This window comes from Peromyscus maniculatus, chromosome 9 (assembly GCF_049852395.1).
Source record: "Peromyscus maniculatus bairdii isolate BWxNUB_F1_BW_parent chromosome 9, HU_Pman_BW_mat_3.1, whole genome shotgun sequence".
NCBI classification, from domain to species: domain Eukaryota; kingdom Metazoa; phylum Chordata; class Mammalia; order Rodentia; family Cricetidae; genus Peromyscus; species Peromyscus maniculatus.
The window spans coordinates 21420645-21997360 of NC_134860.1; the positions used below are offsets into that span (position 1 = coordinate 21420645).

Sequence of the window (576716 nt, forward strand, 5' to 3'; positions counted from 1 at the left end):
TTGCCTATCTCCATACCCTCAGTGGCCTCTGTGACTGCTGTGCACAGAGCATGAGCACTTGCCTGTCTCCATACCCTCAGTGGCCTTTGTGGCTGTTGTCTGGTTTTACAGTACTCATTTTGACTGGGGTGAAGTTTTACTCTGCATTTCCCTGATGCTGAGCTGATGTCTCACAAACCCTTGGCCTTTGTGCCTCTTCCTTTGAGACATGTCTGCTCACGTTCCACAGTTGGATTACTCTTATGACTGCCCGTCCTCGCTTGTTTCATGCTGCTGTCTCCTGATATTTGTGTCCTGCTCTGCCGTCTCTCCTACATCACAGTTATTGTTATACACAATGCTTGTTTTTATTTCCTCACATATTTTCCAATATCTTTGACTTTTATCTTATTGACTCTTAGATCTTCAGGGAGATTGTCCCGTCAGCCTGAACTGTGTTCTTTAGAATTTCACCAAAGGCCTGGTGTTGGTAAACTCATTCAATTTTTGTTTGTTTAAATTGATTTTAACTTATCCCTGTTCTTGAAAGAAGCTCACATTTTCAAAACTGTCATGTTTCTTTAAACACATAGATCACAACTGTTGTTTACTTTTCATTGTGCATCTCTTGTCCCAGTGTGGGGCATCTCTAAGGATTGACTGTGCATCTCTACACTGGCATCTCTGAGGACTGGCTCTGCATCTTAGCTCCTGTGGGGCATCTCTGAGGACTGGCTGTGCATCTCTAGCTCCAGTGGGGCATCTCTGAGGACTGGCTGTGCATCTCTACACTGGCATCTCTGAGGACTGGCTGTGCATCTCTACACTGGCATCTCTGAGGACTGGCTGTGCATCTCTACACTGGCATCTCTGAGGACTGGCTGTGCATCTCTACACTGGCATCTCTGAGGACTGGCTGTGCATCTCTACACTGGCATCTCTGAAGACTGGCTGTGCATCTCTACACTGGCGTCTCTGAGGACTGGCCATGCATCTCAGCTCCAGTGGGGCATCCCTGAGGACTGGCTGTGCATCTCAGCTCCAGTGGGGCATCCCTGAGGACTGGCTGTGCATCTCAGCTCCAGTGGGGCATCTCTGAGGACTGGCTGTGCATCTCTAGCTCCAGTGGGGCGTCTCTGAGGACTGGCCATTCAGGCTGCTGTCTCCCCTGGTTCTCCTTTGTGTTGCACTGCTGCTCTGTGTTTTCTGCTCATTTTCCTTGGCACCCTATCTATGGTTTCCACCCCCACCCCCACCCCAGAGAGGATTTGTGTTTGCCTTGGCATATTGACAACCCAGGACTAACTTAAATTAAATTCTTACTTGATAAAAATATCCTAACAACCCACTGTTGTACACAATTAATATTCCTTAAAAAATACATTCTACACGAGGTATGTGTGTTTACCATATAGTGTCAAGAATTTAGACTGATTGTGCCTGTGAGAGCTGGACTGTAGTAGTATTGAAAAATAAAAATTATTAAACACTTCCCTTCAATATACCAAGGATGTAACAGGCAAGCTGACACCATCATCTCTCTTTGTTCTTGTCCCTTTCCGTGGAAGGGTGTAATTGAACTCCCCAGTGGGCATTTCTGGGTTTTCTCCCTCACGTCCCTGTAACCTTGAGGACCACGTTCTACCTGTCTTGGCCGCTGCTTCTATTCAAATATTAATAGCTCCAGAATCACCAGGAGGCCCTTTGCTGCTTGGTTTCCAGTCCATCCTTCTCACCCCCATGTTTACACCTTGTTGTGGTTTGGATGCGAATGTGGCCCACAGATTCTAAGGTTTGCTTTTGTTTTGTTTTGTTTGTTTATTGTTGTTTCTGAGACAGGTCTGATGTAGCTTAGACTGCTCTTTAGCTCATTAGGTAGCATGAGAATGCCTGTTAATCCCAAAATATGGGAGGAGAAAGACCACTGACCTAAATCATCATGACCAAATTAATTAAAGCAAGCTTTTTTATTCATGTACATGGGCTGCCTCCCCCTAAGGTGGGGTTCAAGAGCTCAGCATTGGATGTGAGGAAGACAAGTCCAAGGGTAAGGGGTTTCCAAATGGGGAATTTGGCAGGCAAAGTGGGTAGGGTTACTGGAGCAGAATCACGAGCGTAACAAGTTAGTCCTGATGACCTTCTGAAACAAAGACATGGCCGCAAGCTGGGCATAACAAGGTGATCATGTGACCTTTGAAACAAAGGTAGGGTTGCAAGATGGTTATAAACAACTTTTTGAACAAAGACATTACTGCCATTCCTGGAACAGGCAGTACAGAACCATTTGTGGTTAAGGTTACAGGTGGGGCATAGTCCAACTCTTGAAAATCAGAGTTTTAGTCATAAACAGGAATGAACCTAGTTTGTCTTTACTATAAGATGGCTTTTAGGCCTATGGTGGAGGCAGGCTGGTTTTTAATGACTTTGAACTTCTGATCCTTTGCCTCCACATTATGAGGACCCAAGACTACAGGAATGCATCTCCATACCAGGTTTATGATGGCTTTGTGCATGATAGGCAAGCACTCTACCAACCAAGCTACACTCAGAGACCTCTAACAGACTCATGCATTTGCATGTTTGGTCCCTAACTGATAGCACTGTTCTGGGAGTTTGTAGAACTTTGGGGGCATGGTACCCAGATAGCAGAAATCTATCTCTAGGGTAAGCCTTGAAGATCATATATACCTCTGGTTTCAGCTTTAGCTCTGCTCTGCTTTCTGGTCCACCAAGATGTAACAAGCCTTGCCTTGAGCTTCTACTGCTAATGATGGAAGGATCTCTATGCCTTTCCCATCATGATGGGCTATATAGAACTTCTAACTATGAGCCCACATGAGTCCTTTATCCTTGAAGTTGCTTCACTCAAAGTGACAAGAAAACACACTTCCATCAGAATGAGCTTCCCAGACTTCAAACAGATGCATGTTGATGACACAGAGGAGACAGTAGACACGCATGTAAGCAAGTTCACGGACTGCCGAGTGCAGCTGGAGTCTCTTCTCTCCCCAGCAAGGCACTGCTTCTGCTCTATTGCTTCTATACTTCAGCCACACTGGACTGCGCATCAGGTCCTGACTATAGCACGTCCATGGGCATGTTCTTGTGTTTGCACCTGCTGCGACCCCAGCTAGACGCTTGTGGACCTCATGGTCAGGCTGAGTGGGACAATTCAGTGTGTGTGTGTGTGTGTGTGTGTGTGTGTGTGTGTGTGTGTATACACACGCACACTTATGTCATAGCATACATGTTGGGAAGTTTATGAAGTCAGTTTCCTCCTTCCACTGAGTGGGTCCTGAGGATCAAACTCAGCCTCTCAGGCTTGGTGGCAAACACCTTCACTGCTGAGCCGTCTCTCTGGGCTCACATGTATTTTTCTGAGGCAGGTTCTTTAGAGGCATCAAACTGTCAGTCCTCCAGCCTCAGGTGCCACAGTGGTGGGATCCTCGGTGTGTGCCGCCACACCTGGCTTTTAGCACGCATGCCAGTTGCTGTAAAATCCTGACTGTCTTTGTGATACTTTCAAATCTGCAAGTGCTTTTCACGTATACCACAGGCGCAGGTCAGCTGTGTCAGAGTACAGCCTGAGAGTATGGAACAGGAGACGGCCACAGCCACAGTCACTGTGTCTACGAGCTTACTGTGATCCGTACTGATTTCTTGTTTTCTGGAAGATGCAAATGTCACCCCAAGCACATTGTCCCAGAAGGATGGACCAGAGTGTTGACTAGAAAAGAAACAGAAAGGGGGAGAGAAGCCACCCACAAAAAAACAACATTCTCATTGGAGATTGAGTTCCAGAAATAACTTCGATGGCCAGAAAACAAATGATTGCAAGAAAAACATGCATTCAGGCTCCGCCTGGGCTGGTCCCCGTGCTTTGGAGATCTCAGACTTGAGGCCCAAGTTGTAGGCATTTGGACATAATGGATGCCATGGAGACGCTCTGTTCAGAAACATTAAAAATAATCCACTTCCTTAGAACTGAACACCAACCTCTAGCCGACAGGAGTACTTGGTGAGAGACAGAAATAGCTTCTGTGCTCCCAAGGGCTTTCTGTTTCTCCCGTTTCATTATTCGCCATCTTCACAGCTCACCTCGTCTATTTACTTAAAGTGGGACTCCAGACGCCAAGAAGCCCAGCCTCCCCAGCTTGCACAGCCCCCTCCCCGCTGAAAGTGAGGATTATATAACTTGTTTTCAATTGTGCAGACGGTGGAGGATTCACATGTTCAGGCTGGTGAGCTTCCTGGACAGAATTCTGAAGTGTTCATCTGAAGTTTATCCAGACAGGAAGCCCACTTGAAAGCAGAAAGGAGTCAGGCTCCCAGGGGAGGAAGGCTGAGAGAGAGACCCGCTTGGCCAGGGTAGATCTGAGCTGTGATACTCCTGAGGAGTCACACCCGGGAGGCTCCAGGCCTCCCCTTGACTTAGGAGGTCCCTGATGTGAGTGATAACATCAGGAGTGCTCACTGGCTCCTGTGCCTGTGCAGGAGGCAACCCTGGCACCACCAGGCTCAGACGCTCTGGTGCTCAGGGTCCTGATGAATCTGGAAAGAGCTGGGTAAAATGGTCACCACACAAACGCTCCGCTGGGCTTTGATGGGACAGGCTGTTGACATATGTGTTGCTGGGGCCCTGCTGGGATGACTCCTGAACATCCAGTGTAGCTTTCCAGCATGTCGTTCTGGTAGGTCTGCCTGTTGTATGGGACTTGACTCCTTGATAAAGCTCCCTAAGAGAACTGGCAAACTTGAGTGACTTTTCTGTCCTGGTTTCTTGATCATACAACCGAACTGTGCCAATGCAGCTACCAGCCCATTGGCACTCAATGGGAGAAGACACAGAGGTCATCTCTCAGTGGGGGGCCATGAACAATTGGACTCCATAATAGCAGACATATGTATCTCACTTAATCCCACACAACCTTATAAGATATATTATACTATTATAATTCTCCATGTTTTATAGATGAGGAAATTTAGAGTCAGAGCAATGAAATACTTTGCTTTAGGACACAGTGTGTCAACTCAAAGCTGTCTGTCTCCAGGCATCTGCTCCCTGTGTTAAGCTCCATAGTATTTTAAAGGCCTAATCATGTTGGCCAGGGCAGCTGTTTTAAGCATTTTGGAAACTCCACCCATCATAGAATGTTAGAATGTGAAGGGTCAATAGGGTATTCTGCCGCCAGCCCCTTTTAAGTCAGGGCACTGGCCTTGGGGTATAGTCGTCACCTTAGGCCGAGCATGGTTTCAGCTGTTTATCTCAGATGAAGTCCGGGCTGCTACTCAGGTAGCCTGGGCCATGTCAGGATTGCATGATGCTGAGGGGACTGTGGTGATTTCTATGAAGCTGAACAAACAAGAAACAGATGGGCCTTTTAGGAGTTGTGAGCTGGTCATTGGCCAGGCAGTGCCGGCTGAGCTTCTTGTCCGTTTGGACACGTGGAGCCACATGGAGGGATGTGGCACTTCTGTGGCCGGGATAGATGCTGTTCCTCATGATCCCAGCTAGGCAATACAAGTACAGGGCAAAGCTGGATCTTCAACCAGGGCAGGGAGGAGACCAGGAGACTGCAGCTAGGGGAAGCCAAAATGGAGTTACAGACCCTGGGGGAGTAATTCCCATGTTCTTTCTCAATTCTTTCCTCTCTTCAGTGGAATGTTCTAGAAAGGGATCTAGATCAGAAGATAGGTGAAGTAAGGCAAAATCTTTACCTTGTGTGGAAATCGTTGATGTACATAGACAGTTGTCTAGATGGCAGCCACAGTTATAGTTTGTGCTATTTGGGATGTTTATGCACTATTTTTTCATTATTAATCTAGATTCACATTTAACTGAGGCATCCTGCTGATCGACCCTAACCCTTCAGGCTTACAGCCCCCAGGAAATGAGAAACTAAAAAGCTAGTTCCAAGGGCCACCTGACTCAGCTATTATTCAACCTGTGACAATGTAACAATGTAAAAAGATTTCTGTTAAGAGATGTGCTCAACTGTGACTGGGATAGTTGCAAGTGTTCCAGGAAGGACCACTGTGACCTTTGTGTAAACTCCACTCCCACCCTGATACCCCCCTTGAGGTTTCAGGAAGAATGTACCTGTTGACGTGACTGTACCCACTCTGTGATCAGACCATGATCTTGTGAAACAAAATTGTATGGGAATTGTAATCTTATGGCTTTCGTGGGTTTTTCCTTTAAAGACTCCCATGTGGCTGCAATAAGATTCGACTCGTGCTCTCAGGACAAGAGTTTGCCCATCTGTACAGATGCTTCAATAAAAACCTCGTGCTGTTGCATCAACTGGACTGGAGTCAGGGTTCTTGGGGCGCCCCCTCGAGAAGGTAGCACCCTGGGTCTGGGGTCTATCACCTGCATTTTTATTTGCAAAGTCCGCATCTCCAGCCTGGACTGAAGTTCCTGCAGGACCTAAGGAGTTAAACTCCCTTCTAAAACTGTTCTCTCTTCAGCTGCAGTGTCTCACACAGCAGGAGCTCAAGAGAAAAGCAACCTAAGCCTCTGAGGGAACAATGACAAACCGGGCAAGGATCAGCTGACATTTGAAACCAATAAAGTCTCACAGTTTGCATTCTTTTGACAGTTTTAATTTGTCATGATCAAAGATGATTGGCATTTCCATTCTTCCACACCTTGTATAGGTCATCTGCCAATTTGGGTGAGCTTAAAAAATTCCAGTAATGTTTTTCATTTTTTCATGTTTGAAGAACACAGGATTTCACAAACACGAGTTTTACAGATGATGGAATGCAATCCCTTAAATGCTTCCAATTTCAAAGTTATATGTATTTTAAAATAGGGAAATCTTAAAAAATACATCAGGCTCATCAGGCTCACGGGCTGACTCAGACCAAGTTCGCTAGGGATGTCCCTTTGTGGAGCTTCCTGCTGTGGCCTTGGTAACACTGGTGCTGTTTACGGTGGCTCATTGCACTGGACCCTGCCACTGCTGGGAATGGAGTCACCTCCAGGAGCTGAAGATCTTGACCTGTTTTCAGGTCCTCCCTCCTGCGGCCTTCCTCTGAGTTTTTAATTGAGATTCTTGGTCTTGGCCTGTGTCCTTTGCCTTTACTACTGCTGTACCAACCTCTTCACTGCGGTCATGGTGCTCCAGCTTGGCTGCTTCCGTGGAGGGCTTCACTACAGAGGACCACAGCTGGTGTGTACCACAGACACCTCTTTTTTTCAGGAGCCTCCAGCAGCCTCCAAAAGTCCTGGTACTATACCACCACATTAACTTGAGCATCTTTTTCCAGCCTGCCACCCACTCGGAGACAGAGTCTCATTATGTAGCTCAGGCTTGCCTTCAACTCACTATGTAGCCCAAGCTAGCCTCATGTACTGGAATTATAGTAACGTATCACCATATCAGCCTTAAAAAATTTCTATAACCCTTATCTACCATGTTTGGGTATTTTCTGTCACCGAACTCAGCCTTTCTTCCTAAGGAGCAAACATACTTCTACTGTCTTCTAAACAAGCTTTCAAATTAGCTGTTTAGATTTCTACTGATGTGTTACATCGGCGGCACTTGGGTATCAACAAAGTCATTTTCACCATCACTGTTCCTTTTAAGCCCTATGGAATGATGTCAGTCCATTTTGACTAGTGGAAGGGAGAGACCAACGACTCCTCTATTCAGTATTGTGTGATGGAGAACACTTGCAAAACGCACTCAATACAGAGATGGGGCCATCCACTCTATGCTTTTTAAGCGTCAGTTTCACTTCGGCTTGTCTTTCTGTGGCAAGGGCCATTGTGGGTGGCCCTCCCATTGGCCTCCCCAGGTGCCACTTCCAGTCCACTGAAACTGGAGGCTGGAAAGAACAGGCCAGGACCCTGCTTACTTACTAGGCACATGTCTAGTTGAGCTCCTCTTCCTAATATCCTTCTAGGCATTTTTTGTAAGCTCCAACCAGAGCACCTTGGTGACTGACCATGGTGGAAGCCTTGCATTAGCTAGCTGCTGTATGTCCCTTCCCGACTTCTGCCTCCAAGATGCATTCTCCAGCCTGTCATTGCCTTTATCTTTAGTCACAGAAGGCTATTCTCTGGGGAAAGATTCCTTTTATAATAACCCCAGGCTCACTTTCCACTGTGGGTTTCACAAGAGATTCCTAGGACTCACTACCCCAGATCTGATCAAGTGCATTTCACCCAGTCCTGGGGCTGTACTCTGTAGATACAGGATTCCCTGATTTTTCATGTTTACTCTGAAAGCCATGCCTTGTGTCAGCCTGCCAAAATCACAAACCACATGTGAGTGATGCTAGTGAAGGCGCTCACTGGCCAGTGTGATGCAAAGCACCTGTTTTGCCCCTCCCAAATCTGCCTGTGCTACACCTAATAGAGCATTTCCAAATAAATGCCTTCAATCCTAACCTATGGTCTTATACAGGCAAGCAAGTGCTCTACCATTGAGTCATGCCCACAGTCCCTCATTGGTGAATTCTAGGCAAGTGCTCTACTGCCAAGCCAAACCTCTGGCTCTTTACTGGTGGATGTCAGTCCAGGATTCTACTACTAAGCTGTAGCCCCACCTGTTTTCTTTTTTTGGTATTTATTTATTTTAACTTTTCATTGATTCTTTGTGGATTTCACACCATTATGATTCCATCTTTCTCCCTGACCCTTTGTATCTGCCCCTCTGCATTTGCAATTCCTGCCCCCCAAAGAAATAAAATAAAATTTAAAAGAAAAAAATCTAAAATAAAAAAAAAATCTTGCTGTGGAATCTGTAGTGAAACACAGTGAGTCACACAACATACCCTTTAGTCCACACATCTTTACTTGTAAGTGTTCATTGCAATATGTCAGTGGTTTGGTTCAAGGCCCCTGGCTTCTGCCACACTATGGAAACTGGGCCTTCACTGACGTAATGCTCCCAAATTGAAGACAGCAAGAGCACTCAGTGTGGAGAAGATGTAGAGACATGCTTCTACGCTCTGAGTGAGAGAGAAACATCATAACTTTTCCTGGAGCTCAGGTGTGTACCAACACACACCTTCTGTTTGGCTCACAGATCCTAACTCTAGGAACTGATCCTAAACAGGTGTTTCAATGAACAAAGTATAAAGACACATGTAGATCTGTATACACACAGATGCACACCTGAACACATAGTACATAGTACCCTCTGTTTATACTAACTAAATCTGTACCAAAGACAGTACAGCCTAGTGGTGAAAGCTCTAGGTAGGCACCAGCTTGACTTCTCCATGTTCAGTGAGTTGTGTAGGTGCTGTCTGTCTTCAGCAATGCGGGCTTGCTGTCAGTTTGTGGAGAGCTACCTATTTTCTTGAAAATAGCTTAAGATGTTTGAGTATTCCCAAGGGACCTCTTTGGCCAACAACTCAATTAGGTATAACCCAGTCCTGATATTGGAAACTTCATTTGGTGACAAGAGACTCATCTCCCCTTTTCTGGCAATTTCATTTAGATTGCCTTCATACATTCCCCACTTTCTCTTCTATCAGGCTCAGTGTATCTTGTTTTATGTTGAGGTCTTTGGTCCATTTGGAGTTGAGTTTTGTGTAGAATGATAAGTATGGATCTATTTGTATTCCACTACATGCAGTCATCCAATTTGACCAGCATCATTTGTTGAAGATGCTGTCTTTCATCCAGTGTGTATTTCTGGCTTCTTTACTAAAATTCAGGTGTCTGTCCATAGGTATGTGGATTTCTGTCTGGGCCTTTAAGTCTATGTCATTGACTGATATGTCTTTTACCATTCCAACACCATGCTGTTTTTATTATTATAGCTTTGTAGTATAACTTTAAGTAGGGAGAACGTGATATTTCCTGCAGTTCTTCTATCATTCAGGATTGTTTAGCTGTCCTGTTTCTTTTTGTGTTTAAATATGAATCTGATATTTGTATTTTTAAGATCTGAAAAGAATTGCATTGAATTTTGATGAGTATTGCATTGAATCTGTAGGTTGCTTTTTGGTAGTGTCTTAGGGTTTCTATTGCTGTGAAGAGGCACCATTTCCATGGCAACTCTTATAAAGGAAAAACATTTGAGATTGGCTTACAGTTCTATGGTTTAGTCCATTATTGTCATGGCAGGAAGCATGGCAGCATGCAGGCAGACATAGAGAAGGAGCTGAAAGTTCTACATCTGGATTGGCAAGCAACAGGAAGAAAATGCCGCACTAGGTCTGGCTTGAGCATCTGAGACCTCAAAGCCCACCCCCAGTTACACACTTCCTCCAACAAAGCCACATCTACTCCTAATAGTCCCACTTCCTATGAGCCTGTGGGGCCATTTTCTTTCAAACCACCACAAGGAGAATGGCCATTTTTTATTTCTTTTATTTTCTTTTATTTATTTATTTATTTTTCAAGATAGGGTTTCTCTGTGTATCCTTGGCTGTCCTGGAACTCTCTCTGTATATAAGACTGGCCTCAAATTCACAGAGATCGACTGCCTCTGTCTCCCAAGTGCTGGGATTAAAGGCATGTGCTACTACCACCTGTCAGGGTGGCCATTTTTACTATATTATTTCTACTGATCCATGGGCATGGGAGATATTTCCATCTCCTGATATCTTCAATTTCTTTTTCCATTTTCTTAAAGTTTTTATAATATACATCTGTCATTTGCTTGGTTAGACCTACCCCAAGATATTTCATATTATTTGTGGCTATTGTGAAAGGTATTGTTTCCTTGATTTCTTTCTCAGTCCATTTGTCATTTGTATATAGGAGGGCTACTGATTTTTTTTTAGTTAATCCTGTATCCAGCCACTTCACTGAAAGTGTTTATCAGCTGTAGGAGTTCCCTGGTGGAATTTTAGGGTTATTTGTGTATATTACATATCATCTGCAAATAAAGATACTTTGACTTCTTCCTTTCCAATTTGTATCTCCTTGATCCCTTTAAGTTGTCTTATTACTCTAGCCAAGACTTCAAGCACTACTGCATAGATATATATAGAGTGGACAACCATGTCTTGTTCCTGTTTTAGTGGAATTGCTTTGAGTTTCTTTCCATTTGGGTCGATATTGGCTATGGACTTGCTGTAAACTGCCTTTATTGTGTTGAGATATGTCCCTTGTATCCCTGATCTCTCCAGGACTTTTTTCATGAAAGGATATTGGATTTTGTCAAAGGTCTTTCCTGCATCTAGTGAGATGGTCATGTAGTTTTTGTCTTTCAGTTTGTTATATGGTGGATTACATTTATTGATTTACATATGTTGAACAATCCCTGCATCTCTGTGATGACACCTCCTTGATTGTGGTGGGTCATCTTTTTGATGTGTTCTTGGATTGGATTTACAAGTGTTTTATTGGGAAATTTTGCATCTATGTTCATAAGGGAGATTGATCTGCAATTCTCTTTCTTTGTTGGCTCTTAATGTGGTTTGGGTATCAGAGTAACTGTGGCCCAGCTAAGTGAATTGGAAAATGTTCATTCTGTTTCTATTTTCTGAAATAATTTTTTTTGGTGTTTTTTTGAGACAAGATTTCTCTTCATAGCCCTGGTTGTCCTGGAACTCACTCTGTAGACCAGGCTGGCCTTGAACTCATAGAGATCCATTTAACTCTGCCTCCCAGGTGCTGGGATTAAAGGCATGTGTCACTACTGCCTGGCCTAGAATAATTTGTGGGATAATGGCATTAACTCTTCTTTGAAAATCTGGTAGAATATCTAGTTAAAACCATCTGACCCTGGGCTTTTTTCACTTGGGAGATTTTTACGACTGCTTACATTTCACTAGAGGTTATAGGACTATTTAAATTGCTTATCTGATCTTTATTAACTCTGGTAAGTAGTACCTATTTTTTTTATATTTTCCTCTTAGGCGGAATGTAGGTTTTTAAAGTATGCCCTTATGATTCTCTGGATTTCCTTGGTGTCTGTTGTTATGTTCCCCATTTCATTTCTAATTTTGTTTATTTGGATATTCTATCTCTGCCTTTTTGTTAGTTTGGATAAGAAATTGTCAATCTTACTTATTTCTCAAGTAACCAATTCTTTGTTTCATTGATTCTTTGTATTTTGTTAGTTTGTTTTTATTTTGTTGATTTCAGCCCCGAGTTTGGTTATTTCTTGCCATCTACTCCTTTTGGGTGTGGTTACTTCTTTTTGTTCTCGAGTTTTCAGGTATACTATTAAGTTATTAGTAGATCTCTCTATTTTTTTAAGTTTATTTGTTTGTTTGTTTATTTTTTTGAGGCAGGGTTTCTCTGTGTAGTTTTGGTGCCTGTCCTGGATTGTGCTCTGCAGACCAGGCTGGCCTTGAACTCAACAGAGATCTGCCTGGCTCTGCCTCCTGAGTACTGGGATTAAAGGTGTGAGTCACCACCGCCTGGCATTTTGCTTTTTTAAATATAGGCAATTAGTGCTAAGAACTTGCCTCTTAGAACTACCTTCATTGTATCCATAAGTTTGGGTATGCGGTATATTCATTTTCGTTCAATTCTAGAAAGACCTTAATTTCTGTCTTGACCCATGTTTTCACTCAGTAGAGAGCTGTTCAGTTTCCATGAGTTTGTATGCTTCCATTATTTTTGTTGTTGTTTATGTCCAGCTTTAACCTGTAGTGGTCTGACAGGATGCAGGGTGTTATTTCAGTTTTCTTGTATCTATTGAGATTTGCTTTGTGTCTTGGTATGCAGTCAATTTTGGAGACAGTTCCATGAGGTCCAGAGAAGAAGGTATATTCTTTTGTTTTGGGGTGAAATATTCTGTAAATATCTTTTATGTTTATAACATCATTTAGCTCCAAAATTTCTGTCTTTAATTTTTGACTGGATGACCTGTCTATCAGTGAGAGTGGGTTATTGAAGTCTCCTACTATCAGTGTGTGAGGGTCAATATGTGATTTAAACTTATTAGTACCCTTGTGGTTACACATAGATGTTAAGAATTGCAATGTCTCCTTAATGGATTTTTCCTCTGATGAGTATGTAGTGTTCTTCTCTATCCCTTCTAATTAGTTTTGGTTTGAGGTCAGATATTAAAATGGTTATTCCACCTTGCTTCTAAGGTCTATTTGTTTGGAATATCTTTTTCCATCCTTTACCCTGAGGTGATGTCTATCCTTTATATTAAGTTGTGTTTCTCAGATGCAAAAGAAGAATGGATCCTGTGTTTGTATCTATTGTGTTAATCTGTGTCTTTTTTATTGAGGATTTGAGTCCATTGATGTTGAGCAATATTAATGGAACAGTGTTTGTTAATTCCTGTTATTTTGTTGTTGTGGGATGTGTCTGTGCATGAATGTGTATGATTACTGTCTTTTGATTTTTTGATTTGGGATTATTTATTTCTTGTGTTTTCATGGCTGTAGTTAACCTTCTTAGGTTGAAGTTTTCCTTCTAGTACCTTTTGTAGGGCTTGATTTGTGGATAGATACTGTTTAATTTTGGCTTTGTCATGGAATTTCATGTTTTCTCCTTCTATGGCGACTGAAAGTTTTGCTGGGTATAATAGTCTGGTCTGGCATCTGCGGTCTCTTAGAGTCTGCTGCACATGTGTCCAGGCCTTCTGGCTTTCAGAGTCTCCATTGAGAAGTCAGGTGTAATTCTAATAGGTCTGCCTTTATGTTACTTGTTCTTTTTCCCTTGCAGCTTTTTATATTCTTTCTTTGTTCTGTATGTTTAGTGTTTTGATTATTCTGTGCCAAGGGACTTTCTTTTCTGGTCTAATCTGTTTGGTGTACTGTGTATTTCTTGTATCCTTGGTAGGCATTTTCTTCTTTAGCTTAGGAAACTTTATTCTACGATTCTGTTGAAAATATTTTCTGGGCTTTCGAGCTGGGTTTCTTCACCTTTCTCTGTTTCTATTATTCTTAGATTTAGTCTTTTCATAGTGTTCCAGATTTCCTGGATGTTTTGTGTTAGGATAGTTTAGATTTAACATTTTCTTTGACTGAAGTATCCACTTCTTCTATCATATTTTCAATGCCTGAGCTTCTGACTTCCATCTTGTCAATGAAATTCCTGTTTGAATTCTTAAACTTTTCATTTCCAGATTTCCCTTAGCTTGGATTTTCTTCATTGATTCTTTTCCCACTTGAACTGCTTTATTTGTCTGTGTTTTCAAATATTTCTCTAAGGGATTTATTAATTTACTCTTTAAGGACCTCTATCATATCAATAATGGTCATTTTAAGGTCTTTTTTCTTGTTCGTCAGCTGTATTTCAATATTCAGGGCCTGCTGTGGTAGGGTTTCTGGCCTCATACTGTCATAGAAGTCATTGATTATGTTTTTATGCTGGTGCCTAGGCATCTTGGTTTTGGAAGACTGTAATTCTAAGTGTGATGTCTGGTCTTGTCTTTGTCAGGACTGTGTTTTGTTCCTTGGCTTTTGTTGCCCTCTCTGATTTTTAGGACAGTGTGGTGGCTGTGTGTTGCATGGTAGGAAATTCTTCTGGGATCCTCATAGGCGTGGCCACTGGGGGTTTCAGGTAAAATGTGTTTCTAGGTATTGGGAGCTGACACTTAGGAATGGGCAGATAGTTCTGGGGTTTATAGGAGAGAGTAAAGCAGGATATTCCACCAGGATCAGCTTAGTCCCCTGGGAATGGAGGCAGAGAGTGAGGAGAGGCCACAGCAGAAGGTCTGCTGTGGAGCTGGTCACAAGAATGGGGGATTGGACTTGGAGGAATGGAGGGAGACATGAAGATCTTCAGTTAGCCTAACTGCTTTGCTGGCCAAAGTGGCCCATGGGTTCCTAGGGAGTACTTACTGGAGTTGGGGGTGGGATAAACAATGAGTGGGGTCAAGGAAGTTTGGAAGGGGAGATCTGTGTGATCAGCTGGAGAAGGGGGCAGAGAGGAAGGGGCAGGCCACAGCAGGTGATCTGCTGCAGAGCTGGGGGTGAGACTGGGGGATTAGATTTGGGGGGTGGAGGGAGAAGTGAGGAACTGCAGTTAGTCTCCCTGTTTTCCTGGCTGGGATCCAGATTGTATCCCTGAAGGCTTCTCAGGGCAGTTCCTGTCACCGAGACTCAGCTCTGCTGCTGTATCGCAGGAGCAATGGACAGTACATGGAAAGATGAGAATAATGTGTTTCCATAAAACTATTTACAAAAAAAATAGATGTCAGGCTAGATTTGGCCACAGGTTCTACTATATCTTTGCTCTCAATAAGATTACATCAATTCCCAATGAGACACAAAACTGATTTTCTGTAAATTAAGGGCTATAGATACAATGTGTGGGGTTGAAATTACATTTTTGATTCTTCAAAGGAACTGTGTTAAGTTACCTTGTTTTCATTTGCTCTGACAAAATACCTGAGGTAACAACTAAGGAGGGACGGATTTAAAGGCTTACAATTTGAGGAGATATGGTTCTTCGTGGCACGGAAGGCCTGTGGTAGGCACCTGAGGCAGCTGGTCCAGTTGCATCCACGGCTAGGAAGCAGAGAGAGGTGAACACTAGGGTCAGCTTGGTTGGTCCCTTGTGTTCAGTCCGGGACCCCGGCCTGTTATCCGGTGGGAACTCGGTCCGTTATCTGGTGCTGTTCACTGTCAGGGTGCTCTTCCCCTCCCAGTGAAACTGCTCTGGAGTCTCCCTCACAACTATACCTGGAGATGTGTGTCTGGCTGATTCCCATTTGACAGTGAGGACGACTATCACAGCTCTGAGAGGCACCTGCGGTTTGGTTTTGTTCTAATTAGTTGAGGTTCCTGGTTTAGTCATTTTCTTCTACAGAAGAAATGTAATTCTTTAACATGTCTTATATTTTCTGCTTCTGCATTTGTTTGGTAAGAATGTGCCATGAAAACTATATTTTTAAAAATAACATTTATTTTTAGTTCATACCAAGAATAGTGTTAGAGTGCATTTGCAACCTGAATAGGAGAACAAATAATTGCAGCCATTTCTATTCTAGACTGGCTCTAAACTTTCCTATTATTATTTTCTCTAAATGAAAACTCACAGTTCTTTATCTTAAAAGCAAATTCATAGCTGGAATACTGCTTAGGGAAAAACCAGTTGTTTGATTAGATAATTCGATGCTTCAAATCCACTTACTGCAGTGAAAGCTGTGAGGAGGAACGGCCTCGACTTCCTTCCTGGGACTGGACAGTGATGACCGTGAGGCGACTGTGAGAGGCTGAGTGACAGCTACCATTAGCTGTTAATGTGAGTGGTCAGAAAAACATGCTCTGTTATTTCTTCATGTAAAAAAACCTGTCAGTGTTTAAAACCACAAGTGTCTGTCTGCGGGACCACCTTTAAAAGCTATGTAAACAGGACTGGTTTTTCCAGAGTCTGCTTGGAAAGCTATGGCTTTGGGATATTCTGAGGCTCTCTCTGCCTTCTGCAGTTTGGGGAAGTGATTTCCAGGTCGTTTTGGGCCATGCAGTGTATCTCCTATTTGATTGTGTCTTTTTCCGACTCTGTTATAAAATTGAACCCAAGTGGAAGCATCTGTTAGGAGAAGGCCCGTGGCGCATCAGCCTCCCTCCCCCTTTGCTTTGTGTGTATTGGCAGGAGGCTACTAGGCTGTATTTTCAACAGGCTCCTGTGCTTTTGGGCCACAGGAATCCTTTGCACTCTAGAAATTACTGAGAATTACAAAGAGCTTTTGTTTATAGGAGTTGTGTCTGTCAATATGTAGTATAAAATCATTTCTGTATAATATATTAAAAATAGCAATTTTAAGCTGGGTGATAGTGCTACATGCCTTCAATCCCAGCCCTTAGGAGGCAGAGATAGGTGGGTCTCCGAGTTCAAGGGCAGGCTGGTCTACAGAGCAAGTTTCAGGACAGCCAAGGCTACATAGAGAAACCCTGTTTTGAAAAAACTAAAAAAATAGCAATTATACATCTATTTCCATATCATTAATAACAGGTACACCACAAGTAATACGTATTTAGTATAAGTCCCTCAAGGCACTCAAGTTGCCAGGCCCTTCCCCTGAGGACCTCCAACTGCCAAGTTCTATCCACAGAACATTCTAACTAACTTAATCAATGGACCCACCCCTGCCCTACAGAGTAAAACCCCAAGCTCTGGACTTGAGATCCCACGAATCCTCACCCTGGAAAGCTTCACCCTGGAAAGCTCCACCTCCTCCAAGAAAAGTTCATAAACCCCATCTTTTGCTCGGTTCTCTGCTGCTTCTCACCCAAGCAGAGGCTTATGTCTCCTGGTTTTGGGGGGAGTTTTTTTGAGACAGAGTTTCTCTGTGTTGCGCTGGCTGTGCTGGAACTCACTCTGTAGACCAGGCTGGCCTAGAACTCACAGAGATCTGCCTGCCTCTGCCTTCCAAGTGCTGGGATTAAAGGTGTGCACCATCACTGCCTGGCCCCAAAAATCACTTGTGTGAGGTTTGTTGTGTGGTGTGATTTTGTGGTACTTCTTGGCTTTGGAGTGCTAGGACACCTTTCCATCGGCACTGTAACACTTATATTTAGTTATGAACTGTTCCAAACAAAAGCTGTTGGTTGAAGAAAATGACACTGTTTTACATTTTTGCCTTGCCCATGTTACAGTAGTAAGCAGAGAGCTATATTTCTATAGCTCTTTCTGCATCCAGTCTCTTAGAGTACATGTTATGTGGTCTGCAAAACTTCACTGTTCTTGGAGGAAGGAACAAAGGGGAAACGGGGGCGTTTGAAAATTAACGTAAGATAACCGAGACCTTGCGGAACCCCTCAGGGCCCCTGACTATCCTTTAGGAGCCACTGATGCCCTTACACATTTAAAAAAATTCTGAGAGAGAGAGAGAGAGAGAGAGAGAGAGAGAGAGAGAGAGAGAGAGAAGAGAAGAGAGAAGAGAGAGGGAGAGAGACAGACAGACAGAGAGAGAGAGAAGAGAGAGAGGGAGAGAGAGACAGACAGACAGAAAGAGAGAAGAGAGAGAAGAGAGAGAGAGAGAGAGAGAGAGAGAGAGAGAGAGAGAGAGAGAGAGAGAGAGAGAGAGAAGAGATAGAGAGAGAGAGGGAGAGAAAACCAAGGGCTATTCACATGACCCAGCCCTGTGTAGTTTATCATAGGGTCACATTTCAGGCCTCACACAGGGCCACTTATCCCCGTTTGAAAAGCAATCTCGACCTCTTTCATTATTTTGTTCTCCAGCTATAGAAGAGTAACTCTAGCCCTAGACAAGGGGCGTGGCTAGCAGATTAGAAGCAAAATGAGGGCTGCCTTCCAAAGGAGTGAGAGACAAGGGGAGTGAGGAATATGGAAACAGCAGAGAAACAGATGTAAAACCCAAAAGGTACAGTAGCATAAGAGAGAGAGAGAGAGAGAGAAAGAGAGAGAGAGAGAGAGAGAGAGAGAGAGAGAGAGAGAGAGAGAGAGAGAGAGAGAGAGAGAGAGAGAGAGTGTAAGTTCTGTGGAGGACAAGATTTCTCCCTGAATGACCACAGATCTTTGGTAAATTTATTAACATTGCACTGTCTGGACCTGGGCTTTCTGGACTCCCAGGAAGGAGTGTTGGATGCTAAGAGCCATAAAGCTGTTGGACAACTGGTGATCTTTGAGTTTCCAGAGAACGTGGCATCCAAACTCATTTATTTTTATTTTTTCATTATATGATTATATATGTATCTGAGTGTGGGTTTGTGCATGCGTGTGCAGTGCCTGTGGAAGCCAGAAGAGGCATTGTACCTGTTGGAACTGGAGTTACAGGTGGTTGTAAGCAGCTTGACTTGGGTGCTGGGAATAGAACTCAGGTGGTGTTGTGAACCACCGACCCTCTCTCCATACCTGGAATACATGTTTGTTGATTTATGTGAGTGTATGCATGTGTGCTTGTGCCATGGAACATGTGCAGAGATCAGAGGACAAGTTTTGGGAATTGCTTCTCCCCTTCCACCAAGTGGGTCCTGGGGATCAAACCCAGGTGGTAGTAAGCGCCTTTACCTGCTGATCTATCCTGCAGGGCCCCAAGCCCATTTTGTCCCCGTTATGGGACAGGGCCTTATGTCATCTATAAAAGGAAAATATCAAAGATCTAGAGTCTCCTTCTGGAATACAGGTTTACATGGGCTGTAGAATGACCAACACAGGCATATTTCCTGCTCTGTTGCCTAAGTGCCAACCCACACTGAGTGATACTCAAGTGAATGAAGACGTGAAGAGGTGCCACAGCAGCATTTCGTGGGTTTTTAATGGAATCCTCATTTGTTGAGGCTCCTGGATGAAAGAAGTATAATCATGTATTCTGTTGCCCAAAGAGAAAATGTCAGACAAGTTAATTCCCTTAGAGACATGAGAGCATGCTGTAGGAATCTGAAGCACATTGCCCTGATGCTCTTCAAATAAACTGGAGTGAGAAGATGAGTTAAGAAGAACCTGAGACAAGTCACTAAGTACTGAGAGAACCTCTTCTAGGTGCCTGAAGCAATTTCAATGTGAAAACATCTTGGGGTCTAGACAGTGTTTTGGGTGCTGTGGCTACACTTGGGAGTCCACTGTGCACCTGGTCCCCTGTGCCCGTGTGGGGTTTGGTCATAGTCAAGCGATTTAGTCTCCACCTCTGGACTTTCCCAAGTATGCCCTTGCCAGTTTTGGTGAATAGCTCTAAACTCAGTGCTACAGCAACCCTGAAATAGCATCTCATTTTCCAGTTCAGGAGTGAAACTCAGAGTTCCCTTGAAAAGTCTCCTACATGTCTCTTGTAGTCAAGAGAAATGGGAGGGTTTCTACAGGACCAGTTGATGTTCAGCTGGGTTTCTGTGGAAAGCAACAGCTGCTGGCACACAGGGACAGTTTCCCTGGCGATGGCAATTCCTGGGAATTTAAGTGAGCCTCTGTGGCTCTTCAAACAGTAAAAAGCAATACAACATTTGCTTTAAAGACAGAAGAATGAGATGTCTTGTTTCATGTCTCCAAATTCCACAGCAAAGCAACATGAAGAATAAGCAGTGGATATGCAAACTTTGCTTCGCTAAGTAGGAGTTGTATAATTTGTAGGTAAAACACTGACAATTATTCCAGGGGGTCTGGAGACGGCAGCATGAGTGTGATGAAAGCTTGAAAGGGAAGACACTCATCAGTTAAGTAGTTTGAGGTTATTCTTAAGAATAGAAGAGCTTATATCTCTAATACGAATAAGGAAAAACTTTACCAAGATAATTACCATAAAAATTTTGGCTTTAGGGGTAAGGTTCTAGAATCTTTCAGAAATTAAAATGTTGGCCCCATACAGAGAGTAATAATATTTTGGGTATCTCAGCCAACATAGCAAACACTAGAATGTAACAGAGGAGAGCCATTAAATTTTTAGGGAAATAATTTGTAAATGGAATTCTTGGAAAACTCCCTCAATGAAGGGTGGGAGGAGAATTCAATCACTGTCAGACATGGAGTTTCAAGCATTTTATTTCTACAGTGTATTATAAAGAACACCAAGTGAGGGGTCAGATAAGATCCAGGATGCAGGAAATTTGAGGTTAAACAGAGCCCATTCATAAAGTGGTGGGACCAAGCAGGCAGGCTACAAGAGCACTGATGGACAGTAGGTGTGGAACTGGGCTTACAGAATGATCTATCTACTCTGAGCAGAGGAGCATGCATGCACAGCCTTATGAAGGCTATTTCTAGATAAAATGTACTTAGCTAATTCAGCTAACCACTGGTTAACCACACAGGAAATAATATTAATTGAATATTTCTTTCAATATGAAGGAGTTTGATGAGTCATGTATTATATGTGACTATATTGTATGGGAAGAAGGAAAAAAGGAAGGGCATGTGAAGGATTTGTAAGTCTAGAAAGCTGTGGAGAGTTGAAATGTCTGTACCAGGGAATCGGTAGAGAAAAGTATAAAAGGGATAATTCCACAGACATGAGCTCTGGTAGTTTGAATGTAATTGACCCCCATAAACTCATAGGGAATGGCACTATTAGGAGGTGTGGCTTTGTTGGAGTAGATGTGGCCTTGTTGGAGGAAGTGTGTTACTGTGGGGGCGGGCTTTGAGGTTTCCTATGCTCAAGATACCGCCCAGTGTCCAGTTGACTTCCTGTTGCCTTCTGATCAAGACATAGCCAGCACCATGTCTGCCTGCATGTTGTCATGCTCTCTGCTATGATAATGTACTGAACCTCTGAACTCTAAGTCACCACCTCAATTAAATGTTTGCCTTTATAAGAGTTGCCATGGTCATGGTGTTTCTTCACAACAATAGAAATCCTAACTAAAACTCGAGCCTAGCATTGAGAACAATGATGCATCAGGACAGTTTCCATGATTAAAGGATTTCTTTTGGGTACAGGGTTAAAGAATTGTATATTTGAAAACCCATGTTTGGTCACTCTGATATCAGCATCATCTCTTGTCCTATTTCTGTTGTCTGTTTTTATTCTGTTGGCATACAAGGACATTTTGATCATAAGTCAGGGACTGTGCTGAAATATTATTGGTGCTTGGGTGATCGTACTTTGTCCAAAGGTTTAAGTTTCTCTCAGGCAGGAAAGGTTGGAGCACTCTGCTGAATTGATGTGAAGTTTGGCATGTATTTTTGTAAAGTCTGACCTATGTAGGCACAGCCTTACTCTGAGGGTCCATCTCTTTAGATCTCCTAGTTAAATCTTGTAACCTTTGCAGAATCACTCTTATCCTGCAGGCCGTGAGCTCCTGATTTCATCTCTGTGCTTCTGTCGGATTGCTGATACTGTGTCTCCTCCATTCTCTTCCAGTCTTCTCTTGGGAAGAATTCCTTAATAAATAAAATGCATCTGAATTCTTGGCTTAGATTCTGCTTCTGGAGAATCTACTCATTTGTCATTGGAGCAAAACTAAACGGGGAGACAAGAGTGTGATTTAGAGGCAAGTAAACCTCTCTCAATTTCAACAGCCCACGCAAGGTTCTATCCCGAGCACCATGAGAAAGGAAACTTTATTTTATTATTATGATTTATTTCATAGTGACCTATTTATTTCTGGCTAAGCAGCAGTTAGGAAAAAATTAAAGCTTGATATATTGCTAGATACTTGCTTTTCATTTGCTCAGCCTGGCTCATGTGAAAAAACCATGGGTAGGGCTGTCTGTCCAGGTATTTGCTCAGCCTGGTTCTTGTGTAAGAAAGCCATGGGTGAGGTCGTCTGCCCAGGTGTTTTTCTAAAAAGAATAACTTCAAAACACTTGAGCTCCTTGGTTTCTGAACCTGCTGTGCACATCTGGAATTTGCTTTTGCAGCACAGCCACTTCCCCTTGCCTGTTGTGCCCACTGCATCTGCTAGGGTACTTCCTAGGGTGAAGGACTGATTGACCGTGACCCTGGAGGGGCACTAGGAGCCTAGAATTTCTGCATCAGCCTTAGAAACAAACATCTTTAGCTGTAGGTTTTTTTCCCCATTTAGGCCTTAACTAACCCACTACCCAACCCACCCAGATAAAATGATTTCCTTGAAGACCTTAACATCTGGATCCAATAAAAGATGTTTAGAAAAACATGAATTAGTTTGTGGCACAAAAATCTTTTAAAATTAATGTTTTCAGTTAGCAAACAAAGCAATGGCTCCATTTTATATGTACGTGTCATACTGGGTTCCTACTCACCCCACACCCTCCCCCAGGCCTCTCGCTGCCTCCCTCCCTACCTCCTCCTTGTTCCCTCCCTCCTCTCCCACCCCTTGTAGCACCCCTTCTCCTCTCCTGTCGTGTGCATTCCATTACCCTCTCTTTAAAATGAAATTTAAATATGGAAGACGCATTCATCTTCTCAGGCTGCCAGAACAAATACCGCAGTCTGGGGGTTTAAACAGGAGAACTGCGTCTCCAGACTTTACAGACGGGGTGGGGGTGGGGTGGGGGGAGGCAGGAGGGGGGCGGGGTGGGGGTGGGGTGGGGGGGCTAGAGTCACATGCTGGCTGTCAGGGCTTAGCGAGGGCTCTTTTTCGGCTTGCAGACAGCTGCTGTTTTAAAAGATTGAGGTTTTTTTTTTTGAATATGTGTATAGTATGTGTGTGTGTACTATGTATGTATGTGTATAGTGTGTGGATTACGTTATGTGTATGCTTATAGTGTGTGTGTATATACAGAATGTAGTGTATAGTGTGTGTGTGCGCACACGCATGCACGTGCGTGCACTCTGTGCTCACAGAGGTCAGAAGACACGGGGTGTTTTGCTCTATCCCTGCCCAGCAGGGTTCTCATGGAGCCTGGAGCTACGTCAGCAGACAGCAAGCACAGGATGGTTCCTTGACAGAAGTGGGGGTGCGGGCCACTTCCTCCTCGTGTAACTTACTAGTGCCTTGTGGGCCTGACCATGAGCTTACACTGCCAGGGAGTGCGGCACACTGATGCGGATCATGGCGGGTCAGAAACACTCCGTTCCTGGGGGCAGCGCAGGTCATGTGTGATCCGATGGTCCACAGTCAAACACTATGATGGTTTCAGTGAGTGGTTCCATCGTCTTGGGTTCTTGAATGCTTGGTCCCCACTTGGTGGCACTGTTTGGCGAGGTTTAGGAGGTGTGGCCTCGTTGGAGGACGTGTGTCATGGGTGGTGGCTTTGGAGTTTCCAAGCCTCCTGCTCTCCCTGGCATGCTCTCTCTGATTTGTGCTTCAGTTGACGATGTGAGTTCTTGGCTTCTGCTCCAGCTGCCATGTCTGCTGCCTGTTGCCTCCACTCTGCCGTCATGGATTTTACCTCTCCGGAACTGTAAGCCCAAACAAATCATCTTTTATAAGTTGCCTTGGTCATGGTGTTTTAGCACAGCAATAGAAACGTAGCTGATAGAAATGTTCCGTCTCAGCTAAGCTGCAGGGGTAGACCAAGAGCTGTTCCTCAGGAGCAGAGCACAGCGAGACTTGATCCAAAGCTGCAAGTGTCTGTGCTGTGGGTCCCATACAAAGGCCCAGCAAAGGCTCCAGACAGCGCCCTTATCTGCCAGTGATACTTCAGGCTCCACTGGGTCTCTTGAATCTCTCATGACCCAAGTGGCAAAACAGTTTGTGGTGCCTTCTCTTGTTTGAGGTATCATTCAAAACAAGCAGTTTTTCCAGATCACATGTAAACAGGCTCTACCAACACTACCCCACTCCCTAAGGGTAAGCTGCTTCCAGAATCCAAAGAGCCCTACTGGGCATTGCATCTCTTTCAAAGTTGCAAGAGCAACAAGCCATCCTGAACTTTGGAAGGGCTTTCTTGACATACCCAATACCACTGGACTTCCAAAACTTTCTCAGAGGTGAAGGACCTTGAAGTTCCTGGAATTTTCTCTGATTCATATCTTACCTACCCCCTTTCATGCAAATTCTTACTAATCAGTTCATAGTAGTTGATACTTATTTTTTAAGGTTATTTTAAACTTTTTTTGGGAACAATTTCATACTTATATGTGTAGGGGCATGAGGTCTTTGTGCTCACAGATAAACACTAGGGAAACCAGAAATGTTAAACACGTAGTTATTTCTTCAAAGGAAGAGATATTTGACTTGTTTTCCACGCAGAAGACTGGGAATAGATGTGACTAACGGCCTGGTGGCCTATCTGTAGGGTCAGACCACATCTCAATCCCCCAGACTATACTTACATCAGTCATTCTCCTTAGACCTTTCCCTTGAGCATTGTTTCTCAGCCAATAGAACCCACCCTTATGGGAGATGTCACATGTACCTTACAAATTGAGCAGAGATGGTTGATAGCTTGGTGACCTCTGCCTTACCTGCATGACCAAACCCACACCAGATCCTCCTCTAGGACCTTTAGATGGCACGTGCAGTCACTCTAAAGAACCCATCTTTATTGAAGTGAGCATGTGTACCTTTCAGAGCTTCAATGCAGTCATGCCTTAGGCTGTATTGTGCACATGGGATTGAGTTGTCACCAGGAAACTTCTTTCCAAAACTGTGCTGTACTTAAATATGCCTAAAATAAACTACTCAGGGTCAGACTCTGGGAGTTTAAACCAACACTGGCTAAGTCAGGTTGAACCGATCAGCTTTAGTTTGAGCTGTCTATGTGTTGCAATCAAAATGTGTGACATCTTCAGCAACAGTCTTCCCATTTAGTTACGGTGGGCACCTGAGACCCATAGTAATGGTCTGTGTTGTTTTGGGTACCTCTGGAGCACCTAACCTCACAGGGGGTGTTTAACCCCTGACACGGAGTTTTTTGTTTAAGAACTTATGTCTTCTGAGGAAACATCATTTACCAATGCAGGGAACCCCATTTAAGCTCCTTCTCCTTCTTCCTAAGAAATGATATATTTTGATTATATTACAGATTAGTGGGTTTTCATATGGATTCTTAAAATTAAATATTTATACATTATATAATTATATAATATATACTTTTATTTCTTCCCTTTTATTAAAAATAGATTCTTGCCGGTCTACAGAGTGAGATCCAGGAAAGGCGCAAAGCTACACAGAGAAACCCTGTCTCGAAAAACCAAAAAAAAGAAAAAAAAAGATTCTTTTCTTATACAATATATCCTGATTACAGTTTCCCCTCTCTCTACTCCTCCCAGTTCCTCGTTCTCTCCCCTCCCATCCAGACACACTCTCTTTCTGTCTCTCATTTAGTAGAAGAAATCCACGGAGTCCACTTTAAGGGCAAAGGAATTTATTTGGGAAAGAAAACTCACAAGACAGAATAGTGGAATTTGTCATAGGACCCTGGAAAGGTGAGGCACGGTCCCACACTGTTCTGCCTGAGACCTGCCTGGTCTGTCCCAGCATTCCAAAACCATGAGGGAGCAAAGAGAGAGAGTATATGCGCATCTTAGGTCTTAAGGGTCCCAAGCGGCCACACCCCAGGGTCTTGTACTTCAAGGATATAGGCAGGTGTAACAGTTACCTGTTACCCCACTGGGGCGGTGCTTCAAGGTCATAGCTAGAACAGCTACCCACTACACTCATTAGAAAAGAACAGGCTGCTAAGAGATAACAACCAAACATGACAAAATAAAATATAGTGAGATAAAACCAGAACCATCACACTGAAGTTGGACAAAGCAAACTAACAGAAGGAAAAGAGCCCAAGAGCAGGCACAAGAATCAGACCCACTCGTTCTCATACTTGGGAGTCCCATAAAGATACTCAGCTGAAAGCTGAAATAAATACACAGAGGACCTGGTGCAGACCTGTGCAAGCCCTAGGCATGCTGTTTCAGCCACTGTGAGTTCATATGAGCTTTGCTCAGTTGATTTAGAGGAACTTGTTCTGTGTTCTCCATTCCCTCTGGCTCTTATACTCTTTCTGCCTTCGTTCCGATGTGGTTTCTTGAGCTCTGATGGGAGGGATTTGATGGAGATCTCCCATTTAGAGCTGTGTGTTCCAAGGTCTCTCACTCTCTGTGTAATGTCTGGCTGTGGGTCTCTGTATCTGTTCCCATCTGCTGTAGGAGGCAGCTTCTTTGATGCTGGCTGAATAAGACACTGACATATGAGTATAGCAGAATAGGAGTCATTTTATTGACACTTTTTTTAAGACCAGTATTAGGTCTCTGGGCTATCTAGTCTCTGGTTCTTGGTCACCCACACAATGTTGAGTATGGGTTCCATTTTGTGGAATGGGCTTTAAATCAAATTAGACATTGGTTGGTTACTCCCACAGATTTGTGCCACCATCAACCTAGCATATTTTGCAGGAAGGACAGATTGTAGACCAAAGGTTTTGTGGTTGGATTTGTGTTTCCATTTCTCTTTTGGTGGCCTGCAGAGGACCTTCCCATCCCAAAGACACTAGAACAAAGGAGTGAAGGTTCTGTGTAGGCATCAGCTTTTTTTTTAGATTTAATAGAATCTTTTATGAAAATAATATAAATAAATATTAAATATCTACAACATATCATATGTGAAGCGTGAGGAGTGTTCCACATTTTGATATTATCAGTGGTGGGGTTATTAGCTCCTTCCCTGAATCAAGCACAGTGGTGTGGAGCTTTGTGGCTGCCAATACTGCCAGTCACTTCTGCAGAAACTCATGATTCTGTAACAGGCAAACGTGGGAGCTAAAAACAAAGGATTATTTTCTGTTCTGTTTAATTTTGAGCCAGAGCCTCATTCTGGAGCCTGTTTAATGAGTTGTATGGATGTTGTCTTCAGCAATGGGGCCATACTGTCAGTTTGCGGAGAGCAACTTATTGTCTTGGTGACATCCTGGGTTGTTTGGGGATTTTCATGGGACCTCTTTGGCCAACAACTCAATGGCATGCAACCTAGTCCCTGTCCTGAAAGCTTCTATTGATGATGAGAGACCATCAGTAGGGACTCGATCTCTCCCATTATTTGGAGACTTCATTAGGATAGCATTAATAAATTTTAAGAAGCTTTAATTGCACTAGATTTCCATACCACCCCTGAAATAACTCTCAATTCTAGCTGTAGCTGTCTCTCCCCACATTCCCTCCTTCAACCCCTCTCCTCTCCCCTGCTTACCTGGTCCTCCTGTTCCCTCACACCCACCCCCAGTCCACCACAAAATCTATTCTATTTTCCCATCTCAGGGAGACCTATGTGTCCCCCTAGTCCTTTCCTCTATACGTAACCACTTTAGGTCTATGGATTGTAGCTTGGTTATTATCATTTACTTAATAGCTAATATCCACATATTAGTAGATACATACCATATTTATCTTTCTGGGTCTGTGTAAATGTACTACATTTTCTTTATTCATTCTTTTGTTGATAGACATCTAGGTTGTTTGCAATTTCTGGCTTTTCCCCTGGCCTGCTCAACTGCTATATTCCCAGGCAATATCTGCTGGTATTCAAGACGGGGATAATGGGATGAGGTGGGGGGAAGGAGGTTAGAGAAGAACTTTGTGATCCATTCTTCTGCTGACGGACATCTAGGTTATTTCCAGTTTCCACCTGTTGTGAATAGAGCAGCCATAAACATGGCTGAGCAAGTAAGTGTCCTTGTGGTAGGATGAAGTGTCCTTTGAGTATATGTCCATGAGTGATACAGCTGAACCTTGAGGCAGAGCTATTCCCAGATTTCTGAGGAGCCACTGTATTGATTTCCATAGTGGCTGTATAAGTTTGCACTCTTTCCTGCAATGGTTGAGTGTTTTTCTTGTTCTACATCCTCTTCAGCATGAGTTGTCATTTGTTTTGCTGATCTTAGCTGTTCTGACAGGTGTAAGATGAAATCTCAAAGTAGTTTTAATTTGCATTTCCCTGACGGCTAAGGATGTTGAATATTTCTTAATCATAAGAATTTCCTCTATTGAGAATTCTCTGTTTAGATCTAGACCCCATTGATATCTAGTTTTTTGAGTCCTTTGTATATTTTGGATAATAGCCTCCTATCAAATGTGGAATTGGTAAATATCTTTTCCCATTCTGTAGACTGCTGCTTTGTCCAAATGATGGTGTCCTTTGCCTTACAGAAGCTTTTCGGTTTCATGAGGTCTTATTTATTAATTTTGATCTTAGTGCCTGCACTATTGATGTTCTGTTCAGAACATTGTCTCCTGTACCAATGTGTTCAAGGCTATTCTCCACTTTCTTTTCTATCAGGTTCAGTGTATCTTGTTTTATCTTGAGGTCTTTGGTCCATTTGGAGTTAAGTTTTGTGCAAGGTGACAAGTGCTGAGTGCTGTGGGATGTTTTGTATGGCAAATGTGTTGCTCTGATCGGTCAATAAATAAAATACTGATTGGCCAGTGGCTAGGCAGGAAGTATAGACGGGACTAACAGAGAGGAGAAAAGAAAGAACAGGAAGGCAGAAGGAGTCATTGCCAACTGCCGCCAGGACAAGCAGCATGTGAAGATGCTGGTAAGCCACGAGCCATGTGGCAAGGTATAGATTTATGGAAATGGATTAATTTAAGCTATAAGAACAGTTAGCAAGAAGCCTGCCACAGCCATACAGTTTGTAAGCAATATAAGTCTCTGTGTTTACTTGGTTGGGTCTGAGCGGCTGTGGGACTGGCGGGTGACAAAGATTTGTCCTGACTGTGGGCCAGGCAGGAAAACTCTAGCTACAGCAGAGCTATTTGGATTCCTCTCCATGCAGTCATCCAGTTTGACCAGCATCATTTGTTGAAGATGCTGTCTTTTTTACTGTGTGTATTTCTGGCTTCTTTACTAAAAATCAGGTGTCTGTCCATAGATATATGGATTTTTGTCTGGGTCTTCATTTCTATTCCATTTTTCAATGTGTTTGTTTTTGTGCCAATACTATGCTTGTTTGCTTTTATTATTATAGTTTTGTAGTACAACTTTAAGTAGGGGGGATGTGATATCTGCAGTTATTTTATTATTCAAGATTGTTTTAGCTGTCCGTGTGTGTGCATGTGTGTGTGTTTAAATACGAAACTGAGATTTGTATTTTTAAGATCTGAGAAGAATTGTGTTGGAATTTTGATTAGGATTTCATTGAATCTGTAGATTGTTTTTGGTAGGATGGCCATTTTTATCATGTTAATCCTACTGATCCATGAACATGGGAAATCTTTCCATCTTCTGATATCTTCAATTTCTTTCTTCATTCTCTCAAAGTTTTCATCATAGAGGTCTTTGAATTGCTTGGTTAGAGTTACCCCAAGATATTTTATATTATTTTGGCTATTGTGAAAGGTTTTGTCCCCATGATTTCTTCCTCAGTCTGTTTCTTGTTTGTGTATAGGAGGACAACTGATTTTTGTGAGTTAATTCTGTATCCAGGTACTTTGCTGAAAGTGTTTATCATCATAAATTTCTACAAGTTTCCTGGCAGAATTTTTAGGATCGCTTGTGTATAAGACATATCATCTGCAAATAAAGATACTTTGACTTCTTCCTTTCCAATTTGTACCCCGCTGATCTTTTTCAGTTGTCTTTTTGCTCTAGCCAAGACTTGAAAAACTATATATATATATATATATATAATATATAGTTATAAAGTTATATATATATATATATATATATATATATATATATATATATATATATGGGCAACCATGTCTTGCTCCTGGTTTTAGTGGAATTGCTTTGAGTTTCTTTCCATTTAGGTTGATGTTGGCTATGGATTTGCTGTAAATTGCCTTTATTATGTTGAGGTATGTCCCTTGTATTTCTCATTTTGTCAGAGCTTTTATTGTGAATGTGTGTTGGGTTTTGTCAAAGGTCTTTTCTGCATCTAGTGAGATGATCATGTGGCTTTTGTGTTTCAGTTTGTTTATACGGTAATTACATTTGTCAATTTACAGATGTTGAACCATCCCTGCATCTTGGGGATGAAGCCTACATGATCAGGGTGGATGGTCTTTTTTACATGTTCTTGAATTCAACTTGTAAGTATTTTATTGAGTGTTCTTGCGTCTATGCTCATGAGGGAAATTGGTCTGCAATTCTCTTTCATTGTTGGGTCGCTATGTGGTTTGAGTATCAGGATTACTGTGGCCTTATAAAATGAATTGTTAAATGTTCATTCTGTTTCTATTTTCTGGAATAATTTGAGGGATATTGGCATAACTCTTCTTTGAATGTCTTGTCGAGTTCTGAGCTAAAACCATCTGGCCCTGGTCTTTTCTCACTAGGGGTTATAGGTCTATTTAAATTGTTAATCTGATCGTGATTTAACTCTGGTAAGGAGTACCTATAGAGAAAATTGTCCATTTCTTTTAGAATTCCTAATTTGGTGGAGTACAGGTTTTTAAAGTATGTGGATTTCCTTAGTGTCTGTTGTTATGTCCTCCTTTTCATTTCCAATTTTGTTAATTTGGATATTCTCTCTCTGCCTTTTTGTCAGTTTGGATAAGGGTTTGTCAATCTTACTTATTTTCTCAAGCAACCAATTCTTTGTTTCATTGATTCTTTGATTTTGTTTGTTTGTTTCTATTTTATTGATTTCAGCCCTGATTTGATTATTTCTTGCCATCTACTCCTTTTGGGTATGACTACTTCTTTTTGTTCTAGAACTTTCAGGTATGCTGTTAAGTTGCTAGCGTTAGATCTCTCCATTTTGTTTTTAATGTAGGTGGTTAGTGCTATGAACTTGCCTCTTCCTTGCATCCATCCTTTTGGGTATGTGGTGTATTCATTTTCATTCATATCTAGAAATACTTTAATTTCTTTCTTGACCTATTTTTCATTCATCAGAGAGTTGTTCGGTTTCCATGAGTTTTTTAGAGTTTTCTGTTGTTTCTGTTGTTAATATCTGCTTTAATCCATGGTGGTCTGACAGGACTCAGGGAGTTGTTTTACTTTTCTTTGATCTGTTAAGACTTGCTTATTATTAGGAGGTCAATTTTGGAAAAAGGTCCACAAGGTGCAGAGAAGAAGGTATATCCTTTTGTTTGTGGGTGAAATGTCTGTTTGGCTCACAATGTTAGTTAGATCCAACATTTATTTATTTTTGTCGGGACGACCTATCTATTGTTGAGAATTGGGTATGCAGTCTCCCATTATCAGTGTGTAAGATTCAATATGTGATTTAAGCTGTTTTAGTGCCCTTGTGTTTGGCACATAGATAATAATAATTGCAATGTTTTCTTGATGATTTTTCCATTGATGAGTATGTAGTATTTTCCCCTATCTGTTCTGATTAGTTTTGGTTTGAAGTCTATTTTGTCAGCTATTAAAATGATTATTCCAGCTTGCTTCTTAGGTCCATTTGCTTGGAATATTTTTTTCCAACCCTTTACCTTGAGGTAACTTCTATCTTTGATGTTAAGGTGTGTTTCATGGATGCAGCAGAAGGATGAATCCTATTTTTAATCCATTCTCTTAGTCTGATTTTATTCATAAATTGAGACCATTGATATTGAAAGTTATCAATGACCAATGATGGTTAATCCTGTTATTTTGTTGTTATTTTTTTGTGATGATGATAGTGGTGATAGTGGCAGTCTCTCTCTCTCTCTCTCTCTCTCTCTCTCTCTCTCTCTCTCTCTCTCTCTCTCTGTGTTCCTTCTTTTGATTTTGCTGGTCTGAGTTTATTTATTCCCTGTGCTTTTATCATTGTAGTTAACCTCCTGTGTTTGGAGTTTTCCTTCTAGTACCTTCTGTAGGGCTGGATTTGTAGGTAGTGTTTAAATTTGACTTTATCATAGGATATGTTATTTTCCTCATCTATGGTGAATGAAATTTTTGCTGGTTATAGTAGTCTGGGCTGCCATCTGTGGTCTCTCAGAGTCAAATCTCTCCAAGCCCTTCTGGGTTTTAGAGTCTCCATTGAGAAGTCAGGAATAATTTGAATAGGTCTGCCTTTATATGTTACTTGCTCCCTTCCCCTTGCATCTTTTAATATTCTCTCTTTGTTCTGTACATTTGGTGTTTTGACTATTATGTGCTGAGGGGACTCTCCTTTCTGGTTAATCTATATAGTATGTATGTTTCTTATACTTTGTTAGGTTAGGGGTACTTTCTTCTATGATTTTGTTGAAAATATTTTCTGGGCCTTTGAGCTGGGATTCTTTTCCTTCTATTCCTATTATTCTTAGATTTGGTTTTTTCATAGTGTCCCAGATTTGTTGGATGTTTTGTTCCTGGAATTTGTTTAGATTTAACATTTTTTTGACTGAGGTATGCAATTCTTTTATTGTCTCTTCACTGCTTGAGATTCTCTTTTTTATCTCTTTTATTCTGTAGGTGAAGCTTGCCTCTGTAGTTTCTGTTCAAATTTCTAAATTTTTCATATCATTTTCTTTATTGATTCTATTTCATTTTTCAGGTCTTGACCAGTTCTATTCATTTCCTTCCACTGTTTGTTTGTGATTTCCTAGATTTTGTTGAGGGATTTATTCATCTCCTCTCTAAAGACCTCTATCATCTTCATATAGGTGGTTTGAAGGTCTTTTTCTTGTGCTTCAGCTATGTTGGAATATTGAGGGCCTGCTGTGGTAGAGTTGCTGGACTCTAGTAGAGACATATTGCCCTGGCTGCTGTTAATTGTGTTTTTACACCAGTGTCTAGGCATCTGGGATTGGGATGATTATAGGTCTACGTACCGATTCTGGATTTGTCTTTGTTGGTTAGATGTTTTGTTTCTTGTTTTCTGTTTCCTCTGTTTCACTTGCCTGTTTAGGTGGTTCCATGGCTTATTCATAGGGAATGCCTGCTGGCATTGGAGGCTGAGATAATGGGAGGAATTGGAGGAAGAAAGGTCAGAGGAGAAGATTTTTGTGATCTATTGGGGATGGGGTCAAAGAGGAAAGAGATACCACAGCAGGTATATCGCTGGGGATGAGCCTGGGGTTTGGATTTGAGGGAGTGGAGGGAGAGGTGAAGATCTACAGTCAGCTTCTGTGGGAGCCACAGGAGATAGGGGTGGGGTGGTGGTAGCAGGGAAGGGAGCAGTCAGTGTTTTGTTGCAGAGATGGGGTGATACTGGGGTGCTGGGTCTGGAGGAAGAGAGGGAGAGGTGAAGATCTGCCTAATATGGATTTTTGATACATCTGTAGTATTGTTTTTGTTGTTTTTAAGTGAAACATGTACTGGAGATATTTTAATACATAAGTACGTAAGAATAGTGTTCTATCAAATCGATACACAGCCATAGTTTGTTTTCTATTGCTGTGACAAAACACCGTGACTAAAGCAACTTAGGAAAGGTTTATTTGGACTTATGATTCCAGAAGTGTAAGTGTGTGTCACCATCGTGTTCGGGAAGCATGGCACCAGACAGACATGATAGCTGGAGCAGGAAGCTGAGAGCTCACATCTTAAACTGCACGCAGGGGACAGAGAGAGCAACCAGGAATGATAAGTGACACACTTCTTCCCACAAGGCCACACCCACTAGTCCTCCTAGGACAGCACCACCAGCTGTGGACCAAGTACTCATAATCCTAACCTACGGGGACAGTCTCATTCAAATCACTACACATCCCCTAACTGATTGTTACTATGATGATGAATCCTGGAGGTAACTGGGAATTTTGTGACAGCACACAACATTGAGTATTGGTTCAGAATAGTCTTAGGACTGTGGTGGTAATCTAATTATACTGAAATGTGATTTTGATTGTATGTTAATAAATAAAGTTGCCCGGGGGTCAGAGCTATTAGAGCCATTGCAAGAGTGTGGCGGTGGTGGCACACGCCTTTAATCCCAGAAAGCCAGCCTTTAATCCCAGGGAGTGGTGGTAGAAAGCAAAAAGATATATAAGGCGTGAGGACCAGAAACTAGAAGCATTTGGCTGGTTAAGCTTTCAGGCTTTGGAGCAACACAGTTCAGCTGAGAGCTATTGGGATGAGGCCACAGAAGCTTCCAGTCTGAGGAAACAGGACCAGCTGAGGAACTGGTGAGGTGAGATAGCTGTGGCTTGTTCTGTCTCTTTAAATAGACGAACGGACAGGAAAGAGCGCGCTCATTCGGGAAGCTGGGACACCGCAGGCGGAAGGGTGAGATTTTGGCTCTGACCTCTGACCTCTCGGCTTTCTCTTTTGCATTATTTCTGTGTTTCTTATTTAATAAAACGGTTGGTTACATCTATATCTGGCGCCCAACGTGATAAGAATCCATTGAAAACCGCTTGGCTTGGCGGCGGGTCCGCTTTCCCGCAAGGGCGGCAGACCGGGCGGCCGGTTTCCTAGTCCGAGCTGCCGGCTTCCTAGTTCGAGCGGCAGCTTCTGGCCCGGGCCTAGGTCTGTGAGCAACTTGCTTAAAGCCGGTGCTACAAACAACTCAGACCTGCCCTGCCGAACAGGGCCCTGCCCGTAAAGCCAACGCAAGTGGTCAAAGTTTAAGGAAGCCAGACCCAAGCCTTGACTCGGCACAAGAGGGAAAACGTGGCTGCATTTAAACTTTAGCCAGCTACGCTTTCTTGTTCTCTCTCTCTCTCTCTCTCTCTCTCTCTCTCTCTCTCTCTCTCTCTCTCTCTCTCTCTTTCTCTTTGGATTTACACCTGGGACACTAGGTGGCTGTTTTGAATATCCCCTCGGATTTCTACTGTTCTATGCAGATTTAATTCACTGGGATTTCTACTGTTCTACGCAGATTTGGTAAGTCATAAAGGAAACTATTTAAAAGACAATTTTTTTCCACATTTAAAAAAAATGGGCTTTATGTGTACATTGGAAGAAAATTGGTTTTTGTTTGAAATATTAGGCAATCTGACAATGGAACAACTATATAATATTAGTATTGGTGGAATTATGCACCTTATCACTATGCTAATCCACATTTTAATATTTAAAAAGATAGTCAATTTAAGTGCCAGGATAACAGCTTTAGAAGATGTTGTTTCAAGTCGGGATCATAAGGTTGTAGAAAGAAAGCCTGTTTTCACACAGTCACCCTTAATTTATCCAATTAACAGTGAAGTTGTTTCAAATTGGGATCATAAGGTTGTAGAAAGAAAGCCTGTTTTCACACAGTCACCCTTAATTTATCCTGTAACTGTACAGCAGGTGCCTGATCAAATGATGGCTACACAAAATAATTGGGCTCCAATTGAAATGTTGGATTTAAAAAGGTTTAAGGAGGCAATAGTATCTTATGGCATGCATTCCCCATATGTAAAGCAAATGTTAAACACTTGGTCAACATATAATAGGATAATACCACAGGACTGGCGGGACCTTGCACAAGGTGTTCTGGAACCCAGCCAGAGACTTCAATTTCTGACTTGGTTTAAGGAGGAGGCTAAAAATATAGAAAAACAATGGAGGGATAAAGGAATGCAAGTTTGCCAGGATCAACTTATGGGAGAAGGTCAATATGCTTCAGCACAAACACAATGTTTATATGATGTCCAAACCCTAATTTTATGTCGAACGGCAGCCTTGAATGCATGGGACAGAGTTGAGGAACCAGGAAAAAAATCTGAGTCATTTACAAAGGTGAGGCAAGGCCCAAAAGAGTCTTTTACAGATTTTTTACAAAGACTGGCTTCAGCAGTAAAGAGAATGGTCTCGGATTCAGAAGCTGGTAAGGTAATAATTGAATCTTTGGCCTTTGAGAATGCGAATGCAGCATGCAAAAGAATAATCAGGCCATTAAGGGCAAGATCTGCACCTATGGAAGATTGGATTAGAGAAATAATTAATGTTGAGGTTGATGAGCATGATGATACGTGGGTAGGAGAAGTAATTTCAAAAGGTTTGAGGAATGTTAGATGTTTTGGGTGTGGAAAGCAAGGACATTTGAAAAGGGATTGTAAACAGGTCATTCCTAGAAGCAATGTTTATTCAAGGAACAAGGGCAACAGAATGCCCCTTCCTTCTGGAGTATGCAGAAGGTGTGGTAAGGGAAAACACTGGACCAACGAATGTAGATCAACAAAGGACAGACAGGGTAATCCTTTGCCTCAGTCTTCGGGAAACTCCCAGAGGGGCCTCGCGCAGGCCCCCAGTGCAAATCCAGTTCAAACCTTTCCTGCAGCTATAGAGGAAATGCCTGCTCTGGAGAGCGATTAAATAACCAGATGCCTATTGGAATAAATCATGCTGGTCAGGCTGATGAAACAGAGAGAATAGAAAATTCAGGAAAAAACATAAAGAAAATTTTTTTTGGCAAACTTCTATTAATGAACAGAGACCAAAATTAATGATAAAAATAAATGGTGTTTTGTTGTCTGGTCTGGTAGACACAGGTGCGGACGTTACCATAATTGCACCAGAATTTTGGCATCCAACTTGGCCTCTTCAGGAGGTAAATGTTCAACTGTTAGGAATTGGGACATTATCTCAGGTGAAACAGAGTGCAAGATGGCTGGAATGTATAGGTCCAGAAGGACAGAGAGGAAAATTAAAACCATATGTGGCTAACATAACTATGAACCTATGGGGTCGAGACTTGTTGCAACAATGGGATACTCAGATTAACATCCCTCCAATCTCAGAAACAAATCATAACCTAACACATGTTACTGAGAGAAATATTAGAAGATATTATTCTAATGAGTGGTCACCAGCCATCCATATTATACAAGAACAGGGCACAGTAACTGATGATCTTCCAAAGACACCAATAGCTCTACCTTTAAAATGGTTAACAGACAAGCCTGTATGGGTCCAACAATGGCCTTTAACAACAGAGAAACTCCAGGCTTTAGAAGAGCTAGTAGAAGAACAGTTAAATGCTCAGCATATTGAAAAATCAAGTAGCCCCTGGAATTCTCCTGTCTTTGTTGTTAAAAAGAAATCTGGCAAATGGAGAATGGTAACAGACCTTAGAGCGATTAACAAAGTAATTCAGCCAATGGGCTCTCTACAATCAGGGATGCCGTTGCCTACTCTGTTACCAAAAGGATGGCCTCTCATAGTTATTGATTTAAAAGACTGTTTCTTTTCAATACCCTTACAAGAAAAAGACAGAGAAAGATTTGCTTTCACAGTGCCTACTTATAATAATTCTCAACCGGTTAAAAGATTTCAATGGAGGGTCCTCCCACAGGGAATGTTGAATAGCCCAACTCTGTGCCAATACTTTGTACAACAGCCATTGGAAGTGATACGTAAAAAATTTCCTAAATCTATAATTTATCATTATATGGACGATATTTTACTAGCTAACTCAAATATAGATACTTTAGAAATAATATTTGAAGAAGTAAAGAAAATTTTGCCTTGCTGGGGATTACAAATTGCTCCTGAAAAGATACAAAGAGGAGATTCTATTAATTATTTAGGATATAAAATAGAGCTACAAAAAATTAGACCCCAAAAGGTGCAAATTCGGAGAGATAGACTACAGACTCTTAATGACTTTCAAAGATTATTTGGAGATATTTCTCATCTACGAACTATTGTTGGGGTAAAAAATGATGAACTGACTAATTTGTTTAAAACTTTAGAAGGTGACAAGGACTTAAATAGTCCAAGAAAATTATCACCTGAAGCTGAGAAAGAATTAGCCTTGGTAGAAAAGAAAGTGCATGAAGGACACGTGGATCGTATTGATCCAAAGCTGGATTGCATTTTGGTTATTTTACCTTCTAGGCGTTCTCCTACTGGAATATTAATGCAGAGGGAAGATATTATATTGGAATGGATATTTTTACCAAATAAACCAAATAAAAAATTAAAAACTTATGTGGAAAAAATCTCTGACCTGATTTACAAAGGAAAATTGAGACTTCGTCAATTAGCAGGCATAGACCCAGCAGAAATTGTCGTACCATTAACTAAGGAGGACATTGAAAAATTATGGACAGAAAGTGAACCTTGGCAAAGAGCTTGCAGTAATTTTTTGGGAGAAATTAACAGCAAATATCCCAAAAGCAATAGAATTGATCTTATAAAGAGAGCTGATTGGATTTTGCCTCGAATTGTACGGCAAAAACCCATATCTGGAGTTCGTACATTTTATACAGATGCCAACAAAGAAGGAAAGGCAGGATACAAATCAGAAAATTTAAGTAAAGTGGTTCAAAGTCCGTATAATTCAGTGCAAAAATCAGAATTGTATGCTATTCTGTTGGTATTAATGGATTTTTCAGAACCTCTCAACATAGTAACTGACTCTCAGTATGCTGAAAGAGTGGTGTTACATATTGAGACTGCAGAATTTATCCCTGATACTTCAGAATTAACTTCATTATTTATTCAATTACAAGATACAATCAGGAAAAGGAATCATCCTTTATATATAACTCACATTCGATCCCATACTGCTCTGCCAGGCCCTCTAGCACAAGGCAATGATGAGATTGATAAATTATTGATAGGAAATGTGCTGGAGGCCTCAGAATTTCATAAAAAACATCACGTTAATAGTAAAGGTTTAAAAAAGGATTTTTCCATAACCTGGCAACAAGCCAAAGAAATAGTAAAGAAATGTCCTACTTGTTCCTTCTACAATCAGACGCCATTACCAGCAGGATGTAACCCAAAGGGTACTCAGAGAAATGAAATCTGGCAGATGGACGTGTTTCACTTTGCAGAATTTGGAAAATTGAAATATGTACACCACACTATCGATACTTATTCAGGATTTCAATGGGCAACTGCTTTGAGTTCTGAAAAAGCTGATTCTGTAATCACTCATTTGCTAGAAGTTATGGCCATCATGGGTATACCTGCACAAATCAAAACTGACAATGCTCCATCATATGTCTCTGTTAAAATGAAACAGTTTTTTGCTTATTACAATATAAAACATATTACAGGCATACCACATAATCCTACAGGTCAAGCAGTTATAGAAAGATCAAACAGAACTCTAAAGGATATGCTAAATAAACAGAAATGGGTAACAAAAACCCCCAGAAATAGACTGCATAATGCTCTTCTAACTTTGAATTTTCTGAATGCCAATGAGAAAGGAACAACAGCTGCAGAGAGACATTGGATAATAGAAAAAACTACAGAATTAAATCAGCCTATATACTTTAAGGATGTGCTGACCTCAGAATGGAAACCAGGGTATGTATTACATTGGGGACGAGGTTTTGCTTTTGTTTCTACAGGAGAAGATAAGCTGTGGGTACCATCAAAATTGATAAAGGTTCGATTTGAACAAGAGAGACCTCTTAATTAGAGGAGGTGATAGTTCATCAACCAGCATGAACATCCAATTTAAACTAACTGGTATCAATAATACATGCCTTTTCATTTAATCAAATAATAACTTGTCAAAAGGAAACATCCCCAAAATTAGTCTTGGGGAAAGGTTTTTGTTTTTGTCTTTTAGGAGAATGAAGGTTAAGGAATCTGAAGAACACTGGACAAATGAGACAACTGAAGAAAAGGGACAAATCATCTATCCCAAGAAACAGAATGAAACGGTGTATGGGTATATATTATTTAAAAAATTTTTATGTCTTCCTAAATGTTTGTTTCTGCTTTTCTCTAAAGATTTAACACTATTGGTTTTCTAATAGTCCCAGTTCAATTAAAATTTAAAGCTGACTTTGGAGTTGGAGAATGGCTCTCTCCTTCTTTAAAATCAAGCATGTTGTTAAAAGGAAAATGCAAACTCCCTGTATCATGCCAGAATAAGAGCCATCTTCTGCTATGGTACAGGACAAAAGCAAAATTAATTAAGGGACTATTCTATTACTAATCTCAACTCTTTGATTCTATTCTGATTCTTTAAACTTTTCTTAAAGTATGAATTTTATATCAAAATTTACAAGATTAACATATAAAGATATATATATATATATATACATTTTAAACTTTGTTAAGATATGAATGGTCATATAGAGTACTAACTAATTCTAGAAAAAAGGCTAGCTGCATATATATGTTTTTGTGTTCGAGTCTCTTATCAGTTTTCTGCAGGAAATCATGGCCAGGCCTAACATCAACTGAAGTCTCCAGAACGAAGATGGGGCCCCACAACAACAACAATTCCACGTGGACAATAATGATATCATTAAGCTGACAAACATCATCCACAGATCAGCTTTGAACTACAAGGTGCTCAGAGCATTCTTTCATGATAAAGAAAACTTCGCCCATACCCAGCAGGAAGCAATTTTAAGACTACATCGCCCACATTCCCAAAGAGGTGGTGTGGGGTGGGTGGTTTTTTGGTCTTTTTAATGGGTTTTGGGTCTGGGATAATTTTCAGTATTTAGGGGGGCTGGTTACAAGTTATTGTCAAGGGTTAAGAAAAAGGCTAAGCAAAGGAGATTAGATTTAAGGTTCTTGTTAAAAAAAAAAGAGAAAGAAAGAAAGAAAAGAAAAAGACAATTACTAATACTTTATGTTGGATTGAATTGTTTTATATTGTATACAAATTTGAAACTGATATTGTTAGAAAATGCTATATGTATATTTCTAATTGTATTTATACCATTCATTTAACAATGTAATACAAATTTCTGATCCTTGAATGTTATTATTACCAACTACTAGGATATAAAGAAATGAAAGTTAGTAGTTAGACATTTCAATAGAACTTGTAGTCATATTAGATATGTTTTAAAAATTGAGCAGAGATGTTTTAGACAGGTCATCTTCAAATCCTTCAGAGATCTACAGAATATGGCATTTAAAATGTTTTAATAACTTAGAAAATTTTTCTTTTTGAGACATGTCAGCTCCTGGCAGTACTAATCTATTTCAGAGAAAATATGGACATTGAAGAAACTGCATATGGAGTCAACTTTCCTTGTGGCAAAAGTTAGCCACTGGACAACAAAGTATCCTCGAATCAACAGGACAAAATGGACAGACAGAACACGAAACAATGGACTACTGATTCTTACCAAAACAAGTGTGGTTATGGCTTTATCAAAAGGCATCTTCTGAGGCCAGGATAATATGGCCCCATCCCTGAAGTGGCCTTCGCATCCGGAAAAGGTACGGTGCCCTTTTCTTCGAAGGCAGCTTAACAGGCAGAGGGCCGATGGATTCTGTTGTACAATGGAACAGCAGCTGAAAGCTCATGCCTCTCAAAAGTAGACTGGCATTTAATAGAGGGATGTGGAGAAGAAGAGGATGCTGAGATGAAGCCATATATACACAGCCAAGAAGAATGGACAGCTGAATTAAAAAACTGTCAACAATTTCCAGAAATTAAAATCCTGAATCATGACAGGACACTAGTGGAATTCAGGTGTTTCTGGTACATGGACTGCTCTCACCCAATGTGAGATTGAACTGTTGACCTTGTGTACATCCTACTTCACAAATGAGTCTGTCAGATACACTAAGCCTATAGGCTGAAGATGATGCCCCAACACTGCGGAGAAACCTCAGGTGACTGCCCAGGCAGCTGGCTGTTTCTGTCAACTTACAAATTTTTTGGAAGTTGCTTGCATGCACTTCCTGTTTTTTATTTTTGTTAGCTAATATTATTTCCTTCTTGGGTCTCTGAGGGAGTTGAAGATTAGTTAGTTATGGTTGAAGATTAGTTACTTATAGTTGAAAATTAATTAGGATAGAAAGTGCATTAGATACATCTTGGATTTACCAAAATAGGATAGATAATGGAATTATTTTCTCTAATTTGTCCAATACCTGTTTAGGTATTTATTATTTGTATATATTGTATATAGTTATTGTACTTTTGTATATAGTTTTTCTTTTGTTAGTCATAACCTTTTGCTTTTTTTTCTTTTTATTAAAATAGAAAAGGGGAAATGTGGTGGTAATCTAATTATACTGAAATGTGATTTTGATTGTATGTTAATAAATAAAGTTGCCCGGGGGTCAGAGCTATTAGAGCCATTGCAAGAGTGTGGCGGTGGTGGCACACGCCTTTAATCCCAGAAAGCCAGCCTTTAATCCCAGGGAGTGGTGGTAGAAAGCAAAAAGATATATAAGGCGTGAGGACCAGAAACTAGAAGCATTTGGCTGGTTAAGCTTTCAGGCTTTGGAGCAACACAGTTCAGCTGAGAGCTATTGGGATGAGGCCACAGAAGCTTCCAGTCTGAGGAAACAGGACCAGCTGAGGAACTGGTGAGGTGAGATAGCTGTGGCTTGTTCTGTCTCTTTAAATAGACGAACGGACAGGAAAGAGCGCGCTCATTCGGGAAGCTGGGACACCGCAGGCGGAAGGGTGAGATTTTGGCTCTGACCTCTGACCTCTCGGCTTTCTCTTTTGCATTATTTCTGTGTTTCTTATTTAATAAAACGGTTGGTTACATCTATATCGGACATTAGGTAGATGCTTATTTCCTCTGAGTGAATAGATCAAAGGTAGCAGGGATGACTTAAACTAATCACTCTCTCTCTCCTGAGCCCAGATTCCTGGGTGCCTGTCCGAATTCAGAGAACATTATAGACTTCAATAAGGTATTCATGAAAAATCTCTGACAACCAAAAACTGATGTCTAAATGCAAGGACTTCAGAATTGAAAGACAGCAACATATGTTCATGTAGCAACTGACCACAAAGAGAATCTACCAAGAACACTATATGTTCCTGTTCAAGCCAGTCCTTATTGAGAAATGGCTCTTTTCTCTTTTCTCTATTTTAACCATGTGATTCTAGAAAGGCTACCACTCACCACACAATGATGGCCCAACGGTAGTCATGTGACCCTTATAAGGCCAATAAAGGCTTTTCATTGGAATATTTTTCAACTAGGCTTGAGAACAGAAAAGCATTTCTCATTGAACCTGATGTGAGATGTGGATGGTATGAGATAACCTGAAAGTATTTGTGGAGCTGGGATGAGCTTTTCATAGGTCTCTTTTTCATTTAAAACCCTATATATTCCTTGTGAGTCATGTTTAACTTATTCAGTCTGCAACCAGGGTTCTTTGGGCTGTAGTAATATAAAACCATCCATCCATCCATCCATCCATCCATCCATCCATCCATCCATCCATCCATCCATCCACCCACCCACCCATACATCCACCCACTCACCCACCCTCCCACCCTCCCACTCATACAACCACCCACCCTCCCATCCATCTACCCACCTATCTATCTATCTATCTATCTATCTATCTATCTATCTATCTATCTATCTATCTACTCTACCACAGCAGGTCCATCCATCCGTCCGCCCATCCATCAATGCATTCCTTCCTTCCTTCCTTCCTTCCTTCCTTCCTTCCTTCCTTCCTTCTAACTACCTGACACATACAAAGATGCATATGCATAAATTCTATGAATCAGTTTTAGAACTTTACCAGTCTTAGTTTTCAAATATGTAAAACATAGATATTGGTGGCTGAAGGGATGGTTCAGAGAACCTCAGTTCTGTTCCAGCACCAGCATGAGAGGCTCAACACTGCCTGTAACTGCAGCTTCAGGGGATTCAATACCTTCTGGCCACCAAGGGCACTAGTGTTCATATGCTTGTACCTACACACACACACACACACACACACACACACACACACACACACACTTTAAAAATAAAAGTAAATCTTAAATACCCAGATATTGGACTATGTGTACTTTTAGGAGCCTAATTTGGACATTTGGGATTCTGTGATAGGCTCATCAAGGTTAAAAACAGGGTCATGAGGAGCCATGGTTGGTCATGCCACTGAACAACCTTAGAAAGCCAGCATTACTTTGGGTCACTTATAAAATGTTTCTCTAAGTATAAAAGACACATTTATTCTTTTTGCACACACAGTTAAGAAAAATGGCTGAAGAATTGCTTTTTAATAATTTTTCATCTAAGAGCAACAGACAGCAATGGAGGAGGGAAGGAGCAGAGAACCATGTAGCAGAGTTGGAAACTCAGCCACTGGGGCAAAGCACTCTGTTCATAGCGGAACTCAGCTCTTTCCCCAAGAGTCAGTCTCATTTGAAGCAAGCTAGGAACAGCTGGGTGGTAAACAGTGGGGAAGGTTTTGCCTCTAGACAAGTTCAAAGGCTAGTAGGTGAGGCTGAGGCAACAGGGAAAACTCAGGAGCTAAGGCAGAAGTAGTCAGTTTTCAGCAAGACAGTCTTGGTTGTTAGAGAACTACACCTAGCAAATCTTTCACATCCAATCTGGTGGTTACCAGCAAACAAATGAACAAAGATAAATGCTTCTCATCCATGAAATAATACCTTGGGTGGGATAGGGTTGCTAAGTAAGCTTTAGACCCTGTCCTTTGCCTTACAGAAGCTTTTCAGATTCAGGAGGTCCTATTTATTCATTGTTGCTCTCAGTGTGTGTGCTACTGGTGTTACATTTAAGAAGTGGTCTCCTGTGCCAGTGCATTCAAGGCTACTTCCCACTTTCTTTTTTATCGGGTTCAGTGTAACTGGATTTATGTTGAGATCTTTGATTCATTTGGACTTGTGATTTGTGCAAGGTGATAGATATGGATCTATTTGCATTCTTCTATATGTTGGCAAAAATGACAGCCTACACAGAATGGAAAAAGATCTTCACCAACCCCACATCTGACAGAGAGCTGATCTCCAAAATACATAAAGAACTCATTGAAACTAGATATCAAAATACCAAACAATTCAATTAAAAAATGGGCTACAGATTTAAACAGAGAATTCTCAACAGAAGAATCTCAAATGGCTGAAAGACATTTAAGGAATTGTTCAACATCCTTAGTCATCAGGGAGATGCAAACCAAAACTATTCTGAGATACCATCTTATATTTGTCAAATGGCTAAGGTAAAAAGCACTGATGACAGCTTATGTTGGAGAGGATGTGGAGCAAGGGGAACACTCCTCCTCTGTTGGTGGAAATGCAATCTTGTACAGCCACTCTGTAAATCAGTATGACGGTTTCTCAAAAAGTTGTCAATCAACCTACCTCAAGTAATACCACTCTTAGGCATATACTCAAAAGGAGCTCAGCCACACCACAAGGACACTTGCTCAACTATGCTCATAGCAGCACTATTCATCATAGCCAGAACCTGGAAACAACCTAGATGCTCCTCAACTGAAGACTGGATAAAGAAAATGTGGCACATTTATATAATGGGATATTACTCAGCAGTAAAAAGCAATGACATCATGAAATTTGAGGGAAATGGATGAAACTAGAAAAAAATCATTCTGAGTGATGTAACCCAGACCCAGAAAGATAAACACTGTATGTACTCACTCATAAGTGGATATTAGGTGCAAAGCAAAGGATAACCAGGCTATAATCCACAACCCTAGAAAAGCTAGGTAAAAAGAAAGACTCTAAGAGGGATAGGCATGGATTGTCCTAGAAAGGGGAAATAGTAAAGATCTCCTGGATAAACTGGGAGGGTGGGTAGAGGGGAGGGGATGGGTAATGGAAACATGGGAGACCAAAATGACCAAGTTGGGGGAAGGAGGAAGATGGAAAGCAATGAAAGAGATAACTTGATAGATGGAGCCATTATGGGGTTAGGGAGAAACCTGATGCTAGGGAAAATCCCCAGGAACCCATAAGGATGACCCCAGCTAAGACTCCTAGCAATAGTGGAGAGGGTGCCTGAACTGGTCTTCCATTGAATTCAGATTGGTGACTACCTTAATTGTCATCACAGAATCTACACCCAATAACTGATGGAAGCAGATACCAAGATCTACAGCCAAGTACTGGGCTAAGCTCCTGGAATTCAGTTGAAGAGAGGGAGGAGGGATTATAGGAGCAGGGTGGGTGGTTCAAGATAATGATGGAGAAAACCACAGAGACAGCTGACTTGAGCTAGTGAGAGCTCACACACTCTGGACTGACAGCTGGGGAACCTGCATGGGACCAAAATCGGCCCTCTGAGTGTGGGTGACAGTTGTGTGGCTTGTGGAGTTTGTCGGGCCCCTGGCAGTGGGACCAAAACTTATCTGGGGTACATGAACTAGCTTTTCAGAGCCCATTTCCCAGGGTGGGATGCCTTGCTCAGCCTTGATGCAGCGGGGAGGGGCTTGGTCCTGCCTCAACCTGGTATGCCATGTTTAGTTGACTCTCCAAGGGAGGCCTTACTCCCTATGAGGAGTGGATGGGGGTGGGGTTGGGGACGAATGTGGGGGTGGGGAGTGGGAGAAGGGGAGGGAGGAGGGAACTGTGGTTGGTATGTAAATGATAAAATTTAAATAAATAAATAAAAGAATAACAAAAAATGCTTTTGTTGACTGTAAAAAAAAAAAAAAAAAGAAAGCTTTAGAATAACTTGAAAAGAGACATGCTGCTTGAACCAGGTATGATGGATGCCTGTAGTGCTATAATGTCAGTACTTAGTGGTGGAGGCTGGAGTGTAGACGAATTTCTAAGCAGTCTTATCAAATAAGAAACACAGAGCCAAATACAGAGGTAATAGCCAAAGAGATCAGAGAACTAGTGAAGAGCCACAACTACCTTATCTTACCACCTTGCTGCCATCACTTTCCTAGAGAGAGTTTCTTCCTGTGTAACCTGCATTTTTATTGCCTTTCTGTTCTGTCTTCTTATTGGCTCTAAGCCCAGCCACATGACTTCGTCATCACTGCCTGTCTATACAGCCCTCCAGGTCTCTATGGTTGGTACTGGGATAAATGGCTTGTGTCACCACACTTGACTGTGTCCTTGATCACACAGAGACTCTGCCTGCCATGTGATTGGATTAAGGGTGTGGGTTACCATCGCCTGACTTCTGTTCCTGGCTCTCTATGACCTCTGACCTCCAAGCAAACTTTATTTATTAATGTACAAATAAAATCATACTTCAGCACAATTAAGATATCACCCCATTTCCCCCTTTTATTCTAATAAAAAGAAAAAAAGAGAAAAAGTTATAACTAATATAAGAAAAACTATATACAATAAGTACAATAACTATATATAACATATACAAGCAATAAATACCTCAACAATGTCTAATCCATTTGCATTTGACAAATTCAGAGAAAATATTCCATTATCTATCCTATTTTGGTAAGTGCAAAATATACCTGGCTAACTTTATATCCTATCTTATATTACTGACAGAGAACGTTCTTATAATATCTTTCAAATTTATACTTACACCTCTTTAGCGAGTTTCTTTGCTGAAATTCTTAACAAGGAAAACTATAACTATCTAATCTTCAACTCCCTCAGAGACCCAAGAAGGAAATAATATTACCTAGTAAAACAGGAAGTGCACACAGCAGCTTCCAAAAAAAAAAAAAAAAATGTAAGTGGACAGAAACAGCGAGCTGCCTGGACAGTCACCCGAGGTTTCTCCGCAGTGTTGGGGCATCATCTTCAGCCTATAGGCTTAGCGTATCTGACAGACTCATTTGTGAAGTAGGATGCACACAAGGCCTACAGTTCAACCTCACATTTGGTGAGAATAGTCCATGTACCAGAAACACCTGAATTCCACTAGTGTCCTGTAATGATTCAGGATTTTAAATTCTGGAAATTGTTGATGTTTTTGGAATTCAGCTGTCCATTCTTCTTGGCTTATGGGTGACTTCATCTAGGCATCCCATTCTTCTCTGCATTCCATTCTTCTTGGCTTGTGGGTGGCTTCATCTCTTTTATTAAATGCTAGTCTACCATTGAGAGGTTAGACTCCATCAGTTTAGTTACTTTTCAAGAATAACTGTTTCAGTTACTATTCCACTGCACACCAGAAGCCATCAGTCCACTGCCTGTTCAGCTGCCTTTGAAGAAAAGGGCACTGTACCTTTTCCGGATTGCAAAGGTGACTTCAGGGATGGGGCCATATTGTCCTGGCCTCAGAAGGTGCCTTTTGTTAAAGCCACAACCACATTTGTCTTGGCAGGAATTGGTAGTCCTTTGTTTCGTGTCTTGTCTGTCCATTTTGTCCTCTTTGTCAGCAGTTGATTCGAGGATACTTTGTTGTCCAGTGGCTAACTTTTGCCACAATGGAAGTTAACTCTATATGCAGTTTCTTCAATGCCCATATCTTCTCTGAAGTAGATTGGTGCTGTCAGGAGCCAACATGTCTCATAGTCATAAAAAAGAAAAAATTTCTAAGTTATTAAAACATTTTAAATGCTATATTCTGTAGATCTCTGAAAGGTTTGAAGATGACCTGTCTATCTAAAATATATCTGCTCAACCTTGAAAACATACCTAATATGACTACCAGTTTGATTGTAATGTTTAACTACTATTTTTCATTTCTTTATATCCTAATAGTTGGTAATAATAACATTAAAGGATTAGCAAATTGCATTACATTGTTAAATTAACTGTATAAGTACAATATCTTGAACAAGATTAGAAATATACGTATAGCATTTTCTAACAATCTCAATCTCAATATATATATAATTTGTATACAATATACAAAAATCCAATCCAAGGTAAGATATTTAAAACTAGTAATTGTTTTTTAAAAGTAGATTCAATAATCTATCTTTTTATCTATATCATATCTATATCTTCTCTTTACTTTTCAGAGTAGATTCAATAATCTACACTCTATTCTATCATTTCTATATATCTTTTTTTTTTTCCAAACAAAAACCTTAAATCTAATCTCCTTTGCTTAGCCCTTTTCTTAACCATTAACAACAACAACTTGTAACCAACCCTCCTAAATAATGAAAATTATCCCAAACCCAAAACCTATTGAAAGACCAAAAACCACCCACCTCACACAACCTCTTTGGGAATGTGGGTATGGTGTTCTTAAAATAGCTTCCTGCTGGTTGTGGGCGAAGGCATCTTTATTCTGAAAGGAAAAATTTTGGGTTAATTGTCAAATTCTAGGAAAGATAGCTATATCATTTGTTGTCCAGTTTCTCTATAATGCCAAAGTGCAAGTTTTATCCCAAGTCCTTGTTCAAGTAGTCTGTGAAACTGGATCATCTCAGCTAGCCACCTTGAAATTGTTCTGAGCAGTTTGTAGTCCAAAGCTGATCTGTAGATGATGTTTGTCAGCTTAGTGGTATTATTATTGTCCATGTGGAATTGTTGTGGGGCCCCATCTTCTTCCTGGAGACTTGAAATTTGATATTAGGCCTAGCTGTGATTTCCTGCAGAAAACTGATAGAGACTCAAACACAAAGACATGTATAGGCAGCTAAATGAAGCCTTTTTTTCTAGAATTAGTTAGTACTCTATATCTAAGCAGTCTTATTAAATAAGAAACACAGAGCCAAATACAGAGGTAATAGCCAAAGAGATCAGAGAACTAGTGAAGAGCCATGACTACCTTATCTTACCACCTTGCTGCCATCACTTCCCTAGAGAGAGTTTCTTCCTGTGTAACCTGTGTTTTTATTGCCTTTCTGTTCTGTCTTCTTATTGGCTCTAAGCCCAGCCACATGACTTCATCATCACTGCCTGTCTATATAGCCCTCCAGGTCTCTATGGTTGGTACTGGGATAAATGGCTTGTGTCACCATGCTTGACTGTGTCTTTGACCACACAGAGACTCTGCCTGCCATGTGATTGGATTAAGGGTGTGGGTTACTATTGTCTGACTTCTGTTCCTGGCTCTCTATGACCTCTGATCTCCAGGCAAACTTTATTTATTAACATACAAATAAAATCACATTTCAGCACAATTAAAGTATCACCACACTGGATGGCCTTGATTTCGAGGCCAGCTTAGGCTACCTGTAACACCATCTCTAAAACTACAAAACAGGATTGGAGAGGTGGTTCAGCTGTTAAGAACATTTCCAGACTTCCAGAGCGCCTGAATTTGGTTCCCAGCATCCACACTAGTTGGCTCACAACCACCTGTAACTCCAGCTCCAGGGAATCCAGCATCTTTTCTGGACTGCATGGATACCTGCATATATATGGTACACTCAGGCACACACACACACACACGCACAAACACACAAGCATATACACACACATACACACATCAAGACAAAACAAATAAGACATGAGAGAGCATCCTATTTAAAAAAAACTACCAAACAAAATAAAATGGGGAGAGAACCACCTTTACACCTTTTTAACGTGCACAATTCACTATAATAGAATTCGATTTCCTCCCATAAAACACAAGCTCCGTGACGCTGTGTCTGGGTGGTTTCCCGGCCCCAAGCTTGGCACAGTGCTCCGCCTGTGGGGTTGAGTCTGTGACATTCTTGCCACAATGTCTCACTGGCTGTGCCCTCTGCCTCTCGCTGGGCTCCTCCTCTCAACAGAACTGGGTTCCTAAGCTCAAATACTGTATCCTGGATTTTATTTTGAACTTTTGGATTTAAGTTCAAAGTGAGATTTAGTCCCTCCCTCCCTCTCTCCCTCCTCCCCTCCCTCCCTCTCTCCCTCCTCCCCTCCCTCCCTCTCTTCCTTCCTTCCATTTTTCCATCCTTTCATCTTTCTTTCATTGGTTCCTTTAGGTTTATGATCAAAATCACATTTACCTCATAAAACAAAACTGAATTCCATACTGCTCTCTTGTTTGGAATACTTTTAGTAACAATAGAAAAAATTGGTTTTGGAAACTTAAAAACACTTTCTTGATTTCATTAGTATTATTTGTTTTGGGATCATAAAATTTTTTTATAACTTTCCATAATTGTCTCACTGGTCATGGTCCAGGTTATGTTTTTGAGACAACTCAATTTATCATTTCATGTTTCAGTAGCTGTTCATAGAGCAGTACTGATAATTGTTACTCCAGAGCCAGAGACTCATCCTCCTTCAAAGGAGCCGCTCTGCTCACTGCTGGAGTCTGTCCATCCACATTTTACTATTTTAATAAATTTATTAATTCTCTCTCATTTTTTTTGCTCATTGGAACATGTCATAACCTTTATTGTTTTTTTTGTTATTGTTTTTTTGAGACAGGGTTTCTCTGTATAGTTTTGGTGCCTGTCCTGGATCTTGCTCTGTAGACCACGCTGGGCTTGAACTCACAGAGATCCACCTGGCTCTGTCTCCTGAGTGCTGGGATTAAAGGCATGTGCCACCATTGCCCAGCTACCATTATTGACTTTTAAACATTCAGCTTTTGATTTATTATCTCGGTTTTTAAATCTTTCCATTTACATTGTATAGATGTGACACAGCTCTCACTCCAGTGGGAATAAGAGGTTTGAGCCAAATATGAATTACCATGACCCAGTCACACAGAATTTCATTGCTCTGACTGACATACCCCACTGTGGGAGTGTCATATGAATGTTTAATAGTCACAGGATAAAAGAAAGTCATAAACAAAGTCATTTACCAGGAATATTGGTGGGGACATCAAACAAGGAGGGTGGGATTTAAGCTATAGGATTTAGATGTTATTTGATGACATTCTTAGCTTTTGGGCTGGTGGGAGCTGGCAGTCTGCTAAAACACATTCTAAAAGTTTTTCTTGATAGTCAAATGGTGTTAGATTAGATACAGGGGTGGACAATAAACACTCACCAAAGGGACGAAAGATAGCCTGATAGGATCTTGTTTTAGTCAACATTCTACCACTATGAAGAGGCACCATGATCACAGCAACCCTTTTACAGGAAGACATTTAATCAGGGCTGGCTTACAGTTTCAGGGGCTTAGTCCATAACTGTCATGTCAGGAAGCATGGGGGCTCGCAGGCAGATGTGGCACTAGAGAGGTAGCTGAGAATTCTACATCTGGATTCACAGGAAGCAGGAAGATAGAAAGAGGGAGGGAGGGAGGGAGGGAAGGAGAGAGAGAGAGAGAGAGAGAGAGAGAGAGAGAGAGAGAGAGAGAGAGAGAGAGAGAGAGAGAGAGAGAGAGAATTGGTCTGGCTTGAGCATCTGAAACTTCAAAGGTCACCCCTACTTACATACTTCCTCCAACAAGGCCACACCTCCTAATCCCTGTCAACTAGCACCACTCCCTAATGACTAAGCATTCAACTTTATGAATCTATACCCATAGGTTCTTATCCAAACCACCACAGAGCCGAAGAGATAGTAGTTAAGAGTGAGTCCCATTTTTCCAAAGGACCCAAGTTCAGTTCCTAGCACTCACATCAGGAGGCTCATCTGTTTGTAACTCCAGCTCCAAAGAATCCAGTTCCCTTTCCTGGCCTATGCACATGTGGCACACATTCACATTGACACATATACAACGTACAGACACAGACAGACACACATAGACACAGACACAGACAAACACAGACACATGCACACAAATGAAAAGCTATAAGAATAAGAAAGATAATCCCAAATAATTTTGGCTCTGAATCTGCATCAATCAACTTTGGGTAGTCACAAAGTTCTAACCAATCAACAAACCTTCAGACTCTTCTGCAAAGGCGAGGCTTTTTTTTTCTGGGAACTTTAGTTCACAGTTATAAATTTATTGTTTTCACTTAACTCTTTTTTTGGGGGGGGCAGTTTACTTTCATCTCTTCTTAAGATGTAGAAATACAGTTTTAATGTTTGTTTTTTCTCTCCTAAACTAGAAAAGAAACTAGACACTGTTGAGGAATATTAGTTGAAGATGTGTTACATTTGTTTATGCTGTGGAATATTTGTTTAATGACGCAAAGATGTGTTGCATTCTTTTATGTTGCATTAGATTAACTCTGTGAAACTGTGTTACTTTGCTTGTCTAAAACACCTGATGGTCTAATAAAGAGCTGAACAGCCAATAGCAAGGCAAGAGAGGGATAGGCAGGGCTGGCATGCAGAGAGAATAATTAGAAAGAGAAGAAGGGGGGAGTGAGAAAAGGAGGAGAAGAGGATGGCAAGGGCCAGCCACTCAGCCACACTAGCCTTGGAGTAAGAAGGAAAGAAAGGTATATAGAATAAAGAAAGGTAAAAGCCCAGAGGCAAAAGGTAGATAGGATAATTTATGTTAAGAAAAGCAGGCTAGAAATAAGCCAAACTGAGGCCTGGCATTCATAAGTAAGAATAAGTTTATGTATATTTATTTGGGAGCTGGGTGGCGGGCCCCCAAAGAGAGAGAGAGAGTAAAAAAAAAAAAAAAGAAACCAACAGGATACTGCTTTTAGAGAGCTCTACCCATTTTAATATACAGATATATCAAAATATTGTTACTTTAGAATTTTTCTTGATATAAAAAGTATTTAAACACATACATTTCATATGATATAAAGCCTTTACATTAGTTGTGCACTTAAAACTCAGATATATTGAGATATAATTTATGTAAAATAAAAATGTATCCCTCCTAACCACAGAGTTTAATGGGCTTTGATAATGTATGCAAATTATGTGGCAAAAATCCCATATGCTTTTTTACAGGCGGTTTCCTCTCCTCCTCCTGGCTCCTGGCAGCCATTACCTGTCCTGTTTTGCTATTCCGGTGTCCTGGGGCAGTTTCCTCTGAAATGAAATATCCCATCCTGGCTCTGCTTCTGGAGGGAGGCTTGTTAAAGCTCAGAAAGCAAACCAAATTGCCTGGCCCATAAATAACCCATAAGTGTCAAGAAGTTCCTGAAACTTCCAAGATCCACAAGTGCACCCCAAGGTTATATAAGCGTTGGGGACTGCTGGGGAGAAGAGATCTTCTGGCCTGTCGAGCTGCCTGCAAGTCCCGGGAGGGCTCCAGGGATGCTGCTTTTGAGTCCTCACCACAGTTCTGGTGTGTTTCTCAATGATGCATCTGCCTTTGCGTCAGCCACGCTCCTGTAAACAATTCAGATGAATTTACTGGCTTGCCAAGTTGGACTTGGATGAAATTATTTTCTTTTTGTCTTCCGTGCCTTGCCCGGGGTCAGCCCTCATTCTTCTTCTTCTTTTTTTTTTTTTTTGGTTTTTCGAGACAGGGTTTCTCTGTGTAGCTTTGCGCCTTTCCTGGAGCTCACTTGGTAGCCCAGGCTGGCCTTGAGCTCACAGAGATCCTCCTGCCTCTGCCTCCCGAGTGCTGGGATTAAAGGCGTGCGCCACCACTGCCCGGCTTAGCCCTCATTCTTTACTGCAGGCTTTTTCCATCAGCTTTTGAGTTCCTCAGAGAGGTTCTGTGCCATTTCCAGGGCACTTCGTCCACAGTGATTCTACTGCTTTATCAAACGAAGCTGTGAGAACTGATGAATGAAGAGCATGGAGAAACAGCATGGTTATCAGCATTGAAAAGACATAAATCAGAGCTGAAGAGAAACATGTGCAAATCCACACATCTACTGCAGTTTCCAACAAATGAACTAAGACTCTACATTGGAAAAAGGATGTTATCTACAAGAAATGGAGATAAGAGCAAATGGACATGCAAACACTAAGACTAAGTTGGGCTGGTGAGACGGCTCAGTGGGGGAGGTGCCTGACCTGGGCCTAACAGATTGGGCTTATTCTCGCGATCCTACCAGGGTGCAGAGAGAATGGAGTCTGGAGGGTTGTCCTCTGAGCTACACACACACACACACACACACACACACACACACACACACACACACACACACACACACACACTTTCACACTTTCTCACACACACACAGAGTTAAACACTAGACCATTAGAGAGAATTAAACACTAGATCATTACCTCTCACCATACAAAAGACGTAGCACTACTGAAGAAAACAGGGAAAATACTTCAGAACATTAATCTTGGCAAAGATGTTTATAAAATACATGTCCTGAAAAAAAGGCAGTAAAAGTAAAAAATGACAGACAAGGTTGCACCAAACTAAAATATTTCTGTACATCGAAGGAAAAATAGAGTTATTGGTTACCCAACCAACTGCAAGAAGGGGAGAAACTATTTGCAAACTATTAATCTCAACAAGCGATTAATATCCATAATATATGAGATACTCAATTCATAACAATTACAATGATAATCACCATCAGCATCTAATTTTAAAAGTGGTAATGATCCAGATAGATTCTTCTCAAGGGAAGATACACAAATGACTGGAAAGTGTATGGAAACAGTGGTCACATCACTGATTGTCAGGGAAGGATAACTCAACATGACAGTGAGATGTCTCATGCTTGTTCTAAATAGAATTAGTAAATAAGACAATAACCCCTACCAAACTCAGGAAGGATGCAGGCAAGAAATGGTGCCACAGGCATTGCACACTTTTGGACCCTGCTCCCTCCATGTTCCCTCAATTTTGAAAGAAATTGATATAGATGTGACTCTTAGGGTGAGCACTCAACAACCACTTATTCTCAGTACTTTGCTTAGTTATGAGTCCCTGAATTAACTGCTTCCCATTGCAAAGAAGAAGCCTCTTGAAGACTGAGAACAATACTGGCCTATCAGCATAAACAAAAAGTGTTAGAAGACAGTTTGACAAAATTAATTAAGCTGAACAGCAACAGCAGGTCCCTCCTAGGGCTTGTCATCTCCCAGCTATGGGTTTTTGACAAGGTTTATAGCACCAGGCATGAGTTCCCTCCTGTGGAGCAGGCCTCAGATCCAATCAGAAGGTAGGTGGTTACCGCCATGATAGCCACATCACTATTATACCAGTGGGCACATCTTGCCTGGTTGGTTGGTACTGAAGCATGCAGGATTCACTGCTGGGTGTCTTAGTCAGTGTTCTGTGAGGAGACAATGATCACAGCAACTCTTATAAAGGGAAAACATTTAATTGGAACTTACCTACAATTTCAGAGGTCTAGTTGATTGTCATCGTGATGGGGAGCATGCACAGCATGCAGGCAGACACGGTGCTGGAGAAGTAGCTGAGAGTTCTACATCTGGATCTGTGGGTAGAAGGAAGAGAGAAGGCTCTGGGCTTGGCTTGGACTTTTAAAGCCACAAAATCCACCCCTAGTGACACACTTCCTCCAACAAGGCCACACCTCCTAATTCCTCCCAAGCAGTGCCACTCCCCAATTACTAAGCATTCAAATGGCCCCTATATGAGTCTATGGGGGCCATCCCTATTTAAACCACTACACTGGGTAAAATCATTGACATCTTTTCTCCTCAGTGGTCTGTATAACAACCTCTGGCACTAAAGCTAGCCAGCAAGGAGGAAGATTCCTGGTCAGTTTCAATTTGGTTTCTGCCCTGCAACAAAATATGCAGGGTCTTCAGAAATAGTGTTTTAATATCTACTTACAATAGGCAACCAATGGCAATAGCCTGTGATGTTTTGAAGCCCCCTGGGGCCTTTCTGAAAAACAACCCATAGGGAAGTGTCACATGCCTGGCAACATAACCCCCATTTTCTGAGAGCAGCATTGTCACCTGGGCAGGGTACCACAGTTGAGACTTGAATTTTAAAAGACTTTGGATGTTTAAAGAGCTTGGCTGTTTCAAAGGAACTGAAATTTTAATGTGTTTGAATTTGTAAAGACTGTGGGACTCTTAAAGGTATTTAAGATCTTGGGGATGAATAAGAAAGAAAGTGTTGTGGCTTAATAATATGTTTGTGTGTCAAGTTGACAGGGGGTCAGTTGTACTGGGTGGTTTTGTGTGTCAACTTGACACAAGCTAGAGTCATCAGAGGAAGGACTCTTAGCTGAGGAAATGCCTCCATGAGATCCAGCTGTAAGGCATTTTCTTATTTAGTGATCAGTGGGGGAGGGCCCAGCCCATGGTGGGAGGTGCCATCCCTGGGCTATTGGTCCTGAGTTCTATAAGAAGGTGGGCTGAGCAAGCAAGCCATGGGAAGCAAGCCAGTAAGTAGCACCCCTCTATGGCCTCTGCATCAGTTCCTGCTCCCAGGATCCTGTTCTGTCCTGACTTCTGTGATGAACAACAATGCTGAAATGTAAACCTAATAAACTCTTTTCTCCCCAACTTGCTTTTTGGTCATGGTATTTTGTTGCAGCAATAGAAACCATAACTAAGATAAATAGTTTGAGAAATGTTGATATTAGGCCTAGTAAAATTCACCAGCACTCTACCTGGGCCTGGACTTTTCATAGTAGGGTTATCTTGGTTTTTGCTTCAATCTCAATACTTGTTATATATCTGATTAAGTAGTTTTTTTTTAAACCTCATCTTGGTTTAATTTTGATAGGTTATATGCATCTAGAAATTCATCCATGACTTGAATTTCCAAATTTAGTAAAACATATATTTAAAGATAAAACCTAATGATTTCCTGAATTTCATTGGTATCTGTTGTAATGATTCTTTTCATCAAATTTTATTAATTTGTATCTTCTCCTTCCTGTGGTTAATTGAATTGTTAGTCAGTTTTTTAAATCTTTTCAAAGAACCAACTCTTTATTTCACCGAATATTTGCATTTTTTTCATTTCATTAATTTTTGCCTGATCTTAATGATTTATTTTGGTCCACTTATTTCTCTGGTCTAGTTTATGCACACAGAACTGTAAATGTTATTCTTTGAACTGCTTTCAATGTATCTCATAGGTTTTGACACACTGTGTTTTCATTTGCACTTGTTTCTAGAATTTTAAAAAATTTTCCTTCTGATTTCTTCAAGGACACATTTCTATTCAGTGGTAGTGTTTAATCTCCATAAATTTGTGTATGCTCTGGGATTTCTTTTTCTGTTGATCTTACTTTGTTGTGATCAGATAGAACACAAGCAATTATTTCAACTTCATATATTTATTAAGATTTTTTTCTGTGTCCTAATAATATGCCCTGTTTTGGAAAACTTCCATGCATGGTTGAGAAAAACATCTTTGGATGGACTATTCTGTAGATGTTTACTATGTCCATTTAATCTATGATGCCATTTAATTTATAAGTTTCTCAGTTTACTTTTTATTTGGATGATCTGTCAGTTGGTAGGAGTGGGATATTGAAACTACACATTACTATTGTGTTATGGTTAATCTATGACTTCATATATAATAGTATTTGTTTTACAATATTAGGTGCAGCTATGTTTGAGTATATATGTTCAAAATTGTAATGTATTCCTCATGGATTCTTCTTAATCTGTATGCAGTGGCCTTTTTTTTTGCTTCCTCTCACTAGTTTTGTCTTGAAGCCTATTTTGTCAGATATCAGAGTAGCAACACCTGTTCTTTTCCTAGTTCCATTTTCTTGGAATACAATTTTCCATCCTTTAACCTGTGATAGTATCTGTTATTGTGGTGAAGTGTACTTCGTGGAGGCAACAAATAGATAGCTCCTAGTTATTGATCCCATCTATTAGTCTGTGTCTTTAGATAGGGGAATGGAGATTATTAATGTTCAGAGTTATTACTGAATGGTGTGTACTGATTCCTGTCATTTTGTTGTTTATTTTTTGTTTGTTTTTGTTTTCAAGATAGTGTTTCTCTGTGTAGTTCTGGTTGTCCTGGAAGCTTTGTAGACAAGGCTGGCTTGAACTCAGAGATCTGCCTACCTCTTCCTCCCAAGTGCTGAGATTAAGGGTATGTACCACCACCGCCTGGCTATTTTGTTGATTTTTTTTTTTTTTTGGTTTTTCGAGACAGGGTTTCTCTGCGTAGTTTTGCGCCTTTCCTGGAGCTCACTTGGTAGCCCAGGCTGGCCTCGAACTCACAGCGATCCGCCTGGCTATTTTGTTGATTTTTAAATACTTTCTCCCTGTCTTCTCTTGCTTAACTATTATTTTAGCATAATTTATTCTTTCCCATGGTCTTGCTCTAGCTAAAACTTCAAGTACTATATTGAACAGATATGGAGAGAGTGGACAGTTTTGTCATGTCCCTGATTTTAGTGGAATTGCTTTGAGTTTCTCTTCATTTAATTTGATGTTGGCTATCAGCTTGCTGTATATTACCTTTATTATATTTAGGTATGTCCCTTGTACCCTTGATCTCTTCAAGAATTTTTATCATGAAAGGGTGCTGGATTTTGTCAAAGGCCTTTTCAGCATGCTGTGGGATGATTATGTGTTTTATTTTTTTCTTTCAGCTTGCTTATATGGTGAAATTCATTGACAGATTTTTGTATGTTGAACCATCCCTTCATCTCTGGGATGAAGTCTACTTAATCATAGTGGCTGATCTTTTTGATGTGTTCTTGGATTCGATTTGCCAGTGTTTTATTGAGTATTTTTACATCAATGTTCATGAGTGAAATTGGTCTGTAATTCTCTTTCTTTATTGGGTCTTTGTGTGGTTTTAGTATCAGGGTGACTGTGGCCTCATAAAATGAATTTGGCAATGTTCCTTCTGTTTCTATTTTATAGAATAATTTGAGGAGTATTAATATTAGCTCTTCTTTGAAGGCCTGGTAGATTCTGTGCTAAATCATCTTGCACTGGGCTTTTTTTTGGTTGGGAGACTTTTAAGGACTATTTCTATTTCTTTGGTAGTTATGGATCTATTTAAATTATTTGTATGATCTTGATTTAACTTTGGTAAGTGGTATCTATTGAAAAAATTACCCATTTCTTTTAGATTTTTTTCAATTTTGTTTCATATAGGTTTTTGAAGTACAGCCTAATGATTCTTTAGATTTCCTCAGTGTCTGCTGTTATGTCCCCCTTTTCATTTCTGATTTTGTTAATTTGGATAAGGGCTCTTATCTTTTAATTAGTTTGGATAAGGGCTTGTCTATCTTGTTGATTTTTTCAAAGAACTAACTCTTTGTTTCATTGATTCTTTGTATTGTTCTCTTTGTTTCTATTTTATTGATTTCAGCCCTGAATTTGATTATTTCCTGTTGTCTACTCCTCTTGGGTATGTCTGCTTCCTTTTGTTCTAGAGATTTTAGTGTGCTGTTAAATATCTGGTATGAGAATTCTCTAATTTTTCAACATTTTAAAAATTGGTTATTTGGTAATTTCATGTCATGCACCCCAATCCTGCTCATTTCCCAGTTTCTCCCTACCTACCTCTCACCACTATAATGCCCCCCCCCCAAATAAAATTAAAAACAAAACCAAACAAACAAAAATACCTTCTTAGGTCCTCCATCTTTCCTGCCTCTCCAGCACCTCTTCATTTGTCTTAGCGGCAGTGGGCTGCAGTGTGTCATGCATTACACCCTTTTGTCCACTCTGCTTTGTAGGGCCCTGGCCCCCATTTGGGTAGCTGTTGCCTTGCTTGCTGACCTTGACCTTGATGTCCTCCGTATGCTAATTCTCTGACAGTTTTCACCCTCCTGAATGCTTAAAAGGAGTTCCTTGTTTGTGTATCCTGCATATTGGGCATAAACAGCTTAGATGCAAGAATGTAGAACATTGGTAGCAAACTTCTGCCCTCTGGGGTTCTCCCATTGTGCTGTAAGCCTGTATTTAAGGTTTTCTCCCCCTTTCAATAAACGCATTCGGCATTCTGCTGGGGCAAATGACCCGCTGTCTCTTGTCTCTATTTTTTAATCCATAGCCCCTTGCTTGGACATGGTGAACGGGTGGTGGTAGCACGGGCGCTACTGCAATACTGCTTTACTTGCAAAATTTGTTCATTGTAATGAGTTGTTTGTTGGTCTGGTTCAAAACCTCTGGCTTCTGGTACACCATCAACACTGGACCGTCACTGAAACTCCTCTGGGATATCCTGGTGGCATTGCCCAGAGTCATAGAGATCCCACCACCATGGTTCCACAGGACCAGTCCCTTCACACACGCTGGTTGAGGTAGATGCTGGGGTGGGCCAACTCAAAGCACCAGATGTGGGTTTGGGTGGTAGCTGATTTGGTCAGTCTGGGCTCCTGGGGCTGCCCCTTTCAGGAGAGGGGGAAAGCCAGCTCATCTATACCCATGCCATAGGCACTAGCTCCCCCATACCTGTTGAAAGGGATTTACAACATGCCCCCATGGTTGGGCATGGTTACGCATGACCGGTGGACCTAGACACTTCCACCTAGCTATTTCCAGGTCAAAATGTCTCACGTGACCAGGACCCCGTGGCTTTGTGTGGTTGTGTAAAACATGCAGCACAACCATGTGATCTACACGCATGCATGGAATAGCCACATGGACCTGTGTGCGCAGGCATGGCCCAGCCTTTATAAGCCTGCGCCACATTCCTGGCTCCATCCTTTATTCACGTGTCTTTCCTGCAGGCCTGAGCACATCTGTCTCTCTCTTATCTTAATAAAACTCTTGTTAGTGGATTCTGTCGTGTTTCGTGACATTTCCTCGCAGGGTAAGAGCGCTGCTAAATAACTAACACCTATGGTGAGGGCTGGGGCCATCTTTCCTAAGTGTGGGGCCAGTGCTCCTGTGAGGGTTGGGGCCAGGTCTTCAGTGGCAGTAGCCAGCAGAGGGCAGGCCCAGCTCCTCCAGGGCCAGCCTAGCAAGGCCCTCAGATTTCAACACACATAGTTCTTGTGGTGCCTTGTGGCTTCTTGGGCCACAGAGATCAGCACAGACCCCAGTTGTAGCAGGACCATGGACCCAGACATGGCTCTTGGTGGCAGCTTGGGGCTGGATGTCACTGGAGCCCTGCTGGCAACCCAGGTCTTCCAGATCAGTGTGGCCCTGGCAGCAGCATGGCTCTGCCATCAACATAGACTCAGGTAGGTGTCCAGGTCCCTGGCATCCACCTGGTCTTCAGTGGTAACTGAAACCATGGACATCAACACAGATGTTAATTATTGAAATTTTCCCAGGGGCCTGGGGAGGATGCTATGGCTGGCATTGGGTAATCTGAGGGAAAAGAATCTATGTACATCAGGCTCTTTCATTTGTCTATTTTATTTCTATAAGACAAAATTCTATCTACACAGCTTCAGTTCTGTTCTGACACTCAGCTCTGTAGATGTAACCAATCATCTTATTAAAAAAGGAAACACAGAGCCAATGTAAAAGAGAAAACTGAGAGGTCAGAGCTCAGAGATAAAATCTTACCTCCTGCAGTGCTCCTAACTTCCCCGAGAGAGAGCTTCTTCCTGTTTGTCTGTCTTTAAATAGTCTTTCTGTTCTGCCTTCTCATTGGTTGTAAACCCAACCACATGACTGCCTTGTCACTGCCTGTAAGTACCGCCCTCCAGGTCTTAAAGGCATATGTCTCCAATACTGGCTGTATCCCTGAACACACAGAAATCTACCTAGCTCTTCTAACCACCATGCTCTTGCTATGGCTCTAATAGCTCTGACCCCAGGGCAACTTTATTTATTAACATAAAATTAAAATCACATTTCAGTACAAATAAAATATCACCACACAACCCAGTAGGAGGAAAAGGGTCCTGAGAGCAGACAAGAGTCAGAGACACCCCACTCGCACTGTTAGGAGTCCCACAAGAACATCAAGCTAACAACCCTATCCTGTATGCAGAGGAACCTAGTGCAGACGCACGCAGGCTCCTTGGGTGTGTATATATGGCTTCATCTCAGCATCCCCTTCTTCTCCACATCCTTCTATTAAATGCCAGTCTACTATTGAGAGGCGTGAGCTTTCAGTTGCTGTTTCATTGCACAACAGAAGCCATCGGCCCACTGCCTGTTCAGCTGCCTTCAAAGAAAAGGGCACTGTACCTTTTCTGGATTGTGAAGGCCACTTCAGGGATGGTGCCATATTGACCTGGCCTCAAAAGATGCCTTCTGATAAAGCCATAACCACACTTGTTTTGGCAGGAATCGGTAGTCTTTTGTTTGTGTTCTGTCTGTCCATTTTGTCCTGTTGATTCGAGGATACTTTGTTTTCCAGTGGCTAACTTTTGCCACAATGAAAATTAACTCCATATGCAGTTTCTTCAATGCCCATATTTTCTCTGACGTAGATTGGTACTGCCAGGAGCCGACATGTCTCAAAAAAGAAAAATTTCTAAGTTATTAAAACATTTTAAATGCCATATTCGGTAGATCTATGAAGGGTTTGAAGATGACCTGTCTAAAATATATCTGCTCAATTTTTAAAACATATCTAATATGACCACAATTTCTATTGTAATGTCTAACTACTAACTTTCATTTCTTTATATCCTAATAGTTGGTAATAATGTAAAGTATTTAAAACTAGTAATTGTCTTTTTCTTTTCTTTTCTTTCTTTCTTTTTTTTTAAACAAGAACCTTAAATCTAATCTCCTTTGCTTAGCCTTTTTCCTAACCCTTGACAACAACTTGTAACCAACCCCCCTAAATAATGAAAATTATCCCAGACCCAAAACCCATTAAAAAGAACCAAAAAAACCACCTGCCCCACACCACCTCTTTGGGAATGTGGGCGTCGTATTCTTAAAATTGCTTCCTGCTGGGTATGGGCGAAGTTATCTTTATCCTGAAAGAAAAATTTAGGTTAATTGTCAAATTCTAGGAAAGGTAACTATATCCTTCATTATTATCCAGTCTGTGTATAAAGCCAAAGTTCAGGGTTTTTCTCAAGTCCTTATTCAAGTAGTCTTTGAGACTGGATCATCTCAGCTAGTCATCTCAAAATTGCTCTGAGCACCTTGTAGTTCAAAGCTGATCTGTAGATGATGTTTGTCAGCTTAGTGATATTATTATTGTCCACGTGGAATTGTTGTTGTTGTGGGGCCCCATCTTCTTCTGAGTACCCTTTGGGTTACATCCTGCTGGTAATGGCGTTTGATTGTAGAAGGAACAAGTAGGACATTTCTTTACTATTTCTTTGGCTTGTTGCCAGGTTATGGAAAAATCCTTTTTTAAACCTTTACTATTGACGTGATGTTTTTTATGAAATTCTGAGGCCTCCAGCACATTTCCTATCAATAATTTATCAATCTCATCATTGCCTTGTGCTAGAGGGCCTGGCAGACCAGTATGGGATCGAATGTGAGTTATATATAAAGGATGACTCCTTTTCCTGATTGTATCTTGTAATTGAATAAATAGTGAAGTTAATTCTGAAGCATCAGGGATAAATTCTGCAGTCTCAATATGTAATACCACTCTTTCAGCATACTGAGAGTCAGTTACTATGTTGAGAGGTTCTGAAAAATCCATTAATACCAACAGAATAGCATACAATTCTGATTTTTGCACTGAATTATAAGGACTTTGAACCACTTTACTTAAATTTTCTGATTTGTAACCTGCCTTTCCTTGTTTGTTGGCATCTGTATAAAATGTACGAACTCCAGATATGGGTTTTTGCCATACAATTCGAGGCAAGATCCAATCAGCTCTCTTTATAAAATCAATTCTGTTGCTTTTGGGATATTTGCTGTTAATTTCTCCCAAAAAAATTACTGCAAGCTCTTTGCCAAGGTTCACTTTCTGTCCATAATTTTTCAATGTCCTCCTTAGTTAAAGGTACGACAATTTCTGCTGGGTCTATTCCTGCTAATTGACGAAGTCTCAATTTTCCTTTCCAAATCAAGTCAGAGATTTTTTTCCCCATAAGTTTTTAATTTTTTATTTGGTTTATTTGGTAAGAATATCCATTCCAATATAATATCTTTCCTCTGCATTAATATTCCAGTAGGGGAATGCCTAGAAGGTAAAATAACCAAAATGCAATCCAGCTTTGGATCAATACGATCCATGTGCCCTTCATGTACTTTCTTTTCTACCAAGGCCAATTCTTTCTCAGCTTCAGGTGATAATTCTCTTGGACTATTTAAGTCCTTGTCACCTTCTAAGATTTTGAACAAATTAGTCAGTTCATCATTTTTTACCCCAACAATAGTTCGTAGATGAGAAATATCTCCAAATAATCTTTGAAAGTCATTAAGAGTCTGTAGTCTATCTCTCCTAATTTGCACCTTCTGGGGTCTAATTTTTTGTAGCTCTATTTTATATCCTAAATAATTAATAGAATCTCCTCTTTGTATTTTTTCAGGAGCAATTTGTAATCCCCAGCAAGGCAAAATTTTCTTTACTTCTTCAAACATTCTTTCTAAAGTATCTGCATTTGAGTCAGCTAGTAAAATATCATCCATATAATGATAAATTATAGATTTAGGACATTTTTTACGTATCACTTCCAATGGCTGTTGTACAAAATATTGGCACAGAGTTGGGCTATTTAACATTCCCTGTGGGAGGATCCTCCATTGAAATCTTTTAACCGGTTGAGAATTATTATAAGTAGGCACTGTGAAAGCAAATCTTTCTCTGTCTTTTTCTTGTAAGGGTATTGAAAAGAAACAGTCTTTTAAATCAATAACTATGAGAGGCCATCCTTTTGGTAACAGAGTAGGCAAAGGAATTCCAGATTGTAGAGAGCCCATTGGCTGAATTACTTTGTTAATTTCTCTAAGGTCTGTTACCATTCTCCATTTACCAGATTTCTTTTTAATAACAAATACAGGAGAATTCCAAGGGCTGGTTGACTGTTCAATATGCTGAGCATTTAACTGTTCTTCTACCAGCTCTTCTAAAGCCTGGAGTTTCTCTGTTGTTAAAGGCCATTGCTGAACCCATACAGGCTTGTCTGTTAACCATTTTAAAGGTAGAGCTGTTGGTATTTTTGGAAGATTATCAGTTGTTGTGCCCTGTTCTTGTATAATGTGGATGCCTGGTGACCACTCAAAATAATGCCTTCTAATATTTCTCTCAGAAACATGTGCTAGTTTATGATTTGTTTCTGAGATTGGAGGGATGTTAATCTGAGTATTCCATTGTTGCAACAAGTCTCGACCCCACAGGTTCATAGTTATGTTAGCCACATATGGTTTTAATTTTCCTCTCTGTCCTTCTGGACCTATACATTCCAGCCATCTTGCACTCTGTTTCACCTGAGATAATGTCCCAATTCCTAACAGTTGAACGTTTACCTCCTGAAGAGGCCAAGCTGGATGCCAAAATTCTGGTGCAATTATGGTAACGTCCACACCTGTGTCTACCAGACCAGACAACAAAACACCATTTATTTTTATCGTTAATTTTGATCTCTGTTCATTAACAGAAGTTTGCCAAAAAATTTTCTTTACGTTTTCTCCTGAATTTTCTATTCTCTCTGTTTCATCATCCTGACCAGCATGATTTATTCCAATAGTAATTTGGTTATTTAATCGCTCAGAGCAGGGATTTCCTCTACAGCTGCAGGAAAGGTTTGAACTGGTTTTGTTATGGGGGCCTGCGCGAGGCCCCTCCGGGAGTTTCCCGAAAACTGAGGCAAAGGATTACCCTGTCTGTCCTTTGTTGATCTACATTCGTTGGTCCAGTGTTTTCCCTTACCACACCTTCTGCATACTCCAGAAGGAAGGGGCATTCTGTTGCCATTGTTCCTTGAAGAAACATTGCTTCTACGAATGACCTGTTTACAGTCCCTTTTAAAATGTCCTTGCTTTCCACACCCAAAACATCTAACACTCCTCAAACCTTTTGAAATTACTTCTCCTACCCACATATCATCATGCTCATCAGCCTCAACATTAATTGTTTCTCTAATCCAATCTTCCAAAGGTGCAGATCTTGCCTTTAACGGCCTGATTATTCTTTTGCATGCTGCATTCGCATTCTCAAATGCCAAAGCTTCAATTATTGCCTTACTAGCTTCTGATTCTGTGACCATTCTGTGTACTGCTGAAGCCAGTCTTTCTAAAAAATCTGTGAAAGATTCTTTTGGGCCTTGCATAACCTTTGTGAATGACTCAGGTTTTTTCCTGGTTCCTCAACTCTGTCCGATGCATTCAAGGCTGCCATTCGACATAAAATTAGGGTTTGAACATCATATAAACATTGTGTTTGTACTGAAGCATATTGGCCTTCTCCAATAAGCTGATCCTGACAAACTTGTATTCCTTTATCCCTCCATTGTTTTTCTACGTTTCTAGCTTCCTCCTTAAACCACGTTAGAAATTGAAGTCTCTGGCTGGGTTCCAGAACAGCTTGTGCAAGGTCCCGCCAGTCCTGTGGTACAATCCTATTATATGGTGACCAAGAGTTTAACATTTGCTTTACATATGGGGAATGCATGCCATAAGATACTATTGCCTCCTTAAACCTTTTAAAATCCAACAGTTCAATTGGAGCCCAAATATTTTGTGTAGCCATTTGATCAGGCATCTGCTGTATGGTTACAGGATAAGTTAAGGGTGACTGTGTGAAAACAGGCTTTCTTTCTGTAACCTTATGATCCGAACTTGAACCAACTTCACTGTTAATTTCTTCTGTCTGAATTTTTACAGGTTTAACAAGTTTTTCTAAAGCTGTCATCCTGGCACTTAAATCAACTATCTTTTTAAATAGTAAAATGAGAATAAGCATGGTGATAAACTGCATAATTCCCATAATACTAATCTTTTTATATAGTTGTTCCATTGTCAGACTGCCTAAAATTTCAAACAAAACCCAATTTTCTTCCAATGTACACAGAAAACCCATTTTTTTTAAATGTGGAAAAAATTTGTCTTTTAAATAGTTTCCTTTATGACTTACCAAATCTGTGTAGAACAGTAGAAATCTGAGTGAATTTCAAAACAGCCACCGAGTGTCCTAGGTGTGAATCCAGAGAGAGAGAGAGAGAGAGACAGAGAGAGACAGAGAAAGACAGAGAGAAAGCAAAAGCGAAAGCGAAAGTGAAAGTAAAAGTGAAAGCGTAGCCGGCTAAAGCTTAAATCCAGCCACTTGTTCCCTCTTGAGCCGAGTCAAGGCTTGGCTTTACAGGCAGGGGCCCTGTTTGGCAGGGCAGGCCTGAGTTGTTTGTAGCACTGGCTTTAAACAAGCAGCTCACAGTTAGCCCGGCCTGAGGCCAAGCAGACCTGGGCCGGGGCTAGGCAGCCGGCTGCTCAGGCTAAGGAGCTGGCCCCAAGCAGTTTTTAATGGATTCTTGTCACGTTGGGCACCAGATGTAGATGTAACCAATCGTCTTATTAAAATAAGAAACACAGAGCCAATGTAAAAGAGAAAGCCGAGAAGTCAGAGCTCAGAGATAAAATCTTACCTCCTGCAGTGCTCCTAACTTCCCCGAGAGAGAGCTTCTTCCTGTTTGTCTGTCTTTAAATAGTCTTTCTGTTCTGCCTTCTCATTGGTTGTAAACCCAACCACATGACTGCCTTGTCACTGCCTGTAAGTACCGCCCTCCAGGTCTTAAAGGCGTATGTCTCCTATACTGGCTGTATCCCTGAACACACAGAAATCTACCTAGCTCTTTTAACCACCACGCTCTTGCTATGGCTCTAATAGCTCTGACCCCAGGGCAACTTTATTTATTAACATAAAATTAAAATCACATTTCAGTACAAATAAAATATCACCATACAGCTCCTCTCTGTCCCTTCTTTTCCTGTCCTCTCATAGCCCAAGTTCTTCTGCTGTTGATCTCATCTTTGTCCTCTGTTCCTCTGTCTCTAATTTTTCCTTCCTTTCTTACTCTCTTGACCTGACTCAAATCCACCTACAATCTGCAAACCCTTTTTCTTGCTCTTTCTCCTCAGGTTGAGCCACACTAACTCTTACTCGGAGTCAGGAATTCTGCCCCACTCTTCACTCACACCTGGCTATGCAAAAAACCCTTTTGTTCTCAGTCAATAGCTCTGCAATGCCACTAGGCCTATGAGAGAAGGGGATGGTCTGAGGTTCATTTGCACAAGAAACAAAGCTATGCATCTACATACCCACCTATCTTCTAGGCCTAGGAGATAGGTGTTGTCTCTGTAGTGGTGTTACCTAGTTCAGATCAGCAGTAGTTCTGAGAAGCTTATACTGTTTGCTGTATGGCCTAGGAGTATGAGCACACAAGAAATTACTAGCAGGAAACAGCTGATATATTAAAAGCCATATATATTAAAAATAACATCAAATATTCCTTGATATTTGACTTCTCCTCTAGAAGTTCCTTGATCTTTCTAGGTACAGCTTTATCATATACAACTGAATCATAATCTTGTGGCCTACAGCATTTGATGACCTAGACATGGCCCATGGCAGCAGCCCAGGCCCTGACATCATCATGGACTTGGTGGGCAGCACAGGCCACTCAGCTTGACATGGCTCTGGTGGCAGCATAACTCTTGGACATCAACATGGCATCAGATGGTGGCCCAGACCCTGGGCATCCATGTGTCCTTTAGTGGCAACATGGGCCATGGACGACAACACAGACTCTGTCTACAGTAAGACCATGGACCTAGATATGGCCCCAGATGTCACCATGGCCCCAGGTGGCAGTACAGACTGCTTAGGTTAGTATGGCACAGCCGAAGCATGGCTCTTAGACACCAACATGTATTCAGGTGACAGATCAGACTCCAGGCATCTGCTTGGTTTTAGCCACCAACATGTATTCAGGTGACAGATCAGACTCCAGGCATCTGCTTGGTTTTCAGTAGTAATTGAAGTAATGGACATCAATACAGGCTCATGAACCCAGACATGGCCCTCAGCTGCAGCTTGGGCCCAGATGGCACCAGGGCACCAGGGCAGTGCAGGCCATTTAGGTTGGCATGGCCTTTGCAATGACATAGCCCTCAAACATCAACATGGCCACAGGTGGCAGACCAGATCTGGGGGATTTGGTGTGTCCAGGAGGGCGGTTGTCAGCCCTTTCCTGGGGGTTCTCTGTGGAGGCCCACAGAGGCTTCCTAGTGAGAAATTACTCAGAGTCAGAGAAGCTGAGCCTGCTTTACCCAACAGGGCTGCATAAGGAGATGGTTTGGCCACAGGCATATTTACCAGGTGTTTGGAAGAATCTACACATGGCTTTATGGCGTGCTTTGATCTTGCCAGGGGGAGGTCTTTTGCCTTTCCCCTTGGCATTTTTTTTTTCTTTTTGGTTTTTCAAGAGAGGGTTTCTCTGTGTAGCTTTGCGCCTTTCCTGGAACTCACTTGGTAGCCCAGGCTGGCCTCAAATGCACAGAGATCTGCCTGGCTCTGCCTCCCGAGTGCTGGGATTAAAGGCGTGTGCCCCCGCCACCTGGCATGTTATAAAGAGTCCTTTTGAATAAAGGATGAGGCTGTTGGGTATTGACCTGGACCCTCCTGAAGCTGTCCTGTGTCTCTGTCATCCTCCTTGTTGTGTAGGTCAACCTTTCTAACTAACATTTCATCATTCTTCTCTCCTCCACCCAAGAATCCTTCAAAAGGTGGGACCTGGACTCCCACAGACCCCAACAGTTTTCCCAAGCTCCTGCAGCCTACTGTGACCTCTTCTGGTTCTGCAGGTCACCTGAATGTGAGGAGCAGCTCAGCCTTGCAGTTTCTGCTCCTCTTTGTTTGCAGCAGGGTGGTGTGTGGTGGTTGGCTTCCAGTACAGCTCTGAATCTTAGGTTTTCTGCCTACTTCTAAGAAGACATGTTTCCTTGTTGAGTGAGAGTCTCATCCCCAGAACCTACTTGATAGAAGAAAAGACACAAATCCCACAATTAACTTCTGATTTATGCAGGCACATTGTGGCAATATGGCAATACACCACACACACACACATGCACACACACACACACACACACACACACACACACACACCCCAAATGAACAAACAAGAACCCATCAAAAACCATTAAGTATAAAGAATATACTTTTTTCAAAAAAAAAAAAACCCACTACAGATTATAGGTATAGGTATAGAAGAAGGAAAAGAATCTTTTTCTAGAGGCATTGAAAACATTTTCAAATGAATCATAACAGATTTTCCCAGAATTAGGAAAAGAGATGCTAATTTAGATACAGGAGGCATTTAGAACATCAAACAGACAAGACCAGAAAATCAAGTCAGAGATCTTTTCCACATAAGTTTTTAATTTTTTACTTTGTTTATTTGGTAGAAATATTCATTCCAATATAAAATCTTCCCTCTGCATTAAAATTCCTGTAGGAGAATGCTTAGAGTGTAGAATGATCAAAATGCAATCAAGCTTTGGATCCACATGATTCACATGTCATTCCTGTCCTTTCTTGTTCACCAAGGCCAATTCTCTCTCAGCTTCAGCTGATAATTCTCTTGGACTATTTAAGTCCTTGTCACCTTCTAAGGTTTTGAATAAATTACTCAGTTCATCATTTTTTACCCCAACAACAGTTCATAGATGGGAAGTATTCCTGAATAATCTTTGAAAGTCATTAAGAGTCCATAATTGATCTCTCCTAATTTGCACTTTTGGGGTCTAATTTTTTGTAGACCTATTTTATATCCTAAATAATTAATAGAATCTCCTCTTTGTATCTTTTCAGGAGGAATTTGCAATCCTCAATTTTTTTTTTTACTTCTTCAAACATTCTTTCTAAAGTATCTGATTTGAATCACCTAGTAAAATATCCTCCTTATAATGATAAATTATAGATTTAGGAAATTGTTTACATATTACTTCCAATGGCCATTGTACAAAATATTGGCACAGGGATGGGCTATTCAACATTCCCTGTGAGAGAACCCTGCATTGATATCTCTTAACCGGTTGAGAATTATTTTAAGTAGACACCATGAAGACAAATCTTTCTCTGTCTTTTTCTTGTAAGGGTATTGAAAAGAAAATCTTTTAAATTGAAAGCTGTAAGAGGCCATCCTTTAGGTAACAGAGTAGGCAAAGGAATTCCAGATTGTAGAGAGCTCATTGGCTGAATTACTTTGTTAATTGCTCTAAGGTCTGTTACCATTCTTCATTTACCAGATTTCTTTTCAATAACAAATATAGGAGAATTTCAAGGGCTGGCTGATTCTTCAATATGCTGAGTATTTAACTGCTCTTGTACCAGCTCTTCTAAAGCCTGCAGTTTCTCTGTTATTAAAGGCAATTGCTAAACCCATACAGGCTTGTCTGTTAACCATTTTAAAGGTAGAGCTCTTGCTGTCTTTGAAAGATCATCAGTTGTTGTGCCCTGTTCTTGTACAATCTGGGTGGCTGATGACTGCTTTTTAGAATAATACCTAATATTTCTCTCAGAAACATGTGTTAGTTTATGATTTGTTTTTTAGGTTGGAGGAATGTTAATCTGAATATTCCATTGTTGTAATAGATCATGGGCCCATAAAGTCATAGCTATATTAGCCACATACGGCTTTAATTTTCCTCTCTGTCCTTCTGAACCTATACATTTGAGCTGCTGCAGGCCACAGGAATATATCATAAGAACTCAGCTGGTTATGGCAAAGTCACTACCTGGAGGGGTCAGGGAATTCCTCCTGAGGAAGCCAAATTCCAAGGAGTTTTTGGTGTTACTTGGCTTGTTATATATCAGCTGTATTCTGTTATGAAAATCATCTGTGCCTTCATAGTTTTTCTAATTGACTTTCCCCTAAGAAGGACTAACAGTGTAGACTGATCACTCTCTGGACATACACATTCCAGGTATTTGGAGAACAGCCTCAGGAAAGGCTTTCTCTGGAATCAGATTATCTCCCTTAGCCACTTTCAAGGACTACAGGAAACACCACCCAGGTGGGCGCCCAACTTCCGAGGACTAACAATGATAACAGCCCACCTGCTAGTCTCCTGACTTAAATTCCACAAGGAGACACCGCCCAGGGGGGCGCCCAACTTCCGAGGACTAACAATGATAACAGCCAACATGCAAGTCTCCTGACTTATGGTAAATTCCACAAGGGGACACCACCTAGGAGAGGTGGACATTAAGTAATAGTTTTACACAATTTAGCTCGGACCCTCCCTTTATATACCGGGACTTCCAGGGCACAGGGGGGAGAAGAGAAAAGAGAATGGAAGAACTAGATGGGTAAGAACTTGAGAGGAACAAACTGAGATGGGAAGAACTAGATTGAAGGGCTAAAAGAGAGGACTAGAGGAACGAGATGGAAGATGAGGAAGAGCCAGATGGGGAAGAACAAGATGAGGAAGAGCCAGATGAGAGAGAAGGAGACGGGAGAGGAGCTGATAGGGGAAAGAACTAGAAAATGAGAACCTAGAAGGGACAGAACTAGATGAAGGAATTAAGATAGAACCTAGAGGGGACAGTAGATAAATATAGAGAAATCAGGCAAGAAAGGAGCTAGACATGAGAACAGAACTGAAGCTGTGTATAAAGGATGTTATGCCAGAGGAATTAAAACAAGTGGATGATAGAGCTTGGTGTGCTGAGATTCTATTTCCTGAAAATAGTCCTCGCCATTAGTAGTTCTCTCTCCTGAGCCCCTGGGATGTATAATATTGAGGCAGGTTCCTCCAATATTATACAAGATTGAGCTATCTTGAGCCATCTTGAACTCTGTTTCACTTGAGATAATGTGACAATCTCCAACAGTTGAACATTTACTTCCTGAAGAGGCCAAGTTGGATGCCAAAATTCTGGTGAAATTATGGTCACGTCAGCACCTGTGTCTACCAGACCAGACAACAAAACACCATTTATTCTTATTGTTAATTTTGGTCTTTGTTCATTTATAGGAGTTTGCCAAAAATTTTTCTTTATGTTTTCTCCTGAATTATCTGTTCTCTCTGTCTCAGCTGTTTCATCACCCTGAGCAGCCTGGCTTATTCCAATAGGCATTTGGTTATTTAATTGCTCTGTGTAGGGATTTCCTCTATGACTGAAGGAAAGGTCTGAACTAGATGTGCTGTGGGGCCTACCTGAGGACCCTCTGGGAGTTTCCTGAAGACTGAGGCAAAGGATTACCTTGCCTGTCCCTTGTTGATCTACATTCGTTGGTCCAGTGTTTTCCCTTACAACACCTTCTGCATACACCAGAAGGAAGGGGCATTCTGTTTGCCATTATTCCTTGAACAATTGTTTCTAGGAATGCCCTGTTTACCCTCCCTTTTCAAATGACCTTGTTTACCATAGCCAAAACATCTGACATTATTTTTCCTCAAAGCTTTTGATATAACCTCTCCTATCCACATCTTATCATGGTCATGAGACTCAATTTTAGTTGTGTCCCTGATCCAATTCTCCAAAAGTGCTGATCTTGCCTTTAACAGCCTGATTATTCTTTTGCATGCTGCATTCGCATTCCCAAAAGCCAAAGATTCAATTATTATCTGTCTAGCTTCTGAATTTGGTATCATTCTATTTACTGCTGAAGACAACCTTTGTAAGAAATCCATGAAGGATTCTCTGGACACTCTGTATAACTTTTATGAATGATTCACTTTTTTCCTACTTCCTCAATTTTGTCGCAAGCATTCATAGTTGCCATGTGGCATGGAATTAAGATTTGGTTATCATACAAACATTGTCTTTGTATATCAGCATATTCACCTTCTCCAAGAAGCTGATCCTGGGAAATTTCCACACCTCTAGTTCTACATTGTTGTTCTATTGTCTTAGCTTCCTCCTTAAACCGTGTTCTCCACTGTAATTGTGCCCCGGTTTCCAGGACAGCTGCTACCAATTCTTTCCAGTCCTGAGGAATAATCCTATTACAAGTTGACCATGAGTTTAACATTTGCTTTACAAATAGAGAATGCATGCCAAATGATACTATAGCTTTCTTAAATTTCCTTAAATCTAACATTTCTACTGGAGTCCAGTTAGCTTGTACATGCCCTTGAGCAGGTAGTTCCTGTAAGGTTACCGGATAGATTAAGTTTGCTTGTTTGAAAACAGGATGTCTCTCTGTAACCGTATAATTCAATCCTGAAATAATTTCACCTTTAAATCCTTCTGTCTGGGTCTGAATTTCTCTATAAGTCATTTTAACAGGTTTTTCTAAAGCTTTTATCTTGGCACTTAAATTGACCAACTTTTTAAATACTAAAATAGCGATGTTTAAACAAATAATATTCATAATTGATGTTACATACATCCCATCAACATTAATTATCCTCTCATTTAATTGTTCCATTTTTAAGACCGTGTAATATGTTATCAAACAAAGACCAATTTTCTTCCATTGTAAAAATGTTTCCCATTTTTTAATGTTGGAAAAAAAAGTCTCTTTTAACTAGTTTTTTTCCTTTAAGATTTCTTAATTGACTTACCAAGTGTGTGTAGAACAGTAGAAGTCTGAGGAAATTTCAAAGCAGCTACCTAATGTGCTGGCAATCCAAGATGGAAATATATAGAGAAGGAGAGAGGGAGAGAGGGGGGAGCCCACCACCCACCAGGAGAGAGAACACCAAAGAGATTCCGGCCACGTGCTCTGGCCTGAGTCACAAGCAGTCTGGCACATGTAGCTCTGGCCTCTTGCAGCGTTCAGCTCTGGCAGAGTTAAGGCCCGCAAAGCCACAGAGAAGTGGCTTTTATGTGAATTCCTGCCCCACACTGGGTGCCAAATGTAGACAAATTTCTAAATGGTCTTATTAAGTAAAAAAACATAGCTAAATATAGGGGTGAAAGCCTTAGAGATCAGGGAAATAGGAATAGCCACCAGCAAACCTTACCTCACCAGCTCTGCAGCTTCCAAATGCGAGCTACTTCCTGTCTTACCCATGCTTTTATTGCCTTGCTGTTCTGCCCTCTCATTGGCTCTTAGCCCAGCTACCTCACTTCCTTGTCACTGCCTGTCTGTACAGACCTCCAGGTCTCTATGGTTGGTACTGGGGTTAAAGGCGTGTATCACCACACTTGGCTCTGTTCCCTAGTATGACCTTGAACACACAGAGACCCTGCCTGCTAAGTGATAGGATTAAGGGCATATGCTACTACTGCCTGACTTTTGTGTTTATTTAAAATGGTTTGCATTTCCTCTGATCTCCAGGCAAACTTTATTTATTAATATACAAATAAAATATCACCACATTTCAGCACAAATAAAATATCACCATACTTTTTTTGTTTTTGTTTTTGAGACAGGGTTTTCTCTGTGTAGCTTTGCACCTTTCCTGGAATTCACTTGGTACCCCAGGTTGGCCTCAAACTCACAGAGATCTGCCTGGCTCTGCCTCCTGAGTGCTGGGATTAAAGGCATGCTCCACCACTGCCTGGTCAAAATATCACCATGCATTTTTAAAAGAAGCTTCTGTAGCAGGAATCTTAGAAGGTCTTTGTAGCTAGAGTTTTCCTGCCTGGCCCACAGTCAGGACAAATCTCTCTCACCTGCCAGTCCCACAGCTGCTCAGACCCAACCAAGTAAACACAGAGACTTATATTGCTTACAAACTGTATGGCCATGGCAGGCTTTTTGCTAACTGTTTTTATAGCTTAAATGAACCCATTTCTATAAATCTGTACCTTGCCACATGGTTTGTGGCTTACCGGCATCTTTACATGCTGCTTGTCCTGGCGGTGGCTGGCAGTGACTCCTTCTGCCTTCCTGTTCTTCCTTTTCTCCTCTCTGTTAGTCCCGCCAATACTTCCTGCCTAGCCACTGGCCAATCAGTATTTTATTTATTGACCAATCAGAGCAATACATTTGCCATACAGAACATCCCACAGCAGGTCTTATTAATAAAATGAAACCTGAGCCAGGTATTGGGGTGAACACTGGAAGATCAGAGAGACAGAACAGGTCACAGCTACCTCACCTCTCCAGTTCCTCAGGTCATCCTCTTTCCTCAGACTGGAAGCCTCTGAGTCCTCATCCAGAATGAATCTCAGCTGAACGGTGCTGCTCAAAGCCTAGAAGCTTAACTAGCCAAATCCTTCTAGTTTCTGGTCTTCACACCTTATATATCTTTCTGCCTTCTGCCATCACTCCCTGGGATTAAAGGCTCAGTTCTTGGGATTAAAGGTATGTGTCACCATGCCTGGCTGTTTCCAATGTGGCCTTGAACTCACAGATATCCAGAGAGATTTGTACCTCTGGAATGCTAGGATTAAAGGTGTGAGTGCCACCATTTTCTAGCCTTTGTATCTAGTGGCTGTTTTGTCTCTGACCCCAGATAAATTTATTAGGGTGCACAATATTTTGGGGAACACAATACCACCACAAGCTTCCCTGTCCAAGTTTGAGAGCAGCATATATCTATGAGGATAAACACATTTCAAGAAGGTAGTTTTTATCCAGCTCATGCCTGTCTCCCTGCTTCCATTCCTACTTAAACATTTAACCCAGAGTGTATGAACTTCTTTCTTCATGGCACGTGTATCTCCTCTAATTATACTTTTTACTTGGTTTACAGCAGTGTAGGCTTCCATATAGCTTTTTTTTTTAAACAAACCCTGCATTTTGTATGTCTTTCTCCACCTCTAATATTCCCCTTTCCTTCCCTAGTCATGAGCTTTTGACAAAGTTATTGTACCAGGTATGAATGTGGAGCATGTCTCACATCCAAGCAGAAGTGGTTGGTTCCCCTCATATCTGTCATGCCACTATTGCCTCAGTGAACACATCTTGCCTGGCAGGTTGGTATGCAGGGTCCAGAGCCAGGTGAGAACACTGATGACTTCTCTTCTCCAGCAGCTTGTAGAGCATCTTCTAGCTCTGTGTAAACTAGCCAGCATTAAAAGAGTTTCTTAGTTTGAGACTGATTTCTCGATGTCCTTGATGAGCTAGAGGGGGTAGTGTCTTCAGCAACAGGGTCTTTCCACCTAGCTTTGATGGGTAACCAAAACCAATCACCTATATTGTTTTATGTGTCTCTGAGATCTCTCTGACCAATAACTTGTAGGGTGGTAACCCATGCTTGGTAGTTAGATTTTTCATTAAATAACCCATGTCTTCTGGAAGCCGTATTGTCCATTCACACAAGACACCTCTTATCAAACTCCTTCATTTTATATATATATATTTTTTGTAGTTTACAAACTGGTGGATTTCCATAGGGTTTCTCCATTATAGCCTTAGTTTGGTTACCTCAGGCTCACTTCTCCTGTCTTTCTCTGCTTTCATTTCCACTTAATCCTTTAATCTGAAGTATGTGCCCTCTTGTTTTTTCATGTCATTTGTGTTTTTATATCCCCTCTAATTATATTATATTTCTTTTCTTTTTTTAAAAAAAGATTTATTTATTTATTATGTATACAGTGTCCTGCATGCATATATGCCTGCAGGCCAGAAGAGGGCACCAGATCTCATTACAGATGGTTGTGAGCCACCATGTGGTTGCTGGGAATTGAACTCAGGACCTCTGGAAGAGCAGCTGAGCCATTTCTCCAGCCCTCTAACTATATTTTCACTTGATCACAGGTTTCCATATAAGTTTTTCATGTGTTTTCACTTTAGTTCAGTCTATCAGCTTCCTTTACATCCCTCGCTGTCTGCGTTTGAACCCTGCTGCCACCACTACCCCTCTCTTTACTTTTATTGTGCTTATATTTTACTCTCTCCTCTCTCTTAGTGGATCTATCCCCAATGGCTGGCTTCCAATGACCTGGCTTCCATGTGTGCTTCAAGTTAAACATACAAACATGAAAGACTCATGGCTAGGAAACACACATGAGAGAGAGCAAGCATATGACATTGTCTTTCTGATGCTGGGTGACCTCGTTCAGTATGGCACTTTCTAGTTCTGTTCATTTACCTGCAAAGTTTTATTACTTCATTTTTCTTGATAGTTGAGTCAGGTTCACTTGCATGTATATACCACATACTCTGTATTCATTTGTCAGTTAACGGACTTTGGCTGAATCCATTTCCTAGTTCTTGTAAACAGGGCAGCAATGAACACAGATGTGTAAGTATCTCTTTAGTAGATGGAAAGTCCTTTGATATATGCCCCCCAAATGCCCCTTTCTCCACATCACTTGTATTGCATTTACTTTCATTTGTAATGTTGATCATGACCATTCTGAGTGGGGTGAGATAAAATCTTAAATATTTTTTTAGTTATAAAAATTAAAAAATTTTTATGTGTCTGATGCCTATGGAGGCCAGAAGGGGGTGTTTGTTCCCCTAGAGCTGAAGTTATAGGTAGCTGTGAGCTGGGATGTCTGTGCTCAAACCAAGCCTGTGTCTTACACTGCAAGAGTGGTAAGTGCTGGTAAGCTCTGAGACATACCTCCCCCCCTTGACCGAGAATCTTTATTTATTTATTTTTAATTTTTTTTTTTTTGGTTTTTTTATTATTATTATTATTATTATTTTACAACACCATTCAGTTCAACATAATAGCCACAGAATCCCCTGTTCTCCCCCTCTCGCCCACCCCTCCCCCCAGCCCACCCCCCATTCCCACCTCCTCCAGATCAAGGTCTCCCCCGAGGACCGGGGTTGACCTGGTAGACTCAGTCCAGGCAGGTCCATTCCCCCCTCCCAGACCGAGCCAAGTGTCCCTGCATAAGTCCCAGGATTCAAACAGCCAACTCATGCAACGAGTCCAGGACCTGGCACCAATGCACAGCTGCCTCCCAAACAGATCAAGCCAACTGACTGTCTCACCCGTTCAGGTGGCCTGATCCAGTTGGGGGCCCCTCAGCCTTTGGTTCATAGATCCTGTGTTTCCATCCATTTGGTTATTTGTCCCGGTGCTTTATCCAACCTTGGCTTCAACAATTCTCGCTCATATAAATCCTCTTCTTACTCACTAATTAGACTCCCAGTGCTCCACCAGGGGCCCAGCCGTGGATGTCTGCCTTCAGATTCCTCAGTCCTTGGATGGGGTTTATGGCACCACTATTTGGGTGTCTGGCCATCCCATCACCAGAGTAGGTCAGTTCCTGCCGTCTCGCGACCATTGCCAGCAGTCTTTTGAGGGGGTATCTTTGTGGATCTCCGTGGGCCTCCCTAGCTCTCTGCTTCCTCCCCTTCTCACCTTCTCATGTGGTCTTCATTTACCATGGTCTCCTACTCCTTGTTCTCCCTCTCTTTTCTTGATCCAGCTAGGATCTCCCACTCTTTCCCTCGACTGTCGCCCTTCATTGTTCCCACTCATGACCAGGCTATTCATGTAGATCTTGTCCATTTCTCCGTGTCTTTTTTTGGGGTCCCGTTTTCCAGGTAGCCTCACTGGTGATGTGAGTAGCAGTCTAGTCATCCTTGTTCCACATCTAGCATCTTCCTATGAGTGAGTACATACCATATTTGTCTTTCTGAGTCTGGGTTACCTCACTCAGGATGATTTTTTCTAGATCCATCCATTTGCCTGCAAACCGTGTGATGTCGTTGTTTTTCTCTGCTGAGTAGTATTCCATTGTGTATATGTGCCACAATTTATTTATCCATTCTTCAGTTGAAGGGCATCTAGGTTGTTTCCAGGTTTTGGCTATTACAAACAATGCTGATATGAACATAGCTGAGCAAGTGCTCTTGTGGTATGATTGAGCATTTCTTGGGTATATGCCCAGGAGTGGTATAGCTGGATCTTGGGGGAGATTGATTCCCAATTTTCTAAGAAAGCGCCATATTGATTTCCAAAGTGGTTGTACAAGCTTGCATTCCCACCAGCAGTGGAGGAGAGTTCCCCTAGTTCCACATCCTCTCCAGCATAAAGTGTCTTCAGTGTTTTTGATCTTAGCCACTCTGACAGGCGTAAGGTGGTATCTCAGAGTTGTCTTGATTTGCATTTCCCTGATGATTAGGGAAGTTGAGCAATTCCTTAAATGTCTTTCAGCCATTTGGGATTCCTCTGTTGAGAATTCTCTGTTTAGTTCTAAAGCCCATTTCTCAATTGGACTGTTGGTCCTTTTGATGTCTAATTTCTTGAGTTCCTTATATATTCTGGATATCAGTCCTCTGTCAGATGTGGGGTTGGTGAAGATCTTTTCCCATTCTGTAGGCTGTCGCTTTGCCTTGTTGACCGTATCCTTTGCTCTACAAAAGCTTCTCAGTTTCAAGAGGTCCCATTGATTTTTTTGTATTTTGCTCACATGTGTGTCTGTGCACCATATGTGTTCTTTGTGCTCACGGAGGCCAAAAGAAAGGGAGGATCTCCTGGAACTGGAATTATAGATGGCTGTGAGCTGCCGTGTGGGAGCTGGACACCAAATCAGGTCCTCTGGAAGAGTAGCTAGTGTTCTCAACTGCAGATATGGAATCTTAGTCATTTTGATTTGCATTTACCTGATAATCAAGGACATTGAACAGAATTTAAAAGGGTTTAGTAGCCATTTGTGTTTCTTGTTTTGAGAAAGTTTCTATTCAGTTCCATAGTTCATGCTCCAGTGTGGGGGTCTACACCCGTGAATCTGTGGGTGCACAAACTGGGTGGCGGGGGTTATTTTAAAAAAAGGACATGAAGTTGGAAGGGGTGGGAGTGGATCTAGGAGGAGTTAAGGGAAGTGGAGTGAAAATAATCAATACATTGTACCTGCCCCCTGAGTACCAGGATTAAATATAATCAATACATTGTACCTGCCCCCTGAGTACCAGGATTAAATATAATCAACACATTGTACCTGCCCCCTGAGTACCAGGATTAAATATAATCAATACATTGTACCTGCCCCCTGAGTACCAGGATTAAATATAATCAACACATTGTACCTGCCCCCTGAGTACCAGGATTACAGGCCTAAGCTACCAAACCTGCTTCTGCAGTAGTTCTATTTGGGTGCCCTACACACTCTATTTTCAGGGATGATAGTATTTTTTGTTCCTCACTATGCCTGCCTCAGTATTCCTGTCTGTATGAGATGCACCTGCCACACAGTCTATGCTGCTAATTTTGGAAAGAAATAGGCCCACACCTGTATTTGAAATGAAGGGACTCCTGGAGGTTAGAAGGCTGATTGCATTGGGGAAAAGAATATGACAAGCTGGATGTCATCAATTCTTGTAAACATATAGTTCCTAAGTACTATTTTAGAAGAAAAAGTTGCCCCAGCACATTTTTATCTTGCTTGTAATCCACAGTCATTTAGAGTGGTCAGAATCTAACTATGCTTACTTTTGATAGGCTTCCCAAATGAGCCATTGTCCTAGCCCCAGAGCCTCTTGAGGCACCATGTAGACGTTGCTGAGGTCTTACAGAAGGACTTCAAAATGTTTGCTCCATGCTCTGGCTATTTCAAGGTCTCAGTCTACCCTTTTCATTCGGTAGATAAAATCAGGGCATTGAATAAAAGCATCCTGGAATGTAGGAGAGGGATGAATTCATTGCAGAAGATAAAAAACATTCTGTTCTCCTCTAAGCTATAAATTGTTGCAGAAGTCATTTAAACTGCCTGTTGGCTGTAGATTCTGGCTGTCTTATTACTCAGCCAAGCTGATTAAGACTAATTTTGGTTAAAACAAGTTTGTGCCTGGGCAAACAACCAGCACACAGTCTCAACCAGGCAAGCCAATTGAGACTAAGTTTATGCTGCAGACTCTTAATAACTCCTGGGATAGCCAACAGCATTCTCATGAGCTGACAGTACCATCATGTCCCCAGCATGTTAGAGTGCCCTGTAATTTATTTGGCTGTATTTTCCTCACTTGAGAGTTGGTCTTTGATTCTGGCACATCATTCTCACTGGTAACGGCTCAGATCAGCTGAGCTGATTCATAGCTGCACAGAGGTTTCCTAACGAGCTTCTTAGATGATTGTTTCAAAAATAAAAAAGGTCCCAGTGAGACAGATGGCAGACTTTATTTTTTCTGGCTCTGCTGCTTTCACATGGGGTAATTGTACATTCAAAGCAAGCATCACACAAACCAAATCCTCCTGTGGCTCACCTCACATGTTTCCTTCTGGAAAACCTAAGATGGAGCCACAGGGATGGGGAGTGCAGGGGGCAGGCTCCTGCGGACACAGATGTGATGCTACCCAGGCTGAGCAGAACTGAGAGGGTGTTTGTGTTGAGACTATACTTCCCTTACGTTCTCATCATTTTCCTTGAGCACCTTGGGTGACGGGGAATGATTTTCCACACACAGACAGTGACTGTGGCACAGTTCTTTTTTTTGAGTTGATGCTGGCTTTTGAGCAGTTTCTCTCTAATCACGGGTGTGCTCACAGGCAACAACACAGCTCTACCAGACAGAACCCAAGAAGACCACCTCAAGTCTTTTGTAGGTTCACTGTTCCTTATTCCATGGATCATGTCTCACATGGAATGGGGAGGGTTCCAGTTAAGTCTCCTGAATTAGAGGAATGAGAAAGGGCAAACATGGATTTGACAGGTCACCCTCATCACACAACCCAATTCAACATTCAATACCAGGCTCAGAAGGACTGAGGAGGTTGTCAATTGGATTTTAGAGACCAAAGTATCAGAGACAAAGGGTGTCTTCTCAAGCTTGCTCTTCTTGTCTTCCACAGACCAGGTTTAGTCCTGGTCCTGTCTCTGGGTACCATTGACGACACCAAGGAGACTCAGTGGCTTATCACTCTGAGGAAGAGCCTGGCTAATAGATGGAAGAATTTCTAGATTAGAAGTTTCCAGAAATTTGACTGAGATTTAAGGGTCCCTATAAACAAATTCATCTTGGGGGATTTGGAGTGCTAGATGGGCAGACATGTCGAACACTGTAGCTAGAGTTTTCCTGCCTGGCCCACAGTCAGGACAAATCTCTCTCACTCGCCAGTCCCACAGCCACTCAGATCCAACTAAGTAAACACAGAGACTTATATTGCTTACAAACTGTATGGCCATGGCAGGCTTCTTGCTAACTGTTCTTATAGCTTAAATTAATCCATTTCCATAAATCTATACCTTGCCACGTGACTTGTGGCTTACCGATGTCTTCACATGGTGCTTGTCCTGGTGGTGGCTGCAGTGTCTCTCCCTCCTTCTTCCTGTTTCCCCAATTCTCCTCTCTCTTTGTCCTGCCTATACTTCCTGCCTGGTCACTGGCCATCAGTGTTTTATTTATATAGAGTGATATCCACAGCACTTCCCCTTTTCTTCTTTTTTTTTTTTTTAAAAAGGAAGGCTTTAACTTTTACACATCTCCAAAGCCAGCTTGGTATATTTGGGAATTTGGGCGTAGCTTCTCACACTACTTCCTGCTGGAGGGAGGCGCTGTATCTTATGGGGACACAAAGAAAATTTAAGGATCATAGAGTAGTCCATGAGGCTGTATCGTCTGAGCCAGTTGCCTTGAAATGATTCTGGATGTTGGATCATCTGGGCCATGGTGTCATCGGAGACCTTTCAGGGGGTCTTGGCTGGTCAAACCTGATGTATCTTAATCTGGAACAAATCGATAGCCTCTGGCTTTCTGTAGAAACAAAAGCAGAGCCTCTTTTCCAAAGCAACATATCCTTACATCCAAATTTTGAAGTCAAGGTACCTTTAAAATATACATTTTGGCATAACTCAACAGCTTTTGCAATCAAATGTTTTTTTTTTTCAGTTACGAATATCAAAGAGAACACAATCCAGATTTTCTGTGTGATAGCCATCTTTATGTGGCTTATTTTTTATATTACCTTGAGCCTATTGCTTTAAACTGCAGCCTTTTAAGCCTGAAATGGTGCTGTGGCTTCTGGCTTTGCCCACTTTAGTTTCCCAACATGGCGGTGGTACATTTTCCGCCAGCTCTGGGAGCCATCAACTCTCAGAAATAGTGGGTCTGTGCTTCTATCAAAGCAGCGTGTAGCCCAGAAACCTCTTTTTATTTTGTACTAGCAAAGGCTAAATCCACCACACAGCTTAATGTGCCACTTGCAGAGGCCTCATTCCCGCCATACTACAGGTCAAGCGCACACACCAGGAACCCGCCATAGTAGCTAGTAGCTCAAACATGCACGCTGCCTTTAACTTGAAAGAAACAACTAGGAACTGTTTTTAGCTCCGTTTTAGAATCTTTTTACTCAGGTTTTAAGTGGAAACTCTTGCCAACACGTTGGGCGCCATTTGTGGCTAGAGTTTTCCTGCCTTGCCCACAGTCAGGACAAATCTCTCTCACCCGCCAGTCCCACAGCCGCTCAGACCCAACCAAGTAAACACAGAGACTTACATTGCTTACAAACTGTATGGCCGTGGCAGGCTTCTTGCTAACTGTTCTTATAGCTTAAATTAACCCATTTTTATAAATCTATACCTTGCCATGTGGCTGGTGGCTTACTGGCATCTTCACATGCTGCTTGTGCCTGGCGGTGGCTGCAGTGTCTCTCCCTCCTTCTTCCTGTTTCCCCAATTCTCCTCTCTCTTTGTCCCGCCTATACTTCCTGCCTGGTCACTGGCCATCAGTGTTTTATTTATATAGAGTGATATCCACAGCAGAACACTGTTTCCTCCTGGACTATGGGAGTTTCACAGTATGTACTGCAGACAACAAAAAACAGGCTCTGTAGTGGATGGACATTCGTTAAGTAGGAGCTCCCCTTCTCCTTTCCAGTTTGCTTTCCATGGTTTTCATCTAGGTTTTCTCTCTCTTCTGTGAAGTCTGGTTCTGATTGGGCATCTCACTATCTGTTACCCAACCATCTAATGACTGTTATCCTGTAATGTGAGTGATTCAGAAAAGAGACCTTGAAAAACCTGGCAGTTCTCTGGGTGGGTGGGGAGGCCTCTGGTGCAGGGACTTGAGTTAATCTTGCTCCGGAACTCAAAATGCTAACATCATTTACTCTCATGTCTATGTGCAGCATTGGTGAATGTATCTACTGGGTTACATCTCTCTTCTCCTTTCTAAGCAAGGCAAAATTGACTTCAGAAACTTTTCTCTAGAGGTATCCTACATTGGTGTAAATGCTTCTCCCAGAAGACATAGGTCAGTAAGTGAAAATCTCAGTGCCAGATGTGGGAGACCTGCCTAGGAGTTGTCATGGAAGCCAGAGGCTTCCTAAACAACACAGGTTATTGCCAGTGTTCTTGATTTCCAACATCACTAGATGGCAAGATTTTATTGCTGAAGACACCACATCTGTTGGTTATAGGATATAGAATAATCAAACTGGAACAGACCTGGCTCTTCCGCCCTGCTTCATAGCTTTCACAATGTAGAAAGTGCTATAAAGGCTTCTGAAGGAGGAAAAGTCACTAGTATTTTTACTTAGCAGTGGACCCTGTACAGTACAGTACTAGTCTGCCAGAAAGATGTATTCACTGGTGAGATCATGACTATCTTGTGCTTAACCAAACACTTTCTAATGGATTGCATTTGGGGTTTACTCCACAGGAGGAATTCATGCCTCATACTATAAACTTACTCAAAAAGCCCATAGCTGGGTAGATGATAGACCCTGGGGGCAGGACACCTACTATTGTTGTTTTGTTAAATGTTCATGTTGTCAAAACATCTTCTAAACATATATATTCATACCCCAGGGTTAGTGCTACTTTCAACCTTGGTAGGGAAGTTTCTTTTTGCAATGGGTAGTAGTTAACACAGAGACTCATAATTTGTCCAAATGCTGAGAATTAGTGACTATTGAATAGTTAGCCCTAAATGGGACATCTATATCAATACCCTCCAAGATTCAGAGAATGTTGCTGAAGAGTGGACTGAAAGAACGTAAGAGCCAAAGGATGAGAAGTCCTATGCAATGCTTTTTCTGAGCAGGACACAGATGCTGTACACATCAACATAAACAACTAAGGTTATCTGCACAAGACCTGCATGAGTTCAAGATAGTCAACATTCTGGTGTAGATGGAATGGAGTTTGGAGGCTTCACACCTGGCTTTGGAGTTTTTGGAAGTTGATGGCTACTGAGTAAGGGAGAGTCATTTTTTTTTTTTTGAGAGCATGCCCATGTTCTGATGGATGGCTCCACATTCATGAGTATGGGGGCAGTACCAATTGGACTCAGTGGGTGTTGTGAGGTATCCACCAGAGAAGACCACTTGGACATGGGTTTAAGCTAATAGAATGTCTTTATTAGCAGGCAGGTGACTATACTATGTGTTTGGTACCCCAGTGCAGTCCTGAGCCTTTTTCAGGGTGAGCTTTTGAGTACAAAACCACACCCTGAGTTGACACACCTCAGTTAGCAAGAATAGTTAGCTAGAAGCAGAACTACAGAAGCTAAAAAGCAAGGTTAGTCCATTTAGCTGAGTTCCAAAGTTGAACGGTGCTTCCATCATGGTATCAGTTGTGCTTGGGTCTGGAGATCTACTAATGTCTGAGAGCCTATTACTTTCCCCAGTGGTTCTATGGGTGAGAGAACCATAGACTTATCTAGGGGCAGGAGGTTATATTGTCTCCTCATCACTAATAGTTTAACAGAATTTATTCTTTGTTTTACACAGCTAAGAAGGTAGTCGAACAAGCAGGGTCCTACAGTGAGAACTACCAGCAGAAGAATGAGTGGTCCAGTCATGGCCATGAGGAGAGTAGCTAACCAGGAGGACCAGGGAACAAAAGGTGTAGCGGTAACGCCAGCATTACCAATACCCGTTCACCATGTCTGAGCGAAGGGCTGCGGATTAAAAAATAGAGACAAGAGACAGCGGGTCATCCGTACGATTGGATGTCGAATGCCGTTTATTGAAAGAGGGAAGAAACCTTAAATACATACAGGCTTACAGCACAAATGGAGGAACCCCCAGAGGGCAGAAGTTCGCTGTCAATGGTCTACATTCCAGACCCAATGTTCTACAATCTTGCATCTAAGTAGTTAACGCCCAAAATGCAGGATACACAAACAAGGAACTTCCCTTAAGCATTCAGAAGGGTGGATACCGGCAGGGAATCTGAATAGGGAGGACATCTGATCGAGATCAGCAAGCAAGGCCGCAGCCACTCCCAGTCGGGGGCCAGGGCCCATGGCGCCCACAGGTCCCCCCTTTTTATTAAATGAGCTTCTGACTTAGGTTGCGTGGGACCAGCAGACCACCTTACCTGTCATAGAGACACCTGCCCAGGCCACACAAGTGCTCTGTCTTAGGTTGATGGCAGCCCCCCAAGCATTACCGGTCTCTGAATACTCATTATCATACAGACTCAACCATGTGAGCTGTAGAGTGACTGCTGCCAAAGATCTCAAAGTGGCACTGGGCTTGCAATCTGTGCGACACAGAAAAGACCAACAGAAGTCCGAACCCACCCATAGCCAGCAGGCTAAAGGCAATTGAACCATTCCCTTCTTAAATGAGCCTTACTGTAAATTGGAGTCCTTGTAAGGTGGTATCCCATAAGCAAATGGAACTTGAGTTTTAATAATTTTTTACAACTTACAAAGCCAATTATAATGTATAAAAGTGGAATTAAATTTATCATGCCCAATAAGAAGAAAGATTAACTAACTGTGGTAGCTACTTTTGTTGTCAGGGTCTCCATTGTGCTAGCTGTAGTAACCAATTATGAAATAGCAATCCCAGAAACAATAGCAGCAGTGGCCACCACTGCTATAACAGCAACAACGGCAACAGCAATGTCAGAGTCTCTTCTGGAGCGTGTGAGCATCATCTGTGTCTAGCTGCCACGGTCCACTGGCATGGACACGGCTCCAGGAACACGAACCACCAAGACCCATTTTTCTTGATCCCAGCACTACTTAGGCTGGCAGGTCTGCAAGAGAACGACTAAGAAACATAAAGAAAACAGAAAACAAAAACAGCAAACAAGGAGCAGAACTAATGGCCTCAGTAATGGCTACATTCAGGCTCACAAATTTTGAGGTATCTTCAGAAAGGCTAGATGAATTTCAGGAGGCAAATAAATGTTGCACAGAGCCATTCCTGAAAAGTAGGTACTACACCAGCTTGAGGGGGGTTGCAAAATGCGAAAAAGGCTTAGCTGGCATGCTACTGTTAGCAAATGAAGTTCATTGACCTTCAGAGTTATCCTTAATCTCCAAGGTGTGGTACATTCTCAATGTTTTTTGAAAAAAGTTACCATACATTACCTTCTGAAGAATCCAACCACATGGCTACAGTTCCTAGGCTTACAATAATGTTTTCCAAGGCTGGCCGTATTGGGCTCTCAATCCCCATTGGCATCAGAAGGGGAGAGTTTTTTACGAAGGCCCAATAGGTCTCTGCCATGTTGGGATTCAGCAGCAGCCACAGGGCGCACACAGCGTTCAGGAACCCACAGAGGAATTTCATTGTCCTGCGGAAAGACATAAACAGATCCCCGGGCCCACACCAACACCGGATCGGGTCCCCTCCAAGTGCCAGTAGAAAGATCTTTCCATCGCACCAGAGGATGATTTGCAACAGGAGCCCTCCAGTGCTTATCTGCAGCAGATACTTCAGCAGAATCCACCGATAAAAATTTAAAATATATAAAACAAGGGAAAGAATAGAATGTTGAGAGGAAAGATGAGCCCCTAGCTCCCCCCTTTTTACTTTAGCAATATAAGTTTTTAAGGTACGATGGCAGCGTTCTACTATAGCCTGCCCTTGAGGATTATAAGGAATACCAGTCTTATTAACAATAGAAAAATCTTGGCAGAATTTTGAAAATCCCATACTACTGTAGGCGGGACCATTATCAGTTTTTATGTATTTTGGCACTCCCATGTAAGCAAAAGCATGAAGACAATGATTCTTTACATCCTTAACCTTTTCCCCTGAATGGACAGAAGCAAAAATTAGAGAAGAATATGTATCAATAGACACATGGACATATTGTAATTTTCCAAAGGAAGGCACGTGCGTGACGTCCATCTGCCACACATGATTAGGTAAAAGTCCTCGAGGATTAACTCCCAAATGAGGAACAGGTAAAAATTCCACACAAATAGGGCATGATTTAACTATCTGGATGGCTTGTTCCCGGGTTATGTCTGTATGATAACGGAGAGATCCAGCATTAAGATGATAACGCTGATGCAACTGAGTAGCCTTATCAAAGGCAGAACAGACTAATGTGACAGCCATACGAGTAATGGCGTCAGCCCTCTGATTACCATCACTTAGAGGTCCAGGCAATTGAGTATGAGCTCTAATATGGCCCACATAAAGGTTATGTGAGCGAGACCATATAAGTCCTTGCACTTGCAATAAGTATTCATGAATGGAAGAAATGGATGGTATGTAGGCTGTTGTTTCCAAAGGCATAATGGCATGTGCCACATATTGACTATCAGTATAAATATTTACACTCTCATCAGAAAACATCTGTAAACCAAGCAACAGCGCCTGTACCTCTGCCACCTGGGCAGAAGTGCCCTGGACTTTTATTCTCTTTACTATGTTACCAGAAACCACCACAGCAAAACCACGTGAAGTGCCATCAGTAAATACCACATGGGCCTGAGGAATAGGAGTCATTTGTACTATCTTGGGAAATATAACAGGATGCAATTTAAAAAATTGACACACATCATTGGAGGGGTAGTGAGTATCAAACTGACCCTGCATGGAGCATGTCAATATGGCCCAATCATTATCATTAGCTTGCAACCATGCTACTTGAGACTGGGTGTATGGGGTCACCACAATATCTGGCTCCTTACCAAAAGTTTGAACACTGATCTTGATTCCTTTAAATATAATCTGAGCGACAGCCTGTGGATAAGGAGTGATGATTTTTGCTGGAGAAGCTGGGGAATGTACCCATAAAATAGGACCTGTTTGCCAAAACACTCCAGTAGGTGAATGAGTAAAACAAAATATCAAATACAATAAGGGAGAATTAAGATCTATATACTGTACGTGAGCCTGTTCCAGGGCCTCTTGCACACGTTGTAGGGCTACACGTCCTTCAGCTGTTAATTTACGGGGAGATGAAGGGTCAGGGTCGCCCTTTAAGACATCATACAAGGGGCGAAGCTGACCTGTTGGAATTTTTCAAGTGGGCCGAAGCCATTGAATATCTCCCAGAAAGCTTTGGAAATCATTAAGTGTGCGTAGCTGATCCATACGCAGAGTAATCTTTTGTGAGCGTATGCCCGTGCGTAACAATTCATGACCTAAATAATGATAGGGAAAAGATACCTGTACCTTTTCTGGGGCTATCTGTAAATTAGCCAAGCTAAGAACTTCTTGTAAATAAGAAAAGGCATCAAAAACAAGTTTTTTATCTTTAGCAGCCATTAATATATCATCCATATAGTGAATTATATAAACACCTGGAAAAGCTTTTCGAACTGGAGCTAGGGCCAAAGACACATAAATTTGACATATAGTAGGGCTATTGGCCATTCCTTGAGGCAATACCACCCATTGATATCTCTGATAAGGTTCCTTAAGATTTTCTGAAGGAACACTGAAAGCAAAGCGAGGACTGTCCTCGGGATGCAAAGGAATGGTGAAGAAACAATCCCTCAAGTCAACCACAATTAAATGCCAATGCTTAGGAATTGCCACAGGGGCAGGCAAGCCAGGCTGTGTTGCTCCCATGAGAAGCATGGTTTTATTTATAGCTCTAAGATCCTGTAATAGCCTCCATTTTCCTGATTTTTTTTAATAACAAATATAGGTGAGTTCCAAGGTGAAGTGGAAGGAATGATATGTCCAGCATCTAACTGCTCCTTAACCAATGCATACGCAGCCTCCAATTTTTCCTTAGCAAGGGGCCACTGCTCCACCCATACAGGGTCATCACTCTTCCAAGTGATTTTTATCGGTTGTATTATTGAAGGCTGCTGTGCAGTGACCCCTATGGAAAAGACCCTAATCCTCTAGTATCGCCAGGACCCCTAGTGACACAGTTTTTGTCTGCCGCAGGGAGCGGGTCTCCTTGCAACATTTTCCCTAAGCCTTTGCCCGGGCAGTAGCCCTGACTCTTCAGCATCTGTTGTACAGGCTGTGTAGTAAGCACCGCTCCCATGCCATCCAACACATCCCGTCCCCACAAGTTCACTGGAATGTCAGGTAGCACAAATGGTTGAAAAGTTCCTGCATGACCTTCCTCATCCTTTTAAAAGTAGCTTGTTCTGTAATGGCGTCTGAGCTGTGCCGATACCTTGTAGGTGAGAGGTAGAATCTTTAAGGGGCCAAGCTTCGGGCCAATGTTTTAAAGAAATAACTGAAGTGTCAGCGCCAGTATCTAAAAGATCCTGAAAACTGTGATCATTAACTTTTAAATTTAGCATGGGTCTTTGTTCTAAGGTGGAAACCCAGCATGCTAGAGGGCCCGTAGAGCCAAATCCACCCTCACCTCTGTGTGGTTTAAGAAAAGGATTATTAGTATGAAAGCGGGGCATCAAAAGCAGTTGTGCTATGCGAGCACCCTGGGGAATAATTGTCACCCCTTTACCAGCCTCAACCATGATTCTAATTTCCCCTTCAGAGTCTTTATCTATCACTCCTGGAATTACTCTAATACCTTGCATGAGCGCTACTCCTGCCCAGAATCAGTCCTAAAGACCCTGCAGGTAGTGGACCCATAACTCCAGTACCGAGAGCCTGGGGACCCATCTGAGGTGTTAATACTGTTCTGGTGGAGGAGCAGAGGTCCAATCCTGTGCTTCCAGGGGTGCCTCTGATAAGGTCTTGGACAAAAAGGGGTTCCTTCGAGGAACAAATTGGATGGGATGGTGGGAAACTGGGGATGGGACAGGTGTATCCAGGGCTCCGTACACCTGGCTTCGGGGGGTCCGGAGCGGACCCCGCTGCCCGTTTCCCGACGGCGGTAACATATTTCCCTGAGCATAAACCTTAGATCGGCACTCATTACTCCAGTGATGTCCCTTTTTACATCGCGGGCAAAGTCCCAGTGTCTTTGCCGTTGCTTGGGCTCCAGGACAATTATTCTTAATATGACCTTGCTGGCCGCATCCAAAACAGGTTTTTGGGTGGTTTTCTCCAGAATTAATCCCCCTCATGGCTGAGGCCATTACCTGTCCCATGATGTGATGCCCATCTTTATCTCTACATAGTTTAAGATAATCATTTGAGCTCTTATTTTTATGAGGCCTAATGGCCTCCTTGCAATATTTATTGGCATTTTTAAAGGCCAGTTGCTTTACTATGGGCATGGCTTGATCAACATCTCCAAACACTCTCCCTGCTAGTTGAAGCAGGCGATCTACAAATTCTGCAAATGGTTCTGACGGCCCTTGAATGACTTTAGATAGTTGTTCACCAGCAGCTTTATTAGGTAGCCCTTTCCACGCTCTGGTAGAGGCCACACTAATCTGTGCATAAACTGTAGGATCATACAAAATCTGTGCTTGTAAAGTGGCATACTGCCCTGTACCCGTGAGCATCTCAAGATTATGAGCCGGGAAGCCTGCAGCAGCATTTCTATTAGCTGTAGTTTGACAATGTTCTTGAAACTCACTCCTCCAAATTAAATAATCCCCTCCAGATAGAGCAGCGCAATACAGCTGCATCCAATCGCTAGGGGTGCAATTTAAGGCAGAAAAAGATTCAAGTATAGCGGTGGTAAAAGGAGCATGGGGCCCATATGACATCACAGCTTCCTTGAGCTGTTTGATGCTTTTAAAATCTAGAGGATTGTGTTCCCTTTGTCTCTGCCCTTGAGCATTTTGAGTCTCTATAACCGGGTAAGCAACTCCCCCCCGTCAATCCCTCCATGGGTGTGGAAGGAAGGACCTCCATGTTGCAAAAGTCAAGGTTATGGGCTGGAGGTCTATCCTTGCGAGAAATCTGTGATTTCTCTCTTAGGCATCTAGCATCCTTTTTTGATCTGACTTCTACATCATCACCCTCTGAAGATGACTCTGCAGAATCGGAAGACGACTCTGCCGAATCAGAAACATCAGAAGTTTGAAGGGTTCTGAGAGCCTCCTCTATCTGAGACTCCTCCAACACAGCTTTAGCTTCATTTAAGTGTTCTTGGACTTCAATATCATCACTAAGCAATGCATCCTTAACCAAGCGCCACAAAGAAAAAGTAGCTAAGGATACGGAATCAGGTCCTTCTTTATGCAAATATTTCTGTAAGTCAACCTTGACCTGTTCCCAATCTGGTATATTAAATCCTCCGGAGACCAGAAACCAAGGACTAGCATTCTGGAGGACTTGAACAAAATCTTTAGCCGTCTTGCTCTTAATAATAGTGCCTTGCCGCCTCAACAGTCCAATTAATTGTTCCTCGAGGAGTGACTGTGAGCTAGCCGCACCCATTTCAATCCACTCTTACCTTTAAAATGCCGGCCGGCCTTCCAAGAGTGTCCGTCAGCTGGTCCTTCTTTCTCAGACCTCGGTAGGAACCTCCATCTGTAGCGGTAACGCCAGCATTACCAATATCCATTCACCATGTCCGAGCGAAGGGCTGCGGATTAAAAAATAGAGACAAGAGACAGCGGGTCATCCGTACGATTGGATGTCGAATGCCGTTTATTGAAAGAGGGAAGAAACCTTAAATACGTACAGGCTTACAGCACAAATGGAGGAACCCCCGGAGGGCAGAAGTTCGCTGTCAATGGTCTACATTCCAGACCCAATGTTCTACAATCTTGCATCTAAGTAGTTAACGCCCAAAATGCAGGATACACAAACAAGGAACTTCCCTTAAGCATTCAGAAGGGTGGATACTGGCAGGGAATCTGAATAGGGAGGACATCTGATCGAGATCAGCAAGCAAGGCCGCAGCCACTCCCAGTTGGGGGCCAGGGCCCATGGCACCCACAAAAAGGTCAGTACCAGTTGTCAGATTATTAATGATGTCACCTTTCTCTTTTCTGAAGGTTATTTCTGACTGTGCTAAACTTTTTCTAATTACCCCTGACTGTTTGGTATAGAAGCAACAGGTTTCTCCCAGTGCCATACAGAGGCCTCCTTGTCTCATAAAGAGGAGGTCCAATCCTCTTTGATACTTAATAAAAACCTCAGCTAAAAAATCTTAACTGGCCTTCCAGATGGAAAGCAGAATTTTCCCAATGGCCCAGACCTATGTCTACTTGAATATTGGGTTCCTTAGAGTTTGTATCCTGCATACCTAGGGCTGAAGTTTCAACTACAGTGGAACCAGCAATGTCTGCCCCTATCCACAGGGAAATGAGAATGCGGACTGCTTGCAATGCATGGGGAAGCCCAGAATCTAGATTTAGGTAGACCCTGATCTTTTCTTCATTGCAGATGAACACCTGTAGTATAACATACACAAGAATGCAAAGGAGTGGAGTTTCCTCCAGGGCAAACAATTTGGAAGATGCACACTTGGTTAAACACTAGTGCAAGCAGGCCAGGTAGTCTCTGGGAACTGGAAATACCCTCACCTGCCTTTTCTGGAATCAACCTGCTGTGTAGGGCTACAGGAGTCAGCAGAAGGGATCTATCCAGGGGTTGCCTTGGTGACATTAAACAGGCACCCTTCCCTTGGAGGTCTTCCAGGGTGAGTTTATATTAACCCACTCTACAGCTATTAGAGTTGGAGTTGTAGCTTATTGTTTGATTAGTTCCAATTCTAATATAATATACGGCTTTGGGTCAAGGCACAGCCAGCAATCCTAACCTGTGTCAGGTTGAGAATAGTTAAGGAGCTTATGTATTCTTTCTAGCATCCCAAACACTAAGGGCCTGTCTTCCACTGCCCCTTTTATCTTTGAGGTTACCAGAGTAATTTCTGGGGAAATTGGAGTTTGGGGACTTGCCACATTAGGAGGCTTTTATTTCAGGGATACCAAGATGGGTTGGTTTGGGTTGATTGGCCTGATGAGTCTAGGAACATGTTTCTTTTGAATGGCAAATTTGCTACTTGGGTATAGACCATGCAAGTTTAACCTGACTCCCAGGTTGTACCCCAGGTTCTACCAGTTTCTCAATAATGACCTTTGGATCCCTGCCAGGCCCTAACCTTTATGGATATGGGATTGCATTGCCTGTGACCATAGGTAGGTGATGATGGTTTCTTTTATAGGGTTATGAAGGGATTAGCATGCTTCCAGGAGGACTCAGCTTTACAAGCCTACTGAGCACAATGACATTCACCTGACTTCCAGGAGCTTAAGGGGACATCAGCTGGGCAGGGATGGTATATTGGATAGATTGGAGCCCCCTTTCTTTACCAGTGACCAACAGCCCTAGGGGTATGCTGTTCCCCAGGAGCATTAGAGTCATCCCCCAGCAGCCCCTGTATGCAATATTTTGCAGAAATCTACCTGGAAGGTGCTGTGGGACGGTCTGTATGTCAAATTGCTCTCATTGGTCAATAAATAAAACACTGGTTGGCCAGTGGCCAGGCAGGAAGTAGGTGGGACAAGGAGAGAGGAGAATTCTGGGAAGTGGAAGGCTGATGCGGAGAGACACTGTAGCCGCCGCCATGACCAGCAGCATGTGAAGATGCCAGTAAGCCACCAGCCACGAGGCAAGGTATAGATTTATGGAAATGGATTAATTTAAGCTATAAGAACAGTTAGCAAGAAGCCTGCCACGGCCATACAGTTTGTATGCAATATAAGTCTCTGTGTTTACTTGGTTGGGTCCGAGCGGCTGTGGGACTGGCGGGTGACAAAGATTTGTGCTGACTGTGGGCAAGGCAGGAAAACTCTAGCAACAGGAAGGTGGGTTGAGCCTCAGTGGATAGATTGGCTATGAGATCCCCAATTCCAGTCTTTTTAAATTTTTATACCCAAGTGTTGTTTTAACCTTGGCAGTGGCTGTGCCCTAATCTACGGCTATTTCAACCAGCAATTGCAGCTCTGCAGTTACTGGCCTGCTTCTCTAGCAGCAGCCTGGCCACTCGTTTGATTTAAAAATAAGACTGGAGATTCTAAGGCTGGGGTGAAAACCTGAGAGCTCAGGGAGGCTGAGTAGCAAAAAACTAACCCTCTCTCCTTGCTGGTGTCTCCGGAAAGCTGGCGCTTCCACTCTGCCAAACCAGAAAAACTCCTGCCACTTCAAACCCCACCCCCCTACTTCCTGTATCTCTCTGTTTCTCCTGGATGACCTCTGGTGCTCTGTGATGACTTTCTGTCAACTAATTGTTAACTCAGCCTCCTGACCCAAGGTCAATTTTATTTAATCAACACAAATGCAAACTCAGGCTTCACAGTGTGATTGAATATCCCCCGACACCCATGGTCCTGGCTTATGGGGTTTGGGCCTCTTCCATGAGAAGACAAGAACAGCAAATAGGACAAACAGTGCCAGTCTTATCTTTAGGGGCTCCCTCAGCTGTGTGTCATGGCTCAAAGATGACACTGGCAACCTTCACTGCTGTATGGGTGGTGAGGGCCACAGGATGTTGGTTCCAGATGCTTGGTCGGGATCCTCTTTACTACAAAGGTCACCAGGCTGGAACTTGTGGGCAAGCAAGGATACAGCCTCTCAAACTCTTTATGAATTGTCCACTGGGTATGTTGCAGAGCCCGTAAATACTTAAGGAGGGAATGGTTAGTAACTTTTGCCTTATGAACATCTTGATCAACATGGCCCTTAGCAGAGCAAAAGGTAGGAGGCTGGCTCAATTTTCACCCATCAAGGACATATTTAGTTTACTTGTTCTGAGTTTTGTGGCCTCTAGGCACAGTTTAGTCTCCAATCAACTTTTAGGAGCTTTGCCAGATTTAGGAAAACTTTGGCCATGAAGGCCAGGCAACTGTGAGACCCCAGGGAGATGAGCAACCCAAATCTGGGATTTTTTAAAAAAAAATTTGGACTCAGCAGTTTTGGCTGCCTCCAGATGGGTGGCCTGGTAGAGTTTGGCGACCATCCATCTTCTCATAACAGAAAAGAATACAGGTCTCTCATCCGGCAAGAACCATCACGCGTTTGCCTTCTGTTGGCATCTTCCCTTTTGCCCACTTGATTTCTTTGTGCATAGATTGGGCTCTGGAGCAATTCAGGGTAGAGTCTGGAGAGGCCCCAGTGGTTCTCGGGCTTCCTGGTGGCTGCCTAGATTTCTGTTGCCCTGTTTCCTCGGGACCCAGGGGATTTCCTTCTGACACATGTTGCTGTGGACAATAACTACTTCTCTTGGCAGCTTCTGGTAGGGCCAGGATTTTTTCTTTGTTTTTCATTTCCTTTGCAGCTTAGGTGAGGAGCCCCCTCTCTCCACAGAGGGCCCTGTTGACATGGTCTACGGCAAATGCATACTGATTGTGTACACAGAGATGGTTTGCCCTATTCCCACCAAAGGTCTGGGTTGGTGCCAGAAGCTCAGCGCTTTGTGCTGAAGTCCCTTGGCTGAGAGATTGGACCCACATTGTCCTGTTCAAGGTGAGAACTCTGGCTCCCGGAATACCTGGTTTTACCTTGAACAAAACTCTTCCTATTTCATACCTCTTCAGTTATGATGGATTGGACTGCATCAGTCACTTTCAGGAAGTGTGGACTTTGGTGGCATCAGAGCCCAGAGTGGAGGCTGGAGGCTCAGGGCCATCAGCCCCATGGAGGAGTGGAGATGCAGTGCTGTATTTGCAGGGGCAGTAGCAGCTGGGGCTGGAGCTGAAACTTCTTGAGTCCATCTTTCACAGTGGCCATGAGCAGCTTCTGCATGGTCAGTGCCTGCTTGTGAGCTCCTTCTGTCCAGAGCTGGAGGGGCTGGGGCTGGGACAGTACCCTGAAACATCCCTCCTCATGAGGTGGGTGCCAGGGACCCTGTTTGTATCTACTACAACATCGTGGAATCATAGCCTGCTATGCCCCCCCTCTGGTCCTTTGAGTCTGATGGCCCTCACTGGTTTGCTGTCTTGGAGTGGTTCTACTGGGTTATCATCTGGCAGCAGGCTGGCTAGGCTGAAGTTTTACAGAATTGGATGTGGTTTATGTCTTCTTTCAACCAATGATCTGCATCACTGGAAAAGTCAGACACTGGTATCTCTCCAGAGAAAGCCGCTGGTTAACACTGGGAAACTGTTTAGAGTCTCCCAGTCACTTTCTTCTAGATGGCCTAAACTCTCATGAGGCCACCCAACTCCAAGAGAGGGGCAATTGATTTCACAGCAGGTCCGGAGTTTTCGGAAGAATGTGAGGAATAGTCATCACATGTTCTCATTGGCAAAACCTCCCTTGGGTTGCAGCAAACTCCACCGTGGTCCACAGTGGCCTCCTCCAGCGGTTGCAGCTGGCGTGGCCATAGCAATAGCAGCAGTTGCTGGCACTGCAGCCACAGTCACTGGGGGAAAGCAGGGGTGGGAGGAGGGCACAGCCCATGAGCCTGCAGGAAATAATGCAACATCTCAGGGAAGCTCACTCCCCCTTCCATTTTAGATCTGTTTGCCCAACCAACAGAATTGATAGAAACACACAAACAGACACATAGTCAAGACTTCCAGGGGTGGCCACTATATATAGTCATACATCCAAATAGACCAGGAAAGTCCAGTGCCATCTCACATGGATCCTGGATGCTGGATCAGTGGCTATGACCATCCTGACTCTCCTTTGTGTCCTAAACAGAAGATACCATAGCTAGACTTACCCCTGGAAGTGATAGACCAGGTAACTTTTGATTTTGTTCCCTTTTGGGCTGGAAGTGTCAGATTTTTCTGAAGTGTCAGTCAGCAATTGATCAAAGGGAGTCCTGGGGCCCTGTAACATACGAGGTTGTGCACCTCCTAAGACTCCCTTGACCACTGTACTCTTACTTACCTACTCTGAGGGGTTCTGAGACTTTAGGTCTGGTCTCTGGGGATCTCACTGGGGCCTCCAGAAATGTTGTGAGGGAGCCACCAGAGAAGACCACTCAGACACAGGTTTCAGCCAATAGAAAGTCTTTATTAGGCAGCCACTGACTACACTGGTTGTTCAGGACCTCAATGCAGTCCAAAGCCTTTCTCAGGGTGAGCTTTTACAAACAAAAACCACTACCTGGGTCAACACACCTCAATTAGCAAGGATAGTTAACCAGAAGCAGAACTACATAAGCCAAAAAGGCAAGGTTAGTACATTTAGAGACTTTCCCAGAACTATGGACTTCAATGGCTTAGGTCTTTGTTTTATTTTTGACAGGCTTTGCTGCCTATGTGCTGGGTTCCACAGCCTGAATGGTACTCTCATCATGGTATCAGTTGTGCTAAGATCTGGGGGCCTGTTACATGGGTTATTAACAAAAAGAAGAGGACATGAAAGTGTGAGGGGGAATTTGTTATAGGGTATAGAGTAAGTAGAAGAGGAGTTGGGGAATATGATCAAGATTGTATGCATACATGAAATTGTTAAAGAATAAATAAAAACATAAAAAACCCTCTCAGTTCTTTGAAACTAAACAGACCAGCCCCAGAAACCTATAAATCAGGGAATATTTGTGCTTTCATTGGAGTCTTTTCATTTTGGGGCTTTCTAGTTCCATTATCAACATGATTTGATTCACCTTTTCCAAAAAATTTACCTGTATCATTCATTTGCCAATAATTTTATCATCTAAAGTTGAGAGTGATATAATAGCATACTGTCTCCTCTTGGAAGGAAAATGCTTCTGTCATCTTTTCTTATCTATACCTTTCATGACTCCTAACTTCCATTGTGATAAATTCTTCTATCATGCATTGCAGCTTTTCCAGAAGTTGACTTCCAAATGCTCATAGGACAAAATACCTTAGTGTTTGATGGTGCATGCCTTTAATGCCAGCAGTTGGGGTGAAGAGAGGCAGAGGCAGGCAGATCTCTGTGAATTCAAGACCAGACAGGGCGATACAGCAAGACTGTCCCAGAAAACAAAAACAAAAACACCTTTTGGTTAGGCCTCAAGAAGCCATTGGGATACTACACGAGTGTCACAAAGAGTAATCACTATTCATGCTATGACCTCAGTGAGTGCATTTACAATGGAACTAGTCTACTGGGGGGCAGTGAGGTAGCCTTTCTTCAGGTATATGTGGGTTTTTGTTGTTGTTTTGTTTTTTGCAGTGGGTTAGGTGAGCAGTTTTGGAAGGTAAGTGCAAACATCACCACAGTAGACCTATCATCAGGAAACTCACGCTTTCTTATTTGCTTTCGAGGATTAGAGGTAGAATGAAGGGGTGAAGCATGATTCCTAGGATAGAGTAGGTGTTCATACAAGGCTGGCCAGTATGATACAACCCAACATACAGGAAAGACCTGGGGCTGGGGAGCCAAGAGTACCCAGCGTATCCATTGAATGATGTTTTGTCAAAGTGTGGGGGAAACAGTTGAGTTTTCTGAAAACCAACTAGTAGTTCACTTATCAGGAATGTCCCATAGGGATCGCCGGCACTCCAAATTGTGATGTGTTACTATCACAAAGGTCCCGCCTGGCTTTAGTGCAGTCAGCAGAATGAAACCTAAGAGATGTCTTCAGGGCTCAGAACACCCACTAGTAGAGTCACAAAACCCTGAGAACACAGAGGAATGTGTATGTCTGTTGTAAGTAAACAGCATTTCGGTAGAACTTGGAGTAACACGATGAGTGGTTTTCATCTCACCCCGTCTATGTGCACTAGAAGGTCTGATTGTGTTATTTTGAAGATTTTTTTCCTTTTCTACTTTCATCTTCCTTCCTCATGGCAACTCATTGTGTGCAAGAAAATGAAGAGGAAATTGTTAACAGCCTGAAAGAAGACCATGTCCTTCACTCTGCTATATCCTTCATCACCCAAAGGCTTTGAACTAAGTGAAATTCCACATGGGAAAACATTTCCACTGGCTTCTACACAGTGTCAGACAATATTGAGGAAAAAGAATTTCCTCGACTGAACCATTCACTGTTCTGTGGGGAAGTACCATGTCCTTGAGAACAGGAGGGTAAATTGTTAAAGAAAAACGCGTGTCCTTAAACATAGCTGGGCGATAAATCACTCCTGGGCACTTTTTCAACATCAAAAGGATAGATGCTACTTATCCTGGGACAGAGAAGCATGCACAGCGGGAAACAGAAGCCAGGAGTTCAGCTGTGGGAACTCCAGCCTTGGAGAGGTTTAAACAAAGACTCTAGTTGGCCGCCTCAACTCTCCTGTATGCAAACCCCATTTGATGCTGTTATCTTTATGGTGTTAGTTGTTGTTATCCTAAGGCACATTCTCCTCTGCTCTGGATTCTCTTTTTTGAGAATTCTAACTACCTTAATGGAGCTTCCTTAGGTGTCTGCTGGATGATTTGATGATGTCTGTTTGTCAGTCAGTCAGTCTATCTGTGTATCTCCCCCTCCCTGCCCATGCTCCCCAAAGGTCAACTTGATCATCTTATTAGATGCACTGTGTATTTGAGATTCCTTCCCTGCCTCAATGCTGAGGTGGGATGAGTAGGCAGCCCTTCTATCCAGAAACATTTAAAGAAAGAGACAGGCAAATATATCCATTGTAAGCTTTTTCTTTTTTCTTTTTTAGAATTTAAGCTTATGAGTATCTATGCCCACTATATTCATAATTACAATTTAATATCTGCATACAAAAGCTATGTAAAAATCCATTTTCCCAAATATACAAATTTTCTTTTTGGATAGTTTAAAACATTTTGATCACAGATTTCAACAATTTTAGGCTGAAAAAAATATTACCAATCTAGCAGTATCACTTAACACTGTTTGCAAAACACAAATCTTCCACTGACTGTAAACCTCTCTTTTCTGTACCTTTTTTTTTTTTTTTTTCCTGATTCTCAGGGCATGAAACATTATGGAAAAAAGAATCATCTTCTCTGAAGAAAGCATGGAGAACTACTTTGGCTATATGATGTCAAATGACAGATGCCAAGGTCACAAAACACAACCAAAGGGAGGAAGTGGCACTGGGCCACACGAGTGCACTCATGCCCTGACCGACCGTCTCCCTATCAGCGCACTGGCTTGCCTACAGTCTCTTCCTGTGTCTCACGTGTGATCTCGTGAGTACTGTCCACATCCTCAGAGGAAAGACTGACATTTGATTGTCTTGTGCATAAGGTGGGTCAGCTTGAGCTGTGCAACAGAAAGCTACAATCAGTGTTTACCTGCACAATATTGCTCCTGAAGGCGCATTAATTAATGTGGAAACACACTAGAAATGTGTAATTTTTCATTTGCAAACATTTATACAACACAGTAAAAATTCTGTGATAAGGCCAAACCTTTTTTTCCCTAGCCTTTTTTTGTATGTGTGTGTTTTTAATGTCTTTTTTTCTTTTTTTTTAAAGATTAAAGTAAAATGTTTCAATTGTAAAAAATACACACCGGGCAAATCCTTACCTGGATAATAAATATCTACATCACAGTACAATAAAATTTCTTCTCTATAAAATTTAAATATGGATCAGTCTATCACTATCAAAAGAAACACTATGCTAACATTTCCGCATTATTAAAATAACAGGAAATTATGAGCTTATTGTAGGACCTGATGCCATCGCCATTAGAAAGGGCCAGGAGATTCAACTGTTTGTCGTCTCTCATTTTGAGGAGGATCTGTGTTTGGTTATTCAATTAAGTTCATGAAAAAGGTTTAGCCTTACAAAACGCTGGCTACATCTCAAAAACCATAAGACTGATTTCATAATTTATGACTCATGCAGCAAAAGGTCAATATGACATGGATAGGTTTGAATTCCACAGAATGAAGATGTCTCACTGACAATGACATGCTCTGAAGAGGCCCAGCAGGTCATGAGGCTGGGTTGGGGAGGCTGAGTGTGAGGAGATCAAGGCTTGGGCGCCAGCCCTGCAGGTTAATGTGCAGGGTGGAGCCAGCCTCACTCTCCCAGATTGCACTGGGTGGAGGTGGCACTGGGGCCACAGGCGGGGGACGGGCTGCGCTGAGGCGCCAACACACAAGCGCATCACTGAGGACTGAGGCTCATCACACTAGGAAAATCTCAGAGGCGGCACGTGGTGTTGTCAGCAGAATCGTAGAGAGTAAAAGTTGTTCTTTTCCCTTCCAGTTTCTGGAAGTTCTGCACATTGACACTGAAGTGCAAAGCACACTTTAGGGAACAAACACAGGTACACACACACATGTGCACACACACACGTCTATTGTATGTGCACAGCCTTCTCATCCATACATTGATTTGTAAGTGAGCATCCCGGCGGGATGGGCACGTTTTCCTTGACTGGAATGTCTCCCCACAGTGGGGCAGGTATGAGGGTTCTTTCCACCACATCCACTTGATTTGAAAGTCTGGACAAGATTAGAAGAAAACGCTTTTTAAAAAGAAAAGAAAAAAAAAAGTTGGGAGCCAATTCCTCACAATCTAGTTTCATAAAATGGAGTTTCCTGGAGGAGGGCACGATTTTAGTCATTCTGATGTCCTGCTGGCCTCGTTCCTTCTGCCAGAAGAAGACGGAAGCTTGCATATCTTATTCAGTAGGAATGCTCAGCCTCCAGCACGCTTGCTAGAGCAGGGTCTGCCCCTAGAAGGTGAACTTTTACAGAGTGAGGATAACGTGCTGGGACTGACTGGACGGCCGAGGATTGGGCTTGTGCCCAGTGGTGGTTAATCCCTACAGCACCCTCCATGACCCAGGTCCAAAGTCCTGCACTAATGCTGGAATCCAGGTGTCTGATGTCCTTCAGAAGCCACCAGAATCAGGAAACTTCCTCAGAAACTCTTGTGTCCTAGCAGAGTGTGAGCCTGTGCGGGACTCACCAGCCGGCCTCCCTCCCTCCCTCTCCTTTTGGGAGAACTTACCTCACAGCAAGCTTGTTTTTATTGTCTGGACAGAAGTCCTCCAGGAGAGTTGACGGAGAGAACAGATGTTTAATGAAGTTTGTGAGGGAGGAGGCTGGCTACAGGCTGCCTGGGAAAGCAAACCCTCAACGGATGTTAAACATGAATCTATGGAGCTTCTTGCTTCTATTTTAATGTCTACACCAAGTCCACAGAGCGTTCTCATTTTCTTTACCTGGGAAGTCAGTCGGTCTACTGCTTTAGCACACAAGTGTGCCTTCTCCCTAGGCTATTTCCGCAGGCTCTGGAGACTTTGAGCACCGTGCCTCTCCTCTTCCAAGGCCATCCTGCCTTCTTCAAGTCAAACTCTTATTTTGAATAGATACATTTCTTAGTTTTGAATGGGCCTTGCCTTTTGTCTGCTAAAGGCAACATATTTGAATATGAAAGGGATCTTTCAAGGACACTCCCCACCCCTTTACTGGAAGGTCATAAACAGAGAAAAAAAGAGGGATTTTAGATTGACTTATTTACCCAGTTAGAAAACTGAAACTGTGAGGATCTAAGCTGACCAGGCGGCCAAGCACAAACTAGAACTCAGGTGCCCTGACTTCCAGGGAGGCCAAGTGTGCTCCAAGTCTAATGAATGCAAGGGCGGTTCCTCACTCTTCACAGTGACTTCCTTTCTTTCGTTTTTTAGTAAGTCTTGCTGATATGGCTTGTTTTCCCCGGTATTTCCGGGATAAGGCAGTGACAGGCAGGCAAAGGGGTAGGTTCATGCTGCGGTGTCAGTGAGGAATGGGGGACATTCGGTGGCATGGGCACATCCTTTGCCCGTTTGCAGTAAGTTGTCGCTGCTTGTTTCTCAGGAACGTCTACTGTACGCCGGCCACTGGGGGTAGGCCGGGCAGCACAGGTAACTGTTTTTATGCATGGTCTGCCGTTGTTTTGTGAGGACTGTTTGCCAGTGTAATGATGTTTAAGCTCTAGAAGAATTAGTGTCTAAAAGAGAGTCGAGCTCTTTATACCACGGACTGTAGTGGGGAGGGGAGGGGCTGGGCGAGACTTGTGACTAAAGTAAAGCTCTTACGGATCCAAGACCAGTGAAAGCATCCTCCAGCCACCGGACAGCCTTCGCCATGATAGCCCATGGGTAGTGCATTTCCTTTCGATCAGAATATTCCTGCACTGATCTTGCCCAGGGATTTTCCCAAACAAGACTGGAATTTCAACACATGTGTCTCCCCCTGACCAGAAGTTCTAATGCATAGGGAAGTGACATCAGCCCCCAAGACAACCTGGCTAAAGACCTCTGTGAGCTGGGGAAAGGACTGGTTCGGAGCCACCAAAGAGACACGGCACTCTGTAAACAGGCTTGAGCTTTGTGGAAATGGCTTGTGAATCTATGTAAGCCGTGGAGACGCCTTCCCGCTCGAGGTAATACCACTTGCATTTTGGAAACTATGCTTGTAACGTTGATGGAGATTTCCCAGCTCTATGGGCATGCTGAGAAAAAGACTCTCCTTGTGGCCTCAAACCAGCCAAGTCTTCAAGTCATACTCTGTCCAACTTGAAGTAAATCACCAGGTTACAAGAGGCCATGGGAAGGAAAGCTGACTGGTTATGGTGTGGCTATTCCTGCACATTCCAAGTCAGGGTGCTGGAAATGGCGAGCTCCTGGGTAGAATCTGCTTCTAACCCTTACACGCTGAAAGCCACACCCAACCCGAGGGGGCCTGGACTCTGCCAGCTTCACCCTGCGCACATCAGAACTGGCTCAGGATGACCACGGTCGTGGCTTTAAGGCTTCTTTAGTTTTCTGCAGTGCCATTTGGCTTGCTTGAGTCTCCGACCAGGGACAGATGGGAGCTGGTGATGGCTGGTGCTGGTGAGATAATGAGTGTCCCCCCACTCACCCTCCACTGCTGTAAACCCTTCAAAGCACTCACACTGAGGACTGGAGAACAAATGTGACAGCGACAAAGACCCACATTCAAGAGACAGTCTCCTCCCTGCCTCCGCCTTGTGACCCACTGACTCTGGATGACCCCACCCGACAGACACAAAGCAACAAGGAAACAACAACACAAAGAGCCAGAGGTGGAATGAATCGACATCCAGTAGCGCTGCAGGAATGGCAGAACCTGCCCAGTCCACTTAGTCCTCGAACACTTCCAAGAACAGAGGGGGGAAGAGCTCGGTGGGGCACTCCACCTTCATGTGGAGGAAGCGGCTGGCATGGCAGGCTCCAATCATCCGCAGGTCCGTCACCTTCATCAGGAGTTTGGGCCAAAAGTGTGTCACGTGGTGCTTTCGGTAATTGATATAGTGTTCAAAGGCCAACAGGAAACTGTCTTGGTATTTCTCAATTCTCTCAACACAGGCCAGCCCTGGGCGATCTGAGGGGAGGAAGAAGATGGACATGAGTTCAGAGGTGGGAGGAGGGGGCTCGTCGGATTCAGTTCCTGATCTGGGGACTTCACTGCTCCCAGGACTGAGTGAGCATGTGGCATGGGCTGTAGAATACCAGGGACCAAGGTGACAGTCGAAATGAATAGCTTTGGTGTGGGATGCAGTGTTGATGGGGTGCAGTGTTAAAATGGATAGCTCGGGTGGGGGTGGGGTGCAGTGTTGAGATAGACAGATCTGGTGGGGGTGGGGTGCAGTGTTGAGATGGACAGATCTGGTGGGGGTGGGGTGCAGTGTTGAGATGGACAGATCTGGTGGGGGTGGGGTGCAGTGCTGCGATGGACAGATCTGGTGGGGGTGGGGTACAGTGTTGCGATGGACAGATCTGGTGGGGGTGGGGTGCAGTGTTGAGATGGACAGATCTGGTGGGGGTGGGGTGCAGTGTTGAGATGGACAGGTCTGGTGGTGGTGGGGTGCAGTGTTGCGATGGACAGATCTGGTGGGGGTGGGGTGCAGTGTTGAGATGGACAGGTCTGGTGGGGGTGGGGTGCAGTGTTGCGATGGACAGATCTGGTGGGGGTGGGGGGTGTGGGTGGGGTGCAGTGTTGAGATGGATAAGCCTGGTGGGGGTGGGGTGCAGTGTTGAGATGGACAGATGTGGTGGGGGTGGGGTACAGTGCTGCGATGGACAGATCTGGTGGGGGTGGGGTGTGGTGTTGAGATGGATAGATCTGGTGGGGGTGGTGGGCAGTGCTGCGATGGACAGATCTGGTGGGGGTGGGGTGCAGTGTTGAGATGGACAGATCTGGTGGGGGTGGGGGGCAGTGCTGTGATGGACAGATCTGGTGGGGGTGGGGTGCAGTGTTGAGATGGACAGATCTGGTGGGGGTGGGGTGCAGTGTTGAGATGGACAGATGTGGTGGGGGTGGGGTGCAGTGCTGTGATGGACAGATCTGGTGGGGGTGGGGTGTGGTGTTGAGATGGACAGATGTGGTGGGGATAGGGTGCAGTGCTGTGATGGACAGATCTGGTGGGGGTGGGGTACAGTGCTGCGATGGACAGATCTGGTGGGGGTGGGGTGCAGTGTTGAGATGGACAGATCTGGTGGGGGTGGGGTGCAGTGTTGAGATGGATAGATCTGGTGGGGGTGGGGGGCAGTGCTGCGATGGACAGATCTGGTGGGGGTGGGGTGCAGTGTTGAGATGGACAGATCTGGTGGGGGTGGGGGGCAGTGCTGTGATGGACAGATCTGGTGGGGGTGGGGTGTGGCGTTACTTCCTGGCAGCCACAAGGTGAGCAACTTAACTTCATTTACCCCATGCTTCCTGCCATGGTGCACTTCCTCACCACAGCCCTGAAAGCAATGGAGCCAGTCAACTGCGGACACAGCCCTCTGGAACCACGAGCCAAGGTAAAACCTCCATCCCTCAAATTGCTTTTATAGAGGGTTTTATCATAGTGATGTAAAAACAGACACAGCTGCCATCCCTACCAGTTCCCTTCCATTATTGACTTATTCCTGATGAAATATCTTATTCTACAGTAATAAAATCCATTTTTCATAAACAGATGATAACTATGAAAACAAATGCATGGAGAAAAACTTATTAAATAATAAAAGTTTTTTTTTAATTAAAGGCAAGGGTTCTTGCTGAAGATTTTGTGTTCCTGAGCACTTTTTTTTTTGTTAAAAACAGGGTAGAAAGAATTGGAGAGGTGTTACAGTCAGACTAGCATCATTCTCTCTCTCTGACTCATTTAGAGCTTACAGTCAGAAGAAATTACAGAAAAAACAACTTTCTCCCTATGTAAGTCAACATTATTTAAAAGTGTCTTTGTACCAATAAAGACTGAAGTAAGACTTGCTTTCATTCCCTCCATGAATATGGTTCCCACAGGCGTTCCATTTCTATTTTAATGGGTCACATAGAGAGAGGCTGTATTACAAGGCAGCCCATAGAGAAGCTCCCGATTTTGTTTCTCTGAATACTCTATTCCCTGAAGGACGCAGGGTCAAGTGACCAGGGCCCTGGTTGTAGCCTGGACACCAGCTGTGTGAATCTCCCACTGTGAGAACTTTCTCCAGATGGGTGCCAATCTCATGAAGCCACGAATGTTCTTGTAGAGTAACTCTGGATGTGATAATTTTATGTTGCATATGGAATCAAATGAGGTAACATTGAGTTTGCAGGATTCTATTGGTTAAAAGCAAGTCACAGGGAAGGGGTCACACAGGGTGAGAACAGCAGATACTGGGAAAACGGAGTCCCCTGAAGTCTTTCCAAAGTCACCGAGAGAGTTCAGTGTGCCATTCTGTCTATATTAAAAATCTCCACAAAATAAGTTTCAATATTATTGCTTTTAAAATATCTTCCATATCTATACTTTATGTAAGAAATGAATTTCTAGGTCAGCTTAAAAATACTTAGCAAGCTTCAACCCAATAAAGAATTCTCAAGGTGTCTGTGACCTGGGTTTTGTGGCTGTGTTTAGCCACATATCCAATAAATCTTTTTTGGAGTCTACTGGGCACTGGTTAGACACATCTATGACTTCAAGGTATAGCTAGACCAGAGGGAGCTGTGGGCAAGTTCAGCAGATAGACAGAACAGAGTGGCAAAATGTTCTGAAATGCAGAGGCCGACCTGAGTCATTGTCTACATTTCAAGACCGGCTTCCCTTAAACAACGCAGAGTACTTTGCATTTATTTATCATGACATAAATAAAAAGAGGAGAGTGTCAGCTCTGCCATTAAACCTCCACTGTCGGGAGCTGGAGCTCGGACAGGCAGCGGAGCTTGGTTCAAAAGATGGTGGTAGGTTAAAGACAACATCATGTCCTCCCGGCCCCGGCCGGCTGGGTGAGGTGAGGGAGAATGATGAGTGGGGGCTGGAGCTAGGACAAGCTGGCAAATAGAGTGTGGCTGAAGGGACGCCCTGGGACTTAAGTCTGGGGGGCTTCTGCGTTCATGTGCTCGAAGGCCTCTCTCTTGGGACCCAGCAGCTTGTAAGAAGACTGAGTGCTCTTCGAGGAAAGGCTGCTAGGAGAGACTTCTGCAGGCATGTTCCACGACTCAGCTCCAGCTCTGCTTGTCTTGGGTGTCTTAAGCACTCGGCTTGGGATTGGTGTGCTGCACAGTGAGAGGAAACTAAAGCATGAGCCGTGTGTCCACGGGATGGTGCTGTCACTCATAGCCATACTTAGCACAGGCAAAGCCAGAAGCAAGCAGGGTGGATGAATTGTCTGCCCAAAGGGGACCATTTTATAGGATTTCCATTGCCCCTGTCCCCACTTTCTCTATCTGAACTGGGCACCGTGCCAAGATTTACCCCGTGCCTTAGCTAATCTTCACAGTAATACAGTGAGGTAAATATTCTAATTTCAATTTTATTTAGAGATAATGCAAACTCAGGCAGCTGGATAACATGCTGGTTGGGGCTTAATATGAATGTTTTGTGGGTGAGGTGGGCATCCGAAGCTGGCTCTGTCAGAATCCAAGGCCAACAGAACACACACTTCTGAAATAATACTACAGCTACGACTGTTTCCATAAACGGTTTCAGAGAACATCTGAGTGAGAGGCCAGTGTGGGCTCTGTAGTGAGTTTCAGGCCTGCCAGAGCTGTACAGCATCTGACTCTTGACATTCTACATTCAGTTCCCTGTCCACTGAAAGAGAGCGAGGTAAGACTCTGAACTAGGGGGAGACAGACAACCCACTAAGGGATCTGAGTTAGCACCAGACTCCAGAAACCCTTTTCACATCCGCTCACCTGAAGACATCAGCAGGACAGCCTGAAGCAGAGCGACCTCCGTGTCATCCAGATTGAAAGAGGACAGAGACATGCCCAGGTCAAAGATGGCATCCGACACCACCCCAAGACCCCCATTTTTAAGCTGGCCCCGCGTCACTGCCATTTCCCCATTCAAGGTTAGAGTCTCGCTCTCTGGGTCGTAGCGCACAGCAGCTCGAAGGGACATGATCTCCATGCAGCAGCCTTTGAGGAGGATGATCTGGTCTTCACAGGGCAGCTGAAAAGAAGCAGGCACATCAGCACAGAACAAGAAGACAAGGGCCAGCCATGGTGCTGGCAAAGCAAGAGAACAGCCTCTGTGACCAATCTATGTCTGCATTCTCTGAGCCTTCATACTCTACCTGGGGGACGCTTACAACCATCTTTTTATTGGTTCGTTTTGAGACAGTGTCTCCCTGTGGAGCGCTGGCTGACTTGGAACTCACTAACTGGCCTCAAACCTGAGGCCATCCTCCTGCCTCTGCCTCAAACCTGTGGACTGACTACAGGTATGTTACATTATGTCTAGACTTCAATGACTTTTTAAAAAATGCATGAGTGTTTTTCTTGCATGGTTGTCTGTGCACCAGAAGAGGTCATTGGATCCCCTAGAAGTAGAGGTATGGATGGTTGTAAGCTGTCATGTGGGCGCTGGGACTTGCACCTGGGTCCTCTGGGAGTGCAGCCAGTATTCTTAACTGCTGAGTCTCCAGCCCTGCCAACCACCATTTTTAAAACCCCAAACTGATTAATCTCAGCAGTTTACATTTCTTTTACCACAGGTCTCCGACCGGTGTGACAGTCACACAGAAGAAGCCTCTGTTAGGCACCCCTTTATTTGGGAGTTTGTCCTGTAGTTACACTTGAAAGTGCCACTGAGCACGGTTCATGCCTCATCTTTTTTATCGCTGGGTAGCTCCATAATTACCTGCTGACTCTGCACAGCTAACAGCGTGCTTTTCTGTTTTTTGAAGGAAATTTGCTTCCAAGTGTCTCAAGAGGTGCAAAACTGGAAGGCTGCAGCCGATGGAGTGACCAAGGCGACCCAGAGACATACAAGCTTTGCTCATGGTCACCGGCAACTCAAGGGCAGAGGTGAAGCCAGAATTCGGATGTCATGGCTCCCATGTTTCTATTCTTGGGGACAGATACCAGAGTCAATGGACAAGCAAGCTCTTTTTGCTCCGATTTCAGGGCCATTTAGAGTTCATTTGGTCACCATGTTAATCAGAGTTTATGATAATAGGCTAAATCAACTTTATAACAGAACTCTGTGTGGCAGAATAGTGAAAATAAAAATTTGTTTTCTGGTGTAGGAGAGAAAGTTCAAGAAGAATTCAATGTTGAATCATTTGAAAGGGTCTGAGTAACTGTTACAACTTGGGTTTCATGCCAAGATTTACACAGTCATTTTAGTTAAACTTCACAGTAATACAATTAGGGACATTCTTCTAGTTTCATTCATGCATGTGAAAAACAGGCATTCAAAGTGTAACATGCCAGTGTGTGGCTGGCACAGTGATGTTTTGTAGATGAGGCTGGGATTTGAAACTAGCTCTATCACAATTCAAGACCAACACACACTTCTCAATTCCTCAGCTATGGTGAAATTCCCATAAGCATTGACTGTGTAAATTTCACATGTCTAAGTCTTCCATGAAACTGGTGCAGCCTCTTTTTGGAGATGGGAACTTGTTGTGAAATACCAGTTGAAGATATGTTACACCCTTTTGTGCTGTGGAATATTTGTTTATGATACAAAGATGTGCTGCCCTCTTTTGTGTTGCATTTGTTTAACTCTGTGAAGCTGTGTTACTTTGCCTGTCTAAAATACCTGATTGGTCTAATAAAGAGCTGAACAGCCAATAGCAAGGCAGGAGAGAGAAATAGGTGGGGCTGGCAGGCAGAGAGAATAAATAGGAGGAGAACAAGAAGAGGAGGAGAGAAAAAAAGAGGAGAGGAAGATGTCAGGGGCCGCCCAGCAACACAGCAGTCAATGGAGTAAGAAGGAAAGAAAGAGGCACAGAATAAAGCAAGGTAAAAGCCCAAGGCAAAAGGTAGACAGGATAATTTAAGTTAAGAAAAGCTGGCTAGAAACAAGCCAAGCTAAGGATAGACATTCATATTTAAGAATAAGTCTCCATGTCTTTATTTGGGAGCTGGGTGGTGGGCCTCCAAAGAGTGAAGAGTGAAGAAAACAAACAAACAAACAAACAAACAAACAACCTACAGGAACTCTCAAAACTAAAACTAAAAGCAATCCTACAAATCCACTGAGCTGCGTGGACGACACTAAGCAGTCCACACTCCTGTTCACTACTTAAGTTATAGTACCATTTCAACTTTAAACTGCTTATATTTCTCTACCAGAAAAGGGATCCATGCCTATCAATTCTGCTATTGTACTCACTTAGTGACTTGTTTTTGTTTAGGTCCTGACTTGTACTCCTAATTATATCCTTGGATTCCTGACTCAAGAGGGAGTTGGAAGTGGGAAGGCTGAGCTTGGTTACACTCAACAGCAGGGCAGGCTGGAGAGAGCAGAGCAGAACCCATTTCAACTCCTCCAGGATTCTTTGTGGGATCCTGAGGTGCAGCCTGTGGGTCCTACCTCAGTGTTTTCCAAGCTCCCAGGTGATGCTCACACTAAGTACTGAGCCCACTCTTGAGAAGAACCATTCAGCAGTAATATGAAATCTCTCTCTCCACCTTCCCCTCCCTCTTCCCCACCCTCCATCCCTCCCCTCTTTCCTTCTTTTCTTATTTTGGAATAGGGTTTTACAGAATCTAAGTTGACCTTAAACTCCCTATGCAGCTGATGATGAACCCAAACTTTGGATGCCCTTGCCTCTGTTTCCCGGGTATGTACCACTATGCCTAGTTGATATACTGGGGGTATCAACCCAGAACTAGGTAAACACTCTACCAGAAAAGCCACACACATCTCCATTCCCCAGCACTGCAAAATTTCTAATTAGATAAAACCCAGTTATTTTCTTTTACATATTATGAAGTCTGTGAACTTGGGCTGGCCCGCAAGCCTTACAGATAAAGTGCTGAAGACTGGTTCAAATTCAGACAGAAGCCAAGGAAGCATTTGCAAAGCATCATCAGTGGTTTAGAAACTGGTCCAGATTCCTTAGAGTGGTCTGTAGGATTCTGGTGAGATCAGAAAGGATGTGGGCAAACATCTCGGAGGCACTCGCCGCATGCTCTCCCTGTGAGAATGCTCCAGCAGTGGCCTGACAGGCAGTCACAGGGCATCAGTCTTGCTGTCCCCTAGATCACCTGGCTGATGGGCACAGATGACACACTTCAGCAGGGGTTCCTGTGAGGCAGCTCTGCTGACAGAGCTCACAAAGCCTGGCCTGGTGGACGACAAGCCATGTTGGGTGCTTGGCAGGATCTTAGCAGAATAAGGACCGCAGTTCAAATGGCAGATGCATTAAACTGCCTCTGCCAAGGGACTCCCCTCAATAACCATGGGAAGCTCAGGGCCCACAAAGTTCATCTTCCGCTTTTAGGCTTCTGAGAGGATAAAAGTCCAGCAGAAGCCTAGAAGACACTGAACACTTATAACATGTTATAAAATGTTTTCTTTCTTTCTTTCCTTCTTTCCTTCTTTCCTTCTTTCCTTCTTTCCTTCTTTCCTTCTTTCCTTCTTTCTTTCTTTCTTTCTTTCTTTCTTTCTTTCTTTCTTTCTTTCTTTCTTTCTTTCTTTCTTTCTTTCTTTCTTTCTTTCTTTCTTTCTTTCTTCCTTCCTTCCTTCCTTCCTTCCTTCCTTCCTTCCTCTCTTTCTTTCTCTCTCTCTCTCTCTTTCTTTCTTTCTTTCTTTCTTTCTTTCTTTCTTTCTTTCTTTCTTTCTTTCTTTCTTTCTTTCTTTCTTTCTTTCTTTCTTTTTGAAAATTTGAGATGAAATTTCAATACCAGCATTGAAAGAGATGGAATCCTGATGGGGAATTATGTTTTATGTTTCTGACAGGAACTTGGAAGAGTAAGCTAGCTGTAGTCCTGGCTTGGAAAGTTCCAAGCAGCTTTTTACCCACAGCATTGAGTTAAGTGCATGCTGGTTGCTGTGGGTGGAGGTAGATTCTTCCTTTCCTTCTTCATAAATTATCTCGAATATCTCTTCAGTGATTTATACAAATTTTATATTAAAAATTTAACATTAAGGGCTGGAGAGATGGCTCAGTGGTTAAGAGCACTGACTGCTCTTCCAGAGGTCCTGAGTTCAATTCCCAGCAACCACATGGTGGCTCACAACCACTTGTAATGGAATCCGGTGCCCTCTTCTGGCCTGCAGGGACACATGCAGGCAGAATACTATATAATAAATAAATAAATAAATAAAAAACAAATCTTTAAAAAAATAGCACTTTTTTGGGGTTAGGGATTTAGCTCAGTGGTAGAGTGCTTGCCTAGCAAGCACAAGGCCCTGGGTTCGGTCCTCAGCTCTGGAAAAAAGAATTTAACATTAAAATTTCTGGTGGTCATTGGAAGAGCACTTGCTATGTGACTGGCAAGCTAGCTTGAGGCGGCTAACTTAATTTTTTATTTTTATTTTATGTGCATTGGTATGTTGCCTGCATGTGTGTCTGTGTGAGGGTGTTGGATCACATGGACCTGGAGTTACAGAAGTTGTGAGCTGCCATATGGGTGCTAGGAATTGAACCTGGGGCCCCTGGAAGAGCCACCAGTGCTATTAACCGACCATTAAGCCATCCCACTAGCCCCAAAGTGGCAAACTTGACCTCAACAAAATTCCTTTAGCCTCTATGAGCTGTAGCCAACACTCCCCTCCCCCCAACACACGCACACACATTCTCTCCCACACATGGTGGTGGTGGGGGAGAGAGAGAGAGGGAGAGGGAGAGGGAGAGGGAGAGGGAGAGGGAGAGGGAGAGAGGGAGGGAGAGGAGCCAAGAACAGAGAACCAGGCCAGCAAATGAGAAGGCAGTGGCAGAGTCAGTGAGAGCAACGGGAGACGGTTCCTGGAGGACAGGCACACGCTGAAGACCTCAGGAGGTGAAAGAACTCTCTGGTCCTTCAGCTGCATGCCTGGGACTTGCCCTTAGGAATGAGCACCACGGACAGGGTGTGGTCATCAGAATGTTCATCGTGGCCTGTTTTATTAGTGGAAAAATGGAAATGGATGGCAGGTCTAATAAGAATGAGCCCAAATGATGGTGGAGCAGATTTTTGGAATGCCATGTGACCATCAAAGTCACCTTGTAAAAGGATTTGTAAATGATATCCTACCATTGAGAATAACCTGATATCCTGGGCTGCGCAGGTCACAGCGTTTCTAATTCTTAGTGCTTATTATGGAGTTCATTTTGTTCATGAGATGCATCCTTATAGCTGGGTCCATTTCTCTTATAAAATGTTAAAGAGCAGTTTTAATAAGTCAAAAGTAGGTCTTGGTTATTAGCAAATTTTACATTTCATATATATATGCATGTATGCATGCATGTGTAAATGTGTGTAAAGCAGATAAACATTTGTTCCTAACTATGGGCAGTGCTATTTTGTGGCTATGGATTAGCACTGTTAACTTTAACTGTAAGGGTGATACAGCCTAGAGTCACCTGAAAAGAGATTCAACTGAGTATCCACCCTTATCAGGTGGGCATGTCTGTGAGGGACGGTTTTGATTGTTAACTGATAGAGGAGGGCCCAGCCCACTGTGGGCAGCACCATTCTCTAGGCAGGTGATATTGGCCTTATATAAAAACTAGTTAAGTATGAGCCCGTGAGTGAAACAGTAAGCAGTGTCCTTCACAGTTCCTGGCTTCAAGTTCCTGCCCTGGCTTTCCTCAGTGATGAACTGTGACCTAGAAGTGTACGTCAAATAATCCATTTCTTCCCCCAAGTTTCTTTTGACCATGTTCATCAGAGCAATTGAAAGGAAGCTAGAACAGGTACTATTTCTGTCCATCCTCTAGAACGTTCATAAATGTTACTTCAAAAATGTCAAAGGTCATTAGGAGGCAAATGCTTTCTCTGTCTTAGTCCCTATCCTTAGGCCACCTTAGGCTCTGTCCTTCTGGGTCCGGCTTCGATGGACACTCAAAAACAGGCAATAAGAAATTTCCCCACCCGTTATCTGAGGTCACTCTCACTCCAGCTGGGTTGTCCTTACTGCGAACTCACAACCAGGATGAGCGGGACGTTAAGGCAGCGGATGGTCATCCTAGACAGGGGGGCTTGGATCTCTCAGCTGAGGCAGAACCTGCAGTCACCCCCAAAGCTTGCAGAAGAGGTCACTGCTGTCTGTGATGTCTCCACATGCTAACTTTCTGGGCCTCCTTGAAGGTGTGAGAGCAACAGAATTTCACAAAGAGAGAAGTTCTCCAGGAGACACAATCACCCCTACAGGGTTCGGAAAGCCAGAGGCAGGATGGGGATGTCCTGATGAAATTGAGAAGGGGAGACAGTACAGCCTGTACGTGGTGCTTGAACCTGAGCTCCATTCCCAGAACCCACGTGTTTTACTTTTCAAAGCCAGGCATGGTGGCACCCACTTGTAATCCTAGGGCAGGGGAGGAAGAGACAGACAGACAGCCGAAGCTGGCTGTTTGGTTAGCCTAGCCCACTCGGCAAGTTCCAGAGAGACAGAGAGAAGAAATAGCAGCATTGTTAGCTGAAACATGTTCAGTGCTTGTCACTCAGGCAGGGCAGAGGGACAACGCTTTTATATGTGTGGCCTGACCCGAACGTCCCACATGTCCTAAGAGATATTTAGGACAAGTCTGCAAGTCTCATTTTAAGGCTGATATGACCCAGGCCAGAAGATGGCAACGCACATGCTTAGGATTCTGGCCCACACCTGGCTTTGTTCTCACCTGCTGCAAGATGGGGCTGTCAAAATGAGGCAGGAAGTGAGCTGAGGTGAGGCAGAGATGTGCTAAGAGAGGGAGGGAGTGTCCCTGAGGGGAAGCATGGCTCTGGGAAGTGAGTTTTCATGCTCCGGAGAGGGCAAGGGAATGCACTGGTAGGAAAGAGGGAGGCTCTACAGAGACAATGAGAGTCTTGTGCCATGAGGGCCATTTGACTTCAGTTCTTCTGGATTAAGATCAACTGCACAGCCATCTCTCTGGAATATTCTGTAGAAGGGGCATAGATTAAGTTCAAACCTTGGCAACCTACTCGATAAGCTAATTTTGTCTCTCTCTCAGTGATGGCTGAAGGCACAATTGGAGGCCCAGCCTTTCTTTTCTTTTGACAGAACTGGGGATAGATCCTAGGTCACGCATCCAAGGCAAATGCTCTCCACTGAGCTGTAGCCCGGCAGGCATTCTTATTTTACGTGGACTCTGCTTTCCTACCATGAAGTTCTGCTGATTACTGTTGAACGATATCCTGCACTCTTGGTAATCAATGGAACTATTGTGAAAAGCGGCCCAGAAGGAAGAGCCATTTCCTCACCTCACAAAACATGGGCAACTTTTTGGCAAAATCCACCACTCTGGTGATTGCTGGTGTGATGATTTTTGTAAAATGGCTGAAGGCTTCCAGGTCAACCTTGCCACCTTCTGGGGCGTTCACGATGGGTGCTTGTCCAATGTCTTCTGGCTGAGGAGGAGAAGTGAGAACAATTTCAGCAAAGCTGGAGAAACCTTGGCCTAGCACAGCCCTCATGTGGCAGGGACAAGATCTGTCACTTGCAGTTGCCCCTGTGCATTGACAAAGTGAATAACTTTCACTTCATTTACGACTTTGAGGAAATGCTTATGCCTTGGCCATTGTTTCAATAGGCCACTGGGGATAATATTCACAGGCTTGGTGAGGGAGAGAGAGAAGGGGGTGGGGGGAGGAGAAGAGGGAGATAAGGCAGGGAGGAAGAGGTGGAGGAAGAAGGAAGCAGGATAGGGATCTGGGTTGTTCCGCTGGCACAGGGGGTCATCCTCAGGTGGGAATTCTAGGTCACTGGGATGGCACATTCAGAACACCATGTGTTCTGGGGTTGTGTTGGGAAAGTGAGCACAGTAATGGAGGCACACAATTGGTCAGCCCTAGCAAACTCTGGGGGTCCACATTCTCGCTTCTGACACAGTGCCTAGAGCTCAAGTTCCTTCCCCTTGGGTCTCGTGGACTCCAGTTTGAGGTAGTCTCAGCTGATCACTGAGGGGGGACTATCTCTTAGCCCACTGAACTGAGTTGTATAAGCCGGGCAATCCTTAGGGCAGGGTGGGACATCTGCTTATCTCTAATATCCCCGGAGTTCTTGCTGTTTACTTGTTCAGAGACAACCCATGGCTGAGCTTCTCAGAGTAGACAATGGAATGGCTGTCACTTGGGGATGCTTTCAGGTCCTCCCTGGACCTGATTGTTCAGAAGTGTGGTTTCAGCCTGGCCCAAGTGACTTGTGCATGGTAGACATCCCTGTATCTACAAGTCACCCAGGTCCTCAGTGTGCATTCTGTCACCCCCTTTAGGGTATCTTATGCTGTCCCTGTACTTTTTGTGAGGACAAGACTCCCCAGTGCCCTTTCTTGTCTCTGTGACACCAATAACCACCATTTATGTGTGGCCTAACAGCACACTGATGCCAGCCTCCACATTTTATCCCATGTGGCTCACAGAAGTCCAGGCTTTGGGAAGAGTCCAAAAGCAGGCAAGGGAAACAGCTCTATAACATCTGTCTACTTTCTGACACCTGGAAACAGATGGTCTTTCCAGCATTCTCAAGGAGTTGTGAGTGCCACCAAAGAGATCAGAGACTCATGGCTGTGGGATGGCGGCCATCTTTGTCTAATGCTACAGTGAATGGATGCAAAGAAGACATGGTTCCTCCAAGATACCAAGTGGTGGGAGTGGGGAGTGGGCGGCAGCGAGTGGTGCAGAATTACTCTTCACTGTCTGTGGAGTAGTCACACCAAGAGTGCCCACTGCTCTTGGCAGGACTCTGTGGAGTAGTCACACCTTCAGTGCCCACTGTCAGAGGTAAGGCTCTGTGGAGTAGTCACACCTTCAGTGCCCACTGTCAGAGGTAAGGCTCTATGGAGTAGTCACACCATCAGTGCCCACTGTCAGAGGTAAGGCTCTATGGAGTAGTCACACCATCAGTGCCCACTGTCAGAGGTAAGGCTCTGTGGAGTAGTCACACCCTCAGTGCCCACTGTCAGAGGTAAGGCTCTGTGGAGTAGTCACACCTTCAGTGCCCACTGTCAGAGACAAGGCTCTGTGGAGTAGTCACACCATCAGTGCCCACTGTCAGAGGTAAGGCTCTGTGGAGTAGTCACACCATCAGTGCCCACTGTCAGAGGTAAGGCTCTATGGAGTAGTCACACCATCAGTGCCCACTGTCAGAGGCAAGGCTCTATGGAGTAGTCACACCATCATTGCCCTCTGCCCAAGGCAAGGCTCTGTGGAGTAGTCACACCAACAGTGCCCTCTGCCCCAGGTAAGGCTCTATGGAGTAGTCACACCGTCAGTGCCCACTGTCAGAGGTAAGGCTCTCTGGGGTAGTCACACCAACAGTGCCCACAGCCAGAGACAGGACTCTGTGGAGTAGTCACACCATCAGTGCCCACTGTCAGAGGTAAGGCTCTGTGGAGTAGTCACACCATCATTGCCCTTTGCCCGAGGCAAGGCTCTGTGGAGTAGTCACACCAATATTGCCCACAGCCAGAGACAGGACTCTGTGGAGTAGTCACACCAACAGTGCCCCCTGCCCAAGGCAAGGCTCTATGGAGTAGTCACACCCTCAGTGCCCACTGTCAGAGGTAAGGCTCTGTGGAGTAGTCACACCGTCAGTGCCCACTGTCAGAGGTAAGGCTCTATGGAGTAGTCACACCTTCAGTGCCCACTGTCAGAGGTAAGGCTCTATGGAGTAGTCACACCCTCAGTGCCCACTGTCAGAGGTAAGGCTCTGTGGAGTAGTCACACCTTCAGTGCCCACTGTCAGAGGTAAGGCTCTATAGAGTAGTCACACCATCAGTGCCCACTGTCAGAGGTAAGGCTCTATAGAGTAGTCACACCATCAGTGCCCACTGTCAGAGGTAAGGCTCTGTGGAGTAGTCACACCAACAGTGCCCTTTGCCTGAGGCAAGACTCTGTGCTCCAGATTTCTAGGCCTCACCCCTCATGTCTGGATCCAGAGCCAGGTAGGACTAGAGGATCTGTCTTTCTGCAGAGGTTAGACTGGGTCCCCCTGAGGATGCCAGGCTGTCAATGAGCAACTTCAGCTTGGGGCACTGCAGGAGCCACCTTCCCTGCTACACCCTGTTAGTGGTCACACCTCACAGGGCAGCAGATAACTCTTGCCCTCAAGTTGCCAGTATATCAGGAGCCACAGGGGTAACCTGTCCCCACAAGCCTGGGGAAGGATTCTGAGAATGTGTGTGTTCACAGAAAACGTGGGCAGTGCTGACCTCTTTGAAGTTAGGTCCATCTGGGCTTTTTTCATTTTATTGTTTTGGTGGTAGCAAATGGATGGAATCTGGTTTCTGCCATGTTTTCATAGTGAATGGTGATATTCTGGGATAACCAATCCCTGGCTTTTTGGACATAGATGGGATAGATGGAGTGATGATGTGTACAATTCCTTTCCTGCTTTCTATCATTGCCTGAGCTGAGGGAAAATGTGCATCAGGCCTATTTTGGGGGCCACTGTTCCCTGCATCCAGAGGATCTTGCTGGCTTGGATAATCCCTTCTTGCCCTGATCAGGAGGCCACTCTTGCCTCCTGGTTCTCTTCACAAGCCTGTCAGGAAGACAAGCTGCTAAAATGAGCATAGCAACACAGTAGAGAGCTCTGAGGAGAAAGTACTGATATTACACACACACACACACACACACACACACACACACACACACACACACACATGCACACGCACACATATATACATACATGTAGGAACATCTCAGAAATAATATATTTTTGTGTATATATGTGCTTGTGTGTGTGTGTGTGTACACATGTGTTGGTGTATGTCACATGCATGTGTGCACATGTAGAAGCCAGAGGTTGATATCAGGTCTCTTGTTCAGTTGCTTTCTAGAGAGTGATGACAATTATAAGGAGGGATTTTAATTTATTTTTAAAACTTATTTTTATTTCATGTTTGTGGATGTTTTGCCTGTATGTATATGAGTGTTCCTAGTGCCTGTACAAGCCAGAATAAGGTATTAGATCTCCTGGGACTGGAGTTATAGATGGTTTTGAGCCACCATATGGGTGCTGGAAATTGCCTAGACCCTCTAGAAGAGCTGCCAGTGTTCTTAACTCTGAGCCATATCTCCATCCCCAGATTATGTTTTGAATTCTCTCATTGAATGGTGGGGGTGGCTCACTGACTGAGTTAGACTGGCTGGCCAGGGGCTCCAGGGATCTGCCTGCCTGGGTCTCCCCAGTGCTGGGATTACAGGAAGACACCTCTGCACACGGGTTTTTCTGAGTGTGCTGGGGACCCAGCTCAGGTCCGCATGCATCCACAGCAAACATTTTACCCCCGAGCATCTCTCCGGCCCCCAAGCACTCAAACATCCACCGGCTGGGACTAGTCTGACTGTACCGAACCCGTCAGCACCGTGCCTTTGACAATGCTGCTGTCCACTAGTTCTCATTCCATCTGTGGGCAGAAAAGCAGCAGGATCACTTCCTGTGACCAGCGATTTGAAGGAAGGAGGAAAACTATGCAAGGGAATGTGCACCAATGAAATTACAGCCCCGATGGAGCTGCGCAAGCTTTTCTGCTGGGAAGCCAACATTAGAGCAGAAAAAAGCATTCTGTTGGGTCATCAAGGTGTGTTTCCACGGGGAGCTCAGGTGCAAGGGAAAAGAAAAGGAACCTGAGAAGGAGGTGGGTTGCCAACTGGTCTAGAGAACTGAGGCTGAGCTGTGCAGATGCTCATGTGACTTTCCTGTAGATTTTTCACCCATAAGAACTCTACATCACTGGACTCTTCTTGAATCTGTTAGATAGCTTATTGTGACTATTGGCCGTGGGTACCAAACAAATGGGATTGATCCTATGTCCAGTATATACTTGTGCCCCAATACCAAACTCCAGCACCAATGATGCCTCCGGCTTGTGTCTACCTGCTTTGCCTCTGGACCTGCCAGCTGCCTTAGCTTGCTCATAGGGTGTTCCAATAGTAACACTGACTTCTGTCCTCTGTTCCCTAAATGGACCACCTAGGTCAGTGCATCTGACCTTACCACCTCCACTCCACAAATTGCCTTTCTCTTTTCTACTGTAGCCTTCTGTCTGGACCTTTCCTTCCTCTGGAACTCCTACTTCAACCTCTCATCTCTGTCCACTGCAAACCCCAACTCACATCCTGTCTGTTCCTAGACATCGTGCTAGATGACCTCATTTGAAATGATGCTGACCTCCTTTGCACACTCCTGGTGGCCAGTCTTGCTAGATGACCTCATTTGAAATGATGTTGGCCTCCTTTGCACACTCCTGGGGACCAGTGGGTACCACTATTATGGTGCTGAACATCTGTTACTCTTATTTTTCATAGTTATCTAGGCACTCTTCAAAGATACAGACTTCTCAAAAGTCTCAAAGGGACTTCACAAAAGGCTTTGTGTTTTTGCCTGCTGTGTACCAGGCCTTTGGCAGAAGTGGGGCAGACAATATGCTTGTTCATATATTTACTTGTCAGCACATATCAAGTTAATACTACAAGCTAGATCTCCCTCTAGATGCTGAGATTACAGCACTGGACAATGTCTCACAAGGCAAGTTGCATTGTAGTGAGGGAAGATTGAGGAGAGGCAAGACAAATAAATTCACCCAAGAACTCCAGCTTGTGGTAAGCCTGGAGATGACGCTGGTCCACCAAGGTCAGGAGACAGGTGGTACTAAGGTCCATTTGAGAAGCAAGTGGCCAGGGCTTTGACCAGAAGAATGCCAACGAGGCAGCTGTCTGTGGATTTACAGGAGGAACACTGAAGGTAGAGGGAGGAGTTGTGTTTGGAATATGAAATGTTCCTCATGGGCTCACATGCTCAAACACTTGCTGGCACGCTGTTTGAGGAAGTTGTGTAACCTTCAGGAAGCGGAGCCTGGCTGGAGGAAGTAGGTCACGAGCAGGTAACCCACAAGGTTTCATTGCCCAGGCCCCACTCCCTGTCTTTTCTCTCAGATGGAAGGTGATCCGCTGCCTCCCGCTCCGACTGCTGTGCCTTCTTGGCCATTGTGCTGGCTAGTTTGTACGTCAGCTTGACACAAGCTGGGGGGGGGGCAGTGCCTCAGTTGAGGAAATGCCCCATGAGATCTGAAAAGGCATTTTTCTTAATTAGTGACTGATGGGAGATGACCCAGCCCATTGTGGGTGGTGCCATCCCCAGGCAGGTGGTCCTGGGTTCTATAAGAAAGCAGGCTGAGCAAGCCATGGGCAGCAAGCAGCACTCCTCCATGGCCTCTGCATCAGCTCCTGCCTCCAGGTTCCTGCCATGTTTGAGTTCCTGCCCTGACTTCCCTGAGAGGTGGACTGTTACCTGGAAGTGTGAGCTGAAATCAACCCTTTCCTCCCCAAATTGCTTTGGTCATGGTGTTTCATCGCAGCAACAGAAACCCTAACTATGATGGCCATGATGAACCATTCTCCCAAACTGTAAGCCAAAGTAAACCTTCCCTCCTTGAAGCTGCTTATTGTCAGAGAAAGAGCAACTAACACACCAAAGCAAAGTTCTGAGGACAGAAGAGAGACCTGGGTGGGGGCGGGGAGCCCAGCAGAGAAGCATCAAGTGGGCCCCACGGACCACAGGAGGAGAGAAACACGTAAATACAAAACAATGCTCAAGGAAGGGCTACAAACAGGACAAAGGCCTGATGAGGTGTCGGGCTGCTGGGTTGGGGAAGGAGTGAGTCAGAGGGAGAAGTCGCTGGGGACAGCAGCAGTTTGAGCAGGCTGGGATGGGGGCTGTACTATGGGTTCGCAGTAAAATCGAAGTGGAGAACTTAGGAAGATGCACTGGGTGTCGGTGCAGAAACCCAGAGTGGCCTGGATCCTCCGGGCAGTGGGGACAGAGAGGTACAGAAAAGGGGTTCAGGTGTGTGTGCAGGCACTAGTCTCTGCTCGGCACTGGGGAGGCTGGAGTTACACACACCTCTGCCAGCTGGCCCTCTGTGTTGAGGTTTCCTTAGCATTGTCGGAGGTAAGTAGGAGATGTGGCCAGTTGGCCTTGTTTCAAATGGCTGGCTGGAAGCCAAGGACATCTCAGCTTAGGCTGGCAGCTCCCTGGCACTGACAGAGTGGGATTTGGCCAGGTGGATGAGTCCTCTCTGTTCAGCAGGTGTCTGCTCACACCATTACAAAGCCATGGAGAAGGACAGGGATGCATTCAGGGCCTTGGGGTCTGGGACACGACTTCAGGCCTCTGCTTCCTGAGATGAATGGGATAAGACGGTGAGAGTGGGGAGGGGTGGGATGAGGCATGGAGCACGGGATGCCGTGGGGCACGGGATGCCGTGGGGCACGGGATGCCATGGGGCACGGGGTGCCAGGCTGTATCCTTTACAGTGAACAGTTTTTACACCATTTGAGATGGTCACAAGGCAAATGAACTGTAGGTGTGTGTGTGTGTGTATGTGTGACTAGATCTGGGCTCCAGTGTCTGTCCCCACACAGCTAGGCTCTCCTGCCTGCTTCTGAAATGATGATGATTTGGGGTGACAGATCATCTGTAGGATCTGACCATGCAGACCACAGATGCACCTCTCTGACCCTCCGGTCTGTGCCCCTCTGACACTGCACAGGGAGAAATCGGGCAGGTCTGTCCTGACTCTAAAGGTCACGTTTCATTCTTGTGCAGAAAGTCTGCCAGCTGCCCCCTCTAGTGCACCAGGGAGGAGAACAGTGCACAGTGTCGCCAGATGACGACGGCCACGTGCACAGCAGGCTGCAGAGGGTGTGGGATTTGTGCCAGCGTCTTCCTGCCATGGAGAGGGCAGAAACAAGCCTCCCTTCCCAGCCCACTTCTGCTTTTCATAACAGTGTCTTCACTGTTGAAAACACTTCTGTAACCCCGGAGATTGAAGTGGATTGACGAAAAGCACGAAAACAACATAATTTAAATGCTTCTGGATGCGGCTTGACAGCATGGGTTTAGGTTCATTATGAAATGGCATGGATTTCACAAAAGTTCCTCATTTGCCAAACACTCTCATTTTCTCAGATGGAAACACAGATCTGAAAACCAGATCAACCCACCACCTCTTTTCCTGATTTGGTTGGAGTCTGTCCTTGAGGGCAAAGGAAGAAGTTGTTCCTTTTGGAGACCAGACACTCACTCCTGGTCAATGAATAGTACAGCTTCTATGACAGCACAAGATTCTCAGTCCCTCACAGCGACCGCACTACCAAGGCCACCAGCCTCTTCACTCCTTCTCCAGAACAAGGCGGAACATCAGCACATAAAAACCAATGAAACAAGGCCGGGCGGTGGTGGCGCACGCCTTTAATCCCAGCACTCGGGAGGCAGAGCCAGGCGGATCTCTGTGAGTTCGAGGCCAGCCTGGGCTACCAAGTGAGCTCCAGGAAAGGCGCAAAGCTACACAGAGAAACCCTGTCTCAAAAAACCAAAAAACCAAAAAAAACCAAAAACCAAAAACCAAACCAAACCAAAACAAAAAACAAACAAACAAACAAACAAACAAACAAAAAAACCCAAACCAACAATGAAACAGTATGCAGTACTCTAAGCACAAAGAGGAAACATAAGCCCTAGACCATCCCTCTGTCCATGGCGACCTTTCAGTACACGGATACTGCTCATTTGCTTTCCATTGCTGTGATGAAACACCCTCGCCAAAAGCAACTTAACGGGGCTTATTTACCTATACTTCCTGTCCTAGCCGCTCCCTGCCGGGAGCCAGGGCAAGAACTCAAGTGAGAGCTTGGAGGCAGGCCTGCTTGCTAGTCTTGGGGTGGAGAGATAGCTCAGGTTAAGAGTGCATACTGCTCTTGCAAAGGACCCAAGTTGAGTTCGTAGCACTCTCATTAGGGGCCTCACAACCACCTGTATCCCCAGCTCCAAAGGGATCTGACACCTCTGGCCTCTAGGGGCATCTGCACCCACATACACACATGAACATACACACATAGCCCCACACAGATACACATGTACCCACAGACACACATGCACACACATATCCCCACACAGGTACACATGTACCCACAGACACACATGCACACACATATACATATCCCTACACAGACACATATGCACACACATACACTTATGCCCCCATATATATTCCCACACAGACACACATGTACACACACACACACACACACACATATCCCCCCCCCACACACATGCATACCCCCACACAGACACACATGTACACACAGACACTTATCCCCACACAGACACAGACACACACACAAAAACATATCCCCACAGAGATACACATGTACACACACATCCCTACACAGACACATATACACACACATACTCACATTCCCACACAGAGACACATGTACACACACTTATCCCCACACAGACACAGACACACACACAAAAACATATCCCCACAGAGATACACATGTACGCATATACACTTATCCCCACACACACATACACGCATAAACATAACTTAAGAGGATAAATCCTTAGACTCTGAATAGAAACACTTGAGTGATGACAGAAACAGGGTTAGTTAGATTCATCCCCATCTAGAGGTAAAAAAATGAAAGCATAAAATTCCCCAGAAGTCCAGACCGGGCCTGACTCCTCCATCTGACTCAGAACTCAGCTTGAATTCCACTTCCTGTGGATTACTTGAAATCAGAACGGAGCTCCAGGCCTGGCTGTGGCCCACACGTGAGGATGGACTGAGGTGGACCGAGGAGGCCTGTGGGCATGCTGGGCTCGGCACTGATAGGGTCTAGATGGATTGGTTTGGAATTGGCCTGTTGATTCAGAATTAGTGCAGTTTAATTTCTGGACAGGCACACCGGGGTGGGGCCGAAGGTAAAGTACCAGGGCGCTGCCCTCCCATTCAGTAAGGCTACGCGGGTGGTAGGCAGGAGGAGTCTAGACAGATGGGGCACCGGCTGCACATGCTCCCCATGTTCCGGCACAATCTAGCTGAGGGAGCCCCGTCAGCTTCCCATGTCCACACCTGTAGGGTTGGCAGAGGGAGGGGACAGTAGGGCCCCAAGAGTTGAGGCTCGAATCCCTTGGGTGTTTGGTGACTTTTCTAGAGACCATCATCAAAGTACTGGTGACGTGTGAGAGAATTTGTTTCAGAACAGGTGGATTATGCATAGCCTTTTCTCCCCCCAAATTCCCTTCATGATTGTTATTGTTGGTCCTGGGGATTGGCCCAGGACCTCATGGGGCCCAGCAAGTGCTCTCTGGCTGAGCTGTATCCCGGGCTCTTTCTTTGCTTTTACTTTTGAGATAGGATCTTATTAAGTTGCCTAGTCTGGACTTGGAGCTCAAGCAGGCCTTGAACTTGCAATCTTCCTGCCTAGGCATTCTGTGTAGTCCTGATTGCAAGCTTGAAGCCACTGCATCATAATGCTGCTGTTGTAGTGCATAGGTAATTCCACCACTGTAGCTTCTCATTTAAAGAGAGCGCCTCTGATGTACAGACAGATCGTCAGGCTTTGCTGCCAGCAAGGCACTTCCACTGCATACACTGAAGGCACAGCCAGTCTCAGAGGTGGCTGGATACTGGCTAGAGCAGGTCTGATGAGGTGGGGTGGGGGTGACTTGGACCAGAGGCTTGGTTTTGGGGCCTGGCTTAGCCACTTACTGTCATATCATCTGTGTATGGGCTTAGTTTTCACATCTGTAAAATGGGGATAGTAGCTCCAGCAAACTCAGAGTACTAGGAAGTCTGGTTGAGAAATGGATGGCAAGGGCTTTCACTGTAAAATCGACTAAGCATCCATAGATCTGAAAAGATCTGCCTTGTCTCCATACCTCCCCCATCCCTACACTCTTATTCCCTGGCTCCTGGACTGAAGCTTTTATTCCTAGATTAGCATTTTGACTTTTACAGATAAAAACTTAGATCATGGGAAGGGACTGTGAGGAGAGAAAGGTATAGCTGAAGTTTTTCTGTGTCCACATATGCATAGGCTTGGAAGAGAAAAAAAAGTAATATATACAGTTATATAAAAAATGATAACTTTAAAAAATAAAGTCTTTAAAGAAAAAATAAAAGTAATATAAAAAACCTTAGACTCACAAATATAGGATAGATAGGATATCTTCTTTAATTTTGCCAAATACAAACAGACTAGATATTGTAACTATAATACTTGCTTGATAATTGTTTTGTTATATGTAATTTTACTACATTAAAGTTAAAATCTTCCTTTTTGAAAAAAGGTGGGATAAAGAGAGAGGAGAATTCTGGGAAGGGAAGGCTGAGTCAGGAGTCACCAGCCAGACACAGAGGAAGTGAGATGTAAAAGTACCAGCAAGCCACAAGCCACGTGGCAACTTATAGATTAATAGAAATGGGTCAATTTAAGATATAAGAAAGAGATAGCAAGAAGCCTGCCATGGCCACACAGTTTATAAGTAATATAAATCTCTGTGTGTTTACTTGGGTCTGAGCAGCTACAGGAGCCGGGTGGACACAGAAAAACTTCATCCACAGAAGGGAGAGGAAACTGTGGTCTGGATGTAAAATAATAATAATAATAATAATAAATCATGAAAAAATATGATCGCAAAAATAAAGAAACAACAACAAACACTAAGAGCTGAGGTTTGGGACCCTTCCTCCTAGAGATTCTGTTCAAGGGGGCATGCATGTGGATGAGCCTCAAAGGCTGAGTATGTACACTGGGAATCTGAAGGCAGAAGGGTTGGGGAGAAGGGTAAGTCAGCAGGTATCAGAATTTCCTGAGGAGACGTTCCAGCCCTGGCCTCATTAACAGGAAAAGCACCCTGAGGTCAGAGGCCTAACAAGCAGCTCTGGGCTCCAGTGAATGACCATCCGCACTCGCAGCCTCGGCACCCCCCCCCAAAGCCCCCCCCCCCATGCCCCGCTGGCACGATTGCAGTTCAAGTCCCTGGCCTCTCTGAGCTGCACCCCCCCCCCCCCGGGCGGGAAAATGAGGCACTAACGGCAGCAGGGTCCAGAGGACTCTAACCCAGAAAATGGGAACATACATGGATAGTGAGCTTGGCAAGGAACCTTACCAGAAATTTCCGCTTCTGCTTCCAGTGGCTGCCCTGGGCATTGGTGGCCACATGGGCCTCGGTGACCGTCTTGATAAGCTCCCATTCCTCATCCGTGGGCTCCGGTTTGTGCCCAATGGATTTCTGCAGCTCTTCCCGGCGCCTCTTCTCACGGTTCTCCTCTATCAGCTTCCGCTTGGCTAGCCGTTTGCTGTCATCCAGTACCACTGGGAGGGAGAGAGGTGAGAGGGACCCACCAGTGATGGAGAGCTTGGAGCAGACTGTAGGTTCTGAGCCTGGGGGCTCTGGGCTTGATGGCTTAGAGCAGCGATTCTCAACCTCCCTAATGCTGTGACCCTTTTATACAGTTCCTCACATCGTGGTAACCTCCAACCATAAAATTAGTTTGTTGCTACTTCATAACTGTAATTTTGCTATTGTTATGAATCATAATGTGAAAATTTGTGGTGTTTGACGGTTTTTGGTGATTCCTGTGAAAGGGTCATTTGACCGCAAAGGGGTTGTGACCAGGTTGAGAACTACTGGCTTAGAGGTTCACACTAGGCACATTCTCCTTTCCATAGCACATTGCCTCTGATTAATCACTGCCCAGTATAAGCCCAGTGCCAAGCTCCCAGTGCCCAGACCAATTTTACAAAATAGAGCTTTGAAGGAACCTGGGCACCAGGAACTCAGCTCTACAGAAGGCAGTGGCCCTAAAATCAGACGGAAGCAGAGAGAATTAAAACCCATACTACTTGGGAAATCAAGTGGGCTGCCATCTGCATTCATTCCCGGGGCTTCTGTACTTCCGGTTAAGGAGGTCTGCTGGAGTAGTGATAGGACGGAAAAGAACTCTTCCTGGCTTCTATAAGGGCAGACTGTGATGCGGCTGGGACTCTCTTGAGCCTCACAGGTATGTCTTCCCAAGGCTTCTTACCTGGTCTACCCTCGATGGTAGATAAAGCACCTTAGCTGGGAACCTAGAAAGACTTGGGTTTGAATCCTGACACTACCACCTTCTAGCAGTGTGACTTCTAAGCAAGTTTCCTAGGCTCTCTGAGTTTCATGTCTCCCTTTATGAGATGGGATCAATTAAACCCATGCACAGGGTAGTCACTATAGCAATGAACTGTAAGCGCTGAATGAGTGTAATCATAAGCTTTTCCATTTGCGCAAAAAAGGAACAAGAAACCTATCTTTCTGTGGTCAGTTTCCAAACGAGACTTTTACCAGACTTATAGTAAGACTGAGGTTTTGTTTTATTTTATTTAAAGATTATTATTATATTGTGTGTGTGTGGGGGGGGATAGGTGTACATATACTGAGGCACATTGTGAAGGTCAGAGAATAACTGTGGACTTGGTATTCTCCTTTGACCATGTAGGTTCACAGAAGCCTGTTGATAATCAGAACCATAACATCTATTCATCTTATTTTACCTAAAAAGTGTGTGTGTGTGTGTGTGTGTGTGTGTGTGTGTGTGTGTGTGTGTGTGTGAACCTTTGTGTACACATTCAGAGGCCAGAGAAGTATGCCAGGTGTTTTCCTCAATCCCTCTTCACATTATTTGAGCCAGGGTCTCTCACTGAACCTGAAGCTTACAGTTAGGTTCAGATCCTGGCCAATGAGGCTCCTGGCCAATGAGTCCCACAAATATACCTGTCTCCACCACCAACACTGGGGTTACAGGCACATGTGGCCATGGCCAGATTTTATGTGGGTGCTTGTGGTGAGAATTCTGGTCTTCTTGCTTTCACAGAAAGCACTCCTACCCCAAGCCATCTGCCCATTTCCAAGACTCAGGTGTCAGATGACCTCAGACAGTATCTAGTTCATCTTTTATCTATCCAGTATCTTTCCACAGAGGAGGGAACTTATCCAGAGACTGCGATTTGCCTAAAGTCATGCATCAAGTTCATGGTAGAGACAGAGGAAGACCCAGGACTCTTGCTTCAGTTCCTACAACTGACTGTCCTTGTAAATGTCCAATGTAAAGGGCAGACACAGCAAGAAGCTAATTCACAAGCAATCCCAGATGATCTCATCAGAATTGGATCTTAATGTCACACGAGTGTTTGCTAATGTGGGAAACATGGAGTAGTCCTGTGAGGCAACTTTGGCTCACTTGCTAAAGGCTCATAATGCCCAAAGCTCCACCACCGGAAGGCTTCCAGCATGTCACACTGTTGCATTTGACATGTGTCACAGCCTGAATCCTGGACCTGAGTCTGTGAGGTAGGTGGTGATTTCTCAAGCAAGAAACCTAAAGCTTAACTCTGGAATCACGTACCTAGTAGTGGTAGGTTTGCGACGGGCAGAGATTTTCCTCCCTCCCTCCCTCCCTCCCTCCCTCCCTCCCTCCCTCCCTCCCTCCCTCCCTCCCTCCCTCTCTCCCTCCCTCCCTTCCTCTCTTCTTTCCTTCCTTCTTTCATCTTATTATGATTTGTTTAATTTAGTGTGTGTGTGTGTGTGTGTGTGTGTGTGTGTGTGTGTGTGTGTGTGTACATGCCCACAGCACAGTCACAGGATACCTGTGGGAGTCAGTTTTCTCCTTCCATCATATGGGTCACAGGGATTGAGTTTAGGTTGTCAAGCTTGGTGGCAGGTGCCTCTACCTGATGAAATATCTGGCCGTCCAGAGTTTTTATGTTGAGAAACCTAGATCTTTTAAAATGCCTCATAAGCAAGTAAAAAACCTCAAAATGTATATCCACACTGTTTAGCTGGACCTTGAGCATTTTTAATCCCATAACTACTCACACCTTAAACTTAATAAAACAATAAAATGGCTACTTAAATAATGGTGGTTTGGAACAGTGACATATTAGTATTTGGTTTTAAGCTAATCATGTTCACATCCTGGTTAGAAAAGGGTCCAATCCTTTAGAGTTGAAGATGCCCTGGGCCTGAGGTGCAGATGGACAGTACTTCCAGCCCAACACCCTAATAGATCTCTTAACACTCTCCATAGCATTTTCCTCTATGAGGAATTACAGTTTTTTTTTTAATTCTCTAGGGAGAACACTATTTACAGTACCAATATAAAGCAGGATTATTTTTTCTTATATCAGGAAAGTTCTCATTGCCTTTTCTTTCTTTCCAGTGCTTTTCTTTTAAACTCATGATTGAAACCTCTGATGTATAAACATGATGGCTGTGGAAATCATTCTTACTGATTCCTGGCAGAGGGGAGGATGCATATTCTTAATGGCACAGTTCTTTTTTTTATGATAATTAAGGTGACTGGTGCAAATCCCTGGGTGAGGGCTGGGAGGAGAGACCCCAGGGCCTATGATATAGCACTTAGAAAATTGGATAGTACAGCTTTAGCTAAAAAAAAAATTTTGGCTAAAAATACAATAAGCAATCAACAGTGGGATGATTCATGTGGGAACATTCAACTTTGAATTCTTAAAAAATTCTTGTACATGATGTTTTCTGCCAGTACCACATCTCCAAAAAAGGTCAACCAAATTAATTTATTTGTTTTTGAAAACCCAAGGACTGGTCTATAAACCTCTCCACACATGAAGCCTGCTATGAGAAGTGACTATGTTCCCCGGACAAGTTCTCTCATTTGAAGCGTGGAACAGGCTTGCTAATAGGCTACCCTTCAAACACACACAGGGATGACCTAACCACCCTTTCCCCCATCATCTGGATGCTTTGGAAGTGGGGAATTGATGAGCTGGGAAGAAGAAAGCCAATGGTTCCCACCGCCCCTCCATCAAGGCAGGGAGGAAGGGGTGTGTATAAGAGCCAGCCTGTCCACAGAGGTTCCTGCTTTCTTTGTTGATCTTGAACTGAACCCTTCCCCCAGTTGACACTCCTTGGTATCAAGCAAATGAAGAGCATCTACTTACAGTCTGTTGCCATGCCAACATAGATGCATTTCTTAAAGCGACATTCCTGGCACTGGTTGCGAGTGACTTTGTCTATGACGCATTTTCCTTCATATTTACAGGAATAAGATGGATGGAGACTTTTCTGAATGGTTCTTCTAAAGAAACCCTAAGTAAGAAAGACCCAAGAAAACATTCATATTTTCTGAAACTAGATGACTCTGGAGTTAGTGTCTACTGAGAATGAGATCAACTGTGCTGGCCTTAGCCTGGGCTGGGGCCTCCAGCTTTATACCCTCAAATAAAGGATGGTGGATGCAAGTGAATCCAAGGAGCTGAGGGAGTTTTCACAGGTCTACATTGTCCGCATTTATTCAAGGAAACAAAGCTGACAGGCAATCTGGTTTTTGCTTTTATTTTTCTATACTCTGAGTGGTATAACTTTTATTTCATAGGGTATCATAATTATGTTGCTAAGCTAAGTGAATGAAAAGCTTTATTACTTTATCCTGAACAGCAGGATACCTGATTGACAGTTTCTTTATTTAAAGACACTTGCAAGAATATTTCCTTAAGAAACCTACTACTCCGTACAATGAAACATACACCAAGAACATTTTAAATTGTTTGGCAATATATATATATATTGGTTTTTCGAGACAGGGTTTCTCTGTGTAGTTTTGGTGTCTGCCCTGGATCTTGCTCTGTAGTCCAGACTGGCCTTGAACTCACAGAGATCCACCTGGCTCTGCCTCCCGAGTGCTGGGATTAAAGGTGTGCACTACCACCACCTGCCTTAAATATATCTTTATTACATTTAGAGATTTTATTTGATTCATGTTTGAGTCCTAAAATGACCATGACCTATACCCAAAGGTCACTCCATCATACTACAAGGACACTTGCTCAACCATGTTCATTGTGGCTTCATTCATAATAGCCAGAACCTGAAAACGAGCTAGATGTCCCTCAACTGAAGAATGGATAAAGTAAATGTGGTACATTTACACAATGGAGTATTACTCAGCTGTTTAAAACATGGCAACATGAAATTTGCAGGCAATTTAATGGAACTTGAAAAAATCATCCTGAGTGAAGTAACCCAAACCCAGGAAGATAAACATGGTATGTACTCACTTATAAGTGGGCATTAACTATTAAGTAATGATAATCAAGCTACAATGCATAGACCCAGAGAGGTTAGGTAAAGAGGAGAGCTCTGGGGGGGCATGCATGAACCTCCCTGGGAAGGGAAAATAGAATAAATCTTGTGGGTGGACTGGAGGAAGATGAGGACAGGAGCGGGAGGAATCAGGTTGGGGTGGTGATGGTGGAGGATGAGAGTGCAGGGAGAGACAGCTGTAATTGGGAGCATTGGGGGTGTGGTAGTGTGGAAACCTACTGCAATAGAAACTTCCCAGAATCTATAAGGGTAGTCCTAGTAATGGAGGATATGGAGTTTGAACTGGCTATCTTTTGTAGTTAGGCAAGGCTCCCAGTGGTGGGACTGGATTACATTTGGTTGAATTGTTGGGCTAGGAGGTCCTGTGGAGATTCCTAAACACCCCAGGCTGATGGTGGGACAGAGGGTCGCTCTCTGAAAACTGACAGTGGGGCCCATTGTCGAGGACAATATCCACACAGCTCATTGAACATAGAGAGGTCGATCTGGTGCTTGCATGGAGCCTTCACCCCTACATTCTAGTCTCTGTGGTGTGGAAAGGTACTCTGCAGGCTACAGAAAGAGAAACCTGGACACCAAAGTAGCCACAAAACCTTTGACCTACAATCTGTCCTGCCTGCAAGATGTGCTGGGACTCCTAATGACTCCTAATTATTCTTCTATACTTATGGATGGGTGCCTTGTCCAGTCATCGTCAGAGAGGCTTCCTCTGGCAGCAGATAGGAGCAGATACAGAGACCCCCAGCCAGACATTATGAGCCAAGAGAGTCTAAATTGGAGGTTTTCATTGGGTCCTTCCCCTACAAAATCGGGGAACCCCATGGAAGGGGAGGGGAGATTGTAGGAGTCAGAGGGGATGGAGGACACGAGGAGAATGTGGCCCACTGAATCAACCAAGCAGGGCTCGTCTAGGTTCTCAGAGACTGAAGTGGCCAGCACGACCTGCATGGATCTGCACCAGGTCCTCTGAGTGTCTGTTATGGCTGTTAACTTGGTGTTTTTGTGGGACTCCTAACTGTGGGAGCAGGTGTGTCTCTGACTCCTTTGCCTGCTCTTGGGAGTATTTTTCTCCTATTCGGTTGCCTTGTCCAGTCTTGATATGAGGGCTTTTGCCTTGTCTTATTGTATCTTGTTTTGTCCTGTTTGACTGTTGTCTTTTGGATGTCTGCTCTTTTCTAAAGAGGACACAGAGTGGATCTGGGGGAGAGGGGAGGTAGGGGCAAAGCTGGGAAGAGTAGAGGGAGAGGAAACTGTGTTCAGGATGCATTATATGAGAGAAGAATCTATTTTCAAAAAAATGAGAGAAAAGGGGAAAAAATAAAATAAAAAGATGTCTCCCTCAACCTTTCAAACAACAGGATTCTAAGAACAGAAAAGTCTAGCTTGGAGCTTTTACATCTAAAGCCCCTGTACCCTCCAGTGTCTGTGGGCATAGGAGTTCAATATGCTTCCTCCTTTCTGAAGAACACTACTGGAGTCTAGTTTTGGCTGATTTCCATAACTTTCTCCAGACTGTTATTTATTTATTTTGATACAGGGTCTTGCTATGTAGCCAAGGCTGGCCTAATATGCAACTTTCTATATATTCTAGGCTGGTTTTGAACTCATGACTCTCTCATCTCAGCCTCTCAGGTGCTAGGATTTAGGAGTTTACCACTATGCTGGGCCTTAAAGGCATTAGTCCAGAGCCTTTCTGGACTTGAGTCCTAAGTTCTGGCCACTGATGAATGCACAGGAACTAACATGGTAGTGAGCTCTGACTGTGAGGGACACAGACAGAGAGGCAGATGCATTCTGTGCCCCCTTGCTCCACAACCTTACTTGTGAGGTTCTATTAATGATATCATTGTGCAGACTACAAAACCATGCCTTAGGTGTGTTCAATCACTTGCCACAGATCATGTGGTCACTTGGCTTACAACCCAGGAGCTATGTTCCATATTATTTTTTTTTTCCTAAAACAGGGTATTGCTATGGAATCAGGGCTTGCTTGGAACTTTCTCTATAGTCCTAGATGTCCTTGAACTTGTAATCCTTCTTATTTAGTCTCCTGAATGCTGGGATTCCAGATTCCAAATGTGTCCCACAATACATATATGCATTCTAAATCTTATTTCCTTAACTGCTTACCTGATAATACAATGAAATGGTTTTGTTGTATTATTTAAATGAGCAAAACATATAAAAAGTTTCTTCTTGCTCATCTCCCAAACTTTCATTTAAACTAACAAACACATTTTGAAAGAGTTCTTTACTAAAACTCAAAGGGGGGTCTCTCACTTTTTTAGAGAAATACCAGTTGCCCGAGATTCTGCCCACTTTTGTCCCCCCCCCCTTTTATGGCTTTGGTTGTGGACACACGCCCCGCTGCATAGCCCGCACTCAGACAGAGCTTTTCTTTGTAATGAAAGAGTCCATAGTAGGACCTTGTATTGAGAAAAGCAGGAGTAACTGAGACTCATATCTGTGGTTTTAAGGCATATGACTTTTTTTTTCAAAACTGCATTCTAACAGGAAAACTCATTGCCTAAGGGATTTGTGTTCTTGAACGTGTGTACACACCTCTGAATGATGAGGATAATCAGGGTTTTGTGTTCTTGAACATGTGTGCATGTCTCTGAATGATGTGGATAATCAGGGTTTTGTGTTCTTGAACATGTGTGCATGTCTCTGAATGATGTGGATGTGCTTGTTATGGCCCAGGAACCACACACAAACAGCCATTTGAGACATCAGTACCAAGTGGGAAACCCAGGTGCAGATTGGGTGAATCCCGCCCAAAGGGCCACATTTTGTGGCAAGCCTCCAGTATGAAATGCAAGTTTCCATTTGGCTTTTCCATTCTTAACTCTGACTCTCTGTGTAAGGGGGTAGAAGGGACAAAAGAAACCCAGGCATTTCTGGCCAGATGGTTAGTACAGACTGGGAAGCGGCAGGACAATGCCCACTTCTGGAGGAAGCCATGTTTACCTAGAAGCCAGCCAGGGGAGGATGTGGACATCTGCAGAGATGGAGGGAGGCTCATAAGCCCTTTTCTCCCTCACACTGGATGCTCATAAAGAGCACACCAGGGCAGGATGAGCAGAGGAGTCCTAGAATGAGGGTAGACCCTCTATCTCCACAAAGGTATTCCATGTACTCTTTGATGAAATGAGAGAACCGATACTTTGCTTTTGTGGAAAATAGAATTGCATCAGCTTGCTGTGCTGTTCCTTGTACCTTTTGTGAGGACCTCTGATGACTTTCGCCGACCAAGTCCCTTTTATGTTACCACACTACCCTAATCTGTGGCAGAGCATGTTTTGACATGTGATGAGGGATTACTACTTTTAGGTAAATGTAACAATGATAGATCTTCTAATTTTAAAAAAGTGATGAAAATTAACTCCTGGAGGTAAACTTAAAGATAAAACATTTACTTAAAAAATCATTTTAGGACTCCAGGGGTGTAGTTCAGTAGCACAGTATATGCTGAACATGCACGAAGCTCTGAGTTCAGACCCCAGCACCAAAACCCACCCACCCATCAAATTTTGTGAGCTGACAAAAGAGGCTTCTTAGGGAATAAGTAAGGACATGTTTCACTGTAGGTGAGTGGAGGACTTGCCTTTATAACCTACACCAGACATTTCTGTACTCAGAGAAGAGCCAGATTCATTTCCCAGATGATGGATTAGCAAGATATAAGGACCTCTATGTAGCCAGGCATGATGGCACATGCCTTTAAACCCAGAACTCAGGGTGGATCTCTGAGTCTGAGGCCAGCCTGGTCTACAGAGCAGGTTCCAGGATAGCAAGGGCTACACAGAGAAACCCTGTCTCAAAACAACATCAACAACAATAACAAAAGCACACACACACACACACACACACACACACACACACACACACACACACACATACACACAAGGACCTTATGTTACTATGCATCCTAGTAAGCATTCACTGTCATCTTCACATAACTTAAGAGTCAACCAGAGGAGTCTCCATTGTGGGACTGCCCTGATAGTTTTGCCCCATGAGCACGTCTTTATTGTCTTTATTGTTAACTGATGTAGGAGGGCTTAGCTCACTGTGGGTGGCATCACTCTCTGGGTAGGTGGTCCTGGGCTGTGTAAGGAAGCCAGGTAAGCCAGCAAGCAGGCTTCCTCCCTGTTTCTGCTTCAAGCCCCTGCCCTGACCCCTCCAATAATGGCTTTCGACCTGCAAGTGTAAGTCAAATAAATTCCTTCCTCCCATAAGTTGCTTTTCGTTAGTTTTTTCACAGCAACAGCACGAGACTAGAATACCACTCAGTTCAGGATTCAGAGGGAACTGTTGTGTTTAGCTCTTCCTTTGAAAACGGTCTGCGCTGGGGCAACTTCAACCTTCTTTCTATAAATCGCAGGGTGTGTAACAAGTTACACATCACAGCAGTAAAAAACTCCAAAATCTTTCTGTTGCTAGGGCAATACAGATTCTGTCCGTATACACTGTAGGTTTGAATAAACTGAGGAGTGACCTTTTCATCTCTTGATACCATTGAAGATGATGTTACATTAGAAAAACTCCACTTTTCCCAAGTTGCTCCTTCATCATATTAAGAAATCTTTAGATTGTCCCTCCCCCAGGTTCCTTTCCAGGTCTGTGATGGGGGCAACCCATGAACAGGAACTGATCTGATAGGCAGGCAGACACTGTGAAGCCTCAGTCATGCTGTGTGATGCTTCTTGTTATGTTTTTAAAGGTTTATTTTAAATTGTGTGTGTGTGTGTGTGTGTGTGTGTGTGTGTGTGTGTGTGTGCATGTGTGTTAAACCCTGAGATGTGCAGGGGTCCTCAGAAGCCCGGAGAGGACTTTGGATCCCCTGGAGCTGGAGATACAGGCAGTTGTGATCTGTCTGATATGGGTCCTGGGGACTCAGGTCCTCTGGTAGAGCAGGAATTGCTCTCCATCACCTAGCCTCTCTCTAGCCCCTGTATGATAGTTCTGTTAAGGAAATCTTGGCTGAATCAAGTCTCTAAACACCCAGTAGTCTTGGGGGAATGCTAGTTGACATTAGTGAGGTAGGGTCAGGGGTGAAAGCTTGAGTCTTCCCTTGTTCAGGAAGTTGCTGGAACTGTATCCTGTCATACACAGCTAGCCTTTTGAACTGCTTTGGGGACTTAAGAGTCATGGTGACTTTTCATTGTATTTTCTTTCAATTCAAATTTTATCTTATGATATTGTTGTAAAAGCATTATTTGTGGTGTAACCAGGACGGTGAAGTTTTATGCATTGGGGGCCAATTCAGAAAAAGCAAACAAGAAAAGACAAAAGGCTAGTTTCCATTATTAGTTTCCGTGATTGTTTTTGGAAGTAAGAGAATGAACCTAAAGTTACACAATCTTATTACTTCCTCTTTCCCCAGAACCAGGGATTGCTTGGACATAATGGCACTCTGCTACATCCCTAGTACATTGTATCCCTAGTACATTTTGGTTTTTGTTTTTTAAGACAAGGTTTCTCAGTATAGCTCTGGCTGTCCTGAAACTTGCTCTGTAGACCAGGCTGGCATTGAACTCAGCGATCCTCTTGCCTCTGCCTCCTGAGTGCTGGGATTAAAGGCGTGCGCCAACACCACCTGGCTTAGTACTTTTTACTTTTTATTTTTGAGACAGGGTGTAAGTTGTCCAGGCTGGCCTCCAACTTATCCAGTAGCCCAGGATAGCCTGGAACTTGCTGTGTTCCTGAGATAGTGTCTTAAATAGCTGGAATTACAGGCCTGAGGCACCACACCTAGCTAGCCTTATTCCTTCCAATGAAACAATGAAACCAGGCTTTCAAGAGCAGGTTTGCAACTGCAAGTCTCCTAATTAATAAACAGCCAGGACTTGTGATTAGTTTTTTAAACTCCACATAACCTTATTTTCATAGAAACAACACAACCTTTAGCCTAGTCTTGTCATCTGCAAATTCTGTATCAAAAGGATATTGGAGATGAGAATCCCTTGCTTCACACACATTCCAACTGATGGTGTGGCAAATGAGGTCCCAGGCCCTCAGAAAGGAGTGTGAGAAAGGAGCATGCTTGCTGCCTTTGTAGACACGCCTAGGTATCACTGAGGTGCTTCCTAATATTATGTGAAAAAACAGGGGACCTGCATGGAAAATCTCCCACTAGGGAAGTGGAGCCCACCTTGGTGTGAATGGAACTAACCTGTTAATTGTGGGGGTTTAAAGGCAAGGGCAGGAAGGAGGGCATGGAGGAAAGATGGAAAAGGAAGGAAGGCAAGGGAAGGGAAGAGGAAGAGGAAGAGGAAGTTATGGTTTTTTTTAACTTCAATACAAGTTTTATCTTAAACATGTCAAAGTCCTTCCCTGGTTTTTAATACATCCCATTTACACAGCATCAGCTACATGGGTACCACACTGGGTTAAGCCTCCTTGTGTTTATTTTCTAACTTAGGTTAATGGACCAAAAGATCTTTTCCATAGGGCTTATCTTCATTTTGCTGATGAAGATTTTAAGTAGGCAGATGTAAGCTCCCTTTGGAGAAGTGAACATACCAGTATATTTTTGTCAAGAATCTCCTGAAGAAAGGTTTGCAGAGTACAAAATTACCTGATGGCAACCTAACTCCATTTATTACAGGCTCTGTAGAAAGCCACTTTGAATAAATGCCGGAACATAATTGAGTCTAAGTGGCTTCAAAGATTCTGCCTAATGGAACCCTTAGAATGGCATGTTCATGCAAATCCACAGCAGAAAAGGCTGTGGAGGAACAGACTCAGTCTTCTCAGACATTGCACATAAAACTGGAGGAGAAACGGTGAAGCATTGGGTGATTGTATATTAAAAACTATGCTTTAAAACTCAAGTATTATTAATTTATTCTTTTTGTTAGTGTCTGTTTTAAAATAAAACACCACACTAGTGCAAAATTTCATGTAGTTAGTCATGATTTAGGAAAAAGGAAAATTCAGATCTTGAGCATGTCAGAAATGAAGAGGCCCAATGGACCCCTGATGGCCAGAGGCCATGAATGTCATATTTTGTTTTTTAATACTGAGTTCTAGTGGCTCTCTGAGAGAGGACAGTGCTACACAGTGGTCTGTGCTGGGGGCCCTGGCACTTACCTTACAGCCTTCACAGGTGATGCAGCGGTAGTGGTACCCCGTGGCTTTGTCCCCACACACTACACACAGCTCATCCTTGTCTAAATAGCTGGGGATATACCCTGCAAAGGACAAAGAGGAAGATGAAGAAACAGCACTAAGTTAAGGCAAAGACACCTCGGAAGCTAAGGCTGCCCAACCAGAGACAAGATCGTTTGCTCAGAGGTGGTAACTACAGACTCAATGGAGCCAAGCAGCATCCGAGTAACAGCAGCCTGCCTTAAACACAGGGATCCTGTTTGCTGTGGGGCGTCATCTGAGCAGGGTGTGGGAGCCCATGAGTGGAGGGGAGAGGTCAACACTCGAAGCAGCTGCTGCACAGGTGTGGAAGCTCCGGATGGTTCACTCTCTCTCTTTCTTTCACAAAGCTTATTTCAGAACTTGCACTGAAGACCCCATCCTTTCTCAGGACAAGATAGTAGGTAACAAAATAGTCAGCCTTATTCGATACAGCAGCCAAGTACTTCCCAGGCCAAGACATTGGCTTTAAGGGGTTGAGCCTCCTTTAGGGTCACACTAGGAATTACAGAACAGAGAAGGAAATCCAGCACTTCTGACAGCTGGTGCCAGGAATGAGTTGTGCCGCTCTTTTCCTAAAAATAGAGAGCCTGAGTAGAATCAACAAGGGTGTCTCCAACAGTCTGGCAAATAAATACACAGCCTAACATTGCTGCGTGGAAGGAAAGAACAGACATTCTGTTGATTAAGGATACAGTGACACCCTTTGGGGTTGTGTGTAGCTGCTGTGTGGGCGCCATGGGCCCTGGCCCCCGACTGGGAGTGGCTGTAACCTTGTTTGTTTGACCTTGATCAGATGTCTTCCCTATTTGGATTTCCTGTCGGTATCCACCCTTTTGAATGCTTGAGGGAAGTTTCTTGTTGTGTATCCTGTATTTTGAGCGTTAACTACTTAGATGCTAGATTGTAGAACATTGAGTTTGGAATGTAGACCATTGACAGCGAACTTCTGCCCTCCGGGGGTTCCTCCATTTGTGTTGTAAGCCTGTACGTATTTAAGGTTTCTTCCCTCTTTTAATAAACGGCATTCGACATCTAATCGTACGGATGACCCGCTGTCTCTTGTCTCTATTTTTTAATCCGCAGCCCTTCGCTCGGACATGGTGAACGGTTAGCGGTAACGCGGGCGTTACCGCTACAAATGGAGGTTCCACCGAGATCTGAGTAAAAAGGACCAGCTGACGGACACTCTTGGAAGGCCGGCCGGCATTTTACAGGTGAGAGTGGATTGAAATGTGTACAGGTAGCTCACAGTCAGTTAAATGGACTGTTGAAGCAGGAAGGCACCAAAATTAAGAAAGGGCAAGACAGCTAAAGATTTTAAATGAAAAAGGAAATCTTCCCAATAGAGAAAAGGGAAGGAAAGGAAGTTTCCTGTTAGAAAAGGGAGAAAAAATTTTAATCAAGAAAAAAGTATTTTCCTGGTAAAAAGGGGAAAAATTTTTGAAACTAGGCCTAAAGATTTGGGGCCCTGTAGAAAAAAGATGAAGGAAAGAGAGAAGCCTCTTCCCAGTGGTAATGGAAGATGTAAAGACTTTTTCCAGTTGTAGAGTTTTCAGGATAGCTGAAACTCTGAGCTCTCTCTGCCAGTGCAGAGCGGCAACATCTGAATTACAAAGAATCGACAGGTAGGCCTCATTGTTGCTGGCTAAATAGCAAGCGAGCCCAGGGGTTAGAAGTTTTGCTGTCTGTTTGCTTAATTTTGTTTCAAATGTTTTTTATTTTTCCCTCAGAGTGGGAATAATTCAATATTTAGGATCCCTTCGTGGGAAATGTTTTTCTGTTTTTCCCTTATGGTGGGAATAACTCGTTATTAGGTAGTCCCTTCATGGGAGTAGGAAGTTTAAACGTAAATTTGTGTGTGCGGGGCGCGCCCAGCGGCTGTGGCGGACAAAGATGTGCACGAGATAGCCCGAAGCAGCGGGCGGACAGATACACGCTGGTGGGAGACAGAGCCGTGATAGAGTGCGAATGCGGCCCAGACAGGCGCTGGCAATAGCGCTTGAGCACTGGGCAGAGCCAGTGAGCTGGGGCTGGAAAGGGACTAGCACTAAAAGTTTAAACCGGGCCTAACTTCTGGTGAAAAATGGTTTCGGTCAGGACATTGAATGCTAAGTCAATGCTGTTTGAATAAAGGATGTTCTGTTCTTCTGATTGTCTTGATAAATGTTTGGATGAATGTTTGATCCTCATGGTAGATAAACTAAAGGAACAAAATTCATAATTTTAAACTATATATTAGGTATGGTCTTGTCTGTTGATCATTACTAAAAATTTGGTTCTACAATTTAAGTTGCTTTCTAAAAATTCTTGGTTTAATTCTATAAAAATATAACACCTGAAATGAATTGGGTTATTAGCTTATTAAATAATGTTGCTAAGATAAACCCATAAATGATAATCTCTTACTGATAAAGAGGTTACAAAATTAATTTTCCAGTAAATAAAATACAGGTAAATTGTTTGGTCCACATTGTTAATAATTGGCTATTTGTGCTAATGTGTTATTTGGGATTTATAAAAAAGAATCCTCTTTTTAAGATTTTATAAAATACTCAAGAGTATTACCTAAAGTTTACCTCTTCAAATCCTATAGAGATTGTATTTAATGCTTTTATAATTGGCATATGTAAAAAGGACTATGAAAACAAAAGCTGGTGATAGAATTGCTCAATTATTATTGCTTTCATATTTTAAATTCAAAATGGTGCCGATATATAGAACTGGAGGCTTTGGAAGTACAGGGAAAAAGGTGTTTTGACAAACAGTTATCAATGATAAACAACATAAATTAAAAATAAAATTATATGGGATTGAGATTAAAAGATTATTGGATTCTGGTGTTGGATATATCTATAATTTCACAAGAATCCTGAGATCCCAACTGGCCCCTTAAAAATTCTACCTCTAACCAAAAGGTATTGGCACAGCTCAGATGCCATTACAGAACAGGCTACTTTTAAATTGAAAGGATGAGGAAGGTGATACAAAAACTTTTCAACCATTTGTGCTACCTGACATTCCAGTGAACTTGTGGGGACGGGATATGTTAGATGGTATTGGAGCGGTGCTTACTACACAGCCTGTACAACAGATGCTAAAGAGTCAGGGCTACTGCCCGGGCAAAGGCTTAGGGAAAATGTTACAAGGAGACCCGCTCCCTATGGCAGACAAAAACTGTGTCACTAGGGGTCCTGGCGATACTAGAGGATTAGGATCTTTTCCATAGGGGTCACTGCACAGCAGCCTTCAATAATACAACCGATAAAAATCACTTGAAAAAGTGATGACCCTGTATGGATGGAGCAGTGGCCCCTTACTAAGGAAAAATTGGAGGCTGCGTATACATTGGTTAAGGAGCAGTTAGATGTTGGACATATCATTCCTTCCACTTCACCTTGGAACTCACCTATATTTGTTATTAAAAAAAATCATAAAAATGGAGGCTATTACAGGATCTTAGAGCTGTAAATAAAACCATGCTTCTCATGAGAACAACACAGCCTGGCTTGCCTGCCCCTGTGGCAATTCCTAAGCATTGGCATTTAATTGTGGTTGACTTGAGGGATTGTTTCTTCACCATTCCTTTGCATCCCGAGGACAGTCCTCGCTTTGCTTTCAGTGTTCCTTCAGAAAATCTTAAGGAACCTTATCAGAGATATCAATGGGTGGTATTGCCTCAAGGAATGGCCAATAGCCCTACTATATGTCAAATTTATGTGTCTTTGGCCCTAGCTCCAGTTCAAAAAGCTTTTCCAGGTGTTTATATAATTCACTATATGGATGATATATTAATGGCTGCTAAAGATGAAAAACTTGTTTTTGATGCCTTTTCTTATTTACAAGAAGTTCTTAGCTTGGCTAATTTACAGATAGCCCCAAAAAAGGTACAGGTATCTTTTCCCTATCATTATTTAGGTCATGAATTGTTACGCACGGGCATATGCCCACAAAAGATTACTCTGCGTATGGATCAGCTACGCACACTTAATGATTTCCAAACCTTTCTGGGAGATATTCAATGGCTTCGGCCCACTTTAAAAATTCCAACAGGTCAGCTTCGCCCCTTGTATGATGTCTTAAAGGGCGACCCTGACCCTTCATCTCCCCGTAAATTAACAGCTGAAGGACATGTAGCCCTACAACGTGTACAAGAGGCCCTGGAACAGGCTCACGTACAGTATATAGATCTTAATTCTCCCTTATTGTATTTGATATTTTGTTTTACTCATTCACCTACTGGAGTGTTTTGGCAAACAGGGCCTATTTTATGGGTACATTCCCCAGCTTCTCCAACAAAAATCATCACTCCTTATCCACAGGCTGTCGCTCAGATTATATTTAAAGGAATCAAGATCAGTGTTCAAACTTTTGGTAAAGAGCCAGATATTATGGTGACCCCATACACCCAGTCTCAAGTAACATGGTTGCAAGCTAATGATAATGATTGGGCCATATTGACATGTTCCATACAGGGTCAGTTTGATACTCACTACCCCTCCAATGATGTGTGTCAATTTTTTAAATTGCATCCTGTTATATTTCCCAAGATAGTACAAATGACTCCTATTCCTCAGGCCCGTGTGGTATTTACTGATGGCACTTCACGTGGTTTTGCTGTGGTGGTTTCTGGTAACATAGTAAAGAGAATAAAAGTCCAGGGCACTTCTGCCCAGGTGACAGAGGTACAGGCACTGTTGCTTGCTTTACAGATGTTTTCTGATGAGAGTATAAATATTTATACTGATAGTCAATATGTGGCACATGCCATTATGCCTTTGGAAACAACAGCCTACATACCATCCATTTCTTCCATTCATGAATACTTATTACAAGTACAAGGACTTATATGGTCTCGCTCACATAACCTTTATGTGGGCCATATTAGAGCTCATACTCAATTGCCTAGACCTCTAAGTGAAGGTAATCAGAGGGCTGACGCCATTACTCGTATGGCTGTCACATTAGTCTGTTCTGCCTTTGATAAGGCTACTCAGTTACATCAGCGTTATCATCTTAATGCTGGATCTCTCCGTTATCATACAGGCATAACCCGGGAACAAGCCATCCAGATAGTTAAATCATGCCCTATTTGTGTGGAATTTTTACCTGTTCCTCATTTGGGAGTCAATCCTCGAGGACTTTTACCTAATCATGTGTGACAGATGGACGTCACACACGTGCCTTCCTTTGGAAAATTACAATATGTCCATGTGTCTATTGATACATATTCTTCTCTAATTTTTGCTTCCGTCCATTCAGGGGAAAAGGTTAAGGATGTAAAGAATCATTGTCTTCATGCTTTTGCTTACATGGGAGTGCCAAAATGCATAAAAACTGATAATGGTCCTGCCTACAGTAGTACGGGATTTTCAAAATTCTGCTAAGATTTTTCTATTGTTAATAAGACTGGTATTCCTTATAATCCTCAAGGGCAGGCTATAGTAGAACGCTGCCATCGTACCTTAAAAACTTATATTGCTAAAGTAAAAAAGGGGGAGTTAGGGGCTCATCTTTCCTCTCCACATTCTATTCTTTCCCTTGTTTTATATATTTTAAATTTTTTATCGGTGGATTCTGCTGGAGTATCTGCTGCAGATAAGCACTGGAGGGCTCCTGTTGCAAATCATCCTCTGGTGCGATGGAAAGATCTTTCTACTGGCACTTGGAGGGGACCTGATCCGGTGTTGGTCTTGGCCCGGGGATCTGTTTGTGTCTTTCCACAGGACAATGAAGTTCCTCTCTGGGTTCCTGAATGCTGTGTGCGCCCTGTGGCTGCTGCTGAATCCCAACATGACAGAGACCTATTGGGCCTTCGTAAAAAACTCTCCCCTTCTGATGCCGATGGGGATTGAGAGCCCAATACGGCCAGCCTTGGCAAACATTATTCTAAGCCTAGGAACTGTAGCCATGTGGTTGGATTCCTCAGAAGGTAATGTATGGTAACTTTTTTCAAAAAACATTGAAAATGTACCACACCTTGGAGATTAAGGATAACTCTAAAGGTCAATGAACTTCATTTCCTAACAGTAACATGCCAGCTAAGCCTTTTTCGCATTTTGCAACCCCCCTCAAGCTGGTGTAGTACCTACTTTTCAGGAATGGCTCTGTGCAACATTTATTTGCCTCCTGAAATTCATCTAGCCTTTTTAAAGATACCTCAAAATTTGTGAGCCCAAATGTAGCCATTACTGAGGCCATTAGTTCTGCTCCTTGTTTGCTGTTTTTGTTTTCTGTTTTCTTTATGTTTCTCAGTTGTTCTCTTGCAGACCTGCCAGCCTAAGTAGTGCTGGGATCAAAAAAAATGGGCCTTGGTGGTTCGTGTTCCTGGAGCCGTGTCCATGCCAGTGGACCGTGGCAGCTAAACACAGATGATGCTCACACGCTCCAGAAGAGACTCTGACATCGCTGTTGCCGTTGTTGCTGTTATAGCAGTGGTGGCCACTGCTGCTATTGTTTCTGGGATTGCTATTTCATAATTGGTTACTACAGCTAGCACAATGGAGACCCTGGCAGCAAAAGTAGCTACCACAGTTAGTTAATCTTTCTTCTTATTGGGCATGATAAATTTAATTCCACTTTTATACATTATAATTGGCTTTGAAAGTTGTAAAATTATTAAAACTCAAGTTCCATTTGCTTATGGGATACCACCTTACAAGGACTCCAATTTGCAGTAAGGCTCGTTTAAGAAGGGAATGGTTCAATTGCCCTTAGCCTCCTGGCTATGGGTGGGTTCAGACTTCTGTTGGTCTTTTCTGTGTCACACAGATTGCAAGCCCAGTGCCACTTTGAGATCTTTGGCAGCAGTCACTCTACAGCTCACATGGTTGAGTCTGTATGATAATGAGTATTCAGAGACGGGTAATGCTTGGGGGGCTGCCATCAACCTAAGACAGAGCACTTGTGTGGCCTGGGCAAGTGTCTCTATGACGGGTAAGGTGGTCTGCTGGTCCCACGCAACCTAAGTCAGAAGCTCATTTAATAAAAAGGGGGGAACTGTGGGCGCCATGGGCCCTGGCCCCCGACTGGGAGTGGCTGCAGCCTTGCTTGCTTGACCTTGATCAGATGTCCTCCCTATTCGGATTCCCTGCCGGTATCCACCCTTCTGAATGCTTGAAGGAAGTTCCTTGTTGTGTATCCTCCATTTTGAGCGTTAACTACTTAGATGCTAGATTGTAGAACATTGGGTCTGGAATGTAGACCATTGACAGCGAACTTCTGCCCTCCGGGTGTTCCTCCATTTGTGCTGTAAGCCTGTACGTATTTAAGGTTTCTTCCCTCTTTCAATAAACGGCATTCGACATCCAATCGTACGGATGACCCGCTGTCTCTTGTCTCTATTTTTTAATCCGCAGCCCTTCGCTCGGACATGGTGAACGGTTAGCGGTAACGCGGGCGTTACCGCTACACTGCTGCATCAAACTCCCTGGGCCCAGAAAGCTCTGGTTAAAAATAACGTCAGAAGCAGCCTTCTTCCTGTCTGTGTCTGTTTCTCCCTCTTCATGTGGACAGCCACATCCCCAAATACAAGCCAAAGACACACGTGCCTTTAGACAAGCTCAAATCATGTTTTAAAAAGTACATGGATTGTTGGTATATGAAATAGAAAGGTGGAAGAAACAGGATCTTCCCTGGTCTGGGTGCTTAGGAAGGTCTTAGGCTCAGGAATCCCTTAGTTTCAACCATGACCATGGAGGTTGAGCAGACTGATAACTTATGGTGTATTTCCCCATGGAATTGTCATTGACCTTTTGTGACAACAGGTCACTGAAGGCTCATTTTTCAGTGAAAATGAAAAGCAGAAAACCCACGAAGAAAACTATTCCTTTCCATCATTTATTAGAAATGACTTTGCTTAGACTTCAATCTAGGAAAACATTACGGCTTTGGATGCAGATGGAAGGCTTTGGAGGGTGAGCTGGCACTGAGCAGGGTTTCGATTTTCATGACAACAACTTCTCTTAGTTTGCTTTATCAGGCAAATGATGATTCGACTGTTGGACTCTAGGTTTCCAGAACTCTTATCCAGCATTTTATTATTTTTTTATTTTAAAGTTTTCATGTTTTTTTTTTTTTTTTTTTTTTTTTTTTTTTTTTTTTTTTTTTGGTTTTTCGAGACAGGGTTTCTCTGTGTAGCTTTGCGCCTTTCCTGGAGCTCACTTGGTAGCCCAGGCTGGCCTCGAACTCACAGAGATCCGCCTGGCTCTGCCTCCCGAGTGCTGGGATTAAAGGCGTGCGCCACCACCGCCCGGCTAGTTTTCATGTTTTTAAAAGATTAGAAAAAATTAATTTTGTGTGTATATGTCTGGGGGTTAGTATGTGCACATGCGTGTAGGTGCATGTATATGGAGGCCGGAAGAGAGCACCCATCAGCTTGTAACTGGAGTTACAAGCAGTTGTGCTGCCCAGAGTGGGTGTCAGGAACCCAACTCTGGTGTTTTTAATGCCTGAGTCATTTCTCCAGCGTCTCATTAGGCAGTTTAAAAGTAATTCTGGGCCAGGAGGTGGTGGCACAGGCCTTAAATCCCAGCACTCGGGAGGCAGAGAATCTATGAATTCGAGGCCAGCCTGGTGTACAGATTGAGTTCCAGGGCAGCCTGGGCTACACAGAGAAACCCTGTCTCAAAACAACAACAGCAACAACAATAATAACAACAACAATAATAAATTCTGGGAGAGTCCTGGAGCAGTGACAAAAGGAAAGGAATATGTTTTGTTGTTTTTTACTGTCTGTGACAAAATAATTTTTTATTTATCACTCATTTATTGATGACTCCAGTCAGAACATATTTAGCATATACTGTGTACTGAGCACCATAGCAGTCATGCTGAATATAAAAACAAATAAAACAGACCTTTCTTTGGGAAGCCTGTAAGCAACTAGTTCTGTTTCTCTAGCTCTATTAATTCTCAGTGAGAGAAGGAGGCAAAAGTGAGGGAAAGATCATGAAAAAATTCTCAACACCATTGCAGAGAACTGTACGTGGAAATATGCTGAGATACCAGCCATACTTGGTAGGATGGTGAGATGGTTAGCCTTCACTGTTGGCTGGACTAGATTTAGATAACATAGGAGCCACACCTCTGGGCATATCTATAAGGGTATTTCATGAAGGTTTAGCTGCGGTGGGAGGAGCCGTTAGGAACATGGGTTGACTAAGACAAAAGGAGACATGAGCTCATCATCACTCATCTTTCTTAGCTTCCTGGTGCACAGAATGACATCCGTCTCATGTGCCTGCAGTCACACTTCCTCCACACTGCTGAACGAATCCTCCTCAAACAGTGAGCTCGAAGAAGCCCTTGCTCCTGTAAGTTGCTTTCGTCAGACATTTGGTTCCACCAACAGAAAAGTGACCAATAGGGATTGTTTTAACAGACAAGAGGCAGATGGACTGTGCTCACAAGGGTGCCTGAGATGCAAACAACCAGCTATAAAGCACACAGTAACTTTTAAACAACAAATGAACCAAATTATCAACACAAATATCATCCTGGCAAAGGTAGTAGACAAGTCATTGATGTCAGGAGAATTTGACTGTGGCCTCTTCTATACAGTTGATCCAGCAGAGTAGAGGCTTTGAGTTCTTGTTGCTGAGGCAGATGGCAGGTGTCAGGGAGAAGAAGTGCAGGAACCACTTGTAACAGTGTTTGGACTGTGTCTTGTAAAACATGCCTACGAAGAGCCATGATGCCTGGGGACATGAACCACGGTCGGGGAGATGCAAGGAATTCATTTTTCCCTCTTATCCTTCATCTGGCCCTACCATACCTGTTGGCATTATCTTTTGGCATTGGCAGAAGGACCCTGAAGATTTTCTCCTTTTGGTAGAGCAACAATGTATTTGGGTGGTCCTTTGACCTTAAAGGTTCTTATGAATTGGAGTACAGTTGTATTAGTTTCTTTCTGTTGCTGTGATAAAATACCCTGACAAAAAACAACTTGGGGAAAGAAGGGTTAATTTTGGTTTCAGTTCCAGAGGGAGAGAGTGGTCCATTACCACAGGGAAGGCACAAGCAGGGACAGCACGCTGGTTACACTGTATCCAGGAAGGACACTGGTTACACTGTATCCAGGAAGGATGCTGGTCACACTGTATCCAGGAAGGATGCTGGTTATACTGTATCCAGAAAGGATGCTGGTTACACTGTATCCAGGAAGAACACTAGTTACACTGTATCCAGGAAGTACACAAGATAGAACTGGAGAGGGATGAAGCTCTAACACCTCAAAGTCCTCACCATTTAATGTACTTCCTTCAGCAGGCTCCTTTTCCTAAGGGTTCCATGGCCTTCCCAAACAGCATCACTGACTGGGGACCAAGTGGTGGGGGTCATATCTCATTTAAACCACCACACCAATGCTAATTCAGTCAGGTAGCAGGACAGTCTTTTCACATTCTGACATAGGGAAGAAATGCTTTACTTTTCTCTCAGGTTAATCTCCTGGTGGGTGGAGTTGATTCAATCCCTTTCATTAACCAGCCAACTTTCTATAGCAGTAGCTACTTGAATTAGTAGCAGTTGCTTACGTGGTCATACTAGTGCATCCCAACCATCACTTTCTTTTCTCTGTGATATTAACTGAACGATCCTATTTATCGAAGGCAGTTGCCACAAGTAATGGCATACCAACCCTTCTGCCTGAGTCCATTGCTCATCAGAAAATAATGCCAGCAGGGATGGTGTTCTACACATAGAGAACAGGCAGAGAGGGAGTCTCCTCGGGTGACCAGATGTACCTGATGATATGGCAGCTCCCCAGTGCCCCAGAGAACTGAGCCACTTCTCGCTCTTCAAGTTCACAGTCTCTCTCTTTTTTTTTCCACCTTTCACACTCACAAAATGAGTCACATGTGCCAATGTGGCCAAATAAAAAAAGTGCACAGACATTAGTTTGTTACCAAATATGGACACTAGTGGGTGACATAACGTCAGTGTCGGAGGCTAGCCTGATCCATGCTCTGTTTCTACAGATTTGTCTATTATTGCCATTTCAGACAAATGGAATAAAACTCTAATGGTCTTCTGTGGCTGGCTTTTCTCTTAGCAGAATGTTTTCAAGGTTCGTCCAAGTTGCAGGTAACACTGATTAAGCAAAAGGCTTCTCAGAGGAGTTGGGGTTTGGAAAGCAAGAGTTTTGTATTGGTTTTCTGGTTTACATTCAATTCAGTGCATTCGCTTGTGGGGTTAAAACCAGAAGCCTGGCCAGGTTAATTCTTCTGAATGAATTATGCAGTATGCAGGTCCTTGGAGAACACCTGGTACTTCCTGTCACCTTAGCAGACACACAGCGAGTAAGTAACAGGATATAAAATAGGTTAATCTTGATGGCAGATCTAAAGTTGAGGGTGCTGCCTGTGAAGAAAGGGATACCAAGTGTGGCATCTTTCAACCTTGGCAGGTCTTAACCTTGGAGCAGACTACTTGCCCAGTTGGACCAGTCTTGTTGTCTAGAGGAAGCACTAGCTGTCACGGTGGGTGAGCAGGTCAGAGGGGAGATGTGCCCAGAGGCTACATGTTCGGATCAGGCCGGGCTGGATTCTAAGCTACTCCACAGTGTGGGAAACAGTGGCTTTCAGGTTATACCCTGCCCTGGGAGACTCCATTTTAGAAGCAGCATTTTGTTGCACTCTGAGAGCAAGTGCAGAGGGAGGGTGACTCTGCCTTTCATCTGTGTCTAGACATCATTACTTGTACATCAGGACCATGAGGCATACGTTGATACACAGCATATCCCTAAACATAAAAAGTGCCACCTATAAACTCATCAAGGTCGACTGAGGACATGTGGGCATACTAAAGACATATTAAAAACATGTGGCCTAAGGGCTTGTCAAATGTACCAGACTGACAGGCATGCAATACCCTCATGTGGGCCCCATACAGAGGAGGATACCTAACACTCGCATGTCCATGGCCCCAGCAACATGACCTGTCATCCTAATGTGTTCATAACACTTCGTGTGGACATCAAAGGACAGATAGGCAGAGAATTCCCAAACGTCTGAGGCTTTGTCTCAGCTTGGTCCTCACCGCTTGATGTGGTCCACTTGAAATGCAGTCTGTCTGTCTAGATCTGACCTTATGCTTCACCTTCAAGGCCCTGCACCTTGCCTAAGCAGTCCTGTGTCTCTGCAGCTAGAACCAGCAGCTCCCTGAACAGTTTCTTTAATAGCTCATGTAGCTACCTGCAGGGACTCTGTTTGCATTTGTCTGGTGTCTGCCTCTGCCTCCAGAAAGGCCTCCATGAACTCTGTGGCTTCTTTAGTTCCCTGTAGCCATTCTGTACCCTACACATACCCCAAAAATGATTATAGTCACTGTGTGATGTGCAATGTGTGATCTGAGAATTGATGTTAGCAATTAAGATTAGAGTAAAAGAATTTGTGCTTGCCTCAATACATTCTGATTGTGGAAGGACACGGATGCTTTTGGCATACGGGCTCACAACATCACACTGTCATCCAAGGAACCACTCCTTCAAGTTTCCCAGGTAACCGCTAAAGAGGACCAGCTACTAACTCCAGAAAACAATTCAGGTGGACTCTGATTCATAGTGTAGAACCTGCTCAGAGCGGCAAGAGCTCTGGTGGGGGTGGGGGGCTGCGATGCGGGCGACACTGCATTGTAACTCTCCGGAGAAGCTGAATTGTCGCTGTGCTTAGTCATTTTTCCAATTCGATACTGAACTTGTGCAGTTCATCCCACGGCTTAGACTCTTAAATTAAGCCCATTTCATGTGCAACGCTCTGCCTTATGCCATTTCTTTATATACTTAAAAGTCCTGCCTGAATGGCTTAGCCTTTTCCTAACATGCTAATCCTGATCCCTTTTACATTTAATTCTTGGTATTAGGAACCAAGCTTTGTGTAGTGTTAATCTTTAACCCTCAGATAAACAACACATCAATTAATTAAACCACTCATCTATCCATCTGTTCATTTGTTCAACAAACTGTGAAACTACTACATGTAAATTACCGAGCAAAATCTTGAGCCAGCACTCACTTTAGAGGCCTTCCAAGATTGCTGTATGTGACATCCCCTCTGCCCCCAAACTGTCCCAGAGGCTCCCACTTCACAGACTCTCTGCTCAGGGCAGTCCCTACTGACCCCATATCACTCTCCAGGGTCACTGAGTGTCCTGTTATTTTATCTTCTGGCTGGCTGAGCAGAGGTGATGGGAACCACAGATACTTAAGTCTAAGGCTCCGCTTTTATGTCTTGGGGATAGAATATGGGAAGCATGGGCAGGCAGGCCAGGGACTAACCTGGGAAAGGGGACAGGGATACTCCAAAAGGGACTCTGGGCCTCTCTCAAGGTCCCAGGGTAGGAAGATTGGCACAGAGGTTTTGAATTATTTCTTTATTTTAGGGCCAGGGTTGGCCATCATATATATAAATACACACATCTATACATACATCTATACATATATATACATATACATCTATACACACACACACACACACACATATATATATATATATATATATATATTTTTTTTTTTTCCTCGCCTTCAGTACTTAGGCCTTGCACATGCTAGGATAGCATCATGCCACTGAGTTACATTATATATACAGGCTTTCCTTGAATTCATTCTGCAATCCAGGGTTGAACTTATGATTCTCCTGCCTCAGTGCTGGGTTTGAAAGGCCTAGCTATAATAGAGCTTAACAGGCAAGAATTCCTGGGTGAGCCTCATTTTCCATTTCTTGTAGACTCAGAATCTTAGTAGCTACTCTAACCTTTTGGTACACAGTAAGAGCAGAAGCATTTGAGGACAAAATCACTAAGAAAGGAAAGAGGTTGCTATGATGAATTTCATTCAGGAGCTTAATCAAGAGGGCATGTATAGTTTACAGTGTTTGGCTCATAGTATTAAAATAGACTAAGCCAAGATATAAAACTGTCATGTAAAATATATAGACTCCAGACTTCTTGCTTCTTATGAAAGAGATTCGAGGGTCTCACAAAACAGAGCAGACAGCCCAACAACTCCCCAAGGAGTGTCGCACCAGCCCTCCACAGGCCAAGCCACAACCCTGTGCACGCCAGCTATGGGGTACATGATTGGCGGTTGCTTAACTTAGTTCCAGGTCATGCTGCTTTAAAAGTAAAGAACTACTTCACAGAGTTTTAATCTTTATCAAAAGTGGAAGGGTAGAAGTAGTCTAAGAAAAATGGAAACGTGAGTTATATTATATAGCATATAAGATTGTATGTCTTTGTGGAAAATTTTAAACTAAGCAGATGTGAAATTACACTGTCTGCCTCTCATTAGCATCCCAGGAAACACTCGTGTTTTAGACCCTTGAGACCAACAAGATCACAGTGTGCTGTGAGAAGAGATGGACTATCAAGCCCGAAGGTCAAGTGTCTCAGAATGGCAGGGGTGCGGGGGAAGGGGGCAGGGCCACACACGTGGTACAGCTGCCTCTGGTTTAGGTCTGAGAGTCAGTTTATGGCTTTGGACTCCATACTTGCACCCACAATCGTCTCCTGTCCTGCACACTTTAGAAAGTAGGTGCTTTTTAAAGTCGGAAATTCTATTCAGAATAAGATCGAAAGTCATAGCCTTGAAAATGTGGGCCATTGTGGCCTGGAGAGATGACTCAGAGAGTAGGTACTGCATTTACAGAGGACCTAACTAAGCTCATTTCCCAGCATCCATGTCAGGTGCATCACAACTGCCTAGAACTCCAGATCGGTGGGATCCGAGACCCCAGGCCTCCTCAGGCACCTGCCTTCACACGCACCTGCACTTTTGTGCACATGCATGTACACACACATAATTTTTTTTTTTGAGACAGGGTTTCTCTGTGTAGCTTTGCACCTTTCCTGCATCTTGCTCTGTAGACCAGGCTGGCCTCAAACTCACAAAGATCTACCTGCCTCTGCCTCCTGAGTGCTGGGATTAAAGATGTGCGCCACCACCGCCCGGCTCACACACATAATGTTTTTTTAAAATGTCGGTTGTTAATTTTCCAGTCATACATTGCATTCAGGGGAAGAAGCAGTGACATTTGTCCTCAAGAAAACACCCTTGCTGCTTCGGGCAGTACTAGCCTCCTAGGAAGTGCATTCTGTAGCAAGGTAGAGGTGTATTTCACCATGTAAAGCATCTTCATGATGATCAGGAGCAGTGCAGAGTGGGTTATCACAGCTGGGTGTGTGGGCATGTGCTACCCCAGCCCAGGGTCTTTGGCCAGAGATACTCACTACTAACCCTCCTGCAGGTCGGCAGTCACAGCCCAGAACTCGCTGGCCCTGGATGTCGATAGTGCCAATGCTGGGAAACCTTGGTCTCATACATTTGGTATAAAATTTGAAATTTGCTTGAAAAGGTGATTTATCCAAATGATTTAGAGCTATTTTATTTTCAGTTTAAAATTTTAAAGTAGCATTCAAAGTGAGAGGTTTCTTTATGGCATTTTCATATACACCCTGTCCTCCATCCCAGGCCCCCCGCACTGTTCATATCCTTCCACCCTCGGTATTCTCCTTCACACTGTCATTGCACACACATCCCTGTACCTCCTCCAGGTTCCCCTGAAACCTCTTTCCCCCCTTCAGGGCCCTGTCTAGCTTTCCCCCCCTCTACTCACACTCACTTGCTCATGTATAAAAAAGTAGAGTCTAAGCTCCTCATGGGAGAGAGAACTTATAGCATTGGTTTTTCTGACCCTGGGTTATTTTACATAATATAATATTGTCCAATTCCATCCATTTTCCTACAAATTTTATAATTTAATTTTTCTTTAAGTCAAAATAAAGTCCCATTTAGGCCGATTCTGTGTAAAACAGAGGCATTCGCCTGTGAAGGACAGAAACCAGCGTGGCACAGGGAAGATGAGGCCAGTTGGGTGGAAGAGGCCAGTGAGCTGTGAATTGAGTCAGTGCCTAAAGTGATGTGGCGGCCAGGGGTGGAGCTGGAAGACCACGTCGTTGTTCGGGGATGGGACTGAGGTGGAGGAAGAGACTCGTGGAGAGACTGGCTGTGATTACTGGGACAGAGGGTGCAGCAGAAGCCCACAGACAGAGTCTAAGTGGACACCATGTGGCAGGGCAGCCTGTTGGGACCCGCATTATTTAACAGGTTATAAGAAGAACCTGAAGTCCCAGGAGAAGCTGTGTAGAAGGCACCGAGGATAAGAGAGTGGCTGGAAGCAGAATGCTACAGGAAAGCCATCGGACTGGGATGGAGCTACAGGTGAGGAAGGGAAGCAAGGTGGGTGGGTAGATGGCACATTCTAGCCTCTCCGGAGAGCCCAGGGCAGCCCTGAAGCAGGCAGTGTTGTGTGCAGAATGTGGTACCAAGGACAACACTTACAGAGCTGGTGTCTCTGGGCTCTGGAGACCGGATACAGACACTCACAGAGCTGATCGGGTCTCAAAAGCCGGGCCAGCCATGTCGAAGACAGAACTTATCCTCAGGCTGAATGCACTTGAAGGCTGGGGCTGCTGTTGGTATTGGTTGGGAAGCTGAGGGATGTGAACCTGTGTTCAGGAGATTAACAGTAGCACTGTTTCTCTCTAAGCTGGCCAGGCATTTGACTCATTTGGCTCCTGCTTTTGGAGTAAGGAGAACTACCACACACTCCAGGATAGGGCCAAGGCACTCAAAAGTTGCTGAAGGGTGCATTTCTGGCAGATGCTTGTTTCCCAGGAAACAAACAGGAAGGGCCTGCTCATCCCTTTGTCTGACCCGGAAGTTGCACGGAAACTATTTCGATCCCTTACTGAGTCCTGCTTCTGGGTGCTCAGAGGCACTCTGATTGAGCCTTTGGAACAGCAAATGCGTTCTGTATTTTAAAACACAGTGGTATTGTTTCCTGGAGGGCTATTTTCTGTTATGGGCATATGGGAGGCTCTGACAAATTTACAAGGCTAGCATGCATGAACATCTTCACAGTTCCACTCACCATCACACTAACCACTTCAGGACGGCTTCTGGAGAGATGCACCTATAATTTTTAGCAGTTTCTTGGGAAAACCTTTCATGTGAGTTTTTAAACAAGCTTATCTAGAAGGGAAGGGGAATAACGAGAGGGAGAGTGATGGAGATAAAGAAAGGAGAGAGGAAGGAAGAAAATAAAAGAAAATGCGAGGAAGAGAGATGCCAGCTGTGATCTTAACATTGAAGTTCATGGCGGGGAGAACGGTGCCCGGGAATCCACGGGTCTTCCACGGTTTCATTTCCAGTCCAGCCTGCTTTGCGTGACGCTGCCTCAACATGATCCCTGGATTTAACACTATCTGTCAGGAAATGGTGTTTTGGGGGGGTGTGTGGCACAGAATTTACAGCCTCTTTATTCCCGATTTCAGATCTGTAACTTTAAAAGAAGTCTAAGAAATTCTAATTAGAGATTCTGCTCCAGGAGGGACCTGGTGCACCTTCTCCATCCAGTCCTCTTGCTGTGCGTCACTTCAAACTGGCCGTTTAACTTCCATTTCTAATGTGACATGGCATCAATAGAACAAGACACTAGAGTAGGATCCTGGCATGGAGACAGAAGGTAGAAAGTTCAGTTTTACCTGGCACTGGGGCTTCAGTTGAATCCTCTCTCTCTGAAGGATTAAAATCAGGGGACAAACACACACCAGAGCAGAGACCACAGACAAACGCTCCCTCCCTCCTCGACTCAAGCTCACATTAGTATTCCTCCGCAGCGATGCCCGACTCAGCCGTCTTCCCTCCAGCACCTTTGGAACACACAGTTCTTGTACAGATGGTGCAGAGAGTGTCACACAAAGAGCCTGTCCCGAGCTGTTTGGGCAGACTCCCGTGAGGTACCCTGTTTGAAGGGATGGAGAAGCTGCCCTCTGAGTAGCCAAAGGCAAGCTGGGAGGTCACTGGTGTTAATTTCTGATGGGAACGACCAGCCCAAAAATTGAGAAAAAGAGAAAAATGCTAGCCCTTATCTACGCCTAAACCACAGCCGTAACAGAGAAGTCACAAATCCTGGCTGTCCTTTCTCTACTCAATTCCTGTTTTAGTCTCCCTCTTCCTGAACAGGTAAGGGCAGACGCTGACCTGGCCACAATGACAAATTTGAACAGAATACATTGTAACTGTGTCACTTGAGAGACTAAATAAGGCTCATGCCTGTGAATGATTGGTTGGCTTCTTCTTATTTGCCTCTAAATTGAAGTAAAGCTTTTTTTTTCTTCTCCAGGTGTGGTGGTGCAGGACTGTAGGGTGGAGGCAGAAGGACTGTAATTTTGAAGCTAGCTTGAGAGGTATGTATCAAGACCTGGTCTTGAAGAAATGGCTTTTCCTATTCCACAGGGAAGCTGGGTTGACAGTGTGAACACATTCCAGCTTGTTCAGTGCGGCTCACACAGCCTCTCCTTCAGATGGTGCCGTTTGGTTGGAAACAGGATTCAGTGAGCAGAGGCCTGACTCCCTGGCTCGGGTTCTCATTGCTTCAGAATTTGATGACTCTTTTCCTTCTTGGCCAAAATGCAAAATCCCAAATAACACAAAGGAAATGACACGTTGTTCTAAAGTCTCCCTGGCTGCATGTTTGATGAGAAAGAGTTCCTCAGCGCCGGCCATCTACCTCTCTGCCACCTTTCCCTCATCACTGCAGACTTCGAGGGGCTGAAAGCAAGACGATGCGAATGCTCTAAACATCAGAATTTGAATTACAGACTCAAGACTAGCTCACTAAAAAGTAAAGAAAAAGGCGTGTGAGAAGGCTCAGCACGTAGCAGTGCTGGCTGCCAAGGCTGAGACCTGAGTTCAAGTCCAGGATCCCCTGTGGCGGAAGTCCTGAAGGTTATTCTTTGACCTCCATATGCATTGCCCCCAGCAAGTAAATTTAAGAAGAAAAAATAACAAAAGCAAACCCTTCAAGAACCCTGTCTCCACCCCTGCTTCCCTCCTTGCCTAAAGACACCAAACAAAGCTGAAACTTTAAAAAAGAAAGAGCCACAGCATCACTGAAGAGTTAGGGTCCTACAATGGCAGCAGCAGCACACACAGAAGTTACGAACTGCATGAAAACAGATAAAAAAAGTCCAGCTGGAAGTGAGGCCTGCCCCACTGAACACCTGGGCACAGTCTTAACTTTGCCTTAATGAAGCGCTACTTATCTTCCAAGCCAGAAAAATCAATAGTGGATCAATACGGATAAACATGCTGGCTATGACCTTTTGTCCTAAGACACAGTTAGCAGCTGGGTTTAGTGTTACTGGGATTTACCCAGAGACTCGTAACAGTAAATAATGATTCATTTAAGAATATTTGCCTGCTTTGATTTAGTGAGTCTGGCAGGTGGTTGTGGCCTTTGGATGGCATATGGCTTTGAGAAATTACATCAATATATGCACACGATGCATCTTTTCTTCCAGTTCATGCATCAAATTAATTAGTAAAGAATCCCCAGTTTCATATTTTATAAGCAAATATCCCCCAGCACTGGCTGAAGAGAATATAGTGAAAAGATGAAAGGGAAGTGAACCCCCAATGTTCTGCAGGAATTTTTAAAGAATTATAGATTTCGAGACAGACACCAGCATCTTGGGATCCAACCACACAGCAAGTGGTAGGCATATCCTGGCATGATCGGCCAGACACCGACAAGTTCTTCAGTTCCAAGGTCAAGCACTTAAATGGGGTAAAAGAGGGAGCCTGCCTGTCTCCCTGCTAGGGGGCATGCCTGTCTCCCTGTTAGGGGGCATGCCTGTCTCTCTGTTAGGGGACATGTCTGTCTCTCTGTTAGGGGGCATGCCTGTCTCCCTGTTAGGGGGCATGCCTGTCTCCCAGTTAGGGGGCATGCCTGTCTCCCTGTTAGGGAATAGAGTGCTCACTCCAGGTATGTTCCTTGTCTTAAAGGGGAAACAGTTACCCTTCAGGATGGTATGATTCTAACTGAAAACACAGACACTGCATGTGCTTCCTTCTAGACACCCTGGAAGCTGTAGACTAGGGCTCCCACAGTCAGCTTCAGTGGGGCGGTTTAGTGTTGTCTGAAAAATTTCTCTTTCATAGCTGGTTATTGTTAATAACAGAGTCGATTTCTTTAGTGGTGCAACCCCGGGGCAGGGGAGGAGGTGGCTGGCTGGGAAGAGGAGGCTCAGAGGGGAATCATGAGGGGCAGCAGAGGAGGGCGAGTGTGAGGGAAACTAACAAAACCCAAAAAACATTAAAACCACAACAGGGCAAATATCAACTTCTATAAAAACTGTAATTAAATATACTATATTATTTCTTAAGATTACCTTCACAGAGAAGCTTGCCTTTGGAGATTAAAGGTCATTGTAGTCTTGCAAATTATAGAAACCCATGAATTTGGTTCTCTGTACAGATCCTACAGATCCTAGGATAAACAGGTTTCTGACATATCTATTAGAGCATTTAAACTCTCTGGAAGTCACTCCTAAGTTCCCTGTGCAGGACCTGTTTGCCTCTTTGATCTTTTGGTAACAGAAGAAATGTCTTATTGATAGAACATTAAGTGCCATGCTTATTAAAATCAATAGATATTGCACTTCTTAAATATTGGATATTTTGAAAAATATCTCACTTGCGTTTATATAATGACTTCATTCTTCACGGTTGTAGATCCATTAAATTTTAGGGAGCGATGTCTAGGTAAAATGTGTCCATTTCTGTTTGACTTTGACATTCTAACAGTGCAACATGGTTATCAATAGCTTCTCTACATGGATCAGTAAATACCTCAAAATGAACATTTGCAAATCATAACATATTAATATTGCAGTGCCTGTGAAAGCCTTAGACCATTTAACCAGCTAATTAGAATGAACTTTCAGGAGGAAGAGTTAAGCAAAGTGTCATGTGAATTTTCGGTCTGAATTGGGATCTGCCTCCTATGCTGTCCCACTAAGGGAATTCTTGGACATACTTTCTTTTGTAGGGAAGCCAATAACATTCCATTTGAACAGCATGCATCTCTATCATACATGCCACACATGACCATGGAAACCAGCTCTCTCTAGCTGTCATAAAAAGAAAGCAAGTGTTTGGTAATTCCCGAGTTCAACAGGACCCGTCCGTCACTCGACAACCTCTTACTGCTGTCCCCCGCCCCCAGATCTCCAGTGCTCAAATGCAAAGACTCAAAGAGGCAGAAACAATAAAACTTTAGGACGAAATGGAAAGAAACAGAAGCCCAAGAGTCCCTACCTTTTTTCTGTGAATGCGGTGGCGATTGCACGTGAGGAAAAGGCTTTTCTTCAGGGAGATATGCAGGCTGGCTGTACTGACTGAGGGCCATGTCCAAGTCAGAGTCCTTGCTTTTAAACAGGTTTCCAGGGTAACTACAGGTATAAGGCTGATTCACTGCCCAGGCCTGATCCATATAGATGCTGTTACCAGGCACGGCTTGGACATCACGACCACTGTAAGCTGGACTGTCTTCCAGATACGTGAGACAGTCAGTGACCTGCGTGTAGCCGTTGCTGCTGCCAGCTGGGCACACTCCCTGGACCTCTGGCATACAGTAGTTCATTTTGTTATCCAGGCTCAGTTTCTACTTTACATATACACACGCTCTACGCATGCATTCGCCAGCCCCCTACACCCTGGAGCAGGGCATATATGCTGAGAGCATATATTCATACACATGAAACAAGGAAAGAGATGAATAAACCACCAGCCCAGCAACCTAGTCTGCCTCACTTCAAAGTGGTACCCGATGTGCTAAAACCCTGCTTCACTGCTGCATCTTCAAGCTCTCCTGCTCTTCCAATGCTGTGGAGAGCAGAATTAGGACTACAAAGGTCTTAAGCTGTGTACACAAGCTAATTCCTGGGGAAGATGGCAGGCAGGTAGAAATGGCCTCTACTTGATTAGGACAGTGACAGAGAAAAGGTGCCTATTATGCCGAGGCCAGGAAGTTCATTTTAAACACAGATTTTAACCCCTTTCAACATGATTAGAAAATGATTGCTCATTAGTGCCCTTCTGATTGACAACTTAAGCATGAAACATTACCAAGACATCTTAGAAAATATCCTTGGATACACAGACAATCCTAAAATCAATAATCAAGTTTATTAGTGCGAATCAGAGAAAAGCCACTAGTAATGAGCCTGGCAACTGGCTCTGAGACGTTAATCTAGCTGTGCAAACATTAGCATGTGATTCCATCACTGAATATCACCACTTGGCTTTCAATAACCGGATCTGGCCATCCTCAGGTCATATTCAGGTCCCACTGGCCGTGTTATTTATTTATTTATTTATTTATTTATTTATTTATTTATTTATTTATTTATTTATTTATTTATTTATTTATGTTATTTGAATGCTGCTGGTGTCCTGAGTTCTAATCTGTTCCTTGCAGATGATCAGTGTCTGGATTGTCAACACTGACTAATACAAGGTCTAAAGCTTAAATAAGCTTTCTTTATCCATTGTTTATGAGGGCACTGAGTGTGTGTCTGTGCTCAGTGTGCAAGATGCCCCTACTCAATACCAGTTGTCCTGTTCTCCGTGTGTGCAACAGAAGCTTGTGGGAAATATTGTACATGTTTTACTTCCAAATCTGTCTTTGAAACTATTTTCCAGCTTTAATGTCACTTAAGTAGTATTTATGTATTTGACATTTAGAAACAGTGATCCAAGAGGAAAAAGTATTTTCTGTAAAATTGCAGTCTTTAAATAAAGAAGTTAAATACCATATTAGAATGCATGTGCTTGCTAAGAGTCTTATGAACAGTTTTTCTGGGTGTATGTATGGTGTGTCCATGTGTTCCAGATCATTACATCAGTGAGGGTGGGACTCTTGGCTGTCAAGCTATGGGTTCCTTTCCTTTATTCCAGAGACCCTTAGGCGGGAACCACAGGTAGTGATGTTTACATGTGAGTCCTTGATGGTGCCCAATGTGTGACCTTCCTGGCATCTCTCTCCTGAAAACCTCCAGTCCATGGTGATAAGACCGTTACTTTGACATGTTGCTCCAGTCATAAACTGTGACATGGAATCAGATGACAGGGTCACACACCGGAAGGAGGGGGTGTTATATAACCACTCAACAAACTGCCCTTGAATTACAAAAAAAGCATGGAGGTGGCAGATACAGACAGCACTGTGCCCCTAGGTCGTGGTCCCTGGCACAGGGAAGTTGGACACAGGTGTATTAAATGCACAAAGGCAGGTGGCCACAGCCACAAAGCTTGTGAGTGAAGACATAGTCATCAATATGGTAAAGGGCCATTGACTTAGCTGATAAGCAGAAGAGGAGTTAAAATATGGGAAGAAACCCAGGCTGACCCAGACAGACAGGCAGAAATTAGACTCATTGGAAAGCCAAAACAGACCCATAAAACACAAAACAAGCAAAGGAATGATCTCCAATTATATTTGAACCTGGAAAAATGAACTACCATAATTCCAAACTGTCAAGGACTACAGTTTCCACAAGAACCAGGAACACAACTAGCATTTTACCACTGTTCCTACACTCTGATTACTCTAAAACAAATGAAGATTTATTTGCAAGCATTTTTATGAACACATGCACATGCCGTTACAGTTAGCATGTTCTGCCTACTGAAAACGTCAAAACATTTCATCAGAAGTAACGACTATTTTCTGCAAACTCCAGGAAAGAGGAGCCAAGCCTTATGTTTGCTGTCTGATCTCATTTATTTATCTGAAATTTCCCGATCAAATTTTAAAATTCACCTCCCAGTCCAGCCACTTTCTTCCTTGGCAGCTCCAGGTGCTATGGCCTCTTTGACTGGGAGGTGGGCACCAATGCTCTGATTCTGCCACTGTACCCAGCACATGGCTGCCACCCTTCCCGTTCTACTCATGGCGCAGATCCAAGCTGTTTCTTACTTTTCACCACCAACAAGCTCAATGAAAGCCAAAGGTTCAACTTTTCTTCCAAAGGAAGACTTAAAAACAGTGCTCAGGAGTCTGTGGATGAAAGTGATCCTTCTCTGCAGTGAGACGGATGCGCTAGGAGAAAGGGGAACAGCCCAGACAGCCTCCCTCCTCCTAGGCTTTTCTAAACTGTCTGGTTTCATACTGAAAGCCACCTGCATTTTGATTGTACTTTAAAAAGGCTGAATTCTCTTTGTGACCTTTGACCGGGAAGAGACTCATCTCCTTATCCATCTTCTAAACCACTTATTATTCTTATTATTTTTAGTTAGTAAATGAAGTAATGGGTTTCATTGTAGTATCCTCTTCACATGTTACACTGTGTTCTTATTCACACCCAGGGTCCTTCCCCATCTACCCTCCCCCATCTTCCTGGTTCCCTCGCTTCTGCCTCCACGCCACAAGTGTGTCCTCTCTCACCCTCATTTTAGACTCTTCCTGACCTCTTTCTACTACCACACAACTCCACACATTAGTTTTTAATTATGTGTGTGTGTCTGTGTATATGTGAGTGTTGGTGCCTGCCTGCGGAGGTCAGAGCAATCAGATTCCTTGGGGGTCTGGAGTTTCAGGCACCAGAGTGGGTGCTGGGAATCAAACTACGGTCCTCTGCAAAAGCAGTATGTACTCTTAACCACTGAGCCGCCTCTCCTGCCCCCTAGTGTAACTAGTATGTTTTACACAAATCAGAACTAGACTCTTGTGAAAGGTGTTCTTTTCACAGCAGGTGGGGACACTCTTTACGCCGCATAAAGATCGCAGGTGACTCTGACTGGTGGTAGCAGAATTGGTTAAATCACACTAACAGGAAGTAATAGCACCTGCTACTGCGGACAGACTGGGTTTGCCTGTCTATGAAGTGACAGAGTGGTCTGCACAAGTCACGTGTCATGATTCCAGGCGAGGCTTTACTGAAGATTCTTAAACTAGTGACAACCTAGCTATTCAGTCACTGGAGAAACAGAGTTATGTGGCCCACAGTGTATCAAATTGTGTCCAATAAACTGGGGAGGGATTTCACAGTAACCACTGGAAGTATGCCAGCCCATGATGATTTGTTGTGCAAGTGCACCCTTTTCTGTGGACGGAAAGAAACGGGCTAAAAGGACAAGACTAATCTGCTCTGTTGGGAAAACTGCGGGCAGACAGGAAACCTTCAGGGGTCTCCGGGAGGGCAGCTGCTTTTCTCTCTCACCACCTCTTTTCCTTTATTTTAAACTGTCTTGTTTCTCAAATACATTTGCATATGGAGCTTAGCTGAGAAAAGTTTAAACTTGGATACCCATGTGTTTCTGTAGAAAATTGGATTCTGTCAACATTGGTGAAATCTTAGCATCAAGAATTTTTAGACACGGTTTCACTGTGAATCCCAGGCTGGTCTCTAGCTCTTAGTCTTCCTGCCTCAGCCTCCTGAGGGTTGGGATTTCAGTGTGTGAGGCTCAAGGTCACTAAAGTTCTCCAGGCTACTTACATAGGGAGCAATCTGGAGGCCCAACAGTGGTAGTCCTTCTCCATGGACCAGGGGACCTGTCATCTCACTCCTTTCGTTTCATGATGAACTTCTGGTGGGTCTTAAAACTCCGCCCTCTACCACTATCCTGGAACTGCATCCTTTGAGTTCTGAGACATGGATTTGATGTGTGGACATAAGGACCTTCTGGCTCATGGACCTTAGACAGAGGTAGACACCTGTGAGCTGGCCATGAGCAGAAGAGACCACTGTGAGCTGGCCTTGGGCAGAAGAAGCCACTGTGAGCTGGCCTTGGGCAGAAGAGGCCACTGTGAGCTGGCCATGGGCAGAAGAGACCACTGTGAGCTGACCTTAGGCAGAAGAGGCCACTGTGAGCTGGCCTTGGGCAGAAGAGGCCACTGTGAGCTGACCTTAGGCAGAAGAGGCCACCTGTGAGCTGGCCTTGGGCAGAAGAGGCCACTGTGAGCTGGCCTTGGGCAGAAGAGACCACTGTGAGCTGACCTTAGGCAGAAGAGGCCACTGTGAGCTGGTCTTGGGCAGAAGAGGCCACTGTGAGCTGGCCTTGGGCAGAAGAGGCCACTGTGAGCTGACCTTAGGCAGAAGAGGCCACTGTGAGCTGGCCTTGGGCAGAAGAGGCCACCTGTGAGCTGGCCTTAGGCAGAAGAGGCCACTGTGAGCTGACCTTAGGCAGAAGAGGCCACTGTGAGCTGACCTTAGGCAGAAGAGGCCACTGTGAGCTGACCTTAGGCAGAAGAGGCCACTGTGAGCTGGCCTTGGGCAGAAGAGGCCACCTGTGAGCTGGCTTTTTAGCGTGTAGATCTCAAATATGAGCTGACTGCACAGAAGGCCTCACAACTGAGCTTACAATGGCATGTACTGAAAATGGATGAACCAACGTAAGGCAACTCATTTGGCGGGGGCTCTGCCTTCTGCTCTAAAGACAGCTCCTACTTTCTGCTGTAGTGCTACATACTCTAAATCTTCCTCGTGCACATGGTCCCTGGAAAAAATACTTGCCAGTCTCCCTTGTGCCTGGATGGTTTCTAAAATTCTGGCCAATCGGTTGTGACAGAGGAAGTAGTGTAAAGCAGTTTCTAGGAAACTCAAGACACAGCATCGAAGACCACAGGTGCCTGGCGTTTACTCCTCCTTTGTCCTATCTACCTTCTGTCGGCAGTGTATGAGTGATGGCTAGAGTCCTCGTTTCCACTTTGGTCACTGAGGGTGGTGGATAAGTGACAGGAAGAAGTCTAGGTAGTTGAAGTCCACAACCCTGCCACACTGCACTGTCCTGACAACGTCTGGACTCTTTTTCTCATGACAGAAATAAACTTATTGATGTTGTAGTTTCTTTGTTCACAATAGAGCATAAGTACTTTTGCCTTATTTTAGAGATTAGAACAGTGGCAGATGCAGTCTGCAGCAAAGGCCTGCACATGGCAATGATGACAGTCATCATATGGCTGAAGGGCGGTAGCTCCAGAGTGGGGCTGATTTGTGCTGCATAGTCTACATTTTCAATTCTAGTCAGAGGGCAGAAGACTTTGAACTATGTGCTAAATAAAGCATTTTTTAAAATTCAGTCTTTTGTCAATAAAGTTTTATTGGAATTCAGCCACACTTCACCACTGTAATTGCACAGCTCACAGACACCTCCCACTCTCTAGAATCTTGCGTTCTGTCCTCTCCCAGTCTTCTGGTTTCAAGGCCACCGATCATCTCGGGCTCTGTGCTGGCTGGCTAGTCTTATGTCAACTTGGCACACAAACTAGAATTATCTGAAGGGAGGAAGCAAAATTGAGGAAATGTCTGCATAAGATCTGGCAGTAAGGCATTTTCTTAATTAGTGATTGATGGGGGAGGGTCCAGCCCATTGGGTGGAGCCACCCCTGGGCTGGTGGTCCTGGGTTCTATAAGAAAGCAGACTAAACAAGCCATGGGGAGCAAGCCAGTAAGCAGCACCCCTCCATGGCCTTCCATCATCCCCTGCCTCCAAGTTCCTGCCCTGTTTGAGTCCCTGTCTTGATGATGAACAGCAATGCTGAAGTGTAAGCCAAATAAACCCTTTCCTCCCCAACTTGCTTTTGGTCATGGTGTTTTGTCACAACATAGAAACCCCAACTAAGACAGGCTCTAAGTGACCCCGACACACCCCTCCCCTTCACCACCTGTGTCCAGCCCCTTAGCAGGAGCACAGGGTCTGTCTTCTAGCTTGTCTTTTATTGACACAGCACCTGGAGAGATGTTTAAAAATAGCTGACCAGGTAACACCATGTCCTATGGCTTCTTTCTGCATTTAGAAGGAAGCATCTGCCCTTGACATTGGCCTTTCCCAGCCCCTCGCCCACTCCTTTCTCCTGCTCCCTTGGCTCCTGCCCAGTGTCCCTCCCCTGTGGTACTTCAAGCTCTTCTTGGCATCAAGGACACCACATGCTTTCTTCCCCTGCTCCTCATAGAGATTGTAAATGCCACTTGCTCTAGCTCTAGAAGTTCCTTGTTCTGTTATGAATCTGAAGGCCCATGACCCTCACTGAATACACAATACTGGCTCTCAGACAGAACAGTGCACCAAAGTCCGTGTTTATTATTTTTTCAAAGATATTATTTTAGCCAAGTGTGGTGGCACATGTCTTTAACCTCAGCACTTGGGAGGCTGAAGCAGAATGACTGGCTGAGCCCATGAGATCAAGACCAGCCTTGGGCAATATAGTGTGAAACTTTCAGAAAGAGGAGAAGAGGAGGGGGAAGAGGAAGAGCATCAGGAAGGGAAGAGGTGGGAGATGGAGGAAGGTATTACAAAACTAAAGAGCCCTTGAAAATATTCATCTCAAGCTAGGATGAAGCTCATGCAGGAGACTTGTTTGTTCCCTAGTAACACACACACACACACACACACACACACACACACACACACACACACACACACACACACGGGTGGGATGGGACTCCATTTTAGTTCATCTGGAGCAAGGCCAACTAAGCTCCTGGAAGTCTGGGACAACCCATCTTAAAGTATCCCACTGGGCACTTCCCGGCTATACCAGAAACACATGAAGGCTGAGCCCTCTCCTAGGCTTCTCTGGATTGTAGGATCCAGAGTTTTGAGGCTGTGCATCCTAAATGTGCTTCACTTATCTGTGAGGAAATTACATCACAGGTGGTAGCTTCGGGAAAAGACAGTTTAAGGGAGAGGCAGGCAGGACACCCAGGAGAGCAGGCCCCTGGGACCACAGAACAGGGCAGGCAGGACCCCTGGGAGAATAGACAGACCTCTGGGACCACAGAACAGACCAGAGACAGGGCTGCTTTGATTGCATTGGCCCTTCTCCTTCAGGCCGGGATTTTAGTTCCTAGCTGGACTTGGAGAACTACTGTCAAGGAAGGGCCTCAGCTCAGACCTGGGGATGGCTTCTAACTGCTTCTCTTCAGCATCTCCAAGTTGGAGAAGCCCGAGTCACTCAAAGGAGGGGTCTGAGTTCCTGAGTAGTAGATGTGTCAATTAGCATGGCCCCCACTGCTTTGATAGTCACACTGTTGTGTTATCAGCACTAAGTGAACACCAGACCCATGGCCAAAGTGGTCCACTAGTGTCAGTCCTGAGAGACGCCTTGAAGAAAAAGCAACAGAGAGCATTGGTGGGCAGGTGAGCACAGGAAACAAGGCTCTGCCTATTTTCTTCTTGGAGGTTCAGATGTGAAAATCCACTAGGCTGTGGCAGCATCACACACACACACACACACACACACACACACACACACACACACACACCCCTTGTGATATGGTGTCTATCACAGATGCTCCAGACCCGGACTCCTGCTCTGTTGGGCTACATGCTGGGGGTGGAGCCGAATGTGGGGGCACAGGGAACACCTGGAGGTCGGTACATTTCTGAAATCACATGCGAGAGAACACAGATCAGACAAAGGAGGAGAGCTCCTGGCTGGAAAGGGGGGTCCCTAAGGGTCCCCAAGACTAGGCTGTGCCTTTGGGCTCTCAGACTAAGTCTTTGGCACGAACAAGCTCAGAGCTTTTTTCTTTAGAACATTTTGTACTGTGAATTTGTTCCTAATTTTAATTTTTTTTCTCTTGGTGTTCAATAAAAGCTTTTTGATAACTCTGTCTTGTTACAACAAGGTAGCAAGGGGAGGCTGGCTCACAGTCATTCAGAAAACAAAATGTGCTTTCATGACAATGAGCATGAGAGTGTGACAGTGTGGCTAACTGCTGGAGAGGGAATGGGCTGATGAAGGCGCAGAGGAACCCTGCAAGTGGGAACAAGACACTCTGGGGCCACAATGATGGGAGTGGCCTGTGCTGGGGGAACAAGTGAGGAAAGGGGCAGGTTGCTGGAAGGGAAGTTCTGAAGGATGCTGTGGCCTTCTCTAAACCGCCTTAGAGTTCGGATTGTTCTACTTCCTTAAGGTGGGATGGCTACCCTAGTCCATTCATACAGAGGCCCTGCCACCTCATTCTGTGGCTTTTCACTAGAAGAGTCGATAAAAGAAAGCAGCCTTTGGACTTCCACAAGGGATGTAGACCAGATCCCAAAGTTCTTTGATCCGGGACTGTGGCTCCTGGACCAGTTACCCACATCTTAGACACTTCTCAGAAATGCAGGACCCAGCTCTGACCTAGTGGACCCCAAATGCTGAGGGTGATGTGCAAGCCCTATCCGATTCTGATGCTTGCTGCACTCTGAGATCCACCCCTGTACAAAAAGGCAGGTGTCCTCCAACCTGGTTCCCGTCCCCTCTCCAGCCTCACCGCTGTTATGTCAAGCCCAGGATTCTCGGAGCTTCTTTTGTGTGGTCCATTTCTCTGGGCTCCTGCTCCTCTCTGATGCTTTGCCTTTACTTTTTGTCTGAAAGTCGTTAGGCCTAATTAGTCTAGGGAAAAAAGTCACACTCCACCTGGCCAGATCAGCTCAATTTTCCTGGTCTATAACCTGGCTTTATGTGATCTGATATTTCCAGTAAGACAATACTTAGCAAACTGTCATTGCCGCTCAGGCTCTGGTAACAAGAAACGACTTCTGGCATCTTTGCACCTCTGAACACAACAGTATCACCACTGCATTGACATTTGGCCTGCTCCAGCCTCCCACAGCCACCACTCGGGTGGTTGAGACATGTCCCTACCATGCTGTCTTTTCTCACGGGCCTTCTGTTTCTGATTAGTTCTTTTTAGTTTTCTCCAAGGGATGGTCTGTCCCTTCTTCTAGCCTTCCAACTGGGGGAGGCAGTGCAGGGTTTACTCTTAGCCCATGATGGCCTAGAACATACTATGTAGCCCAGGTTTGTCTCAAGCCCATGGTGATTTTACCTTAGCCTCTCAAGTGACTTTAGGTGTGAGCCACAGCACCTGGCTCTTTGCTTGCCGTTTGAAACTGGTTTTCCTTTGGGGTCAGTCTTCAACCACTTCTGATCACTCATAGCCTTAGCAGGTGTGGTGGTTTGAGGAGGAAAGGTTCCCACAGACTTGTGTGTTTGAGTGCTTGGCCCATAGGGGAGTGGCACCATTAGGAGGTGTGGCCTTGTTGGAGTAGGTGTGGCTTTGTTGGAGCAGGTGTGGCCTTGTTGGAGGAAGTGTGTCATTGTGTGGATAGGCTTTGAGGTCTTGTATGCTCAACCTACACCCAGTGTGGGACTTAGTTCACTTCCTATTGGCTGTGGATCAGGACACACACCTCTCAGCTACCTCTCCAGCACTAGGGGTGTCTGCATGCTGCCTTCCTTCCTGCCATGATGATAATGGACTAAACTTCTGAAACTGTAAGCCAGAGCCAATGAAATATTCTCCTTTATAAGAGTTGCTGTGGTCATGGTGTGTCTTCACAGCAATAGGAACCTTAACTAAGAGAGTAGGTAACCCCATCAATGCCTTCAGCTTCAACTATTGCCCCATGAGCTGATGGTGATCTCTCTGTGCACATCAGGCCTGCTACTCAGCCTTTCACCAAGCACCTCTTCCCTACTGACTAGCATTCATGATTCTGGAAGATACTATGCATGCTGCTGGAGGAGAAAAGCGATTATCAGAATCACCCAGCTACAAACTCTGCAACCCACAGCAGCACCCTGTTTGTAGGATAAATTGGTGCAACAGTGCCACAAACGTCACAGGAACAACCAACCACTCTTTGATTGGATTTAAGGCCCATTCCTACACTGCTAATGTGGCTAAGAACCTGAGAGTCGACAGGTCAGGGACCCTCGGGGAAAACCTGCTTTTATTGTTCTGCTAAATTTACATAGCAATAAAATGACTCCAATGTGTCTATTGCTGTACCCATAGATCAGTGCACGGCTTGACCCATATCAGAGCTTTTTCTTGCAGTAATGTTGTACCATGTGTGCAGTCATCTAGCCTGTTTGATTGCCTTGCCCTTCTTTAGTCTCCATTTTCATCCCAAAGAGTTTTCCCTAGACTTGTCCTATGTATGTATGAATCTATGTTCATATATTTAAATTACATGTGAATCTAGGTTCCACATAGGAAAGAAAACATGATTCTTTTTCTTTCTGGGTCTCGGCTATCTCACTGAACATGATGAGCTCTAGTTCCTTCCATTTTCCTGCAAATGCCATAATCTTATTATTCTTTATGGTTGAATAAAACTCAATTATGTACAGATGTCACATTTTCTTAAGTACTCCACTCTCCTTTATAGAAGAATGCATTAAATTCATTCGTGAAATTATCAGAGAGCAAGTTAAATTAATTAAAACATGTATTAACACCTGATATTGACTTCTGCCCCCCATTTGTGCATGCACACACCCACAGGAAACAGGTAGACACACACACACACACACATACACACACACACACACACTATAAACAGGAAGCAGGATCTGCACACTGAATGCTCCTAAGCATCAAGTAAATGAAAATTAAAATAGAATTACTTGTTTTTTTTCTATAGATTTAAATGGAATTGATTTTTAATGGTGCAAAAACTGGTAAAAGTTGAACACACTGGGCTGTTGTTAGAGGCAGAGCACTTGTATGGCATGCATGACAGTCTTGGCTCATTGTCTAGCATGCATGATGCCCTGGGACCAAGCCCTAGCACACAAAAATTTTTAACATCCAAAAAAACATACACATAAAAATTGTACACAACCTCACATGTGCCATGTGAGGTTTTGATAGATGCACACCTTGTTTAAGGAATGACACAGTTATGTTCTTCACTCTAACCTAACGCCATAAGGCCAGTAGAATTTCCATCATTGCCTGCTTTCAACAGACTTACCGCCAATTTATGGCCTAGGCTCCATGTGTGTCTCCATTAACCGGAACTTCAGCATGTGCTACAGCCCTGCAGACTTAGAGTACACTCAAGGCAAAACTTTTTTGTAAAAATCAAGACAATTTCAGTGTCTGTTGTCTCAAGCAGGCATGTAATAAAGCCACAATAAACAAGGCATAGCTCAGAAGCACTTTCACACTATACTATGACATTGTAACAAAAAAAACCTTCAGCTTGCTGGGAAGTGGAGGATGGGTTACGCATGAAGTGATAGCTGGGGAGGGAATGGAAGAGGATTTTTTTTTATGAAGTTTTTAAAAACTAGGATTGATTTCTTGCTGGCACCCCTGAGATTCACATCTAGAAATTGTAAACTGAAAGTCTTAATTTTATTTCACATATCAAAATGTTCTGGAAATTACCTATAAATACCAAGACCAGCCAAAAATATGGCCCAACCTCAGCTGTTTTCTAAGTTAATCAATCGGTTTGGTTAAGGGAAGGAAAGTACTGGGGATGTAAATAAATAAAACACTGATTGGCCAGTAGCCAGGCAGGAAGTATAGTATAGGCGGGATAAACAGAGAAGAGAATTCTGGGAAGTGGAAGGCTGAGTCAGGAGATGCTGCCAGCCACCACCATGAGAAGCAAGAGTAAAGTACCAGTAAGCCACGAGCTACATGGCAACGTATAGATTAATAAAAATGGGTTAATTTAAGATATAAGAACTAGATAGCAAGAAGCCTGCCCCGGCCATGCAGTTTATAAGTTATATAAGTCTCTGTGTGTTTACTTGGGTCTGAGCGGCTGCAGGCCTGAGCAGGACTGGAGAAAACTCCAACTACAGGAAAGAATGGCCAGGCCAAATGGTGAAGAGCTGTGTGACATGGCACCACCCTTTTGATGACCCACAGCAAAGCCCTTGGGATGTGAACCTGGTCTCCAGTAGTTCCCCTGAGTTTCATCTGACACACACTAGCTTCAAATGTGTCATAGCGGACAGAGAAACAGGCAACTGTTAGTTTCGATGCTGCAAGCTGCAGGAAAATGTAATGGAATACAGCTACTATCACAAAAGCTACTACTTGGAAAAGTCAAGGACTTCTCCAAAGGTCAAGCCATGGCTTAAGAAGTCTTGGTGATATTTTAGCTTTTGTATGTATATTAGCTGGTTCCTACAGTGACTTTCTTGTAATGCTATGTGTGCTTCCAAGAACTCCTAACAGTGTATTTATCTAAAATACCTGTCAAGCATCCAAGGCAAAATGAACACCACCTGTCTACTAGGTCAGGAGGATAGCTTTATTTCTTGTGCAATTTAGGGTGAGACCCTCCTTCTACTAATAGACTCCTAATTTCTTACCTAACCACTTCTAGGAATGTAGATTGAGCACATAAATTCCCTTCTTGATATACTAACTGATCACTAGCTCTCTATTGACCTCCTCCTTTACCACTCCCCCTTTGGGTTGTAAAAGAGAGCCTGGTAGTCACTGCCTGAGGAAAATTCTTACCTGCCTTTATGACCCCCATAAGAATTTAAGCCTGGTGACCTTGCTCTGCCAGAGGATCAGTATTGCTTGGTTTAATAACTGGATTCCTGAGAAACTTAGAGATAACTGAGAAAATAAGAAGACTGAGAGGTATAAGGAGAGAGAGAAGAGGATTTTGAAGAGAGAACTTGAGGATGAGACAGAGAAGAGATCAGAAGAGCTAGATGGGTAAGAACTGGAGAGGAACGAACTAGGTGGGAAGAACTAGATCGTAGGGCTAGAAGAGAGTACCAGAGGAACAAGATACAAGATGAGAAAGAAGGAGATGGAAGAGGAGCTAAGGTGGGAAAGAACTAGATGGATGAGAACCTAGATGGAGCAGAACTAAGATGAATGAATTAAGATAGAACTTAGAGGGGACAGCAGATAAGTGTGGAGAGAAATCAGGCAAGAAAGGAGCTAGGCCCGAGAGCAGAATAGAAGCTGTATAGAGAGAGAACTGACTCAGAATAACGAAGTGTGTGGACTAAGGGTTTCATGTACATAGATTCATTTCTTTTCATCAAAGATTAAATTATCAGCTGGTTGTAGATTCTTCCCTGACCCCGGGAGGGGACTATCGAGGGACTGGACCCTCCTAGTCTCCAATATTTCGAGGCACTCACCCTTAGAGTATTGAGCAGATGCTTAAAAAGAGAACTTTTACAAAACTCACGTCCACTGAGCATAGTGAGATAAGGAAGCAGTTCCTAATGAAGGCATGGGCTGCCTCACACGAGGATATGAAGACATGGGGCTGGAACATGGATATTCTCTGACTCACATATTAAATGATGCTGTGACTTTTTAGTACTTCTGCTAAGGAAACCCCAGTGAACCCTAAATTCAGGGTAATACAGAAGAATAAGCTCACATATCTAAAAAATACCAATACTCAGAAGGGCAGACAAGAAAAGGACTTTGGATCTGCTCCAGGTTTAAGCAGGACTGACTGAGCCTGTGGGACACCATGCTTATTGCAATAAGCCAGGCATGGAACAACAAACTGCATGATCTCACTTAGATGTGGAACCTAAAAACATCAAAGAAATGGTGGTGCCTTGAAGTCATCCACAGGAGGCCTAGGGGATGGACAGACGCTGGATAAAGGTCAAATTTCAGTCAGGAGGAAGAAGCTCAGGGATCCATTCATTTCACAGCATGATGTGATGCATATAGCTCACCACAATGGGCCCTTCCCTTAAAAGTTATTGAATGATTGGATATTAAATGTTCTGACAACAGCAAATTATGAAGATGTGAGGTGACACCTGTACTAACAAGCTTAATTTAAATAATATCGATGTAGACAGATATTAAAGCAACAACTCTATACTACAAATATATTCAATTTTTATTTGTCAGTGATACTTTAATGAAGTTGTAGAGAGAGCCCAGTGACCCACAACTACTAAATGAAGCACATAACCCCGTGTCCTGGGCCAGAAAGCAAGACTGGAATGAAGAACAAGTGGTGGTGGCAGCCTTTTAAGCTCTACATTGGCAGGTCCTCTCTCCAGCTCAGTCATATGTCCCTTCATTGAGTGGGAAAAAGGACAGAGTGTGACATTTGAGTAAAGCATGTCCATTAGAAAGTAGTTTGCTGCACTAGCATCAAGTTTCCTGATCCTGATAATTATGTCATGATCCTCTAAGAGAAGCCCCATTGTTTTAGGAGTAATTCTGAAGTGTTTAGTTAAGAGGGCTGGTTTTTGTAACTTATTGTCAGTAGTTCTGTGAAATAATAATGCTAGGTAAAACGCAACTAATACCCTCTCAGCCACACACCACAGATAAAGGGAGGCAGAACACTAACTGTGTAGGTAAGAGGTGTATGGGTTAGCCCAAGATTCCTTTAAAAGAAGATACCAAAAGCAACTCCAGGTCCTCCAGAAATCATGCAACTTAAAGGACAAATTGAGGGAAAGGTGCACAGGAATCAGCCTGCATAGCTTGAAAAGTGTCACTGCCCTGAAAGACGGAGGAAACCAACTCCCAAAGCCAGCAGTGTATATACCACGTATACCCAACATAACAGTAGTATGTACAACGTGTACCCAACATAACAATAAGGGAAAACGAAAGGCTGTGATTGGTTGGAGAAAACAATGGGTCGGCTTAGTGTGTGACTCTCTCAGCTTCTGGTGGTGAGATTTTGACTGACTGTGACCAACTGTAAAGCCTTCAGATTTCCCCCAGTCCTTATCTGGAGGAAAAAAGTAAAATAAAGACACAGGTAAAGAAGGGTCCTTTCAAAGGAAGCTAGGGTTAGGTATCATGTCTCTGAGCCTCAGGGACAAGAGGAAAGCATTGCGCCCTAAGACTTCTCATGCCTATTAAGTGGGATGAATCCATATCAGATACCTGTCTCTATAGAAACCTATCTGGTTGAAAGTGCTGCAAAAGATTAACATGTATTTTTCCTTTCCTAAAGGGCAGTGGATCCTACTTACATGGATTTTGACCTTTACTTTTATATCTGAGGCTTATTATAAGGAGTTCTTTGCAAAGCTAGTCAAACAAAGAGCTCAATAAGTATCATTTCATTAGTTCTAAGGTCTGACTTAAAGTAGTTATGGCCTTTAGAGCTGCATATCGTGAGACAACTATGAGGAATTGGGGGTGAAACCTGCCATTCATAGAATATTGCTATCTATGAAAATAAACCACTGGCCCCATACAATATTCTAGCTCAAATGCCAAGTGGCTTCATAACAGAGATATGAGTTAGACAGCCCTGTTTTCAGCCTGGTCCTGCATTTCAAGAGGCAGTAATGTTTAATAAAGTCAATCTCCTTGTATAAGTTAATACTGACAGATGTCACAGGGATATGGCTTCTCCAAAGCTTATAATCCTGTTCAAGTCAATGCCATGAAGAATGGCCTTGGGTCATGGGGCTTTCTGACTCTCATCTTATTTCCAAGGTCATCTAGTTCTGGGTTTCTGGTACCCTGAACAGGCTGTGTCAAGTAGGCTAAATTCATCTGAATCTGAAAGAGTATTGTGTTAAATACAGCTCACCATCAGGACCAGTCACAGTATAGTCACTGGAGTGAAGGACCATCCTGAAGACAAGGCCAGCCACCATTTGTGACACTACCTTTTGCATGTGATCTCTACATCTCTGGGATACTCAGACCCCAGAGGTCTATCCAGAAGCAGCTGGCCACACCTTCAGGGAGGGAGTTTATTATGGAGTACACAATGCTTTCAGAAACTTTTGAACTGAAAATGGGGTCTTGAGGACCTGAAGGTTTTTGGGTCATTGGGGAGAAGGATCCCAAGGGAAATAAAACTACTGAAGGAGATGGAATGAGACACAATTTTTCAATCAGTTTTGACTGGGCACTGTATCTTCATGGTGATCACAGGATGGGTTCTTTTGGCCTGTGCTGATTTAACACATTCAGCCCCATTTTCTTCACAAGTGGAAATACAATTTCAAGATTGAAAAACTAACAGTAGAATGTAGATCCTTTTCCTTTATTTGTCACCAATTAATCTCTATGTTCTTTGTTGGGGAGAATTAGTTATTTATCCAATGCTAAGTGGTTAGTTTCGGAGCCAAGAACCAATTCATGATTGGCTGGTCCCACATTTCCAAGTATTGGCTGGGTGCTAGGGAATCTGAGGATTCTCAGGCTGTCTTTATAGTCAGGATCAATATGCCATTCACATATCTGTCTAAATTTGACTGGAACATCTTTGTAGTTTCAATCTGTGTCAGAAATAGCAGATGGCCTGTGTCTCCAGAGCACTTTGTCACAGTTAACCATTTACTTGTGCCTGACTTCGAGAACTACCTGTTGAAAGTGTCAGGGGATGCGGCTTCTGTACCTATTCCTACTCACAGCAGAACTGGCTCACAGTTCAGTGTGGGCTCAGGAGTTATTCTTCCATGAGTGTTTGGCACTCTCAATAACCACGGTACTTCTCATGGTCTTTCCAAGCCTCATCAGAGGAGTACAACTTCCATCTACTGATCTGTCTCTGGAACATCATCCAAGAGCTTATTTCTATCAAAAAACTCTCCATTTTTTCGGATAATAAAATGGAGATCAGAAAGGCAAGTGCCTTGCTCAAGCTTAATATGTGGCAAGTGGCACAAGCAGGAATAAATGCCCAGGCTGTGCTGTGCAATCAGGTGCACATGGGAACTCACTGTCTCCATCATGGTGGGTGGGACCCCCTGTGCCTGATGTAATGTGAGTGTCCCGCTGTGCCAAGTTCTTTGCGTAGGATCCTGGAACAGGGTAATCTCAGAGAGACCTGGCACTTGCAACCAGAATGTCTGAATCAGATCCCAACTCAGCTAACTTCATATATTTGGTGATTTTTCATGAAAGGTTTTAAAATTTTAAAAGCCTTGCAAAAATATTTTGATTGCACCATGAACTCTGTCAACCACTGTGTCCTTGATCTACCCCTGATGTGACACTCTGTTGTCCTTCAGTCATTTACCTTCAGTTCAGTTCCTCATGTTTAGCAGGGTGACTTGAGGTCAGAAATGTCACAGAAACCAGAAAGACCCATAGAAGAGTATTTATATCCTGAGAACAGTAACAATTTATTCAATCTCCACTAAATTCTAGAAATTATATTGAGGGCTTTACTCATATTTTCCTTTATCTATATAGAAATTTGAAAGGTCATTCAATCACATTTTCTTATTCTGAGAATCAGAGAGGCTCAGTGATTCACTCTGAGCTTGTGAGTTAGAAAGAGGTCAACTTATGACATCTGATTCAAAAACATAGACTCTTGCTACTAGGATGTCATAGAAGATATTCATTGACACACTATTGGAAAGATCTGTGAACATACTTGTATGTAGACGCTACATAAGACATTCATTGATATACTGTTGGAAAGGTCTGTGAACATACTTGTATGTAGAATTAAGATCGGTACCACTGTTCCTGCATGCTTTTTCTTCCCCAAAGGTAGCTCCAGAAATAAATTTGCTGTGCAACTGGGAACTGGTCCCTATGCATATTATTAGTTCAACTATGCAGATTTTCAAAGCCGTAAGTGGGGTCATATTGCTTTAAAATTTTTGTTTGTTTGTTTTTCGAGGACAGGGCTTCTCTGTGTAGTTTTGGTGCCTGTCCTGGATCTCACACCATAGACCAGGCTGGCCTCAAACTCACAGAGATCCGCCTGGCTTTGCCTCCCAAGTGCTGGGATTAAAGGCATGCACCATCACTGCCTGGCAAGTAGGGTCATATTGTTAATACATGCTTGCTTTATTAAGTATCCCTAAACCACACTTCCAAAATACACTTTTCATTTTTCTAATAGATGTCTTAGATATATTCTGATTTATTTGAACATGCACTTATGAATGGAAAGATTTAGATTATTTCCATTTTGTCAGCCACAGGAGCAAAGTGCAAAGAGTCAACCATTCAGACCCTTGTGCAAGTGTTTCTGAGGGGCAGGGTTTTTTAAGAGGGACAGAGTGATCAGATCTGCCTCTCTCCATATTACAGACACAGCCATGCTGACCTTGGAAAGCCCACAGTGGTCCATCTATGGTTCCGTGCTGCATCTAAATGAGGAGTGAAGCTGGATGAACCTTGACTGTCTGATGTTTTTCTTCCTTCTACATTACCATTTCTAGTTTATTTTTACTTCCTTCCATGCTAGTTGGTACCTTGCCCTTCTTTTCTACTTCTATCTGCCCCTACTTACTTATTTACAGAGTTTGTCTCCTGACTTTGAAGTAAGAAAACACACAGCTGTCTAGTGCATGCCAGAAACTGGTGGTGAGCCCTTATGATCATGGTGAGCACTAACGCTCCTCGACTGGCCTAAGGTGTATGAATCACTGTTCTATTGGGTGGGACTGAGTGCTGTGATCATGGTGATTAGGGCACAGTGGAGAATAGAGACAGCTGGAGCAGGCGGGACCCATGGGAGGGTTCCAACTGTGTACTCCCTTACCTTCTCAGTATAGTTCACTTGATGATGTCCTGGTGTTTAACTTACGGACAAAGATAGTGTGGACTGCTGAAAGGGTGAACGCCTACCATGAAGGATTGCAAAGCACACAGTGACTTGCTTATGGTCTCCAACTTTCAGGGTACTTTGTTATCTTGGTGAATGAGAGCTGTATATCTTCTAAAGTGTTACTGTCAATCCGAGTCACCTGTTTTTTATGAGGACCATGGGTTAATAGTCTTTCCCTTCACTGAAGTAAGGCATTATTTAAATTTTATTATTTAAAAATTACTTTAAATTGTCGGAGCTTTGGGGGATGGTTTAATAAATGATATTTTAGCTACAAGAAAGAATAATCTATTGCCAATAAATGTCAGTATTCAGTAGAATATTTTAATGTCAAGGGAAAATGCTGATGATCTATTGCTAAGCATTAAAAGCTGGTTACAAATGATGTGCCTTAGATGACCCAAGTCTATAAAAAAGTAGATAGAAAAGAAAGGAGCCGGGCGTTGGTGGTGCTTGCCTTTAATCCCAGCACTTGGGAGGCAGAGCCAGGCGGATCTCTGTGAGTTCGAGGCCAGCCTGGGCTACCAAGTGAGTTCCAGGAAAGGCGCAAAGCTACACAGAGAAACCCTGTCTCGAAAAAAAAAAAAAAAAAAAAAGCAAAAAAAAAAAAAGAAAGGACTGAAATGTGAGGAAAGTTGTAATAGTGTTTGTCCTTGGTAAATGGAAAAATTTATTTTTAAAAATTATAATTTTACAACTTACTGAAATTTTCATCTTTTCCCTTGCAAAATCATATAGAACATTTAGAAGGAAAGAAAATGATGCATTAAAATTTTTCTGACTCTTCTCTCCTTCCTCCAAATTTGAGATTCATCTGTTTTAGCATCATGCATGGTACAGATTTCCAGAGACATTTCAGTGGCATTATTAGATTGCTGCTGTTCTCTCAAAAGTGCCCAGGGAGGTGGCTCAGTCCAGACTGTCATCCCAACAGCCCCATGCATCCTTCTATAAAGTTCCTGGCTACTGTGGAGGCCGACTTTATGGGTTCAGTGGACTACTGAGGTCTAGCTTCAATGAATCACCTCTTTATCTGTGACCAACCTTCTGGGCCTGCTCAACTCTGTGGTTCCCAACAGAAGTGTAGGGAGCTTGGGTGGGCAGAGGGGAGAAGTCTTGGGATAATTTCAGAGGGGATCAGAGTTCCAATGCTGAAGTAGGGGCTTTCCAGAAGGGATCTATCACCCCATGGAATGTTACCCAGGGAAGTAAGTGAGCATATTGTGAGGCCCAAAATGTCCCCAAGATGGAACTGCCAGCTGGCTCCTAGGAATGGAGGGACAGGCATATTCCTGAGTGCCCACTAGGTGGCAGGCCCTTTCCTGCCCTGAGTCCTTATGAGTCTCTCAAAGGCTTGGGGACACTGGTCTAAAGGGTTACTAGAAGGGACAGTTGAAACACAGATTCTAGGATCCATTCCATCTCTAGGCTCTCCAACTCAAAGGTCCAGCTGGGACCTCACATTCTTCTTTCTCTTTTCTTTTAGTCCTTCTTTTAGTAAAAGTCTCACTATGTGGTCCAAGCTGGCCTCCAGCTCACTGTCCTCCTCCTCCTTTAGCGCTGCATTTGGAGTGCTGGGGTTTCACAGCGAATCACCACACCCAGCTCAGACTCTCATTTCTAACAGCTGCTGGAACTCCTGTTAGTACCGCTCTCTGGGGTGCACATTTTGAGCCCAGGATAAGTCAACGTGGGTTCTGGGAAGGAAAGGAGGAGGTGGTATAGTTCCTGACACAGAATGTGAGGGCCTCTAGAGCTGGAGTCACCCGCCAGGCCACTTAGCATGAATGCAGCTAGTAAAGTTCTCATATGCGCTGCTTAAAATATGAGCTAGGAACCCTAAATAAGCTTCAAACAAAATGCATTTGAGAGGATTACACATATCAGTCAACAATTCTCAAATGATTTGAAGTAAGGGTATGAAGTAACCCCACCCATCAGACCAATGTATTCCTTTTCATGCTTAAGACGTTGGCACAGTTCTGGCCACAGGTGACTGATCAGGCAAGTCTGACAGTACCAAACTGGTCTGTGTCTGGCTCAGGGTGTGGCAGCCATTGATGAGGCATCTGGATTGTGGGTGATGATAAGGTGCTGTGAAGGTTTCTGAAGCTGGTTCTCCATTTCTCACCTTGCATCAGCAGAGAGTGACAATGATCAGTTTGCAGCCCACAAACCACGCATGAAAGTATTCTGGTCTAGCTTTGGGAGATTACCGATTTGGGGATGGGCTTGTTGTGCGGCCTCAAGCAGCCAATTTATTGTTTTGAATTGCTGAACCACAAGTTAAATTTGTATATGGTTCAAGGTCATTTGGTTCTTATCAGTTACTGCTGGGGTGCTTGGAAGGAGGCTAATCGAATGTTCCTTTGGCTCAAATGCTCTTTCTTCATGCTTAGACATCAAGCGTAATGTCCTGGACACAGTAGGCCCTGTACAAACACTAGAAAATAAATGCAGATAAGAGTAGGCCAGGACGTCAACCGTTTTCAGGGTGGTGGCCAGCCAGGAAGAAAATGCCCAGTACAAACGGCCCTCAGACAACACTTTCTTTATGGACTTTATAGACACAGCAGATCAATGGAGCCAACAGAGAAGAACCAACTCCCAAGGGAATGTAGGCCTCACTCGTCAGTGTGCTAAGACGTGAGGGAAATTCACTTCAGTAGATTCTTGGGCTTTGTGACTCAGGCCACTTGGGTGTCATTTCCATGCTGAATCAGGACACTGTTGTATGCCCAGGTCAAAGTGAGCCTTGGTGGTATCTCTGGAAACCTCACAAAGTTTGCCTCCCTTGTTTTTCTTTCACTACCAGAATAACGGACACGCACTTGGATGATTTAGGAAGAGCTGGAAGCTGATCTGAGCTTCATAAAACAACCCACCTCCCCACCCTCACCTGTTCAACTCCCCCAGCTCCATTCCTTGCTGGGCTACTCAAGGAATTTATGTGACTTAGGATGTACAGCCAATAAGAATCATCACCGGAAAAATGGGAGCTGCTATTTAAAGGGCACTGCAAGTCAGGTACTGTGCTGAATGTTTAAGTACATTATATTAGGTAGTTTTTTTTATCAACCTAACATTTATATAAGTTTGCTCTAAACATACAGTGGGAAGGCTGGTATCCTAGTCCAAATGTGTCAATCTCAAAATGTTGCGCAGCCATTTTTCTGTGGAGTCTTATACCCAAAGACTGTAACTTGTCTGTTTATCTTTTCTTTTTTTGAAGGTGTCTCATATTTAGCTTTAGTTAGCCCCAGACTTGCTATCCTTCTGCCTCAGCATCCTGTGTGCTGGAACTCCCACCCCCTTTTACTTTCAAGGTATTTCAACAAACTGAAAGTTTAGTGTTTAGAACTCTACATATCTAAGAACAAAATTCCTCATAATAGGGACAGCGCTCTGTGAAGGAATGTGTTTGGGTCCCAGTTGTGAAGGAGTCAAATTCAGTTCACTATGTTCTTAAATCATGAGGATGTTGGCATTTCACTATAAATCAAAGACAGACAAGGTTTTACTGCAACCTATAAAATCTGAAGATACAATCTGCTTGTAAATCTAAGTTGTAGTTCAAGTAAATATGCATGTACACACCCACTCACACGTGGAGACTCACCTGTTTTACATCCCCACTTCTTTGAAAAAAAATCTTATTTTGCCATTTTTCTAAATACCCTTTTCAAAATCTCAAAGTCTCTCCTAGAAATGGCTGCATAAACAAGACTGTAATAATGGCTAGACCAATGGGCATATTAAGGTGGAAGGTGGAAATTTCACAGGGTCCCACCCCTGGACAAAGAACTACAGGCAACTAATGATTCCAGAGAGAGAATTAGCCTCTCCCAAGTATGAACCCCTTATTGGTTGTGCAGTGCAGAGCGGTCAGCCCTGAAACAATAGGTCTGCAAACAACAAAACAGACCCAGCAGGTTGCATTTATGTATTTGTGCATACACATACACACATGCATATGTATGTATGTCACAATAATAATCAAAGAAAAAGGAGCCATCAAGTTGAGAGTAGGATGGGGCACATGGGAGATGTTGAAGGGAGAGTGCCTGGGAGGAAGTAGAAGGAGGAGAAGGAGGGGGAGGTAGTGTAATTCTATTTCAATTTAAAGCATTTAAAAAAACCATTTAATCTTCTAATAATCAACACAGAAGTTCAAGTATCACCTCTCAAAAGGAACATGGTATTCCTGCCTGTGCTCCAATCAGAGCTGAGGATGCGATCTTCGGATAATGCATTTCAAGGGAAAACATCCACCTCAGAAATTGGATCTTTCTGAGTAAACTGGAAGTTATGGAGGTTCTGAAGTGTTTCCAGAAAGTCAGGAAGACCTGGGTTCTTATTCGTGAGTGATAAGTGTAACTGTGGCTTATGTTCAAGACAGGGCAGTGCTATGCTTCTTCATGGCTCATCCTTTATTCTGTATCGATACATTGTTATTTGATTGTGAGATTTTCAATTTTCAAACAGACAATTTAAACTTTACCACAAGTAAAAACCAAAAGGCCAATCATGATCTTTTTAGCTTTTAGGCTCTCAACTGGAAACGAATGGGTAGTTACAAGAACTTGGACACTTACAGACACAGGCTGCTTTAAGAAGCAAAGATTTTGGGCAACCCTAAGACCATAACGCGATCAGCATGGAAGACATCTGTCAGGTGGGGTGGCCTGAGGTGACAGCAGCTAAGTCTTATGTGATCAGGAACCTGGGCAGCTTTGGCTGGTTTTGCTTCCCCTCTTGAGGTGACTATCTCCTCCTTCATGAGGTGACAACTGCCTAACACCCTAATCTTCTCTCCATGACCATGACACAGGATTTAGTGACCACAAGACATGTTAAAATCTCCCTGTCAAGCATGAATTGTCTATGTAGGTTAAAGGCAGGCATCGAAATCCCGTTAGCTACTGGTGCAGCTGGGATAAGAAACATATGCACACGCACACACTCAGAAACACACCACAAAACAAGTAGTTACGAAAGCAGCAATGTCTGTTTCCACTCAGATGGAAGTAGAATTAAAGATCAAATTAACAACACATTTGCTCCTTAAATAAATAAAAGGGATCTCTCCTCCAGTGTTGGGGTATGGCATGAAGTGCTTGCCTTAGGATCCTGCTTGTTTATTTATGCTTAAAAGAAAATTAGAGGATGAAGACAACATGGAGGATCAGCCAGGGAAACACACTGACACTAGGCAGGTGAAGAAATGGAGGAGGAGCACCACCCTGGAAGAGATGCAGACGTGTGGTAATGGTCTAGTAGGAAGTGGGTTACCTTTACATTTCTTCTCTTCGGTCTGGAAGGTCTGGGCACTTGAGACGCTCTGATCGTTCACATCGTCAGGATCCAGATGGAATATAGAACTTGTCCAAGTGGCCTGGATGAGGTGTGGGGATGCTTGCTCATCCTTCAGTGCACCGCGCCTCTCCACATGGCTCTTCCTGTGCAGGCAGGCTTCGGACATTCCTACGAGCTTCCAGTCCTGTCCTCGCTCTGGACGGGGCTTCTGTTTGTCCCAGGCTGGAAGGCCATTTTCTGGTGGGAGGGGAGTGAAAACGTGAGATAACAGACTGTAGGTATTGTCAAGGTTTTGCTGAGATTGTGTGTCTTGGAAGCCAGTTGCTGCTCCGTCCTTTTGGGCTGACACTGTTCCCATGCACCTCCACTATGATGTCAGGACATGCTGAGGCTGTTAGCGCTGGGCACAGAGCCACCGAAGCTGGATGGCCTGTTGGAGTAACCAACACAATTACCCCCTCTCCGTTTCCCCAGCTTTTCCACAGCAAGGCTCTACTAGTCTCACCACTAGAGAAGCAGCCCAAGAGCAAGCTGATACTGGTTTATATCACTGCTTAGATGACCATTTGAGGTCTTAGGAGTCAGGGCTGGCCATGACCTTAGGTCGGATCCTTAGGATATAGCACATCCGGGATGTAGCCTCGTTTGACTTGGGTTTTATCACAGACTGACCTGAGGGACATTGGGCACACTCAAGTGGCCACACTGAGACTGATAAGCTGCCATTCTTACTATTTTCTACTCTTATGGCAAAACTAAGGGAACAGGAAGGAGCCACCATCAACAAAACACAGCATGGAGCAGCAACAGCCCCCAAGCCTAGATCCAGATCATTCACATGGAAGTTCTGAGTTCAATGGAGCCCCAAATGGGCCATGAAATCACATAAAGGTCATGCTTCCTCTGTATGCCAAAGACAGAAGGATGAGCCTGGATCTCTCAGGTTGGGTACCAGAAAGCTAATATTTTATTGTTTTTGAGTTCGGTCTATGGTGTTTGTAGGCCTGTTCTCTAGAATGGGCAAAAATAGAATAATATAACGAATTTTTTACTGAGAAGCATCTTCTCTATTGACAATTTTCACCTTATTCAATGTCTTTACTATATAGGAAGATAAAGTAGAGGACAAAAATAATAAGAACACACACTCACACATCACATACATACTACACATACACTTATACCACACATTCACACACACACACTGCACACACACAACACACTCACATTCACACACATCATACACTCACACTCATACATACCACACACTGACACTTACATGCATATACCATACACACACACTCACAGTCACACACACACACTCACATGCACACACCACACACTCACACGTGCAAAGTACAACCTACTTGGTCACCTGTTTCCAGAAATTCTTAGCAGCTATATGTCAGAATTAGGAATACTACAATTTATAAATGAAGTTTTCAAATTCTAATTTTTTGGTAGTGCTGGGTGATTGAACCCAGGGCCTTGTACATGTCAGGCTAGTGTTTCATCACTTGGGCACATCCTTTCTGGGTGAATTTTCTGTTATGCTGAAGTTAACAAAAGGCCACAGTTGAATCCCTGGTGCTTACCAGGACCAATCCATCTGGGCTTGTGCCTTGGCATGGGAGATTTGTCAAATTGTTTAATAAAAGAGTTAGGCATTCTTTGGGTTTCTAGAGCACTCTTCCTGAAGCTACCAGAACCTTAAGCTAAGATAGTCTGGATGGTTGATCTGGAAGCATCAGCTGTCAGAAGTCACTTTTGGAAGTAATGGTTCCCGTTCTGAGTCTCATGTTTTCAGACCCATGCACACTCAAATTTCTGATCCAGGAGAATGCAAATGACCACTGAGTAGGGATCTGCACAGGATTTCTTTTCTTTCTTTCTTTTTGAAAAAGATTTATTTTAGTTTTATTGGTGTGTGCTCCCTCTCTCTATATATACCTGTGTGTGTGTGTGTGTGTGTGTGTGTGTGTGTGTGTGTGTGTGTTTACAAGTGTGTATGCAAAGTGCCTGCAGAGCCCAAAAGGCCTCATCAGATTGGCTAGAGCTAGAGTTGTGAGCCTCCTGATGTGGGTGCTGAGAATCAAACTCATGTCTTTTGGAAGGGTAGGAACCAGCCCTCTGAACTGCTGAGCTGTCTCTCTAGCCCCCAGAACAGGATTTCTTTGCCTAATATATGGAAGTGCTGTGGCTTGAAGTGAATCCTGAATCCTGTAGGAGAATGCCACTATGTGCTGGGTTTTGGGTTGTACCAATTGCTTTGGAATTCTCCACACTTAGGATTGTGTGAGCCATTGCACTGGGCAGGTTAAGCAAACACAGTGCTTTTGTCTCTGGGTTTATAAGGTATTGCTCATTGCATGGTGAATCAACTCTTCCACTTTCCAAGCATGCCCACCACTGGTGCAATTACAGCCACTTATTCCCACTGTCCGTTGACAGGAAACAACAGGTTGAGATCTTCAAGATTGTATTGCATTTCAAACTAAATATCTGTGTAGAGTTCACTCAAGAACCTATCATCCACGAGGGTTTAAGTTTCTTGTGAGCTAATTACTAGTGGCTGCAGACAAAGGTTAATCGTGGGCCTGGAGAGACTCACTGTACTCCCACAGATACAGGCAAGCTCACCCATGCATGTTTCTGCTCTTCCCATTTTATTTTCAGAGAATATATCCCCCAGCAAATTGTATCCTGTAAAGTTCAACTTAAACTTCCCAGAGGATTTTTAACATATGATATTTTTGCACTAATTTCTAAAAGCTGGTAGTAATTCCCTAGCCCTAACAAAAAATGCAGAAATTGGGCAGTTGCTATTCCTTATTGAATCTGGGTCTCAGATGAAAGATGTGTAAGGACTATGCACACAACAGGACATTCTGTGTCAAAGTAGAGCCCATTAAAACTTGTTCTGCATGTCCCTTGGGCCAGCAAGAGGGGGTTTCCTCTAGTAAGGCTGGCTATGTTTGGGGTAAGGTAAGCGATAGGATTGCCTTCCACTTTCCTAAGAAAAACACTTGAGATGGTTTAGGTAAAGGGCTCCATTCACAGGAGGCATTTACAAGTTCATAATTGCTGTCTGCAATTACATTCAAAATAATGATATTCAGTTGCTTAATTGGCAGGTTTATGGGATACACAGTGCTGGGAAAACTGGAGACTGAGAAACCCTGGCTGGCCCATAGGAAAATGCAATAGGAATTTCTTTAAAGAGAATACTTGATTCTTATCCACTTAAGCGCAGGGGAATACGAACAATTCTTACTCCATTCCCAAGGAAGGAGGGGGGCACCCATGGTGCCAGCTCCATAAATCCTACTTATTGGTGTGTGTTCAGTGATGAGAACTACAAGCTCTACACATACGCAGCTGGCAAACCGTCTTTGAGATTTTTTCCCTATTACTATACCCTGTGTCCCTCTCCTTCCACTCCCCCAAAGCTCATTTCTTTTTAGAGGAATCAACATGCTAAAGAGAGTCAGTTGGTGACTCCCAACCCTTGGCAGCTATCAGAATCACCACAGGTGCTAATCACAGCACTGAAGACCCAGTTTTTAAAATTGGGCCAGGGCCTCAGCATGGATAATTCTGCTAAGTTCTTCAGGTGACTGAGATAACCAACAGAGCCTGAGATCCAAAGGACTGAGATAAATTTAAGGTAATAAAACAAATTATTGGCATTTGGGGAATAAATTGTATATTCTCTCAGCCTCTAATGTTTTACACATCTTTAGATAATGTTTCAGATAGTTTTTATTGTCAAGTTGACACAACGTAGTCATTTGAGAAGGAGGAACCTCAATTGAAGAACCGCCCTTTTCGAATTGACCTGTGGCCATGTCTGTGAGAGATTGTCTTGCTTGATGACTGATGTGGGAGGGCACTGTGGGCATCACTATCTCTAGGTAGGCACGGCATGCTGTCTGAGCATGAACCAGTTGGTGGGCCAGGAAGCAGCATTCCTCCATTGTTTCTGCTTGGGTTCCTGTCCTGACTTCCCTCAGTATTGGGCTGTAACCTGGAAATACGAGGTATACTAAACTCTTTTGTCCCCTAAGTTGCTTCTGATCCTGTTGTTTAGTACAGTCGCAGACAGAAAACTAGGTAGTGAAGACTTGTATTCTCATTCACAAATCCCCCAGCTGTTGTTGGGTCTTCTGAGTGAAGCCCTGAACATCAGGCACTGGTTGGATATCATCCTGAAGATGCAGGTATGGATGTAAGTAGGTATTTATTCAAAGAGAATGCTTGGGATGTTATCTGGAATACACTGCTCATAGTGGTAGAAATCAATTTTTTAAAGGCCCAGGGATGTAACTCAGTTGGTAGAGTGCATGCCTAGCACACACAAAGCTCTGGGTTCAATCCTCACAGTCACACTTACAAGACATAGTAGCATATATCTCAGCAACAGATGCAGACAAGAGGATCAGAATGTCAAGGATCAAGGTCATCCTCGGCTACACAGAGAGTTGGAGGCCAGTCAGGCCTACATGAGACTCTGTCTCAAAAGAGGGAGGGGTCAGTTCTTTGCTTAGCATTCATAAGGACCCAGGTTTGAGTTAAAAAAGGGGAAGATCCTATAAATAACCATATCTTATTAGTCATGAGATATAAACCATTTGTTCTTAGCTGATATCTGGCTTTTAACACAGCATTCTATACAAAAAAGAGTTAATCAATATAATTTGTCAGTTATGATACAAATTGATAGATGGAATAAAAGAAAACAGCTAGCTGGGACATGTGAATTAACACAAGAGAAACACGCTCCTGGTTTTCTCAAGGGAGTTTAGACACAAATAATTGAATCTGCATTTCATGTCTGCCATTCTAATGACTTTGAGTGCCATAATACTGAACTACATGGTCTTCAGCAAAAGAGAAATGAGCATAAACCTCAATAACTTAACCACCTACATCTTATCTCTGGAAATGATAAGAGGTGATGGAAAATAAATCTGTCTGTCAAGGAAGGGAAATTATACTAAAATATTCAAGTATTTCAGGACACAAAGGCCAGTTGATATCTTAGAAAGGAACTAAAGTAAAGGAAATAAGATTATGACCAAATGGCCAGAAGGGTCATCTGAGTAGGCTGGGAGTTCCTATCACTCATTCAGAAAGTGTTTAGCTTATATTAAAAGGCCATTGATATCAGGCACTGAGTCAGAGGGCACATGTATAACATGATCTGAAAACAACCCAGTTGTTCCGTTAAAACTGTTTCCAGTTACGAGAGCTTGTACACCTCAGTTTGGTCTAGAATTCTTTCAAAGGAATGCTTCTTCCTTCATATTTCTGGTATCTCCAAAAGAGAAGTTTATTAGAGAGGAAAAAACAAAAGCAGAAAGAAGAGAAAAAAGGAAGGAAGGAAGGAAGGAATGGAGTAAGGGAAGAAAGGTTACTTTTGCAAATTTGGAGATGTAGCTATTTCCTATTTAAGAAATTGAGTATTGAGTGAATACATCACTGGGTTCCACGTTTATGACTTTGCAATCAAAGCAGAATATCATGGCAGCAGGGGTTTGTGGTACAGGAGCTTCATAGTTGTCAAATGGCAGAAAAATAGCTATACAGACAGAGGACCCCAAGCCAGGGACCCCAAAGCCACCCCTAGTGACTTCCCCTCCAATAACCCCTTTCTCTTACTTTCGCTGTTTTGCAATAAGGTCATGTTAAGATCCAAGGAGTAAACACACTCAACATGTCAGTGCCCTTGAAACCATGCCTGGTGTGTTAAAAGCCCTTCATTTATGCATCCCAACCACCTTTCTTTCCCTTCCCCCATGCTCCCAACTCCAGTCTCCTCTAAGCTTGACTTTCAAAGAACACCCCTGCAAGAAAGGAGCTGGATCTAGACATCATGCCACCAGGTCAGTGACTGAGAGTCTGAGACCAATGATATCATGCCACCAGGTCAGTGACTGAGAGTCTGAGACCAATCACCACCCAGCAGAAGCTGTGGTTTAAGGTTAATGCCTGGAAAGTGTTGGGCTATAGTCTGAGGATTGACTCGAAGAGCAGATTTCTAGTTGCTGTGAGAGATATCATGAGAAACGGTGGGATGAAGAGTTCCTCTATCATTAAGAGGTAAGTTTTGGGGTTCAGATAACAGTGGTGAAGGCACAACTTGACTCTTACACAGCCTTGAAGGTATATGTCTTTCCAAGATTAGCTGAAGCAATCTTCATCCTCCTGATTTCCCTGGCACTTTCTACCCACCACCTCCTTCCATGCGCTGCCTTCCACCTGTGATCCCATTTACATACACGTATGCAATGTCTTTATTTTTTGATGTTGCTGTAATAGACGCAGTGCCTAGCATAATGTCCTAAGTGCTATTTAATGCCCGTCCCTCCCTAACAAGCCATTAGCTGTGTGCTGGCTGCTTGTCTAGTTTCTGTGACAAAATTACCTGACTGAAAACAACCTAAGGAAGGAAAGCTGTTGAATGTCCCAAGACATACAGTCCACTGTGGAACAGAAGGCATGACAGCAGGCCTGTGAGGTGGTTGGCCAGACTACATCCACAGAAGGATGCAAAGGCCAGATGGGAAGTAGAGTCAGGCTAGAAACTCTCAAGGACGATACCCAGTGATATACTTCCCCCAGTGAGACTCCATCTCCTAAAGTTTCTACAACCTTCCAAAACAGCACCCCCAGCTTGGGGTCAAGTGTTCAAACAGCCCGGTGAGGGACATTTCACATTCAAACCACAATACTTTGCAAAGGTAAAGCATTTCCTCAGCAAACTCCCACTTTCTTATTCAGTGTCTCAGGGGATCCATCACTGCAGGCCACTCAGGCTCTTGTGATCTTCATCTGCCCAGGGCTGCCAGTGGAAAGGAAAGCCGCTTGCAGTATAGAATTGTGGGCCCCTGCTGGTCAAAGGTCACACTCTGGCTTTGCCATGTATGGGCTATGATTTGGGGCAGACTGATCCACGTGTTTGTATCTCTTTCTTGAATATCTGTAGTACTTGTTTATGACTTCTATGCAAGGCAACACCTTGCTCTGTCCTCTGTGATTATCCAAATGGCACATGCTTGTCTTGTCTGACTGGATTCTACCCCATGTCTCCATCTCTCAGCCATAACATGATATCACCCATAAATATTTGAAGTAACTGAACACAACCAAGAGAGCTCTAAATACCCTCGAGGTTGAACAGAGTACATGTGATCTTCTAATGCAGGAATTCATATTCATTGAGCTCTAACATGCTCAACACAGGCCAGTCAGCCTTACTGGTCAGCATCAAAGTTCTAGAACAAGGCAGCTGGGCCATGAATAGATGTAGCTATGAAGCCTCAAACAGCTCTGTGAAACCCGCAGACATGAAGGCATCTAGATCGTCAAGATGGTTCCATGTTTGCCATCTGTCTTCCATGAACACTGCCTAATGCACAGGCTTAGCTCATTGCCTGTCACAGGACCTGTGTCTGGGGAAGATGTCCACAAGGGACACCAGGATAAGGCTGCTTGAGGTAGATCGGTTAGTTGGCTCCATCTGGGTTAAGTGGGCAGGTCACTGGAAGGGTCTGGTGTTTCTCAGTGTCTTTGGATCCATATGAAGTGGGTCTGCCTGGCTTGGGCATCTTCAGGAACAGGGCCTGGTGTGCCACTGCTTACATTCATGAATGACTTGGTGGGGAGAACCTCCCTAGCTGATGTCAAAAAAACAAGAGATGGGGGTGACTCAGAAGTCACATGGTTGAGATAGAAGGCTACATGACCTTCAGTAGTTTCATTAATAATTCAGGGTGGAAAAACTTCAGAGGGTTAATATGAAGATGACAGAGGCCAATGTGTATGCGTAGTGTGGCATGGGCCAAAGTACTCTTGGTGCTCAGTGTGGTTCCTTTCTCTTTCACACTAACAAGTACAGAGCATGTACTACTATGCTGTGTTCTTCTTATAGGAAGGAATCTGCAGGCTCCCCTCCCAGTTCCCTTTATCCTTCAACAGACAGAAATGTTTTAAGCCTTCCTGGGCTTAACTTTCCCTCACTACTATGGCTTGGGATGAATTTCTATCCTTTGGAAGATACGTTGTGCTCTAACAATATGCAATCCTGTTCCATTTTTAATATCTTATTGGTAAATCCAGTGTTCCCAATGAAAAGACTCAGGTAGGTCAGGAGACTGGGCCCACATATTACTTTTGTCCTTTCCATAATTTATACCTACAGATGAGAGTGGAATGTTCCGGCCATTGTAAGGCATGGGGGCTTACATTACAGCTGGGTACCAGCCTTCTAGGTCACTGGCTTTTAAAGAAATTGGTGGTAGGGAGGATGATAAAGGAAGGTAATAATTTTTTATTATGTGTGAGGTACATTAAAAATTATCAAGAATTGGGCTGGAAAGATGGCCCATCAGTTAAGAGCACTGGCTGTTCTTCCAGAGGACCTGGGTTCAATTCCCAGCATCCACATGGCAGCTCATAACTGTTCATAACTCCAGTTCCAGGGGGATCTGACACCCTCACAGAGACATAAATGCAGGCAAAATATCAATGCACATAAAATAATTTTTTTAAATCACCAAGTATTTACTATTTGAAGAACTAATAAAGCACGAAAAATATTGTTATTGCATGAGTGCCTGCAGTATACCCCAGCATGCACACATCACCTCATCAGCCAAATATCTGACCCAAGAAACCAAACCAATACTAGATCTCCTTTTAACCAATAAACAAACACGCACAGCATGTAGGAAGTTCACCGATTCCTGTGTTTCTGTTTAGAACATTTTAGAATATATTATTATTAGGAATTCTCTTGATTGGCTTCTTGAACTCCAGGGACTTTGGCTTGCCTATGTAGCCTGGAGCTGGGTATATGAAAAATTGCCTGCTTCCTGAGCAGAATCAAACCAAGGCCCACAGCTTCCCAAGAGTGTTTTTTTCTAGTCCCCACACTACTTCCACCAAATCTCCCTTCCTTCACGTCCTCCCCTCTCCAAGAGCTAAGCATCTGTGGCCATTTCAAGATCTAGAGTAGAGTTCTCCAAAAAGATGAAAAGGAGCCAGGAAGAAAATTTCCATTGACAATTTAAAAGGAAGCAAGCTCATTGAGAGCATTTGTTCACATGTAGAATGAACGGATGGACAGATGGAAGGCCAGGGTGACAGGGAAGTGTTCAGATGCTCTGACTAGGATGTGCCCATCTCAAGGGCAGCTCTAATGCCTCACCCCTGAGACTCTGCGGTGAGGCCCCTGTGTGGCAAAACCAGCCTCTGCACAGCCTGGCAGCCTGGCAGCCACTGCTTTCCATCTTTGTCCTGCTAGCACCTGCCTATCAATTTCCCTCCAGTTGAGCCCGGGCTCCTCTCTCCATGGAGGCGTGTAGATTCAGGCTTCCTGTCACAGAAATATTAAGCCGTTTCACCAGCAGGGACTCCCCACATCTGTGGGTGAGATTGGAGACCTTAAGAGACAGATCTTCCCCAGGGCTGGTGGCTCCTACTCCTCTGTTTCTACTGCAGATTCTGTAAAAGGGTTGATTGACAGTCTCAAGGAAAACAATCACCGTGGGCATAGAGACCTCAAAGAATTATTCTGAAGCCAGAAACTGCAAGCATAGTCTCCCAGTAAGTGAAAATAATCAACATTAAAAAACAAAACAAAAATGAATGTGTGTTTCGGACATTTAAATGGATGTCTTAATCTATTTTTAACATACAGTCTGAAATAAAGCTGAAAAGCAAAACAATAACAGTTGTGTTTAGAGATGGCTGAACTCTCTTCACTGGAGAGGCAACAAGGTGGTGACTAGTTCATGGTGGCATCTGAGAGCCACTTAACTGGAGCAACTGTCTGAGCGCTGAGCTCTGGCCGGAGCCCTGCGAGGAGACAACGCTCTCCCTGGAGTCACACTAGCCCCCTCCTCAGGAGTGGCTGCTTGCTTCCCATAACTCACACTGGATGTGAGCAGCAAGTTCTCAGGTTAGATGGCTCAGACTCTGAGGCAACCACACTAGAGATCACAGGGTTTCTGTTCAGCAGGTCAGAGAGGCGCCCGTTGCTGCAGGAACCGTCCTAGTCAGGAGCCTCACCAGGGGCAGCTGTTCATTTACTGCAGGGCTGGATTTCTCTTGTGTTCTTGTATAAGCATCATGTTTATTCTTGTTGACAGTCTGAACTCACATTTTGAAAAAGCAGACTGGCTCTGTTTTGTGTTCCCAAATGTGAAATATCATTTTCAAAAATAGGAAATGAATGTGTATCTATTTTAACTTTGGAAACTAGGAATAGGGTATAATTTACAGATAAATCACAAACTTAGAGAGTTAATTTTTTTTTCAAATAAAAGGTAAAATAGTGCTCTTGGGTGAGTAGACCTATTTCTTATTTCCCACAGTAAGAGGAGTTACACTGGATGGCAGTGAAGCACAGGTATTATTTTTATGTATTACACTCAAGGGGTAAAAAAATGGACAAAATATATATGATATAGGGCTGGTGAGGTGGCTCAGCAGGTACAGGTGCTTGCCGCCAAGCCTAATGACCCGAGTTCAATCCCAGGACCCACATGGCGGAAGAAGAGAATGGAATTCTGCAAGTTGTCCTCTGACCTGCATATGCACAATGTGGCATGAATATGCTCCCAGTCCCTATACATACATGCTCATACACACACTAAAAAGTAAATATAAAATTGTTAAAAGTTCTTTATACTCACATATGTTAATTGTATAACAGATAGCTCTATAAGTTGACTTTGTCTTACACACACACATGCACACACACATACATGTTAATTGTGTAACAGACAGCTCTGTAAGCTGTCTTTTCTCTGGGTTTTCATAGAATTTCACTATAATTTGCCTTTAAAATAACCAGGATCCATGTCAGGGAAGCTATTTCCTTCCTTTGGGGCCGTTTTGATGTGAGAAAGTTTGGGCTGGCTGCTGTGAGGGTCAGAGGCTCCTGGACATCAAGCACAGCCTTAGTCATCTTGATGGCTGATGAACAGTAATCTGGGGACTTTGGGGAGCAAAGACTTGGAGAGAACCTTCAGCTCCTCCAAATACTATGGGATGCATCAAAATATATTTGATGAAATGGGCCCTAGTAACATGATACAAATATCTAATGTCCCCTAGGATAATCTGGTTTAGCATCTGCGTTCATGGGTCCTGTCCCAACTACAGAAACAGCAGGGGGATGGCTGGTGTGGTGGCGGGCATCTGTAATCCCATACTTGAGAGACAGAGTCAGGAGGATTAGGAGTTCAAGGCCAGCTGGGGCTACAAACTGACCTGTTTATGGGTACAGATGGGCAGAGCTGCTTGGCCGCCAGATGTTCTTGGAAGTTTCCACAGTGCCAGAACAGGAGGAGGAGCAGGCAGGTCTCCTGCATTCTTCAAACCTTTTTAGTTTTGTCTTCAACTTTTCAATGACTTAAAATAGAGCCTGGCATCAGAGAGGGGTCCCCTCACAACTTTATCTCCCCCAGTGAGGGCAAGGTGTGCCTCAGGGTCTGTCATCCCGCAAGTGGTGGCAAATGTCTACGGGATGTTACTCAATATGTCACCCAGAGTCTGCAAGACAGTTCCTGGCTTCAGAACTGGTGGTTTAGACACTGCATGTTAGTAAGGTGACCATGAGTCTGAGGGCCTCTGGTCCCAGGCATAGTTTCCATATAAAGTAGAACTAATTTGGTAAATATGTAGCCCCCCAATTTCAGCCTTGGTGGAAATGAATATTTACTAGATAAAGATAAGGTCTGTGATTTCCTGCTCAGGACCCTGAGGGGTCAGAGACATAAACCATGGCAGGTTGAGGAAATGATGTACTGGAAACCAAAAGGGGCAGGCCCATTCCATGCTTCTGGTTCCCGAACAATTAGCTGGTCAATTTAGTTCATGAAATGAGAAAATCAAAATGCCAAGATTTCTGATTATAAGTTCATCTTTTCTTGGCAGTAAGTAAAGTTTTTCTCTCTAAAGACATTCAACAAAATCACAGAAGCAACAGCTTCCATTTTATGTCAGGCATCCACTCTGAATACTTTTTATTTTATGTTTTTTTTTTTTTTTTTTTTTTTTTTTTGGTTTTTCGAGACAGGGTTTCTCTGTGTAGCTTTGTGCCTTTCCTGGAACTCACTTGGTAGCCCAGGCTGGCCTCGAACTCACAGAGCTGCCTCCCGAGTGCTGGGATTAAAGGCGTGCGCTACCACCGCCCGGCCCTATTTTATCTTTATAAAGATGTATTATCTATAGATATCATTTTATTGAGGCTAGTGGGGCACAGCAGGGTTAGACAATCTACCTAAGGTCACACCGTGGATAAATGACAAAGTGAAGTCCCAGACCTAAGTTGGTGTAGCCAATAAAACTGTGTCTTCCTTTTTGATGGGTAGCTAATAGTCAATGACTTAGACAGGTACGCACCCCACCCCCTCTGAATTCCATGGACTGAAAGGCTTGACATAAAGAAAGTAACGGCTCACAGATTAGGTCACATCCTTGTCACTGTCACCCAGATGTCAGCTGGATCTCTTACTTGGAAGCAGTATGCATTTTTGATGCAGGACAAGGCTTTATGCTCAGGTTCAACACCGATGGGAACTGTGGCATTTCCACTCACTCTCAAGCACTAAGAGCTGTCTTTCTAACCGTCCCTCTTTTCTCCCAGAAGCCTATGGATCTGAGTTCTGCACTGGCTGCCGATGATGGCAGCCTTTTGAAAGTCTAGTGTCTGTGGTGGCTCTGCCTCCAAGTGGCCAAAAGCTTGGGAAGCAAGCAAGCAAGGAAACAAATAAAAACAACCAAGCAACCAAGACGATGAGGTGCTGCTTTGCTTCTGAATTCCTCATTTGGAATTTTGGAAAACTTGACAATAATTCAGGGTTGACAAGAGGATAATTTCATTCTGTGTTTAGGACAGTGGGAGTGACGCTCTCACAGCAGGCCTTGGCATGGCTTGACATGGCATTCAGGTGTGAGCTGTGTGCTGCTCCTGCCTGCTGTGGGATGGTCTCTATGTCAAATTGCTCTGATTGGTCATTAAATAAAACACTGATTGGCCAGTGGCCAGGCAGGAAGTAGGTGGGACAAGGAGAGAGGAGAATTCTGGGAAGTGGAAGGCTGAGGCAGAGAGACACTGCCAGCTGCCGCCATGACCAGCAGCATGTGAAGACACCGGTAAGCCACCAGCCACGTGGCAAGGTACAGATTTATGGAAATGGATTAATTTAAGCTATAAGAACAGTTAACAAAAAGCCTGCTACGGCCATACAGTTTGTATGCAATATAAGTCTCTGTGTTTACTTGGTGGGTCTGAGCAGCTGTGGGACTGGCGGGTGACAAAGATTTGTCCTGACCGTGGGCAAGGCAGGAAAACTCTAGCTACAAAGTGCCCAGGAGAGGGGCTACGGGTGGTGCCCAAGGATGAACAGCACCTGCAAGCTTCCTTCTCAACCTGCTTCGTCATGACCTTCCACAGGTGAGGCAGCAAGAGGCGGAACAGCGTCTCGATTCCTCCTCCAGATGGAGCAGAGGACTTAGGGCAAGTGGGACCTGCCTGTAATTTAGATAAGGTGGCTCTTAACAGGAATACTGCTTTGAGAGAAAGTCAGTCAATTCCTAAGGTAATGCCTCTTCAGGAAGGATGCTCAAAGCCCTCGATAAACACGTATGAAGATTTCACACTGAAACATGTCATTTGTACAGTTGGTATGTGCTGACTACATAAAATCACACTCTACACGCCAGAGTGGAGTCAGGGGCCTTCTTCAGATATGTATTAGGAACATGCTGTCTGATGAGCAGGCTTCTAATGCCAGTATACACTGATGAGAATACTGGTACCTAGACATTTGAAAGGAATGAGGATTGGGAGTTCAAGGCAAACCTGGACTACATAGCAACACTCTGCCACAAAGAAAAACAAAGTGCTACAGTATGGTGATATTTTATTTGTGCTGAAATGTGATTTTATTTGTATGTTAATAAAATTGCCTGGAGATCAGAGGTCAAATAGCCATAAGCAGAGTCAGGCAGTGGTAGCACATACCCTTAATTCGATCACATGGCAGCCAGAGTCTCTGTGTGGTTAAGGACACAGCCTAGCATGATGACACGAACCTTTAATCCCAGTAGCAACCATAGAGACCTGGAGATCTGTATAGACAGGCAATGATGAGGAAGTCATGTGGTTGGGTTTAGAGCCAATGAGAAGGCAGAACAGAAAGGCAATAAAAAGACAAGTCAGACAGGAAGAAGGTCTCTCTCCGGGGAAGCTACTTCTGGTGGTAAGCTAAAGCTAGTCATGGCTATTGCTCTGATCTCTTTGGCTATTTCCTCTGTATTTGGCTCTGTGTTTCTTATTTACTAAGGCTTTTTAGAAATTTGTCTACACTACAGCTTAAGGGCCGTGAGCTGCTTCACTGGGTAAAGGTGCTTGCAGCTAAGCCAACAACCCAGGCTAAATTCCTGGTTCCCATAAGGTGGAAGGAGAGAACCAGTCCCTGGCAGTGCCCCTGACTTCTAGTGCACATGGTACATGAGCCCACATGCACGCACAAAATGAAATCACGAAACAGTGAAATGAGAAATAACAAGACCACAGCATAAGTTAACAAATATTTCCAGCTTTATGAAATTCTAGCCTAAGATACTTCTGTCCAAATAGTAGCTGGAAGAAGAACGGAGTCCTGTCCTTTAGTAACTACTCCATCTTTTTCCCTCTGGTACGTGTCTGTGTGCTGCAGAGAGAATGGAACAACCGGCATAGCATCCCCTCAGCACCCTGGTCTCACTGTGGCATGCTTTTCCCATACACTCATCATTTTAAAGGATTTACGATGATGTGGCTGATGGCACATGCTGCACCATGACCCAAACCGGCCGCACTCACAGTGGCCTCAGTTCTGGGATACATTTGTCTGAAGGATGCGATGGGGAAGGGGAAGGAACTCCTGAGTGCTGATGCCACCCTGGAATGAAACGTCTTTCTGGAAAAGATGTCCCTGTGAGAGCTGCTTGGTGAGTTCCAGCGTATTGGTTCAAAAAGAGGCACAGAGACCTAAGTTTCCACGTGCTCACGGGAATGCCTCCTGGTAGGTTCTCACCCAGTTTTTGACCCCCTGGAAATGATTTGTGGTGTTTGGAGACAGGGTAATTGTAACTACAATGGTGGTGTTTGTGTGCATTGATAATTAGGGTGGACAGGGCTGGAAAGAAGAGAAACCCCCGCTCTAGACAAAGCTGTGATGTGAGTGAGTTTCCACTGTTCTAACTTAAAATGCCCTTACTCTGATCTGACTACCTGACACTGGAGTTTCTTGTCCATTTCTGCTACGGCTTCATCTCCACCAATTGGTGCGCCCTACTTTGAGAGGGAAGACTGGTGGGGCTAATATACACAGAGGTGTGAATAACTGATAGATTTGATGCTAGTGGGAACACCTGTATTTTAATCAATTTGGTGATTTTTGTATTGTAATCTAAAGTCAGCTCCAATCTGAGGAAGTTTTAGTGAAGATGTCATAATAATTTGGACACTTAATTTGAGTAGATAAAAAATATGGAGGAATTTACAAGAGATTTCTCATTTAAAATTTTTAATTTACATAGACACATGTTAGGCATGATGTCAATGAACTAAAATCATGGATGTCCCTTTCCCATAAGCATTTAGTATTGACCACAATTACTTTCTACCAAGTGAAGATGAGTACAGGACACTTTCGGTACCCTTAGCAAACTTCATTTTCATTTCCTTTCATTGCTGATATGGATTTGCAGGGTTTGAGAAGACAGGAGCTCTTCCTCAGGTGTCTTGGATGAAAAGGCCTTAATAAACATTAAGGGTAGAGGGCAGGAGCAGCCAGATGTAAGAGTGGCAAGCAGAGCGGGTGGGGGAGAGGAGGAGAAGGAACAGAGGAGGAAGAGAACAAGGAAGATCAGGAAGAAAAGAATCAGGAACAAAGAGGAGGAGCATCAGGAGGAGGAGGAGCAAGAACAGGAAGGGGAGGATGAACATCAGGAAGAGGAGGAGCATGAACAGGAAGAGGAGAAGGAACATCAGGAAGAGGAGGAGCAAGAACAGGAAGAGGAGAAGGGCCATGGTGGGAGTGCAGGAGGCAGAAGAGCAGCAGGAGGAGAGAAACTGATTAGCAGATGTGTAGATGGAATTATCAATGGTGGGAGCCGGGCAGTTTCCAGCAGGGCCCATCCTTTCCCTGAGCTGTGTTTTACCCTCTTGGCCTGAAGACAGGTTAGCCAAGCTCAGTTCCTAAATTCTGCTAGGAAGGGCTGGATAAGATCCACACACAGAAGGCTCTGCAGAAAATCCTGGCACAGAAGAGAAGGCACCGTGGAATCAGGTGTACTGTGGCGGCCGGCCACAGAGGCTCCCAGCCACAGAAGCTCCCAGAAACAAGTTAGAGGCGTTCAGGGTGTTTGGGGCTCAAATATCACACAATATTTTCAAAATTCATGAACAGCCCTTAAGGATCAGGCCTGGGAAGGAGACCCATGTCTGAGTTGCGGGAATCCTTCTTGGCCTGTGGGGTGGCTGTTGAGGAGCCGATGGTCGCTGGGGTGCATTAGGTGTTCTCTGCTGTGTGTCTAGTGAGAACTGCATGTTTCCTTACTCTGTTTTGGGGATCAGTTCCCTTGGCCTGTCCACAGGAACGTGGGTGTGTCATGATGATGTCACTGCTGCTCCCTGCTTTCCAGCTATGGTGCTGAGTACAGCATCCCCTTTGTTTATCCCATCAAATCCCAGACATAGCTTAGCTATCTGCCTTTCATACAGGGAGAAGCTGAGTGGTGAGAAAGGGTAAGTGGTTCAGCCAAGGCCACAGCTGGACCCTGACCTCAGACCTGTGTCCTTTGCCCCTCGCTTGCTTTCGGGGTCAGCAAGCATTAGGTGCGTATAGAAATGACTGGCGCAGGCTGGTATACACGTCTCCTGGGTAAAGACATGGTATCCTCGTTGTCTGCTTCCTCACCCTCCATGCTACTCCATGTTTAACATAAAAAAACACATAAAAAGAGACAAGAGAGAATAATAAACAGGGAAGAGTGAAACGGGCAGACTACCAATCCAACAAAACAAACACCAAGGTCTTCTATCCTATTGGGGAACAGGAAACAGGACAGCGAAGGCTGAGAGACAGGGAGGCCAGATGTGAGGCTGTCCCAGGAGAGGCCCAGGAGAGCCGGCAGGCTGGGAGGCAGCTGGGTTGCAAGCCTTGTGTGCCTTCCTGACTATCAGTAGGCAGAAGGGTAGGTGCAGCCTGGCTGCTGTCTTCTAGGAAGCCACTGCACATCTCTGAAAACCATCTTTTGTCAAGGAGAGATGTGCCAGGCAAAGGCCAGCCGCCTGGAGGAGGACTCTCCACTTTGATGTTACTCTGAGACTGAAGGAGTATTTGTTTGTAGCTGGAATCATTATGTTTTAAGCCTGCAAGTTAAAATCCTTCATGAGCATAATAAACATTCATGCTGTGTCAATCCAGTCTCAAAGAACAGGAACACTTGAAATGTTTTCCGCTTGGCTTCTCTCTCTCATGGGTACACTGGTAACAACAGCTTATTCTATCTGGAATTTCTAGGGCTAAGCTTACCTTCCTAGCATTGGACTGAAAAGAGAAAGGCTCATGAAAATGTGGAGCAGGCAGTGGGCAGGGTGGGGAGTGGGGGTGGAGGGTGGGGGTGGGGCTCAGGAATCATCCCTCTGGTGACAAGCGCTGTCCACCCTCCCATTCTGGTCTGGCTCCTTGCCTTTTGTCTTATCTTGTACTTTTCCATGGGGGCTTTCATGGAGGAGGTACTTAATCCATGTTTATGGATAACTGAAGTGGGTTTTCCACAGAAGTCTGAAACACAATCTGCCCTTTCCTCTAATCAGGACATGGAGACCAAGAGCTTGAGTTCAAGCCATGGGGCTAATAATAAAGACACCATGTGTGACTCCAATTCCAAATGCAGTTCTGGTTCCTCTGTAAGGGTGGGCTCAACAGGCCATACTTGTCCTGTCTAGAAATGCTGATTCTGTCTGTGGCAGGGTCAGATAACTGAAACTGTTATTATTTTTTAAATGAAATGATTCTTTCATTATAAAGACTAAGACCTCTGACATCTCCGTAATACTGCTGTGCTTTGTATGGCCACTTGAGACATAGACTCACAATCAAACTTTGTGCATTCCACACTTTGTAGCATAGCTAGACTATATTTCCCAGCCTCCTTTGCAGTGAGATATGACCACATGACCAAGTTTCAGCCAATATAATGAATGAGATTATGGGCCTTATGTATTTTCTTTCACTCTTCTTTTGTAGAAAAAATAGAATCCTGAGAACTAGATGGGAATGTCAGAAGGATATAAGAAGGCCTCCAAATGATGCCTACAAATGTCACCTGCCTACGTACACATGACACTGGTCTTATGATTAGGAATACAAGCCTGCTGTCTGAAGTCATTGAGATTTTGGGAGAGGAGGCTTACCTAATGTAGCATAAAACATTATTTTACTAACAGAGGCCAATAGACTCCTGAAAGCTATCGACTTGTTGCTAAGTGTTTCTGAAATCCAGCTGGCACCAACAGAAACTTCAGGCACAAGACTCTTGAAGGCTCACACTCAGCAAGAGGGCAGGACGCCGCTGTGAGGCAGGAGCACACTCTTGCTCATAGTCTTAGATTCCCCACTTGTCATCTAGGAGTATGGCGCACATAGTCTCTACGTTTCCTTTGTCCTGTGTGCTCAGAATCTGTGATCTCTTGTCTACAGACTCCTATTAGGTAAGGATAGTCCCTGGCTATGTTTACATACTGTACAGTATCTTAGATGTTAGTGTTAAACCAAATTAGAATTTTTTGTTTAAAAAAAGGAATTTGGAAATGTTATAATTTATGTCAATGATCCCTTTTTATTATTTTTACTTATGTGTATGTGCCTGTATGAGTTTATGCACACCACGTGACTGCATGTCTCCAGGAATTGGAATTACAGGTAGTTATGGGTGTTGGAAATTCAACATAGTTTCTTTGTAAGAGTAGTAAGTGCTTTTAACCCCTGAGCCATTTCTCCAGCCTCTGCCAATTATTTCTTTATCTACCTTTGGGCATGACATCAAATGGTTGAGACCTTCCTGAATATTTTCATCATGCCTTACTGAGTATGAGACTTGTTTATATTCATGTAAATGGACTGATCTTGATTTTATAATAATACTTAAAGACTTGCCTAAAGATCAAGTGGTGGTAACTGGTATCCTGATAACTTCATTTCTATTCTATTTAGATAAAGAGTACAGGATGCTAATTCCCACTTTGAGTTGAGAAATTTGGGGTTTAAGAATATTCAAAATTTCATTATTTAAATGGGGTTTAATTGAGATCTATAAAAGTGCTATTGATAGAAATATCAGGAATTTTTAAAGTTTAAAAAAGCTCACAGGAGCCGGGCGTTGGTGGCGCACGCCTTTAATCCCAGCACTCGGGAGGCAGAGGCAGGCGGATCTTTGTGAGTTCGAGGCCAGCCTGGGCTACCAAGTGAGTTCCAGGAAAGGCGCAAAGCTACACAGAGAAACCCTGTCTCGAAAAACCAAAAAAAAAAAAAAAAAAAAAAAAAAAAAAGAAAAAAAGAAAAAAGCTCACAGGAATTGATACAAAGATATGAGATGGCCTGGCCAGGTCCATGAAGAGTCCTATGTCCCCTGATCCTTAATAAAGGCATGGGAAAACTTTCACCTATGTCCTATGGGGGACACTGGTCACTTCATTCTGAACATCAAAAAGTAAGATTTAAGTAAGACACTTAAATGTGTCTTTGCTTCCTAAAAACAAGCCAATACATTCAGTTAGTAAATGTTGCTTTTAGATCAAGTGTTTAGAAGCACAGAGCCAGAGGAATGTGAAGGGGATGAGGAAATAATGAGAATGTGTCGGCAGAAAACTACCAGGAACCACAATGTGATACTGTGCAAATGAAATAAAATGCAATTAGTGACGTTGTAGTTATGTTATGCTAGTTTTACATCCTGGGGAGGATTGGATTGCTCATTCAGTACAATTCTGAGCTGGGTCCCTGTGATCTGACATTAGGAGTCAATGCCGATTAAAATGTGAAGCCACAGTGAGAGCAACAGCAGTTTTCATTAGAAGGTGCTGAAGCAGGGGGCCATTGCATCACATTTCCTTCTGGGTGGACCACTTGCTTCCACCCCGTTCGTTTATAGCCTCATAAAATCATGAAGGTTGACTAAGGCACTTGTGGATATCTCTCAACTTTCAGGCAAAGCTTTAATCTGTGCAGAACATCCTTGCAGGACATCTTGACCAGGGGCTAAATTTGAATTATGGGGATGGGCTATCGACATTTAAGATCCTCTGCCACAAAGCATCTTACAAAAGTACAAGTTCCTTCCACACCTGTGTTCGTAGCTGTAGAACAGGAATGCTGATGGACCCTTCATGAGTGCCTGCCGTGGACTGGGCACTTCATAATGGCTGTCCTGCATCTGGCCGCTATCATGTGGCAGACGGGGGTGAAGAGATTCATATGTGTCTCACTACCTTACCAGGAGCCTGCAGGAAAAGCTCAGCGACTTCAGCATTGGGAGTTTTTAAAAGCTCCTCAAATGGATTAAATGTACAGTCCAAGCCAAGAACAAAGGCTGTATGTGTACTGTGCTCCAGAAAGCTCTTCCCTTGAGGCCTTAAACAGAAGTTACTTAGTTAAAAAATTAAAAAAAAATAGCAACTTCTTCCCATAACATAAAGCACCATGTGACTGGAGGGAATCCACTAGCAGAGTGGAGGGGCAACCTGACCTGTTACTGAATCCTAAAAGCTTTATAAGACAGACCAAGCTCCCTTCTGAGTTCCCTGTTCCTTCCACAGGAAAGACCACCTTGGTAGAACATTCATGAAGGACTTTTGAAGAGGCCAGTACTAGATAGCCATTTAGGTAAGAGATGATACTGATGTGCACTGGGAAGGTTCATGTTCCGGTCAGTCATGGATGAGAGTCCCAGCATACTCCCAGGCAGCTACCTCTACATAGGCTTGATTTTGTCACTGATGGCTGGGATAGGGACAGATAAAGAGTGACAGTTCAGAGGGTTTTGGGCAAATATTCAGATACCTAAGCAACATTTTTCAAACCATGGCTGATGGTGGCAGTGGCAAAACCTCTCTATATCAAGATGCCTGAGATGGCTCAGTTGCAAAATTGCCTGCCACATAAACATGAGGACCTGCCTTCTAATCACCTGTATCCATGTACAAAACCAGAGACTACAATATGGCTTTGTCAACTTCTGGCTTCTGTGTGCATTTGCATACACATGCACACCCATACAAATGCAGAGACAAAATGTCCACATATACACACACTCTCTCACACAAGACCCCTATCAGTGGTTCTCAAACTTCTATATCAGAATCATCTGGAGAGTTACTTAGGCCCATGGGGGTCCTTCCATTTGTCACTAGATACAGCTATATGACAAAGATGCTGCCCCCCTCCCCCAAGTTAAATTTCCCAGTGATTCTGAAACTCCTTACCACACATGAGTATACCCACCCTCTCTGGGTACTGGATGTAGAAAACATTAAGGAATCAGAATCCAAAGCGGGATGCAGAAGCCCTACCCTCCACCACCAGGCTGGAATGTTTAGGAATGGGGGCAGGTTCTAGTTGTCTTGGATTACTTTTCAGGTGATTGTAGCAGGCAGCCAGAGTTGAAAGCTACCATGTCCAGAATTTCAGACAGGGCTGTGCTTTGTAACTCTGAAGAGTTTTAAGACAATATTGAATCTCAGATTCAATGTAGAGCTTCTGATTTAGTTGGTCTGGGCTGGCATGTCTATCAGAATTCTCAAAGCTCTTGGAGTAGGGCTCTAGTTCAGTCATAGAGTGTTGCCTGCATTTATGAGGTCAATTCCTAGGATTTACAAAGCTTTCAAAATGCGTAGCAGGGTTTGAGAAGTTTAAACTGCAAAGCTAGGTAGGCCTTCTACAAAAGCTAAAGGAAGATTGTAACCCCCTGTCAGATGGGCTCAATGTACATCTTCACAGTGAAGACTCAGAACAACAGTTGAAAGGAAATGAGAAATACCATCATCTATTAGACTTGTTTAACCCAGCTTCCCAAAGATTGGAAACGGATAGTTAAAAAACTCAACAGTCCACTGCAGTAACACTGGGCATGTCACTCCATCATGCCTGCCCTAGTTGGCCAACCATGTAAGTGAAGAGACTTGGAGAAAACAGTCTTAGGTCAGCTCCAGAATCAGGGCAGAGACACATCTGCATGCTGCATGCTTGAGGACATGGAGCTCCACAGTGGCCTCCTGTTCAGCACAGCCAAAGTAAGAATGACGTAAGAGCTAAGCCTTGACAGCAAAGCAAAAGTTGGTAACCAGGTGCTCAGCACTGCCCGCTGGGGCTGGTGGCAGTGGTAGTGACATAGAAAAATCGTTCTTGGCTCACTGCAAACCAGAGAAAATGGTAAAGTCATTATGTGTGAAGTTCTTGTTGGAGAAGATTATTTTCAGTTCTTTTGAAGGAGCTTAACCCATGTAGGTGCCACTGCCGTGGACTTTGGTAGTATCTGAGAGAACAGAGTGGAAGACACATCCTATCTTTACAGAACCTGGTTGGGTTATGGTATTATTTGTGCCTGTTAGCACAAGTCAAGTGGAGGGGCACTGACTAATTACTGGTTACAGTAGAGCTGAGTTGAGATGGCTTTTCAGAATGGTGATAGTGGGGATGGTGGGATGATGTCTGGGGGCGTAGTGATGATGTAACAGGGTGATGGTGGAGGTGGAGTGAGCTGGAGACACAATGGGCCAGGGTGGAGGTGGGAAAGAGCCACATACTAAACGCAAAGATTGAGGAAGAATTCAGGAGGTGTTAAGGATGATATATATATAGCTGATCTCATAGCTGCAGATCAGGGCTTTTGAAAGAAGGTTTTCACTGGTCTGATTTCACGCTTGGTTTTTCTCAGAAAGCCCTGACCCTCTTAAAGATTCTGCGGAAGTTCAGGAAGCCAAAGAGGAGGGAAGGGAAAGATAGGCAATGAGAACACAGAGGCCAGGTACTTGCTGGTAGATTCTGGCAAAGTCCATAGTCCTTGCATTTACTGAGTAAAATGAAGCATTTGTTTTTGATTTGAAGAAAGGCTGATGTCATAGCTGCATAGAAACTCCATAAAATCTTCAAATCTTTCCTCCCTCCTTTCCTTCTTTTCTCCCTCCCTCCCTCCCTCCCTCCCCTCCCTCCCTCCCTCCCTCCCTCCCTCCCTCCCTCCCTCCCTCCCTCCCTCCCTCCCTCCCTTCCATCCTGCCTCCCTCCCTTCCATCCTGCCTCCCTCCCTTCCATCCTGCCTCTCTTCCTTCCCCTAGTGCTAGAGATGGCCTCAGGCCCAGGGCCTCCCTCTGCTGGTACATGCTGAGGCACTTTCTGTGGTTTTTTGGTTTTCTGGCTATGATGAAGAAGGAAGAAGATAAATTGGTCTCTTCTTCAGAGTGCACACCTTGGAGGGATTTCTACCCCCTTTGCCATGCACACAACAGGGAGAAAATGAAACTAATGGACATGTCTGCTTTTCTCTTCTTTTGCTTTCAAAGAAGATGCTCATTTCGCTGAGTTGGGTCTTATAAAATACAAATGGGAGAGGCATGAGAAGGGGCACAATGCTCAAAGCCAGTGGACAATGTAGCTCCCATTCAAGCAGAGGGTTAGTCTGGGAGGTCATGTGTGGAGTGGAGGCACATCCCATCACTGGCCTCCAGGGAGCAGGGAGAAGACAGAGATTTGAGTGTTTACTGTGAGGGGGGTCACCTGTGGGCGAGTGGTCCAGGACAGATCGGAGGAGGCTTTTGTGAGCTGTGTCTAGCCGCTTCCCTCTGCCTCTCAGGCATTTTAGTGAAGGCTGGTGTTCTCCCTCTAGCCCACGTGCAGTGAGTTCTTTTTAAAGTTTTTGTTTTTATTATTTTATTCATGTGTAGGTGTGTGTGCCTATTTGAGTGTATGCCACCTGTGTGCAAGTGTCCCCAGAGGCCAGAAAATGGCATTTGATCTCCTGGAGCTGGAGTCACAGGGGGCTGTGAGATGCCGCACATGGGCGGTAGGAACTGAACTCATCCCCTGGAGGAAGAGCAAGCACTCTTAACTGCTCACCTATCTCTCCAGCCCTCTTCAGTGAGTTCTTAATTTCTCTCCAAAATGATACCCTGCCAGGGAGGGAGCTGAAAGCCTGTGTCTGATCATGTGGTTATGAGCCCCTGAAAGAAAAGCAACATTTGTAATTGGCCCAGACCACAGCGCTCAATCTTTGGAGAGCTGGCATCTTGTTTTCTCAAACCCTAACCCTGGCAACATTCATAATGTGCGTAGATAGCTCTATAAAATCCAAGGGAATTATTTTGGTCACTACTGGGGAACTAGCAATTCAGGAAAAGTCACATAAGCCTGCAGAGAGATGCCTTGTGGAGCAGCTGTGCAGACAAGTGGCTAAGTCAGTCTTCAAAGGCCTCTGCTTGGAAGCCAAGTAGGAGGGTGAGCAGGGGCTTTCCTGGAACTCCATGTTGCTGGCCTCCCTTGTCCTTCTGCAGTGGTGACCCATCCAAAGACTGGGACTTGAGCTGTGCTGACTGTGGGAGAAGGGACAGACGGACAGCCACTTCCTTGGCAAAATACCTTTTTTTCCCACAAGGTGTGGTAGGCTGCTTTTGTTTGCTGTTCAATGGGCAATATGAGGGGTAGCTGCAGAAATCTGCAGTCATCCTCAAGGCCTCCCTGAGTCTAATGAAAAGCAACATCTTTAAATAGAAGTGCTCACACTTATCCCAAAGAACCCCTCAGCCTGGGTCTTACCTACTCTCCAAGAGACATCAGCTTCACAAAACATAAACCAGGGTATCCCAGAGTTTATCATCTGCAAACTCTCCAAATGCCATAGCACTGTGTAGAGAACTAACTTGAAAACTGTACAAAGTAGAGATTAGATGGAACTAGAAAGAGCAAGGGAGAGGAATACAGCACCCTCGATGGAATGTTAACACGTGAACCCTCTGCGTAAAGAATAGATGGAGATTCTTTGTATAAATCTTGCAACTTAGATAAAGATAAAACAGAACAATGGGCTGGAGAGAAGGCTCAGCAGTTAAGAGTGTTGCTGTTCTTTGTTGGAGGATCTGAGTTCAGATCTCAGCATCCATGTCCAGCAGCACTGTGACTTAAGGCCTAGGGGATCCAATACCATTTCACGGATACATGCACGCACATTACCACTTCTACTATTACTACTACTACTCAACAACAACAATGCATGTTTTTTTTTTAAATAAAGAAGAAAAAATTTTAAAAGGTCAAATATCCTAACAAAAAGAAGATCATATACTAAAGTGGAAAAGTATTTGTAACAGTTTTTAAAAGACCATAAATTATTTTGTTAGTATTTAACTCATAAGAAAAGACACCACAACAGAGAAGTTAAACAGATAAGTTAAATAAACAACCAATTAAAACTCAAAATGAAGTGGGATGTAGTGTTCATAATCCCAGCACTCTGAGGACTGCTGTAAGTTTGAGGTAAGCCTAGGCTACACAAGCACTGGGCTACACCGCAAGACCTCGTATCAAAAAGCAAAACAAAACAAAACAAACATGTATAGTCAAATTCATTACCAATAAGGAGACTGCAATTTTGAAAAGCTGTGATAAAATTTTTCCCTTGCCTCTCCTCAAATGGATTAACTATCCTAAACCCTTTGAGTCAGAGGATGTGTGATTAAATGGTACAGCATTGCTGAGGGCATCTAATTCCTTCACTAATGTGGCTACAATTTGGATGTTCCAAATTCCAAAGATGCCCGCAGTCCTCTAAGCCAGCCTTCGATTCTAATTGGTAGATGTGACCCTAAGGACAGAGGTGCTAAGGCAAGAATGAAGCAGATCACTAGAAATCATATTCTGCATATCCCCTCCAACAAACGCTGTCCATCTGATATTACTAGGTTGAGAATTGAGACAACACTCTGGTGTGATGGATAACTGGGCAACCATAGCTAAAATCCTGCTGAAGTCTTTATCAACAACAGGAAAACAAGATGCTAACAAGCTATACCCCATGCATGTTAGATATCTTTGAGGAGTGTCCTTACTTTAGGGTCAATAACCTTCACCATGAATAACCTTCACCATCAACAACCTTCACCATCAACAACCTTCACCAGGAAGAGCATCCATGCCAGGTGCAGAGTAACAGCAACTGTGATTCTGAGAGACTATCTGAATGATGGTTACGTAGCAGCCAACAAAAAGCCCAAGGTGGACAATGGTCAGTAGATGTGGGCCTTCCTTTACAGAAATGTGATTGTAAATATTCAATGTTGAAAATAAATAGTACACTCTTACAAGGGAAAGGAGAATTAGAAATCAAGGAGTCTCTCCTTATTTCATAAGGGATACAAATGTGATGGGTTGTTTTATTTTTAAATTATTTCTTTTTAGATTTTGAAATTATAATATATCATTTTCCTTTTCCCTTTCCACCCTCCAAACCCTCCTTGCTCCTTTTCAAATTCATGACTCCTTTTTTTCCATAAATTGCTGTTATATACATATATGTATTATATATAAATACATAAGTCCAACCTGCTCAATCTATATAATGTTAATTATATTTATGTTTTTGGGGCTGGCCATTTGATATTAGATAACCATTTGGTGTACTCTCTATAATTGTACTTAAAACCTGCTCAACAAAAGAGAAATCATACTTGATACTGGAAACCTAGCCAACTAGCCAAAGTTAGTGAAGTGATGGGTGTTGGAGGAGAACCTACAACCATCATTTTACTAACCCAGAACAATCCCTAACTACATTCTACACATTGGTCCTTACATCCACAGTGAGTGGAGCTCTCGCTGCTGATCAAAGAATCTTGTCATTACCACAGACTGAGTCTGCTAGAGAAAAACGACAACCAATCAAAACACAGAGTTGTGGAGTCCAGTCACAATGGATCTACCTACATACAACTCCCACACCTAAGGCTCAGGGATCATTGTGGAAGAAGGGGGTAACAAGATTGTAGGGATCATTGCAAAGGAAGTCTGCTGTGAGAATGTGTCTCCTAGAAATATCAGAAGCCACTTTGGAAAGGCTCATCAACATGAACACCCAAACAAGAGTTGAACAAGGACAACAATGGATACGCTAATGTGATATGATGAGTGGTGGGGAGCCAGGAGACTTCAGCCCTACACAAAGAATGAGAGGCAACTAAGGAGTGCTGAGAGCAGGAGAAATATCTTCCCCAGCCATAGTTTTCATCATGAACCTGACACAATGTAGAGTCACCCCGGAAGGGAGTCTCACTGATGAGTCCTCTAGAATGGGTTGACCTGTGGGCATGCCTATGAGGAGTTTTCTTGTACAGATTATTGAAATGGGAAGAACCAGGCTGAGTGTGAGTAGCACCATGATCATGGCCTGGGCCCTGGGACTGAATGAAAAGGAGAGAGAGAGCTTGTTGGGGACTCCTGCATGCCTTCATTCCCTTTGTCCCTGATGAAGGATACAGTCTGAGGAACCCTCTCAAGTCCTGCCATGGTGACTTCCCAGCTGAGATGGACTCTAACCAGGAAATGTGAGCAAATACAAATCTGCCCTCTCTCAAATAGTTTTGTCAGGATATTTTATCATAGCAACAGGAATCAAAACTAAGACAATATTTGAAGAGATTGAGTGATTGCCTTAGATAATACCTTTATATTTATTTATATATTTATATATATTGATATATAAATAACTTACACAAATTATGAGAAAAACAAGGATCACATTGAGAAATAGGATAATAAGTGTGAACAGAAGTTTTATGTGAGTAACCAATAAATATGTAAAAATGCTTAACTCTGGGAGTAATTAAAAATGTAAATAAATATATGTCATTCTTAACAAATGGCTTAACACAGAGGAAGACACTAAGGCCACTGCTACAAGCTCAGGGTACCACTGCAACACCCTGTACTGTGACATTCAGTCATAAAGATGCATAAAGGGAAGCAGACAAACATAAACACAAAAGATGCTAGTGAGGTGGAAGGAATAAGCAACCAAATAAGAAATGCAGGTAAAATTAAAAAACAAATAAACAACAACAACAACAACAACAACAACTAGGAATATATTGTTTTATCCATCAGGGCTGGTAGTAGTGTGTCTCTACATCACAGCCCAGGGTCTGTGCTAACTGTAGCAGTGTGTCTGTATATCACTGGCCAGAATCTGTGCTAACTGTAGTAGTGTGTCTGTACATCACAGCCCAGGATCTGTGCTAACTGTAGTAGTGTGTCTGTACATCACAGTCCAGGGACTGTGCTAACTGTAGTAGTGTGTCTCTACATCACAGGCCCAGGATCTGTGCTAACTGTAGTAGTGTGTCTGTACATCACAGCCCAGGATCTGTGCTAACTGTAGTAGTGTGTCTCTACATTACAGGCCCAGAATCTGTGCTAACTGTAGTAGTGTGTCTGTATATCACAGGCCCAGGAACTGTGCTAAATGCTCATCCTGTCCAATAAAGCAAGGCTCTAGGCAAATGCTATAAATCTCTGCTTCTTTGGCTTTAGGAACAGTCAGAGGAGTCTGACTTCTTGGTTTCTTTGCCGGAAGCCTTTCACTTACTTTACTGTTAGAAATGTTAAGTGTTCCTATATTCAAACTGATTCCCCTATGCTGTGAATCACGGTTTTACTCAAAATAGAGGTCATTACAGTGTCATAAATATCTGAAGCATTCCCTCAGATTACCTGGAACTAGAGCTTAATGACCAACCAATAAAATATCTTAGCAAGGCACTTTCTTACCTTCCTCTTTAAGAATCAGCATTGTTTATCTGCAGTTAAAAATCCCAAAGACGATATAATCCAGGTTCTCTGTGTAATTTAAAGGCTGCTAAGATATATATGATCTTGACTTCAAAATTTGTGCTAAGGATATACTGGTTTGGAAAAAGAGGTTATGGTTTTGTTTCTACAGAAGATGAGAGCCTGTGGATTGCTTCTAGGCTAATATGGTTTGATCAGCCAAGACCCCCTGAAAGGTCTCTGATGACAGCTATGGCCCCAGATGGTTCAATATCCAAAACCAGCTTCAAAGCAACTGGTTGAGATGATCCATCCTCACAGATGACTACAGCCAAGATTTAACTATAATTCTTAATTTTTTCAGCATCCCCATAAGATTACCAGCACCCCTAATCAGTAGGAAGTAGTAGGAGAAGCTACACCCAAATTCCCAAAATGTTGTTTATAAATGTTTATTTTTATTTAAAGGGGGTTGATTATAAATGCAATGTCTTTCTAAAGAAGAAAGGGGGATATAGATATTATAGGATGAAAGGGTAGATTATTGAATCTACTTTTAAAGAGCAACAACGTGTTTTACATTGCTATGGATTTTAGTTTATTGATACAAATTTAAAATTAATTTTGTTACACTATATATTTCTACTCTTGTTTAAGGTATTATGTTTATGCAACTCTTTTAAAATTGAAATGTATAATTAAGAAATATAGATTAATAATTAGTCATTTATGATCATCAAACTTACAGTCGTGTTAGTTAAGTTTTCTAGGGTATATATAGATATACTTCAATTAGGTGGGTAATCTCCAAACACTTCAAAGACCTACAGAATATGGCATTTCAAATGTTTTAAGAATTTAGACTTTTCTGGACAGTGAGACATGTCTGCTCCTGGCAGCACTGATTTGCTTCGAAAAGGAATATGGGCATTGAAGACACTCCATATGGGGTTTATGTTCTTTATGGCAAAACTAGCCATTTGGGTAAGAAACTGCTCTTGCCTGGACTTCTTGACATTATGTTATATAGACTGGACATGCAGGACCCATGGGAAAGTGACTACTAAACTTTGCCTAAGCAGAATGAGATGGTCCTTCAGGTTCCTGCTTCACAGAGGAGACTGCCAGACATTCTTCAGGATACAGGGAAAAGCCACTGATGAACTCTACCAATAGGCAAGACAATCCTTCAAATTTCCTGCTTTACTAAAAAGTCTGCTGGAGACTCTAGGCCTATAGGCTGAAGATGGATGCCCCAATGTTGCAGAGGAACTTTGGATGACTGTCCAGGCAGCCAAATGTCTCAGTCATTTTTAGAATTATGGAAGTTGCTTACAATGCATTTACTGTTTACTTAGGTAATATTATATCCCTCTGGGGTCTTTGATATAGTTGAAGACTAAATAGTTATAATTTTCCTTGGTTATGGTAAAAGAAAAATTAGATATGAAACCTTAGACTCACAAATATAGGACAGATAGAATATTGTCTTTAATTTTGCCCAATAGAAATAGACTAGATATTGTAACTGTAATTCCTTCTTGATAATTGTTCTATTATATATAATTTTACTATGTTAAATTTGAAACCTTCCTTTTTGATTAGATAGAAGAGAGGAAGTGCTGTGGGATGTCTTTCTGTATGCTGTGAATATGTTTTGCTCCCATTGGTTAATAAATAAGCTGCTTTGGCCTATGGCAAGGCAGCTTAGAGGCAGGCAGGAAATCCAAGTGGAGACACAGGAAAGAAGAAAGGCAGAAGCAGAGAGACACAAGCCCGCTGCCAAAGGAGCAACAAGATGTCAGCAGCCGGTAATGCCAGGGCCACGTGGCAACATATAGATTTATAGAAATGGGTTGACTTAAGATGAGAGAGCTAGCTGGCAAGAAGCCTGCCATAGGCCATACAATTGGTAATTTTAAAAAAATCAGCATTGTTCAGTGAGTGGTGTCATATAGTCCTAATTTCAAATTAGGCAAGGTAAAGAGATGAAGTTTTGGCAAGACCCAGATCCAACAGATAATGCTAACCCCAGAAAATAAAGACATTCCCACTCAAGTGCCTCCAAAATACAAACATTTGCAAGCTTTGGAGATGAAAGAGCCTCTACACCCAATACATGCCTCCTCTGTGTGAGATGCTGGCCTGCTTTTAGAAAAGCAGGTTTCTTGTTTCTAACTGCACTCATTTAAAGCTGGCTGTTATTTGATGTTCTGTAATGTGTAATAGTAATGGTACCCATTATGTTTTCTGAAGAGAAAGAATGCATGCTTGACTTTTAAATCATGCACCTAGAGCAAGCATTTGGCTCCAGTGGCTTTCATCTTTACTGTGGTCTCCCTTTAGCTTAAAATAATAATATAGCTGGAGCCTGTAGTGAAGGAGAGAGGAAAAGTGAACTGCTTTATTTCACATAAAAAGCCTCTAATGTAATGATTTTCTTATTTGAGCCCATTCACACACAAACAGCCTATCTATGGAGTAGGCTTTTTTGCAAATACAGCTAGCTGCCTGAATGTCTGTAGAAACACATTCTGGAAGTGAGAGCAATCTCTCCCACTAGAAGGCAGTTCATCAAGCAAGAGGTGGAAATCTGGCTTAGTCTCTAACTGCCTAGCAGCAGTCTTGGTTTGTAGCTCAGGCACCCAGCTTCAGGGTTCTGCTCAGCATTGGGGTAAGCTTGAGCTAGAGGAACCTCTAGGCCTACAGGGACTCTAAAGAAAGCACCAATAAAGGTGGCCATGGCCAAAGCTGGCCTTCTGCCTGTTTTGTAGATGGAGTTTTGCTACAAAATAGCCAAGCCTGCTTGGTAATGGACAGTCTAAGGCTCTTCATGCTGTAGTGGCAGGATTGGGGGCCTGTGACAAGATACAGAATGGACTATGGAAGCAGAATATCGGCTCACTGCCTTCTAGAACCAGAGCAGTCAGATGAGTCTGCAATCAATATCAGTCAATCACCAATCAATCAATATTGCCAATCCGTTCTAGATCATCTTACTATCCATATTCACATTAAATATTGCCATTCTATGTCTTGGGAGCGTATGTTCTCTGGAGTCCCTACCTTTGGAAGTGTTTTCGGGGACAAATCATCATGAAGTACAGGGCCATCATCATGTACTAAGGGCATTCTGACTTTCTCTGATAGGAACATGCAGTGTCATGACCTGTTTGCAGTGTCTGCTGTCTGTTATCTGTGTGCTTTCACATACATGCAGGTACAAGCACTGAGATTGTCACTCTAACTGGCTGGGGCTGCCCTTCAGACCCTCAGGAACATGGGGAGAGTGGCTGAGGTGGAGTCACACTGATTTCCCCCTGTATGAGCAGGTTTTCTACACAGAAGAAGGGGGTGAAGAAGTACCTGGCCATGCTGGCAGGGGAACAGAAGTAGGAGTGGTGTTTTCTGAAGTGAAGTGAGCTGGGGAGAGGATGTATGATTCTGAAGTCCTTGTTCCTTATGGGTGCAATCTATTCTGGTTTGCTCAGGTGCTTCATCTGAGCACATCAAGAGTTCAAGTCTTGGTGGCTAGGAAGCCAGGGTGTGATGGCATGGAGAGAATGTTTTGGATCATTGGGAGTTTTCCAATTTCCAGTTACTTTGGGTTCTCAGGCATATTAGAGAATGGATTCTCAGAGGAATTGCCTGTACATTTGGTTCAGCCTAGGGTGGGGAAGTAACATGAGCAAATATATCTGAAAGCCAGGCTATTTCATGATGTGCAGAGGAGTATGGGGATCCTGCAGCCATGACATATAAGAGGCCAGGCACTGACTTGGTAGTAAGCTGAAAGGTGGAGATGGTGCCATACTCTGAGATCTCATGGGTTGATTCCAGTCAACAGACACATTTTGGTCCATGAATCTTTGATAGTTTCTAAGTTAACTGTTGACATTTAAAAATTTGGATATTTCATTAAAAAAACCATCTGGTTTTCCAACATTTCTTGCAAATTCAAAGTCTCTGGATGTACTGGGCTTCATGCCTTCTTTCCAGTGGTCATTTATAACTGAGAGTGGTTTGCTTGAGAGTGAACCAAAGTATTCTGGGTCAGCTTATCCCTGACCTTTTAGCTTTTGGTGGTGTTTGCCCAGCCCCTGGGTTCTTTGTATGCACAGGCAACTCATGCAATGGCAGCCTGTTGTCACTCTGGTGGTTGGTCTGCTCTCTCTGACCTTGCTAAGCATTTCATAGCTCATGTCTGCCATATGTGATCTGATCACATTCCATCTGATTCACTGCTGCTGGGATAGGCAGCCCACTTGGAAAAGATACATTGATGTGTGGTCACTAAGCCTGCAGAACCATTTGTTATATGAATCAGGAAGACTTTGAAGAACAATGTACTCAGTGCACAGGGGTGATTCTAGGAGGACAAAACACTAGCCTTTCACTGAAACTATCACTTCTCAGCCACTCTCCTGGGAATGATGTCACTTCTGAAGAAGAGAGAAGCATGTTTTAGGGACATTTTCAGAGGAAGTCATAATACTTAATGGCTTGGAAATAATTGCTGCTAAGATTCTCAGGTTGGGCTTTAGGATGCCTGTATTTCACTTTAGGTGATACACAAAAGAAGACACACAATGAAAATTAAGGAAGAATGTGTAGATACCTGTCATACTGTTAGGAGTCATAGGTTAGTAGTCATGCTGTGTCCTCTTCTCCACTGGCATTTCCTACAAAGAGACAAAATAATAATACATATTACAATCTGCACTTGACTTTTTATTGAGACAGGATCTTACTATGTAGCACTAGCAGGCCTGGAACTTGCTGTGTGGACAAGATTGGCTTCAAACTCACAGAAATCCCTCAGCCTCCGTCTCCTGAGTGCCAGGGTTTGACTTATTTAATAAATATATTTTATTTATTCTTTGACAATTTCCCCACATACCCCAAACATACACCCTTCCCTCTTTATGTTTTCTCAATTTTTTATTTTTAATTTTTTTCAAATCCAGTGAGTCCAACTAGTGTTGCCTATTGGCATGTTGACTGGTCTTGCTGGCTTGATTGTGTGTGTGTGACCATAGCTTCAGTGAGTCCATGAGTTCAGAAGCCAACATGTCATAGCACTCTGCCCCATCCTCCAGCTTTTACATTCTTTCTGCCTCCATCTTAATTTGTTGTTATTGTTCCAAACAATATTGTGTTCACTAATGGACTTGATTAAGATTGCTCACTCTAACTTGGAACTGGGGTTTAGAAACAGAAAGGCATTATATGGCACACACACAAGTCAGCAAAACCTTGATTTTTATCTCCGGCTTCATTCAATAATTAGGCTTTTAAAACTATTTTTTTAAAAGTACCCCCGCCCCCACTATTCTTTGGTTTGTTTTTAAGAGAGCTGCCACACTATGCACAGGCTATTTTCCTATGACTAAGATGTTTAAGCATCTCTAACCCAGAGCTTCTCACAGTGCATGCTGTAGACTAGCAGCCTCAGCCTTCATGGTGCCTTGAACAAGACCCCAGATGACTCATATCTTAGACATCTTGTTCTTAAGAATGGACTCCCTCACCTGCCCATTTATGACATTTCCTCTTGTCAGAGCTGCTCTTGGCCCTTCACCAATGCATTTATGAAATCTATGAGCAAATGAAAGACTGACACTCAAACTGGAGAGGGAGGAGGCACAGTGGGGTCAAGAACAGAGGCATACAGGCTGGAGAAGTATGCTGAAGGATGCACACAAGCAGCTGGTACACACAGGTCAGACTCCTTCAGTGTATTGCTAGGGATTTTTTCTGGAAGGGGGTCTGTGCTGTGGAATAACCCTCTTGTACACTGTAAAGATTTGTCGCTTGAATTAGTTTAATAAAATGCTGATTGGCAGTAGCCAGGCAGGAATTATAGGCAGAACAACCAAACTAGGAAAATGATAGAAAGAAGAAGGGAAGAGTCAGAGGAGATGTAATTAACCACCAAATAAGCAGGATGTGTAGAAAATGAGGTAACAAGCCATGAGCCATGTGGCACAGTATACATAAGAAATATGGGTTAATTTAAATGTTAGATATAAATATATATAAATGTTAAAGAGTTAGATAGTAACAAGCCTGAGCTATCAGCTAAGTATTTATAAGTAATATTAAGCCTCTGTGTTGGTTATTTGGGACTCCCAGCTGGGATTGGGAAAGAAACATTCACCTACAGTTCTGTGACCAGTGTAGGACCATAGAAGCATGTGTCTCTAGAATGGTCCTGAAGCCTAAGACATGGGTTCAAGGGTCAGCACTGCTATGTACTAGCTGTGGGGTCCTGAAAAGCAATTTTTCTCTTTTTTTTTAAAAAAATAAAAGTTTGTTATTTATTTTACTTACTAATCACAGTTTCCCTTCCCCCTTCTCTTCCCATTTTCTCCCCTCACCTCCTCCCCCACCCCTGCCCATTCCTCAGAAAGGGTAAGGTCTCCCATGTGAGTCAACAACGCATGGCATAGCAAGTTGAGGCAAGACTAAGCTCCCTCCCCCTGCATCAAGGCTAAGCAAGGCATCCCACCATAAGGAATAGGTTCCAAAAACCAGTTCATGCACCAGGAATGGTTTCTGAGCCTACTGTTAGGGGCCCCACAAACAGACCAAGCTACATAACTATCACCCACATGCAGAGGGCCTAGATCAGTCCCATGCAGGCTCGCTAGCTGTCTGTCTAAAGTTTGTGAGCTCTCACAAGCTCAGGTCAGCTGTTTCTATGGGTTTCCCCATTATGATCTTGACACCCCCCCCACACACACACACACTTGCTCATATAATCCTTCCTCCTCTTCAACTGGACTCCCAGAGCTCAGCCCAGGGCTTGGCTGTGGATCTCTGCATCTGCTTTCATCAGTTACTGGATGAAGGTTCTCTGATGACAATTAGGGCAGTCACCAATCTGATTGTAGGAGAAGACCAGTTCAGGCACCCTCTCCACTATTGCTAGGAATCTTAGTAATTTACATAATGGAGTATTACTCAGCAGCAAAAAACAATGACATCATGAAATTTGCAGGCAGATGGATGGAACTAGAAAATATCCTGAGTGAGGTAACCCAGACTCAGAAAGACAAACATGGTATGTACCCACTCATAAGTGGATATTATAAAGCAAAGTATAGCCAGGCTACAGCTCACAGCTCCAGAGAAGCTAGGTAACAAGGAGGACCCTAAGAGGGATGCATGGATTGCCTTGGGAATGGCAAATAGATGAGATCTCCTGGATAAACTGGGGGTGAGGGGAGAGTATAGAAGGGAGGGAATGGGGGATGGGAACATGAGGGATCAGGATGGTCGAGTTGGGGGAGGGATGGAGAGGGAGAGCAATGAAACTGATATCCTGATGGGGGGGCATTATGGGGTCAAGGAGAAACCTAGTGACAGGGAAACTCCCAGGAATCCATCCACAAGGATGACCCCAGCGAAGAGAAGCAATTTCTAAGCACTGGAATTCCTGTTTCTTCAATGCAAAACGAGAAAATGGACGCAGGTTTCACTTATGTCACTTGGCTGCTGCTGAGGCTTACAGGGTGGAAGGGGATTTGTAGGTGAGACACAGCACACTGAGCTTTGGTAGCCCTTGGATGAGGAGCCATGGTCTTGTGGTAGGACAAGAGGAAGCCAATGGGCAAAGAAGCACATGAATTATGTTCACAATACAGCTCTCTCTATAGCCACTCAGTCTGATTCTACACTGATGTGGTGGCCATGGTTTCTTGTCTTTATCATAGTTCTTATCACACCTAGCAGAAATTATAGGTTTGCATGGCCACCTTTCCCATGAACTGTAATCTCTTATGGCACACCCTGCTATTCTCATTTTTCTATCTTCTTCATCAAGGAGAGTATTGGATACATAAACATATGTTGAACAATGGCTATAGTAAAGTGAAACTGCTGTGACATGCATGATTCATGCTGCCTGAACTGTCATCTGAGAGAAAAGATGGGAAGTAGCTACTGGGAAGTGAATTCTTACAGCTGACCTTTTTCAAAGGTCTCCAGCCACCAGCGTTCAGGCCCAGCCCCTTTTACATGCTCAGCATCTTAGAGTAAGATGAGTCAGGCTTGGAGATGTTGACTGTGGGACCATGGCTTGTGCCCCAAGTCTAATGGACTCTGTTGATTATAATAGCTTTGCTATTAAGCCCCTCTCAGCCCTGGAACTTGCCATGTTTTCCCACCACACAACTGGAATGCTTCAGAGGATGATGAGGATTATGGATTCAGAGGGGAATGAGGGCTGTAGTTCAGATGAGCAACTAAAGTGCCCCACCTCTGGCCATTGGTTCAAGGCCTGAAGTGGGATATGATGCCTCCTCTGGATGCCTCCTCTGGACATGTGGAAAAACAGAAAGGAAAGGGAGAACAAAGAGTTGGTAGAGAGGAAAGGAAGGAGGGAGGGAGGAGAGAGAGAGAAAGAAATAATTTCCTCTCAAGGGGAAGGTAAAACTACAACTGTTTGAGACCAGAGCAGGGGAAGCCTGATAGTCCCAAGCCTCATACCTGGCTTCAGTCTTCCTCCAGGCCCATTCCTATCCCCTCCTGGCCACTCACCTCCTCCTTGGTGACCTTTGGAAAATACACCCTCTTTCATATGAGCTGATTCAATCACAGTTGCCACCTGACTGACAGCTCCCGACTTCATACACAGCAATAACCCCGTGTGGTGAAATAGAGGGTCCTCCTTTCTCATCTCCGTACTGGCCATACATTCCCAGTCGTATTCTTGCAACACCATTAACTTAAAAGTTTCTTTATCTTCAAAATGTTGACTGAATGGGCAAATGTACTACAGAAATAAATGTAATCTGTGGGGCAGAAGTGACTTGGAGCAGGAAACAATCTTATCAGTATTCCAAAGGTCAGTATCGTAAGCCTCAGTGCTAACCTCACTGGCTGGTCCTCAGTACTTCTTCAGTGAGAGTGAGGTTTGTACTGTATCATCACTGTGCCATGGTGATAGCAGGAGATGGTATTACCTTCACTCTACTGTTAATGGTGTGCTGGGAAACTGTTACTGTAGTACTTTAGTAGTACCTAGCATGAAGTATTATTACCATTGCCCTTCAGTGAGTTCTAGATTTATTTATTTTCCCCAGTGTGTGTGTGTGTGTGTGTGTGTGTGTGTGTGTGTGTGTGTGTGTGTGTGGTGGGTATGTGTGTGTTTGTGGAGGCCCGAGGTTGATAGGGAATTATCTTTGATTATTTTTCTATGTTGTTCATTGAGACAGAGTCTCCCAATCAAACCCAGAGCTCATTCAAATTGCTAGCATTGTTAACCTGTTTAGGGAGCCCGTCTCTGCCTTTTGAGGATGGAACTACAGGCAGGGACACCATGACATCAGGCATGTACTTGGCTCCTGGGGATCTGAACTCAGATCCTTAGGCTTGTGCAGCAAGTGCTTAACCACTGAGCCATCTCCCCAGCTCTGGGTTCTGGGGTTTTAAGTGTGACTCCAGGGATGCAGCTAACAACTTGTCAGGTATCACTCTTCCCAGGGCTTGAGTTCTACCTATCTTATAACACGCTGGGGGGAGGGCCTTCTCCAGAGCTGTGAAGGAGTCTGGGGCTCAGGAGTTTGTGGGGCCACAGGAGGAAACAACTCAGAGTTAAATCAGGCTAGCTGACTTGTATGCCTGAAAGGAATGGGCACAGTGCAGGCCTTTGTGAGGTGGAGCAGGGAGGTGTACCAGGTGCTGACTGCGAGGCAGAGCAGCTCTGTTGATGGAGAACGGAGAACCAGCACTATCCAGAAGAGTCGCTTCTTTACAACAAATGCCAATTTTTACCAGTTCCACCGCTCATGGGTCAGGAAAGAGTTTGCTTTCTTATATATTTAAACTTTTTTTCATCTCGGCATAATGGTTCACACCTGGAATCCCAGCAGTCATGAAGCTGAGACAGGAGAATTTCAATGAGTTTGAGGTCAGCCTGGGCTACATAGTATGTTCTGGGCCAGCAGAGGCTCAATATTTTTTTTTTTTTTTATTCAGGGTCTTGCTTTGCAGTTCAGTGTCAGTCTTCAACTTGGAATCCTCCTGCCTCGACCTCCTGAATGCTTGGCGTTCAGTGTATACCACCATGCCTGGATACTGACTGAGAATTTTCACTGGGATCCACTGAAGGTTCATTTGTAAAGAGACAAAAGTCCTTCTGAAGCCTCAAGAATTGCCCCAGTGAGGGAGCAATTCCACTTCATTCTGTATCCTCAGTGGGTACCACTGAATTGGGAAATGGTTCTGCTGCAGAGGCCATTCCTCATTTGTCAGACATTCAGATGGCCTTGATGGCAACGGACTGTTTAGGCTACACAGGTTTCCTTCAAGGCCAACACTCAGACAGAGGACAGTTATGATGCCTCTGCTGGGATGTCAGGAGGTTCAGCCCTGCAGGGAGCAAAGGGCTATAGAAGGGCAAAGCTTTCAGTTTTCAGCAATGCTTTTCCTTCCAGAAGGGAGATGATGCAACAGTGTCCGTGGCTGTAAAGAAGCTTCATTTGCTGTGGCTAACTGTTGTTTACAAGATGAGGGTGTCAAAGTCTCCTTATGTAGCTTAGGCTGGCCTCCAACTTGCGGTGGTCTTCCTGCCTGTCTCCTGAGTGCTAAGATCACAAGAATGTGCGAGTGTGTCCAGGCATCTCATTCTAGGCCTCATTTGGAGTGTGCATGGTGCCAAATGCTATGTAAATGCTCTCCCACTGAGCAAGAACCCCAGCCCTCACTAGTTTCCAGTCTAACCTGTGTCTATGTCAAATCCTGCTTCCTTCCCTTCCTTTATCTTCCCTGTCTTTTCTTGCTCCCTCACAGGTAATGTCACCATGGCATGTGGCAAAGAGCATGGATCCACCACTCCTAACAGAGACAAGAGACACATTTATATGACGGGATAAGGCTAAGTGACCATGACACATGGGGGATCTCTTTTTCCATGGTGGAGGGGTACGGTACAGTTTGATAGAAATCCTGTCTCTGCTTTAAGAACTAGCTCAACATGGGCAGGAGTGGAACTCTTGCGGTCAGATAGGGCTTCGAAACAAGCAGACAAAGCAGGCAGTCACTCTAAGGCCACCTGCTACATGAAATGCATCGTCATACAGAGTGAAACCTGGGACGCTTAGTCACACAACACAGGGACAGAGAAATCAGGGACCGGATAGTTTAAATTTCTGAGGTCAATCTGGAAGGGACAGACTTAGCACCCGTGGTGCTCATGGTACACTGTCCTCCGAGAGGCCTTTCTCTACAGGTGGACACTCATCTCTGACTTTGAAACACCTAGAGCCAGGCTCCTCAGGGAGCAGAGAGAGGCTGGCTACTGCATCAGCAGGAGCAAAGCCTGTCACATGCTGCACGTCGAACTTCCTCTACTGCCACCTGGTGGCCGGCAGGGCACCTTCTCCCTGCCAAGCGTGGGCACCAGTGTGTGTGTGTGTGTGTGTGTGTGTGTGTGTGTGTGTGTGTGTGTGTGTGTGCGCACACGCTCATTAAAAGGGGAGGGTAGAGGGTGGCAGTCTGGGAGCACATTCATCACATTAGGAGAATTAAATAACTCCAGAGGAATGAATGTACCACGCAGTCCTGCCAGATGCCTGAGAGTGTAATTGTGGTTAGGTGACTCACCGAGACACATGCATGAAAAACAACAAACAAGAACAGAAAACAAAGGCTTGCACGGATGCACGTGCTTTATTATTGATTTCTCAAATGTGTTTGATGGTGGGTAGATAGCTACACACAGCCTCACTCCTGCCCTGCCTCTGGACAGCTCTGGAAAAATAGACTGCAGTGCCTGTTAATTATCTAATCTCCAGCAAACAAATAAATACAAATGCATTCTTGTACCAGGGTTGTGGCATCTATGGGTCTGAATGCAGGCTCTGCCATGCTAGAACCCACAGGGAGCATCTCTAGGTTTTTAACCGAGGGGTAAAAGCAGCACTTTCCTGAGGTGAAAGCAGCCTTGCTCTGAATATTCTCTGGAGATGAAAATGAATGTGTCCTGTGAATATAGCTGTTACCTACTTCTTAAATGGAGGTGGTAAGCTGAGGCAGGACTGCACGCAACATTCTTGTGGGCAGACCAGACAGAGCACGGCTACACCTGCCTGTAATCCCAACACTCTGAGTTCGAGTCTGGCTTGTACCACATAGTGAGAGGCCCCTCACTATGTGGGGAGAGGGGGGTCTCCCCACCAAAAGCCAGAAGCTAGGTATGTATGAAGCTCGTGGAAGAGCAGCTGCAGTGTGCAGAAGGCTCTGGGCTCAAGCCCTAGGACAACCACTTCAAAAAAAAAATGTCTGAAATCTACAGTCCCTGCCCTTTCTTCCACTGGGCCCGTGTTTGATGGTGTCTGGTAATTGGTCCATTCACATTATTAGCAAATTTGACCCTTCTCCACAAGGTCTCATGTGTGTCTATTGACAGGCTTGCGTGGCCTGAGTTTTGACTTTCAACAACCTGTTATCAGGATAATTTTTTGTTAATGTGCCAAAGCAATTATTAGGCTCAAATTACAAGAGTTAGTCCACTGTGTTAAATCATGGGAAAGACTGGAGCACTAAATGGGAATTAGGTTATTATTTTTAACCCTGAGAATGTTGGTTAAGGATTAACTCAGGAAGCTGGGATGTGCAGAGCTGGGGTGGGTGGAGCAGAGATATGTGGAGCTGGGGTGGGTGGAGCAGGGATGTGTGGAGCTGGGGTGGGCGGAGCAGGGATGGGTGGAGCTGGGAGGTAGGTTGGAAGGTAAAGAAGCTTCTGGAAGGTACATGGAGACATAACGTTCTGTTCCTTTTTCTTCCATGATGTTTAAGTAAATTTAGAAGGTGTATTTCCTTAAATGCTGGCTTGATTCTGTGGTCCTGCTCGAGAGCCTGTGTTACAAACGACCTGGGGACGCTGATGCCATCAAGAGACCCTCATGTCTCAGTGCATGGCACTCAGTGCCACATGTGCCTGTGACAAAGGTTCTAAAACATGAAAGAACCCAGATGTCGGGTACACTGATTACTGCGCAGTGGCAGTTCCAGGAACTCTGCCCATTCACTCAAGCTGGAAGAGGAGCCTTGCTTCCGGAGAGGCGGAGAGGCTGCCAGGTGTCTGGGTGTCTGGGTGTGCACACTCGAGTGCTCATGCCTAAGTCATGCGCCCACTGCAAATGTGGCATTATTTTCCGTATTTACAAGTCAGCTTCCCCTAATCTTCTTCTCCAAGTTTTTTTTACATTACTTTCAGTTCAGGAAACCAAAAAAAAAAAAAAAAAAAAAAGAAAAAAAAAAAAGAAAGAAAAAAAAGATGCGGCATAGCTAGTGTTTGTTTCCTGCTGACGCAAGGGCATTTCTGCCTGGTGTTTACATTCCACACTTCCAGTGGGCTTGTTATTTCCTGAACAATAGATGCAGATTGCTGACTCACGCTCAGCTCACGGCTCCAAGAAGCTTTTCTCCCTGCCGACTCTCCGACTCTACTTGTATGGATGCAACACAATAATGTTCTATTAATCTCTCTCTGAGTTAGGAATGCCAACAGCTCAGATTTGCAGCCCAGAGTTCCCCTCCCCCTTGAGTTTATTCAAAGCCTCCTCAGAGTAACACATTGTGAAATACACGGCACTTACTGTGAGCCTTTTAGCCAGGATAAGGCCAGTCTAAACCTTATTTATTTATTATTTATAGTTTTTTCATTAGCACCTTTTTGTATAATGCCTGGCCACTGTCACAATTAGTCTTTTTTTTTTTCTTTTCTTTTTGAGACAGTGTTTCTTCGTGTAATTTTGGTTCTTGTCCTGAATTTTACTCTGTAGACCAGGCTGGCCTCAAACTCAGAGATCCGCCTGTCTCTGCCTCCTGATTGCTGGGATTAAAAAACGTGTGCCACCACTGCCTGTCTGTCACAACTATTCTTAAGAGCTGTTGGGTGACTCATACATGGGCTTGCTGGGGTCTAGTCCTCCTCTTCTGTTATGTGCTGATGAAAGCAGCAGGCCCTCTCTTAGGTGGGAGGAAGACTCCCACCCAGGGGTGCTGTGGGACAGTCTGTATGTCAAATTGCTCTGATTGGTCAATAAATAAAACACTGGTTGGCAAGTGGCCAGGCAGGAAGTAGGTGGGACAAGGAGAGAGGAAGATTCTGGGAAGCGGAAGGCTGAGGCAGAGAGACACTGCAGCCGCCGCCATGACCAGCAGCATGTGAAGACGCTGGTAAGCCACCAGCCACGTGGCAAGGTATAGATTTATGGAAATGGATTAATTTAAGATAAAAGAACAGTTAGCAAGAAGCCTGCCACGGCCATACAGTTTGTATGCAATATAAGTCTCTGTGTTTACTTGGTTGGGTCTGAGCGGCTGTGGGACTGGCGGGTGACAAAGATTTGTCCTGACTGTGGGCAAGGCAGGAAAACTCTAGCTACAAATGGCGCCCAACGTGTTGGCAAGAGTTTCTACCTAAAACCTGAGAAAAGATTCTAAAACGGAACTAAAAACAGCTTCCTAATTGTCTCTCTCAAATGAGCAGCAGCTGCCGGTTTGAGCTACTGGCGGGTTCCTAGCATGCAAGCTTGATCTGCAGTATGGCGGGAATGAGGCCTCTGCAAGTGGCACATTAAGCTGCATGGTGGATTTAGCCTTTGCTAGTACAAAAAAAGAGGTTTCTGGGCTACACGCTGTTTGGATAAAAGCACAGACTCACGATGGCTCCCAGAGCTGGCGGAAAACGTACCACCGCCATGTTGGGAAGCTGAAGTGGGTGGAGCCAGCAGCCACAGCGCCGTTTCAGGCTTAAAAGGCTGCAGTTTAAGGCAATAGGCTCAAGGTAATATAAAACATAAGCCACGTAAAGATGGCTACCACACAGAGAATCTGGATTATGTTCTCTTTGATATTTGTAACTGAAGAAAAACATTTGATTGCAAAAGCTGTTGAGTTATGCCAAAATGTATATTTTAAAGGTACCTTAACTTCAAAATTTGGATGTAAGGATATGTTGCTTTGGAAAGGAGACTCTGCTTTTGTTTCCACAGAAAGCCAGAGGCTATGGATTTGTTCCAGATTAAGATACATCAGGTTTGACCAGCCAAGACCACCTGAAAGGTCTCCGATGACACCATGGCCCAGATGATCCAACATCCAGAATTGTTTCAAGGCAACTGGCTCAGACGATACGGTCTCACGGACTACTCCATGATCCTAAAATTTTCTTTGTGTCCCCATAAGATACAGCGCCCCCCTCCAGCAGGAAGTAGTAAGAGAAGCTACGCCCAAATTCCCAAATATACCAAGCTGACTTTGGAGATGTGTAAAAGTTAAAACCTTCCTTTTAAAAAAAAGAAAGGGGAAGTGCTGTGGGACAGTCTGTATGTCAAATTGCTCTGATTGGTCAATAAATAAAACACTGGTTGGCAAGTGGCCAGGCAGGAAGTAGGTGGGACAAGGAGAGAGGAAGATTCTGGGAAGCGGAAGGCTGAGGCAGAGAGACACTGCAGCCGCCGCCATGACCAGCAGCATGTGAAGACGCTGGTAAGCCACCAGCCACGTGGCAAGGTATAGATTTATGGAAATGGATTAATTTAAGATAAAAGAACAGTTAGCAAGAAGCCTGCCACGGCCATACAGTTTGTATGCAATATAAGTCTCTGTGTTTACTTGGTTGGGTCTGAGCGGCTGTGGGACTGGCGGGTGACAAAGATTTGTCCTGACTGTGGGCAAGGCAGGAAAACTCTAGCTACACAGGGGCTTACTTTGGAGCCAGCCAAAGGACAGAATGAATCTCAAGGCAGCTAGGATGCCCTGCAGCCCTGGCCTGGAGCTCAGCAGCTCAGCCACTGGACCAGACATGTCTCTGGCCACTTCCAGGCATGTCTGCCAGTGCGCAGCTGGGGTCAACTGTGGAGTCTTGTTTTCCTAGTTGCAAAGTAAAAGCCACGGGACTGTTTAATGCTCCAAAGCTCTAGTGGCCAATTTAGACTGACCATGCACACGCACGCATGCACGCACGCACGCACGCACGCACAGGCATACCCAGTGTCCAGACAGCTTTGAAAATCCCAGTGCCCAGCCAGCAGCCCCACCAATTAGCATTCTGTAACTAAGACTGCCCAGCAATGCTGATGCACAGCTGAAGCTGAAGACAGCCTCAGGGCTGCCTTCCACACAGTGTGCAGGAGTGTCCTTGTAGCTCACAATGCTGGGAATTGAACCCAGTTCCTTGCACATGCTCTGGAAGTGCTTGGCACTGAGATACCACAGTTCCCAAATCTAGTCTTGTTGCCTTCACCATGGCAGCTAGAATAGGGCTGTTATAATACAATTCAGCTCACATAACCTTTCTGCTCAAAACCGAAGTGACGTCCACATCTGTCTCTGTGCCTCTGTGTTCTCTCCCCATTTCAGCCTCACCAGCATCCTTGTTATTCCTCAAACATGTCATCTGTGCCTCTGCTTAGACTTCTCCCGTGTCAGACACCTGCTTAGGTCCTTCCCTCCAGTAAGTCCTGCATTCCCAAACTCCCTGGGGATGCGCCCTCAGATGCACTAGACCTCACTCTGACCATCCTCCCTGTGTGCTGGCTTCCTGAACCCCTCCATCTGCTCTTGGTCTCTCCTTTCCAAGCACTCAGCATCTTCTGGTAATCATGCCATATCCTCCATTAGAAAGTCAACTTTGTGTCCATTGATGACCCCAAGAGCAAACACAGGCTGTAGCACACAGCAGGCACCCAATAAATAATTGTTAAAGGTAGTGTGGCTACATTTGGGGAGAGAGACAGGTGCTGGATGGGGGAAGGGAGGCTCAGAAACATGGGGACGAAATGAATGTTTTCAAAAATCACAAATTTTGATGATAACACTTACCACATGATTTTTAGCTACTAGGAATTGCAGAGCACATCTAGTTATCCAATTATATTTCCAGAGACAGAAAGTGGGTGTGTGGTTATCTGTGGCTGGCTGGTAGGGGGTTGTGGGGCATGGGTTAGGAAAAGAGTGGCTGACAGTGGAGATGTAGGTTCCTTTAGGAGTGACAAAAATGTCCTAAAATGAGATTATGGTGATGGCTACACAACTCTGAGAATTTCCTAAAGTCCATTAGCCTATACTCTTTCAAAAGAGGAACTCTATTACATAAATTACAATTGTTAAAAATTCACTCTTAATTGGAGCATCCCACAGGGTAGGAAATCTAAAGCAGAACCAGAAACACAGAGACTGAGATTCTTACTAGGCTCGACTGTCTCTGGCCCAGGTCCCTCATGGAGAGGAGAGAGCCTTCCTCATTCTTCACATCCATTTGTTGATAACAACATGTAACTCAACAGTAACTGATTTGTGCTGACAGCCCTCCCTAACTTTCCACACCTCTTACAGTTCCGCACTTTTATTTTACTTTTTGTTTTGTTTAAAACTTCAGGTAGCCTCTGCGTGGAAGTGAGCTTTGTACAGATTTGAGAACTTAAAATAATATTTTATTTATTTGTGTGTGTGTGTGTGTGTGTACATGCACCCCCCCCCCACTACACACTACAGTTTATATTTGGAGGTCCGAGGACCCCTTACAGGAGTCAGTTCTCTTTCCACCATGTGGGGATGGAATTCAGGTTGTCAGGTTTGGTTGCAAAGCATCTTCACCCTCCAAGCCATCTCAAGAGCCCAGCTTTGACACTTTGGAGTACAAAATGCCAGGAACACCTCCAGTTCTAAGGCATCATTCACTATGTACTGATGGCTCATTGTCCCATGCGCTACAGAGGCCCATCTGTCTGCAGCTGAGAACCAAGATGTTGCCTGGCTCTTAGCCCTGTGAGCCTTCCTTCAACTCACTGATGGTGTGGTCACCTAAGAACCCACAAGGGACAGCAGTGAGCTGCCGCTACAGTGAAACAGTTCAACGGAGCCACGTCCACACTCTTGAGACTGCAGCAAACCTGATAGGCTTTTTTTTCCTGCCCTGCCCTGCTCTGCTCTGCTCTGCTCTGCTCAGAATGTTGACACATGCTTGCTGAGGCCTGAGGTTCTGGTTGAATCATCCTACCTTTTTATTGGAGGTTTCCTAGGGTGGGAGCCACACTGCACAGTCAAGGGCAGTCAGAGACTCTGGGAACTCTGAGGCAGACATAACACTACCACGTCATGACTTCTACATTTGAAGGGATGGATGCTCAGGGTTGTTTTCTGCTCACTGATGGCAGAGGCCAGGAGAGATGGAGATCATTGCCCTTCATCACCCTCTGGTGAGGGAAGGAATGAAAATACCAAGTTCTCCTGAGAGCTGAGCCAACCTACTCTTTGTCTGCCATGTGCATGTCCCCTAGAGAGGAGCTATGCTGGACATGAAAACCCATGAATACCCTTCCCTTCTAACAAGCAATGCCTGTTGGACTTGGCAGGACACATCCAAGTGGGTTGGAACCACTACATTATCAGAAATGCAGAGGGCTGTGTGTGTGTGTGTGTGTGTGTGTGTGTGTGTAAGGGAATGAGGACTGAAAACAGACCAACCTTGAGTGTATCCAAATAGTGAACAGCCCTCCTCTACAAAATACAAACACTTGTTGAGGTCCAGGACCCCCTGCACAGCAGTGACATGAACTTTTTCTTGGCCAAGCTCTACCAGTGCACTGAAGGTCTTTCAGAATGTAGGTTCTGTAGAACATAGTCAATTGGACTAAAATAATTTTGACCATGCCATCCATACACTTGGACAGAATATCTGCAAATATAGTTGATTTTCATATTATGGGTCTATTTGCCCTAAAGGAGACAGTATGTGCCATATAGAGATTGTGTGAGCTCACGGAGGAAAGGCACTCAGGACATATCCAGTGAGTGACAGGTGTTTCTGTTACCCATGCCGATAATGGGTTCTTGAGAACAGAGGACTGGGCACTAGAAACAAATTCTATCCTTTGGAATCTCCGTCACCGGGAGGAAGTGGGCACTCACCTGGTGGTCTGGGTAATCGTTCAAGTGTGGCTGACTTCATGTATCAGCTGACAGGTTGTAGTTTTAGAAAAGGGTGTAGCATTTGGGATGATATTTATTAGGATAAAATGATTTCTTTAAAATGAGTTGGTAATATTAGGAAGAGTGATGTGAGGAGTCCTAATTTTCTCAACATAGACAAGGGGAGGCAATGAAACAATGATTGGCAGGTCCTGTTGCAGGTCTCTGCTGGGACTTCAACCATGGCTACAGTGGGAGAATACCAAAATCAATGCTTTTTTCCCTCACAACTGCTGCTTTTCCTTGAAGAATGCAGTTTTGGTCACAAGATGATCTTTGCTATGGTCTGACTTGGGTTGCTCTCCTCCTAACATCTCTGGACTTGCTCACCTGTTTTATTGTATAAAGGACAGTGGATCCTGACCATCAACTTGTGTGGGTGACTTTTCCTGCCATCAAAACATAGACTGTTTGATTTTACAGAGAAAAAAATCCTTATGATTTGAAAACAAAGGTTCCCAAAGGAAGTTGAATCAGCCAGATTCTAAAACATCAAAGAGACAATGCCCACATGGGATGTACAGGTGTGGAGCTGGAGCTCCTACCTGAGAACCCAGTCCACGGCCAACTAGAGTGACTATGGCTCTTGGATTTGTGGTACTGTCTACAGCAAATCTAGAGTTCATATTTGTGTGTTCCAAGAACTCGAGTAGTGAATGGGAATTGCCACGTACCCCACATGTGCACCCAGCTCTACGAAGAACTGAGAAGAACTGTAATCATTAGCACAGGCAATGGCAGCAGCACACTAGCACCTATGAAGTGAATCCAGGGTGCCTAGGACTCTGCGAAGTGCCCCACATACCATTACTTTGACTATTCTCAGTGACCTAGGGAGTAGGAGGCACCAACCCTCTTTACAGCTGAGGAGGTGACTCTTCCCTAAGACAGAGGAGGCTTTTTTGTTTTTTGTTTTCTCTTTCTCTTTGTGTGTGTGTGTGTGTGTGCGTGTGCGTGTGCGTGTGCGTGTGCGTGTGCGTATGTGTGTGTGTGTGTGTGTGTGTGTGTGTGTGTGTGTGCCTGCCTGTGTGTGATGTCTGTGTGTGCCCATGTGCATTCATGTATTCGAGGAGGCCATTGCTCTACCATTCTCTGCCTCTTACTCTTGAGACAGGGTCCCTTACTGATCCTGGAGCAAGGCTGGCTGGCCAGCACATCCCAGAGATCTTCTTGTCTCTGTCCCTCACAAGACTGAGGTAACTGGGTCATATACCTCTCTTTATCTGGTGCTGGGAATCTGAACTCAGGTCGTCATAGTTATCCACTGAGCTATCACCCCAAGTTTTAAGGAACCAAGTCAGGACTGGAATCTACATGCCGAGGCTGTAGTTAAGCTCTAGACCATTCCAGTGGCCACTTTTGCAGGGACAGCAATGGTCATGCTCACTTACAGTGCCACTTTGCACTGGGAGTTTAATTCGATGCCCATGACCTCTTCTTCTTATATCCCATAGATGAGCAAGCTTAGACTCAAAAGTTGAATGTGAGAAGATAAATGTAGGTATGTGGGGAAGTCAGGTTTCAGAATTATGACTCCTGATCTATTGTTCAAATATTGTTCTGAAGAATCTGAGTTTCAGTATTTTCTGAGTGCAAATATTTTCTTATTTGTGTGTGTATGTGTATATATGTAAATTCCATGGCACCCATGTGGAGGTCAAAGGATGACTTGTAGGAACCAGTCCTCCCTTCCACCATGTGGGCCCCGGGAATTGAACTCAGGTCATCAGTCTTGCCAGCGAGCATTCTTACCTACCGATCCATCTCACCAGCTCTGAGTGAAAAGAATAACTTTTAATGTCGAGAGCTATGAAGATGAAAACATAACAACAATGCAACCCATTGGATTTTAAAAACATGAATTTTCTAGCAAGAATAGAATAGCAAGCTACTGAAAATGTAATTAGCAAAACACAAGATTTGGTCAGGCTGACACAAAGCATTTCAAAAGTTCATCCCTGATGAGTGTGAAAATCCACACCCCCAACTTTGTGCCAGTGAGACACATCTTACTTAGGAGACAAGAAAACATTTCTTGCCAGAGATGAGACATTTCTGAGTTCAGCAAAGGTTACATGATTATTCATAAAATTAGACATTCTATTAATAACCACTGCTCCATTTGATTGAGAATATTGTTCCTATTATTTTGAGGTCAAGTTCATGAGAATAAACTTTGCCCGTGAACTAGCTGGGTAGGAGTATGGAAGAGCAAACTGCCTCTGAGTCCCACCCCCTTAGACGCTATTGGATCAGTCTCACATCGATGGCACTGGAGGTGGCCAAGATGAATAGATCCATAATGAAGGAAAGTTCTCTTCTTAAGAGCTAAGAGATATTTGGAGTCTAGGGTACCAGTAGTTGTCTACAGGAGAGGTTTGGCATGGCACAGGGACAAAGGTGGTAGCAGCCACGAAATCACTGACTTCCCATCCCAAAGCTGACCGCCATGTTCTCACTGGTTGCTGATGAGCCACCATTCTACCCCACTCTACTCTGAAATTCTGGGGCTGGCACTTGGCAAGTCCTTCCTCAGAGTCCCTTGCCAAAGGGCTTTCCAGTGGATTCAGCCAACAAGAGGTGAGTAAGAGGATAGAAGAGGTTCCTTCTCATTCTTTTTCAGAGCTCTGTTGTGTCCTCTGGCACCGGTCTGTAGAAGCCTCTGTTCCTTTAGACTTCATGTTCTCTCTGCACCTCTCAGAGGTTCCAGAATCAGCTGGTGGCCTCTTGTTGAGCACTTCTGGAATGGCTCCTCTGAGTTCCTGGATGTTCAGTAAGCCTGTCTCCCCTTTCCATTTCCCAACTGCAAGGTAACAAGCTGCTTCCTGTCACCAAGTTCCATTTTACTTGCCCAGTGCTCCAACACCTACGTAACAACCAGTTCTCTGTACCAAGTCTCTGTTTGCATGAGCGAGTGTGACTTTGCTTGTCTCTCTGGAGCCTGACAGTTCCTTATTGGCAGCCTGCTTGTAAAACATATGAAGGTTTCCAAGAGTACCTACCGGAAGCAACACCACTGACTTAGTCAAGGCCTGCCTCTGCTAAGTTCAAGAAATTTGAATAATTTCCAACCAAGAGTTAAGCACATATGGGACACATTAATCCTCTACTCAAAGGACAGAAGAATGAAAACTTTACTGTCCAACTTTAAAAAAAAGTCTGGGTATATACATGTTATGGGTTCAGATTCACATCATTACCATACGGAGGTGAGAGGGACATCTCAGGTGTCAGGTCCTCACAGCTCCCACCTTGAGACAAGACCTCTTGTTCTTTGCTGCATCAGTCAGGTAGCTGATCCTTTAGATTTTGTGGCTTCTCCTGTCCTCACCTCCCATCTTTCCACAGGAACACCGGGATTACATATAAACGCCACTGTGCCAGGCCATATATCGCTTCCGGGCACCCAGACTCAAATTCTCACTCTTGGGTAGCTTTACTCACTGAGCTATGTCCTCAGCACTAGTACCCAACTTTTAAAAATTATTTTTATGAAATAAAATCTGTTTACTTTGTAAATGTTTTCACACATAGAAAGTACAAGGAGGAAAGAAAACAAAAATCTGTGCTAGTTAACTAGTGACACTTGAGCCGATTTTTCTGTCCTTTCTCTTACGTATTTCTAGATATTTTAAAACAATTACTATTTTTAATGAACATTTGGTCTTCAGGAGTTTTCTCATGACAACATTACTTCAAATCCAAGGAGGCCATGTCCTTTCTCACAGGAAACTCATCTTTCCCACTCTGGGACAGGAGCTCTCTGACCCAGAAACGAAACCCAGGACAAGGCCACCGACTCCCGTCTCTGGCGTGTTATCATGCCTCTTGGTTTAGATTATAAAGCAAATAAGAAAATCTGTACATTACAAGAGGAGCTCCTTGTTCATCGTGAGCTGGCTCCGGGTGTGAGGCAATGACACACTCTGAAGGAATGTGGAGACCAGTTTGCCCTATAAAGAGTGACATGTTTGGGCAGAAATGTAGCCCAAGTGCCCGTGCTAATTATCCTGACCTGCAAAACAAGTGAGCACTTTATTTCACTGTTTCTCCCCCCTCCCTCTGGTTTAAATAAGACACATGCCCAATAGGCTTCAGCATTTGGACAGTTATTTTCCTGATTGGTGCTCCGTGGGCAGGTTACAGAACCCAGAGGAGAGAGGGAGCTTTGCTGGAGGAAGTACATCAATGAACTCAGGCTTTGAGGATGTCTAGCCTGGTCCCACTTCCGGTTCACTCTGCTTCTGTGTGTGGATGGAAATATCGTCAGCCAGCTTCCTCTTCTGCCACTGTGCCTGCCTATTGCCATACTTCACCCACCATGATGGACTCTATCCCTGTCGGCCAAAATAAACTCTTTCTTTCTTAAATTGCTCTTGGTCACAGTATTTTGTCACAGCAATAGAAAAGTATAAAATATACTGTCCTACACAGAGAGTGAGGACAGACCCTAGTGCTACATCATGGGCACAGGAATAAGACAGGACTGTCCCCTTCTTACAAAATGTATTACTCAAAGGACCAATCTCCAGGAAGCCGGGGTAACAAGGCCAAGCACATGGCACATGGATGAAGCATCCAGGCACTGTATGCAGTTGATCTTGGCTCAGTCACAGGCACACCTGCCAGCAGCAACCTGTGCCTCCTAAGAAGTCTTCAACTTGGAGATCTTCTCAAATCAACTAAGGTAGACTAGCTGCCGGGGAGCCAATGTTTAACCAAGTTTAAAGTTATTTATCAGGTGCAAAACAGATGGAAGCATCAGGAATGGCTGAACACCAAGTGACAGCCATGGAAGTTAGTCCACTGACTTCAACAGGGATTCAAGGAAAACAAATGGAGGTCCATAGTGCCATGTCCTTAAAAGATGAAGTAGGTACAAAGTAATATTGGAATAATCAGAATAATATTATCCTAGAATTGTAAACAAAACTTCACACTTGAAGCGGGGGTTGTAGAATGCAGAAAAGAGAGAATAATTATAAAACACAGCCATTGTTAGGTGATATAAGGATGCTCCATTCTACCACAAGAACACTTGTTCAAGTATGTTTATAGTGATTTTATTCAGAAACTGGAGACAACCTAGATGCCCTCAACTGAAGACTGGATAAAGAACTCTGTCAAAGAGTAGATAAAATTCTTACTGCTAAACAGGTGTGAGCTAGAAAACAGGGGCCGGTGCCTTGGACACCATCCGTAAATAAACTTCTTACTGCTAAACAGGTGTGAGCTGGAAAACAAGGGCCGGTGCCTTTGACACCATCCGTACCACAAGCGAGGGCACCACCAAAGATCCACACAGTCTTCATGATTTAAAAACAAGTGACTGAGGTGCTGGAGAAAAAGAATTCCATAGTAAAAGACAATGGAGAGAAAAAATTACCAAGATACAGCCGGAGAGCCGACAGAATTGGGGAATATTATAGGAGCAACGGTAAGTAATCCCAAAGTTGACTTTTAGAAAAAGCAAAACCGAAACAGTAGGTGACCTGACTAAAGGTGGGAGACATGGCGGCACGTGAGCAGGATCCAATGGGGCGGGGGCAGCCCCTGGTCCTGAGAACCGGAAGGAGGAGAGCAGTGGCTTTATTTATTTATTTATTTATTTATTTATTTTAGAAAAGAAGTTCTACTATGAAATAGAAAAGGAGACATTAATTATACCGACTAATAATCCTAGGGAAAAATTTAAAAAATGTTCAGGGAACTCTCCTTGCTTCCTGAAAATGCCACATCTGGATGATTTCAATGTGTGATTATTTCATAGGTCAAAAGAACCCTTCTAAATTTTTGAAAACACAACACATTCCCTCAATTATAATTCTGATACTTAAAAAAAAAAGAAGACACCACAAAAGAAACTACCAGATTGCTTATCAGTACCGATATAAAGAGCTTGACTAAAATACCAGCAAAAGACTCCTGGAAAAATTAAAGGAACAGTTCTCCAGAGAAAGAAGAACATTTTCTGTAGACCAGGGAATTGAAAACTGGCTGTTCATAGTAGTGAGTCCACTGAGTGAAAGATATTGATTTCCTTGAGAGAGGATTAAAATGACATTTGATATTGCCCACTGCTTGGTCATGATGGCTTGGCAGCCATATGAGGGTTATCTTGACACAATTTCGAACATGTGGACACTATTGAAAAGGAAGCACAATGAGGAAGAAGTTGGCTTATCAGCTATTAAAGCACAGCACAATGCCCTCACCATTAAAATAGCACCTACTGGTACTGTGGGAAGACGGCAGATGGATGGACCATGATGGACATTCAGACACAGGTGTCAATGTGTGAAATGGGTGCCCTATCTGAGAATTTAATATATGGGGAGATCCATAGTATGATAAAAGCTCCACAGCTCATGGAGATGAGATACACAGTAAACTGGATAGTTTACTGGGGGAAAAAATAAAACAAACCAACAGTTGGATCCACAGCTCGTCTGCTATATCTGGTTAAGTGTGAATGTGGGGACAATTGAAGCACAGCAAACTGAAGCCATAAAAGAAACCAAAAAGGCTCCTTTCCTTGCCCGGGAACAGTGAAGATCTTTTAACTGTGACACAGAGTGCACAAGCCACCCATAATCTCAATTCTTGGGACCTTCCACATGGGGGAGAGTGCCAGTAAAAGGCAATTTGTAAAATGTAAACATCTGTAATAGCAACTAGGTAAATAACCCATAAAAGACTCACCCAACAGAACAGCATGTGAATATTAAAAAATGAGGAAAGACTTGGAGAAGTTTAATAACCTCTAGGAAATCTTGTCACCTGAGACTAAGGACATAGCAGCGTATGTGGTATATGACACCCAGGCACACAGAGAAGGAAGGGCACAGACATTTATACAGGAATGTCTGCAAATGGACAGGCCAGAAACTGTGTTTGCTAACAGGGAGGGGACCTGGGCGGGTCAACGGGTTCAATGGCTGGAAGGAGACATTTTTACTACAGATCTTTAATCTATTTTAGTAACGTTTGAAATGAATAAAATGGATACAGTACAAAGAAGTGAATACAGAAGTGGAAAACTTGAGGAAAATGGGTATTTTCCCAAACTGCTGTGGAAATAACATAGTAGCGTGACCCCGGCATCAAAAGTGTGTGTGTGGGGGGGCGGGGGAGGAAACACGCTGCATGAGTTATATGGAAACATAAACACTTAGACGTCTTTCCTGCTCAGTGCGACTGCAGAAGCTGTAAATACCTTTGGGAGGCAGAGGTTAGACATCTACCCGTGAAGCAGCCAGCACGCTAAAAGCTAGACACCCACCTGAAGTAGACACCCATGTTAGAAGCTGTACATCCGTCTACGAAGTAGAAACACATGGGGTGGATGGGGTTTCATTGTGGGGCAGACGGCACAGGCAGCTAAAGAACCCATGTTACAGAAAGCCAGCATCCTGTGGAGGTTCGGGGAGGGGGGTCGTGGAACCTGGAATGCAACTTTGGAGTTGACAGTAGTGGCTGGGAGGGCTGAGGCTGGCCTCGCTGTCTCCTTCACGGAGCAGCAGAAACTGTTCCAGGAACCACACAGGCTTGGGAAGCAGTTTTACTAGGGCTTCAGATTTTCCAGAGGAGACCAGAAATCCAAATTTGTACTTGGAATCTCCTGGTTTTTAAATCCTAATTCAATTTTAAAATAAAACCGCTACATTGGCCAAATCAAACACACCCTGCCAGCCTGAGCTGGCATAGTGGATGGCCAGCTCAAATCTCTAAAGAAAAGAGCCTCGGTTTTTAAACAAACACAAAAGAATGTGCAAGCCTGCCATCTCAGGAAGCTGTGCATAGTTTCCATTTCTTCACACGTTTCTGGAACTCCTCATGTTTTTATGGCCACTTCTTTTCCTTACCACATTGGAGACTGGATCATTTTGGACTTAAGCCCTGTTTGAATATCAAGTGGATTTACTAGATTGGATTCTTCATGACATTTGGGCTTTTCTAAATTTACCTTCAAAAGGATGAAGATGTTCTTGATAATATATTGTTGCCCCTGAAGACTGTCCTCAAAGAGGACCCGCCTAGATTTCGAATTAGGGAAGTACCACTGAACCAGATACGAGTCCTTCCAGTGCTGAAGAGGATTACACACCAGTGCCTAAGAGGCAACATGTGTGTCCCAGCCTTCTAGGCCTTTGGAAAAGGCCTCAGCACTGTAGGTTGGGTTGCTTACTGTCAAGATTATGTCTGTCCCCCTCCCTCCTTCCCGTCCTCCCTCCTTCCATTCCTTCCTTCCTTTTCCCCCCTGGAGAGGGCTCAGTTCTTTGGACCAGACTGAATGCACGTGGTCATTTCTATCTAGGGACAGTTGGCATGCCTGTTTGTCCAAACAGGGTGAGCACAGGCGTCACCCGCATTTTCCTTTGATCGACAGCTGACTTACTTTGGCTGGCTAATGATGCTAGTCATGTGGACGAGTAAGGCAGAGTCCTTCGTGAGCAAGGACAGCTTTGCTTTTCCTCCCTAACAACACGCATGAACCCCAGACAGAAGTCTGCATTTTAGAAGCACTTGTGGTCCTTAGGAACCACACACTATACTTGTTATTATTATCCTTATAATGTCCGCAGAGAAATAGAGTCTCTGGGTAAGGTGTAAAGGAGACATGTTTTTGTTTTTATTTTCCCAGAATAAAGGACTTCAATTGGTTCATGTGGTTAAATCCTTAAGACTCTCTAGTTCTTAGTTAATGGAAAATCTGCATTATATTGATTCAATCAATGAATCCTGCACCTGGGCTGAAGCACATTTATCTTAGATGAAGTGCACCACAGTTGCCCTCTGTCCACCCCCATTCTCTCTCCCTCCCTGCATTTTGCATAGTTGCTTTCCCTGGACTGGAACATTTCTTCCTGAAGGAGAAAGAAGGAAGGGCTCTGAGACTCACACAACAGGAAGGTTATGGACCCGGAAGCCCTCGCTTGAGGCTCTGCACACAGGCAGTAAAGGGCTAGGGGAGGGGAGGCCGTCTGGCGGGGCAGCTGTGGTGATGCAGCTTTTGTGAGTTGTCATTCACGGAGAGTGGGCCTTTCTGCGGATACAGCCTCAAGACACCCACGGTCCCGTAGGTAGCTCCTCCCCATTCTCCTGCAGGTAACCCTCACTTCTGATCCTTAAGAATCTCCTTGCTATATTATACTCTTGCAGAAAACCCTTACCCATGGTCCTGTAAGGGACTCCCATAAAATCACTGGTCCACCACACTGGAGTTAGAGGAAATAATTTCTTTGGTCTTTCTCTGCTCCCTACTTGGTATGGATATACATATGCTCTCCAGGAAAAGTAACACAGCAGCTGAAATATTTTTGTAGGACAACTGATTAACTCCTGTGTGCTAGACAGGCAGTGTAAAACAAAAACAATATAGTGTCTACACTTACCGAGAGATGGCACTAATCGAGATAACTATGTAAGCCAATGTGAAATTACAGTGGTGGTAAGTGCTATAAAGCAAATACCAAGATGTGGGATTTGAGCAGAAGTGGGCCGTGGGTGTGAGTCCCCGAGCAGCCAAGCTTAGGATGAGAATGAAGGGCAGGTGTGAGCTGCCTGGGCAGAAAGAGAAAAAAGGTAAATCTCAAGCCTAGGCTCTAGAGGATGGGCAGCCTGGCCCACAAAGAGGGGAAGTCATGGAAAGCTGGAGGAGGTGGGAGGAGAGAGATTGGGCATCAGAGAAGCTGAGGTTGTGGAGGTAAATAGGAGCAAGGCCAGGCAGGGCCTCTGGGACACAGGCAGGATTTTATACTTACAGATATTCGGGCAAAAGAAGTTAGAGTGATTAACTCTAACCTTCACAAGTCACTCTGGGGGCTGGACAGATGGCTCACTAGTTAAGAGTGCATACTGCTCTTGCAGAGGACTGGAGTTGGTTCCCAACACCACCAGGTGGCTCACAAATACATACAACTCCAGCTCCAGGGCATTTAGCACCGCCAAGGACACTTGAAGTCACATGCACATACACATATATGTGCATGCACACATACATATGATTAAAAAAAAAACCCAATGTTATCCTGGCTATTGTGTTGAGAGGGTGAGGGTGTCCTGCATTCATATCAGATGAAGCTATGGGTGGTCGGTGTCCACGGTGGCAGTGGTGAGGAGGACTTGCTAAAGGATTGCACATGGAAAAAGAAGAGGTGTGCCACACAACAGGGCACTCTTAGATGGAAGAGTCAGAAAGAGTGAGCTAGTTATACCACTTCTGGACATATACCCAAAGGATGCTTCAGCCTACTACAAGGACACCTACTCAGCCATGTTCATTTCTGCTCTGTTCATAATAGCTAGAAACTGGGAACAACCTAAACATCACTCAAAAAAGAATGAATAAAGAAAATGTGGTACATTTACACAATGGAGTACTGTTGAAAAAAAATGACATCATGAAATTTGCAGGCAAATGGATAGAACTAGAAAAATCATCTGGAGTAAGATAACCCAGACCCAGAAAGAGAAATATGGTTTGTATTTGCATATATGTGGATATTGGCCATTAAATAAATGATAATCAAACTACAATCCATAGACCCAGAGAGGTAGGGTATAGAGGAAGGGACTGGGAGGGGGCACATAGATCTCATTGGGAGGGAGAAATAGAATAGATTTTATGGGTGGACTGGGGCTGGGGGCAGGAATGAGAGGATCTGGGGGAGGGGAAGTGGGCTTGAGGGAGGGAATGTAGGGAAAGACAGCTAAAATTGAGGGGCACTTGAGGGGTGGTATGGAAAGCTACAGCAATGGAACCTTCCTAAAATATATGAAGGCAAACCTATGAAGTCTCCAAATAATGAAGGAGAGAGAATCTCTATTGTCCATCTTTTGTCACCAATGGAAGCTTCTAGAACTGGGACTGGGTTTCATCCATTTGAGTTGTTGGCCAAAGGGCTTCCATGGAAATCTCCAAACAACCCAGGCTGTTGCCATGACAATAGGCTGCTCTCCACAATCTGACAGCAAGGCCCCATTGCTGAAGACAATACCCACACAACTCACTGAACATGTAGAGGGCAAGCTGGTGCTTACACAGAACCTTTACCCTTTTGTTCTAGTGTCTTTGGTATGGGAAGGTACTCTGTGGGTTACCAAAAGAGAAATGTAAACCATAACCCAGCCACAAAACCTTTGATCTGTCCTGCCTGCAAAGCATGCTAGGGCAATGGTGGCACAAAGCTTGTGGGAGTGACCAACCCATGTCTGATTTGACTTAAGGCCCTCTCCATGAGCTGGAACCCATACCTGGCACTGTGTGTGTGTGACCAAGAACCAGAGATTACAGAGCTGAGAGACCTAGGGTAAAGCCAAACACTACTGGTCTAAAGAAAAAAAACTAACAATAAAATGACTCCTAATAATATCCTGCTATATTCATAAATCAATGCCTTAATTCAGCCATCATCAGAGAAGATTCCTCCTGCAGCAGATGGGAACAAAACAGAGCCCACAGCCAGACAATACAGAGAAAGAGAGCAGAGGACAGGGGGAACACATCTCTAAATCAAATGTTGCCATCAAATCCCTCTCCTCAGAGCTCAGGAACCATGTGGAAGAGGAGGCAGAAAGAGTGTAAGAGCCAGAGCGGATGGAGGGCATCAGGAGAAGAAGGCCCTCTAAATTGACTGAGCAACATCCTATGAACTGACAGACTGAAGCAGGAAGCACAGGGCCTGTACCAGGTCCTCTGCATATATACTATAGCTTTCAGTTGAATATGTTTATGAGACTCCTGAATGTGTGAATGAGTGGGTCTCTGATTCTTGTGCCTGCTCTCGGGCTCTTTTCCTTCTATTGCTTTGCCTTGTCCAACTTCTATATGGTGGTATTTGTTTTATCTAATTATAGTTTATTTTGTTATGTTTGGTTGTTATCTCTGAGAAGTCTGTTCTTTTCTAATGAGAGACAGAAAGGGAGTGGATCCAGAAAGGAGGGAGGTGGGAGGAACTGGCAGGAGTTGAGGGAGATGAAAGTGTAATCAGGTTATAGTTTATGAGAAAAGAAAAAGTGAGCTTGTAAGGGAGGTTGAGCAAGGCTGACTCATATGTGCTCACAAGAGCCTAGAAGGTACAAAGTCCCAGGGTCCTGAGGATTTTAAAGCATAGAGTCTTTGGGAAGGGCTTGTGACAGGAAGGTGCTACTGGGTGTTGAATCTGGTAAGAAGTCAGAAGAATGGTCACTGGGCCACTGGTAACTTTAATAAGTTAGTTGGTTGCCAGATGGATCGTGTTAACGTCAGTGGGAATTGAGGAGACAGATGTGGTGCTCACAGAGAACCTGGCTGTGGAGGGGCTTTTGTGGATGGCAGGGGCTAGGGGAGACAACTGGAGTTGGCTGCAGGGGATGTGCTTTCAAATTTACTACAATGGGGTTTTTGTTTAGCTATGAAGAATGAAATTATGTTGTTTGCAGGAAAATGGAGGGAATTAGAGACCATCATGTTATAGGGAACACGCTAATGCCACAAAAACAAGTGTTGTGTATTTTCCTTCATATATGGAAGAAAAATATGAAAGTAAATAAGGACCAGAGAAAAGGGAGAGGAGAGAAAGACAGAATAGGGTAAGAAGGATGGTAAAGTCTGCCGAAGTACATTATATGCATGTGTGGAAATGTCATAATGAAACCCTACACTTTGTAAATTAAAATTCAGTAATAAAAGAGAAGTAGTGAATCAAAACTAAAATAACACCCAATGGAAGATGAGCCGGGGTGGGTGGGCCAAGCCAGGCGGAGGCACAGACACAGGAAAAGGAAGAAAGGTCTGCACTCCCCTGGGTAGGCCAGATTTCCAAACCAAAACAAACTTGGGGGGATGAAAGGAAAAGCAAGGAACAAACAAGCAAGCTGTCTTCAGCCTGTGCTCTCTCCCAGCCAATGGTGCGACCAGCCAAGCCACTCTAACTCCAGCTGTGGGGAGACCCTCTGTGCAAGATCTGACCTTTGAACTCTGCACCACGTGGATAATCACACCTGCCTTGGGCATGATCATCCAGCTCCTGCACATCTTCAGTGGAGGCTGGTACCACCACAGACGGCTTTTACCCCACCATGGGTCTGAGTGTAGCATTTTACAGGTTGGACCCAGGTTGGCATTATGTTCTATTCAACAAGAATAAAACAAGGCACTTGGAGGTCAAAGAACTAGAAAGAGATGAGTCTAAGTAGTGAAACTAGTTCACTCTGGGGCACTAGCCCTTCACCTCTCCAAAGCTCTGTGCCATTTAGAGTTGGAAGGAACCCCAGAGATCGCTTGATTCAGCTTATTTTTAGACAGGGAAATGGAAAATGCAAGGCGTGCCCAAGGTCACACAGCCATTGGTGGAGAACCTTATGAAGCTTCTGGATGATCCCTTTCTATTGCCCAACAAGTATGAGTAACAGTCCTAGGAATATAAATGTTAACTCCAGGGTGGTTGGTCTTGACAGCATATGGCTCCTGATGCTACAAGGTGTGCCATCACAGTCTTAGGATTCCTCCTGTGCCAAAAGAAGCTGGATTAGATGCATGATCACCAGTCACTTCTGTTAACCAGGAACATGACTAGTGAGCACCAGTGCCCGTCAAACACAGACAGGCTGTGTGTCAGCTGGGGGGCATCCAAGAGTGTGCTTCCCTAAGCTGGGGCTGAAAAGTGGAAGCGGAAAGAAAACATAGGAAGCAGTGCTGACGTCTCGGAGAGGTACATGGAAGTAGAGAGGGGCGTCTTCTCTCTGAATAGGTCCTCCTGAAGAAAGAGGAACGTCGTGCCCTGCTTCCGGGGCAGTGGCTTTGGAGGGCCAGAAAGAAAGCAGCAGAGTGCAGTCTAAGGTTTTCAAACAGCTACACAAAGTGGAAAAAGTGGAAATGGCTTTCCCCCACCTCTCTCTCTCTTCTCTCTCTCTCTCTCTCTCTCTCTCTCTCTCTCTCTCTCTCTCTCTCTCTCTCTCTCTCTCTCTTTCTTCTCCCTTCCTTCCTTTCTTTTTTTTTTTTTTTTGGAAAAGAAAAATTCACACTTAATTATTTTTTTAAATGTCAGAATCTAGAACTTCATTTGTTTGGCAATGTTATTTATTGGAAAGCCCAGAGCACTTAGAAAGTACTCTTTAAAGCTTGGGGTTGTGGCACACACCTTTAATCCCAGCACTCGGGAGGCAGAGGCAGGCAGATCTTTGAGTCTGAGGCCAGCCTGGTCTACAGAATGAGTTCGAGGACAGCACTGTCTTGAAAAACAAAACAAAAGAAAAAAAGAAAGAAAAAAGTTCTATCTGTTTATAAGATAGGTGCAAAAATCCAGTTATAGGTTTGTTTTTTCTAATCACTAATTCTTCTAATTTCATTCATTCCAATAACTTTATATCAATGGGTACTTAAGTTTTAAAATTAGCTTTATTGAGATATGATTTCCCTGTCTACCCATCTAGAATGTACAGTTCAAAGGACCCTGGTACACAGAGTTGCATAGTCATGACAATGATCAAGCTTGGAATATCTTCTTAACCCCATGAAGCAACTGTGCTGTCCAGCTATTCTCTCCCTGGCCCCAGGCCCAAGCAACCTTTTGTAATGAGTCAGCTTTGTTCCAACAATTTTGCCCAAATAAGAAAACTCAGTCAGCAGGAGAAGAAATGCAGAAGTTGTTTTTGTTTTGTTTTGTTTTGAATAAAACATTTTGTGAGGACAGACTCTGACTCCTGCTAACTTGCTTGCCATTTGACTAATCAGGCAGCCATTGCCGTGTGTTGCACCTGGGACTCATGACTTGTGCTGTGTGTTAATGGCAAGACTATATACATGGCTCTGTCACCAAGGGCCAGTGGATTTGGGGCATCAGTGATAGACAGATGAGCTTGTCTTTAGGAGAGAGGACAGAGTCTTTCTGGGAAAGCAATGTTTCTTCATGAAAGTTACATTCCAAGGTCTTAGTCACTCCATTTGTTTACTCCCCACTGGTTTTCTCACTTAGCCAGGCCTTTCTTTCAGTGTGGATTGTTCACCTGTCGTTTACATAGAATCATTCTCTCTCCTCAAATCCCCTCTGTCCACGGCACAGCCTGTGAGCGTCTGCTCTCACTCACTGAGAAGACAGTTGCAGGCAGAACAGAACTCCCCTGCTATGTGCTAACAGCGCTGGCACCCTATTGATTATCACTATACACAAGGGGGCTGAGATGTGTCTGTGCACCAGTGAAGTTCAAACAGACGGCTCGGAGTGTGGAAAAGGCCTAAGACTGTGCACCACTCACCGGGCCTGTGCTGCTGGCTGGAACACGCTTGGAACCAGCGTGGCAGGCAATGTGGCTTTGTTTTCTCCCTGGTCTACCCCTGCACTGTGCCTGGATCCCAAGCCCATCATCTTGTTGCCCCAGCAAGTCTCCCCTTCCCTCCTCACTCATTGTTTGTCACTGGCTCTTTTTTTTTTTTTTTTTTTTTTTTTTTTTTTAAATCGGGTCACCCTATCGATGGGCACACATTCTTTCTTGGCTCCACATTTCTGCGTTCCACTTATTGTTCAGGTCCCTCTGCACATCTCTACTCCCCTTGCCAGGAATTTCCATTCTGGGTAGATTAATATGCTACCCGAAAATTTCTGTCTCAAATATATCACATTAAAGAGAGAGAGAGAGAAACCAGATTTTGTTCCTTGACTGGCAATAGTTCCAAAATCCACAGAGGGCAGAACCTCTTCCAGCACAGGCACCAGAGCTGTAGGCAGGTGAAGGGCCAGGTAGGTGCTGACTTAAACCCAGGCTGTAATGTTAATGGTAGCCATTGTTGTGGTGCCCTGTAGGTGTGATGTGAAGAAAACAGTCATGGAATCAAGGGCCATTTGAGGAGTAAGATCAGGACAGGAACACTATCCTTTGGGTGTGAGAAGGCTGGGGGAGGAGCATTACATTTGGAGAACAAGCAAGGCCAAGCGAGATATGGTCTGGATCTGTCTTTCTGACCCCAGAGTTTGTGTGCTGAATCACTATGCAACTCTGAACTCTGTACAAAAGTCAAAGGGCACTGACCAAAAGAATAAAATAGATACCTTTTAGAAACAGTGAGCGTAGTTTATGAAATGTCTCAGTGCCTCTATTAAACAATTCACCAGAAATCATATAAGTTTAGACCTTAAGTTTATTAGGAAAAAAGCCCTGGGAGACTTTTACCTAAATTTACCCAAAAGGTTATATTCTGAGGTTAAATCTAGTGCAGGATAGTTCTATGTATGTATTTTCATAGTACTTATATGGTTCAGCAATCAGGTTTAATACGTGTCCACTAAATTATGAAAATTAAGATAAAACTTAGAAAAAGAGGGCAAAGAAAAATACTTAAAATATCTTCATCAAAAATATCACTAACATATTTGTGTGTATGTGCACACATGTTTGGGTCCATGTATAAGCCACAGGTTGATGCTGGCTATCTTCTTTCATGACTCTCCATCTTCTTCTTTTGAACCAGGATTTCTCACTGATCCCGGAACATCAACATAGCTACAGGATCTGCTTTTCTCCATGTCTTTTAGAACTGAGGTTACAGATGTATGCTGAAGCACCCACTTTTCAGTGAGTGCTGGTGATTCAAATTCAGATCGTCACCTTTGCATGGCTGTCACTGTGCTGACTGAGACACCTCCCCATACTTACTAATGTGCTTTTAAATGAAGTGCATAAGGAGATTTATATAGCAGGATAGTTATATCCAAATTAGTGCTACTAAAGTTTCAATAATAGAAAAGTCTGGTAATAATGGATTATTTGAATATGTTACTATGCTTATAAGATTTTACAATTTCATTCAAAGAGTATTTAAAGCTAACTTAAATTCTTATGTGTATGATTATAGAAAAAAGCAAGCAATAAAATAAAAACTATATATGAAAGGCAAACCCAGGCTTTAAAATACAGGTAAGCAAAATACCAAGAGAAAATACATCAAAATGATAGGAAGATGGAAGTCTGTTTTCTTTATAATGTCTTTCTGTGTTAATTTTCTCCTAGGATTGCATTTATTTTATATTCTTAAATATTGAAATTAAATGTTTTACATAGACATTTTAATCTCCATTTAATCTTTTCTGCTCAGTGCTGTCCTGTATATATAAATTAATGTGGTTTTTGAGATGATAGGGAGAAAGGATTATTGCTGAAAATTGTATCACAGAATCTTGTTCCTCAGTATTTAATGAATACACATGTAAAAATAAACCAAAACAGAGCCAGGTGGTGGCGCATGCCTTTAATCCCAGCACTCAGGAGGCAGAGGCAGGCGGATCTCTGAGTTCCAGGCCAGCCTGGTCTACAAAGTGAGTTCCAGGATAGCCTGGGCTACATAGAGAAACCATGTCTTGAAAACAAAACAAAACAAAACGACCAAACAAACAAAACCTAAACCAAACCAAACCAAACAAAATATCTCGAGCTGCCACCAAATAAAAAGTACTCTCAACTCAAAGAGCTTTGGCCCAAAGAGCTGGGGCAGCAGTCAGGCTGTGTGGCCATGGCCCCTCCACATCAGACATGATACACAGGAAGGCTGTGGTGGGCTGGGTCAGGGTATGGCAAACTTCAGTCCCGGAGTGGAGTGTTCTCAGTCAAGTGAAGAGGCAGCCTTAGGAAATGTGAAGAAAACATGAGACCTGGAAAAGGCAGGCCCTGATCCAAGGTGGAGAAAGAGCTGGAACCCACAACTGCAGAATCTAAGCAGTGGCCAGGTCAGAAACAACTCCTGGGGCTCTGAGAGGGGAGCCGAGCCCAGGCCCAGCCAGAGCAGCATGCTGTACTGCATCACCAGACATACCTGCTTCCTTCAGAAAAGAAGCTGGACACCAGTGCCTGGCTACAGCGACTGAGCAGAGAAAAGACTAAGTCAAGATCACCTCTACTGCCCTAGAGGAAAGGAGGGTCTGAGAAGCACTTCCCTGTTAACAGGAAGAGGGGAGGAAGAGAGGGGAAGGAGGGGAGAGGAAGACAGAGACAAGAGATGGGAATAATTTTACCTTTGAAGAGAAGATCCCATGAAAAATAGGAATAGTTAATAGATTTCTTATTTAATAAAATAAGAGTTTGAAAGCATTTTATAAAATGAGATGAAAAGGAGAGGGCAGGACTCAGGGAACTACTTGGGAAACAGAGAGACAATAAAAAGGTAAAGACAGGCAGGAAAACCCGAGGAAGCGGCCTTCAAGGGGCATCAGCAGAGGTTCAGACAGGGATGTGGACGGAGGGGAAAGCGTGGAAGCAAAGATAACTGGCATTTCCACATGGGCAATACGACAGGGCAGGTGGAGACATCATCCTAGCTGCTGCCTCTTGCTGTGTTAAAGACACCATGACCAAGAGCAACTCAGAGAGGAAAGGGTTTTTTTGGCTTACACTTCCACATCACAGTCCATCCCTGAGGAGGCCAAGCTGGAACTCTAGCCAGGAACATGGTGGCAGGGACGGAAGCAGAGACCTGGGAGGAACACTGCTTACTGGCTTGCCCAGCCTGCTTCTTTGCATACCCCAAGGTCACCAGTGCTGAGGGGTGGCACTGTCCACAGTGGGCTGGGCCCTCCCTCATCAATCGTTAATCAAGAAAACGTCCCACAGACTTGCCTACAGGACAAATGGAGGGATTGTCTCAACTAAGAGTCTCTCTCCCCAGACATGTCTAGGTTTGTGTCGAGTTGACAAATCTAATCAGAACAGCATTCTATGTATTAGAAACTTCTCAGGAAAAGACTTTAAGCTGTAGGTAAAAGGATGCACTGGACTGCTGAGTTGGCTCAGCATGCAGAGGTGCCTGGCACCAGCCCTGGGGACCTGATCCCTGGGAGTGTGATATGGAAGGGGAAATCCGTCCCCGATGCTCTCCTCCCGTTACACAAACACTGTGGCGCATCTCACACACATAAAGAAATCAGATTAAGAACAGACACAAGCAAACCCAGATCCTGAGGGCATGCAATGTTCCGGAAACACCCGATTAAGAGTGAAGGAGCACCAACAGAGGTTCTTGGCTGGATTGAGAGCTGATCCGGCCCCTGAGCCCTCTCCCAGGCTCACCTGAGCACTTCACATGGAGTCCAGTCCCAGCCACAGATCTAACAGCAGTGCTTTGTATTTCTGGGTTGGAAAGCATTTTGAGTTGCATGTTTTTAGTTTGTTTTGGCATCTCTTATGTATTTCTATTGTATTTAAGATTTAAGGGCAAAGGCTATAAATGCTTATAAACTATTAAGCACTATACATTATTATATTTATAGTGTAACATTCTAAAGCTAAAAGGAAAATAGAATACTTTCTCTCATACTTCCGGCGACGCTGTGTGTAAGCTATTTGTGAACTGGCACCATTAGCCTTGTGGGCACCCCACAGCCCATCCTTGGGGTGCTGTGTGGTGTCATAGAGACCCAGTCTCACAGAAGCACTTGGAGTTATGGCTTCATGACCAAAGTACCACTTCAGCCATTTCTCCTCGAGTATAAAATCCTGCCTTCTTGCTAAGGCTTGCCATCCATTTGGCTAGAGTAACTGAGCACACAGACAAGTGGGGACGGTTAGGGGTTTATACTGCTATCCGCAGGAAGGGCGGAAGCGGATTATACTGTCACCCTCAGAAATGAGGGTGGGAATTCTCAGTCAGTCAGCCTGCCTCTCTCTCTCTCTCTCTCTCTCTCTCTCTCTCTCTCTCTCTCTCTCTCTCTCTCTCTCTCCATGCACATATTTAATTTATTTTTGATTAAGAGAAATGACATCAGCTTCTGTGCTGTTGCTGGCTTATTCCAGTGACAAATAACCTGAGAAAGAAATATCTGCTTTATCAGTGAGAAATTACCATGAAATTTTGTATGTACACTGATGATTGATAGAGTATTTCTTTCACTTTCTTGCTATTCCTTTTTTCTGAATTAATTTCCTCTCAGAGGGAAATGCCTATTTTCTCTCCTCCTCCCCCACTTCTTCACAACATCTCATATATCTGAATATCAACAAATTAAACGAGGGGCTGGTGATATAGCTCGGGGTAAGTGGTCTAGTGCAAAGCTGGTCACCTGTGTTCCGTCACAGGGGCCTCACATGAAGGGGGAAGGAGAGAATGGGCTCCATGAAGTTGTCTTCTGGCCTCCAGCTGGGACATCTACTCTCACTTTACACACACACACACACACACACACACACACACACACACACACACACACATTTAAGCAATATCATTAAACTCCAAAGAGGTAGGTAGTATTAACTCCACTGTTAAAAAAAAAAACTTTTAAAAATTGATCATAGCTGAGTGGTGCACATTTTTATTCCCAGCACTATGGAAGCAGAGGCAAGTGGATCTCTGTGAGTTCAAGGTCATTCTAATCACCATAACAACTTTCAGGCCAGCTTAGACTACACAGTAAGATTGTCTCCAAACACACACACACACACACACACACACACACACACACACACACACACACACACACACACAAACCCACCCCTCCAACACATACGGTCATGCAGATTGTAATTACATATATTTAGAAACATGGAAAGAATCAGATGGTTTTGCCAAAACCAGCCAATCTTTCAAATGGCAACTGGAAGGCAATATTGCTACGGGATGATCTTTCTGTAAGCTGTGGATATGTGTTGCTACCATTGGTTAATAAAGAAGATGTTCTGGCCTATGGCAAGGCAGGTTATAGTCAGGCGGGAAATCCAAGCAAAGATACAGGGAGAAGAAAGGCAGAGTTGGGGGAGACACTGAAAGCTGCCAGGGGAACAAGATGTAATGGAACTCAGATAAAGCCATGAGACACACAGCAATATATAGATTAATAGAAATGGGTTAATTTAAGATGTAATAGCTAGGTAGCAATAAGCCTGAGCCACAGACTAAACAGTTTGGAATTAATATTAAGTCTCTGAGTGATTATTTATAAAAAGTTTCCAGCTATACAATATTACATCTTTCTTCTAAACAATTTGCCTTGAACAGCATATAGGGCATTAACAATGCACGTGGTGTGCCAGACAATCAGGTTGGTTGCTGAAATGCGCACAGTTTTATTAAAACTTGAGTACATTTTAATTTGCAGGTAGAATTAGAGCTGCAAACCAGCCTGGACTGGCCAGACCCTGACTCACTTCACAGATGAAATCCAAGGCTCAGGCAGAGGTGAATGGACAGTGCCTACAGTCACCAAAACAGCTGGATGCAGAGATCCACTCTGCAGTGCAGTAAACAGCTGGATGCACAGAGATCCACTCTGCAGTGCAGTAAACAGCTGGATGCACAGAGATCCACTCTGCAGTGTAGTAAACAGCTGGATGTACAGAGATCCACCTGTAGTGTAGTCTGGACTGACAGTGCCTACAGTCACTGAAACAGCTGGATGCACAGAGATCCACTCCGCAGTGCAGTCTGGACTGACAGTGCCTACAGTCACCCAAACAGCTGGATGTATAGAGATCCACTCTGCAGTGCAGTAAAAACAGCTGGATGCACAGAAATCCACTCTGCAGTGCAGTCCAGCAGGCCTGTAACCTTGAGTGCTTCGAGCAGAGGTGTTGGTTGCATGCCCATGGCACTTGCTGGGCTAAGGAACTGTGCTAGTGGCCAGCTAGGGAAGGGCCAGTTCATCACTGTGGGACTTCAGTCTTGCACTGACCAGGAGCAGGCTGATGGGAGTCCCACCTCTCCTGTCCACATCTCTGTCCAGACAGGGGCTCTGGAGCAAGCCTCTCTCCTGTTGGATCCACAGTTTGCTCCTGAACTTCTGTCGTCTGATGCTATTTAGTAAGGGCAGGTGCAAGCTGTCGCCCAGTTTCCTGGGGAAAAGTAAAGCACTCTGCTTGTCCATCACCCGACAAGGCTACTTACAGTGAGTGAGGTGAGGAAAGCCCTTGGCTCTCTGGGATTCTTCTCTCTGTGGTGCCCAGGTTTATGAAATTGTTGTCTTAGAGACATGCTTTCAAAACACAGCTCCCCTGAAGCCTGGGAGGGTAACCTGCCATTACTGGTGCCAAGGAACTTTTTTTTTTTTTTAGATATTCTACTGATTGAGATGTAGCTATCATCTGAGACTAATAGAAAAGTCCTCTAAGTTAAGAAGAATTCAGTGCTGGAGTCAGTACCATTTACTTCATTGCTTATTCATCAAGTTTTACAAAGTCAAATCATTGCTAACAAAACAAAACTGGAGGTCATCATGATTCAAGACAAATGTTTCATGCCTTCTCCATTTGGACTATATATATTTGGTGTGAACACAGAAGGGAGATCATAGAAACCAACAGGATGAGGGACAAGAGAGGGCCGTGGGTGTGGGTGTGAATACGAGTAAAGTCCACGGCACAGTATGTGTGTGTGGAGATGCTGCAACAAAATGCGTTACTTTGTACTGTAATTTATCCCTCTAAAAGCTATTGGCAGTTAATGGCTGCTGGGGGAAGGGTATTATCACTGCAGTGGCATTATCATTGCTAGGTTGCCCATGTTCCTACAAGTGACCTTATTGAACTCATTGGCTCACAAACAACAAACGAACACCACAATGAAGGGACATGAAAGCACAGTGGGAGTGGCAGAGGAGAGAAACCAGAGGGGACAAAAGAGGAGGACTAGATCCAAATATGTTACATATGTGTGTGAAAACGTCACAGTGAAACACATTACTGTATATAATCACATATGCTACTAAAAACTAAAACATGAATTTAAAATCAATTGACTATAAACTTAAAAATACAACTCTACAAACCCCAGGACATTTCTTCATGCACACAGAGCTTGTGAAAATGCCGACTGGATCAGAGTTTATTCTCTTTTACTTTTCCGCCTCCCAAGACCAGTTGGTCTCGGGATGAGGGAAGAAAGAAGTGAAGACAGGCTCTACCCTCACTCCTCTCTAGAATGTCCATCCCAGGCTGGCTAGAACTGAAAGGCAAGTGTGTCCAGGAATGCACTGTGATTGGGAGGTCGCTGAAGCACTGCCGGCAGAGGGAGGGGACAAAGCGACATCTGAACTTGACTGTGAGAACAGACACTTGCACTATTTTTCTCAGTGAGATTTCTTACTAGCAATGAAATCCAGGAGGCGGGGCAGAGGCAGACGCTGGGCCACCCAGTGAATCCCTCTTGGGAGTTCCAGAAGCTGTCAGTCATCCACAGTGGCTCCCTAGCCAACAGAGTGACCTGGTATCTTCAGAGTTTAACTTCTCAGTCAAGTACATGCCATGCCTCCCTGAACTCACCATGCACACTCCGATGCTAGCAACTTCTTACTCTGAGAAGGAAGCTAATTTTAGTGGGAAGAATACAGTGTGGGATCCAGGGAAGCTGGGGAGGTGGGAGGTTGATACAGAAGGAGGACAAAGGCCTGAGTTCGCGTTTGTATTTTAGCTTAGAGGCTTTCAATGAAGAAATGTGCTCCCACACATCTAATCTTACAGAGGAACCCATTCAATGCAAAACCGATAAGGACAGAATAGACCTCATGTTTCTAGTTCCTCTTATGTCTGGAGAAACACTTCTTCCAGTATCACCCTGTCCACAGATAACAATGAAAGGTGAGCATGTCCTCGAAGTGTAAATGTTCGGTCTTCACACATCTGCTAGCCGTAATTGTCATCTACCTCAGTGGAATGTTCCAGCTCATCAAAAGATGTCCAGCATTCAAGCTGTTCAACAGGAAGATTCTTTTTTTGGTTGTTGCAGGCATTTTAGCCTAAATGTATGGTTTTAAAGACTTTCTTTTTTCTTTCCTTCAGATAAAGCTACATAAGTCCAGTAAGTAAGCCATATTCCCAGAGGCAAGCTTTCCAGTGGGGGAGGAAGTGGAGGAGGGAAGCAAGAACCTCATCTGCCCCTCCCTAGCCTCTACAGGAACTTCTGGGGCTTCTTAGCTTCCTGGAGCATCCCTGGGTTCTACAGCTGGCCAGCTTCACAGCCTTGGTCGGAAGTGGGGCACAGGCAGGCTCAGAGGCCCACCTAGACCACTCAGTCCCGGTCTGCATTTGTGATAAGATAGACAGCTGATGCATACACCTTGCTCCCAGGATTACAGCAGAGATGCCCATCAAGCAACGGCTGGAACACTGAGAGATTTCATGAAGAAACCGGAGCCCTGGAGGTCTATTCCAGATGCTCTCAGCGGAGCTGGATCTAAACCTCCCTGTACTGCTAGGTCCTGGCTCTAGTCGCAGATTTGCTATGTCTGAGATGCCCCCTCCCCCGGCCCACACACCTATCAGTCCAATGCTAGTTAATAGGATGCCACCTGAGGAGAATGCTGCAGGCCCATGGACCACACCTGGTGTCTCTTCTACTTCCTCATCCCCTGTCTGTCTACTTCCCTTGTCTGTCCTCTGTTCTTTACCCCACCCCCACCTCTTCTCCCCTTCTTCCTGTCCTTGCCTACTGGGGGCACAATAGGCTGGAGATTTAGTTTCAGTTTGCCCCAGCTGTTCATCTTTCCTCTCACAGTGCTGCAAAGCTTACACAGCCATGTTCATCAACCCTGCTCTCAGGTGCCACCAGTCCTTAGGCAGATAAGACATCTGTACGTGCCTACAACAAAAGGCAGAAGTAGATAAAAACCCCAGAGTGGGTCCAGATAGAATGCTAAGTCGGAAAAAGGAGAGATTGAGGAATCATAGTCCTTTTACTACAGTACACTTAATCATTAGGAGGTAAACCAAGATTCGAGGGCATCCAGTTAGGATTTATTGAGCTAAAATGTTAGAACATCAGAAAAATAACTCATGGTGAATGGCTATCACACTGTCCCAACTTCTCCGTCGAGGATTGCTGTGAATTTCCTGTATTTATTCTTCATGTGTAAACCCAGACAGGGTGCCACAGTGGGCGAATTTAGTCCTTAACTCTCTGTCATTAGCCACTTTCCTGAGAGACTCACAGTGAACGTATGGTTATGTGAACAGATCCGCTATTTTAATTCTAGGTAACTGGGGCCTTATATTGATGATGCTTTCTCTCTGTCAGGTTGAATATGAAGAAAAATATTAAGATGGCAGAAACAGGTGGAAAACCACCAGAATTTTGGGGTGGCTATACTCTGTTTATTTCCTGTACCAGTTGGAGGATGGAATTAGTGTTTGTGTGAAATGTTAATTGGTCAGGACACAAAGATTAGATATCTCCAATGTTTGCTTATTTTGGGTCCTTGGATTTGAATCTAGGGCCTGTGCATGTTTACGTAAGCACTCTACCACTGAGCTACATCCTTAGCCCTTCTGACTATACATTTTCAAAGCCTATTTGTAAGTCTCTTTGTAATAGAAACCTCTTGTAATAAAATGTAGGAGGAACATAGCCTGTGGAGGCTCAGCTGTCCTTGGAGAAGGAAGAGACACAGTGACATGCTTTGCTGCAGGGCCCATGTTTGTACCCAGTGTAGAATGAGCAGAGCCCTTCAGCTTCCTTCTCCCATAAGACAGCACGACCCACCTGTATCAGTGGTCAGTGTGGAATTAATGCAATCTTCCAGAATAAACCCAGGTCCCACATATCTTTGCTGTGGGTGGTTAAAAAGCTGTATTGCTGTGGGATGTCTTTCTGTATGCTGTGAATATGTGTTGCTCCCATTGGCTAGTAAATAAAGCTGTTTTGGCCTATGGCAAGGCAACTTAGAGGCAGGTAGGAAATCCAAGGAGAGAGACAGGAAAGAGAAGGGCAGAGTCTGGTGAGTCTCCAACCACTGCCAAAGGAGCAGCAAGATGCCAGCAGACCAGTAACACACGGCCATGTGGCAAAACATAGATTAATAGAAATGGGTTAATTTGAGATGAAAGAGCTAGCTAGCAAGAATCCCGCCATAGGCCATACAGTTTGTAAATAATATTAAGCCTCGGAATGATTATTTTATACGTGGCTACAGGACCTCGAGGCTGGGCGGGACCAGAGAAACTTACCACTACACTGTACACCTTTTCCTTTAGCACAATGGTGACAGATAGAGCTAGATCGAATTTCAGGGTGGCTGTACTCTGTTTATTTCACGCTAATGGTCAGAAGCAATGCTTTTCCTGAAAATTCCCAGCAAGAGAGCAATCTAAAAGGGCAGTGCTCCCACTGGCATGGTGTGATTCCAGAATGGTCTCGAATGGCAAGGTTTCAGCTCAACATGGAAATGAAGGGACACGGAGAACAAGCAAAATGCAAACAAAAGAGGAACTGACGGACTTCCATCCTGAGGATAATCCCGGAGAGAGGGGAGACAGGAGTCCAGACCCCGGGGCTCCAGGGACTTTCCTTTGATGATTTTTTGTTGTTATTGTGTGGTTTTTTGTTTTGTTTTTTGTTTTGTTTTAACAGGTCAAGAAGAACACATTTTGGCACTTTGGACTAAGAATTTTAACTCTGTACAAAGTTATCAACTCAAGAAGTCAGAAAATTCCATCTGTCAAGCCCCCACGTCAAAAGACAAATTATTGTGAACATTATGTTGGTAGTTAAGGTTTAGACCAGTGGTTCTCAACCTTCTTAAACGCTGCCATCTTTAATATAGTTCTTCATGTTGTGGTGACCTCCAACCATAAAATTATTTCTCTTGCTATTTCATAACTGTAATTTTGCTACTGTTATAAATCTTAATGTAAATATCTGATACACAGGATGGTCTTAGGGTCATTCGATCCAAAGGAGTTGTGACCCACAGGCTGAGAACTCTGGTTTAGAGGAAGGCATGACAAAAACTGGCTTGGATTTTTTTTTTAGTTTAAGTTAGCAGCCTGGAGAGATGGCTCAATGGTGAAGGACTTAAGCTGCGTTTGCAGAAGACTTGAGTTTGGTTCCAAGCACCCATGCTAGGCAGCTAACAACCACTTGTAAGTCTAGCTCCAGGGAACCAGAGGCTTTCTTCTCACCTCTCTGGGCTCCTGCACACACAAGACCACTCTCCTCCACCAGACACAATAAAAAACATCCCGAGGGGCTGTACACATGGCTCAGTGGTTAAGGGCCACTTGCCGCTCTTACAGAGTACCCCAGTACCCCACTGGGTGGTTCATAATTGCCCGTAACTCCAGCTCTAGAGGATCTGATACCATTTTTTTAAATCTCATTGGGCACATGCACACACACACACACACACACACACACACACACACACACACACCTTTAAAATAATACAAATAAATCTTAAAAATATACATAAAAATAAAATGGGTGACTATACATTTCCACTAAATGAAAAACCTAGATGCATATTAGTCAACAGAGAAAACAGCATGGTGTAATATACCCACAGTGAGATGGAGCTGGAGGAAGAGTCCCAGGCCTAAGGCTGGCCGATGCTGCACAGACATGCGCAGCAAGCTCGAAAGGGCAATTATCCCACAGCAGGCTTTGCCCGACTCTGACCAGACTACAGATGATCTGAAAGGGCCTGCGCATGTCCAGCCTCTTCTGCTCACAGTGTTCTGGACACCAGCCATTCAAGTCAGCTCTGTAGTAGACTCCCAGGAGTGAGAAGTTCAGTATTCTCTGCCATATACTACAGAGGCCAATTTATGATCCGACTGTAAAAAAAAAATAAAAACTAAAAACTCCACCAAATGAAGCTATTTTTAAAGCTCCCTTCCCTCATGATTCAGCACCTTCACACTGCACCTAACACACTTGTCCCAATACCAGACACACAGGGCAATTCTCATTTACGAAGAGAGTTCACTTTCATTACATGGATCTTCAAAAGCAGCATTTTCTTTTTTGGATCTGTTTACAAGGAACCTGTTTCTAATAAATTAGATCCCGTGACAAAAATCCTGTAGTTTTATTTATTTTTTCTTACTGGTTACTGATAAAACTATGAAGTTTTCATCATTTTAAATATCACATAGTTCAAGAAAAGCAGGGGGACAATGAAAGCCCACAAATCTATTCAGAAGTAACAGTTTCAACAATGGGCTACGGAGGTAAGTGGACAGATGGAAAGATGAGAGCCCAGATAAACTGCTCCTCACTCCATGCATCCCCGTGGGGAAATAAATGGTCACAAAAGATGGAAACACTCACCAGGAAAAGAATGAGTTCATGATTGGAGGTACATGTTGGTGTCAATTCCTTTTATGAATCAGAGCCTCCAGCGTTTAAAGGGCTCCACGTGACAAGGGTATGGAGGAAGGCTCTTGGTGCTGTGGACAGTAATGGGGTCAGACTGGATTGCCACAGATGTTAGGAAGGCAAGGACTCCTTATTAACCACTGAGATTTGGGGTTTGGGGTGGGACAGACTATGCACCCCTAAGGGCTCTTGTCTACAGTTAAGGGCTGCAGGATTTTCTTAGGATGGTCTCACCAAAGACACCAGCTCCATCTTCCTCTTATTTGGACTCTTAGTTGGGAAGACTTTTTTCCTTTCAAAGATTTTTTTTTGCATATTTATCTATAATTTTATTAAAGCCATAGCATTTAGTCAAGGAAAGGAAATCAAGTGAGTCTCTGGGAAGGCTAGGCTGTGATTGGCTCCTTTTCTTCACTAGTGCATCGGTCAGCCTCAGTTAGATTCTGTTGTGACCAGATGGGTCAAGTCAGAGGCTCAGCCACAAGGCAGTTTGTTTCCTTCAAATATTCCTCTCCTGATTTATTTTGAAAGTTGAAAGTTCTTACGTCTCTTTCCCTAGAAACACCATTGGCCTCACATCCAGTTTTTGACCATCTAGAACAAAGAGAGTAAAGAAAAAGAAATACTGTCTTTTAAAAATAAGGATCCTCAATACTTGTTGGTGTTTATTTGGAGTTTGAAATAATTCAACAAATGGCACTGTCACTGAAAGTCCCATGTCCTGTTTGTCACCCAGGAACTGGTGTGATTTGATGATGTCTGCATATAGTCTCCCAGTAGAAAGAGTGCAGCAGGTTACCCTGAGTTACACACACTGCCCAGGAGCCGTCAACCACAATTTAGTGTGTGTAGGAGACTCTTAGTTCATTTCTCACTTATTTAACTAACACTGATCAGCTATGAAGTCAGGCACTACGGCTTGTCCATGACTGGGACCAATCAGTGAACAGAATAAATATCTCAGCTTATTGCCTGTTAATCCTCTAGTAATATTCAAGTAGAAAATAGTATCGGCATGTGTTACCACCATAGGTGATAGATACAATTGGAGAAGTGGAAAATCTCCAATCAAAGGCTAGGCTTATACTCCATGCATTGCCATGGCTTAGAGCAGACCCTAACCCACAGCAAAACAAGACAGGCATGAAGCACACACATAATCTCTCTCACATCAGTCACTAATAATCAATCAAGAAAATGCTCCACAGATTGTCTATAGGCCAATCTGATAAAGACATTTTCTCAATTAAGTTTTCATCTTCCCAGATGACCCAAGCTTGTGTCAAGTCGACAAAAAAACTAACCCTACCCAGCATAAATAAACATATACATGAGTCCAACACACTGGGGAGGCAAACCAGCAGGTAGCAGGCAAGACAACAGGAACAGGGAGCTGAAAGATCACATCTTCTGCTCTAAGTATGAAACAGAGAGTGTGGGGTGAGGCCATGAAACCTCAAAGCCCACCCTTAGAGACACATTTCCTCCAGCAAGGTCATACCTCCTACAACTCCCTGAACAGTGCCACCAACTAGGGACCAGATGTTTAACAACCTGAGTCTGTGTAAACATTTATCATTCAAATCACAACAGCTGTTTTTCCTCTCTCTTCACATATCTATATGGCAAAGTAGAAAGGCTGGCAACCTTTTCTTTATAAAGCTACGTGCATCTATTAAATGCAAGGCCATGTGGCCATGCGACCAACAGCCACTCATCCAGGTACTTATATTCCATTTCAATCATCTGCCACATTGTTTAGTGTGTGTGTGTGATAATTACATGTGCGTGCATGTTCTGTGCATATAAATATCTCTGTGTATATGAGTGTGTACATGATTGTGTGCGCATGCTGTAGCCCGAAATACATGCCAGAAATCATTCTGAATTGTTCTTCCACTTTATTCACAGATGCAGGGCCTCTCAATAAAACCCAGAGCTGGATGACATGGCTAGTCTCAATACCCAGCTTGCTCTGAGGACCATCTATCCACTTTCCAGGCCAGAATTACCGATGGGCTACCCTGCCTTCTTGGCATTTATGTGAGTGCAAGCAATCTGAACTCTGGTGCTCACACTTGCGGTCATTGGAGCATCTCCCCAGTCCTTCTTTAAAGCTCTTAATGGGTTTTAATTTTGATCCTGGAATTGGGCAACTTTATTCTGTAAACTAAAATGAGAATTCCCCTGACTTGGCAGGAGAGGCGGCTTTCACAGACAGAGAAGGGACTGAAGGAAACAGGAACAACCCAAAGTGGATTGGTCACTTCAGAGTGAGCTTCCTTTCTTAGCTGGAGACGGAGAGGTGTGACATAGAAACAGGACTGGTTTGACATCACCACTTTCCCTTTCTGTGAGGAGCAAAGCAGAAGCATTGCCATTACTACACCAAAACTGGCCTGTTTGGAAATGCATCCATTCTTGATTTAATTCCCATTTCTGGGAAGATCAGATAAGTTGCTTGTTTTCAGCCTGTTGATATGTGACTCTGCTGTGATGGACAGCCTGCAATGCCTATAGTTCCCATTTGGTGCTGATGTTGCTGACCCAGTGGCACATAGAGGATCAGTGGTGCCCAGGGCAGTGAGAGCCTCAAGCCTGTGGAGGGGGTGGGTGGACAGGTGAGATTATCTTGTAATGTTCACCATCTTCCTCTCCCCATAGTTGCAGAGGATTCTGTCCTGGATGTGACTGGGAGGGAACAGCCTGAAGTGACCCTTGCTCTATTCCTTCACTGAGTCTGTAGCAAACTGACTACTGAGTCTCTCATGGTCTCCATGAGACTACTTACACAGACTTTGGTGATATGTCCTATGGAATTACTGTCTTTGTGGGCTAATTTACAGAATGTTCAGAACAAACAGCAACAGACTGGGGAGGTGCAAGCAAATGGGATTAACTGAGAAACAAATCAATGACAACTTTTTATTAACTTCCATATATCTGTTTTTGTTCTTTCTGGGTCACATGCATGCATAGTGCTATGCAGAATTTAAACACTGTACTAGAAAAGCAGAAAATAGCTGGGTGTAGGGTACATTTCTGTAATCCCAGCGCTTAGGATGCTAAGGTAGGAGGATCGACATCACCTCCTCCTCCACCTACTCTGCCACCACCACTACCACCTCCACCACCAGGAATGAAGGTAAAGATTACATGCATGTATAATGTTTACAGCCTTCAGAACCATCAGTTTCAGTGACTCACGTGCCTTCTCTCTGATTGTTTTTAAACTCACAACTAAAGAAATTTATATCCTGGTTCTGAAATAGTTTGAAGTCATGTAGAGGCTTGATCCTTAGAATGGCAGTGTTGGGGTCACTGGGATCACTGCTCTTAGAATGGCTTAGGGTATTTTTCATGGGTCCCCTGGCCTTTCATAAGAGTTGTTCCAAGAGTCAGAATGATCTCTGAATGCTGTTTGGTTTTCTATCTCCAGACAGAATCTCTTTCTCTGAGAGCACACCCACTATAGTGATGTTCTCCCTGCTAGTCCCAACAACCCCATGGGGTGGGCCTTAGCTTAGATTTGAACCACCCGAAATGTAAGCTAAGAACTCTTTTCTTTATAGAGTTTCCTTATAAACAGTTCAGGGATTTTTGCTGTTGTTGTAGTAACACAAAGCTATATACAAACAAATGTTATACAAACAGTATAATATCGGAGCATCTGCTTAAGAAGAGTGAAGAACAGATTCATTAGACATCGTTCACTGCACAAACTGTCATACTCGTGGTTTCCCAGTCAGTAGATGTCAGTTAATTTCTTCCTAGGAGAAAATTGTACTGCCAGTGATGGTTTTGGTTAACGATCTGAGATTACCTGCTTTTCCATTTATTTTTCTGTGGGAGATGCAGATTATCCTGTCTATTTGACGACATTTACAATTTGAAGAGACAACATATAACTTCTACTGAATATATATGAGAGAATTCAGATCCCAAACTATTTTCTTTATCATCTAATTTGGCTGACTGAAGAGAAAGTGAGTTTGAAGAGTATGCAACAGTAGTTTGGGCCCAACTTCACACCATGGCTCCTTTTTCATTTTGTTTTGGTTTTGGTCATGGCATGACTGTGGTCCCTTCAACCTTACATTTCTTCTCTGTAAAGGAAATTAATGTACCTACCCTGCTGTGTGAGAATCAAATGATAGAATTCACCCACATCACAAGACAGAGTACCCACACCAGGAGCTCAGTGATGCAGACATGTCATTGAGCAGCAACAAATAACCCATGGGAACAGTTGCATCCTGCACCGTACTCTGAGTTCATTTGAGGGAGATCTGTATCACAGCTGTAGAATTATCACTACTTAGATTTTGGTTTTAAAACTAAATCTTAAAGAACCGAGTTGATATTTTCAAGTTTATGGTTTCAATTAAAATTAATTAATAGTTGTGGTGTTTGTGTGAGAACTGTCCCCATAAGCTCATGGATTTGGACATTTGGTCCCCAGTTGGTGGTAGTGTTTGGCATGGTTACAGAACCTTAGGAGGTGGCCTTGCTGGAGGAAGTAGGCCACTGTGATTGGGTCTTCAAAGTGTATAGCCCCGCCCCTCCTTCCTGGTCTCTGGTTGCTGTGTGCTGAAGAAATGTGACCGGATAGCTTCCTGCCTCTGCTCTCGTTTCTTCTCTGCCATCATGGACTCTTAGCCCTCTAGAGTTTAAACTAAGACAGCCCCTTCTCTTTAAACTTGCTTCAGGTTAGGGTATTTTTTCACAGCAACAGAAAAGCTTTTATTTAATACAATCGTGTAACTGGGCACAAGTCACTTTACCCTTCGTGGATGTGAAGTTTGATTTGGCTGGCCTCCCTCCCTCCCTCCTCTCTCCCTCCCTTTCTTTTCTTTTCTATCAGTAAAGTAAAGCTTTTGGATTAGATGTATAATAAGAAATTGATTTGGCCTTGGGACACAGAGGCACACCTCCAATACCAAAGCCCAAAGCTTCATGGAACAATAGTTAACCTTCCTGTGAGAGGCACATTCTCATTTCTCTTCAAATCTGTTGGTTTTCATCTTAAAAAGTGACAACCCACTATGATGGCATGACTTACTACATGCTACTGTTTGCAGTTTGAAATCTGATCAGAGGGCCTCATTCTTTTGATTTTTTGCCAGCAAGTACTGTCTCTCATTCTAGCAGGCCAGGCATGGAACTCCTTCAAGGTCTCAACTGAATTGAGCAGCAGCTATACATTTGGCATTTGGCTCTCTGAACTCTGTCTTGATGCTTTTTTTTTGGGGGGGGGGGGTTTCGAGACAGGGTTTCTCTGTGCAGCTTTGCACCTTTCCTGGAACTTGCTTTGTAGACCAGGCTAGCCTCCAACTCACAGAGGTCCTCCTGCCTCTGCCTCCTGAGTGCTGGGATCAAAGGCGTGCGCCGCCGCCGCCGCCGCCGCCGCCGCCGCCACCACCCGGCTTGATGCTTTTATATAATGTAAGACTTGGAGCCTAATGACATGCTCTCACCCCTGACTACAAAATCTTCTTGCTTTGTCTTATGTTCCTCCCAGCAAACTGCCTGCTCTCTGGCTGGTACTTCCTCTTCCAAGCATTGTTGAAATGTGGACTCTGTAATTTGGGTTTCAATATGAATGTAAATATTTGCTGGAAAAGGAAGAAGAAAAGCAATATCTAACCGTCAGCCTACAGCTGCAGAAGAACTGAAATGTCATCTTTTCTTCATGCTATAAAACTTACAGCATGGGATAACTAAAAATTAAAACTTAAACATTTAAAAAAAGTGTTCTGTTAGTTTGTCCAAAGAACTGTTATTAATATATTGTGGAAATTTTAATCCTCTTTTAATTGGCCATGCAATCTACTCTTGCCTCAGGTCTCTGCTGGTTCTTTTTAAGAACGTTCTGTGACATGGGGGAGCTGAGGAAGAGGAAGAGCTATGTCTGAGTGGTGATTCACAGAGCCACGGTCCATCACTGTCACTGTACATGGCTGCTTCTGGCTACACATCTAGTTCTTTGGATTAGACATGCTCCAGTGTGATGGAAATGTGTGTTTTGTTCTGCGTTTTGAGAGGGACCTGAGGCTTCTGTTGGTTTCATGTCTGATACTTCTTTGAACTTTATGAATGAGCAGGGGCAGCAGTCCATGCTTGTTTCAAAGCTGTATCTTTGGGGACATGAAAGATCCCCAGCTGTACCTTCTGAGATTCTGATTCTGCAGTCCAGCCTACCCCCTAGACACTCAGATGTGGAAAATCATCTTTCCAGGTGACTAGGACACACACCAGATTTCAACACAATGCAACAGTAGGCTTCCTTTGCCCCCGAAGTTGCCTCTCCGGGTGTTGAAATGCCCAGGGATTGTAAAGGAAGAAGCCTATAGGTCGTCCCCACCCCTATAGTGTAAGAGGAGGGACAGACCAGCACAAGAGAGTTCCCAAACTTACTTCTTTGTTTCCCTCTTCTTTATGCTTCGATAGACAACGTTCAGAGAGAAACTACTGTGGTGCTTTCATCACAAAGCCAAATTCAATGCCCTTGTATGACTAGGCATACATACATACATACATACATACATACATACATACACACACATACATACACACACATACATACATACACACATACATGCATGCATACATACACACATACATACACACATGCATACATACATACATGCATGCATGCATACATATATACATGCATGCATACATACATAATGCATGCATGCATGCATGCATACACACACATGCATACATACATGCATGCATGCATACACACATACACACACATACATACACACACATATATACATACATACACACATACAGCAGCATTGTATAGTACAGTTTCTAATCCCTTTCCCACTGCATTGCCATTTAGTGTATTATAACTGACATTGAATAAATGTTCATGCAACTCATCTGAAAGATTTCACCATTAACTAAGTTAACTCTTCATTCACTTGTGAATTCACTCATCAATCATGGTTTAAGCACTTACTGTGTGGTAACAGCCTGAGATTAGAGATCAGTATTGGTGGGCTCAAATCCAAGCTCCATTCTTTCTCCATATTTTGGCTTTGAACCAAGTGTTAGTATTATAAATCTCAACTTTGTTATCTGTCAAAAGGAAAATTCTAGAATGGCCTCCATTGGTGTTATGAGAAGATGCACTTTAAAGCACTTGTTTGGAGGCTACAGAGATAGATCAGTGGTTAAGAACTCTTGTTGTTCCTGAAGAGGACCCAGGTTTGAACCCCAGCATCTACATAGATGTTCATAACCATCTGTAACTCCAGTCCGAGAAGATCCAATGTTCTCCTCTGACTTCCAAAGACACCAGGTACCCACATGGTGCATATATATATATATTTAGGCAAAACACTCATATACATAAAATACAAATAAATAAATCTTAAAAATTTAAAATAATTGCTTCTTTGCTTGGGGCTTGACAACAATATGTGGACTGTCAGTTGCTGACTCTCCTAAAATACCTTCATGGAGCTGGGTCCTGAGGACACAATGATGGACAGATTGTGGATGATGATGATGGTGATGGTGATGGTGATGGTGATGGTGATGATGATGATGATGTCAGGGTTAGAAGTGAGGTGGCAAGCACCACTGTTGCGTCAGTATCTGTAGGAATGTCTGGGCAACATCTTTGTGAACCTCACATTTCTGTGGGCTGGCCAGTGTGTGCTCATGGAAGTAAAGTGAATAAAAGTTAGTAATCTGCCACACTATTGAAAAGTCAGCCTTGTCTCATTGGAAGAGCTGTGTGCCAAATATAAATGTTACATGAAGACTTTCAAAGACAATATGCTTCAAATGTATAAGCTTCTGTTCACCTCTTTTTTTTTTCCGTTTTCTTTTTGAAGGGGTGGCGATGGAATAGTATGTTATTAATTCCATGACTCACAAAGGAAGAGAGAAAAGCTCCCGTGTAACAGAAGGAGCTCAGGAAGATGCTGTGGAAGAGAGAAGAGGTACCTCTGTCAGGACCGCAATCCCCCCACTTCCGGATCTCAGGAGGCCCCACCCCAAGCCCCACGGGCTGTGGCCATTCTGGAGATTGTTTTCATTGTAAATGCATGGGAAGCTACTGGAACCCAGTGAGTAAAGTCTGGGATGATGATAAGCATCCTGCCATATACACCACAGTCCCTACAGCAGAGAACTGGCTGGTCCATGACAGCAGACAATAATGCCAATGTAAAGCGGCAGTCTGAACACTGTGTGCATGGAAATCACTGGAGGAGCTTCTCAACCCTCCAGCCCTCGAGCTTCTGACTTGGCAGGCCTGGGGTGGGGACCCAGAGTCTGTATTACAAAAGCCTGGAGGTGGCTGGCCCTACGACCTCTAACCAAGCTCTGTTGGCCTACAGTGCATTCCCTCTCGGGTCTAAAACTGAAGACCTTTGTGCATCCTATCATTGCTAAACGTTTTGAGTGAAAAGTCTACAAAGTTCCAGTTGTGGCATTTGCCAACATGAGCCATTCACTTGGTTACAGAAATGCACAGAACGAGATGGCAGGAAAATCTAAGTCGTCGCTGTTGCCTACTTCATGTCCTCTCATGTCTTCTCTTGGGAAAAAGCAATGTCGAAGGTAAGTTTGAGGTCTAAAGAATGAATAACACTTTCTCTAAATGTTATGTTTCTTAAGAAATCAGTGCTTACATCAAACCGTCAAAATTCTGAATTAAAGGGGACATCATTCATAATATCCATATACCAGTCGAAGGGTTCACAACACGCCCCCACAGTCGCATATACCAGGCGGACACTTCCGCCTAGCCAATTCCAGGTCAGGATAGGCATTTCCGCGTCAGGGCGTCTCTCGTAACCAGGATACCCGGCGGACCCGGACACCTCCGCCTAGCAAGTTCCGGGTCAAGGTGTCTCGCATGACCAGGATCCGTGACGTTACATGGCCACGTAAGCGCGCAACGTGACCATGTGACTCTACGCACACCCGTGGAGTAGTGACGTGACCTGGCCACGCCCCCAGCTGGTTTTAAAGTGGAGCGCCATGATTCCCAGTCTCCTCTTCTTCTCCACGCACGTGTCTCTCCCACAGGCCTGCGCACTCTGTCCCTCTATCTCTAATAAACTCTATAAGCGGATTCTGTCGTGTTTCGTGACACTTCCTTGCAGGGTAAGAACACAACGCAGCTAAATAACTGACACCAGTAATTTTGCTGAGAGTTGCTCCATGAAGACATATTTTTTCATCAAGCTTGTTTTTCTTTCCAAATCAATTTCTCTAGTTGGATTTTTCACATTTAAGGAGTTTGGGCATTTAAGGTGGGTTAAAGGAATCCACAATGAGTAAAGGATTAAAAGGAGGTGTTACAGAACACCACAGAAAAGATTACATCCACAAGTGCACATACTCTCTCTGGATTCTTCTTTTACTAGTCAAATGCACACAGTACCCAAAAGTTATTCTAGAGTGTGGCTCACCTTTACTTTTTAGAAATGAAAGAAACAGGCATGAAGTTTCCTATAGCGAAGTGAGGCAGGAAATAATACCTGGGCTGTGGTGCCATTGGAAAGTGTCCTAGCTTGTATTCCTGCTGCTGTGATAAACACTGACCAAAAGCAACCTGGGGAGGGAAGAGCTCATTTCAGCACACAGGTTACTGTCCACCACCAGAGGAAGCCAAGGGAGGCCGTGAGGCAGGAACCTGGAGGCAGGAACTGAAGCAGAGACCATGGAAGAGCCCTGTTACTGATTCCTCTCAAGCCCACGCTCAGCTCCTTTTCTTTTACAGTTCAGTTCAACATACCTAGAGATAGTACCACCCACTGTGGGCTGGGCCATTCTACTCCAATTAGCAATTAAGAAATGCCCACAGACATGCCCACAGGCCAATCTGATAAAGACAATTATTCACTTAAGGTTCCCTCTTCCTGGTGTCAAGCAGACAACCAAGAATAGCCATCACAGTGAGTAAGATTGGCTAAGAGTCTTGTGTGTGATGTATAAACAAACAAACCAGGGGACTCCATTCTCTTTGGGAAGTATGCGAATGCCTTGCCCAAGGGCACAAATTGGGATGTGTGTTCTCTGCTCAGCATCTCCAGGAAAACCCCATTTTTGCTTCTTGAATAGGCAGCATGGTATTATACTTTTTATAAAAGGATAGCATAAATTTTCATTTAAAACGAACCCAGAACTATGGAAAAGGAAGACACATTTGTATGCTAACCCCTGATTAGAGTTGCAACACTTGGAAAAACAAGCATCTAGAAAATCAGTAATCATTCTGCAGTGAATTGGCTTGCCTTCTTATGGTACTGCCTCCAGATTTTTAATTTCTCACAGGCAGCAGGAACCTCGTCTCCACTCACCTGTGATCCCAGCAGCCAGTGCGGTCTTCACAGATGCTCAGCACTGAACACACACCAGCCACTTCCCATAGCCACCTATTTCAAGCTTCAGAACTCCATCTGATTGGTGCTTTGACTATATTAATGGAGGGTTGAAAATAGTAACATGTCCAAGAGCTGGGACTGAGAGCCGCAGGGCAGGACTTCACAAACCAATGTCCTGAGCAGCAGGCCCTTTACATCACTCACCAAGAGCTGGCTTGGGTGCAGAGTTCTAGAGTCATGTTTTAGGGCTCCCACTTAGCTTCATGGTATGTGGCTGGGGCCCCTCTTCTAACAGACAATACCTGTTCATTTCCACTGATAGTGGAGGATGTTTGCATCAGATTCCAGTAATGAATGAATCATTCTTCATTTTCCTACTGATATGAGTGAACCTGCCAAGACCTACATTACCATCTTGAGCCAAATACACAAAAGCATTGTTTTCAACCTATGTGTCCCAACCCATACAAGCGAGTTATTAAACCAATCTAGTCACTTCCAGGTACTTTTAAAGAAAACCAAACCAACAGCAAACAAACAAATAAAAAGGATAAAGGGAAAAGAAACAGTAGACTGGAGAGCATCAGTGTTCAGTGCATTAAGAGGAAGAACCGTTTCATCAACCTTACGGTTATGCTGCAAACACACGTAGCTGTATTCTGTACCGGGACTGTGGCCATCAGGCACCACACAGAATGATGCTGGCCAGAAAGGTGGAAAGGAAGCACTTGCTGATGGAAATGAAAGTCCCTCTGATTTCTGGCTAAGACGAGGGAGGGCAGGAGACAGAGCAGGGTAAGTGGAGGGATCAGTGTGGGATTTCAAGCCAGTCTGCTGGCCAAACAGGAGGGCTGGTAATTAGACAAGTGTGAGTTTTATTGCTGCTGATTATCAGCTGGGTGAAGACAGAGGAATTTTTAAAGAAACTGAGCATGGGATTTAAAGCCTGGAACAATCTTCAGGTATGCAACTCCACCCCAAAAAATGTCTCCTGAAATGTGTAGTTGGTATTTTGAACAAAGTTCCAAACAAAAAGTTCATGTGTGAGAGATGTATAGTGTAGTAGGCTGAAACAATAACAATTGCCAGCCCGTGGTCATTTTACTCCACAAAGATGGCAATCTGGTTCTGCCTTTCCAAGCTCTTCATACCAAGTGTTCTCCGGGTAACCAGTATGTTAATGTATAATCCTGTGCCCGTCCTTTGGCTATCAGGCAGCCTTGTTTACTCATTATTTTTGGAGGTGGGATGTGGGGGGAGACGAAAGGACTAAAATACAAGTTGTCTTTCAGAAATGACACAGAAGTTAAAATATAACTTGGTCGTTATCACAGCCTACTCACAGAAGCCCTTACCAGCCTGAGGACTTCAATTCCTGGGCCGTGGGTATAATTACAGCCTAGGCAGAGGCAACTGAAAAGCTGCCATGGTTTTTCTTTCATGAATTTTTCTGAAATATTTTTAAGTGCTCTGAGACAGAACTCAATGTCCTTATTTATTGGCATGACAAAAAATAAAAGAAAATCTTTACAGTGAATCAGTTATCCGCCTTCAGCAGCCCCCAGAATACTGGTCCTGTTCCCATAATGCTGAGAAGTATAAAATGCTTCAGCTTTCCTCATCGATTTCCATCCCCAGGGAGGAAGGCCGACAGCAGTCCTGCTTTGGGGCCAATGTTTAGCTTCTCTTGCCTGACTTTTAACTGTGGTGGACATGTTTGCTCTTCTGAATATTACTTCCTTGTAGAGAAGAAACTAACTGGGCTGTGCTTTTTTTTTTTTTTTTTATTTCCTCTGCCACCCAGAGACACATCCATGAGGCAATTAAGTTTTCCATAATCTTCGAGCTGAAAGAAACCAAAAGGAAAAAAAGCCAAGAAAACTTCCGAACACTGATTGTTAAGAAGAAACATTTAGTGCTGCTTTTATAGATCTGAAGGGGCGGGGGCGGGGGGGGGGGGGGGATAGCTCAGAAGTCACTTCTGTGACACAGACTGTGTGCATGTCCTCATGAGAATGGAGGTTCTTGGTGTCTGTTTGCCATGTTCTACAAACAACTTCGAAGGCAGGGGGCCGAGCCCCTTTGTGGGCCATTCCTAGCTGTCTGAATTAACATAAGAGGCATATAGCAAACACAAATGCTCTTTTCAGCCAGCACTGAGCCATACGCATGCTCTCTGACAACTTCTAAACTTAGCCTCACCACTGTGAAACAAAAGACTATGAATCAAAGCTCCCCCTTGAATGTGTTCAAAGGATTGTGGTCATAAGGATTTTGATTCTCTCAACAGCTCACTTTGGTTTCTGCTCCTAGGGACTTGATCCACAATTAAGTGGCTAAAATATCCCAATTAATTGGGAACTAGGGAGCCACTATTTTTGATAAAAGGAGCCTGGTTTCTCTAGCAATTGGTCATGGGTAGGCAGTATAAACAACTACACTTGGTGGACTGGACACCAGTGACCAATCTTGTAACTGTGCAACCAACCTGTTACCACAAGATTCTAAAGCTGTTGTCTACTCCAAAGGCTGAAATTTTTCTCTGCTCTGCCAGCCACAACTCTGCAATGATTTTTGAGACTTTTTTGATTAGCCTTACTCCAGCAGAAGTATCACGGGACACCCAGTCACTCCAGATGTCTCTGTCCCCCCCCACACACACACCCCATATATCTATGCTGGCAAGGAGCCTTTCAAGCATATCAGCTTTAAAGGGGACTTGCTCTTGTCACTGAGAGCCTTACCCTACAGAGCCACAGAACAGCATCCCATGACTACCTTCCCTCCCCCATAGGTCAGAAGTCCAGCTGTATAGAAGCCCAACACTCCAGCAAACTCTGAACTCTGACACAGTAGGAATAAGACTTCAGAAGGAACACCTAGGAAGGAGGAGGCCTTTTGCAAGAGAGGGGATGGGTGTGTGTGACTATGAACAAAGTACATGCTATGCAGGTGTGAAGAGGTCAAAATGCAACCTATTCTTTCGTAGGCTTTAATTAACAAAAAGAAAACAGGAAGCCTATTGAATTTTAACTTCCGCCCCTTTCATTTGTTAGCAAAAGACAGGCATCTGCCCAAACCTCTCTCCATGTGGTGTGCAGAGTGGAGCTCTGCTTGACTGCAGAGCGGCACACGTCACTGAATATACAGGTTATTCTCAACATTCTCAAGCACATTTCCAGCAACAGAAAGCCCTGATGGTCTTGTACATTGACATCAAGAGTAAAAATCAACCAAACACTGAAAATTTGCATTCGACAACTCCCCATCCAAAAACTAAAACCCCAGGTAATTCAAGACCTGAAGCTTTTTGAGTGTTGACAAGATATCACAAGGGAAAATTCCATTCCCTACCTCAGGTGATTAGTCTGGCAAAAGCAGGTACATTAAAAATCTTACAAAATTATCTGGGCTGGGCATAGAAAGTGCATGTGAAACACACATGGATTCTGTGTTCTGATTTGGGTCCTATCCCTAGGACATCTTGTGGTGCAGATGTACACATGTCCAATCCAGGACAAACCTGAAATGCAAGTGCTTCGGGTTTCTAGCCTTTTGAGGTTTTAAGGGATACCCACTGTGCTCTGCTATGTTCTACAAAAATGTCTGTATCTTTTGAGCCCATGATTTTGTCTGCTGAGATTTATTCCACTGACAGACAGACAGACACATAGAGTTCACTGTGGTTGTATGAAATACAACACTTTAGAAACAATTTGAATGTCTGTTACTAGATGAGTCATAGATACATTTGGCATATCCAATTATTCAGTAGACTAATGTATTAAAGGAAACGAGAGAGTCACAGAGAGTGAATAAATGCCTTTTTATAAAAGGATAACATAATTTTCCAGGAAAAATCTCAAGAACTATGGAAATGTAAGGAAGACAAGTTCTTATATAATCCTCTATTAGGGTTGTAACATTTGAGAAAACAGGCTTTTAGAAAAAATTAGCAATTAAGTTGCCCAGAATGCAATGAATTTGCGTGTGTGTGTGTGTGTGTGTGTGTGTGTGTGTGTGTGTGTGTATACATACATGCACACACATGCATGTATACATATATGTGTACACACACACATGCACACACACACACAGACTACATCCACAGACTTTCTGGTAAGCTGCATTATTAGAACATGGAGAAATGTTACTGGTAGTTTCCTCAGGAAGGCAGGCTGGAGGACAGGGAAAGACAGGGACCCGATGAGCTGTTCAGCATTACTACAGTCCCTGTGAACATGCGCTACTTTTATTAAAATACCTTTTTAAAGAGTCCTGTGGTTTTTGTAACCACAAAAAGGATGCTTTCAGTCCCCACTGGAATTAGGAGCACATCTAATTCTCACACTGAGAGTTTGGATGGCAATGAGGCTCTGAGCCGAAACCTGCATGCTGGTTCTCACACCAGCTCCCTGGGCCTGATACAGTGTACAGCACTTGGTTTTGGGCCCTTCTTTCTAGCCCAGTCAGAGGCTCTGACTTAGGACCAGGAGCAATCTTATCTCATGAACAAATTTCAGGTTCTCACCATGGGTCTGGAAAGCAGTGCCTTTAAAATAAGAAGTCAATGGCCTCATCTCGGCTACTCACAGGATCTCAGTTCTCACAGGAGCATTACATTTTAAAGACAATAAACCAGTAAGGGAGGAGGTGGTTTCTTTGAGGCTCTTAGTAAAATTAATCATAAACCTCAACTTGAGATTATAAGGCATAGGTTCCAAACAGCTGGAGCTCCCCGGCCTTGCCTTTGGAAGATGGCAGCCCCTGTTCTCTCTCTCTCTCTCTCTCTCTCTCTCTCTCTCTCTCTCTCTCTCTCTCTCTCTGGGTGTGTGTGTGTTGTTAAGAGCCTACCCCCTTCTTGTGCTATGACAGTTGCACCATGACATGACATATGCTCTACTGGGATTTAAAACTGTACTTGCTGGAATCTAACTGTCTCTCCAGAAATTCTAGAAAAAAAGATTTTGGCAAAATGCTCACGTAGAATGATTATTTCCTTCCCATCGATTGGAGTGAGAGGTGGAGCATATGGTAGCTCAATCAGAGAACACAGCTGTTGTCTGCAGCAGAAGGAGGCAGCCCAAACTCTTTGGGAGTCTGGGCCCACCCCAGCAGCACAGGGGCTCGCCTTAACCTTGCTTTCAGGTCCCAGAAGCCCAGGATCAAAGGCAGCTCCACCCCTTACTGGCTGTGCACCTTCCAGCAGTGTGCCTCAGCTTCCTCATCTGGAACATCTGGAACATCTCAGCCCCGTCTCATGAAGGGGCTGTGATCACTATCGAGACAGAGTCCCCCGGGAGTTCTGCACGGTGGGCCTTTGATGGCTAATTTTGTTTCTGTGCACATCACTATCAGCACTTTGACAGAAGCCTGGAAATGTGGACTCTGGTTGCATGTCGGTACTACAACCCTGCTTTCTACCCTCTGGCTGCTCTAAGGGTGCACAACCTGTGTGTAAAACACTGATGTTCCACAAACTGCATCAAGACATGTCAGTGCCAAAATAGAACTTCGGTGAAATTTAGAAAAATTTTAAATTTATTTAAAACTTAGCAAATTTAATCATGCTCCTAAAAATACCATTTGATGTAATTTCTCAGCTGTGAAGTTTTTGTTTGTTGTTTTCTTTCTCATAATTTCTTGCACCTGCTACTGCTCACTGGTCTGTCCACAAATCAAGTATGAAATGTTAGTTAATTACAACCAAAATTAGGGCGGCTACTTGTGAAACTTCCCTGAGTCATTACTTTGTGGTCCTTGGAGAGCACATCATCACTCCTAGACACCCAGCACCTGAGCAGATCAGGGACCGGTGAGACAGGAAAGGTTAATAAAGCCATTGTGTCTCATCAGAGTGCAGGGTCTCTTTCCAGTACCATCCAGGCATTCTGCAGAGAGAACCTCCCATCATGGAGGGAGAATTAGGAGCAACTGCAGACTACTTCTCCCTAAGAGAAACCACTGCTAACTATAATTCAGGAAGTCTATTGTGGGAGTCTTATCAGAGGAAAACAAAGAACGCAAAAGTGGGGGGAGGTTAGGAGGTGCATGGGTTTGGGAGGAGTTAGAGGAGGTAAGTGGGAGATGGCTATGATCCATTTTATTCATGCATGAAATTACTAAATAATATGTAACAAAAATGCATTTTTTGACAAAGAAAGTTCACTCTGATACTAAACACTATTTTTATTTAGGGTTATACATTGCCAGACATGCAGAAAAGCATAGGTAACAATATAACAAAGGACTGGCTACTTCAACTGATCTTACTTTGTTATACTGCTGGATTTAGTGTTTATCTGTTCCATGTATATTTTTATTCTGTTTACTCTGGATGCATGATAATCTATTCTTCTATATTGTAAGCTTTCAAGAAAATAAGGCCAGATTAATTTGAATCTCTCAAATGGAATTCAGATGTAGGGTGTTACTTTGTAAGCTCCATAATATTGATGAAATTCCCAAAAGCCACCGGGGAGCTCTACCAACATGGACCATGTCCAGGTTATAATGCGGCAAAGCAAACACCCCAGAAAGGTGAGTTCAAGCTCACTGTTTAACACCCACCCTACTCAGATCCTTTCTACCCACCTACTGAGTGCTGTAGGATGTTCTGTATGTTAAATGTGTGGCTCTGATTGGTTAATAAATAAAACATTGATTGGCCAGTAGCCAGGTAGGAAGTATAGGCAGGACAAGGAGAGAGGAGAATTCTGGGAAGTGGAAGGTTGAGGCAGAGAGACGCTGCCAGCCACCTCCATGAGAAGATGTTAAGATACCAGTAAGCCACAAGCCATGTGGCAACTTATAGATTAATAGAAATGGGTTGATTTAAGATATAAGAACAGTTAGCAAGAAGCCTGGCATGGCCATACAGTTTATAAGTAATGTAAGTCTCTGTGTGTTTACTTGGTTGGGTCTGAGTGGCTTCGGGACTGGCAGGTGAGAGAGATTTGTCCTGACTGTGGGTCTGGCAGGACCAGAAAAACTCTAGCTACAAAGAACTGGGCTAGGAGTCTCAAAACATCTGGCCTCTCCTTATATGTGCAGATTTCCCCTATAAATGGCTGTAACAATCCACATACTGCTTGCCTTTGGTACTGTGACTTGGCCAAGCCTCTCAGCAAGGTAAGGGGACATTCTGAATTGTGCTTACCTTGAGACTTATCTTGTCTAAGGGAATGACAAAGGATTTCTGGGTGGCTTCTCAGCCTACACTTGGGGCAACCTTACAGCTTCTGCTTCTTTGGTATTCTGGAAGCTGGCTACCAGGGATGCAGACACACAGATCTCCCTGAGGCAGCCATGCTGGGAGGAAGTTCAAGCCAGCCACATAGAGAGAGACTCTGAGAATGAAGAAAGGCATATGCCTTGTAGGATCCCAGGGAGACTTGAATGTTGCAGGCCCAGAAGGCACTATGTGAAATCTGAGCTTGCTTTACTCAGCAGGGCTGCATAATGGGGTGATTTGGCCATGGGTGTCATTACCTGGTATTTGGAAGGGTCTACACTTGGCCTTACGTGTGCTTTGATCTTGCAAAGGGGAAGTCTTTTGCCTCTCCCCTTGGCATATTATAAAAAGCCCTTTTGAATAAAACTCTGGGTGACTGGGTATTCACCCAGGGCCCTCCTGAAGCTCTCCTGTGTCTCTATCTTTCTTATCGTCTTTTTCTATCTTTCTATCATTTCCTCATTCCTCTCTCCTCCCCCTTCAAAAGTTGGGGGCAGGTCAGAGCTGGAAGACAGAAGACCCAATCCAGATTACAGAACCATAGGAAGTCATCATGTAAAGCCCTTCCTTTTTGGGGGTGGGGGCCAATTAGTTACAAATTACTGGTAACTGAAACATGTAAAGTCCTTCAGTACTAAGACCCCATGATCCACTTTGGCCAATGAGATGTAAAGGCAGTCCACTTTGGGGAGGGTTTCCAGGACAGAATATTTCTTCCTACTGTGAGGACACAAGACCAGGAGAAACTTCAGGCAAACAGCTATTACCATCTTAATCAGAGCAGCTGTGATTGTCCACATGCAGTCTTTACAAGATCAGGCCCATTGACATTATGCTATAGAATGGGAGGGTAGAGAGGCCATCAGACCCTGAGATTCCAGCAACTCCCTCCAGGTGTATGCAAATTTTATGAGCTACACTTGGTCTCAGGAGGTACTTTTCAAGTCTCTCTAGGAATGTGACACACTAGCACCAATTTCCCTTCTAGGCCACATACGCAACTGTGTGGGCATGTATGCCTGGAGATACAAGGGCTTGTGGCTCAGGGGACAGCCTGGGAACAAAAGGCACCACATAGAAGACAGAGCAATAAAATGGAGGGCAAACTCCAAGACTAACTGCCTTCAGACTTCTGACTTTGAGAGATAATGTATCTGTATTAGTTAGGTTTCTATTGCTGTGAAGAGACACCATGATCATGGCAACTCTTATAAAGGAAAACATATAATTGGGGGCTTGCTCACAATTTCAGAGGTTTAGTCTGAACCTGTAATTATCATTCTGGTGGGACATGGGGGCATGCAGGTGGACATGGTGCTGAGGAAGGAGCTGAGAGTTCCACATCTTGATCTTTAGGCAATAGGAAGTGAACTGTGTACCACACTGGGTGTAGCTCGAGCATAGAAGACCTCAAAGCCCACCCCTCACAGTGACACACTTCCTTCAGCAAGGCCACACCTACTCCAGCAAGGTCATTCCTCCTAATAGTGCCACTCCTTTGGGGGGCATTTTCTTTCAAACCACCACAATCCACTCCCTGGCCCCCAAAAGCTTGTAGCCATATCATAAGGCAAAAATGCATTCAGTTTAAACTTCAAAAGTCCCCATAGTCTGTAACAGTCTAAAGTTCAAAGTCTCTTCTGAGATTCATGAACTCTTTTAACTGTAATCCCCTATAAAATCAATATCAAAGCCAGTTGGCGGTGGCAAATGCCTTTAATCCCAGCACTCAGGAGGCAGAGCCAGGCAGAACTCTGAGTTTGAGGCCAGCCTGGGCTACAGAGTGAGATCCAGGACAGGCACCAAAACTACACAGAGAAATCCTATCTCAACAAACAAACAAAAAAAAAATCAATATCAAAACACAGTTCATGTATGTCCAACATATAATGGCACAAGGTTACCATTCCAAAATGTAGAGAAGGGAGTGGAGTGAGGAAATACTGGACCAAAGCAAGGCTGAAAACTAACTAGGCAAACTCCAAACTCTGCATCTTCATGTCTGATGTCAAAATGCTCTTCAGATCTCCCAGGTCCTTTCTGCTTTGCTGACTGCAGCACACTTTTTCTCTTGGGCTGGTTCCATTCCCTGTTAGCAACTCTCCTTGGCAGGTGTCCCATGACTCTGGCATCTCCAACATCTTGGGGTCCGCAAGGCAATCCAGGCATCACATTCACAGCTTCACAGAATGGCCTCTCTAGGCCTTCATGCATGGACACCCCTGACACATGCCTGGTCTCAGAAGCTTTCCTTAGTCATTGAGGGAGATTCCATAATGCCTTTCTTCTATCCTTAAAGCCAGAACCATGTGGCCAAAGCTGCCAAGTTCTGCTGCTTACTGGGACTGGAACATGGCCTCCTCATTAAATTACATCCTTACCAGCTTTCTGTTTTTGATGGTTTCCTTAACTGCCTAGGCTTGGCTGTCCTGAAACTTGCTCTGAAGACTAGACTGGCCTCAAACTCAGAGATCCACTCACCTCTGCCTCTGGAGTGTTAGGATTAAAGGCATGTACTACCACATCCAGCTCTAAGCTTTTCTTGAATTCCTTTCCACAAGTTGGAACTTGGCTGGGTGGGATCTTGGCTTGAGGTCACCACTCTCTTTATTACATCTCTTAATCTGTCTATCTCCTTGAACATAGGGTTAGCTCTATTCCATTTCCTGGTGCCCCCTTTCTCCTCAAAATTTTTGTATTTTTCCTTTCTCAGCTTGATCCTTTTCATTATAAATCTTCATTAGAGTTAATACTAGTAACCACACAACAGAGTCTATAGTAGGCTTTTTTGAGACAGAGTTCCTCTGCCAAAGCAATTAATCCAAAACTCTTCACTTTAGCCTCAGGCAGACTTTTCTGAAAAGGGCAAAAAGTAGCCACATTCTTCACCAAAATCTCACAAGAACAATCACTAGGCAACATACTAACATTATTCTTCTCTAAAACCTCTTGAGCCAGGCCCCCACAGTTCAAATCTTCCATGCTTCTACTAGTATGGCCCATTAAGCTGTGCTTAAAGTATTCCATTGCTTTTCTAATCCAAAGTACCAAAGTCAAAATTTCTCCAAACAAAAACATTTTCAGGCCTATCATAGCAATACCCTACCTAGTCCCTGGTACCAACTTCTATCTTAGGTTTTCTACTGCTGTGAAGAGACACCATGATCACAGCAATTCTTATAAATGAAAACATTTAATTGGGTGGCTTACAGTTTTAGAGGTTTAGTCCATTATTATCATGGTGGAACATGGTGGTACACAGGCAGACATGGTGCTGGGGATGGAGCTGAGAGTTCTACCTCTTGAACTACAGGCAACAGGAAGTGAACTGTGTACCACACTGGGTGTAGCTTGAGCATAAGAGATCTCAAAGCCCACATCCATAGTGACACACTTCCTCTAACAAGGCCACACCTCCTAATAGTGCCACTCCTTTGGGGGCCATTTTCTTTCAAACCACCAAAATACCTTTAAGTCAGTTTTGATCTGGAGATCTATAATTTTCAGACAAATACCATAAGCCACCACAGATTTGAGTCCAGAGACTGAGAGACTTTTCCTTAACACCTACTGCAGTTTGCTTTCTAGTAACACATTGGCATTTAGTGCAGTCATCCGAGTTAAAGACACAGGATAGAGATGTGTCAATCAGATGCAAGGAAGACAAATTGCCTATTAATTCTGCAATAATATCTGTTAATTTTATGAAATAAGACATCACACATCACACACACACACACACACACACACACACACACACACACACACACACACACACTGTTCCTGTAACTGAGGCACCATCTCTAATTCCTCATACAGTCATATTTTAAATGCTGTCCTTGGTCTGAAAACTTAGCACCCTGGTTTCTGGAAATCCAATTTAAATGCAAAACAGGAGCTAATATTCCTTATAGGAGTCACACATGGGAACAACATTGTGTTACCGGAACTAGCTCAAGACATATATGTGAGAAAGAGACGTGAACATATGCTAGCATGTAAAACGTCTTTGAAAATCCTAAAAGTTTTCACATTAATGGGTGATGAGTGACATCCCTACCTATAAGCACAGACATCTAGAGGATGGAAAGGTACATTTTCTTTTTGGGATTGTAACACTACAGGATAATCATAGTGTAGATGTGTCTTCCAGGTGGGACATGACCATGGTTATCCTCATTCAGAGTAGCTGTGATTATTTGCATGAGACCCTCATGAGAAAGGGCCCCTTAACATTCTCTTGTGGAGAGAGGCAGAGGGCCTTTAAGAGATCCTCACAATAAACAATAATTTTAAAAATGAATAGGTACAAGCAAGGAAATCTTTGGCATACAGTGTCTCTGATACTGTTAAGTGACTGGATGGTGCTTTTTATGGAGCCATAGATGAGTAAGTTTTTTTTTAAATGTCAAGAGCTTATAAGTTAATTTTATTTCATTTTATTTTATGTGCATGGTGTTTCGGCAGCATGTCTGCCTGTGTGCGCCATGCATGTGCAGTGCCCATGGAGGGCAGTAGAGGGTATCAGATCTCCTGGAACTGGAGTTACATATAGTTGTTAGCCATCATGTGTGTGCTGGGAATCAAACCCAGGCCTCTGGAAGATCGCCACCCAGTGCTCTAACCACTGAGTCATCTCTCTAGCCCAATGTAGGTTTTGTCTCAAGTATAAAGACAGACTTTGTTAAGACATTATACTTTTTCTAGAACTTTTTAAACTTAACATTTTATTTTAGTAAGTCTGCTAAGTAAGCACAGCAGCACATTTGGATTCAAGTGGGACTTTCTAGCCTTCCTCACTTTCTTTGGCTTACCTAGACACCCAGGAAAAGGGGGAACTCAGGGATCGCAGAGTGTCCTGGGTTTTAGAAGAAAGCCTGGTTCTGAGGCTTGAGTTCTAAGGCTGGGCCAATCTAGCACCCTTAGACTGAGTTGTGACAAATGTCAAATGCTCCAGCTGCAAGAGGCCGGGAGGGTCCCGAGAAGTCTAATTGGTCAGAGGTGGGCAATGCTCCCCTTCTGCACTGTCTTCCATGAGAGCCACTAATTACCATTGAGCAATTGAAATGTGGCTACCAAAACCAGTACTAGTCAGTTATTTACTTTTATTTAGCTAGTGGCTGCACAGGCAAGCACTCCAGTCTTTTAATCTAAATGTCACTTGTTCGTCTTAGCCCAGATTTTCACTTAGCTTTCAGTTCCTACATTTACCCGCACAGCAACTCTCCATTGCCTTTTGATTTGACTCAGAATTAAAGGTCAAGAATGCTTCTATTGCTCTAGTGTAGTCAAGAGCTTGGGCTTGACCGTCAGCATCAACCCACTTCTTGAACGAAGGAAAGGATCGATCTTGAGGAGCTCTTTCATCTTCCATTAGAGCCTAGTTGGAGAGGCAGGAGGTATTTGGAAAAATGAGACACACTATTAACAGGATCAAATGGCAGCATTGCTGTGCCTTCCTAGTTTAGGATAATGTGGACTTCAGTCAGAAACTAAATGTCCAAAGCTTTTGCTAAGAAACTGTGAGGCAGTTTCACGGGATAGGCAACTAACTCATTTTCCAAATGCTGTCTTCTGCAATTACTGTGTGTTGGGAGATGGATTATCCAGCCTGTGCTAATTCCCAGCAATCTCTCAGCACAGGACCCAGTTTATAGGTTGGTTGTAAGGATTTTATTTAAGTTTAGTTTAGTTTAGTTTAGTGTGTGTGTGTGTGTGTGTGTGTGTGTGTGTGTGTGTGTGTGTGGTGTGTGCTTGTGCATATGTGCACTCATGGACACTTACATGCACATATGTTTTTCTGTCTGTCTGTCTCTCTTTATAACAAAGGAGCATGGCCAGAAGGTATAGACTGCTCAGTGTGCACGCAAGGAGAGGATGAGTCCACATCCCCCTTGAGTCTGGAAAGCTTCCAGAAGAAAGATACCCCATGAGTGGTGATCAAGAGTCTACTTATACAGCCTGATGGAGTGGGAGAGCATTTCTCCCGCATAAGTGTGGGTCCTCCAGGGAAGCCAGGCCCATCGGGCTCTCTGCACAATCTATGTTGATGTTCCAAAGCTGCAAGTAAGTGCTGCTTTGCCATCTCCCAGCAAAGAGCCCTTTCGACGCAGGATTTCTCATGTGGGGACGATGGTTAAGAGGCTTGCTTCTGGGCCTTCCTTCAAGGACCAGCTTCTGCTTCCTTGGTGATGTGAAGAGGCTCTTCCAGGCCCATTAAATGTTGCCTCTTGAACATAGTATGGGGCACTATAACTTTTGAAGGTACTCAGTGTAAGGTAGAGCCATAGATTAGAAAGGATGCAAAGAGACAGTAAGCACACAGTTATGTGAAGTCCTGAGTTTTCCATTAGAACACACCCATTCTTCATCCACTAGTGGCCTTACTCCTGAGAGGCTAATGCCAACCTGGGAGAGACACTGTGTTTCCACAGAGACCTGCTTCCTCCTCGTACACGAAGGCACTGGGGCAGGAGCAGAAGAGGCCCAAATGTAGGCAGCTGCAGAAAGGGGCTTGGGGATTGTTGTGATTTCTTTGAAACTGTCCTTTATACTACAATTTCCCTTTAAATCAGTCCTCTTTCTATGGTCTCCACCCTGCCATTGGGACATTTACAAGCTGAAGAGGATGATGTCCTAGACAGGACATTAAGGCCTTATAAACAAATACATACTCATTAGAGAAAGATAATAAATTCTTGTATGTGAAAGCCACAGGCCTGGGCAAACAGTGGCATGCTGAAGAATTAGCTAAAGGCAAGTAAGTAAGGCCCAGTGTCTCCTCTGGTCTCACCTGCTGCTGTGAACCTCAGCCTCCTCCCCTCTGCCAGCCAATGCACACAGGGACAAGGCTCCTTGGTGTGCCTGGGAGCTTTGGAAGATCTGGATACTGGGGAAACACCCAGACCAGTTGATCAGTGGTTCTGGGGTGGACCTAGGCTAAAATGTTTGCTTCATTTTTACATTTTTCACTGTTTTTAATTACGTGTGTATGTGTGTGTTTGTGGTGTAAGGATATGGGTGTATGCATACTTGTGTACATATGTATGTGCCCATGCTTACGTGAGAAGTGTGTCCTGCTCAAGTATAGTGTACCTTATACCAGCTTGTGCCCTAGCAACTCTTCTGCTCCCCTACAGTGCCAGGGCTACAGACACACACAGCCATGCCCAGGATTTTATGTGACTTCTGGGGATCTGAATTCAGGTCTCCATGCTTGTCCAACAATTGCTGTTCTCCCCTGAGCCTCTCCACAGTAACCTTTTCAAAACTCCAACACACAGTAAATTTAACAAACTGGGCTTTAGAATCTTAAGTTTAGAGTTCTCTCTCTCTCTCTCTCTCTCTCTCTCTCTCTCTCTCTCTCTCTCTCTCTCTCTCTCTCTCTCTCACACACACACACACACACACACACACACACACACACACACACACACTTCTGAGCTGCCCTGAAGACTTGCTGAGTCACATGTTGGCGGAAGAGGGGTGCCAACACATGGCTTTTACTTAAAAAAAAAAAGCTTCAAGGTCAGCTTGATTCTCACTCTTCATTGAACATCAGTTCTCAAGCACTGAATCTCTGTGGCTGATGGTGTGCAAATGAACTATGAGTAAATGAAAAGAAAATGTTTTATTAAGACTTTGCTGTAGCCAGGCATGGCATTCCAGCCTAATTCCATCACTATAGAGGCTGAGGCAAGCAGAGGCAAGCTTCAAGTTAGCCAAGGCTACACAGTGAGTTGCAGACTAGCCTGGGCTACTTGGTGACACTGACTCAGAGAAGATTGGAATATTGTTCTTCTTTTCTTTTAAATTAATACAGAACCTTTTTATTATTTTTGGTTTCTATTTTGTATTAAAGTCTAACACCCTTGTAGACATGTGCTCAGATTGTAACAACCATGTGACCAGCATCTAGTTAAAAAATCGGAAGTTTGCCAAGCCCCAGAAGCCACTCCCCCAGCCCCAGGAATTACCTTCATTCCTGGGAAACCACAAAACTGGCTTTTAATGTTTTTATGTGTCCCAATATCATGTAATTGCAGTAAAACTGACCTGGTTTAATACAGTTAATTACTGAGAAATAATTAAGAGGCCAATAATATTTGAGACTAAATGGCCTTTCCACTCTTGTTTGTGTTATTGTTAAACAAGAAGAAACTGAGCTCAGGAAGAAACTATGTCCCAGAAAGTCATATGCTGTTAGTTACTGGGTACAAGTCTCAAAAACTGTGTGACCCTGAGCCCAGACCTGTCACCACGATTTAGACAGGTGTCTGCATCATCCACTCTGAACAGGTGAGCTCATGGGGCCACCAAGGCCATGGAAAGGAGAGGGTCCCCTGCCTGGCACCAAGCATTTGCCTTTTACATTTATACCCAGTTGAGAATTTAATCTGCCACACAGTTCTATAAATCAGCATGAAAAATGCCTCTACAGCATGCTCATGGAAATGGCTAAATTGGTTGTTTCTTTAAAAATCCATTCCAGAAATACTCAGGCTCTCTACTCTTTTTTTTTTTTTTCTGAGGAGGAGGGAGATTTGTGCTTACTGTGGATCAGTGGGTCTCAACCTCCCTAATGCTTTGACCCTTACTACAGTTCTTCATGCTGTGCTGACCCCCAACTATAACATTATTTTTGTTGCTATTTCATAACTATAATTTTGCCACTGTTATGAATCATAACATAAATACCTGTGTTTTCTGATGGTCTTAGACAACCCCTGTGAAAGGGTCATTCGACTTCCAAAGGGGTCAAGACCCGTGGGTTGGAAATTGCTGCTGTAGATGAATTGATAGAAGAAGAAACCAAGAGCTGTGCAGTGGATCCAGGGGATCTTTTTATTTTATTTTATAATTTAATTTAATTTTACATATCAGCCACGGATTCCCTTGTCCTTTAGAACCCCCCCTCTATTCACTTGGCTTTCCTAGAGTACCAGGTGTAATTTCCCACCCCCATTACTTAAACAATTCCCATGATTGAGGAACAGAGTTTCTTGTGAGCACTGACTGAATCTGGGGCATCTGGAGATTTATCTTGAGTACATATGAGCTCTTAACAGAAATCCCAGGAAGCCTCGAGTTTCGGGGCAAGTGCGCCTTTCCCCTCACAAGCAAACACACCAGAGTTTATACCATTTAGTGCATGTTGTCTCTTTAGAAAAGGAAGCTGTGGGCCTTTCCAGTGCAGCCCACTGTTACACACACCCTGGGAATGCAGGGAAGTGGGAGCAGAACAGTGGACCACCCTTGTTACCCTGCACCTGCCCATCGCTGCCTCTGAGCGCCCAGCCCATATGCACAGCTGTTTTCTCACTTACTCAGCAAGGGCTCCATGAAAACCACTGATTACATCTCTAGCTGTGTCCAGTCAAATGACAAGCCAGTAAGTATCCCACTCTGGCCCAGGCATGGAGGCAGACCTTTCAGGACTACTGGATTAGCATACACTTACCATGTGAGGAACTTGATCTCTCTAGCTTGTGGGTTCTGCTCACTGGAGGTTGAGCAATAACCACCAGAGAGGCTGGTGCCATGTGAGTATGCTTGGTTATGTTAAGAATGAAGGACAGATGGATACGCTATCACAGGGGTTGTAACTCCAAGAACCTTCTTTTTAAACCCTCAGATTCAGATTTTGGCAGGATCTGCCAGCACTTTGTACATTTTACAGTTGGGTGCTTACTTTCTATTGTATTTCTCAGATCTTATGCTATGATATAGCCAGACCAGGCTGACCTTCCCCAACCATTCCCCAGTAGAGATCCATGGGTCACACTGCCCGGGGCTGGGCATTATCACTCTTTTCAAATGGTTACTGATTTTCTAGGAGCTTTGATATCACAGTATTTACAGCAGTCATCTTCACGGCCTCATCCCCAGGAACTACGATCTTATTGGGAACAAGATTGTTCTCTGCAGCTCTTATCACTCATTTGTGGTTTATTTCCAGTCCTGCTGCTCTAGTACAAGCTCCATGAGGAAAAAGTTCTCATTCTTTTGCTCAGGACTATCTTGGTATTCAGTCAGTATTTAATAAATATTTTTAAGGAATTGATTATGTCCATAAGACCTGATTTTTCTGTTAATTTTTTAATCCAACCGCCTCGTCACATATCCTTACTGATGATTTTACTTAGAGTCCTTGGACGTTCACAGGTGCACAATCATATCATCAACAGTGAGAATATTGTTTCTGGTTGCATCAGTTCTACCGACTGTACCCCACTGAAGTCACTGGGACCTCTTACAGTGACAGGTGCTGTGGTAGAGGGCCCCTGCCTGTGAGAGGTGCATGGAGCAGCAGGATTTGTGACTTCCCCTCAGTAACGCCCTCTGCCAAGGATCTCTGCTCTGAGTCCAGGCTCAGCCCCAGCAGTGCTTTGGTTGTTGGCAGACATGATGCAAGCCGTGGTCTGAAACTGCCTCTGGCATCGGGCTGGCTCTGGGCCTCACTCCTCAGCCCATACCATGACAGCATGCCTGGGCTCGCTCGCTCGCTCGCTGGAGGAGGGGTAAGGTGATGCTACAGTTTTCCCATTGTTCTAGTAGACACCATCGGCCCATAAGCAGCCATCCTCAGACACACAAGCATGCCCAATCAGAGCTGCAGAGCTGCCCACATGGTTCATAGTTAGGCACGGATCTGTAAGCAAACCCAGCCGGAGCCTCTGTTGCCACTGGCCATGGATGTACATGTTTGTCATGATTTGCCTAGTTGGGTAGCTGTTATAAAGCACTATTGAGACAGGAAATGATGCTTTTATGAGTGAGTCTTCTGCAAAGACTGGAGAGTTGCATCGTTTAGAATTGTGATGTCCATTAGTTTTTGGTCTTTTATGGCATGTTAAATGAAAAAAGGAAGCAGGTAGTAATTGAGTTTTTAAAATTAAAAGTGATGGATGATATACCACTTCTGGATACATACCTGAAGGATTCTAAGTCAGTATGTGGCAGAGATACCCTGAACTTCCATGTTAGTGCAGCACTATTCACCATAGTGAAGAAACGGAAAACACCTAGATGCTTATCCATCAATAGTTGATAGAACAAAGGTGAATGCGACATGTGTTCTCAACCAGGCTTTACTAATCCATGGAGAAGAATGAGATTATGTCATTTGCAGGGAGATGAAGATCATGTCTAATGAAATATGCCAAACTCAAAACCACAAACATTGCATTTTTCTCATATGTAAAATAGTTACACACACACACACACACACACACACACACACACACACACACACACACACTCACACATGCCCGTAAAAGCAGAAGGGGCTATATGGAGGAGGAAGGAGAGTATTGGAGGGGAGAAAGGGAATCAGGATGAATATGAACATAGTACATGATATACATATATGAAAATTTCCTAAAAAATAAAGCCCATAGTTTTGTACAATTAAAATTTGTAAACAATAATTTAGTCCTGGAAGATGACTCTCTGGTTAAAGTACTTACCACACAAACATGAGTTTGGGAGTTTGAATCCCCAGAACCTGAGTAAATGCTGCTTTGGAATTGTGGCTTGCTTGTAATTCCAGAAGGCAGAGACAGGGCTCACTATATCCATGGGTCTGGGTTTGATTAAGAGACTCTGCCTCAGTGAAGAAGGCAGAAGAGTGATTGAGCTGATTCTGAACATGATCCATGTATATGCACACATGTGCACCTCTACCCCCATACATATGTGCTCACACACATAAAAACATGCATGAATACACATTTACACGAGAGAGAGAGAGAGAGAGAGAGAGAGAGAGAGAGAGAGAGAGAGAGAGAGAGAGAGAGAGAGAGAGAGAGAGAGAGAAAAGAACTTAACCAATGCCTTTTCTACATGTACTGTTACCTTTACGGACTAGACACGTCGTTTGGCAGATGTCTCGATTCTTGATCATGGCGCACTATCTGTTGCAGTTTGAATGAGAAATGTCCCCTACAGTCTCATGCCGTTTAACACTTGGTCCCCAAATGGGGCTCTGTTTGGAGGGTTATGGAACCTTTTAGAAAGTGAAGCCTTGCTGGAACAAGCGTGTCCCTGGGGATGGGGCTTCAGGGTGACAGTCAGGCCCCACTTCCTATTCTGTCTCTGTGGCTTGTGTGTGGATGAAAATGTGATCAGACAGCTTCCTGCTGTGTGACTAAAGAAAGATGAGGTGAAAATATTGATAAAAGGGAGGAGGGCATGCTCGAAAACTGAGAATAATTATACAAGAGCACATTTAAGTTTATCGCAGTAGATGTAAATACTTGGATAAAACAAAATGTTTCTCTATAAAGCAGGAATCAATGGACCTAAGAAATAAAGAATTTAATCAAAAGAGATGGTCACCAAGAGTCAATCATCTCAGCAGTGTGTGTATATGTGCGTGCGTGCGTGCGTGCGTGCGTGCGTGCGTGTGTGTATGTGTGTGTGTGTGTTGGAGAGGGGAGTATGAGAGTTGGGTAATTTTTCAGCTAGGCTCCATCTAGCCTTTGAAGAGACAATTCTAATGTTATCCTATCAGTTGCAGATTGAAATTTTGAAAAGCTTTAATTCATTTTATGAATCACACAGATCACTGACTCTCACAGTGTGTTCCCAGGGCCAGCAGGGACACCATTGTCTTAGCCTTGGCCCAAAATACCACTACTTGTCCTAGCAACAGATCTATTGGATCACAATGTCTGAGGCAAAGATCCAGGAGTCTAAGGCCCTTGTGAGACTCACACGCAGGCTCACATATGAGAACCTGGCTATGGAGGAGCCTATGGTCATTTATTTGTAGGAACACATCTCCGACACAGCTTGCCCCCACTTTTTTATTTCTTTCAACTTCATGATCTGTCTTCCAGATAGGCTACCTTGAACATATTCATATACATGTTTCCTCTCTTAAAATTTGGCATGACACTCTTTCCTGTGTAGATGTATTTTGGCATTTACCTCTAATAGCAGTGATCTAGCAAATCACTTTTGTGGAGGCCTGTGGAGGTAATCATTACCAGGAACCTGTGGGTTGTGTTTGGCTGTGCTGGATGGCATGGTGGGTGCACCACAAATGTCACTGCTCATGACATTTCTGTCAGCAATAGAAGTTGGGTATGTGGGATGAGGCTAAATGGAACCGTGTATGGGTGGATATTAGTATATGACCATACATTAGTTCAAGCAAAAGGTGGCACTGATTCAAAACTAATTTAGACATGGAAATGTGCATGCTGAACTGTAAAGCACTAAATAAGAAGCATAGTTTCATCATAAGGGCAGACCAGTCACATTGATTTTGGACTATTTTCATATTTTTTAAGAATGAGGTAAAGAGAGATGTGAACTCCATGTGACATAAGCCAGGTGTTCCCACCCATCATCCAGTCCCTGCTTGGAGGGACTCTGGCCAGCCCAGGCCTGGCAAACATCTCCCCATCTCCTCTGCTTTGATAAAAACTGTTAAATTACACTCCTAAAGCTAGCCACCCTAGGTCTATTCCCTTATTTGGCCATTTCCTCTCCTGAGACTGACCACCAAGGTCCAGCTATCAAAGTATTGAAGTCCAGCAATCAAAAGCCCCCTTTGGTTCACCTAATTAACACGCCCAATTAAAATTAAACCTCATCCTAACATGGGGTTTCCCCATTGCCTTTATAAACTGTCATTTTCCTATGGGTCACATCTGTCTCCTCTCTGTCCGGAGGGAGTCCTTTGTCCCCCTCTAGGACAAATACCCCATCCCCTTCTCCCTTGTCCTGTCTCCTGTCTTTGTCTCTTATTCTCTGCTCTCTGTCCCTCTGGGGTAAGTAAATCTTTGTGCTGAGAACTTGGTCTTGGGGGTCCTGTGCTAACATTGATCTTATTACATAGGAAACTATTATCAGTTTTTAAAAATGAGAAAGGCATGACAAAAAAGAGCCCAGGAACATGTTCTATTTCCATGCAGGAGTCAAAGGTCAAGGTTGCCTTAGCCTACTCCTGCCTTGGACTTCCTCCAAGTCTCTTAGAATATTTTTCTGAGCCCCAGTTCACATCCCAGAAGTCTGAGTCCATTTCCTCCCACAGTGGACTCCAGAAGCGTCACTTCTGAGAGATACTGTCACATCTCCTTCTTGGTAATTTAGAAATGTTGCCAAGTTGGAACCCTTTAAGAATGCATTCATTTATTACTTAGGTCTAGAGACTAAGAAATCACTACAGATGCTATATAAAAGAAACCATTCGACCATTAACAGCTGGGTCATCCTGGGATTGGAGGTTTACAGATTACTGTGGCACTCAGAAGGTATATTAGTTACCTGTAATTCAGGTTTTCAGGAGGCTCACAACCATAATAGATAACAGCTCAATAGAAACCAAGTTTCCTGGCACATGACAGGCCTCCTCTGGACAGCTCAGATTTCTCTATCTTTGGCCACTTAGATTTTAAAAAAAAATCTGTTTTATACACATAACATGAAAATTGTATCACAAACTCACATTGTCTCCTTTTCATGTCTTAGTATGATGTCACCATTTCCCCATGCTATAATTATAAACAACAGTTTAAACGACCTCCAGGAGCTCACACATACATGATACAATTAGTACTCTCCTATCAAAAGATATTTGGTTGATTTACAAATACAAATAATAGCATTTCTGTGTTGATATTTAGTTCTAAATTCTATATTATTTCTTTGGGAAAATATTTTGCAAGCATTCTAGAAATTTCCAAAACTATCACTTGAAAGAATATGAGACATTCATCGAGTCCTTAACAGGATTGCTGGTTCTGCTTTGTCCCAAATGTAAAATGCAGTCTCCCGCGTGTTTAGGGCTGTAAGTTACAGTGGCAAGGACTGAGATAGCCTTGTGGCCCGGAAGTGCCCACGCCCCCTGAACTGTGAACACCCAGAGGCAGGACCTTGAAGGTGTAGCCACAGGGAGTAAGAAAGGTTGGGCGGGGATGCTAGGCAGAATTACACACACTACTCCAGAAAACCATCAGGAGGTAGGGGACATTAAAATAGTAACGACAGGCCAGTGAGATGAGGCTGCCAAGCATGTGCAAGTGTGTGTGATGTGCACCCCCACACACACACTGCATCCCTCCTCAATCAATCAATCAGTCAATGTGAAAGATTTGGTAGCTACACAGACAAAGCATCCGCCAAGGTGTGGCTTTGAGATGTGGGATTCTATGACAACTGGAGAGTCTCAGCTGAAGGAGTTGGGTGTCACTGGGGTCTGCAGTCTCAGCAGAGTTTTGTTTGCAGCTCTGGGATGTGCAGTCACCCCTCTCTTCTGCCATCCAGATCTAAGCAGGGAGCTAAGCGGAGGCGGGGGAGTGTTCTGGAGTGGATGGAACTCTTGTGGAGAAAGAACCCCCCCCCCCACACACAGGTTTTGTACAAAGGAGAACGAGTGACCATGCTACTCACATGTTCTAATCTTTGCCTTCTGTATTTATGGCACTTTGACCCAAACACTTTTTTTTTTTTTTTTGGAGACAGGGTTTCTCTGTGTAGCTTTGTACCTTTCCTGGATCTCACTCTGTAGATCAGGCTGACCTCGAACTCACAAAGATCTGCCTGCCTCTGCCTCCCAAGTGCTGGGATTAAAGGCATGTGCCACCACCCAGCTACCCAAACACATTTTCAGAGTCTTGTTCATGTCTGGCCCACTGCTTTACATGTCCTAACAACTCCACTCACATTTGATGATTTGATGCATTTCAACTGTACATATGTTTTCTTTCTATAGTTATCTGAAGTAGAGATGGTCCATGTCTTTGAGGTGAAACCTCTTTGGATCATGCCTTCCTTTTGCTTTTATGCCTCTGTTAACTCCAAAGTTCTAGAATCTTCCTTCCTAAGGATGTAGGAAACTGCCCCCCTTTTTTCTTTCCTTTTCCCCCTTCCTTTCTGCTGCTTAGGTTCTATATTCCAGCTCTTAAGGCCCAAACAGACCGCTGCTCTTGCTTCCGTCCCTCCTGTGGGAGGCTCTTGCCAGCTCTTTCCTGTGGCTTCCTCTCTCTGGCCAGGTCTGGCTCACAGAGGGACCTGACTACACTGTGGCCATCTCTGTCTCACCCCTGACTTCCCTCACTTCTGCTTGACCCACTCTGTGTTTTTAATCTTTTAAAACTGATAGTGACAATTCTTTTGTATGAACTCATGTGCTTCTCCACACAGCTCCGACAGCTGTCCAGAAGCATGGCCGAAGGCTGGGATGTGGCTCACTAGGTGGGGCCTAGTGTGTAAGAAGCCTTGGTTGGAATCCCCACTACTGCATAAACTGAGAACAGTGTGACACAGGCCTATCACCCCAGCACTCATGAGGTGGAAGCAAAATGATCAGAAGTTTAGGGCCAGACTTAGGGAACCTACCTCAAAACAACAACAACAACAAGTGTGGTACAAAGAGACGGATAGCTGACCCGAGCTCCTGGGAGCTCACAGACTCTGGACCAACAGTTAGGGAGCCTGCCTGGGACCGACCTAGGCCCTCTGCATGTGGGTAACAGTTCCGTAGCTCAGTCTGTTTGTGAGGCCCCTAGCAGTGAGGTCAGGACCTGTCCCTAGCACTTAGCTGGCTTTTGGGAACCTGTTCCCCATGCTGGATTACCTCGCCCAGCCCTGATGCGGGGGCTCCGTCCTGCCTCAACTTGATGTGCCATGCTTTGTTCAAGCCCATGGGAGGCCTGCCCCTTGCTGAACAGAGAGGAGTGGGATGGGGTGGAAGTGAGAGGAGGGAGGGGAAACCGTGATTGGGATGTAAAATAAATGGAAATTTGTAATTAATTAAAAAAAGAAGTCTGGTGGAATAAAAGGCAGCCTCTTCCTTTAAAAAATTTTTTTTTTTCAGTAAAAAAATGATTTCAAAAGTTATTTGGGAATCACTAAATCAGTCTCACAACCAAAAAAGACAGTATGACCTCAGATTTGAAATGCTAGCTTGCTTTCTGCCTCCTTCATACCCTGTACTACAAAAAAATAAGATTCATAAAGGTAAATTGGTATGTAGTTGACAGCACAGTTTTTAAATGTAAACGTTTAACAATGAACACAATTATAAATGAAATCGTACTAATTTTCTTCTTTATTTTGGAATACTATTCCTCCAAACAAGAATATTTAAGTGTAGCATCCATTTCTTTGCTGACAACATTACTTCTGGATCTATTGCCCTTTCAGAACTCTGATTTCTATGGAAGACACTGGCATTAGTGAATTTCCTAGCCATGCACAGAATTTGAAAACAGATGTGAAGAAAGAATTTTGATCTGACTTTTAGAATTTTTAGGATTTATTGTAAAACCACTGCTTAAATAAACCTGGAAACTCTGTTTCTGCAGTCAATACTTTGGGTAGAATGGGGACAGCTAAGGAAAAAGAAGAGGAGAGAGAAGCTAAGGAAGAAACTGGGGAAACGCAGGTTTAGCAAAGGGCCGGGCAGGGGGCGGGGGTGGCCTGCTAACTCAGCAGAGGCTGCATGCCACATCAGAGGTCAGGCAACATTTTTAATGCCACTCAAAAATGCGTCTCCATGTGTTTATTTAAAATCTGACTCCCAACTATGCTGATACTGTTTATCTTTGCAAATGAAAGTAAAAATATTTTCTTCAACACAGAAACTTGTCATGGGATTTAAAAACTGGTTATGCATTCCTAAAATTTTCTATAACAGAAACATATTAATAACCTTTGAGACTCAAAAATAAGATGACATGGTCACATGCCCGTAAGCCTAGCAAGAGTTCAAGGATAGCTTGTCCCAAGGCAGCATGAGCCACATAATGAGACTCAGTCCCACAAAAAGAAGGGCAATCTGGGAGGTAGCTCAGTTAGTCAAACACGTGCCTTGCAAGGATGAGAACCTGACTTCCATCTCCAAGTGTGGTGGCAAGAGCTTTACATTTTATTCTGAGGAGGCAGAGAGGCTTGCTGGCTGGACAAATTAGCCTGCTTCCTGAGAGAAAAAGTGGGTGGTGCCTGAGGAAGGAAGCTGAGGTTGTCCTCTGGCTTCTACACTCATGGGCACATACACATACACCCCTTACACATACATGTACCCCCCCCCCACACACACATATGTATTTGAATGCTCCAAAAGACCTCACAACAAAACGAGGGCTGAGGCTGTAGCCCAATTGTAGAACACTTGAGTCAACACACACAAGGCAATGGGTTCCAGTCTCAGTTCACAAAAGAAGTGAATGAGACAAATGGTTTGAAGTTTCCTTTTTTAAAGGGACAGGAAAAAGGAACAGAAACCTTTATTCAAACCTTCGTTTACATAACTGTTTCTCATAAAACTTCAGTGACCACACACCTGCTCTAGTGTTCTCTAACTAGTGTGCCTGGAATCTGATGAAGGACTTATTAAACAAACCGCTGAGACTCCCTTCTAGAATTTCTCCCTCAGTAGGTCCCACATGGACCCTAGAGCTTCAGGTACTAATATGCATTCTAGAGATGCTGGTGCCCCTAGTCTGGATTCTACAGTTTGAGAACCACTGCCCAAGACCCTCAGCCTGGGCAATTTTCTTCCCCAGTGGACACAGAACTGTGCTGGCAGGAAACTTTGATTGCCAGCACGGTGGTATTTAAGTTGAAGCCCCCATCATGGAGTCACCCACCAATGTCACTGGCGCGGCTGTTGAGAAGTATCCATGGGAACTCTCTCACAGAGCCACACTGCTTAACAAGAGCTTAAATGATGAGTAAAACAAGGGCTACTCATTCAGAAGGAAGCCTTCCCCTAAAGAGGGATGATGTCACAGACATTAAGTTAATTGGGTGGTGTCTCCAGCAGATATCTGCTGTCATCTTTCTCAGTGTCTCTGTCTTCCCCACATTCACATACCCATTAAGCTTATAAAACACCACACAGACCAGACATGTACTCATCCCAGATGTAAATGAGGGCCTGCATATGGCAGGGGAGGGATGTGAAGCCACTTGAGATGGGAACAACTTTCTTCATCCTCTCAGGGGCTGGCATCATTGTGCCCAAAGTGGATAGTGTTCGGGAGACAGGTGCCACAGAATGATGGAGGTTGGCAAGACACTGCTCTTCCCTTGTACCGTCAATACTTCTCTTTCATATCATTTGTAATGACAGAATATCATTCTTGGCATCTCAGCCAGAGTTCAAGTAATACTGGGATGGATTCAAGGATTCCCTTTAACTTGTCTAAACTTTAGACAGATTTAGACTCTAAAGAATCTCCACGGACCATGGCACAAAGATGCCAGCTCTCAGAGGAAAGGGGGAGCATTTCCTTGTCATGTGACGTCACTGGGCCTCTCCCCATCTCCTTTTACACCTTGGTCCTGACATTAGCGAAGGTCCTTGGGCAGAGCTGTCTGCGGTCGGAACCAGAGGCGTTCTTGGTGCTCTCTTTGCCCTCAGACCTGCCCCATTCAATCTGTCTCCAAGTGCGGCAGATTCGCCCTTTAAAAGTCACTCTTCTGCAAAGAAAGGGCTGGCTTTTCTGCTTCTGCAGTGGTTCTTCTCAACACTATGTCTTTAGATTATGAAACAGTCTTCAGATGGCCCAAGAAGCTCTCTGCTCTAGTCTCTCTTCATAGGCATCCAGAGTGAGCCTTCTAAACACACATCAGCTGCTTCAAATCCACTCTGCATTTACTACTAACAGGTCGAAAGATCTCCTTGTCTCTAAGACCTGGAACTCACAGGACACCACTTCCCATTCCCATTCTGCCCTCCTTCTCTTGTCCCATTTTTTTCACATCATGGGGCAGCCATCCTGAACTTTTCTGGGTTTCATGAAAGTGTCACATTTCCCCTAATCCAGTGATTCCCTTCATACCTACATAATATGCACCTGCAGATTCACCCAACACAGATGGGAAGATTCTGAAAAGGAATCACATCTGCACTGAGCATGTGCAGAGTTTCCTGTCTTGTCACCATTACTTAAAAACACATATGACAGCTATTTACATGATAGTAGCTAATTCAAACTTGTTACATCTAGAGGATGAGTACAGGCTATATGCACACATATATGTATACGTTTAAGGAGCTTGGGCATCCACATATTTTGACATTCACCGTGTATGTGTGTGTGTGTCCTGGAACTAATGCCTATGAAGGCTGAGGGACAGCTGTACTGTCCCTTTTACACAGGCTCTTTCCCCTGCCAGGAACCCTTGACTACTTGTCCCTGCCTTCTGCCCTACTTCCCACTATTTTAGGCTTCAGCTGAAATAGCACGTCCCTTGGGAAGCCGTCCTTGACCTCCTAGCTCAGAGCTGGGTGCCCCACCCATGTGTTCTTTTGGCACCTTGTAAAACTCCAAATTGTAATTATCTTCTGTTGTAATCGTCTAGGTCCCCCAGAAGCTTGCAAAATGCTAAGAAGGCATGGTCCCTGTATCTGTTTATTCAATCAGAGCTTCTGTGCCGGACACTGTACCTGGCACCCAGTAAATACTGACTGTACTTCTTGGTGGGGAAAGTTCATAAACTACATTGTCCTGGGAAAGAATTTAATGAAGTTGGAGGGGAGATAAATTTTGAAGTTCCAAAAATATTTCTGGAGGTCTCTGAAGTCAGCTCATGCTTCTTGTATTTCCCATCAATACACTCACATTTGTGGGGTGAAATCATCATGAAGCAAAACTTTCCTTTTGACATCGAGAGTAGACTTCCTTCTGTGGCCTTCCATACCTTTCACATTATTTTCTTTGTCGGACATTGTTCTCTAGCAAAGATTCATGGTGATCCAGAGTGGCTGGCCCTTGGGAATCACAGTGAGTACTGACATCAGTAGGGTTAGGCTACATCATGCAAGGTCCAGGAAGTATGGACAGAGACAAAGATTTTGTTGTTAGCCCAGTGGAAAGCCTTTAAAGGTATAAATTGAGGTGGTGATGTCATTGTTCTGGCTGCTTTGTGGAAGATGCATGGGAGGCTGGGCCAAGAATGGGAAGAGAGAAACTGGTTCTAGACCACTGGAATATCTGAGTGGGAAGAGGATGGTATGACCACAGAGGGTAGAAGTGGAGGCCTAGCAGTAAGATATGTTTGGAAAGTAGAATATGCAGTTACTGTGAGTTTGGATGGGGGGAGGGTGTTAAGAAAAGAGGAAGGGGTCTGATGTATAGGGTTGGGAGTAACAACACTTCTATTGGCTGAGGTGGGAAGACGAGTCCTCTTCATGTCCTGGACTCAGCGAGGTCTCACCCCGTTAGGAAGGATACCATGAACTGCAGCTTCCAACCTTATGTCTTTCCTCTCAGCAATTTGAGAAATCCTTGCCTATTATTAACCCTTTCTGGGGTCTGTGCTGATTCCCCGAAGGCGAGAAGTTCCCCTTCTCCTGCAGAAATGCCCAGGACAGAGCCTTAGGTAGACCTGATGCCTGGAGAGAGAATTAACTGCTGTTCCCCTGTAGCTCACAGCCAGGAAGCTAAGAATACCTTGCTGCCCACTAACTGCTCCATCCTCCAGATCTTCTCCCACTTGGACCTTCTCAGGGCCCATTTCCCAAAGCCTTTCTCCAGCATTTTACAGAGGGGTGTTTAGCTTCTAGTGAATTCCCTGTCATTATTGAGCATTATCCCTTTCACTTGGCACACAATTGCTTTTCTTTCTCATTGCTAAGTATTATCTGAAAAATCCAACTATATTTCCTCATCTGTTCAGAAGGAATTGAGGGTAGGTTTCTTCTCACTGGGAACACTGAATTATTTTAAATATACTTCATTTTTCTGTAGCGTCATTCACACTGGAGTGAGAATGCTTTTTAAAAAAGCCTTTAAGACATCATAATATCACCTTTCAATTCATTTTAAAAATTCTTTTTTTAAAGCTCCAATCTGGTGCATATTTGGAGATTGATGTGTATTATAAGTGCCCACACAAAGCTAGAACCCTGTCTGCAATGTTCTCAACAGGAAAAAGGGAGCAGGATCATGAAGAATGTCTGCAGAAGCAGGAACTAGGCCTTTTCTTTCCTTATTTTTCTTTTCCTGTTCTTTTTTTCAGCTCACAACCTTTAAAAATCACTCAGAAAAGTTGATTTTCAAAGCTCATAGACTCTTCTAGCACTGAGCTAAGCATTATGTTCCTTTAGCTATGAATTCTCCTGATGGTAGATCTTCCCTTTCCTTGTCACTGCTGGTGAGTAAAGGGAGATTTAGCAGGATGCAAGGTCCCAGCACCCTAGAAACAGCCCCCCCCCCTCCGCAATCCGACCCAGACTTCTTGTCAGTGAAGCGCCAGGTGTGTCCCGTGCACAGCAGTTCCACGTGTGATGGTCGAGAGGACCACACTCGGGAAAACCCAGCTGCACTGAAGCTCGAGCCAAACTGCAGGCGAACCCTGCCAAGGCCCTGATGTCCCCGCATCCACACACTTGTTCTCCACACGAACGTCATAGGAGTCCCCAAATCCCTGTGCCTACATAACAGGTTTGCGTCTATAAGAAATGAATTTTCCAGAAAGTAGGCTATTATTATTGTTTTTAAATCAGGGGTCTGCTTTCCTACCTCCCCTCCCTGCCAAACAAGGAAACCTTTAGCCTTGGAAATTTAAGTTAATGTGGACCATACCTGACGACAGGTGCAGTCCCTCCCACGCCTGTTTGGCTCAGGTGGAACACCGTCAATCCATGAACCTTTATTGAAACACAGACTATCACTAAAACCCAACCTCTATTCCAATTTTTTCCATAGATCTTGCAATCACTGAACACCCCTGAAAGTACATTACTAGGAATGATTACAGTTTTCTATCTTTAACCAAATTCAACATCTTGTTTCAGATCAGGAAAATACCTTATTTTCTTTTTACACTTCTCCAAAGAATTTTAAAGATTAGAAAACACATCATTATAATCTGCATTAATTTATTGTAATTTCTCCCTTTGCTTCCTAATAAAAAGGTTTGAAGTCCTAGAGTTTTATTTATTTACTTACTTATTTATTTACTTATTTGCCTCTTTAACTTCAAGATGCAGAGGAATCAGCTGACAGTACATTTGTGGAATCCTGCCCTTACTGAGGGCATGCCAGAATTTCAAAAGGCTGGCCACTGGGTGTCCATGCCCTTCAGATGTACACACTTTGCTTGACCCACTCACTAACTATAACAGAACTGAGAGCATTACAGGGCAAGGTGGATGCTTACCTGGCTGTCCCCTGGGCTCTGAAGAGTTGCAGACATCTCCACACCCAGTCCAACCTCCGAGTTCCACAGAACGGAGGCTTTGCAGGCCACTGAGCTGCTGGGAGGCCAGAGTCGCGTCCTGCCTTTGTGTGGCCGAGCTCTCCCAGTTACACACTCTTGCAGTGCATCTCTGATGCCCGGGCTCACCAACACTGGGCTGGTGTCATGACCGTGAGGACTGTGCACGAGATGCTCCTCCCAGACAGCAAGCTCACAACCCCATGCTGCTCTCCAGGAGGGCCAGGGGTTCCTTGTCAGCCTCCTGGCCTGCTGCCGGAGGCCAGTATTGCAGCAGGCAGCCAGCAAAGCGTGTGGTAACCCAACCCCTTGTTGAAATGAGACTCCCAGCATCAGGAGGCTCCTGGGCAGCGAACACCTGACGCGCTACCTTATCCACAGCCACAGCACCATTAGAACGCTCACTGTCCTCCTGGCCCAGCGCGGTAATAATCATAATTGCTGAGTGAAATGGCTCTCTCCACTAATTATGCTATTTGTAACCGGCCACAAGGGAAATAATAATTTGGCTTGAAACAAGTCTTTAGGTTCCTCATGTCTGGGAAGAGTCCTTGGGTTAAAAGTCACAAAGATATAAGACTGATAACTGTCAATGTAAATGCCAGGTGTTTGGCTTTTTAACTATTATTTTTTTCTGAGAGAAAGCAATACTTTGAAAGTGGCCCCTGCTCCCTGTAGGGGAGCCTGACAATGGTTTTCGTTTACTTGACTTCTGTCTTCAGCTAACATGTTTCTGCTGGTGTGCCAGATCTGGAAGCCGTCTGCATGCCAAGGCAGTGCCTCTCAAGGGAGTGTCCTATCATCCTGATATGTGGTCTTCCGGTAGAGATGGCCACAGCTGCAGCTGAGCCATGGACATGGCTGCTAGCGAGTGACCTAAGCAGGAGCCGGCTGAGCCAGGCTGAGCCAGGCTGGGCAGAGGCAGCACCAAGCCAGGATCAAAGGCAGTGCCATTGACACAGCACCCTGTCATCTTTCAAAGGCACTGGCGTACTTCACTCTCTCTCCTCTTTTGCATCTCTTCCTCCTCCTTTCTTTCCTTGTTTTAGGCAGACATTGTGACCTTTTCCCTCTTCTTCCTTCCTTCTCATTGTCCTCCTCTTCCTTTCTCCTCCTAATTTCCTCCTCCTCCTCCATTTTCCTGTCTCTTGTTCTCCATCCCCATTCACATGCTGTACATAGTCCACTCTGTATTTTACCGTCAGCCTTTCTGAAATGCTTAGTTTCCAATCACCCAGTTTTGTTAATTTTCCTCCTCTTCCTCCTTCCCACTTCCCCTTTTGTTTTTGGAAGACAGCAATGTAGTTGTTCAGGCCAGATCTTTCTAGAAAGTGTTTCTCACATCTCTTCTATGACCTTAGCCTCAGCTGCTTCCTACTAGGTCAAGGTAGTACTTTACTCTCCTACCTAATCCATACGACCCTGCACCCAACAGGTACAACCCGACAGCCACCCTGGCCCCTGCTTCCATTCATGTGCACCCTAACATCTTGCACCAGAAGGCACAGTGACACCTCTAACACATACTTCTCTGAGTCACAAGTCAGAACTCTTGCTCCCTGATCACTTCTTTTCTTGAAAGGTTGAACACACCTCTCCAAACCTCCTCCTTACTGGCACGGGCAAAGCTGTTGCTTCCCTGCTCCAGTTACAAACATGTCTTTCTATCCATCTCCCCAAATAGGCTAAGAGTTCCTGGGGCAAAGGTGTTGCTGACTCACACACCCAGCAGTTGCACAATAAATGGGTGCCAGATGAACTTTGCTTCTTTGAGTTTTACCAGTATGAAGAGGCAGCATGGAGTGGTTCAATAAGCCTGAGTACATGGAGTTTCTGTGGCTTGAGCAAGTTGTTTAATTTCCTGCTCTTGGTTTCTTTATCTATAGAGCAGAAATACTATTGCCTATCTCTAGGGGACTCATGGGGGACTTAATGAGTTGCTTTGTATAATGCAGTGACATCATCACACACAGCAACAACACTACTGGAAAACAGAGACTCCTGCTATATGAGTGTTGAAAAAAATGGAAGTGATTCTGGTATCTCATGGCTGCCTCTGCTGTCCTTGAGGGAGAAGGTTCTAGGCACTCTTTGGAATGGCTTGATTTAAGTGAGTATATCCTTTATTAGAATGTGTGTGACTTAATCCTCTAGTTGGAAAGAGAGATGCTAATGCCACAATGAAACTAAATTCCATAGGAGAGCCAAGCATGGGTTCAGTCATATTAAGGGGTATTGTACACACTGGGCTGGTGAGTCTGGAAAGCATACGGTTTAAAAAATAACCCAGCTAAGAGATTGCAATTCTTACATTACCATAGATAGGAAAGTACACATTGGTTACTGTTTAATAGGCAATGTGTTCGCCTTCCAGAAAGGATGTTTGAAAGAAACCTAACACCATACAATTTAACCTCAAAGAAGTTAAAATTCAGCAGTTAGCAGCAGTAAGGAGCATTCTAGATTCCTTTTGCCTGTAGATTAACCCTAAAAGGAGATTCTCTGGGGTGAGCAGCCCTCCATGACCAACGCTGCAATGTGAACATCTCTGCATCATTGGACATGCTCTCCTGTAGGGCCCCAGACTCCAGCTGCCTTAGCCAACCTGGAAAAGCCCCATGGAGATTCAGTTAGCAAGGCAGCTGACTCCGCTGATAGCCTTCCTCTCTCTCCCCTGTAAAGCCAGCAGCTAGAACTTCTCCAGAAAGGCCTCCTGGATGGATCACACAGTAGATCTATTTCTAGCTTTCTGGGGAAGCTGCATACTGATTTCCCTAATGGCTGCACCATCAATAGTAAATATGTGGTTCCCCTTCCCCACATACACAGTAGCATTTTCTTTGTGTGTGTGTGTGTGTGTGTGTGTGTGTATGTGTGTGCGCGCGCGCGCGCGGGGTGGGGTGGGGTGGGGTGGGTGGGGGCGGGTTGTCATTTGCTTTCTTGATCTTATCTATTCTGACTGGGGTAAGATAAAATTTCAAAGTAATTTCAATTTGCACTTTCTTGACAGCTAAGGATGTTGAACATTTAAAAAATATTTCTCAGCCCTTTGTATTTTTTCTTTCAAGAACTCTCTGTTTAGTTGCAGACTCTTTTTAAACTGGGGTGTTTTTCTTGGTGCTTAGTTTCTTGGGTTCTTCACATATTCTAGACATTAACCCTCTGGCAGATGTGTCACTGGTAAATGCCCCCCACCCCATTCTATAGGCTGCTTCTCCATTTGAATGATGGTATCCTTAAAAGAATCTATTTAATTTCATGAAGTCCCATTTGTCAATTGTCGATCTTAATAAAGCGATCAATAGCCTTAGTCAGCTGTGAACTCTGCAAGCTATAATAATGACTGACCTGGCAAGATATGCCCCCTAATGCAACATTTGCACAAATGTTATGGGAATAACCATGTTTTCCTGATTGTATTTAAAATCTGAGTCACAAGACAGAACTCATGCCTGGGCCATAAACTGGGCCGAACTCCCACGGCTGGCTAGAGGGAGAGACCTAATACTATTATTCTGGTAAACCAACATCACCATGAATTGCCACATAAGTTCTTATCTTCATGCCCATAGATCAGTGCATCTCTTAGTCCTCATCAGAAAAGCTTCTTTTCGAAGTAGGATATCAAGTAGTACAGAAACCTGTAACTGATTAACACACAAAGAATAAGACTTGGAGCGCTCAGCTCTAAACAGGACATTTGTACCACACCTTCTATCTCCAAGTCTCAGGAATCATTGCAGACAGTGCTCAGAGAGACTGTGGGAGCCAGAGGCAGTGGATGTCTGCAACAAAACAGTGTTTACTGGACATCACAGCGCTGTTTTGTATACATGAACTGATAGGGTTGTGACTGTGTGCACAAGATCAAGCCAGACAAAAATCTCAGCATGGGTAGGGAAGGGGCTTATGAAGTCCCCCCACCATATGAGAAGCTATTGACAATTGATGACTTCTGAGGGATGAAGAGTCAGATATCTTTAGGAACTGAGCCTGAGAAGCTATCCATGTTCTACTAGGTTGTCCTGTACCCATGCAATACAGGTGGAACTAAATGTACTTAGTGGGTTAAGAAGAGACACAAGAAGCTGGGCGGGGAAAGTGGTGGTGGGGGTAGGGAAAGAATTGAGGGAAGGGAATTGAGAATAGGTTTGATCAAAGAAAATTATATCCATCCATAAAATTATCAGACAATAAAAAAAAACTAAAAATGAGCAAGATCTTTTCACCTACTATAGGGGCTTTTGCAACTGGCCTCAAAGGCTTCCAACCAATGTATCTCTAAGCACTTGCTGTCCTGGTGACACTGCTATGCAGCTATCTGTCTCTCTCACAGGGCTGAAAGCCAAGCTCCTCAGCGCTTCAGAGCACTTCACATCTCTAGGACTCAGAAGGTGCTCATTCAGTGTTCAGTGGACAGTCTGTGTAGGCACAGACTGCTGCGTTTGTACGTACCCTGGCTGTGAGGGCCCTGTGGGAGAAACACTAGTGCCTCCTCCACATGTTATCAGGACCATAAGCTGGAGATGACCAGCATGAGGCATGTCCACCTTTGATGAGGCTAAAAGAACTGTCACTAGACATCATGTGTCTCAGGGAGGAGACACATAGGATGCCTCGAAAGGCTCAATCACTATTGCATGTGCAGTAGTAGCTCAAGCTAACAATTTAAAAGATGCTTTGTGAACCATAGGTATGACTGCTATAGTTTAGGTGAAAAGGTCAAGAAAATGCACTTTAAAGTGACAATGGGCTACCACTGTCACCCATCATGACGATGAATTAAGAATGGCACTACCCAGTGCTGGAGAGGAGGGGAGGCCACACAGAACTCTCACACACTACTGGTAGAAGTGGAACTTGGAAAAAGCTACTTTGTTTATAAAGGAAACTGTCAATCAGGCGAAGAGGAAGCTTACAGAATGGGAGAAAGTATTTATCAGTTATACATCTGGCAGAAGATTAATATCTAGAATGTACAAAGAACTCAAAAAACAAAACATCAAGAAAATAAACAACCCAATCAAAAAATGGGCTTTGGAGATGAATAGAGAATTCTCTAAACAAGAACTACTGATGGCTAATAAACACTTTAAAAAGAATTTACTATCATTAGCCATGATAAAAATGTAAATTACAACTACTTTGAGATCCCATTTAACTCCAGTTAGAATGGCTATTATCAAAACACAAAATGACAGCTGGCACAGGTGAGTTGTCGGGGAAGGGGGTCTCTATTCACTGCTGGTGGGAATGCGGGCTGGTGTAGCCACTCTGGAAATCAGTGTAGAGGTTCCTCAAAGGTTAGAAAATAGATGTAGCTTATGATCCAGCTATATAGTCCCTGCTGGACACAAACCGAAAGGACTATGTGCCCTACTATGGAGATGCTTTCTCATTCATGTTTACTGCCACTTGATTCACAACAGCTAGGAAATGGAATCAGCCTAGATGTCCATCAAACAGATGAGCAATAATGAAAATGTGGTAAATCTACGAAGTGCAACTTTAGATACGAAAAAAGTGAAAAATTGAAACTTTCAGATCAATGGAGAGAATTGGAAAAAATTATACTGAGCGAGGTAACTGAGATCCAGAAAGACAAATGCTAAATGTTCTTTCTCATATGTGGATCCTGGCTTTGAAAGTTTGCATTTGAGTTTTTAACTTGGGAGTTCCTATGGAGAACAAGAAGCTAGGAAAGGGTCACAGGTGAGCGGGGGTGCCATGGGGAGGGGAGACAGTCGAACACAGGTGATAGTAGAGTAGAGAGGTGAAACACTGAGGGGGAAAAGTTCAAACAGGAATGGGGCTTGGGGATAGCGAGATGAGGGGGTAGGGAGAGAGGGTTACCTCAAATGAAGGATGTGTGAAAAGCTCATATGGAAACATACCGCTCTTTAAGCTAATTAAAATATATATATCAACAAAATTGAGTTAGAGAGAGATCTCCTGCATGGCTTGTTGATGCTGCTCCCAGAAGCCACTGTTTATTAAACAAAAGTCCCAGCACCAGGTGTGAGGCACCTCCACTGTGGACCAGAGAGGCCCCACAAGCCCTCAAAAACAATACAGGTTCTTGCCATTCCTCTTGGTTGCCCACAAGAACCAGATGGTAAGACTCAGTTACTGAAGATACCACATGCATTGTTTGCAAGATATAGAGAAATCACTCTGGAACTGAGCCCAAGATTCCTCCCTGCTGGCTGGCTTCCATAGTGCTGGAATGTGCTGTGCAGGCTACTGAGGAGAAAAAGGCATCAGTGACCCAGCTATGAACTAAGAACCTGCCAGGTGAGATGTGTGCACTGGTGTGTAGTAGCATGGGAGATATGGGGTAACCAACTACTGTTGGGTTGCCTTGAAGAGCTGCTCCATAGGAAAGAATACATTTCTAGTATGGTAAGCATTTTCAAAGAACCATTTCTGGGGAGATCATAGAGCCTAGGAGGGAAGAACCTACTACCATTGTATAGCTAATTGACGTAGCATTGCCTTCTAAATATTTATATTTGTGCCCAGAGACAAATGCTATACTCAGCCTCAATCAGAGGCAATGAATGGCAGCAGATGCAGAAACTCATGGCTGCTTATGATGCTGAAAATAAGTGACAGTTGAGTACCTTGCCCTAAATAGAACATTTGTACTGCCCCCTCTAAGGCTCAGAGCACTCTGCAGAAGTAGACAGAATTAAAGAGTCAGAAGAAAGGGAAGAAAAGGAGATGCAAAACTGCTATCATTCAGGGCATGCTACAGCCTTTGAGAACATGATCTCACAGCAGCAGAGATTGCCTGAACTGAGCCTGAAGAAGGCTAAACCTGTCAGCAGTCAATCACAGACTGGGGAGGGACTCACGTGGTCTGTCTGGACTGAGCCTGGTCAACAGTCAATCACAGACTGGGGAGGGACTCACGTGGTCCTACCCCTCCCTGATGAATTGCCGGTTACTGGTAGACTCTAAGAGAGGAGCGGTTGTTGCTCCTTGGTTATATGGACAATGGTGAGTCCACCATCTCCATTGGAAAGTTCCAAAGCTGTGGCCAGAGATGGCCTTGGATAAAACCAATAAGTCACAGAAGAAAACAAAAAGTAGAAAAGAGAAGAGGATGGAGATGGGCAACAGATAAAAGAAGGTGACGGGGTTAGGGTAATCAGAATGGGTAATGTACATGAAATTGCCAAAGGACAATGTTAACCAATAAAAAAGTCGCAAATACAGTTAATCATGTACCTACCTACGACACAGCAAACCTACTTCTAGGTGTATTAGTCAAGTGACACACATGACCTCTCACAGCTCCAAACTGTGAGCATCATAATTTTCTATTATTCAGCAAGACCATGAGCAAACAAAATTGCCGTATATTCAAGACTACCCATCAATAAAAAAGGATAAAATACTCATATTCCAATGATGTTATGCTGAACAATGAACATCAAGTATGATAGAGTATATTTTATCCATATCAAAGTTCAGGAGCAGTGCAAATGAGGGAAATTGACTTAGTCAATGTTGATGAGAATTAATTTAGTGGGATCCTGTCTCAAAGTAAAAAGCAAGAAGAGGCCTGGGGTTAGGGTTAGGGCTGGAGGATAGACCAGGTCCTGGATTCAATCCATAGCACTATAAAACACAAAGCAAAACACAGCTCACCCAGAATCTAGGGGAGCAGAAAGCACAGAACCCCCATTAGTCATGTAACCCTGAGATACAGACTGCATACAACATCTGACACAAGAAAAGTAGCCACTGTTAAATGCCACAGCCGGGCCCCCGCCCCCCCCCCCCGCCCAGCATGGCTGTTGGAAAGGGTTTTATATATGCAGTAAACTGTTGTGTTCAAACAGCTGAGGGCAAGGACACCTCCACCCAGGCAGTCATATCTGCATCCCAACGCCCCTTCCGGTATAGATGAAGGTTTGACTGAGTTCTCCAATGCAGGGCCCTCTCTTTGTCACATGCCTTAGGTGACAGTCTTTGAAGGCTGTCACAAAACATAGATCTTGAAGACAAGCACACCAGAAGAGGGACAGTAAAATGTTTCTGGAAGCATTACAGAAAGTAGGACGGCAGTCACTAGGCGAGGACCAGAAAGGCCACAGAAGACCAGAAACCACAAATCCTGAAGCTAGACCGTCTGCCACACCTGTCCACCCCAGAGGGAAGAGATCCAGAAAGAAGAGCACTCTCCCTTCTAAGCAGGGCTCTGGCTGTGAACTCGGCTCCATTCGCCGACACCACACAAAGACTTGGAGAACCCCCTTCCTTCTTTGGTGTTTCTCAATAGATGCTACAGAATTGGAGGGACAAGCCCTTGGGTCTAGGACTGTACATGATATAGAACATCCTAAAGGCCACTAGCACACCTCACGGTGACACTAATACAATGCCTGGAACCATTACCAAGGTGAGAACTGCCACAAAGGCTTTGATAAAACACTCTGTGAGTATTTTCTGTAATCCAATCTATACTGAATTAGAATTCAGCATCAGTGTTCTAATCGGAGTTTGTAGCAGTGAATATTAACTGTAAATATCAGTGTCAAATAAAATAGTGACATATTCATTTTAAATGGGTGTAATTGCATTTAAAATGGAGATTTCCACTGTCTTTAGAAGCTACTTGCCCCTTACCTGTCCGGCCTGACCCACAGGTGACTTTGCAACAGTGGATATGAGGTCAGTGCTACAGGTGGACTGGGTGGCTAGCTCCTTGTTTTCTTTCTCCAGGTCGCAGCAAGTGGATTATGAAAGCAGGATGGCAGTCACTAGGTGAAGACAAGAGCCATGTCATCTGTGTGTGCCCTTGTCCTGTGTTCCTCCCCTATTCCACTCTCTATGAGTAAAGAACTATAAGCCAAAGCAAGTGACCCTTCCCCTCCCAGGCAATGGCCCTGGTCCCCATCTCACTGGACAGACTTAAGAACCAGGGTGCCTCTACAGTGACCTAACATCATGTCCCTGGAGATACTATCCCTTCCTAACTCTTCCAGAGGAAGCCTAACAGCAGTTTCTCTCTTGAGTTCTAAAAGTCCTAGGCGGGAATCTCAAGAAGAATAGGAGAGATGAGTTTGACAGATAGGTCTATGGTTAGTAATTTAAAACTGTAAAGTATTTCTTGCATTTAGCATTTGCTTTTTCAAAATGGCATTTATTTTCGTGTATAAGAAAATACAAGTTCTCTTGTTAGATAATTTATGTAAATCTAAACAGTCAACTTGTTTTTTTTAATGTGAGGCTAGCAATAGAATTATGGCAGTTTGAGATGATTTTTAATTTGAGATTTTTTAATCATGTTTTTTTTTTAGAAGAACTTGACCCCAAATGTGAGGAACAACTGTTCTGAAGTCTGAGTTGTTCAGTCAGTAGCCACAAACCAGCCATGTTCAGAGTGAGATGTGTTCCAAGTGTGATATGGATCTGATTTCAATGACCTGTGAAGTTCTCATGAGTGCATCTCACAGCAGCTGCCTTTTATAATGGGATTTTGGATACTGAGTTATATAAAAATGTATGCGTGCATGTGTGTGTGTGTGTGTGTGTGTGTGTGTGTGTGTGTGTGTGTGAGAGAGAGAGAGAGAGAGAGAGAGAGTACTGTATGCCTGTGTGGTATATGTACCTATGTGTGCATGCAGAGTCCTGAGGAGGATTTCTGTGTGTCCTTCTCTGTTGTCCCCATCCCCTGGAGACAGGACCCCTCTGGACTGAACCTGGAGCTAGCTTGGCAGCCAGCAAGCCCCAGCAGTTTTCCTGTTTCTGCCCCCAACAGTGCCGGGGTCCCAGGCCTGCATGACCACACCTAGACTTTCACATGGATCTGGACTCGGCTCTTTAGGCTTGTGCAGCACAAGCTCTTACCCAGGCTCATCTTTGTGGCCTCAGAACTGCAATGCCGTCAACTTCACCCCATCTTTTTCTTTTTTAATGCAGTTATGGAAAATTCAATATTACATATGTGACAAATGTGTGGCATTACATATTTAGCAGACAATACTGGATTACAGCATATGGTTAAGAAAAATCAATCTCAGAAGTCCATAGACATACAATTCACAACATGCACAAAGCATGGTTATTAGAGCAGGAAGGCAGAGAGGAATGTGAAAAACATTGTTGACGAAACTGACTTGGGAGACACAGTGATGTAGGAACCCATCTCACTGTACATCCCTAACCACTTAGCCAGGAGAGTGAGCCAGAGACAGACCCTTAACGCTCAGTCTAAGGTAGAAAACGTAGTGTTTTTAAAGCCCCTGAGAAAAGTGGTACAGAGTTGAACAGCTTTATCTTTTCTTTTCTGACTCTAATGTACATCTACTGAACAAGAAAGTGTGTGTTTGTTGGGCTTGTTTGGGTCAGGTTCCGCCTGTTGAAAGTCAAGGCTCCTCTCGTACCTCTGGCCGCCACCTCTCGACATTAGCTCTCCAGCTCTGGGGCATGGCAATCTTCCTTCAGCTCTTTATTTTGAGCTGAGAGCTAGTGGCTGTAGGGGACAGTTGCCTGGGAACCTAGAAATATGACTGTGGACATTTTTCTCTTCTATCATTATTATCAAAGTTCTGAGTCAGAACATTCCAGTGAAGTCATTCTTGCGAGAGGAGTTGGTGTCTCCTGTGGCTGAACGGCATGTGAGCTTAGCCTGAAGCTCATTTTATTACACAGCCCTATGCCTAATCTTCCTGAGAAAAGATCAAAGATGCCTTTAGCAACATCTCTCACTCTTCTCCTGCCCTCTGCAACAGAAACCCTGAGTGTATCAAACAGTGAGTTTCAGGCTGGCCCTGGGACAGCAGCCATGAGTGAAGTACCCCGAGTGCTGCCTTCTCCTTCCCTGTTACCTATACGCTCCACAGTTTACTCTCCCTGAGGTTTTAAGAGCAGGCTCACTGGCGTCCAGGTTTCCATAAAATGACATCATCAGAGCAGCTTTAGGTGGCCCACAGACAGTGTTACCATGACAGTTTCCTCTGTGGCTCCAGCCAACTTCAGCTCCTAATCATACGTTCCAGATGTTTTTTCTCTCTACCGAGGACTGGCATCTCTATTCCTTAAAATGCCAGCCCCTCCATGCTCCAAGCCAGACAGGGGCCGAGCACATGGTAGGCTCTTCTCGGAAGATTGTGCAGCAGCACCAGCACCAGCTAGATGGGGCAGGGGCGTGGAGTGCTGACTCAGGCCGCCCTAACTTGACAGTGCACAAAACATCCCCGGGGATCTGGTTAGAGTGTAGGTTCTAAGTCACCGGATGGCAAGGGCTGGGGCAGTCTACTGCTCTGTCAAGTCAGGCCACTCAGCACACTTGAGTAGAAACGGAGAGCACCTCAGAGTACCCAGCTCTAGTGTCCAAAAATACTAATAGCCACTGTGTGCAGGAGCAGATTCCTTCGAGGACGAAGCCTTGGAAATGCATCTAAACAGGAGGGTTTTGAAATGAAGCCTCGGAGTTGATACCCGACTAGTTTACCACGTTGTCGTCTTGCAGCTTACCATCTCCTACTTCTCTCAAATGCACATAGCTGTGTTCTTCCCTGTGTCTGAACAAACGGGCCCTGCTACACCTCAGCCGGGCCTCGGGTAGCACTGGGTGGAAAAGGAACTTGAGTTGATTCTGTGACTTAGTTCGCAAAGCAGCTATTTTGAATGGACAGATTTTGCTCAATAAATATTTTGCATTCCATTTATTTGCTCTGTAACTATTCATGCCACTTTGCTTCAAGTAGGATGTGCTGCTGTCAATCCATGGATGCTAAGTCGAAATAACCATATTCATGGCAAAACCAAAAAGCTTACAGGTCATTCCATTCCCCCAACTGTTTTTCAATTGCAAGTTGGTCTGTCTGCTGCTGTGTGTTTGATGTGAGTGTTCAACTCCTTGTAAATGTGTCATCTAGTTTAATCAGCACTGATTAGAAGTCAAAATGACCCTTTTCTGTATTAGGTGGATATTGCTATGTGCATACTGTACACCTGACGCCACGGCAGTCATTGTGAGTGGGCGATGAGAGGTGAGAAGATGAAGGGAAAGAGGGAGAGCCTGACGGTATTTACCACAGAATCAAACCACACTGGACATCCCTACAACATGCGCGAAGAGCTGCCAGCACAGACCGCAGCCTGCTGACTGCTGACAAGGCATCTGCCAAGTTCATTGCTTCCCTCAAGGACGCAGGTGACCGGGCCCCCCTCGGCTAACAGTTAACAGTTCTACCAGACCAGGGAACTGTCTAACTGTTGGTTTGGACTATCTACAGATTGCCATCCTTGCTGGTTGTAATGTTGACTTTGAGGTGATTGTACAGTGTCAAGGCCTAAAGCAGAAGTGACAAACTTTGAGACATGTGTTAATAAAGCCATAGCACAGCAACAGTTGGCAATGAAACCACATGTTGTATACAATAATAACAGCACCAGGGAAGTCCTGAAACTGCTGCTGTTAGCAGTTCTGACTCGTTACACCCCTCACCCTTTCTCTCTCCACCTGTGCAGGAAGTAATCCTGCTTGATACGACGCCATCCTCCATATCGAAGGCTTCCAGGTGTCCAAGGCCACTCTTGTCTCTTTGTCTTTCATTTAGATTTGCCAAAAACACAGCCAGCCACCACTAAGTAGGGCTGTTATTTATTTGCTTGGGTGTATGTATTGCTGCACCCATACAAATTGGAAGTTTCTTCAGGGAGGTAGAGCTGATAGTACTTCCTACAGGCAGAGAACAGAGAAAAGCTCATTTATTTGACAGCAGGTTTTCCCAGAGGGAGCTGCTGATGGCTAGCTCGTCTATCTGCTGGTAGCAGGAAGTTTATTGCAAGGCAGAAATTGCTGACTTTGGGACAGACTCCTTACATTTCTAGAAAAAGCTAGAATCACTAGTGTGGTCTGTGCAGATGGTTGCCACTGTACATGTTGTGGAAGAGGTCCCCACATCATCGACTACACTTGAAGTGTGTGTCTAACATAAACTAGGGAACTAAATATTTCATGAAAAAGAGGAACATGTTTTTCCTAAACTATTTTCTGTTCTGCCCAGGTAAATGCTACAGCATTCCTCTCATTCTCCCACTGCTAAGGAACAAATTTAGATTCTGCCTCAAGTTCAACCAAAGACTTGCTCTTACACTGCTGGCCAATATTAAAGACAGGAGCATTAAACACTCATGATAGGAAAATCAAGCAGTCTTGGTAAGTCCCAGCCAGACACTCTAGTGTCCCATGATATATGATATCTAGACAATAAAGTATTTTAAGGACAGTATTTAAAGAGAGCATTTTAAGGAAACATTTATAAAAAATGACACGATGTTAATGATTTAATGCCTCTCCAAATGAGGGAATATGTAACTGTCAAAACAATGGGAGAAACCACAAAACAGCATGCTTCTAGGTGCTCAGGACTTATCTGTAAAGAAACTGACACAGGTTCCATGTGCCACTGACAAGAGACATGCATCTTAGTGTAGAGCGTCTGAAAGCAAATCTGGCATGGTGGCACATGGAGGCATGCTCATCCTTCCATAAGCTGCTTTTGGTAATGGTGTTTTATCACAAAGCAGAAAAGTAACAAATGATAAAGTTAAATGATATGCTCAGGTCAGCCTTAATGACAGGACATAACTGGATCAAAGCTTTTAAGAGGCAAGGGAAGAGCCTGGCAGGTGTCTTGAGGTACCTGATTCTGTTAGAACAGTTAGCCAATGCTAGATCAAAGGCAAATAAGAAACGAGAAAAAAATATAATGAATAAGATTGGAAAATATATTACCCATAGACAAGAAAAAAAGTTCTTCAAAAAATCCATCTTTTAAGGAAATCAATGTTTGATTTGATGAAGACAGGTACCTCTTGGCCAGTGAGAAGTATGATGTGTCTAGTCTTATGAGTGATGGGGAATGTGCCCAGGAAAGTCTCCACTTGGCGATCTTTTTCTCCCTTCCTGCAGTTTATCGATCCTTGTGCTCATCAATTCTGTTTTCTGACTAGTCTCTGAGTTCCTTACATCTCCTCCACTCACACTGGAACTGCCTGAATTCAGCCTTCACTAATTTACACAGAAGCTAAAGAATAGCTACCTATCTGGCCTACTGTGGCCAATCTCATCTACGACCTATGCGTGACATATCTTAGCCATACGACTCTTGCTGAAATATAAAACTGGATCAAACCACTGCTGTGTCTAATTTTTCTTTTTTAAAAAATACGTATTTATTTATTTTACATGGATGTACATGTGCTTGAGTGCATGTCTGTGCACCATGTGCGGAGAGTACCTACAGAAGCCAGAAGAAGGCATCAGATACCCTGGAACTGGAGTTGCAGACACTTGTGAGCTGTTTGTGGGTGCTGGGAATTGAACCTTGATCTTCTGGAATGTCAGTACTCTTAAACTATCTGTCTAGTTCTGTCTGCCTAGTTTTAAATGGTCCTCCCCTGCCATCAGGTCCGATGTGAGAGTCTTAAACAGACTTCCACAGTCTCCATGCTGGTGATCCGCTCTCACCCAGCCATCCTAAAATTTGTATCTTATCTGTAACAGACAAGCAATTTATAATTGCTTTATAAATCTCCCCTTACAGCTCTGTGTCTTCTGGTGTGCCATTTCCTTTGTCTGCCTGACACTGTCCTCCCCACTTCCCAGATGACATCTCTTCACCTTTCCAGACTCAGTGAGTCCTGTCATCCTTCAGGAACCTTGCCCTGCTTCCTGCCTTGGTTCCAGCCTCTGTCTGAGGGTCCTACCCATCTCTGGGCACATTGTGCATATTTCTGCTGAAGCAGCACTACGATGTGGTACAAACAGTGATCTGTTTCTTTGGCCGCCATTTGCAGGCCTCCAGTGGGCACCAGTGACATTACCAGTTCAGCTCCTTTCCACGAGAGAGAACATTGTCATTCTTCTATGGTGGATACATGGCTAGTTCCTGTGCTTAGTTACCAAGCGAACACTGGTCTAATGAATGACAGCATGCGACCAGCCTGAACAGTTCTCTCAGATCAGTGTCCAAGAGGATCACTGTCTTTGGATGTCACTGCTCTCTTTGGATCAGCAATGTCTACATCCCAGGGGAACCTGTTAGGATGTATGTTCTTAGCTGGCCTCACCACTTGTGGAATCCCAACCCACATGTGGAACCCAGGACACTGTGTCAAGAAGCCTTCTGGACAATTCTAACAGGTGTTACATTTCCAGAAACACAAGCTGCTCAAGACTAAAAGTGATAAATTCAAGGTCTCAGAAAATGTTGCCCCTACGAAGGGTATTTAAATGGTAAGACAGCTTTAAAAGAAGGCAAGGCACCACCACAACACACCGACCTGCCCACCACCCACACGTGCTTCATCTCTCAACAAGGAGTCATGTGTAGCAAACCACTAACGACCTTGCTTTCCTCTCCCCCTTCTCTCAGCACGCTAACCACGGGGTTACCGTTGGTGTTTTTCCCATGCGTGCCTTCAGACTTCTACTATACAAGCATACAGGCATTTATCTTTAATTAGAGATGTGATCTAGGCTATTACAGCAGAAATCACAGCACCTGCCTCAGCAAGCTACATAAAGACACCTGGAGTTGCAGGCAGTGGATGCAACTAGCCTGTTCCTTGCCATTTGTAGGTAGGCTGACAGGATAATATTCAACTTCCAAAATGCAAATGTAAGGGTTATGAGTACAAATCCAAGATTCTACGGTTGTAGCTGATTTATAACATAAAGTGGTGCATAGGAGCCCAAACCATTAAACACAAATAACAGCAGAGTTTGCACTGATGGACTTGGGTCATTTTTGCCCAGCCCTGTGAATCTCCAATGTAAGAGAAGTGTGCTTACCAGGGAGTGTTGTGTACTACAGGGTAGGAGGAATCCCAAACAGGTCATGAAGAGGGCTCTGGCTCCATCCTGTCAACACCACAGACAGGCCTTGATTCTATCACCTACAATAGCATCACCTGCTTGCCTCGAGCTTAACGGAAAGGACGTGATTATGGTTTGGGATAAATCTTTGTCATTTGGAAACCTATCAAATGAATGGCTTATGAAAATATAGTTGCCAAATGCATGCAGCCATAGCTCCCAAAATGGAAGGATGGGGGAGGTGGGAGGAAGGGAAGGGAGAGAAGGAAAGAAGGAATAGAAAAGGAAGGGAAAGCGGGAAGGTGTGGGGGAGGAGGCAGTGAGGAAGAGGAGGAAAAACAGTCACTTGCTTCCTCATCCTGACACCTCCTTTAGTTTCTTTTGACGATTCCTCGACTGTCTTTCCTTCCCTATGACTTTTCCTTGACTATCCTCCTCTTCCCTTGAAAAGCCTGTACTTTTGCCTCCTTATCTTTGCTTTTTCCAGGCGATTCTCAGGCATGTCAGTATTTGGAAATCTTTGCTGCTGGTGAGACTCTGTGAAGGCTTGCCCTGATGCTTTTGTTGAATATGTGTGGTGTGTCCAGCCATGCTTTTGTTGAGTGTGTGTGTGTGTGTGTGTGTGTGTGTGTGTGTGTGTGTGTGTGTCTGTAGCCATGCATTATTTATGTGCTGTTGATGAATTGTATCATGGGAGTCTTGGTGATTTTCTGATTAGAAAGAGACAGGAAACTTTCAAGGAAACTTTCATTTGTCTACATTGTTTTTTTAAAAGCTTAGCTGATGTCTAGATGGGTGTCCCTGGATACACATGCACGTGCTTATGAATAGGCACCCATCACTCATGCAGATAGATGAGTATATGTTCTTTACGGAGGTTTAAAGTGCACAAGCAGGTAGCGGATGCACCTGCTCTCTTGGAAGAGAGCTCTCTTCCATCAGCTGCCCAATTGGGACCAGGCTTATGGGGCTGGATGTTCCTTTAGGACCAGCTTCCACAGTCTGTCAGGCCAGCTCCTTTGCAGCTAGGAGTCAGTGGATGGCACTGTAGATAGTTGTAAGGTTGGAATTCTGGTAAGATCATAAAATGGAACAAAACAAAACAAAACAAAAACCACATGGTGCTTTTACCCTCCACAAGTCATCCATCTTTTCTGTTGTCTAGAATTCCTGTGTGAAAACTAGAGCTCCAGGAGGAATCTTGAACCAAGAAGTCTGGAGGAGGCAGTCAACTGCTCAGAACAGCAATTTAGAAAGTGTCAGCTTTCTGATAATCAGAGAACCCTGTCTCCTGCTACAAAAAGAAACCGTGTTCATGCTATAGTTTTCTTATGGTTTTCTCTTATGGCAGTCTCTAAATTCTCTTCGCAAATTTAGCTATTTACAAAGCTATTAGCTGATAGGACAGATGGATTAGTTTCAGATTGGCAGGTCTAGTTAAGGCCAGCTCTATCACTGGGTAGTGAAGTCTTCAGTCATGGCTCCCTGCCACCTTCCTGGCCTGGCCTGTCCTGGAAAGATGCATGAAGTGGTAGCTGTCCTGTTAGACTGCCTTTGGTTGTTTTTTTAGCTCAATAGCAACATTAGAGAAAACAGTTGGAGGAAAGTGGAAGGAGAAAACTCTTAACAGGATACCCCCCTTGTTAAAAGCTTTCCAGGAATGTGTTGTTTGAATATGTTCAGGCTGCTACTTAAAAAAAAATCAAGAGCAAGAGCAGATCTAGCAGGTGTAGGGGGCAAGTTAGGTAGGTGAGGCTCCAGGAAGAATGGAAAGACATTAGAGACGCAAGCTCAAACAGTCCTTGAGACATTCATCCTGAGAGAGACATAGTTGGTGGGAAGCAAGGCCACGAGGAGACTTCACAATCTTGTCCCTGCAAGCAGCCTGCTTGAGTTCTAGACTGTTCTACAGAACAGCAGTCTTCTTCATTTTCTTTACTTTTCTTGTTTCATCTTATATTAATTTTTAATTTAATTTTAATGTGGTCTGAACACTTAATATGAAGTCCACCCTTTTGTTATGTGCATAGTATAGTATTGGGAACTGCAAAGGAATAGTATACAATGTTGTATTGCAGATGTTTACAGCTTACTCTCTTACCCATTGATATAATTCTCATACACTTCATGTCCATTAATAGCATTTTCCTATTACTGGCTTCCCCCAGGCTTTGGCGACCAGCATTCTGCACTCAATGTCTGTGAATTTAATTATATATACATATATAACACAATACATATAATATATATGTATGCATATGTATATGTATATAACACACACACACACACACATATATATATATATACACTCATACAAACATACATATATGAGAGGATTTGTGTGCTTGCATGCTCATGTGTGGAAGTCAGCGGTCAGTCTCTTGTATCATTTCTCAGGAGCTATACACCTTGTTCTTTGAGACAGGATCTCTCACTGAGATCTAAACTGGCAAACTAGTGAGCCCTAAAGACCCACCTGTGTCTCCCTCCCAGTGATGTGATTAAAATGCCGCCACTCGGTCTGACATTTTAGGAAGATGCTAGGGACCAAACTCAGGTCTTCCTGCTGTAGAGGAAACACTTTACTATTGGACTATGCCATCTTCCTAATCTTCATGTGTGTGTGTAAAAATATTTGTACTATTATATATTATATAAATATTACATAATATTATAATATGTAAAAATAAATATTTATATAATTATAATAGTTATATAAATACAATACATAATAGTTACACACACACATACACATACACACAAACACACACATATGTATTGAGATAGGATCTTACTATGCAATCTAGGCTGGCCTGTAACTCACTATGTAGCCCAGGCTGGCCTTGAATTCATGGAGAATTCTTCTGCTTCATCCCCCCAAATGCTAAGATTACAGGTATATGACATCACACTTGGCTGAACTTGGTTATATTAGGTATATCATTTAAATGGTAAAAATAAAATCAATGGGAAAATATCCATAGACTAGACGTCAACCATTGACATTTTATGCTTACTCTCATTCATGAATAACTGAAACCACAGGTTGCACTAGTAGGGTAGGGGTGTGATTTGGGGGTGGGGCATGTCCAAAGCCCTGGTTCTAGGAAGATAATATTCCCTGTCAGTGCAGTGGAGAAGATAGGCACTTTCTGGCTTGGTATTTTCCATTTGGTTAAGTTGCCTCTTAATGACTTGAAATAACTGGAATCATAAGGGAGCAAATGCTGCTCCAATTCATATATTACATAATTCCATTTCTGCTCTCATGCACGTTAAGCTGGTTGGAAGAAAATCTGCTAAATTAAATTTGGTTTGATTAGGAAATTTGCATCATGTGCAGGCAAAGTACGGCATGTGTGGGTTAAAAAATGTTCTGGTTATTTAAAAAAATGTTTTACAGATGATTCAGTTTTACCATAGCTTCATTAGTGAACTAAATTTGTGTTCCTGAGGATGTGTTGGGGGTAGACTTTGCTTTGGCCCTTTGCTGGGAAATCTCTCCAAGTCCCAGACTGTTTGTCCTGTCTGAAGAAAAGTACTATGGTCTCAAAGGCTGGGTGGGACATTTGAGCATCTCATGTCCTTCCTGCTCTGATCCCTGAGGCCCCTTCATGGGTCCCTTTACTTCCTTCTCATAAACTTTTGCCTGCTTCTCATCAGTTTTCCCAAGGTGGGCCTTGGGTCTCATCTTCCTTGGTCTAAGTCCTTAGCTGCATTCCACCCCAAATGGTCACCTTGCATTTTACTTGCCGAACTCGAAACAAAGGCATGAAGAGATTTAAGGAGAGTTGTCTAATGTATTTCAGGATGAGGAAGGGGCTTGAGAGAAGGTCAAATGTCACAGCAGGGTGCAGGGCCAGGGAAGGTAGATAGCCAAGAGCAAGTGGCAAAGTCCAGGAGCTTCTGTTTTATAGATAATACAGAGCTCCACTTTTCAGTCTCAGTCTCCGCGGTGATGAACAGAATCTTGTATTTTACAGCCATTGAAAAGCACCCAAAGAGCAGTGAAGATTAAGAAAAATATGGTGCTGTTACTCTTATTTTAGGGGAGTGATTATTGGGCAAAGAAGGCACTGCATGGACAGCAGGTCTCCCCAAACTTCAGAAACTTTGCCGAGAACCAGGGCCACAAGGTAGCCCCAGGGCTTCAAGAAGGTGTTCAGATGTGAGGATCTGGCTACGGTCTTTTCATTCAGTAAAGGCCTAGCTTATTTTTCATGCTCTTTTCCTCTTTATCATTTTTGTTCATGGAATGACAATTTTGTAGGCTAGAGTGCACAGGTAGTTTTGACACAGGCCACGTGGGACACACTTCTAGAAAGGTGTATAGCACCCTGTCATTCCAGACAAGTCCCTTGTGCTTCTGGCCCCTGGCCAATTCCCCCTTCGCCCTGAGGTAATCATGATTGCACTAATTCCTATTTCTATAGATTGTCCAAGCCTTTTCCAGAAATATATAACAATGGATTCACAGACTGCTCCCTTGGGTTTAATGCTTCATGCTTTAAGCACATAGAGAAACTTCCATGGCTTCTATGTCTGAAATCAAAGGGCCACCCTGCAGAAATGTGGGTATTCTGAGGTCCCTGGGGTTTGCATTGGGGTAGAAGACTTCAGATGCCAGTTTGCCTGGGGGAGGGACGAGGAAGAAGACGAGGTGGGAGGCTCATAGCTACCCTTCTCATCCTCAAACAGCACAGCTGTCCTTTTTCATGTTGTCCAAATTGGGGTTCACTGAAAAGTTGCATTTGGTAAAGGGGGAATTAGTTAATAAAGAGCTATCTATGTTAGCAGCATGGGAAATATTAATCATTGCATTTTATATTACAGAACCACAAATCTCAAGATCCTTAAGTGATCCCTTTTTTGTGACAGTCCATAAATTTCCAATATTGTTTTCTGATAAGAAAGTGGTGCAGCCCTGGAGAGAGCTGGGAAACAGAGACAGCCAGACCGGGGCCCCCCAAGGGAGGGCTTGGGCACCGGGCACTGTAATATTAGTACTGGTTACCAGCAGACAGCACCAGCCCCGCCAAGGTGCCTAGACAATAGGCCAGAGGCCACAGGCAAGGGAGGCACAAAGACAGCATTCAAAAGACCCTGCTGCTGCCGGCCAACACTTCCTTCCACGGACTCCAGCAGACCCAGGCCAGGCCTGCACACTACCCACGGCCAGAAAGCAGAAAGCCTTTCTTGTCTTTTTTTTTAATGGTGAGTTTTTAAATGGCTAAAAATACTAAACACAGAAAGGAGAGTGCCGACAAAGCCTTAGAGGCAGACGAGACACACGGAAACTGTTGTTCTAATGATGAAGACAAACCAGCTTCATAATTAGAGCCCAGCATTCCAAACAGGGCGATTGTTATTACCGCACTCCTCTAGGATGAGGGGCGGTCCAGAGGACTTATCAGCAAACCCAGGAAACCACCATCCACCTGCACCTGCTCACCCCTCTCTGCTTGCTCTAGCCAAGGCTTATCTAATTCTTGGGCTTTTTTTCTAAGCACTCAAGGAAAAGATACTTGAGATGGGATCAGATTCTTCAGGCCCAATTCTCTTGTGAAAAAAGAGGAACGGTTCTTTCCATCCAGTATTCTGAAACTGCCATTCTTCCCAAGCAAATTTACCCATTTCTTTTCCTGGATAGAGTTCTAGCCACATAATACCTTATACTTCACAGGACTACCCACCTCAGTTACGCTAAATGAATCTTTTAAAAAAGTGGCAATGCCACAGGTTTGAAGTTAAAAGGGTCAACTAACAGCAAAAATAACCACAAGTGCCAACAGCAAGCAAGGCTGACATCTGACCTTATTAAGTCATGTGTGAAGCTTGGTACCGCACAGGTCCTCCGACGAGATGGAAACCACAGATCTGGGAGAGAGGAAACACAAGACGATAAATATAAATGGTCTTTTAGATTTAAGTTCCCCAACATTTGATTAATCAGTACCTGCTCTTATTCCTGTCTTTAAATGGGGTTGGGTTTCAGAGCTGTCTCCGATTTTGAATAAATGCAAATGGACTTAGATGAAATCTCATTCTGAACTGGACATAGTTTCATGGGAAGAGACTAAACACTAGGTTGTAATCACAGAGCTCAGGAGGGCGACAACCTTCCTGCCTCCCAAAGACCTACTTTTCTATGGGGCTTCAAGAACAACACACGAGAGTTTTACATTCCCAGCCTGGGAAGAGGGCTAAGAGGCAAATAAGAACCTACAGGAGATGGGAGATTTTATGCTAATGAGAGGCCGTTTCCTATTCCTGGGGATGAGGCAGCACCCCTGTGCTGGTGCAAGTTAGAGGGCGCTGCATGGGGCCTCCTCTCAGCCCGAAGTGGAGATGCCTGGAGAGTTTATTCTGTGTGGCCTATGGGGGACACTTTCTGCTGATAGAAACACGAGGTGGCACCTGCTGGAAGCGGACGGACGGCAATGGGGGCAACACCAGCGTCTAAGTGTGACAGTTCCAGCCTTATACTTTTTGTGATTGTTGTGGAGAACTCAGAAGTCACAGTCACAGGTCAGAAGCATAGACATCTGGATTCCCAACACCCACAACTGAAGATGGCTTTTTTCCCACCTTTCGTATGTTTCATCAAAACAATGAAAAGAGCGCTGGTATAATTTCCTTGATAACCCGCCCCAATCCTGGCTCATAAGTTGATGTACAAATTGCCAGTCTTTGTTTGTTTGTTTGTTTGGTTTGTATTCACAAAAATATCTATGTATCCATGACAACCGTGTGCTTATGGGTGATTTTTGTGTTTTGTTTTTGTGACAAGGTCTCATTTTTTGTAGCCTAGGCTGTCCTTGAACTCAGTCTATAGTCCAGGCTGGATCCAATCTCATGGTGATCCTCCTGCCTCAGAGTTATGAGTCCTGGGATTACAAAAGTGAGTCACCATTGCTTGGCTTGGGTTTTGGTAGTTTTGCTTGCACTGGTGTGTGTCATAAACCTTCTATTACAAAACTGTCATGTGCTGATTAAGCTCACCAAGAAACTCCCTCTCCTACCTACTTCAGACTCAAGCATATTCGTCTCAGTGTATCTTCCAAGGTTCCTTGGCCAGGGATGGGCTGGTCCCCTGACCTTGTGGGAAGGGTAATGGAGAAGAGCAAAAGAGCCCCAAAGTAAGAACCACTATGTCCCTAAGAACACCTAGAAAGGCAGCCCATTTCCAGCACAGGTTATGCTCGTTCATCTCGTGATAAAACAATTCCTGCAGTGCAGGGGTGACTCCCGTGCACACCATGCCCAGCTTTTCACAGGATGCCGTGAACCCCGAGCTCAGCTCCTCATGCTTGCACGAAGTCTAGTCACTGCGCCATCATCACAACCTGGGCATTTTAGATTTACTGTGTGATGTGACTTTCTGTCTCTGCATGTCTTCGTCTAATTTTTATTTTAAACCACATACACTAACCGTACAAAGTTCTGGGCTTTGCTATATTGTCTACATGCATGAATGTACTTTAATCACTTCTGGCCCTCTACGACAGACCCTTTCAGTGCCTCCTTCCCTCCCTCCATTTCCACAGTATGGACAAGAGCTCTCCCCATCAAATGCACAAACACTCAGTTACTGTCCCTTCGCCCCGTGGCCCTGTGTTTACAACACCAGAAAAGCTCTGTTTATCGCATTAAAGGGATTCCTGGTCACTCAACAGTGTGCAATGCGTGTGCAGATTTTCTCTACTGCCCCACTCAGGGCTTTTTTTTTATGAAGGTTCATCCACAATATGCCTCCATGCAGAACACACATGCCATGCATATACAAGCAACACATACTTATTATAATTTATTAAAATTTATTGCTAACATCTTTTACTTGAAAACCATTAAAGATGACTCTGAAATTGTATTCATCCATTTTCTACAAAATCCCTTTCTGCTGCTCTTGCCATAAACCTTCTAATCTAAAACCTCCAACTTGAACTCACTATGAGTAGAAAAGCTGATAGTATTGGGCTAGACACCAAGGCATGGAGAAGCATGCTGTATTCTTAAAGCATTTCCAAAGAAGAAGTCAATAGAGCCAAGAGGCTTGTGTTTGGAGCTGTTTGGTTTTACTGCAGTTTTAAGTACATGCATACCCTTAGCTTTGACATTAATATCTAAAAATAAACAGTGCCTTTTGTAGAAACAATATCAAACTTCAATATGTATATGGATATAATTTAATTCAATAACTTAATTCTGATTTAGACTCTAAGGAATAGATTTGAACTTGGTTACATGGAAACAATATAAAGCCTCACATAATTCATATTAAAAAAATTTTTATTTTTATTTTACTTTGTTCTTTTCAAGACAGGTCCCATGCTGTACCCAAGTCCAGCCTGGAACTCACTATACGGTCCAGGCTGTCTCAGAACCTTCTGTCTTCTGCCCCAGGCTCCAGAGTGCAGGGGCCATAGGAAACAACTTGATTCATAAACTATCACTAAGTAACTTTATGGTTTGTAGTAATAATTTCACATGCATTAGACCTCACAGTGACCACATGAGACATATAGTATTAACAGGCTTGTTTTCCATATTCAGAAAGGAGAGGCAGAGTGAGGCAGACACTGGTGAGCGGTTCCACTTGGCGAGTCTGATGTCATAGGCTTGTTCTGAATGCCTGAGAACGAGCTTTAGTTTCAAAGTCAAAACTGTTAAGAATGTGAGATGTGGGTGCCATGGAAGTGGCCTCCAGAATCTGTGTAACACAGACAGCATCTCTTTCATGGTGTGTTCCTGAGAAGCAACCTCATTCGAGTCAATCCAGGAGACAAGCTCAATGGTGACTTGGCTGTGCTGAAGGCCAGTTAAAGAAGGGAACTGAAGCCAGACCCTCCCAATCTAAACACATCTGGTTTTAACTCTTCTCTTTAGAAAACAGGGAATTGAGAATTTGCTCAGAGCTCAAAGGAGACTGGCCAAAATCATAATGAAAAGCCTTTCCTGGAACAACTGTAATTTAGAATGTGTGTCTTTTACACCTTTTAAAATTGGGGCACAAATATGTTACTAGTGTGGCTATTTTGTAGCTTCAACAGAATACTGTTTTGTAACTGATTCACATTCCAACTTGGGGTACATTTATTTGTGGGCGTGAAGCGGTTCATTTTGTTTAGTCATCTGACCTGAGGTGAGGTTGGCACTGTTTCACGGCTGCTCCCAATTAATGCAAATTGGAGGGTAAAGGAGAAATAAAGCGTCTTTAACTTGGTTCACAAATATGTTATAAAGAGCTCTTCATTTGATCTATTTCAGGGGAGGGCAGAACTGTGAACAAACAAAACAACACAGAAGAAACTAGCAATTATACAACATGTAATTTTACTACCGAGATTTGAAAGGGTTAAATTATATCTAAGTTATTTGCTTATTTATTTTGAGCCACGGTCTCCCTATGTAGCCTAGACCTGGCTATGTAAACTAGGCTGGTCTCAAACATACAGAGTGTCTTGTTTCTGCCTCCCGAGTGCTGGGATGAAAGGTTTGGACCATCACATCTGGTTAATCAAAAATCAACCCTCTCTGTCCATCTGTTTATCTATCCATCCATCTTTAGTCTTTCAGCTCTCACCTGAGGTAGACCAAAGTCTGTGAACAGTGTATGTTCCTTTTGTTTCTGTTTTTAAGGGGTTTGCTAAGTCTTTTTACATTTTTTTTTATAGTCACACTGCATTCCCTCACACCAGCACACAGTCACACTGCATTCCCTCACACCAGCACACAGTCACAGCTGCAGAAGTCAGTGAGGTCTTTTTTTAGCACCGTGTCTTATATACATTGCAGAGGTTCCAACTCTCACACATATAAGGTATGGTACAGGACAATCTGTTTAATGGCAATTGCCCCTTTTACATTGAGATTGCCATTTCTGGATGAACTAGAGAGGTTGTTTCAGTCATGTATGAAGCCTGAATGTCCTGTTTCCCTCCACCCCCGAGAGAAGCAGAAGGGTGTCAGATCCCCAGGAACTGGAGTTACAGGTGGTTGTGTGGTTCCCGATGTGGGTGTTGGGGCCAAACTCAGGTCCTCTACAGAGCAGTGAGCATTCTTGACCACCTGTGATTTTTTGATACACTCTTTTTTTAATTTTTATTTTTCTTATTCTGTGACCTCCCCTCACCCCTTCCAGCTTTCTGCCCTCTCCTTCCTTTCCTACCTTTCCCCCAGTGGTGTGCTCTTTTCTCTCTCTCCTAGGCTCACAGACCCCTCTGTTCAGCTATGTCAATGCCTTACAGTTTTCAGAGAAATTCTTACTCTTTTGCCTTTGCTTTCTAAAACCTGGGTGGTACAGATTGTTTTTCTAATTTTTTCTTTTCTTTTTGTTAACTGGCATGACACTTACCTTTTGAAGGTTTCAAATACCTAATACTGTGATAATGTACACCATCGCCCCCATCACATTCCCTCACTGCTCAGTGAAGGAGCTGTCTTTCCCCCATCCCCTTCAAGCTTATTTTTGATCACATGACTTTTTTTGCTCCATAGAATTTCATCAGACATGCTCATACAGAAGTTTGAGAGAGTTCTTGCTCCATTTAAGTGTCTTTCTGCTGCCCCATGATTACCTTGGGGACATGCCTAACCTTGCTTCTCCTGGGTAGCAACGATACAGTGGAAATAGTTCACGTTAACTAGCTCCACAAAGCCAAGATGATAGCGCTATCCAGCTCCTGTTGCCCATAGAATCCCAAGAGAGCCCCAGTTGGACCAAAAGACCCACCCTGCTAACCTTTGGACCCAGGAACTCATAAATGCTAATTGTTTCAAGCTTCTAGGTTTGGAGATAATTTGTTACTGACCAAGGAAGACCAGATACTATCACTGAGCACTACTAACTGACAGAGAGCTTGTCTATTATACTAAGGGATGCCGACACGAAAGACAGTCTAAAACCAGGTAATAAATTTGGCAAATACCTGCCAAATGTGGGCTGGATCAGGAAAGATTTACGCAGGATCTAAAGATAAGCCAAGCTAAACAGAAGCACCACATAGAAAAAGGAATATACAGGCAAAGGAAAACTTAGTCAAAAGATGGGGAATGAAATATCGAGGATCCAGCGATGGTAGCATGCCCTCTCTGATTGAGGAGAGAGAATGGAGGAATGGAGGGCTGGCTAGATGGCTCAGCAGATGGAGGTGTTTGCTGCCAAATCTGACAACCTGTGTTTTCTCCCTGAGACCAACATGGTGGAAGGAAATGACTGGCTCCTGAAATATCCTCAGAGCCATGTGCACTGTGGCATGAGTGCACACGCACGCATGCGCGCGCACACACACACATACACACACATAAACAAACAAGTAAGACGATGATGATGATGATGATGGTGATGATGATGATGGTGATGATTGTCAACGAAGGGGTGGATACTGGGGCCAGGCTTGTGGCCCAGGTTTACTTAGTGGAAACTGACAGCTCCGTGGACCTGCCCACTGAGATCTGGAGCCACAGAAGAGATGAAATGGTCATCACTGGAGATAAGAGAAAGTGAAGAAACCAGAGCCTGGGTTCCTTCTTCTTTCCAGCTTTCTTACTCCCTCCTCCTCACAATGACTGAATCTCGAAGATACACAAGCTCGGGAGGCTGCCTGTTAGTAAGAAGGGGAGGGCCGAGAAGGAATCTGAGAGTGTTCAGACTGTCACGATCTACCAGGCCCACACAACGTCCCCTTTAGGGATAACTGCAGCAGCCATGAACATGATGGAGAACCAGCTCAGACTCAGCCAGAAAGTGGGGTAGGGTCCAGGCAGGGAGGCCAGGGAGAGGACTGTGGAGTGGTCCTTGTAGAGCAAAGGCCTGAGAATCCTGGAGGGACAGTGAGTAGGCCATTCTGGTTTGGGAGGGCAAAGCTTAGGGATATAGTAGGTGATGTTACAAAGGCAAAAATAAGCTTTGCAGTTTGGGATTCTACCAGGGAGACTAGGTTTGTGTCCTGAAGTCAACAGGGCATGTAATGGTTTGGACCAGGGAGTAATGTTATCCAAATTACATACCAGGATCATTACTTCATATCCAATTTGAGGAAGACACTGATGATAGATAAACTAGAAACTATTAAGGGTGGACCCTGTGGAACATACAGCCCTCCTTAACTAATTTGTAGGCATTGGTGCAAGCATTCAGTTTTCAGAGAGATGGAGCATGGTTTTCACAGGGGTCTCAATGGGCTTAATGACTCCTGACCCCATCAGAAATTTTAAGCATCAGAATAAAGAAAGTAATGGAGGAAGCTTCCATTTTAATTCTTTTAATGAGGATCAAAAACATGCCAGTAGTCATGGGAATGGACACAAAAGCAGATACAACATTACAACAGTTACAAGGAAAAGTCTACACAAATGAACTGGATGAATTTGACAGAAATGAAACAAGTTCAAGAGAGCCTGGAAGGTTCGACTGTGGGCTGTCGCTGTCTGCCGATTTCTTCCTTCCCTTGACAATGTGAGGGGAGCAACTCATGTTTCCAAAACACTGTAGTATTTCTTATGCTAAAACGGTTCCTAGGTGAACATGAGGCAAAAATGTGCCCCTTCCATGTCCAACACGACACACAAATCCAATACAACCTCTTCCGCCACTGCTAAGTTCAAACACAGACTGCACATCCTTCCCTAGTCTGGACCTCAGGTTGCCAGGCTTTGTCCTGGGGGCCACTTTGTATTTGTTATGATATCTACTCTTTTATTCCAGAAGAATGAAGTATTGATAAGTGTTTATATTTGACAGAATTACATACTGCAATCTGACCGTAGATGTGCATTTATATTCACATTTATCACACATGGGAGAGTCAGTTACATACAGTTGGGTCACAAGCTTCCTCATACCCATGTTCATGAATCACCTTGGTGTCAGCATGAGCAGATAATACAGAGATGGATGAAGCTGTCTGAGGCAGGGTATTTTTGTATGCATGAAAACTTATTTGATTATCAAACTATCCCACTGAGGGTTTAAATCAGCACGGTCATCACAATCAATGATGGGCAGCATCTTGACTATTCTACAAATTCTTACCCTCAGTCAAGCGTAAGTGGGCACACAGTATTACTTTAAACCATCTGCCTTTCAAAGTGTGGTGACCATTGGGTTGGCATTTGAATGTCACTGGTTTCCTTACTTTAGGGATGTGTTTCTGACATTTGAAAAGATCAGACTCACCATCAGAACAGATCTATAATAAGGACAGTCATATGCACCAAGTTTTTTCTTTAATTTTTCAACTGATGAATGAGGTGACTGTGACTGTCCCCATCAACACGAGGACTTTCCCTGCCCCCCTCAACACCAGCCTCAAAAGAACAGGCTGTTCAATTAACACAGGGCACCACGGTTTGTCAAGCTAGCCTTTGTACAGTGACTGACAATAGGAAAACTGAAAGGCAGTGATCAAATCCTCACTCTCCTCTCTCAACACATCTCTTCCGCTGGGAAATTCATCCGTGCAGGTATCAAGCCGGTCACTTTGCTGTCATTTATTGTTCCTTTTCCAAGAGCAATGGAATCACAGCATTAGTTTACCGTCTTTTCTCTTAGGTAGAGTGTATTATTCTCCCTCCTACCCCTTTCAACAAAGATGGCATTCACTACCCTGGAGGGCCACCCGGAGGTTCTGTGATCAGAGTGTGGCAGGGAGACTGCTACCTGGAAAGCGGCAGGAGCAGAAGCTGGGCCCCAGCTTGTCGGTCTAGATTAGACACAAGAACATGCTTTACGAGGATTGCCTTTACCCAGCAAATAGCATCTTAGCCAAAGCAACATCAAGCAAAGCAAAGACAGGTGACAGATGGACAGACACATGGATGGGAGAACAGACATATGGACAACCCCTAAAATCACTGTCCTCCACACTATCTGCAGACACGGAGCTACTTATTCAAACATTTTAAAAGTTTCCTGTTTTTGGAGACAAAACAGATCTAAACTACAGGATTCTCAAGCTGAATGACCTGTAGGGGCTGTCGGGCTGTGCTCAGATACTGGGCTATCCCCTCTGTCATTTTGGTCTTTTGATCTTCATCCACTTCCGGGGTGTCCTCCTCCTGACCCTCCCCACCAGCATATCAACAGTTAGTGAGTGCTTCAGAAGCCTGACATGTCTATACGCTCTTTTATTAGGCATGTCTACTTCTAAGAATTCATCTGAAAGAAATGATCATATGTGGTCTTTGTGACATAGATGTCCACATGGTGCCATTTATAACAGGAAAATGCTGGAGGGAGAGACAATTAATTGTAAAATTGGGGAGGTGGGTGGCCAATGGTTTCTGTTTTATTCTGTATTCTCAACTGCATTTTCTAAATCATCCACGCTGGAAATAGCACCAATAGGTTGAACATAACACATCTGTGCTTGATACAGCGCCACTGGCAAGTCCCCAGGGGGAAGATCTTTACCTTTACCATTAGACAGTTCAGTGACCACCAGGGCTATATGTAGTATAGTTAAATGCTCTGTGTCTCAGACACCACCACTGTAAAATGGGGGAATTAATGCTACCAGGCTCAGAGTTGTGATGGGATTCAACTGAATTAATTAAATACTGAAATTCACAAAGCCTAAGGTGCTGGTTTCTGTCAGGATGACATGGGCTCAGAGAAGGGCCAAGTATTTGGATGGTTCCATACCATGCCCATACCACGGGGTACTTCTCAAGAGTCCCTAAAGCTATGCTCCTTATCTGGAGCATCAGAAAGGGGCTTGGGAAATTAAACGTTGTATCTTCTGTGGCAACATCATAATGTCTTAACAGGAGAATTGTCTGTTTCAAATACATCCAATTTGTGTCAACTTGACCTTAATATGCCTGTTTCAAAGTGAAGATGACAGACACCCTTTCTCAGGAAGCTGTCCTGGGATACTTGCCACCATCATAGCTTAATAATAATAATAATAATAATAATAATAATAATAATAATAATAACAGCAACAATAATATTCAGAAGTATACTTTGGGCAGAGAAAAAGAACCCCAGGCTGGGGCCTGATGGACAGAGTGTTAACCAGCAGCAAAGGGTGAACAGGCCGTGTCTAAATAAGCCCAGCTGTAGCAGACAATACTCCGCAGTGTCTTGGGGGATTACCATGCATGCAACATTGAAATCCGAGGCAATGACACAGAAGGAGGGCATTCCAATCCTTAGCATTTTTCTGGAAAGTCATTCAAACCACAACTTAGAAACAGCACTAACGAACTAATGATATAATTAGCAATTTCTAGGTTAACCACTAAAAAAGAGTAAAAGAATAAACAAATAGCAAGCCAACAGAGGTGAAATGCTCCATTAAGTCAAAATAATGAAGAGGAGGGGAGAAGAAGAAGTAGAAGAGAAAGAATAAGAATAAGAGGAGGAGGAGGAGGGGAAGGAGGAAAAGAAAGAGGAGGAAGAGGAGGAGGAGAGCGGTGGAGCAAAGAGAAAAAAAACCCGAAACAGCAAATAGACTCTAATTCAAATATAGCAGTGATTTCATAAAATACCATATGCTAAATTCTTTAAAAAGTTTCAGCTAAGTGCTGCTTAAATGAGACACAGGACCTAAAATTTTCAAGAAAAAAGTAGACCAAAAATATTAAGAAATTGTTATATTAGTACCAATCACCATGAGCTTAATAACAGGAGACATTGTTTGAAATAAAAATAGGTATTTCACAGAAATAAAGGAGGAAACTGTAGGAACACACAAGGATCTAATTCTCAGTTATGAAGCCGTAGACATAGAAAGTCAACATTTCTGGGATTAAGCCAGAGGCTAGAAAATCTGCCGTGTTCTATGGGAGACCCACATACAGTCTCTACGGCAGGTAGAAGCATGCGGCAGCTGGGGAAGGTACAGGCATGGGAATAGGAATGAAACCATCAAATCCGTCTGCCTCCATCTGTGGAGAACATATGGCCAACAACTATAGAATACACAGCATGTACACTGAACCGGTTTGCTCTGCACTGGGGGGCAGACAGGTCGGTCTGAAGAAGCTTCAAAGGGTAAAACCACACAGAATATGTTCCCTCACATGGTAATTTGGCTCTAATAATTTTATCCAGAATAATGTGTAGTGGAAATCAGACAATGTTAAGTGTACCAGGAGGAAGTTGTGTGGTATCAAATGTGTAGATACTGCTAACTGTGTGATGGCAGGGAGATGTGCATGCATCCACTCCAGCTTGGTATCCCATACAGTGTTGTCCAGTTGCTTATTACCTCAGTGGCTACCAACAACCTGTCCCTTCTCTGTCCAGATGACCAGGAACAGCAGCATGAGGAGGCTGGGCCCTGTCCCAAGTTGTCTTTCTCCACCTCTCTTGACAGTGCCCTAAAGACATTTAAATTCACCAGGAACACACAGTCATACCATTTGCCTGTACATTCCATGCTGGATCCCAGCATGCCCCTTGTTCACAGGGCTCCACTCTCCCTGGGCTCCCCATCTGCCTGGCTGAGCCTGCTTCCTTGGGGCTCCCCAATGTGGCTCCTCTTGAACCTGTAAGTATAATGAATGCTGTGATTTCCTATGCCTCTCCCAGCCTGGACCCATGGACATTTTGTAGAGATCCTTAAAGGCCACTCAATGGGACTCAACTCGGGCTCTCCCAGGTACAACCTAATAGTATAGGACGGGCTCTTTCTTCACCTTGGTGCTCTGTAGCAAGCATTTTACATACGTTCTATAGCTACCTCTTGAACAGAGGTTCCACACACTGCAAAAAGTGAAACAAGACCAAAGAAAGGAAGAGATGAAATTACTCTTGTCTTTGGCCTCAAAATTGTGTATGAGGGAAACAAAATAGTCACAGAGGAGTTATTAAAAGTAATAAGTGAATTAGGCCAGACCACTGGATGTGAAATCAACATGAAAATTGAGTTGGAAATATAAAACATAACATTAAATTTAGAAAACTATGACACTTTTATTGATATACTATCCCAAATCCTTTATAGATAAGTAATATTGGAAGAAACAAATTTGTCTAACTACCCCATCCTTCCTCTTTCCATTGGCTTCTGGAACACTCAGCCTTAACTTTGGGCCCCCAAAACAATGATTTTCAGTTTTTCCTTAGCATGAACATGGCAAGAAATCTATCTTACAGAATGACAGCATGTGCAAACCATGCATGCATACATATGAAATGTGGGAGTGTGCGTTTTAGGAAACGGTGCCCTAACTTTTTGCAATATGCTCTGTGTTCTCCCCTCTGCAGCTAACCTGCTGGAATAGTGGTCACTCTTCAGGTACTTTTATGGACCTCAGTCTCAGCACCCCCTAAAATGGCTTCACAATGTTCACCAGTGTCTAAGAGTGAAGACAGCCAGACCTCCAGGTTGAGTGATGTGTCTAATGAGTTTGGAAACAGTGTTTTCCAGAGCTCTTGGCATATATGAGACCCTCGGTATAATATGACTGGAGGGCTGGTATGCATATTTACCTAGTGCCCAGATGGTTGTTGGTACCTAGCCTTCATTTCCTGCTTCCTCACCTTTTCTTCTAATTTATGCCAATATATTACAGGCTACGTATCCTTACAATAAGCTGTCTTCATTTTTTTTCACAGCAAGTTTTGAAAGTGTTCTTTCAGAATGACAGAGTAAATCCTTCAGACGGTGCAGGAGATGGGGATGCAGGAGGCTGCAGGAATAGGAAGTCCAACACCTGCAAGATGCATGCTTCCCATCCCACCCTGTAACAATGGCTCCGGCACTGGGGCCCAAAGAGCAGATGGCGAGTGTGAGCACAGACTGAACGCACTGCTAACCTTCCAGGGAGCCAAATCCACTCCAACTTTCCACGATGACAAGTGGGAGAGCCATTGGAAGCTTACTCTGGGGAACACAAAGATGTCTTTGAGAGAGGAACAAAGGTTCTGCTGAGGGCAATAAAGATTGGTGTGAGCATCTCTGTGATAAAGGAGTTCCTGGTCTTGAGTTTCCTTATCTCAGTTTCTCAAGCCTGTGAGACTGTGTTTCTACAGGGGAGCTAGTAACCATGAGGGAAGCAACTAGCTCAGGCACGTGAAAAAAACAAAAACCAAACACCTTATCTGTCCGACACAAGAGAAAATTTCACCTTAATAAAACTTCTATTTTCAAACATTCCCTTTATTTCAACTGAATAAAACTTTCCCTACAAAAGGTTCTCGGGTCTCTTTTGGGCAAAATGCCAGTCCCAGCACCTACAAAAAGCAAGGAATATTGTAGACAAAGCACCACGGTCCCCTTTGGGACTGTTGACGGCTGGAGTTGGGCTATGATATGGCTGGTTGTTTCTTTAGTGAAAAAGATTTAGAAAATGTTGGGGAATGTCAGAGGGTTGCGTGGGTCAGCAGACACACTCAGACTGAGCTCCAGAGTTGTCCGTGGATGTTTGCCTCTGTGTGAAGTCAGAAGTAGCTGCGGATGAAAAGTGCCTGTGCAGCCAGAGACACAGCTTGAAAGCCCACGAAGCAGGGACTCACACAATAAAATGCTACATATAAAAAGCAGAATAAAAGGCAGGTGTGGGCACACACACATAGAATCCCAGAACCTGGCAGTCTGAGCAAAAGGATTGTCATAAGTTTGAGGCTAGTCAGGGTAACAGAGTGAGGCTGCTGCCATGCTCCCTGCCATGATGATAATGGACTAAGTCTTTGAAACTCTAAGCAAGCCCTCAACTAAATACTTTCTTTTATAGAGTGTCATGGTGTCTCTTAACAGCAATAGAACAGTAACTAAGACTGGTGTGTGTGTGTGTGTGTGTGTGTGTGTGTGTGTGTGTGTGTTGGTAACTGAACCCAGGGCCTTCTGTTTGCTAGGTGAGCACTCTACAATCCAGCCTTCTTTTCCCTGTTTATTTTGAGACAAAGTCTCACTAAGTTGTTCAGGCTGGCCTTGAACTCACTTTGTAGCTCAGGCTGTCCTTGAACTCACTTTGTGGCTCAGGCTGTCCTTGAACTCACTTTGTAGCTCAGGCTGTCCATGAATTCACTTTGTAGCTCAGACTGGCCTTGAACTCACTTTGTGGCTCAAGAAGGCCTTGAACTTGCCATTCTTCTGCCACAGCTACCTGAGTATAGTACATTTCTTTAAAATCTCTAGTTTACGAATTCATTGAAGTTTTTCTTCATAGGGGCATTTCATGGGTTAAATTTTTCATTCACCCTGGAGAACTGGAAGACTGTACATTTCAGTGAATCCCATAGAAAAGAGAAGTGGTGCACAGAACCCTAGGGTTTGCATGAAGGCAGACCAAAGTACACACAACTCAGGCTGGAGATGTCGCTCATTGCTGGATCTGTGATTCTGTCCCCAACACCATACCCAAACCCTCACCAGAAACACTGCTCCTTATATGTATTCTTTCCACATGGATTCTGTGGAATAATTTTAACTGCAGTCCGTAAATAACTTTAAGACTGAAGGGGACTAGCTGAACATCCAGTGGGTGAAAATGTCACAGAGTCAGGGATCCTCTCGGGACAGTTCTCTAGTCCTACAACGACCAGTGTTGCCCAGCTGGCAACAGACAAATCTCTGTAGACATTTGAAAAAGAGACAAAGGCAGGAGAAAGAAATGGAACTGCCAGCTTCCAGCAAAGGCTATAGAATATTCCAGTAAGCTAGCAGGTGCACTGGGCTGCTTGCTGAGCAGAGCAACCTCCTTTTCAAGCAGTTTCTAGTTTCTTGGTTACTTTCTCTGTGCCAGTCAGGTCAGCATGGATGTCACCCAAACCCCAGACTTGTGCTGACCGATGCCAAGATGAAACAGTGCAATGATCTGTTTTTATTATTGGTTCCTCTGACTTTATGTATGTGACAGATAATTTCACGTGTTTCAAAAAACGACAAGTCCTCTGACTCCTTGTTACTCTCAAGCCACTTGAATTTAAAACGGTTTTCTTTTTCTCACTCAATTTAAATAAAATAAAAAGAGCTCTGTGTGGCACTGTAGGCATTTTCAACAGTTTCTAAATGAAGTACACAATTTATTATCTATAGTATAGTTTTCTTTTGCCTGTCTCTCAATAAAGAATTTGAAAGAAACTGAACACTCCATCACAAATTGGACAGAACCGTGTTTACTCTGCAAAACCATAGGGCTTTAATGAATGACTAGAATCTAGGACTATACTTTGGGTTTTTTGTTTTTGTTTTTTTTTAAATCTATAATGGAAAGACAAACTTTCAGTATGTCAGAGTAATTTCCAATCCTTAGGCAAAGACATTGGCTGCTGACCTTGAGGGTGGTTTTAGGCAGTTGAGCATGCACATTGTAGGAGAGAGAACGGAACCTAAGAGGAGGGAGGTGGAGATCAAGGCTGTGGTCTGTCTGGATGTCTTCTCTCAGAGAAAAGATTACAGTGTTAACTCAGGCTTAAAAGCAAAGAAAACCAAACCATGTCAAGTAGTGATTTTGGATGGGAAAGAAGGTTACAAATCCCCCGTGACTGCAGATTTCCCCCCCATTTTCCCGCCTGTGATTCCATGTCAGGTAGTTCTAAGCCACTCCCTCCAGAGCCACTGCATGGAGGCTCTGCGGACTCAGTGGCTCTGGAGGGATGGGATCGAAACACTCAACATATGGGTGTAAAGGATCTGCTGTAAGACCGCACTACAGGAGAAAGTCCACAAGGGGATCAATTGCTAGAGAACGGAGATGCTCTTTTGGGTGTAGGATTCCAGTTAGTAAGTACAAAAGAGATGTTGTCAGAAGACAGCAGCGGGTGAGAATTTGAGGGGAAAAGGATGCTTGTATTGTCCCAGGGTAGTTCCTCCCCAGTAACATACATTAATTACCACCAGCAACTTTACAGCGAGGAAGCCTGTGGACAGCAGAGAGCGGGTGACTGGGGTTGCCATCAACAGCAGTCAGCTGATGTCATGTGCCTCCTGATACGCAGCACTGAGGACAAGCTCACTCTTGTACCATTCCTTCCAAAGGCACACCTCCCCAATTCAACCGCAAACAAACACAAAACTCCAAACCAGAGGCCTTCTCAAAGACGAAGGGTCTGTGCTGCCCCCAAATATCAAGGCCATAAAGAACTATTTCTGAATGAAAGGGGGCTGACAGGATGTAACAGCTAAATGCAACATGATGTCTTAGACTCCCTTGTGCTTGGAGAGTGAATTTCCATCAAGGACATTGCCATAGTTTTTGTCAACTTGACGCAACTCTAAAGTCACCTGGCATGAGGGAACCTCAACTGAAGAAGTGCCTCCATCAGATTTGAATGGAAATAAAAAAGAAAGAAAAAAGAAGGACCTGACTGCTAGGTGTGATGGAGGAGAAGTTTATTTCGGATAAAAGGGAGAGCATAACCAGAAGCAGGGACATTGGGGGAGTCCAGAGTGGACGTGACCAGGCTGAGGTGGGCTGAGGAGAGTGGGGAGGGGAGAGAAGGAGAGAGCCAGAACAAGAGGCCTGGAGGGTGAAGAACACATGGAACCGACCAGGTAAGCAAAATGGCTAGATTACACAGGGAAGGGCAGCTGGGGAGGGCGGCCCAGCACCCGGGCTGGAGAGGTTTGGGGGGGGGGACACACGGACGGACAGATGGGGGGGGAACGGGGGCAGTAAGCTGGCTGGCAGTATGCTGTAACAGGAGGCCTGGAGGCCAGGACCACTTTGATATGTTAATACACGCCTCATTTGTCCTGGCTTTGAGACCTAACAAGATTGGCATGTGGCCTGCTAATTGATGTAGGAAGTCCTCATCCACAGAGGGGAATGTCATCTCTATGTGGGTGGGCTTGACCTGCTTCATAAAGGTTGCCGAATATGAGCCTGAAAACAGGCCAGCCAGAAGCACTATTCCTTAGTTTCTGCTTCAAGCATCTGCTTGGCTTCCATAGGTGAGCGAGAGGAAATAGACCCTTCCATCCTCCAGGTGCTTTTGGTAATGGTGTTTATCACAGCAACAGAAAGTCAGCTAGAAAAAACACTTTAGGACAGCGAATGAGATCTGCATACAAAAGGTCAGCTACGTAATCTACTATCAGTGTGGACTTTCCTGGGTTAACGACTGTGCTGTCTTTATGGAAGAGTGTGTCTTTGTTCTTAGGAGATGCACACAAGGCCTGCATCTGAGGGGCAGAGGAGCAGTGTAGCAACTTCATGTTTTCTTCTCCCTAGCCGTGTCAAGGAGTGAGGCTCGCAGGGGTCAGGCCAGCGGGACAGCAAGGATCTGAACACCCACCTAGAGGAAGAGCACAGGCAAGGTATGTCTGTGGGAACAGCTTGAGAATGGGAAGAGGTTCTTATAATGCCAGCACTTTTAAAACACACAAGATTCCCCTTTAAATAACACCCAAATCAGGTATGTGTGAGACTTGAGGTGTGTTTCATCCTCTGCAGCTATGAATCTGTGAAAGTAGATATTATGCGCTCCACAAATCCACAGCGGGGCAGACGCAGGGCAGACAGCACATCCCCAAACAGGAAGCAGGAAGGGGTGACCTAGCCAAGGAAGCCCAAACCTAGCAGAGCATCTGCTAGGGCCATGGAAGCAAGGTCTTGCAGAGTCACCCTTGCCCCTGGGCTCTCCACATTGCTTCCGGGGGGCTGGGAGGTGGGACTTCCTTTTTCTTGAGGCTGGTAGCAGGAAAATCTCTGTGGAATCTCTGGGCTCCATGTCTAAAATTTGTCCAGCCCTGTTTCTCCTGCCCTGTAGCTCAGGCTGGTCTCACCTGGTCTCTGTTCCCAACTGTGATGAGACCACGTGAGGATCAGACAATAGAGGTCCATATTTCTAGCGCCTACCTCAAGACTATTCCAGGGCAGATCCATTGCTCAGTTACAAAACCTCTTCTACAGTTTTAGTCACTTGTTAAATTTTTTTCAGTAACATATACTAATTATACATACTAAGGGGTTTCATTACAATATTTTTATAATGCACATAATATATTTGGATTATACTCACCCCTCACTACCTCTCTTATCCCCCTCCCACTCCTGCTAACCCCCCCTCTCCCCCACTATTCCTTCTTGTCTGCAGCCTTGAAGAAAATGTCTCCCTCCCCTTATCAAATGATAACTGGATATAAATCTGCAGGGAGGCATGAGACCCATAAACCCCCACTTCCGTGACATGGTATTAACTGGCCCAGTACTGTGCAGATCTTGTGTAGGCAGTTACGTAAGAGAATGAACGCCTTGCCATATACAGAAGACATATTCCATATCTCCACCTCCATTTTCAGTTTTTTTTCAACAACAATATCCATTTCTCAGTACAAAGAAGTCATTGGAAAAACCAACTCAAACACAAGGTGCGAGCTGAACATGCCAACTAGAAGGAACAGGTGTAGGGAGGCCACCTGCTCCCTGCTCCCAGACTAATGTCAGGCTTTTAAAATCAAGGGTGGTCTGTGTGACTACCAGTCCTGAAGGCCTCCCTCTTGGGAGACAGACTATCAGGAGGTAGAAGCATCCAACAGACTGTCAGTTGCCAATACTGGGAGGTTCACATATTTATCAGAGTGACCTACACACAAATTGTAACTGACATACCAGGTCGTATTTATTTTAAAGTTCCCTGATCCAAAGATTGAAATCAAAGAAAAATGAATGGTAGAACTAATTCAATCTCTCTGCTTCTGTTCCTTCTAGATGTTTTAAAATTTTTCCTTCTTCAAAAAGAACCCTCGTATTTTGGCTTCAGAGTCTGAGGGAAGGCATGTTTAAAATAATCTCTTCGGAACTTTCTCCTCATGATAGAGGAAAGCCAGGTACACAGGGCTCATCTTGTTTTCCCAGTCTCCAATCTGTACCAGGACTGATATCTGGGTCTCTTTGGAAAGGCATCATTCAAACAGAAACAAGAAAGACATACACAAGATCTAAAAAAAATCCAGAAAGTTCCCAAGAGTATGCTATGTACATCAGTGTCCCCTGAGTGGACGGCCTCCACACTCGCCTGACCCCCCCAGAAACGGTGCCGGCATACCTATGAGGGAATCCTTTTTCACAGAAGAGGTTCCTTCAGATTGTAACTCGGTCTTGCTGTTTGGCTTGCCCTTAATCTGGGCTCTTTCCATGCCAGTATATTTGAAATTACCGCCTTCCTTAAAGCTGGTCACACGGCATTTCTCCATACTCAAGCCATTTAGAATTTGCTAACCGCCCCCACCCCCCAGCAATGTCCTCTCAGAGGACTGCTCTTCTCTAGTTAAAAAACCAATGCCATTCTTCTCCATTTTTAAAATGAATTTCTGGTTAGCATACAAAGGTCTGACTTTTATGATGACATTTTCATGCATACACATCACTGCTCTCTTTTTCTTATCACCCCCTCTCACTGCTCTCTGCTGTCCCCTTATCTCTAGTCCCCCTCCCCCACCCCAGGAACCCATTCTGCTTCATGGCACATATTCTATTACCTTTTCTCCTCTCCGCTCATGATGTCCTTTCTGCTTTTACATCTCTCTCTCTCTCTCTCTCTCTCTCTCTCTCTCTCACACACACACACACACACACACACACACACACACACTCCAGAGATGGGAAAAATTAAGTCTAGATTATGCATATGTATGTATATATATGTATATATGAGAGAGGGAGAGATTGAGAACATGCAGTGTTTGTCTTTCTGAGTCTGCCTATTTTTTGGAATAATGTTCCACCCATTTCTTTAACAAATACCTGTAATTTATTTGTCTCTACAGACTAATAAAATTTCATTGTGTGTATGTATACATTTTCTTATTTATCTCTTGGTGTGTGTCTAGACTGGCTCCATGTGTTAGCTGTAATAGTGAACAGTGCAGTGATAAATACAGATGTGCAAGTGTTTCTGGTGTGCTGATAGGGAACCTTAGGGTCAGTGCTCAGACTGGCACAGCTACCACACACTACTACTTTTTCCAGGCTGATTTCCATAGCTGCTGTACCAGTTTACACTCCCACATGCTAGCCAACGTGTTGTCACCTGCTTTCTGGAAGATACTCACTCTGACTTCGGTAAGATAAAAACTTTCAAAGTAGTGTTAATTTGCATTTCCGTGGTGACTAACAATGTCGAACATTTGTAACAGTTTTTATTGGCTATTATTATCTCTTCTTTCGAAAAACATTTATTCAATTAATTAGTTCAATTGTCGATTGGATCCTTAATTTTTGAAGTTCTTTGGAGATTCAAGTTATCAGTCCCCACCAGATGTGCAGCTGTGGGGTCTACTGGTCCCGTTGATTTCTCCCCTTCTTCAGTGTGGAGCCTGTTTTCCCACACGCCCCCCACTCCTTTCTTTTTCTGAAGAGCCCCACACTCATGGCCATGCCCATCACCGTACATGCCCTGCCTTTCACTAGCTTCCTTTGTAGGATTTACCACCGCCAGTGTAGGATGCCCTTGATTCCTCCTTTCGTCTTTTGGGGTATAAACTCTATGTGAACTGAGGGCTTTGATTTTCCTGTAACCTCTGACCTGAGCATGGTGACTGGCTCCTGGGAGGGGCTCAGGAAACACTCTTGGATTGTCTTTTTACTTATTGATTCCTGTGGGATGTCTTTCTGTATGATGTGAATATGTGTTGCTCTGATTGGTTGATAAATAAAGCTACATTGGCTTATGGCAGGGCAGGATAAGGTTGGGCAGTACATTCAGACTGAAAATGAGACAAAGAAGGTTGGAGTCCAGGAGACACCAGTCTGCCGCCAAAGAAGCAACAAGATGCCACGGCCCCGTGGCAACATACAGATTAATAGAAATAAGTTATAGGCCATATAATTTGTAATTAATATTAAGTCTCTGCATGATTATTTTATAAGCAGCTGCAGGACCGTGGAACCAGATGGGACCAGAGAAACTTACGGCTACATTTTGGCGCACACCACTGGGCATTGATTCATATAGACCCGACAAAGCTTAAAAAGGGTTCTTAACGCATAGAAACGGAGCCACACTGGGCTTCCTCTTCTTGCAGTCTCATGCCAGCAGCAGCACAGAGATGTGTCTCCCGACAGCCTCCTGCAAGATGGAGCTGGCAGGTTCCTGCAGTCTCTCCCACAGGCTGCAGTACAGAGAGGCTTCTCCCAGTCACTCACTGCCTGCAGGCTTGAGAGCACAGCCAAAGGCTTTAGAATGCAGCTCCATGCTATGTTCTATATAATATAATACCGCTTCTCAGAGCTGGCAGTAAATGTAACTCCACCATGTTGAAAAGCTGAGCTGAGGTTGAGGTGGGGCTGCTGCTTTGGTCCTGGCCACGATGCTGTTTAAAACAATGGTCAGAAGGTATAGACAATCATAAAAAAGAAATATACAGGTTTAAAATAATAAAATAAAGTTCTTAAAAAGGAGAATAAATAAGCCATGTAAAGATAGAAATTGCAAAGAGTCTGGATTGTATTTTCTTTGGGATTTTTAACTGCAGAAAGACGTTTGATTGTAAAGGTTACTCAGTTAAACCAATATGTATATTTTAAAAGTATCTTGACTTCGAAATTTGTGTCTAAGCATACATTGCTTTGGAAAAGAGATTCGCTTTTGTTTCCACAGAAATCTGTGGATTGCTTCCAAGACGCCATGAAAGGTCAATATAGCCTCACAGACTACTATAGCCAAGATTTAACTATAATTCTTAATTTTCTCAGGACCCCCATAAGATTGTCAGCACCCCCACCCAGAAGGAAGTAGTATGAAAAGCTACACCAAAATTCCCAAAATACTGTTTATGAATGTTTATTTTTATTTAGAGGGGTTGATTATAAATGCAATCTCTTTCTAAAGAAGAAAGGGGGATATAGATATGATAGGATGAAAGGGTCGATTATTGAATCTACTTTTAAAGACCAACAACTTGTTTGAAATCTTTTACATTGCTATGGATTTTGGTTTATTGATACAAATTTAAAGTTAATTTTGCCATACTGTATATATATTATTCCTCTTGTTTAAGGTATTATGTTTATGCAACTCATTTAAAATGTAATATGTAGTTAAAAATACAAATTAATAGTCCAATTTATAGTCATGCTAAATTTTTTAGGTATACAAAGATATATTTCAATTAGGTAGATAATCTTCAAACACTTCAAAAGACCTACAGAATATGGCATTTAAAATGTTTTAAGAATTTAGACTTTTCTGGACAATGAGACACATTTGCTCCTGGCAGCACCAGTTACTTCAAAGAGGATGATGAGCATCAAAGAAATTCCATTTGGAGTTTGCTTTCTTTATGGCAAAAATAGCCATGTGGGCAAGAAACTGCTCTTGCCTGGACGACTTGATAATATAAATTGGACATACAGTACCATAGGAAAATGACCACTAAATTTTGCCAAAACAAGGCATAATGGTCGTTCAGGTTCTTGCTTCTCAGAGGAAATCTCCAGACATTCTACAGGACACAGGGAAAAACAACTGAGAGACTCTAGGCCTGTAGGCTGAAGATGGATGTCCCAACATTACAGAGGATCTTTGGGTAACTGTCCAGGCAGCCAGCTGTCTCTGTCATTTCTAGAATTATGGAAGTTGTTTGCAATGCATTTCCTGTTTACTTAGGTAATATTATATCCTTCTGGGGTCTTTGATGTAGTTGAAGACTAAATAGTTATAATTTTCCTTTGTTATGGTAAAAGATAAATTAGATATGAAACCTTAGACTCACAAATATAGGACAGATAGAATATTTTCTTTAATTTTGCCAAATAGAAATAGACTAGATATTTTAACTGTAATTCCTGCTTGATAATTGTTCTATTATATATAATTTTACTATGTTAAAGTTGAAACCTTAATTTTTGATTAGGTAGAAAAGAGGAAGTGCTGTGGGATGTCTTTCTGTATGCTATGAATATGTATTGTTCCCATTGGCTAATAAATAAAGTTGTTTTGGCCTATAGCAAGGGAGCTTAGAGGCAGGCAGGAAATCCAAGTGGAGACACAGGAAAGAAGAAAAGCAGAAGCAGAGAGACACGAGCCCATTGCCAAAGAAGGAACAAGATGTCAGCAGATGGTAATGCCACGACCATGTTATAATTTTCATTTGTTATGATAAAAGATAAATTAGATATGAAACTTTAGACTCACAAATATAGGATAGATGATAGAACATTTTCTTTAAATTTGCCAAATACAAATAGACTAGATATTGTAACTATAATTCTTACTTGATAACTATTCTATTATATGTAATTTTACTATGTTAAAGTTAAAACCTTCCTTTTTGATTAGACAGAAAAGGGGAAGTGCTGTGGGATGCCAGCAGTCTGGTAATGCCATGACCTCATGGCAACATATAGATTAATAGAAATGGGTTAAGTTATAAGAGCTAGCTAGCAAGAAGCCTGGCCCATAGGCCATGTAATTTGTAATTAATATTAAGCCTCTGAGTGATTATTTTATAAATGGCTGCTTTTACTCCTCATGACTCTGCTTGCTGAGGCACAGTTGGTGGATGCTTCTGCTTTGCACTGGGTCCTCTGCTGGCAGCTGGGAGGGAAGCTCAAGATGTCTCCATTTGCTTGCAGAACAGGTAGCAGAGTACAGGAAAGCCAAGCTCAGCCAGGAGTCGCTCCCAGAATGTTTACACTTGCTCCCTCCAGCAAGGCAAGGGTCTTTGAGATTTAGATGGTAGCTAAGTTTCCAAAAGGGAAGATTCCAGAGAGCATGGAGGATGCTCAGAACCTTGAGTGGTAGGCTAACAAGTCCGCTAGTATCTCCTCTACTCTCTGTCTATCACTTGAGGAGGGTGCAGATATGTCCGACTAAAGGGGGCAAGTCATAGAACCCCATTTTAAATAGAAACTTGAGAAAGAAAACTAATGTTCTAATAGAAAAACTAATATGTTCTATTAGTTCAAAACTAGTCAGCTTTTATTGGTTTAAGGACTCAAGGCTTTCCTACAATTTCCTTTTTGCTTCTGTCACTGAAAACTGGCCAAATATGTAACTGAAAAATATCTAAATTTTAATGACAATTTTCCAGATGGGTTTTATTGCTTATGGAAGCAAAATGGGCAGCCACAGCCTTCGGCATGACGTTGGCTTTCCCATTCCTTCTTCCTGCCCTCTTGCCCGGGCTTCTTCACACCTTTCTGGTGTCTCTAGAGGGTGCAGCAGCAAAAAAGTAAAGTCAAACTTGTTTTAGAATTTGTGAATTAGCAGCAATTTTGCGTAAGAGTAGAAATGAAATTAAAAATTAAAACTGAAGCCCATGCTAAAGGATTAACAATGAAACTACACTGAAGAACACCAGAGTTGGTGTTTCCCGTGCTCATCTAGGAGTGATTTCCCAGAGCCCTAAGGACATGTTCCCACCATCTTCTGCATGCTACCCTTGATCTAATCAGTCTATTTATGTCTGTCTGTCTGTATGTCTGCGTATGTATGTATGTATGTATGTGTGTATGTATGTATCTATCATCTATCTATCTATCATCTCATGTATGGTATACATGCATGTGTGTTTGCACATCTGCATATACATACATGTGTGCTCATGCGTATGAAGGTTTGATGTTGATATGAGATGTCTTCTCCCATCTCTCTATTTATCAAGGCAGGGCTGAACCTATAGCTCACCTATCCAGCTATTCTGGCTAGCCAGCTTGCCCTGGGGATCTATCTCTGCCTCCCTAGAGCTGGGATTACAGGTGGCTAGCACATCTGCATAACTTTTACCCTGGTTTTAGGAACCCAGATTCTGGTTCTCAGACTTGCACAGCAAGTGCTTTATCCAACAAACCATTTCCAGTCCCATGTCTCTGTTTCCTAAATTCCAGTGATACACTGATTGTCACGATATCCAGTGTCTCACTCACATTTATCATTCTATTTAAATTAGTGGTGTGTTATAAGTGAGATTTGTGACATTCTTTTAGAGTTGGGAACACTGCTTCTTCAAGAGGTAACCTACCACACCTACTCTTTACACATTTCTTCCAGTGTGCTTGGTGAAGAGTAGCATCATCATCCTTGTCAGCCAATCCTTGTTTGTTACAAGTGCAGACTCTCAGGTCAAAGCCCAGACCTACTGATCAAGAGCTGCACTCTATCAAGGTCTCTCGACATATGCTTGTGCTGAAGTTTTTACAGCATCATTCTGTATTATTGGTTCTCCAATCTGCTTGCACACTCGGAACCTGTGGAGAATTTTCTATAAATACTAGTTCCTTGAGTTCCTTTACTACTGCTTGATTCTGGTTTAATTTGTCAGGACTGAGCACAGTCAGGGCATCAGGAATTTTTGAAGTTTCCAATTCTCACAAGTAGTAATGCTAAGAACCACTGTGTCAGGGCCCAGAGTTCCATAAGCTGGAAATGACCTAAAAGTCTCCTTGCTGAGGACTAGCTTTTATGGTACCAGAAGGTGTCAGGAAAGCTTTCAAAAGGCAGAGTCAACTAACAGTCTTACCCAGCTCTGGCACCTCTGAATCACAACGGCCAGCATAGCACCATAACCCTAAGGGTACATTAGTGGCACACATACCTTGGCAGTAACCAACAGCTCTGTAAGTGAGCTTAGGACACACTCAACAAGAGGGAAATCATGCCTGATAGAAGCCCAGCCAACTACGCAGCGCTGGCATAGGCATGGATCTTGGAGAAGAATCTATAATTGCTACTTTACCAAATCAGCATAATCTCCGATTACATTATAAACATTTATATTTAAATATACAGATAAGTGTAGTCCTCAAACCTCAATAAGGAAACATCTCTTTACAGCGGACAAAGACCAGTACAGAAAACCAAACACAATTAAAATGCAGAGTGGAGCCCAGTCCCAATGGACCATCCACCAGACACTCCTACATCCGAGGTTCAGGGAACAGTGTGGAAGAAGGGGGGGGGGGAGGCCGTTCGAGCCAGAGGGTCAGTAGGTTTGTGTGATGTTCTGTCTCCCAGGAACCAACATGACGGCCTAAACATGGGCTGAGCAAGGACAGCAACAATAGACATACTGAAGTGGATAAGTAAAGCCCAGGAGGCCACAGCTCTTAACGAAGAACCACAGGCTACTAAGGAATACCGTGAGTGAGAGAAATAGTCTCCCCAAGGAAGAACGCCAACTGTTTATCTAATACCAAATCATCAGCCTTGAAAATATAAGCAAGGAAGGGGTATATGGGAGGATTTTGAGGGAAGAAAGGGAAGGATAGGGAGAAATGATGTAATTATATCATAATCTCAAAAAATAAAAGAAATAATTTTAAAAAATTAAAAAAATAACCACTGTGCCACATCGCTAGCATGTCGGCTTGTGTGGAGCTTAGGTCTGGTCAGGTCTAGATGACTGTTTCTTGTCATTTCAGTCCCTAACCTTCAGGACACTTGCTAGTCAACTCTCCTTCCAGGCGTTTCTTGCACAAAACGTGCACTCAGCAACTGTCACTGTTGCTGCTGCACATGCTGAGTTCGGAAAAGGTGCCTCGTGTGATTTTGTTGTGCAGCCAAGGCTAAGGGCCACTGGGTTGGCTCCTGTAGTTCCACTGGAGAAATTTGGGTATAGGCGTGAAAAATGTTCTGACTTTTTTTAAAGAAAAAAATCTCAAACTCCAGATTTTTGAAATTAATGTTGACAACTCCGTTAAAGCAATAACAATAGCAAAGCAACATGTGAGCAGAAGAGATCATACATCTCCATAGGCATGTCGAGTGTGCCAGAAAGGGCTATGCAGGTTAAAGACCCCGTGGCACCAAGACTCTAACTCTCATACATGTTCCTACTACTGTAGCCTGAAAGCCTAGCTCAAGTAAAGAGTCATAGTACCCTTCCTGTCTAGGTACACAGCACCCAGTCCAGATGAGAAAGTCTCGGCAGACCACCACCTAAGCCTCATAGGTGTGCCAAAAAACCACAGAATATGCAACCCAAGGAAGGGACAGGAGGTGCTCTGCAGCTCTGGAAAGGGTGGTACCCTGTGAAAGCAGGCCACTATTGTGGATTCTATGAGTGGGGTGCACCACTTGATGAGGCCCGAGGGGACACAGGAAGACAAGAAAAGAACCAAAGGTCTACAGCAGAGAGATCAGGTGAGAGGAAGGATTTCCACCTGTTTTGCAGCAGTGGTGGCTCCTGGCATGGGCACTTGCTGCCCTCAGTGGGCAGGCAGGAGGACCCCATTCATGAAGCAGTGGTGTAAGTAGACATGAAGGCTGGGTAACACCGAGAACAGGGCTTTCAATGAAGCACCTGGGTTATGTTCTCTGCAACTGTCTCATGGTGATTAATGAGACAGGGCAGGGAAAACATCAAAATTGAAGAAGGAGGAGGAAGAGGAGGAGGAGGAGAGAAAGAGGAGGGGGAGGAGAAGCATCAACTACCACCAGTTGTGACAGTAGTCAAAAATTACCAAGGGTTTACAACAGCCATCAATTGCACTCAATATATTTATCTCATCTATTCTCAGTGCCATGGCCACATGAATGTCTTAAATATGAAGTCTGATTCTGCTGTCTCCTTCTCCAAAGTGTTTGGTGGCTACTATTTCAGTCTGTAGAAGAAGCAAAGCCCCCTTTCCAGTCTGCAAAGCTCTGTGTCTACCAAGTGCTCACACGTCTTTCTGCTCAGGATCCCTCTGGCCTTGCCTTCCACCCTGCTGACCCTCCTTCATGCATCCTGTCAAGCCTCTCCAATCTTCTGCCTTCACCAAGCAAAAGACCTTTGTACTCACCATCCTCTGGGAGGAAACTCTCCCAGGTGGTGCCTCTCTAGTGGCAGTTTCTCACAGCAAGCTGTTTGAACCAGCACCTCCATGCTCACACCCCCTTCTTGTATCTCTCCCTAGCACTGATCCCTCAACTGTCAAAATTTCACTTACTAAATTTCAAAACTGGTTTCTCAGACACGAGATTAAGCTTTGGGAAGGCAGACAGTTTCCTCTGTTTTGTTCAATGCCACACAAACAGTGGCACTTGATGACTATCTTTAGGATGACCCAACATATGTAACCTGCGCAGGTATCACAATTACCACCTTGCTTTAGTAAATGCTGAGTTTGGAAGGAAATGACCTTCACCAAAGGTCAGAGATGAGCGAGTCAAGAGTGATGGGAATGGGGATAGTCAGACGCTCCCCTGCTGCATGAACACCCATGAGCCTTTCTTAGAAAATGAGAAAGGCAACAGTTAGAATCTGGAAGTGGATCCAAGGTAGGTACAGCTGTTGTGGGGACAATTACTGGGAGCTGGTGGGAAAATTCAAGCTTCATTTCTGTGAGCTAGGGTAATTTTTAATTTTAAGGTCAACAAATACCATTTTATTGGTTGTGGAGAGGGATCTTTGAAATGCTACAGTGATGACAAATAAATCAGAGTTCAGTGAACCATATTCCCTTGAGGGTACATATCTCAGGCACTAACTTAGCTCTTTAGTTGCTTAAGAATTTCATCCAGTGTAGGCCAGCTGCAGGAGTTTCAGAATCTAAAGACACTGTTGGAAATTACCACAGCAATCATGTCCCCAGGACACTTAAAGGCCTCTGCAGAGAGCTTATTAACTCAGTTCTTAATGTTTCCAACACCCTCTCATCCAAGAATAAATCAGGTATAATTCAATTCATGCCAAATACAGGGTACCAGAGCTGACCGGCTGTGCCTAGAGCCTTAGGGGCCCTTGGTAAATATTAAGCAATCTGCCCAAGCCTTCAGTGGGTCAAAGGGCTTGGTCCATAAGGTATTCATTTGTACAATGTTCTGGAAAACCCAACTGTGAAGGTCAAGGAAGAGAAGAATAAAATATTTCCTTTGAACAAAATTTTTTTCAAAGGTCTTTTGAAAATAGTCTAAAAAAAGATAGACAAATAGGAAACATCTTTTGGCAACTATATGAGGAACAAGAATTTCTTAAGTCCTTCATATAATTTAAAGACAAGAAATAAAATGGTGGCTTGACATTTTAAGCTTGTTAATGTCAAGCAATAAATTTTATAATTTCAGAAAAATCAGTAGGTTAATTTTAGTAGTTGCATAATCTAACCTTGTATGTTAAGAACAAAGAGATGAGAAAATTTGGCAGCATTCTGTCTTAAAGTGAGTTTTAATTATTTCCATTTCTTATGTAAGTCTGACTTGTGTACTTACAGGAGAAACAACAGAGCCTGGGAAACAATCAAGGTTCAGATTGCATGCCTATGATGCCTTGAATTATAAACACTGAACTTTGACCTCAGTCTTTTTATTACTCTCCTCTGTGTCCCAGTACCAAAATGCTCTAACTAATCAACTTAGAAAGAGAAAAGTTCACCTGGCTCATAGTTTCAGAGGTTCCAGAGGACCGTCAGTTTGCCCCTTTGATTTGGAGCCTGTGATAAGGGGGCACACCAATGGTCCCCCAAATTCCTATGCTCAGAGAATAAAAGAGAAAGAGGGAGGAACTAGGATCTCACAATCTCCAGGCATGACCTTCCACCTTCCACCAGGCCTCACCTGTAAAACCTCCACCATCCTCAGTTGTACCGCTCTGGGCACCAAGGTTTATACATGGGCCTTTGGGGGGCATTTCAGAAGCAAATTGCCGCAAGCCTTAATGAACCAAAACAAACACCAGATTCCATTATAAGTACCTGGCTTCTTAATGCAAGTGCTTATTTAATTACTGATGAAAAATAAGGTGTTGGCAAAGCAGTATGAGAAAAGCATATGGTGGTAGAGAAATAAGCCTGGAGAAACAAGAGTAATTTGGCAGTGGTACGGAGGTGCTGTTCTCTCTGTGTGCAGACGTGTCAGCCTATGACGAGGTCAGTTATGATGGGCAGTGCCTATCCTCTATTGTCCTATCTGTTGTTGGAGTGACACTGTGACGCTGCCCACCTAGGAGACGGGAGACAGCAGGTCAGGAAAGAAGGAAGACACATTTCCCAGATCTCCACCGTGTGACAACACATCTCACATTAGTAACAGCAGCTGTGTGCTGGGAGGGTCAGCACAATAATAAGAACGTTCATCCTCATGCGATGTCTGACCTTGGCACTCTTCCTATGAAGTCGATACCTTTAATTCACAAGGGAGAAAATGGACTTGGAAAGGTAAAGGAATCAATTTTATACCACTGGGTAGTGAATGAATCAGAATTCAAACCCAGGACTGAGTCTAGAGCCCCAAATCAGCCTGCCTCGTTATATGTCTGAAAGCAAGACAGGACAATTTAGGTGACGTGTGCTGCTCTCTAGGGGAAGGAAGGGTGCTGACATGATTCACATCCAAGAGGACAAAAATGACAACAAATGGGAGAAAGCAGCTGCTAAGCCTCACCATACAGACAACTGAGAACAGCATGTCCTCAAAACTCTTCTATGTGATACTCACATGCGATATAAATGAACTTACATTTACTTGTTACATGTAAGCATTTAAATGAATAAATAAGCTCATTAAAAATTTAGCTTTGCCTTCAAGAATTAACAAGTAAACAGATAACACTATCACTGAGGTGGTGGCTCAAAACATAGCAACATCTGTATATAAGCAGCTAGATTTCTCCATTAGAGAGCTCATTCAAAAAATTATTCATGTCTATGTTATTTCCAGATATGTACAGAATATGCCAGAAAAGTAAACTTCATGGCCTGCATGTCAGAAGTAAACTGCTTCGTTTAAAAATATATTCTTTTCCCCCACCATATAGCATTTACTAGAAATGCCATTTTGGTGCGTATTAATTGTACAAAATACTGGGTGCCAGCACTGTGACCTTGTCGTGCATGCAGATAATGTACTTTGGATCATATCCTCCCCCATTATATCTTTTACCTCCCACCTTATCCCCAGCCCTACTTCCCCCTGGTAGCCCCACTTCTGAAGGCTTTCGTGCCATTTTGGAACATATTTCGAAGTTTACAAGCAGAATCACTGGGTATTTTCATACAAGAATGCAGTTCCCTACCGTCTTTGGGAGCAGTTACTTGAAAGGGTGCACTAGTCCAGCAAAGCGGCTCTGCATGAAGCTCAATCCCTACCAACTTGGAAGAACCCAGGAGTGGGCAGGACCAGGCAGAGGGCAGTTCGGACACTCCCTCTGCCCGTGTTTGCAAGCTCCAATGCTGCGGAAAGGAAATGATTAATGCTATGGAGTCTCCAGCCAACTCTGTGTCACCGGACTGGACAAAAACAAACTAGGGCTTTTCTGACCGGCCAGAACTGCTTCACTGACCTTAATAACATGGCGGCTTTGTAAGGCCCCCCTCCTCTCCCCAGCTCAGCCTGGAAACTTGGGCTGTAGATAAGATTCTTGGTAAAGAGCAAATCTATTAACAGCTCACTGCTATAACTGCACTGTTACTTTGGGAAGCACAAATACAACAGCTGTAAACAAGACCGTCAATCACCCGAGGACAGAATCGCTAGAGAAGTCAGCCCGCTCCTCTTCAAAACTTTAATTTTATTAAGAGTTTGAGCTCAAATGTTGACAGATCCCATGGTATCTGCTTATGGAAGTCTCATTGAATAATATGCTTTATGTTTCTTCAGGCTTCTGTTTTTGAAAACACATGAGAAATACTAACTCATTTAGAATTTATTCGTCTCCTCATCAATACTTTTATTGTATTTTCAGAGCAGTGTAAAAGAAATATCAAATGCCTTTTGCCACATGTAGAAACCTTACAAGCAAGACAAGAAAATCCTCAGGCAGGTAGTTTGCCATCAATCAAATTTATTGGCTGAACTCCCATGAAGAGTGCATTTAGAAGGTCAGAATTACTTCTTGTTTACTTGTTTTTTTCCAATATTGGTCATCTGGACTAGGTATATGTTTGCATGTACTCTTGCTCTCTCAAACACACCCAGAAGCAAGGACAAACATACTTAAAATACTCTGAGGTGAAGTATTTGAAATTGGAACTTGTCTTAGAAAACTAGATCACATAATTATCATAGTCACAGAGTGTCAAGTCTAATCCACTCCCTGAAGATCACATTACCAATGTCATTTTGGAAGTGGAGTCTGCCTGCACGACGTCAGTTGTACAGACTTATCGGCCAACTCTGACTCAGAGTGGACTTAGTCCCTGTGATAAAGATTCTCCTCTTGCTCTGCTTGGAGCTGTCATTGTACCTAGGGGGAGGCATGGGCAGAAACATCAGTTCTAGAAGAGAGCAAGTGAGTCAGAGCAGCCAGACCCTGTCCCAGTTCACATTTGCTCCATGTCTGGGGAAGCCATGGCTGGGAAGTAGCAATGCCTTCAAGACCTAACCCCTGCTGCTTGCTCTCTGCACCTATTTCTTTGCCCATCAACATCTGAGTCTTTACTTTCCGGGAAGGTGGGCTCTCTGACCATTCAAGGGCGAGATGGCCCATGCACAGTGTGCTTCCTTCCACTCATGAGGACTTCCAGTTTCACACACACTTCCTGCTGTGACTCTATCACAGCTGCCCCCTTTAAATAATGCCAACTGACACCTACACATTCACAATTCCTTCCATGTGTGCCAGATGTGTGGAAGGGGCAGAAGAGGAGCTGCGGGTCTAAGGCTGACTCAGATGGCAGGGTCCTCACCTTCGAAGGACTTTTGTTCACTGGGAGATGAGGGGTGGAGAGATTCCATGCAAGTCAAGAAGAAGAACTGAGGTCCACGAGGATAATGAAGAGGAGCTGGCCCCATACTAGACATGCTCAGAGGGGCTGTAATAGCTGAGAAGTGGTGAGAAAACGGTCAACTTAGAGGAAAGAATGGAAAAACACCTTCAAATATTAAACACAGATTGCTCTTAGGCGGATACTAGGGGGGATGCCCTGTGGTCTCTTAGGCAGTAACAATTCCATGGGAACTTTCCTCAAAGGATACACACTAACATCAGGCTTGAAGTTTCAGATTGCTGTATAATCTGGAAGGCTAGCATTTGGCTTTGTAGTCAAGTTCTGGAACTGAGAGACAGTGGCCAAGGTGCTGTCTGTGTTTTCTCGCTCAGAACAAGAGTATAGCGCCTGTCCCACGCTTTGAAGAGCCCTGCTCTGACTGAGAGGACCAGCTGCTCTAAAGGACTCCCACTGCAACCCAGGTAGACAGCCATACGTTTTCAACAGACTCCTGCTGGGCTCCCAATACATCTGTGGGAGTGACAAGAACAAAAACAAGGACAAGTGAGGAGCACATGGGGAACTGTGACTGCCATGGAGTCCCATGGGGCCAACGGCTAACACTGGGATTAGAAACATGCCTGGGGCTCAGTTACAAGGAAGAAGTAGCAAATGCAAGACACAGTGCAGTTGAAGCCAAGGAGTCAAGAGCCTTAAAGGAACTAGACCACACACACACACACACACACACACACACACACACACACACACACACCAGAACAACTTGATCTGGAGCTCACAGGTGATCCCTAGCACACTGTGTCAGGGATTCTTAGCCTTTGTAGCTGCTTTATAACTATAAGACTCTTCCCTATATCTTAAGTGGATAATTGGATCCTTATAGAACTGCTGTAAATAAGCTAAAGCAAAACATCCTTCATCCAGTCCAACGCAGTGTGACAGTCACATGAGCTGCAAATCAAACAAGACTAGGCACACACTAAGCTGCTAAGCCATCACAGAGCTGCAGAGGTCGAAGAAAACAAGGAAAGGCTCCCTTGGGTAGTTTTCCTCATTGCTACTGATCTGACATGAACAACCAACATGCATCTAGCTGAGTGCCTCTTCCTTTTCTTTTCTCTGTCCATATATGTGTTCTCCCCCTCAGAAGCCAATGAGCATGCTGTGGACAGCTGCTTTGACCACGCCACTTTCCTGCTTCCTGAATGCCTGAACTAAAAATGAACTCTTCCAACCCTGTGTATGGAGTTGCTACTTCATTCAGCTAACCAGGAGATGCATGTTGTTTCAGGGCTGGTCTAAAGTCCAGATTTCCTTTCGTCAACCTTTGCATTGTTAAGTAGAGTCTAGAGAGGCTCAGGGCACAGGTCAGATTATAAACAGAGTCATTGGTATTGGTCGTTGCACAGATAAGTCACAGTAAACAACATGTCGATATCACCTTTGAATTACCATCATTCCATAGAGACATCTTCTGTGTTTGCATCAGAAGACATACGCGCACTTCAGGATGGAGAAGGGGAAAGAGAGGCAGGGGGACCACGCTCATACATGCTATGTCAGCCGCGGCGACTCTGCTGCCTCACATCTACTCACCCCAACTCTTCAGGAGCTCCCCCACTCAGTTTACAAAAGGAAAGGAGGGATTGAGCAAGGCATCCCTAGTTTCCTGGCTTGAGACTAGCTAAGTAGAGGACTGAATTTGTGTCCATATTGTCTTCAGACAAATCTTAATGGTGCATATTGCTTCCTCACAGGTAATCCTACAATTTGGGAACAATTTCAGACAGAAGAGATGAGAGGGGAAAAAAACAATGAGAACAATTCTCATAGAAAGACACCTCAAGATAGAAGTCTATCTGTTGGTATAACTTTCACACTGATGCTGTATTCCAGTCCCAGGCTGACCAGCTTCTAAACAATCCCCTCCTCTCTATAATAACAGCAGACAGATTAAATACAGGCACTTCACATTGAACTAACATCTGTACTTACCAAGCAAAAAACGTTTCATCTCTCTTCCTACCCTCTACCATATATTCTGTTCCAGATGTCACACACTATGAAATAAGCAAAATAATTCAAAAAGGATTGTGTGGACTGTCTGTCATAGGAAAAAAGCTGTTTATTTTTCATGTCTTTAAATGCCTAACACACTTTCCAGAGTTGGGACACACAGTATCAAAGGCACTGAGCATCATGCCAGAGTTTTAGGAACTAACTCTGGAAGCTGAGTCCCATGTACTGGGCCCAGTATATCTGGGAGTTCTTCAGATTAGCTTTCCTGAGAATTTTGGATTAATCAAACATAAGTAATAGAGAATAATACTTTGGACCAGTGTACAATACTAAGACTCAGAAGGAAGGTCACAACTGTTTGAACCAGATCAACATGACAGTATTTTCCAGAGAGAGCATTTTAGTACTGAGATTGTTTAGAAGTAGGCATGCTGATACTGCCAGCTGTCTGTCTGTCAGGTGTATAGTCATTTTGTGGTTCTCTTCAGACAATCTGTCCTCCCCTGAGGTGGACACCACCCTGCCCTTGGTATCCACTGTCCTGGAATCCCGATTTTGAGAAGAATAAGTACACAATGCCTCTTCTTGCTCACATGGTCCACAATGTCACACATCCAGGATTTCTCTGCACTCTCCTGCTACTGGCTTTATAATGGCATTGTAGGGATGATTCTATGACAGTGTGGTACGTGAGGTGTGCATACTATACACAAAGAATAGAAGATTCCTTCAGATTTCGTGCTGTGCTAAATGCAGCAAACAATCCACAGATGTAAAGACTCAAGGCCTACCCTTTCAGAACATTATCTAGTGATTCATACTTGGCTAAGGGAAACCCATCCCAACCCGAAATGAATAACAACAAGGAGTGTTAGCAAGTCACACCAGGAGTAAGGCAGGTGAAGGCAGGCAATCACACCCTCCCGTCCCATCAGCCGCAGATAGGCATAGGATTCCCCATGCTGTGGTGAAAGCCTTGGCTGCTGTGACTCTGGCTTTACCACGATGGCGCTGCGAGTCAGGCATTAAACTATGGTTATCATCTGAACTCAGGCCAAGATGCAACCTCTTGTTTTCAGGCTTTATTTTTATCTTATGTGTATTTGCCTGCATGTGCACCAGGTGTGTCCCTGGTACCTGCAGAGGCCAGAAAGGATATTACATCCCTTGGAATTGTAGTTACAACCAGCCATGAGCCGTGGATGCTGGAAACCGAACCAGGGTGCTCTGCAAGAACAGAAAGTGCTCTTAACTGCTGGGCCATCATTCCAGCTACTCAACTTATTTTTTAAAATGGTCAATTACTGAGTGCTAATTCAGCTCCATTTGTATGTAACTTTCCAAAGAGCCCCAGGAAAGAGAATTATTATTAGCCCCATTTTCCAGGTGAATAAACAAGGCCCAGGGCAGATGAGACACTTCAACAAAGTCAAGGAACCAGTGTGTGATGGAGCAGGAACTCCCAGATGGTTTAATCCCTAAACACATTGCCTTATTTCTAATAAGTGGAAGGCTTAGAGATCCTGGCTGCACCAAGAAAACAACAGGTGGCAAAGTCAGCTTAAGATTAAGAAACCCATCAGAAAGGCACACATTTCTCTTTTTGCAGCATTAAAGAAGATATTTTTTAACTAACAGTCTTAGAGGCGCTGAGTGATACCATAAAGGGTCTAAGTCCACAGGAAGGAGGTTTTCAACTGAATGAACATAAGTTTGAGACATGATTGTGGTGATATTGTGTTCCCAATATATCGTGCACCCTAATAAATTTATCTAGGGTCAGAGAACAGAACAGCCACTAGACAGACATAGAGGCCAGAAAATGGCGGCACTCACACCTTTAATCCTAGCATTCCAGAGGCAGAGATCTGCCTGGAACTCTGTGAGTTCAAGGCCACACTGGAAACAGACAGGCATGGTAACAAGAGTCTTTAATCCCAGGAAGTGATGGCAAGAAAGCAGAAAGGTATTTAAGGCATGAGGACTAGGAACTAGAGACTGGTCAAACTTTAGGCTTTTGAGTAGTGCAATTCAGCTGAGATTCATTTGGATGAGAATTCAGAGGCTTCCAGTCTGAGGAAACAGGATCAGCTGAGGAACTGGGGAGGTGAGGTGAGGTGGCTGTGGTTTGTTCTGCTTCTCTGATCTTCCAGCATTCACTCCAATACCTGGCTCTGGGTTTGTTTTTATTAATAAGACCCTTTAAGATTCATGCTACACATGATCCTACCGTCTCACTAACTAAAAGATTTATGGAAGTTCTGTTTTTCTTACTATTGATAATTTGTTAATAAACCATAATACTTGTGAACTCTTCATTGGATTTTATTGGAAAGCTACTGTAGAAATTGTTGTCAGTGTTAGAATTATACATGGTTTCATTTCTATCTAGAACCTAGTGTGGGTGTGATGCACCAGGACAGGGACTATTGAGCTTTTAACACCTTCTTGAAGAAGAAATCCAGACCCTACTCCTTGCCTGTGCTTTGTTACAGGGACATCAGAAGATACATGATGCCATAGATACTCCAGGGCTGACTAGGATATACAGTTTTCTTTCAGTACACAGAGGCCTTACCCTTGGGAACCTTGGGGCATTTTCTAATCTATAGCATAATTGAAAAGAACCACCCAAATCCATTTCAAGGTAGTTCAATCCATGTTTGATATTTAAGAGACTTTACAAGCATATACATTCTGGGGTTGACAACAGAGGGTCTGAATGGTATTATTTCTAACTTTTTTCTTGTAGCAGAGTGGGTTCAGTTCCTGTTCATCATATTCTCTCTCCACTCTCCCAATAAACATGGAATCACAACCCAGCCACTTCCATTGGGAACTTCAGTTTTCAGAGTTCTTTCACATAAATGTGAAAAGCTGTGGGCAGGCAGAGCAGATATTGGCTTCCATATCTAATAGATAAGAAAACCGAGGCTTACAATGTTTAATAGGGAATCTGAGTTCTAATTTAAATCTTTCTACTTAGTGGTATATGGTAAAATACCACCCTCAAGAAAATCCAATTCATAACATTTTCTCACTTTTCAGGTAAAGTAATCCAATCACCATTAATTTTAACCTACCACCAAGATATCACTGAAGGGAAAGCTGGAGAGATGTGCCCAAATGGCCTTGCTCCACTGTAGTGCCTCCAGCTTCTAACAGCTGCTTTTTATAAGCCATTTAATTAAGGATATATGACATTGAATCAAAGCAAATGTCTGGCTCAGTGTCTTGGAAAGAAAGTCTTGCATCCGACTGGAGTTCTCTTATGAAGAAGTCAGTCACAGACATTTCTTCTGCATATGGTGATATGATTGAGTTCTGACGATCTCTGGTTACAACTGCATGGGCAGGTGCTGGCCCTAGAATGATCTTTACAGAGACGAGTCAGAGATCTACAACCATTTTAGTCCAATCACACTGACACTATTTCTTGCCAAACATCTCAAGATACATCAAGCATTTCATTTGCTTGTCTGGCTTTGCCTATTGTAGAGTAAGGGTATGCCAAGTCTAGGGAACTGAATAAAATGTTCACAGTCAAATTGTGTATGAGACTCTGCACTCCCAATCTTTGTCTATCACCCTGAAAAAGAAAGACTTCTGGGAAGTATGGCAGAGGGTAAGGAATTCGCAAAGACAGCAACATGGGACATAAAGGATGTGAACATAGTGGGCTACCAGGCATTCTCCCAGGTCTGTTTTTGCCATGACTTCAGAGTATGCTCCATGGAATCTCAAGGAGCCTAAAAGATTCAATGCTAAGACACAACTGGGAAAGAGCACTCTGGACTCTCCCCCACCACCACTGTGAATTCAAACAGCTTCGCAAAAATCCATCAGTTTTATACACTCGGTACAGGATAATGTTTACTTTAAAGAAATGGTTCTATGCCTTAAAATGTTGGAGAATACCAACATATAGCAGATCTAAACTAATTTTCAACAAACCTCTTTGGTTCTCACAGATTAAAGGACTCTCTCTGGCTGCTCTTTGCCCATGATTTGAAGCATCAGCATACTTGCAAACACACTCTGTGAGAACCCAGTCCTATACCTAATCTTAATCCTTGTTAAAGGCACAAGAATCCACTGTGACTGCAAGGGTGAATTTCCAGTCACATGACCTCCCAAACAGCCAGATTCTCCAGGTCCTCAGCTGACACCTTGGAGGTCAGCCATGAGTCCTGGCAGCTGGAACAAATATATAAAGGTGACCATTTTCCCTACATCTGCTGAGTGACACTCTGATAGGCCACACAGACCTTTGAAAAGCTGTCTATGAAGGCAGATTGGACAGTAGAGAATCAAATAATAGTAATCAAAATAAACAGGCCTTCAGACTTATAAACACATAGTCACCCCATAATGTGCTTCAGATAGAAAACTGAAGAAACAAATACATTTCTCAAGTAGCTAAAGTAATTCAATTATTTCAAGTAGAAAAGAAAGACAGGGAACAAGCTGAATCAAATGATGTATATTTAATTGTTCTGTAGTGACTTTGGGGCTTCTCAGGACAAATATTAAATATGAAATATTTCCAGAGCCAACACTTATATGTATGGCTAAAGAGAAATCTATACTCAAGTATTTATATGAAAACAAATATTCTTTCTGAGTATACAAATGAAAATAGAAAGCACTATAGATATATTATTAGTTTCTACGCTGCTTTAAAGTATTTAAGCATGTATTCGGATATGTGTCTTGTGTGTTTATAATGTTTTTGTCTTGTTTCCTTTTGTTGCAGTGCTGGGGTCAAACCCGGGACTGTGCATGCTAGGTGTGTGCTGTACCATTGAGGCTTGTCTCCAGTCCTCTAAAGACTCCTAATCTGCTGCGTGACTTCCTGTTAGAATAAAAAGACTTGAAGACTAGATTGGTAATTTTTATAGCAATTATGTGTTAAAATTCAATAATGAAACCATCACTTTGTTGTTAAAAAATATCGAATAAAACAAGCAGTTACATAATTACAAAATTTCAAACTCAATAAAATTAGAATACTAATATTTACTAGGATTAAAATTTTTAAGTATTATGTATTTCTCTAAATTTTATAGTATGAAAGCAACTGGACCGAATGGAGAAGGGAGGGTTTCATTGATTTGTGTGGCTTTCCTTTAAAGTTGTCTAATGGAAGGAGACAGTCATCCCTCCGGAATGGAGCACACAGAGCAGCATCTTAGTGAAGTCTGGAGCAGGGGCAGAGCTAGAAATGCTTCTATATCTCCAACACATTCATGACCATCCTTTCTCCAAAGGCACATTGTAACCTTGCCAGGCACACAAATGCTAATTGTGCTTAAAATAGTTAGTCCATTGTTCTCAATAGGTTATAAACCTTGATGATAAAGCTGTTAATAATACTGGAGACACAACACTCAAATACACTAATCCTTTCAACACAGCTCTCTTTCTATATTACTTCATAAAGATTCAAGTTTTATGATTGAAGTTTTCTTTAAAAAGAAAGAAATGTGCCAGGAGGTGGTGACACACGCCTTTAATCCCAGGACTCGGGAGGCAGAGCCAGGCAGATCTCTGTGAGTTCGAGGTCCGCCTGGGCTACAGAGTGAGTTTCAGGAAAGGTGCAAAGCTACACAGAGAAACCCTGTCTAAAAAAAAAAGAAAGAAAAAAGAAAAAAAATGTAAACATCCTTTAAAAGAACAATAGTCAACAGCCATACTTAAGAAGCATGCACTTTCTTTCAAATAACAATTTTGGTTGGGTTGCTCTGTCATACACTTTCTGATTATAATAGTTGTCTATTCAGAAAGAAAGAGGAAATGCTATCAGGAGGTATAATTAAATGTCACTAAAGCTAAATTTTCCTATCCTCCATTAATATACCGATGAAAAGTAGCAAGTCTGGAAACTTTTGTGTGTATCACCACAACTCTCAAAGGTTACTTGCGTTCTGTTTTATATGCACAGGTGTTGAGATCGGTTGAAACTTGAACAGATCCACTAGGAGTAAGCCCACCTCCCTTTCCATTTCTGTGAAGTTCTTGTACTAGATGTTCGTATCTCCCAGAGAGAAAATAGGGAGAAAACAGACAACAAAAGAGACTGATAATGAAAGGGTTACTCGTTTTCCCCCAGAGTGTCTCTCCCAGCTACGTGCCCTTAAGTCATTTAAAGAGGCTGTTGGTGGGAGTGCACCTTTTTTTTTTTTATTGTTTGGGAAACCTCTCTGCTGAGTTCCATAGTAGCTATACAATTTTATATTCCTCCTAGCAGTGGGATGAGGCTTCCCCTTTTCTCACATCTCCTAAGCATCTGTTATAATTTGTTTTCATGGGGTTAATTATTCTGACTGGGTGAGATGAAGCTGTATGACCCAGCTCTCCCATTCCTGGGCACATACCTGAAGGAATCTAAGTCAATATACAATGTGACTCAGCTATCCCACTCTTGGACATATACCTGAAGGACTTGAAGTCAATATACAACCATGTGACCAAGTTCTCCCACTCCAATGTAGGCTTAGGGTCCTACAGGAGTCATCATGTCATAGTTACCTACACATTCATGTTTATTGCTGCACTAGTCATAATAACTGAGAAATGAAACCAAAATGTAGATGCCCATCAATAGATGAATGTGCAAAGAAAATATAGTTCAAATGGAATTAGTTACAGGAAAACTGAAATCATTACATTTGCAAGATCATAGATGAACTGGAAATTACTATGACACTTGGAATAAGAGATAAATATCGCCTTTCCCCTTATATATAGAACCTGACTTTAAAATACGTGTATGTGTCTAAATATATATATTTATACATGTATGTACATATGGGTGGGAGGTCATGAAATGAGAAAGGAGACTGTGAGGCAGGGAAAAGATCCTAAGTGAGATATGGAGAGTGAGAATATATGAGACACGAAAGTGGAAATGGGCCTACTGGGGGGTGTGGGGGAGGGAGAGGAGCACAGGAGAAGAATCTGCAAGAACAAGGCCTATATGAAAATGCTATTACTATGTCTATTAATTTTTAAATATTAACTTTAAGAGAGCTCTAAGCCTATCTTCAGCATTTCGGCAAGCTTCCTATAGATATAAAGGGGCTTATAAGATGAAACTAAGGTTAGTCAGTAGTCAGATTTATTTATACTTCTGTCAGTGTGTGGGGGTGGGGTGGGGTGGGGAATATAGGTACCTTTGCACATGAAGAGGCCATAGGATGACATTGTGGGTCCTGCTTTATCACTCTATTTCCTTAAGAAAGAGTCTCTCTCATAGAACTTGGAGCTAGGCTGGTGGCCAGCAAACACAAATGATCTTCCTGCTTCTGACTCCCACAGAGCTGGAGTGATAGCCATGTGTGACCATGCTCAGTTGTCACCTGCATTCTGGGGATCCCAACTGGGACCTCACGCTTGTATAGCAAATACTCTTACCCACTGGTCCATCTCTCCAACCCTCCCCAACAACAAGTTCTAATCGCATCTGTAGTGGAGAGGGGAACAGAGCCTGCTGCAAACCTGCCCAGAAATGTCTGAAGGCACAGCTGCACAGTGGAGGCCACTGGGAAGACAAACGCAACATCATTTTTGGCTTTCTGCTTTAGGACACTTTCAAATCATACATCTGGGAAGTGGGTCCTGAAGAGAGAAAATCTGGATGAAGGAAACAGCTCAGGGTTTCCCGTGGCAGACATGACAGGTGCCTGTGAGTTAGGGTAGGAGAGCGAGCCCCCACGGCAAGCATGTGGGTTCCCTCGCCCATCTCCAAAAGTAAGCAAAGCGCATGTCCCGCCACTGGTTCAGCTCTGTGGACAGGCATGTCTGTGCACTAACTACTGTGTAATGAGAGATGCTGGTGTGCCAATCCACTGGACAGGGGACCTTGCCCAGTGCTCTCTGGGTTCAAGTTGGACATCAGAAAGCAATGCCTTTGCTGGGGCAGGGTGACTCTGGTCCTAAGAAAGCCTGAGACCAAACTTCAATTAGTTCCAGCTGACTTGTCGGAAAACAAAATGCCTAGAGCAGCAAATCTCATCCTTCTTTAAGGAGATGGCATCCAACGTCTGAAAACGGTCATGTCCACAACACTCATCGTAACACTGGCACTCATGGCACACGGGCTCAGCCTGACCTCTGAAGAGGGACGTCATGGCTTCTTCCTCTTCACGTCTCTCTCCTAACTCTATGAAGTCAAATTCATAAGGAGTACATGTTTGTAGTCCCAGCATTCCAGAAACTGAAGCAGGAAAAATATGAGTTTGAGGTCAGCCTGGGCTTGCCAAAAACACTAGCAGCAGACGCTAAGATGCAGCTCAGTTGCCTCGTATGCACAAAGCCATCCCCAGCACTGCGGAAACCAGTCTGTATTCCAATACTTAAAATGTTGCAGCAGGAGGATCAGAAATTCAATGTCCTCCCCAGCTACATAGTGAGGCCAAACTGGGCTCTGTGAGATCATGTGACCAAACAAATAAACAAACAAGAACACAAGCCTATAGCCAGAGAATCCTTCCTTCTTAGATAGAACCCGAAAAGTGGTTCATTCAGGGTCCTCCGTTCTCACTGATGGCTCAGGGACTGGGGAAAACAACATTCTACTTCTTGGAGGGTCAGATGGACACATGACCCAGTCCGGATCAATGGGTGCCATCTTCTTGGGCACTGGTTCAGCGTGTGTCATTACTGGGCTAGTACAATATGGGAGTGGTTTATTAGTAGTGCCATGTAGACTACCTAAGAAATTTGGATGGGGAAGGAGATGTGGCCATAGTGACATGCTGACATCCTCAGATTTATTTATTTATTAAGTCTTGTCAAAAGGACTTCGGGAGCCAGGTATGGTAAGATTCAGAATTCTAGGTAACCTAGTAACAGTCCTGATGGAACCTTGGATGCTCAGAATATGGTATGTATCATACTCTGGGTGGACCTATTCCTAGGGAACCCACTCCTGATAGCTGAATAGATACAGGCAGTCTTAGTTCCTACTATAAAGCTGTATTATCATGGGCCCATCTCCCCCTGTCCCCACACACGGGAAAAGAAACCTTCCAGGTTTTCCTAGCTGAAAATCCATGAGGCCTAGAAATTAGAGACTTTGAAACCAGCTAGATAACAAGTTAATGCTAATTTATGAGTGACTTGTGTTAGCCAAGAAAGAAAGGACTTGAGATTAGCGATTTGGGGGCCTCTTGACAAAGCTTGGAAAAAGCTCATGTGGCCTCCTAATGCCCTAATTTGCTGATTCTTTGGGCATTTTTTTCTCCTCTTGTTTGCAAAGTTGAATTATACCCACTCCCTCTTCAAGTAAACCACTCCCTCTTCAAGTAACGTGGGGTCCAAAGAGCCTCATTGTAAATAAGACAAACTGGATGAGGAAATTATTATGCCTCTTAAAGGTTTGGAACAAATCACACTTTTTCAATTTTTAATCAGCAAACTTACTAACAATGTCTTAAAACTGATATTGTGAACACAAAGGAGAAAATACCGTGTAACTACTGGGATAATCGTAATAAAATTATGTCTCCTAGACGATCTGCTCTCTCTGTTACAGTCACCAAGAATGCCATAATGAATGAATTAGGTCCCAAGATAGCTCTGAATTGTTCTGAGACTGTATGGTTTAGTGAGACATTCCTATTGTGGTAAAGAGAGCCCGCTACATAGCACCTAAGCTTGTGCATGTGGAGAGCATGACTCTTGGAAGTAGGAACCAGAAGTACCTGTGAAAGCAAGACCGAGGAAGCTGTAACCACCTTGGATATCTATTTTCTGACCTGACGACCTTGCAGGTTAGTAGGATATGGGCTCCTGAGCCATTTGTCTGCAGAAAAGGAGCAATTGACAAAGGCTCCCTGGAGACCCGAGAGAGGCGTGGGCAACACATAGGAAATATGAGAACTAATGATTGTGAGATCAGAAATTCATTCATGTGTGATTTATTTATTTATTTTTATTTATTTAAAGAATTGACTTTACTCATAAGTAATTTACTATATAAATTTTATTCTCAATTGTCTTTTTTATAAATGATTATGTTAAGATAAAATTTAGGATGAAAAGTACAAGCATAAAGAAGATTAAACACCTTGCCAGTTCCATAATACAAATATAACTATGTCTTTACAATTATGTACAAAAGCCAAGAGAAACACCTGACTCAGAGTCCTTGAAATGGAGAGGATTAAGGGCTGTCATGCAAAGGACTTGGGTGTTTATTGTTTGCATTGTCTAGACCATTTCCCCCTTCCAGGAACAGAAGGTACTAGAAAGGCAATCCTTACTCAGCACAAGGATTCTGGGATGGACCTGACAGTCTGGAAGTGTGGTTCAGCAAGCAAGCTTTTAATCTCCCTGCTGTCCCACAGAGCAGGGCCGAGCAACTGAACGTTTATAGTGAGATGTGAACTCTTGAGCTCCACCCTACAGCTCTACAAAGGGCAGGCTAGCCTGGCAGCTAGCTCACTGGCTCTGGAATCTCAGTAGTTCACAGCAAACCTATTGTTAGTCTTCCTAACGCGTGCTATTTCCTGGTCTCCTTTGCCTCCTTTTAAAATCACTATTATCACCATTACCCTGCTTCTTTGGTGGAGAAAGCTGACTCCAGCCTTTACTCTCTGCTCTACAAGCCTCTTCCCGCTTAATGCGTCAGAACCCATCAGAGTTCCTATCTACTCTTTCTATTTCATATCCTGGCTTTGCTCTTTGCCTGTGGCCTTCGTTGACCCCGAAGAATGTCCCTTGGATATTCTAAAGAGTATCATCATCATTTCCTTAAGATGGAAAGGGAAGGATTAAAAATGCTTCTGGGAAAATGGGTTTAAAGCTAATTGTCTTGGGCACAGCAGATGTATGGGGCCCCTGCTGCTTTCCCCCACCCCCACTATTCCTTCACACCACTCTCATATTCATAAATATAAAGTATAAATTTCCTGGTAATATTTAACAGTCATATCCAGACTTCACATTACATTCAGAACCATTTCAAATAATTTTATAGTATTTATGTATATGTGTGTTTTTTGCTTGAGTCTGTGTCTATGTACCATGTAAATGCCTGGTGCTCAAGGAGGCCAGAAGAGGGTGTTGGATTCTCTGCAACTGGAGTTATGGGTGGTTGTGAACCACTATGTGGGTACCTGGAATTGAACCTTGGTCTTTCCAAAGATCAGCCAGTGCTCTCAACTGCTGAGCCATATCTCCAGGCCCCAGAACCATTTCTTCATTCCCCAGTCAGGCCTAGATAGTTTGACTTTCACCCTTCTCTAAGTCTACCCTCTTGAATAATCCCAGCTCACCAAGTCTGCCCTCTTCTTTTTGGCATAGTTCACTGTTTCCCTGTAAGTCTGTGTGGTGATTTGAATGAGAAATGCCACCTACACCACCATAGGCTCTTATATTTGAATACTTGGTCCCCAGTTGATAGCATATATGTACATATGCTTTTGCTTATCACTGAATCCTCAGAGAAACATCTGGCTAATAAATCAACCATTCATCAATCAACCAAACACTTTACATCTCTCTTAATCTATTTGCATGCTCTTGTTTATCCATCCATGATTTATCCATCTATCTAGCTATCTATCCATCCTGGGGACTGGAGCTTTGGAAATGAGCTGTTCTATAAGTATTTATTATTTATCTGTATATTTTCTAGGTACACTGAATAATTAAAAAGAATTCACCATAAAAGCTATTACTGTTTTGTTGAAATTTTATATATGTTAGAAACTTTCTTTAGTTTATAAAGGGAATAATAATGCCACAATCTCCTGTCCCTGGGACATATCCCTAGCACTGACATCTATATGTCAACACAATTCCCTTTCTTGCCAGTTTGATTCAGCTATAGTTCAAGTACGAAGTAAGTGGCTTTAAGTATTTGTATACTCGTGAAAAACACATTATTTTTCTCATAAAAGGTGTTAGAAGGTCTCCCCACCCCCCAGAAACTGTAGTCATACTGTCACTGTCTTTTTACAGAAGGAACAATGTGTGGGAAACAGTCTCTTGATTTTGATTAATGAACAAAGGAATCTCTTTAACCTAATTCACCTCAGATAACCTCCCCTTGATAAAACTACCAGCTCCAGCAGCGATCTAAGAAGGAAAATTCTCAACAATTAAGGAAGAATTCTTGAAATGAATAACTTAAGATCTTTTGTGATCTCTAATTCTACTTTCTCTCCTGGTGTGTCCTTAGAAACCTTTTTAGTCTAAGAATTATCTCCCTGGAGATGAGGGCCACTGAGTCAGCTCTGACCATCAACACACATGGCCACTGAATCAGCTCTGACCATCATCACTAGTACTCTTTTACTCGCTGAATCTGGTTGAAAACATGACTAAAACTTCTGCTTTAGTTTTTAATTAGGAGTGAGTCTAGATTTAACACAGAAAATGTCATATAGGAAGGAGGCGCTCTCTATATAGAAGGAAAACAGGGCCTTTCTTTATTGGCTCCCTTTGCCTTCTCTTAGTTATTATATAGAGGAAGATGCCATCTGGTTATTATCAAGTTCTGCAATCTTCTGTATGGCTACTCTCACAATTACAAGAACTTTTGAAGTTGGGGACAAGCCAAGAAACACATTGAAGTGTCATTCATGCATACAGCAAAGACATATCATTCAGGCAAAACCCAAAGAACAGTAGGGTAGGGTCAATTCAGTAGGGATTGGTTTCTGTGAAAACTGGTGTCCTCCTTGAGAAAACAGAAATGCACAAAATAATTCAGCCACAGAACAATTCACTTGTAGTATAGAGTATGCCATTTGAGATTGCAAAAGCCCAGAGATTAGTCACTTGACTAGAAACAGTTCCTCTTATACAAGTGACCTCTGGAAAGAAGCCAAGAGGACTTCCGTGAATGCTAGCACACTCCAATGAATACATTTTAGAGCTTATTGATATGGAAGCATTGCATTCAGACTCATATGCCCTGACCATCAGAGAAGGGTGAGCTCTAGGTAGAGGGTTGGATAGAAGAGGTCAGAGGAGAGAGCCTTCCAGGGGTAGGAGCATGTTCTAACTTATATCTGGCTGTTGACTCCATAGGTACATATATATGTAAGAACGCATTGAATCACATGGTTGGGATATGTAAGCTGCAACAATGTAATATTTTGGCTAACACAAAAGTTAAGTAGTCTGCAAGTGTTTTCTACAGGATTAGAGGACTCTGTGCTGGAGAGGAAACCATTTAATAAGAAAAAGAACATAACCTGGTTGTCATTTGCAAGGTCTAATACAAATTTTATGGTCTAGCAAGAATTATATTACAAATGATGTTTTGCAGATGTCCTAAAGATGGGCCTCATTAATAACGACAGGAGAACAAGCGTGTAATTGGAAATGTTCAATTTTTATTAATCTTCAGGAAAAGACAACAGGCCACCAGCCTGCTACGTGGGAAAATAAAAGCACTCTAAAAATTTCTATAAGAAATTTCTTTCCAACCTGGGCTTTGAGCTTCCTTACTTCTGTCTGGAGGAGCCTCCAGATCATTAACACATTCCGGGGGGAAAATTAAACACACTGCAATGCACACGCGTGCACATATTTGTGTGTGCTGGAGGAGTAAAGGGGGTCTGAGTAGCCTGTCTCTCGACATTAAGGAATTGCTTTTTTTGCTGTTCATGCAGCACTTTAAGCCCTTGAGATTTGGGACTACTTTTTTGCAAACATGGATCCTGCAATTATCTTGTCATTGGGATAAAGGTAATAATCCACACCTACTCCAAACAAGACAGAACTAAGTAGCTCGGATAATGGTTTAACAGGCAAGCGTGTGAACCAGGTAGCCAAGATGTAATGGGGACAACTAGAGCCATCTACGCTCACTGCCATCCCCAGGAGGCAGTGCCTGTGTCCTAATGGAAGTGGCCCAATGAAGCTTCTGTAAAATTTCCACACAACTTGCCCTGAGTTGATCTCATCCTTCTCCCAATCCTTAGTATCTGTGTCTACCCTAAGCTGAAAGTTCACACAATTGTTTCAGGAGCAGCTCTTTCATATGAATGGTATGGCACATACAATATACCTTCTAGGAACCACCTTATGGGCCAGATGGTTGAGCAGCTTAAGGCACTTGATGCTGAGCATGAGGACCTGCACTGGATCCTCCGGATTTACTTGGTAGGAGGAGAGAACCAATGTGTGCAAATTGTCTGCTCACCTCCACATGTGCTACACACACACACACACATACACACACACACACACATGCACACACACAAGCACCCTCACAAAAAAATAATAAATCTTAAAAAAATTAAAATGCACCCCCCCAGTCTCACCCATCTGCAGTTGAATATGCACTTTCAGACTTCTTACCCTAGATGGCTTTTCTGCATAACTTCATGTGAATTTCCACATAAAGGCTCCTATGTGTCCTGACACAGAGCCTCTCTGGAGGACCAAGACTTTGTTTCCACAGTCAGAAACATATTCTCTCCACATTGTCTTTATCCCATGCTCTCAATACTGAAGCTCAAAACTCCGGCCAACACCATCACCAATCCATGTTTTCACTTCCCCCTGGAGGCATCTTCCTGCCTTTTCTTCTTCCGTTCCCTGTCCTTGTCGCACTGATAAAGTGTCCGGACAATGGTAGGCATCCCCGTCTTTCCCTCCTTGACTGTGACCTCTTCTCTTCTCTGTCCACCCGTCATGGTCAGAGTTACATTTAAGAATACAGAGCTGACCAGTGCTTTACTCCAGACTTTCTGGAGCTTCCCATTTCATGAAGAATAACACCTCAACTCCCCTGCTCAGTGCTGAAGGTCAGCCACAAAAGGACTGCAGTCTATCTTTCCAAATGTGATCCTCACAGCATGTTCTTGCCCTGTACCTCAGACTTTTGTTATCAGCCAGTGTTTCCTCCAAACTGACAATACTGAGTTCCTTTTTCCAAGACAAAACTCCCTCCAGTGTAGACATCACCCTGTCCTGTATACATTTCAAGATCAATTTCAAATGAGAGACATCTTGACTTAATGGTAAGAACCAGGGTTCAGCTTCAGATCACCTCAGGTTCAAAGGCAAGGACCACAGCTATCTTGTTATCGGGCCTGAGGACCTTAGCTTCCTCACATCTATACTTACAGGACAATAGTGTCTAGACAGCAGGCAGGTTATGAAGAGGACCAAACTGGACACAGTGTCCTCGAAAGTGACCCAATCCTAGATCATGGACCACACCAGTACAGTTCAGAGACTAGTCCAAAGGCTTAGGAATCCCTCAGGAGTTTAGTGGCTTCATTCTAGTAACTTTAGTAGGTGACACACAGGTCAGTAAGAAACAGGAATGGTGACAAGCCCTGGGACAGGAAGAGAATGGAGAAAATAACTACTGTGTGGTTACATGCCTCTCTTAAAGCCATGATGTCAGATCAGCCACACATGATTGTGACAAAAACAAAGATTGTTTCCCAGTCTTGGGGGTGCAGCTGGTCCTGAAATAAGCTGAGGAACACCTCAGGAATGCCCCTTCCCAAGACAACCATATCCAGACAATTGTTCATTCAAGTATGCAAAAGATGCTCATCCAAATTGGAGGCATTCTCAAGACAAGTGAGTGTTGGAACCCTTGGAGGCTGGCAGAGACTTCAGTAAGACTTTAACACAGCTTCTCCCACTACCTAACTCCACTTCCTCCCCCTTCCTATGGGCAACACTGACTTCAGGACCACTCCCCTGTAAACCCACATATGGCTAACCTCTATCTCCAACTGCTCTGAGGATAGAGACTGTAGCAACCTACAGTAATGAAGATGGGATGGAGTTTAACAACAGCACACATCAGAACCCAGTGGTGACCCATGGAACAAGAAACAGTTTTATGTGGCCCAGGGGACACAGGGTAAAAACTATGAAATAGTTACCAACATTCAAAAACACTTTTGAAAAAAACTGGGGCTCTGGCAATAATTGGACAATGTTTGCACATGGCACCCACATCTGGAATTGGGGAACCCATTTCCATCTATGGGGCCCTCAAACTGTCCTCCACCCTGCTCTTTACCTGCCCAGTTCAGAGAACAGGCAAGCTGATGAGCTCTGACTAATTCCAGATTTTAGTTTTAAATTTTAAGTCTGCTACCACTTTGACCAAGCCTGCGACTACCTTTGGAAACCAAATACCTCGCACCCCACTCTCCTAGGAATGTCACCTCTGTGGGTTGTGTCTGGTAGCTCTCATCACCTACCAAAATGCCCTGGATTGGTCAGTCCGCAGTTGTTCAGATATAACTTGCTAAGAGAACAAAATGGAAACACAAGAATCTTTCACCACTTTGTATCAGTTCTAGAATAGTCTAAAGGAAACCATGACATTACAGATGTGGGAAGATATTTTCTCAACATACCCAAAGAACCCAGGCTCTTCTCCCAGAAGGCCTTGCCGTCAGAGTGTTTTTAGGGCTAAACCATCAACATGGGCTCTGGTGATGGCTTAGAACCCAGGGGCAGTATGTAGTCCCTGCCATAGAACTCACTCACTGACGTCCTGGCTCTGAGGGAAAATCAACAATGTGATCAAGTCTTGGCTATGCTTCCCACGTGCAGGTAAATGGCGCAGGTAATTGCTATGGTCAAGCAATCAGTCAAAATGCAGTGTTGAGACTATAAAAATGCAAGTGCCCCCACCGAGGCAAAATTATAAAGTATTGTTAGATAGCATGTCACGTGACTGCCGACACTTCACCTTTCATTATTATAGCAATGCTTTCAGAAAGAGATGTAGTTAAAGTTGTCAGGATTTCATTTTAACCCCTCTTTGAGGCTCTTAAAAACTCACTCATGCTGAAACTTGCCTTTCAGATTCTCAGCCAGATATGTGCTTTGTTTTCAGCCGTTGTTCTCTAATGGAATGCAAAGCGAAAGACTTTCCCAAGAAGTTTTCTATACACCTGCTTCTTATCTTGATTCTCTTTGCCTCCTTGTCCCAAACTCCACCTGAAGCTTGGCAATCCCAACCCAAGCAATGCAAAAGATACACTCCACTGAGAGGATTAAAGGCTTGGGGCAGGATTTATAAAAATAGCTGCAGCAAATAAGCAATACTCAACAAGTAGGAATCCGCTCCATGGCGTGCACTACAGGCAATGGCACCCTCAGCCGCTGTCTGTGGCCAGGAGTGATGATATACTTGAATCAACAGGGATTTGAGAATGCTTCCTACAGTAAAAAATAACCAGAGATGCTGTAAAGCCTCCTCAGAGGTGTGACCAGCAGGTAGGTGACAATCTCACCACTGATGATCTGGCGGGAAGAAGGAAGCAAAGATACTGTCCCAAGGCTGCACTCTTAGGGAAAATTCACTGATGTCTTTTAGGCTGTGTGACCTTGGGAGATGAAGCCCAGATGCCATCCCTAAAGGCATCACCTGCTGGTGACAGCATGTTAGGGAAGAGGGACAAAGTAACAATGCATTGGTGAACTCCATGTCTAACAGAATGCTTGGCAGGTCATTGTCATCAGTACCAGGAAGCTACCGAAAGGCAGGAGCCCCCTCAGCCCCCCTATCCAGCTGGAACGCACTTGAGCCAGCCTCCCCTACCTGCCATGCACGGCTTCAAACACTCCCAGATTTCCTTGGCTCCTCCCAGCACGGCAGCTGTCCAGCCAGACTTATATGCTGATTGATATATGAGATATCATTGTATAGAATATCCACTTTTGGAGACAGCCTGCAGGACGTGTTAGGTCTTGAATGTGCCAGCCTCATTACAGAAGTCCCAGAACCTGGGAAAATGCTACAATTAGCTTTTTATTATTCTAAGAGTTTCTATAATGCCTTCACTCTGAAAATTGCTGAACATCCAGTCCCACTCTGCATGCCTCACAAGGAACTGGATGGGTCATCACCTGTAGCTTTGTTTTATGGTTCTGAATCCTCAGGCCCAGGGCTCAGAGAACCAAGGGTTATGCAGCTAGCTCAGGCTACAGTCTAACACAGCGGTTCTGTTTTTAGTCTCTCGGCTTGATGCCCAGCTGTCTTCCTAGTCCTTTCTCTGAATATATATACATGTATAGTATTTTTAAACTCTTGGAATTAAGAAAATTATAGTAAGAATATTGCCCCCAATTCTTCATTTTTAGCATGAAGAACGCACAGCCTGGGAGTCTGCCGAGTATTGCTGGGATGATTTTGGCAGATCTGAGGCAGCCCTGCAGATAATTTTTATCTGCTGCTAGCAAAGCAAAGATGAGGTTTTCAGGAGGTCATTGTGCTTGGCCTGAAGCACTTGCTGTGGCATAGAGTGGAGGTGCATCTCGGACATAGGTCAGGTGCATTATCCAGCTGTGCAGGGGAGCAAGCTTCTGGTCTAGGCAAGGCTTTTTATAGGACTTGGGGTAGCCCATGGGGAACATCACAGCCCCAAAGGGAGGTCTAGGCAGCTCTACTTAGCATGGAACCCTTGGCACTAGCTTAGGACATGAATGGTCGAGTATTAGAAAGGCATAAATGAATAACTATGGTTCCCTTTGGAGAAAGTCATGTGGACAAATGTCCCCTTCTGCTTGGAGTCAGGCTATTTCACCTACTGCACTTCAACAGCACCATCATTTCATATCTGTGGCAATAGTTATTATTCTACATCATCACTTCATAATCATCCTAATTCTTGTTATTAAATCTGGAGACAATGATTCCCTGCTAAACTTTATTTTTAAGCTGGTATCCTCACAGTTTCATGGCTCCATGTATACATGCGATGATCATATAAGATATTTCTGCCTTTCTCTTCCTCTTTATTCCCTTTGCTATCCATTTTTATTGATTTTCAATCTATCATTTCAGCCCAGATCCGAGCTAGATTGGGACTTGCTATATCACTAAGGCTGGTCTCAAGTGTTCAATCCTCCTGTATCAGCTTCCTAAGTGCCAGAATTGGAAGCATGTGCCACTGCACTCACTTGAAATATTGCATTTTAAAGCCATTCAAAGTATTGTTACTAATATTTCAGGCAATACCAAGAAAGACAGCCACCTCCCCTTGTAACATATCTGTGATTGAAGTTTTCCACTCTAACTCCAAAACTAATTTGTTTCTGATATTGTGTTTATTCCTCTTTGCGCTTATTGGATAAACTGGTCCATTTCCCATTTTCAAAACCCAATCCCTTTCTCTCCTGTTCTCTCATTTTTCCTAAACACATTTGTATCATCATCACCATCATCATCAACATGGCAAAATAAGCAATCATATTTATATCATCATCATTATCTAATTATCACCTCATCATCATAGAACATCACCATTGTCATCATCATCATATCATCATCCATATGGCCCAAAGCACCTCCTGTGTCCCAGACATTCAGTGTCTTTAGTGTTCTGCTGGTTCTGTCTTGCTCTTCACAGAAGTAAGGGGACTAAGACCACCCGTGACTTTGAGATGTGGAAGCTGGATCACAGAGGTCAGTAATCCATACAGAGAGGTCAGCTCTGTGGAATTGGCACACCTACACAGACTACACAGTACCATTCTGGCATCTGAGCTCTGTGCCCTCACGCAGGGCCCCTGATGAGTGTGTCACCTCTGCCAAAGCATGCCCATGTGTATCTTCCCATTCGACCCTCATCAATACACAGGAGGTTTTACTTAAACCAGAAACCTCCATTTTATTACTTCCAAGTCTGGGGAACATATTTAACATTTTACTATTATTGAATATTTTGTCCCAGACCAAAGATAAATCTATATTATTTGAGAATTAATTGTAGAATTTAATCTAAAGTAATACTATGGGTTTTACCTTAAAAAACTGAAATTCAGCTGTCAATCACCCTCAAATGATTGTCTATGGTTTCTTTTTTCTCCCTTTATAACGTAGATGCACATTTTCTAGAAAGTATTCTAGACTCAGCAGAAACTGCAGAGTATATTTGAATGCGTCTTAAGTCATAACTGACTGCATTTCAAAATCAAATATGGTAGTCTTTACATTATTTGAAGTTTTATGAATAACAGATATAAGTTATAGGAATTTACAGCTTTAAATTAATTACCAAATTCCAGGAAGGATTTTCACAGATTTGAAAAATACTTTGCTTGGAATTCCTATAAACTTCCATTCTACTTCCATTTTTGCTCCCTTGGTATAGAGAATAAGTAATTTATTATCTGTGCTTTATTTACAGAGGATTCTTTTAAAGGATGGACACACATATACACATTCCCACGTACACATAAATACACACAGATACACACATACACACATGTTTATAGAAGATAATGTAGCCTAACAGAAATAAGTACTAAATGACTTATGGGATTTCTTTTTCATTCTTGTACCTTCAGATTTATTATTCCTAATTTTACCACATGAAGGTGAAGCAAATAGCTGAGTTGCTAACTTCATAGAGACACATGTAAATCAGATGCCACCCCTGGAATCTGCACATGATCCTTGGCCTGAAACTGTTTCATATCTATTATCTTATTGGCCTGCATTGCCATGCCACCACTCCAGCTGCATGGCCACACACAGTGCAGTTCAGCAGCTAAGTAAGGGGTCTGTGTCTTACGTCATCAGTGCGCGCTGCTGATTACGTGCGTACGGCATGACCATGCAATCAGTGCATGTGTGGAGTAGTTCTGTAAACCCACCTGTGCATGTTCACGGGAACCCTTAAAAAGCCGGACACAGACTCCTCCTCCTCTGTCCCCCCCCCCCCCCGTTCTCTGCATGTGCTTCTTCCACAGGCCTGGTTCTTTTGTCCCCCACTTCCTAATAAAGCTCTGATACTGGGTTTGTCATGGCTCGTGCCTCATGACCTTTCCATACAGTAACCAGCACCGCTTATTTTTAAAACATTGGTGCTGTGACTCGACAGGCTCTCTTGGCACTCTGCGTCCAGGACCCTGTACCAGGGTTTACTGAACCACTTTTTCATTTGCCCAGCTGCCGGGACACCAGCCGCCAAGATTGGTGAGTTTTTCCCTTTCCAATTCTCTGCCATTTCTCATGACTGTAGCCTGAGATATATTCCTCACACCAGATTTCCAGGGGTCTTTGGTTGAGTACCATGACACATTTTCTCTTGATGAAGTATTGAATGTTTTCTGGATTCCTGGGGAATCCTCCGGTACGTATGCCCCCCAGCCCTTGCCCTTCTTGTGACGGCAATTGGGTAACTTGTGCTGTTAATTTATGCTAGTCCACAGACTACCTATCCTGGGGACACCCAAGATAGGAGCCTGGGATCCTGTTTGTTATTTTAATTTTTTTTTCTTGGCTTCAGTCATGAAGGCTTCCTCCTCTTGGTTCTATTCCTCCTTTGAAAAATGCCTTAAATATCACCAGAAAGATACCAGTAAATTTGGCTGTGTAACAGCCGCTTGAACCCCGATATTTCACAGGAATTATCTAACTTCCACCAGCCAACAGGCAAATGAAAAGAGTTACCTTGTCCCCACACTTTTACCTAAGTTCTAAATCCCCCCTTTCTGATTCTCTCTCTCCTGCCCATTTGCATTCCTGAACCTAAGGAATCTTTGACTCAAAAGAACCTTATCTTATCTGTTCTCTGCTCTGTTCTCTGGTACCAGTTGGACCACTAAGCATGGACAGGTCTGGAAGCAGGCTAGGATGCATGCAAATAAGTTTAAGATCAGGACCCACATTGGGATCATAATACTCCGGATGGCTCTTTAGCCAGAGATCAGTTTACAGCCTGCCTCCTGGCCGGTCTTCCTAAAGTTGTCCTCAAGCCAATAAACTATCAAAAAAAAAAGAAAAAAATTCAAGACACGGAATAAAATCTGTCTCTTGTCTCCCAGAGCTCCCTGACATTAGGGCTAAAACTTAAAGCATCTGGAGAGCAAGGCTCCTGACCCCACAGGCAGAAGTTTCAGCTGTGGCGTTTAAGATGTACCATGAGAGAGATGAGAAAGCCCATGAACAGAATTGTCAAATGCTGGCACACGCTATGGAATGGCTGCATAAGGGCTTCCAGGTGCCTGTTTTCGAAGGCTATGCAGGCTAGGGCGTGCCCTGCTGGGCCATCAAGTGCCACCTAGAGACATAACTGGTCAGCTGACTGCCCCCCGGTACCCAATGGCATGGGAACATCAAACTAAGACCTCCAGCAAACCTCCTAGGCTTGGCCACAGGCTCACAGGGAACCCAGGATGCAGCATGGGGGTGATCCATTTCCTTCTTGTTGGACACCAAGCCACTTAATCAGTCCTGAGGTAGTTTCGAGGTCTCACCTCTCCTTCTCATTTCCCTGTTGTCAAGGTAGGGGAACAGCCTTACCCACCTCACCAGACTTAATTGTACTTTCAGGGTTACTTAATGGGAAGAGATTTTCCAGCTAAGGTAGGAGCTTTAATTTCATTTGCTTCCTCCATGTGCCTCAATCCAGACTGGTCAGAAGTGCTTCTCCCTCTCATCTACAGTGACACAGGCAGGGCCCTGCTCTCTCTCAAGTTCTAGAGGACATCAGGATCTACTGCCTTGTCCCCAATTCCAGAAGAATGAGGTCTCACCCCACAAGCTTTTCTCTTTCTGGTTCCCTCTTCTAATTAGCTACTCAGCTAATTATTACAGGATCACCATAGAGTTGGAGTCCAAGGACTATCAGATATACCCAGGTGGTAAGAAACTATAACAGTTAAAGGGTATTTACACCCCCAGACCAAAAAGGGTCCAAGCTTTGCAAAACAAAGACTTTAATATAACCATCTATTACTGTTAAATACTCTCAGCAGCAATTGATCACCGGTGTCTCCTGGATGCTAAACTAATAAAGAAAACAGATGCCTTAAAATAATCTGTCTCTGGTAAAGCTTATCTCAGGTAAAAATTAAAAACATGTTCCAATTTCTCTCTCTCTCTCTCTCTCTCTCTCTCTCTCTCTCTCTCTCTCTCTCTCTCTCGCTCTCGCTCTCGCTCTCGCTCTCGCTCTCGCTCTCGCTCTCGCTCTCTCTCATTAACACTAACCAATATAAGCAGAGTACCAAACACTACACTGGTCACCAGCCCAAGACTTTAATTTTCTCATAGCTGCTTCTTAATATGTTCAAAATTTTTCTAAGTTCCAGAAGCCAACTTAAATCCATCTGGACAGGTCGGATCTACTTCAAATAAGAGCCAAACCCAAACTTTCCTGGTCTCGGGACCCCCTCTATCACCCTGGGAACCCCTCAAATAATTCTTTCTTCTAAGCTTTTCTCCATCTCACCAGTATCCTGTCAGACACAAGCAGCCAGAGTGCCAAGCTGAGAAAGATGAGCAGCTCCGAGGCAGCAGATGACAGCCCACCATCCCAAGAGGCCTGTCTACCTCAGAAGCCCCCTTCCCTACCCCCCCCCCCCGCCAAGAGTCAACCAATGCCCACCAAGTCAGCTGGAAGCAGTTTTTCTCAGAGAAACTACACCCCTATTCCTGTTTACTCACTTTTTTATAATAAGAAAAAAGTCTGGAATGTTAAGATTCTGCCGCCACTCCAGCTGTTGACCACACATGCTCAGTTCTGCAGCTAAGTAAGGGGCCTTGCATCTTATGTCATCAGTGTGCACTGCTGATTACGTGCACACGGCATGACCATGCAATCAGTGCGTGTATGGCATAGCTCCGTAAGCCCACCTGCGCATGTTCACAGGAACCCTTAAAAAGCCGGACACAGACTCCTCCTTCTCTGTTCTTTCCTGCTCTCTCTCTCTCTCTCTCTCTCTCTCTCTCTCTCTCTCTCTCTCTCTCTGTCTCTGTGTCTCTGTCTCTGTCTCTCTCTCTGTTCTCTGCACAAGTTTCTTCCCCAGGCCTGGTTCTTTTGTTCCCCCCTCCTCCTAATAAAGCTCCAATACTGGATTTGTCATGGTTCATGCCTCATGACCTTTCCGAATGGTAACTAACGCTGCTTATTAGTTTTAAAACAACAGGCAGAACATTCCTGGGAGATAAGACTGGCAATTCTATATCACGAAAAGGAGTATAAGTCGGTGAGAAGAGTACACAGCCAGTGTCATTGGAAGGAGTGGGTCCTCCCGTGGCTATTCACAGTAATCCATTGGAACAGGGCCTCACACTGTATGAAAGGCTCTCTCTAGTTGTCAGTCACACAAACGCTCCTACTGAACAAGTAAGCAGAGCAGCCACTTAGTGAAGTCTGGGTTTCAGCTCAGCTCCGTGGTACTTGAGCATCTGCACAAACAAGCTCTGGGGACACCTAGGAGCCTCAATACATAGACTAAGGTCATAATCTACTCCGCTGCTGTACCTAATGAAATGACCAAGGCCAGGAAAGTGCTCTGCAGGCCACCCCCACTGCATCTCTGCATATTCAGACCAAGGGAGAGCAATGCCAGCTGCTTGTAACAGCTGGGTAAGTTTCTGGAATGCTGAGAAGTCACCAAGGTGATGGGCAGTGGTAATGTTTTTCTTCTTGAGGTAGCAGGATGTCTCCATGCAACCCTGTAGCCTTCCAATAATTAAGCATGAAGTCAGACCAAGGAAAGAACAGACTGAGAGGAGACACCTCTGATATGGCTGCTCACTAATCCAACCTTCATTTTTCCTAAACAGCCCTTTGAAATCTTTAGATTCAAGATTCTTTTTAAAGACCGAGCTTTGAAATTGAGGATTCACCACCACACCTTTGGTTTTGGAATGGAAAAGAATAGGAGAGATTGAACTCCCAAGGTGAGCCAGTGATTTTTTTATTTTAATCTTTTATTTCAATGGATCCTACAATGGTCTTCAGGAGATATTTTCACATTTCCATATTAAAAAGATGAGACATTGAAGGGGAAAAAAGCCAAAGAATACACTGAAACCACTTACATCATGCAGCAATGTGTGGGTAATGACTGGGGCACAAAGTCTGCACTATTTTCTCCCTTTAGAGAAAAGAGCAATTGCCTAGGGCTGGGATAGGTGGGGCAGGTGCTAGATGTCTCCTCAAGACTTCCCAAACGACAGAAACCAAAAGCCAAACCTATCTGTCTGAGAACCAGAACTCCAAAGCTAACAAGAAAGGAAGGACAGATGATGTTTCCCTAGATCTTGGCTTTCAGGCTGGGTGGGGGTGGGGCTGACTGGCGGGGGTTGCTTACTTGCAGGAGGTTGGTTCCTCATCCTCTCTACAGCTCCCACAGCTCACAGAGCCCGGAGAGTGGGTGACACACCCTTTTTCTTTGAACTATATTTCACTCAAAGATCCCCTGCAGGCACAGTTGATCTGCTTATAAGCATTCAACAGAAGAGAATTGCATAACATTCCCAGAAGTATAAATGTGTTCTTTGGTCATTCCAAGTGTATGGAGTTTAAGGGCTTCCAGGGCGAGAAAAAAAATAAGTAGGAACTCTCTGGTAATTAGCTTATTATTAGTATAAGTGTCCCATCTGCTATGCTCCAGAATGTTCTCAGGACGGAAGACTTTCAGCAAGATATCCTCTAGCCATCGCTGAGGTAGCTAACGCAAGAACTCACACGAGGCCGGGCAGTGGTGGCACACGCCTTTAATCCCAGCACTCCGGAGGCAGAGGCAGGCGGATCTCTGTGAGTTCGAGGCCAGCCTGGGCTACCAAGTGAGTCCCAGGAAAGGCTCAAAAGCTACACAGAGAAACCCTGTCTCGAAAAAACCAAAAAAAAAAAAAAAACAAAAACAAAAAAAAAAAAAAACACAAAAACACCTCACACGAGCTACACAAATGCTAAAGAATAAAGCCTTTTAAAGAATAAAGAGAAAGACTGAACTCTTTCTCACACAATGTAGGAAAATGCACTAAATTGACTAATAAAGCTAAATGTTAATTGTGTAAATGTCACTGCTTAGAAAATACAGGATTAAAGCTCCCAGCCTTGAGGTTTTCAACACTTTTATAGGAATGATACTTACTAGATAATAAGTAAATTAATATAAACAAATTTGGATTCATCATTATTAAAAATGTCTGTGCTTCAGTTCAGGTCTTCATGAAAGAGAAGACAAAGCCCAGGATTGAGGAATAGATGAACAAGTTAGACATAACCGATCTGTATCTGAAACACATCGCCTTTAACTAAATTCTGAGAAGACAGCCCATATGAAGAATGAGCAGACAGTCTTAACTGTCAGCTTAGTACAATCTGGAATCATTTGGAAAAAGTGTCTCAATGTGAGATGGTCTCACTCAGGTTGACCTGTGAGCTTGTCTTTGAGGGATTGTCTTGATCGCATGTGCCTGACGGCTTTGGTTGAAGCCATCCCCATGGTCTGTGTCCAGGACTGTGTGAGGGTGGAAAGTGAGCTAACCATATGCACACTCATTCCCCCTCTGCTGTTAACTGTGGTTGTCACAGCAGTCCACCTTGTGAGTTCTTCTTCCTCTTTCATTAGATGGCATCCAAGAAATGAAATGCCACCTCAGACCCCTGCTAGGGGTGCTCACCACAGCACTAGCTGGTACTTTTGGAGGCATGTCATAGGTAGGCAAACATAAGAAGGCCTGGAGAGCCTCCTCCTCGGGCTCATGGAGGAGGAACACTGCATTGCCCCATGGACAGACAGCCTGCACTAGATCCTCTGAGTTCATCTTTGCTCAGCAAAGATGTGTGCTCAGTTTTTGTGGCTCTGACAATGAACCTGGGTAGTTGAATTATCAGACATGTGCTCTAAAATAAAAGGAACAGGACCAAAGAATCTGCCCAATTACTTGAGTAACTTTACACCAGTTCACATCAAGCCTCAAAGTTTCATAGTTATAATTACTGCTGGAATTAGTCTATGTGCTAAATACAAATGACCCATAAACAAAAGCTGTGATATTTCTTGGCTGGTTATCAATAAATGACATAAAACACTGCTGAACATTCAGTTGAATCTCGTTTTTAAATTTATTAATCCTTCCTTCTCTGTTATTCTTAAGAACAACTGTAAATCAAAACACCGATTTAGGCCATTTAAAAGAAATGAAAAATGATACACTTTGTATCTTGTTTCAAAACTCAGGAGCCAAGTGTTATCAGAACTTGGTATAGAGGCTGCCAATGGATTCAGGTTTATGTAGGAATAAGGCTAACCATGCATTCTAAAATAGGTTCTGTTAACACCATTCAAAGCAAGTTTCAGACAAAAAATGGTGTTCTGGAAGACTGTGAGCACTGGGTTTGCTAATGAAAAAGGCTGAAGACTAGTTTGAAATAGCATCCATACCCTAGAGTATCCAGTGTGGGAAATTTATAGTCAAAGCTCCAGTCCCATACAGACAAGACCAGCTCCTGTCCCACACAGTCAAGACCAGCTCCTGTCCCATATAGACAAGACCAGCTCCTGTCCGACACAGTCAAGACCAGCTCCTGTCCCACACAGTCAAGAACAGCTCCTGTCCCACACAGTCAAGAACAGCTCCTGTCCCATACAGACAAGACCAGCTCCTGTCCCATACAGTCAAGACCAGCTCCTGTCCCATACAGTCAAGACCAGCTCCTGTCCCATACAGTCAATGATTTTTCTACTGGTAGAGGAGACCAAAGAAGAATTTCCCACTCAAGTGACCAAGCTGCTGTACACCATAGTAGTTTCTGAAGAAAAAAGTACAGAAAAATGATCATCAAAGCCAAGAGTATTTTGTTTTGTATAACTGCTTATGCTGGAATACATAGAAGAACTGACTGAAAACATTGCATGATAAATGCCAATAATTAACCCTGCTTTTGCAAAAAGTTGATTGGAGTGGGGCAAAGGAACCTAGAAGAAGGAAGTGTGGGCAACTGAAACCTTGACTATTAGAAATGACCTCCAAATGATATGAGATTTTTGTCAACACTGGGCTTTCCTAAGTTGACTTGAAGTATACAATGGTAGCAAAGTGACCACACTGAGGTTATGGTTGTTTTCTAAAGCAACAGATGCACTAGAAGGAAACATTGTCACAGGATATCCCTGTCAAGATCATTGCCTGGCCAAGATGAACTGAAAATGAGAGGCCTTTGCTGAGAAATGATTAACAATGTGGGGTGTGTAATTGCACAGAGTACAGGCCATGAAGCTGACAGCCGATGGGCCAGGAGAGGAGGGTCTGTGATGTTAGCCTAGTTTCTTGTGACAGAACTCACACATTCTTCTTGCTCGAAAATAGCTTAAGAATGATCTAGCTTCTCACTTCCTCATTCATAGAACTAACACTAGGGAAATTAAATGACTTGTCCAAGGTCATGAGTTAAATATGACAGTACCCAAATTATATCCCACATGGTTACTTTCCCTGTATCACACTGTTGGTCTCCAGTTTAAACATAAGCAATCTGGAAAGAGAAACTACCAAAGGGAAAAGATGATGCAAGTGTACAATCTGGGTTACCTTCGGAGAACTTTCCAGTTCTTCTACTGAAAGAACTAAGTCAGTCTCAATCCATTTCCTAGTCTTAAGGTAGAGAGCTCCCAGGACAATGTCCAACACTGAAGTACTGTTTGCTAGGTGCTCACAGGACCCTGAGAGCTAACTGCCATCAGCTAAGGTACTCATTAGTGGGTGGTTATGAGCAGCGAGCTAGTAAACCAATCAGTGCTTCTGCACAAATATTTAAAATAATTCCAAGATAATTTGAACCTCAACAGGGAGCTAGCCAAACATGTTTGCAATCTGAACCCAAGGTTCTAATAAGGTGTTGCCTTTTGGCTGTCCTTCAGGGTGAGGGACATTTTTAGAAAGATTAGCACTTGGCTGCAAACAAAGACGGGCATTTTCAACACAAACCTTGGGCCAAGATATTTTTTTTCCACTCAAAACAAAATGCATCTACCATCCTACCTCAGGTGTAAGTGCAGATTTGGTGTGGCAAAGATCTGTGCGAGAGCACTGTCCTGAAAACAACACACACAGGAAACAGAAATGAAACTCTAGAAGCTTGTGAAAAATACCCAGTTCAGTGCAGGAGTTTGGGTAGACAGCAGCAGCATGACACACAGAAAGCGCCACGTAGAGAACAGAGGATGAGCATCAGACCCTTGTGCAAACAAGGCCGTCTCCACTTGGAATCTTAGTTCTACGTGTATTTCATATTCAGCTCCTTGGTCTGAAAAACCTGTTGGCACAAGAGCTAGCCAGCCAGTCCCCCCACATGCTTTTGAAGTATTTCTATGAACTTTTAAATCTGTGATTCAGATACCTCTAATTTTGTCTTGATGAGTTGTCCCCCCCAAAATGGTGTTAAAATTAGTTTTTCATGTCCAACATTTTCTACAACCTTAGTCTCTGTAGGTAGCAATAAGGAATGCAAAATATTCTCTGGCTTGGATGGATTTGGGCATAATTATAGGTCTGGTGTTTGAAAAATCAAGGGCAGATGAAGATGGCTGCAGAGACATGAATAACCCAAAATGTCTGAGAGCACAGCACTTATACCTCATTAACTACCAATTACTGTATTCATAATTTAACACAAAAAGGAAAAACACAAATGGGCCTTTTAGACAAAAACATCCCTTTTATCTAGACTTCAGTTTATACTTGGCCTCTAAAGGCAGGATGAATGCAATAGGTTGAAAAAGGGAGCAGTTATATTGAGCAATAAAAACCCTTTTGATAATATTTGGGGCTATAAAAATGGCTTGACTAAAACTATTAGCTGAAGACAAATAATACCCACAGGAGGGAAAAAAGCAACTTTTGCTAGATTGGGACAGTTACTGAGAATGTAACACTGAAGAGCCGCCTTCAAACTCATGGCTCTCTGCGGCACTTGCACCTCAGATCTCAGATACATATATATATATATAGTGTGTGTGTACACACATGTGCGTGCGTGCCCTGCTGGCCATGTGTACACATTTGCAAATATGTGTGCACATGGTGTCATGAGGTTGTCAATGATAATTGTCCTCCATCACTTTTGTGTCTTTTATTTAGAGGTTTCTGCATTATGCCCAGTGCCCACCCTATGGAAAGTCTTGCTACCCAGCTTGCTCAGGGATTCATTGCAGGCCAGCTGCCACACCACCCAGTGTTGATGTGGGTTTCTGGACATCTAAACTCTAGTCTTTGCACTTTGGCCAGTGAAGCACCTCCCCAATACTGAACCCCAAATCTTGTCTCTTGCCTGGCAAGACCATGTCCAAGAATCTTGTCATGACATAGAAGGCAAAATAGCCCTTGGTTTTAATTGTTTCATTATTAATCTTATCATCATCACACTTTCTACACTGCCACAGCCATTCTGACACCACTACTATTAGAAATACCGTTTGTACCACTGCTGGCATGTCTACCACCTCTGCCACTGAGCCTCCCAGTGCTGTTTGATTTTCAAATTCCAGCAATCCATGAGTCTTCCTTGACCCCTTGTGCTGGCTGGCTCTCTCCAATGACACTGATTTGCTGATGGTGTGGCTCATGCACCAGAAGCTGCTGCACCATTTGAGAACTTATTTCAAATATGACTTTTAAAGGCCCATGACAGACCTACAGAACTAGAAGTTCTGGGGTGCAGTCTGATGCACAAAATCTAAGCCGCTCTGTTCCATGGAGGAAATGGCCCAGTTGACAGAGAGAGGGGGGGGGTGAGCTGAGCTGGCACACTCAAGCCACCTGCCACGCAGGGTTTGTCTTTTGCTCAGGGCTGCCTGCCAAAGCCCAGAGCAAAGAGAGAAGAAAGCAGAGTTTGAAGCAGGAAGGCCGAGGAGAAGAAGAACTCTGGGCCAGGTATTTGGGCGAAAGTGTATCTTTCTCCTTGGCACGTGGTCAAGGAGGTTGCTGCCAGCGTGGGCTCCATCAGCACCATCCAGCTGTGGCTGGTCGGCTGATTGCTGAATATTCAAGATCGTGGGACTCTATTTTCTCTCACTTCGGATATCAAAGCAGCTGTGGTGTGTACTTCAGCATTTACTACCCTGTGAGATCAATGTATTATAGCCCCCTGCCCCACTGAACCATCTCTGGAGGGACTGAGTTCCCCCATGACCACTGTGTCAAATGTGACAGCTGTTCTTCTACATTGGCCTGACCTGACATTTAATTTGAGATGAGGTTTCAAAATACATCATCCAACTTTTTCTTCTTTTTTGTACTAACATATGTTTTCTATAATAAAGTAGATGAGGGGAAAATGCAAAGAAAATAAAAATCACCCATATTCTTATCACACATTCTGATAAATATAATTGTATAAAATGTACCATTTAAATAAAATTAAGATACAAAATAAGCACAGTTATACATGAAAAGATACCATAACTTACAATGGCAACCACTCATCTGTCCTGGCCTAGTAGTTTAGGCCTATAATCCAAGTGACCCAGGCAGAGGCTGAAGTTCAAGACTCTGTAGAATTAGTTTAAGGCTGGAGTGGACAATTATAGATGACCCTGTCACGGAGTATTAATTTAAACAGTGTTACTTTTGTTTATGCTGCATTTGTTTAACTCTGTGAAGCTGTGTTACTGTCCCTGTCTAAAACACCTGATGGCCTACTAAAGAACTGAACGGCCAATAGCAAGGCAGGAGAAAGGATAGGTGGGGCTGGCAGGCACAGAGTATAATATATAGAAAAAGAAAAAAGACGGAGGAGTGAAGAAATCTAGCAGCCAGAGAAGGAGGAGGACTCCAGGGGCCAGCCACCCAGCTACACAGCAAGCCATGGAGTAAGAGTAAGAGTTACAGAAGTAAGAGAATGGGAAAAGCCCAGAGGCAAAAGGTAGACAGGATAATTTAAGTAAGAAAAGCTGGCTAGAAACTAATCCAAGCAAAGGCTGGGCATTCATAAGTAATAATAAGCCTCCGTGTGTGATTTATTTGGGTGGCAGGGTGGCAGGCCCCCCAGAAAGACCAAAACAACCAACAACAAGACCCCATTTCACAGTAAACTATGAAGAACTGCCACTGTGGCTAAGTGATAGAGCACGTCCCTGGCATGTAGGGAGCCTGGCTTCTCCCTCAGTGTGTAAACAAAACTCCAAGAGGCAGCAAAACCCAGAGGCTGGTCTCTGGGTGTCCTGTTTCTATCAACAACGACACAGGAGAAACAGCTGTACACTGATCTTTGTATTCATCCCTGGTGTCCAAATACCTGTACGAGAAACCCTTAGAAAGAGAATTTCTAGACCAAAATTTTGCTGTCTTTGAAGTTTTTGATGCATGTGTCCCAACCTCCCCTAGAAAGAGAGTGACAGCTTAGAACCACACCAGGATGTAGGAAAGCCACATCAAAGAAAATTTGGAGAGGAAAATTGAGAAACCTGAGTGATTTTGTTTAAGGAAATAGTCACAACAATGCAAATAAGAAGCCGCACAGATGTACATTAACTCAAGGACAGACTCCAATGTCATCTAGCAGTAATGATATAAATACCACACAGGCCTCTCTGGAAGGTGTAATGGGATCATGTTGAACCAAAAAGATTTTGGTAAAGTAATTATATAGGATAGGAATCATTGATATAATTTTGTTTTTACTTATTTATTCTTTAAATTATGTGTTTATGTGTGGTTTCATGTACAAGTCTGTGCACGCGCCTATTAAGACCAGAGGGTGGCATCAGACACCATAGAGCTGGAGTTAGAAATGGTTGTGGGCAGCTGATGCTGGAGCTGGAAACAAACCTCCAGTCCTCTGCAGGAGCAGGATTCACTGTCAACTGCAGAGACATCTCTCCAGTTTTTGATATAACTTTAAAAAAATTAAAACAAACGATAGTGTAGTGAGTAATTACATACATGGAGGAAATACTAACCCATTTATTGGAAAGACAATTGCCACACAGAGGCCAAACTCCAGAAGGGATGCTGAACAGGTTTTATAGATGCATTCCTAGTCATCATTTCTCAGCAAAACAAAATTTGAGGCAAGCAAGGTAAAATATCAACACTTGTCAAAGCTGGGATGCAGCTCAAAGCATGACTGAAGGTCTCTAGGACCACCCAAGGCTCCTCTAGGATATTGAAGAGATTAAAGTAACTTTTAGGACAATACTCTGACCTGTCTTTTTCATTATGTGATGTCTGCAGGTGGTACCTTAGTGTTGGGTAAGCCTATGGCACACATCAGGAAGCATGGCCCTTATACTCTTCGTACCATACTTTTGCAGCGAGGAAAACTAGTTAGTTTCTAAAGAATAGCCTGGATGAAGTCATTGTATTGGAAGCTCAACTCTGAAACACTGGTTTAGTAATTATGTGGGTACCTTGGGGGCCAGGGGGCCCTCACACTGCTGGTGCTGATGGAAGAGGGGAAGGCACTAGTATGGCTGAGGTGTGAGCTGCCCTGTCTGCTTTCTTTACTGAACATCACTTTCCCTTGAACTAGACCCTGACACTGTGGTTATTCAGATTTTGTATTTAGCTGGGCTTTTTTTTTTTCAATCACAAAGACTGTCATTTCAAAAAATACCTGGCAGTGTTCTTCATCAATGATGAAATGCAAGCTTTAAAATGGAAAGCATAAATCTGAAAAGGTCGGATCTGCTACTGTGGATTTGACAGGTGCTCAATGATTAAAGGCTTTCTGAGATCAGTAGAGATGTAATAATAATGGAACCTCAAGTTCTGTATAATGATGTAAGTCTACAACAGTGAGGTCTGCATGACTCAGTGGGCCAGTAGTTTTCCAATCAACACATGATGCAGTAAAATAAGGCATGGGGAAAAGGTCCACTGACAGTTTAGGATGGAATAATTTAAGGGAGAATGAAAGCTCAATTTCCAGGCTTCAGATCCCACATCTCAAGGACTCTTTAAGTGTGGTCATTTGTTGACTTTTGGTGGAGTCTTAAAGCAAGAAGGAAACCAGTAACATTCACCTTTTGTTTTCAACTACATAGTCATTTGATACTCATCATAAGTGTCAGCAAAAGAGGCAGAAGCAGATATCAAAATCCATTCATCTTTGATGAGGCCAGGCATTAAAGATACTTTCATCATTTCAGACCAATGAGTGTCTTGTCATTGACTTCTTTGCTCAGGTAAATGAAGACATTTTCATACAAATAGTATTCAGGGAAACATGGAAAGAATCTATGATTGCTATTTAAAATAAATTGAATATTCTAAATGTTACTCTTTTTATTTGTAATGTGGCCAATATCAGAAATAATGTTTAAAAAACTGAGTTTAGTTTTAAGATTGAGACTAAAGAAGTTGATTAACATTGATCCAGGGTTTGAGTAGACAGATCCTATTTTATTGTCTATACTTCTCTTTACATATTTAACAGAATACGAGTGAAAAAGCCTATCAGCATCTGTGTAAGTCTGTATCTTGCCTACCTAAAAATAATCAGTAAAGGAAGCCAGTCCAAATCTCCTTATGAATTTGAGAGTAGGAAAACACTACATCAGTATCTTTTCTCTCTTTCATTGTGTGAGTTTGAACAAGAGTACACATTGGTTGATGACTATCCTTTAATCTTAAATTTTTTGGATTTTCCCTCTCACTTATTGGCATCTTGTTCATTGAACATACATTGCTGAGCATCTTGTTTGGGCTATACTTGTTTCTTGGTGGGTCTGGAACACAGTGACGGGAACATCATCTGCATGTGTAGGAGCTGGTGTTCTGGTCTATAGAGCCCAGTTGGACCCAATCACTGACTTAGTGAAGTTACATTGGGACACACTCATGCTTATTTCTTTACCCACTGTTTGTGATGCTTTGGAGCTACAGAGGCAAAGATAAACAGTTTCAATACAAAGGGCTAGACATTGTGACTCAGGAGGCTGAGGCAGGAGGATCGAGAACTCAAGGCCAACATAAGGTAGGTAACAAAATACTGTACAAAAACAAAAGTCTTGCAGCTCTGATCCCTTCAGTGTCAAAAGGTTTTTTTTTATCATCTTTCCATTACAGAAAACAAGCCCAGCCTTTGGCTTCTTGGATGCTATGGGAATGCTTATCTTTTCCCTACATTGTCCTATTAGTCTATATATTAAGGAATTATGATGGCTGGAGAGATGGCTCAAAGGTTAAGAGCACTGACTGCTCTTATGTCTTGAACTTGTTGTCTGTGGGGGACCTGCCCCCACTTTCACCTAGGTACTCTTGAAGAGTGTGGGATAAGAGATTCAGATAGAAGGATAGAGAGGAGAGAAAAACAGGAACACAGGATAGCCTTAGGACGTCCTGGATCCTTATCCACCGGCCCAGAACTTTATTCAAAAGGGCTTTTTATCATAATGCCAAATGGTGAGGAAAAAGACCACTCCCTTGCTAGATACAGCCAAGTATAGACCCTTCCAAGCACCTGGTACCCAGGCCCATGGTCCAATCATCCTCTTATGCAGTTATGATGGGTAAAGCAAGCTCAGATCTCACTAGGAAACCTCTGTAGGCTCCCACAGATGTCCTATTTATGTTTTCCTCTATATACAGCTTTATATTTTATGTTGGTTAAATCTTTTCTTTTATAGTTTGTAATTTGAGGAGCATTAATTGTTTTAATAATTCATTTGCTGGTTTTGCTGTTCATTTATCCACAGACAAGTGTTTACTTGACCATATTATGAGGAGAATCCTCAGTGATTCTGATTTCAATTGCATTAAATTGTTGGGTTATGTCAGGATGTATCGACATTTCTAAAACACTAATTATTTCTTCCAACAAGCTAGAACATTTTTCTGTTCTATCTCATCTCACCTAAATGATTTGATACTTTTTAGATTATCTTTTAATCTTCTCTTTATGTTTATTTCTTAGTTATTGTTTATTTTAAAGCTGCTAATGGAATATGAGGTAGATTTTCCTCTCTTTCCCAATTGGTCATCGATGATGCATACACTTACTTCTATAATTAAATAGCATATTCAATTCCCTGAAGTTTTCCTGACCTCTCTTGCTTGTCGACTCTTTCACATGTCCAAACTTCTACTTTAGACAAGAGAAGACTTGCTCAGCTTCCCTTTCATGATCTCTTTTCCTAGTCTCCTCTCCTTGGTGGACTACTTGCAAGATTTTGAAGAAAAAACAACAATCAGCAGCTTATATTCCCTTTCTTCTTCCTCATTTTGAAATGCATACAGAATTTTACAGCTCAGAAGTTACTTAGGTATTAAAGTAGCTAGCTTTCTGTCTTTCATTAAGAGCTCTTATCAGCAATGTGGGGACATTTATAGCACTAACAGGAATGTTCTCCTTTAATCCCTGGGTAAGATGAATTGTATTAAGAAATTTCACTGACAGCAAAAAGGCTATTTTTCAAGGACAGATGCTTGGTTGTTACTTGTTAGCCTTCCTGACATTACCCGGATTGCAGTGGCCTGTATTTCACCTGGACTCTTCAACCTGTGAGGTGGATTTATCTTTGTTGGGCACATCGCATAGTGTAAATGAAAATAAATTGGAAGAGCCACATATTTTTTCTCTGTGTGTATATGGTGTATGCATATGTACACATTTGTGTATGTGCATGTATGTGTATGAGGGTGTACATGGGGAAGCCAGAGGCCCACTTCTGGGGTCCTCCTCAATCACTTCTCCACCTTATTGTTTTTGTGACAGGGTCTCTCACTGAATGCAGAGCTTGCCAATTTGGCTAGAGTGGCCAATAAGCTCCAGGGATCTTCCTGTCTCTGCCTCCCAGGGATCGGATTACAGGTTTGTACTGTAGAGCCAATTCACATTCATGTGGATGCTGGGGATACAAACTAAGGTCTTCAAGCTGGAAAGGCAAATGTTTTATCAACTGAGCCATCTTCCCAGGCTCCCACATCTTTTCCTGTCCCAAGCAAGAATAGTTTACACTGTTAAGATCACAAACCTCAACAACTGTAAGACACAAAGGAGATCAATTTAAGATTATTAGGAGGAAGAAGATCGTGGATTATTTCATTAAATTATACAGAGAATCATGATAATGCAGGTAAGAACATGGTCACATCTAGGTTTTAATCACTTAGTAAATAGGGTCAACAATGGGTTGCACCCGAGTCTCCAAATGCAATGTGCAAATAAAGGAACAGTGCTCTCTTGCAGGCATTGAGCTAATGGTGTTAACATTCCTAGGTCTGTTGGACTAGCTACTGGACTGAGACCAAGTACAGAGCTTAATCCACGATATTAACACATCCAAAGAAAGGAAAGGTCAGCCCCTGGAGCATGGCCACTCCAGATAAACTGAGCTCAAAGAAAACAAACTTTGGCAGAGAGCATCAGGCACTGCCCACAGGAAGGAAGCAGAGTCCAAGAGCCATAAGCGCCCAGTTATGACAGCTGTGTCCTCTGGTGGGAGCACCAGCCTTCCCAAGGCCTTCACCATGACCACAGAACCGTCCTTCAAGACTGGCTCTCACTGGCTCTGTGAGCTCTGCTGATTTCTTGATTGTGTATTCAACACTCTTAGGATCTAAGGAAAGGCTATGGGAGGTACCTGGATCTGTGGATCTCTACTGGACTAGGAAACATCTCCCTTGATTTTCACTCAAGATTCACTCACATGAGTATCTTCAAGGCCGGCATATGTAAAGCCAGACACACCAGATAAAAGTCCACATTTTTCTTGATCATTGGAAAGGCTGTTTCTTTACTCTGGCATTTTTAGAAGGGCAATTTCAAATACACTCCAATTTTTACAGGAACCAAATTGCTAATTTTAGTCTTTAGAACACTAAAAACCAAATCACACTCAGCATACTTAGTAACTCCTCACGGCAGCCTGTCTCCAGTGGTCTGAACCTGCTCCCTGAGTAGCTGATACTCTCTTTAACATGAAGAATTCTTTTTTTTTTTTTTTTTTTTTTTTGGTTTTTCAAGACAGGGTTTCTCTGTGTAGCTTTGCGCCTTTCCTGGAACTCACTTGGTAGCCCAGGCTGGCCTCGAACTCACAGAGATCCGCCTGCCTCTGCCTCCCGAGTGCTGGGATTAAAGGCGTGCGCCACCACTGCCCGGCCCAACATGAGGAATTCTTTATCTAATCACCTTTCCTCCTAGGATTAGCTTCTGTCTACCAGTAACAAATAATGATGGATTCAGAAAAAAATGCTCATTCCCATTTTTGGTGAAATTTGCTAGTGATGAACAATTGTTCTATTCTTCACCCTCAGAACAGAATTCATTGATATCAATGCAATAAAAATATTAGATTCATATGGCAGTTATTTGTGTCATTTAGATTCCGCCCTGAAAGTTACATTATTTTACATGATGAAAGATACAACAATCATTAACACAAAAACAGAACCAAGGAGGATAAAAATTCATAAAATAAATATTTTTTCTTTTAAATTTAACTCTATGCTTTGTTGAGGCAATTTTTAATGAATGATGTGTTTCAGCCTATAGGGCAGAGACAGTTAAATATTAATACTTTTACCTGATAATTATTACATTTTTACCAGCCTTTCTCTTATATGTGAACAAAAATGTATCCATCAATTTTCCAATGACAAGGAAGTAGCATTGAAATAAACTGGTCTTCTTTTTCACTCTGTTACTCAGATATTACATTTTTGGAAGAGGGTGACATAAGTTTCATGAATGGCTACAATTGGCTTCTCTTCCTCTGTCAGACTGAATAAAACAATATTGTATCATGCTGTTGTGATCACATCCAATTCTGACACATGCTTAGCATTTGGCTCTGAGGGCCACTGTGGCACTAGGTTCACTCTGGGATCCACCTGTGTGCATGTGTCAGCCTGGTGGGAGAATGCAAGTGAGCCTGTCCATGACCACATTTGTATGTTGATTTCCTGCTGACAGAAAGCCAAGCATATGCTCAAGATGAAGCTTCCCTTTCTTCCTGACACATTTTCTTTGATTAGATGCATTAAAAAAAAAACCACAGAAGCATTAAAAATTAACAAGGGCATGTGTTTGTAAACATCAAGTGTGGTTATAGCAAAGGCCTTTTTCTCAGCTCAGATGTGTCTCCTAGAGTCATCATTTAGCCAACAAGACACATTTTCATTCACTGTTGTACAGTTCAAATCATTACAAAGACGGAAAAAATACTTCCCCATAAAAAAAATGAAAACAGTGAAATAACATGAGGCTTATTTGAGCATTAAACCATTCTCTATAAAAATGTCAGCCTAACTTGATTACTCCCATCAATGCTGCAAAAATGGAAACAGCAAATGAGATTCTGATGGTGGTAGCTGAAATTTTTTTCTGGTATTTTATTCTTGTGGTTTATGAGGTTACTAAAACCCTAGGTGTAATTATGGTTTGACACTCTATCATTTTATATTTATAGTCTTCTAAAGGAAATGGTGCAAAATGCATTCTTTAAAACATCATTGAACATGTTTTAAGTACCCCAAATGTCACAGTGAGAGGAATATGATGACTCAAAACAGGAATGAGTCTCAAGTTACAGGTTTAAGATCCAAGAAAGATGGAGGAAAAAGCCCAGCTCTTGGTTAAATTAGACCAGGCGGGCTACACTCTAGGAATCCAGTTCAGATGAAATGAACAGTATTGGGGTATTATTTTTATTTGTTTTTAAAGCAAGTATGATACAGAAGTAAGATCTTATAGTACTTGGAATTTAAAAAAAAAAAAAGATTCAAGCCTTGATGATCCTGATTCCTTGGATTCAGTATGGCATGCAGCAGGTGCACACAGGAGTCTGGATTCACACAGACTTGATTCAAGGGCTTACATTGCCCCGGCTCACTGGGAGCTGTAGTGTCCTGAGCTGCTAACAAACCTTTCTCATCTAGGCTGTGACAACAGAAGTAAGCAGTGTGCTTCATGGAGCCGTTGCGAGATAGTAAATGAAGCACTTACCCACAAAGCCTGCTCCAAATATCAGCATCCTAGAAGGTTGTGAATATTGTGAAGTGTGAGATTTTATATGCATAATCCCAGAGGCAGCCGAGGAGAAGTGCTAGCCATGTAGCACCAACTAGACAAAGCAACTGAACTTTGAAAAGCCCAAAGTTCACATGTTCCTCCATCGCTTGGTTTCTGTCAATGAGTAGAAATGTGTGGATATTTTTGTGTTTGGGTCCAGCCTGCCCAGCCTGCCTATGGTTGTTCATCTGAGCCTCAGTGTGTTGAGGAGGCCTTTCATGAGGTGAAGTCCATACCAGTGTCTTTTACTTTGAGATTTATTTTCTTTTTAAAAATTATGTGTATGTGTTTGTGGGTGGGTGGAGTTGTGCATGTGAGTGCAGGTGCCAGAAGAAGGCCCTGAATCTGAACCCTTGAAGCTGGAGTTACTGGCTGTGGGGAAAAGCCCAATGCAGGTGCTGGGAGCTGATTCCAGTTCTCTGGAAGATCATTGAGCACTCTTAACTGCTGAGCTGTCTCTGTAATCCCTTCAATACCAATTTCTAAAGACTGTTTTCTTCATGGGCTACTAAAGCTGCCTGCATTAGATGAGTACATTTGGAATGGAAGAGCCTGAGCGTCTCTTCAGAACAGGGGACATTCCAACCTTTGTCGGAAAAATTCTGTGGACTTCCCGACAAATCAGGGAATTTACGAATCAATGAGAAAGAAAAAGCCACAAAATAAATGACATCAAAGCCCCAAGAGGTCCTGTCTGGGAGATGTGATGTGGTGCTGGATGAGCACCACAAGAACTTGGAGAGAAGAAAATGGAAAGATGCAACTGTTTCTTGATGCTGGTGCTCACTGTATGCTGACTTGTCCTGTCTCCTGGGGACTCTGTTCAAGTCTACAGAGTCAGCCTAGCAAGAATAACAAACACAAATACTCCAAAAGCTGAAAGACATATAGTTTGGGGTGCATACAGCCATATTTCCACTGTGGTTAGATGTCTCATGGCATACAAATTAATATTAAGGAAATTCAGTCATAAAGGTCTCTGGTTGAGACAGCATTTGATGGTACAAAACAAAGATTAAGCAGAAGTAAAATTCAATCTTCATTTCACTATATTCAAGAATTTCCCCATTCTAGGGCCAGTGGGACAGCTCAGCGGGTCAAATCATTTACTCCTAAGCCTGACAACCCCAGCTCAATCCCTTGGATCCACATGGTGGAAGGGGAGAGATGGCTCCTAGAAGTTGTCCTCTGATCTCCACATGCACAGTGACAGGCGTGTGCCCACACACATGCACACATAGAACCAAATAACAAGGATAGTTAAAAAGAATCTTCCCTTTCTAGTAAATAGACTTCTTGATGAGGCCAATATATTTGCATAGTTCCTCCAATTTATGATCTCAAGAGCATTCCTCAAAGCAGCCATTATAAAATAACTCCATGCATGGGTAAAATGTGCCTACTTACGATATATGGTTAGGATCACAAACTTTAAAACAAAATTAAAAGGTTGTGCAGTATCTTATGAGACTACAGCTGTCCTATCCATTCATTTTTACAAACAGAAAAACCAAATTTCTTTCCCAGTGGTCCTCACTGGCTAGAAAAGCCAGCTGATTGGAGTCCCACGTCTGGTGTTTCTGCAGTGAACTAGAAGGAATATAGTCATGCTGGCCCCTCGAAGAGACAGGACTTCTGCTGGTCACTGCTAACTGGTCCTGGGAGCACTGAGTTGGCAGCACCCCCTGTTCTCATCTCTCTTTTGGCCACTGGTGGAGTGTGGTGGCCAGTGTGTTAGCAGTGTGTTAGCAGTTTAGTCTGCTGCTGTGGGGAAGCTGGGTTTTTCCTCTGTGAGGCTAATTGAAACTGCAAGGCTGGCCTCATTATCCTGGGTAAAACCCTTCTGAGCTAACTGGCTCAGACAGCTATGGTTTTCAGGCTAAAATCAAAAGCAAGATGGTTCCAAGAACTATGGAGTTAGAATTCGGGCTATTTCCTAAATCTCAAAGATGTAGCATTCAAACTTGGAGGATAATGAATTTATATGTGTCATACGGTTATCAATTTGACAATTTTTCAAATTCCTTATCAAGATAGGTGGAGCGGTGGAAGGAGAGCCCAGAGATGTGCTGCGTGTGCAGTTCTGGCCCCACGCCGCTCGTTACAGGCGTGTTTCACTCACATAGCCAGGCAGAGCAGGCTGGGTTGGTTTTTCCAAACCCAGTAAGAGTGGACCATTATGCAATTAATTGGATTGCTCTAGATTAAACTGATTTATTACTAAGATCGCATAATAATAATAAATGAAGTTAAATACATGTATTATGCCATATGTTGGCTGACTATTTTGATATAAATCAGTGATTCTCAGTGGGGAGGATTTTGTTCCCCAGGAGACATCTGGCAATACCTGGAAACATTTTCAGATTGCTACGGCTCAGAGGGAGGAGACAGGGAATGATACTGCTGATCACTACACACAGGACAGGAAGGACACAGCAGAGAACCATTTAACTCAGGCACCTATAGGGCAGAGGCTGAGGAACCCTGTTTTAAATAACCAAATCAGAACACAGGGTGTGATCAGGTGTGTAGCATCAGGCCAGTGCTGAGGCGCAGAGGGAGAGCAGCGTAAAGGGTGTTGACAGTATAAAGTTTACAGGCTATTTTTAGAAACAGAATATCTATCCCTTGCTGATAGGAAACAAAATAGGAGGAGGAGCAGGGCTGTTTAAAATGGCGTATGTGTGAGGTAGTCCAGCATGGTGAATCATTTCAAAGTGATTAGCGTAAATGCACAGCAGTAAAGGTTGGCAGGCATTATGGGATGGTCCTCCCTATGTCTAAAAGACAGTTGCTTTTAGAACACAGGATGACTGCATTGTGTTTACGCAAAAGGCTTCTTTGAATTTTCGGTAAATAATATCATGGCCAGATTCACCTATATATTAGGATATATTGTAAAGTTCCAATATTTCAATTTCTAGTACTGACCACAAATAGAACACATGTCCCCCAAATAGATCTCAGCATAAAAATGATTTTGAGCAAACTGATTAAAAGTTTGGAAAACTCAGCTTCTTTCCATGTATCAAAATAAAATGAGTATTTTAAATGGATATTTTATATTTTACCAAAAAAGTAGAAAACCAGCTGGATCTAGATGTAGAGTGATTATTTTCTCAAATTCTGCTACAATGTCAGGGAGACATGGAGGGAACCTCAGTAAAGTATGTCCTGTAAGAAGACCTTACCCTCTTGTCAAAACCCAGATCTCCAGACCAGACCACAGACAAAAGAACACCCACGTCACAAACTTTAAAACGTCCCTGGTTTTAATAAGATGGGCTTATAGACTTCATACAATATCTTAAAAAATAAAAGTATTATCTAATGGGTAATGCCAAAGGACACATAAAAGTTAAGGGAAATATTATAAATAAAATATATGTGAAAACACCTCATTTCACTGTGTTCAAAGATGACAAGCAAAGCAGAGGCTGCAGCTTCTTGAGAGAGTGTTTTCTTAGCACGTGCAAGGCCCTAGACACCCTAGATCAACTCCTCAGGTGAGAGTGAGGCCCTAGATCAACTCCTCAGGTGAGAGTGAGGCCCTAGACACCCTAGATCAGCTCAGATGTGTGTGTAGTGCACAATGTGCAGGTGACCAGAGGCCAGAGACATCAGATCCCACTGGAGCTAGAGTTACAGGCAGTCATGAGCCTCCTGTTGTGGGTGCTGGGAGCTGAGCTCAGGCCCTCTGGAAAAGCAGTACCACTATGTGTTCTTAACCACTGAGCCATCTCTTCAGCCCCTAAAAATGCTTTCTTATATTACTATAATACAAGGTGTACTATAATATAGTTTATATTACTATAGTATGAGGCATACTATAATATACTATATATTTATAAGTATATATTGTATATAAGATACTATAATATAATATAATGTAAGGTTTACTTTAAGTACTTTAAGTATATATAAGTACCATATATAATTCTTATATTAATAAATATAATATAAAAAAGGTGTTATAGCTTTCCAAACCGATGAACTTACTTCCCAAAACTACCGTTATATGCAAGGTATCCACTGAAGTATTCTTTAAATAGAGAATTTCTTCCAAATCCCTTTCATGTTCAACAATCATAGATGGGATAATTATGATGCAGGGCTATCAATGTGACGAGTACCATGACATTGTGAAAACACATTCACAAAGCATTGAACACAATGAGGACATTCTGACAGTGAAATGTGAGGTGAAAATGTTGCTTACAGTAGGTACAGTGTGGTTCCTCAGAGACAGGAGCACACTGTAATCCTTGTCTAAGGAACTCGACACGCCAAGTTCCTTGAGGATTAGAGAATAAATACCCTAAGTGTTGTCAGCAGCATTGGCCATTATTTTGTGGTAAGTAAATCAATCTGAGCGCACATCCCCAACAGAGTTAATATTCAAACCTGAGTTAAAATGATGAGCAACTGGTGCTGCAGAACAGGAAAGGTGACAATGACTTGGGTGAGTCCCACGATGTGTCTACAGTTCAGCTGCTTCTCTGGCAATGAATGAGTGGCAGTGAACTTGCCCTGAGAAAACAGCATTGGTGCAAGGGAACTCAGACAAGACACTGCATAAACAAAGCAGAATCCACGGCCACAGCCGGGAAAACGCTCCTTTACAAGGGACGGGGCTACAATTTCAGAACAAGAGCTGGTTGAGATCCCTGCCGCTGATTCCTCACTGAGCAATCACTTCTGCTGAGTACAGCAAGCTGACTTTGACTAAGTTAATAGTGAGACCCCTCCACCCATCTCTTATCGACATACTTCTAGACCATAAAACAACAATTGAAATCATAAAAAGGTTAAATAAAACTTTTCCCTTGGCCAGCCAAAGTCAAAGTCATATTACAAGATGGTGAAAAGGAGGAAAGACACAGGAAGAGCAAACACATGAGCCAAAGCAATGTCATGTCAGGCTCTGCTTTGACACTGACAATGAATTCAGTCTCGAACTTGACATTCAGAGATTTTTAAGCCCAGAACTGCTTTGTTATCTCTGTACTGTTTTTACCTAAGATAGAAATATACAAAGTAATTCTTCAGGTATATTCTAGGTGCAAATACAATCAGAGTAAATGCACTAAAAACAAAAAACAAAAAACAAAACCCCAAAACCAAAGATTTCTGTAAGTTTTGTATTACTAGTGAACTTTCTAAATGACACCCACCTTGGTTAAGAGACTCATTCCCTAGAGAGCGTTGCCAGCCAATAAACATTCCTGACATGAGATACCACCTACTGAAACCCATCTCTGAAAGGCCTCAAATACATGCATTCAGGTGTATACTGTCTGTGGCATCACTGCGGGGAGCAAGCTTCCATGGGTCTTGGGTGTGTTTGACACAGCTAAGAGCATTGCCTGCTCTTCTTGCTCTTCACAGGACATTTGTGTGGTAAATAGATGCAGAGGATAGAGAATTTCTTGATTCATTAAAACCAAGGCTTGCTTGTGGTCCAGGACAAATAGTAGGTTCCCAACACTCAGAATCTCTTTGGAGAGCACAACTCCTATCACGCACATGCATCTCTCAGACCTTTTTGCATTGTTCCCTGGGGTCTGGGGCTCGGTGTGCACACGGGGAAGTGTTGATCCTTCAACTCTTTCCAGTTCTGTGAGGAATACACTCTCCTTTGTGTCTGACCCAGGCTTTCTGTCTTCATTTATGGAAACAGCAACGAGCTAATTGTGGGGTAAACATATCTCAGCCTTTCCAGGTTCTTGTCTAGCTAGAGTCCCACAAAAGACCTGTGTCTCCTGGATCCTGAGGACAGATGCTTGTCAGCTCAGAGCCCTGTTTTCAAGCTTTGCCTAATGTTGGGGAGCTGTTTCCTTACAGAGGGGATGATCTGGTTTTTAAGACTGTAGAAGCTGTTTTGTTACTGATTGGAATATGTTGTAAGGCACTCAGTGATATGTATTTTTGTAAGAGAACTCACAATAAAAATTGCCAAACTTGAAGGAATTCAAAAACATCCATTCTCATGGAACCATATATTCTAGGGGCCCAGAACAATGAGAGTAGAGTTATAAAGTTCAAACATTTCCAAAGATCCCACAGCGTTTTGCTGTGGCAATGCCAATGGGTAAGAAGGGTTTCTTTTGTTGTTGTTTCTTTTAAAAACACAATCCTTGCTAAATAATGAGTGAGTGAACTGTGTGGGATTTTGTACCACAGACCCACTTGACACATAACCACTCTAATTTCTGAACCAATTGCCTGGAGTCCTGTTCCAACAAGTATGCACATATACTTATAGCCCTCATGGCATGAAATATTTGAAATCTACAGTTTCAGAGAAGTTGTTACATAATGTAATTATGTGGGATATTCCAGAGCTTGATTGCAAAATTCCAGGTCAATTTCCTTGAGGCATATTAAAAAAATACTTTTATCACACCATCTTATGTAAATGTAGTCTGGCTTATTTTCCCTATGTGTCCTTTCTTATGGAATGAAAGGTGTACAAGGAACACATGCCATTGAAAAGGCAGGGATACAAGTTTAGAAAACATTATATGTGAATTGAGAGGCTCACAATGGGGAAGGCATGGAGAGTAGAATACGGGTCTCTTCGCCTTCCTAAGAGCTACTGTGAGATGCAGCCTGTATATAAAAGACTGGGTGCTTTTGTGAATAGATCCTGGGTTTACAAGGGACTCTCCCTGCAGATATCTCTATCCCCTTAGCTCTAGACCCATTAAGCTGTCTGGTAAGCTCACCAAACCCTGAGGAAACCATCTAGGACAGAGGGAATAAAATGGAATTTCTCAAATTCCAATGCTTAGAATGTGGATCAGAGTCTGTTGGGCTTGTTAAAATGTGGGTCAACAGGCCCTGTCTTGACATACAGAATTTATGAGACTCCAGGAATCTGCATTCTGAAGAGATCTGCATGCATTTGAACTTCACAATGGGCTAAAACCATGAGACTAATCAGGCTAGGTTGATTTCTATTAAAAAGGGCCTACAACAAATATATCTTGGATCTAGAATTCTGTATTTTTCAATACGGACTCAATTCAATCAATAATTCTGTTTAATTAAAAAACAGATTTTATTGGTATCAGAAAGGAAAAGTAATTTCCTGAGTTCAAAAGACAAACATTATGAATATTTCCCAAATAAGTACAATTTATAAGCCTAACACCCACTGTAACTACTGATTTATCTAGTTGGATGCACCACTGCTGCTGCTGTGGGCTATGATAAAGCATATTCAATAGCTGCTGAATTCATTAAATACATATCAGTGTGCATTCAGGCAAGCACGCTTGAGCAAACAGACTAATGACCTAAAGCAAACAAGAACAGCAGAATATCAATGCTTAGTGTATTGTTCCTTACAGACCTTTCGTCTGAACTCCTGCAAACAATGCTTAAGTCTGTCTCCTGGATTTCAAAAGCCAAGAAGGAAGGTACCAGTCTGTTAGGTTTAAGGTGCATCACTGAATTCAGTCCATCCCACCTCTGAAGTAAAGTTCTTCGCGCCTCCATAGGTGATTCAATTGAAACTCTGAAGTCCAAGCTGGCCTGTTTAGTAAGAACCAAACTGCCCATGGTGTGTGTTTGTGTGTGTGTGTTTGTGTGTGTGTGTGTGTGTGTGTGTGTGTGTGTGTGTGTGTGTGTATGAGTGTGTGTATGCACTCCAGGAAGACATTTTAGTTCTTACACTAACTTTGAGTGTGTGACATCTACCCAAGTAGCATGCTTTTTCCTTCGGCTGACATGGCTCTCCAGATATGTGTGTGTGTGTGTGTGTGTGTGTGTGTGTGTGTGTGTGTGTGTGTGTGCAAATGCACATTCACATAAAAATTCTTAGTCATTCTTTAAAACCAAATTCAAATATTTTTTCTTCAATCAAACTTCCTCTCCCTATTTCTGGAGATGCAGCTGAGGTAGCCCTCTCCTTCATCCTCACGAATCCTGAAGGGTAAGGACCACAGGCTGACACATCAGAGGTATATTCAGACACAAAGCCTTTCCATTGCATCAGTTAACTGACGAAGCCATACTTTGGGGTTGTCTGATGTGGAGACAGGTAAAACAGCCCCCTGTTTGCCCCAAGTCAGTCCTAAAAGCTGGTTGACTCTTCTGACCTAACAAGGCTTTGCCTAGGTCTGGTGAGCTGGGCAGACTCCACACAGGCCCTCAACAGGAAGTGACTCCACATAGAGTAATAATATTGATAAGCTACACTTGACAAGAGAAAGCCATTCCAGCTTTGTCCTTGCCCCATACCATTCACTGAACACAAGCCAGGCGCCCAAATGTCGTGCATGTTTTCTCACTCCCTCCAGTTCTGCAAATGAATTAAAATAATGTTCTCGCTTTAGCAGCAGTGTCACACACTTCCCAAAGCCCATGCCCATTCAGAACTGTATACTGCTCTTCTGTGGCTGACTTGGACCCCTTCTGCATGGCCTTCTAAATGTTGGCCATCTTCCCCTTCCTTCCTTGTTCCTGTCAGCAGCCACTTAGTGCTATTGAACTAGCACCCAGATCCAGCCGCTGTTGGGATAAACTTTTTTTGTATACTGTTTTAAGATGTGTTTCTGTCCTTCCTCACCTACCTAAGGTACCTTCTGATTGGTTTAATAAAGAGCTAAGTGGCCAATAGCTAGGCAGGAGAGGATAGGTGGGGCTTCTGGGGAGAGATAGGAACTCTGGGAAAGAATCTGAGGTGCAGGAGACTCACCAGCCAAATGCAGAGGAAGTCAGACATACATACAGTACTGAGGAGAGGTAACAAGCCATGTGGCAAAACGTAGATTAATATAAATGTATTAATTTAAGTTTTAAGCACTAATTGGGAAGGAGCCTGCTAAGCTTTCATAACTGATAAGAAGTTTCTGTGTTGTTATTCAGGAGTTGGCAGTCCAGAAAACGACCTGTTACAAGCCATTGCTAAAACAGATGCTAGTCGTCAGCTATCACTGGTTCTGCAGCTTGGTCTGCTTCTACAGTGTGCATGTTTGCTGTGTACACACACTTGCAGACTAAGGGTTTAGGGATGAAAACATCATCTTTCCTTGACCTGCCTAGTGTTTTCTGATTGTTGAATAAACTTTGACCATGACATGTTCTGAAATACGTTTTTATTTGCCATTGTGTTATATTTACCTCCATTCTTAACAGAGAATTGATTTACTCAAGCTTTCCCTATCTTATGACCTTTTTACTGACTTCTGATACCATTGAAAAGTGGAATTTACTCTTGAAATTTTATGTTTAATGAAAACATCACCAATTTAAAGACATGGTTTTTCACACTAAATATGTGAACCAATGGTTCTACATCCCCCCCCCACACACAAATACTTCTGAAAATGCAGAGTATAGGGCTTTTGACTCCACATAATTTTTTAAATAAGTTCAGGACAGGACCCAGGAACCTGCACTGTAACTGACTTACTGGGTGATTCTAGTGGAATGATTCTGTGAGGCGCACTCTGAGAAGTCAAGAGAAAGACCATATTTTCCCCTCAGGTAGGATGGTGCCCTACATTATCTAGAACTTTTTTCCTCACCCCACCCCACCTTTGTATTATTTTCAGCACCAGAGATCAAACTCAGGGCCATAAACATAGTAGAAAGTGGTCAACTGCAAAGTTCTGGTACTGTAGTTTTGTTTCCTCTCATGGGTACAACAAATCCAGCACTTGAAATAATGGCACACAGTCATCAAAGAAATATTTACTGACAGTGTTAGGGGCTGGCAAGTAGGTGAGATAGGAGCCACATCTATCAGCACTTCCACAACTTGCACTGCCCAAGACAGGCATCATTTATTAAAAGTGATATTCTCATCAACAGAGCCAAGACCCACAACTGTGGAAGGATGTTCAATCCATCTCAGAGCAATAGCTACGACACAGACATCAAGTACTTCCTCACAGGGTATCGAGGTGGAAACAGAAGAGTTAAGTAATGATTGAGAAATACTGAGACGAAGAAGTGAGTTACAGTTTCCTCCCTTACCTGTTACACCTCTCCAGCTTGGCAGCAGCTTCTCAGCAGCCCAGCCCAGCTACTCTGGCTTCTGGAGGCAGATATTAACACCCATGGACAGGTGAGGACACCAGGTCCTCCAGGACCTTGCAATACACAGACAGGTTCATCTCTTTTTTCCCTTGCTTAAAAAATGTTTTCTAAATGTAAAGCCAGTGTCTAGAGATAAGGCTCGGTGGAAGAAAAAAAAAAGAAAAGAAAAGAAAAAAAAAAAAGAAAAAAAGCACTGATTGCTCTTTCAGAGGATCTGATGTTGATTGCCAGCACCCATGTGACAGCTCACAGCCTTCTATAACTCCAGTCCCAGGGAATCCAATGCCCTCTTTTGGCCTCCATGGATACTGCATGCATGTGATGCACAAACAGAAACAAAAATATAAGGGAGAAAGTTCATGCTTTCTTGTGAGTGAGAAAAACAGTGTGAGTTGGACTCATTTTTTTTTTTTTTGAGACAGGGTTTCTCTGTGTAGCTTTGCACCTTTCCTGGAACTCACTTGGTAGCCCAGGCTAGCCTCGAACTCACAGAGATCCACCTGCCTCTGCCTCCCGAGTGCTGGGATTAAAGGCGTGTACCACCACCGCACTCTAATTATTATGAAATCTTTTGGCTGCAGATGTCAGATATTTATCTCTGAGTTTGTAACTAAAACTCAAGAAGCCAAAGTGTCCAGAGTTTAAATTATTGCTAGCCACAGAACTAAGAACCTTGACACAATTAGCTCATGAAGATGAGCAGTCTTTGCTTGGTGATCCTGACATCACTTTGCATCATACTCATACACTGCAAGCTCATCTTTGAGAGTCTTTTGATGGATCAACCTTGCCCAGTGTTCACTTGGCAGACAGCAGACTTCACATAGTGTTAAGTACATATCTTTAAAAGCTTATGTCTTTAAATACAGATTAATATATCTTAGAAAAGACAGAAAATCACCTTAAGATAATACCCTCACGAGAAGCCAGTGTTTATTACCTTAACCATGGAGCAGACTAGAGGGGATCAAAGAACACAAGGTCCCCAGTTCACATCTCCTCACTGTGCAGCTTTATGTAGCAGCTTCATTTGGATCAGAGTTGTGCTGATCGATAACTCATACAAATTGCATGAAAACATGCCTGTTTCACAGGAAGTGCTCTGCAAATGTCAGCTCCTTTTTCTTCTCTTTTTGCTTTCGGCATTCCCTGACTGTCACCCAGGCTTGTAACCCATTTGTGAGATCCGTGAGAAAGTGGAGTTTCAGGACCACTGGTTCAATTCAGAATTTCAAGATGGCATCAGCAGAGCAGTGAACAATGTGGGGCCTCCTGGCTGTGTGTCTGTCTCCATCCACCCCCTACTCCCCACACCCCAACTCCCAGCCACAGCACACAGCCAGCCCCACCATAGACCACCTAAGGATGAACCTTCTGGAATCTGTTCTGTGGCCTTTCAGCTGGTACTGAAGGTCCTTAGGCTTATAGCTCTTCTTTGCCTACTTGTAAAAGTTTTTTTTTTTTAAATAATTTTTTACAGGGTTGTGAAAATCTTGTGGAAAATTTCAGGAAACAATAAACATGTTTGGTATACAATCATTAATTACATCATTAGTTGTGCTTTGATAAGAAGAAAGTACAAAGAATAAAACAACTCCAATTTTACTAAGTAATAACTCAAATATTTTATAGTAATGTTAGCATTCTCATATAACTTGTTTAAAAAAATAATTATATCATCTTAGAGCCTTTTAAATCTTCATTTCCACCCGGTATATCTCTTACATCTTACTACTTTATGAAATGTTTTTACACGTTATATTTTCAAAGTTGCCTTGAGGTCCATCCTGTGATTGTTTCATGAGTTATTCATGACGGACTTTTACATTCATGCTGCTGGAGTGATACTGCACGATCAAATCGATAGCCTGCGCTAAGGGAACTGAGCTGCGCAGCAAAACGTCCTTTCAGTCACCTGCAGCCCAGCAGCAGAAGACAGCTCCACGGGCCGAGTCATAACTAATCATCGACCCATCGCTTTAATTTCCCTCTCTTTAGGGATAGGGTGGGTTATGATTGCTCTTCTAGAAGCTTACAATTTTGGCATTGTAGTTTTGTTTATAGACTATATACCCTCTTTCTTTAGTCTCATTCTCTGGCTATTTTTTAAATTCTGAGTATTTGCTTTTAGTTCCTATTGAATTATAAAAGCTTTCCATATAAAAAGAACAATTTCCACAAATGTTTGGAGTGAGAAAAAGACAAAATAATTGACATGGGAATGAGCTAACTTTGTTTTCTTCTTAACAGAAATTAACTCTAAGTAATTTAGTTAAAATGTACCATTGGAAAATCTGCAAAAAATTAGTATAGTTTCCTTTCTTGGGACCATTCTGTGTGAACAAAATTTACTCCTTCTGTGATGACTAGGTATTCTGTGCTGTATCCACATCACCCTAATGCTTGAGCTATGTGAAGAGAACAGGACATGGAAAATTTGAGTCCTAAGCTAGGCATGGTGGCATGTGCCTGTTGTCCAGGCATTCCACAGACTACTAAGACAAGAGGAGAGTGAGTTTGAGTCCAGGTGGGTCACAGTGAGACCCTGTCACAACAATTGCTTCTCTCTGGCACACACACACACACACACACACACAGTAGGAGAAGGGAGGGAGGAAGAGGAAGATGGAGGCAGACACACACACACAGAGGAGGGAGAGGGAGGGGGAAATAGAGACAGACACACACACACACAGAAACAGACACACACAGAGAGAGGAAAGAGGCAGAGAGGCACACAAAGAGAGGAAAGCCCTGCATCCCCTTTACTCCCAGGCACCATTTAGACAGATGATGTAAATCAAGACAGAAATTTCATCTCTCTTCTTTGGCTTCTTCATCTTTAAAACATAAATAACAAAAGCAAGTGCTACCTCTTATGGTCCCTGTGCCTAGCAGGGTGTAGCAACAGTTAAGAGCACAGTTGTGGGGTCCGGATTTGAATTCCCAGTCTACTACCTATTAGTTATCCATATGACTTGAGCAAGACCTTATTCTCTATGGTCTTTAGTTTTCTTATCTGTGAAAATGAGAGTAACAGTGATTATAAGGATTAAAGGAGGGAAGATATGCATGTGGATTTAGATATGATACACCTCTAGCTGCCTACCTCCCTGGCAGGTGGCAGGCTTTGTGCATCAGCACTGTAATCATTATGTCTGGAAGAGCTCGGATGTGGAACCCTCTCTTAAGGCAAAGATACCAGAGGCAGGGCTGTGACTGCTACGCAGGCCATCAGTGTCTGAAGCTGCACAGACACTGATGAGTCTGTCACAACCCTATGATGGCCTCCAGATTTCTGAGTTCCATCAGCTTGCTTTGGGTATGGGGCAGAGGCCATGTTTGGCTGGCTGGATGCCCACTGCCGAGCTAACATGGGAATCAACTGCTTTGTTCCTTCCTGGGCTCACCTGCAGCAGGCAAAGCAGAAGTTCTGGTGCCTAAGGTGCCCCAGAAAGGTATGAGAGGTTCCTTTTACAAAACAGAACATTGACTGGATTTTTTCAAAGGTCACTGTCTACACTGGGATTAACTAAATTCTATGTTCTCTGATTTATTCTGTGCAGTGATGAGCAGGGAAATTTGTGGCCTGAACGTAACATGAATCATGATTAATGCAGAAGATGATTAAAAGAATCTCACAGCATTTGAATAATTTTATCAGATAAAACTCCCACTTTTCTTCCTATGACTTACACATTGTAAGAGAAACTATACCCATATGGAATATGCTTATGAGCCAAAAACAAAGCCAGTGCCCAGAATACAAATCACAAGCCCGGTCGAGAACAACAGACCTCAGACAACAAAATACAATGATTGGTGCTTTCTTTAAAATATTAAGCCCATCAGTGCTTGCCAAAAAACCCTTGGCTAGCTGAGGGACTCACACTGCATTTTCAGCTGGAGTTTGAAATCTTCCCATTCATCATTGACATGTGAGAGACAGGACAAGCTTTCTGACAAAGCAGGATGAGGCGCCAGATGGTTCCCATCTGTATCTCCACAGACCGCACAATGAAACCCACCTTCCCTAATCAGAAGGCTGAGTGGCCCACGGAAAATGAATACCCAGTGTTTTTAAAGAAGCATAATTGCCCCTTCCCAACCATAGATATATAAATATTAATGAACACAATCTGCTTCTAAGCAAATTTAGCATGAACTTTCAGCAACCCTCTCTTGACAACTTCCTCCCATTTTAACTGAATTAAGTGCTTCAGTTCTATGATTAAAAATAGCAATCCCTGTACTGAAGTTGGATCTGTGACTGAGGAAAACCTCTCCCTTGCAGCTAGTAACCAGTTAACATAGTTCACACCATTGTATGACTTTTATAACCAAAAAAGGGCCTCAGCTTGAATGAGTGTCTAGCAAGTATGAATAGTGAAGACATCCACACAAAAACATAAGGTGAGAATTGATGGTTAACGTATCACTTTGCCATGCCCACTTCCAAAAGAACAGAGGATTTATAGACTGCTGAACAATGTAAAAGACAGTTGTTTATCCATAAAGTTTCATGGGCATGGCATGCGGACAGTGGAGAAGTCATCTCCAGGAAAGAGAACACCAAGTAGCTATCCAATACCAAATGGTCATCTTCAATGACACATACCTACAAGTAACATTATACAAACTGAGGTTAATTTTATATGCAGATATAGATATATGGATATATATATATATATATATATATATATATATATATATATATATATTCACATGTAACAACAATTAATGAGGCCATGAGTTTGAGAGAGAGCAGGAGGGGTACATGGTTGGTTTGGGGTGGGGAACAGAAAGGGAAAATGATCTAATTATATTTTAATCTCAAAAATAAAGAAAAAATATCTTTAAAAAGAGAGTTGTTAAATAATTTTTACATCCTATTTTAATCTTGCAGCAAACTAACAAGGGGTTAGGACCACTTAAAAAACTAATATTCAGAAGAATAGATCATAGATCCTTTTCTGGGATATTTGAACTTGAATTACAACTGAAGACTGAAGTCTTCCTAGCCATGAAGACTTGGTTAGCTGTTGGGGGATATTTGATCACACTGTGAACCCCGAGTTAGCATTTGTGTTAATTAAATAAAATTAACCTTGTATCAGGAGGCTGAGTTAGCAGCTAGTTGACAGACAGTAGTCATAGAGCATCAGAGAGCACCTGGAAAAGATAGAGATACACCAGAAGTGTAGGGGGGATTTGGAGTGGGGCAGCCTTTTCATTTTGGAGGAGCAGGACAGGTTTTTGGGAAACACCAGAAAGGAGAGAAGGTCAGCTAGTTGATACTCAACCTCTCTGAGCTAGCAGGTTTTCACCCCAGCCTTTGAATCGCAAGTCCTATTTATAAATAGGATGATAGAGATTTAGTTAAAGCTACCTTTATCAGCAATGACAGAGCTAATGCCTGTGGGAACAGAATTCCCACCAGGCTATGGCCTGAGCATTCAGGCTACAGCTAGAGAAGCAGGCCAGTAACTGAGGAGTTGCAACTTCTGGCTGAACTACCAGTAGATTAAGGAGCAGCCACTGTGCCAAAGTTAAAACAACACTTAGTCTCTCCCTTTGAGAAGTTTGCCTCCCCCAAATACCAGGAACAAGTTTAAGTTTGAAAAACCACACTATTTCCTTTCTTTCCTTTCCATTCAAATGGGGAAGGTTCACATTTTCCCTCTGGACCATTTGTCTTCTGCCAGTTAAAGCATGGTATACTTTCAGTGTATGCCATATTTCTACCACTAATAGTTCCCGGTGGATCTAAGTGGTCATAATCTTAAAGTGAAAAATGTCAAATTCAGCCAAAGGTAACATGAAAAGCTAAATCCATATGTTCAGCTGTCCTTACTCATCTATGAAGCGAATTAATCCCTTTCTCTCTTCCTTGGTCTTGTTCTCATTCCACCAACAAACAAGTCCTTATTGATCATCTGCTGTGTGCTTGGTTTGGGGCAGACATTAAAGAGCAGCACAGCCAACAGAGCTGCTGGTCCCAGGCTAGACTGAGCTCCAGAGCCATCTATGAGATGCTAGAGTCTTCTCCATGACAGTGGCATCGTGCAGAGTTCACTGGTGTTGCTAGGTCAAGAGCTCAGACCCCCTGCACTGCCCTAGTTTCTTTTGAAGAGTGTCAGAAGAGGACCTTTGGCTATAGTCATCAGCAGTGTTGGTGTTTGTTCAAGACTCAGCTTCACCAGGTCTTGACATGCCTTCTGAACTTTCCTGGCCCAAAATGGTTGTCATCATCATGATTAAGTATCAGGATAACATCAATAAAACTGAAGAAGAGGATGAGCTAAAGATTTCCATGAAAATGCTAAGCATACCAACATGAAGTTTTGGCTACACGCAGGCCAAAAAGAACAGGAAGGACTGGACAGACAAATGGCCAAAGCTAGATGTTAGCACATGACAAAGAGGAACAAAAATGGTTTCTTCTCCCTGATTTTCTTGAAGAATGATTTTCAAACTGCAAACAAGAGCTCTTAGACAGACAAGTCTTTGCAAGGAGTAGATAGGGAATGAGTGTGATAGTGCACTTGGGTCTCTAGGCCCAGATGTGTGAGACCTTGGGACTGATAGAGAAAGGCCAACAACAAGAACACTTGTTTTGTGTATGAGAAAAGTGTATTTAATCCTGACAATCAAAAGAGGGATCTGGCACAGTGAGGGATAAATGTGGATGTAGAAAGCAGTGTCATTCCCATGGAAACCACAATGAAATCACATTTAATGTACGTTATAAGTGCTATAAAAAGGAAGTGATGGAGTCAATAAAGCCAGGAAGGAGGTTTAAATAAACATACACATGCAAGGTGTGTTATTTAACATGTGACAGAACAAAATGTTGGATTTCATATCAGTTTATTTACTGAGGTTTATATTGCAGTTTGAATATGCAGTGTTCCTCATGAGTCCATGTGGTGGTGATTATGAAAGGTTGTAGATGCTTTAGAGGTATGGCCTAGCTAAAGGAAGTAGGTCACAGGAAGTGTGACTCTGAAGGTTATATGAGGTCCCTAGCCTCTCCCTTCTCTGGTGAACAGCCTCCTCTTCCCTGGGGACCTGCTGCATGATGCCCTGCCTGCCTCACCAAATACCCAGGAACAATGGAGGCAGCCAGGCCAGCCCTTCTGAAACTGCGAGCCTCCCAAATCATTCTCCCCCTAAACTGTTCTCCCAGAGTTTGTAGTCAAAGTTAAATACACGTAGGTCTGGCTGATACAGTATAGCAATGCTATCATATGCATGATTTATCAAGGCGCTTGCTATTTCTCTGCTGTTTATCTTTGAGGTTAGAGGGTAGAATATAGCCTTAATGACAAAGAACAAATAAATACACTGAACAATTGTTAATTAATTAATCAAGGCCAATTATTAGATAATGTATGGAAAGATGTCACAGAGCCCTCTCTTGTCTCAATTTTATTAACAGGATAGAGATGGGGAAGATTGGTATGCACTTCAAATGCATACCTCTTAGGCATTCCAACATTCAAAATTTACCATGGCCATGGGGCTCCAGATGCATCATAGAGATGGGGTAGAATGGTTGTCGGTAGCTGACATATCGTAATGTTTCTAGACTACCTGAACAAGTAGATAAAAATAATTCAATAAAATTTAGAGATATAAAATACTACATTCCTAATTTTAAAAATTACAATCACAGCCGGGCGGTGGTGGCACGCCTTTAAACCCAGCACTCGGGAGGCACAGGCAGGCAGATCTCTGTGAGTTTGAGGCTAGCCTGGTCTACAAAGTGAATTCCAGGAAAGGCACAAAGCTACACAGAGAAACCCTGTCTTGGAAAAAACAACAACAACAAAAAAAATGCAATCACTTAGTGTAGGGTGTGAGCCTGGGGGAGAGCTGGAGGGCAACAGTTTCAAGGAAGAAAATTTTTAGTCAACAGAATGATAAAAAGACAAAAAGGAGAAAATATAGAAAAATACAGAAAGAGAAATGGGTACAATCTTTGTCTCTATCATTCTATTACTGTCATCTGGTATTTAAGGGGACTTTTTCATGTTTTAGCATGAGCTAAGGAAAGAAATTATGGTAAGCAGGAGGCACACCAGTGTTTTGTTACTTTTCCACTGTGTCTCTAGGACCTTAAGGAACTAGCCAGCTTGGGACTAGAGCACACTGGACTATGGAGTGAAAGAGAGAGGCTCAAGAATGAAAAAAAAAAAAAAGATGGGACAGGAGAGACTAAGGTACTAACCCAGACTGAGACAGATTATTCAATGAAATATAATACAAAGACCAAAGGCAATCTCATAGAGAACACTGTGCCCCAGCAAGGGCCTCATGCAGGTAGCATATCAGACAAGTGTAGTCATTTTCCACGTGGGAGTCATGAAATCAGATCCCAACCTCAGGCCACACGACTCCAAAATCATTCCCACTTAAAAGGAGACAGAGCCTTAAAACCTGTAGAAGAAAACTGAGCACAAAGTAGAGAATTTCTTAAGCAAAATTTACAAATTAGAGCTGTAAAAGCAGTTTGTAAGATTATATTACAATGAATCTGGGCAGACAGGATCCCGCAAGGAAAGTTGATGACAGTTGCCCTGCAGCCAGGGAGGTGGTGACCCAAGAATGGGCCATCCACATTCACAAGGACATCCACAGAGTGCACTTCAAATGCATACCTCTTAGGCATTCCAACATTCAAAATTTACCATGGCCATGGGGCTCCAGATGCATGATGTCATCCAGTCTCAACAAAGCTATCTAGGCCAAAGGAATAAAGAATGCCCATACTGTATGTCTGTACAGTTGTCTAGGAATCGTAATGAGAATGAAGGCTCATTAAACATGTGCTATTCACCCTCTACACTTTTTTAAAGATTTATTTATTTTTAGGGTTGTGTACATACCCATGTGAGTTTGTGTGTGCCTCATGCAGGCAGGAGACCATGTATGTTACAGGTGTTGGATCTCCTGGAACTAGAGTCACAGGCAGTTGTGAACTTCCTGAGGTTGGTGCTGAAACCCAAACCCAGGACCTCTACAAAAACAGTAAGCACTGTTAACTGCTTAGCTGTCTCCAGCCCCATCTCCTTAAAAACTTACAAACAACTGTAGATTCTATCTAGCCACTTGTTGTCAAAGTCATAAAATGGCCCTGAGCAAAACCAAAGAACATATAGTTGCTTAAAAATACTAAAAACTGGTAAGCCAAATTAGAAGGCATTTGCAACACTTAACACAGACAAATTAGTTTGTATGTCTCTCTCCTTTCCTCTGTCTGTTTCCCCCAACACACTCCTACAACTACTATGAATGGGAAGAACCATGTGTGAAGACATGAACAACAATTCACAAAATGGGAAGCACAAGTTAAAGACAGGAAAGAGGTCTATCCACTTCAGAAATCAAGGCAACAGCTAAGACACACTGGATGGATAAAATAGCCCCCACAGTTAGCAAGGACTCTGAAGAGCAGAGCTGTAGTGCTCTGCTGGAGGGCGTGTCAACTGGCTTAACCACTTTGAAAAATTAATTTTGAATTACCTAACAAAGAATGCATTTACCTTCTGATTCATCAATTCCACTCCTAGAGAAACTTACTCAATATGCATCACAAAGAGGATTTAGAAGAAGAAAATTCACAGCTTTTTTTTTTTTTTCAATAGGAAATCAATGGAAATCAACTTCTGGAAACAACTAACCAGACTCCACACACAGAAGAACCAACTGGTCTATCTTCACAACAGAACCTAGTATAAACACGGCCAATGGGCACATGCTCTCAGTGCTGGATATGAGCATCTTAGAAAGTTAAATATGGATGAAAATGAAAGTTGCAGAAGAACGTGTACAGAATGTTTCCAATGCTGTAAAGTCCAGAGACAAGCCACATTAAAGACTATTCATGGAGACCACATAACTCAAAGAACTAAATAGAACTTAAAAGAAAGCAAAACATTAAATTCAAAATTCCAGGGAAGGATGAGGAGGAATGTCCACATAGAACATCACATCACTGGTAATATCCTCCTAAAGTGGATGTTCACTTATTGAGCTCCACAGCCAACACATGTGTTATAACATGTAAAGAGTATTCAGAAGTAAACGAGTTAAAGGGAGGAAGGGATGAGAGAGACAGAGAACAAAGAAAGCAGGTCTTGTTCATCAGAGTCTGTCTACGCTGGTCTTGATCAATAAGTCAAGGTGACAGGGAACATCTGCACCTAAGTGAGTAATGTCAGTCAAGATACAGCTGAAACGAGTTTTTTTCTGGCAAGTGGCCGGTTAGTCCGGTTCTCCCATGATTCCATGTCAAGAGGGTATGGGTATTGAGGTACACCATCCAGTATTCAGCATTACTTGAAGTATATGCCATGCCATGCACAGTTCTTGGAACCATATTCTACAAGAAGTCTGAAAACCTAGAGAACTTCCCATGGAAGTGAGTGCAGACCCTGGGGTGCTGGAACCCACTTCCTGTGAGGGGCTACATGAACATGAGCTTGAAATGGTCAAATGGGAGTTTTGGAGGAATATGATAATTGACTTGAAAAATTTTCAAGGAATGCCATGAAGCTTTAAAAAGTTTAAATTCCTCCTGCATATAGAGTGGCTACCTGAGGCCAAGGGGTAGAGATGCATTGAGGCTGACTTAAGCTTTGAAAATTAAAATATCAGTTTATAGGCAATATCTGGATGACTAACACTGGATGATGGCTTATTATATTCCTGGAATTTGTTAGAAATTCCTGTGAAAAAGTGATACAGTTCTAAAATTTTTATAACCTCCATTTTCCTTATGAAGAGTCATATTTTATAACAGACCATAGGCTTCATATATATTTTAATCTTTGAAAAATATAATGCACAGAGTACTTGAGTTCAATTATTCTGCCCACTTCTTATAGCTTCTCTGCTCCATAGGCAGTAATAAAGAGTGAGTGGTTCTGCTCCTCTGCAACTACAGACTTAATGGATGCCATCTAAGCTCTCTGAAGCTGTTTTGTCAGTTATTAGAGTCAGGTTCAGCCACCATCCTCAGTAAGCCAATTAAACTAATGAGCGACAGTAAAAAGCAACAAAGAGAGGTTTATACAGTGGAGATACATTGGGAAGAGAAACAAAAATATCCAGTAATCCCCAACTTCATCTTTGGGGTCTGGACATGGGAGTTAGGTTTAAGTAGAGGGTCAGGTTTGAGTAGAGATAAGCAGTCCCGGGCATGGTGTGGTCTGCCCATCATTGTCTAGGCTCCAGTCTCTCCTGCAGGTGGTCTGACGGTCATTTGTCAGCACTGTACAAAGTATCTTTTTGGAAGAGTTCTTTGTTGGCTAGCTCAGGCCTTAGCCTTCTTCCAGCAGGAATTTCTGATTTCTCAGGATCCTTGGCCTCAGTAGTCTGACAGCCAAAGGGAGCACCAAGTGTGTATTTAGCAGATTCTCATTCCTGCTAGAGAAGCAGGCTACATTTTTCTCAGCTACAAAATGGGGATTACAATAGTACCTATGTATGAAAACAACAGCTTTTCCCCATGCCCATGTCCTAACCCCATCACCTATGGTTAGATTATCTTAGGTGATTTTACTGAGGCTTCAAGTGAAGAAGTCTTCCTGTGAAGTTGGTCTGGATCATATGAAACAGTCAGCATCACTACAAAGGTTCCTTCTAAGCAGAACACAGGAAAGTAAGAGGCAGAACAGGTCATTTGACGGCAAAAACAGCGACTTCATAAATTGGGTAAATCAGATGAATTCTAACAGGTGTAGAAGCTAAGGACCAGAACCCAACAAGGAAACAGACATTCCCCTAGACTGCCCCCAGGAAGAAATTACATCTACAGACACTTCATTTTGGTTCTGTGACACTCCTTTCCACCTCTGACCTTCAGAACCATGAGATTAAAAAGCGTCTTGTTTGAAGCCACTGAGCGTGTGGTAATATGTGGCAGCAGCGATAGGAAACTACCACCCCAGGGGCTTGTATGCAAATCAAGCAGGCAAGCGCTTAGCTTCCGTAATGCTAGAATCTACCCAGTTTACCCCAGAGAAGTTCATCTTCATGTGTACCATGTCAGTCTTCCCTCTGGCATTTTCCTCATAAGCCAGTTTGAGAGCTCTGTGGAGATCATCCATGCTGGGACAGGCTTTGGACAGAAGTCAGGGGTTCACTGCCATTGACTGTGGGGTCCTGATGGTGGCCTCAACACCCTTGAGCTGCATTCCTCAGCTCTAATAAAGGCTGGATGGTAGCAGCCTGACATTCAAAGATCATATGCTTACTTGGGTGTCTGAGTCCACCTCCGGCCCTTTCTTATGCTTCAATCTGTAGCGAGTTCAGAATTCTCTAGTGTCATCTGTGCCAGGGTTGTCATGACTGCGAATACTGATTAATCAGGTGATCATAACTTTATTCTCCAAAAGAAGATGAGAAGAGGATATGGGATTGTTCATTTAAGTGTATTCTATGGGATGGTCTAGGTAAAAGCTCCCAGCTCTGAGCACACATGGATCCCTCAACTCCTACTGTTTTCATGCAACAGGGCTGGCTGGCCATCGCCATCAAGTGTTCTGCCAGCTCTTATCCTTCCAAATGGCAGGACGTTTGACACACATTTCTTGCTGCTAAAGGTGGAGATAACAGTGCCTGGGATCAAACATGACCAAAGAAGAGTTGAGATCAGATGCCCTTGAACACAGCCCCCCTTGCATCTCCACTTCCAGATTACCATGGGCAGTCTGTGAAGGAGCTCTGCTCTCTACAGAATATTCTAGAAGTTGGACACATTCCTACTTATTTCAATTCAGCCTGGAGTGGGATGACTGGACCCTGACTATAGTCAGCTGGCACACAAAGAAATGGTTACTGTGACATATGGGAATATATACAAGATGGTTGTAAGAGACAGAGGAGAAGTCATTGAGGGGGATGGAATGTCACACACAAAGGCAGAGAGATGTCTTCTAAGACAGGAAAGACTCCCCATGTGGCATGCAGTGGGAGCAGGTGACAGCAATAGATGAGGTAAAAGTTGGTTACATCAGGGCCATGCCTTATTAGACACTGGATAATTTACCATATAAAGTTTAGTCATTAAGGTGACAACTGGCCTCAGGGGTGTCTGTGCTCATACTGGAACTTTCAGAAGGGTACAGACTCAGTAGAGGTATGCAGGATAGCAATGGTTTGTTCTGGAAGTGGTAGTGGGAAAGGAGGAATGGGAGGGGCCAGGCTACTGTGGGCAATGCCACCCCTGGGTAGGTGGTCATGGGTTGTATGAGAAAGACAGCTGAGCAAGCCATAGGGAGTAAGCCAATGAGCAGCGTTCTTCCTCAGCCTTTGCTTCAGTTCCTGACTCCAGGTTCCCGCCCAATGTCTCTTCGTGATGGTCTGTTCTTAGAGCAAGTCTAATAACCCCTGTGTCCACAGCTGCTTCCAGTCATGCTGTTACATCACAGAGCAGAAAACAAAATTACAGCAGCTGATTACATGCACAGGGCAAGCCACCCAAAACAAAGGAAAAGGAGGAAAAGTAGAGAGCCCAGGCCAGACTCCAGACACTTAACCAGAAACAGTACAAGATGGAGGTGAAGAGAAACCCAGAAACGGAACGAACAGAACCACTGACATCAAAGTGTGCAAAGGGGGAGGCAAGACTGGCTGTGCACAGGAACATGGCGGGGGGGGGGGGGGGTGCACTGCAGGGTGATATCACGAAACCCAACAGGGAAAGATGGCTGTGGAGGGTTGGCTAGGTCATGGGAATCAAAATGGTCCAATGAGTCAAGAACAGAAATAGGTAAGAGAGAATCACACCCAAAACCAGGACTCTGAGACACTTATGTGAAGATGAACATGGCTTCTCTCCTTAACTGGTCCAGAGGACTCTTGAAAGGCTTGGTGTACCTTGTACAAGGGATAGGCATATTTACTGCATGAAACAAAAGGGCTAATCGGGGGTTTGTCATGTTCCCATGATGGCAGCAGTGAGATCCCAGCCATTCCTACATGCCTCAAACACTTAGAACATCAGACCCCAAAGAAAGAGTAAGATAGGACACAGAGAGTCATGCCATGTGGCCAGGACAAAAGTCCATAGTTGTGCACATACATGCTGCAGTGACACCAGCCTCCACCTCCCAGCTTCTCCGAGCTGTTGGGAAGGGTAAATGATCAGGCCCTGGTATAATTCACTCTCTTTCACAACGGTAGACATTAGCTGTAACCTGACTTAGGAATAGAAAACTGACATACATGCTTAAATACATAACAATAATCAAACGCACCCTGAAAGCAGAGGCCAGGGAAGCGGGACTGCAACAGAAGTAAAAATAACACTTAAGTACGAAGAAAGGGATGAGATGCGCCCAGGGATGAGCCACAAAACAATACAATTCTTGTCTGAGAAAGAAAGGAAGGGAGAGAAGGTAACTGTAGTACCCACCAAAACACACATGGGGCTGGTGCAGGGCTCTGCGCTTCCCCACCCTAAAGTTGTGAAAGGAAATGGGAGAGACAACACTGGGTAAGGATGGACAGACAGAAGAAAGAAGAGTGAGCAGTGGAGCCCCAGAAAGGAAAGCCAGAGCTGGGAGGAAGTGTGGGAACTTGTGGTCCTTAGGAAAGAACAGTGAAGCATACAAATAAATAGCATAATAAACAAGACAAGCTGCGATCTAGGGTGCAGGAAAGCAGCAGAACTCCAATGCCAAGCGCCTTTCCCATGTCCATATGGAAGATACAGATTATGTACAGACCTCAAGTCATAGATGTAGATACACATGGAAGCTCCTTGTTTAGTTCAAATAAACATATCTATGTGAGTGACAGAAGAGTGAGTGACAAGTGGCTTGTAGCTTCACTCTTGAGGCTGGACATAAAATAATAACATTTCTCAGTGCTTAGACCATCCCTGACTATCGGATCCAGTAGCTTGGGAGATAACCCACATCTAACCACCTGGTCCAGTTCTCTGACTGCTCTGAGGACGTCTCACTGGGATGTTTTTACTCTGTGTGAAGATCCTCACATTGAGATCTTAGAAGCAGCTACTCAATGCTGAACGCAGATTCATATGCCCCATTCTAGGGTCAGCCTGGGGAGATGAGGTTCCCCTGGGGAGCACTACCAGAATTGCACTGGAGCGAGGCTGGCTCAGAAGGAATTCTTCAGTCCCAGCATCAACCAGGAGTGTATAGACCAAGGTCTTTTTTTACTCTCAACATGAAAAGTCATGGAGATCTTTGCTATGTCTCTGGATGTCCTCAAGGACCCTGATGCCAACAAACCCTAATGCAGATGGTTCAGGAGGGAAACATGAGGTCCGAGTTGGAGTCCAGAGAACAAAGTTCCCAGCAGGAAACATGCCAGCCTGGTAAGCTCTCCCAGAAGCTAATGCCTCCCTGGTGACGTGAGTGCCTTCCGCCTTCGGTAGTTTTCGTTTGCATTCACACCTCAGCTCTGCTTCCATTTTGCAAGCTCCTCGCGGGCGGGCTGGCACTGTTGCATCCGAGTGCCTTAGCTGACTAACCTCTCCTGTTCCTCAGGAGCTGACACCGTTCTCTGGACGCCCTCAGATGCACTGTCTCACTCATCTTCAGGAGCTTGTCACCGGGTGGGGCACACAGGGAGGGCTATGCTCTCAGTTCATACGGGAAGAGGCTGTGATTAAGACAGGTGACGTGATTAAAGGTCATGGACCACCCCGATGAACTCCAGAGCCAGGAGCAAACCTCACCAATCTAGATTCCCAGGCCAGGAGCCAGCCCATCCTCAAGCACCCTGTGATGTCTCCTCCTCTCCCACTGCCACGTTACTCAGTTGACAGTCAGCCATGTGACCACTGTGAGCAGGATGATTGCACCGAGAAACAAAGGAGCAGGCACATAAGGCAGAAATGCAGCTTTTAGAAGCAAGTGGGTGGGAACTGAGTAAGCATCGTGTTTCTCTTTCGAGTCCCAGGAACACTGTGCTAGTTGGGGGCACATACCAATCTTTTCGTCTCCATGAGAAAGGGAACAAAAGGTGTGTTATGCATGTGTGCACATGTCCACGCATGTGCTTGTGCAAGGATGAGTGTATGGGAACACGTATGTTCCCAGGCATATTCCTTTTCAGAGAATAAATTGAGTACACCAGTTTTGTGAAGTCACTGGTGCTGGGGTGGGGAAAGAAACTTCTCTCCGAGGCTGCTGGAGAGGACTTTGGACAAAACAAGAGCAAAGTCTGAGCCTGCTGCTGACAAGAGAATCCCAGAGTAAAGCACCGAGGAATGGCATGTTGGCCCACCTCAGAAGAGAAAGGAGGAGCTGCTACCAGAGAAAGGGGCTGACTATCACACACACACACACACACACACACACACACACACACACACGGAAAGCAAAGGCATGTCTCAAGCAGGGACCCCCAGGAACAAAGCCTGAGTGACAAGTCCTGTGCAGGTCAGACTCTTGGAGACAATCTTCAGGGAGTGAGGGAAATAGGCTGGGACAAGGTAAAGGCGAGAAGTGGCGTGGTATGAAAAGCCTAGGCGGATCCCCAGAGAGCGCCGCAGTATGATGCACTCAGGCCATCCCACACAAAGCCAAGAGAGCTGAGCAGTGATGGCAGCATCAGCCAGTCCCTGGCTCAGGGCTGTTTCCAGATAAGGGCAGAAGCCGCAGCAGGTGCAGTAGTCCGGGCTCAGTTCTGGCCACTGTCTAAACAGTTCCTGCTCCTCTACAGGAGCTGCATTCCATCCCTGCCCCAGAGCTGGACATTCTCTCGTGTAGCTGAGCTCCTGTTTTATTTACCCCTTCTATTCTATGAAGCCATATTTTTGAGTTTCAGCTTTGTTAAGCTTTAATGAAGCTTTGTGGCCTCTATGTGTGTTGGTTTCTTTCAATCATTCAGTATTTCCTGTGGCTAGGCATGCACAAGTCTAGATTTCTATTTGTACTTGTCAAGGACCATGGGTTCAGTAATTCACAGAAGCAGCTCAGTCTGCTCTCCTATTAATTACATGTCAGTAACTTCTTTACCAAAGCCATTCTGTTTCCTTAGAGAATCCATTCTCTACAGTCAGGAATAAGAAGACTATTAGATATGTTCCCTTCTGTGGCCTAAATGGCCACAGCTCAACTACTCCACTACATACCAATTGCCAATCTGGTTCTCTGTCCATTCCTACTTCGATGTGACTACAGTTCCATTTAGGGAAGCACTCAGAGATTCCCAACCCTACAATGGAGGTGTCACCCATGTGGAAGAGAGAAGGAAGTTTGTTTTTATTCTGGCACAGCAGTTCAATTGACGCAGACTAAAGCTGACTGCATGGTTCAAATGCGCTACAGAGCTCATTATTCCCTGATGTGTGCTGACTTGTAAACAACTCATCTACATACTTTTGCATGTACTGTCCATCTCACCCTATTTTTAGCTTCCACATTGTCTTTAAAAAAAAAAAAACTTAAGTAGACTCAGCCCTCTGTATCCATGTATCAAAATTATTTAAAATAAAATTACATCTGTACAGAATATGTACAGAGTTCTTTCCTCCCGTTATCCCCTAAAGCAATGCAGGGGGGCAACTCTTTCTTTACATAGCATCCTATATTAGGTATTGTCAGTAATCTAGACATAATCTAAAGTATGTAAGACATATATAGTTATGGCCAAATTATATATGGATTTTCATAAAAGTCTTGAGGTATGTTCAAGTACCTGGTACAGCTGAGGATGTCTTGGACACAGTCCTCTAATAATACAGTGAGACAACACAATAGATTTCTACATCCATTCAATTAAAAGTTTACACAGAACAATTATTTTGATCTGAAATTATCTCTTTGGTGTCTAATTCTGTTACTAAAGCATATGCCTGGCATCCATGCTTCATGTCTCTCATAATTTTGATACAAATACTATTTATATTAGCATCAGAGTCATAGATATGAAATAATACCTTGATAAGGCTGAGTGGACCTTCATAGCAAACCATCTAAGATTCACCTCACAAGAGTCATTAGTGCACTCACACAGTTTAATTAATGATATTCTCAATATCAAATCCAAATAGTAGAATGAATTTATTCATTCAAAATTATGTTTTCATTAACTAAATTTTGAAGAAGTTAAAATAATTAGCATATAAAACATTTATATTATACTAATTTATTAAGATATAAAAGAGAGTATAAAATCAATTATAATAAATAAATATAATCCAAGGAGACAAACATCAAATATTGAAGACGATTTTAGAATAAAACAGCCACCCCCTTTCGATGTGAAAGGGGGTGCCAAGTCTGAGATGGCCAAGGGGCAAGAGCTGAGCCCTGGATGAGAGGATACATGAGCCGTGAGTTGCATTAAGAAAACGATGATCAGGAAGAGGAGGCCACAGGAGAACAAGCACATGGCAAATGCTCACACATCGATCGCAGCAGCTTAGACACCCCAGCTATGACCTCACAGTTTCTGTGGCTTGGGTCCACCAGGTCCTTTCCTTGCTTGGGTCTCATCAGGCCAAGCTCAAGGTTTAGCTGGGAACAGATTCATCTGAGATTCTGAGCTCTCTCTGGTTTGGCCGTACAGAATCCTTGGCAATTGTAGATCTGAGGTTCCTACTTCCATACCAGCAGCTGCTAGCCAAGGACCCACTCTCAGCTCCCACCCAAGGCTGCCTGTCATTGGCAGAACTCCCCAGAGCAGAGCAGCTTGATTTCTAAGTTTTCAGGGGAAACTTCTGATTCTGCTGGGAGGAAGTCTGGAGTCACATAAAATACTCGAGGAGGAGACTGTGTCATCATATTCCCAGTCCCTGCCCAAACCAGAGGTCACTGAGTGTGGACACACCGGCAGACAGGAATGTCAGTGACTTCACGTGGCTGAGATGGACTGAGGAACTCTGGCAGGGAAAGAATCTAGAGAAGCCTTTTGTGGTCTGACACAGGATTTGAACTCCATCCTTAAAGGAGGAACAGGAAATGTTACACGTTGTATTGTGGAGATTGTATTCTAGGAACCACAGCACTTTTGAGAGGGCATTAGTGGATGGACTATGATGAATACAAACACAGACTAATGTAACAGGCCCTTGAGTCACTTTTGGTCTGACATCCACTTTATGTGATGACTGTGAGAAGCTAAGCCTGTTGTCACTGTGGTCAAGCATGTCCTTCGTATGCCAACAACAGAAAAAAAAAGTCTGCCTCATTAAAGATTCCTCCAAAACAGAAACACTTGATCCAGTATTAGCCTGTCCCCCACAGAGGAGAAGAGATGAGTCCCTCTTCCATAGTTGGCCAGGTCCCTCTAAAAATAACTCTAAATCTGACTTTTGAGAAAAGACTTCTCCGAATTCTGGTGGTGGGGCACACACTGGCAGAAGTGGTAAGAATGAGATGAACTACTTCCCTATGACTAGAATTTGAGGCAGATCAGCTGAACTCTGTGGACTGTTTGACTTTTTTCTCTAAACAACTCTAGTGCCTTTTGCTCAGATAGATAGTGTCTGAACAGTTCTCAACCTTATGAACAAAACAAATATTCAATTTGTCTGAATTATCCATCCATGACCCTGAGAGGACTGCAATGTCATTCTCAAACATGACATGACCAGCTGCTCTACTTTGTCAGGAACTGCCCCTAGGCCATATTCTCACCACCAGATCAGAAATGTTGAAGTGACTTGCTGACAGTGACATTGGTGTTGGTGTAGAGCTGGGATGTAAATACATGAGTGTCAGTCACAGAACATTCAACATGCCCATTACTGACTAATGGCAGCAGTAGAAATCCTGTCAAATGGGTCTATCAAAGTGAGATTATGCTACAGAAGTGAGGGGTGGAAAGTGGGGTCAGGGCCATTAAGATGCCTCATTGAAGTGACTCAGGCTTGTCTTCAAGTCTGATGACCTGAGTTTGATTCTGAGGAACCTGTGGAGAAGAAGAGAACCAACTCCCCTAAGTTGTCAGGTTGTCCTCTAACATCTACATGTACATCCTGGCATGCACACACATACACACACACATACACACACACACACACACACACACACACACACACACTCACACACACATACACATGTACACACACACACACACACAATCCCTGAAGAGTTCACAATTGTGAAATAAATCTCAGAATTACATTATAAAAACCAAAAACAAGAGAGAGGAGTACAGACTTAAAACTCTTAAAAATTCTAAGAGAATTCTATGTTCTACTCTGTTTGCTATTTTAAACTAGTAACAAAACAGCAGTCTTTAAACACAATATTAAATTTCCAAAACTGACACAGGTAGAAACAGAAACAACAAATAGACCAGCTGGTTTGAAGAAGAAGAAGAGGCGGAAGAAAGAGAGGAGGAGGAGGAGGAGGAAGAGGAGGAGGAGGAAAGAAAGGAGAAAGGGGAAGGAGAGGAGGAGGAGGAAGAGGAAGAAGAGGAGGAGGGAGAAGAGGGGGAGGAAGCAGCAGCTAAAACAAGAACTGCAGAATCCTATAAAATATTTAAAGCATTTTCTGGTTCAAAAGTCATCCTTAGTACAAATAATTTAGGAAAAATTCTTTTAACACAATCCCCACAGTTCTAGAGCACAGAAAAAGACAAAACTTTCTAATCATTACATGACTAACATCGTTTTCACTTTAAAAGCTCATAGTGAAGATAGATGACTAAGGAAATTGAACTTGATGCAATAATCAGAAACATGGGCATTTTGCAGCACTACCTAGTACCTCGAGTGCTAGGCAACTATTCTCCCGACCCTCAGATCCAGTCCCTGAAACAAATATTGGAATATGGTAGTGTGTTAGGGCATCTGTGTAGGCTCAGTCTTCAGGAATGGGAAGATGGATAAATACTGAAAACTTTGATATTTTAATGCATTATTTCCTCCATAAACCACAGACATACTAGCTTGGTAACTTAAAATACCACATAACACTTGCATCAAGTCAGGGGTTCAAGTGCATTCTAGGCAAGTCTCTTTGAGTAGTCACAAAACACTGATATGATTATATTCATATTATAAAGTAAAAGTCTTAAATTGAAAGAGGACAAATAATCCGCTCAATGTTAAACAATTCTAAGAGAAGGGGGCAAATTTGAAGACTCCCTCTGTCTGCACATGTATAATGTACCCCGGATTCCATAGCGTGCAGGGCAGTTTTAACTGTCAACTTGACATTACCTACAATTACTGGGAAGAGAGCTTCAATGAAGAAATATACTCTGCTATGTTGCCTGTGGACATGTCTGTGGGATTTTGTCTTGACTGCTAATTAGTGTGGGAAGATGCAGCTCACTCGGAGCAGCACCATTCCCTAGGCAGAGGGTTTTGAGCTACAGCAGGCCAGAGAAAGCTAGATGAGTGCAAATAAGCCAGGAACTGTGCACTCATTTGTCTGCACTCTTGACCGCAGATGTGGTGCCTTAAGTTCCTGACTTGACTTCCCTGAAATAATAGACAGCAACTTGGGATGGTAAGCCAAATAAATCCTTTCTTCCCTAAGTCACTTGTTAGGATATTTATCATAGCAACAGGGATGAAACTAAAACACATGGCATCCTCATAGATGATAAGTTTCCACAATAATAAAAAAGCATTTCCTAATGCCTCAAAGCTAATTTTATTTAATTAAACTCTCAGAACAGTAGGAACACAATAACATTTCTTTATGATTAGAAAAACCATTACAAAATCAGCAGTTGTGGCGGGGGATGTTAGCATACTCCTTTCATGCCTGGACTTTAAAGGCAGGAACAGCAGATCTCTGTGTGATTGAGGCAGGCCTAACCTACATAGTGAGTTCCAGGCCAGCAAGAGCTACATAGTGGGACCCTGGCTCAACAAACAAACAAACTGTTAAAACCATAACCAAGATGAGAATAGAATTCCAGGAGTTTTCATCTTGCAGTAGCAATTCTGGCTAACACCACGAGCAACAACTCTCAATGAAGAGACATATTCTTTGGAGAAGTAACAGAATCACTATTTTGTTATAATGTGATTACTTTCTATTGAAACTCAGGAGAATTAAGTGAAGAAATTATAATTAATAAATAGAATGAAAAATTTAAATAAAAAAATCAACAGCTTTCATATAAAAACAATTAAAAACACAAGAGAAAAATATTCTTTGACTATAACTCGATGAAAGAATGTTTGATACCCAGAAACAACAGACTGCTCAAGGAAACAGTTCGCTAGCCACCTTGGTCTCCCAACCAAGTCCTTCCAGAGAACAGTTCTTTCTCATGCATCTTGTGAAAAGCCAAAGACTTACTGTGGCAAGACTGAAACTTTTGCAGAGAGAAACACTTGCAAGATGATTCAGTTTACACACAATTCCATACACAGTCCATTAGGATTCTTTAAATATGAATGCTTGAAGAATGGTAGTTATGGCTAAGCATTCCAAACAGTGAGCAATGGCAAGGTCAGCTGCCTTTGTGTCTTACAGGAAAGTTTGCTGAGCAAACTGTAATAGGCCACACACAGCATAATAATCTTCTCAGTGACTGAAATGTCTAAAGAAATAGAGGGCAGCCAAGACACAGAAACGCAGTGCCCAACTCAAATTCAGTTCAATCATGGATCAGTAAAGAAAAGAGGAATCATTCAATAAATGTCACCAGATATCTGAATAATTAAAAGTTATATTGCTTTCTCATTCTGTGTTTTAAAATAAGCTATATGTGGCTAAGACACTAATTTAAAAAATCATAAAGAACCATGAAAAATAAAGGGAGGCTCATCTTAGACCTCACATCACAGAATATATTTCTGGTTAGAAATGTAGTGTAATTTGTCATAATGATAGACTTGACTACAGTAACAAGCAAAAGTATCCAGCTGAATAGCAGATAGGGTCATATTCAAAACCGAAAGGGCAATATTCCAAACTAGAAAAATAACTTGAAGAGATACAACACACTAAGATGACTCATAAGCAAAATACTAACAATTCAATAGACTAGTGAATAAAGAACGCAGAAGGTTATAAAAGATTTATAAATTTCCACTAAGCATCCAAGATGCCTTTACTGCTCCTGAACAAGAGGAGTATCAGGCAGGAAGCCGTCGAACCTAAGAGAGCCAGAGAAATGCTGGCTTTGACTAGGTTTTGGGAACTCCACAGCATTAAGAAGGTGACAAAATATGGGGTACAAGGCTGTTGAAGGTTCTGTCACTCATTCTGTAAGGAAATAATGCATCAACAATATAGCCACAAATACAGGATTATATTAGCTCATTAAATAATAATATTTTGATGAATATCTAATGCATTGAGAAAATCCATTGCTCTGAATGGATTAAACATATGTCAGGAATAAAAGTTTAACTAGAGTATAGTAGTGATACTGTGATGTGACAATATCCATACAGAGGACAATGGAACAAAAGTACCAAATTGCTACAGCAGTTTCCTCTGGATACGAGACAAAGTAATTTTAATGCCTAATGGTAAACACAGGAATACATTTTACTAATAAAGTTTTAAAAATGATTATTGTCAAGGAAAGATGTTTATGCCTTCTAAGACAGAGGGACACTTTTGCCTTAATGAGACCCTCTGCACAGGCTCAGGGAATGCAAGGAGTGGGTTGCCCACTAGCTACCTTGGTCTCTAAACAGAGTCTCCCAGAAGCCCACTCTGTAGCTACTGGACCCGTCTGCTTCCTAATCAGCCCTTCTCTTCTGGCATCTTCCTTCTCAACCCTGCTAGTGTCCACTTTCTTACCACTCAAAAGTCTAGGTATACCAAAACAATTACAGCTGGGGTCTGTAGGAACTCCACCAGCAGGGAGTCATGGCAGACAATGTGCTTCTGTGCTGGTGGCTCCACAGCTCTTCCCACTAGGAAAGAGAAGCACTCCCGAACCTGCCTGCCTGTTCTTACCTGTTTGCTTGTTTGTCTGCAGCCCTTGTAGACACAAGGCAACTGCTCTACCCCTGAACTATATCCCTAGCCCTAACTGTATGTTTCAAGTTATTCTTATTTCAGTGACTTGTCTTCATTTTTTTGTATTATCATTATTTCAAATTTTATTGCATTGATTCAATTATTTCATATGTGTGTGAGCACAGCACATGTGTCATGGTGTGAGTGTAGAAGATAGTAGAGAACTTGTCAGTTCTCTTCCTCCACCATGTGGGTCCTGGGGACCAAATTCAGGCAGTTGGACTTGATGGCATCTGTTCCTCCACCATGTGGGTCCTGGGGATCAAATTCAGAAGGCTGGACTTAATGGCATCTGCCTTTACCTACTAAGCTACCTTGCCAGCCCCATGTTTTATGTACTTTGAGGAAGGGTCTCACTAAGTCGCCCAAGTCAGCCTTGAAATCCTTCTGTAACCTACTGTGAACTTGAACATCAATCTTCCTGCCTTACTCTTCTAAGTAGTTAGAATTGTAAGTGTAGGTCACTAGGCCTGATTTTAAAATCTAAACCTCCTCATTTTTTAGTGTGTCCTGCACGTGTATGGGTGTGTCTGAAAGTGTTTCTTGGGAACACTCAGATTCCATGTCCTTATTTTATAAGTGATCTGCCATTGCAAAGGGGACCTACAGACCTGAATAAGACAAGATGCCCAGATGGAGATTCATCTTGCATTATTTAGGTGAGTAGAGGTCATCCCAGGGATATAAGTGAAAGAGAAAGGAGACAAGAGCTGGAACAGGAGACAGAGATGACAGTCAGAAGAATTCAGGGACATGGGCTAAAGGACACAAATCTTTCCAAAAGTTGGGAAGAAAAAAATAAAAACCAAAAAAACAGACTCTGCCCTACAGCCCCTGGAAGGAGTGCCTGCTGTCTGGTGCTCTGGCTTCCAGAATATCCAGCTAACAAATGTGTGTTGTTTTAAGCTACTAACTTAGTGGTAATTTGCTATGGGAATGAATAGAGGTGCCAGTGAACCTAGAGCATCCCCCCACCACAGCCTTCCTGACTGCATCACCATTAAAAGGCATTTGTTGTTCCTGCCAGAACTTCCCCAAGTGGTTTATAGCAATCCAAGTTCTGTCGCTTTTAAAACTTCTCAGATTGGACACATATCCTGTGTCAATCCCTCGGAAATTCAGTGCACCCAGCCTCAGCACTGGATGCATCAAATAGTCTTACAGTCAAGAAATCTGGTTTATTTTTCTTAATACAGAATTTTCCACATATGGGTGACCACAGAAACCATCACATATTTATTTACATCAACATTGTTAACAGCAACAAACACCCATTGCTTTGTTGGCCTAGTATGTGCCAGGCACCGAGCTGGGCTCTGTAGAAAAAGACAAATCTCCATTCTAAATTGAGCCTGGACATTTCCTGTCACACTTTCAGCATATCGAGCTGGGAGTTCTCCTCTCAAGGGCTTCATTTATCTTCCCAGTACAGGTCATGTTCTAAGAATTCGAGCATCTACCCAACCCCAACCCCACAGCTTTGCAATACCCCAGTAGACAGAAAATGCACATGCTTATGAGAAACAGGACATCTTAGGAAGGAAGACAGGACAGTTTAGGTTCTAATTTGAAAAGCAGATATTGTTCCTAAGAGATTAAGCTGATTGTCCCAGGCTGTATTACTGTGAGGTCCCTGTGTCATATTACCCATAAGAGCTGTCTGAAGAGCAATGAGTGTTTAAATTCACAAAAGGACAATCATTGTTATGGAGACCCACCATGTACACCACACACATCATGTCTTTTTGGTGTCGTTCCATGCTTCCTCTCACCTCCTGATCTTGATTGCAGTAGTGATTTACTTACAGGGTAGGCCAGTAGTACAGCTGAACCTCTGAATTCTCCTCATTGAGTTGAGTGACAACTTGTAGACTATTAATAACACCCCTATTTTCAATGGGTTTTACTTCACCTCACACTAGCCCAGATAAAAGTGGTTCAAATCGCTATTGCCCTTGCCAAGTATATGTTGCAATTCTCCAGTCTCCGAGGACTACAGGCAGCATGGTTATGCAAACATTGCCTAGGTTTTTATAAGGAATGAAAGAATTTTAAAATAAAGGTAGATGAAAGCTTCTCAGAAACATATATTTTAAAGTTAGCAACCACAGGATCCTCTTTCCAAGTTCTTTTCAACTAAGACCAATAGAATTCAAAAGAACGAGAATCTGTTTACTTCTAGTACTTACTTAGAAATGAAACATGAAGTATTTGTTGAATGTTATCCATTACAACATGCTACCATGAGGAATCCCACAGATCCATTTAAAGTACCAGTGAATATATAGGCCACCATTTTACAACAACAATCAAGGTTAGCCATTAAAATATCAATTCATGAACATGAAGCAATCTCAACAAGTCTAGCAAGTTTACTTAGAATCTGCTGTAGACATAGAGAGAGCTGTCTTGTATGGCATAAAACCCTCTGCAAAAACAAGAGGGTTTGGATCTGAAGAGAATGCACTTACTGTTACTATAGTAATTCTAAGGCACAATGGACAGCGGTCAGTGTTCAGCTATGCAAAGCGCGGCACAGGGCTGTTTGTGCTTCTATTTGATGTTTGTCCTGTGTGTGTGGTCATGTGTGTGGTCCATGGCAATGTCACCCTCTTCTTTGGCATCAACGATGCTGATCACACTAGACCAAGATCTAAAGAATCATCCCTGGGAATGAGCCAGGAAGTCAAGTCATAGTCAAGAGCAGTCTAGCTTGCTTCTTTCTCTCTTCTTTCTCTTCCTTCCTTTCTCCACTCCCCTTCTGCCCTCTTTTATTAATTTTTTTAGGTTAGCTGTAAGGGCTAAAGTCAACCTGTAAGTCCCACTTGCCCAAGGACAGATAACTTGCTGGAATGCTGGAGGCAGTGGTTCTTGTAAGATAACAAATCACATGTTTTCCCTTCAATAAACAAGGTTGACTGCCCTAACTGCACAGGATGCTTGATCACACATGTAGGCAGGAAGGACATTAGGATGGATGCTTACCCTATTGGACAAAGGTAGGAAGTACCATAGTCTTGTGGGGGTTTGCCTTTATGAGCACCTGACTGATCTAATATAGGGGCCATTCTTTGGGAGTCCCAGGTATGGACCTGGCCAGTTTCCATCTTCCTGGCCAGTATTAAATAAAGCTTGCTTTAATTGGATAATTGTGGAACTGGTCTTTCTCCTGGCAATTCTAAGGTTAGCATACAAAGTCATGGGATTCATCATGGCATCTTCGTGTGTGTGTGTGTGTGTGTGTGTGTGTGTGTGTGTGTGTGTGTATGACAGAGAGAGACAGAGAGAGATGGAGACAGAGAGACAGAGACAGAAAGAGGGCATATTCTCTGTTCCTAGGATATGTAGGGTCAGTAGTACTCTGAAGATATGTGGAAAGAAAGATCTGCTACTAAGCAGCCACCCTGTGCTCACAGGAGTTTGGACTGCACTCAGATAGCCATTGCTCCTTACAGCCCAAGCTAATGGCCACAGGCTTCAAGGAAAGAGAGCATTTTCTGCCAGGATCCAGAAGGGGCTTTACAGCACTTGTGAACTGAGCATTGTGACAGCTTCGACTCTTCCCCCTGTACCTGTTATTACCCTGTTTAAACACAGAAATGCAAAGAGTCTCTTAGGTTTTCCACTTGTGATTTATCAGCAAAGGGAAGAACATAACCTGGTATGTGCAAACACTAGTATAATCATGAGAGCAAAGGGCAGTAAGGCAATACCGTAGCGTTCCAGGGGATAAGGCACAAGGGTGGGAAGTTTAAGACTAACCTGGACTAAATATCAAGTTGAAGGCTAGCCTAGGTAACTTAGGAGATCTTGTCACAAAAAAAACCAAATTCTTTAAAAGAACTGGAGATAGAGCTCATAATAAAATGCTGACCTGGCATGCCTGAGGCTCTAGGTTCAGCCCCCAGGTCTAAAAAAAAAAATCTCCATTTGAAAACTGAATCTGCTTAACTGAGAAAGGCAATGACTGCCGCCCCCCAATAGTAATAACAAGAACATCAGCCACCACTAATGGTTGGAAATGCAATTTACAACTGAGTGATGTAATGATCTCCTTGGCTGATGGCATGGGCATTTCACAGATGGCTACTACCAGTCAGCAAAGGTAAAGTACAAGGATGGTGAAGCTCACGGTGCTCTCTGTCAACTGAGAAGCAGCCTCGATGTGCAGGTCTTCATTAAGATGGACTGGCTTCTCACCTTGCAGGGCCAAGGCCTGGGAGTTCATTTCCCAAACTGAGATAAGGGAGTTTGGAAAAAGTTTGGGAATCTGAGTTACCAACTCCTGACAGAGTTTACAAAACCCACAGAAAAATAAACACTTTGTCTTTCAATATTTGCAAGAAATGAAGATTGATGGACAAAATGTACATTAAATGGTCAAGAGGCAGAAAGTTCTGGAATATAGGAAGAGAACAGCTGGCTTTGGAGAGAGAGCAGAAGGCAACCCCAGCAGACGGTGGCAAAGGACAGTGTGTACCGGGGAATGAGTGACATGAGGGGCCACACAGGTAGGCATGGGAGGGGTGAGCTCAGACACCAGACAGAAAGATCCAGAACAAGGCCAAAGACAAAGGTAGGAGAGAGGAGGAAGCCAGAGCAGGTGGCTTGAAGCAGAGGCAAGGGCAGAGTTCTGGACTGACAAGGGGGGGCACAAAATCGTGGTTGTAAAGTTGGCCCTTGAAGCAAAGAAAGAACCAAAGGGAACTGGAAGTCCTGTAGAAGCCATCAAGGTTCCTAGGCAAGCTATTTCCAGGCAGATCTCAGCACACACAGGACGAAACACGCAATGAATCTTGGTTCTTTAAATCTGTTCTCAGCCACATTTGTGGCTTCGAATATGTGTGACCCATTTCTGAAACTAGGGCAGTCTGCTTCCATATTAAAAACACAGGATATCACATTAAAAATTCCCAGCAAGGTTCACCTTATAACTGACAGAATTAGGCATTGAACAGCAGATCTCCAGGACCAAGCTAGTATCGCACGCTTACTGCCTTTGAATTCAGTGAGAAAGAACCAAACTTGCTTTTCCTGCTTAACACTGGGTCATTGCTTAGTCCCACAACCCAGACTTCAGTGGGATATTTAACTTGCTCAAAAACTGAGTCAGCTGCACACTTTTCCTACACAGATGTTCTCTACAGGCACTGTGGCTGGGTGAAAGGGGTAGGGAGGTGAGCAGAGGCCTTTCAAATTGGTGGAGCCAATCTAAAGAATATTAGTCTTATATTTTAGCTAACCCCTTGGGAAATCTTAACTCAAAAAAACCAATAGACTAGTAATATTTTTCTGCACAAATGTTAGTAATAGCTTGTAATGATGGGGGAAAGGAATCGGATCTCTTTGAGTGAAGCGTCACAACTTAATTTCAATATTTATCCATTTGAAAAATTTGCTTAGTTCTTTAAGCACGAGAGAGAGAGAGAGAGAGAGAGAGAGAGAGAGAGAGAGAGAGAGAGAGAGAGAGAGAGAGAGAGAGAGAGAGAGAGAGACTCCCCTCCACAACAGTAATGGGGAAAGCAAAGTCTGGAGGATCCGTAGGGATTGCTAGCCTCACCAAATCCATGAGCTACAGCTTCAGTGAGAACCCTCATCTCAAAAAGTAAGGTAAAGAATGATGGAGGCAGACACCTGGTACTTGCTTCTATGGTCCACATGCACAAACATGTATGCACACCCACACAGATGCACGAACACACATGCACAGACTCAGAGGTATACTACACAAGCAGAGCTCTGAGACAGGACATGTATTCACCAACTGCAAAGTATTAGTATTAATTGAAGGGAAATAAGGCTGAAGTACTCTGGAATCTCTGCAGAAGGCCAGATAACAGGCCAACAGAGTTACAACAGATCCTATATTTACACTAGCAACCTCGTTAAAGCTGATTGTCCTGATGTTGTTCTTAAGCTCATATAGGAGTGTCAAAGTTTGGGAGATAATTCATGGCAAGCGATGATACTCTCTTCCCTCCTGTACATTTAGGTACACATTCTATTTTTTCTCTTAAAATCATTCCACCCCATGTATCGATAAGGGCTTCCAAGTCTGCACACAGGACAACACTTGCACCCATTTTCTCTAGAAACTCAAAACTGTGTCTCTGGGTTGGGTAATAATGAACTTTACCCTCCTGTACAAATTAAGCCAGGTGTTATTAAGTGCAGGTAAATGAAAAACTGGGTTTAAAAAAACAAACAATTGGCCAATCTTTGTGAGGCACACTTTTTCCTCTGACGGAGATTAAGGCTTCTACAGCGGACTGGTATGAAGGCCACCAGACCAAATGTTGCAATCTTAAAGCGACACTGACAGCTGATGTGCCTGGTGGGGGAAGTTCAGGACTAACCCAGGGTCCTCCGTCCTTAGGAGCCAGTCACCCAGGAGCACAAGGGAACACGTCAAAATACTCTAAAGACCAGGGCAATTTTCTTCCTTAATTAAAACATATCCAAACAGCATAATTAAAAAACACTTGGTATTCCACACCCATAAGAAATGATACCTTCAAGATAGATCTGAGCTACTGAGATTCATCTCCTCCTCAAGTACTCAGTACCCACCTGCTGACCATGTTTAAGCTTCCAAGTAGTTTCTGTTGGAAATTTTCTAATTTTCGTGGGAAGGAGCCAAAAGCCAGGAGCCACCCTAAGTACCTTCAGCTTTCTAAGTGAAAACCAGGAGGCAGCATGGGGATGGGGAGAGGACCAATCATCTTCTGTCTCCTGACCAGTGAGTCCCATTGGCAGCTCCCAGGCTCAGGCAAGGCAAAGAGCTCCTACTCTGAATGGCTGTGCTAGGCTTTCTGTCCCGGGTGCATGTGAACCTCTCTGTGAGTCAGTGAGGGGGTGTCTGGCTCCAGCACCTAAATCTGAAGCTGACCTTTAAGCCCAGCCTTCCCTAGGCCTTGGGCTGCTTCATTTGGTATTTGTACAACAGTTCCAGGGGTCACAGGGGCTTGGTTTATGGAGGTGGCAGAAGCTTGGGACTCTGCTTCGTGTGGGTCAGCTGGAATCTCAAGCCCTAAGCTCAGACTCACCTAGAATCCTGGGACTGGGTCACATTCTCGAGTCCTCAGCATCTAGAAATGCCTCAACAATGCAGAGCTATGCCAACTGCTGACTGTGGGGAAAATGAGGTGTCTTGGGAGCCAAGTCTTGGTGTTCCACTGAGCAGCAGGGCTGGAGGGCAGGGGAGATCAGCTAAGACTGATTCTGACTTCATTAAAAAGAAGTATTCCACCACCATGGATCTTCTGTACATGGATTTCTTTTTTCTTTTTCCTTTTTTGTTTTTTAAGAATACATTGGAATATTTGTCTTGGTCACTTGTTCTTCTGGGATTCCCAGGGAGTTTGTACCCAGGGATATGTCCTCACTTCCCTCATCCTAGTCCTCACACCTGTCACCCCACTTTCTTATCTTACATTGTCCTCTCCCAGGGGGTGCTTGTGGCTGAGATAGAAAGGGTAGAGAGTCATCCTGGAAGAAAGTTCCTGGGCATGGACTGTGTACTGAGCACTGGGCTAGGCATTTTACAGACATCATTTCTGGTCTTCAACTATAATAAATGACTACTGTGTGCTAGTTAGTTTTAAGTGTAAACTTGCAACAACCTAGAGTCACCTTGGAATAGACTCTCAGCTTAGAAATTATGTAGCTCAGGTTGTTCTGTGGGGGTTTCTGAAGAGATTGCCTTGATTGATAATTGACATGGGAATGAAGCGCTGGCCCATGGTGGACAGCACCATTCCCTAGGCAGGGACTCTGGGCTGTGGAAGAGTAGAGGCAGCAAGCAGAGATGCATTTCTGTTCCCTCTGCTCTTGACTGTGGATATGAGCTGACCAGCTTCTTGAGTTCCTGCCTCATCCTCTCCACAATAATCGGCTGTGACCTGCAGTTTTAAGTCTAATAAACCCTTTCCTTCTCAAGCTGCTTTCTGGGAAGATGTTTTATCACAGCAACAGAAATGAAACCGTGGGGAAGCGGCAGTTGTTGGGGGGCAGATCTTCAGCTTTCCTCTCCTGCAGCCAGCCCTCAGGCAGGAACCCGGCTCTGTCCCTCCCATCACGGCTCCACCATCAACCCCATGACCGCCTGTGCCACCCAAGTAGTGAACAGAGACCAGTTCAAAGGCCTCTTCAGTGACAGTACCCAACTGCCTCTGCCTCTTCTCCTAGGAATGGAGGCTGTTAAATTGTTTTATCCTATGGGCTGCTCTGGGATGAGAGGGATTATTTCTAAGAACTGACTGTTTTGCAAATGAATCCACTATGCTTTAGTCTGCTCTGTCTCTGGTCTAGGATGTGACTCTAATCTTCAGATCCCCGCTGCCTGACATGTGTACTCAGATAGCTCACATTCATCTCAAATTATTACATCCAAAATCGAATTCTGAATCTTTCCCTCCTGCCCTTCTCTCCATATTTCACTATCATTGGAACTAAAACCACCTTCCACCTAGTCCTGGAATCCCAACCATTGGATCCTTCCGCCTCTACATCCAAAGGATCAGCAGCACCTGTCTGTTTGAGAGGTAAAAGCGGTAAATAAATAGCACGACAGCAGCATTCACCTGCACCAGGTACTCTCGAGTGTGTGCGCAACACTGTTAACTCCATTTCCATAGCAGGCCCACAGGAGGACCCTGTTGATACTAGATGGCTACGAATGCCCTGTGGCCGTGGAAACAGGTTTGTCCCAGGCTAACCAGAGGAGTGAACGCTTTAACCCTGTCACTTAGAACACACTCCTGACTGGTCAGTACACTGGTTCCCAGTCTTAAGCTCATTCACTGGTTCTCCACGGCCTACTCAGCACTTCTGTCATTCTTGGAGAGAAGGGCCCCTGAGTGGTCATCTAGCACTACCTCAGGCACAAACTCTTGATGACACAGCCAGCATGACCTTCTCAACATCTAGTTCAAACATGCCATTTCCTCTACCAAGATCCCCAAAGGCATTTAAGCACTTTCTGAATAGGATTCGCAGTCCTTCAGATGGCCTATGAGGTTCTATGTTAACTCATCCTGCTTCCTCCTCAGCTTTCACCTACTGCCCATTTCCACCTCAAGTTTCATATTCCTTCCCCATGACTTGTACCCTTGATGTCTATAACGTTCTTCACTGCTGCAGGGCCTTTGCATGCCATTTGCTCCCATCTGCAGTGCCCTCCCCCACCCCCACTGCCTCTTGTTTCCCACATCCTGATCTGAAGCTGGTCTCTCCATTATTCTGGCTAGCATCCTCTCACCCTTTCCTTCCAAGGCAAATGAAGGCAGCCATGTTAATTTGTATTTTCACCTTACTATTATTATTATTGTTGTTATTATTATTATTGCCGTTGTTGAGGTTTGTTTTATCCACCGGTTTCCAGCACCGAGTTTGGGATATTGGCAGTGCAATGCCATGTTCAGTGAGAGAATAGTGGCTTTGCTGAAGAATCCTATACACTACCTCTAGAGACTGCTGAAAACAGCATCATTGACTTTGAAGAGAGAGAAGGGGGGTGTACACATACAATAGTCCATGACAGGCCATGTGCTCAGCAGCAATCTTGAGAGATCACCCAGTGACGCGCAGCTATCTTTGAAAGAGCATTTTGTGTTGTTTGCATGAACACCTGATAATGCAAGTCTATCATTCTGCATGGTGAAACCATATGTGTGTGTGTGTGTGTGTGTGTGTGTGTGTGTGTGTGTGTGGTGGGGGGGGGGTGCGCGCGCACGCACGCGCGCACGCTAGCTTTCAACCTGTGAATAAAAACTGCTAAATAAAATATTCAATATTGGGGAAACACATAGAAGGAGGCAAACAAAAACCCCTAAAGAAAGATGAAAACTGTATAACATATTGTCCTAGCTTCATTTCCGTGGCTATGAGGAAACTCTGACCAAAAATGCAACTTAAGGGAGAAAGGGTTTATATGGCTTCAGTTCCAGACTAAAGTACATCATCATGAGGAAGTCACAGCAGCAGGGATGTGAAGCAAATACTTCATATTCATATCCAGAATAGAGAGTAAAAATGCACACACATTTAGTGCTCAGCTGGTTAATCTATCTTATATAACCCAGGGTCTAAAACCAGGCTGTACCACTCACTACCAATCAACACAGTTCACCACCATGTGCCCACAAGTCAACCCAGGCAACTCCTCACTGACACTTCCGCCCCAAGTGATTCTAGATTCTGTCAGGTTGACAAAGCCAACCATCACACCTAGCTAGATTTTTAAAAAAAATTGTGTCATCCCCATCAGGATGAGAATGTGTGCCTCAACTGTTTAGTAATCTCTACACATGGTGGTGTTCCATAAATGTTTATGATATGCTTTACATGACCACATATCCTTGACTGTTTCTCATAACTTCAGTATTGACCTTCTTATTGGTGCTGAAATGCATATTATAAAACAATTGAACCATCTGTTTTATATTGTCCTACTGAGTCATAGCTATGTTAGGAAGAAAGAGAGACCCTTGTTTTCTACATATCAATGTCCCTTGTTTTCTAGAATCCATTTATTTAAAAAAAGTTAAAAAGAATGGAATTCATTCAAGAATGAGATGCAAAATGAGAAATTTGAAAATCATTATCTGATCAAAGATGCATCACAAATATATGATGAGATCAGTAACAAAAATACAAATAAAATTTTAAATAGGCAGCTAGGTGCTTTAACTGTCAACTTACACAACCTAGAGTCACCTGGGAAGAGAGTCTCAATGAGGTAAGCCTGTAGACATGTCTGGATGTATGTGTGTGTGTGGGGGGGTGTTAGGTTCACTAATGTGGGAAGATCTGGCACCACTGTGGGCAACACTATTCCTAATGCTGTGACCCTTTAATACAGTTCCTCATGTTGTGGTGATCTCTAACTATAAAATTATTTTTGTTGCTACTCTATAACTGTAATTTTGCTACTGTTGTGAATCATAATGTAAATATCTATGTTTTTGATGATCTTAGGCAACCCCCACAAAAGGGTCATTCACCCCCCAAAGGGACCACAACCCCCAGGTTGAGAACTGCTACTCTAGACAGGGGAGGGTTCTGAACTGTGTAAGAGTAGAGAATCCCAACGGAGGGCAGGCAAGCAAACAAGTAAGCATGTATGCATCAATCTCTCTGTGCTCTTGTGAATGTGACGTCACTCAAGCTCAAGATCCTGCCCCTGTGGATTCCCCAAAATGATGGACTGGAATCTGAAATTGTAACCTGGAATAAACTCTTTCTTCCTTAAGCTTTTTGTCAAGATATTTTTATTACATTGACAGAAATGAAACCAGACAGGATCTAATCTAAGAGGATCTATCTCTCTCTCTCTCTCTCTCTCTCTCTCTCTCTCTCTCTCTCTCTCTCTCTCTCTCTCTCTCTCTCTGATGTTGAGACATAAATGGTGCCACATTTTGGAAACAGGTTCAGTAAATGTTCCAAATGCCAAACACATAGTTACTAGAGACCCTTGATTCTACTTGTAGATATACACCCAAGAGAAATGAAGACACACAAATATTTCCACACAAAAACACATGGTGCAATGTTTACAGTAACATTGTTCAGAACAGCCAAAAAGTAGAACAAGTAAGATGCCATTAGCTGATGAATGGACAAATATAATACAGATGATGGAGTATTATTAATAAAAGAAATGAATCACAAATACATGCTGGAACACCAACAAACCTTGGAAATACTGTGCTAAATGGAGAGAGACAGCTACTAAGGGCCACATGCTGCATAACTGCATATATTGAGATATCTGAAACAGACCTCAGAGATGGGAAGTAGACAGGTTGTTGCCCAGGACTGCAGTGGGGCTGGGAACAATAGATGGTTAAAGCCACTGCACTGTTCATACTTTAGACAGGTGAACTGTAGAGTTTGGGGATTGTTCTGAGATGTTACAAAAGGCATGGAATATCACCACTTGCTTTAGAGTTTGACCTGTGGTTGGCATTTACAAGGACAGGTGCAGAGCAGCCTAACTAAGGAGGAGCTGTTTTACTGGTGAGCAGAGAAAATGAGTTTGGGGAGAGACGCTGTCATCAAGAATTTATGTGCACTCTCTCTCTTCCCATAATTCCTTTCTTATCTCTCAGATTGGTGAGAGAAAACCTGAAATCCTGGGAGCAGGTTCACACATTTTAGAGATGGAAGATATCATCGGGCACAGGGAAACTGATCCAGGAAGACCCAGCATCCAAGGCCTCAGGGATGAGAATTAGTTCTGCCAGACCCAAACTGCTCTTTAAGCTTTCCACAGCACCACATGAAACATCTAGTCCAAATTTAAGCACAATGGCTGTGACCACAGATCTCCACTGGGTGTTGGGCATCAGACGGAATTCTGTGTGAACTGTGCAGAAGAGCAAGGACTGGGGTGTTGAGGGAGAGCTCCTCTTGTTCCCCCTTAGGCACATCACAGTGACGTGCGTGACTTAAAGACAGTACCAGGACTTCGCTCTTTAAGAAGTCAGACAGAGAATCTTGCCCAAGGGACTGGACTTCGGGCACCAGCGCTTAGACCAGTCACCCATCACTTAGTTCTTTAGCAGAGAGATGAGGCACCCAGGTGGGAAGGCAAAGTTGACTACGAGTTCTCCATTCAGCCTTGCCAGCGAAAACAAAACAAGCAGGAAACCACATTTTCTTCCACTCCAGATAATCTGCCTTTCCGATGTTCCCTTCTCTGTCAGCCTCTTGGTCTTGAGTACTGAGGGATCTCATCTTACATGACCTTCAACTGCCTGGCATTGTCCTGTGGGCACCAGTGAAACCCGTAGATTGAAGAAGCCGTTTGCTTCAGTGTTGCTGAGAGCCGGTGAGGAAGTGGAACTTGGTTAAGTCATTACTCTCAGGACAGATGGAGACACTGGGATCAACACAGTGCTTTAGAAAGGATCAGAATAAGTCAGGCTGCTTGGACAGAAATTTTGACACCCCTTCCCACATACACCCAAAGTTAATCTTTTACTTAGATTTCCTTGGCTACCTTCCCTGTCACCCTCCACCTACTGCAGAAAGGCTAACTGCCTAAAGGAATTCTGATTTCCCTCCAAGGGGACCTTTATTAATAGCCGAGAAGAGAGGGCTCCATGTAAGAGTCCACACGGGCAGGGCTGAGTTCTGAGTTAGGAGAAGTGGGCGTGCTGGGGTGCAGTGTGGTACCCAGCACTGGAGAGCATGGGGGCAGCGGACCTCGGGTCATCTTATTCGTCACGTCCCTGGGAACAGTTATCCTTTCACATAATTTAGTGATAAATGAAGCTAAACCTCCGTCGGTTCGCACAGCAATGCATTTAAAAGTAAGTTGAGCCCGCATGTGAAGCCTACAAGAATCCACCCGCCCACCTGTTTTGGTTGTTACTGTGTAGACGTTGCCTTCCAATGCAGCCAGGCACTTCTGTGTGTTGTGGGCTGGGACAGTTCGGCTGTGCTGTCACATGTGTCCAGCCATCTTCTGCTGTCAAGTGGCCCCTGTGCGAATCCTTGTCTTACTGAGATGCCTCCCCCTTCAGAGGTCAGTTCCACTGAGTCCTTTTTAGCACCCACCCCAGAGAAACCAAAGAAGTCAATCCCAAGGCCACCTAACTTCTGGCTCACGTTATTTTAGAACCACTCCAGGAGAAGGGAAAGCCAGCACGAATTGTGGGGCTTTATTTTGTGTGGATCCCGGACTAACGAATCTCCTCTAATGTGTTTCTAGCTAAATGTCGTTAGACTACACCCTATTTGGAAGACAATAAGGCCGAGGAGGAAGGTGGGGGAGGGTGAACAGGGCTGAAGTCGGATTGAGCCTTCAACCTTGCATTACTTGCCAGCACTAGAAATCCTTATGATTTTACACACAAAGGAAGGTTTCCTGTTTTCTCTTAAAAAATGAGGCTGTGGCCACCCTAAGCCAGCTTTCTCATAGGACAAATATGCTGGGAAGCAATGGTTTTGTTCGGCTGGGGCAGGAAGGTGCTCACTAGTCCCAGGCACCTTTTTCTGTCAGTCTAAGTCACTTTGCTACTGACCTCTAGGTGGTACAAAGGACCCTCCCACCATCCTTATCATAGAGCAAATGCTTGCTCCTGGTTCCAAGGGACTGCAAAGCTGATAAATGAGAGATAAAATGAGAGATAAAAATACGCCTCCTTAAGACCTAAAATCAGTCTCCTAAATAACAGCTAACCCACAATCTAACTTTCGCAAGCACCATACAAGGCCATATGCTAGCGGTATGAAGAGAAGCCACAGGAGACATCACACCTTGACTGTCCCAAGTGATTTCTGAGTTCACTCTTATACCCACAGGACCATTAACATTCCCAGGCTATTAAATATCCCACAGAAACAAGAAATTATCAAGGGAACTTCTATAAAGTATCAGTAGAAAGGAGCCTGTGACACTTTCTAGACCTGTATTTCTGGAAATAGAAGTGAGATTGACCAGTGATGACACCTGCCTGGTCACTGGGCACATTTGAATGTCATATAAGCTTCTGAGGGCCCCGGTTACAACAGTTATTCAGTGCCTTAGAGCTTGACTTCTAAAATGTAAATGAAACAACAACCTAGGTGGAATGTTAAATTCAGACTCTGGCCAAGCAGGTCAGGGTAGGGTGTTAGCTCCTCATTTCTCACAAGTCCCCAGGACACGAATGGGGTCAGCCAGCCTCACCTCACACATTGACACTGAGCTTCCAAGGAATAGCACAAAAGTGAGCCTTCTATGGTGGCTCAGCCTCCAATCCAAGTATCCAGGAAGCTGGGGCAGGAGGGCTATTGCAAGTTCAAGACCAGCCAGGGCTACATAGTGAGTTCTAAGGCAGCCTGTGTAGACTACAGAGTGAGATCCTGCCTCAAACAAAAACAAAAAGGGAAAAGGGAAAGAGAGCCACTTTGGGACTAAATGAGAGCATCACTGCAGGCTGATGGCACTAGCCGGACAGGTCACTCAAGACCATTTTCTGTTCAATGCAAATAGTACTGTGGGGGACAGCCCTGGCAAGTAGGACTACAGAAGTACTCTTTAGCCAAAGAATATTTGGGGTTGTTTTGGAAATTGCAGAAGTTTGAGCGGCAATCTGCAGCTTACATTACCAACTCTTGCCTGTAAGTATTGTAAGGGGTGGGAGGGCTTCTCCCAGTTGCAATATCACTGTATCAGGGGCCGAGTGAACCCATTAAAAACCCTCTGAGGCTGGGGGTGGGGAGACTCTAGTTAATTCCTCTGCTGCTGATAATTTAGCCCTTCCTTTCAATTTCCTCCCTAAACATCTCATCAATAGCAGCATGAACTGAGTCGAGCACCCCATCCCTGAGCACCCAGCTACACTGGGCACATCAGAGAGCTAGACTGAGCTGCTGAAGGGCCCCTCAGTGGGAGGAAGCATGTTTCTCAAAGGACGCTTACCGAAAGGCTCATCACAGAAGGATGCCATTTGCATAGAGTGTCCATGGTCGTTGACCTTTGAAACCCTCACACATCAAAAGCATTCTGACAGGAGTAAAATCAGCATAACTTGTTTGCACTGAAGTCCCCACCTGTGAATGTTTGTGGTTGAAATGAGATGCTTTGTGTGCACAACTCTATACTCTCACCTCCACAAGACACTTTGGTAAAGAAAATACATTTCAGCCAATTGACTAAGAAACTACTTCAAACTACAGAGCCCAGGGTGTCCCTATGTTTTCCCTAGAAAAATATTATCCTAGGGCCATTAAGCAGATTTTATTTCTCATTTTGCATTTTTTTTTTTTAGAGAGAAAGTCTTTCTGCCTTGCCCAGGCTAGCCTTAAACTCATGATCCTCCTGCCTCAGCTTCTTGACAGTAGGATTACAGACCTGCAACATCATGCCCTTAGGTTAAGTGTATTTTCTTAATGGCATTTTAAAATGGATTTGTGGACTGGGTTATCTCAACAACAGAACAGAAAGATTAAAATATATCTTAGAGCCCGAGACTTGCTTTTCTAAAATTCTGCAACAGATCATTCTCTTCATGCTGTATACCTCAGAGGGAGAATGACTCTCCTGGTTTGCCAGCAAACGTCACAGGGTCAGAGGTCACCAGATGACTCCTGACTCTGTGTGTGCATTGGTGATGGGAGCCACAGCAGCATTCAGGGTTTTCCCTCCAGATCCTACCTCACCCTTGTACCATCCAGAACACACTGAAGTTCAACAATTTGAGGTTGCTGCTTTATCCTACCTAGCTTTGCTTCTGATTTCACTAAGCAATGACTGACTGTCTTGAAGACCAAATGTTGGGTGGTGGTGAGATTTTCTATAGTTATGATTAGGGGTCAGGTGTCAATCTTTTGGGGGGCTTTACCTGAGACACTGGGTCACCTCAGAAAATATACAAGCATGGAAAATTTGTAACCAGTGTTTCCTGGGACCTTTGTTTCTGTTTGTCTATCCCCAATATAAACCACTACTGAAGCTGATGAATATTTCTCAATCTTCCAAAATGTGTTGTAGCAGAAAATTCAAAAGACTGAAAAACTATATAGGCCTAAAGAAACTGCTACAGCGAACAGGCTTCAAGCAAGGCCTGGTTCAGAACTGTGTGTGTATTTTCACAAAGACCACCTCCCAGGAAGTGTACAGATTCTCAGATGCTCCCATGATCCCACAACAAAAAGAGCCACTGCCAAGGAAGAACCTAAGATCACCAACAGCAAAAAGATGCAGCAGGAACTCTTTGGAGATATTGAAAAGAGGCAGACCTGGGATAGGGTATACATCTGGCCTTCACTGTGCCCGCACCCCCCCGGCAGATTGCTACACCTTGCTGAACCCACAGCTCTTCTTCCTGTGAAGTGATGGTCAAACTCAGTGCCCCTCACCACATTGCTGTGATGGTTAGCTGTGATGTGCGTAAGGTGCTTGGCAAACAGCTGGGTGGCCCTCAGTGGATGCTGTCTGATATTTTATTAGTGCTACTGTTGTTTTACTAGCATTGCAGAATGTGCTAGGACAGTGGAGGCTATGGCAGATTCTTCTAAACACCTCTTGCAGGTGGCTAATAAAGCAGAATGTAGCTAATTATGTTGATGATTAAGCCATCATTGACCAAGTCAAACTTGAGTAGACTCATTCCCTAAAGTGGTCTGATTTTATGTACTTTAACTATAGAATGCCTGAACTAGTAAAATGAAGTCCTCCTTGGTTTTAAAGATTCTGTGGCCTTCCAAGAATTTCTTAAATTGTAAAAGAACGATAATATCTATACTGGAGGGCTCATAAACATGCAAGGCTTTATATTCAGCTATATTCAAGAAGATGCCACAGTGTTAAAAGATTGATGCCACTTCAAATGGCTGTTAAAGGGACTTTTAGATACTATGATACATCTTCAGTTGCCATGCAACAAAGAAAAATAATTTTATGCAATAGTGTTCAAAGATATGTAATTAAATTTCATCAGATGTTAGGTAAAACAACAAAACCCCCAACCACTCCTCAAAATTATACTATTTTCCTACAATTGTAGGAAAAAATACCTAAAGGGACTCCAGAGTATTTCAGGGTGGCTAGCAAGGTAACAGTTTCTACAAAGAGCAGTTATTGCCTTTGTGAGCATAATAGAGGTGTGAAAAATAGTTCAATGCCTGTCAGCAGAATGGTGCCAGGACAGGGGCTCAAATACCAGGACCAGGTAAGATGCCAATCAAAGGCACATTGCAATGAAGGCTTTGGGCAGGATGCACCCCTCTTTGTAGCCAAGTATTGATCCCAGGAATCAATAGCATTGAACTAAATGTCTCCATGTCTCTTTCTAGTCTGTCTTCCTGTAATGGCATGCATGATAGTAACATGTTGCAAAAACTACTTTTTTTTCTCAAGCAAATGTAGAAAGGGCATGGGGTAGCACATGAGTGTCACTGGGGCTGGAACTCTTGTTTTGGACATTTTCTTTATTGCCTACATTATTAATGATAAGTATTTTATTTCTTTGACCACTAAGAATAAGTTGAAAAAGTCTAAAAAGATCATAAAAACAGTCAGAGTTCAAAGTAAACATGGGCTCATAAATTGCACAATATACTTAGAATGGATTCTCATTTTATTGACCTTAACAAACCAGATGAAAGCTTGCCCTGGTTCTGTTTTGTTTGGTTTGCTGTTTTACATTACTGGGAACCATAACTAGAACCTCTCACATAATAGGCAAACGCTCTACCACTGAGCTACAGCCCAACCCTCTGGCACAATTCTGAAATAAAGGCACCAAGTCAAGCAGAAGAGACTCTTGCTACAAGATGATGGTTTTACTAAGAACACTGGAGGTGGGATACCCTTTGAATTGCACTCTTGTATCACCCCTACATTTAAGAAGTCAGGCTATCTAGGTTTACAGACTGGGGACAGCATGGGAAAACAGCTATGCAGTGAAATGTCTCGTGTCCACAGGCAGTAAGGAGTTGGTTCCCTTGAAACCTACTTCAAGCTGCCCGCATTGGCTGTGTTTAAGGTTATGTTGCTAAATCCCTTGGACATGAGGCCTGCAGAGAAAGGGGCCCCTGCATCTGCTCCTGTCTCATTTCCTCCTTGGAACTGCTGCCAGCTACTGCCACACTTCTGTGAGGCACTTCCAAAGTGGCATTGAGAGACGCAACAATGATAGGGGTCTGCGAAACACCCAGAATCTCAGGCTCCAGGCCTCACAAGCTAATGTGCTCCTGGACATGGACAAGACCCACCTACACCCCGTCCCGTGAGCCTGGCGTGTCACTGCAGAAGGGTGACGGACCCAGCTCCCTGACTGCCCTGTGGCGGTGGGTCAGACAGTCCCAGTGTGTGCTGAGCTACTACTGATAGTGAGAGTGGTTGCCCGATTCCTGAAGCCGGGGGCATTTGCGTGTGAGGCGGTAGTTGGCCAAGGGGATGATGGTCAAGGGTCTAGACTTCCAGTCAATTTCCTTAATAGAGAGAGTGTAGGAGGATGGGCAAATGGCTCTCTTCACACTAGCACCTTTCTAAGTTAGGAAGTAATCTCTTCTCAAATCCATCGATGCCTGAGTTTTCACATGTTACTCCACCATGAAGAGAGTTTTAAAAGAAAGTATGACAGCCCAGGGGATTTTCACTCTAATTAGAGATTGCTCAAAAGTGTATTTAATTTGGACATAGAGTGTCCTCGTGGACAGTTTCTCCCAGGGATCCAGAAGGTACATTGGGATCTGCTAGTCAGCTCCAAGCCAACCATTCTGTCAGGATTTATGAACACCCACAGGTACAACATTACTCATTTAGGCCACAATGACACTGCCAACAACACCTATAAAGTATCTGTGTCGTGCTATCTTCTTCAAAAGCATTTTTAACACTTAAAATGTGTAAGAATACCCTTGAGACATTGTCAGCCTAACTTGGTGAATACAGTGTCTCTCAACAAGTACACACTGACAGCCTTCGTCCAGTTGCTGATCTTTTCCTCATTTTTCTCTCCACAAATGTTGTTCTAGGTCATTCTGTCACCCACCCCATGACTTTCCACACCATCACTTTCAAACGATGCCCAGTCACTGTTTTGGGTCTGAGGCTGTACACGCAGATTGTGTAGGCTTGTGCAAAGCGGTCCATCTTGTCATCAAAGTGAGCACGTTTCATTTACTCACTTAATGGGGACTGTTGAGGAGTGACACACTGCAGGGGTCTCTGAGCTGGGGAAGAATGAAGGACGGAAAGCATTTGGGGTGATGTATTCATAATCCTGTCTTCACCCCAGGAGGCTCTAATCTCTCCAAATCTGCATGAAACTCTCAGTGAGCAAAAGAAAACAGTGATGTGTCTGTTGAGGATTGACAGTTCCGACTTATGCAGCCCATGTTTTCACAGTAGGAGATTTTTAGCCATGGCCAGTTTTAGTCTAGGCCCCATTCAAGACGTGGGTGCTGTCCATGACTCTCTGCACCCAGGACTCTTTTTATTCACAGGCTGAAGCCCTGGCACATTACGTGGACCCCATCCATCACAAGAAAGTTAGACTCTGTCACACTAGGTCCCTTCCCAAGCATTAACTTACTTCCTGCCAATTTTGCTTGTGCAGCACACAAGTCTGAACAGCAGACACCAGATGCGTACTAGTCCCTATCCTCGTCAGAACTGCTGATGAGAACAGGACTGTCTCTGTTCTAAAGAGGAGCAGACTGAATGGCTGCAATTTGTGGGATACTACCAAGAGAAGCGAGGGAGGTGCTAGTCAGAGGGGCAGGGTTGTGTGAAGCTTAGAAACTGGAAGGTTCCTGTTGGTTGTGTGACTTTTGGGAAAGTTCATCCTCTCTAAAGCTGCTTCCTCAGGTAGTTGTGAGGATGAAATGAATTAGCATAAGCAAAGGATCTGGAATGGTGCCCAGCTTTACTGAGCAAGCACCATGGAAGAGTTAGTTAAGAATCAAAAAGGGGAGCAGAACTACAGCCAAAAGCCAGACTGAACCTCATCCAGTGGAGACACTCCTAACTAGGACTCTTCAACTGGCAGTCTCTCAAGTGTGTTGGATGCAGCTGCTCCATCTCTGAGGTCTTTGTCTTTATTCTCTGTGTTACTCTTTCCTTGGTGGTCTCTCATATTACCTGGTTTCCTTGCTCAGTATTCTGGATTTTTCCCTGACTAAAAGAGTGGGACTCAAGGTTGTGACGAATGGGTCATAGTAAAATGATGACCTGCCTATGTTTGAGCAAGTGCATACTTCTAGTGCAGTAGTTTCCAAAGCCATCATATGCAGCTGCTGAATGTCCTAAGAGCCTGTTGGAGATACAAGTTATCCAGTGCCACCCTGGACATACTGAATCAGAAAGGCTGGTACTGGCCCATGTATTTAGCAAGCTCCTGGGTGACTGCATATAGCTAGTGTTTGGAAATCATTCTTTTAGTGAAACTTTAAACTGTAGTAGGCACCCAGGTACCTAGACTGTTTATCTTCTTAAACTAAGTAAATGACTTGAGGTATCTTAGAATTTGGACTACCAACCTGTATCTAGTACACTGTATGGCTTGAGTCCTCCTCCAGGTCTTCTTGATTTGGACTCGATGCTTAGGCCCCTCAAGATCTCTCAATAAGACATATGTACTGAGTATTTTGGCTTTCTCCCTCTTCTCTGTGACTTTGGGGCATTTGACAAAGATTTTACCCTTGTCTTCATGGTGACCCCCACAATATCTACAAGATGGGTTGAAACAAAATGCTGGTGCCCTTGGTAGATCTCTCTCTCTACTCTGGGGTTAATCCATGAGAACAATAAATCCAAACAGTTGTTCATTTCACAGTGCTTCCCACCATTAGGTTGCATAACTTCAGCTGTCCAAAAGGACAAGGTCTGAAACTAACTTTGCTCAAAACTAAAAGCTAAGAATAGACTCATGAAGAGAGAAGCAGTGGGCATTCTTTTTGGGTTTCTCCTAACTTCTTCTCCTATACTATTCCTTCACACACACACCCTTGGCAGGAGAAAAAATGATCTAGGAGTTAGGCATACTCTCAAAACCTTCAGACCAAAGGCACAGTTCTGAGACCAGGTCTTTGTCTTTTCCAACTTTTCCTATCCTTAGACCTTTATCAAAAATATCCCTACAGAAAATGAATGGAATTGAAAACCATTATGAAAGCAAAGGAAGTCAGACTCTCAGAAAGACAAATAACGTGCTCTCTCTCATGTTGAGAACCTAAATTTAAGTGTGTATGCCAGAGTGAGAGTGAGTGAGGGGGGGAGGGAAAAAGGGAGGGAATTAGAAAAGGGACCATGAGAGAGAAAGAAAGTATCTTGAATGGAGTGGGGGAAGAGAAGTGAACAGAGCACATGGGGTATTTGGTGAAAGGCAGGAGACCAGAAAGAGGGCACTGGGGAGACTGGGGAGCACAAGGATGAGAAAGAGCATGAAAATACCATGATAAAAACCATTGCTTTATACCTAACTGAAAAAAATCAATAAAAATACATAATGTTGAAGAGTATTCCACAAAACTAAAAACTGAAGTTCACAGAAGGTAAGCAACCTTACTCTAGGTTGTTTGAACTGGTGGAGATGCCCATACTATTATCCCACTTTGCCATGGGGCCCATGCCTTGCTGCTACATTGTACTGATAATATGGTGACTCTCCCTGAAAAGACAAAGCTGTTCAAAAGGTAAGAAAAACCACAGGTACTATCTACCCCAATGGTACCATCTTGAAATGCTCATGGCAATCTAGCGTTCATATGCATCTGGCCACACTTCATCTTGTGCTGCAGACTACTGGCTCCTCAAGAGGCTGTCAGCTCTGCATGGGGGTTTAACACAAAGCCAATTGTCTCCTCCCACTCTCTCTGCCAGTCTTGGCAAAGTCAAGTCCTGGACTTGTTGAAGAAGGTGATTCATCACTGAATGGAAAGAATGCCAAAACTCAACTGTACAAAAGCTTTCTTTCTTCACATTCTTAATTCCTGAGGACCCAATAGTCACTGGCTGTAATGCAAACAAGTATGAACTTCCAGATTTGACAGACAGTTGAGTAACAATGCAAGGGAACACTGGGCCTTTTCACTGGAGAGTCCAAGGGAGGCCAATCACACTGATTGACAGAAGACCTGGTTCCTCTGCACACTCCGGAGCTCACACTCAGTCGCCATAGGATGGCAGTTTCCCTCTCCTGTTCCCAGTGTGTGAGCTTTCCTCTTGCTGGCAGGGTAGAAGCTGCTGAAGCTTGTCCTTGATGCCCTGCCTCACACTCTCACATCAATACACTTCCTGTCTTTCAGTGAAGGTCTGACCAAAACTTTTGGAGACAGTGACTGTTGTTAACGAAAATATACACAATCACTGAGACCCATGTGATAAATCACAAATAAATACAACCCAGGAACTTTAAAATGTAATAAAATATTTTTCTTTAGTTTGTATAACCTAGCATGTTCTCAAAGGAGTTCTATTTTGATACATCAGATTTTTGGTATTATTAATGATCAGTTATACTAATTTCAGAAAATCAAAAAAATTCTAAGAATTCCACCAGCATTTTAAGGGTCTGGCATCTTGGATTTTCAGTCTTTCTTAGGGATGGACATTGGTAAGAAAACAAAGGGTACTGGTTCATCACCTTTGCTCTTCCCGTGAAGCAGACATTATTAATCCACCGCAGCACTATGCACATATAAGAGATCTAATGTTATATTTCTGGGATATATCAGCCCTACAACTTTCCAAGCCCTGGGAGCCATTTTTATCATTTTTAGGCTTTGCAGACCACTAGAACCTTTAGCTGAATGGCTACTATTTGTGCCTTTTTTTTATGTGAGAACAAACAAACAAAAAACAATCACAGTAATCAAACACACGCTTCTTTCAGCAAGGAATGGGTATTTTTTGGTGAGCTGGATGACTGTCACAGGTCATGTATGCAGCAAGCCTTGGGATTATAGGCATAGGAACAGGTCTAAACCTCAAACACTGTGGAACTACTGCAGTCGGGTCAAGTTCAAACATTACAGCTGGGTAGCATTGCAAGTGCAGGGACCTGTATCAGCTCAGCACTTGGTAAAACACTGCTCTGCTTCCAGACCTGAGAAGCCTAAGGAAGGTGTCCAACACACTACAGAGGAAAGAATGACTTACTACAATGACCTCAGCTTTTTAGCTAAAGGAACTTCAATTGTGATAAATTACAAAAGACACCACCATGCTAACACACAGTTCCCCACAACCACTGTTCTGAAAACACAACATTGTTTGGCACAGACCTCGAAATTGCTCATGTTCTCACTAGTCTTGTGAGCAACATTCCTACTTTATCCAATTATAACCATCACATATCAAAGACAGCCCCCCAAAACAGGAAGTTGGGATTTTTTTTCAAATTAGCCAACAAAGAAAAAGCCCAAGAAACTTCATGAAAAATGAAAATAGTTACAAGTTGATATCATTCAAATTAATGTTTTATTTATGAAAATCTATCAAAATATTATAAGGATTATACTTATTTGATTTGGAAATAAACAAATGTAAGATGTTACAAATGTTATGATTCATGATATCTCTAATTATTTTTTGTATATTGATTAACAAAGTATGCTCATTTAATATGTATATATATATAATATATCACACACAGTATGTATTAGACTTGATTTACAAAGTATGTTCATTTAATATATATGCACACAAACATATATACATATATATATATATATATATATATATATATATATATATATATATATTACACACATACAATATGTGTTAGAATTTTACAAATTTGGACCAGGCATGGTGGCTTGTACCAGTAATTCTACCACTTGTATGGCAAAGATAAAAGAATCGTTCAAATCAAGAATGGTCAAAATGATCAGTTCTAGGCCAACCAGGGCTACACACTGAGACTGTTTCAAAAAGTTAAAAAAAGAAAATAATTCGACAAATCTCACGAATTCAAATTATATGCATCAGTTCCTACAAGACAGTTTCTTTAAAATGAGTAAAAGCACATACGTAAACACACTAACACTGTACGAGAATGAAGAGGATTCACATTTGCTTAAAGGCACAGTTTAAAGCACATTTAGCAAAACGTCACTTTGATGAACTCTTCTGTCCATTTCTGAAGAAGTGCTTGAACACTCTCCCAGGAAATCCCAGTCAAGGGGCAAGCCAGTCCTGCTGGCTGAGACCCTGAGCTGGAGCAGTGTGGGTGGCCTCTCCGTCTTCCTGGACCAAGGCCCTCGAAAGACACCTCAAGGCTGGCACAGACTCAGCCTATGAGACTGACAGCACTTCCTGGGAACTGAATCTCAGATTGGCATTAGCACCCTTCTCTGCCAAGTGCCTGGACTCACCCCCATGGATGCCTTCCTTCCACACATGGTGGAGCCTGGCTCTCCATGCCCCAGGCTTGCCCTGCCTGGGACAGTAATCTACCACAGACTCCCAAAGGCACAGGTTAGAAAGTCTATCTGAATGACTTCTGCACTCAGAACTGTGAGTTCTGAATTGTTATTTTGATTTTTCAGTTCCTAAAACTTAACAAATTTAAGTTTCCCTTCATTATATTCCTATTCAAAATCTGCAATGCTAAGTGAACAGTGAGGAAGAGAAAATGGCAAAACTCTCCAGTAATTTCTCACATATTTGTGACCTTTTACATCTGAAGGTATTAAAACTGTGGCGGTACTTAGGGGACATCCTGACTCTCCTGCAAACTGGGGACTTCTCTAGGGTTCAAAGTTGCCATAAGCTAGTGTGTCCCAAGGAGCCTGTAATTGTGCCTTGACTAAAGATGGGTGTCACGCAAAGGATCTTCTCTGGGATTTGGGGATATTCCCTGGTAGAAAACTGTTTTCTAAAATTGAGGAAGAAGTTAAAATTCATCTTCTTATTGCTCTGTAATGGAAGCACTTTTTGTATTTATATTTCCTATTTAGACATCTCACTGAGGAGTCCAAACTGGGGAATGCCATATCATGATCTCAGGCAGAACACTGCCAGTGTGTTTGGAGATACACTGGGTCTTTATGAAGTGGGTTATATGATTTTAGTTTGTTTTTTTTACTGTCATTCATTTTTTGCAGCGCTGACTTGAGACATATATACCAAAGAGTGTCCATGTATATGTGTATATACATGTGTACATATATCTGTGTATATGCATGTCCACATGTATATATGCACATGTGTATACATGTATGTGCATCATGTACATAAATATATGTATGTGTGTGCATATGTATATGTGTAGGTATGTGTATATGTATATAAATGTATATGATTATGAGTATATGTGTATGTATGTTCATATTTTTAATGGAACAAATATTTCAAAAACATGACATTCCAATATTTTCTATTCTAGTTTTTTCTATTCTACTATTGTGACTCACAGTCTGAACTCATGACCCATCATGAGTTGTCAGGGAGCACACTCAACAGGGTTGTCTTGAACCCCTCTCACTCACGGGTAACACGTTTTTGTGTTCTATTCTTAATTAGGAGAAACTAATGAGCCCTTCAATGCCATGTGTATGTGGAACCACTAGGGATTTTGCATATTCTGCCTCAGCAGGTCTGATCTGGAGCCCCGGAGGCTGCATTTCTGAGCAGCTCAGGGTAGTGCAGGGTTGTTAGTGTGAGGACGGCCTCTAAGGACTGACTATAGCATCCAGCTGAGAGACCAGGAGGTGCAGAAGTCACTGCATAGGACCCACTATCACCGTACAGAGACTGCTGCCACAGCAAGGGGCCCCAGCGCTCCAAGTGCCTATGCATGTCTTCAAGATACACAAGCCAGCAGCATAAAATCCATGTCCTTCATGGAGCTTCTGGGGACACATAATCCTCTCTTCTGTGGTTTTACTCCATTGCCTTTCTACATAACCTACACTGCAAAGCCAGATGCTTCTGATGGCCTGAAAGCCACTCTGGAGTGCCTTGCCTTCAGCTGTGATGATAGTGGACAAGGTGAAGGAAAGCCAGCAAAGAGGGGGTGAAGCACTTAGCTCATTTCACTTAGGGAATTTGCTAACCATGAACATGCTCATCAAGGCAGACTACACTCAGCTTTGTATGCATGTGACAGGTGGCAGTCATTCAAAACGTGACTTCATAATTCCACTCTATATGGTTAGAATTCCCAGTGGAGGAAATGCTGAACCAGAACTGTAGAGCTCCCTGAGACAATACTGGATGTCTGAAGTTTTGGCTTCCAGAACTCGGGGGACATACACGCTGATAAAATAAAAACACAGTTTTGAGTGGGCTGCTTGGATGCCTCTGTCGTGTGGATGTATCTGTAGGGGTGGGGAGTGTGCTGCCCACCACGGTACCCAAATGTGCAAGCAGCACAGACCGCGGTGCCAGGTCAACGCTTGATAGCAAAAGGCCAGTGAATGAACCTAACTGCGGTGCTGACTCTACGTCCTCGAATAGAACCGGTTTGCTGATCGGTCCTGTGGGTGCCTGCTTTCTGGAACTGAGCAGGGGCATTTATAAAGGAGGCAGACACAAAACACAACATTCTTCAGGTTGTCTCAGCCCACAGTGCAGATAGGCAGAAAGGAGAATGGAGGAAGGGACAGGGAATGCATGGTCCCTGGTGCAGAGGCAGCTGGGGGGCAGGTGGACGTGTGGGGCAGGTGTTGCATCAAAATCAGCTGTGAGAAATAGTGTCCTGGTTTCCCAGGCTTTGTGAGAAAAACATTGTATTTTATTTTATTTATTTCTTTTACCTGTGAGAACCAGGATCTGACAAACCAGAAACTGGAACTTGATGGGAAGAAGGGGAAGGGGAAGTTTTAAGGCCATGGTGTTTCAAATAGGGAATGTTTAGGACCCGGGAGACACTTTGCCATGCCTTAGCATAACTTGCGGTGGTGGTGGTGGTGGTGGGGTGTCAACCCTAATGGCACCCACTGATGAGAGGGCAGGGGTGTTGCTAAAGCATCCCATATTGTACAGGGTTTGTCCACATACCAAACAATTCTCTGCTCCATAATGTCAGCACAGAGATTAGCAAACCTTGCTAGAACAGAAGTTCCAGAGAAAGAGAGAGACAGAGACAGAGAGACAGAGAGAGGGGGGAGGGAGAGGGAGAAGAAGAGTGGGAGAATTTCCCCAGGTCCCTTGTTCTCTCCTAGAGCATGAGACATAGTGGGCAAGGATGGCTAGGTGTGCCTCCTGCTTCCACGGATCCATTTCTAAGGTGGGAAGACAGGTGCTGATGGGATCCGTTCTCTGCTCCACTGAAGGCCACCTACAACCTCTGAGAACCTGGCCAAGCCCAGAGGCCAGCAAGCCTCAGGTAGAGTGTCTGGGCTGCATGGCAAGAAGCCAACAAGAAAGGGCTGAAATGTGGTGGCCACTGCTGTGTCTTGGCCACCTTGTTACCTGACTGCCAACAGCTGCTGTCCTTTGCCCAGAGGTGAGGTTTGCTCCTGTCTGCTGATGTGGCAACCCCAAGATGTCAGAGACTGGCATTAGTTGCCTCAGGAGATGATCTGGAACTTCTCCTCGGCCTGTCAGCAGGGATTCCCCAGCACCTACAATGGTCCTGGTCATCACTGCTCTCTCTCCCTGGCTCACAGTCCCTACTTTGCTGCTGGTGGTAATTTGTACTTGAAGCCTCTCCTCAGGCAAAAGGAGTCCTGGGCAGGGCGCCACATGCGGCAGGGAGCACCGTACTCACTCACAGGGAGCACTATCCTCACAGGGTGTGGAGCATCCATTGAACCCCATCAGGAGGCCCCTGAGTGCAGGACCAAGAACACAGCCCTGGAGCTGGCCCCACTGCTTCCAGACCTCCAGAAACCCAGCTTCAGGCACATTCCATTCCCTCCCATGGACAGAATAAGCAAAACCACATCTTTTGCTCAAGGAAAGCAAGGATCAAAGGGGTCGGGAGCACAAGCGTAATCCCTATTAGTCACTGCAGCCCCTCAAGTCAAATCGCTACAAGGCTACAAGAGCTCTAATAAGTAACAGGACATGGCTCAGGGAAGGGGGAGGAGTCTGACTACAGAGGGGATGAGGCCAGGGTGAGGAACAAGGGCTGTTGTAACTGCCACAGATCCCAGAGGCCTCAGTGAATGACCAGTGGGAATTAAAACCACAGAACAGGAAAAACAAACAAACAAACAAAAAAACCAGCTGCTATTTTAAACCCCAGGAAGCAATGAAAAGACATGAATTGTAAGACCCTCAAGATGATGCCCAATCACCTATCTTCCTTGTAGTGGGAATTCTGAACCACTAAATATCTTAAGGGGTAAGTGGGAAAGGCTACTATAAAAGCTAGGAACTAGAAAAATTGCTACAATCATTCTGTGGCTAAGAAGTTCCTTACATAGGGTGTGAGTGTGTGCGTGTGCGTGTGCGTGTGCGTGTGTGTGTGTGTGTGTGTGTGTGTGTGTGCGCGCGTGTGCAAGTGTGTGTGTATGTGTAGCAAGGTTGTCTGACATCAGTCTCAGAACATTAGCCCAGCAAGAACTTGCCACCTAAAGTCCTTGCTGTCTTTAAAGTTGGTAATCCAGTTACTTAGCTTGGGGTTTGCTCACATAAGGCACCTACATCTCACCTTTACAGAGAATTTCCAGTTTGGGACTCTGAATTTTCTCCAACCCTATGAGGAGAGTGCCATTCTATCTCAGATCTGTTGGGATTGGATTTTTTTTTCTTTCTTTTTTTAAGAGAAAAGAGCAGCCAAGCTTTTCTGCAGGCCAGCTTATTCCCTTATTCATAACGCAGGCCAGCAGGCCTTGTAAGTGTATATGCTGGGTCGTCTGAGGACACTGGGGTGTTCATTTTAAAATTAGATTCATCCTAATTATATGAAAACAGCCCACGTGTGGTTGGCCAAAACACCAGGAAAACATTACTCAGCACCTGCCTGCTGGGTGTGCCTTTACCAGGACAGCCCGGGACTGGTTTAACAGCAGGTCCTGCCCTCTGAGAACTTCAAATCTAACAAAGAAACACCTCATTGACGAGTCAGAGCTCCGGCCACTGAGCAGCAAAGAAACACATATTAGGTGACATACACATGCAGTGTACCCTGTAGACAGAGGCTGAGGGACCCTGCCACCGGAGGGCACATGCCTGCAGGACAGAATCAGAGAGAATCGCAATCTTGATTCTATACATATTCTTTCTTCTGCATGGTCAAGCTGGGGCCAGAGCCAGGGCCTTCAGAATGCTAGGCAAGCTACATATGGGCTCCAACCTCATCGGGCAAGAATTTAGGCACTGGTGAAAGAAAAAGTGTGTGTGTGTGTGTGTGTGTGTGTGTGTGTGTGTGTGTGTGTGTGTGTACACTGTTCTCATTTTTCTTTCATTTCTTTTTCGGTTTTCTCTTTTGGTGGCAGGGATTGAGCTCAAGTCTCCATACATGTCAGGCAAATGTGTAATCTATCACTGAGCCACACCAGCAGCCTTGCTACACCTTCTCTCATAAGGGATTTGGACATCTGTAGGTCTTGATCTCCATGGAGGTTCTTGACCCCTCCCCACATCACATTCAGGATACAGGGGAGAACTCTACTGAACTCATCCATAATGGAGCATCATCCTGACATTCTCCTTCGAAGAGGTTATTCTGAGGCCTGAATGATGCTGAAGATCAAATTTTAGGGAGTGTTCTTCTCAACCTTCGAAGCCAGAGGTGCACAGCTGGGCAGATGGCAAGGCCAGGCTTTCCACTGGCTGCCTTGGATGCTGGTGCAGATGTCCACTCTGCCTAACGCACCCCAGACCCTGATCTCTACCTCTCTGGTGTCAAGCTCACCACTGATTCCCGACAAAGAATCTTCCATCTCCCCACTGTATAGGAGGCCAGTAAGAAAAGTGGTTCCCACCTTCCACTCTGCTCCATGACAGGATCTTACTGGAGCCTGCCTGTGAGGCTCCCATCACTAGCTGGGAGAAAGGATACCAAGAGATTCACTTCTATACACTCAAGAGTTAGCGCCTTTGTGCCTGGAAGACACTAACAGGATCAGCTGCTTTGCACTGTGGGCTCCGACTTTCAAAATGTGGGGAAGAGTTTACATACACAGACTTGTCCACAAGGCAGCTGAACCCAGGGCAGTGGCCTGCTCCCATCTCTCCTTCTTAAGTGTCTCCAGTGTGATTCTATCATGAAGAAGTTGCCATGTCTGTTCCCCTCTTTCTGTTACAGACAACTGAACCCAAAGTCTTATACCTGTTGGGCAAACACTGTACTCCTTCACCCCAGCCCTCCTGGCTTCTTAGAATAAAATATTTTAATAGGAAGTAACAAGGTTTTCAGAAAGGTAAAATGCATATATTTATAATTGGAAGGAAGGGAGCTCTTTTTCTCTTTCCTTGCCTAGTATTTCCTTGCCTCTTACAGTTTCTTTATGGGGGCGGTATTGAACATGTGATAAAGGATTTTTATTATTGGGATAAAAATAAACAAACATCTTTTTATAGCTAAAAAAGAGATGACCAATTTTAGTAAGCAATACTAAAATAAATACTAGTAAAATTAACATCTTTTAAACCTAACTTATGTAATGAACCATTTGAACAGCCCAAACACATACTTCAGGAAAAACGTTAGACGCCTCTGTCAACATACAAGGATCAGCTCTGGTTTTCTGCTCTCTGACATCTCTAATATATCATGTTGTTTAAAAGATGCTGGGAATTAAAATGCATCCCTAACATCCTCATACTGTTCACATGTCAATGTTTCCAATATATTGATTAAAATTAAATTCACCGGTTGTTTTTTTATCAGTTAAAGTGATAATCAAAAAAATTTACCTATGTGACTCACAGCATGCTTCTTTCAGACAGTGCAGTGAGCACCACCAGAGGTTTCCAAGCTTCAAGCCACCACATTGTTTCAAAAATGAAGCTTTCTTGATATATGGTATATCCATTTGCTTACATGTTATCTAAGGTTGTTTACTCTCCAGAGCTGTAGACCTGAGAAGCCTCAATTGATGATGTCTTGAAAGTGGGTAATACTCACTATATGGACTGGCACAGAAAACTCTTCCAACTCTTAGACTAAAGATAAATAAGATGATCTAATTAGTCATTCTATGACTAGGAAATTCAAGCTCTGATAAACCAAGGGATTTATTCAAACTGTTTTTATTATAATTCGGTGGTATTTCTATAATGCCATCTTCTCATTCATTCATTCACTCATTCATTCATTTCCATCATCTATTTACAATTTTGATTAAAGAATCAAATCCCAGGCGGTTAGAATATCATTAATTAATACTAAATCATGAGTTCTAATACAACATCAGCATTATTTTTCTCTGATCACACAGGAGCAACTGTGTTTTGTCCTAACACAGGTCCCCAGGTACAACGTCCTTTAGAGTCACACATAACTGTGAAGACATGAAAGATAGTCCTTAAATGTCATTTGAAAACACCTTAAAGAGAATCTAACATGTAACCTGTTTTCAAATTAAATTTGAAACTCCCCCAAATATAAAATCAGCCTGCTAAAAATATGATTAAGACGAATTAAGACGAGAAATTTTTTTCACATGTTGAAGGAAGTTAAACCTGTTCCCAAAGACATCTGGCAAGATATACCAGCCTAGGCGAAGTCAGTCTTCCTCCCTTGGCCCGGAAAGCACCAGCGTCTGCAGTCTGCTTGATCCAGCAGCCTTCCTGGCTGCCCTGCATGCGTGCACCAGAATCCTCACTGGTTTCTGAATGCTTTGCACTATCCCCATTTCCCATGTTATTTCATGCTCTTTCTGTCCAGAATCCTCTCTATCCCTAGCTACACATTACCATCACAGGACTAATCAATGCTGTAAGTGCTTGTCCAGCATCAATACTTCTGTTACTATGAATACCTAATACTTGACAGGACATAGTCATCCAAGGCTTACACCATGTACTGAATCTACATATTACAGAGGCAGAAGCTGAATTCTCCATGAATCCAAGTTAAATCAGACACAAATCCACACTCTCCCACTACCCAGTCCTGGTTCCTCTTCATATCTGTGCCAGTGGTCCACAGATCCCCACATTCCCACCACCCAGTCCAGCTTCTCCTCATCTCTATGCCAGTGGCCCTTACTATAGCACCATTTATAAACTCTAGAAACATTTTTGGAAGTTGGTAGAAGGCTGACAAGCCTACAGTGTACAGGACAGCCCCCCCCCCCATACTAATGTCACTTGCTACTGAGACACACTGCACTACACTGTCTCAGAAGGCTCTGCACACTTCCTTAGCAGAGATTTTGAATGTCTGTCATGGTGTTTTGTATCACTCTGGTACTGGCAGATGCTCACATCATACGGGATGGGTGGATGAATGAATGGACTCCAGGGACAGGGTTAGTCTACTTTAAAGCTTTGTTTCCTGGAAACTTCAATCATGATAAACCTGAGCATATATCCCTTTCCTCTTCCCTCTTGCTCCCCTCCCCCTGTCTTTCTTCCTATCTGTCAGCTTCCTTCCTTTTTTTTTTCTGGTTTGAAACAAACATAACCACTTTAGTATCCCAATGCTGGAATTACATATGAATGCCAATGTGCCCATCATGAGAACATATTCTTAAATAATAGCAAAGAATACATGTGGAATGCATTTCCAAGCACACCTTCACCTTGAAATTATGAATCTACAGAGTATACAACAAAATTAGCAACCAAAATAAGTAGGATTTTATACCCTACAAGGTTTGCCCAATTCCTTGTAAGGACCAAGCTACAGAATAAATCAACCAATCTTAAAGGTCATCGTTTATTTATTTTTTAAAGAGGCAATCCGTGTTAAGTTCCCCTGGTCATTTTTTTTTTTTAAGGAAAAAAGTTTAGACAAGAGTATACAGCCTTCTACTTTTCCCTGCTGTGGCGACATTTCAGATGTAAGGGTACTGGTTAGGATCTGCAGGTACTGGAAGATGGCAGAGATCATAGTAAGGCTTAGATGGGATTGTAAACATAAATGGAAATAAAACAGATGATCCATTCTCTGGCTTTTGCAAATTACTACTTTAAACATTAGAAAATAAGTCAAGAGATTATGTACATTATTACTATTATTATTATATTTTTAAAGTAATAAGACTTTAAAATCATTGTAAAATACTTCTGTGGTGGTATCAATCAGTATTGCATACAAACTGCTAGTTTGTATTTTTTTTTCATGAAAAGCCAACATGTTCCATTCATTATGAAATTCAGTAAGAGACTAAAACGAATGAACTTGATTATTAAAAATGCAATGCCAAGACCTCTACTTCACACCCTCTCATTAGGAATGCTGGCCGTTTGTTGCTTAATACACATGCACACGTGTAACACACACTCACTCAAAGAATATGGTGATGGCATAGGTTTAGTTACCTACTCTCCTCACCCTTGGATGTCCATAACACATACCAGCATGAAAATAGACGCTGAGACTTTTATATTAAGTTGTTATGCTCAGGATTTCCAAGACATGATTGACAAAAAACAGAACAAGCTAATAGTAAAATACAGGCTCTGTTAACACATCTAAGAGTCAGAGGCAAGACAGAAAGAGACGGTAGGATCTATGGTCTGGGACATCATCGTGGGAGGCGTTTCATACCACGACATGGGCAGTACCATTGCCACTGTGTGTAAGAACATGACACACGCTTGCCACAGAGACAGATTCTGCAAGCTTGGGCATGCAAGTTGGTGAGACATTGGTGCATACAGTAGAGAAATGTGAACATAGCATGGTTGTTAACATTACTTTTGGCTGGGCCCGTGTTGCTGAACCCCAGGAAAATAGTCCTGAGAGAACAAAAGGATGATGGAAGGCAGTGTCTGAACCCTCCTGAGAGCTCAGGAGCAACAGATGTCAAAGGCCGGAGTATTCTGGAGGTTTCTGAATGTCTGTCACTAAACTATGAGTAGCTTCTCAATGCTCCTCGTCACAGAGACACACACCGGGGACCGCAACCCTCACCTGCACGCCCCCTCTGGTTTCGTTGACTCACTCACGACTCATGGCTCCTGTAACTCTCTTCTCACCACAGGAGACAGCAATTGTTTCCTCTCTGAGCTCTGGGAACTTGAATGAACAACAGAGTTTAGCCTAATCTTCCCTAAATGTTGTATGTGCCCCACCATTAGGTGACAGCATTTCCTTGGGAATATACAAACACACATGTATATGTGTTCAGTGCAGAACATGTTTGGTACATGTTGAGCAACTGTTGGTAAAACAGGATCCAGAAAAAAAAAATAAAACTAGAAGAAAATATAATGAAGATAAAATGGATGAAGATGATAAAATGGAATTCAGACATGTAGGCCATAAACATCTTCAAACCACAAGTTTGAATTCACTCTTTTGTTTTTGGTCTTTCAAAAACATCTACATAAATATCACTTAATTTTTGGTAATCATTGCCTAGCAAACAATTCAAGGTTATATTTTCAGGTCAAAGCCTCAAATATGGTTATTCTGGGTTTTAAGACTAGATATACATATTGTGAAGATTTAATGTGTTATGAACATCTATGACCATTGGGAATATATTCTAGGGTGTGTCTTATGAGGATGTGTGGCCATGGTGATGGAAGGGCCACAGGATGTTTCCCTAGACACACGCAGTCTGTCAGGTCTCTTGGGTTCAGGCCCTTCTAACTATCAATTTAGAAAAGGTAGCAGAGTTCATCACAGATATTGGTTTATCACTGACCAAGAGCTTCCAGCATACAAGGTCTCCAGTGCCCCCCTGAAATTAGGGCACTAGAGACCCAAGAACATTAGCAGTGGTGCCAATCACTATTCCGATTCTTCTCAGCTAGCTAGATTCCTGAGGGAAGGATATAGAAGCAAGCGATTGTAACTCTGTGTTTTGGATGTGTTTCCTTGAGCACTAGGAAAGTTCTGAAACTTAAAGTGGAAAATGAGCATGCTCTGTCAGAAACCCATTGGCCTGAATACATTTCAGCCCTTAGCACTTGGCATCAGTGGGTGAATCTTGATGAGATTTACACCATGCCACAAGACAGGCAGCTCTTAGAAATAGTGACTTTATCCCACCCCCGCCCCTAGCCAAGATGTCTTAGGAGAAACTCCAACAGGCATGTCTGTTTCATCAGTGGAGCACACTGTAGCATACCTGGGCTTAATCTATGCACATTGTCCCACCTGTTACTGGCTACACCCTGAACTTCAAAGCATGTAACAGGGCCAGATACACGGTAGATATAAAAAATATCTGCAGATTGAGGAACTAAATAAAGGCATGAAAATGACTTTCAAACAAGAGGCTAACTTGCCATCAACTGCTTATCCAGCTTTGACACAAGCTAAAGTCCTAATCAAAGAAACAGTCACATGCTTTGGCTCGTGATGTAACTCACACATTCATTTTCGGCCAAGCCATGTTGAAAGACATGCTCATACTGACATGGAAGGGAAAGAGCATGACTGCCCTGTCCGGACCCCTGGTCTTCCAACCACAGTTACACCAGTGTCCATGTACCCAGGTCTTTTCTAGGCGCTTGGTGTCAGGGATGGGAAAAGTCACACACAGGCTTTCACCACAGTTTAGACAGAGAAAGAAACAGAAAACCCTGAAAGACAGAGCTCCAGAGATCAAGGACAAAGCATTAGTGGGTCCCTGCTCAGGGAGTCTGTGGTTATAGGGTCATTTTCAAACACCCAGCTTCCCTGTCCTCTCCAGTTGCTCCAGACAAAAGTCAGGCCAACACACTGGATCTTTGAGGAAGTTACCTTAGTGCACATGTTAGCCATTCATTCTGCCAGTTTTCTGAGCTCTATTGAAGTACTGAGGCTATGCCAGAACCCACACCATTGGACCACAGCAGCTTAGTTCCACAGAGAAATTTACACTGGGATTCTTTTTTTCATTATGCCCCTGCATTTTTCTCCTCTTGAGAGTTGGCTAAACACATGATGACATAAAGAACCCTACTTCATTTTATGTGACTCTGTTGAAGTATTGCCCATGGTGTTTCATGTGACCTTTTAATAGTTGTCAGGTATTGTGAACATCCTGCAGATGGCACGTGATCCCTTCTCTTCAATGCCAATTTCAGACAGACACAACCCCTTTTTTATGTAAAATTGGCTACCATGAAGTTGGCACTAAATTAAATATGCTAAAGCAGTAAGCCTTTGGATTTTGGTGTAATTTCCTTCCTCTTTTCCCAAAACATTGACCATTTCTTCCCTCCCACTATTAACAATACCAACTTTAATTATTTTGTGGGATTTTTTAGAATTACTTTTACTGTTTTTTTACAATACACGTATATGTGTGAAGCTAGGAGTATTTAAGTACAGATGCCCAGAGTCCAGAAGAGGGAAGCAGGTCCCTAGAGATGGGGTCACAGGCAGTTATGAGTTGCCCGACATGGTGCTGGGGACTAAACCTGGGTCTTCTGTGACATCATCAAGCACTCTTAATTGCTCAGCTCTCTCTTTGGCCCTGCTTTTCAGGGTTTTATTACGTATTTCCTCAGACACATTTCTAAAACTTGGTTCTGTTTCAAAATAAATTACCATGATTATCAACTACAATTTCGCTGTGGTCTGAATTGGCAAGAATTGCCATTGGTAATAATTTTTAGGTGAGCCTTTACCATACTCTGGTCATGTGAAAACTCAGATAATTGAATATTCCTCACAATCACCTGGATCACAATATGTTTGTGAAAGGGGGGAGGGGGAAAGGAAGCACAGGCAAAGGCTGGTTGGCTAACAGCACATAGGAACGAGCAGGTTATTTCTAATCGATCACCAAGAACTTTTCTAGGTTGTGTTACACCAGTAACCCCAATTGCCCCCTTCCCAACCAACATTTTTTTTAGTCTAAACACTCCCACTGCAAGCCCTTGGTCTACTCTGAGCTGCCAAAGCCGGAGGCCTTCCCAAGGCCTCAAGTGTGAAAATCCTTGTGTCCACTCAGTGATGTCCAGGGTCTGCAGTTTCACTCTCTGTCTTGACAAGGCCTCTGAAACGAGGAAGGTTCTGCGGAAACTCAGGAACTAAAGGTCAGTATCTCCAGGAATCAAGGGAACTGTAAGGGATCAAGGAATATGTAAGGCAAAACCACTGTTGAATGTTTCTATACAGCCAAGGCTGGTAGAGGAACTTGGAGAATTAACTACACAGAAAGGAAGACCAGCTATTGCCAGACAGAGAGCACCAGAGAGTGAGAAACATGCGAAGACTGATTCCTAGTTTGTGTGTGTGTGTGTGTGTGTGTGTGTGTGTGTGTGTGTGTGTGTGTCTGTGTATGTGTATGTGTATGTGTGTGTATGTCTGTTCACACCTCTCGAGATTTTGGCATGTCCAAAATGGCAATGGTTGAAGTATTCAGTCAGGCATTTGGGGGAGGACAATGTTTGGGCACAACCTCTAATTTGTTCAGTTAAAATTTACCTAGTGCCTACTGTGGGCTAAGCATCTTTCCAGATGTAGGGAGAACAACAGTGAATGAAGCAATAAACACTTCTGCCCTCCTAGACGCTACACTGCCATCTAGAATATTCAGAATTCAGTTTCAAAAAGGAAATCAACCAACAAGTATCGGCTCCCAGGGTCAGTTCTGATCATAGCCAGTACTGGGGGTTAGGGGCGGGCAGAACAGAAAGCAGAGAGGCCTTGGAGAGAGAACGCAGGACAGACTCCCTTCAAGTGGTCAAGGAAAGGCTTGTCTAAGAAGGCAATATGGAACTTAACACTAGAGCAAGATGCTCAAGAGGCCCATCACTTTTCCTCCGATGTCCACGAAAAGGATGAGCTTACTATACAGAAAATATGGAAGCCCACTGGTGGCTCCAAGCTCCCTTCCAGCATCTGAGCAGGGATGGAGAGGCCTCGGCTTTCTCTAACAAACCACCTTTCCCAGAGGGGCTGGGTCACAGGGAAGTCGCAGCCGCTCATCTCTTGTTACAGCAGAACTGACCACAAAGAAGCTGGAAGGGGAGAACCGGAGTATTTATTCCCCTCTTAAGGCCAGTTACTTTATATAGCGATAGCCCCACGTCAACGAGATTATGCTTTTGCATTATAATGCCAACAAGAACTGTTTCATTTTAAAAAACAAGAACAATTATGGAGCTATGTTCAGTATCACTTACTTTTACTCACAAAATAAAGCAGATTTTCCACTCCAAGTATACAATAAACCTTTAGAATTCATTTAAAAATAGGATTCTAATAGTATCTATTTAACATGGGCGAACAATAAATTGCTCTCCACCAATCTCTTCACATAAAAATGCCCCAAGGAAAGTACTTTTTACTTAATTTCTGCTAGGGTCAACCAAAGCACAACCAATCAGCATGAAAACAACCTAAAGTCTGCCACTGTTCAAAACACTTCCTACTCAAGCACCTTTTTCATTAATGGTTGCCAGCGTATGACTTCTTTCAGAACGAGAAATGACAAGCTGAAGTGAATTAGGGAGATCAGTCATCCAGAATATTCAGAATGAATCATGGAACATTTTTTACCAAAAAGAAATTTTATTCCTTTGCAATACAGCGCGGCAACATTTCATTACAGTGTCAACAAAAAGCTAAGCCAGAGCCAAGTCATATAAAGACACTTCCCAATAGATCTACGGTACTTAATACATTCATCTTTTAACAAAATTGCCGAGTTCTCCTATTCATGCATTTAACGAGGAATGCTCAATTTGTTCAGTTTCACAACAAGTCTTTAACACCGGTCTCCAGTCCCTAGGATCAACCACACTCGAAGGTGTGTGTGTGTGGGGGGGGCGTTATTCAATGTTATTTTCTGATTCAGCAAGCCTTTGAGTTCTCCAGCGCGTGGAAAGGGCAGAATGGGAGACCGAACCTGCCTGCCCAGGTGCTCCTTTCTTTATTTGACTCACTTTAGGAATGCTTAATAAACCCTTTAAATTTTTCCCCATTTGGGGCAAATTATACATTTAGCTTGTAATTAAAAAACTAAAACAATCCACGAATACACACCCTGCCTGCTCCCTCTTAAAAACAAACCAGAAGGCTTTAAGAATTAGCTCCGATAATAATCCCACTATGGTCACGGGAAATCTTCCTCCAAAATGACAACTGACACTAAGCAATAGAAACTCTCCAAAGACGCCTTCCCCGATCTTGGGGTCGCACAGCTGACACCACCTGGATCACCACCGACCCGAGCGACCCCAAAAGATGCTGCGTCAAGAGAAGTAAAGCAAAAGAGCGACTCTGGAGGGAGCGAGCCCGCGGAGGCGGTGAGAGGCAGAATCGCCAGGCACTGGCCAGAGCATGTAACATTCGGGAGCTTTCTTCTTTCCAAACCCTCGAGTTCCGGGGCAGGGGCAAAAAGAGGGGGATAGGAGACGCACAGTCCCTTTAAACTGCCCACCCCCGCGCCTGTCAGCCTCTTCTGAACCCCGGTGTCCTACAACTTCCTCCTCATGGAAACTTCCACTGGGTTCGGCGCCCAGGATGCCAAACTCCATTTCACAAGAAGCCTGTCCCCAGCTGCGTTCGGGCTTCAGCTTCCTGCACTCGGGTGCCCGAGCCCGAGAGGAACCGGGACGCAGAGGCCCGCGGCAGGGACACCGCGCGGCGCCTGTCACTCGTGCCCGGCCCGCAGACTTGTCGCCCCCCGCCCACCCTGCGCCCCCGCCGCGCCACGTTACCCGTGCGCTGGAGCCTCGCGGTGGCGCCCCGAGGCGGCGTGCGGGCGAGCTGCGGCCGAGCAGCCAGTGGCCTCCACGGCGGTGCTCGAATTAGCCATGCAAAGTTAATCCCGCCGCGTCACGCCGGCCGCCCGCCCGCCCGAGGCTGCGCCGTGCTCCACCGAGCCGCAGTCTCCTCCCCGCTCCGCCCCCTCCGCCGCGGGGTCCCGTGCTGCGCGGGCCACCCGGCGAGCCCGACTCCCTCGACCTGTCAACTACCCTCCCTCACCGAGGGCGGCGGCGCGGGTCCCAGGACACTGGCAACCTCTCCGCTGCGATCTGCGAGGGCGGCGAGGTGCGGGGCCCGAGGCTCCGCCTCCCGGGGTCCAGGCGCACAGCCTTACTCGGGACTGGGGCGCCAGCTCCAAGCCGGCTGGAGGACCGCTGATCGTTCGTCCCCTCTAGTCCTCCAGCCGGGCTGACTCGCGCAGCAGCCGCGGCAGGCTCAGGCCACCCCAGCTCCGCCAGGAGCGCAGCGACGAAATGGCCTCCCGGCCGCGCACCTCATCACGGCCGGCCGGAGCGGCCCGTCACTCCGGTGTCCCGCGCTGCCGCCTGTGCACCTGCTGCCTAGGTGCGGGCGTCCCCCTCTGTGACTCGCGGTACCAGTGCCTTGTGCGCCTCCCTCCCTGGGGTCACGTAGCTGCCGGTCTAGTGGCCGCGCGCCCACCCACCTGACTGCTGGTGCGCGGAGGTTGGAGTTGGGCGGTCATTCCTGCAGTTGAAGAGGCAGGACAGTGTGGGGGTGGGGGGTGGGGAGTGTGAATGACAGGAGATAGAGGGGACCTCCAGGAGTTCAACCCTCTGGGTTCGCCCGACAGCGCGGCAGGTGTCGCCGCGCTCCTCCTTCCGCCCCCAAACCACTTGTGGCGCACGTGAGACCTTGGGGCGCTCAGATCCTCTCGGAGCTCTGGACTCTATGCAGTCCCCACACCGCTGGACAAAACCTTGCTTGCCCTAAACGAGACGAGGGGGCCCCCTCGCATACCCCATTATCCTTTCCTGGGAGTGGGTGCCGGTTTGGTTCCACAAGCAGAGTTTAAAGAGACGCCTCATTTTGCCTCCGTCTTGGAAATATACAAATAAAACCGGAATACAAAAATAATCTTTACCCTTGAAAAGGTTCTGTTCTTGCAAGCACACAACTCCGAAATGTCCGTACCTCAAGTCCGGGAAGGCCGAGCACTCAGGTTAGGAGAAAACACAGCGAGCGACTGGTGTTCTGCTCCAGATGACCCGCAGTCTCTGACTGCGCCTCGGAGGTAGGTTTTATTGGAAAAATGCCGAGTACTCAGAGACACACAGCAAGTGGGAAGTTACAGTTGCGACAAAACTACTTTGAGGACAGAATACAATTATGTTCTTTTGCAGTGTTAAAAATACCTTGAAATCACTTCTTCAATACACTCATGTAACGCAGTGCAGCGCCCCGAGCCTGCCTGACTTGTAACTGAACGGAGGGAATAATGTCTAGATTATTTAAAAGTGTTTTCGGGATTTCCCACGGGTGATCAGAATTTTGTTGCAGCGTCTCTTGGCCGTCCACAGGAAAGGCGAAGGTTGAGAGGCCGGCACCTCTGGCCACTGCACTAGCAACTGAGGTGAATCCGAAGCTGTCCCATGCCTGGGCAGAAAGAATTCGGGATTGAGGAGAAAAAGCTTCAGATCCCAGCTTTTGGGTGAAGACGTTGCCTTTCCCCTCGGCCAGCACAGACTCGGTTGCCCTTTGGATTCTTCGCAAGAAATCTATGTTTTATTCCTCGCCCCGAATGAAGCCGCACCAAGAACTTGCGGACTCGAGTGAGGGTTGTTTTTGCAGGCGTGTTCCTGGGCTTTGGTCCAAAGCTGCCTTGGGATGTTTTGGTTGGTTTGGAGGAAAGCTGCAGCGTCTCCAATCCAGTTCCACCCAGACGGCCCCCTGGTGGCCGCGAGGAAAAGCTAGGCGCAGGTAAGCAAGGGCAGTTTACAGTGGGGCCCAGGTCTTCCAGCCGGCCTTGTGAACAGCTCTGCAATAAGGATATTGTAGGCAGAGAAATCAAGAGGCCCTGAGGAGCCCCGGGATGTTTTACTACTTATTTTCCTATGCATAACTCGGAGCTATCTTTCTTCTTTAAATTCTTCCTCAAGAAAGACACATAGTAAAAATGAACTATAACACCCCCGCTCCCTCCAAAGACAAAAACAAAAACAAAACATGTTCTTTTTCTTTGTTCAGATGGCTTTGTCTTTCTAATCTCATTTTGCCTGACAAAATCTGAAATAAAGAGTCAATTACAGTATTAAATAAGTCACATGACACAACAATTCACAAGACTGGCTGTAGCCATGTTATATAATCGTGACACCCAAACAAGGAGATCTGGCAGGATTCCATTTGAACAGGTATTGTGACAAGCCGGTGGTGGTAAGAGGGGTTACCATCAAAGTGCGATACACAACGGGACAACACAGTCATGGGAACCCGTCAGGAAGGCAGAAGATATTCTAACCTGGGGGCACAGGGACCGGGTCCTGTCTTGGCTGATTTGTGGTGCACAGTCACTATTTTCAGAGCCCATCATCACAGCTCCCCCGAGCCATCCTGACCACTCTGTGAATTTCAAACTGATGACTCCAGCAAGCAAGCAATCTATCTGTTTGTTCCTGCAGAGCTACTGGACAAGCAAGTATGAAACACGGAGCCCAGCAGAGTAGGCTGGGGCCTCGGCGCAGCCAACATGCAGTTTAGATGCATCTTTGTTTAACATGGTGAGATGCATTTCTTTGTGAATGTTTGTTGTGTTCACGTTGATTTTTAAATATTTTCTTGTAATTGTTGCATTTGTGACCATTGCTTACGTTTTTAGCTGGATGTGAACGTCTTACTTTTTCCTGCCTACTGTGTCTGTGATGTTACCAGAATCTACTTGGAGAAATAAAGCTCAAGTTAGAGTTGACCAGATATAAAAGATGATGATCATGGCAAGGAATTGCCATGAGGAATTAGAGGTGTGGGGTGTGAGAAGCCTCAGAGAATTCCCACAGAGGGAGTTATTGGAGGTGCATGAAGTTGTGGACAGATTTTCTGAGGGGGTGAAACATTAAATCATTTCATTTACAAAACAGCTGTCTCTGTCTCTAGAGCCTGCTCTTCTGCCTCATGACCTAGCTAGCCCTGGAGAGTCGAAATCTCTATGTTCACTGTTACTTTCTATGAAGGCCCAGGCATTCTGGCCCATCCAGCTGGCTAAAAATTGTAAAGTCTACCCCCAGCCTTTCATGACAGACATTTTAGGGAAGGTGACAGTTTCAAAACTGATGGATGGTAGTCCCCTGAGGAAGACACAGAGTCATCCTTAAGCATCTCCAGGATGCCATTCCAAAGTCCCTCTACAGCTATTGGATCTGCAGATGGCCAAACTCCATGAGTTAAACGGTATAGTGTTTGCATATAACCAACACTCTTTTGACCTATAACTCACCTCTGGATTAAAATGCTAAGCAAATAGGTATTATACTATATTAAAGGATTAACAAGAAGGTCTGCACATGCACAGTACACATGCAGGTTTTTCAAGTATCTTCACCTGTGGTTGATTGACTCCACAGACACAGAACTCAAAGAAGTGGAGGGCTGAGTATGAACTGCCAGATGAGATAAGGCAAGGAACCAACAGAGCCCAGTAGAGGAGAGGTCCAGTGAGACTGGCCTCAGAAAGCTGAATGGGACTGAAGTGGCGGGGGTGGGAGGGTGTCTTTCTGTATGCTGTGAATATATGTTGTCCCCATTGGTTAATATATAAGTGTCAGAGAGAGATGTATGCATTATCTGCTGGTCCCAATTTAAAATGAAACAAGGAAAAATTGTCAAGGTGATACAAAATAAAAAGCTATGTCTTCCTGCATTCTGTCTTTGGAACTGTCATGGCATTTCTATGTGTTATTTAATATTCTAAGTAAAGAAAAACAAATGTTTCAAATTATCATCACACACGTCACAATTTATCTATTTTGCAATGTCAGTTTGCAATGTAGTTCAAAGAGGTTTTAACTCACACAATACTGCACTGTCTGTATTTTACAGCTCATATATGTGTAGTGTTTTGTCATTACTGGAACAGTGGAAACAGAACAAAGCACCCTCTATTCCACTTCTTGATATGTGTTCCTTTTGCATGCCAACACTGGACCTTTGGCATCGTGCTGTGTTAAAGAGCCCGGAAAAGGCCCTTTCCCTCTGGGTCTTCATTTTCAGGTCATCAGTTAATGAATTCTGGGAAGTAACCACCAGTAAGAGAGTACACGAAGGCATCCTTAATTGCTGTTAACTAGGTTCAAAGCCAGTTCTGGTTGAATGGAGACCATGGCCTCTGGTTAGTCAAGTCCTGCTTCCTCAGTTGTCAATGGAGCATACTTGCCTCATACATCTCTGGAGTTTGCTCAAGTCCACACATTGTGGGCTCTCAGCATTCCATGCTCATGGGACACCAGCATTTTACATTTGAGGGAACAGGGAAAACTTGTGGTTGGCCTGCGTTCTGTATTTTCTGTGTACAAGCACGTGGTCCCTTGTCCTATCAGATTTCCCTTATGAAGCACAAGTTCAAAGATGAAATCATTAGTGATGTCAGTTTGATGTCAGCAGAGCAGTCAGCCGAGTGTTAGCCTCCAAAGTCCCAGGTTCCTCTACCCGGGGTTCTCAGCCTTCCTAATGCTGCAACCCTTATATTGTGGTGACCCCCAGCCATAAAATTATTTTGTTGCTGCTTCACAGTTTTAATTCTGCTACTGTTATGAATCATAATGTAAATATCTGATATGCAACCCCTGTGGGGTTGCGACCCACAGGTTGAGAAGCACTAAGCTCTTTGCCTGTGCCGCTGTACAGATCACACACTCGTGAAGCAGACCCTTGAGAAGGACTGGACCCTGCAGCTAAAATTCCTTCCCCTGGAGGAAATGTAAACATCTACCCCTCCTCCTAAGGTCCCAACAAAAACAGAAGTGACAGGGGTGGAGGGGTGGGGGAGTGGGGAGGTGAGGGGTGGGGGGATGTCTTTCTATATGCTGTGAATATATGTTGTCCCCATTGGTTAATATATAAGCTGTTTTGGCCTACGGCAAAGCAGCTTAGAGGCAGGCTGGAAATCCAAGGAGAGAGACAGGAAGAAGAAAGGCAGAGGCAGGAGAGATGCAAACCAGCTGCCAAAGGAGCAACATGTAATGGGACACAGGTAAAGCCATGAAATACGTGGCAATACATATATTAATAGTTATAGGTTGGGTTAAGTTATAAGAGCTAGTTAGTGAGAAGCCTGCGATGGTCATACAGTTTATAAATAATATTAAGCCTCTGAATGATTATTTTATAAGCATCTGCAGGACCACAGGGCCAGGCAGGACACAGAAAAACTTTCAACTACACAGAAGCATGATTCTACCAGTTCCTGACAAAGCATAGGTGAGGGGTTACTTACAAAGGAGTGGATGCTCCTCCTACAAAAGGCAGCACCAGAGAGTCTTTAACCAGCAAGAATGAGGGGTTTCCTTTAGCCACACAGATGGAGCTCCCCCTCATCTTCCCTTACCTATACATTACCAATAAGCTACAGCTGGAAAGAGCCTGGGTCCTTTACTCACCATGGAGGAGAAACAGCCTTCTCCGACTGAACTGTTCCATTGACTGAACGATCAGCTGCATTTGTGGTAGTTACTGAAACCTGAAAGTTTAGTGATTGCTTTTGAGGTGTATAGTGTTATCTTAAAATGCCTGCCACAAAGCCAAACTCCACTGAATTGTAAATCATCTCGTCTCAAATATAGTGAAAATAGGCAGATTTGGGTGTGTCAAGGCAGATGTGGAGAAAGCAAAAGGCTAGCCTCCAAAGAAATTCAGAGATATGAGTTTTAGTCATCTGAAGTAGGCACATGATAAAATAGAGGAATCCCAGTATTCAATTCAGTGGGTTTTTGTATTGTATACCATTGTCTAATCAATAGCCAGAACAACACAGAGGATAATCCCAGCAGTATGGAAAATCTCTCCTTTTTCTGTCTATCATGGTACTTCTAGAGGTGACCACCCTTGGCTTCTGTGCTTATTGATTAGTTTCATCAGATCTTGAACTTCATGTAAACATTACTGATATGTTACTTCTTACATCTACTTTCTTTCATTTAACATAATGTTTTTAAAGATAAATCCACTTAATTGTGTAGATTTGAAAATTCTACTTTAAATTCCTGTTCCATATTCCACCATATAACAAGACCACAATTTGTCTATTCAGTTTCTAGTTGATGAATTCTTGGCATTTTCCAGCTTGGAGCTATCACAAATAAATTAGCTATTTACATTCTTAAATAATTTTATGGATGCTTGCACTCATATTCTCTTTGGTACATGCTTAGGAGAAGAATTGCTGGCCATATATCAATTTCGAGTTATTCTATTAGCAAAGTATAAATAGTATACAATAATTGTGTATAATAATAGTATGTATTATTTAATATACAAGACTTGAATAAATGATTAGTGATTATATATAACAATTGTATTAATGATACTTCTTGAGGAACCAGAATAATTATGAGCAATTAGAGGATGCTCAAATAACACCTGCTGACTTGGGTTCATTCTTACAGTTATCATAAATAAAATATTCAAAGTCAGATGGAATCTATCTAGAATATTATCTAGCATTACTAACTTGAAGTCCCCCAGTCAAAATTCAAAACCACTATTGCCTTAAGCAGCCATTAATTACAAGGTCCGTTTGCAGCTGCAGTGAACCAACCACATACTAATGGCCTGTGCAAAAATGAAGGTGATCGTTCCGGGGTGGGCATGGGCCAGCAGCCATTTTCCGGAAAACAACCCACACACCCGTATTCATGCAAGCAATCCCAATTAAACTCAGTGGGTCACACAGCAGAACAAAAGGTACATAAGGAATGAAGAAGAGGTTCAGAGGCAGCGGGAAGAAGATAAGAGGGGGAAATGGGGGTGAAAATGACCGAAATACATTATATACATGTATTTAACTGACAAAGAATTAAAAAGAAGGTTCTGGTGAATTAAAGGGCATCAAAAAGTGACTGGAGAAAGTAAAATAAGAATACCAAGATGTTTTAAAATTAAAACCTTCTTTTCTTGCTTTAAAATGCAGAGAGGTTTTTCACGAAACCTTCATTTTCAGCGATTTGAAAGTTAGTTAGTTTTAAGAGGAACTAAATAATTATTACTATTGGTGATGGGTTTTCTTGGCAACTATCAGGTCATTGGGGCATCATCTGCAGAAGGGATTAATTCACTTCTGGTAGGGTCCTGAGTTAGTTTTCCCAAGACCAAGTTGTTACGGGAGGGAAAAAAAAGCAGATTGCTCCTGACACACTCTCTCTGGCTTCTATTTCCCTGTGTGATCTCTCCCTTCTCCATTTACCCCATAATGATACCTTCTCACATCATCTACTAAATCCAAGGGGGCCACCAGAGACCAGCTCAAAGGAGCTTACCTCCAAAATTCTGAACTAAACGAGCATCATTTTTGTGCAAGTTACCCAGCCTCGGGTATTATGCTACAATACTAGGAAATGGACTAACACAAAATACAAAAATGGAAAATAATTTTTAAACATTCGGGGGAACACATCCTTTCTTTTCCAGAAGGGACTAAAGTCGTTCTTAGTCATTTTCACAGAACAAGCTGATTCTCTAGCTATAACAAGTAGAATATGATTCATATGATTATGGGCTATGCTCAAATCCTTAAGATCCCTGAATGAGCCATATCAGGAATGAGACTCATAAATTCAATTTTACTTGCTTTCAGCAGTTTGGATGAGACTCCCTATTGGGGGCAATATGGGATTTACTGAACTCTACTTTCCTGTGCTACAGTTTTCTTTTACCATAAAACCCATTGCATCCTCATCATGAGAAGCATTAGCACAGACCGTCTACAAACAGCTGGAGAACATATTTTTGGAGAACCAGAGAGAATGCACTTGGGGGACTCTCATCTAGAGCGAATGGAAACAGGCCAGAGTTTCCACAGTTCACAGATTTAGGGCAGAGGACTTCCTAACGGTGTGTGCTGTCCTTGGGCTGGCTAATGTCTGCAGCCAGCACCTGTGTGTCATGTGACTCAGGGGCATTCCTTAGCTTTTCTAGGTGCTTCAACTGGAAGTGAGGAGAAAATAACTGCCTCATTGACACAGGGAGCATGTCTCCACAGGCAAGTAATGGTGCCCAGTGCCTGGCTCACAGTAGGCTCGCATTTTGGGGGAAAAAAATCGTAGTATTTGAAAACTTTGGAAAACTGCAAGGGTGAAAATTAGCTGAGAAAACATCTGAGGATGAGTACTTCATAAAGACAAGAGGTTTTTTTTTTTTTTTTTTTTTTTTTTTTTTTTTTTTGTGTGTGTGTGTGTGTGTGTGTGTGTGTTGGTTGGTTGGTTTTGGTTCTTTGTTTGTTTTTGCTTGTAGCAATTCTTAAGATCTAGCGAGGTCTTTGGCACATGGCATCACCCAGGTTCAAGTACACATAGAAGTGAGCACAAGAAACACAAATAGAGAGCCATCAGAGGGATTCCCACCCCCATCTCTGTCTCACTAAGTAGCCTGGAAGGCCACACTCCTACCTCAGCCTCTTCAGTGCTGGGAACAGACCTGAAGCACCTCCCTCAGTTACTGAGTTCTCTTCCCAAAACCTGTTAAAAGCATAAAATCCTCTTAAAGGCTTAGTCACTCTCCACAGGTCCAACCCTTACTCCTCTTTGCAACAGTTCCTAGCACAACCGCATAGCTCCCAACTAACAAGGTGTGGGAAACAATCCATGTCCAAAAACATGGCAACCCCTTCCACTCCTTCTTGGAATCAATCAGAATCTTCCAAGAGGCTCCTGACTGCATCTGCTTCTCTGACAAGCCTGAGGGCCTCGTTGTCCCAGCCAGAACGACTTTGTAACGAGATCGACTCCCACTTGGCTTCCGAGGTTGCTGTAAAAGCAAAGGCTTATATGGGCGGAGCTGTGATGTGGTCTAGGGAAAACTATGTCCTATATGGGCAGATTAGTGCTCATCTTCACAGCAACACACTTGTAGTAATAAACAAACAGACTGAGACCAAGTCACAGAACATAAATATATGTGTGTACAGAACACTGGCAGCAAGGTGGGTGCTCTGGCTATGTCAAGATTGTTAACAGCTATACACCTTGAGGGGACAGTCTTATGTCTACCCATACAACAATCATTGCTGCATCTGCTTCTTAAAAATAGTAATCAAATACTACTATTGATAAAGTAAATTTGTCTTTCCCCTTGTAGAAGTTTGAGTGAAATGAGATAGAAGGACTTCGTAAAATATATTTAGCATTTGGGAAGTTGAGGGTGGAGATTGGCACATATTTGAGGCCAGTCTGGTCTAGATAACAAGTTCTAAGCCTGCCTGGGCAATAGTGAGACCTGTCTCGGAAGCATAACCAAACATACACAGATATATAAATAAACGTATCATATACACCTTCATAGACAAGTGGAGACAGAAAGTAGGGAGAATGCACAGGAGGGGAGCCAGTGATGGTTCATTGCTTTGCTGAAGCAATTAAAGACAGGAGAAAATGGCATTGCAGCTGAGGTCTGGGGGTTTGTTAAGGGTCATATTGAACATTTCAGAGAGAAACAGAAGTAGGCAGAAAGGATAGGCTAAAGTAACAGCTAAGTATAGAACTGAATAGCAAGAGAATACACCAGACCATGTCCCGGGAAACGGAGCTGATACTCAGAGCGTTCTGAAAATGCCGACTGCTGTAAGTTGAAGCCCTATCTATACTCGACTGTTGAGATCACCTCCTTCAGAGGTGACTGCTGAAGTGACTATGCCACATACAGGCAGTAAAAACATGAAAGAAGGATTGAGTTTTCCCAAGTCACAGGTAACCAACTACTACCACACTGCTAGAAAAGGGAATGAACCTTATGGTGTCGGCCAGTACCACCTCCTGATTTTATAGCACACTAAAACAGAAGCTGCAAATAAATAACTTGTGGGGACAGACGAGCAAGTAGCAGTGACTGACAGTGATGGAATATTCTATGTGCTTGTATTTGTTACTGAGATCGCAGAGCCCAGAGAAGATGAACCCTCCCTCATCCTAGGGTGAGGGCAGCGGTTAGAGTTAACACTTTCTCACCTTTGGAAAGCTCTTGTTTCCCATTGCTTCTGCCATTTTACTAATATAAATATATATTTATATTTATATAAATAGTCAGAACAAGGTTCAGACACAGTAGTACAGTGAAGTCCTGGGCCTGGGCCTGGTAATTCCTTGTGAATGACTGGGTTTCCTTGTCTGGGAAGCTAAGCAGTACCAGGCCACTTCCTACTAGATGCCTACAGAACACATGTCTAGCTTCTCCTGCAGGCCTAAATCTCCATATTATCCATGGGGCAGCATACTCCCCAGCTGAGGACCTTTCTTCATCTTCTACTATCAGAAACTACAAACTATACTGCTTCCGAATTAACTCCAAGACCAAAGGGACTGCTGAAGGCATGTTCTAGCGCAGTGAGAAGACAGGGGATGGAAACACATACATATTACTTTATCCCATTCTCTCTGGAAACGGTCTAATAGAGCTATACCCTTAATGTTTCCCCAAAAGTAAAGGAAAACAAACATTTCAGGTAACAAGCTTCTTACAAAGTGACCAGTAAGTATGAGTGAAACAAAACGATTCTGTAAAGAAAAGCATGCACACTCACCAGGAGTCACTTACAGTGCTATTATTTGGCAATCTGCACAAAAAATGAGGCAGAGAGTAGTGTTTCCATACCGCTATGGCCAGCCTCAGGAAATACGAGTGCATGAAAGAACCTGGCTTACATAATACAGGCCACCTGAGTGATGGTGATAAAGTAGTAGAGCTTGCTGATAGCCAGCTTAACCCATGGCAAGTGAACAAAATGTTTACCTCAGAAATAGTCAATGAACAGGCCTAGGTCATCAGGACTGACCAATGACTCCAGCCTGGTCTTGATGGAAGAGCCTCATGGTTGTGGCCAATTAGAGTCAATCAGATAGCTCATCAAAGCAACGAGCACATTGTCATGTGGTCCTTACCACCCAAGGAAGAAAGGAGAAAGAGCAGGAAAGGAAAGAGAGACTTAGCTTTCATTTCTCATGTCCTCTTTAAAGCATGTTTTCATCAAGCATTACAAACTAAGCCCATGGCAACAGCAAATGAACCATCAAGTTTATAGCATGAATGTTTTTGTACACAAAGATACACATACACACACACACACACACACACACACACACATGACATTGAGATTACCGTATTTAATTGAACAATGAAAACATTCAAGTTTAATATATAGTATTATGGTATTTTTCCTTTTCCTCATTTATAACAATATTGTCGTAAGTTACCACTTAAAAAATAAAAATTAAATGCAGTAGCTCTGCAATGTGAATGACAGTGATGATGAGGTTTTATTACAGCACAGGGCAGCTCTGGGTGCCAATGGTAGGCTGGTTTTACTCTTCTAGAGCATAAGTACAAGAAAGACCATGAGGTACAAATGAGACCATGAAGCTAAGCCCTACAGTTGGTTCTGTAAGTTCTCTGGGTCTCCATACTTTTGTTGCATTGTGGTTCTTATCAAGTTGGGTCATCTGGTCCTTTGTACATCTAAACAGCAGTCTAAGAATGTGTTGAAAGATCTCGAGCAGCGGTGAAAGTTGGTGGGGATTGGAGTCAATTTGTATCTGTTTTGGGAGCAAACAGCGAAAATGCTGAGGCTGTCACGAACCACTGCTTGGCTACATGCCACTGCCTTACATCACATCTTCTGGGGACCATGGAGTTTAGCTGACAGGGGCCTCAATGTCTACCCTAGCCTATGTCCCAGCCTTCCTACCCTTCTTCAATACAGCTGCCAGGTAGACTTACAGATGTCTTTTGTTGTTGTTTGCTTGTTTTTGTTTTCTATCATTTCTTTTACTTTTGAGATTTCCCCCTTTCCTTTTCCCTAGACCTCCCATGTATATATACCTCCTGCTCTCTTCCAAATCTATGGCCTCTTTTTTCATTACCTGTTGTTAAATGCATATACATATATGTATGTATGCATGTATGAATGAATATTCCTAAGCACAACTCAGTCTGTATATATTACTTATATGTATATTTTCAGGGCTGATGACTTGGTATTGGATAACCAATTGGTGTGCTCTTCTCTGGGGAAGACTATTTCTCCTGCACTCAGCATTCCTTAGTTGCCTGTAGTTCTTTGCGTAGGTTGAGACCTCATTGTCTTTCCCTATCCACCTTGGCATGTCTCCTTGTTTTTGCTCTTGTTCAGCTCACGTTTAGTCAGCCATGCAAATGAGACATTATGGACTTGCTATGTCTTAACAGCCATGAGGTATGGTGACAACATATATACTTTGGCTCATCTTAACAACTGAGAAAGAAAGACAAATCATCCCACCAGCACACTGCAAGAGGCATCACTCAGGAGTCATCCATTCACAAGCCAGCTCAGCATGCCCTGAGACTGTCTGGTCTTTCTCTCCAGTCTAGTCTCTCTGGCCACTTCTGCAGCTTACCCACACAGAAAGCATGACGGCGAAGGAGGTAAAGTTCACAGGGAACCCCTTCAGACTTGTGTTTTACCACCATTTCTTTACCAAGCTGTGGTGATTCCACTGAAAATACCATTCAGGTTGATTTGAAGTTCCTAAGTCAAAGGCCCTGCTTTCTCATCCCATATGAAACCAAGATCAGTTAACTACTTGATGACTTCTGTCAGAAAGAGAAGTTACGTTGTATTTAAGAGCTACTGTTCCCATAGATGATAAACTTGATATATTTTAGAAACACTTCAATCAAAAGTGACTGACTTAAGATGAGAAAGTCTTCCAACTGAGGACACTCTACCTCTATTGGGACTTCACTTTGTATATTCCTTATCTCTTAACCATGCCAGTCACTGGGGGTAGTTGCAGGTCAGAAGCAGGCAATAGATGGTCCCCAAACAAGCTATATTCATCACTTGTGAACCTGTTAGAAATGTGGAATATTGGTCCCCACCTAACATGTATTTACTGATAAAGCCAGCGTCTGTGCGGCAGAACCCAGGTGTGTATAATTAGCCTCCAGCAGACTCTGGTGTACACTATAGTATGGGAGCCACTGGTGTGTGTGGGTACTGATAAGGACCTGGGTTGTAATATGCAGCCTTCCTCTACACCTAACTGAATGATGATGGTGACAATGAGAATGTCTTACCTGGACACTGCACCATGCACTGAAGTGTGCTAAGGATGATAGGCATTATATCATGTAATTGTCACTAGTATCCCAAAGCACTGCTAGAATTGTGTGTTTTGTGTGGGATAGTGAGGCTGGAAAGCAACTTGTTTAAGGTTAGTTTTTAATTTGCAGAGTGGGGATAATGCCCTAAATCCTGTAAACACACACACACACACACACACACACACACACACATGTACACACACAGGTACATGCAGATGTACATACCCAGACACATCCATACACAAAGACATGTTCACACACAGACATGTTCACACACAGACATGTACATACACAGACATACCCTACAAATTCTTTCTTATAGGTCATGGCAGGTTACTTTCCAGAATTAAAAAGAAAAAGGGAGGGTGTGTGTCTGTTGTCTCGTTATCACTACTTTGCAAAATTGCTTCTGTCTTGAGGCCACATCTGGAAGCATCCCCCTTCACCCACCTTTTCAGCAGCCACCCATGGACTTCTCTTAAGCATGATACCCAGACTGGCAGCCCCAGTCTCATGCTGGGCGTTTGCTGCCTGCAGAGTCCCAGGCCTCACCCTAACACCTGCTGAGCTGGAGCCTGCGTTTGGACACATCCCCAGGGAACCCCAGACACACTGAAATTTCAGAAGCACCAGTTCATCAGACCTCCCCTTTCATTTTACTTCGGAAGATCCGAGGAAAGTGAATCCATTCGAGGTTAGAAATTCAGGTAAATAAGAACAGCTTCCAAACATCAAACACCAAACACCAAAATAATGACAGCTCGAGTCCTGGGGAGTGTCTCACATTCTGGGCAGTGTGTAAATCACTTCCTGGACATCCAAGCTGCAGCCCATGGGCTGCATACATCCTGAGATCACTATGCATGTGGTCCAACACACTTGTAGACTAGAACATCGTGTCATAACATCAAAAGGTTGGATACATCTAGTCTAGACTTACTACACTCCCTGTTAATTCAGTATTATTATTATCTCTATTTTTTTTTCTGAGAGAGACATTAAGGCCCAAAAGAGTTTTATTAATTGCCCCAAATCATGTAACTTTCAAGTAGTAAACAAAAATCCTAATCTATATAGCTTAACATTAAAACTATCCTCTAAACTGTATATATTCTGTTGTCTTCTCTATAGCTGGAAAAGCCTCTGTCTGTCTGTTTATCCTCATCATCATCATCATCTGTCATCTATCCATCTATATCTGCCTGTTTATCATTATCTGTCTATCTATCATCTATCCACCCGACCACACCCACCTACTAATCTATCTATCTATCTATCTATCTATCTATCTATCTATCTATCTATCTATCTATCTACCTATGCATCTGTATTTGCCTGTTTATCATTTGTCTAATATCTATTTCTCTATTTTTATCTCTCTATCTATCGATATCTGTTTATCATCTATCTATCCATCTATCATTTATCTATCTTTGCCTGCCTATCATCAGTTTGTCTCTTTTATTTATCTATCCACCTACCTTTCTACCTATCATATATTTGCCTATCTATGTAGGCAAATAAATCATTCTGCTTGGTGCCTCTTTGTTTGTAGATCAGTTCTTCTCTGTAGCTCCTTAGAAAAGAAAGCAAAAGGTCCCTCACCTTTTACCTATCTTCTCACTCCCTGATGCTCAGCTGCCCATCCCCCAGGCCTTTCACCATTACCTTTGGAGCCCGGGCTGACAATGACAAGGGACGATTTAGTGGTTGATGAAGCTTCTGGCTACTGACTTGGAAACAGGAGAGGGATACTGATCTCCCCAAAGCATGCAGAATATAAAGGAGCAGACTGTTTAGGAGCAGTTGTGGGAGAGCTATAACTTGCATGAATTGTGTTCTTGTACATTCTTGAAAACTTAACTCAGAAGCAGTTATTTCTAGCAGAAGCCTCACATTCCCATCAGCACACATCTCAAAGGCAGTGTGAGAGTAAATTGGAAAGAGCCATGCTATGTTCCGGTTTAATTATAAAAGTTCTGCTTGCAGAGCGCCTTTAAAACATGTGTGACTACTTCACAGTAAGTAATTTTCCTCACAAGTTGATGCAGTTCCTCTCATCAACACACACACACACACACACACACACACACACACACACACACACACACAAACATTCAATAAGCAAAAATAGTATGGGAAAAGCCTAAGTCTATAAAAACACTCAAATATGGTTAGGAATTTTGAATTTAAATTTCAGGTCACTATTAAGCCCTATGAGAATAGTAGTCCAATTTTACAAATGCCACTTCTTACATGGCATTTCATAACATGGCTCACAGCTATGACAATGAGATAAAAATACTTTTTCTTGGGTCACTTTAGAACTTGGAGTAAACAAATACTTTAGAAATTATTGCTCTGTGGATCATAAGTAATATCATTACAGGCACCCCATGGATAAATACTCTAGAATTTTCATTATATCTGCAAACAAGCTCTAGTCCATCATGAGGTTCTCCCTAACATGTATATACATGTGAACACACACACACACACACACACACACACACACACACACACACACACACATACACACACACACACACACAAACACACACAAGTCTGTGGTTCTAAACATTTTCTACCAAGATCTAAGGTCCTCAAGGGTAGGTACCTCCTTGGTATTCTAATTCTTTTTATGATGATCACATACTTTCTTAATTAACATTTACTAAATATTCTTTAACAACATATATCTAGAATTTTGGCCATGAACTTTATTTAGTGGGAAATGAAAAGGATTTGTGAGTTTTGTAGGACTATTATTTTCAATCTCTTGATTTTTTTTTAAGAGCTGACCATAATGCCGTTTTATTTTATTTCCCTGGTACAAAAAAAGAATGAAAGAAAAAGAAAAAGAAAAATGAATGAATTGTGATTGAGCCATGGAGCCCGGTCCCTTGCATATGAAATGGGGCTCCTAAATTGCTGCACAAACACAGCTGCAGGTTTTCAGTCTAAAGTCCTCAAAAAGCACACGGCTGGCAGCGTATGTGCAGATCAGAATTTAAGTGCGTTATTATGAGCTGCGAGAGACAGTCATCTGCCTTATTGAGATCTCTGGGCAACGGGCAAACCAGTGTGACTCAAGTTTCTAATCTATGCCTGAGCCTGAACAAGCAAGTTGAACTCATATCCCCAAAGCAGCTTTTGAAACAGGCTCTCACTGTGCGGCCCAGGCTGACTTTGTACTCAAGAATCTCCCGTTCAATGCCCAGCACTGGGACCATGTTACAAGCCACAGAGACAACAGCACATAGCTCAGTTCCCTAGGCTGTCCATATTGGAGGAAAAAAGATAACCCCAAGTTACCTTGTTTGCTGAGTCTGCTACATAAATTAATTTAGTTGAAAATATGATTGATGATTGAATCAATGGCACCCTAAAACTTGTATATTTGAAGTCATCTTTTAAATATTGTCTTAGTTTGGGTTTCTATTACTGTGAAGAGACACCATGAACACAACTTTGATAAAGAAAAACACTTAATTGGGGCTGGCTTGGAGTTTCAGAGGTTTAGTCTATTATCATTCATGGTGGGACATGGCACTGTGCAGGCAGACATGGTGCTGGAAGAGGAGCTGAGATAACTACATCTTGATCTGCAGGCAGCAGAAGGAAAAACTGTGTGCTGGGCATAACTTGAGCATAATATATGAGACCTGAAAGCCCACCTCCACAGTGACACATTTCCCCCAACAAGGCCACACTTACTCCAACAAGGCCACATCTCCTAATAGTGCCACTGCCTAGAACCATGCATTCAAACACATGAGTCTACATGGGCCATGCCTATTCAAAGTACTACAAATATTGTTAAAAATATTAAGGAGCCCTTAACAGAATTAGCTATTTATTGATGGAAACAAATAGAGTCCTAGTTCATTCCTGCATTTGGGAGTTAATGCATTGCAGTCAGTGAAATCAGGCAAGCTTTACATAGCAAACAAATGGAAACTATCACAATACTTAGTATTAATTCAAGTCATTTAACAGAAAACTGGAGTTAAAATCAAAAGTATGTTTGGCACCCATCCCCCAGTGCTATATAGATTTAGGAAAAGAACAGTTGGCAAAAGTCAAAACTGGGTAAATTGCATTATAAACAACCTGTTTTGTACTCAGTAGCAGTTCAAATAAGAAACATCCCCTTCAGGCTCATGCATTTGAATACTTGGTGCTCAGTTAGTGGCACTGGAAAGGTTTAGAAGGTGTGGCCTTGCTGGAGAAAGTGCATCACTGAGGATGGGCTCTGAGCCTCACTCTACTTCCAGTTTGCTCTGTCTCTGCATCTTGGTTGCAGCAGAGGATGTGTTTTCTCAGTTCCTGCTGCCACTCCCTGTCAGGCTTCCCCACCCTGATGGACTCTCATCTCTTCTGAAAGTGTAAACCAAAACAAACTCATAAGTTCTGGTGGCATTTTATCACAGCAATGGGAAAGTAACTCACACAGAAGTTGTAACAGAGACTGGGACAATACCGTGAAGAACCTGACCATGTTGTGTTTGGGAGGAATGTGTAAGACTTTGGACTAGAAAAACGGTTGAATGATGTAAGGAGAGCCTCATAGGCCATTCTAGCAGAAGCCTGGAAAACAGCAGTAGTGAGAGCAGAGCTGGCTGTAGAGGCCCAGCTCTAGAGGTTTCAGAGGGAAACAAGGATTCAACAGCAACTAATTCTATTTTCTGCCCATGTCTTGAGAACTTGCATGAGACTAAATTAAAATGTAATGGACTAATTTCTTTGGTGGAGGAGATTTCAAGAATTAGTAATATTGAGTCTGTGGCTTGGTTATTATTGATTTCCCCAATCAGGTCTACAATGAAAAGGAGTAATTAAAACAAAAAGAAATGCAAACTATACATTTTGTAGGGAAAACAGAACACTAGAAAGCTTACTGCTATAGGCAAGGTGTGTGCGGAAAGAGAGGCTCCACCTATTAAGGGAATTCGCAGATAAGGAGAAGCCTTCTCTGCAGTGAAATGGAGAAAAGGGTGCCCACCCAGATAAGTTCCCAACATTTGAAGTGAGTTTTTTCCTAGAAGAACTTCAACATCCAGAAGCTTCTGCTAATGTGGTCAAAGTAGGTAAGGGTCCATGCCAAATTGGCAGCTAAACTTGGCAATGTCATCTTTGTGGTACTAATTTAGAGACATGGACAATGCTAGAGTGAGGGAGTTGTGGAATCTTCCTGCTTGTTTTCAGAAAGCTGCTGAGGCCAGGCAACATCTGGCAAGGGTGACCCTGTAAGGCTATGAGAAGCCATTGTATGAAGTTGGAAAAGTGAATCCTGGGTTTCAATGATGACCTTAAGATGTCTGAGATGCCAAAATGTTGTTGTTTTTGCTCTTTTGGGGGGCCTACCACCCAGCTCCCAAATAAATCACACACAGAGGTTTATTCTTAATTATAAATGCCTGGCCTTAGCTTGGCTTGTTTCTTGCCAGCTTTTCTTAACTTAAATTATCTCATCAACCTTTTGCCCATGGGATTTTTCTTTTTTTTTATTTCTGTATATCTTTTTTTCTTATTCTGTTACTAGTTGTGTGGCTGAGTGGCTGGCCCTAGCATCCTCCTCTCCTTGTTCTCTTGCTCTTTCTTCTTTTCCTCCCAGATTTCTCCTCCCATTTATTCTCTCTGCCTGCTATCCCCACCTATCTTTTTCCTGCCTTGCAATTGGCTGTTCAGCTCTTTATTAGACCATCAGTTGTTTTAGACAGGCACAGTAATATAGCTTCATGAAATTAAAAAAATGTAACATAAAAGAATGCAACACATCTTTGCATCATTAAACAAATAGTCCAGAGCATAAACAAATGTAACACATCTTAAAATATTATTCTAATACACCAAAACCATGAGACATCTGCCTACCAGTAGTAGAACCAGTCCAAGAAACAGATATATGTTGTAGGCAGTAAAACTGTAGGGGCAGAGCTATCTAAGCTCTTTAAAATCCCAGGCATCAGACATTGAGCTACAGGATTTGGTGTTTGTCCTGCTGGATTTGAGTCTTCCTTTGACCCAGTATTTCTTTACTATGCCCCATTCTTCCACTTTGGAATGGGAATATATATATATATATATATATATATATATATATATATATATATATATATATATATATAAATATTTTCAAAGTATACAATTTGCTTTTTGACTTTACAAGGGACAACAGGTAAGAGATTATTATCTTGTTCCTCAGAAGAGACTTGGGACTTTGAAAAAGTGTTCAAACTGAGATTGAAAATGACTATGAGGACTTTCAAATTTTGCTTAAATGCATTTCTCAATATGAGATGATTATGATCCAATGGGGAGCAGGAAATGGAATGTGGTGTTTTGAATATGAAATGCCCCTCATAGGCTCAGATATTTGAATACTTGGTCCCCAATTTGTGGCACTGTTTGGGAAAGTTTATGAGGTGTGGTCTTGTTGGAGGACGTATGTCACTGGGGTTGGTCTTTGAGTTTGTAGACTCAACCTGCTTCCAGTTCACTCCTCTTTATTTCATGTTTGTTTGAAAGGTACGATCTCTCAAATTCTTCCTCCTACCCCTACGCCTGCCACTTGCTGCTGTGCCTTGCTGTGGATATCACTCTATATAAATAAAACACAGTGACCAGACAGGAAGTATAGGCGGGACAAAGAGAGGGGCGAATTGGGGTAACAGGAAGAAGGAGAGAGAGAGACACTGCAGCCACCGCCAGGACAAGCATCATGTAAAGACGCCGGTAATCCACCAGCCACATGGAAAGGTATAGATTTATAAAAATGGGTTAATTTAAGATATAAGAACAGTTAGCAAGAAGCCTGCCACGGCCATACAGTTTATAAGTAATATAAGCATCTGAATGATTATTTTATATGTGGATTGTGGGACTGCGGGGCTTGGTGGAACCTGGAGAGAAGCCACAGCAACAGTGCCTCCCCACCATGCTGGACTCTTATACCTCTAGAAATGTAATCCAAAATAAACTCTTCTGTGAGTTGCTTTTGGTTATGGTATTATCTCTATGAAAAAGCAACTAACACGTACTCTCATTTCAGCCAATTGCAGTTCTGAGTTCTTGCCCCTTTGTAAGCAGTTATTATGGATTATTGCCTTCCACCATTATTTCCAGAAATTCAGCCAAAGAAGCAAAAATTAAAGCACACAACTGAAAAATATTCCCTCACAGAGGTTAGACCGGGGAGTTGGTTTCCTTGTAACAGTAATAAAATACCTGACAGAAACAAAGAAGCAAGGATCTATTTTGACACACAGTCTTGGAGGGGTCAATTCATGGACGTTGGGTTCCATGTGTTTGAGAATAAACATCCTGGTGGCAGGAGCATCAGGCAGAGGGAGTTTCTACCTCACCGTAGATGAAAAGCAAAAGAGGTAGGAGACAGGGACTCACCACAGTGAATTACTTCCTACAGTAAGGTCCCACATCTCGTTTACAAAACCTCCAGCCACCTAACAATCACTTGGCATATGAGCTTGTCCTAGATACTTCATATTCCAGCCATAACACAGACTTTCTAGCTGAACAAATGGTGATCTACAGTGAAGACTACATTTCCCAGCATTACTTGCATCTTCTTTGGGCATTGGGCATAAACAGCCATGGTTGCCTGGCTAGTCCTGGGATGTTCTTTTATGCTTTGTCCCCTAGGTTTCATTTTTCCTTCTTCCTACTGGATGGGATATTTCCATACAATCAGAGCTAACATAACCATCCTGGAGGATCTTGGGAATGTATGGTGCTCAAGAGTAGCCACAAAGTAGAAGGATTTAAAGTTTTATGGAAGAGAGCTTTCATTCCAAACTTTCAGAGTTTTAAAATCCCCAGACAACAGAAACTTTTCTCACTGCTAAGCCATAGTTAGTTTTTATTTTTTCTCCTGCTCCTGGTTGAATTTAATCTCAGTGTAGCTGGACTTCCTTGCTATACTGAGACCTAGATGTAGGCATATTTCACGAAGGGGCAGTAACAAGACTACAACAGCTGTTTTAGTTTTAAAGGAGGCATTAAAGAAATCTGCCAATTATTTTTAAGGGCAAACAATGCATTCTCTTTGGCAAACAACTTATTTTTTTGTTTTGTTTTGGAAAGCAACTATTAGTATGAACATATATTACCCTACCAAGTAACAGTTTGCCATTGTTACATTTAAATAAATTAAAAACAACACTTTGCAGTAATGGTTCTATTCTACAGATCCTACAGATATTGATAAATGCTACAGGTGGGCACCACCTTCAGAACCAGAGGTTACATGTGGATATCATTTATGGTACAAGATGCTATATGTGAGTACCATCTAAGGACCAGAGCTTGGAGTCTTCACTATTTGTGAGACTGTGCAATCATCCTTAGATCCAAGCGTTTGTGACCTGTAATATCAAAGGAGCATTCTTTGACCTATATGCTTACAAACGGTAGATAAGTAGACTATGGTGGTAGAAACAGGAGATTATATGTGCCCAGGTTAGCTGTCAGTTAACTCGTTGTAAGGTCAAGCTATGTGGTTCAGGCTGGGCTTGAACTCAAGACTCTCCCGCCTGGCCTCCTAGGTGCTAGACTAAAGGTGTACACCAGCATACCCAGCTCTAAAAGTGTTTTCTCTGGTCTCAGGATAAAAATACTGTCATGGATTATTTTGAGTACGAAGAAAAACATGAAAACCTCAGCACAACCCTATACATAACAGGAGTGTTTGGCAGCCAGAACACTAGCTCCTTTTGTAAGCTATACACTGGTGTGAGTTTTTAAGGATACTGATGTGTGATAAAGGTTTAACAGCTGTGTCTTGGGGGGCTCTGCCTTCTAACCTTTGCAGATTTCCATGCTCTCAACACTCCTAGTTTGATGCATTTCAAATGCTAATTGGGAGGGGGTGGGCTCAAAACAGCTCCTGTGGCTAGGTGTGACTGTTCAGCAGGGTAGAGTTGGAGCACACATATGAGGCAGAATGGGGGTCTGGATCACAGGGGGAAACACATGCTGCTTCAATATTCCACCTCGGTTTTTTTTTTCTTTAAATATTTGGAGTTCCTAATCTTTATTTTGATTAGATAGAATGCTTGGGGTCACTGAGAGATATCATGAAGATGTGTACATCCAAGTCATCTAGCACAAGTTCTCATACGGCTCCCAGTACATATTCAGGGTGACATGCTGCATGGAAAACGTCATTAAAATGAGAGAGCCGATACAGATATACGAGTGTAGCTTAAGTGTCACCTGAGAACAGGCACAATGCCCCAAAATGATGCTGCAGGACAGTCAATCTCAAAGGGGCCGCCCTAAGTGAACAAGAAGGCAAGCCTTATTGTAATGCCAGCACTGAGGTGGGGCCAAGGCTTCAGCTAGCCCTGTCTGTGACTCTGTCTGTACTTGAAAGAGTCTCAGATAATTTGAGGGCCACAGTCAGTAAGGAGGTTGTAGTGTTCTGGAGTAGAGTGTTCTGGCCGACTTAGATATCCCAGGTGAACTGTTATCTGGCATCCTAGGTGCTGCTGGACCTTGTGTGTTGGCTGCTAGGGACACACAGATGACCCTTCTTCCAGGAGACTGCCTAGAATGGCCCACAGTGGGTGTGAAAACTTCCCCCAGTGCTTCAGAAACTCTGTGGCGTCATTCATGTTCTTTGTGGAAGAAAACTAGCCATTCATGTTTCTCCCTGTCTCCTGCATGAGTTTTCTTTAATTAATTAGTTAATTTTGAGACCGTGGCTATTTAGCCCACATTGGTCAAACTTGCTGTATACCCAAAGCTGGCTTCAAACCCATAATCCTCTGTGTCAGCCTCACAGAAGCTGTGATTATCACCTCGCCCAGCCAACAGGAATCTTAATCACAGGGTCTGCTTGCAGGACAGCTTGAGATCTGAGATGCCAGCATTCAAAGTCCTACAATTCTGCAGTTGTAGCTACACTTCCCCCAGTTGCTTTCTGGCTTTAGGTCACTGTGCTGCTCTTGGGATGTCAGCTTTAGCTGTTTGAGCCCTCTGCTGTGGCAATTGCAGACTTATTCCCAGTACCTGGAGGGTGGTGTGGATTGTCATAGCCCCCCTTGATCTTTCAGTCACATGTCCTTTGGCCTAGGGTACCTCAGTGTGTTGTCTTAGAACAGGCTTCCTCATCAGTGATTAATAGTCATAGTTGTACTTTCAAAAAGCAAACAAAACGCTAAGGAGCACACTCTAGATTCCATCTACATAATAAACTAGTGAAAAAACAACAAAAAACAAAACCAATCTTGGTGCTCCATGCTGAGACCTGGTTGCTTTGGTAGGTGAATGAGGTAGGACTGGAGGACACTGGTTGAGTTTGATGGGTGGTGGGGTCCTTCAGACTAGGAGTTAGGATTGCATTCATGCTTTCGGAGCCAACCCCGTTTCCAGGGGGCCTCAGGGCTGCAGTGGCGCTACAGAGTGGTGGTGTGCTTCGGGGCTTGCCGGACTGTCTCAGGGCTGCAGGGCCACAGGACCGGAGGTGCCCAGGGACTGCAGGACTGTGGCAACATGGATCTGGGGCATCCCTGGAGTCCACTGGGGTAGAGGTGTTGGCGGTGGTTTCCTCTGCAGGGCGCCTTGCGGGTCTGTTCAGGAAGTTCCCCGCAGCCCAGGGTCTGGGAAGGCGGGTGCTTTGGAGGCCCGGCCGGGCACCCGCCCCTGCCAGGAGGAGGGGAGCCCGCTGTCCCGGGGTGACCCCGCGCAGGAAGGGCGGGCCGCGGGCGGCGCCGACTGGACCAGGGACGGGAGCGGCCTGGCTGGCGCGGAGGGAGGGCTCGGGGTTCCAATTGGGCCAGAAGAGACCGTCTGGGGAGCTAGATCCAGGGCCAAGGGGAAAACGTGGGGGTGTCTAGGAGTTCAGAGTCAAAGGGAAAGGTGGAGTCCGGTTCCGGGTGGGGGTTGGGAAGAGGCTGAGGAGGGGAGGGGAGGGGAGCCATAGCTCCCTTGCAGTCCTCTTGGCTAGCAGCCTGGCTGAAGAGGAGGAGGTGAAGGGAAAGGACTGGGGTTAGAGGAACCCAGAAGAGGGTCTTCGAATACAGAGCACAGGAGGAGGGAAAGTCTCCAGTGCCAGCGCAGGAGACACAGGCATCCAGGGGCAGGGGAGTCGGGAAGTGACATTGAGAGTTAGAAAACAGCCAGCAAAGCTGTTCTGGGACTCTGGGAGCACACCCACTGCTCCTGAAAGCCTGTGCCCCTCACAGCAGCACCAGAGACCTCACCCGTGAGCACCTGCCCTGTTCCCAAGAACATCCGCCCCTCTGCATCCATCATTAAGGGATTACTAGACCCTTTGGGCTCCCAGTGTATGAGGGGGGTCATCAATGCTTGAGGGTTCAGAGGGTGGGCCCTCATTTCCTGTTACTGCTCCAGAGAATAAACAGGTGAGATCAGGTGGAAGGCAGGTGATAATTTGGAGGTGTAGTTCTGCTTGGGCAAAGACTGCCCTGCACCCCAGCTTCTGGAAGTCCACATTTCTCTTTCCTTGGCCCAACATCTCTTACCCACAGCAGCAGGGTGCCAGGCATCTACCTTACTGTGGTCCCTATGCTGGGCGAGTGCAGGCTAGATTGTGCCTGGGGACAGCTTGTGGCTCTGACTTCTAATCTCCAAGGCATGACAGGCTGGCCACCTCAATTCTCAGTGACTGCCAAGGAAGGAGTTGATTTGGATGGAATTTCCTGAAGCAGTTTTAGTTTTTTTTCCTTTAACTTTATTTCTTTACTTAGTTTCAATTCTTTGGTAATGTCATAGGAATACACAACTCATTTAAACCACAGTCACCTCCACTTCCTCCAGCTCCTCACAGACACTGTACCTCCCTGTCCCACTCCTGGCTTTAGTAGTGTCACCACATGCTCACAGATGTAGGGAGATTTTAAAATCTTGATTGAAAGAAAGGACCAAGAGGGGTAAAAGGGAGGGGAGGGGAGAGGAGACAGGAGGTAGAGGGAGGGGAGGGGAGAGGAGACAGGAGGTAGAGGGGAGAGGGAGTGAGGGGAGAGGAGATAGGAGGTAGAGGGGAGAGGGAGTGAGGGGAGAGGAGAGAGAAGACGATGTAGGAGATGCATCTGGTAAGCTATCTAGAAGCTATCCTGACAGCGACAAACCTAGGGTGCTGGTGCGACCCCAGGCAGACCTGGGATTTCCTTCTGCTGACCTGATGGTCAAGTGAGCCTAGCTTTGCCCCCCCATTCCTTAGGTAAACTTGGGTGTTGCAATACATGACCTAAATGCCACAGTTCTTTTAAGGAAGGTTAAAAAAGAATACGAATATACTGGGTTCTATGCACCTTGATGTTTGTCTCTTCATCTTCTCCCTTTCTCCTCTCCCCTCCCCCCTTTTCCTGCTCCTTTACCCCTCCTTCCTCTTCTCTGCACTCCCCCTCTTCTCTCTAGCCCTCAAGACAGTCATACACTGTCAAGCAGTCCAGACTTGAATGTGGCCCATGCTGCCACCTCTTCCTCCCCAGTGGTGGAGTGCACAGCTCCCTCCTGGGTGACTATGTGCTGACTCCTGCTGCCCCTTGCCCGGTGTGGATGCAGTGCTTCCTACACCGACTACAACTGAAGCAGGATTCCAGTGGAAGGGAGGGAGGGAGAGCGAGGGCTGGATTCCTGGGCTGAGATTCTCACACTTCCCTTTCCATTTTCACTCTCATTAGCACACAACTTTTAAAAGTTGGCCTGGGCACAGCAACACTTTCACACATCCATGTGAAAATCCATGCTAATCTTTCCTGCAGGATGTAATTCAATTGAATTGACATTCTAATAAAATACTGGCAAGGACACAATCACAGCTTCCCTGCAATGCATAATTAAAATAGCACCACGGAGCTCCTTACTGCTTCAGATAATGACTTCCTACATACTGTCGGTTATGAAATTTCAGGGTTGCACTCCTGGGTGTTAATAGAACATTGTAAAACTACCCTCTGTTAGAAAAGTGGGCTGTGGTCTTATCTTCTATCACCAGGAATATAGTAAAGCTTAGGTTGTTTTTCAGATTGGTTTAGGGTAGGTGGTGTTTTTCAATTTGCATTTTGTTGTGGTAGCTGACTGAATCCTCTCAGCCATTTTTAAATGATTGGTAAAGATAGGTTTGGAGGCAATTTGAACCTATCTTACCTATCACTGGAGTATTGTGCTGTGGAATGGTCTGTACGTCAAATTGCTCTGATTGGTCAATCAATAAAACACTGATTGGCCAGTGGCCAGGCAGGAAGTATAGGCGGGACTAACAGAGAGGAGAATTGAGAAAACAGGAAGGCAGAGGGAGACACTGCCAGCCACTGTCATGACAAGCAGCATGTGAAGATGCCAGTAAGCCACGAGCCACGTGGCAAGGTATAAATTTATAGAAATAGGTTAATTTACGATATTAGAACAGTTAGCAAGAAGCCTGTCATGGCCATACAGTTTGTAAGTGATATAAATCTCTGTGTTTACTTAGTTGGGTCTGAGCGGCTGTGGGACTGGTGGGTGACAGAGATTTGTCCTGACTGTGGGCAAAGCAGGAAAACTCTAGCTACAGTATTGTCTGTCTGTGGGAGGGCTTGTATTGGTGACTACCTGTTCATGGAGGAGGGGGTATTCAGGCACCTTTGTATACATGTGTGTGGATGCTAGAGCTTAACATCACTGTGGTGTGTGGGTGTATGTGTGTGGGTGTGTGTGGATGTATGTGCATATATGTGTGTACATGTGCATGCAAGAACTGGAGTAGATGCTGGGTATTTCCTTCAGTCACTCTTCACTTCATTATTTTTGAGACAGGGTTTCTCAATGAATCTAGAGCTTGCTGATTTGAGTAGAGTGGCTTGCCAGTGACCTTGCTCAGGATCACCTTGTCTCCATTCCCTTTCTCCTTGGGGTAGGCTCACACACCTGAGCCACTGAGCAGCTTTTACAAGGTCTGGAAATCTGAACTCGGGTCCTCCTACTTGAGAGCAGATATTTTACACTCATCCCTGTACCCAGCCCCTGTAACTTTTTTTTTTTTTTTGAAAGGCTGAAGACTAGAACATTGACCTTGGGCAGTGGAACTCGGAAGTGATATTGCTTTTGTTGCAGTGCATTACTTTGATGAGGCTGTCCTGCTGCTGCATTGCCATGGAAAATGGAGAATGTTCCCAAGATGCTGTTCATTTTGTTTTCCATTGTTTCACTGGAAGCTCGTAGTTACTGAGCGATGTTCTTTAGGTTACACATGAACCTGTAGTCACAGTGAACAATATCTTTGGTAGTATTTATTTCATAACGAAGAAGACCTAAGGGTAGAGTCCTTCGTGGGTTCCAGGTAGGTCCTACATGTTCCAGGTATGGCTTGGGTACTCTGTTCCCATTCCCAATGTGATGAGGCCATTAGATGCACTCAACTTGGGAGACACTGCCTTATCCAGTCTATTCTTTATGTTAACAGTCTTTGATTTAGGGATGAGGCCCAAGTCATAGAACACCTAAGGAAGTGGGTAGAACTCACCTCCCTGCCTGGGAAAGGGGCACATTCTTTACTGGAGCTCAAGGCATCCAATAGCCACCAGCTCTTAAGGACCCTAAGCTAGATCTGTCCTCTAAAGTGGGGACAAGTGCTGATATACAGAACAATAGCAAGGGAAAGGCTTGAACCAAGGGGTACCTTCTCTGCAAATGGGAGGCTAGCATGTGTTTCAGGGAGCCCTGAGTCTAGGCACACTGCCCCCAGGCAGAATGAAACGAGACTAAGAGACAAACAAAGAAGATAATGAAACATATTTGTGTGTTAAGTACATTTGTTGAGCTTCTTTGAATCAGAAAGTGAGTCCTTCATTTTCCTTGAGGAGTAAATAAAACATGAAATGGCACCCTCCTTTGGCTATGCTGGCAGACAAGTCCAGGGGACAATGGGGATATTGCAAGGATAATGGCTTGAGACAGACTTTGCTTGCAGGTGTGGAGAAGAAGGGCTGGGTTAGGCTGCCAGCCCAGTGGACATTTCTCCTTCATTTTCCAGGAGGAACGAATGACTGCACCCACAGCAGAGCAGGTCTATTTGAGTCTGGTGCCTTAGACAGCTTCGCCATCCTGACACCCCGAGAGCAGGGATCATCGAAATGCAAATCTCAGCTCTCTGCTAGCGGTGATAATTAGGCAGTTTAGGCTACAGCTGAGTAATGGCACCAAGAACTGTTCAAGGGAGATGTCTCGGTTTGCATTCTATTGCTGTGATAAAATACCATGACCAAAAGCAACTTGAGGAGGAGAAGGTTTATTTTGTCTTACAGCATGTAGTGTACTTATCCAGGAAAGTCAGGGCAGGAACTCAAGGCAGGAATCTGGAGACAAGAACTAAGGCAGCGGCCATAGAGGAATGCGGCTTACTGGCTTGCTGAGCACAACTTCTTATGGTATTCAGTACCACCTACCTGCCTGTGGATGGCACTGCCCATAGTTAGCTGGAGCCTCCCACATCGCTCATTAGTCAAGACAATACCCTCATAGACCTCCCTATAGGGCAATCCTATGGAACCATTTTCTTAATTAAAATTGCCTCTTCCCAGATATGTCTAGGTTTGTGTTAAGCTGACAAAAACCAGCCGGCCCAGGCATTCTGGGCAGAGGTGTAGAGATGATATTTCTTGGGGTCCTGGCTTCTCCTATCATTGGTGCTTAAAGCCCCTTGAGCTTAGGATCCTTCGTATTTAGATGGAAGAGGGAAAACATGATACAGGAAGAATGAAACTCTTGAAAGACTTGAACCCAAAGTGACAGGTCTATTTCTTGTTCCTCTTCTCTTGCCTGGAACTTAGGCATCCACATGGCCCTCCTCCAGATGAAGAAACCAGAGGTATGCAGCCTGACCCGAGGTACAATAGTGGAATGGAAGTACTTAGCAGCAGTGTGGGAGCCCACAGAGGCTTCCTAGTGACAAATTACTCTGAGTCCAAGAGTCTGAGCTGGCTTTACCCAGCACGGATGCATAAGGAGATGATTTGGCCACAGGCATATTTACCAGGTATTTGGAAGGGTCTACACTCGGCTGTACAGTGTGCTTTGATCTTGCAAGGGAGAGGTCTTTTGCCTCTCCCCTTGGAATATTATAAAAAGCCCTTTTGAATAAAGGACAAGGCTCTTGGGTATTGACCTAGGCCCTCCCAAAGCTACCTTGTGTTTCTGTCTTTCTTCTCATGGTCTAGGTCTTTCATTCTATCTGATATTTCCTCATTCCTCTCTCCTCCACCTAAGCACCCTTCAAAAGGTGGGAGCTTGACTTCCACACAGCAGCCAGGTGTCCTGAATGTTGTAGCTATGGAGTTAATAGTTAATGGTACTGATCAAGGTAGTAAGGGCTCATTGCGCAGTTTTTACTCAGTCTTCTTAGAATCCTATAAAGTCAGAAACCACTGCAGTGGTGTGGATGTGGCATGTCCACCTGTAGGAAATGTAAAATGTCCTCCTACGTTGAAGGCGAGGACCCCAGCTGGTGGTGACATTGAGAGGTGAGTGGTCCATGAGGACTGTAAAAGGCTGATGGATCAAGAATCCTGTCCGGAGGAGAGAGGGAGCATCATGAGGATTGTCAAGTGTTGAGTGTATCATGAGAATTGTTGAGAGACATGTGGATCATGAGGACTGCTGACTCACAGTAGAATGAGCTTTAGGTGGGGCCTGCAGGAGGAAGCTAGTCAATGAGAATGCCCTTCTCCTGAACATATGCACTAGTTCTCTGCTCTGTGATGTAGGCTGTGTGCTCTGTTCCACTGGGACTGTTGACCTGGAACTAATACCTCAAACCATGAACCAAAACCAAATCTTCTTCTAGTAGTTGATTTTCTCAGTGTCCTGTCATAGTGATGGGAAGCTGGCTACACAAACCCTCCTACTTCGTGGGGAAGGAAGCTTTGAGGTTGACCTGATAGTGAGATAGTCAGGCTCCACTCAGGATGCTGCTTGCAGTGGGTAGAGCTGTGGAGGCTGCAGCTCACAGGTGTCTTCCCCATTCTTGCTGAGAACAAAATCAGTCTAATTCTTCAATCTGGAGCTTTCTTTGGAGATGCTATGCGAGGTGTTGGAAGAATTGGAGAAAAAAAGGCAATTAAATAATCTTCAGCTTGTCTTAAAAACTTCCACTTTCGTGAAGGCCAGGTGTGAAGGCGTTCCCCTATAATTCCAGTACTAAGGGGGCTGAGGCAAGAGGATGGCAAATTCAAGGCCAGTCTGCTCTATAGAATGAGATCATGTCTGAGAAAACAAAAACAATAAACCTCCCAAACTCCATTTTCAGAACCCCTTTGTTTCCTTTTTTTCGACAGTGCTTCACTCTGTAAGAGACACTTGCTCTCTTTCGGGGCCAGCAGAGTAACCCAAAGCAACTTCTAACAGACTGGCTGGCAAGCGAAGGTAGCAATTGTGTTTCAGTTTCAGGATCAGTAACACTGGCTGGAACCGCAGGGAGGGCAGTGAAGGAGGAAGGTGTCAGGGCGGCATTCGCTCCTCCAACAGCCCTGGGCCTGGAAACGGAAAGCTGCGCCATGTGACTTGAAATTTTCCTTTCCTGTGGAAATCAAGACAGCTGATAGCCTCATCTTTAGGCCAGCATAGCCCAACTCACACTGTGTAAAGGGGGTGATTGTGTTGTTGTGAGCTCTCCTACACTCTGAATGTCTGAGGTAAATAAAGCGCTCTAGATTTGCTCCCTCGTAGAGCAAGTGTGCCATGAACAAATTCATTTTGAATCTTGGGGGATTTTAAAACCAAAGCTCTCAATGCTCACATAATCAACTATTTCTCAAAAAACAAGCCAAACAAAAAACCCCAGTGATGTTGGCTATTGAAACAACAACAGAAGTCTGAACCTCATCTCTCCAAATTTCATATGTACCTAGATACAGAAAGCTAGAAAACATCCATGTTTCAGTTGTCAACATTTAACTTTGGAAATTATTTTTAATGTTAATATTCTGGTTGATGGTTTGAGGGCACAGTGGTGTATATGTTTGCATAAGCCATAGGATTCAATTAATGAAGGCACAGACGCAGCGCGTGTTTCTTTTCTCTCTCTCTTTCCTTTGTTCGTTCCTTCCTTCCTCCCCCTCTTCCTTCCTTCCTTCCTTCCTTCCTTCCTTCCTTCCTTCCTTCCTTCCTTCCTTCCTTCCTTCCTTCCTTCCTTCCTTTCTTTCTTTCTTTCTTTCTTTCTTTCTTTCTTTCTTTCTTTCTTTCTCTCTCAAAGGTGATCTTAGCTCCTCCACTGAGCCCTGTTTATCCTGGCCTGGCAAAGCTGTTTCAATTTGGACTTCTTTGCATACAGAAGTGCAGGCTAGCTGAGCCGGGCCAAATCTGTCTATCCAATTACGGGGTAAGAGAGCTGACTGTAGCTTTAGGCAAAACCTGTAATCTGTATTCCACAGTATCAGTGACAGCCTAATGAAGGGAAGGACCAATAGAGTGTATGTGTTACTGGAGCGTTCTGCAAATGCATGGCCTTCTCCAAATAGCCCATTTTAAATCTAATACTAGAGAGTGATGAGATGCACAAAGCCTGAAGAATGAAACATTGCTGTGTCTACAGTAACATCCAGGGTGAATGACTGGAAGAAAAATATTCTCAGCAGTACACTGCAGCTCACTGAGCTGACTTTAATAGGAACACTTACTATATCCATTAAAAATCGGACTCAGCAGCACTGGTTTCCACAGTCAAGGCAGGATTTTGTAACACTTAGTAGACAGCATTTTCCTAAAATTTTCATAGCTTGTAGAGAAAATGAATTCCAGGATAATATATTTGATTCTATTTTATCACACAAAACCACAACTTAAATTTAATGGGGAAAAGTTCATTGCTATCGAATACTGAATAAAAGAAGCCAGATTAGAACATTTTACAGACTTTAGGATATCATATATGTAAAAGGTATTTATGATGTCAGAGGTCAGAAGGGGGAAGGAAGGAGGGAGGGCAGATCAGGAGGGAGCATTGCTGTGCTTCCCGCTCTGCTAGTGACAATTATCTGTGAAAACTGCCAGTCACACACCCGTGACTCCTGTGCCTTTTGGAATGCCAAAACCGGTTTCAAAACATAAAGATGTTCATCTCAACATTGTAATGTTAACATTTAATGAAAGATGAGATTAAAATTTTGGGTAGAGCTTGGTCACTTTGAAGACAGATATTAGTTCTGTGGTCACAAAAAGCAAAAAAAAAAAAAAAACAAACAAACAGACAAAAAACAAACAAACAACAACAACCCCTCCCCCCCAAAAAAAACCCCACCATCAAAGGTACCTCAGAAATTGAAATTTAGGTTACTTCCTATTTCAGTTAAAAAAAATCATTTCTGTGGAAAATTTACTTGATTTGCTCTGTATGAGCTTGCAAAGGGAAGTAAATTCTTTCTTCTCATGCATGGAAATACCAGCAGGAATGAAATCAGGGAAGGGTATGCTTAAGAAGATATTTTAATTCGTGTTATCAGTATATCGTGAAAGAAACCCAAAACCTCTGTAAGCGAGGTTTTTGCTGGGCCCAGCATTTTCAGAGGTAATGAAGTTTCATGGCTATTATCGCCACCATCTGGTAATCAATACAGGGGTATCTACTCCAGGAGAAATAAAAACCTTGCTCAAATGTTTCCATTTATAGTGCTTTTCTTTCTTTTGATGGGGTTAGAGCTGATAATAGATAACTTAGTAAACCTATATTTCCAAGGCTAAGCAACCATAGACATTTAAAATTAAGTTTGATTCAAAGTTTTTATTTGCTTTAATGTATTTTAAAATAATATTAAGAAGTTTAACATGAATCTACTCTCACTTCATAATGGCAAGGCAAGTTACTTAATGTTTTCTTTCAATCACTCAGCATTCCTTGAGGGCCCCTGGGAAACAAGCATGCAAGGAATAGACCATGTCCTCTTCCATCACCTTCATGTGAGAATGTTGCAATCATTTGCAGAGTGTGTGCTTTAAAATCATTTGCCAGACACCAAACTCATTCTAGGTCCTGTGGAGCTTGAGAGAGAGAACATCAACAGTGTCCTTGACTTAATGGCCTCAAATGCTCCATCCTCCTGCCTCTGCCTCCGGAATGTGGATTACACATATACACCACCACACCCAGTTAATCCCCACATTTTTACTGGGATGTTTAGTTCAGCATGCCTCCAATGGTGAGCACTCCCATAAACTCCCACCCACAGAAAATGTGGAAGGAACCCAGACTTATTGATGGTGAGTACTCTTCCAGACCCAGGCATGTTTGGCTGGTTGTCTCAATAAGGTTCATTATCTAAAACAGAAGTGTCCACGTAGGCATCACACATCACCTGTGCTTTCCTTTGGGTTTCTTCTGTGAAGTTTCGCCTCTCTCCTTCATAATCAGTAAATACTTCACGTCGTTGTGCTTTGGAACTGAGCAAATGTGCAGTTCCTCACACACAGATTTTTATCCCTTCGTTTACTTGCGTCAGTACAGGCTCACAGTTTGAGTTTGTAATTACATAGGTTATAACCAGTGACGATCATTAGATACTGTGCTGCTTGACCTTTCCCCCCTGGCTTCCAGCTGGCTTTTTGGGGGACCCATTTTGTCCACATTGCTCTTCGAGCACTCCTTTGCCTTCCTTCTGGCGCAACAAGCATTCCAGGTTGGTCTATTTTTCTCTCTGGACCATTCTCAGCGGCAGCTCTCTGTCCGCCCCTTCCACTCCCGTTGGCCGGCCTTCCCTCCTCCGTGTGGACCCCCTGCTCTCAGATCCATTCCTCGCGTGTCTTCTGTGTCTGTAGCTCTTCATTCCTCCATGTTGTCTGACTTTCCACTCGGCGTTCTTTCCCACAGCTTGAGGATCTTCTTAACATATCTTGTAGAGAAAGTCTGCTCTCTTAGCAGCTCCTCTTGAAATATTTTTAGTTTGCCTTCATTTTTGAAGGATATTTTTGTGAGATATGTGATTCACCGGTGACAGCTTTTTCCTCTCATCGCTGTGGAGGTGTCACAGTATTGTCTTCTGGCTCGCATTGTTTCTGGAAAAGCCAGAGGTAATTCTTCCCACTGTGCTTCCTATGTGATAACACGGAATGTGTCCCCTCCCCCTTTTCTGGCTTCTTTCAACTTTTCTTTTTCTTTTTCTTTCTTTTTTCTTTTTTCTTTTTTTTTTTTTTTTTTTTTTTTTTGGTTTTTTGAGACAGGGTTTCTCTGTGTAGCTTTGTGCCTTTCCTGGAACTCACTTTGTAGACCAGGCTGGCCGAGAATTCACAGAGATCCTCCTGCCTTTGCCTCCCCAGTGCTAGGATTAAAGGTGTGCACTCTTTTTTGTCTTGGTTTTAGCATTAAAGAGTATTAAGATATAGGCTTACATTTTTCTTATTTTTTTTTAAAGGCTACTTATCATCAATTGAGCTTTGGATTGGAAGGCTTCTTTCTTTTTATTTTTAATCTTTTTTTTCTCTCAAAATGGGACAAATTTTCATCATAATTTCTTCAAAGAATTGCTGTGAATATCGTTCTGTATAAATAAAATGCTCATTGGCCAGTAGCCAGGCAGGAAATATAGGTGGGACAAGGAGAGAGGAGAATTCTGGAAAGTGAAAGGCTGAGGCAGGGAAACGCTGCCAGCCACCACCATAAAAAGCAACATGTAAGGTACCAGTAAGCCACGAGCCAGGTGGCAACTTACAGATTAATAGAAATGGGTTAATTCTTAAGATATAAGAACAGCTAGCTAGAAGCCTGAGCCATTAGGCCAAACAGTTTAAGTAATATAAGTCTCTGCATTTACTTGGTTGGGTCTGAGTAGCTGTGGGACTGGTGGGTAAGAGAGATTTGTCCTGACCATGGGCCAGACAGGACCAGGAAAACTCTAGCAACAAAGAATTTTTTTTCTCTTCCCATCTCTCTCTTCCTCTGAAGTCCTGTTGGTATGTCTAACATTTTCCTACCAGCCCCAGACTGATCCGAAGCCCAGTGATTGATTCCCAGGCCTATGGAGTCTCTGCTCAGACCACTGTTTCTGGCCCTTGTTTTTATCCAGGCCTTGTCCAGTCTTTTGATCATGTGCTCAGCCTAGTGTCAGCTGGTGAGCAAGGGAGCCCTGGGGACTCAGCAGCAGTTTATTATGTACACCCCCTGTATCCTACCAGCCACTGGAGCAGCCTGAACTCTAACCTGTCACTCTGGCTCTACCTGTTGCCTTGAGTTTGAAAGCCCCTCCAGGCAAAGAGGTCAACCTGGTTTCTGAAAGGCTCACACAGCAATTCCCTTTGTCACTGCAAATACACCATGCTGTCTGTTGTCATGCATCTGAAAATACTTGTTTCATTCTTTTCCCAACTTTGGAGTGTTCAGGTGAGTGGCGTTAATTTGGCACCAGCTGCTCTGCCATAGGCAGGAATGGGTACAAAGTGAGTCTTCTAATGCATTGGAAGGTGACAGACAGTAAGAAAACAACAGACTAGAGTAAGGAAGAAGACACAGTGGGATGAGGGAGGTGCAGCTTTCAATCAGGAAACGGGAAGTGTGGGAAATCCTAATGGGGGGGGCAAGTTCAACACCTAAGTGAGAGAACTAGGCTCACCAAGGTGATCTAGAGGGATCTGGGAAGGGATCAGACAAAGTCTTCCCTAGTGTAAGGGTTACCAGGAGTTAGGTGGACAGTGAGACAGCATGTGAGCGCCCTGGCATGTGTTTTAAGGCATGGAAAGAGTATTTGAAGACTCACCGACAGGCATTAAGAGCATGCAGGTTTAAGTTGCCTCCTACAGCTGGAGTGGTTTAGATTAAAGACAAGATCATGGAAGGCATGTAAGCTGTATCCATCGGTCTGCAGTTTGGCCTACTGGTCATGGAAAACCATTAAAGGTTTTGAAGCAAGTATGAAACTTGATCAAAATGTAATCTCTGAATCCTAAGAACAGAATGAGACAAGTTGGAAATGATGGCATCAATTATTAGTCCTATGCATGGGTCTAACTTGTAAACTGTGGGTTCAGTTTGGTCTTGTCTCCATAAACACCTAGTGTCGCTTGCTTCATGTGAGAAGTTCTAGAAAACCACACTCGTCAAGACTATTTAGGTGATGTTGTCAGAGGTGAAATGGTCTCAGCGTAGAAGAGATGGGGAGTTTTTCACCCTTAGGTGTCACTGTATTGTTTGTTTGGTTTTGGTTTTTCGAGACCGGGTTTCTCTGTGTAGTTTTGGTGCCTGTCCTAGATCTCGCTCTATAGACCAGGCTGGCCTCGAACTCACAGACATCTATCTGCCTGGCTCTGCCTTCTAAGTACTAGGATTAAAGGCATGTGCCACCACTCCCAGCTTAGGCTTCACTGTTAAATGATGTGAAAGATTAAATAAGGGAAATGAAGTACATTGAATTGTGATATTTGAGTACAAACAAAACAAAACAGGAAAACCCACTGGCCGAAGAAAATAAAATGCTTATATGGAAGAATCAGTGGAATCATAGCATAGTAGAGGAGAATAAAAAGAAAGTTTGCAAATGAGTCACCAGTCTCTATTTCCATGCTATATTTGGGGAAGTCTTTTCCTATTTTTAAAAATAATATATTAAATTCAATCCAATTCAGATAAATACTAGACTTTCAAGTCACACACAACTGTGGAGTCCTGGATGCTGTGGGCTGTGTGTCCCAGAAGCTGTAGGATGTGGAGTCCTGGATGCTGTGGACTGTGTGTCCCAGATGCTGTAGGATGTGGGGTTCTGGACACTATGAATTGTGGGGTACTGCAGCTGGTCCTCCCCTGCCTCCTCCACACTGCAGCAGGTCTTCCAGTAACTGTCCTCAGTGCTCCACCTGCCTCCTCCTCACTGCAGCAGGTCTTCCAGTAACTGATCTCTCTACCTATCTCCTCCATAACTCAAACACTCAGCTGACAGCCCTTAGCTTAGATATTTGTTACTCCAAGGTGTCAAACTGTCCCTGGAGTTAGAGTCTGCCTGTCCATGGCATAAAAAATAAAGGTGATCACAAGGGGGTCAGAATGAGCAAAGAAAAAATACCCAGCAAGTGGTTATAGCTCTGTTGGACAACTGAGCCTCTACCACGACAGAGAATAGGATAAAACAAAGAACTATCTAACTTCATCTGCCTCATTTATACCTGAATATGCCAGATGGAATAGGATGAAACAAAGCTTCTGCCCCATTCCTACCTGAAGACCATAGTCTCAGCTCATAAAAAGTCACTGTGATACGTTATTTCTATTTCTTAATATTTTTGAATTTTGGGCATTTTTCTTTTGTCCTTTGTGTTTTCATTTTTTTCTCATTTTAATATACCCATCTTAGTCATATCCTGCTTATTGTTATTTGGTGTGCGTGCATGTGCGTGTGCATACGTGCGTGCGTGCATGTGTGTGTGTGTGTGTGTGTGTGTGTATGTGTGTGTGTGTGTGTGTAAGCACAACTTGCAGCTGTCCATTCTTTCTTTTCACCATGTGGGTCCTGGATTGAACTCAGACTGTTAGGCTTGGTGGCAAATCTCAGGAACTCTGAGCCATCATGGGTAAAAAGCATAATTCCTCAGTTATAGAACTCAAAGATACAAAAGTAGAAAAGCACCAGATAAAGAATGAAAGAAATTTACTTGAGAATAAAATAATCAGTGACTTAAAGAGGATACAAACAAGCAGATGAAGTAAGAAAATAAAATCAGTTCTTGGGGGAGAAACTGAGCAACATGGTTAAGAAAGTCGGAAAAGAAAATAACACCCTGAAAACAAAAATCAACATTGATAATGATAAACTCAATGAATCAAAACACAAAGTAGAAACTCCATCGATAGACTACATGAAACAGAAGGAAGACTGTCAGGATGGAAGACAAGGCCAGGGAAGCACTCCACCCACATACTAATAAAGAAAAACTCAGAAGCATGACTACAGTATGAAAACTCTTAGACATTACCAAAAGACTGAACCTCCTGGGGCAAAAGAAGCAGAGATAAAAACTAAAGACAGAAAAAAATCAACCATAGGAAATTATTACAGATCCTGGGAAATTTTCTAGATCTAGAGTAAAAAATAGATACACAAATTCTAGATCAGTGGTTCTCAACCTTCCTAATTCTGTGACCCCCCAACCATAAAATTATTTTATTGCTACTTCATAGCTATAATTTTGTTACTGTTATGAATAGTAATGTAAATATCTGATATACAGGATATTTGAGACCCCTGGGGGGGGTCACAATCCATAGGTTGAGGCTACCCTAGAGGCATTTAGAACCCAAATAAACAAAATTAGGGAACATCCTCACCACAGCATACTACAGTCAAGATGCCAAAAAGTGCTAATAAATAAACAATACTAAAATCTCCAAGGAAAACGCAGCAGCTGATTTATCAAGACAAACATAAGTTCATGCCAGGCATCTTAGCAGAAGTCCCAAAGCAAGGATCGCATGAAAGATATAAAACAGAACTCAACTGTAAATAATTGACAACCAAGACTGCTATTTCCAGCAAAATTTAATTTTTTTTTTTCAAGACAGGGTTTCTCTGTGTAGCTTTGCGCCTTTCCTGGAACTCACTTGGTAGCCCAGGCTGGCCTCGAACTCACGGATATCCACCTGAGTCTGCCTCCCGAGTGCTGGGATTAAAGGCGTGCGCCGCCGCCGCCGCCGCCGCCGCCGCCGCCGCCGCCGTCGCCACCACCCGGCTGAAATTTAATTTTTAAAAGTTTTCTCTAAATAAGTTTACATTATAGAACATAAAGCAACATTAACAAATATGAAAAGACTGAATAATTCCTTTTATTGAGATGATTAGTATTAACTGTCAACTTGTAAGAATTAAAATCACCTGGGAGATGAGTCTCTTGTCATGCCTAGGAGAGTTTATCTTGATTATGTTAATTGAAGTAGAAAAACTTACCCACTGTGATTACTGAGATGTTTCCCTGGCTGGGATTTTTGACTGTGTAAATGTAAAAAGTGAACTTCATTACAATATGTGTTCTGTGTTCTCTGTCCCCAATTGTGGATGCAGTATGTCCAGCTGCTTCAAGTCTTCTGATGCCTTGACTCTGCCTTGAACTGTGAACCAGAATAAACCCTTTTGTTGTAAGTCCTTGGAGTATTTTATCATAGCAATAGGAAATTAACTGCCACATGTATCTTACCAGGTCAAATAGACCAAAGCTAGAAAGCAATAGATGAGAAACTTTAACAACAACTATGCTCTTAAATGATGAGTGTGTCACTGAAGAAATCAGAGAGAAAATTGAAATCTTACTAGAAGAAAATTAAAATGACAGTACAACTTACAAGAAATTGGGATGTAGCAAAGACCACTAACAAGAAAGTTTGTAGCTCTGGGTGCTTATGTTTAAAAACCAGAGAAACCTGAAGTTAAGATGCACCTCAATATTTTGGAAAAACAATAACAAATTAGGACAGGAATTAATGAAATGGAGATTGGAAGAACAAAGAGTTGGTTCTTTGAAAAAATAAACAAGATTGACAGACTTTTAAATAAATTAACCAATAGAAAGAGAAGATCCAAATTATTAAAATCAGATATGAAAAGAGGTATTGCAACAGATACCAAAGAAACCTGGAAGACTATTATGGAACATTTAAAAATTTATATTCAGAGCACTAGATGATGTAGAACAACCTTTTGGGTCATGACTCCTTTTAGGGTCAAATGACCCTTTCACAAGGGTCATCTAAGACTATTGGAAAACACAGATATTTACATTACAATTCATAATAGTAGCAAAATTATAGTAGTAGCAATAAAAATAATTTTATGGTTGGGGGGTCACTACAACATGAACTATATTAAAGGCTTGTAGTATTGATGTAGAAGAAATAGATAAATTCCTAGACACATATTACATACCAAAATTAACTCAGGAAGAAAGAAGCAGCTTACACAGACCTATAAGAGCAACAACACTGAATTGGTAGTAAAGTATGTCTCAACAAAGAAGCCGAGGGATGAGGGGATTTACTGCCCGCTTCTTCCCAGCATTAAAGAAGATTCCCCAAGGAATCAAATGCTTATCACTCTAATTGGTAGTTGGACCTGGTAAAATGGAGCCTAAAAATATGAGGCAGAGTGAAGTCTCATGCCATAGCCAACTTTTGTAGCTAGAGTTTTCCTGCCTTGTCCACAGTCAGGACAAATCTCTCTCGCCCGCCAGTCCCACAGCCGCTCAGACCCAACCAAGTAAACACAGAGACTTATATTGCTTACAAACTGTATGGCCGTGGCAGGATTCTTGCTAACTGTTCTAATATCTTAAATTAACCCATTTCTATAAATCTATACCTTGCCACATAGCTCGTGGCTTACTAGCATCTTTACATGCTGCTTGTCCTGGCGGTGGCTGGCAGTGACTCCTTCTGCCTTCCTGTTCTTTCTTTTCTCCTCTCTGTTAGTCCCGCCTATACTTCCTGCCTAGCCACGGGCCAATCAGTGTTTTATTTATTGACCAATCAGAGCAACACATTTGCCATACAGAACATCCCACAGCAAACTTTATTCAGAGCATCAGACAATTTATACTCTGAGGGTTAAGAGGAGTCATATGAGTAAAGTATCCAATCACAAGGGCAAGCAGCATGTGTTGGGCCAAACCAAGCTGCACATGGGTTGTTCAGAAAGGCATATGAACAAATAGCAACAGCCAGTTGTAATGAGTAATCTAAAGCAAACTCACACCTATCTGCTACACCCAGGAGAGGCACAAAATCATAATTCAAGAGCAATTCCATGTTTGGGAAGAAACTGGTCACAAGACTCTTGTCTTTTTTTCTGAGAGTGTTCTTAAAAGCACTCAGAATTCCCCTTACACAACTTCATTCTTGGATCATGTTCCAACACTCAAACTCTTTCACAAAGTAGAAATAAAAAGGGTAGGAACACTACAAAACTGATTCTGTGAAACAGATATTATCCTATGCCCAATCAGATAAGGACATGACAAAAAAGGAAACTATAGATCAATTTTATTGAATAACATAGGCACAAAATCCTCAATAAGATATTTGCAAAGCAAATATAACAAAAACAAGAGGATTTACATCCCAATGAAATTTCCTTAATTCCAAGGATGAAAAAACACCTATGAATCAATAAACGTGACACAATATATAAATAGACTCAGGTAGAGAAATCACATAACCATCTCAATAGATAGAAAAAAAAAAGCCTTAAAATTCAACATTCTATCATAATAATCCATGAAAAAAAAAGCCTAAGAGTAGAAAGAATATACATGAATATAACACAGGCTAACTATAGCTAGCCTATAGTAAATGTGGGAAAATCCAAAGCATTTCCTTTAAAATAGTTTTTATTTTCAATTTGTGCGTGTGTGTGCGCGTGCGTGCGTGCGTGCGTGCGTGCGTGCGTGCGTGCGTGCGTGTGTGTGTGTGTGTGTGTGTGTGTGTGTAAGCATAAGTGCAGATGCCTTCTGAGACCAGATTTGTTGTATTCTGGATTCCCTGGAGCTTGAGTTTCAAGGGGCCATGACTAGGCTTCTCCTGGTGGAAGTCTCCACCAGGCCTGAGGTCTAACTTAGTTTCAGTTTTGGTCTCTGCACCCTGGGGTTTCAGTTTTGGTTTCTGAATCCCTTTAAAGCAGGAAGAGGAGCCCCAGCCAATCGGGTTAATGATGACCTCATCCTCTCCTGGCTGCCTATAGAAGGAGCCTGGGAGCTCCTCTCAGGCCTGCAGCCTTTTGTTGTCTGGCTGGCTGACCCCTGCATGCTGGAATAAACAATACTTTCGTTGATTGCATATGTGAGTGGTGGTTTTTGTTTTGTGGGGTGTTCTGTGGACACTAACAGTTACAGGTGGTTGTGAACTGTGAGTTACAGATGTGGGTGCTGAGAACTGAACTTGGGTCCTCTGCAGGAGTAGTACATGCTTTTTACCACTGAAGCATCTCTTCAACTTCTTTAAAGTCTTAAATTAGTCACAGGTGCCCATTGCCTTTATTTATGTTCAATGTAGTGCTTGAAATCTTAGCTAGAGCAATAAGGCAAGAGAACAAAATGGAAGGAATCTAATTAAAAAAGAATGAAGTCAGATTATCCCTGTTCGTAAATGATGGGGTCCTGTACTTAAAAGACCCCAGACATCACCAGAAAGCTCTTAGATCTGAAAACCACTTTTAATCAAGCAGCAGGATGCAGAAGCAACATGCAGTAATCACTGCTTGCCTGTGTATGAATAATTAACTTGCCTGGTATGAAACCAGGAAAAGAAGAACTCATTCACAAAAGCCTCAAAAATAAAAACCATAGGAAGAAACCTACCACGCCAGGAGGTGAAAATATATATATATATATAATTAAAACTTCAAAACCTTGAGGATTGATATTGAAGAAGACAATAGAAGATTTGGAAAGACCTAGAGGAATTAATATTGTTAAAATGGCTATGTTACCAAAAGTAATCTACAAATTAAAAATAATCGCCATCAAAACTTAAGTGAAATTCTTCTCACAATTTTTTTGTTTGTTTGTTTTTTGTTTTTTTGAGACAGGGTTTCTCTGTGTAGCTTTGCGCCTTTCCTGGAACTCACTTGGTAGTGCAGGCCGGCCTCGAACTCACAGAGATCTGCCTGCCTCTGCCTTCCGAGTGCTGGGATTAAAGGCGTGCGCCACCACTGCCTGGCTTCTTCTCACAAATTGAAAGAAATATCGCTAAAGCTTAAAAGGAAGTCAAAACAACCCTAGACAGAAAGTGAAGGGAGACTACTAGTTATTCGCCTTGTTGCAATCACAAAATATGTCCAAGCAAGGCAACTGGAGGTGGGAAAAGTTTCAATTTCAAGGTACACTCTATCATGATGGGGGCATGGAGGCAGGGGCAAGGGCGGCTGGGTCACATTGTATCCACTCTCAGGAAGCAGAGGGAAATGAATCCTTTGCTTAGTTGACTTTTTTTATTCAGTCCATGATGCCACTTCAGAGAAAGGTGTAGCCGGACACTTTTCTCTGTCTTGTCCTGGTCCTGTGGTCCCATAGCCACTTTTAAAACAATCATTCAGAGGCATAATATTAATTACAAACTGGTCTATGGTTCAGATTTCTTGCTAGCTAGCTCTTACATCTTAAATTAACCCATTTCTATTCATCTGTGTTTTGCCTTGTGGCTGTGGTGTTGCCAGTCTGCTGGCATCTTGCTCCTTGGGCGGCAGGCTGGCGTCTGCTCTAACTCTGCCCTTCTTATATCTTTGCTTGGATTTCCCACCTGGCTCGTATCCTGCCTTGCTATAGGCCAAAGCAGTTTTATTTATTACCAGTGGGAGCAACACATATTCACAGCATACAGAAAGACTGTCCTACAGCATTTCTCCTTTTCTGTTTGATCAAAAAAAAAAAAAAAAAAAAAAGGTTTTCATTTTAACATAGTAAAGTTACATATAGCAAAATAGTTATCAAGCAAGCATTACAGTTACAATATTTAGTCTATTTGACAAAATTAGAGAAAACAATTATCTTATCTTGGTGAATCTAAAGTTTTATATTTAACTTACCTTTTATCATAACTAAGGAAAATTATAACTTTCTAGTCTTCAACTCCATCAAAGACCCCAGAAGGATATAATATTACCTGAGTAAACAGGAAGTGCCTTGCAAGCAACTTCCAAAGCTCTATAAATGACAGAGACATCTGGCTGCCTGGACAGTCACCCAGATTTCCTCTGCAACATTGAGTCATCCATCTTTAGCCTATAGGCTTAGAGTATCTGGCAGACTTTTTAGTGAAGCAGGACATTTTAAGGATTGTCCCACCTATTTTGGCAAAGTTTTCAGTCACTTTCTTCTGTGTCCTGCAGAATGTCTGGAAGTTTCTTCTGTGAAGCAGGAACCCTGAAGGACTGTCCCACCTTGTTTTGGCCAAGTTCAGTGGTCACTTTTCTGTGGGTCCTGAATGTCTACTTTATATAACATACAGTCAAGCAGTCAAGGCAAAAGCAGTTTCTTGCCCAAGTGACTAATCTTTCCATAATGAAAACAATCTTCTTTGGAGTTTCTTCAGTGCCCATTATCCTCTTTGAAGTAATTGGTGCTGTCAGGAGCAGATGTGTCTCACTGTCAAGAAAAGTCTAAGTTCTTAAAACATTTTAAATGCCATATTCTGTAGGTCTTTGAAGTGTTTGAGTATTACCTATCTATCTGAAATATATCTCTGAATGTCTAGAAAACCTAATTAATATGACTGTAAGTTTGACTATTATAGATGACTATTAATTATATTTTTAACTATATATTACATTTTAAATGAGCTGCTTAAACATAATACCTTAAACAAGAGTGGAAATATAAATATAGTATAACAAAATTGACCTTAAATTTGTTCAATAAACCAAAATCCATACCAATGTATTTTGAGATTAACACTTGTTTTTTGGATTAAAGTAGATTCAATCGTCTACCTTTTTTCTCATCATTTCTATATTATATTCTGCCCCCCCCTTTTTAGAAAGAGATTGACTATGACCATTAACCATTTATAATCAACCCTCTTTAAATGAAAACAAAATTTATAAACATTATTTTGGGAATTTGGGCATAGCTTTCTATACCACTTCCTGCTAATTGGGGGTGCTGGCAATCTTATGGGTGACGGGAGCCATAAGCCTAAGTGACCCTTGACACACATGCTGCCATATTTAGGTTTCTCTCCTCTTTTCTTAGACCTAGGCCTTGCTTAAGTCTCCATAGCACCAGAACCTCTTTTCATAGATACCAGAACCTCTTCTCAGATATCAGGTGAATGAGCTGCAGTTAAGCAATTAGGCAGTTAGACAAGGGTAGATAGATAACCTTCAGAGCAACATTTCCTGCTGGCCGAACAGCCCATAACTAAGTCCCTTCCTGCTCGCAAACCCCTTTGCCTACCTATATATGCCTTGAGAGAAAAATAAAAATTTGGAGCTTGATCTGACGTCCTGTCTTGCTCTCATTCTTTGTGTCTCTTGTCCCTCTCATTTGCCAGCCATCCCTTTAGGTCCCTGTTGAAGACCCTGCTGGCCAGGGCATATGGGGATCCTGAGAAAATTTAGGATTATGATCAAGTCTTGACTGGAGTTGTCTGTGATGCTACATCATCTCAGCCAGTTGCCTTAAAGCTGTTCTGGATGTTGGTTTGTCTGGGCCATCACTCCCATTGGAGACCTCTCAGGGGGTCTTCCTTGATGGAACCATATTAACCTGGAAGGAATCCACAGCTTCTCATCTTCTGTGGAAACAAAAGCAGGACTTCTTTTCCAAAACAAACTTTTCCTTAGACACAAATTTTGAAGTCAAGATACCTTTAAGACATAAATATTGGTTTAACTTAGCAGTCCCTATAATCAAATGTCTCTCTCCAGTTTGAAAAAAAAAAAAATCCCAAAGACAACACAATAACATATAGTATCCAGACTCTCTGGGTATTTCTATCATTATGTGGCCTTTTTTTTTCAGTTTCTCTATTATTTTTTTAATGATTTTCTCTACTCTTTTGCTTTTCTCTACCAAGCCTACATATATTTTTCAACACATTGTAGCACATTTAGAGTTTTTTTTTTTTTCATTTGAATCTGTTTTATTGTGTATCTTTAATCCTTTTCTGACCAGGAGAGTTTTTAAACTGCTAAGCTGTGTGCCTAGGACTGAAGCAGCAGCCCTGGCTGCTGGCTCTGCCCTGCTTGGCTTTTCTACATGGTGCTGATACAAACAAGCCATGCCTAACTCCCCAATTCTGGGAAGCAGTGTTAAGCAGCATGCCTGTGTTTTTAAGCCCACGGGTGTGCTTCCAGGCTTGCAGGCAGCAGCTGGGAGAAGTCACTTAGTCACATGGCCCAGGAAAAACTGCCAGAGTCTGCCAGGTTAAGCCTGTTGCAGCCAGGGGACATTGTTCTGTATCTCAGCCCTGTAATGAGACCTGAACTTGAAAGCTGCTCTTGGCTCCATTTTACAACCTTTTTTTAAGCTCTCATGTTTTATGTGCAAATTCTTGCCAAATGTTGGGCACCAAATGTAGCTGGACACTTTTCTGTGTCCTGTCCCAGTCCTGCAGTCCCAAAGTCACCTTTAAAATAATTATTCAGAGGCATAATATTGATTACAAACTGTTTGGTCTATGGCTCAGATTTCTTGCTAGCTAGCACTTCTATCTTAAATTAACTCATTTCTATTCATCTGTATTTTGCCCCATGGCCGTGGCATTGCCGGTCTGCTGGCATCTTGTTCCTTGGGTGACAGGCTGGCGTCTGCCCTGACTCTGCCCTTCTTCTCCTCATGTCTCTGTTTGGATTTCCTGCCTGGCTCTTATCCTGCCTTGCCATAGGCCAAAGCAGTTTTATTTATTAACCAATGGAAGGAACACATATTCACAGCATACAGAAAGACCATTCCACAGCAGAATGGTATTGCCCACATTTAGCAAGGGTTTTCCCACTTCAATTAATCTAATTTAGATGATCTCTTACAGACTGCCCAGAGCTTTGTTTCCATGGTGATTCTAATCCCATTAAGTTGTCAGTCAAGATTAACCATTGAAGTGGATTATTTTGGGAGTTGGAAGGGGACCAGACAGAGAATAAAGCAGGAATGTATGTGGGGTGAGGATGATTTGTGAATATGAAGTTCAAAGATACATGTTTGTGACAAAGTCATAACAAAACAAATTATTTTGTACATAAACTAAAATTTTAATTAAACTTCCAATTTCAAAAAACAATTAGCAATTTGTCTAATGTATTATCTACACCTTTGTTCACTTATTGTTTTTCATTTAACTTGGTTTACTCTTTTTCTCTGTAAAAATGGTCATGCTTATATTACATTCACTAGCATAAACTTTGCTGGGCTTCTTATTTTCTTCTAGTTACTTTAAAGTTTTATTTCAGAGCTATTTAATGTCTTCTCATTCTGGAATAAATGCTGTTGTAAGAAAGGAACTGGAAGTCCAGGCATGCTTTCCATCTACATCAGTCTATTTTTCAAATACCTTTTATCAAATAATCTGCTTTTACTCCATTTGCTAAGAACACCTTTGTCCTAAACTCCTTTCCTGTGACTGGTTCTTTGGGCCCTTGCATCACAGTCTCTCTACTTTAAGAGCAGGATCCCACTTTAAGAATTAGGCCGAGCATGATGGTGCACACCGTTAATCCCAGCACTCGGGAGGCAGAGGCAGGAGATCTCTATGAGTTCAAGGCCAGCCTGGTCTACAAAGTGACTTCTGGTACAGGCTCCAAAGCTACACAGTGAAACCCTGCCTCAAAAACAAAACCAAAACCAAAAGCCTGAATTTCCAAGAAGCTTGTCACTTGTCTTGTTTCTCTTTCTATTCCTCTTTTTAAAGCTCTCTCAGGTGACTTTATGTGCTCATTTTTCCAGAGGAACTTTAGAGTCAGAGTCTTTTTAGTTTGCCTGCTCTCAGCTGCACCATTTTACTGTTTTCAAACTCAGTTATTGAGAGTACTTTATCCTGTTGACATTTCCTGTCCTGTTCAATTGACGGCTTCCCTTTCTCATCACCTTCATGCCTTCCGCAGAAGCATAGCATTGTGCTTTCTTCTTTGCGGGTGTGTATCTGTTCTGTCTATGTCTTTGGAAATTTCTCCATAGGCTTTCACTATTGTGAATGTTTCCTTTAAGGCAGTTTACTGTTTATGTAGTTATTGTCTATATAAAATAGCTATAATGATTTCTATACAATTACTTTATAACATCCAGATCCTGCCAGAACCATTTAGTTATACTTTTATTTTAAAAATCTGAACTTTCAACCTTCAAAGATCAGATACATTCAGTCTATTTCAATGACTTTATAACAAAACGAAGAAATAATTTCCAAGTTCCATACTCAGAGCCAGCACACGCTTCTTCAGAGATCCTGCAGAGGAACCTTCAGTTTTGTCTTATTGGTAAAAATGTGTGCAAAAATACAGATGAGATCACTTGTTCTCTTGCTGCAGGCCATCCTCTTACATTTTCACGCCTCTGGCAAATGTGCTTTAAGTGATGACAGGAGCCAGTGACTTTTCCTATATGATACTTGGCATTTCTTAGCAGGGAACATCATTTGGTACTTTGTGAACCATGGAAATCTAGAATTTCTTTTCTCATTATTGAAATTTTCAGTTTCACTATTAAGCTTGACATTGAGATGAGTATTAATGCCTTGTCAAGAAAGTGCCGTCTAGTCTCATTCCTTCAGGGTGTTTTCCAGGAGGAATGCAATGTAAATTTTATCTAAGCTCTTACTTGGCACTATCTGAAGCAATGAATAGACTTTCCCTTGACCATCCACGTGTCTCTGTTGACTGACTATAAACCTATGGACTCTTTGCATTCTCCTTCCTGACCCACCCATGTCTTTCTATTGCATTTGCTTATACTTATCTTAGGATCTGTGTGTAGTTCCACAGGAGATGGACCAACACCACTTTCTGGTGGGATATCTACATCAGCTATTTTATCAATATTTTGCTGTCTTAAAAAACATTGATAAGTCTCCTCTTTATGCTTGGAACTGCCTAAACAAATTGATTAAGTCTGATTTTTGAAAGTTTAAGTGGTTCACTCATTTAAATAAAACAAAAAACAAAAACAGAAACAAACTGTGCTTGGAAAAACTTGCAGGAATCTGCCCCAAGGCAATGGCTGACTTCCAGGTGAGCTCCTTAGCACTGGTCTCTTCTTTCAGTCTTCTGTATTTGCAGAATTTTGTTTTGTTTCATTTTATTTTTTGAGGACTGGTCTTTCTATGTAGCAGGGATGGCTGAAAACTCACAATACTCCTGCCTCACCCATCCAATCACTGGGACTGGAATTGTACATGATCATATCTAGGTTAAAGTTGGGGGAGGAGTTTGGACACAAGCATTTTCTATTAAATACGAGAGAAACTAAAGGAAGGGTAAAGAGAGAGAGAGTGATAGAGGGAGCGGTTTTATAGATGGATGATGGTTAGGGAGCTTTCTTAGGTAGTTGATTTTTAAGTTTGGAGAGGAAATGGAAAGGACAAATGGCTATGTAAGGTGCTGGCTATAAAAGGAGGGGGTGAGCAGGGTTGAGAACTGTGGACTCCGACTCCGGCAGGATGCAGTATAGCCCAAGTGGAGTGGACCTGTGAAATGGAGCTGCAGCTGGAGCAGGTCTTTATAGTAGGAGGGCAGGCAGGAGTGTGGCCTTCAAGTCCTCCTGTGCGGTGCTGTGAACAAAGGAATCTAAGGAAGATGGGGCCGGATTCTCATGACTTCCACAGAGGGGCTGGGGAGACGACTCAGCATGAAGACAGTGTTCTGCTCTTACGAAGACCCAAGCTTGATTCCCAACACCCACCCAGCAGCTCCAAGCCACCCATAACTCCAGCTCCAGGGGGCCTGCACACACCCACATGTATATGCATATGATTAAAATAAAATAAATATTTTAAAAGACACCAAAGAGAATTCTTCAAAGAGGTTGGAAGAAAAGAGAACACATTGACCTGAACCAGAGAGAGGGAGAGAGGGCCTCAGAGAAAGAAGGAGTGAAGCACTGCTTGAGGCCTCACAGCTGGTGTCCTTTGGGAGTTCAGCATTAAGTAAAAGGACAAGAGCCCAACCATAAGTCAGGACATGTTCAGGGGGATGATAAGAAGACCTTTTAAAGTAAGCTAAACGAATAGAAAATTAGAAATTGGTGCAAATAGTGATGGATGGAGGAAGGTTTCTTTTACAAACTAGTAGGGCAAGGAAAAAGACTACATTCTTGGCAGACTAGAGAAGTTCCTGTTACTTTCAACGTTTGTGGTGAGCATAATTGTCAGAAAGCAAATGACCAGAAAAGTCATATATTTGTCTCTATGTGTGTGTGTGTGTGTGGGGGGGGGGGTGGCTAAATGTGTGCTTGCTTGTGTGTATGTGTGCCTGTGTATTGGGTACAAAGTGTGTATGTGTGCCTGAGTACAGAGATGTATGTGCAGTGCATGCATGTACATGTATATGTATATATGTGTGCCTTACGCAAGTGTGTGTATATGTATCTCTGTGTATGTGTACATGCATGTTTGTGTGTATGTTTCTACAATATCTGAAAAGCTCTTCATTTTAGGTCTGAAATATCAGCTTGTTATTTGTGGTTTTGTAGAACTCTTACTGTAAATACATATATTTATCAGGTGTCCTTTATTTCTGGTTCTCTGTTTCTTTTAAGTAGTATCAACTACCAACATGGGTGAGTTTATACCAACTCCTCAAATATAAATAGAAAGTTATGGCTGTAATTTGAAGCTGCATATTTTCTCTCCTATAAAGAATGAAAAGCAAATGCTGTTCTGATCTTGAGGAGCTGCGTTCTCCAGCAGCTATGCCAACATTCACTCTGCCAGTTCCTTGCAAATTGGCAGAACTTGTCTTGGCCTCTTGTTCTGAAGGTGCCCTGTCTTTGAAATTGGCAAAGCTGTCATTTGGGGAAGTGCAGCCTTAGCTGCTGACATTGCTTAGAGCCCGGGAAGACCTTGGCAGGCTTCGACCAGGGAGAGAAGGCCACCTTTATCCTCCTGTGTTGGAGGCTTTCACCAAGGCCAGTGGCTGCTTTCTGCAAGTGCTACCTACCCATGCTTCACAGGTCACCACATCTTCTGAGTTTCAGTTTCCCCAGTAAGTGAGGTTATTCTCTGGCTCCCGTGACCTCTGCACAGACCACCCCTTTCCATATACCAGTCTCCTCTCTCTCCAGTGGATACCAGGGAAGACTTGTGAGGCACCTATAGCACTTTTCAAAGTCAAAGCAACAGAACCATTTCTTGAGGGAACATATACGTCAAACTGAATGTGTATCAAAATACTGTTTTCAAAGATGACATTTTATAACCATGTATTATCTTTTATTCTCACAGATGAACAGTGCACTCAATTTTTGGGCTTGTATTCTTCTTTATGAAGTGTTTATAATGGAAAAAAAACTATTCTAGCCTGGTGTGGTAGCACACCCGTAATCCTAGCTCCTAGGAGGATGGAGCAGGAGGATCATGAGTTTGAGCCCAGCCTGGGCCACAGATGACAGCAGGCTTAAAGAAACTGAAGACTGGGGATATAGTTCAAAGATGGAGTGCGCGCTAGTGTGCACATGGTCATGGCTTGAGGAAAAGCAAAGAGCAAGCAAACCACTACTGCTACCCCCCAAATAAAACAAACACCCAGCCAGGTGGTGATGGTACACGCCTTTAATCACAGTACTTGGGAAACAGAGGCAGGCAGATCTCTGAATTTGAGGCCAGCCTGGTCTACAGAGTGAGATCCAGGACAGCCAAGTCTACATAGAGAAACTCTGTCTTGAATAAATAACCCCTAACCCTAAAACAAACACCCTAACTTTTTCAAGCACTGTGGCGTTATACTTTGAAAAGGCTTAGATTTTTTAAAAAAATATCAATTGATAGAATATAAATAAGCTTCATTGAAGGTTTCAAAAATTAACAACAAGCAATGTCTTGAATGTTTGAGAGCAGCCAAGAGCTTAGAGTTCTGAGAATTGTTGCTGCAAAGACAGTCCCGTGAGCAGATGTGTTCTGTTGTCACACTGCACTAGGAACCAGGTTTCAGAGGCAGAAGTGATGCAGAGGCCAGAGAAATGAAGTCAGGTGCTCCTGAGGGATTTTGAGCCCTCTTCCTGCCTGGTATTCAGAACACTGGGTCTTGTTCCATGAGTTCCATGAGAGTTCCACGAGTCTCTGATTGCTGCTCTCTAATTGTTCCCTTTCATATCTAATGCAGTTAACAGCACAAGAACATCCCTGTTGTCCCCAGAATGAGGCTTCCAGGTCTGGGAAGCAGGTCCCTTCCTTTAGAAAGTGAATAGTGCCGGTCACAAGGTCCTTGGTCAAGAACCCTGTCATTTATTCTGTTCTGGCTCCCATTTCCACCTGTAAGAAGACTGGAGCTTCCCAGCTCAGTCTACTCCAGGAGAGTTTTGCTAGAAACTAACTTGCAAAGGTTTGTTTTCAAAGATTCCTCTGTACTTAGCAGCTAAACAGAAGTACACAACAGGTCCTGCTCTGGTGCCTGGAAACACCAAGGCCTCCTGCTGGAAACTTTTGTTTTTTATTCTGCATTTCTAAACAAATGCCTGCTGTGAGGAAGGATAAGGTGAAGCTGTATCTATCAAGCACAAGGAGAAACTGAAAGGCAGAGGACAGGAAGAGGCTCATGAGCACTCACTGAACTATCAGCTTATGTAATTACTGCATTTAATGTCCTTACCTAATCCAATCCTCTTGGAAACCTTAAGGAGAAAATGGTTCTCTTTCACGGGAGTCGGGAGGGGGCGGCGGGGCAGGATTGAATTTGGAGAGTGTCTTAGTTTGGCTTTTTGTTGCTGTGAAGAGACACCATGATCACAGCAACTCTTATAAAGAAAATATTTAATTGAGGTGGCTCACAGTTTCAGAAGTTTAGTCTATTATCATCATGACAGGGAGCATGATAGCCTGCAGGAAGATGTGGTGCTGGAGCTTAGAGTGCTACATCTTGCTAGGCAGGTAACAGGAAGTGGACTGGCTAACTGTCACACTGAGGGAAGCTTCAACCAGAGACCTCAAAGCCCGCCCCCACAGTGACACACTTCCTCCAACAAGGCCACACTCCCTAACAGTGCCACTGCCTTTGGGGGTCATTTTCTTTCAAACCACCACAGAGAGGTTAAGACTGGAACCTCCATTTTGTTTGACTTGGGTGCACCTCAGGGAGACACTTTTGAGGGTGTAACTTGGTGGACCTTCCTGAGACTTCCAGAGGTGGTGGAAGTTGGACACTTACTTTCTAAGCGTCATTTGTTGCTATTGCTAGCCTTGGGGTCAAATCTTGTAACAAAACATGAGAAGAAAGCAAGTGTTAGTGTCTGAAAGACTCCTCCTGTAAAGAGACAGGCTGTGGATATTTGTTGCCCCAGTCCAACCACTCAGAACTCTCCTTGTAGAGAGAGGCTGCTGCAGACACCACAGCAAATATGTGCAGTGGTTTTTGAATAAAGTTCTATTTACAAAGGACAGTCAGTGGGCCAGGGTTCTTTGCTGGCTCTAGTTTACTGACCCCTGGTTTAGAGAGAGAACAAGATATTGCTGAATAAGCAATCTCAGCTGCTGTGGGATGGTCTGTACGTCAAATTACTCTGATTGGTCAATAAATAAAACACTGATTGGCCAGTGGCTAGGCAGGAGGTATAGGCAGGACTAACAGAGAGGAGAAAAGAAAGAACAGGAAGGCAGAAGGAGTCACTGCCAGCCACAGTCAGGACAAGCAGCATGTGAAGACACCGGCAAGCCACGAGCCATGCGGCAAGGTATAGATTTATGGGAATGGATTAATTTAAGCTATAAGAACAGTTAGCAAGAAGCCTGCCATGGCCATACAGTTTGTATGCAATATAAGTCTCTGTGTTTACTTAGTTGGGTCTGAGCAGCTGTGGGACTGGCGGGGGACAAAGATTTGTCCTGACTGTGGGCAAGGCAGGAAAACTCTAGCTACACTCAGCTTCTTCATGTCTGTCTGTCCATCTGGTATTATTTTCAGGATGGTCAGGTTGAGTAGGTAGTAAAAGATGTCCCACATGAAAGCCAAAATGCTTTCAAGAATACAAATGCCATTCTTATACTCTCCTGATTAAAACATTTCCTTGCCTTATAGGCAAACTCTCAATTCCAGCCTGTCGCCCCATGAAAAGCCCTCTAATGTCTCTCAAAGTGTGAGTGTCTCTGCAGGGCTTGGCTGAGAACTGCTCCTTCGGGTTCATGAGTTTGTGTATTTGGTTGCCGGATGGTGATGCTATTCTGGGAGGTTCGGAACCCTGTAAGGGTATGAGGCTGAGCTGGAATCACCTGGGAGGGACCATTGGAGTTAGGGATGGCTCTGCTTCTGGCCACAGCTGTAGGTTTCCTGTCAGGATGTGACCAGCTGCCATATGTGGCTGCCACAGACAGAAGATACTAATGCAGCCATGCCTTCCCACCATGATATCTTTAAAACACGAGCCAAAATTTATCCTTCCTCTCTAAAGATGTTTCTGTCAGGTATTCTGTATAAGAGACAAAGAAAGTTACTAATACAGTGGACCACTGTGAGTGGTTATATATTGATTTATACATTTATTTATTTGATGACTGTTTTAGTAAATCAGAGCTGGGACAATGGGTTTTCTTGTCTATATATCACTCAGCTCTTTGAAGATATTCAATAAATATTTGTAAAGTAAGCAAATAATTCCCTGAGTGCCTTATGGGTGCCTTATGTCAGCTTCTGGGTATCGAATTTTTAAAAATTAAGAGTTATAGATGTAATGCACATTGATAATAAACTGAAAAGAGCCAGGTGGTGGTGGCACACGCCTTAATCCCAGCACTCAGGAGGCAGAGGCAGGAGGAAATCTGTGAGTTCAAGGCCAGCCTAGGCTACATAGTAAATTCCAGGAAAGGTGCAAAGCTACACAGAGAAACCCTGTCTCAAAAGACCAAATAAATAAATAAATAAATAAATAAATAAATAAATAAATAAACAGAAAAGAAAACAAGACTCTGTAAAGAAACAGAATTAAGACTGAGAAGAGGGACATTATGAGGCAATATGAGGCAAACCAGGAAGATGGCTGTTGAAGAAAGACTGACTCTGGCCACATGTGTGTCAGCTAGGCTGCCTGGGCTGAGCGGGAGATGGGACAAAGGACCACCATTCATACTGTAATGGAGTAGCCGTAGGCAATGCAGTGCACAGAGAAGGGTGGGGGCTCACTGCAGTCTTTCCTCCATCTTAAAGGCTGAGGAAGGAGCAGGTGCCACTGAGCTCAGAGTGGGAAGAAGCTAAGCTGTGTCACTGACAAGGCAACAGTCGCCATGACCTCCAGGGAATACGTGGAGAGGATAAGCCCCGAGCATCAAAGTCACCCTGAGCTGCTCGTGGAAGCAGGGTAAATGAGAAGTTGAGTTTCACAGACGTTTTAGAGCCTTTCCCTTGCAATGCTGGGGGATGGGGTTTGAAACTGTGCATTTGAAATTATATTTTTGTTCTTAGTAATGAGACTCCAAATTGAATACATTTTAAGCTTTACAGTCTGGTGGAACTGAGATGGGCAAAAGCGAATACCTTAGCTTAGAGTTGAATCTGTTTGAGCAACTCACTATTTAGATTGTCTTCCTTTGCTAAGAGCAGAGAAAGGAGTGAGAGAGAATGAAATTGTCTGTTATTATTATACACAGAGCCATTCCCACCGTTAATACTTCAGTATGTGTAATTCTATTTAGCTCCAACCCACAAATTTGTTAGCTGTATTAGAGATGGACATTTGTGTTAGAATGGAAATTACATGGTGGGATGGTGAGTCTTCCGACAGAGCTCAGGCTTTTGTGTCAATTTTGGAATTTTCTTTATCAAAAGAATGTATACATATTATATATGTATCTATGTACATATGTGTGTGTATATACATGCTGTGGTTCCTCCATAAACAGAAGGCATTAAACTAGATAGTAGGAGAAATCATTAGCTTGTTTTACATTTGTTTACAGCTGGGCTCTGAGATATTAGCGGTTTGCTCTACATATGCTTTCTAGGTTGTAAAATGGACTGGAACTAAGGCTATCCCAAGTCCTGCGTGCAGTGATCTGGACGGATAAGGGAGCCTGCGACTCTCAAACTGGAATCCCTTGAGATTTAAAAAGTCACGATGCCTGCACTCCCGCCTGAGCTGTTGCTTTGCCTCCAGGACTTGGCAAACTTGTGACAGACGCTGAGACTCACTGTTTGAGCTCTCGAGTGAACATGGCTAGAAAATTATATTTTATTTAGGTCTGGGAACCATCCTCATGTAGATTAACCAGTGCGCATGCTTCGTCTATCAGCTCTAATTCGCCACACGAAAGTGCTTCTATTTGCTGAGGGTCTTTGAAGGATATGACTGTGGCTCTCCAACAGTTTGTTACTTCTAGATGTTTGCACCCCAGGATGCTTCATCAAATTAGTCACTTGTCATTGTCCTCCTTGGCCACTTAGCGTGGAAGATTCTGGAAAGTCTACCACAGCAACAGGTTGTGATGATTTTGCTAGTGATATCCATCTTTGGGATGTACCTGAGGTTACAGTTGGAAAGCTGATGAAACCACTGGTTAAGCTAGCTCCTCCTACCTAGACAGTTCAGTCCCTAAGTGAGGAAATTTCACTACAAGATCCAAGGGAGACTGGGGCCAGCAGGAGCTTTTCTTCTACAACTGCAGCTGGCTCTTGGTGAGGAGCCTTAGTGAAACCTGTTTTTCTCTAAAAACCAAACATTGTTCTTCCCTTTCCTCTGCAAGGCCACCTTTGGGAATCAGTTTGGCCTATTGGTAAGTGACAGTGACAGAGGGATCCGTGTCTGAATGTAAGGATAACCCGGCCTGATAGGGTCTTTGCCTTATTGACCACACTCACATGAATGGCAGCTGCCATTATTTTTTTCTCAGATTCAGATGGGAACCCCGTCTGTTATCCCTTTCTTGAGATACAGTGGGTTCACAGGATGACTCTTGTTCCTTCCATAGTCACCAGAGCTGAAAAGCATAAAGCCTCTCAAGGACCAGAATAAGATTTTTCTTCCTGACATTTGGTAGAGCATGTTTGGAAGTTACACAACTAAATGACAAAACACCTGATTCACGATTTTCAAAGAAAAATGCCACTAGGGACAGAAGTAAAGCATATTATGATGGTTTAAAAATGTTTTTACACATTAATAATTCTATCTCTGTCTTTGTCTCTGTCTCTCTGTCTCTGTCTCTGTCTCTCTCTCTCTCTCTCTCTCTCTCTCTCTCTCTCTCTCTCTCTCTCTCTGTTTCCTCATGAGCCTGTGTGTCACTGAGAGCATGAGGAAGTCCATGTCAACTAGCAGCAGTTGGTTCTCTATTGTGGAATATTTAACTAGGCAAAGATGTCCTACATTTGTTTATGCTATGGAATATTACTTTGTGTGAAGGTGTGTTACATGTTTTTCTGCTGCCTTTGTTTAATTATGTAAAGATGCGTTGCATTTGTTTCACCTTGCCTGCCTAAGGTACCTGATTGGTCCAATAAAAAGCTGATCAATCAATAGCTATCAGCAGAGGGATAGGCGGGGTTGGAGGGCAGAGAGAATAAATAGGAGGAGAAATCTAGGCTTGAGAGAAGAGGAAGGGAGAGAATGAGGGAGAAAGAGAAGAGATGCTCAAGGCCAGCCAGGCAGCCACCAGCCAGCTAGAAAGAATAGGACACACAGAAGGAAAGAAAGATTAAAAAGCCTCGAGGCAAGGCACAAATGAAGAGAAACAGGTTAATTAAGTCAAAAGAGCTAGCAAGAAATGAGCATAAGATAAGGTGGAGCATTTTTAACTAATACTAAGTGTCTATAGCGGGATGGAATTCTGGGGACAAATCAAGTTTACTAACAGGTGAAATCAATAAGGTACACTCACGACACAGAATAAAGCTGATTTAGCTGGTGCTTCCCTGTGCTTCCGCCCAAGGGCGATGGGAACCCAATGCAAGCAGTGCTTCTCAGCCCCTCTCTGCCTGCTGCTACCAGCCCAAGAGAGAGCCAGCCTTTCCTGCACGGGCTCTTAAGGGGTCACAGATCTTTCGAGAAGACCACACCCATTGGGCCAAAAACAAACAAACAAACAAAACAAAACGCTCCATTCAATTGTTCATTGGACTGAACGGCAGAATTCCTACCACAAATCTCCATGTCATGATGTGACAGCTGGTTGGTGGCCCAAAAGAAAAGGCCTGGTACAGTTCTCTGCTTGCACCACGTGGGCCCTGGAGCTCAAACTCAGGTCACTGGGCCTTACCATCTGAGCTATCTCTCTCCAGCCTGATTATTGCTTTAAATTTGGTCTCCCTTCTTTGGGAGGGACTATGAGTGACAGTATGACATCAAGAGATACTTTCTAGGTTCTTTTTTGTTTGTTTGTTTTTCAAGACAGGGTTTCTATGTGTAACAACGCTACTAGCCATCCTGGAACTCACTTTGTAGACCAGGCTGACCTTGAACTCACAGAAATCCATTCACCTCTGCCTCCCGAGTGCTGGGATTAAAGACTTCGACACCCCACCACCCAGCACTTTCCAGGTTCTTGATGTGAAAATATATAGTCATGAGTTTTACTCAAACACCCTTAAAAAGAAATACTTTAAAGCCTTTCACTTGACTGAGTTGATTGTAAAGTTCTGTATTCCTCTCCCGGTTGTCTAGATGTTCCCAAGTGTGAAGAAGGCTGCCCATCTCAACCCAGAGGCTGGACGTGGTGCTGCCCACAGCCTTTCCCATGCTGCTGCCTTCTACAAGTGCTGCCTCCTGGGACTGTGAGGGTGTCTTTCGATGAGGGTGTTTTTATTTCCTTCTAGCCGGGGTGGCCAATAGAAATTACTTGGAAAGGACAATTTCTAGGCCTTATATATTCTCCAGGCCATATTTAGAGCACAAAAAAGCAGGTCATCTCTTGTATTTTGTCTTAATTATTTCTTCTAATTTTGATATTATAATATAATTGCATTCATTCTTCCCTTTCCTTCCTCTACACCCTAATATACCTCTCCTTGCTCTCTTTTAAATCTATAGCCTCTCATTTAATTAATTGTTGCTACATACGTGTATGGGTATGTATATGTATATAGCTATATATTCCATGGGTATATATATGTATATACCTATATATTCCTAAATATATAAATGTACCCTGTTCAGTCTTTTTAATGTTACTTGTAGGTGTATTTCCAGGGCTGATGGTTTGGTTTTGAATATGCAGTTGGTGTTCTCTTCCCTGGGAACACTGTTTTTCTAGCTCTCAGCATAGTTGCCTGACATTGTTTGTGTAGGGTTAAGGCCTCCTGTGTCTGTCACTGTCCTGTTCAGCTCATGTTTGGGCAGTCATAATGGTGAGACTCTACGGCTGTAGCTTCTGACATTCCTAAGAGCAACAATCTCACAGCAAACTCTCCACTCCTCTGTCTCTTACCGTCTTTCTGACCTGTCTTCTGCAAGGATCTCAGAGCCTCAGATGTAGCCATTGGGACTGGAACACATAACTTTGCATTCTGATTGGTTGTGGTTTTCTGTAATGGTCTCTGTCTGTTGCAGGAACTAAGTCTCATTGATGAGCGGTGAGGACTACAGTTACCGGGCTGGACCCGGCCGAAGGATCCGGTTTTATAACCTGGGGAATTTTAACGGTTTCCTCCGTTGAAAATTTTGGAAAGGATGATTTGGAAACAGATTTTGATTTCTCATCACTTTTGATTTCAAGTCTGGAAATTCTAAATGAAGGGATTTGAGAGCTAAGTCATTTAACTCTTTTAGGTACTGAGGTTTAAGGAGCTATACCTGTTGACTAGTTTAGGCAGGGACAAAAGGAGGTCTTGTATTCTTAACAAAGACATTGATTTGAAATGAGATGATGTTTCTGAGGACAGGGACCTGGGACCTCCTCATCTCAAATATTAAGAATTAAAGATCACCCAGGAAGAGCCTCTTTTCATTGATTCAAACTTAAGAACCATCTAGTTCTTACTTGAAGTCATGTGTGAACAACCAGCCCTTTTTACAGGTTTCCCTGGGTCTCTTAGTAAAACAAAGGGTGTGGTGAATGTGTATTACCCAACAGTTCCTTCCAACAGGCTACATATCGGGTACTAACCCAAGCTACCAACATTCTCCAGTGCATATCCGAAAATAAATAGTCATCCAATTCCAAGGAACTACTTAAAATGGATTTCTTTTTGATGTGAGGAAATATGGAGGTATCCCAGGCTAACTTTTTCTTTGTGAGGAATTTCAAGTCAGGTAGTCTTTCATTTTTTGCTTGACCATGACATTGCCTGTGGCCAGTTGCTGAGAGTGTGTATGAAACACTGGGCTCCTGGGCTTCATTTCCTCCAGCTTGGAGAAGACTGCCTACCTCTCTCTACCAGGGGAGCAAATTTCCAAGTTTGTAATTTATTTTACTCTGAAATATGAGTGAGACTGAATTAACCTGAAAGTGAAGCTAGCTCATGACAATGTGTACTAAAGACCGCTCAGAGCACCACTGCTCTAGTTCTGTGATTTTCTGCACAGATGATGTTAGATGCCCAGGGTTCCGTGGCAGACTTGAGCTTCAGCCAAATGCTGGAGAAATGTGAGCGAGCAGCTTCTGAGCTAATTTGGTAAATGAGGACACATTGTAGAAGTGAATAATCACCACATTAAAGTGATCTTAATTTGCACCCTCCTCCTTTGTCCCACCCTTCATCACTAATGCATTGTTTGCTTTTACAATCTGGAGAGCAATTTCACTCATTAGATAGTTTGTTTAACTTAATGCTACTGGGAGCATTCTTCTTACTTAATATGACAGGTAACCATGAAATAGAGCATTTCAGTGGGAGCAGCCGAACACACTTGGAGTCACTGCTCTGCGGGTATTATTATGGCTGCTTTGCAGATGAGACCAAATTTCAAAGAAGCAAACCACTAGCCTAAGGTTCACTAAGCCACGTAAAAGAGGAAGTTCTGCAGAGTTTCTCAGGCTGACACATTGCCTTGACTTGAGACTTTGCAAACCATACAAGCACATCACTCCTTGTTCACATCTTGTGCAACATTTCATTGTATGCACAGCATCTCTTAAGTGATTGATGGTGCCAGTAATAGTTCTTCACTTGTGTCCTAGTCAGTATCCAACTGCTGTGACGAGTCACCATGACCACAGCCACTCCTATAAAGAAAAGCATGTAACCGGGGCTTGCTTATAGTTTCAGAGGTTTAGTCCAGTATCCTCATGGTGAGCAGCATGGTGACATGCAGGCAGACATGGCAGCTGAAAGTTCTACATCTGGATCTGAAGGCAGCAGGAAGAGAGAAGCACGGGGCCTGGCTTGGACTTTTTAAACCCCCAACCCACCCTAAAGACACACGTCCTCCAACAAGACCACACCTTCTAATCCCTGTCAAGTAGCGCCAATCCATAATGATCAATCATTCAAATATGAGCCTATGGGGGCCATTCCTGTTCTAACTACCACACTTGTCGTGTTCTGGCACAGACTCTGTTCTGATTTGCTCTTTTCCATTTATTCTCTCACATTTATGTCATAGAAGACGTTTTTGACTCAGGCATGATTGGAATCTCCTGGAGGGCTAGGAAAAACCAATCAACCAACCAAACAAAAACCAAACAAACAAAAAAAAATCCTGCTTCTGCCCAGGCAGTGTAACAAATTCAAGCCTGAGTTATTGAACCTGTTGATACAGAAGCTTGCTGGAATAATTCTTGTCTACATGGCAGCATTTCAAAGTGGAAGATAAGGCCCGGCAGTGGTGGCACACGCCTTTAATCCCAGCACTCGGGAGGCAGAAACAGGCGGATCTCCGTGAGCTCGAGGCCAGCCTGGGCTACCAAGTGAGTTCCAGGAAAGGTGCAAAGCTACACAAGAGAAACCCTGTCTCGAAAAAAAAAAAAAAAAAAAAAAAAAAAGTGGAAGATAAAAATGCTGATTGCAAAACTCAGGCTCTAGTAGTTTAATTGCTAAGTTATACTGACCCTTAAAGGAAGTAGAAAATAATTTATATTATGTCTTTCAGAAATTAGAGGGTGATAGAACCCTATTCAAATCAGTCGATATCACTCAGACACCAATGTTAAATAGAAATTCTAAAAGTTGTACATAGCATACAATTATATGTATATTGTCAGTTTATTTATATATCTAGGTATCTAGTATGTATGTGTGTATGTATATATGTCTCTATCTATCTTTCTACCTGTGGTATGTTTTGAAGGCTTGGTCCCAGCTGGTGGTACTGTTTTGGAAGTTGTTGGAAGTTTGGAAAGTAGCACCTGGTTGGAGGTCCCTGGGGCACACCTGTGGCTATGTATCTTGCCCATGTCACTTCCTGACTTTTCCCTTTGCCTCCTGACTGGCAGAAGGTGAGCAGTTTTTTCTGGGCCATACTCCTCACCTCTGATGTGTCTCTAAAGGCCCAGAAACTTGGAACAAACCTAATATGGATCCTTCTGAAAACATGAGGTAATGCATTTTTCTTTTTTAAACACTTTGTCACAGATATTTTTCACAGCAAGAAAAATGTGTGTTCTTATATACCAGTGTTCCTCAGACACATGTAAAGGTCCTTAATTTAAAATCAGCAAGTAATTTCCAGGAATGTCAGGATAATTTAATATTCAAAAAATCAATGGAATTTACCACAGTAACACAATAATGGAGGGATATTATTTCATTAGATGTAGAACATTTTTGAAAAAATTCAATATCTATTTATGATAAATCATTTTATCAAATTAAAAATGAAGGGAATTTTCTAGTAAAGACCATTTATAAAAAAAAACTCCAAGCTAACATCATACTCAACATTGAAAGACTAAGTTCTTATTCACTAAGACAGGAGCAGGTGTTTATAGCTGACATTGAGCACTGCTCTGGAGAGGCTTGCTTTTGCAGTTAGATAAGAAAAAAAATAAAAGGCAGAGGATTGAAAAGAAAGTAACATTATATTCATGGATAGTATAGTTGATCATGTAGACTATTATTCAAAAGAACTTACAAACAACCCACAATTGCTAATTTAAGAGGTCACAGGCTGCAAAGTCAGTATATAAAATCAGTTGTTTTAATATATGGAAAGCTAACTGCAAGTTCTAGGTAGGAACACAGGGCTGGTTGCTGTTCAGTTTCAGGGATGGCTGTCTGCTTGGTTGTCTGTTGGGACCACCCAACAGCAATATTTTATTCTTTGCTATTGGGCTGGTTCATTCCTCAAAACCAACTAGATTGGCTTCTAGTATGCTGAATGTGGTGTAGTCGGAAGATTTCTCTGGTCCCTCCACGTCCGCAGAGTCCAACAGCCTGCTTATAAAATAATCATTCAGAGGCTTATATTAATTATAACTGCTTGGCCATTAGCTCAGGCTTACAACTGACTAGCTCTTACATTTAAATTAACCCATAATTCTTATCTATGTTTAGCCATGTGGCTTGGTACCGTTTCTCACTTCTGGCTTGACATCTTGCTTCCTCTGTGTCTCTGGTGACTCCTGACTCAGCCCTTCCTCTTCCCAGGATTCTCCTTGTCTGCTTGTCCCACCTATACTTCCTACCTGGCTACTGGCCATTCAGCATTTTATTTATCAACCAATCAGAGCAACACATATTCACAGCATAAAGAACGATATTCCACAGCAGTGTGGGAATGTCAGCATTCAGCACACTTATGTTCACTTAATCTTCATTTTTAGTTCAAAGACTACACTTTCAAATATGCCTGATCCCTGTATGAAGGCTTTCTGCTTACACTTTCTTTCTTTCTTCCTTTCTTTCTTTCTTTCTTTCTTTCTTTCTTTCTTTCTTTCTTTCTTTCTTTCTTTCTTTCTTTCTTTCTTTCTTTCTTTCTTTCCTCCCTCCCTCCCTCCCTCCCTCCCTCCCTCCCTCCCTCCCTCCCTCCCTCCCTCCCTTCTTTCTTTCTTTCTTTCTTTCTTTCTTTCTTTCTTTCTTTCTTTCTTTCTTTCATGAAAACATCTTTTTATTCATTGTATACCCAATACATGAAAAGAATATCTCAATTGAAATCTAGCCATCCAGAAATAATTCTGGCCATAAAATACAGTTACCCTATGTGTCCAAAGTCCTGCTTACTGTTTCTAAATTACAAGCATACAATCTTCACCTAGGGCAAAGGAAGAGCTTCCTCAGCAAGTGGACAATAACTGCTGCTGCTTTATATTGTGTTGTTTTGAGTAAGAGTCTTGTGTAGGCCAGGCTAAGCTCAAACTAGCTACAGAGCACAGCAGAGGATGGCCTTGAATTCCTGGCCTCCTGCTTCTGCTTCTCAGGTGGTAAGGTTACAGGACTGTGCCACCATTCCCAGACAGGAACTTACACTCATCCTTTATTTTAAAGGGCCTGTTGTTTCCAGTCTCTGCATCCTTTGGGGGTTCTCTACAGATCTGACCTCAGTGACTTCTGATTGCAGTTCAGGATTCTGAGGATCACTGTTCTTTCTAATTTTGTTTTCTCCACCCTTGTAGTTTACTTTATGAAGAATTGCCACCATTTCCCCACAATGGCCTTTAACTCAAACTCCAAATGCTTTCTTTTGGCCTCCATGGGCACTGCACTCACATATGCATGTGCTTGCACACACACACACACACACACACACACACACACACACACACACACAGGTTTATTTGTCTTTTTGTTACTGAATTATAAGTTTCTTGTAGATTCTGAACTGAGGTTCCTTTAGCTTGAGGACTCCTCATCTGAAATGACTGGCATTTCATGTGGTTTGAATTTCAGATTTTTTTTGAGGTTTGGGGACATTTGCATATTCATACTGAGATAACTTAGTAATGGTGCCCAGGTTTAAATGCTGAATGACATTTTCAGCTTCTGTTGTGGCCATGACACCTCAGATGAAGTCAGATGTGGGTTTTCCTTGTAGTGTTATATGGTGCTGAGAATTTCAAATTTTTGAGCATTTTTGCATTGGTGATGCTCAGCCTCTGCAGGTGATTTTGAAACAGTCTTATCCCCCTCTGCAGGCTCTCTCCACCTTCACCTCTCTTCACCAATACAGTCTTGATGCACAAATATTTTAATTCTAAATGATATTCTATTTTCCTATTTTTCTTTTTGTTGTTGTGCTTTTGACATCACAGCTAAGACATTATTACTTCATCCAAGGGCCTAAGATTTATTTTGTTATTTCCCCTAGGGGGGTTTTCACAGCTATTACAACCAGGCAAACAATACATCTGCAATTAATTTAATGTGAGTTGTGCACCAGAGATCCAAATTTTCTTTGGCCTATGGGAATCATAATTTCCACATTTCAGTTGCTGGAAAGACAATTCTTTAAATTGTGTTAGCATCCTTATGGGAAATTAACTGGCCAGAAATAGAAAATTTCACCTTTGGAATCTCAATCCCATTTTGATACTTTTTACATCCTTTGACAGGTGCTGATGCCACACTATCTTGAGTACTGTAGCTTTTCATGATGTTTGAAACCAGGACATGTCAAACAACTGGGTTCTTTTTCAAGGCTATTTTAGTTGTTCTTGATCCTCTGTATTTCCATATGAATTCTAAGGTCATTGTTTTATTTAAAGGGGCAATATAGATTTTGATAATATCTGTTGCAGATAAATTTTTAAATGGTCTTATTAAATAAAAAGAAAAAAACATGGAGCCAAATATAGGAGTGAAAGCTTTAGAGAGATCAGGGAAATAGGGAAAGCCACAGCTAACCTCACCTCACCAACTGGGAGCTTTCAAATGTGAGTTACTTCCTGTCTACCCACGTCTATATGCCTTGCTATTCTGCCATCTGATTTGCTTTCTCTGTCCAGCTACATCACTTCCTCTTCCTGCCCAGCTCTGTCACTTCCTGTCTGTCTGTACAGACCTCCAGACTTCCATGGTTAACTAGTGTTGGAATTAAGGCATGTGCCACCACACCTGGCTCTATTTCCAGTGAGGCCTTGAATACACAGAGATCCTGCCTGCTAAGTGATAGGATTAAGGGTGTGTGCTACCGTTGCCCGGCTTCTTTGTTTACTAAATGGCTGGCCTTTTTCCTCTGATCTCCGGGCAAGCTTTATTTATTAAAGCACAAATAAAATATCACCATATTTCAGCACAAATAAAATATCACCACAATCTGTGGTAAATCTGTGGACCAATATGGGGAATATTTCCATCTGAACATCAAGCAGTGATGTGTTAGCATGGGGTATTTCTATGTTTGTTGGACTTTTCACCTCTTTCTATAGTGTTTAATTTTTTTTTTTTTACAGACTCTAAGTGTCTTGCAAATTTTTAGTTAAATTTGGTCCTATGTGTTTAATTTTATTTCTTTTGGGATCATTTTCATTACTTCCTTAACTTTATTTTGGGAATTTTAAAACAGATTTTATTTTAATTTTTAATCATATGTCTATGTGTGTCTGAGGGTAGGTTTCTTCACATGAGTCTAGTGCTGGAGGAAGCTAGAAGAAGGTGAAGTGTTGTGGATATCACTCTATATAAATAAAACATTGATGGCCAGTGACCAGACAGGAAGTATAGGCGGGACAAGGAGGGAGGAGAATTGGGGAAACAGGAAGAAGGGAGAGAGACACTGCCAGCCGCCGCCATGACCAACAGCATGTAAAGACACCAGTAAGCCACCAGCCACGTGGCAGAGTATAGATTTGTAAAAACGGATTAATTTAAGCTATAAGAACAATTAACAAGAAGCCTGCCACAGCCATACAGTTTGTATGCAATATAAGTCTCTGTGTTTACTTGGTTGGGTCTGAGCGGCTGTGGGACTGGCGGGTGACAAAGATTTGTCCTGACTGTGGACAAGGCAGGAAAATCTAGCTACAAATGGCGTCCAACGGCTTGAGTTTCCACCTTAAACCTGAAATATTCTGCTTTTGTTTCCACAGAAAGCCAGAGACTATGGATTTGTTCCAGATTAAGATATATCAGGTTTCACCAGCCAAGCCCCCCTAAAAGGTCTCTGATAACACCATGGCCCAGATGATCCAACATCCAGAGCGGTTTCAAGGCAACTGGTTCACACAATACAGCCTCACGGACTACCCCATAGGCCTAAAATTTTCTTTGTGTCCCCATAAGATGCAGCATCCCCTCCAGCAGGAAGTAGTAAGAGATGCTACGCCCAAATTTCCAAATATACCAAACTAGCTTTAGAGGTGGAATTGACTCACTCCCCCTCTAAACCCAGACATATTGCTTTAAAAAAAAAATGGTTAAGAAATTCTTGTGTCCCAAATCAAAAGAGCCCTCTGGTGTGGGACAGAAAAAAACCAATATTTTTATTTAAAACAGGTTGATTATAAATGTGATCTCTTTCTGAAAAAAAGGGGGGAATATGATATAGATATATAGGAGGATATAGAGATAAGATTAAAGGGTAGCTTAATGAACCTACTTTTAAAGAACAACTTGTTTAAAATGTTTTACATTGCTATAGATTATAGTTTATGTTTAAAATGTTTTACATTGGTATAAATTTTAGTTTATTGATACAAACTTAAAGTTAATTTTGTTATTTTTGTTATACTGTATATATATATATTTCTATTTTTGTTTGAGGTATTATGTTTATGTAACTCATTTAAAATTGTAATGGATTTATAAAGAATAGATTAATAATTTGTCATCTATGATAATCATATTTGTAGCCATGTTAGTTAAGTCTTCTAGGTATACATAGATATATTTCAGATAGATAGGTAATCTTCAAACACTTCATAGACCTAGAGAATATGGCATTTAATTAACTTAAAATTCTGTTGACGTGAGACACAATTGCTCCTGGCTGCACCAATTTAATCTGGAGACAATGTTAGGCTTCTAAGACATTTCCATTTGAAAGTTTGTCTTCTTGGCACAAAATGGCCTACTGGGCAAAGAACTGCCCTTGCCTTGATGGCTGACAGTACAAATGCAATGCTGTCCTTTCTGGATAAGCAGGACACAAGGAAAGTGACCACTGTACTTTGCCAAGACAGGGTAAGATGGTCTTTCAAAATTCCTACTTCTAAAAATGGTCTGTCAGATACTCTAGGCCTGTAGCCAATTTAAATACACCAACAATGCTGAGAAACATTAGGTGACTGTCCAGACTTCCAGCTGTCTTGGTCTACTCTTACAAGATTCCCGAAAGTTACTTACATCCATCTACCATTTCTCAGGTACCATTATGTTCCTTCCCAGGTCTTTGATGTGGTTAAAGACTAGATAGTTGTAATTTCCTCAGTTATGATAAAAGATAAGTTAGATATAAAACCTTAAACTCACAAATATAAGATAGATAGGACATCTTCTTTAATATTGTAACTGCAATTCTTGCTCGATAATTGTTTTGTTATATGTAATTTTACCATGTTAAAGTTAAAACCTTCCTTTTTAAAAAAAAAAGAAAAGGGGAAGTGCTGTGGATGTCGCTCTATATAAATAAAACACTGATGGCCATGTCCAGACAGGAAGTATAGGTGGGACAAGGAGGGAGGAGAATTGGGGAAACAGGAAGAAGGGAGAGAGACACTGCCAGCCGCCGCCATGACCAACAGCATGTAAAGACGCCGGTAAGCCACCAGCCACGTGGCAGAGTATAGATTTGTAAAAATGGATTAATTTAAGCTATAAGAACAATTAACAAGAAGCCTGCCATGGCCATACAGTTTGTATGCAATATAAGTCTCTGTGTTTACTTGGTTGGGTCTGAGCGGCTGTGGGACTGGCGGGTGACAAAGATTTGTCCTGACTGTGGACAAGACAGGAAAACTCTAGCTATAGTGAAGTTATAGGTGTTGTGAGGCACCTGAAGGGGATGCTGGGAACTGAACTCAGCTCCTCTGAAAGAATAGCACATGTTCTTAACCACTGATTCATCTCTCCAGCCCTGGGATTTTTCACTGGAGGATTTTTGTTTTTTATTTTTATTTTTCAGTAGTACTGGCAATGAAACTCTGGGCCTTGTGCATGATAGGAACCTATACTACCAGCTATATCCCTAGTCAAGGTAGTGCAATTAAAATGTATATACACATATATATTATCTATATCTATATATCATTGGTTAACTGGTGGCTTATTGGTTAGTTTGTTTATAATTACTTTCTTCTTTTTTACTTTCAGAATAATATTCTATTGTTACTGTTTCCACTATTGAGGGACATACAGTTTTCCTATTCTGGTCATTCTGAGTAATTCTGCTATAAAACATTTTGAACCTGATTTTCAGTGGATACAAATACTTATCATGGATGTATTCCTCTGAGAAAAACTTCTGGACCATTCTGTAAACATATAAGTAACTTGAGCAAACCTTGCAACCAGCCTAGGTAATTTGCTTTGGTTTCTGTACTTTGGTGGTGCCAACAGTTAGAAAAATTCATAATGACTTTTATGTATTAAGGAATGATTAGTATGTATCAAAATTGAGAAAAAGAGGGCAAACCTCTGCGGAGTGTTTCAGTACCATCTAAGGTTGTGAAATCCAAGGATAAAAGGAAGAATAAAACTGAGGGAAAGATAATATGTAGTCTAAATAATCACATTTAAAGGATTTTATTTTTCTAATATAAACTATAGAAAATAGATTTGGGCTTGTGGATGGCTCAGCCGATAAAGGTGCTTGCTGCCAAGTCTCACAACATGAGTTCAACTCTTGGGGTCCATGTGGGAGGAAAGAACCAACCCCCTCAAGTGGTCCTCTGGCATTCACACATGTGCCATGACATGGAGGGGGGATTGTGTTAACAGAGAGTGAGAGAGAGAGAGAGAGAGAGAGAGAGAGAGAGAGAGAGAGAGAGAGAGAGAGAGAGAGAGAAGCAAAGAAAGACAAAATTTTAAAAGAAACATTGCCCTCCTGGGAGAAAGGAAGCCTGACCAGTTGACAATGACATGATGACAGACATGGTCACAATAGCATTGGCCCAGTTGCTTCTTTCTCCCTGCTGGTCCCCGAAGACAGCCAAGACTGTAGCCAAGTCTCACCTGAACTCTAATCTGATGCAGCCTTACTTAATATATATGCCAGGTGAATGAATGGGTTCAAAGACAGAACAATTTCACTTTGTTGTAAAAACAGGAGTTTGTAGAAGTAATTGGCAGATTTTTGTCAGCCACCTTTTACTTTCTGGTTGATCAAAGAGTCAGAAGAGTGAAAAAAACAGACACTAACTAAAAACCAACAACGAGGTTAACTGCTGTTTAAAAATCTTGAACAAAACTGTGGTGATTTGGAAGAGAATGGCCCTTGGAGGCACATATATTTTGAATACTTGCTCCCCAGTTTGTGGAACTGTTTGGGAAGGATTGGAAAGTGTGGCCTTGTTGGAGAAGATGTATCACCAGGGGTGGGATTTGAGGTCTAAAAAGACTCTGGCCATTCCTAATGTCCTCTTGGCTTCCTACTTGCAGATCAAGACATGAGCTCTCAGCTGTTCCTCCTTCCTTGTGTATGCTCTGTCATCATGGACTCTGACCCCCTGAAACGGGAAGCCCAATTAAATGCTTTCTTTGGTAAGCTGCCTTGGTCATGGTGTTTTGTCACAGCAACAGAAAAGAAAGTAAGAAATCTGAAAATGTTTGGGGGAAACTTGGATAGCCTGGCAAGGTTCTTTTACATGGAAAGGCAAAGAAAAAACATCACATGAAAATACATTAAAACTTTAACTAAAAATAGGTAAAACATACATTTCAACATTGGCAGGAATTTAGGTCTTAATGAGGGATGAAAAAGAAGCCAAATTTTGAAAAAAAAAATGAAAAGCATATTTAAAGTTTGAGTAGTTTATTTTATGGGTACTTTATGGAACATTTTGATTTAGTATTTTTGGATACAGAAGATGACTTATAAAGTTATTTCTTTTAAAAGCCAACATAGCCAGCAAGTTCAAAGTTAGTTTCTTGAGAATAAAGGGCATTATTTTTATTAACATAAATTTTATTGTTTTTTTTGTTTTTTTTTTTTGTTGTTGTTGTTGTCTGTTTGGTATGTCTTTTTCTAAGGCTTTTTTTGGTCACCCTAGTATCTATGTTCATGACTTTGCTCCTATTTACTCCATGACTTTATTGCCTTCTGAGTTTCTAACAGCGTGTCTGGGCTCTGTGTTTATCTGGGACTGGTAAAGACTGCAGCGTTCTAATTCTGCTTCAAGACCATGGCTTCCATGCCTCTCTTTTCTGCTATTCCTCAGAGCCTGCTCATTTTGACAAGCCCTCTCTTCATTTCCTGCTGTCATCTACCAGAGCTCGCTGATCTCTGTCCATCACCATGCAAGCTCTCCAGAGCAACAGTGAAGCTCTCCCTCTTTGGACCTTTGACTGTGGACTTTGTTGAATCCACGTCAGGTTCTTTAGATGACACTCTGGAGAGTGACTTTTCCCAGAGGAGGTGGCTGGGGACTCTGGGAGGAAGTCACATGACCTTTCTGATTCCATCCTGCCTCCACCTGGGCTATTCTGATTCTTCAGTTTCAAACCCTATCATATGCTTTTGTTTCTGTCCATCATTATCTTCTTTTTCTTCTAAGATGGAGTCACACAAGATGTCTTCGCCCACTGTCCGCATCACGGGCTTGGAGTGAAACTTCTTTTATTTTTTTTATTTTTTCGAGACAGGGTTTCTCTGTGTAGCTTTGCGCCTTTCCTGAACCTCACTCAGTAGCCTGGCTGCCCTTGAACTCACGGAGATCCGCCTGGCTCTGCCTTCCGAGTGCTGGGATTAAAGGCGTGCGCCACCACTGCCCAGGTGGAGTGAAACTTCTAATGAGCCTGAGGATAAACTATCCTCTCATTTTCTTAAACCAGCAGTCAGTCTAACAGCATCGGTTTTGCTGCCTGGTCACACCAGCAGGGAAGCAGCAGACTTCACCAAGAGCACCTGACGAGGTTGGAGGAAGTGTTTGGAGGCAGCAATACAAACCTAGACAGGTTTCAGGACTTCAGTGTTGATGGACCTGGGTGATTTTCTTGCATATAGAAAATTAGTCATCGCTCAGTTTGGTCTTATAGAAAAGCAGCACACAATTCTTTGTGCTCTTCATAAATTGGGAGTGTCTATTCTGCATAAAGTTTTTTTTTTTTTGTTTTTTTTTTTTTTTATAATTACACATGCCTTTAAGCTGTACAGCATACCATCCCAAGAAGGAATGATAAAGCCTTGGGGTTTAATTTTAGTTCTCTTTTAAAAATTCATTTTGAAAAACTCAAAAGCAGGAAGATGAAAACAGCTAAAACAATCCAACAGAGTGTGATTGACAGTTACTGAAAGTCAGCGGCCGAAAGAACTTCACACGGGTGTCAGCGGCCGGAAGCGCTCCACACGGGTGTCAGCGGCCGGAAGCGCTCCACACAGGCTTCTACCACATTTTGCTTACTCAGTCATTCATTTTTGGTTACATTTGAGATCTTGACATTCCTTAGGGCTGCTTAGGAAGTCACTAGTGTCAAAATGGTGCTGGAGTGCTCTGCTAACTTCAGGAAGAGCTTTGGAATAGAGAGCTGCCTCTTCTAAGCTCATATCTTATTTCAAGGTTTAGGGATGATTTCAGAGTTAGTCTGTAGTTTGACTTTTTCCTCTCTGGTAAAGAAAACCCCAGAAGGAAAACAACTGGTAAGGATGGTTCTAGAATTCTCTGGTTTCTTCTATCTTTATGTATTGGCTAACATTTTCTAACTGGAGTCTACAAGTCAGAAGCCTGGCAGGAAATGAATAGCATTTGAATTGAAGCACTAAAAGAAGGGTCTGCTTATAGACTTCAGAAAACAAATGGAGTGTGAAGTGAGTGGCAAGGTCCCAGCGATGGCTGGAGGCTCCCACTGTCTCTAGTCTTTCAGGACCATCTAAACTTCAAGGCCACAGCTGTGGAAGGGGGCTTTCTCAGCAGGAGCTGCAATCCTGGGTCGGTAGGCACTCAGATAACAAGAATGGCACATGGCAGCCTGTGTGTGCGGGTATAATCGGCCCAAACGTTCTCCCTTTTTCCCTGCCCTGTCTTGCTCCATCATGAGGGTTGCCTGCTCAGTGCTGAGCTTCTCAGGCTGTCTTGGCTGGGTCAGACATGAGCACGGGTTGGAAGTTGGGGGGAGAAGCCAGACATGTTCCTGTCCCTCCCTGTTACCTCCACATGCCAGTGCCTGCTGAACAGGTGTATCCGGGCCCTGGCTTCTGGCTGGCAACCTGCTTCTGGGCTCTGGCCGGACACCATTTTCAGTTCTGATCCCTCTGTTGCTAAGCTCCTTACTGGCCTACTGCCCTGGCCGGTTAGCCCTTCTACCGCCTCTGAAACCCAATCACACCTTTATTCTCACTTTAAAGAGAGAAAATGCTTTCCATGTCCCCGTTTGATGCAAGCAGATGTTTTATGTTTTAATTTGCGACTTTGAATGGCACTGTCTTTTACCATCATGTCACCTACATAAGCAGTGCCTTTATCACCTGCCTGACATCTGCCATTGCAGACTTCATGTCTGCCGACCTGGCTGGACTCTCTGAAATTTAAAAGCTTTAACAGCTGAGATGTTTGTAAACAAAAGTCACAGAAAGGACTGCTGTGAGAACACAAGACAATCAACAAACATCTCAACTGTTAAAGTGTTTTAATTTCAGAGAGTCAGACCCATGTCTGGTCGGCAGACATGACGTCTGCAATGGCAGATGTCAGGCAGGTGATAAAGGCACTGCTCATGTAGGTGACATGATGGTAAAAGACATTCTCACAGCAGTCCTTTCTGTACCTTTTTGTTTCTTCTGGTTTGCATGGAGCACTTCAGCCTCTGTCCAATACAGTGATGACAGCGGCAGTTTTTAATTCATAATTGTAATTGAAATACACGTAGAAGATCTTTCTATCCACGTGACATTTTTATTTCTCTCTCTCTCTCTCTCTCTCTCTCTCTCTCTCTCTCTCTCTCTCTCTCTCTCTCTGTGTGTGTGTGTGTGTGTGTGTGTATCTTGTGTTTGAGTTCAGGTATGTGCATGCCATAGTGCTCATGTGGGGGTCAGAGGACCTGGGTGTTAGTCCTTGCTTGTCTTCCACCTTATTTGAGACAGGCTTTGTTTTATTTTTCCATACTGTGTATACAAGGCCACTTGGCCAGCCAATTTCCAGGGACCCTTTGTCCCCTCCTCCCACCTCCCAGTAGGAACACTGAGCACTGGATTACAGATGTGTGCTGCTGTTACAGCTTCCAGGGACTCTCTCCTGTCTCCTCCTCCCACCTCCCTGTAGGAACACTGAGCACTGGGATTACAAATGTGTGTTGCTGTTCCTGCGGCTGTAATGTTTTTACAGTATTGTAGATATATAAAAGTACTCAAATTTATCATTTCTCTCTTTCTGTGCTTTTAATAAAATTAGTGATGGACCCTCCCTACTGCTTTTTTAGGATTATAATTATATGTTTGCTGCAGAGACAGATTTCCCAATGCTAAAATTTTCATGTGCTATTGGGATAAGATCAGTTTATTTGTGCTCTTTTCCTTTTCTCACTTTTTTTTTGTATTGGCAAGAGGTTTTTAAAATATACTTATCTGCCTCTTTTATCCATCCATCTACCCACCTCTCTTTCTGAAATCCATTACCTATCTATTAATGTATCATCTATCTATCTATCTATCTATCTATCTATCTATCTATCTATCTATCTATCTATCATCTACCTACCTATCATCTATCTATCTATCTATCTATCTATCTATCTATCTATCTATCTATCTACCTACCTATCATCTATCTATCTATCTATCTATCTATCTATCTATCTATCTATCTACCTACCTATCATCCACCCCCCTATCTATCTGTCATCTCTCTAGTCTCCATCATCTGTTTAACTAACTTCAGGTCTAATCCAGGTTCTTAAGTGGGAAGCTGTTTATTCTTTATCTTCACTTCATCCATGAGGCTCTTCATGAGTCCCCACAACCTGGTTTCTTCACATACTGCTCTGTCTTCACTGCTTTCTTCCCTGTTCTTTCTCTGGATTTACACTACTGTTCTTTCCCAATCCCCTTCATCATCCATTTCCTCAGTATTGAAGATTTTCATTCCTATGCTTTAAAAATTACCATTTTGCTCCAAAGTCTAAGTTTCCACATGGCCTAACATTTTTGGCAAATTTTCATCTCATTTTAATATCACATTTTATTAATATTCTTTAAGGATTTCACACATGTATACAGTGTATTTTGTTTGTGTTCACCTTCAGCTCTTCCCTCTTACTTCTGCCAGACCCACCCTGCCCCCAGCCCTTCCAGCTTCTTGTCTCCTGTTCTTTCTTTTCAATAGCCTACTGATTACAATTTGTGCTGCGTATATATTCATGGATATGGGGCTACCCAATTGCAGCATGATTGACCTACCATGGGTGTTTTAGTTTGCTTTTCTGTTGCTGTGAAAAATACCATGGCCAAAAGCAACTTGGGAAGGAAAAGGCAGAAACTCAAGGGAAGATCTTGAACCAGAAACCATGAAGGAACACTCCTCACTTGCTCCTGCTGACTTACTCATCTACCTTTTTTTGATATCCCAGGCCCTCCTGCCTAGGGTGTCACCAACCACACTGTGCAGGGTCCTCTTACAAAAATTAGCAACTGAGAAAATGCCCCACAGCTAAGCCCACAAGTCAGTCTGACATCTGATCAAGGCAATTCCTCAACTGAGGGTGTGTCAAGCAGACAAGCAAATTAGTATAACAATGGCCACACTCTGAAAGAAAATTGACTTCTTCCTCTAGAAGATCAACTGTCAATAACTCCTAAACCACACAATCAATTGTGAGTATTCTGTAGTCTAAGATATATGCATGTGTTAGATATCAAATTATGAGAGTTGGGGTTTTTAAATTTTTTGTTATGATGAATTTATTTGGCTCTGAGAGATGTGTTGAAACATTCAGTTACAACAGTTGACATTTGTTTTCAATTTTATTTCTCTCAATTTTATTCTATATTTTTTACATATATCCTTAGAATCTATATTCTTAGGCATATGTTTATGGTTTTTGTATATTTGACCCTCTTCACACTTGACACAAATGTGCCGCTGCCATTTATCTGTATGCCTTGATTTCCATTTTGTCTGATAGTAACACTGATACCCAGGCCTCTGTTTAATCCATTTTCAGGTTTTATCAATTGTGTTGGCATCCAGACACTCTCCTTTGTTATTCTAAATGTTTTGAAAGTTTGTCTTTTACCTATGAACACATCTGGAACTGATTTTCATGCATGATGATGAAATCTGGTTTCAATTTTATTTGTTTTCTTTTCTATAGATCAGAACATCTGTTCTTTTCCCTACTGATCCAGATATCAGCTCAGTTTCTGGGTGCAAATGGTTGGTACCTGCCCTAGGATTCTTACCTGGTTCTGTTTGGCTGTTTTGGCTCCACACACCCTGATCTTATTCACTGATTTCATGTGGTCTTTCTATTACATACAGCAAAATTCCTGAGTGTTCCTCTGAAATCTTATTCTTTGCTCTGCTTTATACCTTTTAGAAAAAGATATCAAATTCTAGAAAAGCATGTTGAAACTTTCTCATCATCTTTTCAAATTCTGTAAACTAATAACTTAGAAATTTGGGGTCTTTTATAAACATGGGCATCCTCCCTATTTTAAAAGAGAACTGTGGTAGTTTGAATGTGATAAGCTCATAGAAAGTGGCACTATTAGGAGGTATAGCTTTGGAGTAGGTATGGCCTTGTTAAAGGAAGTATGTCATTGTGGAGGCGGGCCTTGAGGGCTCCTTTATGCTCAGGCTTCATTCAGTGCAACAGGAATTTTGACTTCTATTGCCTTCTAATCAAGATGTAGCCAGCGCCACATCTGCCTGCATGCCACCATGCTCCCTGCCATGATGAAAGTGGATTCAACCTCTGAAACTGTAAGTGAGCTACCCCAATTAATGTTTTCCTTAGAAGAGTTGCTGTGGTCATGGTGTCTTTTCACAACAATAGAAACCCTAAGACAGAAGTTGGTACCAGGGACTGGACTATTGCTGTGACAGACTGGACCATGTTTTTATTTGGAGACATATGGAGTTTGGGAGTTTTGTCATCCTAGTAGGAGCATGGAAGACAGTAAGTAGTGCTGAGAGTTATTTGAACTCACTCAGGAGCTCACTCAAGGGGTTTCAGAGGAGAAGAAAGTTAGCATGTGGCCTAGAGATTGTTCTTGTGATATTTTGGTGAAGATTGTAGTTGTTTTTGCCCTTGTCCAAGGTGTCTATCTGATGCTGAAGTGAAGAGTTTTGGGTTAATTCCATTGGCAGAGGAAGTCTCGAAACAGCCTAGTATAGACTCTGTCATGTGGTTACTAGTGTTAACTCTAATGGAGATTCATAATGAAAAGGAGCAAGCTGAGAAGGGTAAATTACAAAAAGTAAATTTCAAGGAGAAAAAGAGAACCAGGAAGCTAATTGCTGTGTTCAAGGAGATAAACAGATTAAGAAATGGAATAAAGGGAGTAGTGACCTTAGGGCAAGATTCCCACCTAGATAAATTTCCAACTTGTGAAAGGAATTAAAGAAAAGTTTAAAGCTGGGTGTGCTGGGTACACCTTTAATCTCAGCACTGTGAAGGTAAAGGCTGGGGGAATCTCTGAATTTGAGGCCAGCCTAGTCTACAGAGCAAGTTCAAGGACAGCAAAGCTTAGTAAAGATAACAATTAAAAATAGAAAGCTGGTGAAGATGTAATTGAACAAGGAGCCATGTTCCAGCCCCAGCAAGCAGCAGAACTTGGCAGCTTCAATCACATGGTTTTGGCTTTGGAGTTAAGGATAGAAGAATTGGGTTATGGAATTTGCTTCTGCACCTAAGGAAAGCTGCTGAGGCCCAGACATGTATCAGGAGTGTCCCTGAATGGAGGCCTAGAAAGGCCATTTGTGAAGCTGTGAAGTTGAAGTCTGGATTGCCTGGGAGACCCCAAGATGTTGGAGATGCCAGAGCCATGAGATACCTGCCAAGGAGAGCTGCTAACAGGAAATGGAACCTGTCCCAGAGAAAGAAATGTGTTGTACTCAACAAAGCTGAATGTAGTTGGAGATCTGAAATACATTTTGACATCAGACATGGAGATGCAGAGTTTGGAGTTTGCCTAGCTAGTTTCCAATCCTGCTATGGTCCACAATTTCCTCACTGTGTTCCCTTCCCTATGTTTTGGAATGGTAATATGTATCCTATGCCATTATATGTTGGAAGAATGTGATCCATTTTTTGATTTAATTTTATAGGGGATTACAGTTAATAAATTCCATGAATCTCAAAGGAGACTTTTAAACATTGTTAAGCCTATGATAGGCTATGGGGAATTTTGAAGTTGGACTAAATGCATTTTGCATTATGATATTGTTAAAACTTATGGGGGCCAGGAAATGGAATGTGGTAGTTTGAATGTAATTGGCTCCCATAAGCTCATGGAGAGTGGCACTATTAGGACATGTGGTTTTGTGGGAGTGGGTATGGACTTTTTGGAGGAAGTGTGTCATTGTGGAGGCAGGCTTTGAGGTCTCCTATGCTTATGCTTCACTCAGTGTGACACAGAGTTGACTTCCTGTTGCCTTTTGATCAAGACATAGACAGCACTATGCCTGCCTGCACACTGCTATGCTCCCTGCTGCCATGATGACAATGGACTGAACCTCTGAAACTGTAAGCAAGCACCTCAGTTAAATGTTTTCCTTGTAAGAGTAGCTGTGGTCATGGTGTCTCTTCATAGCAATAGAAACCCTAGACAAGGACAATAGTTTTATTTTATTTTTATTTATGTATGTGTATCTGTGTGTATATATGAACATGTGTGCAGGTGCCCATAAAGGCCAGAAAAGGGTGCTGCATCCCTTGGAGCTGGATTTCCAAGTGATTGTGAGCTGTCCAGAATTGCTGCTGACAACAGAACTCTAGTACTCTACATCACCACATAGCTGTCTCTGTAGCCTGTACATTGTGGTCCTGGTCAACAAATTCATTCAAAACATAATAGAGTTTCACTCTGAGTGCTGAATGGTCTCTCTTCCCACCACCACTTCCTGGTTCTTCCTTGCTTTATCAGGATTCAAGATAAAAGGCAGCTCCAGGGGAAGCACTGCTGGTCTCCTTGTCTCTGGGGACAAAAGGCAAAAGTAATTGCATTGTTTGCATAGGTTTTGTTCCCAAAGGTTCAAGTGATGGCTGCTTTGTGCTTTTGTGGCCTTAGAGGTGGTAGGACCTTGAAGAGGTGGAACTTTGTGGAAGGTAATTAGGGTCCTAGAGCAATACTCTCTTGAATGCTGTCTTCAGGGATCCAGTTAGTTCTTATGGCTGAATTGGTTCCTGTAAGGATGGATTGCTCTGTAGCAAGCTTGACTTTCTTGGCCAATGGCTGACACTGTCTTTGTCATCTTTTATGAGAGACTCACCTGAAGCCATTGTCTGTATCAAGTGTTTGGACCTCTAGAGCTGTGAGCTAAATAAACCCCTTTCTTTATAAATTATCCTGCCTTGGTTATGCTTGTACAGTGATAAGAACATACCCAGGCAGGTACCACTTCCAAGCTCATGCAGCTCTCTACCCTTCCTACCATGTCCTAACAGCTATGGTTTCAGTCTGATTATAAACACACAACAGGAACTTGTATTTGGAAACCCAGGGAAGCAATACCACTCAAGAGAATATCACTTTATCATCCTAGGTCCTGTGGTGGAGAATGCAGACAGGATGGGGTGTCCCCTGTTCGTCCCGTTCTTAGGACAGGGAGGAGTGCCATGCTACATGGTGCAGAGCATCACTGAGTCTCCATCTGGTGTTTGGCCGCCCAGGCTCATCAGTCTTATAGTTAGGAACTCCTGCCAAATGCTGGCTTTGGATACATTGTTGTTCTAATTGTCAGCCTCACTGAGCTTTTCTGAACCTCTGACTTCAAAGGTATTTGAGTTGGAAGGCAGAGGCTAGCTCAACACCCTTTCTAATGGAAACACCCAGTGTTACCAGTTTTCACATTTAATGAATTTATGTCTGTTGGCCACATGCATAAAACCACACAGCCAACAAATACTGGGTGTTGAAATTGGAATTCTTGTACATGTTTAAATAAGATCCATATTTTTCTATTTCGTGACTGTTTTTCTTTTTATTTTTTATGAGATTGTCACAAATACCATGAAAATTCAAGAGGCAAATAATAATAAAAAATTTAAAAAATTGAAAAAGAAGAAGAGATGTTGGCCAGGAGCACATCTGATGCTGAAGAGATTTCAGATGTCTTCTGTGATCTTATTATTTCTGTTTTTAGTGTCTGTCCCCAAAGTGTAATAGTGCAGTCAAGTGCTTTCTACTGGATCAGGTGTGTGTGTGTGTGTGTGTGTGTGTGTGTGTGTGTGTGTGTGTGTGTGCAAAATCTATTTTGGTTAACATTCATTCTCAACTTGACTGGATTTAGAATCACCCAGGAGACATAGCTGTAGATATAACCAACCGTCTTATTAAATAAGAAACACAGAACCAATGCAAAGAAGAAAGCCAAGAGATCAGAGCTAAGAGCCTTACCGCCTGCTGCAGCTAGCCTGTTCAGCCAAGAGACCTCTCTGAAAGAGAGCTACTTCCTGTGTGTTTGTCTTTATATAGTCTTTCTGTTCTGCCTTCTCATTGGTTATAAAACCAAACACATGACTGCCTTGTCACTGCCTGTTTGTACAGCTCTCCAGGTCTTCTATGGTATTGAGATTAAAGGCGTGTGTCTCCAATGCTAGCTGTCTCCTTGACCACACAGAGATCTACCTAGCTCTTCTACCAAGTGCTGGGATTAAAGGCGTGTGCCACGAACACCCAGCTCTGCTATGGCTTGCTATTAGCTCTGACCCCCGGGCAACTTTATTTATTAACATACAATTAAAATCACATTTCAGTACAAATAAAATACCACCATACATAGCTATGTCTGTGAGGGTGTTTCCAGAGAGGATTCACTGAGGAGGGAGGCACCCTGAGTCATCACGCCATAGGCCTGAGCCCCAGGCTCAATAAAATAGGAAAAAGGAGAAGGATAGATGAGCCCCAGTATTCACCCTCTGTAGTAAGGTTTTACTTTGGGCCACCAGCCCACAAATAACAACACAGAGACTTCTTATTAATTACAAAAGTTTGGCCATTAGCTTAGGCTGGTCCCAGTAGCTCTTATAACTTAAATGATCCCATTTGTATTAATCTATGTTCTGCCACATGGTGTTTCCTCTCTTTCATCCTGCACCTGCTGTTTTCTCTCCATCTTTGGCTCATGACTCCACTTTTCTTCTTCCCAGGGTCCCTTCTGTCCCTGGAAGTCCCACCTAGCCTCTTCCTGCCTAGCTAATGACCATTCTCTCTTTATGAAACCAATCAGAAGGTGCCTTGGCAAAGACACATCTTCACAGTGGACACAAATATTGTGCAATACCTTCTCTGTTCCTAACTGCAGATGCCATGTGATCAACCACCACAACTTCTAACCTTGGCACCTGTGTTCCTCTGAACTGTGTGCCAGAGTAAGGCTTCCTCTCTTTAAACTGCTTTGCCATGCCTATTTTCACAGCAGTGGGTGATACAAATGTAACTAGAGCAACTCTTGTTCCTTGTAGTTAACTATTGATAGTAGTTAAGATACTGGGGTGGTTTGAATGATTTATGTAGTTGAACACTTGGTCTCCAGCTGGTGGCAGTATTTAGAAAAGTTACAGAACTGTTAGGAGGTGGAGTCTTGCTAGAGGAAATCCCTCCCTGGAGACAATGCTCACTCCATTTTCTGTCCTCTCTCCTCCTCCCCACTTTTCCTTCTTTTTCGCTGTGTATGAAAATGAGGTCAGCCAGCTTCCTGCTCCTGCTGACATGCCTCCCCCACCACTATAGACTTTTCCCTCTAGAACTGGAAGGTAAATTAAAGCCCCCTAAGTTTCTTCTGGTCATGGTATTTTATCACAGCAACAGAACCGTGACTAATGCAGTCCCTAATGTCAAACTGATATTCCCAGAGTAGTCCAGTGCTGGTGCAGCCTTGTCCTGTGTTTTGCACACTGAAGACTGAGGTGAGGTTCAAAACAGAAAACAAAACCCATGATATTAGGGACCAACACTTAACTTCATACATTCTTGCAATTTTGTCTTGTTGTAGACCACTATAATATAAGGTTTAAGGACTTTGGATTAGGATATAGACACCATTAATTCATCTTGAATGAATATTTACAACTTTCAAGTCCTTGGCTTTCTAGTATAGCATGTGTAACCTATAATAATAATGACTTTACAGGGCTTCTGAAAGTTTATATGACTTTCCTAGCACAAAAAACAAGAACATCATTTTAAAGTTGACTACTGCAAAGTATTATTGTTTTTATAAATCACACCAAAAAACTGTCAAGTTTAATTCTGATCATATGTCTTCTGGAAAAATGTTTTCCCAATCAAATACTAACAAATACCAACAAGGTATTTATATGCTGGGTCCAGTCAATGAGAGAAAAGATATCCTTAACTCACTTTGCTGAGGAGGGTTTTGTAAGGGAATGAGAAAACAATAAGCTATTCCTGCTTTTGATCTTGATAACTGTGGCCACATCATATTGTGACATTTCCTATATTGAGAACGGAAGTGCATATGTCTTTCAGAAGTGTGACAGTCAACAGGCATGGTGAATATTTTCTATTCTATCAGTCAGGGATGAACAGTATAGTCTCCTGATAAAAATGAAATTGTGAGGCTAGTGAGGAGGCTCAGTTGTTAAGAATACTTGCTGTTCTTGCAGAGGACCTGAGTTCAGTTGCTAGCACCCACATTGGACATCTCCTAAATACCTATAACTCCAGCTCTAGGGAACCCAACACCCTCTTCTGGTCTCTATAGGCATCAAACACCCATAGCATACAGTCACACAGATGCATGCCCATAGATATGTTTTTAAATTGAGGCTTAGAATTTTGGTCATTTGGGAATCTCAAATATCTAGATCTGTTTCACACAAGAAGTAGGAGAGTTGTGCCAGTAAAGGTTCCTGCTCTCTGTATTCATTTGATGTTGCAAGATGTGATTTTTGTCTTTAGAATGTATTTCCTGAAGCAGTGGAGAGCGCTCCCACACACATGAGCACCCTGGGTTGTAGGAGAAAGATGGGAGAAGGCCAGTGGTGGCAATGTGTCTTCTCTTCTATAGCCATGATCCAGTAGAAAGCCAGCACACCCCACCTGTTCACAACTACTTAACTTTTGCATGGGAACCGGTTTACTGGTCTATAGGGGTCATTTGATCATGCCTCATGTTGTCTGCTTGAGCTTTGGTAACAATCTATCTCAAAACTTGATGGATCAAGTCAGGGGTAGTGGGAACATGGTAGTGCCCAGAAAGTTGAGACAGGAAGATAATGAATTTGAGGCCAAATTTTGCCTCCAGAAACAAAAGGCAGTGGTTAACCAACAAACAAAAGACCCAGGACAACAAAAGTTTTTAGTTCCTTAAAGTAATAAGAGATTTATTTTTTTGATTATGAGGTCATGAGTTCAGGCAGAATTTGGCCAGATGCTCAGCGAATTGCCAGTCTTTCCAAGAGGCTTTGATATTGTAGAACAGGTTTTGGCACTAGGGGCACTTCCTTTCTGATATGCAGTGTCACCTTGCCCTAGATATGGTCTCTACTGAAGCACAGGTAGACTGAAATTATTTAGTTTTAATTAAAATATAATTATATTAATCCTCCTTCCCTTTCCCCTCTCTAACACTTCCCATGTCCTACCTATTCCCTCTCAAATCGATGGCCAAGCTTTCTTTGATTATTATTGTTACATACACATGCATAAATACATAACTATTACCTGATGAGTCTGTTTGCTGTTGCTACGTGTTTATGATTTCAGGCTGACAACTTGGTATAGGATAGCCAATTAAGGGGCTCATTCCAGGGATAGACTAATTCTCCCTCTCTCATTAGTCATTAGTTCCCTGAAGTATTTTGTCTAGTCATGGGACCCTGTGAAATTGCCTCCTTCCTTGTTACCATGTCCATCGGTATTATTGTTCAGGTGTTGTTTAGGCAGCCATGTAATTTTGTCAGCCATGTTGTTTAGGCAGCCATGTTGTTTAGGCAGCCATGTTGTTGAGGGAGTCATGGGTGAAGCTTCCATGTCTTTTCTAGAAGACACATTCTCACAGTAGACTTCCAGGTCCTCTCTAGCTTTTTACAATCTTTCCACTCCCTCTTCTGCAGTGTTCTCCAAGGTTTAGTGCAGTAGTTGAGTTGTAGGTATATCGCTTGGGGCTGGCCATGCCATGATCAGTTGATTTCTGATTGATGAGCAGTTATGGAGCAACATGGAGAAGACCTGAGTAAATTCCACAGGGAACAGCAGCCCCAACAGACCTGCAGGCTGAAGCAGAGACACCCAAAGTAACCCAGACTAGACCAACCAACTCTCACTGACCCACAAACACAGAAGGAAAAACCTAGAGAACACCTGCCTACTCTCATTGGCAGAAGAAGTGTTAGTGGATCTCCTTCTGCCCACTTGGGTTCATTCTCCAGGCACCAGGCATATGATCTGGTGCTTACTAGGTGGGGGACACTTGGATGTGCTGAGGATACCGCATTGAACAAAGCAGAACACACCTCTGTTTATGCTGTCTCTATATCCCCTTGGATGTTCCTGGACCTCCCCAACCATGCTCCCATGCCCTTCTCTCTCATGTGGAATACTTCTGATATCCATACTGGATTGCTCCATGGCTTTTTTAGTTCCTTATCTCCAAATGACACCTCTGCAGGGTCTATTTCTTGACTAACTTGTATAAAAGAGAAACCATATCCATACCTGTGTCCCTTGTCTTGATGATGTACAGTCCCTATCACCATATGACAAGCTATATATTGAACTATGTGTTTGTTTTTCATCTGCATCTGTCTAGTAGATGGAAGCGCCATGACAACTGAGGCTCTCTCTTAAGCACCATCACAGAATAGTCTGAATCACAGTAGGGTCCTGTTGAATGAGTTTTTGTATCCAGTATTACATATTCTGTCAACAAAAAAGCATTCTATTTCCCTAAATATATTCATTTTCATCTGGATTCTTCAAATGTGCAGACTATAACAAATGGGGTGTCTTCCTTCTTACAAAGTGAAGTATGTTATAGTCTATATTTATCCACAGTAGTATAAGGGAAAAGACAGCAGAAGTCTTACTTTGTGATTCTACAAAACAATGAAAAATCTTACAGAAAAATATACACAGGGAAGGATCTTTGAGTCATCATCATCAGACTCAAAGCTGTTTCATATTCATGCATTATTCTCACCCTTAATTTATTCCATGAGGCAATAGAGCAGCAATCGAGCAGTTGGCATACTTTAATTAAAAAGCTACAGAAATTAAACCAACATCATTTAAAGTTATATTCCATTAAAGGGACCATCATGTATCATGCAGCAATGACATCAATGAAATAACAGAAAGTGGACAAAATTAAAAAGCCCTCATCATTGATGGTGTCTTGAATTGATCAAAGTTTGGCAGAAGATTGTAATCCAGACATTTGGTTCATGCTTTAGTGTGTTGCACTGCTTACACAGATAAAATTACTTTCAGTCTTTTTCTCCTTCCAGTTTCAAGTTAGATAGAACTGGGGGCTAGTTGAACAATATCAACTTCAAAAAAAATAGTCATTCATAACAAGCCTTTTTTGTAGATCAAAAACTATATAAAAGTAAAATTGTAACCATTAACCACAAAATATTAATGTGATTGATAATTTAATGGAGGAATCATCAATTGAGGCTGTAGGGTATATCTGCATATATTTTTATTCAGCCAAACAGTTTGAGTTAGGAGTGATTTTTATAGTTTTAAGTCATTGGAAAAAATTTAATGAGGCCTATTTATTTACTTATTTATTTTAAGCCTTTTAAATCTATTATTATTATTTTAAGGAGAACCGCTTATGACAGGTGAAAAGTACATGAAATTTAGCCTTCAGCATCCACGGGCAAGCTTTTGGTGGACAGCCTCTACTCTCAGTTATTGGTCTATAGGGTGTATAGCCTCTTCTTAGCTTTAATTGTCAACTAGGCCCAACCTAGGGTCACCCAAGAAGGTATTTCTTAGAGCATATTGACCTATGGGCGTGTCTGTGGGGGATTGTCTTGATTGTTTATTGATGTTGGAAGGCACAGCCTACTGCTGGCAGCATCATATCTAGAAAGACCCTAGGCTGTATAAGAAAGCTAGCCATTCTAGTTAGCTTTCTACTGCTGTGGTAATCATCATAGTCCAAAGCAACCTGGGTAGGAAAACATTTCATTTTATCTTACATCTTATAGTCCATGTGAAGGGAAATCAGGGCAGGAACTCAAGGCAGGAACTGAAGCAGGGACCATGGAGGAGTGTTGCTTACTGGCTTCCTCCTCAGGCTCACATTCAGTTACCTTTCTTATACCCTCCAGGACCACCTGCCCAGGGTCCTCCCATGTGAATCATTAATCAAGGAAATGTCCCGCAGAGCTGCCTACAGGTCAGTCTGATGGAGGTAATCCCTCAGTTGTGGTTCTTCTCAGCTTGTGTCAAACTGACAAAAATCCAACTAGGACACCAACTAAACATGAGCTTGAGCAAGCCACCAAGCAGCATCCCTCCATTGTTTCTGCTTCATGTTCCTGCTTGAGTTCTTGCCTTTATTTTACTCAATGACCTGGAAATGTAAGCCAAAGGAAGAATGTCCTTCCCTGAGCTGCTTTTCACCAGAGTGTTTTACTACAGTAACAGAATGAAACTAGAACACACTCCACTCTGTTAGGTAGCAACTATGGGGTACACAGCCTCCACTTTGTTAGGTGGTGTCTCTGCAGTACACAATCTCTTTTCTCTACTAGATGGCATCTATATATGGTACACATGGCTATGGTACACAACCTCCACTCTGTAGGCAGTTTCTGGATGGTCACATGGAGAAGAATGAATAGAGAGATCCTTGTCACTAACCCTACACAAAAAATAACTCAAATTGACCAAAGATCTTAATTTAAGATGTGAAACTTTGAAACTGTTACAGGAAAATGCGTGGATCTCTGGGGACATTTCTCATTCAGACTACCTTATTTTAGAGGTCTCAGCCTGGCTTCATATTGTTGCTGCCCTGTAGGGTTCTCCTATAGCTCCAGCTTGTAGTGTTAAAAGGGTTCGCAGCTCTACTAGACACACAGAAGAAGGGAGAAGTGTCTTCACTACCAATGTGTCTACACCCCAAATTGTGGTGAATAGTTGACTTAAATACAGTGAATAGTTCATTTAAATTTAATATTTAAAAAAATAAGGACATGAAGGAATACCTGATGTGCAGTATTTTTTTCCCCCACAGAGAGATGTTCAAGCCCTTATCCTCAGAACTCCATACAGAGACTCAATCTGGAAGCTGGGACATTACAGCTGAATTATAACTAAGATGTAGCATTGCTACAATGTTGCAGGGTGTCAGGCAGTGGTGGAGGCGGCAGCGGTGCACACACACCTTTAATTCCAGCACTTGGGAGGCAGAGCCAGGAGGATCTCTGTGAGTTCAAGGCCAACCTGGTCTGCAGAGCGAGATTCAGGACAGGCACCAAAACCAAACAGAGAAACTGTCTCAAAAAACAAACAAACAAACAAACAAAACAAAACAAAACAAAACAAAAAGATGCAGGGTCCTAAATTCAATACGATCAATGTGTTTATAAAAACAAAGAGACACAGTGACCCAGATGCATGAGAGGAGAATGCCACATGAGACAGCAGCAGGGATTCAGTCCTGAAACTGCAAGCAAAGGAAGACCATGTATTGCCAGCAGACCATGAGAGGCTGGGAAGGGAAGGGGGTGGTCTTTCTCTGTAGCCACGGAGGCATGATGCTGCCCACAGTTGGGTTTCTGACTTCTGCTTTCTCAACAGTGAGGCCATGCACTGTGGTAAGCTACACACTTTGTCATACTTTGTTACAGCAGTTGTACTAAACTAATATATCTTTAAAATTTGAAAATCCTTTGTAGGTGGTATTGGTGGGCCTGAATTATATGCTAATTACCTGGTGGATCAAGGTAGCATCATATATTTCTTAGTTTATCATTAAGTGCTACTGGCCATTGTGAGTAATGATGGTATTCCACCATTTCTGAAGTGGTAGGACACAGTGAAATCCACATGTATTTCTTTTCATGACATTTTCTGTTTGAATATTCACCTGTGATGATGCATAGAGACAGCCTTCACTATTCTGAGGGGAATCTTTGGTTGACACCCTTTGATTCATCTTTGGTTGACTCCATGTCTGTTTTCTTACATCTCCCCTAAATTTTTCCAACATTCTGCAAATTATGAGCTTTCCATCTTCTAGATAAACTCTTTGCAGATGACCCATCATCCTGAAGGTGACCCATTCATCTGCCTGCAGATGACCCATCCTCTTATTCATCTCCTGAGTCATAAACTCATAAAAGGAGTTCTCTCAATCCATCTCTCAATGCAAGGATGCACCAGCAGCACCTCCCGCATTTTTATTCAAACATTTATTTTCAAAGGTAAAATTCTGCTTCAGGTCAAGAAGGCCCATCAGGAAAGAAAGTGTTGAACAATGAGAGACATATAATATATTGCTGTGGATATTACTCTATGTAAATAAAACACTGATGGCCAGTGACCAGACAGGAAGTATAGGCGGGACAAAGAGAGAGGAGAATTGGAGAAACAGGAAGAAGGAGGGAGAGACACTGCAGCGACCGCCAGGAGAAGGGCATGTAAAGAAGCCAGTAAGCCACCAGCCACGTGGCAAGCTATAGATTTATAAAAATGGGTTAATTTAAGATATAAGAACAGTTAGCAAGAAGCCTGCCACGGCCATACAGTTTATAAGTGATACAAGCGTCTGAGTGATTATTTTATAAGTGGATTGTGGGACTGCGGGGCTTGGGGAACCTGGAGAGAAGCTCTCCAGCAACAATATATGTCTGTTTCCTGACATTCCTCGACCTGTTTCTTAATCACTTTTCTAGAACACGGATTCCATCATCACATTTCTAACATGAAATTGAACTGACTCCATATGGCTTGGCTGGTCTTCTCTAATTATAGTGTGGGTTTAAACAGCCTGGGAATCTTGTTCAGGTGCAGGTTCTGATTCAGTGAGTCCAAGGCCCCAGATCTACATTTTAAAAGGGTATTGCTGCTGCTACTTGCCCAAGGATCAAGATTTGAGGTGTGGTGGCCAAGAGGATCAAGGACCAACTTTTTAGAAAGCATTCACAGAGCTCTTTGTACCAGGCTTCTCTCTAGCTCTCTGCCTTAAAACATGTTCCCATTTGCACTTGGAAAAGAGAAACTTAGCAGAGCTGAAACCTCAAAATTTTAAATTCCACTATTTTGTCTACCCTCAGCCCCATTATTAAAGACAACTAAGGCAGGATAGGCAAGTTCCCAGCCTCAGCAACAGTTCTGTCCTATTGTGCCCACCAGATGACTTCTATGGAGAGCTCTCTGTGGAGTATGGCAACTCTTAGTACTGATCCAGCTAAGCATGGGTGGGCTTGAGTTGGAGGTCAGGCTCCCCAGGCATGACCCTGGTAGATATGTTGCCCACAACATGATGTTCTAGAGCCTCTCAGGGTCATTCCAGACAGCTCTGTGCAGTAGGTAATGCCTGTCTGAGCAGTGTCCTTCCATCTTAGGCAAGCAATGTGTCTTGTCATCAGAGATGTCCCTAGTTTTGCTCACCACACAAGTTTTCCCCATTCTTCTTTCCAATCCAAACACCTGTAATCAAGTCCACTTCCCATTCCTTTCCCATCCACAGACCACAGTGTGCACACTTACACCTGAGTTTATTATCCCCGTGTTCCCTAGCTTGGCCTCATTTACAGGGCAGCTTCTGTGTACAGAGCTCCATGATAGGTACTAGAGATACAGGATTGGAAGAGGCATATCAGTTCATCTTAATATTGCTGGAAGTTTTGAATGAGATAGGCAAATAGGATAAAATGTTAAGGAAGGAAAGAAAGGAAGAAGGAAGGAAAGAAAGAAGGAAGAAAAGAAGGAGGGAAAAAAGGAAGGAAGGAAAGAGAGGCTATTATGAATCCAGTTCACCCTATATAGTAGTTACCTTTCCCCATCGCTATGCAAGAAGCAACTGAAGAGAGGAAGAGTTCATTTTGGTTCCTGATTTAAGGGGATAGAGTCCATTATGTCAGCAATGTATAATGCTGGGAGTATGAACTACCAACTGTGTCAGGCAGCAGGGATGGGGTGAATGTGTCCAACTGGCTTTCTCTATTTTCCCTTTCTGTTGAGTCTGAGCACTGAGTCCAACTGAACTCCAAGGCAGGGTAGACTCACTTACAGTGTGGGTCTCTGTTTAGTTAAACCTTTCTGGAAATGACCTCCTTTATAGGTACACCTAGAAGTATATATCCTAGATGACTCTCAGTTGAGTCAAATTGACACTAGAGATGAACAATTCCACCTAACCCTGAGGGCTAAGGATTTAATGAATCCCAAGATGTTACTATCTACCAATTGCTACTGTGTCTCTGCTCCCAATGGCATTACTGCTACTTGCCTGTTCTCTGTTACTGTTGCTGATACTGTCAAGTTATTTAATTTTCATAGGTACAGTATTTTAATTATGTTGTGATTAAATTGATTCTGTGCTTTAATTAAAACCTCGCTTGATTGTAAAAGTGGAACCTAATCTGAACTACTTAAGTGCACAGGAGAAAGCCACAATTACAGTTGAGGTCAAGGGGGAAAACCAAACCCAAGAGAAAGTCCAGGTGTGGGTATACTCTAGCAGGAGAAACTTGGTGTTTGAGCCTTCTCTTCTCTTTCTGTCTCTCCATGTCTTTCATTTATTCTCTGTATTTCCATTTCATAACTTCTGCTGCAAGGCAGAAATGGATTATTCTGCCATTCCAGTCTGAACAAACTTGGGAAAAGAACCTTCCAGAACCAGTCATCTGCAGTCAGATGAAGGAGCATGTCAGCTTCCACCATGCCCTGTGATGGGCAGGAGAGAAGGGCACTGTGTCAAGAGAAGGAAGGGTACTGGGTGACAGTTCTATACCTGAATATTTGATGTACCTAGACATCAAACTCCTGATGTTTTTAAGTTCCAGAATGTGCTGATGAAACTTAAGATTGCAGCTGTCAAGAAATACTTGTTTAATATGTGGTGCTAGTTTTAGAAGTATTTTCCTTAGCCTTTAGTGAATATTTAAACATGAGAAATACTAGTAAATATTATTTGATAGCAATCAAATCATGTAATCTTTAGTTCTTCCTAGTAGAGTAAACAATACTACAATGGATGATATGTCTAAACTGAAATTTAAAGACTCAGTTTTCAAGTTTGTTGGTTGTTAAAAAACTTTTGCAAGATTTATAATACACAAACACCACACACACACACACACACACACACACACACACACACACACCACATACACACCCCACACACCCCACATACACACCACACACACACACACACACACACACACAGACACACACACACACACCCCACATACACACCACACACACCCCACATACACACCACACACATACCACACACACACACACACACACCACCACCACCACCACCACCACATACATACACATTTATTTCTATAAGTCAACAGGGAGGCTTTGAGAAGAGTGGCTGACATCACTGCTCACTTTTCACCATGTGCCTTTGTTTTAGTATATGACCTGTTGACTTCAGGTATCAGCTTTTCTTCTCTTGCTGACATTTGTGAGCTTCTAAGAACCATGGAGGTCTATAGGTCTGATTTTAAGAGTTATATTTTGCAGGAGAATTAACATTTTTTTCTATCTTCCTAACTTCTAAGCTGATTTATCTTGGAATTTGGGGAGGGGCTCCTACCTGAAAACACTGTCTTTTGTAAATAATTCCTAGAAAGAGGCATGTTTCCAGTTCCAAATGATAGCTTTCTAATTGTGGGTTCCCCTGCCCTTTGTCACTGGGCAGGGGGAACCCACAGTGTGATTCCTGAGGTTATTCTGTGAGGTCAACCTCCCTTTTTCTAGGACAGGGATGGAGCCAGGGCAGATGTCTAAGAGACCCTCAGTGTTTCTCTTCAAAAGAGCTACATCATGATACAGTAAATAAAGAAAATCTGCCATTCTTTGGGAATTTTCTGGGCAAACAATGGTTTTTATGTTAGAGAATACGGGGCACAGAAACCTTTCCCTTGATTTTTCCTATAAGAAAAGGTAATTGCATTAGGATAGCTTTTTGCTCCCACACCAGTGAAAACTCTAAGTGAAATTGTAGCGCGTCCTTCCTTTTCTGTGTGTATCACAGGGCTTGTGTGGCTGAGCATAACCCTGGGGGATTAATTAGTTCCCTGCTCTCACACAATACTTTACAAAAGTGACCTAAAGAAGAAGGGGTTTACGTGAACTCACACTTTAAGGATTCAGTCCTTGATGGCAGCAGGAGGCAGAGAGATCAAGGTGGGTCTCAGCCAGCTTCCTCCTTTTCCCCTTTTTATTTTGTGGGGGCCCTCAGCCCAGGGGTGGTGCTACATTAAGGTGGTATTTCTCTCCTGAGTTAAACTTCTTGAAAGCTCTCTCACAGATGTGCCTGGATATGTGCCTTCTAGGTGATTTCAAATGCAATGATGTTTAGTCATCATAGCAGGAATCTTTGATGCTACAGCATTTTAAAAATCATAACAACTTCACTGGCACATGGCTGGAGGCTATGTGAAAGGGATCTCATATGGAGAAATTTCATAAGGACTGTATGTAAAAAGGAGCAGATGAAAAGTCATGGTCAACAGAATGACAGTGCTGATGTCCATGTTTGTGTTCACCAAACAGCTGTAGAGACTGAACCTTAGGGGCTGACACACTGTAAGGTGGAAATCAGGAAGGGAATCAAGCTTGCTGCCTGCACACTGGCCCTCAGCACACATTGGCCACACTGGATTCCAGTCAGTGGCTTGCCTTGGAGAGGTTCTACACTGTAACTAGATCAATGAACCAAAGAAAAACTGATTAAAGCCACATCTGGAAGATTTATAAGATTTATAACAAATGAACACAGTTTAAACATTTCCGCAGAAAACCTAAGGGCATCATAGCTGTACTGCCCACAGCCTGCCATTACCGAGAATTCTAAGGACAGAAAAAAGCATGAGAAAATAAGCTGATATTCTTGTCTTCTCAGGATATTAACATTCTACCTGCCCTTTGAAATTGCTTTAGAAATAGTATATGGTGAAAAATATGTTCAGGATGACCAAGCTTAAATGCTGAAATGACTCAGATAATGACTGAGACACGTCTATTTTTTTTATTTATTTTTTAACTTTATGGCATTACTCATAGAACCATCTCTCAAACTCATAAATGTTTTTATTCTTTAGACTCTTTTAGTAAGGAGGGGGAGGAGAAAATTTGAGTAAGAATTAAAAGAAAATAAGAACTTATAACCAGTAAAAACAAAACAAAACAAAAAAAGAGAGGATGGTGAACTCTGTTCCTCTTCTGGTTAAGTGAGGCTGTGTCAAATTGGTGCTCAGATGAACTTGCAGGAGAAATATCACAGTAGTGTCTAAATCTTCCGGCATTGCAGGGAGTTATGGGATGCCAAGATCCATTTTTTTTTTTGACACAGTAAACCATCCCTGTAAAAGCCAGCCTTTTCCTTGATGGGGCCCACAACCCAGCCCCTGGGGTCTTGGGGACTTTCCATTTGAACCTGGCTGTCTGCAGTAAATAGAGAACTTTGGGAAGTTTCCACTTGGGGGATCTGCTATCTGATTTCTTCCCTCCAGTGCATCCTCTAGGGGCCTTGCAAATGCAGCTTAGGGTTATTTGAGCCTCTTCCTTGCCCTTATCTTCCTATCTATCTGTATTCGCTCTGAAGCTGGCCTGGCAGGGACTTCAGTGACACAGGCTTAAGGTTGTAGCAGTAAAGAGAGAGCCATTTCAGAGTGGACAAAACCCTGTGCACTCACTCAGCACGGAACAGCCGTCCTCTTCCCCTAGCTCTGCCAGGCTTCTGCAAACAAGCAGGGTCCAGCCATCAGGCTGCCTGGGAGCTTCTGGAAAGTGCTGGAAGCCCAAAATAATTGTCATTTTCAACTCTGGGTGAAATAGGAAACAAAACTCCTTTAACTTAGAAACAAACACAAATATTTTAAAAAGCAAATTATCAAGTAAATTAAGAAAAAAAAAGGAAAGGAGAGAAGGAGGGGACTGGAGAACACTAGGAGGAGTGGAGAAGGAACAAGAGAAGAAAGGAAGAGGAAGGGAAAGGAGCAGGGAGGGAGAAGTAGGGAGGAAGAAGTGGGGGTAGGGAGGAGGGAGGAGGAGGAAGGGGAGGGAAAAGGGAGGGGAGGGAGAAGGGAGAAGGGAGAGGAGGGAGGGGAGGGGAGGAAGAAAGGAGAGGAGGGAGAAGAGAGGGGAGGGAGGAGGGAGGATGGAGGGGAGGAGAGGGAGAAGGGAGAAGGGAGGAGAAGGCGGGGAGGGGAGGAAGAAGGGAGGGGAGGAAAAAGGGAGGGGAGAGAGGAGGGAGAAGGGAGGGGAAGGAGGGGAGAGAGAAGGGAGGGGAGGGAGGAAGGAGGGAGGAAGAAATGGGGGGAGGGAGGAGAGGAAGGGGAGGGAGAAGGGAGGGAAAGCCAGAAGGAAAAATAAGGAGGAAGGAATTTATTCTCTAAGCTACACTTAACAAGGAATTATGGAAGAAGTAAAATCCAAAACTGATGTCCAGGCATCTCTATGGAAACATCTTTCCACCAGAAACAACACAAGTGGCGTCCTAACTGAACTCCTCAGTAAACAGTAAGATCATTACTACCATCAACGTGGCTTTGCTGATGCTGAGCACACTGAAGAAGTCCAACGACCAAGTAATATTGTTCAATACTCTTCCTGTGGTTGCTGGCTGTATATTCACAGTACTGGGCGTGGTGGTGTACACCTAGTCCAGGCTCCTCTGCAGGCTCAGCATGAAGACTACCCGAGCCTAGAAAGTCACAGCCGGGCTGGGCATGGCGACAGCACCTCTAAAAAGATGGAAGTGTTGTGAGGGTAGCACAGTCGTTCATTGTAAGGGTGTATAGTTAGCAGTGCAAGACCCTAAGGTCTGTGCCCAGGCAACACACACACACACACACACACACACACACACACACACACACACACACACACACACTTTCTCGTGATATATAATATTATGTGATGCCGTTTTGTGCTATATTCCATTTAGATTCTCCAGCTGTGTATTAGCTACTTTTCTGCTGTTGTGATGAGACACCATGAACAAAGGCAACTTACAGAAGAAAGAGTATATTCTGGAACGTGGTTCCAAGGGATGGGCAGGAAGGGAGAGCACACATCTTCAAAAGCAAGCTTGAAGCAGAGGGAGGGAGAGACAGAGAGGCAGAGAGGCAGAGAGGCAGAGAGCTGGAGGTAGGGCAAGGTGATATACTCTCAGAGCCCTTCCCCACTGCTACACTTCTAGTATGGCTGCACCCCGAAACCTCCCCAAACAGCACCACCAAATGGAACCAAGTGTTCAAACTACAGCCTGCAGGGGTGTCTCTCACCCCACACTAAAGCTCCTACAGGACTCTTCCCATGGGGGCAGAATGCTTACAGAGGGAATATTTTTGAAGTAAGGAAAAAAAGGTTGAACACCCATTTTCAACTGAGGAAATTATTTCATGCTTTACATGTTGAGTTATTGTGTCTGGATCTTCCAGTGTTTGGCTCACAAACCACTCTACATCTCCCACCATAGAAGTTGCCCATGATACCCCACTCATTTCTCCATAGATCCCCAGGTTTTGGGCACTCCAACCAGTCTTTTGTGCTGGCTTCCCCCAGGGGTTTCTCAGGTTCCTAATGCACCTAGATGGCATTATCTTCTGAGAGACATCTTTAGCCAAGACTAAGGAGACCTGAGAGAAGATGGCTCTGTGGCCTTGCCCTCAGCTGGGAGAGCACTAAGGGTCCTGTACGATTTGTCAGTATAGTCATTGTTCTGGGTTTACCTGCTGTACCGATTTGATTCTGTTATTGGCATAAAATACTCTGATCAAAATAACTTAGGGGAGATTTTTTTTAAACCTTACAGTTCCATTGTTGCGGTGAAGTTGAGGCAGAACCTCAAATAGCTAACTCTATTACATCCAAGGTCAAGAGCAGAGAGTTGAATGGCTTCATGCCCATCTGCTGGGCTACAATCGTCTTGACCTCTCCACTCACAGACAGCTCAGGACCTCTAGCCTTGGGCATGGTGCTTACTCATCAATTAACTTACGCATTCAGACTCTCATCAGGAGAGTCTAGGTCATGTCAAGTGGACAATTGAAGGTACCCATTACACCAACCAAAAGCATTCTTAAAACACACGTACGGAGCATCTTGGGGAACCCAGCCTAAGGACCAATTTCACCCCCTTGGCTTCCTTTTCCCCTTCACTTCCAACTCTAATCACTTGGGGAACAGCAGGGTCAGCCGAAGCTCAATGGACATGCAGCAGCACCACCCTGCTGCTCTGTGCCTGAGCTTACTGCCGGCTGGCTGTCCCGCTCTGAGCGCCATGCCCCCCACTCATGCCCATCCAGCCCCCATACTGCTCTTCTCCAATTGACGTTCCTCCTAGAGACAGTAAGCACTGCTAGTCTGTGTTCTAAAACACGAAGCTGTGCCGAACAAAGAGCAGATGGGAAAAGGAGGCACACACCAGCTTCCTGCACGCAACCTTTCTAACTCATTAAGGCTGGGATCTCTGAAGGCCACCGGAAGCGCAAGCATTTCCCTTGATTGTTGCCGCTAAGATGAAAGTTCGCACGCAGCAAATTTGGGATTCAACGCCCACTGTCCCTTCTTCCTCCACTGCAGGGTAATCTGTTTTAAATAGTTTTGAAAGCACCATCGCCTTAGCTCTTATGATGTATTGCTTCTGTTATTGCTCTCTATTTTTAACTCCAGACCCACAGTTCTTGGAACTGTTGATGGGGAAACTGAAGCCAACTGTGGCAATTCTGAAGAAAACTGACGGCTCTCTCTGATTGTCTTATGAGTTTATGGTGCAGCACTGGCTAAGAGGAATTATGCACCTCTGAGTGGGAAGTTTGCCATCTCAGAAGAGCTTCCCCCACTGATCTGACCGGCATGCTTTCTGCGTTCTGAGAACCTTGTGAAATTTTGCTCTGTGTGCCATGGCCACGCTCTGATCTGCATGTACACTTTTACCTAATCATGTGACTCCACTTTGTGTAATTTGTGAGAGACTAAGCCATGCCCCAGGCTTTGCACACCAATACTCAGAGGGTAGAGATTACAGAGGTAGATTTGTCTGGACACTATTGAAGAGATAGATGCATGCCTCAATGCCACCTTGAGGAGAAGCCCAGTGACTCATGGGAATGTTCAGACAGCTTCGAGACCACAGATATGAGCATTCAGATACGCAAGAGGGCTTAGCTTAGACTAGACAGGCTAACCCGTTTGCCCTCTCCTTCCAGGCTCTGTTCTTGGCACCGACCTCATATTTGACAGTTGAGAATGAGCTAATAAGTTTTTATATCAGTGCTTACTTCTGGGAGTGACAAAGACTCATGTTAATCCCTCTTGCTCGAAAGTGAAAAGAAAGAAAGAAAGAGAGAAAGAAAGAAAGAAAGAAAGAAAGAAAGAAAGAAAGAAAGAAAGAAAGAAACAAACAGTTGCAAAGAGCCGAAGGAACCCACATTTTCTAATGGAAGAAATACAGCATACACAGGCATTAGGCATGTATGAGGGTGGGGATCAGCAGTTCCATTCACTCTTGTCTTTTGCTCCTGGAGCAAACCTTTTGGAAAAGAATTTCCAGATCTCTGATTTAGATAATAAAAATCAAATGATGACTTTGCATTGTACTGGGAAAAGTGCTGCTGTTTTCAACGTTTTCTCTTTAAGGCAGCAATCCTGTGTTTCTTGGGTATCTTTGGTTCAGTTCAGTCCCTTTAGAAGTAATCATTGGCTCCTGGCCCTGAGTCTAGAAGGATCCCTAGAGAAGATGACAGGAGCTTGGAACAGAATGACACTCAGTCATGGTTGGCAGGGTTGCAGCGCAGAGCTCAGCTCCAAAGAGGAGGGCGTCAGGTTGGAGTCCCACCACAAATGTGTGAGGAGGTAAACAGGTGTTGTAGACAGCACATGCGATGCTGTGGAGACCAGGGCCATGGGTCCCTATGGTCTGCGTGAGGACAGAGCAATACTAATGTTTCCTAAAAAACAAAACAAAACAAAAACAACAACAAACTGTTTCCAGAACAGTATGCAAAATTCACATGTTTAGATGATTTGATGATCCACACTGCAGCTGCTGAGAGATGGCTGCATGTGGCATTTTCTTATAAAGATATTTGTCATTGTTCTCTGGCTATGGCCGATGGTATCAACTTGTATTTGTATAAATGCTGTTGTTGGTGGCTTTCTAGGCTGCCCCAAGTGTTCCTGATAACCACATTTCATAGGGAGGTGTTCGCTATAATAAAAAGGCACGTGCCCAATGGAGGGCACTTGCCCTCAGCACTGCTTCAGAAGTTCCCTGTGTTTGTGGCCTGGGGCATTACATGTTCTCACCCTGTAGCTCTCCTTCGGTATGGTTCACCCTGACTTTTCCAGGTTGGAAGAGCTAAGTGTGATTCTTCACTACCCCGACAGGGCCATGCAAGGAATAATGGCTTTTAAAGTATGCCTGCTTATGAGTCAATGACCTAAGAATCAAATCTTGGTATTTTTTTCATTTCCAGATTATTTGAACCTTGGCCAGTCTCCTCCTAATTATTGTCCACTGTGTCTCAATTCCTCTTTTCATAGTTATTAATAGCAAAAGTATTAGTTGAAACCATAGAAACCTCTGAAGGAAGAGTTCTATTTACTTAAAAGAAACAGTTCATAAAACTTCACTTCCAATCATATTAAAAATAAAACTGTGACCGTGGAATAATTTGGTGACAATATTTTCCATCATTTTAGTCTTTTTGAACTGCCACCTTTAAATATGATCAGCCAGCTCCTTAAAAAGAGTGATTTGAATCAGTCTGGTTGGCTTGTCACTGATCGTACGTATTTTCCCGGTTTCTGCTTTGGTTCCTCCTTCCCTCTCAGATGTGCCACACGGAAGTCACGTGTTTGAAAAGCTGCTTCTGTTTCTCTGGCACTGGTGTCGTAATCTGAGTTTTCTTTTGGCTTCAGTCTTGAAAATGTTGACTCTGATATTTACAGCTTCAGTTTTACCATCAGCTCAACACCCTACCCAGCTGAGCCTCGTGATCTGAAGTCTTTGTCACTCGTGATGTGATCTGTGTAAGCAGCCTCTAGGCACTCCTTAGAATGCTGCACTCCCAGGACCCACGCAGACAAGCTGGCAGGATGCACCTCCACAAGATTCACTAGCTGGTTCTTATAAAGGAAATGAGTAGAAGGCCCCTGATGATGAAGGCACTGAGCAACCTCTGGACAGCTCAAACTGGAACTCAGTGCCATGGTAGCCCCACGCCATATGGATCCAGAGATGTGCTCAGCTTCTATGTGTGAGCAAAGACCCAGTCAAGAACAAGAGACTTACCTTTGTACAGTGAATGTGTAAATCCAATTGTATCACTGCTGTCACAAACCACCCGATAAAAGCAACTTACCACAGGAAAGGTTGACTTTGTCTCGTGGTTTGAAGGGATGGAGTCCATCACAGTCAGGAAGGAAGGCATGGCTGCTCATATTATGCCCACACTCACGAAATGAAGAGTGATGAATAGTGATGCTCAGCTCACATTCTCCCCATCCCCCTTCTTACTGGGTTCATGACTCCTCCTATATTTAGGGAGGGTCTTCCCTCCTGTGGAAATGCTCTAATAAACATGCTCAGAGATGTATCTGCTAGGTAATTCAAAATCCTGTCAGGCTGACAATGCAGATTGACTGTCATAACAGCTCATGATTGGCAGCTGATAATGACTTCTGTCTAGAGAAAATGGGGCTGAGGGTGAGGCTGCTTTCCATTGATGATGACAGGACTGTAAGGATTTCACATTGGGGCCAGCTGGAGGATATTCCAGGAAGACTTACATGAAGACAGTAAAGCATATGAAGATCTTAAAGGAAATCTATCATGGTTTGTTTTTGCTACATGTGTGAAGTGTTCATGAGGGATGGCAGAAAGGAAGTAGTGTAAATCATAGCTGCAGACAGGCTCTGGGCTGATAGCAAGACTATCAGAGGACCAGAAGAACACTGAGTGTGTGTTTACAGTAGCAGGAATAGGCTGACTGGGGCAGGGCAAATCTGCAGAAAAGAAGGCAGTGTGGAGGTGGCTGTAGGGGCAGATGAGAGCCAGTGGCTCCCTGATACAAACTGTCAGCAGTAGGGATGGGCAGCTCAGGACAGAATCAAAGGTAGGGAGAAGGGAGGCCTTCCCCACACAGGGAGTCAGTACTGGCATCATTTGCCTTCTAGTCCTAGAAGACAGGGGGTATCCATGGAATCTTTGCTCATTCAGAGTTGCTTATATGCCATGGTTTTGCATCTATCTGCAAGAATTTTCTCCGTTTTTGCTTGCTCATGCATTGCAAAGCCAGTATGAGGAACTAAAATGATGGGTATAAAGACATTCCAGGTAACCACAAACTTTGGTTCATTGACTTTCTGCAACCCTGAAAAGTAAGTGTAACTGCCCCTTCCTACAGATGCAAGGAATAAGGTTCTGGGTAACTCACCTTACAGTTGTTACAGCTAGGGCTTGGAGCCTGAAGGTGTGCTCTGCGGGGGCGGCACAAGCACTCCCAGGGCAGACTCCTACCCCTTCTCCGTGGTTTGCTGAATGTGCAAGAAGATATCCATTTTCTTTCTTCAGCTGCCTACCATGCCTATATGACACATTCCCCAAAACAGCCTACTAGGTGCTCAAAGTCCAGTTCTCTCCAGGAAAGGACACACAAGTAGAACTTGTTTATATTGTGTGTACATAGCCCTCCAAGCTCAGCCATATGTTTTTGCAGTCCTCGATGAGTCAAAACAGCAAGTTATGGATGAGTGGGAAGCAAGTGAGAGCTAATAGCTGACAAGCAGATATTAAGAAAGAAGTCAGAGAAATTCAAAGAGTCTTAGACAGATTTCAAGAGGCCTAGTTAATAGTTGTGGTTAGTAGTATAGAGGCAGTCTGTTCCACAGGCTTTAATAATCCTTCAACACTTCATCATCATTTATTTGGACTTTATTTTTGTGACATGGTCTCATGCAACCAGACCAGCCTTGGACTTGTTCTATATCCAAGGATGACCTTGAACTCCTGATCTTCCTGGCTTCTCCAAGTGCTGGGATTCCAGGCATGTGCCACCATGCCACCACTACTGTCTCTCCTGAATATTACTACAAGGTATAGACCCTTAGGGGTGATATACTTCTTCCTCCTACCCAAGGAAGGTAGTCTCAAGACAGCATCTTGGGCCAGTGGATCATTCATTTTAGCTTCACTCAGTCTTTACTGAAGTAAGAGATGAGCTACTATATGTGTGAAACTGTATTTCTTTTTAGAAGAGTTTCATAGTCTGTCAACCAAACCTTCTGTCTTACAAGCATCTTCCAGGTGTCCAGTGATCACTGCTATTTTATGTAGTAATCATCCAGATTCAAGGAGACCATGGGGGTATGTGTGACTGAAATCCCAGGGTGCACAGACTCCTTAGCAAGTCTTTTGCCTATATCTTTCCAAGGCTTCTTAAAAGTGTCCAAGCCATACTGTGCAGGCCCATATTATTTTCCCTCAGTCTTAGGAAATAAAATATTAAAATAGCACTATAGGTATAAATGCAGAAATGTACCTGATTAATTAAAAATGCCCCATCAAGGTTAGAGAGAACCCACTTAGCAGTTAAGAGCTTGTATTATTGTGGAGGACTTTTAAGTTTCCACCACTCACACTGGATAGCACACAACTGCCTTTGTCTCCAACTCCATGGGATTGACACCTTCTTTTGATCTCCCTGAGTACCCACATACATGTGGGCATACACACAGAGAGACCCAAAACACACACACACACACACACACACACACACACACACACACACACACACACACACACAAGCTAATAATAAAATCTTTAAATAAAATGCCCTATCATGTCCAGACTAATTCTTTTTTTTTCTATTTTTCTTTTTTTTTCTTTTTGTTTTGTTTTTCAAACAGGGTTTCTCTGTGTAGTTTTGGTGCCTGTCTTGGATCTTGTTCTGTAGACCAGGCTGGCCTCAAACTCACAGAGATCCACCTGCCTCTGCCTCCTGAGTGCTGGGATTAAAGGCGTTTGCCACCACTGCCTGGCCAAATTCTTTATTTTTTTTTTCTGGAATAAATCTCCTTCTCGTCTATCCTCCTGCTCAGTATCTTTGAGCATGAGGACCAAGCAGACTTCTTGGTGATTTGAATGAGAATGGCCCAATAAGCTCAAATATTTGAATGCTTGGTCCCTAACAGGTGGAACTGTTTTGGGTAAGATTAGGACATGTGGCCTTGTTGGAGGAGGTGTGCCACTGGGCATAGGCTTTGAGGTTTTAAAAGCCCATGCCAGGTCCAGTTTCTTGTTCTGTGTGTCCAACTTATTGGTAAGAAATAAGCTCTCAGCTACTGCTCCGGGGCCATGTCTGCCTTCCTGACTGCTGCCATGCTCCTCTCTATGATGGTCATGGACTCACTTTTTGAAACTGTAAGCAAGCCCCCAGTGAAATGTTTTCATTTAAAAGTAGCTTTCATTATGGAGTCTCCTCACAGCAACAGAACAGTGACTAAGACACTATCTACCTCCTCAATGCTGGTACTGCTCTTTCCAGACAAGGAGGCATCAGCCAGAGTGAGCAGAGTAGAGGGAGACAGGAAAATTCTCACCTCCTAGGCTCTTCTTATTCCTCCCAGTTTTCTGTATGTGTGAGACCTTTAATGAAACTTCTAATCTAGCAGTCTTGAGTGATACCTAAGATTCTGCAGTTCTAATGAGCTCCTGGGTAGGGGAAGGGGAGCAGAAGGAGTTGACCCATGGACCTTGCTTGGAGTAACAAAGATGTAGGACACACTTTGGAGTCCACTGGAAAGTTATGCCATGTAAACAAGACCTCTCTTTCAGCAGATGATCGTTGGCCTGAAGCTCCTGATACAACACACCCTTGCCTCTGACTGCTGGGGAACCTCATGCTGGAAGGGTCAGGTCAGAATAACTTTCAGTGCAACCTCGGGCTCAGATTCCATGGTGAGCACATGTGAACTCTGGATGCTCACTATTTTAACCTTCACTTTGATATGAGTACTGTTACTTCCTTGATAGTCATTTCCTGGGCAGCTGCAGAGCCCTGCCAATTTGCAAGGAGCCGAAGTCCCAGTTCCATAGACTCTGGATTCAAAGAATCCACATCACTCAAGTCCTTCATTTTCTCAAAGACCATGCACTGGGCACAGCGTTTAGAATGAGTGGGTTAGCATCAACATGCAACAGCCTCAGAACAGATTACCTTACAGTCCCTCCTCACCTATCCAACAGTCTAACTCATTTAAGTTCTCAATTAGATGATGGCTGATATAGCCTGTAACCAGTTCTAGATATTTGTGTTTCAGAATCTATCTATTGGTGATTGTTCTCATGGGTAACTTCGGTGTTTCATAAATTACATGCATATTCTCTTTGATAACCATCAGTTTCTACTTAATATGGTTTCTGAATAGCACCACTGCCTAATGCCTTTCCTTTGCCAAAATAGGCCTTGATAGGAGGGTAGCTAGAATTTGGTGTAGAATGTCCCATGGAGACTGGCCAGCCCAGGGATCCTGAGGGAGACACGCTGCCTTCTATGTGCTTAGTTTCCACTTATGCTGCTGGCACTTGAGTGTGTAGAAGGGAAGGAAAGGGGAGAAGGGAAAGTTAGTGATAGGTGCCTCAAGCGTATCCCTTTGAAAAGTGAGATAGCATTAACAGAAACCAAAGAAATGCAAGTATGAGAGCCATAGAGGCAGGGAAGAGGGCCACTCCATCCACATCTGCTGGGATTGAGGTGCCAACAAGGATCCTGTATGGAAGTTTCCCAGAAATAAATGTAAGACAGAGATTGGAGCATATTGAGATGATGAGCTAGGGAGAGAGTCTGGCCTCCTCCTTGGAGACTTGACTAAAGAGAGAATGTACAGGGGTAGAGCCGAGGAGGAGACACAGCCAGGAGTGTCCTCAGAGGGGGCAGCTTATGTTTCAGCACCAAAGTGTTACCTGTGACTCCAACTCTTTCTACCCCTGGCCTGCCATGCTGCGTGGCATTTTTCATCTGCTTGGTGGAAGCCACCTAAGAAGGGTTACACACTGTTGAATGGATGTTCCTGGTTAACAACCCATTGTCATCTATTGTTTTTCAGGCCAGAATATTAGGAGGAAGGCACAGAGTCATGCCAATAAGAGTTCAGTGGACTTTTGGGTCCACTGGG

The 576716-nt window shown here is 43.3% G+C and overlaps 1 protein-coding gene and 2 long non-coding RNA genes across 16 annotated transcripts; 2 read left to right on the plus strand and 1 right to left on the minus strand.

Annotated features, from left to right (window-relative positions):
* Positions 1–101270: 101270 nt before the first annotated feature.
* Thrb (thyroid hormone receptor beta) lies at positions 101271–473681 on the minus strand. Of its 14 annotated transcripts, none has more exons than XM_015994018.3 (10): positions 473556–473681; positions 324848–324911; positions 220004–220067; positions 186488–186748; positions 140998–141098; positions 132738–132885; positions 128893–129098; positions 117189–117335; positions 109740–109998; positions 101271–105956 (listed from the first exon to the last, which is right to left on the minus strand). In XM_015994018.3, exons 3-10 carry the CDS (start codon positions 220023–220025, stop codon positions 105715–105717), a joined length of 1386 nt encoding a protein of 461 aa, XP_015849504.1. In that variant the 5' UTR covers positions 220026–220067; positions 324848–324911; positions 473556–473681; the 3' UTR covers positions 101271–105714. The 14 variants fall into 14 exon arrangements, with proteins under 14 accessions (XP_015849504.1, XP_076400571.1, XP_042140293.1 ...); XM_076544456.1 differs by having other exon boundaries at positions 473506–473629; XM_042284359.2 differs by lacking the exon at positions 473556–473681 and adding an exon at positions 473068–473163.
* On the plus strand, positions 313710–314874 carry LOC121832190 (uncharacterized). Its single transcript, XR_013042223.1, has 2 exons — positions 313710–313956; positions 314566–314874. It is a non-coding gene; the product is annotated as an uncharacterized LOC121832190 (long non-coding RNA).
* A 538-nt stretch (positions 473682–474219) lies between the features above and the next one.
* Positions 474220–476277, plus strand: LOC143267265 (uncharacterized). Its single transcript, XR_013042224.1, has 2 exons — positions 474220–474341; positions 475043–476277. It is a non-coding gene; the product is annotated as an uncharacterized LOC143267265 (long non-coding RNA).
* The last annotated feature ends 100439 nt before the right edge of the window (positions 476278–576716 follow it).

Coding starts and splice junctions, on each gene's coding strand:
- Thrb (XM_006975107.4), bottom strand. CDS start 162,539: ATGAACTACTGTATGCCAGAGGTCCAGGGAGTGTGCCCAGCTGGCAGC. Junction 117,336..128,892: donor AGCAGAAGCGGAAATTTCTG/GTAAGGTTCCTT, acceptor TCTCCTCCTCAG/CCAGAAGACATTGGACAAGC. Junction 109,999..117,188: donor AGTTGCCCATGTTTTGTGAG/GTGAGGAAATGG, acceptor GCTTCTTTTCAG/CTGCCCTGTGAAGACCAGAT.